Below are 570,184 nucleotides of genomic sequence, written 5' to 3'. Positions count from 1 at the left end.
TTGCACAGAAAATAACCAACCCCGTCAGCAGGTGGGCAGGCGGGGGGCTCCCACCACAGCTGGGATGGGGGCCGGTCCTAGGGGCGTTTCTGGGCCCCCAGGTACAGAAGCCGGGCTTGTCCTGGGAACCCAGTTCCTGAACGTGTGAGCTCAGACAGGCCCTACAGAGGGCCCGGGGGTCTGCCTGCAGCCGGCGGGCCACACACACTAACCACAATGTTCTGTGTGTCTGTGGAGCTGAGTGTCTGCCTTACTCATCGGGCCCTGAGTCACCTCGTTTCAAAATGCTGCCCCGTTCCTGGAACAGAGACGGACATCAGCGGGTGGGCCTGAGTCATTTCTGCCACTGGGACCGCCTGCACCTTGAACCTGGTGAAGCACCGACGGCCCGAATGGGAAAGGAGAAGCCTGGGTGATCCAGAGGCTGTTTCAGCCTCTGAAGAAACCAGGTGTGAGCGATGCTGCTGTAGGGGGAGGGGTGGGGGAAGGGGCTTGGTGGGGGACATCCAGGGTGGGCAGCTGGAGGAGGAACTCTGCCGGGCAGTGGCTGGATGAGATGTAAAGGAGGAAGGAGGGTAGAGGTGGAGGGGGGGCAGGGGGATGGCAGGGAAGGGGTGAGTCAAGTGGGTTGCCTTGCATTTGGGGACCCAGCTTAGCGTGTACAGCGGTGGGGTCCTGAAGCCGCTGCCCGAGGGAATCCCAGCTCCACCATTTCCCACAGCTGTGTGTTTGGGCAAGAGACGTGCCCTCTTTGAACCTCAGTTTCCGCACCTGTGAAATGGGGATGATAATAGTAACGTCGGCCTCATCGGGTTATGGTGAGGATTAAATAAGAAAATGCAGGTAATGTGCTGGCACGTAATAAATACCCAGTAAGACTTATAACTCTCATCCTCACGACTGTGAATGTCATGGACATCATAACCAGGAGAGAAGGACGTGGGTCTGAGCAGCTCTCAGGAGAGAAACTCCAGGATAGAAGGGGGTGGGGGGTGTTGCTCCCGCCCTGGGGGCACACACACGGGAGCAGAGGTGGGGGGAGTGTGGGGTGAAGGGGCAGGGGGGCTGAGGAAGGGATTCTGTGGAAGGTGAACATTTAAGGCTCAGATGAGGGGGTGCCACTGAAGAGGCTTCATGCCCACCACCGCCAGCCCCAGTGCCAGACCCTCGGGAGTCCGGAGCTGCTTTTTCTTCTAAAGTATAAGAGCGAAAAAAATAAATAAATAAATTATAAGAGCGTCATGGAGGTGAAATTCACACACCCATACAGATCACCTACTTAAAGTGTTGAGTACCTGTGGTTTCAGAGGTCCACCCTCTGGGTCAACGGTCATTTGATGGTTTTATTTTAATTTTTTTTCTCTGTCAACTTATAACCTGGGTTTTCCTCATTTCAATTCCTGCGATTGATGCCAAGAAAATTTGCCACTTTTTTTCTTTTAAAGTGTACAGTTCAATGGTTTTTAGTAAACTCTTGGAGTTGTGCAACCATGACCACCATCAATTTTAGAACATTTTCATCACCTAAAAACACCCCACTCCACACCCATGAGCAGTTATTCCCCTTTTTCCACTACCCTCACTCCCAGCCCTAGGCAACACTAGCCTCCTTTCTGTCTCTGGAGTTAACCTCTTAAGGACGTTTCACATAAACGAACGCACGCGATATGCGGCATTTTGCAGCTGGCTTCTTTCACTGACCATCGTGCTTTCAAGTTCCATCTATGTTGTAGCCTGTGTCAGTACTTCATTCCCTCCTTATGGCTGAATAACTTTCCATGGTGTGGATAAACCACATTTTCTCCATCCATGAATTGGTTGATAGACATCTGGGTTGTTTCCACTTTTTGGCTATTGTGAAGAATGATGCTGTGAGCATTTGTGTAGAAGTTTTTATGTGGACATATGTTTTCAGTTTTCTTGACTGTATCCCAAGGAGTAACGTTGCTGGGTCATATGGCAGCTCCACGTTTAAACTTTGAGGCACTGCCAAACTTTCGAAAATGGCTACACTGTTTACACGCCTACCAGCAAATCAGTGTTCGATTTCTCTATGACTTTGTCAATTGTTGTTGTCTCTCTTTTTGATCATAGTTATCCAAATGGGTGTGAGGTGGTATCTCATTGTGGTTTTGATTTACATTTCCCTAATGGTTAGTGATGTTGAGCATCTTTTCAAGTGCTTACTGACCATTTGTATATCTTCTCTGGAAAAGTGTCAGTTCAGATCCTTTGCCCATTTTTAACTGGATTATTTGTCTTTTTATTATAGAGTAAGAGTCCTTTATACATTCTGGATGTAAGTTCCTTATAAGACATGTGTTTTGCAAATATTTTCTCCCATTCTGTTTTTTCCCCCACTTTCTTGATGGTGTTCTTGGAAGATGAAAGTTTTAAATTTGGATGAAGGCCAACGTATCTGTGTATTCTTTTGTTGCTTGTGCTTTTGGTATCTGATCTAAGAGTCCATTGCCTAATCCAAGGTCATGAAGATCTATACCTGTGTTTTCCATATCAGAATTTTATAGCTTTAGCTATAACATTTAGGTCTTTAGGTTGATTTTTGTATATGGTGTGAGGCAGGGGTCCAAGTTCATTCTTTTGCATGTAGATAGTCGTCCCAACACCAATTGTTACAAGACTCTTCTTCCCCCCATTGAGTTGTCCTAGCACACTTTTTGAAAGTCAGTTGACAGAAATGTAAGCATTTATTTCTGGACTGCCAACTCTCTCTTTCTCTGCTCTGTATGTTTATTCCTGCACCAGAAACAAACTGTCTTGTTTATTGTTGCTTTGTAGTAAGTTCTGAAATCAGGAAATGTGAGTCCTCTAACTTTGTTTTGATTTTTCTGGGTCCCTTGAATATCCATATGAATTTTAGGATCAGCCTGTCATTTTCTGCAAAGAAGCCAGCTGGAATTTTGATGGGGATTGCATTGAATCTGTAGCTTAATCTAGGGAGTATTGTCATCTTAATGATACTAAGTCTTCTAATCCATGAACATGGGATGTCTTTCTATTTGTTTAGATTATCTTTTATTTTTAATACATTTTTATAGTTTTCAGAGCATAAGTTTTATATTTATTTTGTTAAATTTATTCATAAGTATTTCATTTTTTGATACTTTATTGTAAATGGAACTGTTTTCTTTTTTTAAATTTTTATTTAAAAAAATTTAAAATTGGAACTCAATTTTATTTTTGGATCGTTCATTGCAAGCGTATAGAAACAGAATTAATTTTTGTATGTTGATCTTGTATTCTGCACCCTTGCTGAATTTATTTATTAGTTTAATCATTTATTAGTTTTAAGAGTTTTAAAATGGCTCCCTTAGGATTTTCTATATAAAAGAGCATGTCATCTTCATATAGAGATAGATTTATTTCTTCCCTTCCAAGCCGGTTGCCTTTTATTTCATTCTTTTGCCTCAGTGCCTTGGCTAGACCCTTCAGTACATCTGCTTTTGCATAGAAAGGGGGTCTACCTGGGCCCACACGCCATCTGTCCTCAGAGTCCTGGGCTGCACCCCCCAGCCCCTTGGACCCCTGCAGAGCTCCAGCTCTTTACCCCTCCCCTTTCCCTGACCTCTGACCTAAAACTTCCCCTCCCCTCATCCCATTCCTTTGCCTTTCCTTGCTGACCTGTGCTGATGTCTTCTCGGCCCCCTTGACTCCTCTGTCTCCCCGATCCTGTGTCCTCCCAACACTCAGAGTGCCCCCCATTGGTTCTACCCAGTTCCTGCACACTTCCACCCGACTGCCCTGGAGGACAGCTGCTTCCTCTTTGCTTCCCCTGTCCCTGGGCCAAGCTGCTGGCATGAGGACACATGGTCTTGTTGGACATCGTGAACATAGTCCCGAGGCCAGGCCGGGAGGCCGTTTGAATAGAGGTCAGCAGGGTCAAGGCCACCAGAGGTGGGCTCCATGTGGATCTGGGGCCCACCAGGACTCCTCTTTCAGGGGCCCTGATGCACGGCATAGGGGATCAGCAGGGCAAGAAAGAGACCATTGTCAGCCGATCCCAGTGGCCACTTACAGGGAGAGGCAGGAGTCAAGTCCCACCCCAGCAAATTACCTCCTCCCAGGATGGGGAAGCCTGTCCCAGAAGGCTGCAGAAACGCTGTCAGGAAGCTCTGGGAAGTGGAAGTAGGCAAGTGTTCCCAGCTGGAATGAGGGAAATAATGCCACAAACTGCATGGGGATAAATGTCACGTGGAGCATTGGCAAATTCCAGCACTCAGGTGAGGCCAGGGGTTTCCAAGCAGTCAGGAGACTGTGCAGTGACCAAGGCGAGCCAGCCAGGGGTCACCATGCACAAACCAGCTGGCCTGACTCTCGTTTATTCTTTTTGCGACTTAGCTCTGGAGACTGCCATGGGCTATGGTGTGGTTACTCCAGGGAGCTCTGACCAGGGCATGTGATAAATTGTCCCGAAACACCTTCATGAAATTGGTGGAGAAATGTGGACTGCAGAGAATTCGATTTAAAGACATGGCTTCCTTTTTTTTTTTAAATTCAGAGAACGTACTGGCTCAACATCGACCAGGAAGGAACTCTCCGGGGCCACAGGGCCTGCTGCTTGACGTCACCTGCCGTGATGTAAATATCCTGAGGGCCTCCACAGTCTCCCAAGCCGGGGTCATCTGGGGTTCAGGGAAGTCAGTAAGCTTCTTGCCGGCAGGACTTGTCAGAGCCTTCATTGTATTGTGTCCCCTGGGCGTTTTCAAGAGGGGCTGACACACTGTCTTTCCCCACTCAGCTGGACTAGGGGATTGTGTTTTCCTTGTGGAATCTCCATGGCCCAGCGATGCTCACGTCTCACCTTGGGAAATGCTGACCTCATGGCAGGTGTCCTGGGCTCAACTCTTACCTTCCAGCCTGGGAGAAGCCACGCGGGGTCGAGGATAAGCTCTGTGGTCGGTCGGGAGAAGATCTAATGGCTTGGAAAAGAGCAAGGAGTCAAAAAACTTTCCAACCAGGTATCAACTTGGGGAGAGAACAAAATCAGATTACTGGGGGAAAAGAGGAAGGGGCAGAAGGATGCCACTTATGTGAGTGTGTAGCATACACACACACACACACACACACACACACAGTTCTGTATGTTTCCTGTGGACACATATCATGTATAAAAAGAATAAAAGTAACCAACAAAGACCTACTATAGAGCACAGGGAACTATACTCAATATCTTGTAATAACCTATAATGGAAAAGAATCTGAAAAAGAATAGATATACGTACAACTTTGCTGTACACCTGAAACTAACACAACATTGTAAATTATCTATATTTCAATAAAAATTTAAAAAATGAAAATAAAAGAAAGGCTAAAAAAAAAGAATATAAGAAGTCTGTATGGCTCCGCCTCCAATGCCTGGGGTTCTGTCTGGGGAGGGGAGCAGAAGGGCTTCAGACGGCCTTGCTTTCTGAGGGGATTTTAGTCTTATCTATGCCTAGTATTTTAATACAAGGAATGTATTCACGAATTTACTTGCAAAAAATATAATTATAATGCAAAAAAGAAAAAAAGAAGAAAAAAGGGAAAAGGAAAGCTTTCCAGGGTCTGGCAGGCAGAACCACTACAATGGCACAAAAGCTCCCACATTTAGGTCTAGAGCATGCATATTTTTCCTGGGATCTGGTCCCTGCTAAGCCTGTGCTTGGCTAAACCCTTGGCCTGGATGCTCCCAAGGCAGCAGGGGAGTTCTTCATGGAAACAGAAACTTTCCCTTTGATGTGGGGGAAAACCCAGCGGCCCAGAGGGAGGGGGAGGGGATGGCCAAGCCTGGGGGCGTGGGTGGGGTTGGGAGGGAGAGCACCTAGTAGGATATGGCTTTAAAGAGGAGACAATGTCTGGGCCAGGTCCTCAAAGATGAGCAGGAGTTATCCAGGTGAAGGAACGGCATTCTGAGTAGAGAGAACAGCAGAGGCAAAGGCTCAGGGGTGTTAATAATAATAATAAAATAATAATAATAATAGCAAGTGCATACAGTGCTTACCAAGTGCCAGTCTCTGCTCCAAACTCTTTTTTTTTTTTTAACATCTTTATTGGGGTATAATTGCTTTACAATGGTGTGTTAGTTTCTGCTTTATAACAAAGTGAATCAGTTATACATATACATATGTTCCCATATCTCTTCCCTCTTGCGTCTCCCTCCCTCCCACCCTCCCCATCCCACCCCTCCAGGCGGTCACAAAGCACGGAGCTGATCTCCCTGTGCTATGCAGCTGTTTCCCACTAGCTATCTACCTTACGTTTTGTAGTGTATATATGTCCATGTCTCTCTCTTGCTTTGTCACAGCTCACCCTTCCCCCTCCCCATATCCTCAAGTCCGTTCTCCAGTAGGTCTGTGTCTTTATTCCTGTCTTACCCCTAGGTTCTTCATGACATTTTTTTCCCCTTAAATTCCATATATATGTGTTAGCATACGGCATTTGTCTTTCTCTTTCTGACTTACCGCTCCAAACTCTTTAAATAAACTTCAGAACAATATAATGTGGTAGGTCCTTTGTTGTCCTAATTTACAGATGAGAAAACTGAAGCACAGAGAGGTTAAGCAACTTGCCAAAGGTCACACAGCAGGCACTGACATCTGAGCTCTTAACCACCATGCAGGACTTGTGTGAGAGCGTATGAGAGAGGTGCAGTTAAAACAGTGACAAGGGGTCCCAGATGGGACCAGAGGAGGAGACAGCCCCTGTATATAAAAATGTTCCTGGGGCCTGGAAGGGGAGGTGACCCTTCTCTGTGGGGGCTGTGTTGTCTCAGAATGTGTGCCCTATCCAGGGTTCGCCCAGCACAGAGTAGCCAGCAGGGGAGGGGGCCAGGAATGAGGGAGGTGTCAGAGGGGCTGGGGGCAGAGACGCCTCAGAGGGGCAGCAGCAGACAGACACTTGAAGTGGCAGAAAGCACGGTCACCAGATGATACCTGCGGGGTCTGGGGGCCACGCCAGGCCACGAAGCAGAGGAAGACCAGGCTTGCCCAGTCAGAACCCTGGGGAACGGGGGAGCGGCCTCTCGTCACACAGTATGACAGCCTGGTGACTTCGGTGTCCTGCTGCGCTGGCATCACTGCCAGGGCCAGGAGGTCAGAGCAGAAAGCTCCATGGTCCCTCAGACCCCCCGGGTCTCTGCCTGCAGAGGGCAGAGTGCGCAGTTGCATAGGCCCTGGGAGCACCCAGACCTGGGCAGTCCCAGCCTCCTGGGCTTGTTTCCTCATCTGAGAAATGGACCTACCAGATCCCTTTCCATGGCTGTGGTGTAGCCAGCAGGACTGTGACAGTGGCTGTACAACACTTAGGAGAAGGGGAGAGCCTGGACCCCGGTGAAGCACAGATGGGCTGGCTTCCAGGCCCTCCACAGGACAGGGAGTGGGGAGGCGCCTGCTTAGAAATGACACACGGCTCCTCCACCGAGATCAGAAGACAGCCAGCCCGTGGCACACCTGTCATCCCGTCCCACTGAGCCGCCACAGCCACCCTGCAAAGGAGGCCTTCTTGCCCGAGGCTCCGAGGTGGGTCGTGACCTGCCTGTGGTCATCGGGCTTGGCGACTGGAGCTGGGAGACCCCAGACCTCCACAGGGGACGTTCCCTGGCCTCCCAGTGAGGGATGGGAACGTCTTGTCTAGGACACTTCCTGGCGACAGCACCCCACCTCCATGGGACACTTCTGAGGCTGAGGATGGGCTTGGGGCCAATGCCCTTGTGCCTTGGACGGTGTCTTTCTCTTTGGCTGGGAGCCAGTTCCCCCACTTAAGACACCCACAGCCCGGTTGGGGCAAGCCTAGAATTTGGATGGAGCAAGTGGCTGGACCACTGCTCCTAAAGGGGATGTCCCTGGATGGCTCCCTTCCTGACTTGGCCCCCCCAGGGGAAATGACCCCCAAGTCCCTGGGCCCCTCGGGGAGCGGGCAAGGTCGGGCTGCCCGGAGCCCGAGGACGCGGCCGTGCTGCCCGCCCGAGCTCCCGCCACCTCGGCAGATCACCCCTTATCGTTGTTGTGTCTTGCTGCCAGCTGGGGCTTGTCCATCTCCAGCCGCCTCTGGGGGCTGGCCAGGGCCGGCTCCAGTCCCCTTTGCCCCAGCTCTTCCCTGAGTTCCTCTGCCCCCTCGCCATCCTGCCTGAGGCCGGGGCCTGGAGAACTCGCTCCTGCATCTTCCCGAATGGCAGAGCCCTGGGCGCTGCCGTAGAGCCTGACGCCACCTGGACCCACACCCGAGACCCACTTGCCTGCCGCCTGGCTGAGGGGCCGGGGCAAGCAGGGTGTCCCCTGTGCCTTCTCATCTGAAGCGTGGGCACTGGAGTTCTTCCCGGCAGCGTTGGCTCCTTGGGGGTGAGAAGGCTGCCGGTCCCCCAAGGCCTTGCTGTTTCCCTCGTGGCGGTGTCCTCGAGGGATGTCCTCGGTGCTGGTTTCTACCCCTGCACGCCAGGGCCCAGAGAGCCCCAGACCCTTCCTGCAGCCCACAGGGATGCTCAGACCCACAACCCGGGTACCTAGTGTGGTACTTTCCCTTTCTGTGGCCCACCCTGGGTGGCGCAGCTCAGCTGCTGCCCTGCTGCGTGGTCTCTCCCCCACCCTCCAGGCTGCCCCGGCCTCGGTTAGCTTCAGTGGATTTTGAGAAATGAGTCAGTTAGACTGGGTGGCTTTTGGAGCCTTTTCTGTGAGCTCCCCACCTGGCAATGACCATGATCCCTCCTCCTGACAGGCCCACCTCACGACTACACCTCCCTCCATATTCCCCCAGCCTGCACTGCAGGGTTAAGACCCCAGGAGGAGGGTCTGAGATGCAGGCTCCCGCCAGGGGAGATAGGAAAGGTAGGACCGTCTTCAAGCCGGGTGTTTAAAGCGGGAGGCCTCTGGCTGGTGGGGTGATGCAGCAGCGGCCAAACCCTGGGCGTCGGGGCCAGACAGCCCAGGTTTGGATCCAGGCTCCACCTCTGGCTGGCTTACACCCTCCCATTGGGAGCCGAGGCAGGTGTCTGATGGGTAGAACCACAGAGGAGAGACTTTCCTGAGGGGTGAGGGGTTTCTGGTGCCCCTCCCCCCAGGGTACCACAAAGGTGACTCAGCCCAGAAGGCCAGGCCGCGATCTGGGTCTCAGGCGGTCTTGGTGGCCCCAGCCAGCCTGATCCTGGAGACCTTGGCATTCCTCCGTCGTCTGGCCTCTAATCTCCTCTCCCAGCCCGGCAGGCCGCTCTCCTCGCTGCCCCCCCTCCCCCGCCGCCCCCCATCGCTTGGTGGGAGAGCCGTCCCTGTTTCCCCTGTCTCTAGGGCACCCTCCTCCCTTCAGCCGTTTCACTGAATTAAAACATAAACTAACACAAAGAAATGGTCTATGGAGAGACTCGTCCCACAGGTAGAGGCCCCACTCAGCACAGAATGAGGATAAAATGTGGGTTCCAGGCTCACCACGCGGGTCTGGGGCTGCCTCTGGCGTTCTGGGATTGACCGTGACCGCCAGCAAGCCCTCGCTGGGTGCCTGGCGCCTGCTGGGGGCTTGTAGTGCATGTAGACGGGTTCCTGTGGCCACAGGGCCACCTGAACGGGGTGGGGGGTAGAGGGCGGTTGTTATTGGTTTCCCTTTACAGGTAAGGAAATCGAGACAACCCTTTAAGTACCTTGTCTCGGACCACAGGCAGGTAGAGCCAGGACTGGAACCCAAGTCCCCCTGGCCCCAGAGCCCAAGCTCTGAACTGTGAAGTCGACGCATCCCTGAGCCTCAGTTCCTTCATCTGTAAGATGGGTGCATGGTTTGCTGATGTCCCAGTTTTAAAAGGTGTGGCATGGCGCCTGGGACGTGTGTTTCTTTCTCTTCCTGGTGTCTCTACTATGTGTCACCTGCATAGGACCCCACAAAGTCTGGCTCCACCCCTGGTTGGGCCAGAGGTGCCAGGGAGCGGGTAGGCCCCTCAGGACGCTCCACCCACCTACCCCCCCACAGGAGGGTCTGGCAGCCCCACCCACACCGTCAGCAGCGGGCCCGAGGGTGAGGAGTGGGTTGCTGCCCTGTGGACACGCCTATCTCCTGCCGAAGTGGTCCACGACCAGCTGCCAGAGCCCTCTGTGCCCACATCCCTGCCCAGTCCCGGCTCCCGGGGGTGGAGAACCCCTTGCAGGAGCCCAGAACTTGGTTTTGCAAGGGGGAGGGGGCACGGGGTCCCTCAGTCTCTCTTCTCAAACCCACTTCACACACCTCCTTTTCTGCCGCAAGTGAGGAAGGGTCCCTCCTCCCCTCTCCCTTCCATGCTCTCCACGTGGCATCTGGGGCTCTCCCGGGTGGCCTCACCTCACTTTTACTCTCGTGTGGCTTAGAGGGTCCAGTCTCATCCCACTTACAGGCAGGATAACGGAGACCTCACAGCCAGAGTCCAGAGACCAGATAAGAGCCTGTTCTTTTGTTCCCTTTGGGGCTCCAGTGTCTGGGACACCCAGGGGTTATCCTGCCGGGGAGACATGGAGGGCCCTGTGCAGTGCTGGGCGGCTTCCTTCAGCCCGTTTTCCTCGTGGCCGCACCCTGCAGTGAAGACATCCAAGCCACAACGGCCTGAGTTTGTCTCTGAGCCTGTTGTGTCCAGCTGGGGGCTCTCGGCCACTCACCCAAGCTCTCTGAGCCTTAGTTTTCTTGTCTGTAAAATGGGCTCAGAACTACTTACATGCAGGGTGGTGAGGATTAAGCAAGTCAGTCTTAGTAAAATGCCTGACTCATGGTAGGCAGGCAACACACGATCACTTTCATTACGCTGTGGAGACTCGGTCAGGCAGGGCGCCCCAGCGTGGGTGGTGCTTGGGGCAGGGGATGTCAGGCCAGGGATATGTCTGCTGAGTGCACAGCCCAGGGCCTCTGTGGGAGAAACAGAAAATGCTTCCCTGCGTTCGAGCAGCTGGCACTCTCAGAGGGGCCAGGATCAAACCCCGCAGACCCCGGTGTGTTTGTCTGAGCCATGGTGCGACTGTTCTAGCAGTGGGGACCGGGGGGTGGGGGACGGGGGATAGGGGATGGATGGCCGGGACCAGGGTTTGCAGGAATGGCTTCTGGGGTCAAGCGGGGACCAGCTTCGGGGCCTGGCAGGTTGGGTGGGTGTGGGTAACTGGAAGGGCAGGAGAGGGGCTCGACTCGGGCCAAGGCCCGGGGGTGAGCACGGTGTGGTGGGAACGGTTGGGATGTGGGCCTGGCATGGGCCGAGGCTCCACGTGGGGAAGAAGGTGGCAGTGAAGCTGGGCGTGAAGCTGGCCTTCAATTCTCATCCAAGAGGAAAGGGAGGGAAGGGCAGAGGAGAACAGCGGCCTCTAAGCATGGTCTCACACCCCTGAGTAGGAGAGATCTTTACTGCCACTAACGTCTGAGTTAGCCAAGGCTCAGAGAGGTTAAGTGACTTGCCCCAGGTCACACAGCTGCCTTCTGTTGTCGACTCCAGATTGAATCTGGAAAGCACCAGATTCAAATGTGAGCAGACTTTCCAGCTGGGGCAGGGCATGGAGAAAGCAGCCTGAGGGGGGCAGGGATGAGGGGGGTAGGTGGGCTGCAGAGGGCTGGGGGTTCAGAGGGTTTGCGTGGGCTAGCGGGCAGGAACAGACGGAGGGTGTGTGAGTCTGGGAGAGGACTGGCCTCTGCACCCCCAAAAGGGTAGGAGACTCTGACTTCTTGGCTTTCGGCACTGCCAGCTCCAGCTCTGTGGCCTGGGACTCTGCTGTTCCCCTCCCCGCTCTCCTGCTCCCCCCTTGAAGCTGAGAGGGGCCGGGCTGGTCCTCGGGGCCCCAGGCTTCCTTCTGGTGCAGACCCAGAGAACAAGGCCCAGGGCTGTGCGCTGGCTGCCCGGCCTCCCGTTTCTCAGCCTTTCTGGTGAGTGGGGGGGGGGGGGGGGGGGAGAGGGGCGGGGGGCGGGCACAGGCTGCACACAGACACATCCTCTTCAAGGGGCCCCAGAAGCTGTGCACGTGTCAGGCAGCCCCCCAAGTTCCCAACAAGCCTGCCCCAGGGGTGGCTTCTGCCCTAGGAAGACCCGTGGTTTGTGGAACTTCCCCCAGGAGCTGGTTTGTAAAGAGAGGGGGCTGGGCTGATGGCTGCCCTGCTCGATCCAGAGATGGCACTGATCCCCCAAGGCAGGTGGGCACAGAGTGGGGGGGTACATACATCAGGAGGGCGGCCAGCGCTTCAGAGCAGAGGCCAGGCCCAGGCTCCCGGTGGGCGGGGAATTCGGGAGCCCGCCGCTGACTTGGCACCAGTGGTCCCGGGGCAGCAAGGCGCTGGTGAGGGCGGGCAGCCTCGTCTCCATCACTGGAGCTGTTCTCCGCAGGGATGTGTCCAGCCCTGAGCCGGAGTCCCTCTGAGAAGCCACCAGGGATTCGTGCGGACACTTAGACATCAGGCTGGGAGAGAAGCAGGCGCCCCCTCGACGTCCGCGGAACGCACCTGCCGTGCGGCGTGTTCTTATTTGCTGCAGGCACTCACGAGAGGAGGCAGCCGTTCATTCATCCCAGAGCCCTTTACTGAGCAGTGACTGTACGCCAGCGCGTGCCCAGCACTGGCGTTTCAGAAATAACAAGGCAGAAGGAAAGAAACGCACTTCTTCGTCTTCCTGCTCTGCACGCAGCACGGGCTTTCACTGCTCCCAACGCCAGCCCTGGGGCCCGCTCGTCCCCTGCGCCTTGGCTCTGACTTACCAGCCCAGGGGCCTCACCTTTTGGCAGCTTCCTTGCGAGGCTGCGCTAAGGATTAAGTGACTAGCTCCACACCTTGTTCCCAGCCCGGCGCCAGGCACAGAGAAGGCCATTCGGGGAAGAGGAACAGATAAAGAAACGGGCTCAGAGAGGTCAAGCTACTTGCCCGGCAACACTGATGGGAAAGTGGCAGAGCTTGGGTTTGAACCCGGCCAAGGAGGTGCTGAGGCCCCAGGAAACCGGAGCCCTCGAACCTGCCTCTCCATCTGCTGCCCTGGTCTGTTTGGCCAAGCAGGCTGGCGTGACTTTTTGGGGGGGCTGCCATCCCTAGGTGGACCCTGCAGGGTCCCCAGGGTGCACTGACCCAAGCTGGGTGTGGGTCCCTCCTGTCTGGGTGCCAAGTCCTCCACACAAGGGGAGCAATTCCTTCTGCCACCCTGTTGCACCCTGGTTGCTCCCGTGGCTGGCAGCTGGGTTTAACGGTGATGTTTGTTTTGAACTTGACTGTGTTTGTTGCAGGAAAACGCTTCAAGGAGAAGGGCAGGTGAGGCAGCGAGCAGGGAGGGGCAGCCCGCCCAGCCCCACCTGTTTGCTCAGCACCCCCTACAGGGCTCTGTCTGCCTGGTGAGCCCCCCGCCCAGCCATGCGCGCATCCTCAGCTGCAGCCACAGGAACAGGTGTCAGGGGCACCTGGTAGGTGGGTGGAGCCAGGAGTCAGGGAAGACGACCGGGTATCAGCCAGTTTCACTCTTGACTTGCTGGGCAATCTGAGGGGCAGATCCTTCGCCTCGCGTCCTCAGCCCGAAGAGTCAAGTGCTTGTCACAGAGGGCAAACTGTCCCTTTTTGCCTGGGACCGTCCCAGGTTTAGTCCTGAAAGTCCTGCCCCCCGAGAAACCCCTCAGTCCTGGGCAAACTGGGACAGCCCTACAAATCTCCTGTGTGTTATCCCCTAGGGCCTCAGGGCCCCATAAGGCAGATGAAATCATGGGTCATCGTCCCATTTCACAGGTGTGGAAAACAAGGCGGGCAGCACTTCAGTTTTAGAGGGCAAGACATTCTAATGCTGTTGTTCTAGGACAACGTGCTTGAAAAGCACAGACACACCAAGCACAGACACCCAAGACAACGTGCTTGAAAAGCAAAGACACGGGCCAGGCCAGGCGCTGTGCTGGTCCCGCCCTGGGGCTGCCTGAGGTGGAAGCAGAGACCTGGAATGAGAGCTGGCCTCGCGCAGGCTGTAGGCTGTGGGCTCGGGAGAGTGCCTGGGGCCTGGCTGGGTCAGCAAGTCCCTGAGAACGAGAGAGCGCTCCCACTGTGGTTCTTGGTGTGGGACTGGGGCGGCGGGAAGTGCACCCGAGCTGAGATCCCGAGGATGAACAGGGAACCGCCGGAAGCGCTACGGGGCTGGCACTACGCTGCTCTCTTTTTGGCTGTGTGTCCTCGAGTAAGTCGCTTAGCCTCTCTGAGCCTTGGGTGCTGCCTCTGGAGATGGCACACATCTCCCGATTGACGGGAGGCTTCAGTGGGTACCAGAGAAGCAGCTGGCCGAGGTAGGCACTTCCTTAGAGGAACAGCTACACTGAACTGGCGACTTGTGTGCCTGGCTCTGCCTCGGGAAGAAGGATGGGAGAGACCTGGCTGGGATGCCCCCAACCCAAGGTTCTGCCCAAGGGCGACTTCCACCCCAGAGGAGGCACCTGCCATCACTCCAGCCAACAACTGGGGACCGGAGACAGTTACAGTCCAGAGAGATAAGGCTAGTAGATGCTCAACACTTCACGCACAATTGTGAATTTTTAAAATTTCAAGCTCTACTCAGTGCACTGTGGTCCTCAAAGTGTGGACCAGAAAGCTCCCCACCCGGGAACTTTCACAAATGCAGATCTCTGTGTGGCAGGGCTGTGAGGAGGCAGGGGAGCAGCCCTCCAGGTGATGCCGATGCTTGCGTGAGCTTGAGAACCACCGGGCTGTGAGGTCTCAGACTTCCAGAGCTCCATTCAATGCCTATTACCAGTAATAGTAAGAGTAGCCGGGGAGCCGATGTGTACTGAGGATTTTCTGTGTGCCGCCCCGTCCCGAGCACCCTACACGCATTGTCTCATAACAGCCTGTGAGACTGTCATGGTCATTACCCCCATTTCACAAATAACCACGCTGGAACTTGGCAGTTTGCACCCAGCCGCTGGGCTCTGGGTTCACGGGTTGCACCTCCAGGCCACCCTGAGCCTCGGCGGGCTGTGATGACGTGGCCAGAGTCACCCTGAGCTAGCCAGGGTCTGGAGGTCACCATTCACCTAGCATCGTGACCAAGGGCAAATGCCTTTCAGCGGCCTCAGAACGGGAACTAGAGCAGCCCCCACGTGGGATCGTTGTGAGGACTCTGGGGGGTGATGGAGGAAACAGCTGACACTCAGGAGATGTACGCGTGGCTGGGGCTCCCCTTGCTTGCAGCTTGCAGAGAGAGGTAACCGGTCCGTGACTCGGTTTACCCATTAGCACCAAGGGAAGGAAGCCCTCTAGGCCCGGATCTGTCCTCCCCACAAGATGCGTGAAACGGGTGCTTCTGACCTGGCGAGGGAGTGGGGTGTGGTCGAGCACACAGGCCCTGAGGCCAAGAGACTGGCTTTGAACCTGACTTTGCTAGTCCCACTGTGCAGCCCTTGGCAGGTTACTAGACCTCTCTGGGCTCAGTGTCTGCATCAGTGTAAAAGGGCTGAGCCCCGGTGTCCCAGCAAGGCCTGTGGGCCAGCAGGTGTGTGGACCAGTTGGCCTTCAGGCCTCACCTGTGTTACTCGTTCCCACCCCAACCCTACACGCCCCATCCAGCCGCCAAGAATCTTCCAGGCATGAAACTTAATCTCGATCTCTGCCTTCCCTTCCGAAAAATGAGCCTGTTCATTGTGTCTTGAATGTAGGCGAGCCTAGTGCCATGCCAGCCTGGATCGTGTGCTCGGCCTGGGGACTCCGGGGGCACAAGAGGGCGGTCCCCTGGGACTCTCCACGGCTGTCTCTGGAAGGGGCGCTGTGTTCCTGGGGACCTTCCCAGGTCCTTCCCAGGCCCTGACCGAAGATGACGAGATAGCCCCTGGAGACGACTCGCCCCTGAAGACACAACAGAGGGCCCAGGAGGGCTGAGGCGAGGGCCGAGGAAGCCGTGCTGACCTCACCACGTCTGTTGACTGGTGAGGCGCTGAGGCTCGGCCTGAATTATCTCTCCCTGCCCCGAGCTCCCCCCCGAGCAGCTGGGCCAGAGGGAGCGCGGCCTTGGCACGGGGTGGCGGGAGGGACCCTCCCTGTGAAGGTGGATCGGAGCCTCTGCTTCCCCTGGGGCCTCGGGGTGGGGTGGGGCCGGGGACTCTCCACTGACCTGGACTCAGGTCCAGGCTGTCGCCTCCCAGCTGTGGACTTCGGGCTGACTGCATCACCTCTCTGCCCGGGGCTCCTGCACATGCAGAGTGGGGCTGGGCCGTGAGAACTGCGGACCGGCAGGATGCCCTACGGGGACGGACACTCCGCCCCGGTGGGGATGCAGGGCCTCGTTCTCAGGCTCCGTCCCCGCCCTGGGCGACCGGCCATCCCGCAACCAGCCACCCCGGGGCCCTGTTTTGAGGTGGCCGGCCCGTGTAGGCCCTTGTAGGCCTCCTTGATGTCCGTGGCCTGCTGTCTGTCCACTTCGGGGGCCTGTGGCCTGGTCCCTGGGGCTGCCACGCCTCCCGATGGGGACTCTGGCCCTGTGGGTCTCCTCGCCACCCCACTCCTGGGGAAGGCCTGGGGCCAGGAGGGCTCAGGCCGGGAGAGGAGGTCGCAAAGTCAAGGCCTCACCCCCCACAGGCCTCCACCAAATCATCCACAGGGGCTTGGGAGCCCCAGGGTGTGGCCACAGAGGGAGTGTCCGGCTGGACTCCAGCAGACATCTTCTCACCTGGGGACAAGCCTGGCCGTGGCCGGGGCTCAGCAATCCTGACCTGGTACCCTGGGCTTTGGGCCCACGTGGAGAATGAGTGAGCCTTCTGCAGGGGACGGCGCTTAGAACCTGGCACGTGGGCAGCAAGTACAGGGACGCCAGAGGCTCCCGAAGGAGGCCTGACCCACCATCCCCAGGGCCATCAGGTCCCCGCTCCCAGACCACCAATCGCTTTGACAAGGTCCACAGGGCAAGGAACCACCTTGAGATTCATGAAGCATTTCCGGCCCTAGGAAGGGGCTTCCAGAACCTCTGCTGCTCGAAAAATGTCACTGGGAACACAGATGCTTGATCTGGGAGGAGCGGCTTGGCTGGGCTGGGGGCGGTGGGGGAGGAGGCTGGAGGCCTGGTGGAGGGAATGCAAATCGGCGTCATGAATTATGCATCAGCCCAAGCTTCTCACACATTTGGGGCTGGATGAAATCATGTTTGCCTGGAGAAGGGGGAGGGGAAGATAGGAGGAAGATGAGCAGGGCCTGGCCCGGGATAGCTGGAAAGAGTGTCTTGCTAGGTTTCAGGAAGGGCCCTGGGAAGGTACCGGAGCAAGAGTTGGGGGCATCTTCCTGAGGCCCGCCTTTTTGCTGTGTGACCTCAGGCCAGTCTCTTACCCTTTCTGATCAGTCCATTTCCTCAAGGACATAATCTGGTTGAGAGCCTCTGCCCTGTCTCACCGTGATTGAGGGCCAATTCATTTGTACAATTGAGAGCGACCTACCTGGGGAGAATTGTTACTATTTTAGAAAAGTGGAAATGATGATCACTGGCTTATTATTATTTACTTATGGTTATTTACTGTACGGCTGCAGAGCTAAAGGCTTTGCACTTATTTTTCACGTGATCCTCGCAACCGTCTTTGTATCCGGGGGCTATTATTCTCCCCATTTCACAAAGGAGAGGCGTGGGGCTCAGAGAAGTTAAGTCACTGCCTAAGGTCACACAGCTGGGTAAGGGGCAGAGCCAGCATTGGATTCAGTCCTTCTGGCTGCAGGGTTGCTGTGCCATGGGTCAGGGCAGGAGGTGGCTCTCCTGGACTGCGGCAGGTCAGTCTGGCTTCCAAGGAGAAGCGACCTCTCTTTTCCTGAGTGGTGAGAATCCAGGGGCTTGCTGGGGGCCTTGTTGGGATTGTTCTGGGTTGTTCCCAGAATACCTATCAAGATGCTAGGCCTAGAAAAACCACTCAGTTAGGACTCCCTGAAATGTGTCACGATTTCCACTAAACAGAAAAAAAAGAAAAACAAAAAACCAGTGTTCAGGAAAAAACAAAACAAACAAAAAAACCAGTGTTCATTGAGCAACTACTGTATTCTGGGCCGTGGCCCAGGTGCTCCACAAGGGCTAAGAGACCCCTACACTCTGGGGGAGGGTAGCTCCTCTCTCAGGTGCAAAAGTCGTATCTTCCCTCTTCATTCCTTCTAAATCAGGCCAACACTGTGGAGACACTTAGCAGAAGAGATAACTCTAGCTGCTCTGTTATTTCAAGTCAAGGACCTGGAAGTAATGAAAGTAAACTTGTTGGGGGTTAGGGGAAGTATTGTTTCGTCCCCAGATTGCAGCTGGATGAAACTTTGTAACCAAGATAGTGATGGTCAGAGTAGAGGAAAAGGCTGGATGATTTTTTAAGTGACTTTATTCATAGGAAAACATACTGTGTTTCTGGTTTAAAAATATTTTTTGTGATCTCAGCGGTCACTTACTGCACCCAAACCATGTCACCCAATAGTGTTCCATCCACCCTCCCACCCATCCATCCACCGTACCACCCACCCATCCATCCACCCATTCACTTATTCATCCATCTATCCACTCATCTATCCATCCATCCATCTGCCTACCCACCCACCTACCCACCGTCTCATCTATCCATCCATCCATCCAACCACCTTCTCATCCATCCATCCATCCATCCATCCATCCACCTTCTCATCCATCCCTCCCTCCCTCCCTCCCTCCCTCCATCCATCCATCCATCCATCCAACCACCTTCTCATCCATCCATCCATCCATCCATCCATCCACCTTCTCATCCCTCCCTCCCTCCCTCCCTCCATCCATCCATCCATCCATCCATCCATCTACCTTCTCATCCATCCATCCATCCATCCATCCATCCACCTTTTCATCCATCCATCCATCCATCCATCCATCCACCCATCCATCCAAATAACTGGGCGGGAGGGATGGGGCTGGAGAGCTGTCTGCCGCCTTTATGAGCTGCCCATCAAGCCACCAACAGTAGCATGCAGGGGAAACTGCTTTTCAGTAGTTACTAAATTGCTACTAGTTAGCCGGGGATTTTGAAGTAGTTCAGTTTTTTTTTTACCATTAGGATTCCATCCATCCATCCGTGCATCCGTCTGGGGTGCGTGCCCCATCTATCTTCCCAAGTGTCCATAGGAATTTGTGACATCAAAATTAGAGCAAGACGTGCCTCAGGTCCTGGAGGACCAGTGCTCTGAAGTGATGCCCTGGTGACGGGAAAGACAAAACCTGTGTGTCCTTGGAAGTGCCCGTCCTGCCTTTGCAGGACCCCAGTGTCCTCAAAGGGTGGGTCGGGGCTCTGCCTCCCGGGCGGGGCCCGTGTGCCTGAAGACCCGATGGCCTGCCCGCTGCAGCTGTCTTATCGCCACTGTTTGGTGTTACTAGTTATCTCCTCCGTGGGAGGGCATTTCCCGCCTTGACAGCTTCTACTCCTTTCCCGCCTGCCTCCTGCCCTCCCACTGCCGCCAAGGCCACTGCCAAGGTCACTGATGCCCTCCTAATTGCCAGATCTGACAGGCACCAGGGGGCTCTTACAGCGGTTGCCCTCTGCGTGGCCTCTGATGGGCTGACCCCGCCCACCTCCTGGGGGCTGGAGCTGGCTCTCCTCTGGGCTCCTGACCTGCTGGGCTCCCCATCCCAGCGCCTCTGCAGAGTTCCTGGGACTCTGGCTGCAGGCTCTCCTGGGGATGCGCTCTCCCACAGCTTCATCCCCCACAAAGCCCGGGGGACAGAGTCTGTGCTCTGAGCTCCCAGTCCCTCCCCACCCTGCAGCTGGTGCCCAGATCCGGAGCTGGACCCCGGTGGGTGTCACTAGTTCCATTTTACACCTGAGTAAACTGAGGTTCTGAGAATTGAAATACTTACCCAAAGCCACTTAGGAAGAAAGTCGTCCAGTGGAGACGCAGGCCGAGGCCTGTGGACCCGGGGACCCACCCATGTCCCGAGACTGCGTTGTTCAGGGAGAAAGGACAGGGGACCCCATGTAAACACACACAAAAGCTGCAAAGTCCTGGCGCTCAGCTGTCTGGCTGGCGTCTAGGATCTAATGTCTCCATTTCACAGTTGAGAAGACAGGGGCTGGGTGAGTTAAAGGACTTGCCCAAGGCGACATGACAGTCAGGATTCAGAGCAGAAGACCTCGGAGTCTGCAGTCTGGGGCCAGGGGCTTGACTGGACATCGCGACTCTTGGCACTTAGCGCTGTGTGACTGTGGGTGAGCTACTGGCCCTATCTGTGCTTCAGCCTCTTCATGGGGGTGGGGCTGGTATTATTTATCCTCAAATGGGGATCACATTTGCATGTCCTCCTGGGTCACAGTGAGGCTTAAATGAGCTTAATCTCTTGGAAGACCCCGACCCGCGGTGATGCTCAGTGCCAGCTCTTACCATTCCGGACTTGCCATGCCAACCTCTTCCCGCCACCCTGAAGGAGTTACGCTTTTTAAATAGTCCTGTTCTTGCCTCCTGCTGTTGTCCTTACCTGGAATGCTCTTCCTTCCTTATTTTTCTGGCAAATTCATGCTCCTCTTTGGAAACTCTGCGCAAACATCTCCCCCAGGCAGAAAAGCAGTCCTTCAGTTATAGCCCCCATCAGACCCCATCAGGGTGGTACCTGCAGCTGCAGGGCACAGAAACCCCACTCGGTGGCCTTATGCAGCGGGGAGTTCTGGCCTCTCCCAACTGCAGCTCTGGAAACGGGGGGCTCTGGGGGAGACGCAGGGCGTGGTCTCCACAGTTCCCTCAGCTCTGTTTCCTCACGGGCCCCTCCGGGCAGGGAGCAAGAGTCCCCACCAGCTCTGGGATCCCTTCTCTGCAGGACAGCAGCTGGAAAGGGACGAGAGGTCACTTCTCAACCTGGATGCTCTCTGGGAGAGAGAGGACCCAAGTGGTCCAGAACCCCCCCCCCCCGAAACCTCCGTTCCAGCCTCCTCGGCCTGCATCTGGACAGATCGCCAGCAAAGAGTGGGGTGCCATCACTCCTGGGGCATCAGTCACCGCCCCCCTCGCCCAGGTCCTGCTGGCGAGAGGAAGGAGCACAGGCGTGGCTGGTGGGTGGTGGAACGTGGGCACAGAGTCTGGGTGCTGGAGGGAGGACGGGACCAATGGCAAGCGAGGAATGGGCGCGGGGTCTGTTATGGAATTGCTTTCTAATTTCTAGTGGACGTGGCTTCCTCCCTCATTGAACCTTTTGCCCAGGGACGGTGGGCAAGGCTGGGTCTTTTCCTCTCTGCCCACCCGCCCCGCACAGGTGCTTGTTCACGCAGGCTCCCTCTGGGTAAGGGCTTGTGGGATAGATCACCAGTGTTCCTCTAGCCTGTGGCTGTCAAGCCCTCATTCACTCATTCATTCGTTCATTCATTCACGCGCTCATAGCTAGGAGCCCTTTCTTCAAATGAAATACTTTGCAGGAGCCGAATGGGAGGAACGGACTTCATGGCACAGCTTCGAGGCCCCTGCTTGGCACCTCTGGGGATCCTGACGCAGCGCATTCATTCCACACGGGTGGGGCTGGTGCCCCAGAATTCTTGGTGGCCCTTGCTGGCTCACATCCCTTCTGCCTGATGTCAGCCAAGAGCCCTGTGCCCCAGAGGTGGCCACAGGAGGCTGGCAGGGGAAGTGGGCTGGGCGTGTGGTCAGTAGCCACGGGATGAAAACTGGAGTGAGCTTTGCTTCTCCTTGGGCTGGGGGACAGACGCCCTCGGGGGGCTGCCACTTGGCCCTGACTCTGGTCGGTGTGCCCAGATGCTGGCTGGCACGGAGGCTGTGGCACCCAGGCCATTCCATGCCCCGGTCTGGATCCAGCCTCTCGTCTGAGGTGATGGCTACACGGGGGTTGGGGCAAATCACTCCTAGGTGGGAAGTCATCGTGGGGCCTGTATGTCTGGGCCAGGCCTGTGGGCACTCGTCTGCATCTAATGTTTTAACACCTCCTGACGTCAGCATTTCCTGATGTTCATTGTTCTCTTTAGGGCCTTGGAGGGCCCATATGGAGCCAGTGAAGCTTGCGAGAGGGATGGGGATGCAACTGAACCTGACCCAGATACGGGGGGCGGGGGGCAGAGAGGAGTTGCCCTCCCCGCCACCCCCGTGGCGAGGCAAGGCCCTGCCACCAGGATTTCCTGCAGGAGCCGGCCAGGGATGAGGCAGCCCTGCTTGGGGCTGGGGTCTCTGCCCAAGCTTCTCAGCTGCAAACAGGTGGGTGCCGTGAGGAGACCTGCTATGCGGGGGATTTGAGGGCAGGCCCTGAGTCCGTAGGCTCTGTCGGTGGGGAGAGAGAAGTCTCGGTGGACTGAGACTTCTTCCTACCCTTTGGGTACACAGAAGTTTATCTTCTTTAATAAATGCACACACACATTTAATACAAACCTTTGTGTGTGTGATATGACTTCACAAATGAAATAACAGAAAAAAAATGATCTGCTGCTCTCTAGATATTCTTCAGGACTTCAGTTACAATGCCAAGAAGGGGAGTGGCATAACCTCCTTTGAGAATATCACCCCCTCTCTTCCCCTCTACCCCTCTTCCCTTTGCAGATGCTGCTGGCTTCATACCCAATATGCATTCTCCATGTCTTCTTTTCCAACAGAAACCTGATTTATTCCACGTGGCCAAGTTCTCAACTCAAGACATCTCTTGTCTCCCTTTACAGCTAGTGTTACAGCTAAAGGTACGCTCTTTAATGTATTGCCTCTCCTCTTCACCCCAGTTTGCTCCACTTCTTCCCTGGAATGAAGACTTGATGGCTGGAGCTCCAACAGCCATCTTGGAACACGAGGCAATCTTTAAGGGTAGAAGCTGCATTGAGGTGGCAGAGCAGAAAGATGGGAGAAGTCTGAGCCTCTGAGGAATTTGAGGAGCTGCCCTAACACTTCTGGATAGCCACCTCAGGACTTCTTTAGATGAGAGAAAAACAAACATCTATCTTATTTAAGTCACTTATATGTGTTTTTTGTTTGTGATGATAGATTGATTACGAAGATGGCTGTATCATCCACTCCTTTCCAAACAATGCAATGTATCTTTGCAGCTCTCGCATGAGAGATAGAGTCGGTTTCCTCACCCTTTGAATCTGGGTGGGCCTTGTGACTCGCTTTGGTTAACACAATGTGGCAGGGGGACCATGAGACAGCTGTAAGCCCAGGTCTCAAGAGGCCTTACAAACTTCTACTCACCTTCTTGGAACTCTGCCCAGCTGGTCTGCTGGAGGATGAGAGTCACAAGGCTCGGTCCCCATCACTGCCAACCCCCAGGTGACCTATCTCGGATGCATTACAACCCAGCCGAGACAAGCCTAAGTCTGCAGAGACCAGAGACCCTCCCAGCGAAGCCCAGCCCACGTTACTGACCTGCATACTCTTAGGCTAAATAAGTAGGTTGTCTTTTTAAGCCTCTAGGTTTGGGGGCGGTTTGTTATACATCGTTAGCTAAACGATCCACTCATAAACACCACCTTTAACCATCAAAGATAGAGTGAATCGTCCAAAAGGCAACCATATATGCCACCTTGCTCTGACCACTAAGCCTCCAGGCTACATATTCCCCCCATCTCTCCTTTCCCTTTTTCCCCCTTCCTCTGTTCTTTTCTGCCCTTCATGTATTCCTAGCATCCCAGAATCTTAGTGCTGAGATGGACCTTCTCAGCTAGTTTGATTTTCTGTTTGCCCATGTGAGGGAAAGTCACTTGCACACATGATCACACCCCTTTGCATGTCTTTACACCTGAGGGCCTACTGCAGGGCCAGGCGCCTTGGGTAAGTGTTAGAAAGAGGTCTGCTTGCCTGAGAACCTGGCATCTGAGAGCTGGAAGGCACATGCCTTGTAAGGTCTGACAAAATCCAAGAGCCACTAGGACCGGCGAGATGAGCAAAGGAACCAGGGGTGGTCAATAGGGAGGGGTGGGGACTGTGGTGAGCTGGGCCAGCTTCTCCATGGTGAACGGCTGTTAGGCACCTGCAGCAGGTTAGTGCCCTGGAGGATTGTGAGATTTTCAACAATCTCCTGATTCTGAGATGTCGGCAACTAGTTTGATTTTTTAAACATCATTTTGTGGACCGCAGTGTATTGGCCAAAGAAAAGCTACCTGAGGGTCACATTCAGCCTTTAGGTCCTCAGTGTGTGATCTCTGATCCGGGGTCTGATCCACACCCACCCCCACCAGAAATACAGGAGTCCCAGCCCAGTGGCTCAGTGGCCCAAACAGCTGGCTCAGCCCTCCCCAGATGACAGATCCTGGGTTGAAAAGGACAGCAGACCCTCTAGGGGGCCCACACATGGGCCTGGCACTTCTCTGGGACCTGCCTTGGTTAGAGCAGTCTTTGTGAAGAGGTGCCCCTGGCCATCCACCGCCTCCATGCTGTCCTCCCTGCTATCCTCTTGGGATGTAACCTGGGCTTCAAAGTGTCTTATCTCTTCCTTCAGTGCCCCAAACCTCGAGCACCCAAAGTTGTGGAGTCAGATAGACCTGGGTTCCGACTCCAGCTCTGTGTCACCTCAGGATATTGTGTAACCATGTCGGAAGCGGGTAGAGTGAAATGCAGTTAGGGTGATGAGGTGGTGTGTCCTGCTCGAGCATTTGCTGAATGGATCACAGCTGCCTGGGGAGGGTGAGGCGTGGGTCAGGGGGTGCCTGCCTGGTTATCCATTCCCGTCCATGGGCATCTCCTGGGTTTGTGCATCAGAACCCTGCCCTCATCCCCACCCCCAGCCTGCAGAGGTTTCCATCTTCACTGAGTCGTTCTTGCCATGGGCACCTGTGTGTGTGTGTGTGTGTCTGTGTGTGTATCTCTGTGTGTGTGTCTGTGTGTGTGTCTGCATGTGCGTCTGCGTGCGTGTGTGTCTGTGTGTGTGTGTCTGTGTCCGTGGGTGTCTCTATGTGTGTGCCTGTGTGTGTATCTCTGTGTGTGTGTTTGCGTGTGTCTCCGTATGTGTGTCTCTGTGTGTGTGTCTGTGTGTGTTTGTGTATGTGTGTGTCTGTGTGTTTCTCTGTGTGTGTGTGCCTGTGTGTGTTTGTGTCTGTGTGTGTCTCTGTCTGTGTGTGTCTCTCCGTGTGTGTGTCTGTATGTGTATCTCTGTGTGTTTGTCTCTGTGCGCGTGTGTCTGTGTATCTGTGTGTGTGTACCTCTGTGTATGTGTCTGCATGTGTGCCTGTGTGCGTTTGTGTCTGTGTGTGTCTCTGTGTGTGTGTCTGTGTGTGTATCTGTGTGTCTGCGTGTGTCTGTGTCTCTGTGTGTGTGTGTGTGTGCCTCTGTGTGTGTGCCTCTGTGTGTTCTCTGTGTGTGTGTCTGTGTGTGTCTCTTTCTGTGTGTCTGTGTGTGTGTCTCTGTCTCTGTGTGTGTGTGTATGTCTCTGTGTGTGTCTGTATCTCTGTGTGTGTGTATCTCTGTGTGTGTGTCTATGTATGTGTCTCTGTGTGCGTGTGTGTCCGTGTGTGTCTGTGTCTCTGTGTGTGTGTCTGTGGGTGTCTCTATGTGTGTGTCTTTGTGTGTATCTCTGTGTGTGTCTGCGTGTGCCTCCGTGTGTGTGTCTGCGTGTGTCTCCGTGTGTGTGTCTGTGTGTGTCTCTGCGTGTGTGTCTCTGCGTGTGTGTCTCTGTGTGTCTCTGCGTGTGTGTCTCTCTGTGTGTCTGTGTGTGCCTCTATGTGTCTCTGCGTGTGTGTCTGTGTGTATGTCCGTGTGTGTGTGTGTCTGTGTCTCTGTGTGTGTCTGTGTGTATGTCTCTGTGTGTGTGTGTCTGTCTCTGTGTGTGTCTCTGTGTGTCTCTGTGTGTGTCTGCGTGTGTCTCCGTGTGTGTCTCTGTGTGTGTGTCTGTGTGTGTGCCTCTGTGTGTGTGTCTGTGTGTATGCCTCTGTGTGTGTCTCTGTGTGTGTGTCTGTGTGTGTGTGTGTCTCTGTGTGTGTGTGTCTCTGTGTGTGTGTCTGTGGGTGTCTCTATGTGTGTGTCTGTGTCTGCGTGTGTTGTGTCTGCGTGTGTCTCCGTGTGTGTATCTCTGTGTGTGTGTGTCTGTGTGTCTCTGTGTGTGTGTGTCTCTGTGTGTGTCTCTGTGTGTGTCTCTGTGTGTGTGTCTGTGTGTATGTCTGTGTGTGTGTCTGTGTGTGTGTCTGTGTCTCTGTGTCTCTGTGTGTGTGTCTGTGTGTGTGTGTCTGTGTGTGTGTCTGTGCCTCTGTGTGTGTGTCTCTATGTGTCTGTGTTTGTGTGTCTGTGTGTCTGTGTGTGTCTGTGTGTCTGTGTGTGTGTTTCTCTGTGTGTGCGTGTCTGTGTGTGTCTGTGTGTCTGTGTGTGTGTCTGTGTGTGTCTGTGTGTGTGTCTCTGCATGTGTGTCTGTGTGTGTCTCTGTGTGTGTCTGTGTCTCTGTGTGTGTGTCTGTGTCTCTGTGTGTGTGTCTCTATGTGTCTGTGTTTGTGTGTCTGTGTGTGTCTGTGTCTCTGTGTGTGTCTGTGTGTGTCTGTGTGTGTCTCTCTGTTTGTGTGTGTCTCTGTGTGTCTGTGTGTGTCTCTGCATGTGTGTCTGTGTGTGTGTCTCTGTGTGTGTGTCTGTGTGTGTCTGTGTCTCTGTGTGTGTGTCTCTGTGTGTGTGTGTCTGTGTGTGTGTCTGTCTCTGTGTCTGTGTCTCTATGTGTCTGTGTCTGTGTCTCTGTGTGTGTGTCTTTGTGTGTGTGTCTGTGTGTGTGTCTGTGTGTGTGTGTCTGTGTGTGTGTGTCTGTCTTTGTGTGTGTGTTTCTCTGTGTGTGTGTGTCTGTCTTTGTGTGTGTGTCTGTGTGTGTGTCTGTGTGTGTCTCTCTGTGTGTGTCTGTGTCTCTGTGTGTCTGTGTGTGTGTCTGTGTGTGTGTGTGTGTGTCTCTCTCTGTTTGTGTGTGTCTGTGTCTCTGTGTGTCTGTCTCTGTGTGTCTGTGTGTGTGTCTCTGCGTGTGTGTCTGTCTCTCTGTGTGTGTGTGTCTGTGTGTGTGTGTCTGTGTGTGTCTGTGTGTGTGTCCGTGTGTGTCTCTCTGTGTGTGTCTGTGTCTCTGTGTGTCTGTCTCTGTGTGTCTGTGTGTGTGTCTGTGTGTGTGTCTCTGCGTGTGTGTTTGTGTCTCTGTGTGTGTGTCTGTGTGTGTCTGTGTGTGTGTCTCTGCGTGTGTGTCTGTGTGTGTGTGTGTGTGTCTGTGTGTCTGTGTCTCTGTGTGTGTGTCTCTATGTGTCTGTGTTTGTGTGTATGTCTGTCTGTGTGTGTGTCTCTGTGTGTGTGCCTGTGTGTCTGTCTGTGTGTGTGTCTCTGTGTGTGTGTCTGTGTGTGTGTCTGTGTGTGTGTGTCTGTGTGTGTCTGTGTGTGTCTGTGTGTGTGTGTCTGTGTCTCTGTGTGTCTGTCTCTGTGTGTGTGTCTCTGTGTGTGTGTCTCTGCGTGTGTGTCTGTGTGTCTGTCTCTCTGTGTGTGTGTGTCTGTGTGTGTGGGTATGGGTGTGTGTACACATCTGGTGACAGCACAGCTCTGTCCACCTTTGGGTCTTCCTGCTTTAAAGCGCTTCGGGACTGCCACAGCTGAACTGAAATCTAGAAGCTTTCTTCAGGGTGGCCATCAGTCCCAAGGTGGGGCTGCTCACCCTTTCTCCTCTGGGGCTCACTCGTGGCCTCCTGGGTCCTCTGTCTGACCCAGGCCTGGTCTGATGGGCAGACCCAGGCCACCTGGGTTCACATGCTGGCGCTGCCACTTCCCATCCGGGACCTGAGCCCCTCCCTCCAGCTTCCTGAGCCTGGGTTTTCTCATCGCAACCCAAAGGGTGGTGAGTGATGAATTCCTGCCTAACTGGAAGGGGTGTTGGGAGGATACAAGGGAAGGGAAGGTGTGTGGCAATCACTTAGCGAAGCCCCTGGCCCACCGTGGGGTCCCCTCCTGTCCTGACGGCAGCAGGGGCTGGGGAAGGCCCCGGCAGGCAGGCTGAGGGGGGGTGGTCCTGAGGGGCAGGCTGCTTCCGGGGGCCTTCGGATCCTCCTGCAGAGGCAGCTGCTTGTGCAGAAGGCTGCCGCTGATGCCGGGCCAAGAGCAGGGGGGCCCTGAACGGGCTCCAGAGACTCAGCACCCACCTGCCCGCCCGCTCGCTCACTTGCGCACACGCGCAGGGCACTTGGGAGCGGTGGTGGAGGGTGAGGCTGCGTGTGCATGCGGGTGGGAGTGTGCGTGTGTGTGCAGGTAGGCACGTGTGGGCTTGAGAGTGTGGACTGAATGTTAAGCGACTTGCCTGAGTTCATCCTGCTGGTTGGCGCTGGTGCCAACACAAACTTGACTCCAAGGGGCTCATTGAAGGCAGGGCAGCCCCCTTTTCCTGGGCTTCATTCTCGCATCTCTGGGGAGGCTCTGCCCACAGTGGGGGCACCAAGGAGAACAGGGTTCACCGTCCAGTGAGGCTCTGGACCACCCTGTCTGGCTGCTGCTTCTTTCCAAGGGAGACAGTGATGGGTTGGGGATGGTTGTCATGGGGGCCAGAAGCTCTGAACGTGGCTTTCAGCTCTGACACCCGTCTCAGTTTCCCCAACTGTCAAAGGGCGCCAATGGTCCAGGCTGCTGACCTGGCAGGACTGTAGTGAGGACGGATGGGTCCCGCATGGGGAATTACCCGTAAAGGATGCTCCTTGGGATGTGAAGATGGAAGGGATTCTTGCCACCTGCCTGCGCCCTGGCCGGGTCAGGGGAGGTGGGCGTGACCCTGGGGACAGACCTCCTCTCCTGGTCCTGAAGCTGGCTGGACACTGGCCATGCAGCCACAGTGGAGGCCCGGCCATGCAGGTGATTGGCGCTGAGCCCTTACTGGGCAGGCCCCAGGCTGGAAGCTGTCCCAGGTGACCTGAGGGGAGGGCCAGGGGGCTACGGGTGGGCAAAGGCTTCCCCTTGCCTCGGGGAGGTTACGGCAGAGAAGGGGTGAGGGCTGGGCGATGGGGGTGCTCTAAGCCCTGCCCGACCCTGGGGGCATCACTCACACGCACAGAACCTGGACGGCACCGTCATCCATTTACTGTTTAGACTCGCCTTGGCCCCAGGAAGGATGTGAAGAAGGCTATCCGCGCAGGGACTCACCAAACGCCGGGCGATTCAATGCAGCCTCCCTGGGAGCTCTCTGCGCCCCCCAGCTTCAGAGCGATACCATATTTACGACCTCGTTTGGTGACTGAGTCATCGCCCGTGAATTTATTTCTGCCACCCCGGCTAGGTGGTCGCACCCTCTGGAGGCCCCAGGGGCCTCTCACCCGTGTGCACCCGCTCTGTGGCCGCCGCCCACGGGCAGCTCGTGGGGGGCTGGTCTGGTCTGTGGTTCCTTAGGGTCCGCATGGCCCGGTCCCCAGCTCAGAGCTGGGCTTAGGCCGGCACCCAGCAAGGGGCAGGGAGAGTGTGTCACATGGATGGCAGCTGCGAGGGCAGGCGCAGGGCTGCCCGGCGTGGGCACCCCACTGGCCTCGCTGAAGCTGACCGCCAGGCACAAGAGCTGTTCATAACTAATTCAAGTTCAAGTGTGAAGGATTCTCCTTTAGCCCAGTGGGCTTGGAGCGCACAGAGCTGAACTGAATTTGACAAGAAGAGCCTGGGATGGGGGCGTGTGAGACGGCCCGAGTCCTGGATGTGCAAACACCACAGATGGTGGGACGTTCCCAAAGGCAAGAGGAACGCCCCCATCCCCTGCCGCTGAGCCTTTCCAACAGGAAGAGCAGGTGAGGGTGGAGGGACTCCAGTACGATATGGCCTGGCTCCGTCCCCTTCTGCCTCAGTGACTTCGGGCAAAGCACTGAACCACTCAGAGCCTCCGTCTCCCGCCTGTAAAATGGGAACCTGCCCCTTAGCTGGCTGTGACGATGGAACGAGACGATACAGGAGGAGCGGCCGGAACAGCACCCTGTGTGCGGTAAGTGATAATTAGCTATTTCTATCACGCACTCATTCGTTCACTCCTGAACGTGTTTATCAAGTACTGACTACGTGGTAGGCCTGGGAAGTAGCTGAAAACAAGGTCCTCCACCCCGCGGAGCTTGCAGACTGCAGCACGAGGTATCAAGTGCACAGCTGCTCAGAGGCTGATGTGAGTTCTGGGACATGCACGTGGTTTCCAAACCGCTGGGTGTTAGTAAGGACGAGAACCCTGAAAGCCAGGGCAGAAGCCCGCCTGCCGGGCCACACGCCCCCGGGTGCCGAGTAAGTCAGTGAGTCCAGGGGATGGGGGTGGGTGCAGGCTGGCCGGGCCATTTGGTTGTGAGGACAGAGGTGCAGCCAGTGTCTGCAAGAAAGGGGTGACTGTGCAGACGTGCAGTCGGCTGCTGACGGGGCGCTGTGCTCACCTCTACCCCTCTCCCCCCGTCATTCTTCCTCCTGGGCAGCGGCCACGCCTCCGTTGCGCTCTCTCTTTCCCTTTCTCTGCGAGGCTCCCACCCCCTCCCTCTGCTTACAAGGACGCCCCCATCCCCACCCCAAGGGCAACTCCTGGCCTTCCCCTCCTTCAGCCACCAGCTCAGCCCTCAGAGCGGACTGGTCCAGCCTTTCTTCCAGGGGCGCTGCGGGCCCGCCCCTCTGCGGGCTCCCTGCCCTTCCCACTGGACTGTGCTGGGCCCCCTCCAGCCAAGCACGACCCCCCAACATCTCACACCCCCAGCCCCAGGGTAGCACCTGGAAGCATGTCCAGGAGAGGACCAGCCATGGTCATTAAATCCTCCCCCACCCTCAGCATCCTCCCAGCCCCCTGGGGCCAGGGGACCATGAAATTCCCCTTGTCTCCCTCTCTCAGTGAGGGTGGGATGCTGTGGGCACACAGAGCCCCCGGAAGAGACCCTGGCCCTGCCTTAGGGAGCTTGGGGTCTCCCAGGAGGCCGAGAGGCCCCAAATGATGACCTGCGTGCTGGGCAGAGCTGGACTCTGTGAGCTGGGAGGCTGGGCCAGTCTGGGGTCCTGGCAGCGTGGTCCGCCAGGCCCCACGGGTGGGACCAGAGCCAGCCCCCTGCGGAGTCCCTGCTCTCCACACCGCTGGTCAACAGGCCCAGGAACAGGATCTGGGAGACATTGTTTGGCCTGGTGTTTTTACAAAGGAAACGATGGGATGCCTTAGGGAGTGCCCACCACCAGCCAGCCAGGGAATGAACGCTCGGAGCACCAGGCTTTTATGTCCCCGACTGAGCAATCTTTCGGCCCCACCCTTAGGTGAGGTCACATCTCCCCAGAGGCCTCACTACCCCGCCGCCCATCCCCACTGCCAGCCACATCCTGGATCAGAGGTTCCTCCGGGTGACATGAAGCTGGACCGGGCCACGGGACACCCTGCTTTCCCGCCCTGGCTGACAGCGCCCCTTGGAGCGGTGGGCTCCCAGCTGTGGGTTCTGCCGGGCGTGCAACTGAAAGAGTCGCTGCCAGTTCAGAGGGGCTCGTGAAAAGGCACCGCAGCAATGGACGATGACACGGGCTTATCATTTTGGGGTCACTATTATAATGATTCTTTCGAATGCCATTGTTATTACCTGGCAGTGGAAGCTCTATGCCAAGCTGCTCTAAACGACCGTGACAGCAAGCCGGTCAGGGTGACTTCATTCATTCATTCATTGGGAACTATTTGTTGCCTACCTACCACGTGTCAGGGGCTGTGCTGGGCCCTGGGGGCCACAGACCCGAGACTGGGGACAAGCCCCCCACCTCCAGCCCTGTTTGCGGTCAGACGGCAGTGTCAGAGGCGGGCGGGCAGGTCTGCGGGGCTCTGAAGGCTGACCATCCCCGAAGAAAACAGGATGATGAACTGGACAAGAGCACAGAGGTCCCTACCTCCCTGGTGTGTCCAGGGGAAGTGTCACCCCTGGAAACTGCAGGTCAAGGAGGAGGGGATTCGGCCAGGGGTCAGCAGTGGGGTGCGGTCGTCCGAGGAGTGTGTGCCGCACGCCTGACCCTTCCAGGTCCGGCTGGGGAGGGAGGAGCCTCAGAGGAGGAAAAAGAAAGTCAAATGGCTCTGCCAGTTCAAATGCCCTTTCAGTCGGCCTCCATCACCTGTGGGGTGGGGAAGGCGGCAGGGGGCTCAATGGGCCCCAAGTGGACCTGTTTTTCTTCCACCACAAATGGATTTCCCAATTAACAGATACACACTACTGAATACAAAATAGGTTACCAAGAAGGACCTACTGTACAGCCCAGGGAACTCTACTCAACACTCAGTAATGGCCTACATGGGAAAAGAAACTAAAGAAAGAGTGGATATATGTACATGTGTAACTGATTCACTTTGCTGTGCACCTGAAGCTAACACAGCACTGTAAACCAACTGTACTCCAATAAAAATGTAAAAACTAAAATAAAATAAATAAAAAAGTAACAAACAAACAAACAAATGGACTTCCTGTTTTCCCAAATACAAGTAGGGCAAAAATTCACTGATCTCTTCATTCACGGATAAATGAACACTCACCCTTCATTTGTGTGTTGCGCCATGGTGCCAGGCGCTGGAGACTGTCCCTGCCCTCCTGGAATTCACGGTTTGGTGTGTAGGTCGGGGCTGGGGTTAAGAGAGATGAAACTCAGATAAATCCCCACGCAGTGCGTCAGCAGCACCAAGGGGGCAGGAGGAGAAAGGGAGACGGACACGTCCCAGCGCTTGGCCTCCCCCATGGCCCCTCACACGGCCCCCTAACTCTACTGAGATGCAGGGCTTCCTCCTCCGGCCGCCCCGCTGCCCGCATCTGCCCGTCCCCCTCCCACGCCGTCCAGTCTTCCCACGATGCCCTCTGCACAGAAAGCCCCCTCCTGGGGGTCCAGGGCCAGTTTCTTGGGCCTCCCTCCTGGCCTCACCCCTGCTGGGCACTGACCCCAGTTCTGGTCACACCTGACCTTTCCCCAGTACACAAAACACCTCATGCCCTGTGCCCTTTCCTACATGATTCTCTCCATGTGGACTGTCTTTCCTCCACGTAGCGCCTGTAGGAACTGGCTTCTCTGGGCCTCGGTTTGCTCATCTGTAAAATGGGGGTGATAGGCTCTGATGAAGAGGAAACGAGGGGCTGCGTGTAGAAACCCGCGCTGTTCAGAGCTCCCGGAAGGGGCTCAAGAAACGGTGGTCTCCTCCCCGCTCTTCTCTGGGAAGGATTGGGAGCCATGGCGGGCTAAAGAGGGAGGGGCGCCGCCTGAACTGTGCCGGGAGGGTCTTGAGGGCAGAGAGGCTGCCAGTGGGCAGAGCTGCTCCAAGGCCGGGTGACGTTTCAGGAAGTTTGGGGGGTGCTGTACGAGTCACAGGTGTGAGCTCTACCCACCGGAAGGGGAGGCCAAGGGAGGGACAGACGGACATGCCCCTGAGCTTTCTAGGGGGCACTGGGGTGGGACTGGGGCTGAGCAGTGGTGCTGGTGTGGGAAGGAGGGAGGCCAGTGGCAGATTTGGGGAGAAGAGGGCGGGTTTAGGGGTGCAGAGGTGGGGACCATCGCAGTGGAGGGTGTGGCAGGCTGCGGGGAACTCGGGTCAGGCCTCAGGAGACAGGTCCGGCCGGGCTTTCCAGGAAGAGAGAAGGTCAGGCTGGGCCATGTCGTGCCTCTGGACCGGGAGCTGATCCGGGCCTGCGTCCAAAGATGGCAGAACCTAGCGTCTTTGCTGTGGGAGGGTGTGGATGGGGTGCCAGACCAGGCAGACCCCAGCATCTGGTGTTAGAAGCATCGCCCCACGGGCTTCGCAGGACCTGGCAGAGTCAAGGCTCCTGGCGCAGGACAGGTTCAAGGGATACGTCCTTGGCTTGGGAGCTCAGGGTCCGCAGGGGACGCAGACATGTAAACACATGGTTACCATGACAATGCAGGCAGGCCCCAGAATGTGGGGTGCCCCAAAGGGGGGGGAGTCAAGGAGGTTGTTTTGGAGGAGGTGGTGCTTGCGTTAAATCTTGCCATTTTCTGGAACTTCCTCCACCATTATCTATGTGACCTCTTTCTGTAGATTAACCTACTAAAAACCAAACCAAACCAAACCCCCAAAACCAACTTACCTTAAAAGGGAACCTTCCACTGCCATCAGCTGAAAACCCTGTCACCTGCCATTCGCAGAAGGCAGTACAAACAAAAAAGCCTCTTAAATTCCATCTTGATGAGGCTTCCTGCAGGACGGCTCTGAACCTGAGGCCTGATGAATGTGAGAAAAATGTTCTAGCTGCCAGCCCCCAACTCCCCGATAGACTAAGCAGAGGTCCCAGCCTCACACCCTGGGTCTGATAGAACAGGTGGAAATCCGCTAGCCTGCGAGTGAGTGCATGTGCGTGTGACGGTGAGTGCGCACATGTGAGCACGAGTCTCTTGGGGAGGGTGTGAGGGTGGGGCTGCAGGGACGCAGAGCAGAGAAGCCCCCTGGGTGTGTTGAGGGAAGGGGGCTCTTGGAGGGATGCTCGGTGAGGATCGTGTGTGCTGTGGCTGGGGAGGGAACAGGGTGCGGGCCGGACCCCAAACTCACTGTCCCCGGAAATATTGTGCGTTGCTGGGGGCGGGGGCACCGGAGCCCCGTCCACTGACACGCTGACCAAGGTGGCCTCAAGGGCTAAATAGAGGCTTAGGGGCCTTGGGCGGGGCTGTGTGGAAAAAACTCCCTCCCAACTGCCCCGCCCTCCAGAGGCCTCACCTGGAGTGTGTGTGTGTATTTACCGTGCACCTAAAATGTGATGTGCGTGTGTGTGTATTCACTGTGCACCTACAAATGTGATGTGCATGTATTTACTGTGCACCAGCAAATGCAATGTGCGTGTGTGTATTTACCGTGCACCTACAAATGTGATGTGCATGTATTCACTGTGCACCTGCAAATGTGATGTGTGTGTGTATTTACTGTGCGCCTGCAAATGCGATGTGTTAGAGTGTGTGCACCCCAGTGCCTGCCCGTGTGCACACGTGAGCCTCCACCTTGTCCTCACGCGCGTGCATGCACCTGCCCCACAGGGCCGTCCGTCTCACGCCAGCTGAAACAGCCGAGCCCCCGGGGTGGGGCAGGGGCTTTTTCTGCTTGGGAAGCTTTCTGAGCCCACCTGCCTCTCTGTGTCCACACTTGCAGAGGCTATGTGACCTGCCCCAGGTCATGTGGTGCAGATGCTGTGTTCTTTTGTAGGAGGTTTATCTGAAACTTTCTGGAATTTCAGGAATTTGGGGGGGAGTCTCCTGCCTGAAGGCAGTTGGATTCAAGGTGATAGGAAAATTAACTGGGGACAGGGGCATTCCTTGTGAGTGACAGCCTCCCAGGCAGAGGTGCAGTGGCGATGGCGGGTGATGGGAGGCGGAGGTTAGGGTCTCCCAGGAGCGCGCTCCTGCCCTCGCCAGGCCCAGGAGAACCAACGGAGTCACGGCTGTTAGACCCGTGAGTATGCAACTTGGCCTCAGGTGGAGTTGGATTCTGGTGACTCTGAGTTCTAAGGGACAGAAACCTCTAAGCTCCCCAGAGCTCAGTTCCCCCATCTATGAAATGAGACGTGGTGAGGATTGGCTGGAATTAGCATGAAGTGACTTAACACAGTGCCTGACGTGTAGTCAGTTACAGACGAAAACACAGTCCGGAGAGGTTAAGCAACCTGGCCAGGGTCACACCGCCCCTGAGGGAGAGCTAGACCTCAGTGTCAGCTTATCCCGCCTCATCTCCGCCCCCATCCCACAGCATCACGTGGCTGCGGCAGGGACTGGCTCCTCTGGGAGTCCTGGACTTCCCACGGCCCCTGCTCCTGGACCATGGCAGAGAGAGCCGAGGCTCCAAAGGGCGTCGGGAGGGTCTGACTGCATGCACCATTGCTCAGGGGCTTCCTGGGGGGAAGCTTAGGGCCAACCTTGCTCTCTGTGGTGTCAGGTCTGCCTTCTGGGGAGAAAGGGCTCTTGGCAGCTGTCAGACGCTCTGGGCAGCTGGGGTGGCTGTTAACACGCCCAGGCCAGCCTCCTCTCACCGCCGAGGCCAGCAGACCTCACTGATCACACGGTTCCAGCTTCGGGCTGGCCTCACACCTCCACTGCCCATGTGGCCTTTCTGAGGCTGGAAGCTGCCAGCGGTCCCCACCGCCCGCAGGATGGAGTCTCCACGACGTTCTCCGAGGTCTCCGAGGTCCTCTGTCCCCGTCCCCTTGGACTTTGTGGTCCCAGCAGAGAGCCAGCCGACACTGGCTGATACCCCAGGATGTCCACACCTCTGTGCTTTCACCAAGCTGCCGCCATTGCCCGGGAGGCCTTCTCCCTGTCACTCTGGCAAAGACTTTCTTACCTCTCAAGACACAGCTTCCTGCCATCTCCGCTCTGTACTTTTCTCTGAAGCTCCTTTCAGGCCCCCAGGGCCACCCTAACACCCAGACACTGATGGAGCGTCTGCATGGACCCCCAGGCCCTGGCAGCGGGGGCACCAGTGTCAGAGTCCATTTGTACCTGTTCTCACCTCTGGGGCCCTGAGCCAGGCCAACCTGGGGTCCCGCTTCTATCCACTCTGGCACAAAGGTTTGCAACGATTCCCCACCCCCCGGAAAACAGAGAGCTCCATTAAACAACCCTGCCGGCACACACCCGCTGGAGCGGGGCCACCTGGGGAGGGTGCTGTCCAGGGCACGCCCTTCTTTGAACCTCGGTGCACCTGTCTCCTGGTCCGCTCTCAGGACAGATGTCCTGGGTCCGTGAAGGGGGTGCCTGGGAACTGCAGGCCCGTCCCCACCCATCACGGCCCCCGCAGCTCCATCTCCACCCACCAGGCCTCACACCTGGGCACCTGCATCCGGCTACCTACCGGGGCTCCAGGCCACGCCCACAGGGGCACTGGTTCCTCCGCCCCTTTATCATTCCTGGGGAGGGGGCGGGGCCGCGGCTGGAGGTGGGAGAGGCCAGGGAGGAGCCTTGGGAGGCGCACCTGGGCCGGTGGGGTGCGGTGCTGTGCCGACCCGACAACCGTGGCCATTATCTGCACTCTCGTCCTCCTCCTGGGACATTCTTCCCTGCTCTTGTCTACTGGTTCCTCTCGCTCAGCTCCCAGCTCTCCCTCGGCTCAAGTACCTTCTTCCCTGGGAACCTCCCCTCGGGCTGGGTTAGCTGCCCTCTCTTCAGGCTGGAGGCCGGGCAGCCACAGGCCACACCTGGCCCGTAGGCTGTTTGCCCAGCACCGTGTTTCAGAAACATTTGAATTAGTTGCCACTGTTTTGAAACTGTATGTCTTCTCTGGAAAGACTGGGCGCTGGGCTAACTCGGGGCCCACATTCCCAAACACTGGGGGGGGGTTGGGGCCGAGTCCCAGCAGTGCCCTCTAGAGAGGACAGGGTCTCACAGTCCGCGGCCAGCTGCTCACGGTTTTCTAGTGCCTGCCCGGACCCCGTCTGCATCGGAGTTGGCCATCCTGGGTTCTAGAATGTAAATTCCTCCGGGGAAGGGCCTGGGGTCTCAGCCATTCCTGAATCTGGGGTCAAGCACAAGCACAGCTCATGCGGACGCCCGCTAAGTGTTGGCAGGATGTTTCTGAAGAAGGCCGGCCAAGCGGGGGAGGAATTGTTTTTAAGAGAAGGGGAGGTGGGGCTGGATCCCGAAGGAGTGGCGGAGATAGGAGCATCTGGAGAAGCGCCTTCCAAGCAGGAAGAGCCGCCTGAGCAGAGGCCCCGAGGCGGGGGCTGGAGGTGGCAAGACCTGGCTGCAGTCCGGGCGTCCACGGGGACGTGGTGGCGCGTGAGGTCAGAGAACTAGAGCTTGAAGGGTGAGTGGGTATTTGTGAGGAGCTAGGTAAGCCTCGGCGGAGAATTCCAGGGGGAGGGGTCATGGGGTGCGAACACAGGGACAGGGTGTCCCTCATGTTTGTGCACAGCGGGGAGTTCACAGTGACAGAGCTCAGGGTGTGTGTCGGGGACAGGCTGCTGAGAGGGGTGAACGTGATGCAGGTGGTGAGTCAGGCCTAGGCAGAGAGAGCTCTAACGCAAGCCTAGCTGAGGGTTGCCTGTTTTTTCTCTTCATTGTTTTTTCTTTCCTAAAAGCACTGGGAGTGAAGTCGTTGGATTTTTGTGTGAGAAAGATTGCTTTAGTAAACCCACAATTGGAGTTGTCAGTTTCAACACATACTTCTCAGAAACTGATTGATCAAGTGGGCCCAAAATGATATAGATAGACACCATTGATAAACTCAGATTTCCATAGGCGTGTAAATGTTGCACAAGAATGTCAAGGTTATCCAAGCACCCCTGGAGCGGTCACAAAAATCGTCCTTGTGCTGGGCCTCAAAGGAAGCCCCCATGCACTTAACACGACCCACTTCACACCCACTATGTTCTCTGACTACCACGCAATAAAATCATAAATGAGGGACTGTAGGATCAGCGCAAACATTCTGTGTGTCTGGGGACTAGACAGCATCTTGGTCAATTACACCTGGATCAAAGAGGAAATCACCAGGAGGAATTATAAAACAATTAGACCTGAATGACCTTAAAGATGCTCTGTATCCAAATTTTAAGATATAGCTAAAAAAAGTACTCACAGAAAAATATATAGCATTAGATACATTTATCAGAAACAAGAAATAATGAAACAAATGAGCTAAGCATTCAACTCCAGCAGTAAAGCAAAACAGAAGAAAGGAGGGATGAAATAATAACATTTTAAAATCAAAGAAATAGAGAGCAAAAAAGGATGGACTACTGAACACCAAAAATTGCTTCTTTGAATAAATTAATATGACTAATCAAGGCAAATAGAATAAGCATGCAAATACAATGTATAATAAAAAATAATAATAACTACAAAAATGATATTCTATGAATATAGTAATAAGAATAACCAGATGATAGTAAATTGATAAACCTGAGCAAAATGAATAAATTCCTGGAAAACACAAAGCAATGAATAAAGTCAAGAAGAAGTAAAAAGCTTGAATGGGTCAATAGTTATTTAAAAAATTGAAATGATAATCACTGATCTTTTTACCAAGAAAGTCTAGGTCTATTCAGTCTTGTAGGTGAGTTTTGTTAAAATTTCAAGGAATAGGTTAAGTGTTCTCTTACAAAGTCTGTTCCAGAATTAGACAAAACAGGAAAGATGCCAATCCATTTAATAAGCCTGGTTAATATAACCTGGATTCTGAAACATGTTTGGGACAGTACAGGAAATTATAGGTTTATTTCATTTATGAGTCGTGGACATAGGGTTTATTCTGGAATGCAAGGATGATTAAGTATCAGAAAAATCTAATGATGCAATTCTTCCCAGTCATGAATGAAAGAATAAAATCATTTCATTATTTCCATAGCACTCAAGAAATGCTGACATCTATTTCTGATTAAAAGCCTCTTAGAAAACCAAGAATAGAAGGAAATTTCCTTAACTTGATAAAGGCTGTGTACCAAAACCTACAGCAAAACCATAATTAATGCAGAAATTTTAGGCTCATTTTCATTAAGATTTAGAGCAAGGCAATTCTACTCATACTATCAGTACTGTTTTTTAAAAAAAATTATTATTAACATAGTATTACAGGCCAAAGCTATAAGACAAGGAAAGGTATGTGAAATATAAGGGTTAAGAGGGAACAGACAAGACAGTCATTTGTGGAAGATATGACCAACACAGAATCAAAATAAGCAACTATTCACAGTATCATAGGAACCATGAACTATCTGGACTTACCCTAACAAAAAATGAATGAGACTTTCTTGAAGAGAATAGCCTCTCTACTAAAGGAAATTTTTTTAATTTGAAAAATCAAGAAACATTATATATTCACAAATGGAATGACACATAGCAAAATCTCAATAAAACCTGTTGCTAGGGGCTTCCCTGGTGGCGCAAGTGGTTGAGAGTCCGCCTGCCGATGCAGGGGACGCGGGTTCGTGCCCCGGTCTGGGAAGATCCCACATGCCGCAGAGTGGGTAGGCCCGTGAGCCATGGCCGCTGAGCCTGTGCGTCCGGAGCCTGTGCTCCGCAACGGGAGAGGCCACAGCAGTGAGAGGCCCGCATACCACAAAAAAAAAAAAAAAAACTGTTGCTAGATTTCTCAAAGAAATCAACACATTCATTATAAAGCTTATATAGAAAAATAAACGCCCATTTATGGTAAGGTCCATTTTGGAAAGAAAACAAAATTGAGTGTGTGTGGCAGATAGGCAGCTGGTCCCCACTTTGAGCGGCACTGATGGAGACCATTCAAAGAATTCTAGATCAACAGGATAAAGACAGAAAACCCAACAGAACAATGGGCAATGGCTTTGAATAGGCAGTCCTCAGTAGAGGATTCCCAAATGACTAAAGCAGATGTGAAGAGATGTTCCAGCTCACCAATAATGAGTGAGATGCAAATCAACACAAGGTGTCATCATTCATGCCCATCAGAATGGCAGATTAGAAGCGTGAGGAATGGATGCCAGGTGTTAACAGGTATGTGGGGAGATGAGGACTCTGCACCGCTGAGTGTAGGATGTGAACAGGTATAACCAGTCTGGAAAATATTCTTTGTTTTAATTAAATATGCACATGCTTTTTTGGCCCAGAACTCCACTCCTGGTTATGCATCCGAGAAAATTCTTCAAACAGGGCCCCGAGCGATGATTCACAGAGGCATTGGTTACAGTAGCTAGAAGTCGCCAGTGACCCAGGTGTGCATTCTGAGGGGGTGGGTACCATGCAAATGGACGCAGCGTTTGGAGCAATGAAAGAGTTGTATTTATAGCACAGGGAGGGGCCTTGAGTCGTATGCCGAGCGCAAAAGAGCAGAAAGAGAAGAAAATTGATCACACTATACCAGAGATTCTCAAACTTTCATCTCAGATACTCTTAAAAATTATTGAAGACCCCTATCTGTATTTATCATATTAGAAACTAAACATTTAAAACAATTTATGAATTCGTTAAAAAACAAATCTATTACATGTCAACATATGTAACATATTTTATTTAAAAAGTTTTATTTTTCCAAAATAAAAAATACAGTGAGAAGCAGCATTGTTTAACGTTTTTGCAAATCTTTTGAACATCTGGCTGAATGAAAGACAGATTCATTCTGTCGTGATATAACACATCCTGTAGGCTCTGGAAAACTCCATTGGACATTCAGGAGAGAACGAGATGAAAAAGGCCAAGAACATCATAGTATAATCCTGAAAACAGTGTCAACCTCCTGCATCCCTGGACCGTACTTTGAGAGCCACTGCATTATACCGTTTGTGTCTATTGACAACACGTAAGTACACATAAAATTTCACTACACATTTTACGTTTCAGGCATATTCAAGGCTGTACATAAAACGTACAGAGGTCAGAGCCTGTAGGGTGCAAGAGGGGGACAAGAGGGGCAAAGGATAAAAGGGAAAATAAGATAAAACAAAGCAAGACAGAATCTCTATGTGTTTTACCGGGGATTACAATTAAACTCAGGTCTCCGCCCCTGAAGAACAAGAATGCTGAAAAACAAAATGAAATAAGAAGACAGTCCAGGAGCCTGACCGGCCAGGACTCAGCAAGGAAGCAGGGAGGCCAGGGTGTGTGTGTGTGTGTGTGTGTGTGTGTGTGAGCGTGTGCACGCACGCACGTGTGCATGGGGGGTTAGAAGTGACGAGGTCTAATGGGGACAGAAATGCATCTGTGAATTCATCTGGACCAAATCCAGGATATCCAGGGTCGGGAGGGAGGAAATGCAGCTTCCTCCGCCTCTGTCTCCTCCTCTGTCTGACACTCTCCAAGCTCCAGGTGAGGACCCCGCTGCCCTCCGGGGAGCCAGCCTCCTGGTTTGAGGCTGGGCCAATGTGGAGAGGTCTGTGCTCACAGGCCACTGCTGCGGCGCTACAGACCCTACTGCAGGGCTGAGCAGAGATGATCGGGTGACCCCAAAGGCCTTTCCAGACCTCTAGGCCTTGACATCATGAGCATTCGGTGGCCGCTGAGTGGTGACCACAGCTCCCGGGCTGCACGGAGCTGGACTCCTCCCTCCCGGCCTGCACCCTGCCAGGTGTGGCTCAGGCAGGTAGCAGGCATCCTGTACCACTGTGTCAGCCGTAAGCAGCGCCCTCCCCAAGGTGACCTCCCCACTTGCCTCAGAGCAGAGCTGCACACTGCGCCCAGGCCCCTGGGGGACATCCAGGGCCCCCTGGCATTCAGAAGCAGGAGAAATGACTTGCGGGTCCCTGGCTGACCAACCAGAATCCATGGCTGCCCGCCTGGGCATCTTTAAGAAGGCAGGTGTCCTGGACAGGCCTCTTGTGGACGCCCTTCCGTGGGCTACTCAGCCTCTGCCCCGTCTTCACCCAGTTCCCCCTACGGGCTCTTTGTCGGTCTGTCCAGGTGTCCCTATTCCCGGACCCAGTACTCCACCCACAGGTGTGTCCCCCAGCTGCACTGGGAGCGATTGAGAACTGGGACATTCTTCCTTCCTTCCTGTGTCCCCAGGCTGGCCACTCAGGAGGGACCTGGCATTTGAGAAACAAATGAAAGAAGTGAAGTCCTGTGCAGGCGTGTGGCCGTAAGGGGCCGGGGCTGGGGGCTGGGGCTGGTGAGGAAGGAGCACGGCTACCTCCGGTCACGTTCCCCCTCCCGCCGTGGCCGGGGGCTCTGTCTCCCCTCTCCTCTCCTCCCGTTACAGTCAGCACCCTTCCTGCCTTTCACCAGAAGTAGGAAGCATTTCAAACAGGCAGAAAAGTCGAGAACCATGTCATGCATGTAATTAACACCCATGGACCCCAGGCTTGTATTCAGCTGGGATGGTCCGGGTGTTAAGGCCCTAAACTCTCCATATGTTCAGTCAGGCTGGGAAATGAGCGGCTCTCCTGAGCCCTCAGACGATCTGCGCCCTCCACCAGGGCCCTCCCCCAGACACCTCTGCCACCTGGCAATTAAAGGGTTAAAGCCAGCCCAGCCCAGGGGTGAGGGGGCACAGCCTGGTGCCAAGATCTCAGCAGTTCCTATAGACTGCGCCTGCGGGACCCACTTCTCAGCTTTGTCAGAGGTGAACATATTTTCCTATTTATTTCAGATTTTCTTTAAAGAAACAAAACAACAGGGAATCTGGAAGCTCCCTGTGGAACCCTCCCCATCCCATCTCCACCATAATGAATTTGTTGCTTTTCATTCCCTTGCATGTGGTTGTATTTTTGCTCTAGAGATAAGTATCCGTCAACAAAATATTGTACTGTTTTGCATAACCTCAAGCTTTATATAAATGCTACCAAGCTGTCCACATCCTTCTGCAACTTGCTTTTGCGCCCAGTGCTGTTTTGAGAGGGTCCACGTCGACACACGTGGCTCCAGCGCACCCTCCCCACTGCTGAAGGGTATTCATGCCATTGGACGAATAGACCATGATTTGGAAAATCTATTTTTTTCTTATAAAGATTCGGATTGTTTCCAACGGTTTGCTTTTACAAACTGTGATATCCTAAACATCCTTGTGCATATCCTTTGGTGCACACGTGCATAGATTTCCATTGGATATGGTTCCAGTTATCTGTGGCTGCAAAACAAACTACCCCCAAACGTAGCAGCTTTGTAACAGCAACCATTTCATCTGACCTCATGAGGCTGTGTGTCAGGAATTCGGGGCAGGGCTCAGCTGGGAGGGGCTTCCGGTTAACATGGCACTGACTGGGGTCACCCGATGGGATCCCTCTGCGTTGACCTGGACAGTGGTTTGGTGGGAACGGCTGGAAGACTGAGCATCTCTCTCTGGTTTCTCCAGCGTGGAGGTCTTAGGGTCCTCAGACTTCTTATCTGGTGGCCCAGGTCTCCAGGAGTGAGTGTCATGGCCAGCAAGGCAGAAGCCCTGTGGCCTCTTATGTCACCCAGCCTCACTTCCACTGAAGTCATTGACTGCAGTAGCCCCAGACCCACCCGGATTCCAGGGGACAGAGCCTAGACCCCACCTTTGGGTAGGCGTGTCAAGCAATTTTCAGCCATTCTTAGAAACCACCTCTTGTACTCAGGGGCAGAGCTACTGTGCTGGGGGCCTGGGCATCTTCAACAAACTGCACTGGGCGTTGCCAGATTGCCCTCAGAGGTGAGACACAGCAAGGTGTGGGTTCCTGGCTCTCTACATCCTCACCAACACTTACTAGTGTCAGACTTTTTCTTTTTTGAGAAATGGTATCTTACTATAGTTTTAATTGATTTATTTAATTGTAATCATAGTATAGCATGATTAGTAATGAAATTGAATGCCTTTTCATATGTTTATTGGCCATTCAGGTTTTCTTTTCTCCAAATTGCTCTTTCCTATCACTTGCACATTTTTCTCTTGGGTAATCTGTTTTCCTCCAATGTATTTGTAAGTATTCTTTTTCTTTCTTTCTTTATTTTTGGCTGCATTGGGTCTTTGTTGCTGCGCGTGGGCTTTCTCTAGTTGTGGCGAGCGGGGGCTGCTCTTTGTTGCGGTGCGCGGGCTTCTCACTGCAGTGGCTCCTGTTGTTGTGGAGCACGGGCTCTAGGTGCACAGGCTTCAGTAGTTGTGGCACATGGGCTCAGTAGTTGTGGCTTGCGTGCTTAGTTGCTCCGCGGCACGTGGGATCTTCCCGGACCAGGGCTCGAACCTGTGTCCCCTGCATTGGCAGGCGGATTCTTAACCACTGTGCCACCAGGGAAGCCCTGTAAGCATTCTGGAGAGTACTTAGATACCAATCCTTTGGCCGACATGGGCATTACACATATCTCTCTTAGTTTGTGGCTTATCTGCTCACTTTTAAAACTGTCATTTTTTTGATAGACAAATTTTTCATTGTAATGAAGTTAAATTGGTCATTCTTTTTTTACGGCCTGTGCTTTGGGTGTCTCAACAAGCTCAGCATCCCCTGGGATGTGCCTGATCTCCTGGCCTGGGTGGACTCTGAATGTTCCTCCACTGAGCGCAGTCTGACCCTCACATCTTCCCTCCTGTGTCCCCGGCATGTGGGATGCCTCTCCTCCTGCTACCGACCAGGGTTCTTGACCTCCTTAATCAATAGAAATTGACTAGAGGCCAGACAAGAAATTCAGGCAAGGCTTTATTGGGGCCCTGCTGCAGCAGGGGGGAGCGAGAACAAACAATGGTTTCCCTTGCTAGCTCGCTCCCTGAGGGGGTTGGGGCGAGCTTGTTTCTTATATGGGGTGAAGGTAGGGGTGTGTCCTGGGGACAGGCCAGGGGTGGGTGGCTTAGGTGCTCTGCCCGCCCCTTTGTTGGTGCGTGCAGGGGGCATGCGCAGTACCCTGCTTTTCCCCCTGGCTCCTCAGAAGTGGCAGTTGGGTTTTTGGTCTTTTTGTATCTTGTTGTCCAGAATTTGCTCTGACTGCACATGCACACATTTATTTTTAGTCCCTTATAGTTTCTTTGTATCTGTTGCTCCAGGAGACGTTTGTCCAGGTGCAGGCACTGCAGCAAAGGGTCCCAGGTCCCAGGTCCCAGGCTGTCTCACTCCAAACTGGCCATGCAAAGCCTACCTGCCCCCGGAAAGCCTCCCCAAGCGCTGTCCCTTTCAGCGCAGTCTCAGCGGCTTCCTCTCTCCCTCCTTCCTTCCAGGACTCCCAGGCCCCCTGGTGCCTCTTTTAGTTTCTTAGTTTTAGTTTCTCTTTATTCCCTGCAGCTCTGTGCAGATCTGGATTTGCAAGCCTGGATTTTTAGGCCTGGCGTTTCCTGCTGAGCATTGGACCTGCACCCAGGAAAGCTGGTTCCTGAATTTGCCTGCAGAGGCCCGGGGTTCTATGTCCCCCAACCATCATCAACAGAAACAACAGACTTTCAACAATGTTCACAAGACACAATAATTAAAACAATGAAAAAAGAATTTTTTACAACACAGTTAAAATAACTGCAAAATTTATTACTAATCATCCTGAGACACACAAACAAGAAAGGAATACAATTTAAAGCAAGACTTCAAGAAATAAAAACATCAAATCACATGCAGTCTCCTTTGACACTGAACTCCACGATGATTAAAAGAAACTTGGCGTTTCTTCTGGAGGGAAACCATGCTCCTTTGAGCTTCTAGGGCCAATGCACGGGCACGTCTTCACAACTTCCCACTGTGGAGGCAGCTCTGGACATTTCCAACCCCCGCCCCCCGGAGCAGCTGGCTCCCTGTATAGAGATACAGCTACGTGCTCTTATGGGATCACTCACTCTCGGCCCTGTTCCTTGGGCACTTAGCCGTACCTGGATCCACCCTCTTTCCTGATCACAGCGCCAATCCCCCAGCATCTCCAAGGGAAGATGGTGGCAGCAGCAGAAGGAGGGGGTGTGCTGACCCCTCCTCAGAGGCTGGGGCTCAGTGAGTGAGCCTCTACTGGGCAGGGATATAGGGGCAGGAAGTGGAGGGTCTTGCCAGAGGTCAGGGAGAAGTAGACTTTGGTGCTGCTGGGCAGGAAGGGCACGGGGAGAAGAGCGAGAGTGAAGGGGGCCCAGTTGGCCCTGCAGGAGGACTTCAAGAGGGTGGCCAGGCTGCCAGTGCAGAAAGAGGCTGCCCTCGCACGTCAAGGCTCTGATCCTTTTGTGCCCGCGCTGCCTCACCTATAAAACAGAAGAAGGAAAATGTGACCTCCTTCCTAAGGTTTTATGAAAATCAAGCTCGTTTTACTAGTAAGAGTGATTAGAATAACGACCAGCAATTTAGGTGAAGTTTGGGTTTCCTTTTTCCCATTAAAAACAAGTACTGATTACTCGGATGGATGGGGCTGGCTGGCTATGTTCCTTATTTGATAGGTGGGGAAACTGGGCCCCAGGGACTAGGGGGTGCCCTTCAGGGAGAGCTGGAAGCCACTTTCAGGGCTGGCCTGGAGGATTTTCCCACGAGGCAGGGTGGGAAAGCATTCTGGCCCCAAGTGGATGCCAAGCAGGGGTAAGCTTCCATGTGGCTCCTGCTGTGATAACGCAGTGTGGCACCCCGTCTCTGGCAGCAGAAAAGCTGAGAGCAGGGGGAGGGGCCGCAACCCGGTTGGTTCCCAGCAGGGCCGGCTATATCCGTTCCCTGCTGTCAACCAGGAGGAGGGGATCCGCTGCTCGGGAGGGAGTCATGTGGCCAGCCTAGAGATGGCAGCCTTCCTTGGAGCTGGGGAGGGGATATGCCCACACCCTCCCGGCTCAGGGGGGTGTGCCCTCGACACCCCCTTCTCAGCACTGCCCTCTCCCTGGGCGGGTGGGGGCAACTGATGCAGTTACTGCCACAGGCTGCTCAGATGGCAGAGAGGCCCTTCCCACGGGATTTGAGGCTTAAAAGTGGGTTGGATAAGGGTAGTGTTTCCCCTGAAGGAATGAACTGGGAATTGTGGGATTTTAGGAGCAGCAGGAGGCCTAAAGGGTGGGGGGTGGGGTGGAGTGAGGATGGTTTTCCCGGCACCTATCATCATCATTCAAACTCCCGACCCCTGCCCTCCTGGCAGACACCGGCAACAAATGAGCGATTAGCCTCAGGCATCAGCCCATTTTCTGCAGCCACCCATACCTCCCCATTTGTTATTTTCTTCATTCTGCATCCATCTATCCATCCACCCATCCATCCATCCATCCACCCCATCCATCCATCCATCCATCCACCCATCCATCCCTCCATCCATCCACCCATCCATCCATCCACCCCATCCATCCATCCATCCACCCCATCCATCCCTCCATCCATCCACCCATCCATCCATCCACCCCATCCATCCATCCATCGATCCATCCACCCACCCACCCATCCATCCATCCACCCATCCATCCATCCATCCATCCATCCACCCCATCCATCTATCCATCCATCCACCCATCCATCCCTCCATCCATCCACCCCATCCATCCACCCCATCCATCTATCCATCCATCCATCCATCCATCCATCCATCCATCCATCCACCCATCCATCCACCCCATCCAACCATCCATCGATCCATCCCTCCATCCATCCACCCATCCATCCATCCATCCATCGATCCATCCATCCATCCACCCATCCATCCCTCCATCCATCCACCCCATCCATCCATCCATCCACCCCATCCATCCATCCACCCACCCATCCATCCATCCACCCCATCCACCCATCTATCCATCCGCCCACCCACCTATCCATCCATCCACCCATCCATCCATCTGCCCACCCACCTATCCATCCATCCACCCCATCCACCCATCCATCCACCCATCCATCCATCCATCCATCCATCCACCCCATCCACCCATCCATCCATCCGCCCACCCACCTATCCATCCATCCACCCCATCCACCCATCCATCCACCCATCCATCCATCCACCCATCCATCCACCCATCCACCCATCCATCCATCCATCCACCCATCCACCCATCCACCCATCCACCCATCCACCCATCTATCTATTCAATTCATGCTCCTCAAGGGGTCCAGCCTTCAGGAGTCAGCAGTCTGCGTTTGCAGTCCCTGGGCCCAGCACTTACAGATTGGTTGCCCTTGGGCAGATCACTTCACCTTTGTGTCCTCAGTTTCTGCAAGTGTACGGTGGAGATGACAATAGTACCTACTTCACAGAACCTTCTGTGAGGCTCAAGTGAAATAACATACCCAGCTCACATACACACACTTTTACGTGTCAGCAGTTTTTTTTTTAACTCTTCTTAACTTCACTCATTTATTCAGTTTCTCTATTCACTCATTCATTTATTCACAATCACTGTCTTATTCCCAGGAAATGAACCTGAATTTCTTCTTAGTTTTTCTTTCATCACTTCCCATCTCTGGCCTTTGGCTGGAGGATTGGTGCTCTTCTTAGAAAGTAGATCCTGAAAGCTGACCCTGGAAGCCAGGGTTTGTTTGTTTGTTTGTTATTTAGTTTATTGGAGTATAGTTGACTTACAATGCTGTGTTAATTTCTGCTGTACAGCAAAGTCAGTTATACATATATACGCATTCTTTTGCATCTTCTTTTCCATTAAGGTTTATCACAGGGTATTGAATATATCAATAGTTCCCTGTGCTCTACAGTAGGACCTTGTGTTTATCCATTCTATATACTGGAAGTCAGGTTTTAAGAGAGACCAGAAGAGGGGAGGACCCTCTCAGCGAACTCCCAGGACCCTGCCCACCGGTTTTACTTGCTGACCAACTTAAGGCTCCTCTTGGGTTCCCGGCTCCCATGTACCCACCTTTGTCCCGTCCCTTCCAATGCACAGAGATCAGAAGGCAAGAAGGACCAGAGAGGGATTTCCAGCGTCTTTTCTGTGCCAGGCTTTTCCTAGACCTTCTCTGATTTAATCATCCTTATAGCCTTTAGAGGTATAGGGTTAGTTCCATGTTGTCATAAGAAAGCTGAGGTTCAGAGAGGTGAAGTGACTTGCCCCACGTTGAGCAGCAAGTGAAGAGCAGAGTTGGAATTCACACCCGGGTTTAGTAGGTTGCAAAGCTCAGAGCCCTCCCCCAGCTCCGAAAGCCCTCGGTTCTCTGGCTGGAGGAGAGGTGCTCAGAGTCGAGTGTCTTGGCTACGGCTCGCCTACTCCCCGCTGCTGAGTGTGCATAGCTCCTTGACCCGCTCTTGCCTGAAGCCCTAGGAGCTGGTGGGGCTGCAGGAGCTGATCTGCAACCGTTTCAGCTGGGGTGTGTGCGGCGGGAGGGTGAGTGACTCCGGACTGTCCTGGGAGAGCAAGGACACTTGGTTCTCACCACGGGGGCGAGGGCAGTCAGCTGGCCCGAGACACCAGCTCAGGGTCTGGAGAGGTGGTTCCCCCACTTTCCCTGCTTGCCCTCAGTCCCCTGCGGGCCCAGCTTGTGAGGACCTGCCCCCAACCTGCCGACTGTAGCAAAAACAGATGCAGAGTCTGCCCTCGTCCTTGCCAGGCTGGACCCTGGCCTCAGGCCTGGGTGGATCCAGGCCTCTGGGAGTTCGGGGGTCACATGCCTCTCATCACCCTCCAGCCTGGGGCGGCATCCCTGTGTCAACTCAACTCAACTCGATTCCATCCATTCCACACGTGTCTCTGGAGCCCCATTCACACGCCAGCCCTGTGCCAGATACGGGGGACACCTGCCCTCAGCGGATCGACCTCATCCCTGTGTCCACAGGAGACCCCAGCTCATCTCCATTGGGTCATCGAGAGCAGAGCTGCCCAAGGGGCCCCGTCTGGAGAGGCGCAGGGAGCACCGAGCCAAGGGCGCAGGACGAGGCTGGGTTTGCCTCATTCCTTCCACAGCGCATCTTGGCACCCACAAGTGCAATGTGCCGTGCTGGGGGCTGCGGTAGGGCTAGGGCTCCAGGCGGGGAAGACGATGCCAGCGACGCAGACGGCTCCACAACAACGACTAGCCCCCCTCCCGCCCCTGCCGCGGCGCGCAAGTCTCCCACAGGGTCCTTCTCGGTTTCACTACGAGCATCTTAGATGGGTGGGTGGTCGGCTGCTGACGTACAGCCTGGCTGGTCTGACTGCCAACGGCCACAGCTTGGCATCTCCCATCCAGACCTCTTTTCTGGGCTCCACGCAATGCCCACAGGGCATCTCCACGTTGAGGCCCCACCGCTCTCTCCCTCCTGCCCGTACTTCAAGCGCTGCTCCTCCAGCTAGGTGAAGGCCACACGGCCATCCTGCCTTTCGGTCCAGGAACTCTGCAGCACCCTTGCAGCTCCGACCGCCTCACCCCCATGGGTCCTCCCCTGCCAGCCTCTCCCTGCGGTTGGTGATGCAGGTCCTGAGCAGCCCTGGGCGTCCGGCCCCCTCACTTCGACGGCTGCAGCCTCTCTCAGCCCAGTTCGCTGCCAGCATCTGCTCTCTCCCTGTCGGCCAGGGCTGGCTTTGGAAAATTAAAATCTAATCAATCATGCCCCTGCCTGTCTAGGTCCCGTCAGCGGGCCCCCTTTGCTCTCAGCTTCCAAGGCCCCCAACTCGGTCACGCAGGCGTCTCCAGCCACGCTCTGGTCACGCGGGTCCTCTTTCAATTCCGTCTCCCCGCCCAGGTACGTCTGTACAAACTGTGTCTTTCATCTCTTGTATTCTGATGCTTTGACATCTGGGGCCTGGCCGGCCCTGGAGGGACTGCCCCTCTCAGGTTAATTCCTAAGGATGGTAAACCAAGTGAGTGTGCTTTTCAGATACAAGCCAACCAGTCCAGTCCCCACCCCAGCACCTCCTCTGTTGGTTCTCACGCTCCAGGCCACTATCCCCCTGCCCTGATCACCCCAGGGCCAGGTACCAGGCAACCAGGGACAGCCCCTGTGCCCCCGAGCCCACGAAAATCATTCAAACTAGCCAATCCTAAGCCTGCGGAGCCTGCCTGGCCCATTCCATCCCATGGAAACCACAGTCCAGGTTCTTGTTCACATTCTCTCCTGTTCCCTCGGCCTTCGGGACCAAACCCAGTGCCCCTGGGACATGATGTGCTCCTTGCCTTGGGATCCGCGAGTATAACCTGTTATTTTCAATGTGTTGGCCTTCCCATACCAAAATCACAATAAAACCTATGCCCCAGCCTCCTGTCCCTCTGCACCTGGCCCACTCCCCCACTTCCTGCAGCCTTGCTTAGGCGGCCTGCTTCTGGCGGCTTCCCCGCCACAGTCCTCCGGGGCTTCCTATGCAGGTCCCGTCACACCGTACTGTGATTGGTGGTTTCAAAGCTCTGTCTTCCCAGAGAGGATCTAATCTCCCACGGAGCAGCAGCGACTGTTTCCTTGCTCAGCGATTGCATTCCTGGCGCATAGTAAATGCTCAATAAATATCAGCTGTGGAATGAGCAAACACGCACTGCTCATAGGTCATGTTATAACAGAGCTCAACGACCCTCTGGTCAAGGGGGGCAGGAATAAAACTGTCTGCAGAGTGTTTGCCACTCTCCTCAGTGCAAGGTTGGGTCAATTTCTCCTTCCCTTGGATAGGGGCTACCTTTGACCCACAGAATGTACCAGAAGTGACATTGCAACTTCCAAGTCCAGTCCCAGCCCCGAAGAGGTCTTCCGCTTCTTCTGTTGCATCTTGGAACGTTCCTCCTTGGAATCCAGCAGCCACGTAGAGCATCCCACGTGTGGAACTGACGTGCCCCCAGCTGACAGCGCGAGCTGGGTTCCCCGAGGAACCTGCCTGCCATGTGAGTGAAACCGAGGAGGACCCTGTGGGGCTCTGGGGCACGGAAGCCTTTTTTTGTCCCCCGTCTCTCGTAGGCAAGACTCCAGCCTCCATGACCTTCCCTGGGTTCCAAAGGGTGGATTTGAACAGTTGCTAATCAGGGGGGAACGGCCAGGAAACCACCTGGGGCGAGATTCAAGGGACCGAAAAGCTCCTCAAGATCAGGAGACCCTGCACACACCCTCATCTTGTCAGCAACGCCACCCCTGAACTATTGCTAGAGAACCCCTCATCAAGTCCTCCCGGGTTGGGACACATAGTTGTGGAGTGCAGGAGCCCGCTGTGTCCCCCTCTGCCTGGCAAAGCAATAAAGCTATTCTTTTCTACTTCACACAAAGCTCTGTCTCTGGGATCTGACTCCGCCCCTGCGCGCAGAGAGGCTGAGCTTTCGGCATCGCGAGTAGGGCCTTTCCGGACCTCTCAGCCCAGAAGCCCACTCAAGCAGGTGATTGAGCCTCCCCGGACGCTGCACGGAGCAGAAGAACTTCTTATCAGCGCTGTCGAAGTTGCTGACCTACAAAAACCGTAAGCAAATAAAACGGCTGCTGTTTCAGCCGCTCAGCTTTGCGGCACAGAGTTAGGCGGCGACGGCCACGGGGAGAGAGATCCCGCTGCACGCCGGGTCACGGTCTCGCACTATTTATGAAGCTCAGAACAGCCCTGCCAGGAAGACATGATCACTGTCTTACAGAAGGAGACTGAGGACCAGGCATGAGATCATTTGCTAAGGTCACAAACGTGGAGAAAGTGACGGCAGGATTTTCGTCTGGCTGCAAGCCTGTCATCCTTCTGTCCATCTGTCCACATGGTAGAGAAATGACTTGAGACTGGGGCCGGAACCCAAGAGCCTTTGTGGTGGGCAGAGGAGGACGCTGGGAAGGTACTCAATGACCAGCCAGCCCGAAGTGGCCCCAACCCTGGCTGGGCATGGATGCCTGGCTGCGGGTCTGGTTGTGAAATCACATTTTCTCCACCAGGCTGATGCTTGGTCGCAGAGTGCCCCTGGCCTCTCACTGCGCTGCTGGCCTCTGCTTGGCCTGGGAGCAGATGCTGTCAGCGGCGAGGGGACACCCCAAGGCCCAGCCACGCGTATCGGGAGGCATCAGGAGGAGGCTTTGAAGCGGGGACCTTGGACCTTGCTCAGATGCTCTTTGCAGGGTTTGCCCAACCCCTTTCTTCCCTTGGTGGTGGCGGCCGTCCAGGGCTGGCGTGGGCACTCGAGGCTCTTTCCTCGCGGGCACTTGGCCGTCCAGCCCCCTCCGTACTGGCGGGGCCCTAGGGGGCTCGGCCTGGCATTGGCTGGCACACTGCCCACCAGCACCACTGGCTCTTCCATCTCTGGCCAAACCAACAGTCACAGGTGCGACTGTCAAATGTGGCCCGAACTGAGAAGAGAAAAAAGATGAACAATGAACTACAGTCCGATTAGCTGCACTTTGGCAGAACTCTGGGTCTTTCGTCTTCAGAGTCTACAGAGAAGTTTCTTGTGATTTCTTCTCTAGGGTGTAAAGGCCTGTCTGCCAGCATTTAGCAGGAAAACGAAGGTATAGAAAAATTAAGAAACTTTTTCAAGTTCGTACGGCTGAGTCAGCGGTGGGGCTGGGATTCGAACCCAAGTAGACGGCTCCTGAGGATGCTGTACTAGCTCAGGTAGCACGCAGGAGGGGTCATTACCGTACTAAACAGACACTTGGCACCTACTTTCGAGTTAAGGACCAGAGGGGTTATAGAATTTAGAGTCATATGTCTCTCTCCTTTTCTTCCTTTTTGCCATCACTGAGAATTATTATTGAAAGACACCAAACTTTGTACGTATTCTTTTCTTTTTTGGCCGCACTGCAGTGGCAGGCAGAACTTCCCTGACCAGGGATCGAACCCGTGGCCCCTGCAGTGGAAACGCGGAGACTTAATCACTGGACCTCCAGGGAAGTCTGAAACAAACCAAACTTGGTAGCATACCTGAAGCTATTAGAATAACACAGGATGTGCAAGGAAAAAAAAATGCTTATTTCATAGATAGGATACAAGACTTCAGAGAGGTTAATTAAGCTGCCCAAGATCACACAGCATAAGGAGAAGGACTGGGGTTTGCATCCCATACCATACCCACTGCCTTATCCAGTCATGAAGCACTCTGCTCTGGATCACCTCTTCCCTGTATGGGTCTCGTCTGCCTCAATCACCCTGTTATTTTCACTCCTGGGATGCGCCTGACTTACCTTTGAACTCACAGAGCTCTGTACAGTGCCTGGCACATGCTGGGTGCTCAGTACCTACTTCCTGAAATGAGCGGTACCTGTAGAGGTTGGGAAACAGAGGCTCAGGGAGGCCAGTGACTTATTTCAGGTAGTCACAGCACAGGGACCGGGTCCCACGACTCCAGGACAGGACCCTGGCACCGCCCAGGAGGCCAGATCAACACACTTTTTAAACCCTGGATAAAACCCGGAGGGGTGAGTGATTTGGTCAACAAAGGCCTCGTGTGTTCGGAGAGCACCGGCAGGGTAGGGCTCTGACAGGGAGAGGGCTGGGGAGGCTGTTGCCAGCGGCCTGGAAACAGGGGGGCTTCTGGAGCCCAGAGCAGGGGTGGGAGGATGGAGTAGTCTTTTTTCTTTCTCTTTTTTTTCCACCTTGGCCTTGGTGCTAAGGTTGGCAGGTAACATACAGAGCACCCAGTTAAATCCGAATTTCAAACAAGCAACCAATCATTTTTAGTACATGTATATCCCCAATATTACATGGGATAGAATTATACTGAAAAAATGTACTCGTTTACCTGCAGTTCACATTGAACTGGGTGTCTTGTATTTTTACTTGCTAAACGTGGCAACCCGGCCTGGTGCTGGCGGCCCAGGCTGGTGGGTGGGGCGAGGCAGGACTGGGTTCGCCCTGTGGTCTGACTTCCTCGGCCGTGTGGCCGGGGCAGATTCTCAGCCTGAATCCTCACTGTGCAAGAGGAGCCTGAGCCGGTGCCTCTCCTGGGCTCCCGCCCCGCCCCCCTTCCTCCCTACACTTACCTTGCTTGCTTTTCTTCCCCTCCCCCACCCCACGGCACGCATCATTCTTCGCAGTACATTTGTATTTGATGTTCTGTTTCTATGTTCCCCCAGATGGAAAGCACCACGCAGACAGGGCTCTGATTTTTATCTGATTTTTATCATTCATCTGTGCACGTTTGTGTCCCAAGAACACGCCGTAGGGCTCATTGTACACTGTCAAGGGAAGCAGTGAGGAAGGGGAAAGTCAGAGAGCTGTGCTTGTCCAAGGCCACGCAGTCAGCAAACGCCAGAGCTGGGGGCGTCTGTCGGGGCCCTGAACACACGTGCTGATGACTGAAACTGCGCTTGAGGGTGTGCACGTGTGACACTGGAGGAGAGAGCTCCCCTCCCAGGCTCAGTCTGCCCTTCGGTGGTTGTGGGGGCCGGCAACATGCTCTTCAGCCCCTCCCGACTCCCCTCCTCACTCTGGGAGCCTCCACAGATGACTGGCTGATGGCTGACCCCCAACCTCCCAGACGGTGGTGGGAAGGCAGAGGGGAGCTTGGGGGCTTTGCGGGAGGCCCGCCTGGAGCTGTCTAGACGCCAGCAGTCTGTGTGGACGGCATAGCAGCAGCGGCAGTGGGAGAGCCGGGTGGCTCTGCCGGGGAAGCTGCCCCCATGACTGCCACGCCAGGACAGACGGCAGGAAGGCGAGTCAGGATCTTGCCAAAGCCTGGTCTCCTTCCCTCCTTCCAGGTACCCTGGGGCACCCCTGGAGGTCCGGCGGGTGATTTCCTGCACTGCCCAACCCTGGGGGGAAGGGCTGGGCTGAAGCATGCCAGCATACAGAATCCCCGCTGCGGAATGCAGTGGGGAAGGTGCCTGGCCAGGGCTGTGGGCCTGCCGCACGCCGTGCTCACACCAGCCGTGGAAAAGAGAACCGCGGGACTCCCCAGTGGCGCAGTGGGTAAGACTCTGCGCTCTCGGTGCAGGGGGCCCGGGTTCCATCCCTGGTCAGGGAACTAGATCCCACACGCCGCAACTAAGGAGCCGGTGAGCCGCAACTAAGGAGCCCGCCTGCCGCAACTAAGACCCGGCGCAACCAAATCAATCAGTCAATCAAATAAATATTAAGAAAAGAAGAAGAAAAAGCAAACCATTTCCCCACTGCCTGGTACAGAGCCTCTGCCTGCACGGCAGTGCCACGAGTCACTGGATGGCCTTGTCAGCGGCCACTGCAGGTGGATCACAGCTCTGGAGGTGTCCCAGGGCTGCCGAGCGGGCTGACGGCCAGGCTGCCTGCGGGATGAGGGGCCTCTTCCAGTGGAGCCGCTGGGAAGTTTGGCAGCCTGGATGCTGGGTTGTCGGCGAGGTCCAGAGCAGGCTCTCTGGGTCAAGGCCACGTGGGAAGCTTTGGCGCCCTGGTGTGGTGACCACCAGGGCTCTGAAGACTCTCGGCCTGATGGAGACAGTGGGGGAAGCTGGACGAGGGCCCCTGAGTCAGATCGGGGCTCAGACCTCGGCCTCGTTCACCTGGTGACAGCTGCAGCCAAGCAGAGGCCTGGGGAGTGAGGGGAATGCCAGACTGGCCTGGCCGAGAGATCTGATTCTGAGCAGCCGTGCTGGGGAAGCAGTGCTGGGGGAAGGTCGAGGGCACTTGGCAAAGTAAAGGGGAAACACTTTAAAACCTTACGTGGGTACCTGAATTTGCATAACGGCCCCAGGTGTTAAACACTTTGACCGCCACACCTGCCGTGACTTGGCTCTTCCTGTGGGGGCCACGGGCAGCGCCCAGGGCACAGTGGTGCCCAGTGAGTACAGACTGGCCCGAGGGCAGGGAGGTCCCTACTCCGGCACATCCCAGAGGCTTGGCAGTGGCTCGAGAGGCCTCTGGGCGTCCGGGGTGGACCACGGCCCCCAGTTTCCAGCACTGGGATCTAGCAGAGAGGAACCAACAGGGCCCGGGCACCCTTGACCCCAATCCCTCTGGATACAAGTGACCTGAGGCCTGGCTCCTGTCCCATCTGTGTCCCATGTGCAGGAGGGGACAAGGACGGACAGCCCCTCCCTGGACTGCTGTCCTGGTGGCTTCTTGCCTGGCTGCCTGGCCCCATCCCCACACCCCAGCTCCCCGCCCGGTGAGAGGCAGCTCTGAGGTCACAGTCTTGGGGCTCAAGATTCATGAGCTTACAAAGGTGACACCGTTTTCTCATCTGTAAAGGAGATGAATCTGAATCACAGAACCGACCTCTCGGATGATTCTGGGATCAGAGATAAAGCCCCGCTCTGTGCAGGAGCTCCATCATGGGACAGGGCTGTGTCTACGCTTCCATCCATGGGTCTCTGCCCCTCCCCGCCTGCAGTGGCCCCTCCGGTGACCTCTCCCCTCCTTAGGACACAGTCTCAAGTTCCGATGTGGCCCCCCGTGGCCCCGCCTCACACGCCGCCCCTCCATTCTCCTCCCCTCACAGGCTGCCCCTCACCTGCTCTGCTCCAGCCACCCAGGCCCCCTCCTGGCTGGTTCTCAAACCCGCCGCTCACCTGCCTCAGGGCCTTTGCATATGCTGTTCCCTCTGCCCGGAACGCCCACCTCCCAGATCCCCCATCCCTTCACCTCCTTCAGGCCTCTGCAGCCCCCTGCCAAGGGCCCACACACACATGGCGTCTCCCTAACTGTGGCTCCCTGTGCTGGCTTGTTCCCCCCGGGGACGTGTGGCTCCCTCACCCGTCTCCCAGGGGAGGAAGAGCCGCGAGCACCCAGCAGGTGTGACGGACAGGAGGAAGCAGCCGACCCAGGGTCCCAGTGCCAAGCCTGGTGAGGAATCTGGTGCTCTGACCAAGGGCTCGGGAAGGAAGCGGTACAGGGGCTGTGAATCTAGGGCCCTCGGAGTCACAACCAAAGCAACAGGCCAGAGACGGGCACTATGCCTGCCGCCCGGCGTCCACCCTGCAGAGAGTACGAATGGCTCTGCCTGCCTGTCCCTGGGCGTGGGGGACACAGCACCGGCACCCAGCACCTCCACAGCAGCTCTGCCCGAGTAGCTGGTGGAGAGCGTCTGGGGGGCGCCTTTGGAGGACCGACCGGCAATGGGAAGGCCAGGGGTGCAGGACAGGGCCCGGGGCTTCCTTGCCCTGCAGGCAGCCTTTCCAGCCTGCTGCCCACCCAAGGGCATCCAGCCTGCGGCACCAGCACCTTAAGGCACAACTGCCTGCAGGACCGAAGGCCCTGGGCACTACTGGCCAAGGTCACCACCTTCTGTGCTCATCATGACCTGGGCCCCGTGGCCCGGCTTTCCCCTGGGGCCGAGACTCTTGGGAGTTCCTCCACTGCCCATCCCCCTCCCCCTGCCCATCATCGGCTCAAGGACTAAATAATATGTGTGTGTGGCCGTTGGAGGGGGGGGGAAGGGGGAGGGGCAGGTTTCAAAGTTTCAAGCAGACACGAAAACTGCCCAGAAATCACGAGCCTGGGAGAGCCAGGCACTTACTGTCATCCAGGACGTGTTGGCCTTGGGAGAAGGGGACCCGAGGTGGCACCTCTGCCCCTGGGCCCCAGCTGAGGGCACAAGCACCTGCCCCCGGGGGAGGGTCCCACTCTCTGGGCCTGAGGGTGTTCCCCCGCCACACCTGGTGAGATGCGGCAGTGAGGCCCCGCCCCGGGGGGGGGGGCCGGGAGGGCCGCCCTTGTCTGGACGCGACCCTTGGGCAGGACTCTGTGCTAGGTGCTTTCCCGCCATGGTGGCCTCTGGAGACCCTGTGTGGCAGGCACACTCAGCGTCCCGATGGGCAGACTGAGGCTCGGAGTGAGAAGGGACCCAGGGTCCCCATCAGGGCTGGGAGAGGCCCTGGGTCTGCCCAGAACCCAAGCTTCACGCCGGATCCTCTGGGGCCTCATCCCTCACAGCACATAGCATGAAGGGGAGGCCCAGAGGCCCACGTCACCTGCTCAAGGCCCCTGCAAGGGAGAGCTGAGCCAGCCTGGCCTGGCCACCGCAGCTGTGTCTCGGGCACGTCACTGGGAGAGGGCCCGAGACCCCTCTCTCTGCCCCCTTGCCAGCCGCTGCTGGGCCCTTTGGAGGGTCACACCTCTGAGGCCGTCAGGGAAGACCTGGTTGTCACCCCCATGTTACAGGGGAGGAAACTGAGGCCCAGAGAGGTGAAGCTTCTTATCCGCGGTCACGCAGCAAGCCAGCTGCCTTGCGCCCAGGCCTCTTCTGCCTCGTGGCCGTGGTTAAAAACAAGGTCATTGGCTGGAAGCCTGAGTTCCTAATCCTGACTCTGCTCTGTGAACTTGGCAAGCTGCTTGGACTCAGGTCTCCCTTTTCAGAACGGGTAGAACGATGCTACGGGGGGTACTGGGACCCCTAGCCTGGCACATTCTACGTGGCACTTAGAAGTGCCTCAGGAACGATGGCTACGATTACTCCTCAAGAGCCAGCCAGGGCCAGGGTGGGCGCCGGCCCCGTCTGACCCAATTCCCACCCCTCCCCCCCGCCCGGGTCCCGGCATCTAGGCCTCCTGATGGGCTGAGGCCGCCCTGAGGTGTGGGGCTTCCGACGGGGTTGGGGAGGTGCACGCTGCTCCCCTCTTCGGGTTGGGGGGGCTGCCTTTGTTTTCTTCCACCCCAATCTGTTTTGAATAAACCACGTTTTCATCATCTTGAGCCGTAATCCCCGGCATCAGAGGAATATTGTGAAATGTCAGCCCTTTCTGGAGGAATCTCAGCAACATGTTTTTTAATGTTCAGCATCACATATGGGGACAATAAATACCGAAAATATGTGGACGAGAACAAGGATGGGAGCGAGCTTGGCGCTCAGCTCTGCTTCCCGCCGCCCTGGAGCCTGATTTTGCATCACAATAAATTAGCCCCAGAGGCTCCCTGGGAGGCCCCGATCCTGGGAACCAGGTCTTGGGTCCCCAAGGCCGTGGCACCAGGTGCTCCTGGTGGGTCCCTGACTGGGCAGTGCCTCTCGGGTCGTATCTGGGTCTACCCTGGCCACACCTGCTAAGCCAACGCCATCTCGTCACCTTGCAGCCGAGGACACTGACAGCCAAGAATGGGGACCTGGCTCGCCCCAGGTTAGCCTGCTGGCGAGTCGCGGAGCAGGGATTCCAGCCTGGCCTTGAAGACTCCGTGTCGTGTTCTTTACATGTGAGGGTCACAGACGCCCCCCCAACTGTCACAGCCAGGGGGCCTCAAAGATAAAGTCCTGTTGTCCACCCTCCTCTTGCCAGAGGTGGGGAGACAGTGGGCTCATACCAGGCACGTAGCACGTTACTCCCAGCTTCCCTCTCCCTTCACACGGCGTGTGCTTGAATCACGTGTGGCCTCTTCTGAGATGTGTGACTTGGAAAAGGCATTTAACTGCTCTGAAACTCAGTAGGCTGATCTGTAACATGCGGGCATGATGCTTCCCCTTCAGAGCGACAAGGAGTATGAAGGGAACCGCCCACAAGAGGCTTTGAGAACTGAGTCCGGCGCTGGGAAGTAGCGGTACTCTTCCTTCCTGCCCTGCCCCAGATCTCCTATCTGTAACACAGAGCCAGTGGTGCTCGCCCTGCCTGCCCTATCTGGAAGTAGACCCTGGAGAGGGATGGGCCCCAGGAATCATCAGGAGTTGGTCCCTTATAGTCGAACATGAGTATTATTATGGGCTCACCGAACTGCCGGGCTCTGGGCAGTTGGCGTCGCCAGCTGACAGGCCAACGGTAAGCACGGATGCCCCTGTGCAGTGCCCGGCACAGGTGGCAGGTGGGCATTCTTCTGCTGACCGCAGCCTACCCTGGTGTCAGAAGATCATTCTGGGGACATGTACTCTTCCTTTGCAAGGCCGGGAGCCTCAGGTTCAGAGCAGGGAAGACACTTGTCTGTGGGCGCCCAGAGGGACTGCCACCCCTGACCAGAGCCCCGAGCCCCCAGAGGCCAGGCCTCCCTCCCCCTGGGGCCAACCGGCCATGCCCTGCTGGCTCGGCCCCTGCAGGTGCCTGGGAAGCTGCCCAGCCTGCCCTCCTTCCTCCAAGGTTTGTTACCTGGGGGCTGGCGTCTCCCTAAGAGTGCACGTCCAGCTGTCTCAGAGGCATGGTCCCCTCAAAACAAGGAGCAGAGTCGGTCCCGACTGTGCCCCCTGCAGCTGGGAGACCTCGGGCTGGATGCCTCTGCTCATTTCCATTCCTGCAAGGCGACGTTAAGCTCCTGCCTCCAGGGCTGCTGGTGACTAGGCTTCGCAGCATCCCCGGCTCCTACTAGGAGCCATAGGAGATGCTCGGTGAATGAGTCACCGCTGCTTTCTGGGGCGAATCCCCAGGCTTTTCCTCTTACTCAGCTCTGGCCCCATCTGGGCGGGGCCTGTTTTGACCCTGTCTGGGCTCCCCAGGGTGCCCCGAGCAGAGCAGCGTGACTTTGGCTCCTGTGTCCGCAGCCCCCTCTGCCCAGCTCCCCACCGGCAGCAGCTGGCTCACCAAGGCCGTGCACACCAGTGAGTCATCTGTTTTGGTCTGGGCCCTGCCGGGAACACTGTCGGCCCCAGGTCAAGTGACCTGGTTCTTCGCCAGCAAACAAGGGGGCCGCTCACCACCCCACCCCTGCCTCAGCGCCCCAGCCTGTCACTCAGCCGCCCACCATCCACCCGGTGCCCCGGCCCCAGCTCTGCGTTCCTCCTTGGGTCCCACTTACTCACTTGGCCAACTCATCATCCATTCAGTCCCTTTACTGCCCAGAACGGGCCTGGCACAGCATAACTGCCCTGTAAACATCTGTTGACCAGTGAGGTCACTCATGTATTCCTTTGCTCCCTCACCCAGTCTTTCACGCCTAAAGCATCTACTGAGCCAGCCTGCTGACCCCTTGGTGGCTCGCAGGGCTGAGTCTTGGCAGGGGGAGCCCCTTGCGAGAGGCAGAGAAGGAGAGAAGAAGGGGTCCCAGACACAGAGGATGGAGGAAGAGGAGGTGGTCCACGGTGTTGGCCAGGATCCTTGGAGAAGGTTCAGCTGAACAGCAGGGTTGGAAGAGCCTGGAGGAGATGGGAACCTGGCCGGGGCAGATTATCATTTAGGGCTGGGGACCCCTGGGCCTGTGGTGGGTGGGGTAGGTAGGGCCATGGGGACAGGGAGGTATATGAAAGGGCAGGAACAGGGGCCAGAAGAGGCCTGGAGCTCACGCGCCCACAAGCGGCCAGCCTGAGCGAGGATGGAGGCCCAGCATGCTCTGCCCTGGGGCCGGGGCGCTGCTTGTAGGCAGCCCAGCCGGATCCAGCTTGCTCAGGGCTTGAGGGGGAGCCACCTGGTGGCAGCGTACCCAAATTACTGACTAAGTCCTCAGGCCGAAGCCAGGAAGCTAGACTTCCTCTGAGAGGCCAAGGGGTCAGGCCGCACGGCAACCCCGTGCTCTTATCCCTCCTGGTCCCCAGGGTGTGAAGGAGCAAGGCGGGCAGTGGCCACATTCACAGGGTCCCAGGGGTGCCCTGATGAGCCTGCCGGGCCTCAAGTGTCTTCCTCACACTGCTGAGATGATCAGCACCCAACCCCCCACTCACGGAGCTTCTGTGATCTGGGTGGGATCAAAGGTGACCCCCATGTGGGTGCCCTGTGAAGAGCCGCCCTTCTCCCCACACCCAAGGGCGGCGAAGGGTCAGGCCCCCCACAGTGTCGGGCAGGGTCTCCCCTGCCCAGGCAGGGGCCATGGGAGTCACAACCGTCTGAACAATCCGGGCTGCTGTCCACACCCCCCCACAGAGACCATGTGCCCTGTGCCTCCCCTCACACAGGGCAGGGCACTGGTCTGTGGGCCGCTGGACGGGCCCTGGGGACGTGGGATAAGCCCACTCAGGCCAGAGCACAGGGAGGCTTGGCAGTGCCGGCCAGGAGTACCCTCCGGGTGCCCCTCTCCCCGCTCAGCCATCCCTACAGTCAGCCGTGGCCGCAGCCTTGCCTCTGGGCTCTGCCATCCCCCCGGCTCAGCAGTGATGCTAATGACCATAACAACGTCAACTCTGACTTCCCCGGTTCAAGGCTCCGTTCTAAACCCTTCACTATTCAGATTCATTTAATCCCCACAACAACCCCATGAGGTCGGTGCTATGGTAAACCCCCTTTCACAGATGGAGACACGGAGGCCCAGAGAGGTTAAGTAATTTGCCTGAGGCCACATCCTGTGAGTAAGCCCCGGAGCGCCGCATCCAGCCCTCTCTAACACGCTGTAGCTGAGGACGGGCAGTGGAAGCCAGGGCCGTCGTCCCCCAGTTCCACTGCCACACGGTGGCTTCATTTCATCGCTTGTTAAAGGTAGGATGTTGCAGGAGGGTCGCCGGGATGATGCTGAGCAGATGTCAGCAGGAGCTGCAGGTGGGGAGATCTGAGCCCTCTTTGGTCCAAGAGCTGCGAGCAGGAGGTGTCCTTGACCCTCCAAAGGTCCATCCCGGCCCCCAGCCCCACCCTCATGGCTGTGGACGATGCCCTGATGACTACGCAGTCCCACCGCCCCATCCAGCGTCTTCCAAGGTTGGGCACTTGTCCGTCCTCAGTTCTCCAAACTCAACAGGCTTCAAACTTGGCTTTGTCACACTCCTGCCAGGAAGCCCCTTCCAATCACTCTCTTTTACCAGTGGTCTCACCATTGCCCAACCCGAGCCTGGAGACCCGTGTCCCCTCCGCCCTGGGCCTCTTCTTCCCAGCTTGACTAAGTCTCTTGCCTCGTGAGACCCCTCCGGGCTCTTCCATCTCCCAGCCCTAGAGGCTCTCCTTCATGGCAGAATGATGTTGCAGCTCCTTGCCATTCAAACCCCACTGTGGTCAGACCCCAGCCAATCACTCCCCAGCCCTGCTTCCTCCAGGGAACCAGGCCTGCGTACCCCTCCCCATCTCCATGCCAGAGCCCATGCTGTTCTCACCATCCACAAATTCCCCCTGCTCTTCCCTCTACCTGGATTCACTGACACCCTGCCCATCCCTGGAGAGCCATTCCAAAGGCCCCCTCCTCCAGGAAGACTTCCCTGACCTCTCCTCCAGGGTGGATTTTGAACCCTGCCAGGCAGCACGTCCCTAGGGGACAGGCTTGCAGTCTCACTGGAGACGGTGGAACAAGCCTTCAGCTCCTGATTCCACTGCCTCTTGGCTGCGTAAGCTTCGGAACAGTATCCAACTTCTACAATAGGGTCTAATAAATACCAAATGAGGGGCAGGGCCGGCATCTTGAGCTGATGTTTGGCTAAATGGTGATGCTCTGAGATCTCATCTGTGAGCTGTGTGTCCCCCTAATTTCTTCAGGGCCGTGTGTGGTGTATGGTTGGATGGGGAGCAAGCAATAGGGGGCACCTCGGGGCTCTCAGCTTTGAGGGCCCCTGGGCGTGTCTGTAGCTCCAGGGGCTCGAGAAGGGAGTAGGAAGAGGCCCTCTCCCGACCCTGCCGTCCCAGTGGGTGAAATCCCAGAGGGCAGCCCAGCCACGTGGGTCAGCCCAAACAAGGGAGATACTGAGAGCAGCCTAACGCTCTGCACCTGGCCCGACAGGGTGAGGGCGGGGGTGGAGTGGCATGGGCAGTGCCGCACCTGCTGTCTCTGGGACCCTCCACCGGGCGGTCACTGGCATAGCCCGTGTGGGTCTCAGCTCTAGCCCTGTCCCGTTGCCGAGCGAGGGAACCCCAAGCCTGGCTGAGGTCTCTCGACCCCACTTCTCCTCCCCAGAGCTGCCGGGGTCTGAGCCTTGAAGTGTGTGGAGGCACCCGGAGCCCCACCCCTGAGCTCCGGGCACTGCAACTGCATCACCAGCACCTTGGGCTGCAGGCTGGAAACCCGGTGGCTGCGGCCACGAGCTGGGGTGCGGCAGTCCCGCCCCCGCGCCAGGGCTCAGGATGGAGCTAGCTCCTCTCCCAGCACGGCACTGAAGAATCCAGAGGAGCTTCATGGGGCGGGGAGACTAACAAAAGGCAACGAGGCGGGTCCAGGACGGGACCCAAGACTTACTAGGGGTGGGCTGTGTGCTCTGAGGTTGGGGCTTGAAGCCCTGGGGCCCCAACTCCACTCAAGGGCACATCCCTTCCTTCAGGATGGTGTCAAAGTTTGAAAACCACTATCCTGGGACTTCGCTGGTGGTCCAGTGGTTAAGACGTCGCCTTCCAATGCAGGGCGTGCAGCGTCGATCCCTGGTCGGGGAGCTAAGATTCCACATGCCTCGCGGCCAAAAAAACAAAACATAAAACAGAAGCAATGTTGTAACACATTCAATGAAGACTTTAAGAGAAAAACCAAAGGCACCGCTCTCCTCCCTCAGCCCACAACCTCCCTCCCCATCACCCCATTTTACAAACGAGATGAACTGAGGCCCTGAGAGGCCTGTGGCAATCGAGCGACAGGCCAGGCCCTAGGGCCAGCGCGGGGCTCTGCCCCGGCCCCCAGGCCGCCCTCCTGAGTCATTTACGGAAGGCCTTCATGTACCCGGGTGAATGTCGAAAACTTGGGAGCAACAATTAGCAATTAGTTAGGGCCTCTTTGGGCATCTGTGGTGAGGGACCACTTGGTCACTTAAGCGAGACCCTCACCCACACGGACAAGAGCTGTTCTTAGGGTGAAATGCTGACCGAAGCCCCATCCCCGGGTAATCAGGGAAAGACTGACAGCCTCTGGCCCGCATATGCAGGGGGTCACATTTGCAGTAAAGGAGTGATTCGGTTGGACAGCGGGTACATAAACGTGACCGTCCGGTGGTTTCACCCAGGTTTACAGCGATATCTGTGGCCTCGTTTGTCCCTTGCTGTGGACCCAGCGGGCAGAGGGCGGTCAGCTGCACCGGAGCCCCTGAGGCCAGCTCTGCACCCGGACACTCAGCCACAGTGTCCACGGGGCAACAACCAGTCCCAAGGCCTGGCGAGGGTGGGGAAGGGATGCTCCCGTCTCCAGGAGGGCCTCTCTGCAGGGGTCCAGAGTCAGGAAGCAGTGAAGCAACCCATCGCACCACCAGAGAAGGGACAGCAAGGAGAGAGAAGGGGGAATTTTTATCCCAGCCCCACTTACGTTGGGGGTGACCGTATAATTTATTATCTAAACCAGGACACTTTTGAGAGTAGAGGCACAATAAATAATCATGCTGGGGTCACAGGTGTGACTTGGGACGGTCCCGGGAAAGCTGGGGTGCAAGTAGGACTTCTTCGTGCTTATACACAGGATCTCCCTGAACTCCTAAACCAGCCCTGTCGCGGGATCTGATTACCTCCTTGTAAGTGGCCGGTGGCTCTGAGAGAGCCATTTGCTCCAAGTCACAAGCGAGAGCTGGCATTCGACCTCTGAGGGGTCCGAGCCCAGATTGGCTCACCTTCCTTCCTCTCAGCCTAAAATCTGCCTGTACGGAGAAGAGGTTGCTTGCTTGGGGAGTGGGAGAGGGTGGGGTGCTGGGCTGGGGGGTAGGGGGCTTCCCGGAAATGGCAGGCTGGAAAGATCAGGAAGGACTTTCCAGGGAGCGCCAATGTGGAGTGAGCCTGGGGGCCGGTTCCAGGGCCGGGCTCCCGAGAAGCACAGGGAACCTTGAGGCTCCAGCCTTCTCATGCTGGGGGGTTCAAGATGGCAGATGCACATCCCCCTGACCTGGCTGTGCTCCTGAGCCCACGAGGGGTGCCCAGGTGCAGTGCGCGCCTACAGAAGTCTGTACCTGGGGTCACACCGTGCGAGCGTCGGGTCAGTGCAAGCCACGCAGGTGCAACCTGCTTCAAACACGGACACAGGAAGATACCCACGACTTCACAGAGGGGAGCAGCGTGAAACCAGAAATACTCACACGCCAGTGGGCACACACGTACACCCGCGTGTACCATGTACAGGCCCGGGCGCCCTCGGCCCTGCCTCACGGAGGGTGTTTGGCTGAGACTTTCAACAGTTACCGTGCGCCTCACCCCCATGACACCCCCAGCCTCTCCCCTGGGAAGCCCCACTCCCTCACTAAAGGTGGCAGCCTCGGGGCCCCAGCCTTTATGCAAATGCCAAACCACAGCTCACTCTGTCTTTTCTCTCCTCCCTAATTGACTGTTTTCCCTCCTTGCTGGGGCTGCTGGGAGCCCGGGGTCGGCATTCAGGAGGGATCTCTCCCCCACGGCCTGGCCCCTCCAACCCGGGCTCCCGGCGCTTTTAATCTAGTTACTTTTCCATCAACACACTGGGAGAAAGACACAGGGGCGTAATCGTATCTGTGGCTGTTGACGTTCAATTAACCGCATAACCTTCAGGCGCTCCCTTTCTGTCTCTCTTTCCCTCCCCGGACCCCACCCACACCCCTTTCCAAGCCAGCTGCCCCTCTGAGCCTGACTCTGCCCCAGGGGCCCTGGAACACCACAGGCCCCCAAACATGGCGCCTGGGTGGATGCCCCGACGCTGCGGGGAGGCAAGCCACCAACCCCAAACGCAGCCGCACCCGCCTCTTGCCCCTGTTGCCCTGGGCCCTGCCGGCCCCCGAGGCCACCCGCGGGCCCACCGCAGGCCCGGAGCAAGGGGTGCCCAGGAGCAAGGGGTGCCCGGGAGCGGGCGCCTGCACAACCCCACTTGCTGGCCCTCGTCTGGGGCCAGCAGCTGTCATTTGCCGGGCGTTCCGCTTTCTCCAGTGTACCATGCTAATTTTTCGAGGGACAATTTTTCGACAATGAGCCCTCCAGCCCGAACAGAACCCCTTTATGGGGCCGGCCCCAGGGAGGCCGCGGCGCTGCCAAGGCGAACAAAGGCGCATTGCAGCACGAACACGCCTGCGCCTCTCAGGCCCGAGAGCGCAGAGCGCGCCGCCTCCGGCCCCGCCGAGCGGACACCTGGTCCGCCGCCTCCTGGCGCCCGCTCAAGTCATCCGTCCCGGCGGGAGGGGGGTGCCGCGGAAGGCTCCAGAAGCCGCGTGGGCAGGTAGGCGGCCGGCCGGCCGGCGCGGCTTGGCTGGGAGCGCGCGGGTCTGCGGAGACATTGAAGCCCCGGAGCTGCAGCACTTAATTAGGCTGATATCATCCCGCACAAATGTTCCTCCGAGAGGGGAAGGCTTCTGGGCACCAAAATTATTTTGTGATTAGAAGTGAAAACGAAGGAGAAATTATTCCGCCCTCTGAAGAGCTTGGAGGGGTGAGGGAGGCGGCGGGGGGCGAGCCCAGGGGGGCTGGACAGGCTCAATTGTCCGTTGGTCCCTTTCACTCTCAGACTTTCCACACTGCCCGGGACCTATATCGTTTAAAAGAGTGACAGGAAATGTGTCCGGATCCCTTCCTATAGGTTGTTTCTTTGAGCTTCAGACCAAACCTGAAAGGCAATACCTGCTCCCGTCGCCCCCTTTTGTAGATGCCCAAAGTCCCACAGTGGCCAGTGGCGAATGGGGCCAGTCCTGCCAAAAGCTCTTGTTCCTGGAAGACGCGGTCAGGAGTTGCCGTGGCCCCACTGCCAGGTGCACGCCTGTGTCTCCTCTGAAGATCTAGCTTGAGGAGGGCGAGCATCCCAGCTCTGGAGAGGAGGACCCTGGGGCGGGGGCGGCGCTTGGCTCAGGCCACGCCTCCTGAGAGCCAGCGCCTCAACCAATCCCCAGGTTTGTCCCAATCCCCGGGTTTGCCCCAGGGACCCTCAAACACCCCACCCCCCAAAAGCCTGGGGTGATGCCCCGACTCTGGGGGGAGACAAGCCACCAATCCTGAAGATCACGCCGTCCTGCTGGCCCCTCCCAGTACCTGCGCAGGTGCAGCACGCCGGCAATCCACCACTTGTGTGGCCGCACGCTGCACTGTCCCAGAGGACACCTCCGCGGGCCGGGTCCAGGGCCTGGTTCAGCCACTTTCTGGCCGTGCGACCTCCAATGAGCAGCTCAGCCTCTGAGTCTGTCTGGGTGTCCTCACTAGAACATGGGCCAGTGGCCAGTCCCTCCTGCCTTCTCGTGCTCTTTGAGGATGGAATGACCTGAGCGTGAATCTCAGCCCAGGGCTGGCCATGGGCGTGTTCAGGAAACTCCACGTGCAGGGAGGGCTGCATCCGCCAGCATCTTTGCAGAGACGCTTCTGCAAAGTGGGTGAAGAGCTGTGCTTCTCAAGCGCCCCTCCCCCCTGGCCATTTTGGTCCTTCCCTGGGACATGCCCCTGACCTCCCCAGGGTCCAGTGGGGGCCTCAGGACCTGATCTAGCCCTATGGGGGGGTTTCCTCCCTGATTGGTTGGTGCCCATGCTGTACTGCTTGTTAAATATTTGAATATTACCCCAATTATGTATATAATAAAATATTTTACTATGACATATATATATATATATACACACATAAAACTGTGATACAGAACGTAGGTACTGTCCCATTCAATCAACCAACCAATCATTCATGACCTAAGTCACTCATTTACAGAGCTATTGATTACTGATTCATTGATTCCCGTGCATGTTCCCTCATAGGCTCAGTCATTAATTATGCTATAGTCACTCCACCTACATATACAAATCCCTTTTCATGGACCTGGGCGTCCCAGGCGGGCCTAGAAGTCTCTCTTTAAGAGCCTGTGGGCGATTACAGGGCATCAAGCGTGTGTACCACCTTCTGTAAACCAAGAACCGACAGGTGACCGGCAGGAGAGAAGAGTTCCAGGCGTGCAAGGAGAGGGGTCAGTAGGCTCCGTGAGGAGGGGCAGCTGAGCTGAGCTCTGCAGGATGGACAGGACAGGGACACTAGGGTGGGGGCCCTTGGTAACTTGAGAGAGAGAGGTCAGATCTGCCTTGCAAGCAGAGTTGCTTGTGACATCAAAGATGAATCCAGGAAGGCAGAAGGGGGAGAAGGGGTTACTTCCAGAGCCCCCGGGACATCACAGAGGACATGGGCTGAGCTGCGGCAGTGCCAGGCTGGCAACCAGTGTGGGCTCTGGGACAAACCTGGGTTCTAACTTGATTCCCTAATTACCCAACTGGGGTGACACAGAGAGGTTCCTGAGCTTCTCAGCCTTCTAGGCGCTTCAGCTGTAAAGCGGGGACAACAAACCTATTTCATCCAGCTGTCATGACTCTTCCGTGAGTACTCAAATTCTGCATCAGGAGTAGGGCACACAGTAGGTACTTTGACACACAGTGGATTCTCAGTAAAGGGCCCTTCTCGCTCCGAGGCTGCTGGAAATAGGGACCAGAGGACAGAGGATGAAAAGTGAGAGACGTCGTAAGATCGAATCAGCAGGTGGGATGCAGTGAAGAAAAAACGGACTCTGTGACTATTGAGATCTGAAGATGGGGAGGAAACAAGGACACTGGAGGGCAAATCTGTTTGTAGAGGGTGTTAGTTGTCTGTGACAAATTACTCCAAAACCTAATGGCTTAATCAACATTTAATACCACTCACGGTTTCCGCGGGTAAGAAATTTGGGAGCAGCTTAGCAGTGTGGTCCTGGCTGGAGACGTCTCTTGAGGTTAAGTCAAGATGTTGTCCGGGGCTCTGGTCCCCCGAAAGCTTGACTGAGGCTGGGAGCTTGTCTTTCCAGGTGGCTCCTTGGCAATGTGGACAAGGCAGTGCTGACCGGGGGTCCTCGCCTGTTCCCTCACCAGATGCCCTGGCCGCTGCTCACCCACACGGCGGCCAGGGGGAGCTCCCCTGTGTTCTCTCGGTGTCACAGATCAGCTCCTATTCAATGGGAGAGGAGCTCACGCAGATCGGGAGTCAGGAGGCCAAGGTCGTGGGGGCCATCCTGGAGACTGCTCACCACAGGCGGTGACTTGACACAGTTTTTGACACATAGATTTTGGTGTTTGTGAGGGACCCGCACAGGGAAGACCCGCGGGCCATTAGCGATGCCTGAAAGCAACAATGTCATCAGTGTTGGAATCAGGGCAGCTCTGGAGACCTTTGTCTTCAAGCAAAGCCACAAACGTACCTGCGACTGGTTTTCAAATTCCTGGTGAGAAGGAATCTGATTGGTTCCACCTGGGTCAGGAACATTCTCTGAGACCGGTCAGCTATGGCCAGAATGCTTAATGCAGCACGGGGGTGCCTGTGTGCTGCGTGCATGCACGCGTGTGTATGCCAGCGTGTGCCCACACATGGGCTTGCATGCGTGTGTGTGTGCGGTGTGTGATTTCCCACAGAAGCCACCTTGAGCGGGGCTTCTGTCCCCACAAGTATCAGCTGGAGCCAGGGTAGCACACTTTGTCTGCAAAGGGCCGGGTTGGGACTATTTTAATCTCTATGGCTGTTTCAGGACCAAAGCAGCCACAGGCAATAGACGTAGAACAAAAGGAATGAGCGAGGCCGTGTCCCAGTAAAACAGTTTCCAAAACAGGTAGTGGGCCAGATTCGGCCTCCGAGCCATCGTTTGGCAGTCCTCGAACTGTGTGCTAAAATTGTTCCATGTTTGTTTGAAATTTTTCATTCTTGTCTGTGGTGGACGGTGCAGATGCACACGCCCTGGCCCCCTCCCCAACCTCGCTGCAGATCCTCCTGTGAGGAAGGGCCAGCTGCCCAGCTGCAGGCAGTGTGGACCACAGACATCCCTGGGCGGGGCGGGGGGTGCTCCCCAGGGTGGCCTCAGCAGCAGGAGCCTCCTCGCCAGGCCACGCCCTTGCCCTTGCCGGGGGACAGCCAGCAACAGGGTGCAGTGGAGAGAGGTTCGGCCACTTCCGCCCAGAGTGCCTCACCACTTGGCCCAGCCTTCGAAGGGCCTGCCTCACGGTTCAACGTCCAGCTTTGTCCAATCCTGCCTTTACCATCTTATGCATTCCTTGGAGAAAATTTTTTTAAAAACCAAATTGTAAGGTCATGTGAGTGTGGTACCAAGAATAGTTGCTCTGAGGGACCAGAGGAAGAAGAGATCGCTGAAGGCTGAAGCAGTCAAGGATGGCTTCCTGGAAGAGTTGGTGTTGGAGCCGCCCTTAAAGGATTCCTTAACGAGTTAGTTTGCTGAGTGCTGGTGCTGAGCTGGGGTCACATGGGGTGACCACGTAGACAGAGACACTGCCGTGGGGACGAGGGCCCGCCTGGAGGAAGGAGCTGTCCTGAGGGGGAAACAAGTCAGTGCTCCTCAGGAAAGGGGGGGTCCCATCAGTGCTGGGCACTGAGGGCTTGGTACTGGGGGTGGGGTCCTGGTGACCCCGTTGCTGACTCTGGGATTTCTGCACATTTCCACCACAGGTAAGAACTCCCCTATTCCTGAGTTTCCAGCTCTGGGTGCATTTCTGTGCTTCTGGTTTTGGGGTGTCACTGAGCTGGGTGGTAAAAGAGCAAAGAAAAACGCGCCTCGATCCCCCTCTCCCTCCACCGTGCTGGGTCATTCCGTCGCAAACGCTTCTGCTGAGCCCTGTGCTGTGGCCGCTGCTGTCAGAGGTCACAGCCCAGTTAGGGACACACCCTCGTGCTTCCCAGGGGTGCTGTCACGGGAGCCGTGGGGAGGCCCACACAGGTGCCCGGGGACGAGAGCCTTCCGGAGGGCTCCACGGGGTGGGGGCCATGTGGAAGGGTGAGTGGGATCTCAGCGGGCAGGCATGGGTAGAGGATCTCAGAGGGAAGAACAGGCGGCACGGGCCCCGTCGAGGACTGGCGAGCGTGTCTGGAGGCAGCCTGGGCGAGGCTACTTGGGTGTCAGTGCTCCAAGCCCCCGGCCTCTCTCAGCATCTCCCCCGTCATAGGCCCAGGGACGTTCTGCTCCTGCCCTGAACCCTCTGGGCTCAGGCCCACCCCAGGGCCCAGGACATCTGCGCCCAAGACGGTCGTACCCCTGGTTTACCCATCATCCTGACGCCGGCCAGCTGCATAGGGGACAGGGGAGGTGGGGGCATTTGGCAGGAATCGGTCACTCAGCAGAGGGTGATGCAGTGCAAGTGAGGGACAGGTGATGGATTCCATGGTGAGTGAGGCTTCCACGTGGGAGAGCCCTTGATCCTGAAAGTGACCCGAAGGTGAGCGTCACAGCCGAGCCGGGAAGCCCTCACCCGTACTGAGGATGCCGGCAAAGCCGGGGCCTCCCCTCCCCCGAAATGAGCAGAAAATAAATGGAAAAATGAGTGGAACGCTTCAAACAAGGCCTAATGCAACAGGGGAAAGCGAGGACTTTGCCAGATGTCCTTACACTGATTTTACTGCTTGTATTGAATCAGGCACCTTCTGGGGGGAAGGCCGGGTGAGAGCTTCAAATGCTTCCAGAGCTTAATCTGCTGCGAGGAGGGTCACGAGGTGGAGTCTTGCATAAAAGGAGGAAAAATTAGAAACAACCGCAATGTGCATCTATGTGGGATCGGTTCCGTACATCAGGGGGTGCGGCCGGGCTGTGCTCTGGGTATTGTGAGAAAACGCGAGGACGCGGTGCCCTGCAGAGCTGCCCAACTTAACAGGCGTCAAAGTAGTGCCCGATATCACCCACTTGGGTTTTGTTTCTTAAAGCACAGAGGCCCAGAAAAGCCTGAAAGGGAGTATTCCAGAATGTAAGGAGCACACACCTGCAGCTAGTGGCATTACGGGGGATTTATTTTATTTTATTTTACTTTTGAATTTAATTTAACTTTATTTTACCTTTTTATTTTATTTTACTTTGTAATTTTACTTTACTTTTTAATTTTATTGAACTTTATTTTACTTTGTAATTTTATTTTACTTTGTAATTTTACTTTTTTATTTACGTTTTAATTTTCCTTTACTTTTTTTTACTCTAATTTTATTTTACTTTACCTTATTTCATTTTACTTGATTTGCCTTTATTTTATTTTTGCTTTTATGTGTTTTCCAAATTTTCCACGGTGAATAGATGCCACTTTGGTGATCAGTTACAAACGTCAGTGGTTCCTGTAAACCACTCCGTTCCTGAGCTCCCCAGGGCTGCTTCTGGGAGCTGGGCGGAGGAGGGGTCAGGCAGGGGCCTCCAGCCCTGGAAATAGAAGTGCCCAGAACACGTTTTCTGAGCAGCCCCCGAGCAGGAGAGCCCCAGTGAAGGGGTGGCCAGATTCGGAACCTCGGGGGCCTCCGCACGGAGAGCGTGAAGGAAACAACACAAACCAGAAACTGCTCGAGTTGGTTGTGAAGACACACACCCGAGGCTGCAGCCCCAGCTTGCAGGTATCCACTCCTGCTTCCCGCCTGTTTAGCTGCCCAGGGGAGCTCTGGGCACCGTGCCAGGCCCACCCGCAGCCCGGGTACACCCCCGTGCATCCCTGTCAGAGCGGGGCCCAGGGAGCCTCCGGGAGAGCCGAGGGATGCCCAGGCCAGGCCTGCAGGATGTGGCTGAAGCACCAGCTGCCCACGCGGGACATGGGGGAGGACACCGGCTGAGAGCCGAGAGGGGAGGAGGGGGGCAGGCTGGGGCCCCGCAGGCATGCAGAGCAGCTCAGAGCCACCCTGCCTTGGTCGTCAGAGCCAACACAGTGTCACCGGTAAGGCAGGGCAGGGGAGCCGCGGGACGATGCCCCAGCACAGGGGAGGCCCCGTTTCTTAGCGTCTGCCTTGCCCTGGAGCGTGGAGGTCTCAGGACAGGGGCTGGCAGGGGCTGAACGGCGGGGATGCTGAGGGGCCTCCCTGTACTGGGCAAGGCTGGTCTCCAGGGGAGGGGGGTTCCTGGACGCAGCAGGAAAGGGACAGCACTGCAGTCACACCCGAGGGTGGCTCTTGGATTCAATTAGATTTCTTGCTCTGGTCTCAGCTATGTGTAGCTGGGCGCTTGCCCCTCTTGGTAAACATTTTTGGTTTTTTAATAATTTCCCCATTTACTTCTTCCCCCTCTGGTGTGTGGCTACCCCTTCAGGCTCCTCAAGTCTGAGGAAGGCGGAGACGACACCCTGCCCTCTGGGTCCCTGCCGCCAGGAGAGGGAGCCGTCCTGGACCTGGACCCCCAGCCCGGTCCCGCCTTTGGATGACTGCAGTCCCGCTGACGGCAGCCTCCCTGGAGGCCCTGAGCCAGAACGGCCCAGCTTAGCCGCTCCCGAATTCCTGTCCCACAGAAACCAGGTGAGATAATAAATGCTATTGTTGTTTTGGCTACCAAGTTTTGTGGGAATTTGTTATGCAACAATAGAGAAAACGCTAGAAGAGCACAATGGCTGAGTGAACAGAGAGAGGGGGTGGAGTCCAGGTGAGGCCGGAGAGTTGGGCGGGCTCTGGCCGGAGGAGGAGGGCGGTGGGCTTGAACCTGAGATCCGAGCCGTTTTGGTGGGTTGGGGAGAAATCAGACCATGTGGCTTGAGAAGCGAGTGGAAGGTGAAGGAGTGGTGCAGCTGCTGCGTCACAGAGGTGTCTCCGAGGGAGGACGGACAGGGCAGGGCCCCCCGCAGGGCTGCCCATGCTCCCTTCACTCCAAGGGAGTTTGATGCCTACGACCCGGAGTTTGCGCGTGGTGGTCCCCAAGGGTTCCTGAAGAGTGGGTTTCTCGAGGGTGAGCACGGGCCGCACCTCCTCCGCGTTCCCAGCAACCCCCACCCCCACCCCGCCCCCCAACGGGTCTGTGGAGTCAGTGAGCGAATGAGTGTCTGCCTGGATTGTTACGGTGGAGAGAGGGCAATTTGCAGACCAGCATTTACAGACGACCGAGCAGGTGGCCACCACGTCCCTGTGCGCTTGAATGCGTCCTGTTGCTGGCCGAGCTTCCTTCCCACGTCATGACATGGGTGGCAGTTCAGAGGGGCACGCGGCTGGCAGTGCTCTCTCAACTGGAGAGCCGGTCACACCGCTCACTTGAGCGACCTCAGCCGTGGCTTCGCCATCACTGAGTGAGTGAAGGCATGAGGGCACGGCCATGTGCCGGCAGCCTGTCCAGGTGAGAGCCCGTGTGGGCCCCAGTCCAGGGGGATGGCCACAGCCTCCTCCAAGCCCAGCCCTGACAGCAGATCTGGGGCCCCATTCAAGAGGAAATTTCTCAGCCCCACCAGGCAATAGCACAAGAGCTGACAGCAGCCCACAGGGTCTGCTGTGATCACTTGGCCGACACGGAGAGGCAGCCAGAGGTGGTGGGACGGGCAGAGTGTGTGCAGAGGGCTTTCCCCCTCTCCAGGTTGGCAAGGCCGTGCCACTTCGGCCATAAGAGGGGGTGTGGCCAGGGTCAAATCCAGTCTCTCTGACTCTGAGCCTGTGTCCTCTGCTCTGGGCAGACAGAGGTTGAACTGGATGCAGAGGAGAGGGTCCAAGGGTCTCAATGCAAGGAAACCACGTGGTCAGACCAGGCCTGTGGGTGGAAAGGCCTGCTGGGGGTGGCCTGAGACCATGAAGGATTAACCTGGGGGCCGTCAGTGCTGGGGAGCCAAGGACTGGGAGGATATGAGAGAGCCAAGGAGGAGTGGGGAAACCATGGCAACTGCTCAGCCGAGGGGAAGGAGGGGCAGGAGAGAGAAAATAGCCTGAGGGTCAACTGCAAGGGCAGGTGGTGGGGTCTCCCAGCAGGCAGGCAGGGTGGGGCGTCCTGGGGGCCAGGGAGCCAGAAGAGCAAAATAATTTTGAAGAAAGAATAACATCGAAGGTCCTTCCCTGGTGGCACAGTGGTTAAGAATCTGTCTGCGAATGCAGGGGACACAGGTCCGATCCCTGGTCCAGGAAGATCCCACATGCCGCAGAGCAACTAAGCCCATGTGCCACAACTACTGAGCCTGCGCTCTAGAGCTCACGAGCCACGACTACTGAGCCCATGTGCCACAACTACTGAAGCCCACGCACCTAGAGCCCGTGCTCCACAACAAGAGAAGCCACCACAATGAGAAGCCCACGCACTGCAATGAAGAGTAGCCCCCGCTCATCACAACTAGAGAAAGCCTACGTGCAGCAACAAAGACCCAACGCAGCCAAAATAATAAAATAAATAAATTTATAGAAAAAAAAGAATAATATTGGAGAACTTAGATGACCTGATTTCTTCAAAACAACAGCAATCAAAACAGAGTGGTATTGGCAATGGGATAGACACATAGATCAATAAACAGAATCGAGAGCCTGGAAATAGACCCATATAAATGGCCAGGTGATTTGCAACAGAAGGGCAAAGGCAATTCCATGGCCAAAAGATAGTCTTTTAACCACTGGTGCTGGAATAATTGGACATCCATAGGCAAACAATGAATTTCGATCCGTACCTCACACCATATACCAAAAAATGACTCAAAATGGACTGTAGATCCACATGTAAAATCTAGAACTAGGCATTTCTAGGAGAAAATATTTGTGACCTGGGTGAGGCAAAAAAATAACCTGCAACAAGAAAAATCGATACGTTGGAATCTACCAAAATTTAGAACTTCTTCAAAATGAAGAGGAGACTTGGGTTCAGAGTATATTAAGAACTCTCAAAAGTCAATGATAAGGAAATAAGTCACCCAATTAAAAATGCACAAAAGAAGACATACAAGTGGCAGATACGCCCATGAAAAAGATGGTCAGCACAGCTAATGGTCAGAGATATGCAAATTAAAATGATCCCAAGACACACCTGTTAGGTTGGCCAAAATAAACAGACAAAACTGACCGTGCCGAGGCTGACAAGGATGTGGTACAACGGGGTCTCTCATACGTTACTGGTGGGAATGCAGAAATGTACAACGACTTTGGAAAACAGCTGGCAGTTTCTCAAAAAGTCCAACACAGCCCTACCATACGATCGCGCCTTTTCACTTCTAGATATTTACTCAGGTGAAGTGGAAACTGATGTCCACACAAAAACCTGTATGCAAATGTTCATAGCAGCTTTATTCGTAATCAACCCAAACTAGAAACAAACTAGATGTTTTTCAAGAGGGGAACAGGTAAGCAAGCTATACCCTTACAATGGCACACTCTTCAGCGATAAAAAAAATAATAATAAGACAAAACTACATGGATGAATGCATTCTGCTAAGTGAATGAAGCTAGAAATAAAAGATAACATAGCCTAGGGTTCCATTTATGTGCCATTCTGCGAAAGACAAACCTATCAGGACAGAAAGCAAATAGGTGATTGCAGGGCTGGGGAGAGGGGTCGAGTACAAAGGAGCAGCGCAGAGGCAGTTTGGGGCGACGGAACTATTCTGTTTGGAACTGTGCTGGTTGGATGTACAGCTCTATGCAGTTGTCAAAGCCTTGGGACTGTACACCACACCAAAAAAATGAGTTTTACTAGAAACAAATTCTAAAAAATCAACCAGGGGAACCCAAATGGAACGCAGATTGTGACCAATGAATCAAATTTTATTACAAATGAGTGACATAATCGCATTTAAGGAGGTGGGGGTAAGAGTAGCTACCTAAGAAACTTTGGAAAATAGTGTTTTGTTTGGTTCCTGTAAGGCTAAATAAAGTGGACCGTCCACAAACACGGTACTCTGGTTGGTGAGTGTGTTTCTCACACGGTACAGGTTAATGTTCTGACACTCGTGTACATGTATGCTAGGGTTGAACAAATAAGTAATCTACTGTGGATAAGGACAGGTTTATCACTTCAGAGAAAGAACTTACACATAAGGAAGGAGGAAATGCTAGAAGGAACCCCGAGGTATTAGGTTAGAGTTGGAAATGTCAGTATGAACTCATGTGTACACACACACACACACACACACACACATGCACACATATAAACGGACAGATAAATAAACATAGATGTGTGCACATACATGGGTTAGTATATATGCACACATTTCCTGGCTCTGTCCATTGAGAGGGCCTAGAGGCAGTGACACCTCAGGAGCAATGAGTGTATCTAGCACACAAATCTTGGTTTCTAAGTATCATTCTCCAGTAGAAGGAACCACGGTTCTTTGGAGAAGTGGTTGATTCCAGGGCTGGGTCAGGGGAAATATAATGCTAAAAAAAATTGGTATATATCAAAATGATACAGGACATAGGACAGAATTTCTAGTGCCAGGAAGATGAACTAGATGTGCTTTCCCTGATTCCTATGACTAAGCACAACTAAATCCTCCAGGCTATATATAAACAAATATAAGAAGACTCTGAAAGGTGGAGAGAAGAGAACACACTCTCTAGGGACAGTTGGCTGCTGTTTGATTGGAGTAGAGCGGTTATTGACTAAAAGTTTCATCTTAATAAACCCTCAAATATATGGTCAAATGATTTTTGACAAAGGTTCTAAGACTATTCAATGGGAAAGGATAATCTTCAACAAATTCTGTTGGGAAAATTGGATATCCACCTGCAAAAGAGTGAAGATAGAACCTTATACCATATACAACTCAAAGACCTAAATGTAAAAACTAAAACTGTAAAACTCTTAGAAGAAAACATAAGGGAAGAGCTTCATGACATTGAATTTATGAATGATTTATTGGATATGACACCAAAAGGCAACTAAACAGAAAATAGGTAAATTGGACCACACTGAAATAAAAAAAAAAACTATGCATTAAATAACACAATTAATAGAGTGGAAAACCAACCCATAGAAAGGGAGAAAAAAAATTGCAAATCGTATATCTGATAAGGGGTTAACATCCAGAATACGTAAAGAACTGCTGCAACTCAACAACAACAACAAAAACTCTGATTTTAAAATGGGCAAAGAATTTGAACAGACATTTTTCTAAAGAAGATATACAATTGGCCAGTAAGGATCTATTCAACATAAATAATCATTAGGGGAATGCAAATCAAGACCGCAATGAGATACTACCTCACACCTATTAGAATCATTGCTATCAAAAACAAAACAAAACAGAAAACCAACCCAGAAAATAACAAGCATTGGAGAGAATGTGGAGAAATTGGAACTCATGTGCTTTGCTGGTGGGAATGTAAAATGGTTCAACTACTATGGAAAACAATATGGTGATTCCTCAAACAATTAAAAATAGGATTATCATATAATCCAGCAATTCCACTTCTGGGTATATACCAGAAAGAATTGAAAGCAGGGTCTTGAAGAGATATTGGCGTGCTGAAGGTTATAGCAGCATTATCTATAATAGCCTTTTGGTGGAAGTACCCCAAAGGTCCATTGACGCATGTAGAGACAAAATGTGGTATAGTGCATACATAGAATAGAATGTTACTCAGCTTAAATAGGGAGGAGATTCTGACACACGCTATAACATGGATGAACCTTGAGGACATTATGCTAGGTGAAATAAGCCAGTCACAAAAAGGCAAATACTATATGATTCCACTTGTACGAGGCACCTAGAACAGTCACATTCACAGAGTCATAAAGTCCCATGGTGGTTGCCAGGGGCTGGCCGAGAGGGGGCCTGGGGAGTTACTGTTTAATGGATACAGAATTTCAGTTTTGCAAGATGAAAAGAGTTCAGAGATGGACGGTGGTGGTGGTTGCACAACAATGTGAACGTGCTGAATGCCACTGAACTGTAAAAATGGTTAAGATTGCGAATTTTGTGTTTTGTATATTTGGCCACAATTGAAAAACAGTTTTCTATCTTGCTAGGCTGCCCCTTTCCTGAACCTTTAGTTGGAGAGAGCAGGCTTTAGTTTCTTTTTTTCATTTCTGTCCATTGGTATTTCTGGGTTGTTGACTCTTTTGCTCAAGGTCTGGGGTATATGAGGCAACTCTCTGCTATGTGGTTCCTCGGGTCCTGAAGTCCCTATCCAGCTGGCCTCTTCTCTCCACTTTTTTTTTTTTTTTTTGTAGTACGCGGGCCTCTCCCGTTGCGGAGCACAGGCTCCGGACGCGCAGGCTCAGCGGCCATGGCTCACGGGCCCAGCCGCTCCGCGGCATGTGGGATCTTCCCGGACCGGGGCACGAACCCGCGTCCCCTGCATCGGCAGGCGGACTCTCAACCACCACGCCACCAGGGAAGCCCTTCTCTCCATTTTTGAGTCCTTTCATCTTTTTTTTTTTAATTTTAAAAATTGAAGTATAGTTGATGTACAATATTACATGTTACAGGTGTGAAATACAGTGATTCACAATTTTTAAAGGCTCTGCTCCATTTATAGTTATTATAAAGTATCGGCTATATTCTCTGTGTTGTATAAGATATCCTTGTAGCTTACTTTATACCTAAGAGTTTGTACCTCTTAATTCCTACCCCTGTTTTGCTGCTTCCCGCCTCACGCACTGGTAACCACTACTTTGTTCTCTATATCTGTGTCTGCGTCTTTTTTGTTATACTCACTAGTTTGTTGTATTTTTTTAGATTCCTCATGTAAACGAGATTGCACAGCATTTGCCTTACTCTGTCTGTGAGTCCTCTCCTGTTCGTGTGAGAAACGACGCCCAGCGTTTTTAGTTGTTCTAGGAATTGGGAAACTCCTCCGTCTCCCCAGAGCAGAGGTCTTGGTCGGCTGTGTGTTTTTGTTTCTGTTTTTTAAATTTATTTATTTTTGGCTGCGTAGGGTCTTCGTTGCGGTGTGCGGGCTTCTCATTGCGGTGGCTTCTCTTGTTGCGGAGCACGGGCTCTAGGCGCGCGGGCTTCAGTAGTTGTGGCTCGCGGACTCTAGAGCGCAGGCTCAGTAGCTGTGGCGCACGGGCTTAGTTGCTCCTTGACACGTGGGATCGTCCCGGACCAGGGCTCGAACCCGTGTCCCCTGCACAGGCAGGCGGATTCTTAACCACTAAGCCACCAGGGAAGCCAGTCGGCTGTGTTTTTATTGGTTCTCCAGGCAATGCTGGTACTCACCAAGGTCTGAGGACCACTGAACTTGCATCTGAGCCCCAAGTCCCCAGTGGCAAGGACTGGGCCTTCCTTGTTTACAGCGAGTCCCCTGAGCTGCCCAGAGTCCTCACACAGGGCCCCCCAAACCCGTGCTGTGTCTTCCAGGTGGTCCTTGCCCACGCTCACTGCTGCATGAGTTCACTGATTCCCTCCCCGACTCCTCGGGCCACTGGTCCTGAGCTTTCTCTTCTTGTCCTCCAGCAAGAGGTCAGACCCTCCCCCAAGGCCTCGGGAAGGTGCTGCAAAGCTCCCCGAAACCCAGCCTCCCCAAGCCTCAGCCAGGCCCACTGCCCAGTCCCCAGCCTTTGACCAGAAGGGACTCCTTTCTTCTGGGTCCTCTTGGTGCCTGTTCAAACGCCCACATTTACTGATAGACAGATCGTGGGCTTAGCAGGTGCAAAGCATCATGCTGCCCCAGATTCAGCCCTTCCCAGAGCTCTGGGTTCTGGCCCTTTACTGAGTACAGCCTCATTGAATCCTCCCAGTTCTTCAAAGATCAGACTTAGTGCCAATTCACCGAGGAGAAAATGGAGGCTCAGAGAAGTTAAGTCATCTGCCCAAGGTCACACAGCTGGTGAGTGGCAGGGCTGGGACCAGGAGCCAGGTGGCCTGACTTTGTGGCCCAAGATTTTCTGCATGTGAGACACCCCAGACGCGGGCTTGTCTTAGGGACCCAAAGCCTCATGGAGAGTCCAAACACCATCAGTCTAGACCATTATCCAACCCCGAGGACCAAGTGCAGAGCCGGATTGACCTAAATCCTCTCGGCTGTAACCCTGTTCCGCCTGGTTCGGGGAACAGGTAGAGACCACGTGATTCCAAATGCCAGAGGAGCGAGGCCAGCTGACGTCAGATTTTCTGAGGGGCTGTGAGTTTCTATTTCCCCCGCTTCGAAAAGCCTAGCTGGGTTCAGGGTTAGAACCAACGTTTCCTCTATAAAGCAGTTAAGCTGCTCCAGAGAGAAACGGTTCTGTCTGGCCCTTGAATACCATTCCTGAGAAATGATGGCAGCAGGTAATGTACATTCAGCAAACCTCTCATGTCTGACGACTGGCTGGCTCTGGACATGGTCCAAGACCTGGTGTGCTGTTGGTCTCTGGTTCCAGTCCCAGCTGGTCCCGGCTGCCCTGGGTGAGGCTTTTCGCTGGGCCGGATTCTTGGGACTTGACTTAATACATACCAAGCTGTTTGGGTCTTCCACAAAAAAAAAAAAGAAGGAAGGAAGGAAGAAAGAAAGGAAGGAAGAAAAATGTTCCCTGGATTGCAGGAACGGTCATCACTGTAATCCTCACAACAATGACGACGCAGCTTCGGGGCAGCCAGTTTTGCTGAGGCCCGCCGTGCGCCAGGCTGCTCAGGGGTCTGTCTGCTGGCCCTCGGGGCAGGCACTGTTATTGCCCACCCATTTCACAGATGCAAAAGCAGAGGCAAAGAGCAACTTCAAAGTAGCCCTGTTTTTGAAATGCTTCGCACATTCAGGTCCTCCTTTTAGTGTGAACCGTATACCCAGGAGAGTGAAGTGGCACAGAGCATTCAACAGTAAAGTTTGGTCGAGTGAGTCAGATTCCCACTCAGTGCAGGAATTGCTTCTATAACACCCCTGGTGATGTCATCCACCTTGACTACCTCCAGAGATGGGGAGCTCACTCCCTCCAGAGACAGCTCTTCCCACCTTTGGACAACTCAAACCCTCAGAAAGGACCATCGTTTCTTATTCTGAGCTGGGCTCTGCCTGCATTTGCTGGGTCACGATTGGTTCTGGTTTTACCCTTTGCTTTGTTCAAGCTCCTTCCGTATCTATAGGTCTGTCCGTGAACAATCAAAAGGAGCCCGGCTGCTTTTCCACCAAGTTTTCCCACCTGGAGACTTGAGGAAGGCTGGCCAGGATGTTCAGAGTCTGAGACCAGCAATAGGGTGGCCGTTAAAGGAAGAGCTGCGTGTGCTCAGCTGGAAGAAAATGAGTCTGTAGCAAGGTGACAGTGCATGATTGCAGCCCGCGGCTACTTTCAAGGCACTGCAGACAGAGATGAAGAAATCACAAGAATAATGACAAATAATCATTACTGGGGTTCTGGGCACTGTGTCATCTCATTTGATCCCCATAGAACCCTCCGCAGAGACTCTTGTCCCCACTTTACAGATAAGGGAAGCGAGGCCCCGAGAGCCCAAGTCCCGTGTGCGGTGTCACTCAGCTGATCAGTGGAGCAGCTGCCACGCAGCCCCAGTCGCTCTGACTGGATCCTGCCCTCCCACCCACCCCGTGCGTGGATACACGCCGCTCTCGGTGGCCAGAACCTGGCTGACAGGTAGAAGCTGCAGGAAGACAGGCTGGAGCCCTTTCCAGAAGCCAGGAACGTTGGGCGGATAGAACTTGCCGCCTGAGAAAGAGACACGGCTGTGGCAGGCCGGTCCAGGAAGAGTCTTGGCCAGACCTTTGGACCACACTTATTCAGCCGAAGCTGGGGCAACCTTAAAAAGAAAAATGGAGAGTGAGGGATGAGTGGAGTCTGCAGTGTGTCTTTGAGGCCAGCGGTGTTACAAGTGCAGCTGGAAACTCCTTCTTTGGTGCCTGCATCTCTGAGTCTTTCCCCAAATGCTAGGAGTGCCTAAACACTGGGGTCCTCGGGAGGTGGTCTTGACCCTGCTTCCAGGAGCTCGGAAGCGGAGAAGGGTTGACGGGTCTTTTGCTGCCTCACCCTCCATTCCTGTCTTTGTACAACCAGGGTGGCCCCTGGAGGCCCGAGCTGGCTCTCTTTCCTCATTGCAGGCTCCCCCCCGGAAAGGAAGAGTCTGTGGGTGCCCGGAGATGGGAAGCAAGTATCAGGAGAATATCACCCAGAGGCCAGCCCCATCCTGACCTGGGTTCAAATCCCGACCCTCCTACTTCCTAGTTGGGGGCCTGGAGCTGGCTCTCTAACCTCTCTGTTCTTCTTCTCTAAAGCGGGGATAAAACACTAACCAGCAGAGAGGAAATTCTCAATGTATGGTTACTATGTTGTCATTATTCTCATCAGTTTTGTCCTTGAATAATACTGGTAGCTCCACTTGGAAGTCTAGGACAAGAGAAAGAGCAAAGTGAATATGAAAACAGCGAGGGGCAAACGTAGAGAACAGACTTGTGCTTGCCGAGGGGGAAGGCGTGGGGGAGGGAGGGATCGGGAGTTGGGGGTGAGCAGATGCAAACTAGTACATAGAGGATGGCTAAACAGCAAGGTCCTCCTGTAGAGCACAGGGAACTCTATTCAGTATCTTGTGATAAACCATACGGAAAAGAACATGAAAAAGAATGTATATATATGTATGACTGAGTCACTTTGCTCTACAGAAGAAATTAACACAACATTGTAAATCAACTAGACTTCAATAAAAAAAGTTAAAAAAAAAACAGGGAGGGGTATTCAGACCCTCTAAATGTTTATGGAGCTATTTTGTTTGTTGGACAGTTTATATACATGCTATTAAATCTTTACAAAAGCCTACAGAGCAGATGCCCTTTTATTTCCATTTTCTATATGGTGAGATGAGCCTCAGAGAAGAAAAGTAACTTGCCCAGGGCCACAGAGCTCAGCTGGGGATCCGGTGGGTGGGGCCGGGAGGGGGCTTGTCCTCATGCAGTCCTGGGAAGCCACCCCCATCCCCTCTGGGTCACTGGCTCTGGACCCTGGAATTGTGTGGTTAGAGAATTTTGGTCTCTGATTTCTTCCTGTTGGCGAATCCCAGGCTCAGGAGTATCAAGCTCTGAGCATCTCAGGAGCTGGGGGTTGGAGGCACGTCGGATCCATCGCTGCCGTCGAGGGCCTGGCTGGTGCCCAGGCAGTGCTGGGGATTCTCTGGGAGGTGGCCCTGCGGTCCGTGGACGCCTGCTCCGCCAGGCTCCGGACCTTTCCCACCCTCCTTCCTTCAGCTTCTCCTGGTTTTAGGGACTCATTACATTCGTCTGTGCTTCCGGCTCTCCCCTGCAGGCTGCACAGTGACCTGGCATCTGGGTGGTAAGGAGGTTGCGTCTCCTCCTGGAGAGGCCAGGGGTGGGGGCCTGGGAGAAGGAGGCCTGGGGGCGGGCAGGACCTCACGCTACTGCCCCCCAGGACCCCCCCCCCCATCCAGGAGCCACAGTGAGGGAGGCTGCATGGGGTCACTTCTCAGCGCAGGAGGCTGAGTCACCTGCCTGAGGCCGCGCGTCTGGGGAGTGACCGGCTGTGAACCGGCGCAGTCAGCGTGACCCCAGGCCCGCGGTGCCACCACGGAGCTCTCTTCCCAGGGCCCGACGTCGTCACCCGGCCAAGGCGCCCCTCCCATCGCCTCACAGGCCCCTCGGGGGTCAGAGTGGGCCCGGGCTTCAGGCCCCGGAAGGGGAAGGGCCGCGGAGAGCATCTCACGTCTTGTTTGATGGACAAGAAACCTGTAGCCCAGGGAGGGCGGGTGGAACGCGGGTGTCCTGACGGCCAGGCGCGAACGCTTGCGGGTAAGGCCTCCCCAGCGTCCCCATCTTCAGGAGGTGGTAGCTTGTCACATAAACGTGGGAAGGACCAGCCCTGTCTGCTCAAGGATCCATCAAAAGCAGCAGTTTGTTGGTGGGGACAGTTATGGCTCCCAAACGCCCCCAGGTATCCACCAGAGGCACCGGAGGAGCGGCGGAAATCACACTCCAGCAGTCCTCTCGTCTCATTATTCCCCACGTGTAGAGTGAGGGCTTGGGCCAGCGGCCCGGGCTCCTTCCAGCCACCACGTCCCGGATCCCTCTTCTGTGCCTCGGTTTCCCCGACTGGCCTGTTGGCCGCATCAGCAGAGGACAGTCAGGGATCAGCTGAGCCTCCGGTTCCCACTTGAAAAAAAAATGTACTTAGTTATTTTTATTTTTAGCAGTATGGACAGTTACCTTTTTAAAAATTTTATTGGAGTGGAGTTGCTTTACAAGGCTGTGTGAGTTTCAGGAGTACAGCAAAGCGATTCAGTGACGCATGTACACGTACCCAGTCTTCTTCAGTCTTTTCCCTTATGGGTTATTACAAACTGGGGACCGCTGTGCTCCAGCCTCGGCCTCTGTTTCGTGTCAGGAAGCTCCCTCCTTGCGCCAGGGACCCACTGGCCTCACAGGCTGGCCCGCGGAGGGGCCCTGACATCTTTGGGAACAGTGTCGCGGGTTCACCTGACAGATTGTCTGCTTTCTTTCCATCTCGGAGGAAAAGAGCTCCCGCTAGGAGCCGCTAAGCCCAGAGTAAACGGATGACCTCGTTGGGTCTTTCTCTCAGAGGTGGGGTGAGCAGCGAGCCCCCAACTGTGCAAACAGGGCCAGCCTTGCGCCGCAGAGGCGGGGCCCTCTCCCGGCCCCTCCTCCTCCCTTTGTGGTTTCAGACCGAATGGGGAGAAGCTCAAAGGCAGGGCAGGGAAGGTCAAAGCCAATTCGCAGGGCCAAGCGTCGGGGAGGAGAGAAGGGCAGAGACCACGTGTTTCTGGAGGCCTGGCCTTCACCTGGAAACATCTCCTGCGGCCCCTCCCAGCTCTTCTGCCGGTCAGCGTGGTGTCCTCGCTGCACCGAGACCCAATTTACTCATCCGGAGACACGGGTGAAGACACCCATCTGTTAGGGCTGAGCGCTCAGTCAGGGGCAATGAGTTATGCTGCCGGAGGGCCAGGGCTGAGTCTGGGAGCTGGAACCAGGTGCCGACGGAGCGGGGAGGGCGTCCCGGGAGGGCCAGGCTGAGCCAGGACAGAGGCAGTCAGCTGGGGCTGAATAGTGCCTGTGTGGGACACAGGGAAGAACCGACCTCTGCAACAACATATCCCTCTGCGGGTGTTGTCTCTGGGAGGGGACCCGACTCCCTCACTTCCTAGCCGCGTGACCTTGGGAAGCCTCTCCTGGGTCTCCCTGTCCGTCAGCTTCCTCCTTTATAAACGGGGATGAGAACTTTGATATCAAAGGGCTCTTGTGAAGACGAAAAGAAACTGATGCAGAGTAGACACTCAATAAATGTTAGTTCCTGGGGGCTGAGGGAAGGCAGTTCCTTCATCCCCTGACAGGAGCAGAGGAGTCTGGGTGAGCCCAAGACCTGGGGCCCCCTCCCCGCTCACCTGTCACAGACAGACAGTGGCCCTCCCCCGGCTGCAGGGACCTGGCTGGGCCCTCCGCTGGTTGCAGGGCCTGCATCTGTGGGCCTCCCCCTCCACCCTCTCCTGGCTGCACCCCCAGGTCTTGCTTGTCTTGTCTGGGCACCCAGGGCATGTGTGGCTCCCAGCCCCTCTCTGGGGTAGAGAAGGTGAGAAAGGCTTAGGTTCTGTTATGCGGGCCAGTGGCTCTCTTAACATCAGGCCCTTGGCTCAAACATGCAGTGTCTTCCTGTACCCTCAGCTTTCTTTTTCAAAGCCAAGGAAGGAAAGAGAAGAGGAAATGCAGGGAAGGGAGGCCATATTTGATGAACATCTTAAAGCAAGCTCATAGGCGTCAGCAACGTGCTTGGCTTCCCTTAGCAAACTCAACGTACTGTAGCTCAAACAAGCGGAGGCTTTCTTTTTCTAACAGATGAGAATTCTGGAAATGGGTGGTTGCTTGCTCAGCTGCTGGTGATGCCAACGAGGACTGGGCTCTTTCCAGCTTTCAGCTCATCATCCTTAGCACGGGCCTACCTTTTGCCTCGTGGTGGCAAAATGGCTGCCTGAACTCTGTCAGGAATGTAGAGGGTCTCCCCGAGTCCCCTGTTGGTGTCTCATTGGCCAGAAGTGGGTCACGTGGCCACTCCTGGTGGATGCTGGGAATGCAAACACCCAAATGTACTTCTCCAGCCTCCAGCAGGGCAGGCAAGGGTGGCGCGTGGGAACCATTTCGAGTCATCCAGTCGGTCGCCTGCCAGAGGAGAGAGTGCCACTCGCATCCCAGTCTTACAGATGAGAAGCTGGTGCCAAGGGCAGAGAAATACTTACTCAATACGCAGTTTGATTGATTTACTTTGACATTCTGGGCCAGCGACCAGAGATGCAGAGATAAAAGCCACTCCCTTGCCTTCCAGAGCAGGGAGGATAATAATAATAATAATAATAATAATAATAATAACAATATAATAGTTGAAATTCACTGAGCATGCACCAAGTGCCAGGTGCTTGCTGGGTACTTTCTAGACTTTATCTTGTCTCTTGCTCGCTCCAGCCTCAATCGATAGGCATGATTCTTTCTGCTACGGAGGAAGCCGAGGCTCAGTGACGCCCACAGCACACAGGCCAGCCCTGCTGTGTTGCATCACGCGATGGATGTAAGGACCCAGGTGTGAATGAACCAGGCTCTTGGGCAGCATGGGAAGAGGGTGCCACTATCCCTGGAGAAGACATGGAAGGTTTCTGGAGGCGGGGAGATGTGCGTAGGATCTGGAAGCACCAATTGGAATTTCCCAGGCAGACAAAGTAGGGGAGGTGCCCCAGGTGAGGAAAAATATTAGAAGTGATATCAGGAAACTCTGAGGCACCCCTAGGGTCTGTCCACCCACACTTCCCCAGAAATTTCTGTATTTAAAAGGAGCATTGAAGATAAAATCATACTTCTAACATCAGGAAGCATCATGAATAATAGAAAATGAAAAACTATTGAAAATAAAATCTTTTAGCTTATAGAATTGTCAAAAAATTTTAAAAACACGTGAACGCTTTTTTTAAATTAATTTTTATTGGCGTAGAGTTGCTTTAAGATGTTGTGTTAGTTTCTGCTGTACAGCAAAGTGAATCAGCTGTATGTATACATACATCCCCTCTTTTATAGATCTCCTTCCCATGTAGGTCACCACAGAGCACTGAGTAGAGTTCCCTGTGCTATACAGTAGGTTCTCATTAGTTATCTATTTTATACGTAGTAGTGAATATATGTCAATCCCAATCTCCCAATTCATCCCACTTCCCCTTCCCCTCTTGGAAACCATAAGTTTGTTCTTTACTTCTGTGACTCTCTTTCTGCTTTGCAAATAAGTTCATCTCTACCATTTTTCTACATTCCACATATAAGTAATATTATACGATATTTGTCTTTCTCTTTCTGACTTACTTCACTCTGTATGACAGTCTCTAGGTCCATCCACGTCTCTGCAAATGGCACTGTTTCATTCCTTTTATGGCTGAGTAATATTCCGTTGTATATATGGACCACATCTTCTTTATCCATTCTTCTGTCGATGGACATTTAGGCTGCTTCCATGACCTGGCTATTGTAAATAGTGCTGCAGTGAACACTGGGGTGCATGCATCCTTTCGAATTATGGTTTTCTCTGGATATATGCCCAGGAGTGGGATTGCTGGGTCATATGGTAGCTCTATTTTTAGTTTTTTAAGCAACCTCCATACTGTTCTCCACAGTGGTTACACCAATTTACATTCCCACCAACTGTATAGGAGGGTTTCCTTTTCTCCACACCCTCTCCAGCATTTATTGTTTGTAGAATTTTTGATGATGGCCATTCTGACTGGTGTGAGGTGATACCTCATTGCAGTTTGTTGTTTTTTTTTTAAACAACATCACCGCGACAAACTTTTAACTCTTTTTTGTTCTTTTAATAAATTTATTTATTTATTGGCTGAGTTGGGTCTTCGTTGCTGTGCATGCAGGCTTTCTCTAGTTGCGGAGAGTGGGGGCTACTCTTCGTTGCGGTGCGTGGGCTTCTCCTTGCAGTGGCTCTAGGCGTGCGGGCTTCAGCAGTTGTGGCTTGCGGGCTCTAGAGCGCAGGCTCAGTAGTTGTGGCGCACGGGCTTAGTTGCTCCACAGCATGTGGGATCTTCCTGGACCAGGGCTCGAACCCGTGTCCCCTGCATTGGCAGGTGGATTGTTAACCACTGTGCCACCAGGGAAGCCCTCATTGTAGTTTTGATTTGCATTTCTCTAATAATTAGTGCTGTTGAGCGTCTCTTCCTGTGTCTGTTGGCCACCTGTATGTCTTCTTTGGAGAAATGTCTATTTAGGTCTTCCACCCATTTTTTGATTGGGTAAAAGACACACGAACACTTGATGCTGGTGACGGTGTGGTGAAATCGACACTGTTAACACATTGCTGGTGAGAGGGGGAACTGGTATAAACCTTTAGACAAGCAACTTGAAAAATACCCTTTAAAATGTGCTGGTCTTTCACCTGGACTTTTAGAAAGATATCCTCAAGAAATGATAAATAAAAGTAGACAGAAAACTTAGTGCAAGACAGATAATTAACTGAACTATGAATCTGTGTTTTCTCCCTTGTATTTTTCCTCTCCGTGTCCCAGATTTGTAGCCAGACCTATTTCTACTCCTTAGTCCCAGGGGCACTTTTAGAACCCAACCAAAAGCTGCTTAAAGATAACATCTTTTTCTGCCTTTCGTGAAAAAGGGAAATCAAGAAAGAAAACATGCAAGCAGTCTCAATAAAGGATGGGAGGAGAGCTGTGAGAAGACAGGAAGAAGGGGCCCTAAGTTCCAGAGGTGGGACCTGGGTACCCTCCACAGCAGCACCCCAGGATGTGGCATGATCTCCCAAAGCTCCCTGTCAGGGAAAGTGGAGTCATAGCCACTCCCCAGGGTCCCGAGCGCCCAACCTGGCGCATAGCAGCAGCCACTGGATACCAAGGAACATGCCCTCGGCCGGGGGGTGGGGGCGATGGCGGGGGCGGGTATCTCTGGGGCATCCTCCGTGGTGCCTGGAAGACTGTCCAAACCCCAGGGCCTTTGCACAGCCCCAGGAGACAGGGAGTTCTGAAAATGTCTGAAGTTGGTTTTCCAGGCCAGGGGTCCAGTGCAATTTAAAGGAAACTTTGAATGTGACATTCTCACATATCTACATTCTCGAGAAAAAAGGTTTTTAAAGGCAATGGAGTACAGAGTGATAATCTTGTTTTGATTTCTTTTTTAGCTAGTCGTTAACTATTTTCCATAGGAAGATACCAAAGTCCCTGCCCTGTGTGTCCTGAACTCCGGGCACATATGTCTATGCTCGTACAGACCCTGCTGGGAGGGTCACTCTCTGTATTTAGTGCTTACTGTTCTTCGAGGTTCTTGGGCCCCGGAGACTCATCAGAACACTGTCTTGTTTAGCTCCCTCTCCCCAGGACCTTGCACGAGTCCTGGCAAACACTCAGGGGATGAATGAAGGAAGGATCGAGTACACGAATGAATGAACGAATGAATGGATGAACTCACAGGTGTCTGGTGTCTGAGATAAAGGGCCCGGTGAGGCCTGCCCCTGTCGTTCTCACACAGCTGCTGCTGGCAGCCCTAAGGGCTGCGCCCTCGGCCAGTGGAACAAACTGCAAACACACATTTGGGAGTGTAAACAGCCCTCCTCCGGGCCAGGGCCGGCTGGCAGCCTCGCGGGTAGCTTGCACAACCCTGTGGGCTGCTGTGATTCTCATTCTTGGGCCATGGAGTCATCTCTGCCGTGGGCCTCTCCCTCCTTGCCCTGGATTGTCTCTTGGCAACATAAAAGGAGCTGCGTGCCTGTTGGCAGTGGGAAGAAGTTCAGACCCCCAGCCCCTCCCAGAAGCCCGTCCTGATTTCCTAGATCTGCCCGAGGACCCGGAGAGGTAGGAGCTGAAAGGGAACCCTGAGATGACCCAGCCCCGCCCCCTCCCCTTTCCAGATAAAGGACCCTAGGACTTGAGAGGTGGGGACGCTGAGCCCGCTGCCAGGGTGGGCAGGCTTGGCAGGAGCCGAGTGTCCTGGGACGGCAGCTGCTTTCGGAACCAGACAAACAGGGCTGTAAATTCCTTCCTGCCCAGCCACCGTCCAGCCGTGTGAACTTGGATCAGGGCCGTGTCCTTCCTGAGCCCCAGTCCTTCGGTCTGCATTGCGCTGCACGCAAGGTTGACGCGGAGATTTAAAAAGATGCTGTCCGTAAAGCGTCAGCACAGCGCCTGGTCCAGACGAGGCCTCCCTTCTCCGCGCTTTCTTTCTCAGCGCGAGGTGCCGGGGCGTCGTTCTGAGCCCTCCACTGCAGGGAGCGTCCCCTCCGTGCTGGACCAGGCGTGCTGTGATTGATTGCCTCTGAGCTTCCCACGTATCTGCCTACTTCCTCTCACGCTTTTTCTGTCCTCACACACCTCTCGGTCTTGCCAAATTTGTTCAGATTTCCCTTCCTCCTTCCCTTCCCGCAAACTTTCCCAGGCCCCTGCTGCATGCCAGACACCTGCTGGGCAGAGGTGCTCGTGGCCAGCGCCCGCCCTCACAGACCTCGTCCACTGCTGAGAGACCATGCGGGCCATGACCGGAGAGGAGAGCCGAGGGGCAGAGGCAGTGCTGTGTGTCCACGAAACCCTGGGTCCTAGCTCTGGTTTCTGGAACTTCCTGGCGGGCAGAACAACAGCCCCTTAAAGACAGCCACGTCCTAGTGCCCCGAATCTGTGAATGTTGCCTTATGGGACAAAAGGATGTGACTGAGTTAGGGATTCTGAGACGGGGAGATCATCCTGTATTTCCCATGTGGACACAAGGGGCCTTATAAGAGGGAGGAAGGAGGTCAGAGAGGAGAGGATATTTGCTGGCTTTGAAGATAGAATGAAGGGGCCACGAGCATGCAGGTGCCCCCAGAGCCTTCAGCAGGCCCCAGCCCTGCTGACACCTTGATTTCAGCCCCTAAGACTCATGTCAGACTTCTAAGCTCCAGAACTGTAAGGGAATAAATGTGTGCTATTTTAAGCCACTAACTTTGTGTTAACTTGTTACCACAGCAATAGGAAACGAATACATACGCAGGAGACCCTGTCCTCCCTGTAGTTAGGTGGCCATGTGACTCTAATCCCATCCAATGCAACGTGAGTTCAGGTGACGCCTCTCTTTACCCTGAGGCTCGACCCTCTGGCTTCCCTCTTCCCCCGTCGCCAGCTGTTGAGGATATTACAGCCGGTCACAGTACAAAAACGGTGATGCTGCTGGCAGCCTGGGTCCCCGAGCAGACGCCCAGCTGACTGTCCAAACCTGTCAGGACTAGGGGTTATTCATTACAGCAACAGACTCAGGCTTTCCTTACCCTGGGAGCTCTGATGAGGCTCCTACTTCCCAGGGGAGGTCACAGTGACGCCTCAAGAAGACTCCAGGCAAAGGCAACAGTGCCGACAGGGGCCTGGGGGATGGGTGGCGGCCGGCTGCAGAGCTTGGGGCCGCCGGGCACAGGAGACTCTCAGGCCAGGAGGGTGGTGTGTGAGCACGGATCTGGGTGAACACAGAGCCTTTTAAAGGCACCAGTGCTGGAACAGCTCTGGACACGGTGGTAGCTCGGAACGTGAGGCTCAGCGCCCCGTGGCAGCCTTCAGAGCTGGGTGATGATTCGTTACACTGTGCCCTCCCCAGAGGTGACTGGCTGCTGTGTGCGCCCGGCTCCTTCTCCAGGGCCGGCGTGGGGCATCCCGTCTGTCCCTCCACCGGTCAGGTTTGCATGATGTGGTTACTGCCCTCGTTACTCACTATTTTGTTACCTGCAATGCATGTAATTCCTATAATAACGAGCACTCTAGGGCATAGATTTCATCACTCGTGTTCCATGACTTTATCGCAGGTTACAAAGGAGCTGCCCCGGACAGATGACGCGGCCTCTTGAGCCAGGCCCCCATGCCCGAGCTGCTCTCCCCTGCGGGGCAGTGTGTGGTCACAGGCAAACGTGTTTTCTTGCACGCTTACAGCAGCTGTGAAGGCAATCTTTTGTTTTCTTGGCCCATCTGTGGGATGCTGGAGGGCTGCTGTGCCCCCAACTGGTGTGATGCCCTAGACCCGAGACGGGTGCCTGCTGTACAGAGTCCACTACAGGCCAGGGCGTGGCTGAGGCCTTTCAAGGCGCTTCTCTCTTTTTTTCTAAATTCTTTTTCATGTTCTTTTCCATTATGGTTTATCACAGGATAGTGAATGAAGTTCCCTGTGCTCTACGGCAGGACCTTGTTGTTTATCCGTCCTATACATACTAGTCTGCATCTGCTGACCCCAAACTCCCAATCCATCCCTCCCCCACCCAACTCCCCCTTGGCAACCACCAGTCTGTTCTCTGTGTCTGTGAGTCTGTTTCTGTTTCGTAGGTAAGTTCATTTGTCATTTTTTAGATTCCACATATAAGTGATACCATATGACATTTGTCTTTCTCTGTCTGACTTACTTCACTCTGTATAATGATCTCTGGGTCCATCCATGTTGCTGCAAGCGGCATTATTTCATTCTTTTTTATAGCTGAGTAGTATTCCATCGTATATATGTGCCACATCTTCTATATCCATTCTTCTGTCGATGGACATTTAGGTTGCTTCCACGTCTTGGCTATTGTGAATAGTGCTGCTATGAACGTTGGGGTGCATGTGTATTTCTGAACTATAGTTTTGTCCAGCTGTACGCCCAGGAGTGGGATTGCTGGATCATATGGCAGCTCTATTTTTATAGTTTTTTGAGGAACCTCTATGCTGTTTTCCATAGCGGCTGCTCCAGGCTCTTGTCTCAAAGCAGCCCCCCGTCCCCAGATCTTCCTACGGGGAGATGGCGGCTTCCAGAGACCAGAGGAACTGCCCGTCCCACCTTCCACCCAGCCAGGCCTGACTCCAAAGCCCGGACTTTCTTTGCTTTCATGCCGCCTTGCACCTTCCTTACACGCCTGCCTCTCAGTTTTCCCATCCCTCCTCTCCCCACGCAGCCTTACAGGGCCCTTCAGGATCAAATGAGACGATCTTGAAGTGTTGGCCACGCTGGCAAGCTTCAGGAAGATTACTCATTCTTCTTTGTTTTTTGCATGACTTTTGCATCTTTCGTGAATGGCTGTGAGAGTCTCCCCTCCCCCCTTCTCCCCTGCCCCCAGCCCGCTCAGCGCAGGGCTGGTGAGAACAGATGTCAGAGCCCGGGTGGGGAGAATGGTCCGGGGCTTGGTGGAACTTGTCTCCCGCCCACCCAGCACACACACTGCCCTTGCAAAACACGATTCCCCATCTGGCAGAGGGCAGTGTTTGCCCTGGGATAGGACCTTGCAGCCCTGTGCCAGGCCCTGTTTGTTCTGGCATGAGCCGTGGTGATGCCCAAGCCCTCCAAGTGTGTTGAACTTCCTGGATTTCTTATCGTGCCGCTGGCCCCGCTGGGGAGCAGGTGAGACGCTGCTATGTGCCCAAGAGAAGATATTAAGAAGTTCCACAAACACCACTCCGGCCCCCCCAGCTCCGAAGGGGCGAGGCCGCGGGAGCAGCTCAGATACACAGGGAAAGCCTGCCCCCTCCTGCACCGGGCCTGAGCACCCCCTTTCCCGTCGCCGCGTTCCCGCTCCCCAATCCTCTGCTCTGGTCAGGCTGGTCTCCTCGCTTTTTCCAGAGTAGATCCTGCCCTGTCCGGCCTGCACACCTTTGCCTGGGCCTGCCCACCATCTGGAATCTCCTTCCCAAGCGGCTGCCCGGTTGTTGAAATCCTACTTGTTGGGTAGAAGGAACGAATGGCTGGATGGTTTGAGGGTGGGCCTGGGTAAGGACAGTCCGTGTCCCGCACTCCTTGTCTGTCCAGCTCCCTCCCCTAAGTGCCCTGAGCCTCAGGGGCTCATCAGGATGTCAGGGTGAACCCCCAGAGAGCTTGTCTCTGCCCCATCAGGCTGGCGTGGGGCGGGGGGCGGGGCGGTCTTCAATTCTCAGGTGTCAATCAGGGTCAAGACCAACTCGCAGCCTTCTAGCTCCTGAACCTCCGGAGGCATCTCCAGCTTCCTGGGCCTGAGTACCACGAACGTAAGGGCAGTGCCTTCCTGAGCGGGACCTCCGCTCACCTGGCCCTCCTGTCTCTGGGGCCGGGGCAGGAGTGGCAGCTGCCAACGGGTAGTGACCCCAGGGCCGCCCAAGTGTCCCCTCGTCAGACCCCCTCGTCTGCCACGCTCCGTAAACTCCCATCAGTTCTTCTGCTGCCGCGGCTCCCACAGCGTGTGGGCAAGACCCCGGGGGCAGTGCCACCTTCTAACTGCCTCTGGTGGCGGCTGGCCAGGCTGTCGATAGACACAGTGGCCCCTGGTACCCGAGGAAGGGGGTCCCCTGAGCCAGGGACATTCTGCCGGGGGAGGGGTGGGGCGCCGGGGGCAGTGTCCCCGCAATGGGAACGTGGCTGAGGAAGGGATTTCCGCCTTCAGGAGGAGCTGGCTGGCCTGCGTGCAGCGGAGGTTTCCAGAGAGGAAGCGCTGGCCCATGAGTCAGGGGTACGGCCAGAGGCCCCGGGGGTGCTTCGGGGGGTTAGTCATCCGGGCGAGCGGCAGACAGGCACCCATCGAGAGGGCTGTTCCACCCCCGCACTTGAGATGGGAAAACAGCGGTGCCCAGGGTGCATGAGTCACTTCCTCCCTGGGACACACCCCCTCCGTGGGAGGGGCGCCAGCTCCTGCTAGCGCTGGGGGCCGTGTGTCTCCACGGGGCTGTGCAGTTGGGCTTCCCTGAATCACTCACATCACCTCACTGGACCCCACGGGGCACCTGGGGCTCCGTGACATCAGGCTGAGTACGGGATGCTGCCACCAAAAACAGATGTGAAGCAGGAATAAAGTTATTTGGGTTCACTTTAAAAGTAAACTAAGATCTTTAGAGAAAATTGAGATAAAATAGTGAAATAAAGGAAAGAGAAATAATTGACCCAGAGACAACCTCTTCTGCCCAGCCCTCCATACGCGTGTATTTGACGTTTCTCTGTGGCCGCTGTCATCGCCACCTTGACCGTGTTCCCAGCGCCCCCAAGCTTCCCCGCATCTTTCCTTTACAGGCTCCAGCCTTTGGAGGCAGGCAGTGTAGCTTCCTTTTATAGATGGATAAGTGGGAGCTTTAAGAGGTTGACAAACCCAGGCCCACACGTAGTAAGAAAAAGGCAAAGAAGGGGTTAAGCTCGAAACCAATCTGAGCACCGAGTCCAAGCTCTTCATTTGCTCTGTAGTCACCACTGGGATCCAGCTCTCGGACCTAACGTCTCACCAGAAGTGCTTCCCCCTCAGATGAGAAATTCAGTGCAAACACCAGGTTTGCTACCTGCACATTATCCCAGGCGGTGGCCATTCCACAACGGTCACCGTCTCCTGGGGCTGGACCCCTGCTCTTTCTAATTTCTCACTGTTATTCTGCGAAGAATTGCTTTGGGCCATTCCCTGGGGCAGTGCTCACAGGGGTGTTGTGAGGTCAGAGGGTGTGGGGACACTTTGATAAGCTCCTGGAAGCACCGCCCCATGTGGGCGTTCCATTTCACCTGCTGCGGCTGAGCGGCCCCGCCCTGCCGGGAGAGATGAGAAGGCTGCTGCTTCAGAGGCCCCTAGCCCAGCATGGAGCCCCCAGGCTCAGACTCACCAGGAGGCCGAACACACTGCTGAGCTTTCCCTGGGGGGCAGGTGTCAGGCCCTCTATCACACCTCTGGCCTGTTTAAAGGTGAGAAAACTGAGGCTCAGAGAGGCAAAGTCACTGACCCGAGGTCACACAGCTGGGGCCAGAACCCACAGAACACAGCATCTCTCGTAGGGTTTGCAGAGCGCCTAGCTCTAACTCTTCAGAAATTCTAGTTAACTTTCCCGGAAGGCTCAAGGTCCCCGAGCTCCTCTTATTTCCTGCAGCATCTTGGGGAGACTGTCACAGAGGCCGGGTTTTGGCTTGGTCCCCACCTCCTGCCCGCCTCCCTCTGAACTATATTTTAGACTCTGCCTGCTTGCCCCCATCACCTCTGCCCGGGATGCTGCCGTAGCCTCGGATGACTGACCTGAGCCCATTCTTGCCCTTTATCCACTCAGCAGGCAGGGTGGTCTTTTCAAGACCCCAGTCCCACCCTGAGGCTCCGCTGCTCCAGCCGCCGAGGGAGTCCTGGCCGGGTGTGAGCTAACTCACCTGCAAGCATGCAGAGATGGGCGGATTCCACACCTGTTCCAGGCCGAGCACAGTGTGGGCGCTGCGGGGATAATTCACCAAAGACAGGACTTAGAAGGAAAACCAGATTCCTTAGCCTGACCTTCCAGGACCTGCCTCCCGTGCCCCCGGCCTCCCTCCCCGACCTCCGCCCACCCCTTCCCGGGCGCCCCATGGCCTCCAGTTCTCAGCCTCCCTCTGCACAGACAGGCTGAGCTTCCCAGAACAACCTCGCTCGTACACTCCAAGTTCTGGCTGCCTCAGTTCACATGCTGTCTATTATCTTTTTAGACGCACTCCCCGGCCAAATAAAAGCACCACACACACACTCACCACAGCTTCCCCAGGAAAATTCTCAACTCAGGAGTTTTAGAGGTTACGAGAAACAAAGGTTTGGGGGGAATACACCTATAGCTCCACCCTGATTATTTTTTGCACGATGCATGTTCTTACATTCATTAAAAGAAAGAAGTCCAGCAAAGGCGTCACGCTGAATGAGTTGACGTAGGGGCTAGCGGGCACATCCTGAGTCGGCAGTGGCCGTTCATTTCCGTGGATCTCCCCTCTGACTGGAAACCCTTCCACACCCACACTTTCAACAGGATCCTTGTCAATTACCTGGTGAGCTGAGCGGCGTTTTCCTCTTGTGTTTGGTCTTCCACGAATCGGCCTCACTAACCCTGCTTCCAGGCCCTCTGTGGTCCCTGAGACACGGCTCAGGAAAACCTCCTGGCAGAAATGTGACTTGAAGGCCCCTAGCTGGAGACAGGGCCTAGCCCCCTGGGTGCGGGGGCACTGCAGCCGGCCACGTCTCTTCCTTCGCCGGCCTCTGCCCGCTTCTGAGCCCTGTGCGGGGCAGTTACAAGGCCCCGATAAGAAAGTACAGAAGAGCCAGGCAGACGTTCAGTCACGTGTGCTGAACTGTGATGGCGCCACAGGGACATGTGACGGGGAGGGACAGGCCTGCCCGGAATCCTGTGGGAGAAAAACAAACCAGCCCAATCACAAAAATACAATTTTAACTGAGTGGAAAACCATGAATCCCAAAGTACTGCAGTAATGAAGAAGTTGCCTGGGTGAGTGTGAGCTACAGACTCTGCAGTGGGCTGGCCCTTCGTTCCCGCAAGGTGTCCCGATGGTGAGCCAGCCCTGGGCTCTGTGAGAACCACACCTGGATTCTGGTAGGTCCTAGAGGCAAGCGCGGGTCTGGACTGAGCCTTTGCTCTCAGCACTCTGCTGGATGCTGCCTGTGGGTAGCTGCTGTCTCACTCCAGCTGAAAGGGGGGACTCTGTTTGGAGGAGCCTGGCCTCCCTCCATGAAGCCATCTGTCCTCTTGCCAAGGGCACAGGTGAGGTCTCTCTGCCCTTTCCCATCCTGAAACTCCATGCAGGACCCCAGGAAGGGCCCCAGGCATTCCAGCTAGGCCCTGAGTTCTGCCTGAACGGGGGGCCCCCCCATCTGCCCCAGGGTCTGGGTCCCCCTCACCCACGTCCCAGGTGGCAGGACCTGGGCTTACCTGGAGGATAGAGGGGTGCTTGTGAACAAGTCCAGTGTTCCACAGTGACCCCAACAAAGACCAGGCTTCAGGGCAGGGCAGTGAGGCCCTCGAGAGCAGCTGGGGACGGGGGTGTGAGGGCAGGGGGAGATGGAGTCATCCCCGGGGCCCAGGGCCAGCAGTGCTGGGTACCACCCAGTGCGTGGGTGAAAGAGAGATGCATTCAGAGCCAGCCCCGCAGGGGCAAGGGGGCTGCTTCAGGGAAACGGCGCATAGGGGTGTGTGTATGTGCACGCGCGTGTGTCTGAACCACTGAGACTTTCACTTTGGAGCCCAGGAGATGCTGCTGAGGGACCCCCCCAGGGGCCCAGCCGCCAACACGGCACCCGTGCTCGGCACCCGCCACAGAGCAGGCACACAAGCCATGTTTGTCCGCTGACGGCCTGGGCCAAAGCCGGGGGCGGTGTGGCAGCCGCCGGGATTCTGGGGTCACTCTTAGTGGCAGAGGCCCTTGAAGCCTCGTGACCGTGGGGCTGTGGGGGTGGTGGCCTCAGGCAGGTGGGACCTGCTCCCGCCGCTGCAGGACAGGTGGGCTGAGAACCGGGCGTGGATGGAGCTCTGGCCCTAGGTGGGCCCCCTGGGAGGTCTGATCTGTGTGGAAGGGGACCCTCCAAGTCCAGCAGAGTTTGGGTTGAAGCCTTCGTGGGCATGTACCCTTGGTGGTGATTCCGTTCATTTAACGAATATTTATCAAGCTCCGGCCAGATGCCAGGTGCTGGCCTGCAGAGCTGGTGTGAGGCTCGCGGGAGGCGATGCAGTGGCAGGAAGGGCTTGGTGCGTGTCTGCAGGGGAGCCGTGCTGCCTGCAGGCCCCACCCCTCGTGGGAGCCCTGGAGCGGGGGTCTCTGCACCATCAGAGGAGCTCTGCCTGTCTCTCTGCTCTCCTTGGACCCACGCGGCTACAGAGCTGACAGATCTGAGCTGCCCACGTGGGTGCTCTGGGGAGAAAGACCAACGGCAAAGGGCCATACGGCTACCCTGAGGCCTTCCTGCTGTCGACAGCCCGTACGAGGCTGGAACTGACCGCTAATTCTTCCTTTCTCCTTAACTTGCAGCCGGCTTCTTGGGCAAGTGGTAGATTAAACCTCCGGGCCCTCTCAGAGAGCATCAGAGTCGTGAATGACTTTGCCCTGAGCTCAGTGTCTCGTTTCCCCCTGTTCCACTGGCCACTGAGGTTCTCTCTCCCACATTTCTGCCAGGGGACCATCCGCATTTGAAGACCCCCAATGACAGGGAACACCAAGGTGGGCTTAGTAGGGTGGCTGTCCTGCGGCCAGGAGGCTGGGGTGAGGAACCCGCGGGGACTCAGGAGATGCTGGTGCCCCGAGAGGCCGCAGGAGGCAAGCGGAGGGAGGCCCAGGGCTGAACCTCGGGCTCAGCCGCTCACCTGACCAGCCTGAGGGCCAGGGCGCAGGACAGACGGACTCACCACAGACCACCTGACGCCTTGTGCCATCCACGACGGGACCCGTGGCGTGGGGAGGGGGAGGACAGCCTCTCCACGACCCCCGGCACAGCACTCGCGTGGGAGCCTGCTCGGACACGCAGGAGCCACGCAGAAGGCAGAAGGACAAACGGCTGTCATGCCCACCGTGCAAAAAAGGCCAGAGAAGGGGCTTCCCTGGGTGCGTAGTGGTTGGGAGTCCACCTGCCGATGCAGGGGATGCGGGTTCGTGCCCCAGTCCGGGAAGATCCCACGTGCCGTGGAGTGGCTGGGCCCGTGAGCCATGGCCGGCCGCTGAGCCTGCGCGTCCGGAGCCTGTGCTCCGCAGTGGGAGAGGCCACAACAGTGAGAGGCCCGCGTACTGCAAAAAAAAAAAAAAAGAAATGTCGAGGGTCCATCCAAGACCCTGGTGTCCACGTGGGCCCGTGTTGACCGAGCCATGGAGCAGATTATCGGCTCCTGAGCGCCTCTAATGAGGAATGAAAGTGACTAAATTGAGTTTCAACAAACAAGCCATTGACCTTAAGAGCAGCAGGGCAAACAGGACCCAGAGGAGGAATTTGCTCTTTGTTCTGCCGGAAGGGACCCACAGAGCTGCTACGGGGAAGCACAATTAAGCATTTCTTTCTTACAGCCCTGCCCTGTCTTCTATTGGCAAATCCGGTAGGATGAGGGCCAGTTTTCTAACGTAACCAGATTTGCTCCGCAGCTGCTAGAGCCTGGTTCTGCTGATGGCTTCTGAGACTTTTCTGAGGTCAGTGATGCGCTCGGGGACTTGTGAGCGGCACACACGAGGCATGTCTGGTTCAGGAGTACCAGGTTGCTTTCCAAAGTCACCTTAAAAACGTCCTTTCTGGCCCCCCCTTCCCCAGCCCTGCCCCATGAGGCTCTGTCTCTGTCTCAGGCCAACTGTACAGTGGGGAACAAGGAACTGCAGGGTCTCAGGAACGGGGCTCAGATGGAGGTCCCCTCACTTACTAGTTGTTTGCTATCAGGCAAGAAGATGTTTGCAGACATTGTGTTTGTAAACGGGGATAATAAAAATGGCCGGGCTGTGGGCTGAAAAGGGGGCCGAATGGGTTAAGTTGTGAGAGCCTTCACCCAGCTTGGGTCTGGACTCCACAGATGCCGGTTCCCTGCATGCGCCCCGTCACTGGACCTCGCCAAAGCCCCAGTGTGTCAGGCACCCACCCGGCCACAGACCAGGTGTGCTCACACATGGTGCCCCTATTCTAGGTCTGCAGTCAGCTGGAAGCAGACATGGGCACCACACCCCACTGCCGAGCTTCCCCTGGAGATGCCATTGCCCGGGCAGCCGGAGATCCCTAGGGCAGCTTCGGAACAGACCTGGAGCATGTCCACCCCACCGTGCTCCACCCGCTGGGCAGGAGATCACAATTTGCCTGAGCCGGGCAGACGCTGGTCCCAGCACTCTGGTTCCGTTCATGTCAGTGTAACCAAGAATTCTGGCAACGTCTGACCGGGGCCCAAAGGAGCCCAGAGGAAGAGGGAACAGGGAGTCGGCCGCCACTTTGCCACTTCCTGATGGGCTTAGCACACAGGAAGCCAGGAGAGACCCAGATCATCTTCCATTATAAACTTCATGTGCTTCTGAGCCGCAAATCGAGGGTCTTTGCTTGTTCAGCTATTAAAGGGCCGGAGTAGTTCAGTGGTTTCCAGGCCTTACTCCCCAGAGCCTGGGAGTTCAGCGGGGTAGGCCTCGGGGTGCGGGGAGGGAAAGGGCCCGTGGGCAGCAACCCAAGATCCCCCCATGGCTTAACTCTTCAACCGGAGTGGATCGGCAGTTACGTTTCCTCTATTGGGATATTACGTTTAATTTGGAGCAGATTAATAACCCCTGGATTACTTGCATTCTCAAGTCTCCAAGCTATTCAGAGAAGAACTGAATGTGCTCTGAACGTAAGGAAGGTGATGCGTGGGGTCAGGAGACTCAACCTGCCCCAGACGGGCGGGTTGCTCTTCCCAGCGTCCGTCCGTCTGTCGGTCCCCACTTGCTCCTCCAGGGGGTGTCCAGGCTCGTGCGTCTCTCGGTTCAAGGCGCAGGTCTCCGTGCGTCCTGTCTCCCGACTGCAGGCTGCCTGTTCACCTGCTGAGGGGCCGGCCATGGTTCTCCTGCCGAAGCAAGGCTGGCGGGACGGCACCGAGGCCACCCGCCCAAGCTTGAAGGTCCATTTTGACTAAGGGTGTCTTTACTTCTTCTAGTTCATTGTAGCAAAGAACAGCCAGAGATGGTGCGGAGACCATGCTGCATAAACTCTGTGACACACCGTTCTGTGGTGAATATGGCACACGGAACTGTGCACGGCGTGGGCGCCTGATAGACGCAGGCACGCACCCTCTCTTTGTCCCCCTGGGGTGGGGGTGAGGTCTCAACCGTCTCAGCCGTCTTCCTGCAGCCCCTCGAGGCAAGAACTGCCGCTCTGAGAGAGCGAGTGGCCTGCTGAGGGTGTCAGAACCTGTCTTAGATCCAGGACGGAGCCCAAGCCCCGCGCTTTCTAATCACCACCCTGCTTGTCTCCACACAGCAGTCCCCAAGCTGAGGCTGGGAACAGGAGGCAGCTGGGCAAATGGGGAGGTGGGGGCCAGCAACCCCTGATTTGCATTCCGAGGTTTAAAATTCCAGACGCTTGGGGTGAGGGCAGGGTAGAGCCACGCTCTGGAATCCAGGAAGTGGCTGCAGGGCTTGGAAAACCCTGGCGGTGGCAACTTAGCCAAAGAGGGGCAGAGGAATAGGTCCCAGGGGTCTGGACAGCCCAGGGTCAGGCGAGGCGGGTCAATACCACCTGGAACAGCTGACTCAGAGTGAGAGTAACATGGGTCAGCTGCAGCCCCGATTCCCACAGTGAGAAGCACAGAACTAAGCACAGAGAAAACAGAGACGCCCGCGGTCGCCGTGTCCTGCCCGCCTGCGCCTCTCTTCCCACATCCCGAGTCCCTTTGTGCCATGCATTGAGCTTTTGTGTCCACTGACAGATTGCGCCCTGTCCTGGCGTCGACCTTTTGGACATTCCGTGTCTCATTTCTCCAGCTCGAAGCCTGTTGAAAGCAGGCCTGGGGTCACTCTTTTCCTGATCCCCTTCCTGCAGCTCCCAGCCCCAACTTGGCCCACGGAAGCTGCTCAATAAACACTTGTCTGTTATGTCCAGGAGAGCTTGTACAGTGTCACCTGGTCCATTGACATCAGTCCCCAGAGCCAGGTCGAGACTCCCAAGGCATCCTGAGAGACGGTGGGAGAGACGAGGCCCCTAAGGCGGGTTCTGGGCATCTGAATCCCAGCACGGTCACTTGCTCCAGATGTGAACCTGGACCTGACTTCTTTGGGGAACCTGCTTTCCACATGCCGAGGGGGCGGGTTGGTGAACACCACGTGACCCAGGGAGGGGCCCCTGGATGGCTCTGGCTCCCTGGAGGTGAGAGCCACTTCTGTGGCCTTGGACACACTGAGCCTTCACACAGTCGCCTACAGACAAGGGGCTTGGTCTTCCTTGTTCTCAGAGCAGGCGCAGTGGTTGAGAGTCCGCCTGCCGATGCAGGGGACACGGGTTCGTGCCCCGGTCCGGGAAGGTCCCACATGCCATGGAGTGGCTGGGCCCGTGCGCCATGGCCGCTGAGCCTGCATGTCCGGAGCCTGTGCTCCACAACAGGAGGGGCCACAACAGTGAGAGGCCTGTGTACCGCAAAACACACACACACACACACACACACACACACACACACACACACACACACAAATAAAATAAAAAATAAAAGCCCAGATCAGTGGACATCCCTCTGCACGGGCCTGTACTTCCCTCTCCTGCCTCCTCACGGCCTTGAACTCACCAGCCGTTCTCTGGTCTGGGGCCCCTCCCCTCCTGTGGACCCGAAACTTCCCCTGCATCCCCCGAGGGAGCCCTGCCGATTGGCCTGAGGAGGCCTCCTGACCTCAGCATCTCCCACAAGAGGAACAGGGGGTGGGGGTGGGGGTGTGTGCAGGCGCTGGGATGGGGCGCCACGCGGGCCTACTGCCCCGTCCATGACCTCATCCCCGCCCCTGCTGACTTTATTCTGGCCTTTGGCTTGAGTCCTCAATGGGGGCTTCCATCCTCCTTCAGGCCCTCTCACCTCCCCGGACGGTTTTCTTCCCAGCCAGAAGGCCAGGAACTGAGCCAGCCCCTGGAGCCCGGAGTGAGGCCCTGGCCACCCCCTGGCTCTCTTGCTCTGGGCCTGGTGGGAGCCAGGGACCCAAAGGGCTTTGGGGCAGTCCCCTCCCCTTCCCCAGGCTTGGCCCGGGACCCCTTCCAGGCCACTCCCTGAACTGTGGGTGGAGAAGGCTGTCTTGAGGGCTTGGCCCTGCTGCCTGTCAGGTAGGGAGGGGTTCCTCTCCAAGACCACCGGCAGGGAGCCCAGGGAACCCCCCCATCGCTAAGGTGCAGCGCTCAGGGGCGCCGCCTGGTGGAAGAGGGTCCCATTTCTCCCTGATTCCCGCCCCTACCCCCGCCAACCCTGCAGCTGCCACTCTCCGGCTCCAGGCTGTGGAGCCCAAGCCCAGGGCCCTGGATGGCTCTCAGCGTACACCAGTGCCCTTGGCCTTCTGCCCCCGCTGCTCTGTGCTGCTTCTCCAGGTCAGCTGGCTCTGTGATAAGCCCTTGCTAGCGCTGGGAGCTGATGAGCTCTTAAATCTTGAGCTCTGGCACGCAGCATTTAAGTCTATGTGGGCAAATCTCTTCATCCCCCCGGGCCTCTATCTTCTCGTCAGGGAAAGGGGTGACCACAAGGCTGCCGTTCCCACAGCAGAGGTTCTTGTGAGTGCCAAATGAGATACAGTAATATGCTACGTGAGGGCCTTAAAAAGGTTCTAAAAAGTGCAGGGAGAGATCCCACCCTCATCGTCACCCACAGCATCCACGGCCAGAGCCCAAGGACCGGAAGTGAAATTAACAAAGGTGTCAAGGCTCCGGTGCAGCCAGCCTCACGGCCGGACCTCAGAACACATTGCTTCTTGGGACTTCCCTGGTGGCGCAGTGGTCAAGACTCCGCGCTCCCAATGCAGGGGGCCAGGGTTCGATCCCTGGTCGGGGAACTAGATCCCACATGCATGCCGCAACTAAGAGTCTGCATGCCACAACTGAGGAACCCACGTACCGCAACTAAGGAGCCCGCCGGCCTCAACAAAGGAGCCCATGTGCTGCAACAAAGCAGCCCGGCTGCTGCAACTAAGACCTGGCACAGCCAAATAAATAAATAAATAAATTTTAAAAAAAGAAAGCATTGGTTCTCTTCCCTTCTTACCCGTTCAAAACCTTCTCAAGCCGGTGGGTAAGCAAATACCTTCCCGGTGACCCCCGAAAGAGAAATCAATACATAACATGATGTTCCTGGGCTTGGAGATCCAGCTGGACTCCCAGAAACATTCCTACTCGTCAGCCGGGTTTGTATACCGGGTCGTGATCCAGCAGGGTGTCATCTACCAGGGCATGCACTGCCGGGTCCGGAGGCGAGCTCAGGTCACTGTGTTGGTCACCAGGCCCAGTTCTGCCCCTGGGGCCTCTGGCGCAATGATGCCTGCTGACACACAGTGTCACCCTAGGGGACGAACCCCGGGTCCCCAAACAAACAGGCACACCTGGCAAGCCCGCTGTTTGCTCGCCACATCTTTCTGAAGACTTGTGTTTTTATTTCCCTTTCTTTTTCTCTGACTCCTCATACAAATATCATCATGAACCATGAGCGAAATTGAAATTCAGGTTCCGGCTGTGTGTGTGTGTGTGTGTGTGTGTGTAGCTTTCTTGTAAGATCAAGAATTCCTTCTAAGATGGAAAGATAGAAGTTTACACACAGGCACCATGGACTGCTGGCTGTTTGGTTTGCATGTGTGTGTGCCATGGCCAGCACATGCCTTCCTGTTCTTGGAACCTGTGTGTTTGCAAGTCCCCGAGCACTGTTTTTGGAATTGTCATTAATTTTGCCCTTAACGGGAAAGAGGTACTCTAAGCCACCTGAGTGCCACTGCTCTCGATACCATGACCCCCTGCACCTGTGAGGTCAGCCAGCCTGGGCTGGGCCCCTGGAGGAAGCAAAGGCAAGGTCTCCATCCGAGGAGCATCTCCTGGGTCTGCCCGAGTCAGCCACGTGCAGAGGGGCCATGACTTCACTCGGAGGCCATAGCGTCAACCAGAGGGGTTGTATACATCTCTGCCGCGCATACACGAGGGGTGAGCAGGGACTTCCGGGGTTTTCTCTGGGGCCCGAGCCTTCACGTTCGAGGGGAGTTGGTAGGGCAGGGTCAGGAGGACACGCCTGCGTGTATCAGGAGGAGACACTTGGCTTGGAGGAGGAGTGACCTCACCCCCTCCCCTGTTGACTACAAGTGGAAATTCTCTTCCACTGGTAATGGAAGAGAATTTGGAGAAAAAGGAGACTTGTAATGGAAGAGAATTTGCAGAGATGCCACTGAGGTCAGGGAACGAAAGGGACGTAAGGCACCCTGGCCACCACGGGAGCTGTTCCCACCCCAGGACCTCAAGGGGCAGGGGAGGAAGCCGGCTTCAGAGCTGGAGATAAGGGAGGATGAAGAGCTCAGAAGGGCACAGCCAGTCCCAGAACAAGACAAAGGAGGGCACGCAGGATCCCCTGACGTCTCTCTTCTCTACCACCCAGTGTCCTGCCAGGGCTTCCCATCCAGCAGGCTTAGGCTGAGGGCTAGATGTGTAGATAGAGAGTGTCTTCCTGGAGCACAGAGCAGGGCAAGAAAGGCAAACAGGGATCCAAGGAGCACACAAAGCTCTGGGCCAGCCTGGGGGACAGGGGTCCAACTCCAGCTCAGCCAGATTCCCCTCGTGATTTGAGCAGTTGCTTCGCCACGCTCTGTCTCAGCTTCCTCCTCGGGGGCATGGAGATGGTGGTGCAGTCAGCGTTTCTCGGAGCTCGCCTCACCTATTGCTTGTGTCCACGGGATGCTTTTTGCAGCACACGACTTCTGCCTGGATAGCCAGCCCTCCCTCCTGCATGAGAGCCAACACCATCAGCAGATGGGAATTCTGTCTCCACATCTCTGCACCGTGTGGTCCAGCCCATGGCACACTTGAAGCTGGACCTGACAGCTGATGGGGACGGAGGGTCCTCTGTGGGGCCAAGGCCCAGGGAACTCGGGTCTGGGGTGAAGCAGCTCTAACTGATGCTCCTGGTCTGTCAGGGTGAGAGGTGCAAATGCCACTGGCTTCTATTTATGGTGGGGATATAAAGTTTCCTCACACCTCTATTGGAGTTTTTAAATAGTGAGTCTATTTAAAGAGAAACACGTGGACGTGGATAGAGGATGTGAACTCTGGCAAAAGCCATGGTGGTCGTACTGGTGATGAGCAAGCGATCAACGACTGAAATTTAAGGATGAAATAATGCCAATTCTATGCAAACTCTTCCAGAAAATTAAAGAACCCATTTTGCAGCTCATTCTAGGAGGCCAGCCTTACTCTGATATCAAAGCTAGACAGAATATTCCAAGAAAAGAAGACTCCTCCCTCGAGAACATCAATGCAAAAATTCTTAACATTTTTGAATCAGATTGAATCCAACAATACAGAAAAAGAGCAAATGGGCTTGATCACAGGAATGCGTGGTGGTTTAACCTTAGAAAAATCAATCAGGGAAATTCACCATATTAGCTGACGAAACAAGAAACTCATACGATCATCTTGATAGATGCAGAACACATGTGATGAAATCCAACACCCATTTGTGACATAGACTCAGCAGACTAGGAACAGAAGGGGATGTCCTCAATCTGACATAAAGGCATCTGCAGAAAACCTACGGCTAACATCATACTCAAAGGCAAAAGACTAAATGTTGTTGCCCCCTAAGATAAAAAATAAGGAAACAGATGAATAAGGAATAATAAGGAAACAAATCTTTTGCCAGATGGGCCAAAGATTCCAACAAACACGTCGCCAAAGAAGGTCTGTGTATGGGAAATCAGCACGTGAAACGATGTGTAATTTCATTAGTCACTAAGAAAACACAACCTAAACCACAGGATACAATGTATATACACCTTTTAGAATGGCCCTTTCTTCAGGCAGGTTCTATTTTATTTTGAAATATCTGCCTCAGAGGAGACACTTGGGTACCTCTGATTTAACCTGGAAGACACATCCTACCCCTCCAGATGCACTCGTTTAGTTTCCCTCGGAAAGCTCCACATCATGCTTCACTTTTTTCTTTGGCATCTTTAGGAGTGAAAGAGTTCTCTTCAATGTGTATAAGCAGTGGGCTCTATATAACAAAGCAGGGCAGAGTGCGGTGCGGGGAAGGTCCAGGAGAAGTTGCTGGGAGGCTGGGCTTCAGCCCCATCTCTCTGCCCTGACTTCCGGGGATACCTGGTCTGACCCTGGTATTGTCCCTCATGTGACCCCCTACCCCGCCCCCCGCCCATGAGCACTCCAGCTCCTATCTGCCTGTCCGGCTCCCTGGGGCCTCCCAGACCGGTCCTTCCTCATCCCACCCCATCCCTCTGAGCAGACACTCGGGATTTCCTGCAGCATCTTTCCCCAGAAAACTGCACGATGGACCCATTCCTTTATTTGTTTATGGCCCGTTTCCACTGAAATATGAACTCTCAGCAGCGGTCGCCACGTGCTCGGCGGCATCCCAGGCCGTACTGTCAATCGCGGCCTGAGCCTGGCCCAGGGCTGGGTCCCCGAGCCCGCTGTGCTCTCCGGACCCCACCTGGAGCCCCGCGCACGGGACAAATGACGGGCATGTCTCCTCGGGTGCCACGGACCGGCCCTGGAGGGTCCCACATTGTTCCCAGAAATTGGCAGCCGTCGCTGCCGTCGGGGGAAGCGCTCCACCCCGCGGGCTGCGGCCCCTGGGCGGGGGGTGGAGGAGTGGGGAGAGAAAAGAAAAGCGAGATCCCCGGGCAGGCCAGGGCCGGTGCCTTTTCCCTGCCCGCGACGCACACTTCATTTAATTTTCATAGTGCAGGGAGGCGCGGGGTCTTTTGAGCGTAGCTGTCCTCGTGGGCGCGTCTGAGTGTCACACAATACGCGGAGGGGCGAGCGCAGAGCTGTCAGTCTTGCCGGATTAACGACTTCATCCGAGCCTTTGTTGATATTGACACTCGGTTGCTAGGTAACATGTTTACTGCCCGGTGAATAGGGACTTGAGGGCCAGGGGGCACAGTCAACAGATTGGCAAATCAGGCGGACGTGCTGGGACTTGATGGGGCCTCCGTGGTGCCCGGAGCCGTGCGGGGACCAGATCTTCCTCTGCCAGCGGCCGGGGGTCAGAGTGGCCTCGGCCCGCGGAGGACTTTCTCCCGGAGTCCGTCCCCATGGTGACGTCGGCGCTCCGACCCTCTTGACCTGGACTGTTGCTCTCCAGCAATCCCGTCCGACCATCTCCCTGCGGTGGGCAGCGCCTGCCCCACTTCACCCCGTTGGCGGCAGGGAGGGGTGCCGCCCTGCTGAGGACCCGCTGCTGGGACTCAGAAGGCCGTGGGTCATGCTTTAACCCCCGGGCCTGTAACCTGAGAACCTAATGCCCGCCTGCCCACACCACCAGGGTGTTCAAAGGACGGGGCAGGGGCAGGGCCACCTGCCCCTTGTGAAGTGCCAGGCACTGTGCTAGGGGCTCCCTTTAGGCCTTACGACCGCCCCCAGAGGTGGCCGTTCTTGTCACCTCCTTTTGAATAGATACAGGGGCTGTGGCCCTATTGAGTGATCGGCCTGCGGGTCCTCAGTGAGGATTCAGGCTGCAGAGGTTGGAAGACACTTTTCCCACCGCCTTGCTCTCAGGACACGGTGACAGGGCCTCCCACCCAGACCCCAGGCAGGATGTTGACCCACTGGCCCCTCCTGGAACTACCGAGTGACTCGAGGGTATGCAAGGAAAGGTCTAGGTGGTGCACAGACAGCAGAGTCGTCGTGGGTGCAGGGCTACACCGTCGTGCTGAACGGGTTGGGAAAGCAGAACTGCTCAAGGAGGTGGGGTGAGAAACCCAACAAAGGGAGACGAGAGCGAGCTCAGAGACAGACTCTGCAATCGTGACCTTCCAGGCCTGGGGGGGGAGGGGGACAAAGCTGAGGAGGAGGGAAACGGGACCAGCGGAGGCTGGGGACTAAGGGCTCCCCCAACCCGGAACGAGAAGAGTCCAGGCACGTCTACGCCAGACGTGGTGATTCCTCATGGTGTGCGGCCAGGCCTGAGCCAGTGGAGGTCCAGCCGTGCTAATCCTTCGCCTCTGCGGCCTCCAGAGGGTCTTGATGAAAGAGCCTTCATTTATTGACACATTCATTCACTTGTCAATGAAAAAGGGTTGCTGCCGTATCAGTAAACAAAGGATGTTGCAGCCATCAAGCCGTCACATTACAGCCTCCCCAGCGGTGGGCCCCGAGGGAACCCAGGATGGAAACAGGAGGCCCCCCACTCCCAGCAGTCAGCCGCTGCAGCCACCCGGTCCGTGCACCCCGAGGGGCCTCAGGATGAGAAAGCACAGGATGCTGGCCCCAGAGAGCTGAGGTGCCTATCGAAGGAATGATTTCAGTGAGCCCAGACTCTTGCATCTTCCCATACATAGAAAAGTGCTGAATTCCTTAACCTGAGATGTCTGGTTTTCTGTGATTAACAGTAATCTTTTGATGTTCTGATCACCTGGTCTTTGTTGCAAAAGCTCCTATAGATCCTGGCTCCTCCCTTGCCTCTTTGGAGCTGTCCCTCCAAGCGATCTGAGATGCTGTCTCCTGGGCTTAAGTCCGTAGTTTTGTCCGCTGAACAAAATATAATTCTCAGCTTTGAGTTTGTGCATATTTTTCGACCGACACCTCCATAGACATCGCGGCCTTCTCTTGGCCAGGCTGAGTGACTATCGAGGCTAGAGCAGCAAAGGAGACCTTGGACCTGTTCCCTACGTTCATGGGGCCTTCCATTGGGTGGAGGACGTAGAAATGAGACCTAGGGCTACACACCTGATTACACCTGATGACAATCGTGCCAAGTGCCGCGAAGAGGTTGGCGATACAGTGTGCATGGTAAGGCGGGGACGGGGGGTTCACGTCACCCAGGGAGCGCAGGAGGCTTGCTGGGGAAGCCAGGATGCAGCTGAGATGGGAAGGATGACCTGGATGTGCAGGTGATGGTGGGGGTAGTGACTCTAAGGCCGGAGAGAGATCAGAATGTTGGGGGAACTGGAAAAATCCAGTTGGACCAGAGCTGAACTTGAGGGGGAGATTGGGTTAGAAGAGAGGATGTGGTCGGGGGCTTGTCAGCTCTGATAGGCACTTGGGTTTTGTTCCAGGAATGAAGTAGTAACAGGGCACCACTGCAGGGGAGTGACATGGTCAGGTCTCGGTACTTTTACGGACACCGACTGATGAGGTCCATCACGGCTGGGATCTCGGCAACAGGATGGGCTGACCAGGTGGGAAGCCCCCTTCCACAGGCCTATTTTGGGGAGATCCTCTGGAGTCCCCCAGCCTTGGTTAGGTCTCTGTTTATTCCCAGTGTCTGGCTCAGAACCTGGAACAGAGAAGGCGCTCCATCCATGCTTGCCGAGTTGAAGGGAACCGTTCTGGTGACCGCTGCACTTTCCGTACACCATGCAGCTGTAAGATCTCTGACGACATTGCTTTCTCTCCTCTCCTGTCTTCCAATCCATGCTCCTGGCCACTGTCAAAACGTGCCAGACTCCCTACCCCTGGGACCCCTCCACGATTCTCCTGACATCTTCACTCAGGGAGCTGTAGCACCCCAACCTCCCGGGACGTGTGGAGGGTAAAGTGTTCTGGGTAACTGACATTTATATATAATGGATAACTGACCCTCTAAAGCCAGAAGTTTTTCTCGTATCTGTTTTGTACCAAACACTTTCTAAAATATACAATTTCCTGACCTAAAGGTAATGGAACCAGACCTATGAACTGTATGTCGTTTTAATATCAGTTATTGAACTGAACAAAGACTTCATTGCTGAGAGTCAAGGAAGCTGTTGAACTGAACCTGAACTGAATAAACCCCTTAGAGTCACAGTGTTCCTGTTGCAACTCAGCAAAGATATGGCACAGATGCCCCCATGCCTCAGTCCCTCACCAGTGGCAGACATTGCTAATCAATGACCGGCCTCTTTCCTGCTGAGTCTGGGCTCGGCTTCAAAGCTCAGGCGGCCACAGCTAATGGGTGGGTGTTGAGGTTTGAGATGCACCTAAATTAGTCACGCAAGTGATTATGTTTGAGGGTCTTCTTTGCAGTCATCTCCCCACTGCCCCTGCCCTGGTTTGGTCTTATGCTACCGCTCACTCCCATTTCTACCCTCTCCCACACCTCCTCCCTCCTCCCTCTGGTCCTCTCTGGTCCTGCTTCTTCTTTACACACTTCTTAGTCTTGGCCTCTAGAACCACCACCAACCCTGAGAGATGGCAAATCACCCTATGTCTCCCTGGACCATCCAGGGTTCAGACCCTTGGGTTGGATCAGGGCTTCTTGTAAGAGGACATCCAACAGCTGAGAACTAGCTCAGAGGCTCACTTTCCTGGGAATTTACTCAGTAGAAATGTTTCTAGTGCTTTCACATCCTGCCTCTTGCTTCCTTAGTTGGTCTATATCCTCTCCGAGGAGAGGAAGGAAAAGTGAAAGGAATTCACAACTATTGAGCGTGTACTTTCCCGTTTCACTTACTGCTCAAAGCAGCTTTTCCAGATGGCGCTATTTGACAGATGAGAAAGCTGAGGCTTGGAGAAGTTAAGTGATACTGAAGGACACTTGCTTCGCACATCACCGCTGGAAAGGATGTGCAGCCAGTCGCAGCCCACGTGACCGCCTACCGTCTTTCTGGCCCTCCACTGGTTGCTTCCACCGTCTCTGACTCACTGGCTCCCGGCCCCATCCCCCCACCCCATCAGGGCAGAAGACTCGGCTCCTGTTGTGGCTATTTGAGCCCTGGGAATTTTTCCAAAGGCAGAGGTTTTAAACTTTGACGAGATCCAATGTACCGTTTTTTTTTTCTTTTATGGACTGTGCTCTTGTGTTATATCTAAGAAATGACAAAGATGTTCTCTTATGTTTTCTTCTGGAAGTCTTATAGGCTTAGGTTTTACATTTAGACCTGTGATCTATTTTCAATTAATTTTTGTGTAAGATGTGAATAAAGATTTCTTTGAATATGGATATCCAACTGTCTCAACACCGTTTGTCAAAGATTGAATTGCCTACACTTCGTCAAAAAACAATTGACCATATCTCTGTCTTACTCCCTCTGAACTATTTTTCTCTTTCAACTGATACGTGTTTATCATTTTATCAAGAACATCCTGTCTTTTTCCCCCAGTTTTACTGAAGAATAATTGACATACATCTATGTATAAATTTAAAGCACACAGCATGATAGTGTGATTTACATATACTGTGTAATTATTAACACAAGTTCGGCTAAAACCCAGCTTCTCATATAGATACAATAAAGAAAAGAAAGAAAAAAGGAAAAAAAATTTCTCGTTGTGATGAGAACTCAGGATTTACACTCTTAGCTTTCCTATATATCATCCAGAAGTGTTAGCTATAGCCACCATGCTGTACAGTACATCCTGGGGACTTATTTATTTATCTTGTAACTGGATGTTTGTACCTTTTGACTACCTTCATCCAGTTCTCCCTCCCCCCACCCGATACCTCTGGTAACCACAAATCTAATCGTTTTCGTCTGAGTTTGGGGTTTTTTTGTTTGGGTTGTTGTTGTTTAAATTCCACATATAAGTGATATCATATGGTATTTGTCTTTCTCTGTCTGACTTACTTCACTTAGTATGATATTCTCTAGGTCCATCCATGTTGATGCAAATGGCGTTATTTCATTCTTTTTTATGGCTGAGTAATATTCCATTGTGTGTGTGTATATATATATATATATATACCGCATCTTCTTTATCCATTCATCTGTCGATTGACATTTAGGTTGCTTCCATGTCTTGGCCATTGTAAATAGAGCTGCAATGAAGATGGAAGTGCAGGTATCTTTTTGAGTTAGTGTCGTCATTTCCTTTGGATATAGTACCAGAAGTGGAATTGCTGGATCATATTGTAGTTCTATTTTTGATTTTTTGAACACCCTCAATACTGTCTTCCATAGTTGTTGTACCAATTTAATTTCCCACCAACAGTGCACGAGGGCTCCCTTGTCTCCACACCTTTGCCTTCACCTATTATCTCTTGTCTCTTTGATGACGGCTAGTCTAAAAGGTGTGAGGTGCTAGCTCATTGTGGTTTTAATTTACATTTCCCTTAGTGACTAGTAATTTTAAGCACCTCTTCATGTACCTGTAGGCCACTTGTATATCTTCTTTGGAGAAATGTCTTGCCCATTTTTATTTTTTAATTTATTTTTTTAAATTTATTTTATTGAAGTCTAGTTGATTTACAATGTTGTGTTAATTTCTGCTGTACAGAAAAGTAATTCAGTTATACATTTATATACATTCTTTTTCATATTCTTTTCCATTATGGTTTATCACAGGATATTGAATATACTTCCTGTGCTCTACAGTAGGACCTTCCCTCCTCCACGCCCGCCCCCTGTCCCCCGGCAACCACAAGTCTGTTCTCTACTTCTGTGAGTCTGTTTCTCTTTCATAGATAAGTTCATTTGTGTCTTATTTTAGATTCCACATTTAAGTGATGTTATATGGTATTTGTCTTTCACTTTCTGACTTACCTCACTTAGTATGATAATCTCTAGGTCCATCCATGTTGCTGCAAATGGCATGATTCCATTTTTTTTTATGGCTGAGTAGTATTCCACTGTATATATGTACCACATCTTCTTTATCCATTCATCTGTCGATGGACATTTAAGTTGTTTCCATGTCTTGGCTATTGTGAATAGTGCCACTATGAACATTGGGGTGCAAGTATCTGGTTGAATTAGAGTTTTGTCTGGATATATGCCCAGGAGTGGGATTGCTGGATCATATGGCAACTCTATTTTTAGTCTTTTGAGGAACCTCCATACTGTTTTTCTTAGTCCTTTGCCCATGTTTTTATGCTATTGAGTTGTATGAGTTCTTTACATATTTTGGATATTAGCTCGTTGTCAGATATATGGTTTGCAAAGATTTTTTTCCCATTCTGTAGGTTTTTTCACTTTGTTGATGGTTTCTTTTGCAGAAGCATTTCAGTTTACCATAGCCCCACTTGTTCATTATTTATTTTGTTGCTTGTGCTTCAGGTGTCATTTCAAAAAATTCATTTCCAAAACCCATGTCAAGGGGTTTTCTTCTACTCCTGTGGGGTTTTTTTAGGTGTTTCATGGTATCAGGTCTTAATTTAAGTCATTAATACATTTTAAACTAATTTTTGTGAGTGGTGTAAGGTATGGGTCCAGTCTCATGCTTTTACAACTGACTACATTATCCCAACACCTTGTATTGAAGAGACTGTCTTTTCTCCATTGAGCATTCTTGGCTCCCTTGTCAAATATTAGCTGACTATATTTGCTTGGGTTTATTTCTGGGCTCTTGATTCTGTTCTATTGGTCTATTTGTCTGTTTTTATGCCAATACCAAACTGTTTTGATAACTGTAGCTTTATAGTATAGCTAGAAATCAAGAAGTGTGATGCTTCCTGCTTTGTTCTTCTTTCTCAAGATCGTTTTGGCTATTCAGGGTGTTCTGTGGTTCCAAATAAATTTTAGGAGTTGTTTTTCTGTATCTGTTAAAAACGCAATTGGAATCTTGATGCAATAGGGATTGCATTGAATCTATAGATGGCTTTGGTAGTATTGATATTTTAACAGTGTTAATTCTTCCAATCCATGAACATGAGATACTTTTCCATTTCTTTGATTTCTTTCATCAGTGTCTTGTAGTTTTCAAAGTAGAGATCTTTCATTTCCTTAGTTAAATTTATTCCTAAGTATTTTATTGGTTTTGATGCTATTAAAAATCAATTTCTTTATTTTTTTTAAATTGTTGTTAGTGTATAGATATGCTACTGATTTTTGGATGTTAATTTTGTATGCTGCAACTTTACTGTATTCATTGATAAGATCTAACAGTCCTTTAGTTGAGTCTTTAGGATTTTCTATATATAAAATCCTGTCATCTGCAAAGAGAGACAATTTTGTCTCTTCCTTTCCAATTCTAATGCCCTTTGCTTCTTTTTCTTGCCTGATTGCTCTAGCTGGGACTTCTAGTACTATGTTGTATTGGAGTGGTGAGAATGGGCACCCTTGTCTTGTTCCTGATCATAAAGGAAAAGTTTTCAACCTTTCACCACTGAGTGTGATGTGGGCTTGTCATATATGGCCTTTGTTATGTTGAGATATGTTCCTTCTATGCCTAATTTGTTAAGAGTTTTCATCGTGAATGGGTGTTGAATTTTGGAAATTGCTTTTTCCGTGTCTATTGAAATGATCATATAATTTTTTTCTTTTATTCTATTAATGTGGTGTATCACACTGATTGATTTGTGAATGTTGAACCATCCTTGCATCCCAGGGATAAATTCCACCTGGTCATGGTGAATGATCCTTTCAATGTGCTGCTGATTTTGGTTTGCTAGTATTTTGTTAAGAATTTTTGCATCTATACTCATCAGGCATATTGGCGTGTGGTTTTCTTTTCTAGTGGTGCCCTTTTCTGGTTTTGGTATTAGTATAATGCTGGCCTCATCAAATGAGTTTGGGAGTACACCCTCATCTTCGACTTGTTAGAAAGGGTTTGAGAAGAATTGGTGTTAATTCTTTTTTTAAATGTTTGGTAAAATTCCCAATGAAGCCACCAAGTCCTGGGCTTTTCTTCTTTGGGAGATTTTTGGTTACTGATTCAATGTTATTACTAGTAACTGGCCTATTCAGATTTTCTATTTCTTCCTGATTCAGCCTTGGTAAGCTGTACGTTTCTAAAAACTTTTCCATTTCTTCTAGGTTGTCCAGTTTGTTGATATATTTACCAGTGCCAAGGGGAAAGGATCACGCAGCACATTCTTTCCTAGCTTTTAGCAACTCAGCCACCTCCATGCCTCTAAGCAGCTCCCTAGCAGGGCTCAGAGGAGAGCAGGTGTGGGTCGGGGCAGGACCATGGGTTTTGGATCCTGCAGTTCTGGGCTCAGATGCCAGCTTGGCCTCTATTCACTGTGCGACCCTGGGCAGGGCATCACATATCTTTGAGCCTCGGTTCGCTCAGCTCTACACTGAGCTGCAGCAACCTTGGAGGATTATTATGATGACGGGCCTGGGACACAGACATCTGAAAAAAAAGGAGCTTGGGGTGTATGGGCCTAGGCAGGTCCACTCTGCTGGGGCGCAGCCACGGAGAAGCAGGAGGGCCCTGGTGAGTCATGGCTCCCTGGATGAAGCTTTTAAATGCTTTGTTCAAGGGTACTTGAAAGAAGAGAGCAGGGGGCTTATGGGGTCAGGATGCTGGCTTTGACCTCCTAAACCTTCATTCAACTCCCATCTACTGAGCACCCACTACCTGCCAAGCCCTGGGCCTTCTCTGAGGCCCCAACATGGCTGAGCGGCAGGCCCTGCCCTTCAAGGCCCCCTCTGCCCAGTAGGCAGTGCTCCTATGGAGAGGGGCCTGAATGCTGCAAGACCCAAGTGGACTGACCCAGGCTGTGTCCTTGGGGACGGCTTGTGTGGTGGGTGTCACACACCGGGGATGTTTCACTGTAGTCACAAAGGGCCATCAGTTCATCCAGGAGGCAAGTGGAGAAGGTTACCCCAGGTGGCAGGAACGGCAGGTGCGGGGCTTGGGGTCCCACATGGGCTTGGAGGGCTGGAGCTCGGCCTGAGTCGTGCACGGCCAGAGAAGAGCATCCGGGGTACCAGCTGAGGGGTCTGATCACCTGGACTATATGGGAGGCCATGGAAGAGGCTGACGAAGGAATGGACAGGGTGAGATCCTTGTCATGGAAACATCAGCCCGGGGACTACGTCAGGGGAGAATTAGAAGGGCCCAGAGAGGGGATGCCCAGGTTCCCAGCGCAGGAAAGCCACCACCTGGCTGTGTGTCCTGGCCTGAGTTTCCCCATCTGCAAAGAAAAGAGATTGCGCCGAAGGATGCTAATGGTGACTTCCCGCTGTGAGACGCCGTGGAGCTGCTCCCTGGCCCTCTCAGCTTTGTGTGCCAGGCCAGGCCTGTGGCAGCCCAAGCGAGCGATGGCGGAATGGAATTCTCAGAGGCTTTCAGAAGGAAGGGCTCCTGCGTGTCCCTGCCAGCCCCTGGCATGGCTGGAAAGGCTAAAACCGAGGTGCCGTAGAATCCGGGCTTCTGTGAGCCACCCCATTAATATTCCTTCACAATAAGCCTTGCCAGACAGGGGGGAGCCAGGGGGCAGATGGGGCACTGAGAGGCCAAGTAATCTGCTTGAGGTCACCCAGCAAAGCAGCGGCAAGCTGGGCCAGGCCCCAAGCCTCCAGATGTCCAGTCTGATGCCCTGCCCACTGGACCATGAGGCCTTTAATGAGGCCACCTCCGCAGGGGCTGTGAGCTGGCCCACCGCCCAGGGCCGGTGACTTGCCAGGCGTCCCAATCAGCCGTTCTGAAAGGCCCTGCCCTCGGCCGCCAGGCTCACTGAGACCGGCAGCGAGCGCGTCAGCCGAGACTGGCGTTTCTGCGCGGCGGCCCCTGGGTCCAAGCATGCCCGGCCCTCTGGCCAGGATCCCCAGGGAAGAGGGCGCTGTCCAGGGCCTGTCTCAGAGGTTGGCGGGGTCACCTGCAGGCTCCCTCTCCTTCTAGACCCGCAAGGGCCCCCTTCTCCTGAGCTGCGGAGTCCACAGTCAATGTCAGCAGCATCTCTGGGCAGCACAGCCTTGATGCCTTCCTCTGTCCTGGAGCCCGTGGCCCTTTAGGTACAGAAGAAAGAGAGCACAGAGGTTGGGTGGGGAGACCGGGCCTGGGTCACACAGGGAGATGGTGACAAAGGCAAGATTCCCGTGGGCTCTCCGGACTTCCAGGACAGCCCTCCTGTCCTGCCCCGTAAGGTCTGAGCTTTGTCACCACCGGGGTGACCCCTGCAAAAGCCACCCAAAGCAGGCAGAGGGGCACGGACCCTGGGCTCCTGCGTGGGCATTGGCGGGAGAAGAGGGAACACCTCCCCGGCTGCCGGGGCAGAGGCCTGGATCTGAGTCCCGGCCCTGCCACCTCTTCAGCTCTTAGGGGCCCTGGGCCTTGAGGAATTACTGGGTAACCCACGACAGGAGCGCCCCGAGGACCCCTCCGTCTGAAGCTGAGTCTCCCAGGGGCTCCAGGGCAGCCGCAAGCACGGCTGGCAGCCGGGCCCAGCCGGGGAGGGGCGGAGGGGTGCCACTTTCTTCCCAGGGCTTAACCTCCCCCTCCCTCCCCTCCCCTCCCCTCCCCTCCCTGGGGCTTCCACACCCTCCCCCCACACACACCCCTCAAAGAGGCTCAATTCATGTGGGCCCCTCCCCCAGCCCAGCCCAGCCCTTCCCAGAAAGTGCCCGGCTCTGTCCCCCACTTCCCCCGGGCCAGCCATTTGTAGGGGTGTCACAGAAGGAGGGGGCCGGGAGGGGCAAAGTAGAAAAGCACATGCCCGACGAGAACAAAACCCCCGACACCCCACATTGCGTTCCACAAAGCTGCAAACACACAACAGCGAGCGGCATCTGTGCGGAATAATAAAGCGGGTGTGGACGTGTGGTTCTCACAGGGCATTGGGCCGAGCCCGGGCAACGCGAAAGCATGCATAGCTAACGCTCCTGTCTGTGTGAAAGCCTTTGTCGAGGCCCCGCTCCGCCAGGGACCCAGGGCCCACGGCTTGGCAAGGGCCCGAGACATTTCTTGGAATGGGTTCCTGTTCATCACTGACACTGGTAATGAGAAATTTATACACCATCCTAAGCGGATAAATTAATTTCGAACACTTTAGACTTTGGAAGACAATGCTTCCTGGCAGGACCCTTTATCACCCCTTTTATTAAAAAAAAAAAAAAAAAAGAGGAAAGAAACAAAGGAAGGAAGGAGGAACTCCCCACCCCGTCCTTGGGACCATCCAAACACAACCTGTGCTCCTGGCCCTGGCGCTGCTGCCCTAGCTGGGGGAGCCCTTCAGCCCCCTGTGGGCTGGGGCCCTGGGTCACTTTCTCGACTTGGTTTTGGTGTGTGCTGTCCCCCTGCCCCGACGGAGCATGACTTCCGCTCACTCCTGCCTCCTGCGAGGTTGGCATTGGGGCTGAGGACTGGGGTTTCTCAGGCTGCGTTTCTGAAAGGTAATTAAATTGTGATAATGTTTCCATTCGGACACGGCTCCGGAGGAGGCTGGAGACTCATCACACAGGCGTGTCCTCGCTGTGCACCAGCCTGGCGAGAGCCCTGCCGGGGGCCACCGTGTCCTCGGTGGGCCCACATCCCCACCGGCGGGGGCTGGCCGTGCCCTCAAGGTCCTTGTCACCCCCTCAGGATGACGCCGTCTGCAGCCGGGGCTGTGGCGGTGGATCGGCGTGGGTGTCAGAGGCAAGGAGGTGGAATGATGGGCCCCAGACCCTGCAGACCGTACCCCGGGAAGCTGCGCACATTTGTCCAGGGCAGGAAAGCCTTGCCTTCTTGGCCTGAGACCTCTTTTTTTGGCCAAGGCACTTCGCTGGTCAGAGGAGTGTCCAAGGGCTCCTCCGACGTGCAGCCCCCTGGCCAAGCTCGCCTTCTTGCAGCCGCAAGCGGCAAATCTTTCCTCCTGGTGGCACCCCCCCACCCCATGACTATATGTTCTCATTGTTACCCAAATGCCACCCACGTTTCACGTCCAGGCCCACTGAGCCCCTCCTCTGCAGGCTGTCCTGCCCTTGGGCTCCTTGGAACCCCTGCCGGGAGCCTCCGAGAGATCCTGTCATCCCCTGAGCTGGCTGAGGGCTCCCCGAGTCCAAATAGTCCCACCTCCCAGACAGCGACTCCCACCCTTTTCCAAGTTAGAGCCCACGTAGAAAGTTAGCAATTCACTGAATGCACTTTGGAGCAAAGGGATATTAAGTACAGTAGAGGTAAAAAAAAAAAAAAAAAATTACATTTTCACTCTATTTGATAAAATTATGCTAAGAAAATAAAAATAAAACTCGTAAGGTAATGCACTAAATTTAAATAAGCATTCAAAAAGCAATCTTTTTTTTTTTTTTTTTTTTGCGGTACGCGGGCCTCTCACTGTCGTGGCCTCTCCCGTTGCAGAGCACAGGCTCCGGACGCGCAGGCTCAGCGGCCATGGCTCACGGGCCGAGCCACTCCGCAGCACGTGGGATCTTCCCGGACCTGGGCACGAACCGGCGTCCCCTCATCAGCAGGCGAACTCTCAACCACTGCGCCACCAGGGAAGCCCCAAAAAGCAATCTTTAAAAAATTAATTAAATGAGAAACAGCTGCTCCCATAACAAAAGTTGTTTGTGTCAGATTTAATGCTCGAGGTGGCTGTACGGGATTCCAGAACAAGAGGGTTTTTGTTTGTTTGTTAATTTTTATTTTGAAATCATTGTAACTCACATAATGTTGGGAACAGAGTAGGGAGAGGTCCTGTCCACCCATCACCCAGCTTCAAGCCATGGTGACGGCTTACGTAACCACAGCGCATCGTCCAAACCAGGAAACCAGGTCTTCATAACAACGATCGATATCCTCCAACTTGCGAAAACCCCCTTGACAAGAAACAATCTTCACACAAATAGGAGACGAAAGTTTAAAACTACCTTACAACAATTGAAACTATATTTTAAAAATCTAACAACTGTTTTTCTCTTTCTTTCATGGACAGCTGTGACGTTGAAATGCCTTGTGATTATACAAGCAGAGGTCGTACCCTATTGAATTTTTTTCCTGCAAAGGGTCTTTCCATCGTGATTAAGCAGCTCTGGCTTTTGTGGTTGGCTCAGTCATCTGCAGTGGTGGGGGATCGACAGAGAGGCCCCCCTACTTTAGGCGTGCGAAGTGGGGTCTGAGGGCTGCTGCGGGGCTGTGCTCCTTCTCCCGCATTCCTGCCTGTATCTCAAGCAGCAGGAGCCCGAGTCCCTCCGGCCATGCCTTCTGCAGCTGCCGGGCGGCTCCTACTGTTTCTCGACACCTCCTTCAGGAAGCCTTCGGTGATTTGGCCCATCTCTTCCCCAACGCTGGGAGCACAGGTCACACTCCGTGGCGTTTCCCATGTCCTGGTCTCTGTCTGCCATGGAAGCTCAGCATCCTGAGGGCGGGGCTGGCTCTGATTCCTCTTGGTGCCCCGGGCACACTGCCCCGCCCGGCCCACGGCTGGGGCTCAGCGCTTGAGGAAGGCAGAAAGCTCCTGCCCGGGCTCTCTGTGATCTCTCCTCCTCCACCCCAGCAGCCCCAGCTCACAGGCTCCCTGCTTCACCAGCCAGCCTGTTGCCATGTGCATGACTGTCAGAGCACGCTGCCCCCTGCCCTCTGCCCACTTCCTGCCCCAGCGCTGCAGCTCCCCCGGCAGACGTCCTGAGCCTCAACCTTGCTCAGCCCAGAGCCCTCGGACACCACCCTCGGGATGCTGCTCCTGGGGGAGCTGCCCCCGCCTCCTCGGGGACCAGGTGGGAGCGGAGCGCAGTGGGACATCGGCTCTGCCAGCAAACACGCATCTGTACCGGGTCCGAGCTGGGCTTCTCGAGGCCGCCAGGCGGGAAGGCCAGCCGAGCCCCAGGTCGTGGGGACAATCGGGAACAAGCAGTAGCCCGGCCTGGCCACCCTGTCGCCCCTCCTACCTCCTCAGGCCTTTTCCTTGAACTGCACTGCTGGGCCAGCCCCCTCGCCTCTGCTCACCCACCTTCCCGGCTCCCCCTTCCCGGCCCCTGCTCTCTGGTTCCCAACCCTCCCTGGGCCACCCCCTCTTTCCTCTCCCCCCCTCCCTGCCCCTCTGACTCTTTTGACCGTTTTTCGGAATCCAAGAGCAGTGCCTCACATTTTGTTGGGAAATCCCATCTTGGTGGGTCCGACTCCTTGTGCTGATGGGTCCAGCAAGGCCTCTGGGTCTTGACTGGTGCCCCTGACTGTGTGTCCCCCGGCTGCCCCGCCCCGGCACCAGGGAGACTCGCCAGCGTACCCTAAACTCAGGGAGGGCCAGGCTCGGCCCCGGGTCGTCCACACCTGGGCACTCAGATCAGGCCTCGGACCCCAGCAGACTTGGGTAGGGTTCTGAGCTTTGGAAAGCTGAGTAGGAAAAGCAGAGAAGGGTCAGGGAGATGCAGCAGCTCTGGGCTGTGGGCTGGCCCAAGGCTGTGCTCAAGTCCCGTGGCACCGTTTCCAAGCCGTGTGGCCCAGGACTCCGTAGGAAATGGACCCCGATCGCTTTCCTCTCCTGCATAAACCCACTTGGACTTTTATTCACAGTAAGGAAAAGAGTCCAAGCTCTTTGCCACAACCTACAAACCCTGCATGTCCACCTGCCCTTCGCATCCCTAGGACCCCTGGCCCCTCAGGGTGGGCCAGCCGGGCGTCTTTCTGTGTGTCACCCTGCAGATTTCTGCCTCTTGCTGCACCCCTGCTGGTCCCCCTGAGCCTCACATGGCTCTGGGCTCCTCCTTCTGGCTCTGACATCACCCCCACTTAACGGCCTTCCCTGATCACCCTGCTAGCGTTATCTGTGTCTCCCCGACATCCCTCCAGCCGGCGTCCTCGGCCCTGCTGTGTCGTGGGATGGCCGAGGAGCACGCTGTGCAGGCTCCAAAGGTGAGATCCCTGTGACCTCAGGCCCTCGAGCTCTCTGTGCCTCAGTTTTCCTCATCCGTAAAATGGGAACAATGACAGCACAGACCTCAGAGGATCATTGAGTTTAGAACACTGCCTGGCATTTAATAAAGTTTTAGTTCTATTATCATCTTCTACAATTGCCTAATTCATCTTCGTGTGTATTTTTTAGCTGCTCTCCTCCACCAGCCCCCTCCTCTCCCTGGACTGTGAGAGCAGGGTGCCTCTGGATGCTCTTGCCTCCGCTGTATCAGCAGGACCCAGAACGTGCCTGGTGCATACTAGGCATTCGCTGAATATCGTTTGGACAAAAGGATGAACAAAACCTAAATACGACCCCTGCCTTGCCTTCTTCTCCACCTCCCTGAGTTTCAGATGCACCCAGAGGAGCTGATGTTTCACGGGTGGTTTGAGGATGAGCTCCATGGGGCCTCTGTTCAAATTTGGGTCCTACTACTTCCCAGCCTCGTGTCCTTGGGCGAGTCACCGAACCCGTCCAAGCCCCGGCTTCCTCAAATGTATGATGAGGATAATTAAACCGTCCCAACCTCAGGGGGTGGCTGTGAGGATTAGACAACAATAGGGTTATAAAAGGACCTCATCATTTTTGCCTCCTGCTTGGAGGCTTTCTGTCACCTGCATACTTGATGAACACCTTTTCCAGGTCTCGACTGAATGCACGGATAACCGTGCTCCAGGGCGGAGCGGGCCACGGTAACCGCGCCCTGTGTCACTCTGCCAGAGACCTCCACCTGGATGATCTGAGGCCAGCGGTCACTCCCTTGGAAACACAATCGTTGACCCAGTTGAGAGTCCAGCAACCTGTTGTAACATGGCCTCAGCATCCCCGACGTCCTGAACATGTCGGCGGAGCCGTGAACCATCCAGGCGGGGTGTCACTGATTCCAGCACCCCGAACGCTAGAGATGCTTGCAAATACTTTCTTAAAACAAACACACTTTTCGTTTGTTTCAGGGGCCACTTCCTCTGACCTCTGAAGCCCACAGGTCCGAGAGAGAGGAAGAGATGAGTCTGTCATAGCCTTTTCTCTGGAGGGACACATTCCTTCCCAATTCTTTCCAAACCCTCCTCCAAGTTTCAGAAGAATGTAGCTGTCATCGAATGCAAGTCTATGTGCCTGACAGACAGTGAGGCCAAACAATACTGAAACGTTGGAATCTGGAGCAGAGAAAGGTATATTACAGGGTCAGACAAGGTGACAGGTGGCTCGTGCCTCTGAAATCCCCGGGCTCCCCGAAGGGTTTCATCAAAGCATTTTTTAAAGCCAGGTGAGGGAGGGGGTGTGGCTGGTTGCTGCAGACTTCTTGGTGCAGGAATCCTTTGTCCACGAAGGTCAGGTCACGGTGTTCCTGTAAACCTCCAACAAAACAAATGTCATTCCCTGTTCTGCAACTGTTTATCTCTGTAGGAATGGACCTTATCCCCTTAAAGGTCAGGGCCTTGAGAATGGGCTCTCCTGTGTATTTCAGGCTAGAGGCTACATTCTTAACTCGAAGCAAAAGCAATAGAATACAAAGGGTACGGTAAAAGAAACTGATCTAATATGGAGTCAGGTTTGTTCTTCCCTATGATGTGGCTGGTTTACAGGGGCAGGGGAAGGAAAGTGACGTATTTATCAGCCTTCTTGGAAAGTCACATGCAGCTCTCTCCTGCACCTGTCAGTATCACCCTGCAGGCAATGTGTGATCATCCTATTTCACAGATGAGGAAAGTCAGGCGTCACCACGTGTTCAAGCTCACACACACCGGCTCTCTCTAGATCCAAACCCCGTCCCCTTTCCCCGACGCCACGCTGCATCCTATCAGCTGGAGTTGCTATAAATGTACTTGCTTCCCACCTGGGAGATGACAGATTTGGTCCTGTGTCCTGCGAACACGACTTCCGCAAGAGTCCTGAAAGGAAGGTCTGAGTTCACATCTGCAAACCGCCCTGGTAGACTGGGAGCTCATCTGTCTGAGTCAAGAAGCTGGGGCTTTGTTTGGGGCCACCAGCTGCTCTCTGGCCGTCCCCTCGCCTGTCCTGGGGCTGCCTTCCCTCTCTGGGATGCGGGGCCAGCCCCCCCGTGGGACGACCCTTCTTCTGGCTGACACAGGGAGCCTCAGCCTTCTCTGCCTTTCATCCCCACCATATGAACACGATTAAGCCTTCAACATGCTCTAACTCATTGCGGGGATGCCCAGGAAATGAGAAAGACCTCTTTCAAATCAACAATGACCACTGTTGACAATGGAAGTATAAACATGACCTTAATACATGAATCGCCAATCATCAGCCCTGTTAATAAACACTGTCTTTGTCACACACACGTGTGGTTCAAGGATGATGCTTGCATCGGCTGGGAGGGGCCCGCTAGGGCTTGGGGCCACCCAAAATGCAAATCAGAAGAGAGGGGCCGCATTCCCTCAGCCCCCAGCACCGTCCTGTGGGGTGACCGAGCTGACTTGCTGGGTTGCTCAGAAGACCAGCGGTCAGGAAATCTGGTCTGTACTCGCAGCCCGGGAGAAAGCTTTCTCTGTTTAGTTCAGGACAGATGGGCCCTCAGAAGACCAGCACGCAGCCGCACACGCACACCTGTGCGAGGCCCACGTGTGTTTTTCCAGGGACGCCATCCAGTTGTGTGAAGTGATTAGAAGACTCTGGAAGCCTCCTGTTTTCACACACCACGTGCAGACTTCCATCAGGCCTTTTTTTTAGTTATGGTTGTAAAGTAACAGAGACCAAAATAACCACGCTTAAGCAAGATAGGATATGATTTCTGTCTCAGAGAAAAGTCCAAAGGGACGCCCTGTAGGCTGGCTTGGCGGCCCTCTCTGTGAAGTCCTCAGGGGCCCAGGTTCCTTCTAGCTTTTTGCTCGGCCATGTGTGGCCTCCGTTCCCAAGGACACCTTCATGGCCAAACGGCTATTCCAACCATCAACCCCACAGTCCAGCCCACTGGATAAAGGAAGGGATGGAGGGGAAGGGAGTAAGAGTCCACAGCTGTCTCTTTTTAAAAAAGTTTTATTGAAGTATATTTGATTTATAGTGTTGTGTTGATTTCTTCTGCACAGCAAAGTGACTCAGTTATACATATATATTCTTTTTCATATTCTTTTCCATTATGGTTTATCACAGAATATGGAATAAAGTTCCCTGTGCTCTACAGTGTAGGACCTTGTTGTGTATCCGTTCTATAGATAACAATTTGTATCTAGTAACCCCCAACTCCCAATCCATCCCTCCCGCACCCCCCCACCCTTAGCAACCACAAGTCTGTTCTCTATGTCTGTGAGTCTGTTTCTGTTTCGTAGATAAGTTGATTTGTATCGTATTTTAGACTCCACATATAGGTGATATCATATGGTATTTGTCTCTCTCTTTCTGACTTACTTCACTTGCTATGATAATTTCTAGGTCCATCCATGTTGCTACAAATGGCCACATTTCTTTTTTTATGGCTGAGTAGTAGTCCATTATATATATGTACCACATCTTCTTTATCCATTCCACTGTCGATGGACACTTAGGTTGTTTCTATGTCTTAGCTATTGTAAACAGTCACAGCTCTCTCTTAAGTTCCCAGAAGCTGTCACATGACACATCCCTTAGCCAGAAGTTAGTTCTGTTATCACCTTTTGCTGTAAGGGAACCTGGGAAATGTCCTCAGTCCAGGTGACCCCTTGCAATGGAAGAAAGAAGAATGGGTACATCGAATCAGGGTTCCATCCTGTGCGGCTAGGTCACTTTTTGGCCTGGTGAAAGGATCCACAACCAGTATTCACTTCTCTGCAGCCAGAAGAGAGCTCTGGAACTGGCCAGTTCAATCCCCTTCCCTCCTGTTTCACAAATGCTAAAACTAGGCCAAGAAAAGGGAAGTGACCCTCACAGATGACATGCCTCACTCTCTGCCCCCAGGTGCCCTTGTGTCCTGGCTCCCGGCCACAGCCCCTGTGTGACAGAGAAGGCAGGTCAGCAGAAGAGGGTCTGGTGGCAGTGAGGAATTGGGGAAGGGCTCCTGAGAACCTGTCAGAGGCCAGACAGCAGCCTAGACGTTTTACATCCATCACCTTAGTTAAAAACTCCAACAATCGGTAAGGAGATAAGGACTACTGATTTACAGACGGGGAAACTGAGTCTTGGAGAGGCTAAGGCCTTTGCCCAAGGTCACAGCTGCTGAGCAGCAGGGCTGATGGGGGGGGGGCGGCGTTACTTGGGTCTGTCTCATCTTTCTGCTGCACCTAGAAGCCACTCTGTCACCCCCAAGCCACCCTTGTCCCCGGGTCTGAGTGGCCCTCTTGTGGGGCACACGGGAGGAAGCAGCAGTGTCCAGCGTGGGTCACGTGCCTCCGGACAGGGCCAGGCTTCTCCTCTCTGAGTCCCTTCCGCCCCCTCCCACGCACATCCCCATGCTGCCTGTTCTCCGTGGTCCTGGCCACACAGGAGTATGCGCAAACCGCAGCCCCCCTCCGTCTAGTCGGCCAAGGGATCATGACTGAGCCCAGAAACATTCCAGGCACTTTGGACAGGCAGCCTCTCTGGGCTCAGTAGGCTCATCTGTAAACTGGGCCCAACGGTACCGGCCTTGTGGCACTGCAGGGAAGAGAGGGTCAGTGGGAGCCCCCGTCCCCTCCCCTCCCCCTTCAGCCCTGGCCGGGGTCTGATGATGCCTCTGGGGCCTTGCTGTCCTCTCCTTTGTCTGCTGTGCCCTAGAGACAGGCTGGGAATGCCCTGGAGAGCCTGTCTTACCATTGGCTTTCTCCCTGCCTCTCGCACCCTCTTTCTCAGCACCCCGTACCCGACACTGGCCATGCTGAGGGGAATCCATCCTGGGATGCCTTGAGAAGCTCCCAGGCTGGCAGATGGCTGCCTGGAGGGGTGGGTTGTCCAGCAGGGTCAGCTGGTGGCCCTCAAGGGCCTGACCCCAGATGGCTCCCCCGGCTCTCTGGGGAGCCTGGTGGGTGTGCTCTGTGATGAGACCCCCCCCCCAAAGCCCTGATACCGTATGAATGTCACCTCCAGGGGCTGGTGCAGGGGCAATCACGGCCACTGCCCTGGGCCGCAGGGCAGGGCTCTGTGTCAGAAGAGGGCATGCTGCCTGCCAGGCCCCTGCTGGGGATTCTCCTGTGGGCTCGAGGACGCTTCCCCTCCCTTCTTTGCTCCCTCCCTTCCCTCTGCCTGGAGTGCCCTTCCTGACTGCTTTTGTCCAGATGAATCCTACCTGTCCTCACAGTTTAGAGCAAGTGCTACCTCTTTCAGGGAATCCCCCAATCCCCAGGTGATTAGATACCCCCAAAGGGGCCCTCCCCGCTTCATCAGAAAAATACCCATCATCTGAGCTGTCATTGTTCGGGTCCCTCCTGCCCATGAGCACCTTGGGAACAGGGACCAGGCTTGGTTCACCCCTGGGGGTTCTGGAAAACTCTGCCAAATGAGTGAATGGACTTCTCAGGCCTGGAACAAAGTTGATCCTTAGCAAATGCTGGCTGGAAGCCTGAATGAGTGATTGTAGAAACGAATGAAGTTTCTGGGAAATGGGGGTGGGAGATGCACAAACCTCACCTTCGTTCCAGTTTTATCTGGGACCACCCTATTGTCCACAGTAAGTGAAAATAACTGTGGACGCTCATGTATTGCCTGCTCTGTACCAGGCATCACTCTCAGCACTTGGTATGCAACCTGTTCAATCCTCACAACACCATTATGAGAAAGCTGCTTGTGTGAGTCTGCTTGGTCTGCCATAACCAAATGCCGTACATGGGGGGGCTTAAACAACAGAGATTTATTTTCTCCCAGTTCTGGAGGCTGGGTGTCCACGTTCAGGGTGCCAGCAGAGTCAGGCACTGTTGAGGACTCTTCCTGGCATGTAGACTGCCGCCATCTTGCTGTGTGCTCATGTAACCTCTTTGTGAGACACAGAGAGGGAGGGAGAGCGTGTGCTCAGGTGTCTCTCCTTGTAAGGGCACTAATCCCATCATGGGGGACCCCACCCTCACGACCTCATCTAAACTGAATTATCTGCCAAAGGGTCCACCTCCAAATACCATCATGTTGGGGGGAAGGGCTTCAATATATGAATTCTGAGGGCATATAATTCAGCCCATAACGCTGCTAAGTGTGTCCATCAATTTAGGCTGGGTTATGCCATGGCAACGAACAATCCCAACATCTCAGTGGCTGAGAGCAACAGAACTTGATTTCTTGCATTTGCTACATGTCCAGTGCAGGTCATCAAGGGGCCTCTGCTTTTCATGGTCATTTCATTGGTCACCAAGAGAGTGGTGATGGGGGAGGGTGTGGCAAATCACTTAGCACTTCATTGGCTAAAGGAATTCGCAAAGCTATTTCTAAGTTCAAAGTAGGTAGGGAAACAAAACTACTGTTCTGAGTGTTCCAAGACTGTCTAAAAGAATATATTGTCTTTTGAAGAAAAAAAAGTAGAGAAGTACAGTCCTACCATGTGTCCAGAAGGAGAACTAGAGTATCTGTGAACAGCCCAAATGACCCCTGTAATCTTACCCCATTTTATAGATAGGTAAGCTGAGGCAAAGAGAAGTTAAGAAACTTTGCCCATGGTCACTCAGCTAATAAGCTGAGTGAGCCTAACGCTGTTCCACATCTCCTGTGCTGTCCTAGAGGAAGGCCAGGCCATATTCCACGGGCCCTAAGAGAAGCCCAGGAGAAGGCCAAATTCACACACCACTTGCCCTGTAACCTCTCCCACCATGGAGCTGCCACTGTCCGCCAGAGCAACACAGGAAGCATGTGATTCATTGGACTGGACCCAACTGGACTGAAGACGAGCCACTCATCTCATAGTTTTGCCACAGGCCAGCACTGATACATGCAACACCTAAGCATCTGGAGTTTCCCATCCAGTCGCAAATTCAAGCACACCTCTGTTCCCACAAGTGCCCCACAGCCCTTGACACGGAAGACTCCATCGCTCCACTCCAGGGTCCTTGAGATGCCTGGCACATCCTTCTATCCATTGGCACCAAGAATGAACCTCCAGGCAAATCCGCGTGAACATGGAAGGGCTGGGCCCTGGTTGCCGGGTGCTCTCTCCCTGCCCCCCTGTCCCTTGCAGCTTGGCATTGCTGCCCTCAACATTCTGCTGAGCTTCTTGGCGGCTTCTTCTTTGGACGGGTCCCTAGTGCTCAAGATGACCCCGGACATTCCTTTGCTGGCTCCTGCAGGGGTCCAAGCACCTCCTTGGTGGAAGTGAATTTCATTAAAAGTGTGCGTGGAGGTGATGTGAAGAGGATTGAATGAGGAAGAGCTCTCGTGTGGATGTCAGTTTCCCGCAGGGATGGCTGCTCAGCACGATCTGGGTGGATGTGGGTGAGGCTTGCTCCCTCTTGACATCAGTGGCTGGTCAGTTTGGAAACCTACTCTGTGGTAGACGGACAGACGGATAGATGGACGGACAGATGGTTGGAGGGATGAATGAATGCATGGACGGATGGGTGGATGCACGGACAGCCAGATGGAGAGATGAACGAATGCATGGATGGACGGACGGATGGACGGATGGATGGTGGGGCTGTAATCCTATGCAGTTTCCTACCACGTCTTTTCAGGACTGTGAGCCTGTGTGATCCTGGCACATGTCAGATCAGTACATGCTTGTGGAAAGAATGAATGAGTGAATGAGCGAGGCCAGAGGCCAGCACAAGGTCTGGGCAAGACTCACCAGGAATATATTGAACCCGGGCCCTCGGGTTCTTGCCCTGGTCCCATCGCAGCCGCACCAAGCGATCCTGTCCCCTGACGAAGGGGACACCGCTGTGCCCGGCATTCCTGGCCACAGCCCTGCACGTGAGGCAGGCGGAAGCGCACGGGAGACTCGGAGAGCGAGCGCCTTTTGGACAGCTTACCTCTTGGCAAGATTAAGCCGGCTCTCCACAGAGGGGCCCGTCCTGCAGGCCTGCCGAGTTTGCACCTTTTACCCGGCATCTGTCCCTGGGATCAGGAGAGCCAGGAGGTCGGATTAGATGGGTCAGCGCTCTGATTGACAGTGACACTTCCTCCCGTGCCCCCAGCTGCCCCCCCAGCCTCTCCCGCTGTTCCTCTCCTGCCTCACCCGGGCCCCATCCTGTTCCCGAGAGCGGCCGATGCTTCCTAATCTCCTTACCAGGAAATTATTTTCCTGGGTGTGAAATCCCTGGCCCGGGCAGGGGCAGGAGGGATGGCAGCAGATCAGCCCGCCCTGGCCTGGAGGCTGACCGCAGGGCCGTCTCCCAGAGACATCTGGCACGGGGGCGGAGACGGGTACAGCTCGGGCAATTCTACCCCAAGTATGACTCTGCCCCCCAGAGTGGGCTGTTCCCAAACTGCCTTTCCCTGTCTCCATTCAAGGGGCTTTTTCAGAACGGTACGTGTCTGCCAGGCAGTGACTGTCCCCTTCAGGAGAGAGCAGCGTGGGGATGGGAGTGGGGCACTGGCAGGAACCTGGCCCCCCGGAAGGCCACCTGGGACCCCGCCCTGGCCCTGCACCAGCTTCTCTGTGACTCTGGACACACCCCAACTTCTGCGACTCAGTTTCCCCCTGACATAACCATAAACGGACTCTGAGGTCAGGTGTGGGGTCTACACCTCACATCCCCATACCTGGGTGTGTATGATGGAAGAAACACAGCTGGGGGACCAGGGGAGCAGCCCTCCGCCCCAGAACATTCCTCAAAGGGGCTCAGGTGCAACTGGCAACACGTTTTGAGGGGATGTGTCACTGATATAGTTATTAAGACCGTGAAGAAAAACCTTAGAGGAAGCAGTGTGGAATCCGAGGCCGCTGCGTGATTCACAATGTCCCAAACCGGTGGCCAGACCACGAGATGAACAGGTCCAAGGACCAGGGGGAGGGGCAGCTCTTTAATGCACGCGCTGGCACCCACCCGTCAAGACCCCCACTAGGTGTCTGTGGCTGAGGGGGTGGAGGAAGGTTGGCCCAACTACACCACGGGGCTGAGTGACCTTGGACCATTGGTAACTTCTCTGTGCCTCAGTTTCCTCAACTGTGAAGTAGAGATACAGCAACTCTTAATCATAGGCTTGTTGTGAGGATTTTGATCTACGAATATGTGTAAAATTCTTAGACTGGTCCCTGGGATGAGTAAGCGCTTTATGATTACGACTATTATTATATTGTTATTGTCACAGAGAAGTGCTCAGCCCATTTCTTTCAATATTTTTTTAATTGAAGTATAGTTGATTTACAGTGTTGTGTTAATTTCTGCTGTACAGCAAAGTGATTCAGTTATACATATTATATATATATATATATATACACACATTCTTTTTAATATTCTTTTCCACTATGGTTTATCACAAGATATTGAATATAGTTCCCTGTGCTCTACAGTAGGACCTTGTTGTTATCTATTCCATATGTAATAGTTTGCATCTGCGAATCCCAAACTCCCGCTCCATCCCTCCCCCACCCCTTGGCAACCACTAGTCTGTTCTCTACGTCTGTGAGCCTGTTTCTGTTTCATAGATAGGTTCCTTTGTGTCATATTTTAGATTCCACATATAAGTGATATTATATGGTATTTGTCTTTCTCTGTCTGCCTTACTTCACTTAATATGATAATCTCTAGTTGCATCCATGTTGCTGCAAGCGGCATTATTTCATTCTTTTTTATGGTTGAGTAATGTTCCATTGTATATATGTACCACATCTTCTTTATCCATTCATCTGTTGTTGGACATTTAGGTTGCTTCCATGTCTTGGCTCTTGTAAATAGTTCTGCAGTGAACACTGGGGTGCATGTGTCTTTTTGAATTATGGTTTTCTCCAGATATATGCCCAGGAGTGGGATTGCTGGGTCATATGGTAGCTCTGTTTTTAGTTTTTTAAGGAACCTCCATACCGTTCTGCACAGTGGCTGCACCAGTCTACATTCCCATCAACTGTGTAGGAGGGTTCCCTTTTCTCCACACCCTCTCCAGCATTTGTTATCTGTAGGGCTAAACCCACGTTTTCTTTTAACTGCTGTGGGTTGAATTGTGTCCTCTAAAAAGATGTGTTGAAGTCCTGACCCCTGATACCTGTGAATGCGATCTTTTTTGGAAATAGGGTCTTTGCAGATGTAATCAAGTTAACACGAAATCCCACTGGAGTAGGGTAGGCCCTTTTCCAGTACGACTGGAGGGCGACAGACAGACAGGCACAGGGGAGAAGCCCTGTGGGGACAGGGGCAGAGATCGGGGAGATGCAGCTACAGCCAAGGAGCCCCAAGGCCACACTGAAGCTGGGAAGAGGTGAAGAAGGGCTCTGCCTGGAGCCTCAGAGAAGCAGGGCCCTGCGGACACTTGCTCTGGGACTTCTGGCCTCCAGGACTGTGAGAGAACACCTTCTGTCTTCAGCCACCCGTTGGTGGCACTTTGTTAGAGCAGCCCCTGGGGGCCGTTGCAATACCCAGAGGGCTGATGGTGGAGCCCGGAGGCCCAGCAGACGGTAGGTGCCCATCAGGCCGGCTGATCCGCACGGGCTCTGGTGTGGCTGACCGGGGCCCTCAGGGCTGCTGGTCGGGAGGAAGCACGGCTTTTTGTTGTGGGCGCCTGACCTCTTGGCCACAGGTCAGCCGTCAGAGGTGAAGAGGGTGTGGCTGCGGGGTTTTGCTGGCAGAGTCAAGGTTCCCGGGGTCAGTGACACCTTCGACAGGTTGCAGCTGCCTTTGAACCAGGCACTCTGGACGGACAGACAGAAAACAGGCCCTGGGGCAGGGCTCCCTCCTCCCCTCCCAGACTCACCCTCACAGGAGCCCCTGTGCCCCTGCGACACGTTGAATCTTTGCGAGACCCTCGGAGACGGGGCTGCCATGCTGCCTTGTCCTGGGAGCCCCGAGGGGAGGTGCTGGGGTCCCAGGAGAGAAGGAGAATCTCCCACATGCTCCCAGGCTGGGGGTGGGCGTCTCTGCCGGGAAGGCACAGGCACACCGTCCTACAGATATGGAGACTGAAGCTCAGCTGCTCACGCACCTGGCCCAAAGCTACACACTGAGCAAAGGGGCGTTAGGCTCTGACCCAGTCCCTCGGGCCCCACAGCCCGAGCCCTCCGTGTGCTGTTTCCTTTTTTAAGCAGGAAAATTTCCCCTCTGGCTCTTCTGAAAACTTCCACCCACCCTGTAAGCCCTTCCCTTGTCCAGTACCCTGGAATACCAATGCCATTAACTCTCCCTTATAGGTACCATTCTGATTGTCCTCCCGGATCAACATTTTCCTCCTGGGCCCTTGAAATTTCAAGCTCTACAGAACGAACAGACACAGGGCCTGGGGAAGGTGGGAGGGACCCTGGGGGCTTGAGTCCTACACTTGACAAAACCATTAACTTTCTCTCTCATTCTGGGCAGAATACAGGACCTTCTTGTGCCTTGAATGCCCTATGTATCCGTTACCTACTGCCAAACTGTCCCAAACTTCATGACTTCAGAGCTTTGGTCTGCTCGTGATTCTGCTGTTGAGGGAGGCTCAGCTGGGCTTGGGGTCCTCAGTGGCTACTCGCCTGTCGGGCGCGCAGCTAAGGCTGGCGGCTGGAGCAGCTGGCTTCCCCCCCACGGCTCCCCAGCAGGATAGCCATGTCTCTCACGGGGCGGCAGCAGCACCTGAAGAGGGCAAGGCCCGCTCTGCAGGCGCTCAGCGGCCCTCTGTTGCCTCCCTTACCAAACAAGGCACGTGGCCAAGTCCAAGGTCAAGGTGGGCGGGGACCCACAAGGGCAAGTAGAGCAGGAAGTGGGGTCGATGGGGGCATTTGCGTAATCATTTGCCACATCCTCTGTGTCCTAAATTAAAACATTTTAAAGCCAGAAAACCGTACCTAGAAGATCAGGTGGTCAGTTCTCTTTGTCTGACATCACACAGCAATCACGTAGGGCTTTACAATTTAGGAAAAAATCACTTTCAACATAATGATGCTGATTGATTTCTCCACCAACCCTCTGAGACAGGTGTCCTTAGAGAAGGGGGATTCAGAAAAGCAAGAGGCTAAGAGGTGGTGAGGGAGGTGCGACCCAGGCCGCACAGTGCCCGCAGCCCTACGTGAGGGCCACGTCTGTCCCTCTGAGCCATCCCCCTTGGGTTCTTCCCAGCGGCAGGGCTCAGCCCAGCAGAGGGTCTCTCCCTGGACCAGGCAGCTCTAGAAACCATTTTAGAAAGACCAGGGGCAGCGGTCAGTTTTTCCAACAGCCCTGAAGAGGGGGTGAGGGGCGTGATGGTCGCTGCTGCCCTGGGGGCCGCTCCCGGGGACGCTGATGGGTGCCCACCTGCAGTATGTCGAGCTGCTGCTGGCTGACTAAGAGGACTCTGAAGCTCAGGCTGAGGCCACGGAGACGGGGAGAAGGGCAGGGATTCCCCAGCCTCGGCGGCCGAGACCCCGTGGCCTGGTTTCCACACAGGTTGTGTTCCAGCAGCGTGGGCTCTAGCTGGCCTTGTGCCGTCACCGGCCTCAGGAAGTCCCCTCCTGAACCAGACGCTGCTTCCTACTATAGACCTGGGCTCCCTCCTCGTCCAGGGTCTCCTCGGGGACGCATTGTTCCTTCTGGCTGTGACGCCATCACCTGCCCATTCACACAGCGGCTGCTGAAGAGGGGAGATCCGGTGTTTACAGCTGTTCATGTACATAACGCGTGTGCCCGCTGTGCGGGAGGGGAGACCACGCTCCCGCGACACTTCCCAGGGAACAGAGTGTGTCCTGCTCTGTCGTCCTTTCTGAACGGATGTTAGGTCACCAATACCTGAGAACACACACGTCACGCTGGAGTGGGTGCACATGCACACACCTGCTATGTGGGCATCCGATTCGCAGGGTAAACACTGCTTACAGTGACGTCTAGTACGTGGGTACCTTGCTATGAAGTCTGTTTCTAAGCACCACACGTGCACGCTCATCTCGTATGTGGATCTGGCTATAGACACACACCCACAACAGTGATGTGCTGTGTACATAACTAGATGTGTCATCTTTGGACTTGTGTACCCACGTGTACTTCACCCACACCCACACATGCACAGCGCGTGTTCATGTGTACTGTACGAAATTTGTCTGGAAATGTACACTGGGGAGCCCGTATGTGTGTACCTGCTGTGTGTGTGTGTGTGTGTGTGTTCCCATAAACACGCAGTACGTTTACTCTGAACCCCTCTGTGATCAGACCACGTATGGGCGTGGCCACACAAGCACGTGGGTTCGTGGGGCTCTATGGACACCCAAGAGCCATCTCTGTCTGCTGAGTCAGCTGCCACCTCCTTGGTGCCCAGCTCCCTCCTTTCAGTGTTTGCAGACAGTCCTGGCACCTTCCCTCTGTCCTTAGCACTCCTAAGCCTCCCGTGACTCACTCCCCTAATCACAGGGTCTGGTCTCTCCGGAATATCCACCTGGAAAGCAGGGGCATGTGGCTGGGCCCGTGGCTGTGGTGAACAGGGAGGGGACTCACTTCCAAACACTGCCACTCCTTCCCCCGTCCCCACCCCTAGACGCCTAGGACCTGGGGGAGGCGCCCAAGGGCCAGGCCCAGGGTGCCCAGGTGCTTCTAGCTGGGCTCACCTTGGCCACCTCTCCGGAGCTGTGCTGCTTCCCTCAGGACGCACCAGGCACCCCCCCACCCCCGACCTGAATTGACCCACGGCTCTATCAGCTCATGTCTTTCACTCCCTCAGTCTACATGGGTTTCGTCCAGCATCCGTTTCTCATGTATCATGAGGGTAGAATGCATTCCCCTTTCCTCAGGTCCCAGGAGGTGGAATTTTCCCCAGCATCCCTGGCCTCCTGCCCCACTTCTCACCCCAGAGGGGGCACGGGCCACCTGCCTGGGGGACTCAGCATGAGGACAGCCCAGCCACAGGGAGGGCACACACGGCTAAGCTTTTCAGAGCTGCCAGCGACCGGGGCAAGTCCAATTAGAGTCTGTCACATACCTAACCACAAACTCCGGTCCACCTCTTCTCATTAAAACTGGTGGTTTTATCTCCATCTGCCATAATTTTAACCTCCCAGTTAGTCCCAAACTTGAAAGTACACAGTATTTTTTTTTTAAATTCAGTCTCCTCTAACCCCAGATTCCTGATCCCCCATTTTGTGCCAGGGGTTGCATCAGGTCCTGGGGACACATAGACGATAATGCAGATGTGGTCTCTGCCCTCATGGAATGCACAGTCCACGGAGGAGGGACTGGCCAGGGCTTTAAAGGAAAGGAACAGACTGCAGAGGCAGACAATACTGGTTTGGTCAGGGAGGGTTTACACAGAGCAGTCAGTGAAGATCTATCCAGTGAGAAATCAGAAGGATGAGAGTCAGTCTTGCAGAAACAAGGGAAAGAGCGTTCTGGGGTGGGAAATAGCATGTGGAAAGGCCCTGAGGTTGAGTGTGGCTGGAATGTGGTGAGTGAGAGAAGAGAAGCAAGGATTGAGTTTGGAGAGAAAAGCTGGCTCGTCCCTCACAGGACACAGAGAGTAGACTGGCTTCCAACTGAACTGGGCTGGGGAGCCTTGAAAGTTTGGGGAGAGGGTAGTGACAAGACTCATGAGTTTTAAAGAGTGATCTGGCAGCTGTGATATCTAAAAGAGCAACCCCTCTGGGCAACCACAGAGCAGGCAGAGGGCAGGCATCATCTCAAATCCTGGGCTCAGCCCAGCAGAGCAGTGCTGATGGCTGGAGCCCTCCCCCAGCCATCAGCTATTAATACTAATACAGGCACGTCCCTGGCGGTCCAGTGGTTAGGACTCTGCGCTTCCACGGCAGAGGGCACGGGCTCAATTCCTGATCAGGGAACTAAGATCCCGCACGCCGTGTGGTGCGGCTGGAAAAATTACTAATACAACAAGAACAGCAACAAGACAGCTTCTCGTTTGTGGGCATCATCTCATTTAATCCTCGCCCCAGGAGCTAGGCATTATTTTGTATCTCCATTTGCCAGATGCAGAGACGAGACTCAGAGAAGTTAGGAAACTTGCCCAAGGTCACCCAGGCTTTCGGGCACCGAACGCAAGGGCATACACCGCTGCAGAGTTGGGGTGCCTACCCTCGATCTCCAGAAAGGGATGGATTTTGCTCCTGGTGAGAACTTTTCCTTGGATGTGTTACAAAGCTTGGTCTCAAACCTTTTTAAAAGGCACGAGAACTTTGCCATAGCGTTTGCTTAGTTCAGAAAAATATATGGACTTTTTTGGGGGTGTGGTCCAGGGTGGGGCAGAATCATGCCTGACGAGATGGGGGCACAGTTGCTACCCCTCGCCCAGCAACCTTCCAAAGTGGTGCCTCTTCACGGCTGTTAAGATGATGACAGAAAGATGAAACTCGGGAGGTTGGAGTGTTGGGGAAGCACGTGAAGCGGGAGCCGCAGGGGTGCCTTTCTGATGGGCTCATTTTCCCATCAGCCAGCAGTGCCCTAGTCCAGGCTCCCTCCCTTGGATGCGAGAATAGGGCAGGCCACTAATGGGGGCCCTGAATACCCCCAATGTCCCACCATCAGGTCCTGACCTCCCAGGAGGGGGGAAATATAATTGCTGGAGATTTGATAGAACTATCAAAAATACATCAAGTCAGCTACCTAAATTGTGAAACATGCTGGAAAAACGTCCTACCGTATAAGAAATCATCTCAAAGCAAGGTCACGACTGTCATCTCTTAACAGATGTCCACCACGGTATCCACGTTACCTGTGCCACCCCCAACACACACACACACACACACACACACTCTCACACGCACACTCACATGCACACTCACACAAAGACCTACATTTTCTTTCTTAGCCTAATATTCTGAAACACATGGATTCCCCATGTCTGATCAGGCTTCCATGCAATCAGTATTTTTCTACCTATCACACTTTTTTCTTCCAGTTCACCAATTCTCTTTTCAGCTGTGGCCATTCAATGGTTTTTAATTTCGAGGACCGGCTTTTATGTTAATTTCCCGGCTTGGGGCTCCTGCTTGGGGCCTGCCGCTGGCATGCCTTTAAGGCCCACGCTTCCACCTGGCACAAGCTTGAGCTCTCAACTTCGCCCGGAGGCTTTAAAAATCCCATTCAGAGCCCTGAGCAAAGGGAATGCACCCCCTTTTCTGGGTTAGTCTCGTTTTCAGAGACAGCGGCTGCCTTTCCAGTGGTCTAGCTTTCTGCAAAGGTCCCCTCTCCAGCCTCCCACCTGCTCAGGCCCCGGGCCATATCTCCTGCCCCAACCTGGATATTAAAGCCCAGCCCCAGCACTGCACCCTGCCCCCCGCCTCTGACCCCACGGGCAGCTGAAGCAGCTGTGGTCTCTCCTTGTTGCTGGCCCTGGAAGCTCCCTTTCCTTTAAGGTCGGCTCTGCGCTTGAAATCTTTCTTAAATGTCACGTTGGCTCTGTGCGCACTTCCCGATGCTTGCGTCAGAAGGTGGTGGGCAGGGGAGTCCACATTCACTCAGTCTGCCACGTTGTCAGAAATCCACACTCTTAGATATTTCCCCTCTGTGTGTCCTTATCAGCTCTTAAACGACTTGTAAGCATGAGTTTTAGTGGCTACTGTTGTGGTCTTACTTATGGCACGAAGAGTCACAAAGCCAGGGTGTGTGCGCCATGGCAAGTAAGCAGATGCTGTAAGCCCATCTCACAGATGTAGAAACTGAGTCAGCGAGATGATGTAATGTGGTCCAGACCGTGGGCCTGGCGGGGGTGGAGGGGCCACAGTTCCAATCCAGGATGTTCCAGTCCACGTGTTGCCACCCACCGGAGGCCTCCTTGCCAATCACATGGGAAGACTAAGAATGACAGTCATTGATGGTCATTCATAGACGAATCTGTGAACAGCGTGGGTGGGCCTCCACTCAGGAAGGCTTCCCAACAGGAAGGGCACCTATTTCTTGGTAAAGTCCTCAAACGGCCAGAAGCCTGCTTCAGAGGGTCCTCTCTCCCATTGACTTGGTGTCCCACGCTCCCCAGCCGTCCCCCTGCCCTGCCCCAGAGGGAACACTACTCAGTCAGCTGAGCGGTGGTGAAGCCCCCCTGCCCCGAGAGTCTGCCCCCACCAGGACATTCTGTCCACCCGGCCGTGGAAGGCCTGCCTACCGGTTCAGACGAGCATCTGGCACCTGTGGGCACCTGAGTTTGGGCAGCCGCGCTGGACAGGGGCAGCTGAGGCCACTCCCTGACCCTGAGTGTCCTGTGGGGAGGGTCAGCCTCTCCCTCAAAGCCCTGCAGACCAGAAAGTCCCCGGGGAGGGCCAACTGGGAAACTCACCGCGGGCTGGACCAGAGCTCCCAGAACCAGGCTGAGACGTTGCAGACCAGGGAAGTCCCCCAGCTTAGATGGTGGGGGAGTGGATCTGAGTTCAAATCCCAGCTTTGCTTTAACCTCGGTGTCTCTGCTGGGTTAACAGTGCTGCCCCGTAAAGATGCTTGAGAATTACAGGACAGCGTGTGTGAGGAGTGTCACTGCGTCTCGGGGACAGAGCAGACACTCCGTGAATGGGGCTGGGCTCTCGGAGCGCCCTGCGAGGTCACAGAGTCCCGGGGAGTGGAGGAGACTTGACAAGCTACTGTCCTTCAGCCTTGGGATTCGGAGAGGGATAGATGGGGGATGGGGAGAAGAAGGGGTGCCTCAAGTCCTAATGTGCTCAGAATCACCGTAGTGGAGACGGGCTGTGGAGTATATGGGAACCCTCAGACTCTGCTCTGAAAATCCCGTACACTTTTCTGAAACTCGAACGCCGCTCTGACACAAAAAGTTTACTTCATGGGCACAGATCTCGTTAGTGGTTCAGCTGGTCTGCGTGGAGCCTAAGTATTTGCATTGCTCAGACATCCGCAGGTGATGCTTATGCTGTAAGTCCCCGGACCTCAGTTCGGGGAGCAAGGGAGTAGGGGTCCACGTGGAGGGCAGGGCTCCCACTGGGCCCCCACAGGAGGGAAGAGTCTTGGACTTGTTGCACTGCCTTCTGGGCGGCCGTTTGGCCCGGCAGCACTTTCACTGGCTGAGTTCACTCTGCTGCCGCCGCTGGGAATGACGCTGATGACAAGATGAAGACGCGGGGGGTTGGGCGGGTACAGGGAGGGGCGTGGCTCATCCCTCACCCCTGGGCCCTGCAGCAGTGGTGTGCGGCAGGCTGTCCCTCCCTCTGCCCCTGTAAGAAGGGTGTCGCTGGCTGGAGGCCAGAAGACTCCTACCCCAGTCATCCTGAAGCTTTAAGACCCCCAAATGACCTTGGGATTTTCTAAGGCTGGGGCCCCTTCCCCATCATAGGGAAAGCCGGGCGCAGTGGCTGGGATTCATCCTCCCCGCGTCCCAGGGACAGGGCCTGTGATATGGCTGCTTCTGCCCTTGGGAATCCAAGGTGGGTCCTGAGGGCCCTCGCAGGTCGGGCTCCCCAGAGAGCCGTGGAGAGCAGGGCCTGGCTCCCTCCTGAGGTCCTGGCGGTGAGCGTCCCACGGCTGCTGCTGGGAGCTGTAACCCCTTCCTCCGCCCTCGCTCTCCCTCCGACCCTCTCTGTCTGCTGCCCCTCCCCACATCACCCACCTGCTTCGAGGTGGGCTCTCACTCCTGTGGGCCAACTCAGACGGCCGCCAGACAGCGGGGGCAGCTCTGGGGGGGAGCTGGGGTGCTTGCAGCTAACCGTCCATGTGATCTCCCCCTTCTGTGCCTCAGCTTCACCAGCTGTGACTGCAGAGGTGGTCAGGATGGATTCCAGAGCCCCTCCAGCTCTAGCATCTCTGGTCTAGGGCGGTGGGTTGGGAGCTGAAGGTGGGGGGCGAGGGCTTCCTGGTTTGCATCTGAAATACAGGAAAAGCTTCATACACAGAGCTGCTTCCCAGAGCATCACTTACAATCGTGAAGCACGGAAGAAACCGGCAAGTCTTCTAAAAGGGGTTTCATTCAATAAACTAAGACACATTCCTTAGACCAAATATCAGGCAGCCGTTAAGATGATACTTCTCAAAACTTGCTAACGATAGTCAGTTGGAATGGTCGGCACATAGCAGGAAGGTGTGCTGTGTCACAGAGCCAGCGGGAGGGTCGTGAGGACCCCCTTCTCTCCGCTCTCCACGCTGATATCCTCTGCTGCTGGTCTTGGGTGGCGAGATGCGCTGGCTCTTCTAGAAAGGAAATCCAGATACAAGCATGCACGCAGGAAGAATGAGGACCTTGTCCTCCAGGATCAAGGGAGCCCACGTGGTCCCAGTGAGTCCTCCTTGCCTTCACGGCCTGCAAACAGGTGCCCACCCATGTGTACACTAGTAGATGTCCAGTCTGGGGCTCCCCAAGACAGGCTGTGGCCAATTCCTGGGGTGGCTGCTGGCGGGGTCTCCCATTCACATGGGAAATCAGGATACCACGTGAAGGGGAAAAAGCAATCCAACAACTGTGTATAACAAGAACTCTATTATCACATTTACCACTCTCCTGTAAATCTAAAATTGTTTCAACTTAAAAGTTTTCTAAAAATCTAAGACCGTTTTCCTAGGCTAAGCTTTTGGAAAATCTTAGTGAAAGGTGAATACACCTTGCTGGTGATGGTAATATATCTTTCCCTCACTGTTTCTTCTCCTTGACTGATAAAGAGGAATCCAGGGCTTCCCTGGTGGTGCAGTGGTTGAGAGGCCGCCTGCCGATGCTGGGGACACGGGTTCGTGCCCTGGTCCGGGAGGATCCCGCGTGCCGCGGAGCAGCTGGGCCCGTGGGCCATGGCCGCTGAGCCTGCGTGTCCGGAGCCTGTGCTCCGCAACGGGAGAGGCCACAACAGTGAGAGAACGGCATACCGCCCACCCCAGCCCCTGCCGCCACCAAAAAAAAAAAAAAAAAAAAGAGGAATCCAATGTGATAATGACCCTACTGCCACTGGGGCGTGACACTGAAGCTAAACCTACAGCATCTAAATAAGCATATGACAAGTTAAAAATTTTTTAATTATATAGACAGTAAGGTCACTCACTGTCTTAGCCTGGGGTCCCTGCATGCACAACCAACAGCCAGCATGCAGGTGGTGGTTGGTTTGGGAATTGTCACCAGTGGCTAGACTGAGGGGTCCAGAAAGCGAGAAGAGAAGGGAAAGCCAGCTCAAGATACATCCTTGAGTTGACCATCACTGTGGGCAAGTGGGGCTCCACCTGACCGGAGCCTCAGGTCCCGGTGGGCGGGAACGGCAGACACAGCCGCCAAGACCTCTGATGCTTGGGCCCCGGCCCATGCCCCGCCCTGCCTCGTGCACAGGCCAAATGCCCAAGGTTCTGTCGTGACTGTCGATAAAGCAGCCGAAACAAGCAGACATCCAGCTCTATTCCTCCTTTGGGAATTAGGGGTAATAACAAACTCTTCCCCAGGAAACTGCGAGGACCCAGAGAAGTGATGTGCGTGGTGGGTGCTTGGTGAACGATGATGGTTCGTCACCGGAGTGTCCTCACCCCAAGCCTGGGGGGCAGGGGGTACCTAACTTGCCCAAGGTCACACAGCCAAGAAGCAGCCAGCCTGGGAACTGAGCCTGAGCCCTGATCCCCTAACGCACGTTGCCATCTATCTCTGCTTGTTCGTTTCTGCGGCTGTAGCTGCGGTCGCCAGCGCCCTGTGCCTACGTAAGGCTGGGCCCAGCTGGAGCCGGGAGGCTGTGAGCTGGCCCTTTAAACCTTGCAGTGTGGGGAGCCTGCCCTATGGTGCAGTCATGTTCCCTGGAGCTGGCAGCATTATGGCTGCAGTGAGGAGTGTCCCCTGGGGAGATTTAGTGCCTGGCGATAGAGTGTGGTCTTGATGTAGCCAGGCAGCTCTGTTCGGCCCAGAGCAGGCATTGCGTGGTTGCAGAGTGGCTGAAAAACTAGAGGAAACCAGAGGGGTCCACGGGGAGCTGGGTGAGGGGGCAGGAAACTTGCATTTGGAGAGCATTTACCTGTGCCAGGCCCGTGACCTCAGGGGTTATGCAAAGCAACGCCATCAGGTAACCTACCCATTTTACAGAGGAAGAAACTGAGGCTCAGGAAGGTTAGGGAACTTGACCAAGGGACTAGTCAAAGAAACTCAGGAAATCTTTGCTTTCCTTAGGGCCTCCTGGGGCCATAGCATCTGCCGGGACCAGGCCCTGGGGGCTCCATGCCATTGCCCCTGGCCCTTAGCCCTGCCAGCCTGCCTGTCGTCAGAATCCAGGCCCTTTCACGGGCTCTCAGCTCTGCAAGCTCCCTGTCTCCAGTTGGTGGGAGACGCGCTTCATTAGCCTGGCCAGGGGCTCAGCAACCTGCCAGGCTGACGCTTGGGCCCCACAGGCTGTGCCTTTGGAATGGCTGGTGTGATTGACCCAACGTCCTCCTCCAGCTGTGTGTCTTTCCACCTCCTCCCTGTTCCCTCTGCCCATCCTTCCGGTCCCGCCCGGGTGCTGCCCACTCCCAAGGCCTTTGTGGATGCCATGGCCCTCAGGGTGCGCCCCCCCCCCATCTTCTACTGTCTTGGAGCCCGGGTGGCCCCCAAGGGTGGCGAGCTGCACCCAGCTCCGTGCGGTTTGGCCTTGCTCCTAAGCATCTCATCTGGCTGCCTTGTCAGCAGGGCTTCAGGAAGAGACCCCTTCAGAGCACCTGGAGAAATCAGAGAGGTGTCGCGGCTCTTCCTCTCTCCTCTGGCCCCTCCAATGCACCCGGCCTGGAGGGGAGACTGTGGGACCCGGGGCCCTGATCCTCAACAGCTACAGGATGTTGTAGGGTGTGGTGACCCAGTGGCCTGGAGGGGAGCTGAGCTGACGCAGCGCGGGCGCCTCTGCCTGGTGTGCCTGGACGGGAGGTGAGAGGGCTGACCTAGCTCTTCAACCCGTCGCTCTGGGAGACTGAGGTCCGGTGCTCTCCACCACACTGTGCTAATTAATTAAGGCAGCAAGCGGAAGGCCGGTCGTGGCCAGCTGTGGCCCATCGCTTGGCGTGTACTGAGGGCAGAGCGCCCTGAGCTGACCACGTACTGCTGCCTGTACTCCCTCCCGGTGGCCTTGTGAAATCTCAAGGTCCCCTCCCGATGGTGCTGTCCTCCGTAGACGCTCTGCCTGGGTGAGGCTACCTGCTGTCACGGTTCTAAGTGCGAAGCACTACAGTGTCACAGGGAAGACTCAGACCCGCCTTTTCTGGCCCTGACAGGGGAGCAGTTGGAATGCTTGATTCATTCACGATGTAGTAATAATGCACAATCTGTTCAATTTGCTGTTGCTGCCATTGATTTACCACCATACCTATTACCAGCAGCATTACTTCAGACGAGTGATTTCAAACACTATGTATCTGGGGGCATTATGGCAGGGTTATTGCTGTGGCCACTGGGTAGGGAGTCAAGAGACCTGCCTCTGTGCGTCTTTGAATTATTTACCTTACCTTTGTTTTTTTCTTTTTGGGAATTTGTCCATACCATCTATATTGCTAGGAACAGAAATTCCCAAACAAACTGGCTTCAATAATAACACCTTTGAAAAAGAGAATTTGTTGGTCCACATAAATGAAAACTCCTGTAGCTTTGTAGGCTTCAGGTACAGGTTGATCCAGCAATTAACAACGGCTTCAGGCTCTGGTGCCATTCTCTGTCATGATCATTGCCAGTACACTGGCTTGCTCCGCAGGCTCAGTCGCTGCAGGATATCAGGAACGGCTGCAGCAATCCCACCCTGCATGTCCTCACATCCCTGGTCCCAAGCAGAGAGTGTCCGCCTCCCCTCACGCCTAGCAAAAGCCTTGATATTCACACTGCTTGGCCTCTCCTAGGTGTCAGGCTGGCTCCCAAATCCATCACCATGGCCGGAGAGATGGAACGTGCTGAGAGGTAGGGGCCTGTGATCCCTGGACCACATGCAGAAGTCGGGAAGGAGGAGGTGGTGCTGGGTGGAGAAGAGGCGACAGCTCTTCACTTTGTGTTTTGGATGAGTCGCTTAGCCTTTCTCTGTCTCTACTCCTTCATTTAGGAAATGAGAGAATTTGTCTAAAGTCCCTTCTAACACTAGCATTCTGGACTGGACTGGACCAGTCATCTTTATTTTCCACATTGAATCACTGAGACCAGAGCAAGAGCCAGAACCGGCCTTGCACTACCCACGGAGAAGGGTTTTCCTGCCCAAAATGCTGAAAACCAGATCTTCACCGGCAACCAAATAGTCACTGTGTCCCTGTTCCACGCAAGACCACGTGCTGCCAACTGTGAGAGATGCCCGGAGTGTAAGACCCAGCCCCCGGCCTCCCGGGCCTTATGGGTAAATCAGCGGCATTCAACAAGAATTTACTGAGCACCTACTGTGTGCGATGCAAATCAAATACAACAGTGACATCTTCCAGTTGTAGCCTTCCAGTTACAAAGTCAGTCCTGTGGGGTTGACATATGTCACTAGAAAAGGACAAAAGAGGGAAAGGCGGGACGGCAGCTGATACAGCAATGACAGTCCTTGGTGTCCCGGGCAAGGGCCCTGGCTGTGGAGTGAGGTGATTACAGGAGGGGATGACTTGAATGTGCTCTGCAGGTAGGGCTGGCTACAGCATTTACGGGGCTCAGTGCAACATGGGAAGGTGGGACTCCTGTTGAAAAGGAGGAAGGGGCTTCCCTGGTGGCACAGTGGTTGAGAGTCCGCCTGCCGATGCAGGGGACGCTGGTTCGTGCCCCAGTCCGGGAAGATCCCACATGCCGCGGAGCGGCTGGGCCCCTGAGCCATGGCCACTGGGCCTGCGCATCCAGAGCCTGTGCTCCGCAGTGGGAGAGGCCACAACAGTGAGAGGCCCGGGTATCACAAAATAAATAAATAAATAAATAAAAATAAAAGGCAGGAAAAGGGAATTCCCTGGCAGTCCAGTGGTTAAAACTCCGTGCTTCCAATGCAGGGGACGTGGGTTCGATCCCTCCTTGGAGAACTAAGATCCTGCATGCCGTGTGACATAGCCAAAAAATAAAAAATAAAAGGCAGGAAAAAGTGTCACTAAGGATACTAAAATTTAAAGCTTTTTCCTTTCTTTCACGGTGCCTTCCTCTCTCAACTTGTGATGGTATCTCCTTGTTGGCCATTTAATGTCATTCTAAGTAATGAAAAGTAAGCATTTTATATGCCACAAATGAACTTATCCATGAAACAGAAACAGACTCACAGACATAGAGAACAGACTTGCGGTTGCCAAGGGGGAGGGGCGTGGGGGAGGGATGGGTTGGGAGTTTGGGGTTCACAGACGCAAACTATGATATGCAGAATGGATACACAACAGGGAACTCTATTCAATCTTCTGGGATAAACCATAACGGAAAAGAATATGAAAACAGATGTATATATATGGATAACTGAATCACTTTGCTGTGCAGTAGAAATTAACATTGTAAATCAACTATACTTCAATTTTTTAAAAAGTAAACATTTTAAATGATGAGCGTGCATTTTGCTGTTCATCTCTAGACTGTGCCAGGAAACGTAAACAGAACATTTAACTCAGAGGCAGAATCACCAGGATTACACAGTTCATGCTTCAGAGTTAGTCCATTCATGGGTATTTCGTTCTTACCAGAGCAGCAGAAACGCAGCCCGACACTCACTCGACTGTTTTTATTTCAGTTCTTGTTATGCATACACTCTATCAACATGCTCTACCTTCAGCTTCCTGCTGGGAAAGGCAAGACCGAAGGCAAAGGAACCCTGGGCCGCGTTATCTTTCCCTGTCCTTCGGCCCCACGTCCGGCGCACGAGGTTGGCAGGTACAGGAAAGGGAACACCGAGGCTCCTCAGCTGTCCGTTTCCCGAATGCCGTGGCCTTCCCTCTGCTTTGGGAGGGAGTTCTGGTCCAAGTGGAAAGCATGGCCTTTCAGGGCTGTGCACGTGCCCACTGATTGCCCCCGCCCCAGACTTCACCTACAAAACTCAAGATCAAAGACAAAATCACTAAGCACTTCCAGATGGCAGCCCAGAGCATTAAACCAAGCGTGGGAGCCTTCGGTGAGGGGGCCTTGGGTGACCGCACAGATCAGATGCCCATGGCCGGGCCCTGTGGGAAGGACAATGGGATCTGTCCTGGCAGAGACGGAGAGAGGGCATCCCAGGCGGGGGAAGGCAGCGGCTTCGGCAAGGATGCAAAGGTAGCAATTCTCCCTGTTGTCGGGGAGAGGACGGAAGAGCGGGGCTTAGGGGCGGGGCTGCACGCTTAGGGGCGGGGCTGCACGCCGGCCCTGCGCAGTCGGCAGCGCGCAGGATGTCGGAGCGAGGCTCATTCACGATCTTGACTTTGACCTGGAAAACTTCAATATCACTTAGCCCTGGACCCTGATCGTGAATGATGCTGCGCTCGTAAGCCATCCCTCTGGTCTTGCATCAGCTCCTCCCCCGCGGGTGGGGGCGTGGGGAGTGCACCTTCCCCTCCCTGGGCTTTTTGCGCCTGTGTGTCATTAATTGTCAAATGGGGGCTGACCCCACTTAACGCTAAGCTCCTGAACAAAGGGGTAGATGTTACACTGTATTTCAGAACTGCCCTTTAGGGCCTGACATTAGCACTTCGATAAAAATGTTGTGGAAGGAGGAAAGGAGACCTCACTCCTTGGGAATTATGCTTTTTAAAAAAAAAATGAAGTGTAGTTCAATTACAATGTTGTGTTAGTTTCAAGTGTACAGCAAAGAGATTTAGTTTTATATATATATACATATATATATATATACATATATCTTATTACAAGATATTGAATATAGTTCCCGTGCTGTACAGTAGGTCCTTGTTGGTTTTTATATATTTTATATATAGTGGTGTGTATCTGTTAATCCCAAACTCTTAATTTATCCGTTGGGAACGATGCTTTTTTAAGTGTTTCAATCCAAGTAACTGATTCCTTCGAATATTAAAATTTCGTCCTGAAAATGGCCCAGTCCTCCCGTTTTCCATTCATCTCAACGGGCTTTCCCTTCGGTGGACAGAAGGGAGCTTCCCCGGGGCAGAGTGCCTGCTCGTGGCGCACGGGTGGGTCTTTGTTCTTGTGGGTGACATCTTCCCGCAAGGCTCAGGAGAGTCACAGACGTGAGGCTCTCCTGTGACGGTGGCTGAGACACTGGCTCAGATCGCCCCTGGAGGTCTCTGGGAAGGAAGGAAAGAACTGTTTGCAAGCCTCCGTGAGCAGAGTTGCATGGTTAGAAAGAAGGCAGGGAGGGACAGCCTTTACCAGATTATACGTTGGGTTAGCGCTACTGCCCCCAAACAGTTAGCTAAAGATGTGAAGTTTCCCTGATTTGGTTTTCACAGTTCCAGTGCAAAATATACACTTAAGTTCTTGGTGGATTTTTTCCCTCAGTTTCCCTCCAGATGTTTGGAGGGGTGCAGATACCACAGTACGTGAGCATGTTTGAAAGGCCAGTAAATTAGGCAAGAGGGTGTGAGGATGTGCCCTTCTGCCGGGCTCCCCTGGGACAGAGACACAGCCTGGACCGGGAGGTGTCTTGCACCTTCAGTATGGTGGGGGGAGGTGGGGAGCCAGGCAGAAAGGTTCTGGAACAGCCAGGCGCTTTAGGCAGCGAGGAATGTACCGGTGAGGCCGACACCCACCTGAGCTGTCGGAATCCCCACCCTGGAAATGCAGGCAGGAGCTGGGCGGGGGGCGGAGGGGAGGAGGGCCTGTGTACGTAGGAATTGTGCAGAAAGATGCTGTGTGTCCTGGGGGCAGCTGCGGCCTGTGCTGGGCTGGAGCAGCCTGGAGCCGGGTTGGCTCTGGAATCCACCTGTCAGTTCCTTGCTCCAGATGTCAGCTCTGGGGCATCCGTGCTGCTGGGCTGGGGAAGCCAACAAGTGGCGGTTACATCACTGTCCGGAGGCTTGATGGAAATTGACTCATGCTGCCCACTAAGTGCCTTTCCTGCCTTACGGCCCTGGGACCAAACGAATCTGCGTGTGATGTGGTACCCAGACAGCCTAGCAGTCCGAGGGAGAAAGAAAGAGTTGTTTTGTGTGGTTTTAACTCTGAGATTGGGGAGGGGCAGCAGAAAAAAAACTGCTTGGAGACTGAATGAAACTAACTCAGCCCTGTTGGGGCAGGAGAGAGCTTCCCTCCCCACCTCCTCCTGTCAGGTGGGGCCCAGAGCATCCTCTCTCAGAAGGTCCCTGGCTGCTGGGGACGCAGAAGCCATTAAAAATGACGTCCGGCTCTCAAAGGATGCACTCAAAGGCAAGCAGGACCTGGGAATGCCCCACCAGCCTGGAGGACCTCCTTGGCCGTCCCACTGTCCCTGGCTGTTTCCTGGGGTCATTTGCTGGCTTGGATATCCCGGAGGTAGAGTTACTCGGGTTGCCAGCTTTGAGACTGGACGCTGGGGAGCTATCGGTTCATTTACGACTGCTGGGCCCCAAAGTAAGGTGCCCCCAGATTGGGATCACTTCCTCACATGCCAGGGACCTGAGTTGAGCAAAAATGTGTCAAACGCCTGCAGCCCAGAGCTGACCAGCCCTCGGAGATGCTGACCCCTGGCCCAGGGCTTCACCGAATTCAGCTTGCGTGCTGGGAAGTAGGATTTGCCCTCTTGCAGGTGGGGAGCTGAGGCCCAGAAGTAGTCACCACTAGAGAAAGGCGGTGAAGAGCATGGGCCTTGAACCTGGAACTGAAACCGACACCCGCCCTTACTCACGAGCCAAGTGACGATCGCTCCTTCTGAGGTCCATTTGCCCATCTGTGAAACGGGGTGGTGATGCTAACGTCATCTCGGGACTCGGCTGTGAGCTTCGGTAGGGATTCCTGTGTCATGGGTGGTTTTCTGAGAAATGTATTGCTGTCTTGGCCTTTTGACTGTTAATGAATTTGCCTCTGGGGCAGCCACACACCTGAGCCCCAGGCTCCGGCTTACACCTGCATTTGGGATCCGACAAGGAGAATTCGCCTGTAGAGTCTCAAAGAGAGACGGGGCAGAGGCTTTGGGATGCCCAGCAAGAGAGAGGGCTGTGGTCCCGTCCAGATGGCTCATGAGGAAGGGGAGGGGCAGTAACACAGGGACCAGGGGACATGGGAACGCAAACGTGGAAACGCTCAGGTGGCCCGACCTGTTGTGGAAATGGCTTCCATGGTGCCTGGGACTTCGGGGGTACAAGCATGGGGCCCCCGGCTGGCTGGCTGGCTTGGAGCAGGTATGGCATGCAGCGGGAGCTGCCCTCCAAGGCCAGGCGATGCTGGTGTGGCCCGGAGGCCGGCTGGCTGCTTGTCTGGGGTAGGACAGCCTCGGGGATGCCACTGCCTGCCCGCCACACAGCCAAGCAGTGCCACCACCTGTGGCTTCTCGGGAGACCTCCAAATTCCCCCAGAATGCCCAGAGGCCTTAGGAAGGGGCCCAGAAGGCCCGGCTTGCGAGCCGATGTCTTGAAACTGACTTCAACCTGTGTAGATCAATGAATGGGGCATTCTTGTGTCCAAGTACCATGGAGCTGTTCACATCGGTCACCCACATAAGGCGCTGGCACAGAGTCTAGGACAGACCAGCGTTCAGCAAACGTCCTGCGCGTGAGTCTTGATTAAGGGCCCTGAATAACGCGACCAACAGCTCTCTAGGGTATTTCTGGTGGACGAGCCCAGAGTTGCTGCTGCTTAACTCCTTCCCCGGGAGCTCATGACCAGGTTACCACGGAAGCAAGTCTCTGTCCAAATTCTGCCTCGCAGAGGCCTTTGGTGGACAAGCATTGCTTCTCAAGGCCCTAATGGTCTGTACAGACTCCTGAGTGGGTGGCATCAGGGGACTCTCTACTCTCTGCCCTTTGAGGAGCTCCCACCCCTGCACGAGGTTGCCTGTGATGGTCACACCCTTCCAGGGCAGGATTCGGTGGTCCTCACTGTCTTTGTAGCCAGGCAACCGGAAAGTCTCCCAACCAACAGACAATGGCACGGAGGACCGTCGTGGGGGTCAAGCTTTAGGGACCAATGCTACAGGCTAAGCCTCCGGGCATCTCTGGATTCTAACCCTCAGTTCATGCAGCCTGGAGGGTGTCTCTAAATAATGCAGCCAGTCTGCAAGTCTGGAATACCTTTATTTTCACCAAGGAAAGCTCATTTCTCATGTCATCAGGCTGACTAATGGGCAACTATTTTTACCAAAAAAAGCCACACAGCAAAACACACCATTTCTGGCATTTTCTGTGTTTGTTGGCAAAATGCAGGGTGTATTTTGCGGCAACAGAAGCACTTACAGTAGGGTTTCCTTGCTTAGGAGTGGCCTCCGGGCCTGGGTGTCATGATTTGCAGCTTGTAGCACCTGCTTTATGGTTTAATCTAAGTGGCGTCCCCAAATGTCACATCAGAGCAGGCCCTTGGGAGGTTTGGGGCAGCATCAGGACCAGAACCTGGGATGTGAATTGGCGCCTCGATTAAAATATGAACTACAGGGTTCTTTTCCTTTGTTTCTGATATCTTAAGTCTTGCCCCCAGTTAGCTCCTTGGGAACAGGGCCAGAGTTTTAGCAACATGATGCTAGATTCACTGTATTCGCTGTTTCTTTAAATAATTATGAAGTGGCTTTTGGGAGAGTAGAAAAGTTGGCTGAAAAGGCGTTTTGGGAAAGGAGGGTCTTGGTGACCAGGTTGAAGAAGCTGGATTACATTCAGCTTCTTTTGAGAAGGGAAGTGATTTGACCAAAGTGACAAGGAACGCTTCGTGGTCTGAGCAGCCCTCCGAGGGTCCCTGACGTACACAAAGGAACTCTCTCTCCAGCCAGGCTTCAGTTAAGCGACTTCTTCTTTTTTTTTTTTTTTTTAATTTTTTGGCCGTGCTGTGCGGCAAGCAGGATCTTAGTTCCCCGACCAGGGATTAAACCCCTGCAGTGGAAGCGCAGTCTCAATCACTGGACCACTAGGGAAGTCCCTAGCAGTTTCTTAAGAACAGGAACCACGGAGGATCTGCTGAGTGCCAGCCTCTGTGCTAGGATGAATCCTAGGCAGCCGGATGCATCCTCACTCTCCCCATTTTCTAGAAAAGGCAGCCAAGGCTAAGAGTGGTTGAGTGACTTTCTCAGAACCCCAGACAGGGAGGGTGGAGGGTCTCTGCCTGATACAAAGCCCTCCCCACGTTAAGCCTCCACTCGCCCCCAAGCCGAGGCATCAGATTCTGAGTCGCGCAGAGATATCCGGAATCAGAGACAGATGCAAAGCGGGCCGGTTCCAGCTCTAGCTTGGGAACAGAAAGCAAAACGCTTTCAAGCCACAAAACCCGTTCTCTGTGTCATAGCCCATCTGTGCTACGTGGAATTCCGCGGGGATTATGGTCCTCTAGGGATGGGAGGAGGCATTTGATGGGCTGCGGCAGCCAAGACAGGACCTTTGCCGATGACAAGTCCCGTTAGACAATTACGTCCTTAGCTCCTGGGAGCAACGCTTGCTGGGTTGCTGGTATTTCTTCTGGTTGCAAGATGATAGTGCTTAATTAGGACATTTTGCATAATAAGCCCACGTATTGAATTGAGCTTGCAGTATTTGGCACATTACAAATTATTTTTCAGTTGAGATTAAAAAAAAAAAAAAACCCATACTTTCCTGCCTTAAATTTCCTTCAATCCAGAGACCCTTAAATTATTCCGGGTGGAGATGGATTATTCATCCCGATGGAGGACCAGATAGAAGGCGAACCATTTAAATTAAAAAAAAAATTTCCTAACACCCAGCATGTCACGAGGGGAATCTTATGGCTCAAGATAGCTATTTATACCCTCCCCGTCTTAGGCCCTGGGAAACCCACACATTGCAGGGGGTCAACAGGGACCCTGGGGCAGACAGACCTGGATTCTGGCCCCAGCTCTGCCATTTCCTAACTGTGTGACCTTGGGCAGGTTACTCAACCTCTCTGAGAACTGATTTTCTCCTCTAAAATATAAGGGAAGTAATTGATTTACTGAGGGATTAAACGCGGTAACAGATACAAAAGCACTTGATCCACCGCTGCCAGGGGCATGTTAACTCATGGCTGGTAGTGGACACGTTTTCTTTTTCGGGAGTTCCCAGCTGTGGAGACGGTGAATCGGGATTAGCTGTCAAGTGGAAAAGGGTGGAGTAGGGGCGAGTCATGGGCTTTGGGGTCACTCAGATGTAACTTGCACACTGCTGATCACTAGCTTCCCATGTTTTGGGCAGTTAATACAGCTCTTGGGGCCTCTGTGTTCTTATCTATAAAATGGACTCATCACACGACCCGCCTGGCAAGGTGTGTTAGGGGAGCTCATGCCTGAGGAAGGGCAGGTTTATATATTAAGACTCCATTGGGAGTTCCCTGGTGGTCCAGTGGTTAGGACTCAGCGCTCTCACTGCCAGGGGCCCAGGTTCAATCTCTGGTCGGGGAACTAAGATCCCACAAGCCACATGGCGCAACCAAAAAAAAAAAACAGAGACGCCATTTGTTGGAGACCACGCAGGTCCCCAGCCTGGAGGCCCCCAGCACAGTTTTCCACCGAGTCTATCAGAGCCCCAAGCATTGTCTGGGGCTGAATAGACCTGTCTCAGCCATACATGCTGAAGAGTGTTCTCAGGTACACAGATGCTGTTGTGATCAGTGGAATCCAATTTCTAAGGCACTACTGAAATTATTTTCTCTCAGACAATGGATGTGGAGAAGGCAAAAAGGAGGAGCGGAAATTTTATTTGGCGCTAAAGAGCGTCCGCCAGAGAGGTTGGACATTCTGGTCCCCAGACCAACTGGTCGCATGTGATGCCGGACCTGGAGACCGCTGAGGGCAGAGGGAGGCTGGGAAGGAGGCTGGTCCTGGGGTCACCCAGCCCGCCACCCACCAGCTCCCTCACTAGGCTCCCTGGGGGAGGAGAAGCCACCCACCTGACGACCAGGGGCCCTGGGGGCAAACGTAAGAGCTTCATTATGGGGGACAGTGTGTCTACCTGGGACCGCTTCACAGGGGAGGAAACTGAGGCACGGAATGGTTAAGTGACTCATCCCAGGCAGCAGAGTCGGGATTCAAGCCCAGGCAGAGCTGCTCTCAGAGGCTGGCTCCCGTCCAGGGCTTGGGAGAAGAACCTGGGGACACAGAGGCTGTAGCAGCAAGGGCGGGGGTAGAGAAGCAAACCTCCGAGAGGGCGCGGGTCAGGCAGAGGCCAGTTCTCCTGCATACCCCGCACTGCCGGCTCCACAGGCCCATCCAGGAGGCTCGGAGTAGCCAGAGGACAAAACTCTGCAGCTCGCTGAAGGCCTAAAGTTCTTTCTCCCTTTCTCTACTCTTCAGGTCAGGAAAGCAGGAAAGTGGTGTGAATTGCTCCTGCTATAAGTATGGGCGCCAAGACCCACAGACCTGCCTATGTCGGGCGCCCTTGCCTGGCAGCCCTAACCCTAACCTTAACCCGACCCCTCCAGAGCAAGGGCTCCATCGAACATGAACGGGGGCGGGGCCAAAGATCTCGTGAAGGATGCACACAGAAGGGACCGACTGTTCAAGGGCGGCTCCGCTATGGTTGTGGCTGTGACCAGCCTTGGGGCTAGCGTGGCATCCAGAAGGCTGGGGCGGCAGCTGTGGAGCAGGACTGAGCTGCCCAGGCCATCGCAGTACTCCGGGGAGGCCTTCTGGAAAAGGCCAGCCAGCAGGCCTTGAGCTTTGTGAGTGTCTGGGGAAAGGGCCGTGGAGGGAGCGGTGCGGGGATGCTGTGAGCCCAGGTGTGGAGGCAGATAGTCAGGGCCTGTGTGGGAGGCATCAGCCCACAGGCGGCCTAGGAGGCTGTTTCCTCGTGGCCTCTGTGGGCCACGCTCTGGGAGCCACTGAATGAGACGCAGCCCCGGCCAGCAGGGAGCTCACAGCCCAGCCGGGCAGACAGGTCATCACAGTGGTTCTGCAACTTGCGTGCACATCAGAACCCCCGTGCCACCCCTGGTGAAGGGCTTGTTCACGAGCAGATTTCTGGGCCCCGTCCTCAGACTTCCTGCTTCAGTGAATCGAGAAAGCAGAGGACCGAGGAGGAGCTTGTAGTGGAAAGAGAGTCAGTGGAAAGAAGCAGAAGAGTCAGGGGGCGGGGGCAGCGCCCAGGTGGACCACAGTCAGTGGGAGGGGAGCCTGGACTCAGCCAGGGAGGGGCGACATTTCTCCTGGGCGCACTGAGGACCTCCCGACTGAGGAAGGTGGACCAGAGATGCTAGGATGTCAGAGGAGAGGAGCAAAGCTGAGGCTGGAACCCCAGGGGCACTTGCCAGCGCGCAGAGCGTCCCCCACGGCAATCGCCGCGCTCACCTGCCCACGGCTCTGTGGGGCCTGACTCGACATGTTTCACCACCCGCCCCGCCTGCCTGTTCCAGAAAAGGAAACTGAGGCGCAGAGGTGATGGCAAAGGCGGGTACGGTGGGGCCTAGGTCAACTGGAGTTAATTCCGTGATCCCACCACATCCTCCAAGTCCAGGGTCAGGCGAGTCCTTCCCTTGTTTCCCCTGAATAGACGTCTCTGTCCTGTTCGTCCTGTGAATAAAATAGCAGGAAGCCAATAGCAGGCCACGTAATGTGAGAAAGGTAATCGTCCCATGTCAGGAAATCCTGTCACTGGGAGTCCCTTGGGAATGTTCACTTTCCCACTCTGCCCCCCTCTTCGTTTCCCGACCTTCTGCACGGTTGGCTTCCTCAGGTGAAACTGGGCCAGAAACGCTGGGCCCTTGGCCAGACTCTGACCTTCACCCTCTGGTAGCGAAGAGTCCCTTCCACGTAGCATCCCCAGGGAGGAGGAGACAAAAGAGGGGGCCACCAGGAGCCCCCCAACTCCCCGCTCCTGGACTCTGCCCTCACAGGTGGGTCATGGGCGATGCCTGGGGAGGGAGGCGGCTGCCGGATGCTCAGACATGCGTCCTGCCTGGGCTTCCGTTTCCTTGCCTGTAAGTGAAGCAGCGAAGGGAAGTGAGCTTTACCCGCGTGAATCGGCACATGGTAGGTTCTGGCTAACCTGCGGGGTGGGGCTGGAGAAATAGGAAACATGCATAGGTCAGAGCCCCAGGACTCAGGAACTGCAGAGGCGGACCCCTCGGCAACCCCTGTTGTGGAGAGAACCCGAGCCCTGCCCACGCAGGCAGCTGATGCCACGGACTTATGGGCTCATTTGCTGGTGTTTTCTTCCACTGCGTGATCTTATTTGATAACTTGTATGACACGCATTGATTTTCACACGTAATTACACCTCCCTTCTTCCGTCAAACAGCCCTGCAAGTTAGGCACTATTTACTCAATGATCCATCCCCTTGGCAGATAGGATACTAAGGCATCCTCCAAGGGCCAGGCACGGGTTGGTGCTGGGAACACAGACGCGGTCCTGCCCTTGAGAAGGTCTCCATCTGCTGGGGAGGCGAACTCTGATAAACGAACCGTATGCTCAATTAGCTAATTACAATGATAGAAGGAACTTCAAGGGAGAAGGGCTAGGTGCTCAGCCAGCCTCTAACAGGAGACCTGGTTGAATCTGGCTCCACGCACACCTCTGAGCTGGGAGCTGGCAGGGGCTCCTCTCTCCACTTTGCCGCAGTCCCCACCTGGCCCACTTGCCCTACATCAGTAACCGTGTCGCCCTCCTGATCTCTCTCTGAGCTGAGTTTGCAGCGTCTGCTATATCATCTTGCTGAAGCTGTCCTTTTTTTCATGGTGCCAACCCGAACCTGAACTCTAAGTGCCGTCTGTCCTTGCAGGAAGACGTCTCCCTCCCAGACCGCGATCTCTACCTTCCAGAAGTGCAGCAGCTGGTTCCCAGGATCGGGAATCTCTGCAGCAGAGATGCTGCCCTCCTGTCCTCCTGATCCCCCAGCACACCCCACCCCTTGTTCACCATCACGTGTGAGGCACGGGGAAGAGGAGAGGCTCCCAGGTCCCAGGGCAACCATGCAGCACGGCAGCATCAGGGAACCATGACGTGACCTGACGGAGGATGGTTCAGGACGCGAGGGCCATCAGAGCCCCCATTCTCTGTGGGGTCCAATCAGAGAAGGCTCCCTGGAGGAGGTGACACCTGAGTTGAGTCTGAAAGAATGAGAAGCAAACAGGGGCAACATTCCAGCCAAGGAGAGCAGTGAGGGGTGACAGGGTTGGTGGAGAGAGAAAAGCCTGTTCTAGGAATGACAGATAGATGGGTGCAGCTGGACAGCAGAGCGTAAGGGGCACTTAACCTAGTTGGGGGCATTCAGGAAGGCTTCCTGGAAGCGGTGGCACACCAAATGAGACAAACTGAAGGACCAATAGCAGCTGGCAGGAGGGAGGGGGAAGGATGCCATAGACTGAGGAAGGAAACTGTAGTCACCAAGAGTTTCTCCACCGACAGTCACTGAATCAAGGAGTAAAAATCTCCACCCACAACTCGGAAGTGGCAACCTCAGCCCCAATGGGGTTGGGAGCTGTATTCGTTTCCCAGCAATACCGTAACAAATTACCACAAACTGGGGCACTTAGAACAACAGAAATTTTTATTCACTCAGAGTTCTGGAGGCCAGAAGTCCAAAATCAAGGTGTCGGTTCCTTCTAGGGGCTGGGAGGGAGAACCTGTTCCACGCCTCTCTCCTGGCTTCTGGTGGTTGCTGACAACCCCCAAGGACCCTTGGCTTGTGGATGCCTCCCCCCACCCTGCCACCACCTCCCCCCCACCCCGGGATTCTCTGCCTTCAGTGTCACGCGGTGCTCTCCCCCTGCATCTGTATGCAAATAGCTCTCCCCTTATGAAGACACCAGTCATCAGATCAGGACCCAGCCCAATTTGACTACATCTCCAAAGACCCTGTTTCCAAATAAAGTCACATTCATAGGTACCGACGGTTAGAACTTGACCAGGTCTTGGGGGCGGGGGGGGGGGCACAGTTCTATCCACAACAGGAGTATGGGATTATTCTAATGGTGGGTTTCCTACATCATTAGAATTGGAAGGAAGACAAATATTTTAAAATTCACATTTCATGCATCTGCCTTTCTCAAGCACTAACAGGAAGCAGAAATGCTTTTGAAGAAAAGCGAAAAAAAACAATTAAATAGTTCCATTCTGTGTTATGATCCGATGGGGGAGAGTAGCAGAGAGAGCCTGGGTGAGGGGAAGAGGGGTGTGGGCCATCCCGAGACCGAGGCTGACAGATAATCATGGAGACGCAGCGAGCAAGAGACAGAAGACAGTGGCCAGGGCTCTGAGGATGGGCCCGCCACTAGAGATTTCCACAGCCCCGCTGAATCTCTGCAACAAATGGCATGAGTGGGGAGCTCCCATTTTGTTGCTCTGTGCTCGGGGTGGTGACTTTGTAAGAACAGGATGTGGCCAGAAGGCTGGGCAGCCCCCACTCCCGCTGCAGACATCATTGCCCGGAATTTCCCAAGCATACTTTGGTACTTGTCAAGAGAATGTCAACACTGGGAAAGTCGGAAGGGACTGAAGTGAGTCTCTAGGTCAGGAAAGGCAAACAGGTTTCCTCTCTCATGCCCCGCCCCCATAGGTAGTCGTCCAGAGCACCGTGGAAAGAAGTATCCAGGCTCAGAGAACCACAATCGATTAGTGATGTCTGCCTGGGGTGCAGGAAGGACAAGTGGCCTCTTTCGATGTCTGCTGTTCTAGAGCCAAGCCAAACAGTGTATTCTGAGGATGGGAGAACAGACCAAAGGAGGAGAAAAGAGCATGCTGAGATCTCGTTGCTAGTTCATAGTAGAACCCAGGTATGCCCCACTCCCCACGCCCACCCCAAACTTGATTCTCTCTCCTTGTTCCCCACATCAATGAGTGGCAATGACATCTGCCTGGTTGCCTGGGAGTCACCCGCTCCACCTTCCCCTCCCTCACCCTGCACATTCAATTGCTACGTTCTGTTCACCTCCACCTTACCTTTCCCTCGAGCCAGTTCTCCATCATCCTCCTGGTCCAAGGTGCTCAACAAGGAGCATTTTTCTTCCACAGAGGACGTTTGGCAACGTCTGGAGACATCTCTGGTTATCACGGTGTGTGGGGGGTTGCACTGGCACCTGGCGTGTAGAGGCCAGGGCTGCGGGTAAGCATCCTACAGTGCACAGGGTGGCCCCACATCCAGCCCAGAGTGTCAACGATGCTGAGGTTGAGAAACCTTTCCCTGGTCCAAGCCACCACCATCTCTTGCCTGCACAAGCTCAAGGGCCTCTCAACCAGCCTTCCTGCCGCCATCTGGGGTCTGCTCCGACAGACCCTTCTCTACCCAGAAGCCAAAGTCATTTTAACACGTCAATCCTACTACTGTACTTCCGTGCGGACCCAAGCTCTTCCCCGGGGTCCAGTAGACCCGGTGTGATCTGGCCCCTCCTCTGCAGCCACCCTGCCTTCTCCCTCCGGCTCCATCTCTGTGCTCCTGTCTCACGGGCCTCCCTCAGGGCCTTCGCAGAGGCTGCTCCCAGTGTAGGAAGCATCAGCCTTCCACTCCAACCTCTCTGCCTCGTTAATTCCTGCTCATCCTCCTGACCTTACTACTTCCTCGGCCCTTCTTCACCCCTGCCCTCTTCCTAGCATTTAGTAGAGTCTGTAGCTATATATTTATCTGTGAGGTTGTTTCATGTCTGTCTTCTTCCTCTCACTGCACTGGAAGTGTCCTGTAGGCAGAAGCAGTATCTGTTTTGATCAGTCCCATATTTTCGGTGTCTAGTATTGCACCTGCAAACTACTAGGCTTGCCATAAATATCTGTTGAATGAATGAACAAGTGGATGGATGGATGGATGGATGGTTGGATGGATGGATGGATGGATGGATGGATGGTTAAATGAATGGATGGTTGGATGGATGGATAAATAAATGGATGGCTGGCTGGCTGGATGGATGGATAAATGAATGGATGGTTGGATGGATGGATGGATAAATGAATGGATGGTTGGATGGATGGATGGATGGATGGATAAATGAATGGATGGTTGGATGGATGGATGGATGGATGGATGGATGAATGAATGGATGGTTGGATGGATGGATGGATGGATGACTGGATGGTTGGATGGATGGATGGATGGATGGATGGATAAATAAATGGATGGTTGGATGGATGGATGGATGGATAAATGAATGGATGGTTGGATGGATGGATGGATGGATGGATGAATGAATGGATAGTTGGATGGATGGATGGATGGATAAATGAATGGATGGCTGGATGGATGAATGGATGGATGGATGGATGAACAACCTCAGGTCTTCGGACCCCTTGGCTCTTTATTCACCCTATTACCACCAGGGTCTCTCCCTCTTTTTCTTCTTTTCTATTTCTCTGCCCTTCAAATTTCCCTTCTACCCTTTCTTTCTCCATGAACTGTCATCTCATGCAGCCAACAACGGTCTGTAAGTATTTATTGTGCTGATTAAATGCCGTTCTTTGTAAAAGAAATTCAGTTGATTTTCTTATTTGCATATCCTTCAACGGAAGTTGCCAGGAATGAAAAACAGTCAAATAGAATAATGCGTCTATGCTGGATGGACGCCTGGCACTGCCTGAAGGCAGGCACCAGACCACATGTCCTTGGGCTCAGAGTCAAAGTCAATGGCCAATAGGTCGCCAGCCCCAGCCCCGAGGGGGACACAGTTGCTGGCTCCCTGGCCCTGAAAACAGGTCATTCTCTGGCTCTGCCCAAGGCTGGCATCTTCTCAACCTGCAAGTCAAAGTCAAATGTCATTGCCTCAGTGAGGTCCTCCCAGACTACCCATCTAAAGTGGCCCAAAGACCAAAAGCTCAACCCAGGAGGCAGAGCCCAGAATTGGGAAGAAGCAGAAGCCCTGACAACATGGTAGAATCACATACCTCCATGCTTATGATCATTAAATGTCTCCTAGGGTCAAACCATTCTTAGTTGGATATCTTGTTACTTGCAGCTAAAAGCACTCTAACTGATACATCCTTTACCACATAGGTTAGTTGCCTAGGGTCACATTGACAAAGCACCACATACTGGGGGGCTTAAACAACAGAAATTTACTATCTCACAGTTCTGGAGGCTGGAAGTTCAAGATTAAGGTTTTGACAGAACTGGTTCCTTCTGAGAGCCAGGTGAGGGGAGGGTCTCTTCCAGTCTCTCCCCTTGGCTTAGAGATGTCCATCTTCTCCCCGTGTGATCACACCATATTCCCTCTGTACACGTCTGTGTCCAAATTTCCTCTTCTTATCAGGCACCAGTCATCTTGGGTCAGGGTCCATCCTAATGACCTCATCTTAGTTTAATTACCTTTTTAAAGGCCCTATCTCCAAACACAGTCACAGTCTGAGGTACCAGAGGTTAGGACTTCAGCATATGAATTTGGGGGGTTCTCATAACACCGGTGGAATTCTTTTCTGTCACACAAGGCTGGGTCCTGGGGATGGTGATAGAGACCAGGCCATGGAAACTGCCTTCTCCGGCCTCCCCCACAGTAGGAGTTCTTGGTGAGACTCCTGTGTTATTGGGCCAACTGTCCAGGGTGAGAGAAGGCAGGAGTGAAAAGCTCTCCAGGAGCTTAAATCTCAACAGCCAGGGGAGGAAGCATACCAATAATGATTAAAATATATATATATATATATATATATATATAGCAATAATAATACTGTAGCAGGTGCTGTGTTAGGGGCCTTGGAAACACGGTTTCCAGCTACCCTTCCAGGGTGGCTCTGTTCCTGGTCCATACTGAGAAGGCTCAGAGCAGTTAAGTACAGGCCAGGGGTTACACAGCTAGCATGGCAGCCATGGAGATGCCTCTGCCCTCTGCTCTCAATTCAGAACCTGTTGTTCAACTGTGGGAACACAGAAGCCTCCAGTCCCAGGGCAGCATCTGCAGGACCTGTCTCCTCATCTAGGTGGAAGCCCTGCCCTTCTGGGGCAGCTCCAGCCAGGGTCTGAGTTGGGAGGAGGGATTAGGGCCTGACCCCTCCTGCCTAGCGGGGACTCCCCTGAGAGGCCATCTCTGCCCCGTGATCTCTGGCCAATCTCTGGCCGAGCCTCTGTGGTGTCTGCATGTCGGTCTGAGGCTCTCCTTCCAGATTTTGTCTTCCACAGGCCTTATCTCCATAAACCTGTCCCAGTCCCAGGCCTGTCACGGTGTCTGCAGCCCAGAGGACCCGAACTGGCCCTGCTGGGGAGGGCAGACCAGGGTGAGAGCCGAGACCTCCCCCAGGGACCCATCGCTCCAACCACTGCTCCAACCACCACTCCAACCACTGCTTGGCCTTGAGGGCAAAGGCTGGAGGTTTCAGAAGGACAAGAGGTGGGGCTGGGCTGTGTGAGCCCTGGAGTGCCAGGCGGGGGGGTGGGGGGGCACTTCCACCTAGGCTGATGGGGGAGCAGCTAAGATACCCGGCCGGAGGATGGGAGCAGTGAAGGCCTTGCCCAAGGTCACCAGCTGCTTAGTGACAGAGCCAAGGCCACAGCCCCGGGTCCCCGAGCCCCGTCCGAGTTTGGACCTCCTGCCTGGCCAAACTGACCGGGAGCTGCAGCCCTGAGGGAGGAGACCAGGAGGCTGGGAAGCTGCGGGTCCACCCCTGAGCGGCAGAAGCAGCAAGGACCCTTTGAGGTCCTCCCCCCAGACCTCCGCATCTCCTGGGGCAGAGCATAGATGGGCAGCAAGAGGTGGGGGGTGGGAGGGGGAAGCCCCTCCCCAACCCTGCATTGACTTTGCCAAGTGAGGCATCCTCTCTCATCCACAGAGGGCAGAGAGCCCCTTCCTTGCAGGGGAATTGGCGGTCTTCAAAGAGATGGAGTGTACAGAGGTCCCAGCCAGGCGTCTGGGGCTGGGCTGGGACCTTCTGACCATGCCTCACCGGGGCCTGCGTGCCGGCTCCCCACACACTGATTTATGACTGGGGTGACCTGAGGCCTCTCCGGGGTCTCTGGATGCCGGCTTATCGTCCCACCACCTGCAGGGCTAGTTCTTCTTATGACCAGCAGGAGAGAAGTCTGGTGAAGTGTCTTGACAAGTCTCCGCTTCGGCAGGTGCAGAGCACAGTTCTCCCAGGCAGGATCCCTCCATCCCGCCCGCCCTCCCTCCCCACAGCTGCTGGATAACAAGGATATCAAGGATATCACGGCTGCTGGATAACAAGGGTGTGACAGGGCAAGACATGGCCCCTCCAAGGCTGGCAGGCCAGGGCGAGGCTCCCATGTGAGGCTGTTCTCTTGCCAAGGGTCCCCAGCTAGATTGGGGGTCCTCAAAGCAGAAGCTTGTGAATGAAGGGAGATGTCTGCCCATTCCCATCTTGGGGAACCTCAACAGGGTGTCCCGCCAGGGCCATGACACCCATCTGCCTGCCTACTCTTTCCAACAAGTTTTCCAAGTTGAGCGTTTGCACTCAAGGTATGTCCTTCAACAACCTCCCCAGCAAAGACCTCACTCCGGATGCTCCCACAGACAACAGCACCCCACCGCCGCTGGGTGAAGTGTGTGGGGGGTGTATTTCCAACAGGCAGACCGCCTGGCATCACACAAAGCAGAGGCTTTGCAACTAGTCAGATCTGGTTCAGCTACTTCAAGTTATTCCCCGAGCCTTGGACTCCTCATCTGTAAAATGGGCTAACAATGCATCTTGAGGTTGTGATGATTAGATGAGATTGTGCAGAAAAGCACTTAGTCTGCTGTCTGATCTGGACTCAATAGATTTATTCATATTCATGAGGAACGAGAGGGTATAGGGCGGCACTCGAGGTGGGAGCTGCCTGTCCCACTGACTCAGTTGGGCCCCTTTGGCAGTCTGCATTTTTTCCTTTTTTTTTTTAAATTGAAGTATAGTTGACTTACAATATTGTGTTAGCTGTAGGTGTTCAGCAAAGTGATTCAGTTTTATATATATATATATATATATATATATATATATATATATATATATATATATATATATTCTTTTTCAGATTCTTTTCCATTATAGGTTATTAAAAGATATTGAATATAGTTCCCTGTGCTATACAGTAGGTCCTTATTGATTATCTACTTTATCTATAGTAGCGTGTATATGTTCATCCCAGACTCCTAATTTATCCCTCCCCCCAACATTTCCCCTTTGGTAACTGTAAGTTTATTTTCTATGTCTGTGAGTCTGTTTCTGTTTTGTAAATAAGTTCATTTGTAACATTTTTTTCAGATTCCACATATAAGTGATATCATATGGTATTTTCTTTCTCTGACTTACTTCACTTAGTATGTTAATATCTAGGTCCATCCATGTTGCTGCAAATGGCATTATTTCATCCTTTTTTATGGCTGAATAGTATTCCATTGTATATATGTACCACATCTTCTTTATCCATTCATCTATTGATGGACATTTAGGTAGTTTCCACATCTTGGCTATTGTAAATAGTGCTGCAATGAACATGGGGGTTGCATGTGTCTTTTCTAACTAGAGTTTTCGTCTTTTCCAGACATCTGCCCAGAAGTGGGATTGCTGGATCATAGGCTCTCTGAATTTCTGAACACTGATCTGATGGCTGTGGTTACTGTCCTGGTTGAAGAATTTGCACAAACAGAATCCTCTCACACACACACTCTTGCATATCCAGGTGCATCAGCCTGTATCTGGGCGCACGCCTGCCTGCACACCAGAAACCACACTCTGTTACAGAAGTGGCTTTGCATGCACTCCTGCACATCCAGATACATGCACACATTCACCACGCCACACATGCATCTCATGTATATTGCACACACAGAGTCCTGCAGACACAGGCCGTATACATGCACGTGCAAACCCCTGCCCCCACACGCGCACACACACACACACACACACTCGCACACACGGGGTCCCATGCCTCTGGCATACATGCAGGTACAGAGAAGCAGGCTGACAAACCCCAGAGCCAGACCAGTGAGTGTGTTCAGCTCAGAGACCACGGCCCAAGGAAAGGAGGGAAGAGCAGATGTTTTCAGCTGCTGAAGGACATCCCAAAGTAAAAATAGCCCAGCTCAGGCCTGCCCAGAGGGGTGCTGGGCAGAGCGGTGGCCCTGACACCCCAGCACACCCACCTCTCCAGCCTCCAAACCAAGATCTTCAGAGGACCTGCTCGTGCAGCCCAGATGCCACGCGAAGGAGACGCAGTGAAAGGGCAGGACGCCCCCAGCTCATCCCTGGGGTCAGGGCGCGGGCGGGATGGCTGGAAAGCTGGAGGTGGGGGGAGCCCAGCATTCAGGGGCCCTGCTGTTGCCCATTTAGCCCTGGAGGCGTCTGAGGACCACAGGGCAAAGGCACACGGTGACCCACTGTCCCCACTGTGCCTGGCTGACTGCTGTGGTCCTAGGGCTGCGGGAGTTGGGGGGAGGCCAGGGTGCGGGAATGAGGGACCTGGCTGGCAGGAGAGGCCAGCACTCGGGGGCCACACTGCCCTTTGTTCAAACCTTGCCAAGCAGGGCCCTGGCTCCTGTGGGTCCCAGCTTGGACAACCTCAGCAGAGGGAAGGGAGATGAATGCCAACGCTACTCTGACTCATAATACTGCATGTATGTCATAAACAAAAATACATTGCCATCCTCGACTTGTACATTTCAAGGAGGTGAATTTCATTGCATGGGAATTGGTGCAGCTGTTTATATACGGGTCCTCTCACTCCTCCAGACTCCACTTAGCAAGACTGGTAGGCTGGGTCTTTCCTTCTCCCATTTATCCAGTCAACGTTCGGTCACTGAATCTAGATGTCCAATATCCAACTGGGCCAGGGTTTCCCAAAGTCCAGGATCCAGCACTAACATCACCTGGAATGCTGTCAAAACGCTAATTTCAGACCCACTCCCAAGGTTCTGCCTCAGTGGGCAGGGCCAGACCTGTGTGGACTCCCTCCACCCCCCAACCCCCGGGCCAGGTCCCAGGCTGGGCGGGGGTGGGGTGCAGGCTCCCGAGCACCGGGACAGGACGAGGCTGAGTCACAGTGCGTTTGTGTTCGGGTATTAATAGAAACAGAAAACCCCCCATCAGCCATTTCTTCCCCCTCTGGACAAGCCCAGACGGCACGGACCGCTCTTCGGAGACTCTGACCTCTGCCGTGTATTAAACAAGAGGCTGCGGGTCACGTGGACACCTCAGTAACTCGCCCTCACCGAGTGACCTTGGCGGAGGACGCAGGAGAGGGACAAGTGTCCCAAGGGGCGGGGCCTCTGTGAAAGGATAAATTAGCGCATCCTTTGTTTGCCAGTCAATAGGTGCTTCCAGGAGAGCTGGGAAGGGGGGGGCGGACTTTGTTTGCCCAAAGCACTTAAACAATACCCCTGCAATGCTGTTTATACTCTTCATTTGCTCAGCAAACCTGACCCTCGGAAATAGCTTTGGGCTAAACTCGGGCCCAGCTGCTGGTGGAGATTGCCACGCGGCCTGTCTGAGACCCCATGGGGCAGGGCTGCTCCTGGCTTGCACAAGCGGGGCAGCGGCTCCAAATGTACACAGCGCGCAGCTGGATACACACACACATACACACACACACACCACCCCCTCAGCCCTTATCTTGTAGGGCAAGGGAGAGTTAAACACCCCGGTTCAAGTTCGTTCCATCTTTTAGCTAAGTACCTGACTTTTCAAAGGTCAGAGCAGCTGCCAGTTTGTCTCCTACTCTCCAGAGGACACCCCTCCTCCCTCTCCCTCTTTGCTAGGCTGCTGGTCCCCCGGGTGCAGGGGACAGGCCATCTTACTCTCAGCCCCCCGCAGTCCTGTGGCCGGGGTCTCAGGGTCTGTTCGCTGCACCTAAGCCATGCAGGGGGATTGATTGCTCTGGGCTCTGCTTCTGGGTTCCCCGCTCTGGGGGCTGCTGCCCAGAGGTCCAGCTATGACCCCTAAGGACCCTAGGTAAGGCTGGCTGCTCTGCAGTTCTTGGCTAGACGTCGGACCCCTTGGCAAGTTCACGAGCCATTCATCAGCGTCCTCCTGGTTCCCTTCCACGAAGCCTGGGGGTGCCGGTCCAAGCCCCTCTCATGTTTCCTTGTTTCCTGAACCTGTGTCACTCTGGAGGGAAGCCCTGCTGTGAAGGTTGGTCCCAGGTTCCAGGAGCACAGGGGCCAGGGAAGGGGGAAAGTGCAGCATCCCCTTTAGCCTGTGGACTTTCTTTCTTCTCCCTCTCCTGGGATCCGGCCTGGGCTGCCAGAGGCAGCGGGTCCCGTGGAACCCAGCAGCATCCTCAGCTGCGTCTTCCCCTCCTGACTCCTCTCTTGCCCAGCTGCAGCTCACCTTGTCATCACATTCTGTGTCCGCTCTGCCGCACACCAGCTTAGAGTAGCCCTCAGGGCTCAGACCTCCAGGCCTGGTGCATGAAGGACAGCTTGCAGAGTGCAGCAGACCTCTTCTGCTGCAGAGCTCACTTCCAAAGCTCTCGTGCTGCGGCTTGGAGATCCTGGTCTGCATCCACGCTCACTTTCTCTCTGTGCCTTGTTACAGCCCTGGTCCTCCCTGAGGCACCGGCTGCCTCAGGCGGGCTAGTGGGAAGGTCTCATGAAGCAAAGAAGAAAAAGCCTGCACATCACCGCTGTTCTCGACGAATGATCCCCTTATGTACGTGGATCTGCCCTGGGGGGAGGGGCTGGGAGGGCAGGGGGCAAACGCAGGAGTGTGTGGAGGTGGCCCCATCTGAGCCCAAGGACCTCCTTGCATCCAGAGGACAAAGGAGCCCTGCCACTTAGCGAGTGGGAATGAGAAGGCTGGTGTCACCAAGGTATGAGGATTGAGAGATGAAACTCCTGAACTAGACTAGGGGCCTCAGGAGGGTGTCCCCCCCTTATCCCTGGGCACACGTGGAGATGCGCCTCGTCTTGCTGCCCCTTGGGCGGATCTTAATGCCCAGCTAGACCACGTGGGTCCTGACGGCAGCAGTTTGCCCTGCCTGCCCCTCAGAAAGTAAGCTTTGGTGGCAATGCCGAGGCAGAGGGACACCGTCCCCAGGTGTGTAGGACAGAAAGGAGTCCTCCCAAAGCAGGAGTCTTTGAAGGATGAAGAATCCCGCGAGTCCAGTCGCTGGAGGCAGACACTGGTGCTCACGTGCCACCAGGCCACCCTGCACAGGCCCCACCCCACCCCAGCTTCCTCCCTGTGTGGTGGACACCCAGCTGGGGCCGGGGGTCGGGGGAGCAGGGGGTCTGCAGCGCACCCCCGGTAGGAAACCAAAGGCAGTCTTCTTGTGGCACGTTTGTACGATGGAACACTACTCAGCCATCAAAAAGAATGGAATGATGCCATTCACGGCAAATGGATGGACCTAGAGATTCTCATACTAAGTGAAGTAAGCCAGACAGAGAAAGACAAATACCATATGATATCGCTTATATAGGGAATCTAAAAAATGATACAAATGAACTTATCTACGAAAGAGAAACAGACTCAGGGACATAGAGAACAGACTTGTGGTTGCCAAGGGGGAGGGGGGTGGGGGAGGGATTGGGAGTTTGGGGTCAGCAGATGCAAACTATCATATACAGAACGGTAAGCAACAAGGTCTGCCTGTAGAGCACAGGGAACTATACTCAATATCCTGGGATAAATCATAATGGAAAGAATATGGAAAAGAATGTGTGTATGTGTATAACTGAATCACTTTGCTGTACAGCAGATACTAACACAACATTGTAAATCAACTATAATAAAAATTTTTTTTTCTTAAAGCAACCCTCTTCTGGCTGCTTGCGAGGGTGGCTTCGCCTGAAGGTCAAGATAAAACCCGCGATGGGGGGCTGGGAGTGGGGTGGGGAAAAGCTGCGAGTGTTTTGTTTGGTGCAGCGGCTGGCGTTGCCTCGGTAGCTGAGAACATCAGCTCTGGTCACGCTTCCCTCCTCTCCAATCCTATTACTCCCTGCGGTTGGGCTCCGAAAATAGTCCCTGTCAGCCCCATCATCACAGTTCAGCGTTTCCACCACCGGCCACTTATTGTTCCTTGGACACAGGCATCGTTAACCCCTCCGCTGCCTGCCAGCCAGCCAGGGGCACCTGGGCTGAGCGGCCACCTTTGGGAAAATGGTTTTATTTTCATTCCCTTCATCACCGCGGGGAGCTCCAAAGGGCGCTGAGGGGCCTCCGTGCCAGACACTCCATACATCCTTTCACTTTAACTCGCTCGATAAACTGCCCCGCAACGTTGGCGGCTCTGTCCGCATTTGTTGGAAGAAGGAGGGGAAGCGACTTGCCCAAGGTCATCCAGCCGGTGTGCGGCTGAGCCCAGGTACAGAGCAGACTACCTGACTCAGGACCCCGGACTGGGCCCAGGAATCTGTACTTTTAACCAGCACCATACACATGAGTGTGATGGTAAAGTCCATCAGGAACCCACAGCTGTCCTGACATGCTGCCGGGCCCCCAGACAACGAAAGAAAATTGGCCTTTTGCCGTGCAGTGTGCTCTTCAGAATGTTAACATACATCACTCTACTTCTTTTCATAACAAGTAAATTTTTCACGTGAGAAAATGGAGATTTCTTCCATGGCACCAGATTGCTCTCTCTAAAGAAAACAGCCAACAGTTTTACAGCAAAAGACCAGCCTGGATAAAGAATGCATGTGTCACACGGTCCTGAGTGTGGAGTAGGCCCCCAGGAGGAAAGCAGCTGAGACAGTGGCTTTGAGGACAGGTTCTGGGACCAGACAGCCCCAGAGTTGTTGGGGGCTTGAGTGACATGGTGTGGGTCTTGGGGCTGGCACAGGGCTGACCGCTAGTGGCAACATCTGAAATACACTGAGGCCTTGATATGTACAAGACTGTCCTGAGAACCGTCTATTTATTAACTCACTTAGACTTGTCAGGCAGATTTTGCTATTAGCCCCATTTTACAGGTGAGAAAACAGAGGCTACTTAGTCCTGGAAGTACGGTTGGAAACTAGGCACCTGGCTTTGGAGCGTTTGTCCTGTCATCATTAGATGTGTTCTCCCGACGACCTTGACCCATCACTCAGACACACCGGTCTTTCTGCACCTGCCGGGCCTGGACCGACCACTCCTGGGGGCCCGTGGGGGGCCCTGGTAGGACGGAGGGATGCTCTCACTCACTGGATGCGTCCCTTGCTGTCAGGAGGCTCTCTCCACTCGGCGCTCTCGCTGAGATCTGTGACGTTCCCCGCATCCCCTTCCCTTTAGGCCTGGAGGTGGGAATAGATGCCTTGTGGGGACCAACAGCTTGGCCTTAACTTTGCAGAGAGTTCTTTTTATTAAACTCTCCAATCCTTCTACTTTGAGTGCGTGATCTGTTTCCTACTGTTACCCTGACTGGTACGGTAGCTAAAATATACAAAACCACTGCAATAAAAAACCCCAAACAGACAGGTTTTAGTGGACCAGAGCTAGAGGTCCTGAGATGGGTGGCTACCTGCCCAACTTTGCCCATGAGTTAGTGGCCCAGGTGGGCCTCCCGCCCCCTGTGCTGTTCCTCACACCTCAGGCTCTCTGGTCCCAGGGGGAGAAGGGCGCTCAGTCTGCCCGCAGAGAGGAAACGCCAGACTCAGGAGCAGTGGACGCTGGACCCTGGGAGTCCTGGGAGTGAAGGGGCTGGCCCTCGCTCGCTACGGGCCAGCTGTCCCCACCCAAGCCAGAAGCTGGTGGCCCATCAGACCTCAGAGGCTTTTGTAGGGCATCTCCACTTTGTCTGTGAGCTTTCTGCCACGTTACTTCATCTTTGGGTTCTGTCCCCTCTAAGGGAAAGCAGTGGGCTGGCCAGGGGCCCAGAATGCCCTGTTCCCCTTCTCTCTCTCACCTGCGTGTGGACACTGTAAAGCTCCCACCCCGAAAATAATGCCCGGTGTCCCCCTCAATGGCTAGTGACCAGTGCCTACTCCGTGGTTAGCCTAAGGCTCCGATTACACCTGACATTCAACCGCGACAGACGGAATGGATCGGCACCACTGTATAAATGAGCTGAGCAGAGCTCCACCTGAGAAAATACCTTGAAAGAAGGAAGAGCGTATTGGTCACAACGCTCAACGAAAACTCGCTCAAGTCTAAAAGGGCATCTGTGAAGCCTTAACCTCCTTGTCTCCAGGCTCAGGCTCCGGAAGTCTCCGTGCCCCCCTCTGTCTTGGCACTGCTGCATGCCCAGGCTTGGCTTTGTGGGCTGATCCCGCACTAGCCGCAGCCCCTCCAGGCCCAGGGATGTGTGTCGGAATAAATAACGAACACCTTCCTTCACCCCCATCTGAACTTGGTAAAAGTCTGCTTCCCTCTCACACACAGCTCAACATGGCTCTTCCTAGGGCGTGGGGGTGCTTCCGCTGGGTCATGCAGCAGCCCCACGGGAGCCTTCTCAGACACCTGTGCACAAGTGACTCGGGCACATTTGAAATATGACTAGCACAACGGAGGAACAGAATTTTGCCTTTTACTTAATTTCCATTTACGTAGCCACGTGTATCTAAGTGGCTGCCATCTGGGCTGGTACAGCCTTGTAGCTTTTTGCTGGATCTTCTGATTCCAGCTGGAAGACGGGGGAGGTTTGGAGATCATTCTGAGACAGGCCTGGGACGTGGCAGTTGCCTCTTTTGCCCACGTTCCATCGACCGAAACTCATGCCTTGACCACATCCACCTGCAGCGGACCCTGGAGCTATAATCTCTCAGGCGCCCTGGAGGTAGAGGACTGAGTTTTGGCGAGAATGTAGCAGCCTTTGCCCCACACCCTACTGATCACCTCCGTGCTTCCCAGACCTAAAAGTGCCTGGCAGGAGGCTCGCATTCAAGAAAGGTTTTTTGAATGAATAGATATGAACACGAGTAAGTTCGTGTGTCTGAGTATCAACATGGATGAAGTGGTGAAAAAACGAGTGAAGCCTGGGCAGTGGATTCAGCTCCCAGTGGCTGCTGGGAGCTCCAGGCCACCTCACTGACCCCAGGTGCTCCCTTCCAGGACCCAGAATACAGGGCAAAATGCAAAACCTCCAACACAAGCAAATAGCATCATTTAAATAGCAAATATTGACCCTGCGAGGAGATAAGTGGAATACAAAGTGCAGAAGCACCAGGGCAAACTCCCAGCCAAGCCAAGCATGTGGGAGGCCGTCTCAGAGCTGGGACCCCGGGGTCAGGGACAGAGCGGGCAGGGACGCCTTTAGGTGAACTTGCACACAAACCACCAGCAAGGGGCTTGTGGGCTGCATTCTAGGAACCAGGGTCTGTGTCAGAAGGTGGGAGTGGCCACGGGAGGGGTCCCGGGGCAGGGAAGGGGTGTGGGGGGAAGCCCAGGTTGGGGGTCAGGGGTCCTGAACTTTAACCTGCTGTGGGCCTGCAGGCAATCTCCTCCCTGCCCTGGGCTTTTGCAGCCTGAACAAGGAGAAGGCTGGACATAGGATTTCTGAGGCCCCTTCAACCTGAGAGACATGAAATTGAATCTCACCTCTGCCCCCAAGAAGCTGTACAGAGTCCAGCAAGACCTTTGACCTTCAGAGGCCTCAGTTTGCCCAACTATGAAATGGGAGGAATGCTGCTAACTTGGGTCTGTGGGAGAGAGCAGAGCCTGGGACTTAGGCAAATGGTCAGAGTAGCAAGAGATGGATGGACCACCTCCCTGATAAGCCTGGCCGCCCCGCCCCCAGCACTGAGGACCAGGGGTCTGTGGGGGTGATGTGATCCCATGAGGTCTGTCTCCTTCAAGGAGATGGGAGATCCTTGAGGGCAGAGGCACTGCCCAGCCAGGAGGGGTCGGGGGAAGCCTGACTTGTAAATTTCTGTGGTGTGGCTATCCCCACCACGGCCAATTCCAAGCCACCAGGGCGTCACGGAACATGGAGCTGGAAAGAGACGTCGCGGGCGCAGCAGGCTGGGGGCGGCCCTGGGGTCGTCCTCACAGGCAGCCTGAGCGAGGCCTCCCCTTCTGCAGGTCAGACCCCGTGTGAGTGCGGCGGAGCCCTCAGAGCAGGCCGAGGCATCTCCTGGGCCCGCCTAGCCCCCCTCCTCAGCGGCCGCGCCCACCCCTGCCCCTCCCCACTGCTGGGGGACAGCAAGCCCCTGCTGGCTTCAGGGAGGCCTCGGGCAAGACTCTGCACGGCATTGACCATGGGTGGGTCCGGCTGGAGGGTCCAACAGGACTTCACTGGCACGTTGGCATGTCTGGGGGCAAACTCAGCATCTCTCCAGGGTAGCTGGTACTTGGGCTTCTGGGACATCTGGCTTTCCCAGAGGGAGCATCCCGGGAGAAGGAGGGGAAGCCACGTGGCCTTTTCTGCTGCAGGCTCAGAACCCGGGCAATGTCACTTCTGGCCCTGGATTCAAGTGGGGTGGTGGGGGGCTGTTGGAATCCAACTTCACCTCTTGACGGGGAGTGCAGGGCCAAGTGCAGAAGGACACGTGGGGTGGGATACAGCTGTGGCCAGCAGGCACCAAAGGGGACCCTATAGCCAAGCTTTCACCCAGGTCACTGCCTCTGTGGCAGCCTAGGGAAGGTTCCGATTCACAAAGTATTACTAAGAAAACTCTGGGTCATGACTCTCCAATAACGTGATAGTTAAGATGATCTGAGCAATAACTGTGTGCCAGGCAAGGAGTCCTCGGTGTACACACAGGTTATCTCATTTCTTTCTCACAATAATCCTATGGGGTAGGGACTGTTATTCTCCCCATTTTACAGATGGGAAAACCAAGGTCCATAACAGGCAGTAGTCTCAATAACTTGCCAGGGAGAAGCACAGGCAGACGCCAGCATCGGGCCCCAGAGCACAGCTGAGCCCATAACCATCGGCCCTTGGGTTCCCTTCCCGGGAAAACCAGGGAAGGAGCAGAGCAGCAGGCTGACCGCAGGCCTGCCACTTCCTAGCTGTGTCGCTACTTCCCTGAGGCCCTCTGGGTCCCAGCTTCTATGCCCATGAGACGGGATCCCAGGGCTTGCCAGGGGATGATACGGAATCACGCATAGTAGTGTCAGGCATGCGATTGGTACAGAGCAAACATTAAGTTCCCTTCCTTGGCCCCCTCAGGAAGGAAACTTGAAGACACTGCACAGAACAAAGCTCTATTGTTCCCCAGGAGGGTGGGGACGGTGGAATTCTAGTGATGCTGTGATGAAAACCAACAGTGAACCCCACCTGGAAAAGGTAAAAGGGGTGATAACTGTAGCGAATACTTACCAAGTACATCTGAGCGCCTACTGTGTGCCAGGCTTCCTACTAGGTGCTTTGGATGCTAAACTCTCCCAACAAAGCTACAGGATACAATAAAAGAGGCTGAGATTCAGGGAGTTTAAGCATCGGACCCAAGTCCCAAAGCAGTAACTGAAGAAGAAAAATTCGAACCCAGCACCCTCTCATTTCCTGCGTGCCCTGCGTCTTGCCGGGGCTCCTGAGAGGCAATGCTGAAACACAGAAGCTCAGTATTTAGAGGAAAAGTAGTTTGGGAATCACCTCTGGGAAGGGAAATGACAGCCTGCTGTCAATTACACGAATGAGTTGCTGGCCTCTGGCCAGCTGGTGTCAGATCCAAACTCCTCTTGGAGCCCACGAGCCCCTGCCTGCTCTGGGTCCCTGGGACCTCTCTGATCGCATCTCCTCCCACACCACCTCTGCTTGCCCCCTTGCTGCTTTTGCCAGTCGCACTCCCGCCTCAGGGCCTTTGCACTTGCTACTCCCCGAGTTTGGAGTACTCTATCCACACACCTGGGCGTGGTCCCCCTTCACCTCATCCAGGTCTCTGCTCCAAAGGTACGACCTTAGGGAGTTCTTCCCTAACCATTCTATCGTTATACCCACCCCATTCTGTCCCATTATCCTGCCTTTTTTTCCTTTTTTGCCAAATAGCACTTGGTACTAGCTGACATTACATTTATTTATGTTTATTTTCTGTCCTCCCCACTACAATGCCAGCCCTCAGAGGGCAGGGGCTTCACCTACGCTGTACAGCGCTGTATCCCTGGGGCCTGGAACAGGGCCAGCACACAGCAAGTGCTCAGTACAGAGTCACAGTCATAAAAGAAAGACTTGATTAGCAGGACAAAGGGCGGGGCACCGGGCTGAGAGCCTTGTGACTTAAAAATCACGCTGAAGGAGAATCTACTTAAGGCCTCATTTTTGTTTTTAATCAAAGCTTCATTGGTCTCAATGGATGGACACATCCTTGCCCACTGATTCCAGAATTTTCAGCAGGTCTTTCCTAATAAGGGAAATGTTGCTCCACGGCTGAGCATGACCCCACCCTACAGGCATTGCCCCGGAAAGGGTAGTGGCCATAATATCTTCACAGGACACACGCAAGGCATCTATTACCCAAGACCCAGAGGCCGGGCCACTTCCCAGGTGTGCAACCATGCAGGAGTGCAGGGCCCGTGCTCAGAAGGGCTGCATGCTGCATGTAATGCTCTGTCGTCACCATCTTGAAATTCTTAACGCTTAAACAAAGGGCCCACGTTTTCACTTGCAGTGGGCACCGTAAAGGGCAGCCAGTCCTGCCCAAAGAACTGACCAACGGTGGAGCCTTAGGCTTTCCAGATGTTGGTTATTTGTGGACAGAGGTTCCTTGGGGGTCTGCTCATCCACAGCTCCCAGAGCGCCATCTGCATCGCCAGATGAATTCACTGGGCACCTGTTGTGCGCCGGGCACTGTGTTAGATGCCAGAGGAGCAGAACGAAGGAGACATGGCACCTGCCCCTGGAGCTGCCAATCAAGACGAGAGACTGGCAGGTGAAGGGAGAGGTTACAGGGCTCTCGCGGGGGCAGGTTGGGCACAGAAGGAAGAGCAATGTCGGCCTGCGTGGGTACAGGTGCTATTCGGCCCCAGGCAATCTGGCCCCCAAGCCCACACTGTCACCACCCCCACTAAAGCCTCTGCAGAGGCACCGGGGGGAGGGAAGGAGGGGGACAAAGCAACATGGCTGGTCCTGGAACCACGAGTTCTGGACCTGCCTGGGGCCCCGGTGCCCAGGAGGAGCCGGAGCCAAGGATGCTGACAGGCTCAGGGGCACGGGCTTCGTCAGCTCCGTTTGATGGCTGTTTGGTGGGGAAGGGAGCCCTGCAGGGAGTTAGACAGAGGGCTCTGTGTGATGACCTCTTGTCCGAGAGAGCTTCGCTGCAGCTACCGCAGCCCCTGGAGGAAAGCAAGGGGAACTCCCAGGAGGGAGAGAAATTCCTTTCAAAACATCTTCTCTGCTCCCCACGCCCGAATCCCCTCCTTTACTGGGCCTTGACCGTGAATCTCCTTCCATCCTTAAAAGCAGCCGGCGTGTTTGTTATTAGCCCCACGTGTCGGAGAAGGAAACAGAAGCATGAGAGCGGGAGTGGTGGGCTCCAGATCACACGGTGACAGAGCCGCAGGAAGAGAGCATCTGGGGGCCCGAGGGCATGGACGCCCCAGCAGGCGGAGAGGCTCAGGCCAGCCGCAGGCTGGCGACCGTTTGCCACGGGGGGGTCCCCACGTGGGTCCTTGGAGGGGGTGGCCGGCGCCCTGAGCCCCCGGGAGGAGCAGCCGAGGGGCGGGGGCGCGGCAGGAAAAGAGCCTCCAGCTACCGGGGCGCTCGGCATCTGCGCGCTGGGGGGTCACGGCGCCCGCCCCGGCGCCCCGCCGGCAGCGCTTCCGCCTCTTCCGGGCTGTGCCGAGCGGATGCGCCGCCTGCGTGTGAACAGGGCTTGTTTTCCCTTCACGCCCTCGGGCTCCGTTTTTATGAAGAACTTCCTTCTGTTGGCGCTTTGGGAATATTCATTCCTGGCTTGCGCAGCGCGCGGGTGACAGTTGGGCTGGGAAATGTACCCGCGGCTTAATTAGGGCATCAGCAGACCGCGCCAAGAACCCGCCCCCGGACCCCAGGGACCCCAGAGCCTGTCCCCCGTTGCGGGAGGGAGCGTCACTGCTCCCGCCGTTGTGCGCACCATGATCGCTTCTGCTGCGCCTTCACTCACCCACCCGAGGGAGAGTCCTTCCCCGCCAGTGGGCGTCCTAAGGCCTCCTGCCGCCCTGCCCCTCAGACAGCCCTGGGCAGATGGACCGTGAGGGACCACCTGCTCTCCGTTTCCTACATCCTCACCAGGGCATCCTCAGGAGGATGGGATCACATGTAGGTTTCACCCTGATTTTGAGGAAGCTGAAAGTGACATTAACAGGAAGGCTGGCAAAGCTGGGTATACACATCATCAGCCTACATGGTTCAGGGCAGGGTGAGGGGGGACCTCACACCCCCAAAGCCCAGAAGAATACTGCAGAAGAAGGCCAATTGGATTGACAGTAAATGTCAAGCCAAAAAATAAATATTGAAAATTTGACTGCATATTAAATTAGAATCCTGCTATAAAAAAAATCTGGAAAAATATTTGCAACACATATGGCCAAGGGCGAGTTTCCTTAAATGTTAAAGCACTACTACAGTAGGATGAAATCAACAAGCCCAAAGAAAACGAGCAAACAGCAACAGGCCACTCTCTCAGAAAGGAAGCACAAACGGCTGCTAAAGAAATGAGATGTGCAGCCTTACTCGTAATGACAGAAACAAACGTGGAGGGGGGAAATGACATGGTGGTGTGAATTTGATAGAGAAACATCAAGACGTGTAGTCTCCTGGGAGAAAAGGACTGCAGGGAGGCGCTGTGAGGGGCTCCCACTGGATGGAAGGCCAGGACTGCATTCTGACTTCAGTGGATGGCGGGTCACTCACTCCTGGTGAGTTCAATGGGCTGTGCAGGGGTGAAGCCGGGGGTGAGTCTTCAGCCAGACTCTGCAAATCTCTGCTCCATCACCTCCCGGCTCCACGACTGCAGGCAGCTTACTTCTCTTCTCCGAGCCTCAGTTTTCTCATCTGTAAAGTGAGGTCAGGATGTGCTTCCAGGGAAGATTAAGATGCAGTTAGCAGAAGGGAAGAGTCCAGGAGTAAGGCTGAAGCTGAGAGAGGCAGACCTGGGAGGAGAAACAGAGGGGGCAGGCCTGGGACTGCGGAGGGGATGGGGTAAAGATGGAGTTGGCCTTGGAGGTCCCACTTTCAAGGTTATCTGGTGGTGAAGGAAAGGGGAGAGCTTGAAAGAGGGATAGGATACAGAGGGGAAGATGGTCAGGTTGGGGAAGATGCACTACCTGCAGGCTGTGAAAATGACTTCAAGCTCCCAGGACCCCTGCTCTCCCAGCAGCATCTGAAAGCCAGGCCTACAGCTAATACTTACAAATGAGCACATTTTCTTCCCACTTATATTTTATTCTTTTGAAGAAAAAGATAAACAATTCAATAGAAAAAAGTGAGCAAGAGATTAGAACAGGCCCGTCATATAAGACTATGTGTAAATGGCCAATAAATCCATTAGAAATAAGAAAAGTGCAAATCACTACCAGAAGATACTGCGAATGAGCATATTTTATATGACCCAATCTAGCAGAAGTCCTGGTTACGCTTGCAGGGCCGAGGCACACACGAGGCCCATCGGAGGTTGGGCCAAAACCGAGCCTCCCGGGCACTGTTGGAAATGATGACATTTAACCCAGAGCTGCAAGGACAGCAAAGCCAGAGGAGCAGTCTGAAGCTTATGTGAAGAAGGAAGTGAAAACTCTGGCCTAAGGGGAGCCAGGCTCCATGGCCAAACAGCAAGGCCGACAGGAAAACAGATCCCGGGACTAGAGCGGGGAGCGAGCCTGAAGCACGTGCTCGTGGAGTGGTGATGGACACGCTCAACAAACACTAGCCAAGTACATCCCTGGAAGGAGGCTGTGAGGCTGTGAAAACAAGTTGTTCAAGCCTGTGCCCATGAGTACAGTGAGAATACAAAGACACGGTGGCTGTGAGGCCAAGAGCTGCGGGAAATGTCGCCGCGGGGCGCAGCACCGACCGGGTCGCCCAGTGGCCCTGCCCTTGCAGCTCTTGAGGCAGGCACTGTGCCCCCCCACCCCCCGAAAAGTGTAATCGGAACGGGCAGAAGATGTCTTGCTAGGGCCGCGCAGCGGAGCCCAGGCTGTCCGGATTCACAGGGTTGCCTTCCTTGATGCCGTGGGCTCCTTCCACAGAGCAGGAAACTCTACTCACCTTGGCTAGAGAAAGGGAAAGGTTATTAGGGCTCCAGGGCTCACAGATTCCAGGGGCTGTAGGGGTGTGGCGGGCAGGCGGGTGAGGGCAGCAGTGGGGACCTCAGGAACAGGTCGCAGGGCGCACACCGCCCCAGCGTCCCCGCCGTTGTCAGGCCTCGGTTCCCCAGCTCCCGGGGCCTCCCGAGCAGACTTGGACAGACCAACAGACATATCTGATTGGCTACAGGCCAGCCAATGGGAGGCCCCCTCTCAACGCCTGCTCCAATCAGCTCCAGGCTGGGCTTGCGGAGGGCAAGCCTGGTTGGGGAGAGGAAATGGCACAAGGCAAGCAAATTAACTGACGTCTGGGTCGTCCTGAGCGACGTGTGAGACGGAGGAGTGCCTGGCAGTGGGGTCAGCCGGCCTGGGCTCCATCCTGGCCCTGACGGGCTGTGAGCACAGTGCATTCTCTCTCCGAGCCTCAGTTTCCTACATTGCAAAATGGTAGTAATAATACGTTCGTCACAGGATTGTTGTGAAAGGAAAATGACATAATAAACAGGAGAGTGTTTTGTAAACCGCAAAGCTAGAGGCCAGTCGTTTTATTTCACACCAAAGGGAGTGAATGTTTGGGGGTTTTATTGTATTTTACAATGAACCTTGGTCCACCCCCAGCCGACGCTGGACACAGGTCAGACATTAGAGCTATATCATCAGCCTATGAGAGAAAGTGCATACAAGGTTTCCTCCAGAACGCACTGGGCTGCACAATCTTAGCTCTGGTGGCACCTCTGCCTCCAGGGAAGCTGGTTAGGCCCTCCGGGTCTCAGTTTCCTCATCTGCAAAGTAGAATCCTTGCCCCGTTCACACATTGCTGGAGGATGAACTTACTGTTTCCTCTTCCCTCTCTTCCTGTCTGGGGTTCCTTGGTTGGTAGCAGCCCTTGGGAAGGACAGGAGCCCTTGGAAACATTTCCGCATCCTCACCAAACTCTCCCTCTTCCAAAATCCTCTGACACTCTGGCCATCTGCCCGCACTGCCCAATGCCAGACAAGGGTGCATTCTGCATTCCAGTTTTAATGTTTCAAGTGCATCAGTAACACTTTCACGACTGGATTATAAGCCTGAGAGGTTGTCTTTAACCTCTTTTGTGGAAATCACAACTGTTGTCTGCGTGACCAGAATGGGCACCCAGCAAAAGTTTGTTAGAGGAACCGGAACAGAGCAGCCCTCCTACAGCTGGGCTTCCGGACTCAGGGCTCCTTCCCGTCCTGCTTGCAGCCTCCTGATACCACACGGTCCTCAGCAGCCCCACAGCTTCACTTTCCCGGACCCCGGATCCTGGGACCGGGCGAGGAGGGGCTGCCGCTCCCGAGCTCTCACCCAGCCCTGCAGGCCCGGGTGTCATCTCCTGCAACAACTGACAACGACGCCTCTACCGCGCTGGTGTCACTTTTAACACTGAACGTTCGCACCCCCGGCTGACTGCGCAAGGAGGCCCCAGCAGAGCCGCGTGCAGCCGCACCCCACGTGTGGAGCTGCTAATCCGGCAGTTGTTCAGCAGGTTCTCTCCGCCCCACATCCAAACGTGTTATTTCTGGAACGGAGCTGCACGAGCACCGAGAAGCAACAGCGGCACCTGCCTGTAGCGCGCCAGCCTGGGGAGGCGATGGCAGGCAAAGATGTGGGGCCTGGGCCGCTGCCCCCTGCACACAGCTCCCCAGAAGTAAGAGGGCGAAGAGAAAAAGGAAGGGGAAAGCGCGGCACCACAGCGCTTTAAATGTTTTATCAGAGCTGCATGTTTACCACGTTTTCAAAGAATATTTCATGACGTAATGGTTAGAGACAAAAGCGGCAGGCAGAAGCCCATGCACAAAGTGACAGCAACTCTGTAATGTGCGGGGTACACATCACCACGGCTCACCTCTATCCCCCCCGCCCTCAACCGCCAGGCGCGCTGAAGGATCTCACTTCCTCACCCGCGGAGCTCAGGCGTGGCCACGTGACTTGCTTTGGCCAATGACGTGTGAGAGAAGTCAAAGCGTCACTTCCTGGTGGCAGCCTTTAATTGCTGGCTCCTGGCTCCCCAGCTCACACTCCTGCAGCTTCAGGCGCCCTGGGCGAGTGGACGGTGTGTGGGGGCCAGGAGGCTGCAGGAGCCAGCGTCAGGGGGAGCAGCACCCCTGAGAGTCACCCAGACTCCTGCGGTATGGGTATGAGGAGAAATAAACCTTTGTGCTTTCTGCTGTTAAACCAACTGAGATTTTTGTAGGGTTTCCCCAGCAGCATGAACTGTCCTATATTGACTGATATAATAACTAGATGAAGGGAGTTCCCTGGTGGCCTAGTGGATAGGATTCTGGACTTGTACTGCTGTGGTCCAGGTTCAATCCCTGGTCAGGGAACTGAGGTACCCACAAGCTGTGGAGCCAAAAAAAGATCAAAAAAAAAGAAAAAGCAAAAAAATATCATCAGAAAACATTGCAGTCATGGGTAATTTTTGTTTTTGAACTTTTCTAAAATTTCCAGATTTTGTATAGTCAACACATATTACTTTTTTTTCTTTCACTTTTGTTGAGATATAATTGACGTATAGCATATGTTTAAGGTGTTCTTTTGTGATTTTAAAACGACGTTGTTAGTTTTATCCATCACTAGCTTTTTTAAAGTAAATAAATGTGTCCTTGGAACTGTGCTAGAGGCTTCAGCTATGTCATTTCATTTCATCCTCAGAAAACCCTAAAAGGATTTTCTTGTTTTAAAAAGGAGAAGTCTGAGCTTTAGAGAGATTAGGAGTCAGGTAGTCTATACTCATTATCCCATTTATCTCCTAAGAGGCTCCAAGTATTTTGTTCCAGTTTCAGAGATGAGGCTCAGAGTAGTTAAGTGAGTTACCTAAAGCTAATCACTTGGGAACTGAAGGAACCAAAATTGAAACAACAATAACCAGGACGGCAGACGTCTTTACTGGATGCTTCCCTGTGCAGGGCCAGGTATGATCTCATTTTTATCCTCTCAGTAACTCGGTGATGTAGGTACTAGAATTATCTCAACTTTCTAGATGAAAGAAATGGAGGCTCAGAGTGACTGAGCAACTTGCCTAGGGTCACAAAGCTAATAATTTGCAGAGCTGGGACCGGCATCTTGGTCTGTCCAAATTTTGGTCAGCTCATTTTGCCGAGAGCAGAAGTGGTACAAAAGGTGCCTTTAGGTATCGCACACATGAACATTTTTAAATTAAATTTCTAGTTTATCAAAATATTTATGCAGAAAAAATTGTAAGTCAAATGGTTCCGTGAAAGTGATAATAAAAAGCAGCAAAGCTCTCACTACCCAGCCCCCTCCTCAGCAGCAACTACTTTCAACTCATTCAGCTCTTCCTTCTGACATTCACTTTGATATTTCTGAACATCATTCTTGAATTCTGAATATCAAGAATATCATTCTTGAATATCATTATTTTTTAGATACTTATTGGCTTCGTCCTGCGTAAGATTGCTGATATGCTCCACCAGACATCACACACAAACCCACACTTTTCCTTCCATTATAGTTCTATGACAGTTGCTAAAGGAATACTCAGTACTTACATTATTTATATGTATATTATTCATAGCTAAATAAAATAGTATATAATGGTTGTAATTGCTATCTTCTACAGTTTTTTGTTTTCCCTGGAGTTAGTAATTACCTCAGTTTTTCATTTAATTAGTTTTTTTAGGTAACATCACTAATCCATCCCACAAACATGTCTAAACATCTAGTGGTATATTCAGACACATCTGGTAATGTATCAGTTCTATTTTTTTCTTAAAGCCCTCTGTCCTCCCTCTCCTGCCTGACCAGTTGCTCTCCTGTCTGGCTGTCTAGTAGAAGTACTGACATTTCTGTTCATCGTTATCCTGAGACTTCCCTTCACCTCTTTCTTGTGTTGGTTCCTTGTTTCTTAGATACTAAGCCATCTTCTTTCTTGGTTGACTCCATTCATTTTGCTGTAATATGTACGCCAGTAGCTTCCTTGGAAACTGCATATGGGAGTTCAGTTATTGGATAATTGATTGACAGTTTGGCTGAATGCCTAAATCTTGGTTGGAAATCATCTTCCCCCAGAATTCTGAAGGCAGCTCTCTATTAGCATCTGGTATTCTGGGTTGATGTTAAGAAGTCCAATGATCCACATTATGTGTCCTTTTCAGTCTCTGAAGTCTTCTAGAATCTTCTCTTTATCTCTGATGTTCTAAAAGAATTATTTAATAAAATTCAATGTTTATTTTTATTTTAAAAAAGCTTTTAAGGGGGACTTCCCTGGCAGTCCAGTGGTTAGGACTCCGTGCTTCCACTGCAGGGGGCTCGGGTTCAATCCCTGGTCGGGGAACAAAGATCCTTCATGCTGCGCAGCACAGCCAAAAAAAAAGGCAAGTTTTTAAGAAGTTAAACTAGATAGATAATGCCGTGAATAGACTTTTATATATTTTAACCCCAAGCCAGGGGGGAGATACTAGAAACTGGAAAGGAGGTAACCTATCAATTTGAAGATTATTTGACTGTTTACTTGGAAATGCCACAAGAATCAACAGAAAACTTATTGAAAATGACAAAATAATTGAGTAAGGTAACTGGATACAAAATTAGTTTTCTATTATCAATAGCTTTGAAATATACAGACAATAGCCAGTACTAAAATACAATGGAAGAAGACTCCATTAGCAAAAGCAACCTAGAAATAAACTTCTTTTAAAAAGTGCAAACGCTATGTGAAGAAAACTTTTTGAATGCTACCAAAGAATATAAACGTGAACTTATACCACATTCATGGAAAAAAGACTCAGCATTATAAGGATGTCAGTCCTCCCTAAGTTATAATCTACACAGTAACATAATCATAACGACAACACCAGCAGGATTTTTCATGGAACCAGACAAGTTGATTCTAAGGTTGATATGGAAAGATACCCAAGCAGGATTAGCCAGGAAAAGTTTCAAAAAGAAATATACAGAGCAGAGATAATCCTATCAGATATTTCTGTGTATTTAAAATCTATTATACAGCTAAAATAATTAAAAGTATAGTGCAAGTCCATGGATAGACATATAATGTAGAAATGATAGGAAGTCACCCAATATATATATATAGGAAGTTACTCTATAGTCAAGTTGGCATTTTAAAAACAGGATTTATCCATATTTGGTATTGGGACAATTGGCTACCCATCTGTAAAAGAAATGAGTTTACACCCTCACTTCATATGTTACACCAAAATAAATTCTACATGAACCGAAGGTTTAAATGAAATCATGAAAGCCTTAAAGGAACAGGAGAAAACAGAAGATATTGACTCTCGCTATTCCAGCTCAATGCCTGGCAACCGTGAGCAGTCCCAACTTGTGGGTTGTTGACTGAATAACAGATCGACTGTCAGCTTCTGGACTAGATGCCGTACTAGCAGCTGCGGATCAGAAGGTCTGGACTAGCTTTGCTGCATGCATGTGTTTGGTTCTACCAGTGTTAAAACATTTTTGGCTTTGAGCTTATGTTTCGGGGTATTTTTAAATGTTTATTTATTTGACTGCGTCGGGTCTTAGTTGCGGCATGCGGGATCTTTAGCTGCAGTTCGCCGGCTCCCTAGTTGTGGCATGTGAACTCTTAGTTGTGGTATATGGGAGCTAGTTCCCTGACCAGGGATCGAACCCAGGCCCCCTGCATTGGGAGCGTGGAGCCTTAGACATTGGACCACCAGGGAAGTCCCCGAGCTAGTATTTTGAGACCGAGAGATTGCCCATAGAAATGGGGATTTCAGACGTCCCCTGAAAGGTCTGGCAGCACTGGGCCCTCACTCCTGCACTGCACGGGACAATCAAATGAGCCGCTGACCTGAGGATGTGCTGTGGGATCCAGTGACCAGAGCGGGTGAAGGGGCACGGTGGCCCATGAGCCGGGAGCCCTGGGGTGGGAGTGAAGGGGTGAGGCTGTAGCTGAGGCGGGGGGACGGGGGGCAGTTCCTAGGTTGTCGTCACTCAGGCAAGATGTCATAGCAGAGGCAACAGAAGGGACAGGCTTGGCCAGAGGCAATTTAGGGTGTGAATCCACCAGGCTTGGGGACAGATGGGAGGTGTGGCTGTGTGTGTGTGTGTGTGTGTGTGTTTGGGGTGGGCAGGGGAACTCTTGGAGGAGGAACGCGGAAAGTACCTCAAGATTCTCACTCAGGCGGGTAAATGCTCATGAACACGGAAACCAGATCAGGGCACACTCCTGCTTAAAATCTGCACCTCTTGCCTGAGCCATGTGGTCACGGCTCCTCTCTCATCCTTTCCTCTCACTGCGCTCACCTTGCACACCAAGCCTTGGGCCATCACAGAAGCTGCCGGGGGCTTTTTTGCCTCAGAGCCCCCGTTCTTGCTGTTCCCCTGCCTGACACGCTGTTCCCCTGACGCTTTAGCGGGCTGGTTCCCCCTCACCCATCAGGTTTCCTCTTAAACATTTTCTCCCAAAAGAGGTTTGGAGTATGCCGAGGGATAGGAAGAAGGCTGATTCCACGGGGGCTTTGGGGGCCCTAGAAAGACATGTAGATTTCTGAGTGCAGGAAGGCTTTGAAGGGGCTGGCGCTGCTGGGGGCACAGAGACTGGATCTGACTTACCTCCTGAAGGGCTGCCTCTGGCACCTGCTCGGGCAGGAGACCCCAGGGCCAGAGGGGCAGCAAGAAGGAGAATTCAGGGTACCTGTCCGGACAAGGAGATGGCAGGAGCAGTGGCATTAAGACAGGTCAGGAGGTGTTTTGCGCATGCGCGGGGGTGGGTGGGGTGAGAGCCGTGGGTGTTGGCAAAGAGAGTCAGGGGACTGCTTGGGTTCCAGCCCCAGCAGAGGGGAGGGTGGTGGTGCCGGGGTCCTAAGGCGGGGACCCTGGGGCAGAAAAGCACCAGGCGAGTGTTGAAGGGCTCCCTTCCATGGTGGGCCTGGAGACAGTCTGATGGCAGTGGTGCTGGGGGCGGGGGAAGTGGGCATCTCAGCTCCACCAATCACGCCGGAGGGTGTGTACCGGTCTGCAAAAGGGAAGGCCGTGGCTGCAGAGCCCCTGGCCTGGCTGCAGCCTGACTGACAGAAAGCACAGGGCCAGTGACCGGGGAACAGGCAGATGCCACCTGTGACACGCCTCCCACCCGCCCCTCACCGTGTTGGTCAAGCTCATCTGGAAAGTGAGGGTCTGGTGGGGAGACACGGAGGCTACCGCAGGGGGGCCCAGCACCCGAGGGCCTCTGCGTTGTTCCCAGAACGGGTGGCATTTAATTCAGTTACTGTGCAAAACAGGAGTTAATGCTTTCCTTCAAGTGTAGCTGTGCACCTTGAGACCACATACCGCACCTCTCTGGGCCACCGTTGCTAGTCCATAATACTAGGAGTTCATTGTTACGGAAATCAGGTAACTGGAGAGTACTAAGAGTCCTAAAGTCTCTCATCTGAGCTTACGTGCTCATGACCCATAATTATGCTACTGAGCCTTGAATGAGGCCCAAAGCCCACTTCCTCACACCCAGAAGCAAGCCCGGTTATTCCCATCGTACAGCCGAAGTCACTAAGGCGGTGAAGTTCACACAGGCGAGCAGGCGGGCGACCCAGCGCGTATCCACCTGGATGCCTCCCAGGCCTTCGTTATTTTATTAGGCAGCTCCCTCCACCGGGAACATCACCTCCAAAGGCAAAGTTCTGCTACCCAGGCACTGTCCCAACCCTTCCTCATTCCTCCTGATTCGAGAAACTTAACGGAGCTCTTACTTTGTGCCCGAGCTCTTCTAGACTCTGGGGGTCCCATAACAAAACCGGGGACGCCCATATCTTGAGGGAAAGTGAGCAGGAAGAAAGGGTAGAGCTGACAGGCTGGCCTCTCTGTGGAGGTGCTATGGGAGCAGAGACTGAAGGAAGCGAGGGAGCCGTCAGGGCAAAGGCCCCGAGGCAGCCACCCGGGAGGCTGGTGAGACGGGTATGTAGGAGCACAAAGGGGTGTGAGCGGCCGGGATGGGCACCCGGGTACTGGCTGACACTGGGGTCACCTAGTCTGGATGTCAGGGGTTGCCAAGCTCCCAGGGGATCCCCTTGGCAGTCAGGATGGCTCAAAGTTTAAACTTGGCTCCGCTGAGGTTTTGAGCAGAGAACAAACACGACCCGCCATCCTGACATAAAGGTTTCTTTATTTCAAGTTTAAATCCTTTTGTCTTTAAGCACTGATTTTACAAAATGTGATAGTTCCAAAGGGGAGCTTCATTTCCAACCGAATTTGTTCGTGTTAATTGCCTTCCAAATACATTGCAGCTAAGATGTGTATATGTTTTTACGTGTGCGTTGGAAGAAAGCACACAGAAGCAGCTGCTTTTTCAGTATGCTTGGCCAGTTTCCCATCTCTGTCGGTCAATCCACCACAGTCATGCGAGGGGAGAGCTGTCTGGACCTCGTTGTACATACTGAACCACCTGGGTGATGATTCATCTTCTCTGCTTGTACAACAACTCAGGACATTAAGCCAAACGCCTGATTACAATTTTTGAAGGAGGGCTCTTTTTTTTTTTTTTTTGCGGTACGCGGGCCTCTCACTGTTGTGGCCTCTCCCGTTGCAGAGCACAGGCTCCAGACACGCAGGCTCAGCGGCCATGGCTCACGGGCCCAGCCACTCCGCGGCATGTGGGATCTTCCCGGACTGGTCAAGTATAACTTGGTTCCTGTCCTCTGCTGTCAGCCAATCAGCATCTGCTGACAGGGCCCAGAGGCTCTGGCTCCAGCCCCACGGTGTCACCCACGAACAGCCTCCCACCCCACATGCCAAGGGTTTTCTTCTGACACAGGGTTTTCTTGACAATCCTGCTGATTGTGTGTGGAGACCAGGCTGTAGAGGGACAAAAGGAGAACTTGGGAGACCAGGTAGGGGACTGTAGCAATTACCCGGCAATAGATGGGTGCAGCCGTGGGGAAAGTGTCAGATTCTGGAAAGACCCAGAAAGACAAGGGTGAAGGATGACGCTTATGTTTCTAACCTGAGCTGAGGTGAACGGAAGGACCATGGGCTGAGAAGGGCAACTCTTTTGAGAGTTCTGTGTCTTACCCCTCCTTCCAGGCAGCACATCTCCAAGGGGAAGAAAGGAGGGTTTCCAGGTCGCACTACCCCCTATTCACACGCCCTCCGTGTTTTAGAGCTTCCTGCTCTGTTTCTGAGCCAGGCCCAGAACAATCCAGCCTTTCCGGCATCAAACAAGCCAAGCACAGGGTTACCCCATGCCTTCCACAAAAATCCCAGGCCCCTTCGATCCCATGTGTAGCCCAGACATAAACCACACACGCAAGATGTGGAAAGCCCACGGATGACCTTCCTGCCTAGCGTCCACTACGGGTTAAGCAATGCTCAGCAAGCATTTCCATTTCCCATATCTCCTCTTTTGCCTCCAGACAAGTTCCAGAAGCATTAAAAAAGCACAACTCACCTCTTCTGGCCTCAGCTATGGTGGGTGATTTCCCACAGTGCTACCTGTTGTTGGGCCCAAGGGTCTGACCTGGGATTTGACACCCTCCACCTACTGGAGGCTATCTGGCCTTGGCGGCAAGCGAGGGCTGCCACCAGCCCCTCTGAGCTGCCCAGGCCCCAAGCTCACCAGCCCAGAGGAGGGGGTGCCTTTTTCTAATTCCCATGAAGGCACCGTGTGGGCTGAGAGCAGTCCTGCTCGTGGCAGGGGCTGCGGGTTGAGCTCTAGTGTCTGTTCCCTCCTTCTTTCTCAGTGTTAGGAGTTTTACCAGGATCCAGGTTCCCCTGGAACTACATTTCCCAGCCTCCCTTGCAGCTGGGTATGGCCATGTGACTAGGTTCCCACCAATAGGGTGGGAGCAGAAGTATCACCTGGCAGCTTCTGGGAACCCTTTAAAAGGACAGCTGGTATATGACCTCTACCCCCTCTTTTTCTCCCATTTTATCATGAAAATTTTCAAATATACAGAAAAATTGGAAGAGTTATACAGTGAACACTCACACATCCATCCCCTAGATTCTATATGATCTAGCATCGATCTTTCTACCTATCATCTATCTATTCATCCTTCTATCCCTCCATCAATATTCCTATGTCTGATTCATTTCAGAGTAAATTGCAGGCACCAGTATACTTCCCTCCAAATACTTCTGTGTATATATACTTTTTTACATATCATGAAATGAACAAACTTTAAGTGTACATTTGCTGAGTCCTGACAAATATATGGAGAAACAGCAGTCCAGAAAATTCCCCCACACCCCTTCCCAGTCAATCCTCGACCTTCTCCCCACTGCTAGGCAACCATTGTTCTGATTTTCTCCACCATCAATTAGCTTTTCCTGCTCTCGACTTTCATTTAAATGGATCATTCACACAATATATACTCCTGTGTCTCAGGGGTTTGGGTCAGCATCATGTTTTCGAGGGTCACCCTTGTTGCTGTTATCAGTGGTTTCTTACTATCGGTGAGTGGCGGTCCACTGTGTGAATACACCCATGACCCTGTTGATGGACCCTGGGCTGTTTCCAGGCTTGGGCTATCGTGAATAAAGTCATCTTTTGAGGGATGTTTCTATTGTGAAGAGTCTTGGAAGAAAACATGTCTCCCGATGGAGCAAATGGTGGGTGTGCTTACTTCCCATTATAAAAGCTCCAGGTTCCCTAATCTCAGGGTTCCTCCCCTGTAACACACCTCACTGCATGTGCAGCATCCATCTGGGCCCCTCCACGTTGCTTCCTGGGACTTGGGAACAAGAGGAACTGACGCAGATATGCTGACGCTCTTGCTACTTGCTGTGCTGTGCGTAATAAAGTCCATGGTTCTCGCATTTTCTGCCAACTTCTGTAAAACAGTGGCAGGCTGACACACTAGTTTTCATGTTGAGTAAAATCTCAGCCCCTTCATAGTTCTTGACACTGAACGTTCTTGTAACGCGTGTTTTGGCGACCATATGTTTGCCTCCTTCCTCTTTGTCCTTCCATCCTGCTGCCTGGAGTGCAGATGTGATGGCTGGAGCTCTAGGCACCATCTTGGCCCATGAGGACCAGGGCTTTTCTCTAGGGATAGTGATGCAGGAAGGTGCAAGGACCCTGGGTCCCCCAGGTCTTTACAGATCAAAATCACCATACTAGCTCTGGAATTTCACATGAGAGAGAGATGCTTTGCTTACTCTATTGTTACTATGGTGTTTTCCAACCCTATCTAATACAATCCACATCATCACTCATCCCTTCTGAGATATCTTCCCTTCCATCACTCCTCCCCTTTCCCTGTTAGATAATGTACATTGTGCTCACCTCAGCGAATGACCCTGTCATGCCTCTAGTCCTTTCCACAGTGATTGCTTCCTGCGTCCCAGTGCCTAGTATAGTGTCTGGCACCCAGTAGGTGCTTAGGAGATGGTAATTGACAAAGTGGAAAAATCCATAAAGGAGAGACTCAGGTTAGTAATGGTGAAAAAGGCCCATCCTCCAAGTGGTGGAACAGGAAAAACATTAGATTGATAGGGAGGGAGTCAGAGCTTTAGGCCTGTGCTGTGTGACTGTGAGCATAGCACCTGCCTCTCTGGGCTCAGTTCTCTGGCTCTGCAATGTGGGCTTTGGCTCAGGTGATGAATGTCCATGGACCCCCTGATTCTTTGTTTTTTAAAGATTTTTTTTGATGTGGACCATTTTTAAAGTCTTTATTGAATTTTTTTACAATATTGCTTCTGTTTTATGTTTTGGTTTTTTGGCCCTGAGGTATGTGGGATCTTAGCTCCCGCTCCAGGGATTGAACCCACGCTCCCTGCATCGGAAGGTGAAGTCTTAACCACTGGACCACCAGGGAAGTCCCCCCACTGATTCTTAAGCCCTGTACTAACCCTGAAATCTTGGCCTTCCTGGCCATGCTTCCCTGCATCCTCTCCTATATCTTATGGCGGAACAGTAGCATCTCTTGGTGGCCAAGGGAGGACCATCTCTTGGTGGCCAAGGGAGAACCATCCCTTGCTGGACCCTGGACTGCTCTCCACCCCAAGGTTGGGGAAATGTAGGTATCTGGGCCACTTAGCAGCTGGGGGACACTGGCAGCTGTAGCAGCTCAGCTGGTGGCATCAAGTTGCTGGGTGCCTGGTCACCACGTTAATCTGCTCTTGGTGCCACTAATACCAATTTGTGAGCAGACAGCCAGGATCAGACAGGCCAGCTGTCAGGCAACTGTGGGCAGATCAGTATGTGGTTTGATTTTATGGCTTAGGGCTGGAATTAGAAATTAATTAGCAGACTTAAGTTTCTGGAGCTGTTTCAGACAGGTAGCTCCCAGGGGCCAGGTGACACCCATTCAACCCAGTGACCCCTTCCATCCTGCTGCCATCCAGGGAGTCGGTTCTGGCTCCAGCGCTGGCTGCTGGGCAACCTGGCTGAGCCCCTTTCCCTCTCTGTGCTCAGCCTCCTTGTCTGGACCACAGAGGACTTGGGCTGGATGCTCTCTGCCATCTTCCCAAATCCAACCTCCTGTGATTCTCATTGGGCACAAGATGACCAGCAGGGAGTAGAGCCCAGCAAGCCCTCTGTCCACCCCCTGTCCCCAGTGGGATCACGTCCCCCATGGCACCCCTGTAATCTTTGCTGAGCTCCAGTATCCCCGTTTCCAGAAAAAACAGGCAGTAACGTGGAATGATCTGAAGCCGCAGTGCAGCTGTGTCACCCCCTCCATTGACTCCTCCACCATTGCTGGGAAGGAAGCCCCTAACTTTGGCTGCAAGGCCCTGCCTGCCCGAGTCACCCCTCTCATCTCACAGCGCCCCCCACTCCCCACCCCATCGCTCACAGGGCTCCGGCTGTAGCAGCCTTCCTACTAACCCTCTAAGTGCCACCTTCCTGCCGGACACAAGGTCCTTCCACTCTCTGCTCGGTGGGAACCTCCCCACTGCCCCCCCCCATCCTCCTCCAGGTCTTTGCTCTGATCCCTGCCCTCCCCGACCCTCGTTAGCGCTCCCTGTGCATTTCCATGGTACCACTCAGCATAGTGGGAAGCATAACTCTTAGGGTCATTTGTCATTTGATGTCCGTCACCTCACCTGGCCGTGAGTCCCCTCAAGGCAGGAGCACGTCTGTTTTATTCGCCAATTTTGTCAGCACCTACTAGTTGTCCCCCACCATTTATTCTCTCTCTCACACAGTGACAGACCTGATTCTTAGCTTGGCCAGTGTTCACCCCAAATAAAGACCCCATTCCCAGCCTCCCTTGCGGTTGGGCGTGGCCATGATCCCGAGGTCTGGCCGATGGGATGTGAGTGGGAGGGATGGGTACCACAGCCAGCTGTGCCCATCCTCCTGCACCTCTTCCCCTGGTGGGATGCAGGGGTAAGGCAGGGACCCCTTTGGGCCATGCGAACAGGGGCTTCACTCCAGAAGTGCCGAGAGACAAGGCAGAGGGGCCTGAGCAACATGCCGGCTGGGACTTTGACAAGAGAGAATGTCATGGTCAGGGTCCTCCATAGAAACAGAGCCAATGGGATATATAGTGATATACCTAAGGGGACACTTATTATAGGCATCGGCGCATGTGATTATGGAGAGCGAGAAGTACCACCGTCTGCTACCTGCAAGCCGGCACCCAGGGATGCTGGTGGTGTTGCTGCAGCCCAAGCCCAAGGAGGCGGGAACCAGGGAGCCAATGGCGTGAGTCCCAGTCTGAGTCTGAAGTCCCGAGAACCTGTTACAGGGCGGGCATCCTGTAACCATGCTCAGTGATTTGTACCTCGGTGGGTGTGGGTTTGGGAGCTCACCGAGCTGATCCAGAGCTGGTCTGAGTGGAGGGAGGGGGAGGGAGTGGGGGCTGGAAAACGAGGAGGGAGGCCAAAGCTGCAGGTCACCTCCTTCCCAAGCTGGGCTCAGGAAAGGTTGACAGAAGAACGCAGCACCGACACCTACTTTGCCAGGGAGAAAAGACACGTGGCAGTCCTTCCACCCCATCGGGGATTCTAGGTCCATCCCCTTTGGGGGGTGCAGGGCGGTGGCTCTGAGCTCCACCAGTCACGGCTGTCCCCAGCGGGAAGGGTTCCCTGAGGCCCCGGGGGCCAGTTCCCTGCCTCAAGGCAAAGATCCACCCAGGCCAAGCTGGCCAACATTTAGGCTGCACGTGTCAGGATTACCCACAGAAGCCGGGGCTCAGGAAGATCCCACGTGGCTTGGCTTTGCCACATCCCGCCAGAGATGCCGTGCAGGTGGGCCAGGCCCGAAACTGGGTAGACCAGAGCGCCGGCTCAGCCAGAAGATGAGTCAGCAGGCGTTGTGTACTCTGTGCAAGTCTCACCATACGAAGGGACCCCCGGGCTTCAGCTCACAGCAGGCTCTGCCGGGGAGGTGAAGCTCCATCTGCAGTCATGACAGTGCAGAGGGACCGCGGCTGAGTGGGAAAGAACAACCGTGGGAAGGAGGTGAGCATCTGTGGCCTGGAGCCTGGCCCCCAAGTGTACCTTGCTCTTGAGTAACCTGAGGCAAATCACTGCCCTGCTCTGAGTTCCGCTTTCCTTCCTGAAGAGGCTTTGGTCTCCACCACCCCCAAGGCTGATCAAGTCTGTCAGGGCTGCTTATGAGCTGTGTGACCTTGCACAAGTGACTCGACCTCTCTGAGCTCCAGCCTTGTCAGCCGTGGAAAGAGGAGCATCACCACAGCTGTCTCGGAGGCTTTTTTTTTTTTAATTTATTTTATTGAAGTCTAGTTGATTTACAATGTTGTGTTAATTTCTGCTGTACAGCAATGTGATTCCGTTATATATATTCTTTTTCAGATTCTTTTCCATTGTGTTTTATTATGGGATAGTGAATATAGTTCCCTGTGCTCTACAGTAGGACCTTGTTGGTTATCTCTGTTTTTTAAATATTTATTTATTTAATTTGTTTATTATTTTTGGCTGCACTGGGTCTTAGTTGCGGCCCATGGGATCTTTGTAGCGACGTGTGGGCTCTCTAGTTGAGGCACGAGGGCTTAGCTGCCCCACAGCATATGGGATCTTAGTTCCCCGATCAGGGATTGAACCTGCATCCCCTGCATTGGAAGGCGGATTCTTAACCACTGGACCGTGAGGGAAGTCCTGGTTATCTGTTTTATATATAGTAGTTTGCATCTGCAAATCCCAAACTCCCAATTCATCTCAGAGGCTTCTTATGAAAATTAAAATGAGGTACCAATGACAGGCACCTGGAATGAAGAGGCTGACCCATTCAATACAGTGAATGGGCCCCTTGGTCACAAACCCCAGCTCCGGACACTGCTGCCTGGTCGGCTGCTTCTGAATCACATCACTTCGTTCCTGGGGTGTCTCCGTTGCACAGGGCTCAGGGCTGGCCCCAGGACTCAGACCTCAGACTTGCCTGCAGCAAAGCTGACTCAACCTCCAGCCAGTAATTAAAAAGTCAAGATCTCTCTCTCTCTCACACACACACACACGCACACACACGCACACACATACGCGCTCAAGTGTGCACACACACATACATACACAGACACACACCTTGCGTTTCTGCCTATTCTAGATAAATCAGAAGACTGGGCCACCCTAGGTGCCAATTCCTGCCGGGTACCAAGCAGCTGTCACCGAACAGCAGCTGCCCTTTCAGACAGGAGCCTGGGCTCTCCTTCCCCCAAGGCCCCCTTCCAGCCCTCTCGGTGACCTCTCACTTGCCCCTTTCTCGCGCCCTGACTGCCCCTCGGGTCACTGCGGTCCTGGCATCCGCCTTGCTGCTCTGTGTCTGCTGGGCTCATCTCTCTGGCATCTTCTCTCTGCATCCCCTAAGCCCAGTCCAGCCTGCAGCCCGGAGCCCGGAGTCGGATGCAGCCAACACCCAGCGACTGTGGTGCTTTGCTCTTTTGCCACAATGCCCCACTGTGACCACGCGTGGGGCTGGCACGCGCTTTGGGACAAAGCAGGTGCTCATTGTGGACTGGCTGTTTGAGCGACTGAAACTGGTACCTCTTTAAGAAGATCAGAACTCAGTTTCTGTGCTCCCTGGGGTGTAGGGTAAACACATGGCAACGGGCCTGGCCAGGGAGGGGCATGGGGCCGCCTGCCCATGCAGACCCTCCAGCTCTTTCCTCTTCTCAGCTGACCAGGCTGGCAACACCCCGGGTGGCCTTTGAGGCCCCAAGAGCTGAAGATCTCATAGCTGTGGGCAACTTGGATCCCCAAAGGGCTATGTGGAGTGAAGCCCCTGCTAACCTAGCACCTGTCTCCTGGACTGTTGGACGAGAGAGTGATATGTCCTTCTTGGGCTTAAACCATCACATTTTGGGGTCTCTGTGCTACAGCCGGTCAGCCTGCCCTAACTATTACCATCTTCAGGAGCAGACTTCTGGTCTTGGGATGTCCGGTTGCCCAGGGCTATCGAGAATTTGGGTGTGCACGCAAGCGGGGCACACACAGGTGACAGGCCTGCCGGCCGGTCACCACAAACAAAAGGTCCTCACCGGGCAGTGGGAGGCTGGCGTGAGGGCCCATTGGCCCAGGAGTGGCCACGCCATGACCCCGTGGTGGCTTCCCACCCTCCGACCCTGTGACACCCTGGCTATGTCCCGCCCTGTGGGGGGCTGGGTCTTGGTCCTGTGGCTACTGCAGCTCAGGTTCCCACCCAAGCACCCTGGCCACCCTCCTCTGTGTCTACCTCACACACAGGACCTGGACAGCCCCTTATCTGCCCTCCAGAGTGGACAGTCGCTCACTCCGTTTCCCCCAGAGCCTCTGTAGATGGAGCTTGGTGACACTGGTTTCCGGGACTCAAAAAAAGCCAGAACACTGCAAGGCAAAGCCGTTGGGTCTTCAGAAACAGAGCTGCCTGGGGAAAGGTGTGGGGAGGGATACATTAGGAGGTTGGGATTAGCATACACACACTACTAGTATAAAATAGGTAACCAACAAGGACCTACTGCACAGCACAGGGAACTCTACTCATTAGTCTGTAATAACCTATAAGGGAAAAGAATCTGAAAAAGAAGGGATACATGTATGTGTATAACTGAATCACTTGGCTGTACACCTGAAACTAACACAACATTGTAAATCAACTATACCCCAATATAAAATACAAATGGTAAAAAAAAAAGATTTTGCACAAGAATAAAAAAGTACTCAATGCATATTTTGAATAAACAGACAAATGGCCTCTCCCCCTCTTGCCGGCTGTGACAGCCCCGTCCCGTCACAAAGCCCTGCGTGGGAATGGCTGTGGCCAGCCTCACAGCCGAGGGAGGGACCACAGGCTTGCATGTGGATGGATATGGGAGCTGGGGGCATCACCCACGCTGACCACAGATGCAGTGGCAAGCCTGGGCAGTGGGATGGTGTTAGGGCAGATGCCATGGGACACCCCAGGGCCAGGTCCTTACAGCCGATGGGCTTCCAAGCAGCCCTTACACAGCTGCTTTTTATTTTCATTTTTCATTCCTTTCCCCCCAAAATTATGGACATAAACATGACAAAGCTGCTGATTTTACAGCCCAGGGACCTGACCTGAGGGGGCTCTACTGGGGAAACCAACCCCTTCAGCCTGATGGAGCTTGAGCGTGTTAGTCTGCAGGGCTGGTGGTCACTCCAAAGCCAAGCCAGGAGGCTTCACGGCCCCAGATGTTCCCGAGTCCCGTCTCTGTGTCCCTCTCGAGGCCACTTTGCGGAAGGTGGCTGAGGGCTGGGTGGAAAGAGCGTAGACACCGGAACCCAAGCACCCTGGCTTCGAAACTGCGTCCACACATAGTAAGTGTCTAGACTTCAGCAAGAGTCATTACTTCCCAAGGTCTCGGTTTGCTCATCTGCAAAAGGGGAAGAGGAATGCTCACTACACAGGCTTGTTGTGAGAATCAATTAACTACACGTTTCCAGCGTCTGCCATGGACCAGACATGTGACTATTAAGAATGACAAAGCCTTTCCACTCTCTTCTCACTCACCCCCTGGTGATGGCGGCTTCCTTCGTGGCATCAGGGGCCAGCCCTCAATGCCCCTCCTTACTTGAAGCTTAGTGATGGCTCCTGAGATCTGCCCAAGATCTTCCCGCCCACGTGTGCATATGCCTGTGTGTGTGTGTGTGTGTGTGTGTGTGTGTGTATGTGCGCACTGAGGGTGAGGGCGTGGAGCCAGGAGCAGGTGTGAGTGTGAACCTCGGCGGAGGTGTCAGGTTGGCAGCTCCACCAACCCTGGAGTCCCCCTATTCGGGGACACTCCCCAAGGCCCTTCTCCTGGCATCCCCAGTGCCCCTTCTCCAGCCCACCCAGGCCCCACACCCCATTCTGCCCCCAGCAGGCCCCTGAGATCAGACTGCCCCCCTTTCCTGCCTTATCTCTGTCTCTGCAGGGCAAACCCCATCTTCTCCATGCCGGGCCTGGGGCTGCCTGCTGGTGGACCCCGAAACACAGGACTCGGGCCCTGCCTGCCTTCAGGAGCCTCAGAGCCTCCAGGGGAGGCAGGGCGTGCGGAGGGGAGGGTCTGGGCTGCGGTGGGGGGCTTTCAGTGTCTCCTCTCCCAAGCTGGGGTCTCCAGCCCCCCCTCCCCTGTTCAAGGCAAGCCCAAGGGCCTTGCCTTTCTTTTACAGCTTGTCCAAGCTAATAGCACAAACTGAGCTCTGAGAGGTAAGAACGGTTCACCGCCTTTCCAAGTGGGTCCAGCCTGGAGCCTGACCTGTACATCTGGCCGTCTCCTAGGTACCAGCCTTCTCACTAGCTGGCCTCTGCCGCCCACCTCCAGTCCTCAGGCCAAGGCTAAGTGCTGCCCCGCGGGCTCCACCAAGAGCAAAGTCCACAGAGAGTTCTCATCGCTGTGCCAAGAGGCCATCAGGGCTGGTGTTCTCTGTTTGGGGGCACAGGTGGCACTGTCTGCAGACAGGACCCACCCGTGGGCGGTGCAGTGAACCCTCCAGCCCACCTACGCTAAGTACTGAACATCAGCCACGCTCCGGGCCTCAAGTTCAGAGCGGCAGGGACTCACAGAGCCCAGAGCAGCCCCTGCCTCCGGGGAGATGGAAGATGAAGATGGAGAGCTGGGCTGCAGTGGGAGGTGGGGACCTTCAGGGACAAGTTCTGTGGATGCTCCAAGGAGGGAGAGGGCTGAGGATCGCAGGTGGAGAGGTGGTCAGGGAGGGCTTCCTGGAAGAGGTGGGGAAGGGACCACAACTCTGAAAGGAATGAACTGTCCTTTGTGTATGTGCCTGCTGCTCTCAGCCCCTGAAAATGTCCCCTTCAGCACATTTAAGGGTTACAGCTAAATGGGTAGCTCAGTGCACAGGGCTCAGCTTATCCCAGGGAGCAGCCCCGGGGGCTGTGGTCCGTGGGGCAGCATCCCTGGCTGCCTGGCAGCAGCTTGGAAGCTCGGCCACATGTCTGGCTGCCCCGGGCCTCTGCTTCAGTTGCTGTGTCCCAGCTCTTGTGCATCTAAGCCTCCAGTCCCCGCACCTTCCACTCCCTGCTCCCAGGAGCGGCGCTGCCCCACAGTCTCTGCACACGGCCTACTCTCACCCTCCCTCTCTCTGCTCTCTGGACGCTTCTCTGTGTGTTTTGCATCCAAAAGCCCCGAGAGAGCATCTGTTTTGCTGGACAGACCCTGGGCTCTGGGCCATGCGCTCAAGCCAGGCTACTGACAGCTGCCCGGGGTCAAGGCTCCAAGTCTAGTGTCCCCAGCTGAGGCCAGAGCCTAGGGTCACATGGAAGTGCTGGCCCTCCTCGGGGCAGCACGAGGGCGGCGAGAGCCCGGCGTGCATGGGGGGTGCGTTCTCAGAAGCCCTCACATCCAAGATCACCCAGCGATCCCAGAGCCCCCCAGGGCAGCCTTGGGCAGTGCCGCAGCCCGGCAGGAACTGAGGTTGACAGGAGCTGTGAGACGCCCATCTGCGACGCTGCCCCTGGGATGCTTTGCCTCGGGGCCTCTGAGGGACTCAGGCGGTCACCGCGTGGCCCTCGACAAGCCACGAGCCCCCGTCCTCTGACCCAAGTCAGGGCGACAGACGCTGCGAGCCGCTCGGGGCTCGCCAGACCTCAAGACTTCTTGGGCAAAGGAGTTTGTTTTTTTCCGCCACACCAAACACTTTTCTTTGATTTTGCCATTGTTCTTTCCAGGGAAATCTATTTTTAAAACCAAAAAAACATGTTTTCTAACCCACAGGACACAGGCGAGAGCCAACAAATATTTGATCTGAAAGCAATGCCTTTTGCTCGGTTTCAGCTTTGTTTTGAAGGGACGGGACAAAACATCATCCCCAGCTGTGCAGAGCGTGTGCTTGGCCCCGGGGAAGCTCTATGTTCCTTTCAGCTCAGAAATCTGGCCAGAGGTGTCTAACCGAAACCCCGTCGTGAGGGTCACATAGTTTCCAGTCTGGAGGGTGAGGTGGGGCTGGGTGGCAGCAAGATCTTCCCTTTAAATAAGGAGGAGCCAAAACACCCCAGGCTGCGGCGTTATCAACCCCAGATGCATCTTCACACACAAGGCGGCTTGTGAGGCAGAGCCACTTCCGCGTTCAGGCTCAGGGTGATGCTGTGGACAGTGCGGCTAGTAAGTAACCTGTTGATGGGTGAGATCAAGCTGTTTTGTTTTGTGGGGGTCTCTCTGTCTCTGGAGCAGCTCTTCCACCCCTGAGGGATCCCTTCCTGAGCCCACCTCCTCCTTGCTCCAGAGATGCTGTCCCCCCCAGGCCTGGAGTTCCACTGACGTCAGTGTCCCCTAGGTGTTCTCAGCCACTGTCTCGGGGGCCAAATCACTCCCTGCTCCCACCCTGAATAAGAGGGAAAACTGCCAGGTCCATCCAGTGGCAAGAAATCTTGAAGGTGAAGGGTGAGTCTCGGGCAACTGGATTTCTCTGAGACCTGGGGGGAGTCTCGAAGCAGCGGCAGGTGTGGGGCGGATCCGAGAGGGTGGTGATGCTCAGCCCCTCCCGGGCTGAGGCTTCGCACACGTGCACGGAGACTCTCTGGGCTGCAGTGTCTTCTCCAAGCCACGAAGCCAGTATCTCACGCCTCGCAAGACACAGGTGAGGTGAGGACGTGAGGCCCCGTGGCTGAGGCTGCGTGTGGGGACCACCCCCCATGTCCATTCTCCCACCTTTCCCAGTAACACAAGCCTGGGTTTCACTGGGCACAGAACCACCCAGAATACACTACGTTCCCCCGGACGCCCTGGCACCTGGGTGTGGCCGTGCGATTGGCCAGTGGGAGGTTAGCACAAGTGCTGCGTGGAGCTTCTGGAAATTTCCTTCCAAGACAGGACTTAAAGTTCACACTTGGCCCACTTCTTCATCCCACCCTTGTGCTGTGATAAATTGTGATACCTGGTCTCCTCAGATATATTCCCACCTATCCCTGCCGGCCACGAAGCCCAGTACTTTATGGACGTCATTTAATTCACCCTCCCAATAACTCTACCATGAAGACATCATATCCCCATTTTACAGATGAGAAAACTGAGGCTCAGAGCAGTGGCTGATGCATAATTTGAACACGTGTCGTAGAGACTCCAAAGCCATGTGCAACTGCCATGCATTCAGCGAACACCAGTTAGATGCCTGCCCTGGGCTGGGCTCAGGATGGGGCCCTAGCAACAGAGCCATGAGCCACACCCATGAAGGGCTGTGGGTACCCATTGGGCAGAGGGTGCAGGATCCGGCTCCCAGGCTTCACCCTCCTCTCCGCTTTGGCTCAGAGTCAGGTAGTGACGATTGTCAGCCCTACAGACTATCAGACCGACCTTCTGACTCCCCTTCTTCGCCACCTGTGAGCACCCACGTGCTCTTTCCTGCCCTCTTTTGGGATGAGACAGGAGCCCCTGGGAGGGATGCTGTACACTGGCCGTGTGGCTTCTGGCGTGAGTCTCCCAGGACCACCAGCCGGCAGGAGGACGGGGGCAGGGCATGAGCATGCACAGCCCCCCATAAGATGTAAGTGGGGGCTCCCCAGGTCAAGCAGACCCAGAATCCCTTGGTATGCGGAGTCCGACCCCTGAGAATCTCTTAGGACCTAAGAGCTGTCGGAGTTGGGATTTTCCACCTGGTTCTGCCCTCTGCACTGTCCAAAGCACAGCAGCTCAGCATCTTTTCTTAAGAACGCTGTGCTACTGGCTCCAGCATTTTCTCTTGAGCCACTGACGCCCATCCTGCAAATTTTGACGTGGGTGCCGGGAAAAGACAACAGAGTCACAACAGCAGCCTGGCCTGACAAGGACTGTAAAACGCCCCCAGATTGCGAAGATGCCAAAATGTAGAAAGGGTCATCGTAGAGTCCATCAAACATGGCAAGACAAGGAAGGAGGGTGGGTGCCGTCTTGAGGAGAGACCAGCCTGGCAGTGACCGGTCCTTGGGCTCTTCCCCAGGCGGGCTGGCTGGGCTGTGTCAAGACCCCGGGTGGCCACTGGGGTCAGAATGCGAGCGCTGCGTCCTGCTGGCTGGGTGCCCTTCGTTGACCTTCCTGGGCCTCTGTCTCCTGGTGTGACACGGGGCCCATAATACCCAACTCACAGGGTCATTGTGAGGCCTCAGAGAAAATGTGTAGAAAGAAGATGTGTGTTGATGCTCAGCAAATACGGGAGCCTCTACGTACCTGGTGGTCAGAAGGTTGAGAGGGGACATCAGACAGGCCCGGCCCGACTCCTGGTGGCCCGTGTCCGTAACCCCTCCGCAGATGCAGGACAGCCACAAGCCCACCTTGTGGGGCTGGGAGGGTAAATGAGGGAAGAGGGCGGTCCGTGCGCAGCGGCCACTGAGCTCCCGCGGGCCCCGGGCGTGGCCTCCTTCCCCTGTATCCTCGTCCTCCTTAGCGGTGCGAGCGGGCACGACCATCCCGGCCCCGGTGCCCGGCCAGCACCGAGCGAGGGCCTCGGCCAGCAGCGCGCCTGCCCAGCGCCCCCGCTAGGTCCCCCTGGCCTCTGGCCTCTGGCAGTCGTTTCCAGTTCTTCCCAACCTTTCGAATTGCCAGCTGATCAGTTCCCTGAGCTCAAGGACCAAGGTCAGGGGCAGAAATAAAGACAAAACCGCTTAGCTGCCTTCAGTCACATTAGTTGTTGTGGGGAAGGGCAGTAAAACAAAGATGAGATATCAGGTGTGACACAGAAACACAGAGTAGAGTGACCAGGGGGCAGATGGCAGGCTTTGGAACCAGGCAGCCCTAGGTGCTATCTGGACAGCCTTGGGTGAGCCCCTGCCCCCCCTGGGGCCCGGCCCTTTGGACTCAACACAGCAGTGATTACTACGATCCTTAGTATTACCAGTCTTGTAGATGTAGGAGGCTCAGGGCTCCATCCGGGCCCACTGCGCGGCTCCACACCGCCTACCCACCCCGGCTGTCTTCACCAGCTCATGACTCTAGTCCCATCCAAGGTCTGCTTCCAGCTGGGCTTCTCCCCTGAACATAGACACACACATCCCCCTGTGAGCTGGACATCTGCCCCACGGTCTGGTACCCGTCTCTACATCGGTGCGTCCAGAACTGAGCTTCCGGCCACCCTGGGTATGGACCAGGTACATCTATGCATCTATGAGAAGAGGGGGGTCTGGGCCCCCTAGGAAGGGGAACCCGAAATCATCGGAGGGAGGAGGAGACTGCACAGGGGCTGCTGAACACCCCCCCACCCCACGATCGCTGAGCTGAAAGGGTGACACCGGAGCTGGCATCCTGCCACGTCTTGTTGCTAGGGTACCCCTGCCCCCGATTATGCCGGGAGAGGGGTACCTGCTTCTTTGCTGGGGTCAGCTCTGCCTCTGTGACTCCCACCCTGGAGATCTGGATTTCATCTCTCTCCAGACAAAAGAAAAGTGGGGCTATAGGAGTCCACCGCCCTGGATTCCAGGGAGACCTCTGCGGCGTCTGCTGCTTGATTTCCACAGACAGCAAACCTGCCCTGAAGGTGCCCTGCAGTCACCCAAGAGCTCCAGCCGGCCCACGATCCTCGGGCCTCCCATCTTGACCTACCAGCATCACACACCCCAGCCGCATCCTTCCTCAATGAGTTATTTTTTCCTTACTGGAAAATTACAATAGTGGTATATTTTAGTTGCTAAAATTCTATGATAAAGAAACAAACAGGAAAGATGAAAAGTCAGTCCTCAACCCACCTCCCCCAGAGCTCCCTGCTGTTGACGGTTCTCTGCACAGGTATGTGTGTACATCTGTGTGAATGCACGTGCAGGAAACGCTGCGAAGGGGGAACGAAGATGCAAAGGGGGTCCTGTCAGTGCTGTAGTTCTGCATCTTGCTTTTATTTTCACTTACTAAGCTGAGAACTTTTCTCAGGGCCAGAGCAGAGTCTTGTTATTGGCTGTTATAGTTCTTTGTCATGCAGCCACCTTCCTGCCGCGGGACACACAGGTGGCTCCGCTTTCTTCTTGCCCTAGTACAGACCATGAAGCATGCGACACCTTCGGCGTCTGGCAAGGATATGTTCCTAAAAGTGGGACTTTTGGGTCACAAAGTGCGTGCATTCTACATGTGGCCAAGCCTGCCCAGCTCAGCTTCCCGCTGAACGAGGCACTACGCCCGTCCCGTGTCTGTGGCACAGGTGCATCCCTGACCCTCCTTTCAGCTCTGCCCCCACCCCCACCGTGGGTTTTTCCCGTGACTGCTGAGGGTAGGGACCTAGTCAACTGTTCGCTGGCCAGGAGTGCTTCTTAGTCTCTGAGTTACCCCTTTCTCTCCTTTGCCCAGTTTTCTCTACTGGGCTGTATGTGTCTTACTTATGGGCTCACGGGATCTCTTTAGATGTCACACTATTAATCGGTTGTCCGTTGTACATGTTTTAAATATTTTCTCACAGTCAAATGTCCTTTAACTTTGTTCCTCGTGTAATTTTGCCACGCGTCAGCTTTTTATTTTTATGGCGTCAAATCTGTCAGGCTTTGCTTTTCTAGCTTCTGGATCTTGTCTTGCTTCTGAGGATCTTCCAAGACCTTGAAACATTCTCCTCTCTTTTCATCCAGTGATTTTATAGCTTTGTTTTTCCCTTTCACAGGCTTGATCCATCTGAAACGTATTTTGTGGTGTGACACTCCCTTTCTTGGGAAAGCTGGTCCAGCCTGGGCATACACACAGAGGCTCCCACTGGCCCATCCTCCCATCCACCCATCCCTTCACTCGTGCCCTCCACAGTGTCCTGAGGCTCCACTACGCCCCCAAACACCGAAGATACAGCAGGGCTTGCCCTCACAGGGGTCACGTCTGCATGGGGGAGACAGGTGGCAAACGAACAAACACGCGGTTAGCTAATGCGACTTCAGGTAATACGGCGGGGAATGGGACAAGGGGACAGAGAGTTAACACGGAGGTGACATTTTCAATGATGTAGTCAGGAACGGCCTCTCTCAGAAGACAGCCAAAGCCAGAGATGCTGAGACATGAGGGAGGAGCCGCCTGGCTGCCTGGGAAGGCGCTCAGAGTGGAGACAGCAGCAAATGCAAGGCCCCCGACGGGGACGTGCTCCCCCAGGTCAAGGACAGCGTGAAGGTCGTGTGCTCCAGGTGGGGGCTGAGGGGTGTGGGATCACGGGGCCTCGGAGGCCCCTGGGAAGGGGCAGGTTTCACTCCGTTATTGGGAGTCTTTGATGGTGGCCTTTGGTACGTGCGGTGTCTTAGGAGGAGGTGGGCAGGTGGGCATGTGTCTTTCTTTTCTGTCGGCCTGAATGTGGGTGCAGGGGCCCCACGCCGCACTCCCCACACTGCACTCTCACTCCTGTGGGCTTTCTTTTTTTTAATTTATTTATTTTAGGCGGTGTTTGGTCTTCATTGCAGTGCACGGGCTTCTCCTTGCGGTGGCTTCTCTTGTCGTGGAGCACGGGCTCTAGGCACGCGGCCTCAGTAGTTGTGGCACACGGGCTCAGTAGTTGTGGCTCGCAGGCTCTAGAGCGCAGGCTCAGTAGTTGTGGCGCACAGGCTTAGTTGCTCCGCGGCATGTGGGATCTTCCCAGACCAGGGCTCAAACCCGTGTCCCCTGCACTGGCAGGCGGATTCTCAACCACTGTGCCACCAGGGAAGTCCTCTCCTGTGGTCTTAATAGCCACTAACGTGCAATGTCACACCCTGGCATATAGGGAGCCTTCCACGGGCATCTGAGCACAACTCACTGGAGCCTCACACCCAAAAGCTGCCACTGTGAACTCCTTCACTGCCTCTGCAGGCTCGAGAGAAGGAGCTGGCGACGGAGGCTGGTCACCGGCTGGCCAGGGAGGCCACGCAGAGGACAGCAAGCCTGCCGCCACCTGGACCAGCGGAGGCTCAGCCTTCGGCTGCACACTGCTCCCTGGACTTGGGAGACTGTGACAGCGGGTCACCCAGGTGATGGCACGCATGCCTCTTCACACTCCGGGAGGGTCTGCAGAGCTGGCCAGGATGAGGAGGGAGTCCCGAGCCAAGGTAGGAGGCATAGCTGTCAGGGCTGGCCCAGCGCCGGGCCGAGGCCCATGCTGGGAGGCAGCAGGGCGGGGCAAGGAGATCCTCAGTGCGGGGGAGGGGAGAAGAGGGGGCTATCCCAAGGGAGGGGGCAGGGACTCAGAGAAGTGGGGAGACAAGGAGCGACCCCACAACATGAAAACAGTATCACAGTTCACCAAGGGCTCCTGACACCAGGCTGTGCTGAGACGTATCGCTCAGGGCAGGCTCCACGTCCCACGGGCCTGAACGCTGAGATTCCAGCCAGGCCTACCTTCACCTCCGGGCCTCTTTTCATTTCTTTATTAACTCTTGTCCTTAAGAGGTGCCAAACCAAAGCCTCCTAATGCCATCTTTGCCCATCCTCGGGAGGGAAGGGTACAGCCAGCAGCAGAGGCAAGCAGGGTACCTGGGCCAGGGGTCATTTGGAGAAAGAGAGCCAGGCCAGATGCACAAGGTCCGGGAACCCAGGCCTGGGCAGACACAGATGCGCTTGGCAGGTGGGGGGCCTGGGAGGGAGTGAGCATGGGGACAGGAACGTCCCACGGCCAAGCTTTCTCGGCCCGGCTTCCCACGGAGGGGCTGGGTGTCGTCCCTGGCCGGAGTCCACCAACTCCCCCCACCAGGAGGGCCGTGTGGAAGGGGCACTGGGGGTGAGGTGGGCGACAGGGCCTCCAGGGCAAAACCACGTAAGCTCTGGCCGACAGACTGAGGTGAGGGCTGGGGGGGGTGGGCAGAAGGGCGAAGCAGGAAGAGCCGCAGCCCTGCACATCACAGGTCACGTCCACATGAGTGTGGACGCAAGTCTCCTCTTCTGCATCGGTGCCGTTTTGTCCCTGAATGTGGACGCACTTCCGGTCAGGTCTCTGGAACTAATGATAACCTTAGGCAGAGAAGGATACAGACGCTCCACACACACATTCTGGAACTCAGAGCCATTCAGCCGTCTCTCCAGACCCCCTGACCATGGCCCACAACATCCTCTTCAGCCTCAACTCCACCGGGGTCCCCGAAGTTCCCAGACACCTGGCCTTGAACTTGTCTGGTCCCCTCCCCCCACCCCGGGGTCCTTGATCTGGCGCTTCTTCCCCCAGGACCCCTCCTGCGGAGTTTTGATGGCTGGCCTCCTCTCATCCTCCCGGCTCTGCCCTGGTGAGGCCCTTCCTGGACCACCATCCACCTTCTCCAGTATTCCCTTCCCACGCTATACACAGGCTGTCATGCTTTGTCACACATATTACTAACTACAAATAGTCGTTCCTTATTAGCTAGTTAGCTGGCTGCTTAATCAGTTATTCGGTTCCTGGTTTACGTCCGCCGCCCCCCACCCCACGCCCAACTTGGTCGTAGGACCCAGAGGACAGGGACCTTGCTTGTCCTACTCAGCACTGTATCTCTTTGCTTAACACAAAATGGCACAATGTCTCTGTTGAATGAATGAATGAAAGATTGCATCTACTGGACACACGTCCCCTGAGCACTTACTGAACTTTCCAGCACAGGGCAGCTCAGATGAAAAGGACACGGCTTTCCCCCCGCACCCCCAGGAGCTCCCAGAACCGGGGGTCACCTTTGTTGTCAGCCTGGCCCCGACCCAGAACCTCAGCCCTGACAAATGGGCTGCCCTCCGCACCCCAGGCTCCTCCACATCTGGCTTAGTTCCGGGGGCTCCTGCCCAGACGTTCCTGAGGCCCTGACCCTGCTGCTCCCGGAAGCCCTGCTCTTCCCAGGCTGAAAGTGACCTCGGGTGAAAGCAGCCACGGACTGAAAGGCAGGGGCGGGACAGACTCCTCTGGGGCAGCAGAGCCCAAGGACCCTCATCCCTCAGGAGGGTGGGCAACAGCGGCAGGCCCCTGGAGGGTGGATGCCCTGGAGGGGGAGGGGCACGGTGTGAGCCAGCAGTGGAGGGTTGACCCCCACCCACGCAAGGGATGAGCATGACGACCGCCAGCCCTCATGCCCTGGGGGCCAGGGGTGCCGAGGACACGGGCTCACCTCACCGCTGGGGAAGGCCTTTGGGCTCAGAACCCCCGTCACCAAAGCACACAGCTTCGGGAAAACCCAGCAGTGCAGCCTGGACACTTTGGCAGCTTCAGCTCAGTTTTCTCAGAGTGTGAGACCACGTGATTCCAATCTCTTGATTCCGGCTCACAAAGAAGTCAGAAGAGGCTGTAAGCACATGGAGACAGGGACCCCATCAGTGAGGATGCTCCCGCTGCAAGGAGCAGAGAAAACCAACCAGAAGAGGCACGGAAGAAAATTTTACAGAACAAGAAGTCTTGAGGAAGAGCAGCACCAGGTTGATCAATTCAGCAATTCAGTGACATCGACCCAGGTTCTTTCCGTGTTCCAACTCGGTTCCTCAGTGTGTGAGCTTTGTCCTCAGGCTAGCTCCCCTCATGGTTTCAACATAGCTGCCAATGTTCCAGGCATCGCACACAGACACCACAGAGGGAGAGAGAAGGCACCTCTTCTAACGCGTCTCTTTAGTCAGTGGGAAACCTCTCCGGGAAGCTCCTCCCCCAGCTCGTTTCCTCTCGCACCCTATTGACCAGAATTGTGTCACATGCTTACTCTACACCAATCACTGACAAGGAGCTTGGGATTACCATGTTTGGCTGAGAATAGCTGGGATTACCGTTGAACCACAAGTGGAGGAGGCATGGACACCAGCAAATCCAAGTCGTACCAGTAAGGTGGACAGCCGTTGAGGAAGGGACTGGCTTCCAGAACAGAGAGAACAAGGGGAGCCTTCAGAAACACAGAGTCCCACGGGCCCCACGCAAGACGGCTGTGTGGAAGACTGGAAACGCAGCCCTTGACCGCCTAGGCTCCCAGGTGACAGCACAGCTGCGTGTGGACCCCCGCCAGGGCCAGAACTGCAGATTAACAGACAAGGGAGCTTGTGAATCAGACTGGACGCCCGACCCTCTGGGCCGATGCTGTCCAGTGTGGAGCGCTGGGCTCCGTAAACCTTTTGTCAAAGGAGCGCCTACGGAAGTGAATGAACTCTGGCTGATGGGGCTGGCCTCGACTCAGAAACCGGGGCCTCCACCTCTCCAGAAGCACCCAGCCCAAGCAGCTGTGGGCACCTCCCATGCTCCCAGGAAAGATAGGCGCCTCCCCGGATGGTCAGTGAGGGAAAAACCCCACCCTCTGGGACTGCATCCACTTCCTGCCGAAGAATCTTCTCGGCCCTCTACAGGCGGGCGGCTTCCCAGAGACTCCGGAGGCCCTCAGCCCACCATGAGGCTCCGCAGCACAGGAAGGGGCAGAAATGGACCCCGACCCCCCGCCCAGGGTCGTATCTCCCCGCATCATTAGCCGCTGTTGATGGAAAGTCAAATGACCCTTGAGTGGGAGGCGGCACGTGGAGGAACTTACCTGCTTTTAGAGCCAGTTTTCCCATCTTGTCATCTGCTCTCAGCTCAGGGCTGAGCTAAGGCTGGTTCTTCCCAATTCCCAGCTGCAGTGTCATGTGACCTTTCGGGGAAGGCAACAGAACAGCCCCCATTTGGGCCATGGCGTTGCAGCCTTCAGAGATTTCAGGGTGGACTCAGGCGGAGGAGTCGTGGAAAGCTGGAAGCTGAGGCTCTTTTTAATGTTCAGATGAGTTTCTTATCGATGAGCCCATCTAATTCGCTTTACAGCCCTGTAAGGCAGGCGACCTGGGGATTTTCATGCCCATTTGACAGATAAGGAAATTGAATAAATTGCAAAGTCCCACCTTGGGTGAGTGACAGAACTGATATTAGAATCCTCCCAGACCTATATATCCGGACAAAATTATAAATAAAAAAGATACATGCATCCCTATGTCCATAGCAGCACTATTCACAATAGCCAAGATATGGAAACAACCTAAATGTTCACCGACACATGAATGGATAAAAAATGAGATGTGGTACATATATACAATGGAATACTGCTCAGCCATAAAAAAAAGAACGGAATGATGCCATTTGCAGCAACATGGATGGATCTAGAGATTATCATACTAAGAGAAGCAAGTCAGAAAGAGAACGATGAATACCATCATATGGTATCACTTATATGTGGAATCTAAAATATGACATAAGTAAACTTACCTGCGAAACAGAAATAGACTCACAGACATAGAGAACAGACCTGTGGTTGCCAAGGGGGAGAAGGGTGGGGGAGGGATGTATTGGGGGTTTGGGATTAGCAGATGCAAACTAGTATATATAGGACGGATAAACAGCAAGGTCCTACTGTATATTACAGGGAACTATATTCAATATCCTGTGATAAAACATAATGGGGGCTTCCCTGGTGGCGCAGTGGTTGGGAATCTGCCTGCCGATGCAGGGGACACGGGTTCATGCCCCGGTCCGGGAAGATCCCACATGCCGCGGAGCGGCTGGGCCCGTGAGCCATGGCCGCTGAACCTGCGCATCCGGAGCCTGTGCTCCGCAACGGGAGAGGCCGCAACAGTGAGAGGCCCGCGTACCGCAAAAAAAAAAAGAAAAAGAAAAGAAAGAAAAATGGAAAAGAATATGAAAAAGAACATATATATATATGTATAACTGAGTCACTTTGCTGTACAGCAGAAATTAACACAACCTTGTAAATCAACTATACTTCAATAAAATAAATTTAAAAAAAAAAAAAAGGGAATCCTCCCAGCCCTGGGCTGTTCAGTTACACCACTCAGGACGCTCTGTGGGTGAGTAGGCCCTGCACTGGGAGGGGACCCAACGTTGTCCTCTCCACTCAGGCCCCCTCCAGCAATGCCTCCTTTTCATGAGACTCTTTCCCAAGGCACCAGGTTGTCCCTTCAGCTGGTTGAAGCCTCACGAACAAGGCTGACTGATGCACTCTTGGTGGTGATGCGATGCTTTGAATTTAGCTACCAACTGGGGGAGTCACTTGTGCCCGGTTGACACCTTCTCTTGTCAAAGATAACTGAGGCAGGCCTTGGCCCACTTGGCCCCATCAGCAGAAAGGACACAAAGTCTCTCTCTCTGGGGTGCCCAGAGCCCCAAGATGCCCAGCCTGCTGGCACTGCACTTGTTGGCAGCTGATCTTCTGAAGGACGTGTGCTCCCTTGAACCGATAAGGCAAGACCCAGTGCCAGCATCCTTGGTACCCCATTGCGAGAGGCTGCCCCAGTGCCTGCTGGGACCTGAGCCACCAGAACGTGGCCAGCCTTGGTCTCTGCCATGGGCGTGTGCCCCTCCCGTCTGGACCTGTGAAAAGGATGAGCCCTGGGCTCCCCTGTTGCTCAGGAACCCGAGCCTTCCCCTCCGGGTCCACCAGTCTGGAAGGCAGCACTATAGGTGCTCTGTGCTTTGCTCCTTTCCTTAAGCCCTTGACTCTGGGAAAAAGCCATCATCCCAAAGGGACAAAAGCTGCCTCGAGCTCACTCCAGCGTGTCTCCCGGTCGACTCTCAAGGCCCTCCGTCTCTCTCAACGCCAGGCCCCCCTATCTGTGAAGCCCGGCCAAAGCCCCTCCCCACCCGCACCCCCGGCCTCCTCGACGACCGTCAAGGGCCAGCTCAGGATTTTAAATCCCACCCCTGTGCGGACAACCCCTGGATCTGAATCTCCAGTCGGAGTCTCTCTCCGGATCTCCAGCCCCGCCGTCTCCAGACTGGAAGTGTCGCCCGGCCTGAGCCGCAAAACCGTTCGCGGCCAGCTTCTTCTTGGGGGAATCATGGTGGACGCCCCACCCCGACTCTGCTCCCCAGGCCAGTCCCAACCCCCCACCCCCCAGCCCCAGGAGCTTTACTTTCAATCTCCGACATCTCCTCCCCTCCGCCGCACTCTCTTTCCCAATAGGGGCTCCTCTCCTTGCATCTAAACTTACCCTTTTGGGTCCCATTGCCCGAGATGGTCTCCCAGGTAAAAAGTGAACCCACCGTAACGTGTTGTGGGTTGCCCAGATCATAAATATTTGCAGCGCTACTAGAGATTTGGGAGAAGTGCCTCAGCCCAAAGGAATGGACAAAATGGGTGAGGTCGCTGACGGCAGAGGCACTGGGGTGGGGGAGGGGAGGGGGTCTTCGAGCCCTCCGCCCCTCCCCCACTCTGCCTCTGCCCTCAGCCAGCTCCTGGCCCGGGGGATGCGCAGCAAAGGACCAGAGGCTCGTGTCCCGATCTTCCCAGCTCCGCTCCACCCTGGCCTGGGGTCCGTGCGTGCAAAGCCAGGTCCCCGGCTGGAGGAGGCCAGGTGGCCAAGGCCGGAGTCCCACGAGCAGAGAATTCAGGACTTGAACCTTTCAAAGTCTGAGTCCATTTAGAAAACACAACTTCCGTTCCTTAAACATAAACGGGGAGTGGTGGGTGGGGAGGGGTGGGGAGAGAGCGCAAAGCAGCTCATGAAAGGGCTGCGGGTCCCGCTGCACAGCACCGGGCTCCAGAGAAGCCGCCTGCGGGCGACTTCAGGGTGAAGGAGTCATCACATATGGGGTAAATCCCTTCTTCATTATGCACGCGCCAGAGCGCAGGGGGAACGGCACACAGCCGTTTGGCCCCGGTTCAACGAGCTGGAGGGTGCTCTGAGTCATGGAGGGACCCCAAAAGCAATCAGCGCTCCCCGCCATCCCTATCTGCCTTCCGCTGTGGAAAAACCTGCGCTAGACGACGCCGGTGGGGCCGCCCCGAATGCCCGCGGTCCTCCGCTCTCCCGGACACCTCGGCCCCCAGCGCAGCTGGGCTCCCGCCCCGTGTCTGCCCTTCCTGGCCCTCCCACTCCATGCCTGGGCGGTGGCCCCTACCACACCCTCGGATCCGTACAACAGCAACGGGCGTCCCTGGCGGGGGGTGGGGAGTGGGGGGTGGGGCAGGAGGGCCTCCCGCACGCCGTGCAGCAGGGATGCTCCAGCAGGGATGCGGCTTCATCGTCCCCAGGCCTTCCTCCTGAGCTAGGCCTGTGCTGCCCGCAGCGAGCCCTCCTGGGTGGCAGCCTCCCTGGAGGAGGGGGCAGGGCTTCCTGTTATGGAAGGACCCCACGGAGCCCCTGGACCCACTGCTCTCATCCCAGCCTGCCTCACGGGTCGTGTCCTCCTTCTAAATAACTGCTCCTCTTCCAAACTCATCACCAAGATCCCCGTCCCCCAGGAAGCCCTGGGCTCACAACAACCACTCCTGCCAGTGGCTTGCGCCCCCGCCCCATCAGAGCTGAGGGCAGGTTCTGTTGCTCCGTCCCGGCGTTTGGCTAGAGGACCAGCAATGCGGGATCCGGCTCCGCCCATCACCCCGCATCCTCTGAGGTCCTCAGGAGAGACGCGCAAAGAAGCACGAGAACAAGGTGGCTTCGCGGATGCCTCGCTAGGTCCCACTTCAGGAAGGGAGGACTCCTGCAGCCGCTGGGAGTGCTGCCCCCCTTCCCCCCCGCCCCCCGCCCGCAGTCACCTCTCTCTACCTTAACCCCCTGCAGGATCCCCCTCCCCGAGGACACGCCCCCTTCCTCGGTGGGACTGCTGCCTTGAGTGATGGACAGCCTCAGAGGTAACAGAGGCTGGGATTGCATCCTCAGGAACCCCTCAGGGTGGGCCCAGGCCTTTGTGGAGGCTGCCTGGCAGCTGCGCACCCCTGCGTCTGCCCTTCCCTTCCATAGGGGTGTACCCCCAGAGCGCTCGCAATAAACATCCCACAGGCAGACCTCCTCTCCATGGCAGTGGGCTCCCCGGGGACCCCACCTGCAACATATGCCAAGCAGGAGATGGAGAAAGGACCACTTTATTAAAAACCGGTCTCTTCCATGTTTCCATGCAGAGATCCGGAGAGCTGGGTGGAGAGCACATTTGGGTCCTCAGGCCGGAGAGGCTTCCTATTCCCCTCCAAACGTGAATCCGAATCTTTCTTGCCAGTCCCGCCCAAACCAAACTCTTAGTCAGCATGCAGAGGGATAAAACAGTCCAGGATAAGCCGGGGCCCTCTTCCTGGGCCAGGAGAAACAGAAGACCCTGGAAGAAGGCAGCCCCATTCACTGCACATCTGTGAGGGCCAGGGTCCTGCCCGTTGGTGCATGTTGCCATTGAGCAGAATAGTAGCTTCTCTTCCCTTGGAAGGGACGTGGAAGGAAGCAAGGAAGCCAGTGGGGCAGTGGAAGGCCGGCTTCCCCTCCGAGCCTCTGATTTGAAGCTGAGCCCAGGGACCACCGAAATTGTTTCCGTCTCCACTCAGAGATTATTATTAAGTGGGCAGTGATGTTAATCCTCGGAGCCTTGGTTCACTCCACTGTAAGATGGCAGCAGCTGCCCCACCCTGCCTACCCAGGACCTGGGTGAGGACGCGCTGAGAAAACGTATCAGGAAGGCTCTGTGAGCCCTGAAGAGGTACACAAGAGCAGAAGCCTGCTATTATAGTGGTGCTGGAGTTTCCCCACGAGCTGTCTGGTCCTCCGCTCCAGATTTCCACCACTCAGCAGGGCTGGGCTCAGGCAGCTGGGCTTCCCGCCAGCCAGAAGAACCAGCCCGGACACAGGTGTCCACCAAAGCTGGCCACATGAATGAATTCAGGATTGAAAGGATCGGCGAGCACCCACCCATTCACTTTCTCCCAAGGGCCCAAAGGCACACGGACAGATAGGAGGGTCAGCGTGACATGGAATCCAGCGCAGCTGTTAGGAGACTTCGTGTGGCATTCCTCTCCATAATTATTTCATTCCTTCTGTCCTAACACTCACATCTTGCGTGTTGGTTTCTGCGCTGTTTGTGGTTGGGCTGAGACAGGGTGGGGGAGGGGGAGGAAAAGGGAGACTTGGTTAATGCGCACAGGGGATCTGTGGACTTTATGAAGAGTCCACGGCACCCAGGATACCACTCCTCAATATACAGACTGGGCACTGCACCAAAATGCCCAGCTGGGGGGGCGTGGGGAGGCTCAGGTCCAGCCTGCAGTCCACTGGTCAAGCCCTGTGCCCAGAGGGGCATTTTTCTCTTTCTTACAAACATGCTCCATAGGCTGGCGCTACCTTCAGAGGAATGGTGCTGTTTTACAGAGGGAGAAGCTGAGGCTCAGAGAGGTTAGGTAACTTGCTCGAGGTCACACCACAGGTAGGTGGTTTCAGCCAGGACACAATTTCAGCTCTATCTGACTCCACCCAGCTGGTTTATCCCTGAGTCATACAATCTGGGCACGCAGATCATCCTTCACATGGGATGTGTTAGAGTTCTTTTGATTTCAAGTAACACAGACCAAACCAGCAAAAGAAAAAAAAAATCTATTAGAAGGATGCTGGGAGGCCTGGTGGAATCTGAGGAAGGAGCTAGAAATCCCAACAGGAAGACCCAAAGGACAGAATCCAGGAATGTCTGGGACAGCTCCGAGGACCCCAAAGGTGGAAGTTCATGGCCTTCCGTCCAGAACTCTGTCATTAACGTGATTTGGTTTCTGGTCCCTTGATTAAATTTCCAAAAAAAAATATATATATATATATATTTTTTTTTTTTTTTGAGAGAGAACGTGATTGGGCAGCATGGGTTAAATGTCTGCCCTTTCTTCGATATTTTCCTGGGGTCAGGTCCCACATGACAGTCGTGACAGCCAACAGCCTATGGGTCATAGGACAATTGCCAGACCAGGTGCCTTAGACCCAGCAAGAGGGGCCACAGCCCTGGGCTCCATGCTTCAGCAGCCTACATATGAAACACACACACACACACACACACACAATTGTAACAGATCCTTTTGAATTTTTTACATATGAAACACACACACACAATTGTAACAGATCCTTTTGGATTTTTTAGAGAAAAAATACTTTTCTGAAAACACGAAACGAACTCTTTTGTCCTTATATTTATCATAATTCAGATTTTTTGATGGAAATATATTCAAATTTTATACACTTTAAATATAATACAATTACACTTTCTTTTCAATCCTTCGGGTCAGGGCTGGCCAACTTTTTCTTAAAGGGCCAGATAATAAATATTTGAGGCTTGCAGGCAATATCATCTGTCTCAACTACTCAACTCTGCTGTGACAGCGTAAAAGCAGCTATAAATAAAATGTAAATGAATGTGTGTGGCTGTGCACCACTAAAACTGTCTGCACAAAAATGATCTGTTTATATGTTGCTTCCTGTGTAAGACAGTTTTTGGAGTCAAGATGAGCAAAAAGTGTTCTTTGATCAACTGTGAACAAAGATTGTCAAATCTCACCATACTGCCCACTGAACATTAGTATTCAAAGAAAGTCAATTCTGATGAAATCATTGACGAACTTGCAGAAGCTAAGGCTCAAAATCAGAAACCGTAATGTTCTTCTCTACTGTGACTGACCAATATTTCGATAAAAGTATTTTCCCTTTTTCAAAAAAATAGAAAACCCACTGATGTGGGAGTTTGGGGTTAGCAGATGCAAACTATTATATAGAGAATGGATAAACAACAAGGTCCTACTGTGTAGCACAGAGAACTATTTTCAATATCCTGTGATAAACCATAATAGAAAAGAATATGAAAAAGAATGTGTGTGTATATATATATACACATACATACATATATATATATAACTGAATCACTTTGCTGTACAGCAAAAATTAACACAACACTGTAAATCAACTGTACTTCAATAAAATTAATTTAAAAAAAAAGAAAATTCACTGATGTGACTTAAAAGTATGAATCCTGGGCTTCCCTGGTGGCGCAGTGGTTGAGAGTCCGCCTGCCGATGCAGGGGACGCGGGTTCGTGCCCCAGTCCGGGAGGATCCCACGTGCCACGGAGCGGCTGGGCCCGTGAGCCATGGCCACTGAGCCTGCACGTCCGAAGTATGAATCTGTTACTTTTCTACTCCTTTCCCGTCTCCTACATCCGTTAGGTGCTGAGAAAATTCCAGAAGCTTAGGCTGTGGTAAAATAGTCTCTCCTGAGGGCAGGTCTTATTGAGAACAAGGGTGGGGGGCCCTTGGGAGTTTGGGTGTCTGGGATTGACACACACACACTGCTATGTTTAGAATAGATAACCAGGGGACTTCCCTGGTGGTCCAGAGGGTTGACTCCCCACTGAGAATGCAGGGGGCCCAGGTTCCATCCCTGGTTGAGGAACTAGATCCCATATTCCTGCTGCAACTAAACAGTCCACATGCCGCAACAAAGATCCCGCATGCCGCAACTAAGACCTGGCACAGCCAAAATAAATAAATATTATTAAAAACATAAAATGGATAACCAACAAGGACCTACTGTAAGCACAGGGAACTGTACTCAATATTCTGTAATGACCTAAACGGGAAAAGAATAGATACTTACGTACGTATGACTGGTTCACTTTGCTGTACGCCTGTGACTAACACAACAGTGTTCATCAATGATACTCCAATGTAAGATAAAATTTTTTTGAAAAAAGAAAACCAGAATGCTCTAGAGTATTTCAAAATGGTTCTTTTCCCTTCCCCCTGCTGGAAGCGGGAAGGGGTTTTTCTCTGAGGACCTGGTGGAACTCTGGAGGAAAAACTCACAGAAGTGTGCTCCCCGCGGCCACCTCCCCTTGAGTGGGTCTCCCTGCAATTTGTAGTTGATTTTTTTTAGTGTGTTCAGCCTTTTTATTTATTAGGATGAAGTGGGCACTTCTAAGCTCCTTAAATTCTGACCCAGAAATCGTATGTCCTATCATTTTCTCCTCTTTTTGCACTGTAAATTAATTTTATTTAAAAAATATTTACCAGCATGACTACGAGAAGAATTTGTTTCACTGTCTGTGCTTCCTTTCTGGCCGTTATTATTCATTTCATTTCCTGGTTATTTTCTGAAAATAGTCTTATTGCCTAGAGGAAGGGGATTTGAAAGAAGGATACACTCGGAGTGGCAGGATGCTGGGCCCAGCTCGTGTTGGCTCACGGGACCCAACAGTGAAATCTCTTTCCTGCTCTGTGTTCAGTGACGTCCTGTTGGTAGCTTGACATCAGCCACAGTGGTAGTATTTACACCAGGGAAATGCAAACACGATAAATCAGGGCTCCCCCCCGCCGCCAAGAGAGCTGGTTGTTAAATACATACCAGTACACCTCTGACTCTGGGTACCAAATACACTAGGTACACCACTGATCTTCAGGAATTGCATGGGCCCCATCTGGTCTATAACCCCCTTTAAAAAAAATTTTATTGGAGTATCGTTGGTGTACAATGTTGTGTTGGTTCCAGGTGTACAGCAGAGTGATTCAGTCATACATATATATAAATTCATTCTTTTTTAGATTCTTTCCTCATATAGGTTATCACAGAATATGGAGTAGAGTTCCCTGTGCTATACAGTTGGTCCTTGTTGGTTATCTGTCTTATATATAGTAGTAGGTGTATGTTCATCCCAAGGTCCATATTTGTCCCTCCCCCCCACCCCACATTTACCCTTTCGTAACCATAAAGTTTGTTTTTGATATCTGTAAGTCTGTTTCTGTTTTGTAAATAAGTTCATTTGTATCATTTTTTTAAATTAGATTCCACATGTAAGTGATATCATGTGGTATTTGTCTCTTTCTGACTAACTTTACTTAGTATGATTATCTCTATCCATTCATGTTTCTGCAAATGGCATTATTTCATTCTTTTTTTATGGCTGAGTAGTATTCTGTTGTATATATGTGCCACATCTTCTTTATCCACTCCTCCGTTGATGGACATTTATGTTGCTTCCATGTCTTGGCTATTGTAAATAGTGCTGCAATGAACATTGGGGTGCATGTTATCTTTTCAGATTATGGTTTTCTCCAGATATATGCCCAGGAGTGGCAATGCTGGGTCATATAGGAGCTCTATTTTTAGCTTTTTAAGGAACCTCCTACTGTTCTCCATAGTGGCTTCACCAATTTACATTCCCACCAACAGTGTAGGAGGGTTCCCTTTTCTCCACACCTTCTCCAGCACTTACTGTTTGTGGACTTTTTGATGATGGGCGTTCTGACCAGCGTGAGGTGATACTTCATGTCTATACCCCTTTAAAGAAGTGATGGAATTTGCAGGCCATGCTCAATTTTATGGCTTGACGGAGCAGATAACACCCAGCTAACCAGAGAAGCACAAGCTGCATGACCTTCTGACACCTTCCAGTCGGGTGTACCATTTCTCTACCAGGCCCAGGGTAACGCCAAGGGCTCCTTGCCAAAACGAGAAGAGTTGCTTGCTAAACAGATCATAGCCTTGTTCCAAAATCTTAGGGTTTCTGCTGATTCTCCAATCAATGATCTACTAAAGCAACTTGGCACCATTGAATCTATTGGGTTATTGGCCCAAAGAACAGAGCTGCTTACATTAGAGCCTGGACCAGCTTAAGAGGCTTCTCTTGCTCTGAGCCCCACCCAGAACTGGGAACCTTACAGCTCACTCAGTAAATGAATCAGAAGAGCACAACCAAACATAACATTTGGTTCTTAGAATCCAGAAACTTCAGTGAGGTAGCCTGAATTTTAACGGGATTTATTGCTGATCCTGTAGCGCACGTATGTCTTGCAAGAGCATTAAGTACCTGTTACTTTCTACCCCCCCGTGACCTGTGGGCTTGAGGTCAGCAAGGCGGTACACTAGTGTTATATCGTGTGGGGTGATGAGAGCATTAGAGTGATTGTACCACAGAGCCAGGAGACGGATGTAATCCAGACAGCAGATGGTGAAGATGCACTGCGATCCTTTTCAGGTGAACTCTACTGAATTCCTGATGCCTCTATGCTCGAAGGGACTGCAAAAAGGAAAAGGTTTACCAGCTCTGATGCCTATCAGGATATCTCATCTAAAATAACAGCTGAGGGCTTCCTTGGTGGCGCAGTGGTTGGGAGTCTGCCTGCCGATGCAGGGGACATGGGTTCGTGCCCCGGTCCGGGAAGATCCCACATGCCGCGGAGCGGCTGGGCCCGTGAGCCATGGCCGCTGAGCCTGCGCATCCAGAGCCTGTGCTCTGCAACGGGAGAGGCCACAACAGTGAGAGGCCCGCGTACCGCAAATAAATAAATAAATAAAAAAAATAACAGCTGAAATTGAAATGACCACTTGAATAAGCTTACATGATCTGTATTCTCCAAGATGGATCTGTGTTCTGTACCAACTAAACACGCAAGCTGTATGATAGTGTAATTGAAATCACTTCACTGAATTTTTCTCAAATGTTGCACGTTGGCACAAATATCTGAACTTCTTCAAGGATGTGGCGTTGTATGGGCTGATAGCTTTGATAGGGAGGTGGAATTCTGGACGCTCCCCCATGGCCCCTCCCTATTATAATTGTCACTATTCCACCAACCAAGGAGTCGTGTGGAGATTCTGTCAATTCCCAAGCATGTCCAATCAAATTAGTCACTCAAAACCTTGGCAAATGAACATGGGGTAGATTCTGGTTCCCATTGCCTTCACTGAGGTGGACTGGAGTCAAAACTCCAATTATCACCTTAGCCGCAAAATCCTCTAGCTGGTAGCCCACAGTGATGTTTTGAGTTTCCAGGAATCAGTCTCAGCTCAGAGCCAATGTTCAATAGCCATTTCTCCAACGCAGAATTACCCGGCCAATGAGCCGGGTCACTTAGTGGGAGGTCAGGAGGAAGATTCACATTCCTGCAAGGCCCGGCTTTAAGGGTGATGGATTCTTTCCATTGATTCTGGGTCTGTGCATAGAATCAGGTCTAGGGATTGATCGGTTAAGAGGCCATGTCTCTCTGTCACGATGGTCCAAGCCATGTCCGAGAGGCTGTTAGCAGACTACCTGTCTGTCTAGTTCAGCCTAAGTTCCCCGAAATCAAAGCCACAACCAAGATCCCCGCAGGTCAGATGATCCACCCTCTCCAAGGGTCACCATGCCCATTGCCTCTGATGGTCCAGTGCCACTGCCCAGCCTCTGCCCCTCAGGCTCCTCCATCCTTGAAGTCAGTGCCTGTTCAGCCACACCGTCTCTGACCTCATCCCTGGTCTTCAGAGAACAAGCATCCCAGCACTTTCCAAAGATGCTAGCACGCCCCTCACCAATGTGTTTCTGGTCTCAGAGGTGCCTCTTAGAGAACAAAATTAAGGGAGAGTTCCTGTGTAACAGACTCACTTCAGAGCCGTCGTTTTACGGGGAGCTTCTGGCATTTCGATGGTGGCCGCCACTGAGTCCAGGCTTCTGGCACCAGCCAGAGAAGAGAGCTGCTTCCAACTGCTTGGGACGCACATTGGACCCGCATCTCCGGGAAGGCCCTGGGGTACCCCCGATGTAAAGCCCAAGGCTTGAAACGTGCTTAGAAATAGAGCCCACAAAACACACTGATAGTGTGCCCTGGAGTCTGAGGAAGAGGAGATTTCAGAGATGATTCCCTGGTTTTGTCAAGAGCAGCTGGTGGATCGCATTGTCCTTTGGTGACACGGGTAAAGTGACGAGGATGCAGGTTTGAGGTCAGTGCTGCTGGTATACCCACTTTGCAGAAGTGGAAATAAACGTCTCAAGGATGTAAGCAACTTGACTGAGAGCATACAGCTGCTAAGTGACAGTGCAGGATTTTTAAATTTATTTTATTTTTGGCTGCGTTGGGTCTTTGTTGATGCGCGGGCTTTCTCTAGCTGCAGTGAGCGGGGGCTACTCTCTGCTGGGGTGCACGGGCTTCTCATTGGGGTGGCTTCTCTTGTCACGGAGCACAGGCTCTAAGCGTGCGGGCTCGGCAGCCGTGGCTCGCGGGCTTTAGAGCACAGGCTCAGTAGTTGTGGCGCTCGGGCTCAGTTGCTCCGCAGCATGTGGGATCTTCCCGGACCGGGGCTCAAACCCGTGTCCCCTGCATCGGCAGGTGGATTCTCAACCACTGCGCCACCAGGGAAGCCCCGACAGTGTAGGATTAAGCCCACCCCACCCCCAGCCACCCTTTCCTGCTCCCCCGCCTTTTTGGCTGTCTCCTACCCAGGTCTGACCAGCTGGTGCATTTGGAGGATAGAAGCTAGAACACTTCACATACTGTTTAAACTTAATGCTCTCTGCGTCCCTGTGACGTAGATTCAATCATCCCCAATATTCCAGATGAGGGAACTGAAGTGCAGACATGCTAATTAACTGCTTAAACCTACAGATGACTGGTGCTAGCTCCTATGCTTTATCTCACCAGGCTATTAGGAAGATCAAAAGAGAAAGGGTTTGTGAAAGTTCTTCGAAAAGTTTGCTTCCCCGGGTATAGTGCAAAACCAACTGGCCACGGTCCTTCCTGTGGCTTCTTGTGCAGCGGCTGGGCAACTTTGGTGACTACTACGGCCACGGGGCCATTTCCTGTGGGTCAGGGGTGGGGGCCCCGGGCCCACCCCACGGCTTCAAGAGAGCAGCCAAGAGCAGTGGCCAGGCCCCTGCTGCCAGGGTTAACGGGGAGGTCCAAGGCCTAGGCCTGCTCCAGTCAAGGGCCACCCTCTGCTCAGCCTGGGCCTAGGGAGAGGGCTGGGCCGGGGGAGGGGAGCGGACTCGAGGCTTGTGGATTTGGTGGGAGGAAAGGGTTTTGCGATGGAATGTTTTTCCCTCCCCTCCCCACGGAGAAAAGGGTGGCCTCCTGCCACCCATCAATTACACATCAATTTGACTGCACTAAGGGATGCCCAGAGAGCTGTTAAAACATTATTTCTGGGTGTGTCCGGGAGGGTGTTTCTAGAAGAGATTAGCCTTTGAATCAGTTGACCCGGTGGACACCACTCTCACCCACGTGGGTGGGCATCACCTGATCCGAGGAGGGCAGCACGGAACACAAAGATGGGGGAGGGGTGAATCTGCGCTCTCTGCTTGAGCTGGGACCATCTTCTCCTGCTCTCCACATCGGCTCCCTGGTTCTCAGGGCCGTGGAGAACCAGCATCAGCACCTCACCCCCCGTAACGGGTTCGCAGGGCTTCAGCCTCAGATGGCGAGCTCCACCGCGGGCGCCCCTGGCCCGCAGTCCTTCCAACTCCGACTGAACTCCACTCTCTGGTCCCTCAGCTTGCAGGTGGCAGATCATGGCATTTCCTGGCCTCCCTGATCTCGGGACCAAGTCCTGAAATAAGGAAGGGATCCGCGTGAAGGGGAAACGGTCCTCGGGAAACACCCTTGCACTGGGTGTGTGACCACCAAGTCAGCTCCCTGCCAGCTGCAGAAACCAGGGACAACTTCCCTCTGTCCTCCTCTCCTGGCCTCACCCTGAGGGTGGCCACGTCCAGAAGCCAGGCTGGGGTGAGGCGAGAGGGAGTGTATGCCTCAGAAGAGACCCCTTTTGGGGCGTTCCTGCTATGACGTCAAGTCTGAGCGGGGGGCAAAGTAAGATGTACTGAGTTTGGGATGGGAGGTTGAAACCAGAATCTCCTACTAACCAAAAGTTGCTCGATCCGCTTGCCACGTGGTTAACGATTCAACAAAACTTGCCGACGGCCATGCGTTGTAGTTAAACCTCTAAACCGACCCTCTTCCGTGTAACTCCCCCCAAGACGATCTGGAAGGCGGCCCCGCCCAGGTGGACGCTGTCTCCCACAGGCTCTCTGTAGAGGGAAACCTGCAGGTCCCAATTCCCTCCTGTTAGCCTTGGCTGTGACCCCAGGCCTGCGGCCGGTGCTGAGAGGAAAAGGAGGAGATGCTGGATGCTGGCTCAGAGCTCAGTGACAGCACTCCCACCCCACTGACAGCGACCAGATGGCGAAGCCCTGTCCTGGGACCACCCAGCGCTCACCGCGGAGCGCGCCTGTCCATCACAGGCTGGCAAATTAGCCCTTCGGGACTGCTGTTTGCAGCCCAGGCCTTGCTTCTTTAAGCCTTGTCCTCTTTGTCGGCTGTCTGTCCGTCAGAGATGGGTTTGAGAAAACCAAACCTAACACTTGCCCTAGGAAGCAGAGGACGAGGTCAGAGGCTGCTGGCTTGGGAGGATTCTGCGCGTTCCTTTTGGCATCCGACCAGGCTGCATGGCCCGATGGCCCTAAACGTAGGGCCCAGCAGTCGGCGCCGGCACTGTGATCACAGCCACCTGTAGTCAAGGCCCGAGGGTGGGAACCTGGCTTCACGCGTTTCAGCACAGAGACGCTGGCCTGCAGGGAAAGTCAGACGTGGTCCTCAGCAGCTTCCGTCACTTCCTGTCTTGATGCTTTGCGTGGGATGGAGGTGCAGGGCTGTCCCATTCCGGGCCCAGCCCTCTGCTCCCTGCAGCACGCACACAAGTGAGGGCTCTAGGCCGGCCTAGGCCACGCCTGGGCTCGGAGTTCGTACAGGATGGTGGGGACGTGGGACCAAACAGGGAGCCTGGAGCTGTCTTCTCGAAGGCTTCATGCAAGGGGCAACGAGCCCCAAAGAAGGATGAGTTTCAGGGTGACTTGGGGAGCAGGCCGGGGGCGTGGGTACCCAGGATGAGACTCACGGATGTGCTGGCCGAAACTCCCGGGAAGTCTCCTGCGTCCAGGCCCCGGGCTGCGGCCGGCCGAGGATGAGACCACAAGGGGCCAGCAGGACTGCGCCCTCAGGAGCTTCCTGAGAAAACACAGTAGAGAGCAGCCCGGACCAGGGAACGGTCCCAGCCGAGCGCTGGTGCGGGTGCGATGCCGGAGGGAGGGCTCCCGGGCGGGCCTGCGTGTCTCAGAGGCTCCGGACGAGGCCCCGCCCACCGCTGCAGCCTCCCCCTCCACCCCTTCCAGCCTCGATGAACCCTTCCCCTTCTACAGCTTTCTTCTTTGGTGCCTTGGCCGGTACTGTCCGAAATGCTCCTCCCCCGTCTCTGACGGGCAAACCCCAACTTATCCTCAGCCTCTCTGTGAAGCACCATCTCCCCTGTGCCCCTCGCCAGACGGCACGGGGGGCCCCTCCTCTGGTCTGTCCCAGACCCTGACGTGAGCGTACTAAGGGTATCAGATATTAACTCATGTTATCCTCCCTCTAACTCTATAAAGAGACATCAGCATCTTCATCTTCGAGATAAAGGCATCAAGGCACAGAGAGGTTAAGTGCATTGCCCAAAGTCACACAGCAACTTCCTCTATAGCAGAAAACTCTTGTAACTGTTGACAGGTCTGACTTCCTTCCTGCCCAGGAGGGTGTCCAGATGCCAGCGGTCCTTCCCCACCTGACTTCACGGTGCTTTTCTGGGCCAGAGTCCAGGGGATGTTTGTCCAGCAAAGAGTGCACACTGGCCCACGAACCCCCGCCAGGTGGCGGGCACGGCAGTGATGCCTGTCAGGTGATGTTGCCTCTGCTTCCCTAGCTGCTGCCCTCCCTACCTAGAGAGGGCGGGTGACGGCAGGGCACAGCCTCCAGCAGCAAGAAAATAAACCTCCCCCATTTCTCGGAACTGGATGCTCTCCTGGCTCTCAGGCGTGAAGGCATTCTTCCAAGAGGGACCAGGGAGAGGCAAGGAAGCTGTAGACGACACGGAGTGACAGGGGAAACACGGAGTGACAGGGGAAACAGGCTCTGGACCTTCGCCCTGACGTCAGCCCCCTCCACCCGGATGCCACCACCCACGGTCTGTGCAGGCAGGTGGCTGGTCCCACGCCTGGGGACAAGGGAGCCTCAGGCATCAGCCCTCAGCCCACATGGCTTCCATCCTCCGGACAGGCTGGCTTCTTCTCTTCCTGGGTCCCCAGGTCTGTTTGTCACGATGGCACCTTCCCAGGTGCCTGATTCCCAGCACGGCTGCATTTAGGCACATGCCACAGGGCCTACCTGATTTTATTTTATTTTCGTATTTATGTATGTATTTATTTATTTTTTGGTTTTGGCCATGCCCTGTGGCTTGTGGGACCAGGGATCGAACCCTTGCCCTCTGCAGTGGAAGCCCAGAGTCCCAACCACTGGACCACAAGGGAATTCCCAGGGCCAATCTGATTTTAATCATGTCTCCATAGGCTGGATGTCCCCCTGCTCTTGTCTGCCTCTGTTTTCCTGACAGATGCAACAACAACTAGTGGGTAAGCACAGTCCATTGGCCCCACCAGCCTCTCTGCAAACACAGGCAAGCACACGGGGCCACTCACAGCTACGCACACGCGTATGCACAGATACGCACACACAGGCTTTGGAGTTCTGATCTCTCCCGGTACTCTGGACAGGCCCACTCTTCACACAGAGCTCTCCCAGCAACATCAGGATGAGAACAGGTCCCCATTAGTCATGGGTGGCTTTCCCAGAAGCCATTGCCTCAATACTCTTAAATAATGGGGAACTCAAGCAAGGCCATAAGCAAGGCCATCACAGGCATGACCAGTCAGAATTAGGTTCAGCCAATAAAAGTGGCTTACACCAGTGTTTATCAAACTTTAAAGGGCGTACAAATCACTCAGGGATCTTATTAACCTGTGGTGTTGATTCAGCGGGTCTGGGTGGGACGCAAGATTATACATTTCTAACAAGCTCCCAGGAGATGCCATTGCTGCTGGTCCTTGGAACACACTTTGAGTAGCAAGGGCTCAAACAAGATAGCTTCTTCCTCCCTCATGTTCTTGAAGTCCAGAAGGAGTCAGCCCAGGGCCTGTGTGGTGCCCCCTGGTCTCACAGACCAGCGTTGCTCCACCACGTGTGATTTCCATCTTCAAAGTGATTCTCATGATCCAATATGGCTGCTGGAGCTCCAGCTATCACACTGCATTTCATCCAGCCCCTTTCTCATAAAGCAAGAACTGATAAAAGAGTTTGCCCCTTCCCTATGAGAACACATCCACATTTGCACACTTCCACTACTATCCACGAGCCACAGTGAGATCACATGGCCTAATTTATCTCTCCCCCCTCGCCGCTTTGGTAACCATAAGTTTGTTGTCTACGTCTGTGAGTCTGTTTCTGTTTTGTACATAAGTTCTTTTGTATCTTTTTTTAGATTCCACATGTAAGTGATATCATATGGTATTTGTCTTTCTCTGTCTGACTTACTTCACTTAGTGGGATAATCTCTAGGTCCACCCATGTTGCTGCAGATGGCATTATTTCATTTTTTTAATGGCTGAGTCATATTCCGTTGTATATTTGTACCACATCTTTGCACAGATGCCTTCATCAGTGTTCACACGTTCGCACACAGAGCATCCCAAGACCCTCCTGCGTTCCAGGTGCCAGGCCTGACGGTGAGGATTTAGGGCCGTTTCACACGTGGGCCTGCCCTCAAGATGCCCACACTCTGGTGGGGAGACAGGTAAGTCTGTAGACAATTTTAACCTGGGGTGGCAAGCGCCCCAGGTGAGGGACAGTGACCACAGACCCCTGTAGGGCCCAGAAGCCAGCCCCTCGTGCAGCATCAGAGGTGTGAAGACGGGGGAGGTGCCCACGCCATAGCCTGCCCCAGTCTGCTCTCGCGGACCCTTAAGGTGTCTCCAACGTGGCCCTGGAATGAACCTGCGGGCTGAGAGCTCCCTGCAGTGCCAGCCTTGAGCGGTCCTGGGGGGTGGGTGGCGCTGGCCCCCCTGCTGCCCCCTCCTCCTGAGCCAGGACCTGGCGTTCTCATGCCCTCCCCCTCTTGTCTGTCCTGGCCACTATGTGCCCAGACCCCCTTTCTGAGCACTCCGTGGGGTGAGGCAGACTCTATCTCCAATGAAATGAAACGATGGCAAATGAGGAGGGTTTCCGAAGGGGCCCCTGTCTCTTCTGTCCGAGGTCTTAGCCCAGGAGGTTTTCACAACAGCCCTGGACGGTGCTCAGTGTGAAGCATCTTCAACACACTTTGCTCAACAAACCCTTCTCTGACCATGTGCTCATCACTGGGGATCCAGAAACTCACAGAGCCCCAGTCCTTGCCTGCCCCCAGCCCCGCGCTGGCCAGTGGGCCCCGGCCTGAAGGGTCACACGCACCCTGACGGACGTTCCTAAATCCTGGGGTCCTGGCCTGGGGACTCCCAGAGACACCACACCCCAGGGAGCCAGCTGCCCCCACCATGCACAGCTCATGCTCCCAGGAGAACAAACAGCGCACTGGGTAGAAGGCAGGGTGGGGGGCGGCAGGTGGACAGGACCGAAGCAGCTTGTCCCTGTTTACTCGCCGCAAAGCCAGAAACTCTCTGAACTTACTGGAAAGCTCCTGGGACTTTGTTTTCCTGAAGCAAGACAAAAACAGGTTGGACTTCTCCGGTGTTTACTCAAAGACTTAATTACCTAATTATGAACTGGGTTGCCTGGCAGGCTGGCAAAGGTCAAGGTGGGGCAAATGCATTTGTTTCTCACGTGACCCTGAGAAGTCTCAGGAGGGGTGCCGCCCTCCCCAAGACTAGAGGAGAAGGTCGAGGCGGGGCTGGAAGGGTCCTGGCTGCAGAGGAGGACAGGACTGGTTGGAATGCTGTGCACCTCTGAGCAGCTTACTTAACCTCTCTGAACCAGTCTTCATCTGCTAAGTGGAAATAGCAATACTTCCTCCACTGGGCTGTTGGTTAAACAGTGTTGGCCTGGCACCCAGGACCAGGCAAAGGTGGCTGTTGTTAGTAACAAAGTCCTCATCTGGTCAGGCTGCTGGGGACTCAGGTGTTCTGGAGACCCACCCACCACTTTCAACCTCCTTCACAGATTGATTCCACCCCAGCAGGCACCTTCACTGCCCACCCGGCGTTTGCTCCCAGCCTCGTTGCCCCCAGCACCACTTCAAGGCAGCAGGTGTTGTCGTCGGCAGATGTGAAATCGCCACTGATGATGGGAAACTCTTCCAGCTGCTGGGAGAAGGTTCCCCCAGGTCACCTCGGCCACATCAGGACTCAGTTTCCATCTGCTCTCATCTTTCTGAATGCCCGAGGTGCCATGTGCGTGCCCCGTGCCCCGATGGCATCAGACTATCCCTTCCTTCAGTCCCCCAGGGCCATCACCATGTTGCTGCTTGGCCCCCAGCACCATGGATGGGGAAGAAACACAGAGCTGAGTACAGTGAAATTCCTGGTGGGACTCAGGGCCGTGCAGATGGCTCAGAACACAGTTACATGCATTTTTAGATTAAAGTGAAAATGAAAACACACCGTGTCTTAATCCTCGAGAAGAAGCTGCTGAACCCAGTCTGGGAAAGTGTGGATTGGGACCACCAGGACCTGGCACAGACCACCCAACCCTCCACCCCACGTGTAGCACCTCTGGCTCCTGACCCTCTGGGCACACGGGAGCAAGGGTGGGTGTTGGCCCAGAGCCCTCACTGTGACCACAGGTAGATCGCAAACAGCAGGCGAAAGCTTTCTTCCGTCCTGTCTCCGAGTCCATGCAATGAGGCTGCAGCGCCTTCCCCCAGGGGGTGGGAGAGAGGTGTCTGCTGCCCAGCCCTTGATCCAGGCCGGCCGGAGGCTTGCTCCGACCAGCGAACACAGGAAGCAAACATGCTGGGTCTGAGCCAGGCCCGAGGCCGGCGGGCTTCCCCTCCTCATTCACCCCTTGGCTCTTCCCTCTAAACCCAGAGTCCTTGGTGTTGATCAAGTGACTTGGAAACCACAGCCCCTTTCCTGGGGGAGAAGCACCTGGCTCCTGTTTCTGGTGGAGAGAGGCTGCCGGGCAGGTGGTGATGGAAGCTGGGAATTTACAGGCCTCCAGCCCCGAGCTGGAGAGGGGCACACAGGGCCACACCGGGCCTCCTTCCCCGTTGGAGGGGAAACTCCAGCAAGCTGAGTACCTCCCGGCTACAGTGATGCTCCAGCGCAAGGACAGAGTGCCTCGTCTGCCTGCATTGTGGCTGGACCGCGAAGGGGACAAGCTCCCCCTCCGTGCAGGGGCCCCAGCTCTTCTGGTGGAGCTGCTGCTAAACCGTGTCATTCTGCAGAAGGGACACTCCCCGCCCAGAGATGCTGTGTCCCTTTCCCAAGCCACGGAGCCAACGGGGGGCGGGCCTAGATCATCTCACGAGCAGACGCATCCTCAGCCTTTCACCAGGAAAGGCAGGCCCTGCCCCAGCCCTGCCACCCGCCCCTCCCCCACAAAACCCTGAACAGCTTAGATCTGAGAGTCCCTCTTAAAGACAGGAGCTCCTTGGGAGCTGGACTCCTGTCTGCTTCATTTCTCCATCCTCCTGGTGTCCAGTGCTGTGTCTGGCCAGACGAGGGACCAGGACCAGGCTGCTGAAGCAGCTCTTCTGACTCACTATCCCTGGGTGCAAGGTCAAAGTCTCCTGAACAGAATATACGCCTCTCTTATAGATGAGTGGTTATCTGAAGATGTACGTTTGTGAGTATTTGTCTGTGTGTGCACATGCGCGCACACATCCTTGTTACTGGATTGTGAGTTCCTTGACAGCGTGGGCTGTGAGATAAATGATAGGTAGATAGATAGATGATAGTTAGACAGATAGATAGACAGGTGATAGATAGAGAGAGAGAGAGAGAGAGAGAGAGAGAGATGATAGATAGATAGATGGATAGATAGATAGATAGATGGATAGATAGGTAACTGGGTAGGTGGGCGGATTGGTAGGTGGATGGATGGATGGAGGGAAGGATGGATAGATAGGCATATCCAGCTGTTCATCCCTTATGACCCCAGGATGGTGATTTGATAGATAGACAGATAGATAGCAGAAAGGACTCAGATAACACAGAAGGAAGGAAGGCAGAATCCAGGGCAGTCCTCGTCCCTGAAAGAACAGGAGAGCTGGGAAGACCCTTCAAAGCAAAGGCTCAGGGCTTGACCTAGAGGGCCCAGTGTGGTCTGAGCCACTCAGCTTCTCTGACCTTCCATTTTCTTCTACGTAGAAAGGGAATGGTGATAGCAGGCTCTGCCTGTCAAGGATAAACGGGAGGATAAGCCTAGAAGACCATGGTTCACAGAGTGGACAAGCCCAGGGCTTTGAATCCAGACAGGGACAGGGTCCAGCTCTGGCTCTGCTACTTAGGTACTGCTGAACCCTGAGGACACTGCTTGACCCCCGCAAGCCTCAGCTGCAAACCTGGGAAAGGAAGTGGCTCCTTGGCAGGGATCTGTGAACGTAGACCCAGGTTCCAGGTGTGGGGCGCGTGCCCGGCAATGGTGATCGCCCTGTTGCTGCTCTCAGGATCCTTGTCTAGAAGGCCCGGCTCTAGCCCTCGCGGTCTGGAAGGTCAGAGCGATGAACGTGGAGGCGCGGCTGCCCCGGAGGGTACAGGCTGCAGAGAGGGGCTGAGGTGATGGAAGCTCCTGCAGAGCTCCCGAGGGGGTACCGAGGGTTTGTGAGGAGAGCCCTTTCCTGCCCAGCTGACTCCCAGCAATGGGGACGGTGGGAGGGAGATGTTGGCAAGGCAATAAGAAGAGAAATCTTTTAAAGGCGAAAAAAACAAAACAAATGACAGGTCTGGGGGAGATGCCAGTGTTTGCTAACCTGTGGATCCGTTCCCCCAGGAAGGGGCTGGGGGCCTGGCTGCTGGAGGTGGCCGCTAGCACAGCGGGGGGCAGACCTGGCTTCCCTTGTGGATGCAGACCTGGAGTGGGGACCAGGGCCACGTCACAGGGGATAAACGGGCTCTGGGGGGCTCCACAGCCCTGGGTCCCCAAAGCAGGTGAATAGAGCTGGACAGCCAGGGGTCCTGGGTTCTTCCCATCTCGTTAGGCCTCTTGTTCCTTTTGGGCCCTGAGATAATTTGCTTCCCTTCGGCCACCTACCAGTCCATGGAGTGCCCAGCTCACACCATGCAGTCCTTGTGTTGGAGGGACAGTCCTGTCCACTCAGCCCGCTCAGAGAACCCAGCCACCGTCAGCCCCTCTACCAAGGCCACCAGGGTTTGGCCAGGGCTGCCCCTGTTCATCACCTACCCTGGCCCGTGGCCAGAGATGATCAGAACTGCCTGGCCCAGGGCAGCCGACCCATGGGTGGCTGGTACCCAACAGCAGTCAATCATAAGCTCTTCTCTATGTACCTGAACTCAGACAGAATTTTCCAGGAAATGAAAGTCTAGATGCAGAGGGACTGCTTAGCAAAGTGGTGCGGATGAGGGGACGCAGGGGTGTTCTGTGGGAGAGGAAGAGATGCTGAAGGAGGGAGGGAGGAAGGGGGCCAGGAGGGGAGAGAGAGAGAGAGCCCAACCCCTTAAAATACCCTTCGTGGGGTCCCAGTACCAGTCCCCACAAACGCTTACATGAAATCTTACCGTGTTAAAAAAAAGTATGGACTTTATTCTCTTAAGCATTTGTATTTTGAAAAATAATATATAGAGAGAAATATGCATAAAATAACTCTTCAGCTTAACAGATAATTGGCGAGCTAAATCATAGGCCAGCTGGAGAGTGGAGATCGCAGGCCCAGCGAGCCCTTCCCGGGCAGCATCCCCCTTCCCCGCGAAGGTGGCCAGCACTGGGCCTTGCAGCTTTTCTTTTTTATCTTATAGAGCCACCCAAGCACGCGACCTTAAACACTGTAATTTAATTCTGCCAGCTTTTCAGCTTTACAGAAATAAATTGTACCTACGTGTTCTTTTGAGTTCAGCTTCTTTCATTCAGTGTAATGGTTTCTGAGATTAAATCGCGTTTCTTTTCCCTGTGGTTTAGCTCGTTCGTTCTCAGGGCTGACCATGGCTCCGTGGACCACACTGCGACGTGTGCATCCGTCTTCCTGTTGACTGACGTGGGAGTTGTTTCCAGGTGGAGGCTATTACAAATCACCCTTCCTGTCCTACCACCCAAATTCCTGTAGGTGTCCTAAGAAGAGCTCTCATTTTTACCACCGATAAGCAGCTGGAACATGAGGAAACAGCAGCTAACTTGAAAGTGGGGAAATGCAGAGAAATCCTATAGTCCTTCTGAGGGACCCGATCCTGGACCTCTTAGGGAACGGAGATTCAGATTCATTTCACTTTCTGGGCCAAGAAATCAACACAGATTTCTTGAGCACGTGGAGTCTGAAAAGAAGGGCAGGAGACCAAGGAGGACAGGGCCGCAGGCTTCCAAGAGGAAGCAGTCTTTGGGATGGGCTGACAAGGAGGGTTCATTTAGAGTAACCTGGAAATTATTTCAGTCGTTAGTACAGAAACCCCTAGAAACGTCTGAGTCTCTGGCTTCCTTGTCTTTCCAAGCCAGGTGGGTGCAGAAACCTCTCCATCCCTGTCCAAAGGAGCAGCTGGTCACACCTATCTGGACGTTGGAACCCACTGTCTGCACCTGAGGGCAATGGGGGCCAGTGGGTGGGGACCACACAGGATGGAGCTTGTCACCTGGCAGCCTCCACAGAGAAGATGATGCACAAAACAAACCAGCTCGTGAACTTCCTGCAAAGGTGCTGTCCAACCTGAGTTCCTGTAGATGAGAGTTTGGGTGCTTGGGTTCAAAGATGGGAATTGGATTGTGCTTCGCAACGGGAGAGGCCACAACAGTGAGAGGCCCACGTACCACAAAAAATAAAAAAATAAAAATAAAATAAGATACAGCTGATTTACAACATTGTAAATCAACTATACTCCAATAAAATAAAAAATAAAAAAAATTAAAAGAAAAAGATACTGTTGACCCTTGAACGATGCAGGGGCTAGGGGCCAGGACCCACCACAAAGTTGAAAATCCGTGTATAACTTATAGTCAGCCCTCTCTATACGTGCCTCCTCCAAATCCGAGATTCTGTGTCCATGGATTCAGCCAACCTCAGATCATGTAGTACTGTTCTTTACTATTGAAAATAACACACGTATAAGTGGACCCACACAGGTCAGACCAGTGTGGTTCAAGGACAACTCCTGGTACCTGTGAAAGGGACTATTTGGAAACAGGCTTTGCAGATGTAGTCAAGTTAAGATGGACTCGGAAGAACCCTAATCCAATTACTGGTGTCCAAACAAGAAGAGATCATTTGCACAAAGACACAGAGAGGAGTAGGCCATGTGACAACAGAGATCAGAGGGATGCATCCACAAGCCAAAGGCCACCAAGTGTTGTTGGTGGCCACCAGGAGCGAGGAGAAAGGCAGAATTCTCCCTCGGAGCCTCCAGAAGGAACCAACCCTGCACACCTTGATTCTGGACTTCCGGTCTCCAGAATTGTGGCGGCGTATATCCCAGTTGTTTTAAGCCACTCAGTTCGTGGTAATTTGTTACAAATCCCTAGGAAACTAATACACAGCCCTAATCCCGACCCAGTACGTTTCTAGTTTCTTTGTTTATCTGTGGTCTGCCTCTCCCATGAGACAGTCAGCCCCATGAGAGCAGGGCCCTGTCTTTCCAGTTCGTTGGCTACACCCTCAGTGCCTGACACATTGTCATGTTTGGAATGGAGTGACAATGTGTTACGTCTGAAAGAAGTAGATTCCTAGAAGTGAGATGATGGACTTAAAATGTAAGTGCATGGGGGCTTCCCGAGTGGCGCAAGTGGTTGGGGGTCCGCCTGCCGATGCAGGGGACGCGGGTTCGTGCCCCGGTCTGGGAAGATCCCACGTGCCGCAGAGCGGCTGGGCCCGTGAGCCGTGGCCGCTGAGCCTGCGCGTCAGGAGCCTGTGCTCCACAGCGGGAGAGGCCACGGCAGTGAGAGGCCCCCATACCACAAAAAAAAAAAAAAAAAAATGTAGGTGCATGTTAATTTTAACAGACCGTCAGATTACTTTCCCTCAAATGTTCTTGCGTTGCCCTCCTCCCAGCGGGGGTGAGGGTGTGCATTTCCCACATCCTTTTCGGCTCTGGACAGTGTTACTCTTTTTAATATTTGCCATCTGGAGGGTGTACAAGGGATCTCATTTGCTGTTCTTTCATTTTCCTGACTATTGAGAAAGTTGATGACATTTTCATAGATTTATGTGCTGTTGCACTTTTCTTGTGAATTGCTTATTCATATCTTTGTCCTTTTTTTTTTGGCCTCACTGCACGGCATGCGGGACCCTAGTTCCCCGACCAGGGATTGAACCTGCGCCCACTGTGTTGAAAGCACAGAGTCTTAACCACTGGACCGCCAGGGAAGTCCCACCTTTGTCCATTTTTTAATTGGTATGTGTGGTAGGCAGGATAATGCCCCCCCTTCAAAATGGTTTGTGTCCTAATCCCTGGAACGTGTGAATATATTAGGTTACATAGCAGAGGGGAACTAAGGTTGCAGGTGGAACTAAGGTTGCTAATAGGCTGACACTGAGATGGGGAAGATCACCCTGGATCTAGGTGGGCCCAGTGTCACCACAAGGTCCTTAAAAGTTGAAAGAGGAGGCAGAAGAGAGAGACCCAGAGAGACGGCAGCAAGGGGACTCAGCCTGACATTGCTGGCTTTGAAGACGGAGGAAAGGCACCAAGAGCCAGGGAGGCCAGGCAGCCTCTGGAAGCTAGAAAAGGCAAGGAAACAGATTTTCCCTAGAGCCTCTAAAAGGAATGCAGACCTGATAACACTTTGGTTTTAGCCCAGTGAGACTCCTTTTGGACTTCTGACCTTCAGAACTACAAGGTAATAAGTTTGTGTTATTTTAAGCCACTAAGTTTGTGATGATTTGTTAGAGCAGCAATAAGAAGCTAGTGCACTATGCTACAAATAACAAATGCTGGAGAGGGTGTGGAGAAAAGGGAGCCCTCCTACAATGTTGGTGGGGATGTAAGTTGGTGCAGCCACTGTGGAGAACAGTATGGAGGTTCCTCAAAAACCTAAAACTAGAGCTACCATATGATCCAGCAATCCCACTCCTGGGCATATACCCTTAGAAAACCATAATTCAAAAAGATACATGCACCCCAGTGTTCATAGCAGCACTATTTACAGTAGCCCAAACATGGAAACAACGTAAATGTCCATCTACAGAGGAATGGATAAAGAAGATGTGGTACATAAATACAATGGAATATTACTCAGCCGTAAAAAAAGAATGAAATAATGCCATTTGCAGCAACAGAGATGTAACTAGAGATTATCATACTAAGTGAAGTAAGTCAGAAAGAGAAAGACAAATACCATGTGATATCACTTATATGTGGAATCTAAAATATGACACAAATGAACTTATCTACAAAACAGAAACAGACTCACAGATGTAGAGAACAGACTTGTGGTTGCCAAGGCAGTGGAGGGGGAGGGATGCACTGGGAGTTTGGGGTGAGCAGATGCAAACTCTTATACAGAGGATGGATAAACAACAAGGTCCTACTGTAGAACACAGGGAACTGTATTCAATGTCCTGTGATGAACCATAATAAAAAAGAACGTGTATATATATGTATACCTGAGTCACTTTGCTGTACAGCAGAAATTAACACAACATTGTAAATCAACTACACTTCAATAAAAATTTTTTTAAAAGAAATGAGTGTACTATGTTTTAATTTTCTTATCAATTCACGGAAGCCTGTTGTAGGTTAGGGATATGAATGCTTTATTTCCTTGCATCCATGTCACCCTCGCCATCCGGTACAGGAATTACTGGTTTATGACCTACCTCCCTCCTCCTTGAGGGTTTGTACTTCATCTTGGCGTTTCTAGAAAACCAGCACCTGGCAGGTGCACCAAAAATGTGGAATGAATGAAAGAACTGGTGGACCATAGAAATGTCTTCACATTCAGTCATCTCTGCATCCCCCCATTCCTGTGCTCCACAAACACCAAGCCTTCGGATAATGGGGAGACCTGGGTATTGTCCCATTTCCTGGGCTTAGCTCAGAGGCGATGCTGCTCATCAATTCCCCGGATGACTGGGTCCCTACCTCTCACTTGCAGGTGGGCTTTGGATAGGCAGCGTGCTGGAGAGGATCCTTGCACTCAGCCAGATGAAGAGGCTGCAGAGCTGACGTGGCTTTGGGAAGTGGGCACAGATGGAATTTGGGAAGATTCCCGAACCCCAGAGGACTCCTGCACGTCACAGGCTGCAGCAGGACATTCTCCCGTGATGGCAAGAATGCGGTTGCTGTGACTCTGTCATGTGGTTCAGCAGTACTGGAGTGGTCTGAAGTCTGGGATATGGCAGAGGTGATGGAATATCTCCTGCAAGATTAGATGATAAGAGACTGTCTTGGGCTCTCCCGACCTGCTGGATCGCTCACTTCGAGCTTCGATTGAAGCTCGAAGGCGGGGGATGAAGCCTTGCTCACGCTCACGCTGGTAGACCATGTCACGAGCAGCCCCATGGAGCGGGCTTTGCCGCCAGGAATGGCAGCCTCACGCCAACAGCCACGTGAGCGAGCTTGGAAGCAAATTTGCAGCTCCAGCTGAGCCTTGAGATGCCTGCAGCTCTGTCCCACAGCTGAACACAATCCCACGAGAGACTCCAAGCCACAACCACACAGCTAAGCTACTCCTGGATTCCTGACCTCCAGAACCTGTGAAATAATAATGTGTATTAATTAAAGCCATTAAGTTTTGGAGTAATTTGTTACGAGTCAAGAGTAATAAATAGCGTTGGAAATCCTTTTCCTTCACAGTTTTGAAAGCTTTGCTCTGAGGCCAAGGTTCTGCTGAGAAGTACGCACACAACCCACTTTGCCCCTGGAAGTTGTGGACCTTCTCTTTATCCTGCGTATCCTGAAATTGCACGATGGTTTGCCATCTTGGGTCTACGCTTTCCATTGGGCTGGGGCCTGATGGGCCATTTCAGTCTGGGGAATTTTCTGGAATTATTTTATTGCTGGGGAATTTTCTGGAATTATTTTATTGACGACTTCCGCCCTACCATTTTTTCTATTCTCTATTCCTGAAATTCCTTTTATTCATATTTTGAACCCTGGGGATTGATCCTTAATTTTTCACTCACTATCCTCTTTTCCTCTGTTTTTTCTGTGTTTTTTCCTTGCTTTCTGGGTAATTTCTTTATCCTCTAATCTTTTAATAAAGCTTTTAATTTTCTTTCTTATTCTGTGTTCTCTTTTTTTTGGTTTGTTTTGTTCTGTTTTTACGGAGTGTCCCATTTTCATAGCATCTTTTATGTTTTATAAATTTATTTATTTTTATTTATTTTATTTTTGGCTGCGTTGGGTCTTCGTTGCTGTGCGCGGGCTTTCTCTAGTTGTGGCGAGTGGGGGCTACTCTTCGTTGCAGTGCACGGGCTTCTCATTGCGGTGGCCTCTCCTGTTGTGGAGCACGGGCTCTAGGCATGTGGGCTTCAGTAGTTGTGGCACACGGGCTCAGTAGTTCTGGCTCACGGGCTCTAGAGCGCAGGCTCAGTAGTTGTGGCACACGGGCTTAGTTGCTCCATGGCATGTGGGATCCTCCCCGACGAGGGATCGAACCCATGTCCCCTGCATTGGCAGGTGGACTCTTAATCACTGTGCAACCAGGGAAGTCCCATAGCATCTTGTTCTTATGTAATGGGTACTATATCTTCTCTTATCACTCTAAAAATATCAATACTAGAGCTACGGGAATTTTTTTTTTTTGGTTTGTTTCATTAAGTTTTCTTCTCTCTGCATAGTCTGTTCTTTCAGGTTGTTTTCTTTTCTTTGTTTTCTTTTCTCTCTTTCCTCATGTTGGAGTTTTCCTCAGATGTCTGACGATCTTGGTTTACTGGCTGGTATTTAAGAGTGGAGCACTCAAGTATTGACTGGAAGCTCTTAGGCTTTATTGGGTAGAATGTAGTAGGCAGCGGCCAACCTTTTCTCATGCTGCACCAACAGAAAATAAAACTGGATAAATTACAAAAATAGCATTTTAAAGATATTGGAGCTCTGTGGAAAGTAAGAGGGCAAAATGAAACAAAAATTCCAGAGATGGAAGACTTCTTCCCAGGTGAGTTGGGTTCCTAGTCCTTTTCTTCCATGAGGACGTCGCTGAGTCAGGGTCCACACTGAGTGTTGAGCAGAGAGGTCTACTAGGGGGAGGGAGAATCCAGCAGAGCTTTGGATAGCCACGTGGATGAGCCTGAATGGCTTTACTGGATTGAAGCTCGAAGGCTGGGGGATGAAGCCTTGCTCACTGTCTGGCATCTGGGCTGGGGAGATTCCAAGAAGTGGGAGCTCCAACAGCTGGAGCTCCTTGGGCCTCCGTGTGTTTCTGTGTGCTCCCCCCAGCATGGCAGCTTCAGGGTAGGTAGTTCTTACATGTTGGCTCAGGGTTCCCAAAGCACGAGTCCAAGAGGAAGAAGGATCCAGGACAGAAGCTGTATCACTTCTTACAACGCAGCCTTGGAAGTCCCATCATTTCTCTCCTTGAAGCAGGCACAAAAGCCCACCGAGGTTTAAGGGAAGGAGAGTAGACCCCACTTCTTGACAGGAGAGTGTAGAATTGTCAAGGAGCTTGTGGGACAGGAAATACTGTCATGATTGTATTTGCTTTCTGATTGTCCTACTAATAACCATTTTTGATACACACTATCCTAATTTTTATGTATACCACGTCCTCGAAAAGTCGTTGTATTCATTCCCTATTGCAGTCACCACAAGTGTGATGCATTTAAAAACACAGGTTTATTATTGTATGGCTCTGGAGCCCAAACTCCAAACTGGGTCAGAGGTCCAGCTGGCCAAATCAAGGTGCTGGCACAGCCTCAGCTCGTCTGGAGGCTCCGGGAGAACCCATGCCCCTGCCTTCCCTGGCTCCCTTGGCTTCTGGTCCCTTCCTCTAGCTCCACAGCCCATCACTCTGCTTTCACTACCACATCCTCTCTGCCTCTGACTCCTCGCCTCTCTCTCAGAAGGACCCTTGTGATGACTTTGGGCCCAGCTGGATAATTCAGTAAGTCTCTCCATCTGCAAAGTCCCTTTGGCCATGAAAGGTACCATGTTCACAAAGTCTGGGGACTGGGATGTAGACATCTTTGGAGGGGGGGCATTATTCTGTCCCCTACACTCACATACATAGAGCCGCTTGTATGTGTCTTTCTTGGCTGGCAGTCCTGAGGGGCTACTCCAGTGGACCTAAGAACGTTTCACCCTTATCCCTGGGGTGCCCACCCTCCAGCCAGAAGCATCCTTCACCACGTACAAACCACCCCAGGACTGGCATCAGCTCTAACACCTTCCTCCCTGGGCATCAAGCCTGCTCTCTGCTCCCAGAATTCTGAGCTAATACGGCTCCGTGGTCTCTCGCGAGCCTGGCCCAATCCCGAGAATCTATATGGCACCGTGATGCAGGGTCCTTTTTACACGTCTGGTGAGTCCTTGGGTAACACACTGACCCTCTTTAGGTTTTAACCTGAGAGGTGACACAAGGTGGAAGGAATAGGTGATCAAAGCCAAGTCCCACCTGTCTTTAAATTCAGCTCTGTTAATAGGTCCCTGATGGACAGGTCAGCGAGGGGACAGTATGAGGGAGCTGAATGGCGAGAGCCTCTCAAGAGGAGGCCTCCTCAGCCGCTGCCCAGGGCGCCCCACTCAGGCTGGGCCATCCCTGTGCTTCAGCCCCTGCTGGACTCTGATGTCCCCTCCTCCCCTGTTCTGGTCACCACTGCCCACCCTTCGGCTCCCTCCCAGAGCAGACCCTCTTCCCACGAGACAAAGACACTCATTTCATCTCTCTCCTCTATAACGAGAAATTTCAAAGCTACAGACAAGTGCAGAGAGCAAAATAGCACACATCCATCTGCCACCTGTTCAGTGGTGATAATTTTAACAAAGTTTGCTTCCAATTTTTTTTTAAGGCATAAAACACTACAGGTATAATTGAAGTCCCCTGTGTGTCCCTTCTGAGTTCCTTTGTCCTCCCTAGACTGAACCCTTCCATCCCTAGAGGAAACCACTCTCCTGGCTTGGATGTGTCCAAAAAGAGTGCGTCCACATTCTTTCCACGTACGTGTGCTTCTGTAAACAATAGATTACAGACATGATCCATGGCTACCTACAAATTCAGTGTAATCTCTATCAAAACGTCAACAGCTTTTTTCACAGAAACGGAAAAGCTGATCCTCAGATTCATATGGAATTGCACGGGGCCTTGGATAGCCAAAACAATCTTGAAAAAGAATAAGGTGGTGGGGTGGCGTCTCATGCTTCTTGATTTCAAAACTTATGACAAAGCTGTAGTCATTAAAAGAGTGTGGCACAGGCATAGGTTAAATAGACCAAGGGGATGGAATAGACAGCCCAGAACTAAACCCTCCCAAATATGGCCAATCACTTTTTTCTTTTAATTTTTATTGGTATATAGTTGATTTACAATGTTGTGTTAGTTTCAAGTGTACAGCAAAGTGAATCAGTTATACATATACATATATCCACTCTTTTTTAGATTCTTTTCCCATTACAGAGTATTGAGTAGAGTTCCCTGTGCTATACAGGTCCTTATTAGTTATTGGCCAACTGATTTTTGACAAAGGTGCCGAGATCATTCAATGGGGAAAAGACAATCTTTTCAACAAATGGCGCTGGGAAAACTGGATACCTACATGCAAAAGAAGTTGGACCCCTTACCTAACACCACACACAAAAACTAATTCAATATGCATCAAAGACCTAAACTTAAGAGCCAAAACTTTAAAATTCTTCTAAGAAAGAAGAGAAGTCTCAACACTGAATTTGGCAACAATCACATAGATTTGACACCAAAAGTACAGGTAACAGGAGAAAAACTAGATAGATTGGATTCCATCAAAATTTACTCTGTTTTTCAGAGAATGACAAATACCATAATATATTGCTTATATGTGGAACCTAAAAAAATGATATAAATAAACTTACTTACAAAACAGAAACAAACTCACAGACATAGAAAACAAACATCGTTATCCAAGGGGAAAGAGGGTGGCAGAATGATAAATTAGGAGTTTGGGACTAACAGATACACACCACTATATATAAAATAGATAACCAACAAGGACCTACTGTATAGCACAGGGAACTATACTCAATATCTTATAATAACCTACAATGGAAAAGAATATAAAAGAATAGATATATATGTATATGCATAACTGAATCATTCTGCTGTACACCTGAAACCAATATAGCATTGTAAGTCAACTATACTTCAATTAAAAAGTTTTTTTAATTAAAAAAAATTTTAAGACTATAGAGCTAAAAAAGGAGGATATGAAAAGAGAATATGAATAGGTGTATTACTCACATATGAAGATTTCTGGGGAGAGCCTGGAAACTTCCCAAGCAGGTTCAAAAATGGCTTAAGAGAGGAGGGAAAGGAGACTGGCTTTGGGGTCATTAGAGGGTGGGGTTGGGGGTGAAGGTTCACATGCATGGACCAGGGCCTGCATGATTGGAACTTCCTGATGAAGCAGCACACCAGCTTTCTGATGAGCTGGATGGATCTAAGACAGGAGGGAAGAGGGAGTGGTAGGGCTTGAAAGACAACAGCAGTCAAATATCAACAATGGAGCCAGACTCTTTATTACAATCTGTGCCATGGACTGAAGGTGTGTGTTCCCTCAAAATTTATATGCTGAAGCCCTAACCCTCAATATATTCAGAGGTGGGGACTTTGGGAGGTTATTCTGTTTAGATGAGGTCATGAGGGTGGTGCCCTCATGATGGGATTAGTGCCCTTGTAAGAAGAGGAAGAGACACAAAGCATCCTCTCTCCACCAGGTGAGGACAGAGAGAGAAAGTGGCCATCTGCAAGCCAGGAAGGAAGATCTCACCAGAAACGAAAGTTTAATCTGGGACTTCCAGTCTCCAGAACTCTGAGAAATAAATGCCTGTTGTTTAAGCCTGCCAGTCTGTGGTATTTTGTGATGGCAGCCTGAGCTAACTGAGACACTCTGTAAGTCTGCTCTATTGTATTTTTTCTCGTGTCTATTGGTCTCATGTTTTCCACCTATTCACATGACTTGTAATTTTTTTTTTTTTTTTGACCATGCCACATGGCTTGTGGGATCTTAGTTCCCTGACCAGGGATCAAACCTGGGCCCCTGGCAAGGTTTATCACAAGATACTGAATATATTTCCCAGTGCTATACTGTTGGACCTTGTTGTTTATCCATTCTATATATACCAGTTTGCATCCGCTAACCCCAAACTCCCAATCCATCCCTCCCCCACCCCCTTCCCCCTTGGCAACCACACGTCTGTTCTATATGTCTGTGAGTCTGTTTCTGTTTCATAGATAAGTTCATTTGTGTCATATTTTAGGTTCCACATATAAATGATATCATATGGTGTTTGTCTTTCTCTGACTTACTTCATTTAGTATGACAATTTCTAGGTCCATCCATGTTGCTGCAAATGGCATTATTTCATATTGCGCTGTGTATCTATACCACATCTTCTTTATCCATTCATCTGTCGATGGACATTTAGGTTGTTTCCATGTCTTGGCTACTGTAAACAGTGCTATTATCATCTGTTTCTTGACAGCCTTTTCCTCTGGCTGTATTTTGCATCCCAAGGACTGAAAAACTGTGCCTTGATAGCCCAGCCCCCAGCATCCTATACTACCCTAGCACACAGTGTCCATTAGGAAAGTGTGGAGCACCACAATTCTCTAGCCATTCAGGCTCGTCCACATGGCTGTCCAAAGTCTTGCTGGATTCTACCCTCCGCCAGTAGACCTCTCTGCCCAACACTCAGTGTGGACCCTGACCCGGCAATGTCCTCATGGAAGAAAAGGACTAGGAACCCAACTCACCTAGGAAGAAGTCTTCCACCTCTGGAATTTTAGTTTCATTTTGTCCTCTTACCTTCCACAGAGCTCCAATGTCCATAAAATATGATTTATGTAATTTATTCAGTTTTTTCCTGGTCGGTGAAGCATGAGAAAAGGTTGACTGCTACCTACTACATTCTACCCCTAAGTAGAACCTCTCTGGCTGCTTCATTTTTACTGCTGCCTATCATGGGACCATCCTTATGTAGGGGGTGGAGAAACGTGAACATGTGGTCAAGACAATAATACAGCTTGGTGGATGTTTTAGCTAGTTGAACAGCTCCAGTGGAATTTCCAAATATTTTTCTTTCTCACTCATGCTAGGGAATTAATGCCTTCCTCTCATACAGGGAGATTTGAATTTTAAGATTCTCATGGCTCAAGCAATGTTTAACTCAACAAAATAAGTGTCAGTGGTGGTGTTTCATCCATCTGCAATGAGGTGAAGAATAAAAGAAGGTAGGTTCAGGCATGCGGTCTCATGGTCGTCCTTTAAATCATTCTTGCTTCGCAACTACTGTCTGCATCTACTCCTTGAGCTGGCTCAGGATCTGAAGAAACAGTAGAATAACGGAAAGAGGGTGAGTTTGGAGTCAAGCAGACTTGCTCTTAAAGCCCCGTGTTACCTTAAGGAAATGACTTAACCTCTCGTAAGTTCTGGTTTCTTCCTCTGTTAAGTAAGACAGACAATGCCCACCTCCCAGGGTTGTTGTGAGAATTTGTGGGGTCTAAAGTACCCCCACCCACAGGAAACATCCATACATTGTCCTCATCCGTCCTCACTTGTCCTCAGCTTACTGTTCAGCAAAATTAAGGTGGTGCCAACAGAGCAGAGCTGTTTTGATTGTGTGGCTCAGAGAGACCATGTCGGTGAAGGGATTTGCAAATGGAAAATACTATGCACAAAGATTTGGTGCTCTTGGTGGCTGAGGCACCAAGGGCCTTATCTCATAGCAAAGTCCAAAGGCTGTTCTGGCTGATTTTTGTTTCTCCAGGCTCTTCACTGTCAGTGCCATCCTCAAGTCCCCCCATCTTCAAAGAACAGCCAAGGGTCGTCTCCCGTGGGAAGCCTCCTTACAGGGGACCCAGCTAGTACCTAGTGTGCTGGTACTTCAGAGCCCGGTGGGCTACTGTCACCCATCTAATCCGTGGGTTACTCTCACCCACCCCTATTAGGTTGCCACAGTGGTGCAGAGCCTGGACTCACACAAACCAGCAATCAAATCAAATCCCACCTCTGCAACTTACTAGCTGGATGACTTTGGGCAAGTCCCTTAAACTTTCCGCCATCACTTTCCTCAACTGTAAACCAGGGATGTAATTACACAGGCACACCTCCGCGATACCTCAGGTTCCATTCCAGACCAGTGCAATAAAGCAAATATCACAATAAAGTGAGTCATATGAATTTTTTGGTTCCCGAGTCCACATAAAAGTTTTGTTTACACTATACAAAGTGTAAAAAGTTTTGTTTACACTATACAAATTCCATTAAGTGTGCGTTATGTCTTAAAAAATGCGCATATCTTAATTTAAAAATACTTGCTAAAAAAAACCGCTAACCACCATCTGAGCGTTCAGGGAGTTGCAGTAGTGACATCAAACATTGCTGATCACAGACCACCTTAACAAATAGGAGAATACAGAAAAAGAAATATTGAAATATTTCGAGAATTACCAAAATGTGACACAGAGACACAGAGTCAGCAAATGTTGTTGAGGAAATGGCGCTGATAGGATTGCTCAAGGGCAAGGTTGCCACAAACCTTCAACTAGTAAAATGGGCAGTATCTGTGCAGTACAATAAAATGAGGTCTGGCTGCACCGATTTTGCAGGACTGTTGTAAGCAATGGATGAAACAACAGGAAGCCTGGTGTACAAGGCAGATACCTGCAAACGGCAATCGTCCCTCTCCCTGGGTCCCTGTCCCCTCCCGCGCCCACATGCCTAGCTGTGCGCTGGGTCAGCATCTACACTTCTTCTCCGCGGCCAAATCTCCTTGAGGCCCAGCTCGCCAAAGAACGGCGCGCCCTCGGCTTCCCCATCTCCCTGGCAACAGGGGGCGCGGCTTTAAGGGGGCTGGGCCAAGGGCCAGTGGGAGCCAATGAGAGCGCGAGAAGGCCCCAAGGAGCCAATGGGCGCGAGGTGGGGCGGGGCCGGGTCCTCTGGATGCCCCTCACGGGGGCTCCCTGCCGGCCTGCGCTGTCTGTGGGGATGCGGGCAGGGCGCCGGGCCAGCCACAGGCTTCCACCCCCTTCCCAGCCCGGGAGAGCACGAATAAATTAGCTATTCTTAGTAGGGCCTGAAAGGGAGCCCTTTCTGTCTAATAAGGAAGCCAAAGTTTTGTATCTATATCTCAAACCCAAACAGTACAGTGATGTGGTCTGCCCGGTTCCGCGTCGGTGGGACCCGGGCAGGCCCGGGGTGCTGGGTGTCCAAAACGGCCTCCTGGGCAAAACCCGAGTGGTTTCTGCTCTGCTGGGCTCTGGCGAGGAGAAAAGATCATCTGTGGGGTTGGAGCATCCCCTGGGGTTCTGGCAGCAGGCGGCTTCAGCCCTCCGCCAGTTTGGTTCCCGGGACCTTCCCTCGGCAGCGCCTCTGGAGCGGCCTAAAGTGGGCGGGGGCTCGGGGCTGCCGGTGGCCCCTGCAGACCTCACAGCGGACCTCACAGCCTCAGCCTGAGCCCTGCCCCGGCCCAGCTGCTTCTCCGTCCTCCTCACCCACCACCCCCTGCGCCTGGGCTCCTGGGCTCTTCACACAGAGCCCTTCCCTACGTTCCCCGCAAGGTCTTCCTCGGCTTCTGCTTCTCTTCCTTCCGGCCTCAGCTTCCCTGACCACCCACCTGCAGGAGAGCCTTCCTGCCCCATCATTCTCCAGCACACCTCTGCAGCTCCTTTCCGGGGCTTATCCCAGGATGGAATCATTAATTCATCTGTTCGCTGTCTACTCCCCAGCTAGTGTCAGCAGCTCCACCAGGCCGGGCACCGTGCCATCTTGTGCACTGTGTATCCCAGGACACAGAGTAGACACTCAACAGTACACGTTGAATGAGTGAATGAATGAATCCAAAAATGCCACTGAAGTACCTCCTGGAGCCATTCTTGCTGCTGATTGACGAGTCTGACCAACAGCCCTGTCCTCCACATTCACCGGAAGGGAGGCCCGTCACTGGTAGTGGAACCACGTGGGGTCCTGTATTAAGTGACACTATGGTTCAACACGTCGATACCGCTAAAAGGAGGAAAGCTCCTGCCAGCATCTCAGACCTCGGGGATTTTCTAGAACTGTGGTGGATGGGATGCCCAGAAATTCCTGAATATCTTGTTGATATTTTATTAAGCTGAGAGGGCCTACACTTGTCAAAATAATAATAAAAGTGACCATTGCGTACTGAGTGCTTGCTATGTTCCTGTCCCAGGCATTTCCCTGTCTCAGCTCAGGATAACATAATGAAATGCCACAGACTGGCTGGCTTAAATAAGAGATAATTACTTCTCAGTTTGAGAGACTGGGAAGTCCAAGATCAAGGTGTCAGCAAATTCAGTGCTGGGTAAAGGCCTACTTCTTGGCTGGCAGGTGACCACCTCCTTGCTGTGTCCTCACATGGCAGAGAGAGAGAGCTCTGTTCTCTCCTCTTCTTATAAGGGCACTAATTCCATTGTAGGGTCCCCACCCTCATGACCTCATGGAAACCTAATTACCTCCCAAAAGCCCCACCTCCTAATACTATCACATTGGGAGTTAGGGTTTCAATATAAAAAATCTGGGGGGCACAGGCATGCAGTCCATAACATCCCTGCAAAGACTATAGTCTCTACAGAAATAGCACAAAGTAAGTGATTAATCTCCTTTTGTGGAACTCAGGTGCAGGGAGGTGATATGACTCATTCAAAGTCACACAGTAAAGCCAAAGGCCAGTGGCCTCCCCCTGCAGTAAGCTGCTCCCTCAAACCTGCTAGCTCACCCCTATCACATGGAGATCACACAACAGGTCCCGGACTCTGGTCTGCCTGGTCAATTAATCATGGAATTCGTGGCTGAAAAAAACCCCCAAAACTCAGAAAAATGGCATCCTGGATTGGATGGTACCTTTTGCCCTAAGCATCCCATTTTTTTTTAAGGTATATTCCTTTTTTTTAATTTATTTATTTATTTATTTTTGGCTGCATTGGGTCTTCATTGCTGTGCGTGGGTTTTCTCTAGTTGCTGCGAACGGGGGCTACTCTTCATTGCGGCATGTGGGCTTCTCATTGCAGTGGCTTTTCTTGTTGTGGAGCATGGGCTCTAGGCGCCTGGGCTCAGTAGTTGTAGCACGTGGGCTCAGTAGTTGTGGCATGTGGGCTCAGTAGTTGTGGCTCACAGGCTTTAGAGCGCAGGCTCAGTAGTTGTGGCGCACGGGCTTAGTTGCTCTGCACCACGTGGGATCTTCCCGGACCAGGGCTAGAACCCATGTCCCCCGCATTAGCAGGTGGATTCTTAACCACTGCGTCAACAGGGAAGCCCCCAAGCATCCCATTATGGATTCGTTCATTTATTCCTTCATCCCACAAGGGTGTGTTGAGAATCTACTCTGTATCCGGGGATACACACTGCACAAGACAGTAGAGGGTCCCCGGCTCCACGGGTGTGTTTCTGAAGTTCAGGGGCAAGCGCGTCAGAAGGACCATCCAGGCAGGGCCGCATCCCAGGGCCCAGGGTTTGCTGCTTCTCTGTCCCCAGGGTCTCCCCCAGGTCCATCTTCCCTCCGGCACAGCCACTGGCGCCCCACACCTCCCCTTTGTTTCTTTATTTTTTTCACCACATCGGAGGAGTTTTTAATGGGGGAAAGGGCCTAGGAATGGGGTTGTTTGAGGACAGGGAAATGAGCCACTTGCTGTGATGAATGTTCTTGAAAAGCAATGTATTTTTTCATGGGTAGCTTGCCGGGCTTGGGAACAAAAGTGCTTTGGCTGCCTATCAAATACTAACAGAGGCGAACTGTTTTCTCGGCGGTTCCCTTTCCCCACACACGCTCACTTGCGCCTCTCCCTAGGCATGACAGAAATGACATCGAGTTCAAGGGCTCCCTGGGGTCCCCTCCCGGGATAAAGTGGTGGCTGCTTTCATGGACACTGGGACACTCTCCCTCGCACCCACCCTCTCCCCTCTCCGCTGCAAGGACATTCCCCCCCTTCCCCATGGGAGGAGAAGGAGTGGATCCCCAGGCAACCAGAGGTCCAGTGGAAACCCTGGATGTACCAACGCTGCCTGCAAGTTCAGCAAGAGAGGAAGTAGCCCTGCCCCTTTGCACCTGGCCCCCAACAACATCCCCCATCGAAGCAGCCATCCTGACGTCTTCCCCGGTTTTCCAGTCCCCCTCCCCCACCCTGAGCAGATTCACTTCCCACCAAGGATGGGCCGCAAGGCATTGGAGTGTGTCTGCGGGGAAGACCTCTCAGGCCACTGATGCTCCGAGCCACTCGCTGAGACCCTGCTTTGCCAAATGATGGTTGCATCTGGCTGTCCAGGGGAGGCCTTTCCATCCCTGCGAAATAGGAGCTAAAGCAAAACAGGGCCTTCCCAGGATCGGAGAGGAGCGAGTGTCTGAAACTTACCGTGATGAGAGCCTGAGTTTTAGCAATAATTCCAGGCAGCCAGAAGTCTCCTGCTAGCTTGCATCCTGCGAGGAAGACCAGAACAAACCCCGCCTCTCACTCCGGCTCCCCTTTGAGCTGATCCTGCTGTCCCATTTGCCGAAGGGACAGTTGTCAGAAACAAGAGGCTAGTGGAGGGGACCCCTCAGCCTGGACAGAGAACAGCCCTCCCCGTCTAATCATATTGGCCACGTGTCTGGAAGAGTGACCTACCTTCCCCAGCAGAGGGCTGGGAGCGGGGACTTGGGTTTGTTCTCCTGAAGGGGGACTGACATTTCCCATCTCAGTGATTACGGAAAAGAAGACTTTATCCACTCTGAAAAGAACAGGAGACAGGAGCAGGGGGTGGGCTTCCTTTTGCCCACTCTGCCAGCCCCAGTTCTGGAGCTGGACAGATCTCTGGACTGAGGTCCCCAAACCCAGCTCCTGGCAGAGCTGCAGAGGCGGGGCGTGGAAGGGGCAGGCCTGGGCCCTCCTCCTTCCTTCTGGGACTGGTAGCCAGACTGCAAAGAGGGCCTCCAAAAGAGCTTGGCCTTCTGGTATCACCCACTTTCAGAGTCCACTCCCCTGCAGTGCCGGCTGAAGCTTTTGTCTAGCAGAATGTGATGGCAGTGGTGCTTGGACTTCTGAGGCTAAGTCCTGAAAAGCCTTGCAGCTTCTGCCAGGGTCTCCTGGGTGATGCATCTGGGGGTAGCTGGGCTCCATGTAAGGAGTCTGACTCTCCCGCCAGGCTTGGAGGAAGTCCATATAGAGAGGCCGTGTGGGGAGAGAGCTACCCGGCTGGTCCCCAGTTCTCGCAGTCACCCCAGCTGGAATGCCAGGCACGCCAGTGACACAGCCCTGTAGGATGAGATGCCCAGTGAAGTCTCAGGACTCCAGCTCCAGCCACCACCTCACGACAACCACAAGAGAGGCCCCAAGTGAAAACCGCCCGGCTGAGCTCAGTCAACTCCCAAAAGAAAATGATAACTCCCTATTGTAAGCCACTGCGTTTCAGTGTATTTTGAAATGCAGCACAGAAACCTGGGACAGAGATCCCGGTCTGGAGAAGCAAGAGCTTTGCAAGGAATTCCCCAGGCCAGCTGGCCAACGGTTTCAAGCAGTGGCTTTGAACTCGCTCAGTTAAGGAATCTTTTGTCCATTGAAAATCATGATTAGAACTCTGACATGGAAAAGAGATAAAAGCATGGTAGTAGCTCTCTTTTTAAAAAGGTGTGGGAGCAATCTCCCCCTTCCCCACCAGCCCAGCAGCAGCCCCCAGGCAGTGAAGGAGGCTCCACCAGCTCTCCCAGGTGTCTCTCTCTCTTGCTCTCTTCTTTTTTCCCAAAAAAAACAAAACAAAACACGTCACAGCAGGCTTCCTTCAGCCAAGCTCCCCCAGTCCAGAGGGTATCCTGATGGGGCGTCCTGTACCTCTGAATGTAGCACACTCAGGCTCTTCCCCTTTTCAAGCCCCGTGTCCTCTGGCGACGCCCTACCTTCCTTCATCAAAAGACACCAGTGGTCCAGCCAGCCCACCTGAGATGCTAGAACACCTTTTCTGGCAAGAGACACTGTTATCAAGAGACACTGTTATCAACAGACGTTGTTATCAGCTCACCTTTTAGACAGAGGAGAGGTGAGTAGATAGAATCCCTGTTGTGCCAATGGGGAAACTGAGGCCAAAGAAGTTCAAGCTCTCGGTTGAGCAGGAGAGATTTCTCCAGCCTCAGTCAAGCCTCTCTTCACAGCGGCATGCGCTGCTCGCCCAACCCCTGCGTGCATGAAGGCGGTGGCCGTGGGCCTGAGGGCAGGGCACACATTGCTCTTCCAAAGCCAAGCCAAGCTGAACCCCAACTCTTCCCCAGGACCTCACGGGGCAGAGTGACCCGGCACGGCCCCTCCCTACCTGGCTTGTCCTACTTGATGCTGGAGACTCAGCTCCTCCACGAGAGGCGATGGCCACAGCCCTCCCCATGGAGACGGTACGTCCCGCATCCATCTCGTTCCCTTTTCATCCTTATCGCCGAACCCCCAGACTCTGCTTTGCTAACAGCGCTGACTTCTCGGGGAGAGCAAGCCCTTGCATAACAAGCTCTTGACTTGTCTCCAAAACCAAGGTTTGTTCCAATGGCTATGACTTTCAGCCTCCCCACATGTCCTTGAGACGATGAACCACGCTTTTGTACCACAGGACATGCCAGGAATAGCTCCCACGCAGTGCTTTTGGGAGGGGGGCTGTTCGAGAGGAAGAGGCCACAGCTCAGCCAGACATCTAAAAGGTACCATTAAGATGACGGACGCCTTTTTCCGTGGTGCCTTGAGCAAGCCATTGTGCTTTATTACTCATCTCTTCTGTGGGGCGATCACGGCGTGAGAGTGTCCTGGGCTCCTTTGGCCGGGACGCATGCTCTGGGGTCCACGCTCACATCCTGGGGAAGAAAGGAGGCAGGAGCAGGGCCTCAGGACGTTTTACCTCTGCATCCCTGCCTGGATGCAGGGCTTGGGCAAAACAGCAAGGGTCCTTTCCACGCCTCTGTGGCCCCGTCACAGCCACCATCTCTCCCTCGCCGCGCTCACCACCCCCCAAGATCGGCAGATTTTCCCAACTGTCTGCCACTTCCCATCAAGGGAAAAATCCCAGAGGCAAAACCAGACTTCTGTCCAATTTAGAAATGTCTGAACACACTCCACAAACAACAATAGTGATAGCTACCAATTATCCAGTCGTTACAACGACCAAGGGCAGTCCCGGGCGCTTGACACCCCGGGCAAGGGATTTGGCCATCCCCCTTGTCCAGAGTCTTGGGGAAGTTAAGAAACTTGCTACGTGGTACGTAAATGGCAGAGCTGGGATTCGAAATGACCCCTGGCTCGTTCTAAAGCCACCGTGTTCTGCCCATGGGTGACACTGCCCTTGTGAGTCAGGGGGCAGAATCTAAGACAGAAACGAGGCTGGATTCAAGGCCTGGGATGAACTGGGTCAGCCTGAGCCAGACAATGGGGGTGGGCGACCTCCCTGCCCCAACCAGCACTCCCTGGCTGGCCTCCACCAGGCAGACATGCAGAATGCGAACCGGGCGGATCCTTGGGGAACATCCAGTGGAAGAAAGGGAATCAGGAGCTGAGGACCCATTATGCAGTAGGGCCATCCCCATAGGAACTTGGTGATCCCTAGAGAAAGCTCATGAGCTGGGGGTTGCCTGACCCATTTCACAGATGGGGAAGTAAAGCCTCACCGGGGTCACAGGACCCAGGAGACATGCACATTTCAGGCCAGTCCTGTTGACTCCAAGGACTGTGCTTTCCCACCACTACCCCACGCTGCTTCGACGTGGAAAGAGCCTGACTTTGACCCCAGAGGGACCCAACTCCCTGTTAACCACCGCTGGGTACCACTCTTAGGGCCCTAAGCAAACAAGGCTACGTGGTATCTGCCTGCTCCCCGAATCACCTTTACGCTCCTATGGGATAACATCTGGGTGATTACTGTGAAAAAGAACAGTTTCTAATTCCTTCATTGGCCAGAAATGGGTTCCGTTGCTGTGCTTTAAAAATTGCTTTTCCCTCCTTTGGTATGTTCAAACTTCTCTCCTGAAATATTATAATTTTCCTTGTTGACACCGTCACCTAGCTTTTTAAGGTCTTTCTGTGTAAATACAGCAAAGATAAATTTCAGACCAACTCCCGTCTGAATCATTCCAAGCCTGGAATGCTGAGGGGTCTGGGTGCGTGAGCTTTGGCTGTACCCGGAGTCAAGAGGAGGAATACATTAACCCTGACCTTTCCAAGAGGAACTGGATGACTGAGCCCCATCCCCTGGGAAAAAGTGAGCCTTTCCCCGGCCCCGACCCGACTCTGTGACCGGAGGCTCGCTCCCAGAGACCGGAGACGGGCTCATGCTCCGAGACGGGCAGGCACAGGGCAAGGTTCACGCCTGGGTCTGTGCTTGACGCCTTCAGTTTGCAGCCCAGCGCCTCCCTTCGCCGGCCCTGCTCTCTGCCCCAGGACGCAGACCCATCTGGGCTCCCTGGCCCTCCACCTTCCTGTGGATTTGGCCCTGGGAAGCCCGGCAGGAGATGGGAGGAGATTGAGGCTGGGGTATTTATGTCTATGAGGCTCCCTCCCAGCAGGTCCCCCAGCCTAGCGATCCTCTCCACACCGGTTCCGCGGACCGCCTCCCCTGCGCCCCGCCTCTGCGTGGCCAGGGCCCCTCTGGGACCAGTTTTAGGCTGCAGCACTCGTCTGCCTGGGAGCCCTGATACTAGGAATAGGAGCCACCATTTACAGAGGCTTCTCTGCTCAGTCGTTTTATCTATGTGATGGTGCATAATTCTGACAGCAGCAGTGAGGAATTGGGGTGCACAGACTATGAGCACAGAGGAGCCCAGAGCAGTGACCCCAGCATGGGGCCACTTTCCTCCAGGAGATCCTAAGAAAGTGAGAACACAGTTGAGAGCCTGAATCAGCCTTCCGAGAGATCTGGGACAAACTCTAGAATTCAGGGCCCACTAAGGATGTCCTGGTAAACATCCCAGACTTTCAGTTGATACCCAAAGGCTACACCCCAAGAGTAAAAGTGAGTGATTCACACAGAGTCTGAAGCTCAGTGTTTGGCTGGATTAAGGTGATCTGGGAGAGTGGAGCCCCTAGCCTCATAGGCTGCCAGACCAAATATAAATCTTTTCTTAAAAGCTGTAACATAGGGACTCCCCTGGTGGCGCAGTGGTTAAGAATCTGCCTGCCAATGCACGGGACGTGGGTTCGATCCCTGGTCTGGGAAGATCCCACGTGCCGCGGAGCAACTAAGCCCGTGCACCACAACTACTGAGCCTGTGCTCTAGAGCCCGCGAGCCACAACTACTGAGCCCACGCACCACCACAACTACTGAAGCCCGCGCACCTAGAGCCCATGCTCTGCAACAACAGAAGCCACCGCAAGGAGAAGCCCGTGCACTGCAACCAAGAGTAGCCCCTGCTGGCTGCAACTAGAGAAGGCCTGCGCATAGCAACGAAGACCCAACAATGCAGCAGAAACAAAAAGCAAAATAAACAAACAAAAAAAACTATAACATCATCCAAAATAAATAAGCTCTGGAGATCTGCCATACAACCCTGTACCTATAGTCAACAATAATGGATTGTACACTTAAAAATTTGTTAAGAGGGTAGGTCTGATGTTAAGTGTTCTTACCACAATATAATATATTAAAAAAAAAAACTGTAACATCATCTAGACTCTCAAATGAACACTGTTTAGAATACAGTGTCTGGCATGCAATCAAAAATAATGAGGTGTTACATGACATGACCAAAAACCAGGAGAAAAAATAGACAGTACAAACAACAGACCCACAGAAGTTCCAGAGAGTGGAGTTATCAGGCACAGATTTTAAATTCTCGCTTAACATACTCAAGGAAATGAAAGAGAAGGTTAAAATTTCAGCAGAAAACAAACTATAAAAAAATTCAAATTCTGAAACTGAAACAAAAAAGGAAATTGAGAACACAGTGGACAGATTTGTGAGCTAATTAGGCCTGGCTGCAGAGAGGATTAATGACCTGGAAAGTGCAACAAAAGAAAATATCCAGAGGAAAACTCAATGAAACAAAAGGATGGGACAAATGGAAAAGCTCATGAGAGACATGTGAAATATGGTGATGATTCCAGGCCTATAACTGGAATTTAAGAAGAAGAGAAGAGGACTTCCATGGTGGCGCAGTGGTTAAGAATCCGCCTGCCAATGCAGGGGACATTGGTCCAATCCCTGGTCCGGGAAGATCCTACATGCTGCTGAGCAACAACTACTGAGCCTGTGTGCTGCAACTACTGAAGCCTGTGTGCCTAGAGCCTGTGCTCCACATCAAAGAGAAGCCACCGCAATGAGAAGGCCGCGCACTACAATGAAGAGTAGCCCCCACTCGCTGCAACTAGAGAAAGCCACACTCAGCAATGAAGACCCAATGCAGCCAAAAATAAAAGATAAATAAAGGCGCTGCCAAACTATTAAAAAGAAGAAGAAGAAGAGGGAAAATGGAGCAGGAGACCCTTCTGAAAGGAAAGAGCTGAGATTTTTCTTCATGTGTGTGCTCTTCCCATTTAATCCATTCTAAATAATTCGAGTTTCTGGATTCTTTTGTCTTTGCTTTCCCTATTCTATTTCCCACCATCCCTTGTTCCTAATGGGTACCTTTTGAGACAAATTAGGGTTCAGATGTTGGCCCCATGCAACATTAGCGAATTAGAAGGCAACATTTTCTGGGGCCTTCGGGGAACTGTGAGAAAGGATGATCTTTCCTCCCCTGGACAGTAGAATGTGAGGCCTGGAACTGCTGCAATTATTTTGTGAGCATACAAGAGTAGTCTTGGGAGGCGGTTAACACTACAGACACAGAGAAAGTGGGCTCTTCTCTCATTAGAACACCCAGTTAAGGCATGCCTGAAGCCAACCCCCCCACCCCACCCCCACACACACACACACATCTCTCTCATTATTTGGAGCAATAAATTCCTTTTAAGCCAATTTGAATCAGTTTGTGGGCACTTGCAACCAAATCTGCCCTAAGTGATATAAAATGTTGGAAGTAAAACTTCTCTCTAGAAAGTCTGAAACCAAATCTATCTTGAAGTATATGCAAGGGCCTCCTGCACCCACTCCAATATTTAGTACTGTCATTTTGAATTCTGCTTCTGATAGGCAAAACAGTAATAATTTCTCCTTACTTTAAATTTTCCTGTCTCTGATTTCCTGGGAAGCAGATTTTAAGATGCTTGTACACATTTGAATTTCCTCTCTTGTGTATTGCTACTTTATGGCTGTGACTTCCCAAGACCTTAGATTTCCATTTTTTCCCCCTTGCTTCCATTGTTCAATTTACTTCAATAAACAAATGGTTTTTTTTTACAAGCCTCATCAGACTGAGGGCCAAACACTGAGCTGCATGGGACAGGAGCCACAGAATCAAGTGGACAGGGCTCTGTCCTGGAGAGACCAACTCTCTGGTAATGGTGGACAGACAAGGATGCAAACATCTGGGTCAAAGGCTGGTGACAGGCCTGCAGGAGGAGATCCATATTATGCTTATTAGGACTCTTACCTTCTATGATCACTGAGTGATTTGGAATTATTTCTACCATCTAACCTTGTATTTTGTTTGTATACGCTTTTCCTTGGCTTATTCTTTTCCCCTCTCTTTCCTTGTTTTCACTTTACTGATTGAGTTTTCATCGTTTCTTTCTGTTCAGCCAGTTTGAAAGTTATATATTCTATTTTTTTACATTTCAATATATATTCTAGTGCTAACCCACTATATTTTAAGATGCATACCTAAGCCTAATCAGTGTCTCTAGCCTTCAGCCAAATGATACACGGAGCTTAAATTATTTAACTTCAGTCAACCAATTAACATTTAGCATGTTATTGCTGTACAGTATTTCACTTCCACCTCATTTTTAAACCCCCTCAACAGATTTTTTTTTAATAAATGCTTATTTGGATTTACCCACAGGCTTACTAATTTCTTTGCTTAGTTCACTACTTTCATCACACCCCTTCCTCTGGACTCAATTTTCCTGTTACTGAAGAAGATCTTTTATTAAATATCAGGTGAGAGGCTGTGAGTAATAAACTCATTCGTTTTTTTTTTGAAAACCGTCTTATTTCATCCTCAGTCATGAGTGATTGTTTAGCTGGACACCAGTGATCAAGGTGACGGTTTGTTTTTCTTCGGGTTTTTGATGATTTTATCCCATTGTCTCCTGGCATCAGTTGTTTCTGCTGAGAAGTCTGCTGTCAGCCTAATTAGCATGCCTGTTTCGTTTCTCTCTACTCTGCCTGCTGTGTTTGCCATTTCATAATGATGTGTCTAGGTGTTGATTTGTTTTTATTTCAGTTTTTTGGAACTTGTTTCTTCAATTTTTCTTCACTATTCCCTCCTCCTGGAGAGAATGTGTATCTGCACTATTTCATTCTATCTCCCAGTCTCCTAACATCATGGTTACAGTTTTCTTCTCCTTATCTCTTCCTGTTGAGTTTTCCCAGACCTATCTACCACCTCCTTATTTCTCTCTGTTTAAATGATCCATTGCGTTGTGAGTGTTAATTACTACATTTTTATTTCTCGAGATCTATTTGGTTATTGTTCACGTTTGTCTCACTTTATGTTTTTCTTATTTTATCCTCTTAAATATTTTGATCATACTTATTTTACAGTCTCTTTTTGTTCAATTCTAGATTATTCAATTATTTCTAGTTCTTAGAATAGGAATCTTCTCTTTATTGACTCTTCAGGACTATTTTAATGGACAGAAAAATCCCACATAAAACAGACCTAAGCAAAAGTAAGTTAATTGGTTCATATAACTGAAAAGTCTGGGTTATCTCGCCTTTAGTCATGATTTGACTCAGGACCAAAACACAGGGCCTAATTTCTCTTTTTTTTTTTTTTTCTGTCTCTTGGACCCACTTCTTCTGTGTTGGCTCTATTCTCAGACATATAATTCCTCATAAGTGACAAGAGAGCTGCCAGCAAGCCAGCAAGAGAGAACCTCTGGTCCCATAGCTCCTATAAGAGTCTTAATATTGCCTCTGGTTAGTCCAGCTTAGATCGTGTGCCCACATCCGCACCAAGGACCACGGTCACAGGAAGGAGACGGGCTGACTGGGTTGGCCTGGGGTGGAGCCCCACCAGTCCACCTCGTATGCAGGAAGGGCAATCACCAAATGGGCCACTGGAAGAAGGAAGGATAACAGATGCTGGGGGGCATGGTGTATGGGTGAGGGTAAGTTTCATTAAATGTTGAAAGACTGAATGAGTTTAGTCTGACTTTTATCTGATTCATGAGTTTGCCTTCTGCACGTGTCCTTCTCCACACACACATGCACACACACATGCACACACGTGCACACAAATGCACACACCAAAATAGCTCCATCCCCTGTCTTGATAGATGAGCAATTCCAGCCCGGAAATCTCCTTTCCCAGGGGCTCTCATTACAGCACTGGGGCTGAGACTCTGGCTGGATTAGACCCCAGGCCTTCCCCTGAACTCAGCAGGGTCACTTTGCCTGGCCATGCCTGGGTCACGTCCTTCCCCTGCAGCCAGGGACAGGGCCAGCCCCACAGAGCTGCACAGTCTGAGAGTGGGGGAGGGGTGATCCCTAAGGAAGGTGGGTGCTTACCTGAGAGAAGGGGGATGGATGCTGTCAGACAGAAATAGTAGTTGTCCTCTTCAGAGAGAAACCCACCAATTCCCAAAGCCAACCTGTTCCCATTGGGCAGCTCAGACCGCCATGCCCTGCTCAGACTCCCTGGGCCTCCCGCCCCCAGCCTCACCATGTCAAGGACACTTTACGGTTTCTCTGGTATCTCCCATCCACAGATTTACTTTGAAGCTTTTCTCTAATTTCAGCCTGAACCACCTTCTAGAGCAGTGAGCTCCCAAATGGGTCATCCCCTCTCTAAAGCATGGCTTTGTTAGTCACTGGGATCACGAATCCTCACTGGCGCCTCTGGAAATCCCTGGTCCAGAACATAATGGATTCCATATTCCTCTGATTAAATGCCTTACTGACTCCATCCAGGCCTCAGGCAAGCCTCTCCTCTCCCGAGATGAGCCGCAGCGTACAGACCACCCTCTCTTCTGTGACCCGGCCCCTCCTGTGTGGTCAGACAGACCACTGCTGGTCCCAACCCCACCACTTAGAAACCGTGACACCTTTGGTGGTTTACCCAACTTTTCTGAGCCTCAGTTCCAAACCTACAACATCAGTATAAAGATGCTCACCTGCAAGGTCAGGGGGAGGAAGTACTAATGGCACTGTTGGCAGGGTAGCCCAGGCACCTCGCCTGGCTCGTGTTAGCCCTCCAGGTGGGAGTGCCTCCTTCTCTCCTCCTGATGACCCTGGCTTTTTGCTCAAGGACCGGTCAGTCCTTGGCCTCCAGCTTTTAATAGCCACATGTCTTTGCATCGATATAACTGCCCATCTGACCTTTGATCTCTGACCTGTGACACCTGCTCCTCCCCCCTGGGATTTCCCTGCTGGCCCCTCCCCTCCTGTGACCCCTGACCCATGAACTCCAAGCGTGGATGCGCCCACCCCAGAAGGGGTTAGGGGAAGAAGCAGGAGATGAGGACAGGTGACGTGGAGGAGGTGATGACGGGCACACCAGGGGATGTTGCTAGGAGCTCTTCCTTTCATCTGGAGCGAATATCTGTGGCTTCCACGTTGTCACAGAGCAAACAGAAGTGAGCTTCCTGTTTCACAATTCAGGCAGCTCGTTTCATGGACCTTTGAAAGTTCTTTCATGTGCCTGAGGGTGGCCAGTATTTTCCCCAGGGAAGTTAGGGGCAAGCACCGGCCCCCCACGGCCCCGCTCGCCCCGGTGACATTATGCTGGCACGCCCAGCCTGATGACACTCTGCAGTCACCTCTCCTGTGTGAGCAGAGGTTGCCGCATAGGTTTCCAGGTGATCGAGCCACATCCCTGCTTCCTCAGGACCCCAACCCTCTGACGCATGGTCCTCCACCCACAGGGGCTGCCTGCTCCGCCTCTCTTGGGCAAACCTCCCAGTTTTGAATGAACGCTTTTCTGCTCACAACAGCCTTTCCTGGGGCCTCAGGGGAGGCAGAGCCGGGGTGGGGGTGGATGCTGGGTGTCACCCTCTTGCTACGGTTGGAATCACAGCCCACACATTCCTAGATCTTCCAGTGGGACCCTCAGACTATCCCCTGGTTTGGGGCTCATTAGTGTAGCTAATGCTTACTTCCTTTTCCTCCCCTGCCTCCCCCTTCTCCCCCACTCCCTGCTTCCCCTCCCCCTTCTCCCCTCCCCCTGCTTCCCCTCCCCCTTCTCCCTCCCCCTGCTTCCCCTCCCCCTTCCCCCCTCCCCCTTCCCCCTCCTGCTTCCCCTCCCCAGCCTCCCCCTTCTCCCCCTCCCTCTTCTCCCCTCCCCCTGCTTCCCCTCCCCAGCCTCCCCCTTCTCCCCTCCCCCTGCTTCCCCTCCCCCTTCTCCCCCTCCCCCTGCTTCCCCTCCCCCTTCCCGCCTCCCCCTGCTTCCCTTCCCCAGCCTTCCCTCCTCCCTCTCCCCCTTCCCCCCCCGCTTCCCCTCCCCAGCCTCCCCTTCTCCCCCTCCCACTGCTTCCCCTCCCCCTCCCCCTCCCCCTGATTCCCCTCCCCCTTCCCCCTTGCTTCCCCTTCCCCTTCTCCCCCTCCCCCTGCTTCCCCTCCCCCAGCCTCCCCTCCCCCAGCCTCCTCCTCAAGGGACCACTTCAGGTCCTGGTCCCTCCGACAAAGCTGTGATCAGCCCCACGGGGAGGGAGGGGGCTGTGATGACGGCTGGGCTCCTGTCTGACCCTTCCCTGCCCCTCCCCTGCTCCAGCTGCACTCCCCACCCTTTCACCTGCAGAGCAGGGCCAGCCCCAGTTTGGAACCAGGAAGCAGCCTTCTCATAGGGGTGCAGACTTTTGCTGGGAAACCCTGGGCAGTTTCACCCTGCTCTGCGCCTCTGCTTCCTCACCAATGCCCACCCTGCACAACAGCCATGAGGGTTACATGAGGAGAGGGGTCTGAAGGGATCGTTTCCAATCCAGCATCGTCACGCAGCCAGACCATCGCAGCTCACGTTCACGACATGCTGACCACACACGGGGCACGCAGAACACCGGCGAACTCATCCAATCTGCACGGGAAGATCCCACGAGGTGCCCATCCTCCAGCTGAGGAGATCACTGCCCAGAGAGGTCATGTAAGCACACAGGGTCACACAGCTGGCGAGCCCAGGCGTCTGCCCCTTTCTCTCCAGGAGGGAGCCGTCCCCATTTCTCCGAGAAATGTGTTCTGGTCTCTCATCGCCCCGCGTGGCCAGTCTCCCCCGTCCCCACCACCTTCTGGCTCTGCCGGACACACAGACGGGGCTCTGGCTGGGCCGGGCACCCACTCCCCATGCTCCTTGGCACTGGCCAAGCCGGCGGCTCAAGACTCAGGCCCCCTCTGACTGGGCAGGGGACTGAGTTCAGGGCCACACAGTGGCTCTCGGCCCCCACGGCCCGGGCAGGCGGCTCTCGCGGGGGCAGCACCGGGCCCCAGGTGCTCCCAGGACGTGTGGAAGGAGGGGAGCCCCAGGCGAAGGGCCCGGAAAGAAGGTGCCTGTTGTCTCCTCCATCTCCGGGAACAATTCCCCTTTTGAGCTTCTTGGCTGCAAGAGTTGAGAGATTCTTTCTCCAAGGCTTCTTCCTGACAGATTGATTTATCTGTTTTGGTAACTTGGCCTTCCTGAGAAAGGGGGGCTGTGCGCCAGGGCCGGCGTGCGGGCTGACCTGGGGGCAGAGGAGGGCCCGTCCCCCAGCCCCACGCAGCCTCGGACCCTCGGGCCACCTCCCTGCTCCCTGCTACTGACCAAAGGGAGGATGAGAGCCATGGGCAGACAGCGGGTTCCTCCTGCTGCACCACCCCCCGGCCTCTGCTCCCCAAGGTGGGTCCTGAACCCATTTTCTGGTTGGGAAAGTTGAGGAACTGAAACCCACTGCCCAAGGTCATGGTGAGCACGAGGCAGAGGTCAGATGTGGTGCTGAGCTTGGCCGCCTCCACACCGGCCCCCGGGCACCTGAGGAAAGGACTCTGAGCCCCAATGGGGACGTGGGCTGCCAGGCCCGAGCTGAGATGGGTGTGGGCCCCCCAGGTGGAGCGAGACTGCAGGCTGACAGTTCTTCCCGGGTGCCCCTCACTGTCTCCTAACAGGAGTGCCCACTTCCTGCCCCTGCCGGCTATCCCCCAGCAGTGTCCACAGCCCCATAGTCTGACCTGTGCCCCAGCACAAACCCCTGCCCACTTCCTGTCTCCCCATCAGACTGCCCGCTCCTCCAGGTGGGGACCCAGGACCCGAGGGAGGGAAGGAAGGAAGGAAGGAGGAAAGGGTTGGGAGGGAGAAAGGACAGAACCCCCAGTGGGAGGCTCAGGGGTCCTAGGGCCATTGAGAAATCTACAAGGCACGCTGTGTTTGAAAAGTCTAATGGAAATAAAATACAAAGGCCCCAAGAGCAGTTTCTTTCCTTGGTAACGACACTGAGCCACTTCCTGAGGCAGACGACACGGCCTGGTGCTGGTCGCCCTGGGGTGGGGAGTGGCGACGAGGCTGGGCATGAACTGGGGGTCTGAAGCCTCAGCAACCCAGATGCCCTCGCCCCAAGCGTGCGCCAGTGGGCGTGTCAAGTCTCCCAGCTGATCCCCATTTCCCATCTCTGTAAAGGGGGATGCTGGTGACATGGGGTCAACCAAAGTGGCACGTGGGGTTACACCCCAAGTTTTGTTTTGTGTATCATTGCAAACAACTCTAGGTCCCTCTGGGAGCAAGACAGGACTCTGTCGTCAGAAGTCAAACACTGTGTGGGGGGTGATAAATGAGGAGTTTGGAGTTAACAGACATACACCACTGAACATAGCATAGGCAGACAGCAAGGCCCTGCTCTACAGCACAGGGAACTCTACTCAGCATTTTGTAATAACCTGTAAGGGAAAAAGGATCTGAAAAAGAATAGAGATATAAAATGGAATCACTGTGCTGTATACCTGAAACTAACACAACTGTAAATCAACTCTACCCCGATAAAAAAGGAAAGAAAGAAAACACTATGTGATCAGGGGCAGCTGGCTGTCCCGGGGGAATCCTTTAGGCACTACTTCAGTCCCACCCTGAGAGCCCTTTCCTCCTCTCCTGGAGGGGCTTTCCGCCCCTCTCATGCTGTCCCCGGGCCGCCAGGTCTCCTGACACACAGTGACCTTCCCAGGGCTGAGGCTGCTCGGGCAGCAGGGGCAGCGTCCGGGCCCCAATCGGCTCTACTCCCGGAGGTGCTCTCGACCACCCAGGGGGCGTCTCCCAGGCCTCAGGCCACCTCTGGGCCAGTCCCCAGGTGTCCCCACTGTGTGGCCTGGGGTCCTCACAGCGGCCTTGTTGGTGGCTTGCTGATCCTCGTGAGAGCCCCTTCACAGCCGAGAAGACAGATGCCCACAGCCAGACACCCGGCACCCACCCCTCGGGGTCCCCCACGATCCTTCCACTTGGCCCCTTGGCCCCCACCTCGGGGATTTTCTCTTTACACCTCCATGTTTGGCTTCCACTCCTTGCATTTTTAAAGACACAATTTTAAATTGTTTTTTAAATTGTGGTACGCTATCCATGACATGAAATTTACCTTGTTAACCATTTCCAGTGCAGCTCGGTGACAAGGACATCCATGTGGCTGGGCCACCATCCCACCTTCCACCTCCAAGACATCCTCATCCCGCAAAACTGACCCTCTGTCCCTGTTAAACCCACCCCCCGCCCCAGCCCCCGGACCCGCCGTCCTCCTTTCTGTCCCCAGGAGTGTGACAACTCCAGGGACCTAGTCTACATGCCATCACACAGTGCTTGTCTTTCTGTGCCTGGCTCCCTTCACTCGGCATAAGGTCCCCGAGGTTCCTCCCTGTAGTAGCAGGTGTTGGAATATGTCTCCTTTTCGAGGATGAATAACATCCCGCTGTGTGAATGGACCACATTTTCGTCATCCCTCCATCCGCTGAGGTCCTTCTGCGCTCTGAAGCCGGGGCCACCCAGCTGATCCTTGCCCCTGGTGGGGCTCGCCCCCCACGCTCTCCCCACCCACCAGAGCAGCACGGGGAGACAGGCCAGGCGAGGGGCCTCTGCCCCCTTGGCCCCGTGGGAGGTCGCCGCTGCGGGGCATCGACAGGCCTTGCTCTGCTGGCGGCCCTCCCCATGGGGCCCCATCCCACCCAGGCTCATCTGCTGCTGGTTTCTCCCCACAGGGCCCCGAGTAGGATGTCAGGGGCACATGTGTGGCAAGGAGACTCAAGGAAAGGGCCGGGCGCACCCCAAGGAGTCCGTCTCTCCCTCCAGGGTGAAGGGGTCAGCCGAGGGGAACTTGGCCATGCCCTGGAGGTGCCTCCCACCCAACACTGCTCAGCGACTCAAGGCCCAGCGCAGGTGCTTGGATGGCCCTGACCCTGAGTCCAGCTGAGTGGGGCTCGAGTCCTGGTCTGCCCAGGACGCCTGCCAGGCCTTCAGAGTACCCCCCATCTCACCCCGGTCCCCCTACCCGTCCTCTGCTGACCTAGGATGAGCCTAGGGGGACTGAGAGCAGAGGGGCCCTTGAGCCTCAGCAGAAAAGAGTGGAAGGAAAAGCAGGACCTGCACCTCTCCCACCCCTGCAGGAGGAGCTGCTGAAAGCCAGCCCCCAGGGCCCCAGCCACCAGCCGCCGACTCAGCGCAGGAGGGCTGTGTGCTCGGGACTCAGCCCCTCCCTGGCCGGGCAGTCAGGTCAGGCCCACGCTCCAGGTGCGCAGAGGTGACCCCCGCCCGCACTGTGCTGGGAAACCTCGAGGCACCACAGTGACGGCACTGAAGGCACACACCGCCCAGCACCAATCGGTGTTCCCAGCACACAGGAAACAGACACAAAAGCCACAAGGGCATAGAGGATGGCATGGCCTCGCCCTGTGACCCAGAAGGGCTGAGCTTCAGTACTTACTACTCTGTTATAACAATTTATTTAATTGTAAGTTTAATTTAATGTGTGATGACAGCTCTCAGCATTCCTGACCATCTAACAGCCCGTCCGTTCTGCCACCGCCAGCAGAGCACTGCCCACCCAGACGCCGAACCTGCAGACCAAGCTTTCAGCCGAGGCCAGCTTCACATCTGAAGCTCCCGACCGGAGCGCCCAGCACCCCCGTGGGTGGTGGGTCCCACTGACACGCCCACTGCCCAGAGGAGACCCCGAGGATCATCACAGCCTCATGCGGCCGGCACTCTGGAAGGACGGTGCCGCCCCATCCGTGGGCTCTGGGTGTCAAGGGGATGCCCTGCTGAAGCCCCTCCCCTGGGGATAGACAGGCAGTCAGCGAGGTCAGCTGCAGCTGACAGAGAGCAGCCCAGGCCCCCAGCCCCACACATGTGAGGATGAGGGCTTTGGGGCCAGCAGCCTCTGACCCTTCCACCCCCCACCCCCCAGGGCGTCGCTCACCAAGCAGCCTTGGAGGGTCATCTTCTCACCCAGAGACACTGTGAAGGCCAGAGACAGGCTCCTCGGCAGACACTGTATGTTAATCAGGTGGCTCGTGGGTGACAAACCAGCAGGCCACCGTGGCACACCTGGAGTACCCACGACCTGGAGCCCAGGGGCAGTAGGTGAAAAGGGTGCCTCCCTGTAGGGGTTCCTGGACCCTCCCTTTGGCTGTTTTCCACTTGGGCCCCGTCCAGCTTTGCCCTCACAGAGCTTCTGCTCTAAAGGGGAAAGAAAGAAGGTGCAAAAGGGATCGGGAGACTGGGGGTTGCTTGTTCAATGATCTCATGTGATGAAAGAAAACAGCCACACCCACTGAAAAGGGGGCCGCTGATTCTAATGGAGCTTAGGCCATTAGGGGTGGGGGGTCTGATCCTTCTTTTATAAATATGTTTGACTTTTTCTGTAAAAAGCCAACCTCCCCCAGAGGGGTCTGCAAAATGAAAATCAATTCTGTTTTTGGGGGTTTTTTTTAATGTAAGACGCCCCACTCATCCTTCCTTAAAAGCAGTAAGTTTCTCTTCATGACCTACAGCCCATCACTTCTTCCCGTTCTGACCTTAGTCTGCATGACAACAGTCGGTCCAGCCAGCCTCCAAGCCGGTCTGAGCACCTGCTGTGAGCATCCTTCACTGGGAGCTGATGGCATGTGATCAGCCCCTGCAGTGTGGCTCAATAAGAAGGGCTGGGGCAGGGGAAGGAGTGGGAGGCTGCCCCGGTGAGGTGGTGTAGGCACGTCCCAGGAGAGCCCGGAGGAAATCCTGGCTGCCAGGCCCAGATAAACCCAGGCAGAGGGGAGGGTCCCGGGGCAGCCGGGGCAAGAGCGAGTTTTCTTGAGTAGCAACCCCCTCTACTGGTCACCTAGGGTATTGCAGGCAGGACTCCAGAACCCTCAGATTGTTGCGTTTTCACATCACGGATATGGTAACACCTCCCTACCTTAGCACCTCTGGTTGGAAAGGATGAAAGCAAGGGTGAATCTTACCCACCTGCCTTAGGGAATAAGAAATGTAAGTCCCCAGAATTATCTCCAGACACCAAAAATTCTTCCAGAGGGAAGAAACACCAATTTTAGACAGAGGCCAGAGCTCGTGTGGAGGTACCCGCTGCTTGACAGTATCCGGGGAGTACACCTAGAGCGGGCCTGTCGGACACACGTTTAGACCTACACAGAGGCCACCTTTGCTTTGCCAGGGACTCCTTTCAACTCTGAGTCTTTGCCCAAGAAACCAGACTTGCATCTGATCAAGTCTCTAGCTGCAATTACCAGTGGGAGAAAATACAGGGACAGAAGAACTGGTTAAACCACACCACGGGGATGCAACCCACAAGGCCCAGATGGGACTTTATGTGGGAAACTCTACAGGACAAACAGCCAGTTTCTCCAACAAATAATTTGTGCAGGAAAAATGAAAAGGTGGAGAGGGATATTTGGATTAAAAGAGACTTGAGAATGAGCGATTGCCAGGGGACATCGTTGAGTAAAAAAAAATGCAAAGTGTGAATAAGTATCTACCACATGAGATAAAAGGGAGTGAAAAGAGCAATATACATATACCTGCTCATTTTTGCAAAGGAAACACAGAAAGGATAAACTGACACCACTGAGATTGGTTACTGACAGGGGTGGGAACAGAGTGGAAAAGATGGGTGAACAGGGTGAAGGAACTAGAGGGGGTGACACTTGAATACACCTTTTTGAACAGTTCTGATTTTTAGAATCATGTTAAGAGTGCACGCACTCAAAACATTTTTTTTTTAATAACAAGGATGGAAAGAAATCCAAAATGGAATACAACCAGCAGTCAATGAAACTAAAGAGTTTTACAAATGAATTATATACATACACTGAAAGGTAGGGAGGGGAAAACTCATTGAAGAAGCCTTGGGAAACAGTATTTTTATTATATTATCTGAGGCTAAAAACATAAAAACCTGTATACCTCTATTATGCCTTGGGTGGTAGGTGTATTTTTCACAGGGGTACAAGAAAGCAATTCCGGATGTATGCCCAGGAGTGGAACTGCAGGATCAAATGGCAACTCTATTTTTAGTGGGGGTTTTTTGTTTCTTTTGTTTTTTGTGGGTTTTTTTGCCGTACGCGGACCTTTCACTGTGTGGCCTCTCCCGTTGCGGAGCACAGGCTCCGGACGCGCAGGCTCAGCGGCCATGGCTCACGGGCCCAGCCGCTCCGCGGCATGTGGGATCTTCCCGGCCCAGGGCACGAACCCGTGTCCCTTGCATCGGCAGGTGGACTCTCAACCACTGCGCCACCAGGGAAGCCCCTATTTTTAGTTTTTTAAGGAACCGCCATACTGTTCTCCATAGAGGCTGCACCAACTTACATTCCCACCAACAGTGCAAGAGGGTTCCCTTTTCTCCACACCCTCTCCAGCATTTATTGTTTATAGAACTTTTGATGATGGCCATCCTGACCGGTTTGAGGTGGTACCTCACTGTAGTTTTGATTTGCATTTCTCTGATAATTAGCGATGTTGGGCATTTTTTCATGTGCCTCTTGGCCATCGGGAAAGCAATTCTAAAACTAGTTTATGTGCATCCCAGAATTGAGCCAATGAGTAAATACAATGTGGATAATGAGATCCAAGTCAGTCTAAATTGGAGAGAGGAATTATAAATAAGGAGAGGAGAAGCTAAAAGGAGCCCTGTGGTGCTGGATTGGAGTTGAGGGTATCAGCATGAACTCATGGTTGTTAATATATACACAGATATACATATCATACACGCATATATAATATAATAAATATAATAGTGTATACATATAACTCATGGTTTTAAATACATATACATATATAACATAATATATACATATATTATATTACATACATATAATATTCAATACATACAACTCACAGTTTTTAATATATATACAGATATTATATTGATATATGTGCATGTGTGTGTATGTATAGATTTTATTTTTTACATACATACTTTTCCTAGCTCTGTCTGGTGAGAGAGCCCAGGAGCAATGAGCACACCCAGCACCCAGATCTTGGTTCCTACAAACCATTCTCAATGGAACAAACCAGGGCTCCTTAGAGAAACAGCTCATTCAGGGGCTGGCTCAGCAAAGGTACAAGATGAGCCTGGAACACCTTGTGATGGCAGATGGCAAGGAAACACTCAGAAAATGATAAGGACACATCAGAAAGATACTGAAGCCGACCTGAAGGAGCTTCCGATGGCTAAATCTGGGACAATCTGAACAAGAAAATAAAGGACGATGTAATGGCCTGTAAGCCACAGAATAAAATAAGAATCCATGAGTTACACTGATATAAAGATAAGTGAATAAATACATAAGTGGTGGAGAAAGGGACACTCTTCCTCACAGAGAAATCTCACGTATTAAATGTAGAAGGAATGATGGACACAGAAAAATGACTATTTAATTAAAACCTCAGTAATAATTGTTTCAAGCAAGGATTAACAACGGATGCTAAAATGAGTAGGCAAAAATATGATGAAAAACAATTTACTCACTCTTAAATTATCTCCCCACAGGTTTGGACCTACAATTACAAAGGGACCTACTAATTACAAAGGGAAAAATGGTAACTTCATAGTAGAGGAATCAGACATCATGCACCCCCAAAAGGATACACTGAAAGGATGCGGCATCCCCGCCAAAAAACGCATAACCCAAAGTGAATCACAAGGAAAGACCAGACCAACCTAAATTCTACAAAATAAGTGGCAGGGACTCTTCCCAAAAAAAAAAAAAAAAAAAAACAGGATAAAGCCAGACTCAGGAATGCTTCCAGATTAAAGGAGACAGTTGAATTGGCAAAATTTAAGTAATATCTGTAGATGAGATCACAGTATTTCAAGCACATTAATTTCCCGATTTTGATCATTGTACCGTGGTGGTTATGCAATATGGTAATATTTGAAGAATCTGAGTGAAGAGTATAATGGGAATTCTTTGTACTATTTTTGCAACTTTCCAGTAAGTCTGAAATTATTTCAAAACGAAAAGTTGAAAAGGGAAGTCCTAGTGGGGCCTCCCTCGGTCACTCTGGGTGGATCCTGACTCAACCTGGAAAGGAAATTCTGCCCCCCTCAGATAACTGGACATCGGACCCTGGGTGTCTACTGCTGCAGCCGTGGCCCTGCCATCTTGTACAGATGCGTACCGAAGTATTTTCGGATGGCAGGATAGGATGCCTGAGACTTGCTTCAAAATAACAGAGGGGGGAAAAAAACAGAGGGCTGGCAGGAGATGTGGGTGTGGCAAGGCAGGGTGGCCAGAGGTTAATGGTTGGCGAGGCTGCAGCGTCGGTACCAGTGTTCATAATACTGTTCTGTCCACTGTGGTGTGGACTCGAGATTCCCCCAAATAAAATGTGTTTGAAAACACTGCCCAGAGGCAGTTCTCAGCCTGGACAGGGGAAGGCAGGAAGCGTGCTGGGGTTGCCGGTATTCCTCCCTGGACCCTTCCTCTCTCCGTGCCAGGCCTTCCCGGGTCCTGGCCCGGCGGCTTGAGGGCTTGTTCAGCCCCTCCCACGCCCCGATTTCAGAGGTTCTCAGTCGCCTGACCCCTCCCCCCAGGAGAGCAGACTTCAGACCTGGGACCACTCGTCACATCCCCCCAAAGCAGCCCCTCCCGCACTCCCTGCCCCCATCCCTGTCCATCAGCAGCTCGGCGCGTTTTCACGACAGCTAAATTCACCCCTTCTTTCTGTGCTTCCTCGTACTCAAGCTGGGCAGGGATGCTGTGGGAGTGTCCTCTGGTCCCCTATGGGGGCGCCGGGACCCAGGGAGAAGGCCATGGCTGTGCACAGAAGCATCCTCTGCATCTCAGGAGGCTTGGCATCCCCGACCCACCCTCGAAAAGCCACTCACAGCCCCAAGTCGCTGGGACCACCAGCCAAAGTGTGCCTGCAGCACCGGGAGCTGCCACACTCCTGTTTCCTGGTCTTGGTCTTCCAAATGTCTGCTGCAGACAGAGAGCACACGCCTGGTCAGATAAACGCCAGAGAGGAGCAGCGGGCATGCTTTCCACCCCCCCAGCCCCACACCAAGACCAGGCAGGAGGCTGGACATAGCGGCCCCGATTGGAGAATCCCAAGATAGCCTCTAGGGACCCAAGGGCAGAAGGGCCCTAAGCCCACCCTCCACAGAGAGCTCTGGGGAGGGACGGGCTGCAGCCTGAGTGCCAGCGATTCCCTTGAGTTCCCTGCCCACCCCCTAGGTGGCACAGAAGCTGTAGGGAAAGCTTGGGACTCGAAGGATGCTGGGGACGGTGACAGGGAGCCTCACTCTGAGGGGCACGGATGGTACCCGAGACCAGATTGATCTCTCATACACACGTACACACACACACACACGCACATTCTCACACTCACTCTCACCCTCTAAACTTGGAGCCAGAGACCGTGACGAGCAAGGAATCAGAATGCATTAAGGTCCGTACTCTGCTGGAACAGACACATGAAATAGACACTAAGTTATGGAAAAGAAAACAAGGGACCCCCCTTGCATCCCTGAGTTGGTATAAAAGATTAAAAAGTATGTGTCATCATTTCATGCTGTATGTAAGTCAAATCATTATGCTGGTCACCTTAAACTTACACGGTGCTGACTATCAACTGTATCTCCATAAAACTGGAAGAAAAAAATAAAATAAAAACACACGAGAGTGCATTTTTAAAAAGATTAAAAAGTAGGAGGCAGAAACGCTTGATAAAATGCCTGCCACAGAGAAAGCCTGCCCTGTGGGTGGGGTCAGCCTGGAGCCTGGAAAATCAGACAAGCAGCTGGCGGGAAGCACAGTCTGTCCGCGGGGGTCCCCGGCCCCGTGATCTGGCACACACACCACACTGTAAGGCACTGGACCTTGCAGGTAGGGTTTCCGGGGTTGATAGGTGTAAACTGGGATTGAGAGAAAGTAAAGGTGTGCAATTCGGTTTTTACTCTTTTCTCCTACGTCCTGCCTTCTAGTGTCACTGAACGTGTTTGGGGCAGTGTGGATGGATAAGTGTTGAGTGGTGGGGCCCTGGGAACACACTGAACTTTTACAATTAATTATTACAAAACAATGTCCCGTTTTAAAGCCTCCCTGTCGTCAATTTCCTGGAGGGTAAATGGGAAATAGACCACTGCAGTGGGCCCTCTGTAATCGATAGCTCGTGCCGCTGGGCTCATCCTGGCCCGAGCCTCAAACACCGAGGTCCCTGGATAAGGGCTGGGTCAGGTGCACAGAGCCCACCACCCCCAGACGCCTCCTCCCCGCCTTCCAGGCCGTTCTTGATTTCTTCTGAAAGAAGAGCATCAGTGGGATAAGATGCCCCAACTGTGGCATCAGGGCGCCACCTGGTGGTCAGCGTGCATAGTACTGTTCCCCCATCCCTCTGCTGTGTGTGTGTGTGTGTGTGTGTGTGTGTGTGTGTGTGTGTGTGTGTGTGTGTGTGTGTGTGTGTGTGTGTGTGTGTGTGTGTGTGTGTGTGTGAGAGAGAGAGAGAGAGAGAGAGAGAGAGAGAGCGCGCGCGCGAGAGAGAGACAGACAGACACAGAGACACAGACAGACGGATGACAAGGGGAGGGCGGTCAGGAGCAGCTCGGGAAGGGGCGGCCTTTACTAAACCTAGTTTCAAATCCCAACTCTGCTATTTACTTAGCAATTGGCCTTGGACAAATCACTTAAACTCGATGAGCTTGCTTCCTCATCTGGAAATTGGGAATAATATCCCTTCCCTCATAAAGCTGTTGGGTGAGTATATGGGCACAGAGGGGCTCTCCGATCCTTCTACCCGTGGCCAGCAGGGACGCTTTCACATGAGATGGGGGTCTTCTACCAACCACGTGCTGCCCCCGCACCCCACACCACCAACCAGAGCACTGCACAGTGAATGTCCAGCCCAGCACAGCCTGTGGCTCCTGAGCTTGGTCTACAGCTTTAACTAGCTCCTGCTTTAACTGAGGGCTGCTGTCTCCCTTTGGAGCTGGTTCCATACCAAACAGCATCAAGGGAGGCTCATGGCAACCAAGGGTCAGGCCTGCCAGAGCGGGGCCTGTCTGCAGATGCACAGGGCACAGAGAAGGGTAGGAAAGCAGCAAGCAAGAGCCAGGCCTGGTGCGCAGATGGGCTGCCAGGTGAGCCACTTCCATTAACTTGGGGCTGAACTGGGGTCACCATGACCGTAAAAATGGGCCCCAACTGCAAAGTCCGAGGTGGAGTCTCTTTTCCTGATAAGCCTCAAGGCCCCTTTCTCATCCACCACGATGTCTCGTTAAAACTGGAAGAGATAAAGGTCTAATTCAAAAAGATACGTGCACCCCTATGTTCATAGCAGCACCATGTACCATAGCCAAGACATGGAAGCAACCTGAATGTCCATCGACAGATGAATGGATAAAGAGGATGTGGTACATATATACAATGGAATGTTACTCAGCCATAAAAAGGAATAAAATAATGCCATTTGCAGCAACATGGATGGACCTAGAGATCGTCATACCGAGTGAAATAAGCCAGACAGAGAAAGACAAATATCATATGATATCACGTATATGTGGAATCTAAAATATGACACAAATGAACCTACCTATGAAACAGAAACAGACTCACAGACATAGAGAACAGCTCGTGGTTCCCAAGGGGGTGGTGGGGTGGGGAAGGAATGGACTGGGAGTTTGGGGTCAGCAGATGCAAAGTATTACATAGACGATGGATAAACAACAAGGTCCTCCTGTAGAGCACCGGGAACTGTACTCAATATCCTGGGATAAACCATGATGGAAAAGAATATGAAAAAGAATGTATATATATGTATAACTGAATCACTTTGCTGCACACCAGAAACTAATACAACATTGTAAATCAACTACACTTCAATAAAATAAAATTTTTAAAAAAAGACAAAACGATCTGGACATTCTGTAGCCCAAAACACGGCTGGCCCGAGGGGTTCTGGATGAAGGACTAAGGGTCTGTAGTAGAAACTGACACTGTCTCCTGGCTCATCCACAGTGTGCATCCCTTAGAACTGTTAAAACTGAAAATTCTAATTCAGTTGCTTCTTCTCACCTGTATTACCCTGTGGTATATTCTGATTTCTAGTTGTATATTTACATAACTTTTGTCAATTTTCTGGTCACTGTCAATTAGACCATGTTTCTTTAGGCTCAAGTTTGAGGTCAGCCTTTGGCCGAAAACAGCTCAGAACAGCCTGGTCCTTCCTTCCTGTCTCCCGGACCATCCCAGGTGGGGCCAGCAGCCCATCACCTCCCAGCATCTTCTCTCTGCCATCGCCCACGAGCTCTGTCCTATTTTCTGGACCTTCTGGTCTCCTTTGTGAGCCCATGGAGCCCTCCTTAAGCAGGGTTTCTAGATATTGAAATCAACAGGGCTGCAAGGAAAGCCAATGATACAGAAGACAGAAAATGTGAAGCAGTGGCGACTGCAAAGGTGTTCTGAGTGGTCTGCAACGACTGTGCTGGGAGATTAAAATATTTGTGACTGAGGACAGAGCCGTGGGTTAGACCCACGTACTGGAGGGAACGTGACATTTCAGTTAGAGGTTACGAAACGTGTAAAAGTGCAATTTTTTTCCCATACAAGTTGTGACCACCCTGACTTCTCTCCGTGGACCCTCAGGGTCCAGGGACCCAGATAAAGACCCCCTGAGCCAGTGGTCGCTGCCCTGCCGTCAGAGCACTATTGTGCCTATGGGGGACCCTGCAGGCAGGTTCTCGCGGAGTCCCGGGCAGAGCACGGCCCTCAGAGCACGGGAGGCTGTTCTCACACCTCGTTGTGCTGGTTCCATTGCCACATGCAGCCTGGTAGCCTGGAGGGGACCTGGTGCCCTCACCTTGGGCAGAGAGGAGAGTCGTAACTGGACAGGGTCCCCAAGGCCCTCTGGGTCCTGCTAATGCTGTTTCCTGATCTGAGTGCAGTGCCCCAGTGATCTTTGCAAACTAATGGAAGTTAAACTTCTATGAAAACTTTACTTTAAAAAAAACAGGCGGGCTTCCCTGGTGGCGCAGTGGTTGAGAGTCCGCCTGCCGATGCAGGGGACACGGGTTCGTGCCCCGGTCCGGGAAGATCCCACATGCCGCGGAGCGGCTGGGCCCGTGAGCCATGGCCGCTGAGCCTGCGCGTCCGGAGCCTGTGCTCCGCAACGGGAGAGGCCACAACACTGAGAGGCCCGCGTACCGCAAAAAAAAAAAAGGCAAGGAGGGGATGGAGGGCTGACCATTGGGTCTTCTTTAGAGATAGATGAGCCCTGAGCATGGAGTCTGAGGAGAAAGGGGCAGGTTTGGAGCTGTCCCTGGAAGAGATGGGAGGGGATGCTGAGCCCGGACAGACTGCAGGGGATGGGGAGGGATGGGGAGGCCTGAGGGTGGGGCAGGCTCCAGCGATGCTCCTCTCAGGGAGATCCAGACGGGAATGCAGGACCCACCCCTCCGTAGCCATGGCAATGGGACCCTGACCTGGTCCGAGGGGGGCATTGCTCAATCGTACACCAGGTGTTAGGGCAGGGGCTGGGGTACCAAGATGACCGAGACAGACACAGTCAGCACCCTCCCAGGGCCCACGGGGCCGAGTGGGGCAGAGAGAAGGGCACGCGGTTCTAGGGCCACGTGACTCAGGCCGGAGGTCAGGGAGGGGAGGGCACATAGGCTGAGACCCAGGGGAAAAGTCAGTCGTGCCCGGAAGGAGAGGAGCCTGCCCGAGGCCCTCTGGGGGGACAGCAGAGCAATCCCCAAACCCTATCTCACACTGTGAGTTAGAGATCTCGTCTCACCTGCTCATTGGCTTATATGACCCCAACCGTTGTCCATCTCAGGGACGATTTGAACATCAGAATGGTGTTACCATTTTATAAGAGAAGGCAGCGACCAGGGTCTCACTTGGTGCTGCTGTGGAATCCTGTTGGTTTTACATTCTTCTCCCCCTGGTCTAGACCTGACTGTTGAACAAGTCAGTTGAAACCAGCTTCTTCTCTGTTACCTGGAGATTCGTGTGTTTTCTTTCGCAGGGGCTTAGATGACTTTCTGGAAACACGGAAGCATGACCTAAAGAAACATCACGCCAAGCTCTCCAGCTCGGCACAGAACAAGGGAAAAACACACTGGCTTTGCACAAATCCTTCCACCACCTTAACATTTCCAGCCAGTGAAGAAAACATGGCCCAGCCATGCGTTCACCTGCTTCCCTGGTTTTTCCACACGTGATGTGCCTCACTTATATCGAGCTATAAATAAACTGTCATCCTTCTGGGGGGAAAAAAATCACTTCACGAATGCTTTGCTGGATTGAAAACAGGCAGCATTTTTGAAGTGAAAAATTTCACTTTGTGAATTGTGGTTTGTTATTCATAAGGCTATTAACCCGTGAGAAGCTCCAGGACATTCCTCCTAACCAGAGTCACCTCTCAGCAGACTGACCCGGCAGCAGCTGGGGGATTTTATGGCTGTGTGGCCTGAGCGGAGAGGACTGTGTGAGCCCCAGCAGTGCCACCTCCTGACCCCTGTGCCCTCCCCACTGCAGGCCGGCACCACGGCGACATGGGGAACCCGGCAGGCGAGAGCCTCCAGAAGCCAGCCGGTCCGGGGACCCCTGGGCCTCTGATATCCCTGCCCTCACGCCACACCCGTGACCAAGGAGGCTCAAGATTAGCTTTGGGCTTTGAAGGTCCAAGACCATCCACATTTTACACACGTGGGGTGGGCTGGGGGACAGTGGAGGGGACAGCAGCTCCCACCTGGGGGCCAAGACAGCCCAGGCCACCGCGCAAGATGCACCACAATCCCCAGACCCGCCAGCAGACACCTGGTGTCCTGCCTGGGAAGCGGCCTCCGCGTCCCTCTCTCCATCTCAGGGCCAGCTCACAGGACGGGAGCTGTTAAGGGGATATGGGGGATGCGGGGCCCTGGTGCCTGCTCCCTACCTCCCACCGGGAGAAAACAGCCCCGGGGGAGGGCGGAGGCAGAGCGGAGACCCCGCTCCTCTGATGGACGTCCCATCCCTGCGGCCTCCGCGTCCCACATTGCAACTCTAACCCGCCACGAGGGCGGAAGGCGCATCCTGCGGGCGCTGGGTCATCAGTGCAGCTGGAGACGCCCCCCGGTCCTCTCTCCGCCTGAGAACCCCGGGGTGAGAGCCACTGCGTTGGACGCTGTGACACAACAGTGTGACGCTGAGGGAACCCCTTTCCTCCCGGGGTCTCGCGGCCCCACCTGCCGGGAGACTGTGAGCTCGGGGCTTCGGTGCGGAGCCCGGGGCAGAGGAGGAGCCTGAGGCTGGTGGGCACATGGGGGCGGCCGTCGGCAGAACAGGGTCCTCGCCCGTCACTCCCGAGGCTCGTGCGCTGAGCCCATCTCCTCCCCTTTGTCCCCTGCGGCCCATCTCCACGTCCCCAGCTACGAGGTCTGCTCCATCCCGCTCCGGCCGGGGCGCCTCCCCTCTGGGACAGATGCCCTCGGCTCCACGGGGCGCACCGTGCGCTTTGCCTGGTTCTCAGCACATCCCCCAACAGCCCCTTGGGGGAAGCCCCGCCTCCGCTCCCCGTTCACAGTTAAGGAAACTGAGGCTCAGAGCGGTTACTGCCCTGGCCCGGGGACCGCATTATCGGGTCACAGCGGGATTCGCACGCAGAGCCCACAATCTTGCAGCCTGTCCGCCCAGCAGGCTCTTCTCTCCGGCCAGCTTCTGGGATTCGCCATCCTATCTCCCAGCCCACTTGCTGCTGCCTGAAAATAATCATTATATTTGCCCTTTTTTTCCCCCTAACAAATTAAGCAGTACGAGGTCATCTTGCCAAGAATCTAGGTAATACAAAAAAGTAAAGAAAAGGTAAAACCCACCCACCCTTGCGTTCCCTTGTGCCTGGCTCTGTTCTTTGGTTAGTATAGGCACAGGCTATATGCACGGTTTCTCAGACTTTTTTTTTTTACTTACACAAAAAGTGTTATGTTGAGAGTAATTTTCACAACATGAAATATTTGTGGGAAACGTCATTTTCGTGGCTGCTCAGTGCTCCGTGAACAGCTGAATTAAACCGTGTTCAATGTTAAGGGATTATAACTGATTCACCATTCAAAAGGCTGGCAAAGGGAGGGCTCTCGTGCTCCCCCTGGTGGGAGGGTAGAGCCATGCAACCGCTTTAGAAAGCGGTGAACATCTGGGCCCTGCTGGGTTACCTCCCAGCAGCCCGCCTCCTCGGGACACACATTAGCAAAACTCACCAGCACGGGCATCAGCAGATCAGTGCCGCAAGGCTGAGGTCCTCAAGCAAAACATGGAGACAAGCTGCAGAAGAATAAAGGCTATGCCATTTATATCAAATTTAAAAGCATGCAAAGCAACACTGTGCTTTTTACAGAGGCATGTATCCTGGAGGATTCATGAAGAAATGCGTGTGAGCTCTGAGCACGGTGTTCAGGACGGTGGCTGCCTTTGGTGGGGGAAGGCAACAGACAGAGATGGCTGGGGTGTGGACTATACCCTGCTACAGACTGGATAGGTTGATTTATGAAGCTGTGTTATTGGGTACATAGTTGTTATATAGACAGATTAATTTTATTTTGTAAAAAAATTAATCAAGAAAGAGAGGGAAGGGGCTTCCCTCGTGGCGCAGTGGTTGGGAGCCCGCCTGCCGATGCAGGGGACGTGGGTTCGTGCCCCGGTCCGGGACGGTCCCGCATGCCGCGGAGCAGCTGGGCCCGTGAGCCGTGGCCGCTGAGCCTGCACGTCCGGAGCCTGTGCTCCACAACGGGAGGGGCCGCAGCAGTGAGAGGCCCGCGTTCCGCAAAAAAAAAAAAAAAGAAAGAAAGAAAAAAAAGAAAGAAAGAGAGGGAAGGGATCAACCAAACTGACAAGGCTTTAGCTAGATGGACTAAGAAAAAAAGAAATTAGAGGCTAAATAAATGGAAACACATTCATGGATTGCCAGATGTCGCTATTACCCAAAGCAATCTTCAGATTCAATGCCATCCCTATCAAAATCCCAATGATGCTTTTTTTCAGAAATAGAAAAACCCATCTTAAAATTCATACAGAATCTCAAGGGTCCCTGAATAGCAAAAACAACACTGAAAAAGAAGAACAAAGCTGGAGGAATCACACTCCCTGATTTCAAACTTACTACAAAGCTACAGTAATCAAAACAGTGTGGTATCAGCATAAAGGCGAACCAATGGAATAGAATAGAGAGCCCAGAAATAAAGCTCACATATATGGCCAAATGATTTTTGACAAAAGTCAACACCATTCAGTGGTAAAGGACAGTCTTCTCAACAAACGATGCTGGGACAACTGGATAGCCACATGCAAAAGAATAAAGTTGGACCCTTACCTATCACCATATACAAAAATTAACCAAAATGGGTCAAAGACCTAAACATAAGAGCTAAAGCTATAAAACTCTTAGAAGAAAATACAGGTCAAAGCTTCAGGACATTGGATTTAGCAACAATTTCTTGGGTATGACACTAAAGGCGCAGGCAGCAAAAGAAAATATAGACAAATTGGACTTCATGAAAATGTTTAAACATTGTGCATCAAGAGAAACTATCAATAGAGTAAAAAGGCCTCCCAAGGATAGGAGAAAATTTTTGCAAATCATGTATCTGATAAGGGATCAGTATGCAGAATACATAGAGAACATCTAAAACTCAACACCAGGGACTTCCCTGGTGGTCCAGTGGTTAAGACTTCACCTTCCAATGCAGGGGGTGTGGGTTCGATCCCTGGCCGGGGAGCTAAGATCCCACATGCCTTGTGGCCAAAAAACCAAAACATAAAACAGAAGCAATATTGTAACAAATTCAATAAAGACTAAAAATGGTCCACATTAATAAATAAATAAATAAATAAAAAATCTTAAAACTCAACACCAAAAAAACAAACAACCCAATTCAAAAATGGGCAAAGGTATTGAATAGAAATTTCACCAAAGAAGATATACAAAGGGCCAAAAAGCACATAAAAGATGTTCAACATCACTAACCATTAGGAAAACACAAATCAAAACTACAATGAGATAACTCCTCACACCCACTAGGATGGCTACTATCAAAAAAAAATAAAAACAGAAATTCTCAAGTAAGTGTTGGTGAGGATGTGGAGAAACTGGAACCCTTGTACACTTTTGGAGGGAATGTAAAATGGTGCAGCCACTGTGGAAAACAATATGACAGTTCCTCAAAAAATTAAAACTAGAACTACCATATGATCCAGCAATCCCACTTCTGGGTATATACCCAAAAGAATTGAAAGCAGGGCCTCAAAGAGATATTTGTAACCCTGTGCTCAAAGCAGCATTATTCACAATAGCTAAAAAGTGGAAGCAACCCAAGTGTCCTTCAGTGGATGAACAGATAAGCAAAATATGGTCCATACATATGATGGAATATTCCTCAGCCTTAAAAAGTAAGGAAATTCTGACACCTGCTATAATATGGGTGAACACTGAAGATAATATGCTAGTGAAATAATCCAATCAGAAAAAGACAAATACTACAAGATTCCACTTACATGAGGCACCTAGAAGAGTCACATTCATAAAGACAGAAAGTAGAAGGGTGGGTGTCAGGGCTGGTTCATGCTCTTACTTCACTTTAATTCCGTATCATTAATTTCACACCTCTCCAGCTTTGACTTACATGTCAACACTCATGATTAAAATTGTGTGACATTTGCATTGTCCCTGGACAGAGAGAACTGTGACCCATTCCACCGTCTACACGGCCGATCTTGTGAACTTGTGACAGTTCGGTCACATCCTACTGCTATGCTCATCACCCAGGTTTACTAGAGGAGAGCTGGTCTATGGTTGATAAGGGGCTGGGGTTTCCCTGATAAAGGGACCCCGCCCAGCTAGTGGCCCCTCTGTTTTACTTTCCTCTCTCCTCTCCCCAGGCTGGGGGGGGGGGGGCTATGAAGTGCTCTCCAGAGTAGGGGCAACAGGACAAAGTGAAGTCGATTTGAAAGCAGACTATAGCAATCTTTGTGGAAACACACCAGTTCTAAGTCCAATATTTTAAAAATTGAGGATTTAGTATTAGGGTAGAATCAGGGAGTAGAATACTTGTGCTAACTAGACTGGGGGTTCCCTGTGAGCAGGACCCATGTCCAATTCATTACTGGAACCCAGAGTCCAGCATAGGGCCTGACCCAGAGCTACCCAGTTTAGTCAGCATCTGCTGAACAAATATTGAAGATCTCATCCAACACCACATTCTGTGATTGTACTAAGAAGGAGACATGTAAGGAAAAGAGGATATTTTCAGGATCTTTGAGTTTGTATTGTGACTCACGTGAATGAAAAGTCCTGGGTAGGTCATTCAGCGTGATCCAGGCACAGCTTGATCCAGGTGTGTACCTGGTGTCAGGCACCAGATTCGATTCTCTCCATCTCTTGCCTCTGCTTTTGTCTGAGGTGCCTTCGGTCTTAGGGGGAGTCTTGTCAGGAGGGGGGCAAAGATGGTCCACAGCATCTCCTGGTGACATTCCAGCAGCTTAGCAACCATAACAGAAACAAAGCTGCTTCCCTCTAGTTCCAGAAAGGGGAAGCTGAGACAGGAAGCAGAAAATAACTGAGGTTCTGTGTTCATTATCCTGAGATAAACCATAATGGAAAGAATATTTTTTAAAATGTATGTATACCTGAATCACTCTGCTGTACAGCAGAAATTAACACCACATTGTAAATCAACTATACTCCAATTAAATAAAAGAGTGAAAATAACTGAGGTCCAACCTGCAGGTTAAAGAAAGCAGAAACACAAGTCAACCTCCGTGTAGGCAGTTAAAGCCTGCAAACCAGTGTATCTTGTACTTCCAGGCCTTTTTAACACAGATGACTTGGGATCCAGAAGACTTTGGGAAAAGTAGAGCCGCAGGACTGGCTGCCAAGGAGAACTGCTCTCACCCCAGAGCCCCAAGACAGGAGGGGCACAAAGAACTTCTGTTCCAATCACTTAGAATGTCAGTTCCTCTTCAGAAATTACAACCCATCACGGATGCGAACTACACATAAAGTCCGCCCCACTGTAATGGTATCCGCTCCCGCCTGGGCGCGGATGGATCACCAAGATGCCACCCCTGCCCCTCGGCGCTCTCAGCGCAGAGGCTCCAGGGAAAGCACGTGGCCTGGGGCTTGGCCAATGAGAGTCTTGCATGCGTCCCCATGGACACGGTGATTGGTTCAGGGAAGGACACAGGATCCAAACCAGGCCAGCCAATCAGAGGCTTCCAGGACACGCGCCAAGGCAGGCAGGATCTCAGCGCAGGATGTCAAAGCAGGCAGGCTGCTGAGAGGACCGCAGGGTGCTGGCTGGTCAGGAGCCCCCTGCTACTCTCGGTCAGAAACAGGGTGCTGGGGGCACCGCGTGGCCACAGATCTCCCGGGTTTTCTCCTGAGGACACAGCCTCGTCCACCCTTTCTCTCCTGGCCCAGGTCCCTGATGCATCTGCCACCATTTCTTTGGCCCCCAAGAGGACTTACTGTCTTACGAATGTCACCCCAGAAAGCGCCTCAGGCCACTCATACGGGCTGGGGAGGAGGGAAGGGGCTCCCACCCACAGCTGAGAGGATGTAAAGCTTGCTGAGGAAGGGGGAGAAACACGACCTCAAACAGTGTGAAGGTGACTTGAGTGGAAACATTTTGGTTTCCGTCTTGGCTGAGGCCACAGAACAAGAGATACCTCATGCTAAAGGTGGGCTGCAAGAACCCCAGGAAGGACTTGCAAAAAGTGGGGTAGAGGAAAATAAAGATCAAGGAGGAAGCCTGGAAGGGCTTTTGACTCTGAAGGGGGGGGGGGGGTCAGGGGGCAGAGCAGCCTCGGTCAGCCCCTCTTCCCCGGGAGGCACCAGGGTGTAAGCTTGCAGATCCTTCCTTGCGGTCCCCCGACTCCCACCTCCTCCAGGCTTGGCCAACGGTCTGGCTCAGGGCACGGGCTTCTCACTTGTGAAGCAGGTAGAGCCAGCTGCCTTGCTAGCATTCCAGGAATTGCTGGGATCACCTGCTGCCCCGGTGGAACGGTCCTAAGGGACAGCAGAGACTTGCTGGCTGAGGTCCAAACACTGATCTCCAGGCACCCCCAGCCAGCCCAGGCTCACCCTGAAATGTACCAGACAGGGGGCTCCACTCCTGGCCCCTCCCGGACTGCTGTCTGTTTCTGTTAACGGGGGAAGAGTTCACATCTCTCCGCCAGGTGTCCAAGCCCCTAGCTTCTCTTCCGGGGCTTAAAGAGCCTGCAGTCCCGTTGGGAGAGTGAACAGAGCTTCTGGGACAGGAAGAACCCTCCAAACCAGAGGGTCGCGTCCCCCACGGGGAAGCCTCCCCCAGAAAGTCCGGGTTCCTCACTCCTCCAGACCCACCCGGTCCCTTCCCCTCTTCCCCCTTTCCTCCGGGGCTGGGGGCGCAGGAAGCGCACTGAGGAAGCGTGCCCCCAAATGCTCTTGTATGACACATCCTCACAGCTATGGGCGTTTGGGGGGGACCTGGGGGAAGGGAAAGGCGTTGAGGGAGCAACTGGAACCTTTAAGTGTTGGTGAGGGGATGGGAACACCGAGCGACTCTCTCCTCCAACTTTTCAATAGCAGGACTTTGAGATTGGACCCCGCCTCCGAAAGTGCAGCCTGAAAGCCTGCCACGAGGTGGCAGCGTAGAGCTAAGAATCGAGTCATTGCGCGCGGTCCTCGTCTGCGGGACCGGCATCCCACCGCCCAGGGAACTTGTGATTCCAGCTCTGCCTTGTGCAAAGTGTCTGGGACTTCACACCCCGCGGCCTCTCCCTGTACAAGGGGAAATTACCCGGCATTTACTGAGCATTTTCAGTGTTCCAGACCCCGTGCTGGGCCCTGGGCAATCATGAGTCGTTAAATTGCAGCAGCCCCAGTGACCGTGGCATTTTGAACCTCGTTTTGTAGCCAAGGAAACTGAAGCTCCATGGAGGCTAAGTGGCTGCTCAGTGGCAGAGCCAGAATCCAAGACCAGCGGTCCGTATACAAAGTTAGTGTCTTCCCGGCCCATTGTGCTGCCTCCAAAAAACCTGAAATGACAGAGGCTTCTTGGCTCTTCCCCCCTTTGGGGGCAGAGGGAATGAACCTGAAGGCTGCCCAGGGGTGCAGAGGGATTCCCTGAAGACAACACCCCCGAACAGCAACAAAACCGTGCAAAACAAACAATGAGGTTGTATCTCACTTCAGCACTTTGTTTTATCTCCTGTGGTCTCAGCATCCCTGGCGTCCTTTCATTTTATGGAAGGGCTAGTTGAGATTCAGAGGGGTTAGTCCCCGGGGCAAATGCCCAGAGTCTCCTGGTCAGACTCAGGCCTCCCACCGAGGCCTCTAAGTCACAGCCTCGGTGCTGCTGTACGACAAACTAGAATTGCGTCCCTTGGTTGGTTAAGTCGGGGAGGGTATCACTGAGTCTGATTAGAACTTCGTTCCCTTGTCGGCTGGTGAGTTCAGACAGGAAGTTAGGGGCCAGGGAGAGGAGGAGGGAACCAGGGAAGGGATGGGAGGACTTCCTGGAAAAACTGGAGAAGTTGGGGGATCATGTCTCCAACAAGACTCCACTGAAAGAGGCTGGTGATCGGCACATCTGGGCTTGAACTCTGGTACCACTTTCCAGCTTCCCACGCTTTAGTTTTACTTTTTCTAAGACTGGGGGTGATTAATCATAGTCTGTATCTCAAGAGGTTTTCTCAGGATTAAATATAAAAAAAATACATTTAATCCCTTACACCCACTATGATGGCTCCTATCAAAAAAATGGGAAATAACTGGTGTTGATGGGGTTATGGAGAAATTGGAACCCTTGTGCCCTGTTGGCAGGAATGTTAAATGGGGCAGCGTTGATGGAAATTAGTATGGCGGTTTCTCAAAAAAATAAAAATAGGGGCTTCCCTGGCAGTGCAGTGGTTAGGACTTGGCGCTTTCACTGCCGGGGCCCCCAGTTCAGTCCCTGGTCAGGGAACTGAAATCCTGTAAGCCATGCAGCAAGGCAAAAAAAAAAAAAAAAAAGTAGAAATAGAATTGCTATGTGATCCAGCAATTCCACTTCTGGTTATATACCCAAAAGACTTGAAAGTAGGGTTTTGAAGAAACATTTGTACACCCATGTTAGCAGCAGAATTATTCATAAAAGCCAAAGCATGGAGGCAACCTAAGTATCCATCGAGAGATGAATGGATAAGCAAACTGTGGTCTATACAAACAAACAGAATATTATCCAGTCTTTAAAAGGCAGGACATTCTGACACATGCTGCTACAGGGATGAACCCTGAAGACATTATGTTAAGTAAAATAAACCAGTCACAAGAAGACAAGTACTGCATGATCCCCCTTACATGAGGTCCCTAGAATAGTCACATTCATAAAGCCAGAAACTGGAAGGGTAGTTGCTGGGGGCTGGGAGAAGGGCGGAGGGGGCGAGTTAGTGTTTAACGGGGACAGAGTTTCCGTTTGGCAAGATGAAAAGGGTATTCTATGGGTGGATGGTAGTGGTGGCTGCACAGCAACGTGAATGCGCCCAATGCCACTGAACTGGGCACTAAAAAATGGTTAAGGGGGTAACTTACATTTATGTAGATTTGACCACAATTTTAAAATATAAAAAATTAATAAAGATGATCACATTATGAATAAATAATGAAAAACTAAAGATAATTAGTATATATATATATAATTTTTTCTAAATGAGCCTCTGGGTGACTTGATCTAGAGCTGTTCGTCCTTCCCTTGCGTGCCTACAGATTCTTCAAGAGATGGGCGTCTATACCCCCTTCCTTGAGCTTGAATCTGAGTGGACTTGTGACTAGCTTGTCACCAAAACAATGTGACCGAAGAGACACAGAGTGACTTGCACATAGATCAGAAAAGTCCATTCAGCGTCTGCCTTGTTTGCTGGGTTATTTGTGTTTGGACCCCTGAGCTTCCAGGGAAGGAGTTGGAGCAGCCCCCGGGGCCACCATACTGTGAGGAAGCTAAGATGTCACAGATGGTCCACGTAGAGATGCTCTGGTCAGCAGCGCCAGCTCCGGTCCTGGCCTGGCGGTCCACACAGCAGGGAGCAGAGACAAGCCACCCCTCCGGGGCCCTAGCCAAATGCCTGACCCACAGAACCCAGGAGCATGTTAAAGGAGTTGTTTCTAGCTGCTAATTTCCTAAGTTGCTACTGCTACACAGCAATAGTTACTGGAACGTGTGTAATACATCCGGAAATGGGTGTTCCTTTGAAATATCTGCCTAGTAGCACCCTTCCCCTCTCCCCATCTACTCCTCCTGGACTCCCTCCCTCTCCCCTTCTACAGAGACACAAACAAGTCAATCTAAAATGTCTTCTGAGGGTGACCCCAGATTGGGTTACCAAGGAGTCTCGCAGGATCCTCTGCTGTGGAAATGTCCTCTGAGTTCACGCTTGAAAATGAAGTTAGGTCACCACCTTCATGGGAAAAGACACTTTGTAGGGAAGGTCGTCTGTCCATTCAGAGTCTGTCATCAGACGTTCTTTTCCCACTGGTGTCCCTTCTTGCTGCAGGGATGCTCTCTGGCCCTTAGGCTTTTCCAGGTTAAGCTCCACGGGACATGTGCTTCTAGCAGCTTCGCTCTGAGCATCGCTCAGTCTGTCAGGTAAGGGAGCAGACCCCAGCCCTTCCCTGGAAGCTTGCAGTTTCTCCAGGATGTGTGGGGGGCCACCACGGTTTGGCTGTGACTGTGCTGTCCCCGAAGGGCACAGACGAGGCATTATTGGGGGGGGCACGATTTCACTCCCCACCCTGCCTCACACCAACGGTTCATCTGGGCAAGTCACCTTGGCCCTGGGCCTCCCTCCTGTTTGCCGTGCGTGAGGTGACAAGCGCCAGCCCCCTCTCAGGGCCCGAGGTGTGCCATTCACTGGCCAGGTACGACTGGTTGACACGTGAGCTGCCGAAGGGGACAAGGCAGACCCAAACCCTGCCTTCCTGAAACTTAGGCGCTCATGGGGCAAGGCAGACATCTGAAACCAGCCAAGTATTTACAGGCAGGGAATTCCCAATAATCATAATTTTTAAATGCCAGATAAAATTTAGTGAAAATCTGGACTTCCCTGGGGGTCCAGTGGTTAGGACTGCGCGCTTCCACTGCAGGCGGCACGGGTTCGATCCCTGGTTGGGGAACTAAGATGCTGCATGCCTCACGGTGTGGCAAATAAAAATTATGATTATGAACAGTAAGAGAACCAGCCTGACCTGACCACGCAACTCTTCTGCCAAAATCAAAGCTCTGCCGGGGGACTTGACCCCTGTCACGTTGTCAGCAGTAGTATTTTATGACAAAGATTATCTGTTCTGGTAAGAATCCGGTGGTTTCTAAATGATCTGTGTCTCCTGAAAACCTGCTTTATGAACGCAGCCTGAGAGGGCATCCCACTGTCATCTGTGTGTCTGGACTCCTGCTCTGTGTAGCGGGCCAGAGACCACCTCTCAGCCCCCTTGACTTCTGCCACCCCGCCCCTGGGATGACAGAAGCGGTGCAGCCCAGCGGCCTCCTTACGGGGAGCCAGCCGTTCTGCATCTGAACCCCTCTCTCAATGGAAATCTTTCTGGAAGGAAGATTGAACTTCTCCCTAATTGCTATTAGCACCTCGTTATGAATGAAGCATCCCCCCAGCAGGTGTGATGCCCTCCCTGGGGCGGGCAGTTTTGAGGGCTCTAGAAATGCACTTTCCTGTAGGGTAGCCACTAGCTACCTGTGGCCGTTGAAGTTTAACTGTAAATTAATTGAAAATAAAGAAAAATGCCTTCTTCAGTCATAAATAGACACATTTCAACAACTCAAAAGCCACAGGTGAGTGGCTGTTGGGTTAGACAGCGCAGGGATGGAATATTGCTACTGGCACAGAAAGTTCTATTGGGAGTCCCTGATCACCTGCTGATTGAGCGTGGGATGCAGGGATGCAAAGATCCCCTTTCCCCGCCCCGCTCTCCAGCTCCTTCTCCTCCCAGGCTCACCCCTGCCTTGAAGGGACAGAGGCAGCTCTTTCAGCCAGAGTGGAATCCAACTCTTTCTAAGAGGGCTCCGTTGGCGCTTCGAGCCTATGGTTCTTTGCTCAGGAAGGCCGGTGCGTGGGAGGATGTTTTCCAGCATCCCCGGCCTCTGTCCACTGATGTCAGTAACCGTCCTCCCTCCCATTGTGACGACCAGAAAAACATCTCCAGACATTGCCAGATGTGCTCAGGAATGGGGTAGGGGTGGGGACCAGAACTGCTCTGACTGAGAACCACCGGTTTAACTATAAAGACCTACGCTAATCTCGAAGATGGAAGCATCCTCTGGGGAGGGGTACAGATTAGGCTGCTTCAGCCGTTAGCATCTCCCCAGAATTAATTGCTTAGTCAGAGCCTTGCCCCTTTTCCTAGTCAGGCCTTGAAGCCTTGAGGCCTTGAAGCAACGGGACCAAGAAAGCTCTGAGGGAGGAGAGACAGCAACAGAAGTGACCTAAGTTACTGACCTGCTTTGAGGCCTCAGGCTCAGTCTTGACGATTTACCTGGGTCCTGGTGGCCTGAGACCCCGATGCATACTTCGGGAGAGGATTCAATGCAGAAGGGCACCAGGGCTCCCAGCTATTTCCCCCTCAGGGGCTTATCAGGCAGATAAGCTCTGAATGTCGATCTTGGCTTCTTTCCTCCACCACAGCTGGCTCTGTTGCATCATATATATATATATATATATATATATATATATATATATATATATATATATATATATATATATATTCCTTTTTTTTTTTTTTTTTTTTTGCGATACACAGGCCTCTCACTGTTGTGGCCTCTCCTGTTGCGGAGCACAGGCTACGGATGCGCAGGCTCAGAGGCCATGACTCACGGGCCCAGCCGCTCCGCGGCATGTGGGATCTTCCCGGACCGGGACATGAACCCGTGTCCCCTGCATCGGCAGGCAGACTCTCAACCACTGCGCCACCAGGGAAGCCCTGCATCATATATTAAAACAGGAAAGGACTTCCATGGCGGTCCAGTGGTTAAGACTCTGTGCTTCCACTGCAGGGGGCACAGGTTCGAACCCTGGTCAGGGAACTAAGATCCTGCATACCTGGCAGTGCGGCCAAAAATGAATAAATAAAAATAAAATGGGAGAAATGGTTAATACGCACCCACAAGTAATCCCCAAGTGTCTACTTTCTGCATATGCAGAGCCATTGACGGCTGCCATCATCACAGATGGCCACAACAGGAGTGTCTGCAGTGAGCCACCCTTGCCCAGTGGCGGGTGAGTGAGGAATGGCCCCTGTACAGCCTAATAATTCACGGAGTAATTGGTCCTCTGGGAACTAAGCCCAAGAAATATATTTTTGCAGGTAACAGCAAATAAGAGCCGAAACTCAACAAAGATGAAGGCTGACTAAATCCCCCCCCCTCCCGCCACCACCCCCAGGAAAATTCACACGTTTTGACAAAGGCAATCTATAAGCCCACTAGGGACTCTGCAGTGCCTGAGATGGGATTGGAAATTGTATTCGTTGCCAGGCTTATAAAGCCCAGGGGAGCCCAAGGGAGCCAGAAACCTGCCCTACCCCACAGATGACTCAAAAGGCAGAGGTTACCCCATTCTTCTGCTCCAAGTTGGAGGGGGCCTAGACCTGCTGGAACTTCGGGGTTTCTTCAAAGTCTGTGTGAATTTTCCAGCTGGTGTGTGATGGGCGGAAACTGGGGAGGGTATTTGGAGTAACTTCCCTCATCTGGTTCCCTGTCAAACTCCTATTCATCCTTCAAAACCCTGCCTCTGACTCACCTCCTCTGTGCAGCCCTCCCTGGATCCCCCCACGATTCCCCCAAACATGGCTAGGACCAGAAATGAACTTTTCCAGAAAAGTCTGGTAATGGCAGGAGGGAATTACCATGCAGGAGAGAAAAGCCTCAAATAGGGCTGGAGCACCCCTGCTGGGCAGACATCTGGCTGTGCAGCCCCACCCATCAGCCCGAGGGGCGCTCTCCAGGTCTGCTACGAAGGTCCTCCCCCAGGATCCAGCCCAGCCCTCTCCGGGCCCCTTGAGGCCAGAAAGGATCCCTCCCTCACCTGGTTATGGGCTCTCCTCCCTGGTCAACAAGATCACATGCTCAGAAGCAAATCTGCTCCCAGCGAGGACAACCACTGACAGTTGCCAACAGGACGATTCAGCCCCTGAGTGCAAACTTTCAGAACAGGAGTAGAATATCTGGCTTTAATTTCACAGTGTTTTCCCCAGTCTTTTCCCAATTAGGAACCAGAAGCTGCCAGAGGCTTACAGGGGGAACTTAGCCTCCACACCTTCAAAACTGTAGGTGTGAGCACGTGTGGCCACTCGGTCCCCTTGGGGGCACGGCCTGGGCTGTTACAACGGCAGGCTGTTATAATTCCTCAGCCAAGTGCCGAGTCTCCTGAGGGCGGGACAAGACTAACTCATGTCTGTGTGTTTGCCAGGCTCTGTCCTAAGCACGCTGCTTGTGTTCACTCGAGTTCATCAGCACAGCCCTACAGGCAGGTGCCAATGTCTCCATTTACCGATGGGGAAACTGGGGCAGAGAGAGGCTGAGTAGCCCATCCAAGCTCACAGAGTCGGCATGTGGCCGGGACTTGGGCCCAGAGGTCATGCATTGAACAACTACACCTGCCCCTGCCCTCCAGAAAAGTGCAATTTGCCTTTACTTTGGCCTTTGTAGAATCTAGGACAGCCTGGCTGGGGCTTGGAAATGGGGGGCCCAGTTTCCACTGGGCCACTCTGAAGAACACTAGGGTCTCCGCCAGTGACCCCCAGACTCTCACTGTACACCCTTCCGTGTGCCAGGCTGGGCCCCAGGGTGGATGTGAAGGCAGGCACAGGTGTGTCAGAGCAGATGCTGGCCTTCCAGCAAGGAAGCGACCATGACCTGAGGGCTGTGGGGTGACAAGGTCCCCAGGCTCTCCAGCATTCTGAGGGGTCTGGTGGGCTGATCCTCAGGACAGTGAGTACAGGCAGCCCAGCTGAGGGGGAGGTGAGGGGCCCGAAGGATCTGCAGGTATTCTGGGGTCAGACACCTGGCTTTTTCATTCCAAGCCTCTGAGAGGCTAGAAAAGGATGAGTAGAACAGGGGCACCTCAACCTCTCCGATGGGCAGCTTCCCCCCCGGACGGTAGGCCTTCCACTCCCTCACAGGGCAGCAAGGAGCATCGAAGGAGGTGATGGACACAGGGAACTAGCTCTGTTCCTGGTGCCAGGGGGGTTATGGGTTCAGCCACTGCATTTTGAAAACTCTAGCCTAGTGAATTTGGAAAGCTCTACCTTCTTTCTTAACCTTTGGGTGGGCCCTGTGGAGTGGCGCTGAGGAGGAGAGGGTGTGAGAAGGAGCCCGGGGGCCCAGGTCCTCTAGTCTGCCTGTCCAGCTGCTCTCGGCCTCCCTCTGCAAGGACTAATGGCGCTCCCAGCCCTTGGGCCTGCCGTTGCTGTGCGCTGGCCACCAGGGGCTGCCGCCTCTCCCAGCACTTGCCCAGTTCCAAGGCCACTGTCATCTAATCCCAGCCCCATGCCAGGAGCAAGGGGGGAATTAGAATTATTGGGAGGAAAGGAAACCCAGTGAGTCTGCTGCCCAAGGTCAATGCCGCGCCTGGGGTCACCTGGATCCTCACATCCTTTAATATCACAAATCAAACCCTGTTATTCTGCTTGTGCTTAAAGTTCTTCGGGGGTCTCCCGTTGCTCTTGGGGTCCATTTCAAAACCCGTGGGATCCAGGGCCTGCCTACCCTCAAGTCTCATTCCTCTCCCCACACTGTGGTCCTTCCTACTCTGGGGTGTCTGCTTGGAACACTCCATCCCCCCACTGTTACACCCCACCGCACCCTGCACACACACACCTGTATTTGTTTAATCCCAAACTGGGCTGTATCCCAAGCCCAGCCCAGTGCCTGGCGTTGGGAAAGCACTCGGTAATTATTTTATGAATGAACGTCTTGATTAATGGGTGGATTTGTGAAGGAAGGGAAATAAGACCTGAAATTAACTACTTTGGCCTAAAGCCATTGTTACCGCTCCCCCAGGCTCCTCACCGGCCACATCCTCTCACCCACCAGCGGATTCACATGCGCATTCTCGCTGGACACCTGCCACTTCCAAAGCCACAGAAATGACAAAACCAAACCCAAAGGCATGTCAAAACCCCAGCAGGTCAATTAGCAAAACAAAGGGTTTTTTCATTAAGTACCCAAAGCTTTGGGTTCCTGTTCTAATCCGCATCTCAGATGTCGCCCTGCCCCCAAAGCCGTTCTGGACCTTGGAAGCCTGAGCATCCGATTGGTGGGAGGGAGAGGAAGAAGCTCTGGGAAGCGTGGCCACTGGGAGCTGTTGCCCAATAGCGCTCCAGAAAGGATGCGCCAGCACCCAGTCCCAACCCGCCTCAAACGAGTAACGAAGGCCAATTCATTGTTGGTGGAAGTTGAAAAGCCCTTCGGAATTACTTTTCAAAACTTGATATGCCACCTGACCCAGCCATTCTACCCTGAGTTTTCTATCCCTAACTATTTTTCCACTTCCGTGCAAAGATCTGTGCACCGGAATATTCTTCATGACATTCTCCGTTATCGTGAAAAGGGAAACAACCTATCTGGCCACCAACAGCGGAAGGATCCAGCACATCGTGTGCCTGCTCACTGTGGGGCACTGGGAAGCTCTTAGGACAAGGGGTCCAGAAAAAGTTGAAGGGAAAAAGCACATTTCAGAACAATATTTATAGTATCATCCAGTTTATGTCTATCATATTTGAAAGAGTGGGTCATTCTAGGACGTGAAAAGGAGTTGATGGGCCATGGGGTCACAAGGAAAGGACGGCTTCCAGGAGGGACAAACATTCAGCTACCGCTAGGAGGACGAAAAGGGAAGAGCAGACAAGAGGGTGCCCAGCCGTGAGCATGGAGGTGTGATGGCTCCGAGCTGGGCTGTGGGCCCGGGCAGTAAGGCAGGGTCCTTGCTGGGGGGGGGGGGGGCGGTGCAGATGGTACCCAGGCAGTAGAGGAGGGCGGCAGGCTGCTGGCATCACCCAGGACCTATGTGTCCTGAGAGCAGGAGAGATGACAGGGTGAAAGGTGGAATTGCTAGTGTAGCTGAAACATGATCCTCTCCCTCTCATAGGAAGGGGAAATGCTCAGATGCAACCTGAAGCTGTGGCAGAAGCGGGCTGGAAAGGCGGCAGGAGCTGTCGGGCGGGGCTGGGGTGGGGGGAGTGCTAGACAGGGTCCTGCAAGGGGCACTGGCCTCTGCTGCTGGGCGGGAGGATGTCCCTGACCCCTGGGCTTGCAGTCAGGTCTGCACTGCGGGGGCATCTGTGGGTGGACTCGGCAGGCAGGTGGGAGAAGAGGACACGCAGGGATTGGGGGAGACAGGAGGTGGCGCTCTTCTCCCGGGACCCTTAACTCCTGACTGGAGCCCGCATGATCTTGGTAGTGATCTGCTCCTAGCCTCCGGCTGACTCGTTGCTTCCTCCTCCAGAAAGAGAAAAAGCTTCCCCATTCAGACTCAGTAACAGGACGTCCTGTTTTCAGGGAAAATGCGGGGAGCAGACCCTTTGTTATGTCGTAGCAGTCACTGAAACCACCAACTCCTGTCACTTTAGAGCACCTCTCTGAAGACCAATGCAGGTGAACTTGGTCGGGATTGATTGACATTGAACTTGCCCCAAAGGAAAACAGTAAGGATGTTATCCCTGTATGCTCCACATTCCCAGACAGTGGAAGAGTTTTTTACAATGAGCGCAGATCACTTTTATAATCCAAAATACAGAAAAAAAAAAAAAATTACTGACCTGAGCAACTGTTTCAGCACCACCTTTCTAGTTTTTGGTCCATGGGTGGGACCCCAAGGCCCTGGCTGATGCCAGGATGGCTGAAGACAGGTAGACTTCTGCCCCACAGAATGCAATTCGCTCTCATTGCCTTTGCATTTATGTGCTTCATAGAATTTGGGATTTGCAGGAGTTATGGCAGTAATTTCTTAGTCCGACACAGACACAAGATCATAATCATAATAGGTGATTTTTTATAAAGGATGAGACTGTGTACCAGGCTCTGGGCTGGGCACTGTGTGGGGGGTGGGGGTGGGGTTCCCTCTTTTCACCCTCACAGCCATCCTTTGCAGTAAGTACTGTGATCTGCCCATTTGACAGATGAAAAAGCTGCGGCACAGTGAGATATTGCCACTAAAAGTCTCTGAACTTATTTTTAAAACAAACGAAAGTTGCAAAAGGAAAAAGGAACCTAACACTGCTGGTGGGAATGTAAATTAGTGTAGCCACTATGGAAAACAGTATGGAGGTTCCTCAGAAAACTAAAAATAGAATTACTTTATGACCCAGCAGTCCCACTCCTGGGCAAATATCTGTAGAAAACCATAATTGGAAAAGATACATGCACCCCAATGTTCATAGCAGGACTATTTACAACAGCCAAGACATGGAAATAACCTAAATGTCCATCAACAGATGAATGGATAAGGAAGATGTGGCACATATATACAATGGAATACCACTCAGCCATAAAAAAGAATGAAATAATGCCATTTGCAGCAACATGGATGGCCCTAGAGATTATCATACTAAGTGAAGTAAGTCAGACAAAGACAAATATCATATGATATCTCTAATATGTGGAATGTAAAAAAATGACACAAATGAATTTATTTACAAAACAGAAATAGAAGACATAGAAAATAACATGGTTACCAAAGGGGAAAGGGGGAGGGATAAATTAGGCGTTTGCGATTAACATATACACACTACTATATATAAAATAGATGGGGCTTCCCTGGTGGCGCAGTGGTTGAGAATCACCTGCCGATGCAGGGGACACGGGTTCGTGCCCCAGTCCGGGAAGATCCCACATGACGCGGAGCGGCTGGGCCCGTGAGCCATGGCCGCTGAGCCTGCGCATCTGGAGCCTGTGCTCCGCAACGGGAAAGGCCACAACAGTGAGAGGCCCGCGTAGCGCCAAAAAAAAAATAGATGAACAACGAGAACCTACTGTATAGCATAGGAAACTATATTCAATATCTTGTAATAACCTATAATGGAAAAGAATTTGAAAAAGAATATATATTTATGTATAACTGAATCACTTTGCTGTACACCTGAAACTAGCACAACATTGTAAATCAACTGTACTTCAACTTTTTTTAAATGGTTAAAAAAAAACCCTCTAAGCGTATCAACCAATATCAACCAATACGGTATTGATCTGATGCTGAGTACTTAGGATCTGTGTTGATATCTTTTAGTCAGTCATGTGTTTCTTTTGAAAATTGTTTAAGACAATGGTTTTCAAAATGTGGTCCCCAGACAAGCATCACATCATTACTGTCACTAGGGAACTTGGAAATGCACATTCTCTGGCCCCGCCCCAGATGGACGGAAGCAGAAACTCTGTGGGTGGCGTCCAGCAAGCTGTGTTTTAACAAGCCCTCCAGGGGATTCGGATGCACCCAAAATTTGAGAACCTTGGTTTAGGCTTGAATTTAAAAGACAGTAAACCATTCATTGTCCCTGACTGAATTCTCATGGGATCTCTCAGAGCTAAGTAATTCCTCCAAACACTTGGAGCTAGAGATTAGTTCCATGCTTCTCACACTTGAAGATGCACAGAAACCTCTGCGGGGCTAGCTGGGCCCCACCCCCAGAGACTCTGATTCAGCAGGTCTGGGGTGGGGCCTGAGAATTTGCATTCCTGACGAGTTCCCAGGCCCTGCAGGTGCTGCTGATGGGGGGGGAGGGGGCAGGGGGAACACACGGAGGACGACTGAAGGAGTGAGTGCCCAGGGAGGACCTTGGCAAATTCAGACAGATCTCTTTTTACTTTTTTTTTTTTTTTTTTTTTTTTTTTGCGGTACGCGGGCCTCTTAGTGTTGTGGCCTCTCCCGTTGCGGAGCACAGGCTCCGGACGCGCAAGCTCAGCGGCCATGGCTCACGGGCCCAGCCGCTCCGCGGCATGTGGGATCTTCCCGGATCGGGGCACGAACCCGCATCCCCTGCATTGGCAGGCGGACTCTCAACCACTGTGCCACCAGGGAAGCCCCCTTTTTACTTTTTGAATTAATAAACTGAGATTTCTAACTGTGAGACTGCTGCAAAATAAGATCTGATTCAGGCACATCCAGCTAGAAGTGCATCCGGGACACAAAGTGAAGGGTCGGGAGGTTCCTTCTCTGCAGGCTCCTTTTTGACAGCCCTGCATGTCCCTTTGAGGCTGGCTTCCCTGCCCATCTCAGACTCCCTTGGGGGAGGGAAGGCATATCCGGGAGACTGTTCTCTGGTGCAAAGGGCCGGGGGAAGATGGTTTAGGGGACTGTTGTGGAGCATCTGCGAACAGCCGGGAAATAACAGGTCCACACGGGCCTTCCTAGTCACTCCTGCACACAGACTGCAGCTGAAAAGCAGATAGAAATGCCTCCTTCCTGCAGGAAGGGCCACGCAGGATCCTCCCGTGGGATACAGGAGTGTGCCGAGGACAGCGCCTAAATGACTTGCTAAGATCGCACAGCGGGGCCTGTGCTGAGTAGGCCTAGGAGTCAAGAGAAGAGTGATGTGAAAAGAGAAGAGCCATGCATGGAAGACCTACGAGGTGTTAGATGCTGAGACCTTGGTCCTATCTTTGAGGAAGACCAGAACTGAGGTTGCTGCATGGCTGTGTATCACAGGTGATGGAACAGAGGTCAGCATACAGAAGGGGGCCTAAGGCGGGGGGTGGGCAGTGGGCAGGGGACACAGGCCTCTTGGAAACAACGCAGCTGAGCCTGGTTAGATGAAGAGGACAGAGCAGGGGGTGATAAACAGGACAGGTGCCCTGATGGGATCTTGATCCTCTGAGAGGATCACAGCATTTTCCGTGGCTGGAGGAGAGTGGGCGGTGGAGCCACTGGCTCTTGCACTGATGCTGTGGGGCCTGGACCAACACAGGGCTGGGCAGTCCGAGAGGATGGCTGACACAGGAGTGATGCTCATAGAACAGGAGGGAAGGGGGCAGCACAACTTCTAAAAGAATGACATAGCCGTTGATGACATGACAAAGACTAGTTAGAACCAATTAGATCCAAGATGGCGGAGGGTCAGCTTCCAGTAGACCTTGAGCCTCATTATAAGCTCATTGTAATGCATTAGCTAAATGACACACCCACGGGCGCCACGACAGTTCCGAGGCCAAACACAAAGGGCCAAAAAGTGGGCGGTGGCCACATTCCTGGAAATCTCCACCCCTTCCCAAAAATAGCTGGACAAATCCTGCCACGCATTAGCCTATGAAATTACGCAGCCCATAAAAACTAACCACCCTATGTTTTGGGGTCTCTTGCCTTCTGAGATGGCCCACCCTCTGTCTGTGGAGTGTGTTTCTCTCTAAATAAATCCACTTCTTACTATCACTTTGCCTCTCAAGGAATTCTTTCTGTGCTGAGACATAAAGAACCTGAGCTTCAGTAATTTCTGAGACCATGTGTGTGATCTCAATTAAAAGACAGTGGGTTCAAGTTCCAATCTGGGTTGTGTCATTTCACTTAGGGGGAAAAGGCTGAAGGACTTGGGAATTAATTGGATGTGGAGCAGGGAGGAAAGGAGGGGCATCAGGGGAAGTCTTGGATCCACTAATCATTCTGTGGCTACTTATTAAGCTCCTGCTGCATACTAGACCCTGGATGACAGCACTGGATTTCTACACTGGAAGATTCCAGAACTGCAGTCTGGTCCAGGGATGTGGCTAGGGGACTCATCTTCAAGCAAACACAGTTTTATTTGAATATCCTGTTTATTTGGGGTTGGAAAGAGTGCAGGTAACGAAGATAGCAGACGTCTAGACTCTCCCAAATCAACCCAAGTAGGACCTCCACTAGGTCCTAGGGATTCCAAGAAGATTGAAATGTTCTCCCTGCCCTTAACAGCCTCACAGTTTAGTAAGAGAGAAGTACCAACAGATAATTAAAATGTAATGTGTCGAGTATGTCCAAGAGACACACACATCACGGCAGGAGAGCCTGTTGGAGAGTTAGCTAATCCACTGGGAGAGGAAGAGTGATCCAAGAAGACTTCCTGGAGGAAGTGACACTGGAGTTAGTTTTACAGCTTTCTGCTCAGGGCCTCCAGGTGTGGGGCTTGGCTGAGGGTGGGCCATTCACTGAGGTGGAGAATGCCGAAAGAGGAGCAGGTTGGGGAGAAGGGTGTCAAGTTCAGGTACGGACAGGTTGAATCTGAGGCTGCTGTGGAACTCCAAGAAGTGATGCCCAGGAGGTATTGGATACATGGGTCTGGACTGCCACTGTTCCCATTTTATAGATGGGAAAGTTCAGGCTCAGAATGGTTAGGGACACTGCTGACAGTGACACGGCTGGATAATGGCAGACTTGGGCTTCAAATCCAAGCAGAGTGGCGCCGAAGGCCAGGCAGCTGTGCTGTGGCCCTGCGGGGGTCACCCTCGACAAACGCTTGGTGGCCTAATCAGCTGACCCATGGGTCTGGAAAGGCCTTTCAGAGAGTTTCTGAAGATGATCAACAGAAGGGAGAGGAGTTAATTGATCAGAACCAGAGGGCAAAAAAAAATACTCCTATTAGAATGAGCTCACACTCTCTTGTCTGATTCCTTTCGATGGTGAGATAAGAAGGAAAATGGCAGAATTTCAAGTTCCACCCAAACCACCAGGAATCCTTCCCAGTACCCAGCAGCCACAGCCTTCGCCCCCCACGTCGCCCGCCCACCAGCACTGCACCTTCAGGGCGCCCCCAGCCCCACCCTCTGTGCCGTGAGCGAGAGCCAGCAGCACCTCAGAGAAAGGCCCAGGAGGCTCTCCCAACCAGCTGCACCGGAGGAGGTGGGCGGAGAGCTTTGCGTCGCCCCGTCACTTCCGTTTGGAGGAGAGGGAAACTGAGGCCCGCATCACGGGGACTTGGGTCCCCAGCCAACATGGCTCCGGTTATGGGCGTATGTGACTGGCACATACGCCCATAACTGGAGCCATGCGGTCCAGCGAGAAGGGCGATTCAGGAGGCGGGCGCAGTCTTAGTCAGGACCTTGGCCAGGTCACGTGGACTGAATGATCCCCTCTCAGAGAACGTTTAGCTTCCCCCCAATTAACATTAAATTTCCTTTTTTTTTTTGTTTTTTGGCCACACCGTGTGGCACGTGGGATCCTCGTTCCCCGACCAGGGATCTAACCCGTACCCCCTGCAGTGGAGGCACAGATTCTTAACCACTGGACCGCCAGGGAAGTCCCGACGTTAAATTTTTAACAAAAACCAAATTGTTCTTTTCCCCACTACCGCACTATGAGATTTTTTTCGCCTCCATTTTTGCTGGTGGTCTCGGTCTTATTAAACAGTAGTGCTCTCAGGGGACCCTGTTTGGGGCTGGCATGTGGGCCACTCACCCCTTGTGTTCAGGAAGGCTGCTTTCTTTACAGGACGCAGCTTTACAGGAAGCTCTTGGGAGCTCCTGCTCTATGCACTTGCCAAACACAGAGCCCTCATCCTACCACAGTCAGGGCAGGGTGGCCAGCGTCCAGCAACCAGGTTGCAAAGGGAGGGTTGGGGATGAGCAATTGCCTTGACAACGGGAGCCCGTTACCCATGCTCACATCCTCTATCTGACAACGCACGGCATCACCCTGAGCATCCCCAGATCCTGATTCAGAGGCCGGGCAGGGGCTTTGGGTTGGCCCCTGCCCCCCAAGTCCCCAGGGTTATTTTAACGTGCTCCCCTTGGCACCCTCCTGCCCTGTGAGACCAGCCTCCCTTGCTCTCCCCTGTCCCTTAGCTTGGGTTCCTGACCCTGAGATGAAGCTGCAAGTGCAAATACTTTACCTGGCACGTCTAGAAAACACCAGCACGGGGGAGGTTTTCCTATGCCAGAGCTGCCATAACAAAGTACCACAAACTGGGAGGTTAAAACAATAGGAATGTGTGGGCTCACGGTTTTGGAGGCCAGAAGTCCAAAATCAAGGTGTCGGCAGGGTGGGTCCCTTCTGAGGGCTAAGCTTCTGGTGGTTTGCTGGCAGTCTATGGCAGCCCTTGGCTTGTGGGAACATCGCCCCCATCTCGGCCTTCACCCTCACATGGTGTTTCTCCTGTGTGTGTGTGTGTCTCTGTCCAAATTCCCCCTTTTTATAAAGACACAGTCATATTGGATTAGGGCCCATATAAATGACCTCATCTTAACTAATTACATCTGCAGCAACCCTATTCCAAGTAAGGTCCCATTCTGAGGGACTGGGGGTTGGGACTTCAACATGTGAGTTTTGTGGGGGGAAATAAGTCAGCCCATAACAGGGAAGGAGACGTGAAATGGGGGAGGGAAGGAAGCCGACACAGAGCGTACTGTCCCGCAGTTTTCCACTGTGGGCAGCTAGTAGCCTGTGGGGACTCGGGAGGCGGTGTGGATCCCAGGCGTGCGGGTGCTGAGGGACTCACACACCAGCTCGCATTTATCCTTGGTGGAGGCTGCTCCCAAGGGACAGAATTCCTGGGGGTTTCCAGCTGCTGTGCAAGCAGAGGTCCCCAGTGTCCAGACGGACCCCCAGGCCGAGAGTCAGGGGTGCTGGACATCAGGCTGAGGGGGGCGTGCCCCAGATGGGGAGGGTGAAGGGATGCACTGACATGTCCCCACCCCTGCCCCAACTCCCAAAGCCTTCCTGGTCACCAAGTCCGTGAACACAACTTAGGGGCCTGGACGGTCACACTTGGTCCTCAGCAGCATCACCAGGAGCTGATGCATAGCCACCATCTACTACGGCCAGAGCCAGTGCTCACATTTCTTCGAGGGAAACCACACTGGGTGTTACGGGGGAGGGGCCGTGGTGAAGGCTGACACCGACTCACCAAGCCTTGTTCTTACTACACGTCAGCCCGGTCCGGCCTCACTCCCTGGACGCCCCATCCTGGCCGCGCCTGCCATGTGCCTCGGGAAGGCAGGCAGGGGAGGCACCGGAGGGGCCCCGTCTTCCAGATGAGGCTCCCCGGGCAGCAGGCAGCGGACCAGGCCCCAGGCCCCGGGGTGCCGCCATCTCATTCGAGCTCCATCCTGGCATCAGCCTGTGCTGGACCCATGCCCACCAGAGCAGAAGCAGGGCGGGGAAACTGAGGCACCGCTGCAGAGACGATCCCGTTCCAGTTCTACCCATTCATTCTAGATGTGGAAACAGAGGCCCTCGGAGAGAAGAAAACTTCTCACACTGACTCCATCGTGAGTTATGAATGCCGTAGCTAATAATCAAACCCTTCAGATCTACTGAACTGGCCCCGGCATATTAAGTGCTCGTTAGAAATGTTCTGATTTTATCATCATGGCAACCCGTAGGTAAGTGTTATTTACTGTCTCTGTGTGACAGATGTGGAAACCGAGGCCCAGATGAACTTGGCCAAGTGTGGCTCTGAGCTTCTGGGGGGATTTCACTCTGCGGACAGGGCCACCCCAGGATGAGCCATGCTGCTCTGGCACGGTGGGGAGCCCCAGACCACGCCGGCTTCCCACATTCCACCTTGGCTCGGACCCAGCAATGGGAACAGACAGGGAGCACCCCGGGGCCTGTCTGCCGCGGGATCAAAGCACCAGGGTGGGAGGCTGCAGGCGCTGGCGTGCAGATCAGAGCAGGGTGGCGGCCTCTGGGCCAGGGAGGCCCCAAAGCGGCCGGCAGAGAGCCTCGCCCACGCCAGGCCCCTATCTCACTCGGTCCCCCAGGAGAGGGCCTGGGAGGAGACAGGGAGGCCACAGCAGGCCTCTTCCAGGAGTTCTGCTTGCCCAGTGGAAACCCAGCTCCCAAGCTTCTAACTGAACCCTGCCCCACGCCCTTCTGGGCGGCCAGCAAAGTGTGGCAGCACGCACGCATGCGTCCACGAGCAAACGCTGACCTCTCCTTGAAATGCAGCTGCGGGAAACAAAAGCACAGCCGGACACCTGCAGTCAGAGATCACTGGCCCCTCTGGCCTCGCTCTCCCGGTGTCCCCTCACCACCCACACCCCAACAGTCACCTGGTGAAGGAGGCTAGGGGTCTGTGCTTTTCTAAAAACTTTGTTTCATTTTTTCCGAGTTTTATTGAGACACATGACATTGTATTAGTTTCAGGGGTACTACACGATGATTTGATACATGTAGATGTTGCAAAACTGATCCCCACGATAAGTTTAGCTAACATCCATCACCTCGCAGAGTCACAGGATAGCTTTTCTTGTGATGAGAACTTTTAAGATCTACTCTCTTATCAACTTTCAAATATACAATACAGTCTTGTTAACTATGGTCACCATGCGGCACTTTACATCCCCTGCTGTACAGGACTTCTTATCTCATAAGTGGAAGTTTGTACCTCTTGACCACCCATCTCACCTGGTCCCCACTGCCCACCTCTGGCAACCACCAATCTGTTCTCTGTTTCCAAGAGTTCACTTTTTTGAGATTCTACATATAAGTGAGATCATGCAGTATTTGTCTTTCTCTGTCTGACTTATTTCACTAAGCATAATGCCCTCAAGATCTATCCATGTTGTCACTAATGGCCGGATTGCCTTTTGATGGCTGAATAATATTCCATTATATCTATAAATATCACATTTATATATGTGAGTATATACATATACACACACATATCTATCTATCACATTTTCATTATCCATTCATCCATTGATGGTCACTTAGGTTGCTTCCATGTCTTGGCTATTGTGAATAGTGCTGCCATGAACACTGGGGTTGTTTCCATGTCTTAACTATTGTGAATAACATGGCAATGAACAGGAGGGTGCAGGCATCTCGTCCACATAGTGTTTTTCTGTTTCCTTAAGATGTATTCCCAGAGATGGGATTGCTGGGTCATATGGTAGTCTGGAATTTTTTGAGGAACCTCCATGGGATCCTCTGCTTCGCAGCAGGGAAAGAACTCTTTCCTCTATAACATTCAGGGCCAATAAAGTACACGTGCCAAACAGAGCGTCAGAGCAGAAGGGGCTAAGAGATTACCCCTGCCCCGAGTGGAAGGAGGGGTCCAAGGCCACATGGACACCCAGTGGTAGAACCAGGTCTGGCCACCATGTCCTGACCCCAGCCCGTACTCTGTCCATGCCTGCATTTGTTTTCTACTACTGCCACGACAAATCGTCACAAACTTAGTTCTTAGAAGGACACAAGTTTATTATCTCACCATTTTGTAGACCAGAAGTCGAGGACAGGTCTCATCAGATGATGGAATTTTTTTTTTTTTTTTTGCAGTACACGGGCCTCTCACTGTTGTGGCCTCTTGTGTTGCGGAGCACAGGCTCCGGACGCGCAGGCTCAGCGGCCATGGCTCACGGACCCAGCCACTCCGCGGCATGTGGGTTCTTCCTGGACCAGGGCATGTTTCATCAGATGAAAATCAAAAAGACAGCAGGGTGGCATCCCATCCTGGCAGGTCCAGGGGAGAATCTGTTCGCTGCTCATTCAGGCTGTTGGTGGAACTCAGTTCCTTGTGGTTGTAGGACTAGGGTCCCCGTTTTCCTGCTGGCTGAGAACTGAGAGCAGTTTCTATCAGACTCCTTGCCTCGTGGCACCCTTCCTGTGATTTCACAGCCAGCCACGGCCAGTGGACCCCTGCTCGGTGCATCTCTCTGACCCACTCATTGGCCTCCTCTTCCCCTTGGAAGGACTCACGTGTTGAGGCTGGGGCCACCTGGATAATAATGCAGGGGAATCTCCCCATCTCAAGGCCCTTAACTTAACCATTGCTGCAAAGTCTCTGTTGCCACGTAAGGTGACATAATCACAGGTCCAGGGTATTAAGACGTGGATATCTTTGGGGAGGGGCATTATTCTATCTACTGCATCACCCTGCTCACTTTCAAGGGGACCAAAAACATAAAAAAGACGAAAAAAGAGTGGACCGCCAGCCTCGCCAAGCAGTTTCCTGCAGCCACACCGGACAGGCAGAGTACACGGTGGGGGGGCGCTGGGGGGGAAAGAGCTGTCACTCAGCCACCCAAGCCAGGCTCCGCCCACATGTGCCCGCCCTCCCCACTTTCCCCACCTGCTAGCCTGCTTGCTGTGATCCAGCGAATGGGCTTTTCCATCACGAAAGAACTACATGAGCATGAAAGTTTGGAAAATACAAAACAAGTACAAGAAAAAACAGTCCCCCAAATAACCACGGTTAACAAGCTGCTTACTAAGTCCAGCCTTTTATACTAACCATGGGGTGACACTTTAAGACTAGAGTTATAATCATATTATACAAATAAAATTGTATTTTGCTTTTTTCACACAGCATTCTCTTAGCTGTATCTTTGCCACATTGAAATAAACTATTTGCAAAACCTTTTCCATTGCCTACCTAATATTCCATTATGTGGATGAACAGACTACAGCTTACTTAATGATCCCCCCCAATGTGGGACATTTAGGTTGTGGTCATTATAAATGACATTTTGATGAACACCTTTTGCATAAAGCCTCCCCCAGATCTGAGAAGCATTTTCCAAAAGAAGGGTTGTTGGGTCTGAGAGCATGAGCCCACTTAAATGTTTAAAATGAGCTGGGCTTGGGGAATTCCCTGACGGTCCAGCGGTTAGGACTGGTGCGCTTTCACTGCCAGGGTCCAGGTTCAATCCCTGGTCCAGGAAATAAGATCCTGCAAGCTGCACGGCACGCCCCCCCACCCCCAAAAAAAGAGCTGAGCTGAATTAAACGCCCTCAAATTTTTCTTTTGTTTCTCTCTCCCTCTTCCACAAGCATCGCTGCTAAGCCATATCTCTCCAGTTTTTCTTCACGGGATGGGTTTTCTGAAGCTCAAAAATCTAAGATCACATTTCGCCAGTTTCTTCTCCTTCTTCCAGGGTGGTGAGGTCTTATCTTTTCAAATTCTGATCCTGCATATTTCAATATGTATGTCTAAAATATAAGGACTCTTAAAAAAATAACCCAATACATTATCACCTCCAAAGAATCAATAATAATTTCTTATATTAATAATTCTACCACCAGGGCTCAAATTTTCCCTATTGTCTTACTTTTAGCCCTTTTGGTTTGATATTAGTTCAAATCAGGGTTCACATAAGGTTCATCATTGCAACTGGATGTTATGTCTCTAAAATCTTTTCTAATTTATAGCTCCTTCTCCAACTTCCTTGCAATTGTTTTTTCTTCCTTGCAATTTATTTGTTGAAGAAACTGCATCGTTTGTCCTGCAGTTTCCCGTGGTCTGGATTGCATCTCATTGGTGGTGTTTAGAATGTACCTCTGTCCCCTACATTTCTGCTAAATCACAGTTAGATTCAGACGTTTGATCAGACATAGGTTTGATATTTTTTTAGCAAGAGTACTTCATAGGTAAGACTGTCTATTTTTTTCAGGAAGTACAAGGTGTTTACTGTTGGGATGTCTTTCTTTTTGCCATGCATCAATTCACTAGGGGGTATGAAATAGTGATATCCTGATTATGCCACTCCTTCCTTGTTTATCAGGCTGGAATGCTCCTAAAAAGAGAAACTTCATATATATATGTATATTCAATCTGTCCTCACATGGAGATATTTGGATTGTTTCCAATATTTTGATATTATGAGTAATGCTGCTAGTAATAGTCTTCTGCATATGCCGTTTTGTACTGTGCCTGAGATAGATGCCTGAAAGTAAGATGTATAGGTCAAAGGGGTAAACGCATATGAGATTTTGCTAGATATTCCAAATTTCCCTCCGTCAGAGTAGTCCATTTTGCATTTCCATAAGAGTGCCTATTTCTCTACAGTAGAGCCTCACTGACAGAATAAGATGTCAAACTTTGGGTCTTTGCCAGTCTGATAGGTGAGAAACAGTCCCTTGTCTAGTTTTAATTTCTAGTTATCCCAGTACAGCTTATGAGAAAGCACCTCTTTCACCCACTCATTCCTGATGCTACCTTTATCGAAACTGAAATTTCCATACGCAATCAGGTCTGTTTCTGGATTTTGTATTCCATCCCATTGGTTTATCTTTTTATCCACTCATCGATACCAAATTGTTTTAATTATAGATACTTTTTAAAAGTTGAAGTATAGTTGATTTACAATGTCATGTTAGTTTCAGGTGTACAGCATAGTGATTCAGTTATACATATATCTATTCTTTTTCACATTCTTTTCCCTTATAGATTATTACAAAATATTGAGTATAGTTCCCTGTGCTATACACTAGGTCCTTGTTGGTTCTCTATTTTATATATGTTTTATATATATGTTATATATATATAACATATATAAAATATATATCTCTATATATAAAGATAGAGATAGAGATAATATATATCTCTATTTTATATATGTTTTATATATATGTTAATCCCAAACTCCTAATTTATCTCCTTCCTTTTCTCCTTTGGTAACCATAAGTTTGTTTTCTATGTCTGTGAGTCTCTTTCTGTTTTGTAAATAAGTTCATTTGTAGCTTTTTCCCTTTTAGATTCCACATACAAGTGATATAATATGATATTTGTCTTTGTCTGGCTTACTTCACTTAGTATGATAATCTATAGAGACTTTCCATTATGTTTTAAGGTCTGATAGGTCTGCCTGTACCCCCTCCCATTGCTTTTCATTTTCAGGGTTTTTCCTTGTCTAGGCCTGCTCCCCACACCCGCCAAGGAAAGATGGTATTTTTATTTGGATCGCAGTGACTTATACATTAACCTAGGGAGAACTAACTCCTTTACGATGCTGAATGCTGAATCTTCCTAACCAGGAACACATATCTTTCTGTTTGTTCAAGTCTACTTTCATGCGTTTCAATAGTGCTTGACAGTTTTTCACATACAGGTTTTGAACAGTTCTTTTTACATTTACTCCTAGCCAGTTTATACCTTGTTCCTCTTTGCTATCACAATCTTGCTAGCTTCCGTTTTATTTTCTGACTGGTTTTGCTTATTTATATGAAAACTTTTGACTTGTATGTTAATTTGGGGGGGAAAGACTTGCTATCTCATACACCCTGTGGGTTAGCCTCAGCTACGGACCAACTCGCGCCTGCGCGAGCCAGCTTCCTGTCTCCACTTTGCTGACACCCTCTGCCACGCGGCCTGACCCTGGGTGGCCCCCAAACCATCTCCCTCCTTCTTGGATTGATTCAGAGTCAGTGGGAGCTTGCCTCTCCCCGGCTGACTTCTGACATACGAAGCTCCCCAAGTAACCCAGGCACAAAATAAAACTCTGACACCAAACATTTAAAAAGACAAGTCGAGAGAATTCCCTGGCGGTCCAGTGGTTAGGACACAGCGCTCCCAAGGCAGAGGGCATGGGTTCGATCCCTGGTCAGGGAACTGAGATCCCGCCGCAAGGCCAAAAAAAAAAGACAAGTTGAAACATTGAAAGAAATAATGGATAAAAACAGAGGAGGTATCACCGGGGAGAAATGATGTGTATGCATTTGGGAAGATTTGAGTGTGAATGTTCCCAAATGCATACCATCATTTTTTTTTTTTTTAGCAGAGGTTTTCTTAGAAGCCCATATGATTTAAATTTATTTATTTATTTATTTATTTATTTATTTATGGCTGTGTTGGGTCTTTGTTTCTGTGCGAGGGCTTTCTCTAGTTGCGGCGAGCGGGGGCCACTCTTCATCACGGTGCACGGGCCTCTCACTATCGCGGCCTCTCTTGTTGCTGAGCACAGGCTCCAGACGCGCAGGCTCAGTAGTTGTGGCTCACAGGCCCAGTTGCTCCGCGGCATGTGGGATCTTCCCAGACCAGGACTCGAACCCGTCTCCCCTGCATTAGCAGGCAGATTCTCAACCACTGCGCCACCAGGGAAACCTGTGAACGTTCTTTCACTGAAGCCCATAAGTAACATACACATCATCTTCTTTCTGCTGGAGAGAATGGAGTGGATGGAACCCCAGGAGGTGGATGCCTTGGAAACCAGCCATCTTCCACACTGAGTTTCCATTGCTTCCTGGTAACTCCTTAGAGAAGCGACTAATTTAAGTTAAATTCAATACACTATGGGCAGGGAGTGTCTATCCTTAAGATCAACGTGTGGGTCAGTCCAGTATCTTGTAAAGATTTCATCACATTTTAATTAGGAGTCTTTAATAATTTCTCTTTTTTACATATAAAATATTTTTTATATACATCCAACAAATCATCACCACAATCAAGATAATGATCTAGATTCACCCACAAGTCTCCTTATGCCCTGCCTCTTTGTTACCCATTCCTCCGTCCCCAATTCCTCTGTCCCTAAGCAGACACTGATCTGATTTTTTTTTTAACTGAAGCATAGTTAATTTACTATGTTGTGTTAGTTTCAGGTGTACAGCACAGTGATTACGTTATACGTATATATATTCTTTTTCAGATTCTTTTCCCTTAAGGCTTATTACAAAATATTGACTATAATTCCCTATGCTACACAGTAAGTCCTTGTTGGTTATCTATTTTATATATAGCAGTCTGCATATGTCAATCCCAACCTCCCAATTTATCCTTTCCCCACCCCTTTCCCTTTTGGTAACCATAAGCTTGTTTTCTATGTCTGTGAGTCTGTTCATGTTTTGTATATAAGTTCATTTGTATCAAATAATTTCTTTTTAAATTGTCTTAAAATAGTGTCTTTCGTTATTATGTGATTGGTGAGGGCTACTGACATTCCTTAGAACCACTGATGTCTGTGAGATGATGCTACCTCTTTCACTTCGGTTAAGAAACCCACAAGGGGACTTCCCTGGTGGCACAGTGGTTAAGAATCCGCCTACCAATGCAGGGGACACGGGTTTGATCCCTGGTCCGGGAAGATCCCACATGCCACGGACCAACTAAGCCCATGAGCCACAACCACTGAGCCTGCACTCTGGAGCCCGCGGGCCACAACTACTGAAGCCCGCGTGTCTAGAGCCCATGCTCTGCAACAAGAGAAGCCACCGCAATGAGAAGCTCGCGTACCACAATGAAGAGCAGTCCCGGCTCGCCACAACTAGAGAAAGCCCGCGCGCAGCAACAAAGACCCAACGCAGCCAGAAAAGAAAAAAGAAAAAGAAAAAAAAAGAAACCCACAAGGCATCTTGAGAAAAGTTCTTTCAAGGGCTGGCCCTGAGATGGAAGGAAGCCTGACCAACATTTGCTGGATCTCTGAGCCCTGCTGATTTTGCTGCCTGCTCTCCACCCCAATGCCCTTCCATTCTCTCCCCTCCCAGGACGACTGCATCAATGTCCCTTGGTCCCTTTCCCCAGGTCTTTCCTTTCCTAATCTACCCTGCACTTGGAAATCTTTCAGAGCCCTTACTGCTCTGAGGCAACACAGGGGCCAGTGCGAGTACCACCCAGACAGGGATTAGAAGGTAGAAAAAAGCAAGGGCTGTATCTCCTTCATCTTTTCATCTCTGAAGTTCATGGTACATGGTAGAAGCTCAACAGAGCCGAATGAATGAATACATGTGTGTTCATGAATGTACCCACTAGCCAAAGAGTTTTGGTCCTTCCACACTTGACTCCCTCCCCACTGTGTCCTCTAGGGTAGCCCTAAGAGGGAAAAGGATTTTCGCTGGTTGCTTCTGTGGGAAGGGCTTCCAAACATCTCCCAACTTTGCACAAATCCCCTGTGTGAGTCTCTGTATTGCTTCATCCCACAACGTTGTCTGGGAAGGGGTTGAAGATTTGGGCTATAAATCAGAAATGATTGCTGGTCTTTGGCCCGCCTGGCATCCTCCCTCTGTGTACCTGTCCTCCTATTGGTGCCTCTTCAGATGCCATCGTTATGTTGCTTAGTTCTCCTATAGAAGCTGGTTCTTTGGAGAAGATCTGGTAAGTTTATTCACCGTGGTAAGGAGTATCCCCTAGCAAGGGTCTGTGTCAGCCCTCTCAGGTGTATCTGCACTGTAATGACAGACACAGCCTAAAGTCATGGGACTCGCTCTTGACTTCACAGTGTCACTGGTCCCAGAGAGCCTGTTGGGAGGTAGACTGGGATGGAAGGAGCGGGCGAGACTGAGGGCCATCTCAGGACCCCTGGAAGAGTAACACAGGATCAATCTCCTTTGGGCATTGGCCCTTGTTCTTCTGACGCCTTCTTAGCCACGGCCCACCCCTCACTTACTAAATCATCTTGTGTCCTTCAGTTGTCGCCAAATCTGCGTGTCTCCTGATGAAAGTGCAGATTCCTTGCGGGTAGGAATTGGGTGTCTCACTTCTTTCTAGTGTGTCAGAGTGCTAGCTCCTGGGCTTCGTGGCCAAGCCACAAAATGACATACCTGGCGGGCTACCTCAGAGCCCTTTTCTAGTCTTTTCTGTCTCTTGTCTGTGTGGCGGATTGTGTGTTTCCAAAAGTAGCCCCAGCACCGTTTCTGCCCCCACATGCTCTTCAGAATCTTGCCTTTTCCCATCGAGAAGCAAAGTCTAGTTTTCCTGCCCTTGCATCTAGGCAGAACTTTGGGTCTCAATGAAAAGCATGCAGCCAAGTGATGCTGGGTGACTTCCAAAGTTTCCTAAAAAGCGATAGGGTTTCTGCCTGGCTATCTTTTGTGATGCCTACCCTGGGAACCCAGCTACCACTACGCTGTGAGGAAGCCCACACTAGTCTCAGTACTGAGACCACATGGAGAGGTCCAGACCAAAAGGAACTGAGGCCCGCAGCCCCCAGCCGGCATGTACAGCAGGCAGTGTGAGGGGGCAAGTCTTCAGATGACCCCAGCGCCAGCCTTGGAGTCTTCCAGCTGAGGTCACCACACTGTGAAGGGGAGACAAACCGGCCTCATGATGCTCTGTCCAAAACCCTGACCCACAGGATCTTTGTGCATAATTAATGGTTGTTTTACACCGTTGAGTTTGAGGGTGATTTGCTACACAACCCTAGTAACTGGAACACTGTGCAAAGATGCACAAGCCACTTCTCTTTGCGCCTGGATTTTCTTGTCAACAGGTTTCTTTTATAGAAAGAAAAGAGAGAATCGGAGCACTGCTTCCCCCTCTTCCCTCCCCTCACTGACTCTCCCTCAGCCCTTCTATTCCCGCCCCCCACCCCAGCTTTATTGGGGTAGAATCGGTGTATCAAAATTGTACCTACTTAATGTATACAATTTGGCGAGTTTGGACATATGCATACACTCATATTACCATCACCACAATCCAGATAACAAATATATCCATCACCTCCCAAAGTTTCCTTGTATCCCTTTCTTTTCTGTGTGGTAAGAACACTTAACAAGAGATCTACACTCTCACATTTTTAAAATAATTAATTAATTAATTTTTGGCTGCGTTGGGTCTTCGTTGCTGTGCGCGGGCTTCTCATTGCGGTGGCTTCTCTTGTTGTGGAGCACAGGCTCTAGGTGCACGGGCTTCAGTAGTTACAGCACACAGGTTCAGTAGTTGTGGCTCGCAGGCTCTAGAGTGCAAGCTCAGCAGTTGTGGCGCATGGGCTTAGTTACTCCACAGCATGTGGGATCTTCCCGGACCAGGGCTCGAACCCGCGTCCGCTGCATTGGCAGGTGGATTCTTAACCATTGTGCCACCAGGGAAGTCCCTTCCTTCTTTTTTAAGGACGTTATTCCATAGTATGTTTACACCACAGTTTCTTTATGCATTTCATCTGATCACGTACATTTGGGTCGTTCCCCTATTTTGATTACTGGGAGTAACGCTGCGATGAACATAGGAGTGCGGATATCTTTTCAAGGTCCTAATTGCAATATTTTTGGATACATACCCCAAAGTGAGATTGCTGGATCATATTCTATTTTTAATTTTTTGAGAGACCACCATACTATTTTTCATAATGGTTACACTATTTTGTACCATTTTAATTTTACTCAACATTACTTGTGCGCTGACATTCCCACTGTCAGCGCACTAGGGTTCCATTTTTTCTACTGCCTCGCCAACACTTGCTAACGTTTGTTTTTTTGATGATAGCCACCCTAACAGGTGTGAGGCGATATCACCTTGTGGGTATTTTTGTTTTTTTTTTCCGGCTGAGCAGCATGTGGGATCTTAGTTCCCTGACCAGGGATCAAATCTGTGGCCCTTGCATTGGAAGCGTGAGGAGTCTTCACCACTGGACCGCCAGGAGGTCCCTTGCCTTGTGGTTTTGATTTGCATTTCCTGGATGGTGAGTGATGTTGAGCATCTTTTTGTATAACTGTTGGCCATCAGTATGTCTTCTTTGGTGAAATGTATACTCAGGCCCTTTGCCCATTTTTTAATCAGGTCATTTGTATTTTTGCTATTGAGTTTTAGGAGTCCCTTACATATTTTGGAAATGAACTCCTCGTCAGTATATGGTTTGCAAGTATTTTCTCCCATTCCATACGCTGCTTTTCCACACTGTGGATTGCTTCCTTTGCTGTGCAGAAGCTTTTTTGCTTAAAGTAGCGCCATGCATCGATTTTTGGTTTTTTTGATCCTTCAGTCCGTCTTCCTATCAGTGCAGCCTCACTTCCTCAGGGAAGCCTTCTCGGCGCCCCCAACTGCTGCCTCCTGCTAGTTCAGGTCACCCATCGTAAGCTCTTAGAGCACTTGGTATTTTTTCTTTACCCAGTTTGCGATTATGTATTTGTCTGTGGTTATTCATGAAACATTAAGCTCCATGAGGGGAAGGATCTCGTTCATTCCACTCACTGTGAGGTCACATCACTTAGAATGGTACCCGGCACACAGAAACTTGCTGACTGAACGAACTGGCACTCCCCCAAGGTCATACATTTAGCTCTAGACCTGGGGCCAGGACCTTGTGTCCAGTGTTCACGTCTCTGCTCTGCCAGTTTGCCTCCACTCCAAAACTTGTTGTTTTCGTTCAGTGCCCAGACTTCTGACCATCTAGAGATCAAGGCGTGACGTTTACACTCTCTCCTCAAACCAAAAGATTCCATCTTCTTCTCAACAGCCACCTTCTTGCCAAAATAAGCCAGGAAAGGTTATGAGAGTGCCTGGATTCCAGCAGGAGTGGAGCGGGTCTGAGAAGAAAAACAGAGAAAAGGAACTATCCCCAAATGTCGATTTGTTTAAACTTCTTCGCCAACTTAACAACACAAGGAAACCAACAGGGACAAGCTTGTAATGAAGTAATCAGCCAACGCTGCTAATATTCCAGTAACATGAAATGATTCTGCACACTTCATGGGGTAGATACGAATGGGGTCACTACAATATGGCCAAGGAAGGGAGGGAGAGTTTACTTTTTCTGTCTCCTTAGTCTGTGTCTGAAAGCTCAGCAGGAATTTAAACAAATAGCATGGAGGAATGGTGAATCTGATCAGATTTAAAGAGAAAGTCCCTTCCAAACTTCTCTTCCCTTTAATAAATACATTGAGTTCTGCAAGTTTTGCTTTTGTAAAAACACTGCAGGTTTTTTTTTCCCCCCAAATCTGGAGAGCCTATTTGAGAAATTGCATCAAATTGTTGTGATAGTGTTCTGCATATATATATATTTCTAGATCAAGAAGAAATTGTTCTGTCATGTAAATGAATGTAAGGAGAATAAAAGGAAGGTAGGTAATAGGGAAGATAATGCTCCCTCTTTGATTAAAAAGTGAAAAATAAAGTTAGAGGAGGGTTAATGGCAAATGGCGAGAGCTACTGAGAAAAAGGGATTACATCAGTAAGATAGGCTGGTGAACGGAGGGTAGAATTGGGCCTCTGAGAACTTGGTCCCCCTGCATTCTAGACAAGATCTAACCGTAGGAAGAAGGGCTGAAGGGAGAGAGCTGCTCTCACCCCCACCCCCTACAGGGTGAATTTAGTTGAGCTAATGGTTCAACTAAACCTACTGAACTCGTGCAAGATGGCAGTTCAGTGCTCTGGCCTTGGACAAGTTACTTCACTTCTTTAAGCCTCATCCTTCTCACCTGTAAAATGGGGGAGAAGAAAACCTACTTCACAGAGTTTTGTAGGTTAAATAATGTAAAAGAAATATAACGCGTCACCCAGCACATCGTAAGTGCTCCACAGACGTTAGAGAGAAAAACAAAAAACCTCCCTCAGTGAGGCACTCTTTGGGGGAGGACCCTCAGCCCTAGAGAGGCTGGGGGCCAGCGATGGTTGGGGGACACTTCAGCCAGCTGCCCCCCGCCGCGCTTCTCCAAGAGGGGCAGCTCGGTGCTGGGCTGCGGTGCGGCCTGAGGGCCCAGGGCTCGTCACCTAGTTTGCTTAAGCAAGTTCTTTCACACACACACCCATACACACTTTGGCCCGAAAATTCAGTGAGGTTTTTTCTTCCTTCTTCCTCTGTTGTTGTTGGGTTCTGATTACTTCCATCTGGTTGCGGCAGCTTGACTGGAGTCTCTAAAAACAAAACAAAACAAACAAAAACCCTTCCTACCAAACACACAGGCACCGAACCTAGAAGGCTGCTTCGCTTCTCACCAGCAGGCGCCCAGAGGGCGACTCGCGCAAGTCGCGGCGGGGGGTGCGCAGGCCGCACCCCGGCACCTGCGCTCGCCGCTGGCCGCCAGAGGGTCGGCGCAGAAACAGCCCCCCTAGAGCCAGCCTCCCTCCCCGCCGCCCTCCCGTCCCCCGCTTCCGCCCCGGCGCCCGGAGAAGCGGGCGCACTGGGAACGGCGACCCGGGCATCTCCCGGCAGAGGGGAAGAGGGAGGCGGGGAGGGCGGGGGATTTCAGAGATTGAAAACAGAGCCTTCCCTGCGCCTCGGCTCCGGAGCTCATCTGACTTGAGTTAGCGACGCAACCCCCCCGCCCCCGCCCCCAGCGCCTTAAAAAAAGTGTTGGAGACTGGCGCGCTCCTTCGTTCCCTGCTCGAACTTTCTTCGTAGGTGTGCTCTCTCTCCCAGGCGCTGGGGAGGAGGGTCCTCGGCCGCCCCTCCCCTCCGGGTCCCTCGGGTCCCCTCCGGGCGGGGGCGCGCGGCGCGGGCGGGGGCCCGGCGCCCGGTGTGCTGCAGCCGTGCGCGCGGGGGCGCTGCGCCGTGCGGGCGCGCGGCGGGCTGGAGCGCGGGAGTGCCGCAGCTCGCCAGCCGAGGCAGCAAGGCTCCGCGGACTTTTTTTCAAACTCCCATCAATGAGTCTTCGAGGAGGAGCGGGAGGCGGTGGCGGCGGCGGCGGACGCGAAGGAAGGCGAGGAAGAGCCGGAGGAGCGGGAGGAAGGAGCGCGGGCCGCGCGGCGCGCCGGGGCCTCGGGGAGCTGCTCGCTCGCCGGCGGTAGGGTGGCCCGGCCCCCGCCCGCCTCTCGGTCCCCTCCCCTGCCTGGCCCGCCCCGCCCCGGCCGGACTGAGTCCCGGCACACGGCAGCCCGCGGCGGCTCGCCGCGCCAGCCAAGTTGGGATGGGGGCCCGCAGGCACCGCTCGGCGCCCCGGAGGCCACCTGCGTGCTAGAGGCAAACTTTTGTCTCCCTCGGTAAAGTGGCTTTGGCCTTCTTTTGCTTGCTTTTCGTCGCGAAGTGCCCCCTACTCCGGCCGACCCCGGGCCGAGGGGATGCTGCGCCGTCTCGGAGGGTCCCTCGGCCGGGTATCCGCGCCACGGCATGGGGATCCGGGCACCGGGCTAGCGGGCGGCCCGGGTACGGGTTCCGGCCAAGCCGGGCGGGGACGTAAGGGGGGTCCGGGGAACTCGTGGCCGGGGGGCGATTTTGCATCTCCCTTCCCACCTGGGGGAAAGAGCCAGTCTTCTTGGGGTGCGCAGCGAGCCGGCCTCCACCCCGTCGCCACAGCCCGGGGCTGTTTTCTCGGGAGGTGGGGGTAGCGCCGGAGGCTGGGGTGCTGCGAAGCTCCAGAGGTGGGCGGTGGGAGTGTGTCTCCGGGTAGTGTGCCGGGGGTGGAGGGGCTGCAGCCACAGCCGCTGCGAACTTCCAACTGCACTTCTCGGCGCAGCCCGTCCCGAGCCCTGCCTTTCTTTCTTTCTCGCTCCTTCCTCCCCCTCGTCAGGCCCTGTTGCCCCCTCCCCCTCGGTCAGGCTCTTCCCTCCGGCCTCCCTCCTCGCTTCTCTCCTCCGCCTCTATTGCCCTCCGCCCCGAGAGCCGCTTGACTTCCCGGAGGGATCCGCGCGTAATCCCTCGCCCTTTCCTCGGGTCCCCCCAACCCCGCACTTTCTTCCCCGCCCCCACTCATCTTTCCCCCCCCCCCACCCCCGGCAATCTCTCAACAAGTATATTTGCTGAGGAATTTGAAAAATCCACTACTGCAACTTGATCTGTGTGTGATGGATGGGGAGAGGCGCGGAGAGAGTTGGGCGCCAATCCTATTAAGGGTTTAGAAAGGGGAGCGTTTTCCCCGGACGGGGGCGGGGGGGCGTGTAGAGGGGGGAGGAGGGAGGGGCGCGTGCTTGTGTGTGTGAGTGTGAGCGCGCCCGCCGCGTCGGGGAGCTGGAAGTCCACCCATCTCGGCGCCGTTTCAGCCCAGCAGTAATTGCTGTCATTTCCTAGGAAACCCGACTTTTTCTGCGCGGGGAGCTCGGGATGGAGCCCGCGCGCTTCACCCCGGGTGACCAGCCGCAGGGACGCTCGTAGGCTTTGGGTCTCCCCCAGGGGGCCTTCCTCCACTCTCCTCTCTTTTGTGTCATTTTGATGTGGTTTTCCGAGTTGATCCCGGCTGGAAAAGTAGACCTTTCCCTGGAGTCTGGTGCCGGGCCCCGGGGGTCCTTCCTGCGCTCCTCTGCCCTCTGGCCCGGGCATCCCGGGCGGTGCTCGGCCTGCAGCGCGGACTTTGCAGCCCAATGGCCGCGGCCGCGTCCTGGGCCCCCGCCCCGCCGCCCCCGCCGGGCGTGTGAAGGTTTAATCCCTACAGCTCCAGATAAAGGAGCAGTTGTAAAACGCTCATATGCTGTTTGCTGACGAGGCTCAGGGGGATGTTGGAGAATTTGAAAGTAAACGTTTCTCTCGCAAGCGGCATAAAATAGTGTTTAAGCAAATATTGTATTGGAGTGCTCGGGGGCTCGGTGCCAGAAAGGAAAGTAAATAAACGGTGAAATCCAAAATGTACAGCCGTGGAAAGCCACGGAATAGGCGGGCTCGCCACCGGTGCCCCCGTGAGACCTGTTTGCTCTAGCCACCTCGCCTGCGAGACCCCTCCCCGCCCATTTCCTTACCTTGCCTGGGGGTTTCCTTCCCTCGGTGGCTTCCCTGTGTGGGCGCCTGGAAGCGGCTTTGCACTTGGCTCTGCCGGGAAAGAAGTCATTGTGTGGCTCCTGGGCTGGTCTCCCCAGGGCCAGGGAGGGCACCCTGACTATGCCTGGCTGCTTTGAGTTTTGGTGCCCTTTAGGCTCTCCCCAACTTCTGGTCCGCCCTGGGGCAGGATTTCTAGACTATAGCCTCTAGGCCACTGCAGCCACATCCCTGCGGAACCTCCCTGGTCCCCTTTCTTCCTTCATCTTTCTTGCTTTCGTTTTCCCAGACTTCGTGCTTCCCCCTTACAGCTGAGGGTTACAGGAAATCATGGAGATGTTCTCCCCCAGATTTTAGGTCCCACTCAAACCTAGACGCATGGAGAGTTGTCACTTGTCAGAGCGTTTCAGAGTTAGTTCAAGTTTGTGATATTTAGGGTGGTTTGTATTTGCCCTTTGCTGGGAGAAATACGCTCATTTCATGAGGTTAGTTAGTGATTCTAGGGGGATTTAAACTAAGGCAGTGGAGGTGAGGGGCCCACTCGGCCAGGAAATAGCCCTCAGGTGACCCGGCGGTCTCTTGCTTTGGCATCTGAGTGACAGATTATAGTCAGAGCAGTCTGTTTTCAAAGTCAGTGGGCGAGGATACCAATGGGAGGGAGAGAAACACTTCCAAAGCAGGGCTGAGCTCACCGGAACAAGGCTGGACTGGCTGTTAGGGATGTTTTTTCATCTTCTGTGGGGATTGTTTGGAGGGGAATTTGCACAGGGTTCAGACTACTTCAGCAGGGCCTCCCAGGCTGCTTCCAAATTCACACTGACCCTGCCCGTGGCCTTGGAGGGGACTCTTGGCTTGGCCCACCTTGAAGGGTGTGTGGGGTTAGAGAGGCCCTTCTGGCCGGGCGGCCTTAGAAAGGCGGGCCCGTCCATGTTCTCAGGGATGCTCCAACCCACCTGTGGGGAACAGGGAAAATCCTTTGAGTCGCCTGGTTGGAAGAGGGGCCGCAGGGCCGCTGGTCAGCGACTCCTTGCCCGGCTGCAGGGGCCTTGGGGGCTGTGTACTGTAGCTGGCTTGTTTGCACTGCAGACTGAAAGATACACAAATACTTCATGCTTTGTGTACTCCCACACGTGCCCTGTACACAGTGCAGCCCCTAGGGCTGGATTAGCCAACCCGGGGATTCAGCAGGCAGACTGACAAAATTGAATATTTGCCTAATAAACGCCCTTCTTCCAGCAGGGCCTCTCTTGACCACCCGGGGAAGGGCGGGGGGACCGTCACCCCACAGATGTCAGCGATTCCCTCCAACTGGGACCAGGACGTTGTCATGCACACTTTGAAAGGCTGTGTGACCCCTACACACCCAGCTGGCTTGTTCAAGCACAAAACCCAAGTCCCACATCCTTGTGGACTCAAGGGGTAGGGCAGCCTGCCTTTTCCTTGGGCCAGTGTGTGTTCAGCCGGGTTTCCTTTCATCTGAATGACGCTCGCTCCTGCTGGTGACGCTGGCTCCGGGGAGGTGGAGCCACCTGCCCTGCTTCTTTAGGATGGGGATGGGTTCTACCTGTGCCTGGGCCTGTTTCCCGGTACGCGGGGACAGCCAGGCCAGGCCAGGTGGACCTAGCTGTGGACCACTGCAGCTGTTCCTGCGGGACCCTTTGAAATGGAACCCTGGGGAAGCAGCTCCCCGTCCCCCTTCTTCTTTTCAGTAAGTGTCAGAGGCTCGCACACGTGAAACACGTGAAGAATGCCAGAGAGAGAAACTGTATTCTCAGATTCCAGAAAATACAGAGGCCGCACGGGTGATTGTACTAGCCACCGGAATAGGCAGCAATTTCAGTGAACAAGGCTCGCTGGCTTCTAAAGAAGGCTCCCGGGAAGGGAGGCTTCTCTGTAATTGTAGCCTCAGGCTTGTTTAAAAGACGCTTTGGGAAGGGGTCCTGTTTGTTGTTAGGCAGTGTCTTTTGGTAAAGAGCAACAGCTTCGTGGGTTTTAAATAAATACTTGCCACCAGATTCAATACTATTACGTATTCCAAAATGAATTTGAGTGTTTGCTGTGGACTGTAAAGGATTTAAAAAAAAAATCATTGATCATTGTTAGATTTTGAGGGTGACCAAAACATCCTTAACCTACAAAACTATGTTTAACCCCCTGGGAAAATGCAGCAGCGATACCAGCAGACTTTCTGCATGTTTAGTATATTTTCCCCAATTCCTTCGTCAACAAAAGCATCCTCAATATAGTGGTTTGTGTTTTGATTCTGGCTTCTTAAAAAAAACACACATGGGGGAAAATAACTCACTTAAGATGTGACCAAAGAGTTCATATTAAACTGTTGCTGAGATTTTTGGTTTCAAGTGAAAAAGTTAATGTGGTTTTATGTGTGTGTATGTGTGTCGTTTAAAAAAAAAAAAAGCTTGCTGGGAAGTGTGTTTTAACTGTGAGTGCCCTGTTTCAGGCATTAGCATAAGAAAAAAGTTTTAGTGCATTTCCTATTGTCTTGAATGAAGAGTTTCAGCAAAGGGAGGGGAAGCAGCAAAAGGGTGATGGTGCATTGAGATTCTTCGGCAGCCCGGGCTCGTCATCTGCCCCTGAAATCTGTGATCGGATAGCACTTTTATCTCACTTTTCCATTCTCCGGCCTTCTTCACACGTTCACTTTTTGTCAAGGTTTATTGATTATGTTTTCTTCTCTGCAAATCTGTGCAAATTTTAATGAACCAAACACAGCAGTGAGATAAAGGGGGCTTTTTATTCATTAGCAAGGGATTGATTTCCCCCCTTGGGCCGAGGGCCCCCTGGCCGCCCTCTAGTGAGTGGAGGGGGTGGGAGGAGGCGGTGGCCCTGCTCCGGGCTGAGGCGGGGCTTCCCCGCAGACCGGCCCCGGCTCAGCCCGGGACTCCCGGCCCCGGCGAACATCAGAAGCTTCCTGATGGGTGTTCCGGGCCAGCCCCAGCCGCTGCCGCTGCAGACGCCGGCCTCGAGCTCGGGGGCCGGGCTCCTCCGCGATCGGGGCTCCCTGGGCTTGGGGGCGGGTGGAGGCGGGGGATACTTGTCTTCCCCACCCTGACAAACCTCTCGAGTGCCTGGGCCTTCCCGGGGACACAGTTAAGTATGGCCCTTCCTCCAGCCCCGACTCTCAGACCTGTAATTAAGCAAAGCCCCTGGTGTGATTATGCTTTGCTGACTCGGCTGAGTTTGGAGCCGCTTCCCTCCACGGAACAGGGTGAACTTTAGCTCTTTGCAGAGGCTTCCTGGGCAGACTGCACATCTGTCTGTCTGTCTGTCTGTCTCCCCTACTCCCCCATCTCCCTTCTTCTCTGCCCGCTTTGTCTTCTTCCCTTCTTTCTTTCCCCCTTTCTTCTCTCTCGCCCCCTCTCTCTCCCGCCCCTCCCCTCCCCGCCCTGGGTCTTCCTTCTCTCCTCCCTCCTGTCTTTTCGCTCTTTCCCTCCCTCTCCTCCCCGCCCATCTCCTCTTTCCTTGGGCATCTTTTTCTTTCGCTCCCCCTCCTCCCCCCTTCCTCGCCCAGCCCCCCTCCAGTTTCTGCCCCGCGGAGGGCTGGCCGGGAGGCCTCCGGGGACGCGGCGTGCCCAGGCCGTGGGGACCGTGTCCGCGTCCGGGGACCCCTCTGCGCTCCGAGAGCCCGCGCGCCGGCCGCGCCGCGTCCCTCCCACCTGCCCGCCCGCCCGGTTTGTGGCGCGCGAACAATGGCCACATTGTCCCGGCCGCGCACCGGCCGCCCCGGCGAGTGGCGGCAGGCGGGACCCTGCTCGTGGCGGCTCGGGAAGAAAGCCAGCGGCCCAGATCCAGATCGGCCGCCTTTGTCGCCGGGTGGGAGACCGCAGCGCCCGGGGGAGCCGGCGCCCACCTGGGGAAGGCGCTTCTCCAAAGGGCGCCCTCCCTGCCCTTGGCCGCTGGTCCTCCCTGCCCCTTCCCCGTGGCTCCCCTCCCCCTTCTCCGAGAAGGGATTCATTCGACTTTAGGTGACAGTTTGCAGAGTGAATTGAGAGCATTTCGCTAGAGCCCGGAGAAGAGGGGCCATGTTACCGAACTTTTGGCGGCATCCGAAACTTTTTCTGTAAGGAATCTGCGCTGGTGCCGAAGGCCCCCTTTGCCCTGACCCCCACCTTCCCCACCGAGGCAGGAAAGGAATGGTAGTCCCTCAGAACAGTATCCCCCCCTCAACCCATTCGCCTTGACCTGTAGGGATTCAAGACCTCTTAGCGCTTAGAAAAAGAAGGATCTTTGAATGCTTAGGATGTTAAAAGAGCATCCGTCCCTGCGTCCGAGCAGACGCTTAGCAATGCTCCTTTGTGTGCTGGACAATGCAATAAGTCAGCCCGACTTTTGAGCCACGTTTATAAGGAACTGTAAGGGCCGCTCAAGTACACTTGTGCTAAGTTGAATTGATTGAAATTTAATGGCGGTTAGTGGCGATGAATGGTAATGATTTCCCAGCGTATCTTTGGCATACTTGACATTAATAACAGTGTGTGTGTACCCGCACCGGGAGCCTGCCACACACGTGAGGCGGTAGCATTATTCATTTCCGGAGGTGCCAGTCCTTTGCCTCCTTCCTCTCCTGAAATCCTTTTCCTTCTCACCATAATTCAGTTGTTCAGATGATTTTTTAAAAACAGCAAAGGAAAAGAAGGAAAGAAGAATCTTTCTGCATTGAGTTCGTACATCATTTCAACATAATTTTGTGCTCATGATTTTTTTTCAATTCCTACGTAAATCAGCTTCTCATATACCAAATATGATGAATTTGTTTTAGCTGCCATCATGAATTAATGTTATGCAAATAGAAGCTTTGCAGGTGAAATGATTTACTTAATAATTTCAACTTCTAATATTTAAACTCATTCATTATGTTGGGAGTTTAAAAAAAAACAAGTCCATATTTTTAAACCTGCGTTGGGGGAGATTGCTATGCAAATATTTGCAGTGTAGGCAGGCCTTGAAGGCCAGAAAATAGCTCTTCATGTGTTGATTCTTTCTTGGAGAACCTATAGTTCACCACGCGGTGGCTTAAGAAGCAGGGGTTAGAAGTCTTAACAAGTGCCGTCTGGGGGTGGGATGACACAAATGCATTGAAATAAATCCACGGTGACCATCACGGTGATATACCCCCAGGACTGAACATGCTCTGCTCTGGGAGCTAAGAAGGGCTTCGCTTTTGAACTGGTCTTGACTGAGCCTGGTGGGAAGGGTGAAGGGGCTCCGATGCCCCCTGCCCTCATCTTTGTCATTTGCTGGTTGAGACCATCTTAAGAGCACGTCTTTAATGCCTGCCCATGAAGGTAGCAGAGAGATAAAGAGTTGGGCAGAGGACTGCCACTCCCCGCCCCCGAAATGCTAGGAAGACTTTCTTGTGTGTGTCATCTTTTCAGGATGCTTTCTTCTGGAAAAAGTTGAGGAAGAGAGTAAAAGGGGTGAATACATGCCCTGTGATAAGGAATGAGCCGAGGCCCTTGGGGTTACATCTGGAGAGTGACACCATCACTCGAGCTGGGTGACCCTGTGCCAGTCGGTTGGCCTCTCTGTGGAGGGCGAGGGAGCTAGGCAGATGTGATCTCTCAGATCCTCCGGCTTCACCAGCCTGGGAGCCAGCACACCCGGCCTCTCAAGACGTCAGGCCAGGCGGGGTGGCGGGACCAGGGTCTGGGCAAAGTGGGGGTTCTGGGTCTTTGCCTCTGCTTCTGGGGAGAGTGAAGTGAGGCCCTCTCAAGGAATCTGCCCCCGCTTCCCATCTCCCCCTGTCTGTCACCCTGCCTAGTCAGCTGTAGTGCTCGGGGCAGGTCCTGGATGTGGTCACGGGGGAGCGGGGATAGAGTGGACTAGGGGACGTTGGTGGAGGTGGGGGAAGCACTCGGCAGTGCCTTTTCAGACTCCTGAAATATGTCTCGGATCTCTGACTATCGATAAGGGTCGGGTTTTGACTTGCTGTCTCCAAAAATTGAGGTCATCGTGATCGGACAATGGGTTGAAGGTTCATCACTCAGCCGTTTCTGCAGACGGCAGTGGGTTGTGTGCGGTTGATACATTGTGTGTCCAGGCAGCGACAGCGTATTTAGGGCTGGCCCTCGCCGTCTGCGGAGATCAAGGTGAGGGGATGTCGCTGGCGCTCGCTGGCTGAGGGTGCCTCGTTTCTGTAGGGAAAGAAGGAATCTGACTCAGCAGTTACTCAGGAACTGTCAGGTGTGCTGATGGTAGGATGGCAGGCTTTGAATGTAACTCAGATGTCTTCATCTTTAGAAGATGTCACACACGTGATGTCATATGTTACTCACACGCGTGATGTAGTATGTTAGGCTGCTCTTCCAGTTAAGTGTGAATGTGGTGTGTGTGATATCTCTGTTTATGCTGATGTACGTATATACCAGGAAGTCTTTTAACTACCAGGTCTCTTTATGAATTAGACATTTTTCTCCTAAGATGCACGTAAACAAAAAGAGAAATAGCATAAGAGAGTGAAGTCAGAACTGGAAATGAGCTATAGCGGCAAATTTAAGAAAGCCTCCAGCGGGCTTCCAGCCAGGGATTCAGATGGAAAGCTGGGAAAATATGCAGATTCTCGGGCCCCCACGGAGACCCTATTGCATGTGGATTCTTATGGAGGGGACCCTGACATCCGCCTTTTATCAAGACTTTTTAGGGTGTGGTGATGGGAATTTAGTGATTTCTCTCTGTGATGTCCTTCACTTCCTCTGATTTTTGCATTAACAAAGGGAGAACGTTTGCTTCTTTAAGCCTGGATGGATAACTCAGGATTTAGACTTTCCAGCTATTTGCTGGACTGGAGGTTGGGGCACACAAACTAGCTGAGAATTGAGCTGCTTCTCTTCCAGAACAGCACAGAGAAGTGGGCTCTCTTTCTGAGACTGTCAGGTGGCTCTGGCAGTCCCCTGGTTTGCTGTGAAAGATACCTGAAGACCCCAGGAGAAACCACAGAGCAGCGAGCTTATTAAATCAGCACCTTCGTTTCTGTGCCCTGGGTTCTTGGCCGGAGGGTCCCTAGGATCGCTCCTTTGTTTTTTCCTGTATAAGAAACTACCTGTGCATCGTGATGGCTGTCTCACTGCTTCAGTGACCAGAAGTCAGTCCCTCTTTGGGTCCAGTTCTGTGTTGCAGAGTTTTTTCAGATCTTTGGGAAGTGTGACCCCCACTGAGGTTTGACCGAAAGGCTTACCTGTGGTGTCTTTAGGGTTCCTGAGAAGGACAGGAAGGATGAGTGAGGGGCTGGTGCAGGCTGTCATGCCTCCCAGCCGTGATGGCCTCAGGCCTGGAGCTGCAGGAAGTCTGCCTTGAGGAAGAGGGGCTGGTGGAGTGGCCTGATCTCTCCTTTGCCCAGGTCCACCGTGAGGGAAGCTTGTGGCTGAGGTGATCCGCGGTGGTGGCTGGCATCTCGCCCCCAGCTCACAGCATCCGCTGCCTGCATCCTAGCCTTGGCATCAGCGTATTTCGAGAACATCCCGTCTCCTCACTAGGACTTGAGTCTCCTTCAGAGTGAGAAGGCAAGAGAGATTCCAGAAGGAGTCTCTGCCGAGTACAGGGCAGCTGGGTCATCAGGGAGGGCGTGGCTTCTCAGCTTAGAGTGGGCGTCCTGACAGCTGCCTTCCAGGTGTGTCTTAGTGTGAGACGGGGCTCTGAGTGGGAGCCTGGCGTGGCCCTCGCTCAAGGGCAGGGTCCTGGGGGTGGTGGCCTTTCCTGTCCCTGAGGTCCAACTGGCCTCGGAGACTTGGGCTCTTGGGGGAGCATTGCGATGTGTACTGTCCTAGCCTGCACACTGTTGGCTTTCTGTTAATATTTCAAGTGCACGTGGGCAAGGACTTCAGGAGGGACTGGAAAAGGACCACTTCCACACAATTGAAGCTGGGCCTTGTGGACTCACCCCGTCCACTCTGCCCTGGGTTCCGACTGCGGCCGCTTGGAGGCATTGGGCTGATGGGGAAGTGCGGTCTTCTTTCCACGTTAGCTCAGTTCCTCTGCTCGGTCTAGACCCCCAAGGGCAGATTGAGGGCACACTGCCCGGCGGCACCCCTGGCACTAGGAGCCCAGTGGGAAGTGCAATGAAGGCTGGTGGCATTTCCATCTCCCCTGAATCTCTGGTGTCCAGCATCTGGGTGCCAGATCGGGCCCTCAGTCCCGGGACCCTCGGGCCCCCAGGGCCCAGCCTAGCTGTTTTACCAAGAACAGCTAAGGCCCCACGCTCTAGGGCGGTGCTCCTTCATTGACACCCCTCTTCCCATCCTCCAGGGACCCCCGTTGAGCAGGCGGTCGCTGGTGGGCAGGAAAGATGGAGGTGCCATCAGGCTGAGGGCCCCTTTGGAATCTTTTTTTAAAAAATAAAATTTATTTATTTACTTCTGGCTGCGTTGGGTCTTCGTTGCTGCGTGCGGGCTTTCTCTAGTTGCGGCGAGCGGGGGCTGCTCTTTGTTGCGGTGCGCGAGCTTCTCATTGCGGTGGCTTCTCTTGTTGCAGAGCACGGGCTCTAGGTGCACGGCTTCAGTAGTTGTGGCACGCGGGCTCAGTAGTTGTGGCTCGCGGGCTCTAGAGTGCAGCCTTGGTAATTGTGGTGCACAGGCCCAGTTGCTCCACGGCATGTGGGATCTTCCTGGACCAGGGCTTGAACCCGTGCCCTTGCATTGGCAGGTGGACTCCCAAGCACTGTGCCACCACAGAAGACCCTATCTCCTCAAGGGTCTTATTTTATTCTCTTTATTACGTTGTTGGGCATTTAGGGTTTTTTCTAGTATTTGTTATTGTAGATAACACTGGAATAGACATCTTTGTGTGTAAATGTTTACCTGAGATTCTAATCATTTCCCTAGAATAGTTTTTTTTTAAATATTTATTTTAAAATTTATTTTGGTTGCGTCGGGTCTTAGTGCGGCAGGCGGGCTCTTGGTTGCGGCATGCATGCGGGATCTAGTTCCCCGACCAGGGATGGAACCCGAGCCCCCTGCGTTGGGAGTGTGGAGTCTTACCCACTGGACCACCAGGGAAGTCCCTAGGATAGATTCCTAAAAGTGGAATAACTTGGTAGAAGTATTTGGACAGCTGTTCTTGAGGCCCTCAGTAGGGTTTAGAGGATTTCCATTAGTAGTTTTCTAGCTTTTGGGGAGAGATGTGAGATGTTAGATTGAGGTTCTCAGAACAGCTATGTACAAATCAACGTAGAGCAGTTAGTTGCGTGCCTTCTGCCTGCCCGGTGACTTGCAAAATATGGCCTCATTCTGCAGATGGGTGAACTGAGTCTCAGAGACATCGGATAATCCCTGCGTTTCCCTGAACAGTGGGAGGAAGAGCCCTGGGCAGAGGCTGGTGCCCCGACCAGGACCCTCTCCCGGAGCTGGCTTCTGAGTGCTGCCCTGACCCACCCTGTGCAAATGCTACGGCACTGATTCTCAGCCATGGCTGTTTGTTCCTCAGGGGATATTCCCCCATGTCTGGAGACGGTTTTTGCTGTCCTAACTGGTGGTGGGGGGTTGCTCCTGAGATCTAGTGGGTGGAGGCCAGGGATGCTGCTTCGCGGCCCGCAAGGCACAGGGCATCCGCCGTGACACAGGATGGTCCAGCCCAAATGTGCCGATGCTGCGACTGAGTGGCCCTGGGTGGAGGTCACCGCCAAGGCCTGCTGGAGTGCCCCCCCCAGGGCTGACACAGCAGGATGCTGCGGCCGCGGCTTCGGAGCAGGCGGAGGTGCTTTTTCACACCTCACTCTCTCACCAGGCTAGAAATCTTCAACCTTCTTTTCTGTGCCCTGAATTTGAAACAGTGTGGCAGTTGCCATCAAGAGGAGTTCCTCGTGCAATCCATCAGTCAATCAGCTAGCACTTACTGGAGCATCTGTTACGGGCCTGGCGTGTGTTAAGCTCACTGCCGTAGGCTCTCACCTTGCTAACTTGGTTAGGAGCTGGCGGCCATCGAAATCCCAGCAGATTTCTCCAGTGTGCATCTGTCCTCCTCCTGCATCCTCCATGTCCAGCAGGAGGCTACTTAGGAGAGCCAGGAATTGGCTGGTGTGACCTCAAAGGCAGCTACCTAGGAATATGAACCGGGAGCAGATACTGCTGTCATCTGAGAGAACCTGTCTGCTTTCCTGGCTTCAGGCTAAGTTTCCTACTTAACAATGAATTTTGTACCGGCTCTTCCTGGCTAGTCAGGGATCATAGAGTCCTGGGTCCTAATAGTGAAAAGCCCAGGGGTGGGGGCCATTGGCAGTGGCTCATTTATTTAACCAAACAGTCGTGCCTGAGTAAGTCCGGGAAGGCTTCCTATAAGAGGCCAGTGTCACTTGGAGGATGAAGTGTAGGGTGGGGACCCAGCAGGATACAGAGGGGCCCTTTATGAGAGCCTGGGATGCTTTGAGGGGGTGGCTTTGTGATCCCAAGGATGGCTCCACCAACTTATTGTCAGCCGTGGTTTATCTTCATCCAGGACATGAGGTATAAACATGCAGGGGACTCGGGTTCTTTCTGGGACTGGAACATTTGGGATCTGATGTGCAACAAAGTGATTATCACCTTTGCCCTTTCATTTTCCTCCTTTTGGGTTTGGGCCAACTTCATTTCTCAAGTTATTTTTTTTCTAACAGTTAGGCTTTTCCCTCTTTTGTGGAAAAGCGGGAATTCCCAGCAAATATGCACATACCTCTTCTCATCCCACCAACCCTTGCCCATCTGTAGGCAAGGATATGGTGTCTGACCCTGCCTCCACCTATTCTTGACCTGCTCCCTGAAGATAACTCCCGCTCAGGGTCTGTTGGAGGGAGTGATGGTTGGAAAAGGAATGAGAGGGCTTCCCTGGTGGTGCAGTGGTTAAGAATCCATCTGCCAATGCAGGGGATACGGGTTCGAGCCCTGGTCCAGGAAGATCCCACGTGCCGTGGAACAACTAAGCCCATGCGCCACAACTACTGAGCCTGTGATCTAGAGTCCGCGAGCCACAACTACTGAGCCCGTGTGCCGCAACTACTGAAGCCTGCGCACCTAGAGCCTGTGCTCCGCAACAAGGGAAGCCACCGCAATGAGAAGCCCGTGTACCACAACGAAGAGCAGCCCCTGCTCTCTGCAACTAGAGAAAACCCGCGTGCAGCAATGAAGACCCAATGCAGCCAAAAATAAATAAAATAAATAAATTAAAAAAAAAAAAAAGGATGAGGGCTTCCCTGGTGGCGCAGTGGTTGAGAGTCCGCCTGCCGATGCAGGGGACGCGGGTTCGTGCCCCGGTCTGGGAAGATCCCACGTGCCGCGGAGCGGCTGGGCCCGTAAGCCATGGCCGCTGAGCCTGCGCGTCCGGAGCCGGTGCTCCGCAACAGGAGAGACCACAACTGTGAGAGGCCCGCGTATAACAACAACAACAACAAAAAAAAGGGATGTAAAGATGAACCTGGTTTTCAGAACGCTCCTGACTATGATCCTCAGGAACACTTTCAGTGATTTAAGAGTAGTAGTTGTCATGCATCCCACCATCCATCCATCCGTCCATCCATCCATCCATCCATCCATCCATCCATCCACCCACCCATCCATCCATCCATCCATTATTTATCATCCACTCACCCATCCATCTTCCACCCATCCATCTATTGATCTGTCATCATCCATTAGCCATCGACTGTCCATCCTTCATCATACATCCACCCACCCATCCATCCATCCATCATCTGTCCATCCATCCATCATCATCCATCCACCCATCCATTATCCATCATCCATTGATCCATTTATCATACATCTATTCATCCATTGAACCATCTATCTTCTATTCATCCATTATTCATCCAGCCATCATCTTCCACCATCCATCCATCCATCCATTTATCATACATCTGTTCATCCATTCATCCATCCATCTTCTATCCATCCATCATTCATCCATCTTCTGTCCATTCATCCATCCTCTATCCATTCATTCATCCATCCGTCCATCGACTACAGGAATTTTAAAGGCCTTTGCTGTTGGTCCTTGGCATACCCTTCCTCTCCTATCCATGGAGCCAGTAACTCAAGGGTCACATCCTCTGTGGAATCATTCCTGTCTCAGACCTAGGCTTCCGCTTGTCCCTGGGGTTTCCCTTACCTATAACACTCATTGATACTGTCTCGCCATTGCCTTTTATTTGTGCTTAGTAATTGTTGATCAATGGATTCTAGGAAATTTCTCAATGGGAGAAAATGGCATTTGTTCAGTTTCCTTTGACAACTCTCTAAAGAAATATGAGCCCACCAAGCGGTCTCCAGATCGGCTTCCTTAAGGCAGCAAGAGTGCTTGTTTATAAAATTAGTTTGTAATACGTCAGAGTTGTATTTTATATAATCCAGGTATGTGTTATAGTTCATTTGGGCCCCCTACATAATCTCTGTGTACGATGTTTTTATAATCACTCTGAGGGGTTTTTGGTGGGAGACAGGGTGTTTTAGCGGTTAAGGCGTTGGAAATGTAGTGAGGTAACCGGGGTTCTAGTCTGGCTTTGCCTGGAGGGTAATAGGAGACCTTGGGTGAGCCATTGTCGCCCTCTGAGCCTCTCTTGGTTTATTCCTTGTCCATCAAATGAGACGGTTGGAATAGATCATTTCAAGCAACCTTTAAGCCATGATATTCAGGGCCTAGGATCACAGTTTCTCTACTTTAGCAATTAGAGAGGGTTGAATTTGGGGTTTTTAGACTCACGGATGGTCACATCACTGATTTGCTTGAATGAGGAAGCAGCCCTTGGCCTTGACATTCCCATAGGAGGTTCTCCGTCTCTAAGCACCATGATGGTCTCTGGTGGCAGGGCCTTAGAGACCGTGCACTGTTTCAGCACCGTCACCATGGGTTGTGCTAGGATAACAGCCCCATGCAGTAGGAATCATCATGTGCATTTTAAAGATGCTGTGGAGGTTGTCTGGTTTTACTGGGCTTGCCCGAGGTCCCAAAGCAACAACAGTCAGGGTCAGTTTCCCATTCATGGGGGGCTCTGCCGTATCCTCGGAGGGCAGAGCAGGGCACAGTCTTTGTCTCTGCAGAGACCCCTCTGTCTGGGAGGCCCGTCCGCAGTCCTGATAGTGGGAATATATGCATGGTCCTTTCATCGGTCCCCACCTGCCTCTTGCATCTCCCGGGCCAAGAGGTGGTCCTTTCTGTGGAGTCCGGCTCGCTGAGGGGGGGCAGCAAACCTCTTCCCTGGGCTGGTTTTTCCCCAGAGAGCACCCCCTTTCCGGGGCAAGTCTGGGCTCTCCATGTTCCACACGACGCAGCTTGGCATCCCTTTGGTGACGTGGCCAGCACTCCGGAGGGGGACCGTCCAGATGGGAGCTAGCTGCTCCAGCTGTGGTGCAGCCATGTGGGGGGGCGGGGGAACGGGTGCATCAGCCCTTAGTCTGGAAGGTTCAGGGGAGCAGGGGCTTCGGATAGGGCACAGGAGACAGACTGCGCATCCCAGCTCTGTGGCTCCGTTTTCTCATCTGTAAAGTGAGGATATCTGTGGACCCATATCCTGGGGGTTTAATGAGGATAAAAGGGTTTATATGTATCAAGTCCCTGGTACATAGCATGAAATCTTTTATTTTATTGAAACATAGTTGGTTTATGATGTTGTGTTAGTTTCAGGTGTACAGCGAAGTGACTCAGTTATACATGCATATATGTATATCTATATTCTTTTTCAGAGTCTTCTCCATTATAGATTCTTATAAGGTATTGAGTATAATTCCCTTTGCTGTACAGTAGGGCCTTGTTGGTTATCTGATTTATATACAGTAGTGTGTATCTGTTAATCCCAAACTCCTAATTTATCCCTCCCCCACCTTCCCCTTTGGTAACCATAAGTTTGTTTTCTATGTCTGTGAGTCTCTTTCCATTTTGTAAATAAGTCCATTTGTATAATTTATTTTAGATTCCAAGTATCAATGTAAGTGACATCAGATGGTATTTGTCTTTCTCTGTCTGACTTAACCTCACTTAGGATGATACTATCTAGAGCCATCCATGTTGCTGCAGATGGCATTATTTCATTGTTTTTTGTAATGGCTGAGTAATATTCCATGGTATATATGTACCACATCTTCTTTATCCATTAATCTGTCCATGGACATTTAGCTTGCTTCCAGGTCTTGGCTGTGAAATCTTGACTACTGTTAAGAAGGCAGTTCAACGGGCACCATATTTTTGGCAGCTACATCCTACTAGCAACTCATTTAAGCTCCAGTCAACCCAGATCCCCGTTCTCATTTGCACGTGCTGCTAGTTTAAACCAGAGCCCCCAGCACGGTTTCTGCTAAAAGACCTCTTGACGGGGGCAGAGCCTGTGCTTACCAGCACCTGGACACTTTTTGTGCCCTTGTTTCTGACTGGGAAAGCAATCAGTTCGTTAGCAGGGGGAGTTTCTGAGAGGTGCCTGGTTGTGTCCTGTCTGAGACCAATGAGGCACCCCCTGGACCTTACCTTCAGGCCGCCTGAGGGTGATGACGCAGCCCCGCGTCTGTCCTGCCATGCTTCAGAGAGGTCTTTCCAAAGCAGGGCTCTTGGCCAGATCCCTTCACAATCCAGGACGGTGGCCATGCTCTTCAGCTGATGGACCTGCTCAAGGTTGCAGGTAGTTGCTGCTCAGAGAACATGTGGCTTCACGAGGCCACTGACCACTGGGCTCCCACAGGGCAGCCAGCCCCCTATGGCCCCTCAGGGGTACTCTGCCCGACAGGACAGCTGGAGTGAGGCTCCCTATAGCCTAAAATAGTCTTCTCCCCATTCTCACCCCAGCTCAGGGCTCTTGATGGCCCCAATATGAAAACAACAGATTTGTTCTGGATTTATCAGACATTTTGTTTTGCTTTTTGGTCTACTTAATTCTAGTCTGTTTTTCTGTTCCTATCCTTACCTCCCTCAGTATTTTACAGATTTGAGATTGTATGGTTTGTAGCAGGGGTCCCCAACCCTTGGGCCAGAGATTGGTACCGGCCCGTGGCCTGTTAGAAAGTGGGCCGCACAGCAGGAGGTGAGCGGCGGGCGAGCCAGCAGAGCTTCGTCTGTATTTACAGCCGCTCCCCATCACTCGCATTACCGCCTGAGCTCTACCTCCTGTCAGCATTATGGTGAGTTGTATAATGATTTCATTACATATTACAGTGTAATAATAATAATAGAAATAAAGTGCACAATAAATGAAATGCACTTGAATCATCCTAACCACCCACCCCCCCGCCCCGCCCCGGTCCATGGAAAAATTGTCTTTCATGAAATCGGTCCCTGGAGCCAAAAAGATTGGGGAGTGCTGCTTTATAGTTTTGACCTGTAATTTTTACTTAATACCTTTTGTAAGCATTTGTTGTAGGCTCTGTCAGAGCGTTTGTGCTTGATCCCCCTCTTTTGGGCAGTTATTTTTTCACTATCATAAGTAACTCTTCTAAAAACACCTTTGTATATAAATGCTCTAAGTTTCGTAGTCTACTTAACTTTCCTTTAAAAAAACAACGAAAACAGATCATAGATCGTTTGTAAACTAATTGTGAAGAAAGGTTTAAAAAGAAGGAAGTTGAAGCCACCATGACCTCGGGTTTCTGCTCCCCACATTTCCTGTGGGGACCCCCAGCACCTTGGTGGATGTTTTTCAAGACTTTTCTACGTATGTTCACTAATATTTTCTACACTCAGGGAATCACATCACAATGCTGTTTTATCGTGTTTTTTTTTAAATTAATTTATTTTATTTTTGGCGGCATTGGGTTTTTGTTGCTGCGTGCGGGCTTTCTCTAGTTGCGGCAAGCAGGGGCTACTCTTCGTTGCGGTGCGCAGGCTTCTCATTGCGGTGGCTTCTCTTGTTGTGGAGCACGGGCTCTAGGCATGTGGGCTTCAGTAGGTGTGGCACGCAGGCTCAGTAGTTGTGGCTTGTGGGCTCTAGAGCACAGGCTCAGTAGTTGTGGCACACAGGCTTCATCGCTCTGCGGCATGTGGGGTCTTCCCGGACCAGGGCTCGAACCCGTGTCCCCTGCATTGGCAGGTGGATTCTCAACCACTGCGCCACCAGGGAAGCCCCACACATGTTGTTGTATAATCTAGTTTTTCACTCACCACCACATTTGTGTGTATGTTTTCCTGCAGATGTAAATCTTTGACTGTAACTGATGGCAGTCTTTGGATAAATTTCTAGAGGTAGAATTCCAGATCAGAGGTGAGGTCATATTTAAACTCTTTTCTCCTGTTTTTAGGTAGGTGGTTAAAAAATGTAACTGCCCAGAGGTGGGTTCTTATTTTTTCTTTTCTGATACTAATAAAAGTAATATATATATATTTGTTATTCCGATTCAAAACTATACCAGTAAGAAAAATATCAGTTTTTTCTGATACAAACGTAATACAAATAAAAAAGCTTAAACATTCAGAAGCGTATAATGTGGAGAGAGGAGGTACCCCCAAATCCTATTCCCTAGAGATAACCACCAATTATGGGTATACGTGAGTTTCCAGTGTTTTTCAACTGACGTAGACCAATATTTTATTGTCATTAATTTTTACACAAATGGGAACATACTACTAGTAGTGTTCAACCACTTGCTTTCTTTGTACTCACTTAACAATACTCCTTGGTGTTCTTTCTACAACTGTCCGTGATACAATAACCTTACTCATTTTATTTTTTACGAATCATTATTTACACCTATCCATTCATTGAACAGTCGCGTATTCACATGGTTAATAATCTCAAAAGGCATAAAGGGTTATCTATACACATATATAAAGTCTTTCTAACTCTGCCGTAGCCCCGCCGCCCACATAGGTTTCCCACGGCCAGTCTGTGATCCTGGGTTTTGTGTGTATCCTTCCAGAAATAAGTTCTCTGCAAGTTGCATGTAAATGACTAGATAATCTTTTTCCCCCTTTTTATACCTAAATGGAAGCATAGGATGCGACCTGTACTGTAACCTGCCTTTTCACTCACCACCCAATGTGAGCACGTAAAGAGCTTCCCATTCCTTAGGTTAAGGAGGTATACCTTTTTTTTTTTTTTTAAATCTAGTTCCTGTTGATGGACACTGTAAACAGTGTTATTTTAATTTTATTTTTAAAAATTTTTTATTGATTTATTTATTTTTGCGTTGAGTCTTTGTTGCTGCGCGTGGGCTTTCTCTAGTTGCAGCGAGCAGGGGCTACTCTTCGTTGCGGTGCGTGGGCTTCTCATTGCGGTGGCTCCTCTTGTTGCGGAGCACGGGCTCTAGGCGCACAGCCTTCAGTAGCTGTGGCGCACAGGCTTCAGTAGTTGTGTCACACAGGCTCAGTAGTTGTGGCTCGCGGGCTCTAGAGCGCAGGCTCAGTAGTTGTGGCGCATGGGCTTAGTTGCTCCGTGGCATGTGGGATCTTCCCGGACCAGGGCTCGAACCTGTGTCCCCTGCATTGGCAGGTGGATTCTTAATCACTGCGCCACCAGGGAAGCCCAACAGTGTTATTAATACATTGAATAACCTTATAATAATGTCATTTCACACACATGAGTATATCTTTGTAGATGACTTCCCAGAAATGAAAGTTCTGGGCATAGAGGTGAGAGTATTTGTAACTCAGGTAGATATTGCCAACTCACTTTCCATAGAAGTTTACATTTCCACCAGCAACCAGTGAGTGCATATTTCCCCATATCCACCCCAGTAGAATGTTAGAATCAAACGTTTTGATCTTTGCCAATCTGATAGTTGGAAGAAAAGCTACGTCTCAGTGGAGTTTTTTTAAAATGTAAAATTTGATAAGTTTTGACTTATGTCTGCAAACCACAATCACGATAGCGGCCATATCCATCATCCCCGTAAGTGTCTTCCTGCCCCTTTGTAATCTGTCCCTCCCACCTGCTCTCCTTCCTCGGGCAACCACTGATCTGTGTTTGGTCACTATAGACCTGTTTGCCTTTTCTGGAGTTAAATGGAACTGTACAGGTTGTGTGCTTTTTTTTTTTTTTTGGTGTGTCTCTTTCACTCAGTGCAGTTACTTTGGGATTCATCCATGTTGCACAGCGCAATGGTCCATCCTTTTTATTGCTGAGTAGTCTTCCATCATATGGATGTACCCTAATTTGTTTATCCAGATGCCTGTTGATGGACATTTGGGTTGTTTCCAGTTTTGGGCTATCACACATAAGGCTGCTACGAACATTTTGCACAAGTCATTGTGCGGCCATATGCATTCTTTTCTCTTGGGTAAATCCTGAGGGGTGGGACTTCTGGCTCAGAGGGTAGGTGTGTCATGAGGTAGGTATGACTGACTTTTCAAGAAACAGTAAAACTGTTTAACAGAAAGAATTGTACAATTTTATATTCGCGCCAGCAGCATATGAGAATCCCAGTTTTACTGCATCCTTGCCAACTCTTGGAATGGTCAATCTTTTGAATTTTAGCTATTTAAAAAAAAAAAAACCAAATTGTTTATTTTCACTCACATATAGATAGGCCTCTTTTTTTTAACCATACTATTCAACCATTTAAAGTGTACAATTCGATGGTTTTTTGTATGTTACATTATTTTGTAATTGTAGTAAAATATATGTAATATAAAATTTGCTATTTTAACCATTTTAAGGGTACAATCCAGTGGCATTAATTACATTCACAATGTTGTGTGATCATCACCACTATCTATTTCCAAAACTCTTTCATCACCCCCAAGCAGAAACTCTGTACCCATTAGGCAGTAACTGTCCATTCTGCACCCCCATCCCTGGAACTTCTACCCTTTTTTTAAAATTGAAGTATAGTTGATGTACAATATTACACAAGTTACAGGGGTACAATATGGTGATTCACAATTTTTTAAGGTTATACTCCAGTTATAGTTATTATAAAATATTGGCTATATTCCCCTTGTACAATATATCCTTGAAGCTTATTTTATACCTAAGAATTTGTACCTTTTAATCCCCTACCCCTATTCTACTTTCTGTCTCTATGAATTGCCTATTCTAGATATCTTATGTAAGCAGAATCATATAATATTTGTCCTTTTGTGTCTGGCTTCTTACACTTAGCATAATGGTTTTTTTTTAATGTTTTTTGTTGTTTTTTTTAAAAGACTTTGGGATATGAGTTTTATTAATTTATTTATGCTGTGTTGGGTCTTCGTTCCTGTGCGAGGGCTTTCTCTAGCTGTGGCAAGCGGGGGCTACCCTTCATTGTGGTGCGCGGGCCTCTCACTATTGTGGCCTCTCTTGTGGAGCACAGGCTCCAGACGCGCAGAGCATAATGTTTTAAAGGTTCATCCTCATTGTAGCATGTGTCAGAACTTCATTCCTTTTTAAGGCTGAAGAGTATTCCATTGGATTGGATGTATAGACCACATTTCGTTTATCCATTCATCTGTTAATGGACACTTGGGCTGTTTCCAACTTTTGGCTAGTCTGAATACACTGCTGTGAATATTGGGGTACAAGTGAATTTTAGCTATTTTAATGGGTGTGTGGTAGTACCTCATTGTAGTTTTAATTTACATTTTCCTAATGAATGGTGTGCTTTTAAAAAAAATTTATTTATATATTTTTGGCTGTGTTGGGTCTTCGTTGCTGCACACGGGCTTTCTTTAGTTGCGGCGAGCGGGGGCTACTCTTCGTTGCGGTGCACGGGCTTCTCATTGCGGTGGCTTCTCTTGTTGCAGAGCATGGGCTCTAGGCGTGCGGGCTCCAGTAGTTGTGGCACGAGGGCGCAGTAGCTGTGGCTCACGGGCTCTAGAGTGCAGGCTCAGTAGTTGTGGCACATGGGCTTAGGTGCTCCGCGGCGCCTGGGATCTTCCTGGATCAGGGCTGGAACCCGTGTTCCCTGCATTGGCAAGCGGATTCTTAACCACTGCGCCACCAGGGAAGTCCTGGTGTTGTGCTTTGATGTGCTCTATTGCCATCTGCATTTCTTCTTGGTATAGTATCTGATTTACCCTGGCAACTCCCTTTTTTTTAAACCTTGGTTTGTTTTTTAATTATTCAGTTTTGAGAGTTCCTTATATATTCTGGCTACCAACTTTCTTATCAGTTTATATGCTTTGCAAATATATTCTCCAAGTCTGTGGCTTATCTTTTCATTCTCTTAACAATGTCTTCTGTAGAGTTAAATATTTTAATTTTGATGAACTCCACTTTATATATAGATCATGCTTTTGGTGTCGTATCCAAAGAATCTTTGCCTAGACCGAAGCCGCAAAGATTTTCTCCCGTGTTTTCTTTTCAGAAGTATTAAAGTTTTAGGTCTGTGGTCCATACTGAGCTCATATGTATACAGTACGAAGTATGGCCCACAGTTACTGGTTTAGTTACAGACACATCTCGTTTTACTGTGCTTTGCTTTATTGCACTTCACAAATACTGTGGTTTTTACAAATTGAAGGTTTGTGGTGACCCTGCATCAAGCAAGTCTATTGGTGTCCTTTTTCCAACAGCATTTGCTCACTTTGTGTGTCTGTCACATTTTGGTAATTCTTGAAATATTTCAAACTTTTTCATTATTATTATATTCGTTTGATGATCTACGATCAGTGATCTGTGATATTACTATTGCAAAAAGAATATGATTTGCTCAAGGTTCAGACGATGGTTACACTTTTTAGCAATAAAGCATTATTATTATTATTTTTTGCGGTACGCGGGCCTCTCACTGTTGTGGCCTCTCCCGTTGCGGAGCACAGGCTCCGGACGCGCAGGCTCAGCGGCCATGGCTCACGGGCCCAGCCGCTCCGCGGCATGTGGGTTCTTCCCGGACCGGGGCATGAACCCGCGTCCCCTGCATCGGCAGGCGGACTCTCAACCACTGCGCCACCAGGGAAGCCCCAGCAATAAAGTATTTTTTAATTGAGGTATGTATGTTGATTTTTTAGACAATGCAATTGAACACTTAATAGACTGCAGGATAGTGTAGGCATAGCTTTCATATGCACTGGGAAACAGAAAATTTGTGTTGACTTGCTTTATTGCGATATTTGCTTTATTGTGGTGGTCTGGAACCAAACCCGCAAGAGCTCCAAGGTCGGCCTATATATATTTATTTGCAGATGGCTATCTAATTGCTCCAGTACCATTTGTTCAAAAGATTATTCTTTCTGCACGAAGTTGCCTTTGCACCATTATAAAAAAAAATCTGTTTCCCGTATATTTGTGGGCTTATTTCTGGACTTTCTGTTTGGTTACTTTGATCTATTTGTCTGTATTGGCTCCGACACCATACTTTCTTGGTCACTGAGCTTTATAATAAGTCTTGAAATCAGGCAGTTTAGCCCTGCAACTTTGTTCTTCTTTTTTTTAATGTTGTTTTGACTATTTTAGACCCTTTGCATTTTCATGTGAGTTTCTCCAAAAATCCTGCTTTTCAGATTTTGCCTGAGAGTATGATGAATATAGATAAATTTGGAGAAAATAACAATACTGAGTAATCTGACGCATGAACAAGGCGTGTCCCTCCATTAGTTTAGGTCTTTTTTAAATTCAGCAGTGTTTTATAACCTTCAGCGTACAGGCATTGTATGTCTTTTTCAGATTTATCCTGAGATATTTTATGCAATTTGAAGCTGTTACAGTGATATTTTAAAATTTCAATTGGCTAGTATTTAGAGATATAAATGACTTGTGTGTATTGTTCTTTTATCCTCTTTTGTAGATGTTATCAGATTTTGTGCATAAATGATCACATCATCTGCAAATAAACACAGTTGTATTTCTTTCTTTACGATCTGGATGCCTTTTATTTAGTTATTTTGCCCTCTTTTACTGGCTGTAGACCCTCCAGTACAGTGTTGACTAGCGGTGGTAACAGCAGACATCCTTGTCTTCTTCTTTTTTTTTTTGCTGTACGCGGGCCTCTCACTGTCGTGGCCTCTCCCGTTGCGGAGCACAGGCTCAGGACGCGCAGGCTCAGCGGCCATGGCTCACGGGCCCAGCCACTCCACTGCATGTGGGATCTTCCCGGACCGGGGCACGAACCCATGTCCCCTGCATCGGCAGGCGGACTCTCAACCACTGCGCCACCAGGGAAGCCCCTTGTCTTGTTTTTGATCTCGGACGGGATAATATGGTGAATCACATTGATTGGCTTTCAAACCAATTCTTTCAGTTTTTACTTCCTGTATTTTGAGGCTCTGTTGTTAGGTGCATACATGTTTAGGATTGTTATTTCCTCTTTATGAGCTCACTCCTTTGTTATTATGAGTGACTTTTTTTTTTTTATGAATTTTGTTTTTGGCTGCGTTGGGTCTTTGTTGCTGCATGTGGGCCTTCTCCAGTTGCAGCAAGCAGGGGCCACTCTTTGTTGCGATGCACAGCCTTCTCATTGTGGTGGATTTTTTTGTTGTGGATCACAGGATCTAGGGATGCGGGCTTCAGTTATTGTGGCACGTGGGCTTCAGTAGTTGTGGCGCACAGGCTCTAGAGCGCAGGCTCAGTAGTTGTGGCACACCGGCTTAGTTGCTCTGCAGCACGTGGGATCTTCCCGGACCAGGGACCGAACTCATGTCCCCTGTATGGGCAGGTGGATTCTTAACCCCTGTGCCACCAGCAAAGTCCTGAGTGGCTTTCTTTCTTTCTTTTTTTTTTTTTTTCTGAGTGGCTTTCTTGATCTCAGGTAATAATCTTCACTCTGGCTGTTTCTTTTTTTTTTCAGTTTTTCTTTGCATTTGTAGTTTTCATCAAATTTGGTACATTCTTAGCCATTATTTCTTCAAATATTTCTTCTTTCCACTCTCTCTTCTCCATTTCTTCTTTGGGGACTCAAATTACACATATATTAGGCAGCTTGAAGTTGTCCCATAGACCACATGCTCTTTTCTTTTCTTTTGTAATTCTCTGCTTTTCATATTGGTTAATTTCTATTGCTGTTTCTTCAAGTTCATGAACCTTTTTTGTGCAGTGTCTAATCTGCCACTAATTGCTTCCAGTGTATTTTACATCTCTAGAAGTTGGATTGGGTCTTTTTATATCTTTAGTATCTCTGGTTAACTTTTAGAACATTTGAAATCCAGTTATAATAACTCTTTGAAGGCTCTTGTCTGCAAGTTCTAATGTCTGTGTCTGCTCTGGTTCAGTTTTGATTAATTGATTATTTTCCTCATTATGGGTTGTATTTTTGTGGGTTTTTTTTTTCATGCCTGGTTATTTTTTAAAAAATTTTTATTTATTTTTTTAAAAGCATTAAAAAATTATTTATTTATTTATTTTTGGCTGCTTTGGGTCTTCTTTGCTGCGCACAGGCTTCCTCTAGTTGCGGCGAGCTGGGGCTACTCTTCGTTGTGATGTGGGGGCTTCTCATTGCAGTGGCTTCTTGCAGAGCACGGGCTCTAGGCATGAGGGCTTCAGTAGTTGTGGTGCACGGGCTCACTAGTTGTGGTGCACGGGTTTAGTTGCTCCGCGGCCTGTGGTATCTTCCCCGACCAGGGCACAAACCCGTGTCCCCTGCATTGGCAGGCGGGTTCTTAACCACTGCGCCACCAGGGAAGTCCCCATGCCTGGTTATTTTTGATGGATGCTAGGTATTGTAAATTTTATCTTGTTCAGTATTCAATATTTTTGTTGTCCTATAAATATTTTTGAGCTTTCTCTGAGACGTGGTTGATTTACTTGGAAGATTTAACCTTGCTTTTAAGATTAGTTAGATGGGACCAGAGCCCAGGGCTAATTATTCCTCGCTATTGAGGCAAAATCCTTCTGAATTCTCCACCCAATACCCTGTGACTTTTGAGGTTCTCCAGTCTGGCTGGTGGGAACAGGCAGTGGCCCTCTGTGTGCTGGGCAGTGTCCCTCTCATCCTTTCCTCTGCATCCCTGGCCCTGGGACAGAACTGCATGTGCTGGTTGTATTCTGCAGTGATTCCAGGGGGACCCCTGCCGATCTCTGGGGTTGTCTCTCGGCATTCTGTTGTTCAATCTCTTGCTGCCTTGGTCTCCCTGCATTTCAGCTCTGTCTCCTCAGGTCAGGGGACCCACCAGGTCCGCTTGGGTTCCCTTCCCTGCCCTGCACCCTGGGGCATTCTAGTTAGCGCTCCCCGCCTTGTGTATTTATGGCTCTCAGGACGACTTTCCCTTTGTTGTCTGCTGTTCAGTGTCTTGAAAACCATGGTCTCAAATGTTTTGTCTGGCTATTTGGTGGTTTCGGGTAGGACCCTAAATCTAGTTCCTGTTATTCCATCTTGGCTGGAAGCAGAAAGGTTGATTTGTGTTTTTCTCCCTCGGAGGACCTTTCCCATTTTAAATGGCATAGAGAATTCCACGGCACGGATAATCCTTACCCTGAATATGCTCATGGCCTGACCTGAGAGTCTGGCTTGACCAGAGGGTGGCTGGCGAAGGGCCTGGTGCCGGGAGGGGCAGGGGCACCTCCCTTCTCATCCTGGCCGGTCCCGCCTGGGGGCAGCGAGGCCTCTGAGAACATTTGTGTGGGCCGGAGGCTTGTGTTTCACTGCTAGCACCACACACAATCTCGGCAGCCTGTCCAAGGGCTGTGTGCACAGTTGAGCGTGGGAGCTGCGTCGGGGCAGAAAAACCCCAGAGCGCTCCGGCTAGCCAACAGAGGCTCTCGTTCAAGATGTTGTCATGGGGAGAAAGTAGGGAACGGAAGTGGGAAGGGCCTGGTGTGGACCACGCAGGCTGGGAGGCCTGGCCCTCCCCCGCCCGGGCCTCTCGGGCCTGGCCGCGGCACCTGGGCTGGGCTTCCCCCTCTCCTGTGATGGAGTGCTGATTCCTAGGCACAGAGGTTCGGCCTGGGCCCCTGGCCTGACCGCGCACTCAGGAGATGGGACACTGGGGCCAGGCCCAGGGCGCAGACCCAGGGCCCCCTTGAACATCGGAACTCGGCCGCAGCGGTGATGGAAAATGTCTGCTGGGCCTCAGCCTCGGGCAGGGCGGCCGGAGGAGGCTGTAAATCAGGCAGCCGGCCGTCAGCTGCCTCCACCTTCCTTGGCCTGTGGAGAGGGCCGCGGGCAGGCCCTGGGGAGCCCATCGTCTGAAGGCTGGGCTAGGCCGGCTGTGGCCACTCTGCGGGGCCGGAAGCCCAGAGGGAGGGGCAGAGTGAGGCTGCGGGCCCTGGTCCTGCCACTCTGGTCCTCTCATCGTGCAGAAGGGGAAGCCGAGGCCGGCCATTGGCAGTGGCCTGTCCAGAGACAGCCTGACCCAGGGCTGGGTACCGCTGGCCTTCCCTCTCCTGTGGAGCAAAGGGAAAGAAAGAGACACAGTGACTCGGGACTGGGCTCTTTCAGGGCCTGATCTCACATGAATCGCCCCATCCCCCACCCCGTGGCAGGTTCCTTCTTTGCTCATCAAGGTGCCATCGCTATGTGCGGCCACGCGGCCAGAGGGTGCGGGCGGAACTGGGCATTCCCGCATCTGCACCGTCGGGTGAGTGGCCCACCGGATGGCACCTTGAGCGAGTGAGGGGCCTCAGTCCTGGGGGCTGCCTCTGGTGATCGCAGAGGCCCTCCGGCAGCCTTCCTTCCTGGGCCCTGTCGGGTCAGCCCCTGAAGGGCAGGGTGATTCATGCTTGCTCTGTGCTTTTGGGCAAGGCCCTTGCCTCTCTGGTCCTCAGTTGTGCATCTGTCAAGCGAAGGGGATATGACCATCTCAGGGCCTACACCAGCTCTCAAACTCTTGGAAGCTCCCTTTGCCCTGGGGTGTGAGCTGTCCTTGGGATGTCCGGCTGGGGAGTAGCCCTGGAGTGGGCTCGGAGGAGGGCCTGAGGCCTCCCAGAGGACACCATTGTGCCTTTGAGGCGGTGCCTGAAAGTCTGGACCTCCAAGGATCAGAAGGGCCGAGGCTTCCCCAGGGTGACCTCTGGAGGCTGTGTTGGGAGATTTGGGGGGATTTTTCCCCTTTGGCACTTGTGTGTGTGTCAGAGGGCTGTCTTCAGGTTATTCTGCGCAGGTGACCACACTTGAATTGTCACCTGTGGTCCTTGGTGACTTGTCCCCGTGAGCCCCTAACAGCCCCCGCTGCCTCCCCGCTAGCTGGGCCAGCCCCCCACCCCGCGATGCCTCAGTCAGCTCTTAGACCACTGCGGAGTCAATCTTTCCTTCTCGGCGCTTTCTCAGACCTCACGTCGGTCTCTTTCTGCTCTGTTCTCATGCCCTGAAGTTGTGTGTTTGCCTCTTTGCAAAAGCAAACCAAAACAAACTGCCCCAATGTTTCCAGGTCCTTCTGGAAACCTGCCAACTCGTTCCTCTTCATGAGACACACTTTCCTCCTCTAAACCCTGTCCTGGGAAGTTCTGACCCCGAATGCCCTGTTGTGCAATCCTGAGGGGCTGGTCCAGCGCAGGGAGAGTGGGGCCGGAGGGGGCGGGGCTGTCTAGACTGGGCTGCACCTTGGCTTTGCTGCAGCCAGTACTGTTGCCAGATATTTCTTCCCATCGATTGCTGGTCTGGATCTTGGTACAGTTTCACAGCTGCTCAAAATAAAGGAGTTGGGTGACAGGAGAAAGGCAGATCCCCAAGCAGGAAGCAGGACTCATGTAGCCATCTTCGGGCTGGAGTCTGCATGAGGTGGGAGAGTCTGGGGACTGACCGGGAGGGAGGATGTCTGGGCTGGGGCTGTAGCGTTGGGCTTGTGGGGCTCTGGAGCCAGGGAGTGGGCATCGGGACCAGCATGTCCTCATCACGAAGCCCTTGTCCCTGGCCACGGTGCCCCATGTGGCCCCAGCTTGGGACGGCTGCCCCCTCCCAACCGGCTCTAGCCAGCGCCAGTCTGAAACCCAACGGCGAGGGCTGCAGCGGGGTAGAGAGGCTGGAGGGTACGGCAGCACCTGCTCTCAGCTGGGAGCCCCCTCCCCTTCCCCCCAGCCCCCTCCCTTTTTCTTCTCCTTCTCCACCCATTTGTCCGTCCATCCATCCAGTGAACACTATTGAACGCCACTGGGAGCCAGCATTGTGCCCAGCTTTGGGGACGTTGACTTAGACCTGGTTCTTTCCCCCTGGTGGTGAGGCTGGGGTTGGGGAGGACCCTCAGGATGTCAGGGGGCAGAGGCTGTGCTGGTGGGGGCTTCCCATGAGATGAGCTGTCGAGGGCCTGTGGCTGGTCCAGACTCAGCACCGAGCCCAGGCCTCTCGGCTCCATCATTGCCCTGTCCCTACCTCAGGGGAGCAGAGCCCAGACCCTCTTGGGCCGTGGGTTCCCCATCTGGAGAGTGAAGGTGGGGGTCAGAGGCACTGAGGGCCCTGGCTCTGACGTGAGGTCCTAAGCTGATGCCGCGGGGCCGGAGGGATCTGAGGAGGAAAGGCTTCCTGAGCTGGGGGCTGGGAAGGGCTTGGGGGCCACGGTTGGAGTTTGACTGGATGGAGAGAAGGGCAGGGCGTTCCAGATGGCAGAGTGCTGGGACAGAGCCCTGGAAGGTTCTGGAGCCTGGCATGGGAGGTCCGGGGTCTGGCCCTGACGCCTTCTCTGGTCTCATGACTCACTGCACCCAGATGCTAACCTATTGCTCCAACTGGACCGGCCTTGGGATCCGTGGATATACCTGCACCGCTGGCCCAGCTGGCCATGCCCTCCCTGGCGCCTCACCCGCCCGTCCCCCCCCCAGGACAGACTCCTATCTGACTGTCACACTTTTGGTTGACTAACTGGGTCTCAGATCTCTGTGTCCCCTTCACCTGGCCAGAGCATTGGCTGTCATCAGCCTCGGCTGAGGGAAGGAAGGAAGGAGTGGGGGGAGGGGAGAGGAGGTGATCATTTTGTAACACACAGAAACATTGAATCACTGTGTTGTGCACCTGAAACTCACATAGTGCTGTAGGTCAATTATACTTAAATAAATTAACTTTTCAGTAATAAATAAATAAAGTAGACATTACATCCTGGGGACTACTGCTTGCCATGACAGGCTGTAGTTAACCACAGTGTATTCTACACCTGAAAGATGCTGAGAGAGTATATCTCAAAAAGAAAAAAAATATGTAACTATGTGATGTTTGCTACCTAGACTTCTCGTGGTGATCATTTCACAGTACATACACATACCAAAATCAAATCATTATGTTGTATACCTTAAGCTAACACAGTGTTATATGTCAGTTATAATATGTCTCCGTGAAATGAGAGTGGGGAGGGAGGGAGGGAAGGAGGGAAACATTTGTTGGGTTGAGAGGGTTTGAAGGCCTGGGGCCCACTGGGCCGGGGCTGCTGTTAGAAAAAGGCTGAGGGGAAGAAAAGGAGCCTTCTCGTTGAGGATCCAGGTTACGAAGGTCGAGGATGGCTTGTCCTGAGCCGGAGTGAGGAGGGGTGCTCAGGAGCGCAAGGCTGGGCATCCAGGGGGACTCGGGGGTCCCGCTGCTGTCTGGCCCCTGGGGGGGGATGGGAGTGGGGGAGAGAGCCCTCCAAGGGAAGAGCCAGGAGGGGCCGGCTCAGAGCGAGGGGACCGCCTTCTGATTACAGCCTCTGGACAGAATGACGAGGGGCCACGCTGTGTCACCGGCATGTGCCATCTTGTCCCCGGAGGAGACTCTGCGGACTTTGGGGCCTGCCTTTGCTCAAGGATCGGAGGCTGGATTTGGCGTGTCAGTCACGTGTCTGTGGGGTATGGCTGCGAGTGGCAAGTTGGGGCCAAAACCCAGAATCGTATTAAAAGGTTTGGGGGCAGGTTCTCTTCTCAGAGGGTTTTGTCAGCAAGGGGGCCTTTTATGTTTTCCCCAGCCGGCCAGGGCTTTGCAAAGCCCGTCTCCTCTGTCCGTGGAGATAATCACAGAGACCTGGGAGGGCATCTTACTCTGAAAACTTTCCTGTCAGGTCCCAAGAAAAGCCACACTGGTGATACAGACCCTGAGTGTCCCCCAGACCTTTCCTGCTGGGTGGAAGTCTCCTGGGGCCTCTTGTGTTGTCACCTGGATGTGTCCACCATCCTCAGAGCTTCAAGGAGGACAGCCTCTGTGTTCTGATGGCACCTGGCACAGAAAGACGTGCAGATGAGGTGCCAGAGCCGGTGTGTGGCTTGCGGTGCCCGGACTTTGATGTCAGTCAGGTAGGGCAGAGCCTCGGCCGAGGTATGCGGTGGCCGCCCTCCACGATGGCCACCTTCCATGGAGCCACCTAAGGACATGCTAGGAAGGGCTGTCACAGGCTCGGGAGATGCCTGGAGGAGACCCAGGCTGCTCCTCCCAAGTTGTCAAAAGCAGGCTTCTTACCTCCAGAACCCAAGACTGTTAGGTGTGCCCCAGGAATTGGCTGATAACCCAGACATATTACATGTGTTAATGAGAATGTTTACTTTTTTTTTTTAAGAACTGACGCTTTTAGGTTAGCTTTTTCATGACGTCACCCTCATTTACTTGTACCTCCACCCAGATTGGGAGTGAGGGGTGGGTCCCAGCCGGGCATCAGGTGGGCACGAAGCTTCAGGCCCTCCTGGGGAGAGCCCGGCCAGCCTGTTGGGCCCTGGGAGGGGGCAGGGAGAGGCCAGGACGGCTCCCTGGAGTTTGCTTTCTGCGGCTCCCCTTGTGCACAGACTCTGCAGACAGAAAGGGCCGTGGCCCTTTTGGAGAAAGTCTGGGAGAAGCCACTTAGTCTGGGGCTTTCCGGGATCTTAAAAGCTCGAGGTGCTATTTTGAAAGCTCTGTGAAGTCCTCCGCTAAAGAAACTTGTTTTATGCTGACCCAGCATTTCTAAAACTCACCGCATGTGGAGCTGTTGTTCCCCTGAGAGGTTTTAGGTGTGTCTCCGATCAGAGGCTTCTGAGTTAGCCCTGGTCTGTCTGCCTTTGTGTCTCTTGAGGCAATGACGCGCTGTCACGTTGATTCATTGCTTCTTGCTGCAGACGCCCAGCGGAGGAGCTGAGGGTCCTCCATCTAGTGTGTGGTGAGCGCTGCCTTGCTTCCAGCACTGAGGCCCCTGCCATCCACAAGGCCCGGGCTAGTGTCCACCCTGCCAGGGGTCTTTCCTTGAACCTTCTGCTGCCCTTGGGACAGAGGGTTCATCTCTGCCAGTCCCACCCTCTTCCCAGACATCCCGGCCTGGGACCACCGGGCCTTTCCCAGGTGCCCTTGGGGTCCAAGGCCCCATTCACACCCTGAACCCAGTCCTGGATGCTGTGGAGTAGGTGACCCTTTGCCTATACCCCTGGGGACAGAGTCCCCTTCACCGCACGGCCCACTGCTGGCTTTTAGCCTTTGAGTGAGGCCTGTCCCAATGGCCGCGTTGAGGTTTTGGGAGTATTTTTATGGTACTTTAGAAAGCTTCAGAATTTGCAGGTTTCGAATCTTGTGGTAGGGCTTGGGGTCATCTTGGAGATAAAAGTGGAGTTTCCTTCAGTGTGACAATAACGCTGTGACTACCCTACGCTTACAACACCCCTGGTTCCTACCTGTCAAGACTCCTTGTGCTTGGAGACCCAGTGTCAATGCTGCCTCTCCCAGGAAGCCTTCCCTGACAGCCCAGGCTGCTGGCTCCTGCAGTGCCCACTCACCTCTGTGTCTTCCTTTTGCAGGGAATCTGTGAGGCCAGAACATTGAGGACCCCGGGGGGTGGGGGGTGGGGGACCGGCCTGAGTAGCCGCCCGCCCATCGGGGCGGGAGGGGGGTGCCTGACCCTTCCCCTCACCTGTGCTGTCAGTGAGCACTCCAGCCGTCCTGCCTCTGTCAGGGCCATCAGGGCTTGTCTGGGGAACACACAGGGGGTTCTGCATGATGAGATGGGTCCGGTTGGCCCAGCGAAGCTCCGGCTGCCTGAGGGGCAGCGTGGAGATGAGTCGGAGTTCACGACGTGTGTCGGATACCACGGTCTCCTTTGTTTTTGAAATTCGCTGCTTGATTTCCTTCTGGCGTGTTCCAGTGCAGGGCATGAGATAGGAGATGTCGGTGCAGAGGGAGAATTGGGAATTGAAAAAGCAGCAGGAAAAAGCCTCCTGGAATCCAGACAGCATTTGTGTCACAGTGATAACTAACGCCTGTTTTCCAAACAAGAGTCCCTCTGTGGACGAGGCCTCGGGGGTGTCTGGGCCCCCTGCTGAGCGCCTCTCGAGTGGCCGATGGGGGTTTCCTTACATCCCATGTGGAGGGTTCAGAGGTTCACGCTGGCGAGGCCGGGCTGGGGTGAGTTATTCCTTCTGCTCCTCGGCATGTCTGCAGCCGGCCGACCCTTCCCAACCCCGTAGCCTTCAGTCCCGCTGTGGCGCCTCAGTCTGGACCTATCAGCCTCACCGGGAAACGCAGCGGGAGGCATGGCCCTTCCCACCCCCTGGCGGTGTGCGGGCGGCCAGCAGGCCCCCGCCAAGCACGTGCCCACCTGACGGGGATCCCCGGGACCTCACTTGGGGAGGAATGTCCCCCAGCCTGTCAAGAGCGGATTCAGAGAGAAGCCCAGGGGTAGGTAGGAGGGCACGGAGGCTGCCCTCAGCGGAGAAGACAAGACGGTGGTCAGGAGGGACCCCGTCTCAGAAATGGGAGCAAGGGTCCCTTCCCCTGTAGCACACTGTGCTGTGTTCACTGTAAGTCTGAGAAAGCCAAGGAGGTGGCGAGGGCCGTGGAGGAGCGTCTCTGTGCTCAGGCTGGTCTGGTGGGATCCTGGCTCTGCTCTTCAAGACTTCGTGCCTCAGTTTCTGCATCTGTAAAGTGGGGATGTTATAGTGCTTCCCCCACTATAGCACCCGGGCAGGGTGATTTTCACGAGTCACTTAGCGTGACATGACAGAGTCGGTGTCTGAAAAAAAAACAACCAATGTCCATCATCATCGTATTATTATCGGGAAAGATTCCAGCGATATTCCTGGGGCTGATTCTAGGGGCTCCAATCACAGGAACTCGCCGTGTGAGGCCTGTTCCCAGGTCTGCGGTGTTCCTGGGTGGGAGCTGTGACCGAGAGGCAGGTGCATCCTCCCACGAGAAGGTGGGGGGGGCCGGAGGGAGGCCGGGGCCTTCGGAGTCACACCAAGGCCTCACCCACAGGAACTCGGCACCTGTCTCCTCACCTGTGTGCAGCGGGGGTACTCATGGGCTTCGGCAAGAGAGAGGTGCGGAAATGGCCGCAAGGCCTGATGAGCATACAGCTGGCCCCAAGTAAGGGCAGCGCATCTTTCCCTCTGTCTGCAGCGGGCCTGGGGCTCTGTGGGGGCTGACTTGCTTGGAGGGGCGCAGACCAGCGCCCCTGAGCACGTACGTGGCTGTGGCCCGGTGGGCTCAGAGCTTTCCCAAGTCAGAGCGGAGTCTGAGGCCAGGACCTTGGGTGCACTGAGCAGGGCGCGGGGCACAGAGGGACAACAGCCTGCACCCCAGCCCCGTCCGGCACCGGGGGCCGGGCACGTTCGGCGGGATGTTTTTATTCCCGATCGGCCTCCGAGGAGACAGCCCCCCTCTCCCTGTCTGCTGCTGCAGAGAGGGTCACACAATTATGGGTCTCCTCATTTCCAAACCAACTGGGAAATTAAGTCGCATCTTCGTCAGAGCGCTGTTAGTAATTTCCAAGGAAGGAGTAATTGAAAAGAAACGTTTTAATACCCTCAGCAAACTGGCATGGGGACACGGGAGCCAGGGGGCTTCTCCCCACCTCCCCACGGTCCCCCACCCCCCGCTGGCCTGTTCTCCAGCAGCCCCAGCCTCAGCCCTGGCTCCGTCCAGCAACCTGCCCGACCTTCAAGTTCTTGTCTGTTCCCTGCTTCTTGTTCTCCATCTGGAAAAGGAGGTTGTGCGGGACCGCTCCCCGTGGGCGCCGGGAGGTGACGTCGCTGGAAGCCGGGGCTCCGTCAGGCACGTCCAGAGCCTCCGTGCTCGGTGGGGTGGCTGCGATTCTCCTGTCGGCCCCGGCACCCTGGCTGCCTCCGCGCCTCCAGGCTCAGCCCGTGCCCATCGCCTCCCGACCCTCTCGGAACCCAGACCCACCCAGGCTGTTCTCCACTAAAGTCTTTTTACTTTGGTCTGCACCGCGTACTGGCGTATTGTTTTATTAGAAGCTGCGGCACCTCTGGTGATAGAGTGGCAGTAGCGTTCCTAACTCACGCCTTTCTTGGGCATCGCTGGGGGCCAGGCTCTGGGCTTGGTGCTCCTGGGCAGTGGGTGCATTTATCCCCATTCTACAGAGGGAGGCACTGAGGTTCAGAGAAGTGAAGTGGCTGGTGGAGCTGGGCTTCCTGGCGAGGCCCAGCGAGCTTGGCCTGTGGAGCCTTCTCCCCACGGGAGGGCAGGGAGCTCTCTCTGGTCCTATTTGCGCGTGAGAAGATGCACACGTTCAGACTGCCAGAGGGCAGAGGCCACGAAACCCGCTTCTCTGCTGCTGCTCTGTGCAGATCGTGACTTGAGCTGACTTTGGTGTCAGGCTGACCTGGTCACTTAGTGTGGCCTGAGCATTCTGTGTCCCTCTGTGCTTTCCTGTCCTTGCCTATGGGACAGAGGTCCTTGTTCTTGCCTCATAGGCTTGTCATGAAGATGAAACAACAGTCGGCACTCGGATTGGAGGGTTGGGTGGATGGATCTGTCGATGGAGGAATGAAGGGAAGTCAGGAGAAGCTCCTGGGCCTTTAGACTTGCACTCAGCACTGCCGCTTCCCTGGTAAAGTGGGCGAAAGCCAGCACGCCCCCTACTCATCAGCAAGCCTGCAGCCAATGCTGGGCAGTCGGCACTGCCCGAGTCCAGGGGGCTCTTTCTTCTGCAGAGCGGAAGTTTCCAGGGCTCCCTGGGGCCTGGGGACACCCCCAGAACCTCAGGGCCCTGTGCATTTAGGCCCTTGACTGGGAATTCGTCTCTGCATGAAGCCCCCTCCGGGTCCTAGAGACCTGGGCCGGCCTCTCAGCTAGGCTGGGGGACCGTCTGCACCTGTCCCCCTGCTGCTGAGGCAAGTGCACCCGTGGGGCCGGAACTCCAGAGCTTGCCTTCTAGCAGCGATTTCCCCGAGTTGCGGAAGGCAAGCTCGGAGGCTCGCCCCTTGGGGTGCTCCCGTGTGTGTGCACCAAGCGTGTGCCCCGTGTGCTTCTGTGTGAGGGCATGTCTGTTTCATCCGCATGTGTGTGTGGCTGTGGGTATTTATCAATGTGTGAGTGTGTCTGTTATCACGTGTTTTTGTGAGTGCGTCCATTGCGGGTGAGTGCATTTCTGATTGTGCGTGGATTTGGAGTTTGTAGAAGTTTGAGTGCACACAGTGTGTGTGTGTGTGTGTGTGTGTGTGTGTGTGTGTGTGTGTGTGTGTGTGTGTACGCGCGCGCGCGCACGCGCAGACATAAATGCACAGACCCTAGACGTCATCCCCCGCAGAGGGAGGGAGTGGCCCGGAGCAGTCTGAATTGAAGCCAGCTTGGCCAGGGTGCTGGGTGGTGGTGGGTCTTGGAGAGCTGGCAGGATGGGGTGCGCAGGACTTGGCCTTTGACATCGGATCCGATGCCTGATTTGGGGTGGGGTTGACTGAACCGAGTACTGTGGGGTCTGTGAGTCGCTGGGGCTGGTAAGCCTTGCCTGCGCAGGAGCCCTTGCTACCCTGGGCCGAGAGGCTCTACCGCCCACTCCCAGCCCCGAGTCGTCTGCAGGCAGAGGCCTTTCCAACTCAAGCAGGCTCGGCTCCCAGGCCGAGGCCCCTGGTGGACCCCAGCAGCGCTCGTTCTGTTTCCCGGTCGGGGCCAAGTTCACACGGACTGCGATGGGTGGTGCTCCCAGGAACTGTGCGACTTTGCAGCCCCACGAGAGGCTCGCCGACCCTCAGCTTCCATCTCCCAGCCCCGCTCCCCTCCGCAGACACACACCCTCTGTGCTGCTGGTCACTGGCTTCCCCGGCCTCCTCCCCTCCTGGCCTTGGCCTGGCCAGCTCCTCCTGCTGGCACGCCTCCCCGCCCCGTCGGCTCCCATCCTGGACATCGCTCTGTCCGGTACTGCTGCTGGGCCGCCGGTCCGTCTCCCCAGCTGGACGAGGGGTGTGCTGAGGGTGGGAGCAGCCCTGTCTGGGTCCTGCCTTGGGTGCCTGGTGCAGATGTAAGGCACTCGGGGGCGTTGGTGAGTGACCAGGCGACCCGGGACAGTGCCCTGCATTTGGGATGTTAGTGCTGGGGGGCGGCTAGGTGCTGCCTGATGGGCAGGTGGTTTGAGGCAGGAGCGATGCGGGGCGGGACCTGGGTGCAAAGTCCTGTGGTCTTGGGACCCTCAGTTTCCTCATCTTGCAAGTGGGCCTGGGAGCCCTCCGAGTGTCGTGTGGATCTGGAAAGGTTGCCAGTGGGAAACGCCCAGCCGTGTGCTGGGTGCCTGCGGGTGGCTCTGATTATAGTAGTGGTAATCGGGGCGCGGCCATCAGCGCTGGCCCCATCTGCCTGACAGATGGAAAGAGACCTCCTCTGTAGGCCCACCACACCCATCCACCTCCCACCTGCTGAGTCTGAGTTAATGTTTGGAGCCCAGGCATTGGTGCTGACATGTGTCTCGGCCCTGCTCGCCCAGGCCCAGAGCCTACCAGGAGCCCTCGTCTGGCCCGGCCACCTGGGCTCCCTGGCGGCGAATCAGAGCGTGTCTTTGGAGAGCACGCCCGAGCGAGCCCAAGGGCAGCCGTGCCATCCCAGCGCGGGTGCTGCTTTTGGGTGCTGCCTGAGGCCCGGCTCCCCCACCGGGACTAAGCGTCTCCACATGTGCTCTGCACGAAGGGTGGGCTGGCGCACAGGGTGGCAGCCAGCGGCCCCGGGGCCAGCGCTAAGGCAGGGGGACCAATCCTGCACTGCCCTTCCCCGCATCCGTCTGCCGGTCAGGGAATGTTTGGGTGCTCCCTGGGTTCGGCACCCTGCTGGACTCAGGAGAGAGGCCGTGCAGCGGGACACACGAGACTCGGGGCCCTCTCTGGCTTTGGCCCTCGCCTGCTCTGACCTCGGGCAGGCGGCTCCATATATCTGAGCCTGGCCCTCCACATTTGTAAGGTGACCAGGTGAAGCTGGCTGGTTTCCAAGGGCCCTTCCTTCCGACTCAGAGTCCTTGGGTAAATCAAGGGCCATGCCCTTTCTTGAAGACATTTGCAGCCTCCTGAGGAGACAGGACATGTGCCACTGGGGGCCGCATGCTCTGAAAGAGCTGTTTCAGCGAGTGGCTCAGACGCTGCCGGCTGGGGGGCCGTGAGGCTTTAGGCAGGTGCCCGGGGCTGCCTCGGGGGTCCTTCTGCCCGTCCCAGCGGAGAGCGGCCTGGTGCAGCCCTTCTGTGCGTTCAGCTGCTTGGCCAAGCGCGGGGTCTCTCGTCCCAGAGGGCTGAGCTTGCCAGGCCTCCGCAAAGTTAGGAGGAGAGAGGAAGCTGGGCTAGAGTGGGCGGTGTGGCCCCGTCCTCTACCTCCTCGTCCCTTCTGCATCGCTCGTGGACTGCACACTCCGGGGCTTGCACTCTTACACAGCTGTCTCCGGCTGGGTCTCTCTGCTGCCGGCCCCCCTTGCTTCCTGAGTGACCCGCGTCACTCCCTTCCTTAGAAGCCGCGTTGCCCACTTGCACAGGTGAGGGTTTGTTGCCTGTGCCAGGGCAGTTTGACTGGGGGGCTGTTGGACCCCCTGCAGGAGAAGGACCCCCCACCAAGGACTGCTGGGAAAAGTGCTGTGATTGATTAGCAATGTCTGCCTTGGGCCAGGAGCGGGGTTGGCGCTGCCGGTCTTGTTCACACCTTAGTCCGGGATAATGTTCAAACTCTTGGTAACACCCAAGGCTTCCCTCCTCCACTCCTTTCCCAGCTCCCAGAGACTGAGGTTCTTTTCTGCAGTTAATTACTGGTTTCCTTGTTTTTTGCTTCCACTAAGCAAAGCCTTTGGAGGGTACAGACACATTCATTTGGTATCCACGGGGGCTGGTGTGACACCCAGCAGCCAGGGGGCACTCAGTAAATGGCAGGGGCATGTTTTAGTAGAAATGGCTCATTCTCAGTCCCCAGGAACACCCACAGTGGCCAGTTCCAGGCTGAGTGGCTGGAAGGGGCTGCACTGATGCCCTGAGGTTTGGCCGTGGGCTCAGAGGCTCCCAGCTCCGGGGCACCTGTCACCTGGCTCGTGGTGGGGAGAGGAGAGTAATGTCTCTGCTGTGGATAAATGGTCTGGAGTATATTTTTAATAATTATAAATGAACAACCCAGGCTCAAAGTGGAAAGTTCAGGAAAGTATACATGAAGAAGAAAAAAGGCCCCAACAGTGCCTTTATTCAGCAGTGACGCGTGGTGACAGATCTGTTTCCTTCCAGAACCTGCCCCCCAACCCCCCGCAGTAGGTGACATCAGTGAAAGCATCCTGCTTCGTGTGCAACTTCGCGGCCCAGGTTTTTTCACTCGGTATTTTAACATAAGCCCTTCTCGCGGCATTAAATAAGTCTGTAAATATGATTTTCAGTGACTAATATTCCATTGTTTGGACATGCTGGGATTACTTAACCAGCCCCTTATTTGGGGCCATTTGGAATTGTCTTCACTGTTTTGGCCTTCTGCATTTTCCTGTGGCAAGCAACTTTGTAGGAATAGCTGTTGAGGTCTCTCTGTGGGGAGATTAACTCGAAGGGGAACAGGTGGGTCAGAGTGCAGATGCTATGAAGGCCTGAGTGAGATTTTTAGGGTACTTTGGGGGAAAGGGCGAGCGAGAGAAGGTCCTAGAGTGTATGCCCATAGAGTTGGTTCCAGGATTAGTGTAGCGGGGTGCACCAAGGCGGGGCACTGTTCTGAGACTCTGCTTTTCTGGAAAGGGAAGGCAAGGCCTGTAGCTTGAGTGGAGAAGAGTCCCGGCGTCCCTGGCGTTGTGTGGCATCCTGTTGCCTGGGGTCATGGCTCGGGCAGGGTGCCGCCTGTCAGGTGAGAACGTAGGTGTGTCTCGTCCAGGCTGCTAAGCTCCACGTGCTGCCGGATGCCCCGCTGGCCCCTCTGCTTCTCCACCTCCCTCTGCACTCACCCAGGGGGTGCGCTCTGGGCCAGGCACTGGAGAGAGATGTTGATCACCATTCATCCCTTGTGCGTACCCTCTGGGAGCCTCTCCTGTCCAGGGCCTGCTCCCAGTTGGCAGGGGGTGGGGCAAGTGGCCGCGTCCGCAGAACTGCAGGTGCCGTGAACACTGTGATGCTGGTGGCGCAGCCTAGGGGCTCAGAGCTGCGCATCCACCTTTGTGGTGGAGAAGCTGAGTTTGGACTGGATGTGGGAGGCTGGGCTCCTGACCAGAGGGGCCTCACCCTGCTCCCTGGCCCCCAGCAGCCACCACCCTTCCCTGAGGAGCATCCTGATTCCGAGTTGAGGAGGAAGCTCCCTAACACAAGCTGACGATTTGGAAAAGCACCCCAGCCTCCACTGAAGCTGGGGGTGGGGCTGAGGGCGCCGCCGCTGTCTGCCCAGCTCCTGGCCCGGAGACACCCTGTACCTCTTGTTTTGTAACTGCCTTGTGGAGATATACTTCGTCCGCCACGCGCCCGTTTAAAGCACATAATTCCATAGTTTTTAGCCGGGCACCTGAAACTAACACAACACTGTAAATCAACTATACTTCAATAAAAAAATTTAAAAGAGAAAATAAAAATGAATAAAAAATTTAAAAAATAGTTCTTAGGTTATTCATAGAGTTGTACAACGATCACCACTATTCATCTTTATGACATTTTCCTCACCCCAAAAAGAAACCCCACACCCAGTGAGTAGTCAGCCCCCCATCCCCTGGCAACCATTAATCTCCTTTCGATGATGACACCCTTTGGTGTGTATTTAGGTGCAGGAATTCCTAGATAAGAGGTCAAATACTGATAACCCTTAGGTTAGGCCTTTACTGTGTTTTAAAACTCGGGAAACCTGAACTAAAAATCCTATCCCTCGCTCTGTTGAGAGTCTGGTACCCTGGGCCCTCACCCTCCCATGGGAAGAGTCAGCCAGAGGGGAGCGGCGGCGGTCTGCCCTCCACAGTGGGCCTCCTGTTAGCCACAAGCCTCACCACTCGCTATTGCTTCTTATTTGCCTCTCTGCATGACCCGGTGGGCATGGCAAGCGGGGGAATCCTTGCTCTAGACCCAGGTCCTTGCCAGGCTTAAAATCTCTTTTCCCAAGGGTGGGTCTGTGCAGAAGTTGAAGGAACCACCCTCCATTGCCATCTCTATGTCTGGACACACAGCCCCTCGCCAGGACCGGCGGGCACGGGCGCGGGCTTCTGAGGAGGGACCTTGCTGTCCAGCCCGCCTCACCTTCCATGACGGGCATTCCATGCACTGAATCAAGCCACATGTAGACAGGCGCCTACTCAGCATCTCACGCTGCTTAACCTGCTGTGATGGAAGCTGCGGCAATTACGTTTTAATTGAGATGCACGCTGCTTCAGCAGACTTGAGACAGCTACAGCTATTGCTAATTAATTTTCTTCCGAAATGACAGCATTTAATAATTTTGCTCCGTGACGCTCATGTCATGGATGTAGTTCACCTCTCTGGGTGCCGTCCGGTGGTTTCTACCCAGAGGTGGCTGGGGGCGTTCTCCTGTGCCCACGCGGTGGCTCCAGACGTGAGCAGCCGGTCGTGCCCCACAGGTGGGCAGTTCCTGGTCCTCGGGGCATGGGGGCACCTTGCTCCCCTCACCCCTCAGCACAGAGACCAGGGCCTCTGCCAGCCCCTGATCCTCTGAGGCAGGAGGGCAAAGTGATGGAGTGCCTGGGATCTGGAACGTCCCGTATGTAGACTTGGGTTTTAACTGTGGACTTGGGCAAGTGGCCCTCAGCTGCTTCACCTGTAAACGGGAATAATGGTGCTTCTCCTCGAGGTGACCAGGAGGCTGCACAGACCCCGTGTGAGCCACTGGCCCAGAGCGTGGGCCTTGTGGGCATGGGCTATGGCTCTGGCTGAGACAGGGACACTGCCGACTGTGCAACAGCCGCCTGGAACTCTTGCCATGGGCCCCTGACACTTCTTTTCCCCCGGCGCTCGACTCATGGGCCTTTTTTAATGCTGTCGCCTAGGCAGGTACAAATTCTGTCCTGGGCTCAGCTCTGCCTGGGGGCTCAGACTGTCCTGTTAGTGAGACAGGAACCCCGCAAGCCCTCTGAGATGGGACTGAACCAGGTGCTAGTTTTTGTAGTAATGGCAGCTCCTGAGCCCAGGCCAGCACCAGCAGCCGCCAGGCAGGTGGGAGGTGGCACGGTGTGGGGAGAAGGCAATGGCATTGAGCACCTGCTGGGCACCTGTCTTGACACATGTGGACACATTTAATCCTCCCAGTGTGGAGTGGTTTATGTTATACCCAATTTCCAGGTGGGGGAAGCTGAGGCTCCGAGAGGGGTTACGCAGCTGGTGCGAGGTGCTATTATTAGCTTTGGAATCCAGTTCTGTCTGACTCAAGCCTAGTGTTTCCACTCTGTCACCTGTTAAGGGGAGGCCTGCAGCCTCCAGCCCTGGGAGGGACCGGCTGAGGTCAGGTAGGACAGGTGTGTGCATGTGAAGGAGGTAGTCAGTGTTTGTGGAACCCAGGGCTCTGGTCTGGGACCATCTCTGGCAGTGGGTCATGGAGACACTGGTGAAAGCTGGGGTCACCCTCCCAGCAAACACTCCGGGGCCATCTGCACACCTTGTATTCTAGTTGTGGGGCTCCCCCATCTGCCTCACCAGGCACCCGCTGTGCTGCTGTGTTGCCTGTGCTCTGTGACTCGTCCTGGAGGGCCTGGGGCTGTGTCCTGGGGGCCCCGCTGACACAGGCTGGGTGGTGGGAGGGCTGGGGGATGTGGGAATGGACACCCAGGCACCCCCAGGGCAGGTCAGAGTGGGTGTAGGCCTCCTGGCTCTTTCATTTCCTTGACCCCCCCACCCCCACCCCCACCCCCATCCCAGTCCTGAGCCCTGGATGTGCTGTGAGGGAGGCGCCGCTGCTGGGAGGGGGAGGGGAGTTCTGGGCCGACCCTGCTGTGCAGCACCAGGGAAGTGTCTTCCCCTCTCTGGGCTTGAGATCCCCACCTGGAAGATGAGGGTTTGGTGAGAGGCTCCCCTTCAGCTGGAAAGTACTAGGTAGAGGACTGGGAGTGTGGTATCAAAGATAGCGGAGTCATGGCGGGGGGTGGGGGAGAGGGAGGGGGGCAGAGGCAGATGAAGGAGCTGTAAGCGGAAGTACGTTCTAGAATGGAGAGACCCGGGCGTTCCCTCCTTCAGAAAACTCAGAGGAAGCCTCTTCGTGTAATACGTTCTAGAATGGAGAGACCCGGGCGTTCCCTCCTTCAGAAAACTCAAAGGAGGCCTTTTCCATGAGCCCACCCAGCCGAGGGGTCGTGCAAGGGTTCAGAAAGGGCCAAGATGCAGTCCTGGCCCCTGGGGGCTGCTCTGGGAAGGTTGGTCCCAGGTTGGTCCTGGAGGCCTGGCCGCTGCCCGCCGGCTGCCCCGGGAAGGCTGCTCACTCGCCCCAGCGTGCGGTTGGCTGGAGTGGGTGGGTCTTTTTTCCCTGTGCTCCCAGCAGACCCCTGGGCCTGCCCCCTGCCCTAGACCTGTGTGCATGGGGTGGGGGTGGGGTCTGATTGGGATGGGGAGCTGCAGCCCAGTGAGTCTTGGTTGGCAGCTGGGTCCTGTGGACGGAGAGTGAGACGCAGGGGGCCTGGCCAAGACCCCAGACTCACCGCTGGGCTCTGATCCCCCGAACCAGCCACCTGCGCGTCAGCAGGAAATGGCCGGCTTGGGGCTGTGGAGGCTGGGGTGGGCGCGTGGTGGGCAGGCATCTTGGTAGCCCTTCTCCCAGAAGGGGCAGAAGGGTTACTGGGGGCGGGAGGGAAGGGTGCTCTGGGGCAGCCCTTGTGCGGCGGGCAGGGGGCCTTGGAGGCCGCACCGGGAGCCCTGAGCAAGGAGGGTCCCTTCTGCCCCAGAACCTGGGGCCTCTCCCACCCAGAAACCCCCTCCTGTCTCAGCTGTGAAGCTTCTTTCTTTAGAGGGACCGCACCCGGCCCCCTCCCCAGCAGTTGCAGAAGCAGTGCTGGCTGGGAGGGCCCGGGGGTCCCACGCTGGGGGCGGCTCTGTCGGGTGTGTCTGTGTGTGAATGTGAATGAGTGTGTGACTGCAGGTCCACGTGCAGGTGTGTATAAGTGCGCCAGCATGAACCAGTGTGTAAGTGTGTGTGACTTTGTGAGTGTGTGTGCTTAAGGATCGTGTGAGTGTATGTGTGTAAGCGTGTGTGAGAGTTGCTGGGGGAGTTCATGAGTCTGTGTGCATGCGTGTGAGTGTGTGCTGGCGGGGCTGGGGGCAGGGGTCCCGTGCCCCCCGCTCTCCGCCCGGGTCCTGGCCCCGTCGCGGCTGTGGGGCTGCTGCATCTCCCGGAGCGTGGGTTGGAGACGGGGGCGGGGCCTGCAGGCACCCTGAGCCCCGTGGATCTGCAGGCCCGTGCCCTGCGCGGCCTGGTGAGGGGCAGGGCAGGGGAGCACAGTGGTGGCTGGAGATAAAATGTGGGGTCTCAAGCAGACATTTCCTCCAAGTGGACCCGCTGTTTGGGGGACACGGGGGAGTGCATCTGGGCTTCAGCTTCGGGCACCTGAGCCCAGGGTGGGCGGGGTATAGAGCACACAGACTCTCGGAGGGGGCAGGCAGGCCCACCTGGCTGGCTGATGGGTCCCCTCCTGCAGCCTCGCGGCCTCCTGAGCCAGCTGGTCCCCGTCCTCAGAGACCGGGGCTGGCGTGGGCTGTCCTGGCCTCCCCTCCTGGCCTTCTCCCCGTCCTGGCCTCCTCCCTGTCCTGGCCTCCCCTCCATCCTGGCCTCCCCGTCCTGGCCTCCTCCCCTCCTGGCCTCCCCTCCTGGCCTCCTCCCTGTCCTGGCCTCCCCTCCGTCCCGGCCTCCCTCCTGGCCTCCTCCCCATCCTGGCCTCCCCTCCTGGCCTCCTCCCCTGTCGTGGGGCACTGGTTTCAGCCTCCCAGCTTCCTGGCTGTCGTCTCCTGGCCACGTCCCACCCCTCCTGTGACTCAAACTGTTCCCCTGTTTGTCCTGACTCAGTCGCAGAAGCTCATGCTGCCGCCCACACAGCCAGAGAAGATAATTGAGGGAGCGAAGTGGGTTATCTGCCAGGTTCCCAGGGCAGGTGACAGAGGTGGGGGCTGCGCGGAGCCCTGGTCTCCGTGGCCTGTTTCAGGAGAGTGGAGGCAGGGCAGCAACAAGAATAATCATGGTTGGCATCTGGCATCTACTGAGGGCTTTCTCTGAGCCAGGGGTACCATGTTATCTAGCTCACTGTGTACAGAGACGTTAGCCAGCTCACCAAGGACACACAGCGAACTAGGGGCAGGGCTGGGGTATGACCCTAACCGCTGGGCTGCATCCCAGACCTGGAACCACCGCCTCTGTTCTCCTGCCCACACCTGTTGGAGCGCAGGTTGGTGCTGTCTGGGGTCAGCGTGTGTTTGTGTGTGTATGTTGTGTCACGGGTGTGTTTGTGTTTAGGCAAGTGGGGAAAGAAAACAACACCCGCATCCTTTCTCAGCCCCGTAGACATCACTGCATGGGGAAGGAATGTGGATTCGGCAAAACATTTATTTCTCCGTAGTACGTAAATATCTTGGGGTTTCTCAGTTCTCAGAAAGGCATCTATTACTGAGGTCTTACTTAGCATCGTGAAAAGGGAAGCCTGGTGTGGACACACACACACGCACACACCCTTTAGCAGCCGGAAAGCAGACGCTTCTTGGATTTGGATGAGGCAGGCGTGTTGAGACCAAGGTCTAATTGCTGGGCTCCGGCTGGGAGGTTGGCAGCCACCAGCCTTGTGTCATCTTCCGTTCCTTCTTTCTGTTAAGCAGACGGCCGTCTCTACGGACACGCAGGGCCTGGTGGGCTGTCCCATTGCTGGATGGGAAAGAAGGAAGGGTGGGAGAAGAAGGGAGAAAAGAAAGAGAAAAAAAAAGGAATGAAAGAGTAAGGAAGATAAGGGAGAGGGATAAAGAGAGAGACAGATTGACTGCTCAAAGCAGACGCTGCAGGTCTTTCCAGGGGCGTGGGGGTGGCTGTCACTCACTCCACCTCTCCAGCAGGAAGATGGATTTCCCCGCAGGCGTGTGTCCCGGGATCCAAGGGGGATGACGAACGCGGAGGCCCTGGTGCCCTAGGAATAGATGGAGGTACTGACGGATACAGATAGGAAACCTCAGCTCGGAGAGGTGAAGCCTCCTGCCGAGGTCCCCCAGCTGGTAGGTGGCAATGCTGGGCCTGGGAGCCTCATCTGCCTGGCCCTGACCAAGCTGTCCCCTCCCACTAGGAGGACACTGTTCCCCTGATTCAGATCCCCATAACCCTCTCCGATGGTCCCTCTCCGGTGAGCCTTCCCCATGCTCTGGGCGGGATGGCCCTGACATCCTTCACCAGGAGTTACCATGACAGTGACCATGACAGTGACACTCGCTGGTGGACCTGCCCTTCAATCCACCCTCACAACTGGATACCTCCTGAAGGGCTCAGAAACTGCAAGGTCAGGGGCTTGGCCCAGTAGAGGTAAAGTGAAGGGGCTTGTGGGGGACCCAAAGGCCATCTAGAATATGCCATTGGTTGCCAAGTGCCAAGGAGCATTGGTATCAGGATGCAAAGCTCCACCGTATAAACGCATGTTAATCCTGTCTCCCCTTTGCTCAAAGCCTTCAATGGCTCCCAGTTCCTTCCGTGTCAAATCCAGACTCTGGCCCCTGTTCTCCTTCTGTGCAGCCTGGTCCCTGGCTGTCCCCTGCCACCTGCACTTCTCAGCACCTGTCTTACCTTTCCTACCTGTTGTGGGTGTTGCCTTGCCGTGAGTGCTCCGAGGGTAGGCTTCAGGGCTGGCAGGCTCCAGGGACCCTTTTTCTGTCCCCAGGACCTGGCCCACAGACCCCAAATATGCAGGGAACAGAGCCAGCAGCCAGACCTTGGCTCTCTCTTAGCTCTTCCCCAGGCCCTGGGAGCTGAGCCCAAGGGGCCGGGGGTCGGGCTCCCCTGCAGGCTTGTCTCTGAGCGCCCCTGATGTCTCCCCATGCCCGCCCTGCTCAGACGCTCCTTCCCTTCCCTCGGTTCCAGCAAGTAAACCCGAGCCCGAGGGGGCTTGGAGGGTGCACGGAAGTACTGGGGATGTGGAAACAGAGGCCCGGAGCGGAATGTGAGTTCTCCAGGCGGTCGTGGCAGAGAGGTTCCCAGGGCCTGGTTCCTCTCTCCCAGTGAAGCACGGTATCAGGCTCTGGAGGCTTTTCTGACGTGTTTCTGAGCAATGTTACATCTCAGGAGGCTGGCGAGGTGACCCCCGCACCCCACCCCCACCCCCCCACCCCCCAGCCCACAGCTGTCAGGCTGTCTGCTGACCGCAGCGAGGCATCCTTGCTGTCCGGGCCTGGACTTGGCTCTGCCCCCTCCCGATGCACCCGAGTCCTGAGTGGCTGCAACGTGTCCCCCACACATCTCTTTACTCCCCGTTGGCTCTTGGCAGAAGCCTCTCTCTGCCACGTTTCCTCGTCTGGGAAAGGAGCCACTAGCTGTGCCCACGCCTGGGGCTGTTGGGAGATTGGGGTGGGAGATTAAAAGTCGAGCACCCAGCAGGAGCCAGGCCCTCCCAGCTTCCAGGGCCTGTGTGGAGGGGCCAGGCGTGCGGGACACCACCTGTGGGCGGTGGGTGTGATGAGTTCCCAGGGAAACAGGGCTGGGACTTTGGAGCCAAACCTGACCACACTGGCACTGGCTCTGCAGCTCTGGGCAGTTTACTGTTGACCTCTCTGAACCTCAGTTTACTCATCTCTAAAATGGGGATCAGAACAGTACCTTCGTCGTGGGCGTCAAGATGCAAACCAGCGACGTGGAAGGGGCCCTTATGCGGGAAGGAGCTCAGTAGCTACGAATCCCCCAACTCAGTTTTCCTCTGGATCTCTTACAGGTGTGGCCACTTTAGCCAAGCCTCTTGGAACCGAAAAACAGGACCCAGACAGGTAGCCTCTTGGCGGTGGGAGTTCAGACCCTGGGGGTGGGGCGGATCCTGGGGAGTTCAGGAAAGGCGGTACCTGTCAGAAGCAGCAGTCCTGCCTGAACCTGGAGGCCTGGGTCGGAGGCATGATGTCACCCGGGCATGGCGCTGGATCTTTCTGGCAGTTTCTTACCTGTGAAGGAGGCTGACGGCCTCGGCCTTGCTGGTGCCTGGTCGCTATGGATGGGTGGGCGCTTGGCTGCTGGTGGCAAGAAAACGGTTTCATTGTTGGCGGTTCCTCTTTTACCCTTAATGATTCTCTTGTTCTACGAGGAGTGGGCATGCGGCCCCCAAGTCATTATCCCCCTTGGGGTCCCCTCGTCAGGTTTGGGAGATAAGGCATGTCCGGTCCCCTTTGAGGAAGGAAGCTGGGGTTTTTCTATAATATCAGCTCCCGCCGGATCTTCCCCAAATCTTCTCCACTTGGCTTTTTCTGGATCTCCTGCTCGGTTTCTGGCCCCTTCCACGCCCAGCACTCTGTGGCCATTGTCTCTCCTGGTGGGAAGGTAGGCAGGGGTCCAGAGGGTCCACCTCCACCTCGGAGGGTCTCAGCACAGGCTCCCCCGACCTGGCCGCACTCCAGCCCTCGTGGGGCCTTGGTCACGGGCAAGGATGGTTCAGTGGCTCTGGCTTGGGTGCTCTGGGCCACAGGAGAAGCAAAGCAGTTGGCACAGTTCTGGGCTTTTAAACATTTCCTTTGGGGATGACTGGAGTGGGCCCTTGGTGGGAGGGGAGATGCAGGGGAAGACTGAGGTTTTGAAGACCGTTTTCACAGTATTTCTGATAAATTCATCTTGGGGCTGCCCAAGACTTGGGGCCCGCCTGGAGGTTTCCAGCCCAGTTTCCTGGCTTCTGAAGGAGAGGGGCCTCACTTAGGATGGGAAGCCAGACACCCTGGTGGATGCTGGACCCCGTGGGGGCTGTGAATGGAAAGTGCCGAGACCCCCAGGCTGCGTCTCCTGCCTGGCTTCTCCCTGTCCTAGTGTCTCCTCTGTAAGCGGAAGGTGGTGATGATTCAGAGTGAAGTTGTAGGAAGGGAAGCTTGCTCTGGTGGCCCTTGAAGGGACCTCCTCTCTGCCGGCAGAGGAGCTGGGCGGGCAGACCGTCCTCCTTTGCCCTGCTGCCGTCGGGGCACTGGGAGCAGTAGCCCCCTTTCTGAGGCCTGGGAGGCCACGCCCCCTCAAAACTGGTCACTTTCCGAGATTACTCCTACACCCCTATCCTTCGTGGTTAGAAGCAAGGCTAGATTTGTAACGTCTCCCGGCATTTTCTCTATTTTCATTACTAAATAGCATTTTAACGGAAAAAGCAGTATGACTTTACATTAAGGAACATTGCCAGAACCCAGCATGACCCCAAGTCCCATCATCCTAACACAAGAGTTTTTTTCCTATATATTGTCTCCAGTTTATTCTCCAGTTGGAGCTATGGGATGCATTCAAGTTTGCTGTATTTTCACCTCCCGCACGATCTCAAACATTTCTGTCTTCATAACAGTGACCTAAAATAGCTGCAATACTCTTCCACTGTGTTGCTACAATATAATGTATTAGAAACGATCTCCCTCCTGTTAACATGGAGGTGGCTGCCAGGGCTTTGCAAGCGTGGATGGGGGGACATGTTGCACGTGGTCTGGTCCGCGGCAGGCCAGGGGCTTAGCAGATGCTTTCCTGCAGGTGGTGGGCTTTTAGCAGTCAGGCTGGCTGCAGTTCTGCTCCCTGGTACACCCTAAAGCCACACGCCACCCAGCAGGTCTCCTTTGCTTTAAGTGCCTTCTGCTTGTGAGGCGCTGTCTAGATGTTTCGTAGTCGTGAAATCACGATCATTCGTAACAGCCCTGGAACATCAAATTCTTGGCTCCGTTTTCCATCAAGCGATTCTAAAGTAAGGAGGAGCTGGGTCACGTGCCCCCAGTTTCCGGCAAGAGGCCGACCCGGGCTTTGGATCCGGTGCTTCACAGCACTGCCTGTCCTTTGGTGAGCTTCCCACCCCCGGGGGGTGATCACGCAGAGGCTGGATCATGAAGTGTCTAGAGTACTTTAGATCAGGGTTTCTCTACCCTGGCTGGGTAATTCTCTGTTGTAGGCGGCTGTCCTGATCATTGCAGGATGTTTAGCAACATCCCTGGCCTCTACCCACTAGCAGCTAGTAGCACAATTTGGAAACAACAAAAAATGTCTCTGGGTGTTGCCAGTCATCCCCTGGGGGTCAAATTCACCCCCAGTTTCTCAGCTGCTGGAGAGGATTCCTGAGTCGGATGGGAGGTTGGTGACTGGATCTCTGAGGACCTCTGGGACCTTGTGGGGCTCCCCACATGGTGGGATCCCTTGGTGGACTCTGTCCGCATCTGTAGTGGTTGATTGGAGAGACTGGGTATGGTGACATTGTGGAAGGAGTCGTGGGACCCAGGTTCAGAAGTGCCTCTTCCACGTGTGGACCCAAAGTCCAGACGCAAAGCCTCCCAATCATGCGATGTGCCCTGGGGCGGGTACCCTGCTCCCAGTAACGACGGTGGGTGACAGTCCTGTGACCGGGGACACCTAACCCTTTACCTTCTCTGTGGCTTCTGGCCATTTTGGAGGACTCGCCTCATTTGAGGAAACCTTGCGTGTCACCCTGGTCTCTGACAATGGGCTGGGACGTCCTGGAGCATCTTCCCGGGGGCGGTGCTGTCAGGAGTCCAGAGCCGAGCCCACCCGTGGCACCTCGACTCACACATCAGGCCGGGGTGGGGGGCGGCACTGGCAGGGAGACTGTGATTTGCGGGGCTGCGAGTAGACTTGGGCTTTAAAGAGTCCTCTCATTTCCTCTCCGGAAGCCTTCAAAAGGCCCTGGGAACAAAAGGAGCTTGATTGAGTGTCCCTTGGAGAGCTTCATCGAGAGGGGGGGAAGAACAAGCAGCACACACTACAAAGCCACTTCATTCTGCGTATGGTGTCATGCCAAGAAGCACTGAAGTGCGGGGACAAGCAGAGAGGCATGCTCTTTTTATCAAGAGAGTGTGGATTGGCGGTTAGAGCCGAGGACAGCCATCAGCAAACTGTGCAGGGATTTTGGCACCCCTCACTCCTCTCCAGCCTCCTCCCTCCAGCCTGCTCCATTCCTGTTCCCTTCTACTTAGAGACATTAACTTTTTATATGACAGCCACTTAAGGCCTGACCTTATCCCAGGGCACTTTGCATTTCAATAGGCTGTTCTTGAAAAATGAAAAAGCTTCAAATAAGTGAGTCTCTAATGGTAGAATTTCAGGTAGTGAGTAGGAGGTGACTTTTTTTTTTTAGCCAGAGAAGTGACTCTCTAATGGTAGAATTTCAGGTAGTGAGTTCTGTCAGGCACCTTCTAGGCTGCATCCTTCTGTCAGACTCTCAGGGACAGTTAAATAACTTTAACAGCCATCGACTGTGTGGCAGGCAGTAGTAGGGGACGGTCTAGAAGACGGCTGACTTCAGAACGCTGGGTTTATTACTCTGATGGCTCCCACTCATTGCATATTTGTAGGACACTGACCATGTGTTGGGCAGTGTGTCAGGGGCTGGGAGCAAATGTCAAAGAGCCAGACCACCCGGAGAGATGGTTAAGCAGACTGGAAGTGTCTCCCGAGCTCTGTGTGATGTGGGAACCCTGGAGGCCCTCCTGGGGGAGGTGGTGCTGGCCTTAGGCTTCAAGGTGTAAATAGGAGTTCATTGGGCAGGGGTGGGGAGAGCATGATCGCAGAGGCTGACAGGCAGTGTCTGGGGGTTGCAGACTTCTGGAAACACCACAGTGTGAAGGACGAGGTCTGAGTTGGTGGGAACAAGGCTGAAGAGGTAGGGAGGGCATGGGCCTTGGGGGTTCCCTGTGCCCAGATGTGCAGTTTTCCACAGGCTCTGAGGGTCAGTACTCACCCTCTGCTGGACACTGGCCTCAGGCTTCCCTCTCGCTGCCCAGACACTGCCCTCCATCTGCTTTAGCAGACCTTTCTGGACCTCGCCTGTCCTCCCTTTAAAGATGCTTATACACCTGTTCCTCCAGCAAGCCCTCCCTGACCTCCCTCAGGTTAGCCCAGGCCCCCTGTGGCCTCCTGAGCTAGTCTATCAGGAAGCGTATTCTCATTGTCACTGTCTGTTTCGTTTCAGCCCTGTCCCCCCTTGGCTGGGCGCTCTGGCAGAGCAGTGCTGTGTTTAATTCACCTTTGCGATCAAGGTCACAGCCCAGGCTTGCCACACAGTGGGCCCTTGGGAAATGGTGATCTCACTCTTGTCCTGAGTCTTGGAGTCCTGGGACTTCCCTGGCCTCCCTGAGTGGGCATGTGCTCAGGCTGCAGCCCACCTACCTAGGGCTGGGTGGGTGTCAGGTTCCAGGCCTGAGGGCCCAGACAACCGGTTAGGGCTGTGATGTGTGACGGCCAGGGGACGGGAAGGGAGTGTGCGGGCATGTGGTCTCCCAGGCGTGCAGGAAGCCCAGGAGAGGTGGGGACTGGCTGGGCAGGGCCCCGGCCCCACCTGGGACAGCTTAGCAGGTGTGCAAAGCTGCCAGCCAAAGGCGGGACACTCCTGTTGGCTTCAGTGGCCAGGGTGGTGCTGGCACAGCCTGGGGAAAACCCGTGGCTGAGTCTGGCAGAGACACCGATGGAAGAGCTGGGTGCGGGGATCGCCTGGGCCATGTGGGGAAGGCCGTGGCCGGGCAAGTCAGAGCAGCGTGCTGCGCAGGCTGAAGCAGGAGATGCCGGCCCACCCACTGGCCTGGTTTCCCCCAGAGCCTTGAGGGCAGAGCAGCTGCCCTAGATCTGCAGCCAGCCCTTCCCAACCTGCTCTGCTCCCTACCCCAGGCCCAGCACCACCTGCGGAGAGGGAGACCTCAGGCCTAGGAGATTGTTGGTGCTCAGTATACGATTGCTGGTCCGTGGATGCAGGTGGCTGCGGTCTGTTTACTTGTGTCCTGTCTGTGCTCCCCACGTGCCCAAATTCCTGTTTCTACCCAATTGTGGCATGACATGACACTCCCCGGGGGGTCCTGCCTGCCCATCTCGCTGGTGGGGCGCTGAGCCCAGAGATGGGGGACACTTACCCAGAGTTGCACAGCCAGCGAGTCACGGTACTCAGGGGAGTGATGTGGCCAGCTGAGGCCAGCCAGCTGAGGCATGAACTGGTAAGGAGCCTCGTGATAGTTCCTTTGCATCGTTGGCAAGGAAGGGGCTGCTCTGTGTATGAGCTGCCTGGGCAGGGGACGTTACCAGGTGACCTCTGGAGGCTTTTCTTGGTGCTGGACTCTGGGATCAGAGGAAGATGTGTTTTGGGCCCTAGAGGGGCTCCTTGCCTGGCAGCCTCGTGATTCCAAGGGTCCTCAGCAGGCCTAAAGCAGGGAAATCAGACCAAGGTCCTCTCCACCTCTGGACAAGTTTAGCCTCTTCCTGCAGCCAGCCCAGAGTTGCCCCTGCCACCCAGCTGGGGGCCAGCGCTGCCCAGGCCACTGCTCAGGAGAGCCTCTGTGACTTTGGTCGCTTGCGCCGAGATGTTTGGACAGATTTGTCCAGGGTCTGCAACAGCCCCACCCCCGCCATCCCAGACCTGGGCCGAGGCCGGGGTCCCCCTGCACCTAGGGGCCGTGGTTTGGGTTATGATTAGAAGGACATGGGAAAGCCACCTGTACCATGCCTCTGCCTCCAAAATGCCATTCCCCAGCCTGCAGTTCCACTGGGAGCAAAGAGCTCCTTGGGATGAGTAATGGCTCAGAAAGCAACTTTTAACCAACAAACACTCAATTTTTTATTTGTCTTGAAAATGGTGTGCGCTTACAGCACAGGAGGTAAGTTTCCATACACTTGGGTCCTCGGCACTGTCCATGGCAAAGCCTTCCCTCCCAAGGGTTTACGCGTTAAGGGAAGGGGTGCAGTTCATATGCCAGTAGCGGTTTTGCCCTCAAGAGCTTTTCCATCGCTGAGCTGGCAAACACTGCCTGTGACAGGCATTAGGGGTTGCTGACAGCCCCCCTCCTGGCCTCACAGCCAGCCTGTGCTGTCGTCCACCTCCCCTGTGCTGCTGGGTCCCAAGAGCCCCCCCAGAGCCTTGTGGGCAACGGGGCTTGAGGTGAGGCTAGGAGAAGAGGAAGGTTCTCTCAGTTTGTGTGTTGAGTCGTCATCAAACGTGGAGTAAGCCTTTGTCCGGGGCCGGCATAACGGGCGTGGGCACGGCAGTGGTACTCAGAGTACAGCCACTTTGGGACTTCCCTGGCGGTCCAGTGGTTTAGACTCCACGCTTCCAATGCAGGGGTGCAGGTTCGATCCCTGGTCGGGGAGCTAAGATCCCACAGGCTGCGTGGCCAAAAGAAAAAAAATAGAATACAGTGACGCGGGAGTTTGCCCTCGGGGGGCACAAGGCGGAACTGGCCTGGTGGGGGGCTGGCAGGGCAGGCTCTGGGGAAGTAGCATTGCAGGCAGAGCTGGAAGTGTGTTAAACTGGACAATTTCGGGGTGGACCTGGGGGGCGGTGAGCCTGGAGGGGTGGATGGGGGCAGATCCCGGAGTGGGGCCTTGGTGCCATGCAGAGTATTTGGACCTTGTTATGCAGCCACTTCCCCGCCTTTCTGGTCCTCTTCCCGCCTCAGAACCTCCTTTGGGGGGTTTCTCCACTCACTGGGTCTCTGTCCTTGACTCCCGCCCGTCCCCAGGCTCGGATGAAGGGGCCCTGGCAGGGGCCTTGGTGCCGGTGATGCCCGTACGCCAGGCCTGTTCCTGCCGTGCCCTCCACCACCGGGCCCCTGCGGGTGGGCACCTCCCCGGCCTGCAGCCTGCCCAGGGCCGTCTGTTTTTACTCCTTGGGGCAGAGGCAGAGCTTGTTTCTCCCCCGCCGCCGCTCAGGAATCGCGCCTCAGAAGCACACAATGCAGCTGTTAAAATATCTGGGTCTGGCCTGGCGGCTGCACAGCAAACCCCTTGTTCACCTCGCAGACGGCGCGCCCAGGGGCCGAGCTGGTCCTGCCTCTGCTGGCCGCCTGCTGGGGGGGTGGGGCGGGGAGAGACCCCGGGCCTTGCTCGGGACTTCTGCTGCTTTGGGCCTGTCCACGGAGGAAGGGGACAGACAGCAGCATTTGGAATCGGCAGGACAGCACGTTCTAGAGAGATGTCAGCCTGAGCATTTGCACGTTAGAGCCCAGAGGCCCAGACACCTGTGGTGGGGCGTCAGGATGGAGAGGAAGGGGGGCCACGGGCTGCCTTGTCCAGTTTCGGACAGGCCTGCTGCCGGTGCCGGGGCTCCTCGGTCAGGTCTTCCTGCCCCAGTTGGCAGACAGGTGGGTGGTCTCGCTGGGGCTGCAGTTAGGATAACGTGGTGGGCATTTGAGTCGGGACCCCTGTATATGCCAGGCCCTGTGTTCTTAATCCTCTCCATGAGGGACACGCCGTTGTCATCCCCATTTTACAGATGAGGAAACTGAGGCTTGGGGGGACTCAGTTCTTATTCATCGCTCTAGGTAGCGCTGGGATGCGAACGTGGATCTCCTTTCTCCAGAGTCTGCCCTCCCCGTGTGCCCCCCCGAAGGTGCCGGCTGCTGCTGACGTGTGCAGGGGGTGTTGTCAAAGTCTCAGAAGCAGCACCAGGAGGTGGGTTGGCTCTGACTAGGATTCAGGTGGGAGGGCGTTAGGCAGGCTTCCCGAGGTTTAAAGCGTGGCTTCCTTGCATAGAGCAGGGAGGAGAGAATGTTCTGGGCAGGAAAGCAATGGGACAGAGGCAGGGGGATGGAGACGACCTGGTATTTTCAGGGAGTGAAACCACGTGCAAGGGAGTGGAAGCTGCAATGCCATCTGAAGGGTGAGCTCTTACCCACACCCTCCCGGAAAGAAAAAGCCTCTTGCCCAGCTCCGGGCCTCCTGACGCCCATCTCCCCTTATCTGAGCCTGGCTGCTGCATTTCCCATCGTTGGGGCCTCCCTGGCTGCTGTTCTGGCCCAGCAAGTCAGTGCATTGGGGTCATGATCTGTTTTCCGGCGCACCAGCAAGCCCAGGGGCTGGGCACATGAGGGAGCTTTCCTACTTGGAAAAATACATTCAAGGAACGATAAAGAAGCAGTGCCCCGCTAGGAGAGTGGTTTCTGCATGGTGCCCGCCTCTGGCCACAGCGGGTAGAGGGGAGGCCTTTGACCTGAAGCTCCTGGGAGCAGCTGGGGTTGTGGCAGCCAGGCTGGCTGGCTGGCGCTGCAGAGGTGTGTCCGAGACTCCAGAGGCACAACTCCTCACTAAACCTCGGTCTCCCCCAATCCTGTCTTCCTTGGAAAAGGGTGCCCGCTTGTAGGGGTTCGCCTGCCTGGCCAGCCTTGGGCCAAGCCCCACTGGGGACCCTATGTTTGCAGAGCCACTGCTGCAGGGTGTTCACGGTCCTGCGGGGAAGCTTGACCGCCTTCTTAACCATGCTGGGAGTAGGGAGGATGCTCTGTGTTACAGGGGAGGGGACGGAGGCTCAGAGAGGGAAAGCCGCGTGGCTGGACACACCACTGATGTGGACCGCGCTGGCCCAAGCATCAGCGTCTCTCACTCTGGAGAGGAAAATACACACATTTTAAAAGAAGATTATTTTGTCCCTGGCCGTGAAGGGCAAGCAGAGCGTCCCCAGCTTGGCGCCGTCCTGGGGAGCCCTCCCCTCACCCCCGTCCCGGTCCCTTCAGGATGGGAAAGCGAGTGTCAGTTTGATCCAGGGGGTCTGAGCCGAAGCCCATGTCTGGCTCCCTCATGCCTTCAGCATGACGGGCTAGGACGCCCTTTGCTTTCCCGTGGCTGCCCTGGCACTGTGGTGCTGGACGGCTGTCCTTAGGGTCTGGAGCGCCCTTTAGAATGTCCATTTTCTAGGTGGCAACACTGAGGTGACGGGAGATGGAAAGACTCAGTCGTCCACTCAGGGAGGATGTTGACGAGTCCTCGGGACCTTGGGGCCATGAGAGAGAGAGTCTGCTGCCATCTTTTTAGTTACAGTGTCGTTATAATTATCATTACCAGAACTTCCCTGGTGGTGCAGTGATTAAGAATCCGCCTGCCAATGCAGGGGACACGGGTTCAAGCCCTGGTCTGGGGAGATCCCACATGCCGTGGAGTAACTAAGCCCATGTGCCACAACTACTGAGCCTGCGCTCTAGAGCCCACAAGCCACAACTACTGAGCCTGCGTGCCACAACTACTAAAGCCCGTGCACCTAGAGCCTGGGCTCCGCAACAAGAGAAGCCCCCGCTCGCCGCAACTAGAGAAAGCCCGCGTGCAGCAATAAAGACCCAACGCAGCCCCCCAAAAATAATTATTTAAAACCCCCATTTTTAATTATTATTTTACCTTTCATCAGCGTTGCATTGGCGACGCATTTTTCACTCCAGGAACTTTCACGTGTTTTATCTCATTTGATCACAAAAATAAGTCTATGATCAAGGCTGGCCGGGTGTTTATTATGTGTATGTGTATCCAGGGTATGTGTGTGTGTGTGTCTGTATCTCTCTACACATACGTGTATGTGTGCGTGCGTGCATGTGGTGTGTGCATCTGTATGTGACTTTGTGTGCACTTGTGGGTGGCCCTGTATGAACGTGTGACAGGGTGTATATGTGTGCCCACGCTCACACAGGTGACTGTGTACATGGTCATGGTTGTTGCTGTAGGTTGTGTGTGCTCTTCGTGTGTGCCCACGCGTGTGGGGTCCAGGCAGTGCGCCGCACGGGTGAGATCAGACAGGAGGTGAAAACACCAGGGCCCCGAGGTGGCCAGGATCGCTGGGAAGCGAGGTTTCACCTCTCTCCCAGAGGCTGATTTCGCCTGGGGAAGCTGCTCTCATTCCTGTGACTCACTCATCAGGAGAGCTCAAAGCAGCCAGCTGGTGGGATTGCAGGGTTCAGAGCGATTTGGTCATTCTCCTCTGATTATTTTTTTAATTAATTAATTTATTTAATTTATTTATTTTTGGCTGCGTTGGGTCTTTGTTGCCACGCGTGGGCTTTCTATAGTTGTGGTGAGTGGGGGCTACTCTTCGTTGCGGAGCACGGGCTCTAGGCGCTCAGGCTTCAGTAGTTGTGGTGTGTGGTTCAGTAGTTGTGGCTTGCAGGCTCTAGAGCGCAGGCTCAGTAGTCGTGGTGCACAGGCTTAGCTGCTCCGCGGCATATGGGATCTTCCCAGACCAGGGCTCGAACCCGTGTACCCTGCATTGGCAGGCGGACTCTTAACCACTGAGCCAGCAGGGAAGACCTCTGATTATTAATTTATTCTTCAAGCCCGTCCTTTCACTCCAAGTTCTTCATCTTTGCTGTGCTGTGGCCCCCTCCTCAGAATAATGCTGTAAATGCATAGGATAAAATGCATAGGATTGGGATGGATAAATTAGGAGTTTGGGATTAACATATACACACTACTATATTTACAATAACCAACAAGGACCTACTGTATAACACAGGGAACTCTACTCAATATCTTGTAATAACCTTTAAGGGAAAAGAATCTCTGTGCTAAAAACCTGAAACCAGCACAACATTGTAAATCAACTATACTTCAGTAAAAAAATAAAATGCATAGGATTACGAAGGAGGCCAATTGTCCTGACTGCAGCGATCATAGCTTAATAGATGTGCTTTGCTGGCACAACTGGCAAGGTCGGGGGTGGTGTCTAATGCCGACCTTGACCTTGAGCGCAGCACCATGGTGAGCACAGGTGATGCCCCAAGACGGGATGTGAGCACACCCGTGGCTTGTGCTCGTGGCAGGCTCACAGGCACTATGCCTTTTACCCACCTTCATGTCGGAGGGAAACACCAACTTCCGGTTCCAAATTAACAGAGATAAAAATACATTTATTTCCATTCATTTGCTTTAATTGGAACTTACCGATTATTTGGAAGCTGGAAGCAATCTTAGAAGCACCCCATGTAGTTTCTGCTGAACCTGCCTGTGCATCAGAAACAGCCGTGGAGCTTTTTTTTAAAGTTTGGATATTTTGCCCCCCGCCCTGTGCCTGAACCTGTGGCGTCAGAATTGGCAGGGGAAGGACCAGGAGTGTTTCCAGAGGCTCGGGGTGCTGCCAGCACCCCCAGGGGTACCAAGACCCTGGGGGGCAGGCGTGCTGTGTGCAGCTCCAAATGGAAGGGAGCTTCTCCTGGCTGCAGGTCCGGTGTCCCCCCTTTCCCGGGCAGAAGCCCAGGAGCGTGGCCTCCCGGGTAACGTGGAGGTGTTGACTCTCTCCTTGCCCCATGGGCGCTGTGCTCTCAGCCCCTCTTGTTCTGGAACCTTTTGTGGAGCCCATGGGCAGTCCGCCAGCATATCCCACAGGCCGCCAGCTGAGGTCTGGGGACCCGAGGCCCCGCTCTGCTGTCCCCAGCTGGGCTTCCTGGGACCCTGGGCGCCTGGTGTTTACCCAGAAATTGTGCTAATTCCGGTAATTCCCGTGACTTACGCAGCCTCTCCGCTCTGTCTGCTGCTTTCCTCTCCTGGAAGGGAGGGGGAGGGGGAGGGCCGTGGCTGATCTGTGGAACACGAGGCCTGTGACGCAGTGGTCCCTGCAGGGGACACCCCGCTCCCCGACTGGGTCAGCTCCCCATGGGCGCTCGTGGAAGCCCAGGCACTCCCAGGCCCACTGCTGTCTGAATACATCCCCTCCCTGCTACTCTGTCCACCTGGTCCTGGGGTGGCCTCGCTCTGAGGCTTCGGGCAGCATTCCAGCCAGAGGACCTGGCTCTAGACCTGGGCCCTCTCCCTCCGTGGAGAGTGGCTTTGGGCAGCTCACCTCTTCCTCTGTAAGAATCGGGAGGATGCCGTTCCCTCTGACAACGTGGCGGGGGGGGGGGATGCTGGCGTGAGGCAGCTGAACCTCTTTTTGGCCCTGGCATCCCTGATGCTAAAGTTCAAGGATTCTGAGTTGCTGGCCTCAATTTCCCATCTGCCTTCGGGGATGCTTCCCAGCAGCCTGGGTTTGGTCACTTGGGCCGACCCTGTGGGTGCCTTGTTGAGTCCTTTCAAGCCTGCTGCCCTCCAGATGCTGGCCTGGTTCCCTGGACCCATCCTTTCCCATCAGCAAGGGGTCTGAGCACGTGCTCAGCTGGACTTGGAGACCCAGGGGCGTGAGGCCTGGCCCTGGCCTGGAGGAGGTCATGGTTGAGCGGGGAGCTAGGTGGGTACATAGCAGGTTTTGGCCAGGCTATATGAGAGGTGCCAGACCCGGGGGAAGGACACCCAGTTCGTTTGGGGTGGAAGCCAGCTCCCGGCCTTCTGCAGTGTGAGGCACGAAGCTGATTGTCCGTAAAGAATTCTGCAATGAGGAGTTAGGGGAAGAATGTACAATTGCCAACTCCTCCCCCCGCATCCTGGTCAGCCTCAGTGGACGGTGCCACCCGCAGGGGCATGGTGTTGGCAGGCGGTCCTGGACAGAGCCTCAGCTTTTGCCTATCCATCGGCTGGTGGTCCCCGTCCACCAGTCTCGCTTCCTTGGGTGCAGCACTAGGACAGGGCCTGTGTCGAATCCTCCTGGGCTTCTGGCATAGGGTTCCTCACACTCAACAGGCACCTCAATGATGCCAGGGAATTCTGGGGCAAATCCCTTTGCACTGCAGGGTCCTCACTCGAAGGACAGCTCTCTGTGATGCTCCAGTGTACAGCTTTGGGGCCAGACAGCCTGGGTTCAAGGTCTGGCACAGCCACTTTTAAGCTGTGTGTCTTTGGACAAGTTATCAACCTCTCTGAGCATTGGTTTCTTCCTATGTAAAGTGTCGTGAGGATTAAATGAACTCACTCTTGCAAAGAGCTTGGCACCTGGTAAATGCTTGTTCAAGGTTTGTCGTTCCAGCTATCATTTTGATTTTTGTCCTTACTTCCAAATTCAAGGTGTGTTTCAAAGTTGAGCCTAAATTCCTTCACCTGAGCTTCTTGGGAAGAAAACCCAGATTGTTCACAAAATCACTCGTATTTCCAAGAGCTGTGATTTTCTGCCTCAGAGGTGCACAGTCCTTGCCCGGCATTCCTGAGCTGTTGCTCCATGCCAGCCTGAGTGGGGAGCAGCTCCGGACCTGGTGGTGATGATGAATACAGATGGGGGTGATGGGATGCTGTAGGGATCTGGAAGCAGAAGTGACCTTGATTGGGGAGGAGCTGGGGGCCTTCCCAGAGGAGGTGACGTCTGAGTGGCATCTTGAAGGAAGAGTAGGAGTCCATCACACAGAAAAGGGTGAAGGGTTTCTGGTGGGTGTTCCAGGGTCAGGGCTGGCTGCTTGTGAAGGGTGCGGGGGTGTGGGGGGAGATGAGGCTGCAGGTAGACCCAGGAAGGCTTTGCCTGAAGGCCCCAGGGGCTCAGCGAGGCCTTGGCCAGACTTGGTTCGGGGAAGGTGCCTGGCTGTAGGGTAGAGGGGGACCTGGAGGGGGACCAGGACCCAGAAGGGAAGGATGCCTGGCAGAGCAGCCAGCTGGGAGAGGCCCCGCAGGCCAGGTGCTTTGCGGGTGAACTGATGGGAATCGCAGCTGATCAGATGGGGGGGTGAGGATGGGGTGGGACGGTGGCCCAAAGTGCCGGCCAGGTGGATGGGAGGGTGGCCCCTGCGGCCAGGCTAAGGGGGCAGAGAAGGTGGAGCAGGCGTGGCCCAGGGGCTGTTGCTGGTGGCCGCTCAGTCAGCCAGCCTCTTACAGCACAGATTATACAAATAGGCTTAAAGGATCAGCTGGCGATCCCGAAATCTCCAAGCCAGAGGAAACCTTATAACTCACCAGAATCCTCAGGGAGATTTCCCTGTCCTTCATCTATCTTGGGGTTTCTGGACAGGGGTTTTGAAAGACTGGAAACCATACAGTCTGGTGGGTGAGGTAAATCCGGGAGGTCCAGAGCTTGGGCTGTTCGCTTAGCAGGCTGGCCAGGCTGCAGCCACCTCTGGCTTCACACCCATCACTCTTGTATACTCCCGCTTTTTGCTTAGAAAACCATGAGAGTATCGTGCAGACTTTTAAAAGGTGAGGTTCTGGGGCCTGCAGATGTAAGATTTGCAGCCGCCGGGGATGGAGCTGACCATCGCCTTTGGTTTCTGCCACCCGCGATCCACGGGCTCTGCCCAGAACCCTCTCCTCCCACCAGCGTGCAGACCCACCTGCCTTCCTTCTGAAACAGCAGCTGATCTTCTTTTCATGGCAAAGATTCCTGACTAAATGTCTGTGCCTCTGTCTCTCCCTGAGCCCACCTGGGCCCTGGTCACCACCGTGCAGCGCCGGGGCCTCTTAGAGCCTGTGATGGAGATAATCCTTCCTGGCATTTCTTGCTTGGGTTGGACTCCTGGCCCCACACTCTCCTGGTGATTTTACTTTCTCTTCCTTCCTGCTCCTTCATCCCTGCTCACTTCCTTGGCTGGTTTCTCTTCTCCCTCCTGGAAATGTTGGAACGCCCCGTGTCTCGTTCTGGAGCTTTCTCTACTTCTTCCCTCCGCCCTCTCCCTTGGAGATCTTGCCCTGTGGCTGCCATATTCCCATCTCTAGCCTCTGCCTCTCCCCAAGCTCTGCCTTGCGTTTCCAACAGTCTTGCTTATCTTTAAAAAAAATTTTTTTTTAAACCTTTTTATTTTCTGTTGGAGGAGAGTTGATTAACAATGTTGTGATACACTAAAGTGTACACTAAAGTGACTCAGTTATACATAATACATGTATCTATTCTTTTTCAAATTCTTTTCCTATTTGGGTGGTTACATAGTATTGAACAGAGTTCCCTGTGCTACACAGTAGGCCTTTGTTGGTGATCCATTTTAAATACAGCCGTGTGTACATGTCAGTCCCAAACTCCCTAAGTACCCCTTCCCCCCACCATTCCTCCCTGGTAACCATAGGTTCGTTCTCTAAGTCTGTGAGTCTGTTTCTGTTTTGTAAATAAGTTCATTTGTATCATTTTATAGATTCCACATATAAGCTATACCTTTCTCTTTACATGATATTTTTCTTTCTCTGTCTGACTTACTTCACTCACTATGACATTCTCCAGGAATATTACTCAGCCATTAAAAAGAATGAAATAATGCCATTTGCAAAAAAGTTTTATTGAAGTATAGTTGATGTACAACATTGTGTTAATTTCTGCTGTACAGCAAAGTTATTCAGTTTTACATATATTTTCTTTTTCACATTCTTTTCCATTATGGTTTATCACAGGTTATTGAATAGAGTTCCCTGTGCTCTACAGTAGGTCCTTCCTGTTTCAGTCTCTGCATGTCTTAATAGGCGTCTCAGACTTAACACGGCCCAGACCCAGCTCCTGGTTTTTGCCCCCAAACCTGCTTCTCACCCACTGTGCTCCATCCCAGCAAACAGCCCCACCGTGCAATCGTCCAAGTGCTCAGCGGAAAATCGGAGCCATCTTTGACACTACCCCCATTCTTTTAAGAAAATTGGCTTTCAGATGTCTGTTCCGTAATATTTGATACAAGTACTGAATTAGCAGCATCTGTACATGATGAAGCATCAGTTAGTAAAACGCTTGCTTGTGGCCCACCAGCCAGCTGGAGATGGAGCGTTACCTGGGCCCCGCATCCCCTGGGTTCCTCTCTCGTAACCCACGACGACTCCGCTTTCTAGCACACCCCACATCCAGGCCCGAGCAAGGCCTGTGGACTCTGCCTTCAGAGCCACTGTCCTTTTAACTCAGACAACCAATATCTCCCCAGGTCACTGCAGTCGTGCGCCATCCCCCAAATCTGCCCTCCGTACACTGGCAGAGTGACCCCTTTGTACTGTGAGTCTTGTCGTACCCCCCTTCTGCTCAAAACCCTCCAGGGCTGGCACTCACCTTCCTGCTGCTCCTTCAACAAGCCAGCCTCCTTCCTGCCAGGACCGCGGCTCCCGCCCCTGCCCTCTGGCTGCCGTGGGCTCCCTCAGACCCTCACGTGGCATCCCATCCCTTCCTCAGAGAAGCAGGCCAGCCGCCCCCCTGCCCTTCCCACCCCGCTCTATCCTGCCCCTCTGCTTTCTTTCCTTCTCTCTCGCTAATGAGAGACAAAATATACATTTATCTTCCCCTTTACTTATTATGTCTCCCAAGTAGGATGTGAACTCTGTGGGTTGTATCTCCGGCACCAGGCACAATGCTTGATGCATAACAGGGGCTTGAAGAGCTATTGACTGAATGTGTGCGAGTGCGTAAATGGTGAAAACTCTGTGGAATGCAGGAATGAACGAATGAATGAAAGAATGAACGAACATACACGTGAGTGAGTGAAAGGTGGAGCCGGTGAGCTGCAAAGAAACGGGAGAACGGGGGCTTTCCTCTGAGGACCGCCAAGTCGCGGTTTCTGTATTGATTTTTCTCGTCCTGTGAGGCTGAGATGAGGGGCATCACTTGCTGACCTCATTTCTCAAGGTGGTTCTTGTTAGTCGCCACGCACAGTACTAGGAACTTGTTGCTTAGATTTGAAAAATCGGGGGTAACAGGCAGTGAAAAACGCTCGGCTGTGGTCCGTGAGGTCGTTCAGAAGACCAGATGAATCTCAGAACGAAGAATTCTCAAAATTAATTAAACCCTCCTTCGCAATGATCAGAGAAGGAGCGCGTGGCGGCAGCGGGTGGGAATCTGCGTCGGCGCGTCCCGGCTGGGTCTGGGGGCCGCGTTGGTGAGTGTCTTTGTCTCCTCCTCCAGGGCTGCCACCCAGGACTATGCGTGGCTAGGATGGAGACGTCCGCCTCAGCCACGGCCACGGACAAGAAAGAAGCCAAAAGTGGGATCCTGGAGGGCGTCGCTTTCCCCGACCCCGGCAGGAAGGCCTCGGCCCTCGCGGTGGCCACTGCGGCGGCCGCGGTAGCCACCCAAGGAGGTACTTTCTGTTCTGCATGGTTGGCGGGGGGTGTTTTTCATGAGCCCGTTCGGACTGAATGAGACGGGAGGCCGATGTCATCGGGCAGCCATGCGGGGTTTATGGGGGAGCAAGAGGGCGCCCCAGCTTTGGGGACCCCAGGCACCAGGATGGATGCCTGTGGGTGGATCTCGAAGGTCCAGCCACTCCCAATCGGGGGGTTTGGGCATCTCAGGCTCCAGCAGGAGAAGGGGAGGGGAGGCAAGGGAGGCTCGGGGCTGTGGGGCAGCCCTGGGGTGCATTCTGTCGGCACAGATGTGCCAAAGAGGCTGCTGGTTGCCTCCGGCCTGCCAAGGGCTATTTTGGAAAGTAATTGTCTCCTGATCCTTTCTGGCTGTAATTAGAGGGTCAGGTACAGAATTTAGCATCCTTAGGTGAGTTTCTGGCCAACTTAATTATAACAGAAGGACCCCCCGAGCCACAGCCTCTCATTTTACTGCCCCGAAGAGAAGTAGTCTCTGGTTTCCACTGGTCCGTGCCAGCATCCCGTTGGGAAAGCTTGGCGGGAAGACGAGACCTCCCCTTGTGTCTGCGCGGTCCATCTGGAGGCCACAAAACTATTTCTGTCTCCGAGGAATGGAGAGACTTAGATTTCTTTTCTTCCCCTTTTTATTCAAGTGCATTTAGTCATGCCCTGTTGCTCTCGCCGCTGAAGCACAGCTCCCAGAGCAGCGGGGGAAATGCGCCTTCGCCGGGGTGGGGTGTGAGTGCCGGCCGCGCCACTCACATGTTGATGTCTGCAGGTCGCGGGGGGCTTTGTTCAAGTGCAGACCCCCAGTCGGTGAGTCGGGGCGAGGCTGAGTTTCTGAAATTCTAACCAGCGCTCGGATGATGCTGGGACAGCCAGTCCACAGGCCGTGCTGGGTGCAGCCTAGGGCCAGAGTGCAGGGATTTGGAAGGACACTCAGAGCGGGTAGGAGTCATTGTTTCCAAGAGCGAACTGGAGGCCCTCTGGTTCATTGTTACTACACTGTTTCTATTCCCCCCCACCACCACCCGTGATTCTCAGTTGGAGGTCATTATCAGGATGTGTGGCCCAAGCCAGGACGGGGCGAGCCCAGGCCAACCTTCGGGTATTAGGACTCCTGCTCTGCGTGACACCCCTTGACCCCCGTCCCTGCCAGGAGCCGGGCTCTCTAGGCCCTCCCTCTGTGAGGGTGGAGGAAGGAGCCAAAGCCCAGGGTGGACCACATGCAGGTGGTGTCGGGAGCCAGGGGATGGAAGGCCCAGGGTGGGGGTCTGGCGGTGGTCCCAGGGCTGGCTTGTCCCGGGCCTGGCTGGGTCTGCACGTGGTCTGTTCCTTCTCCTGGGTCAGGGCCCACCCTGGCCTGTGGCGATTCCTCAAGCCGTCCCTCTGCCTGATGCAGAGGCGCCTGGGCCTCTGAGGCCTGAGTGGCCTCGGTGCCTCTCTGACCCGCCCCCGGGCCCTCAGCTGTCCCCGCCTCGGCCTCTCCCTAGCCCGGACCCTCACCCTCTCTGGAGCCATCAGTGCATCGTGAGCTGCCACGCAGCCCAATTCACTGCCACGTCCTGTAGCCGAGAGCAGACTCGTGGTCATTAGAGAGAAATGAGGGCATGATTGGGAAGGAAGTCCTCTAGCATCAGACCTGGCTATCAGCAATGGGGCAGTAATCTCAGATGCTTGAGGGGGTCTTGGTCTCGGGGGGCAGGTCACGGGCCTACAGCCTGGGGTGCAGCCGCTCCCTGGAGGTACCCGACCTTGCTCTACTCGCCCCCCAAGGATGCGGTCCTGCGCACCCCGCAGGCCCCGTCCCCTCCTTGCCCGACCCCAGAGGAGCGCTTGACTAGTGAGGTTCCTACGCTGGGTGGATGTGGCCCTCAGCCCAGTCGCCCAGGACAGGTGGCACGTTGTCATCAGAGCGAGTTAGGTACGTCCCTTGCTCCCTGTAGCACTCTCTGGACAGCTCATTTGGGAAGGGCCGTCCTGCAGTCAGGGCAGAGCAGGTGGCATCTGGAGCGGGTTCCCTGGGGCTGGGGGACCGTGACGTCCGCGTTCTGCGGGTGGGGCAAGGTAGGCCGGTGGTGCAGCCCCGAGTCGCTGGCCTGGGTCCCCGTTCCAGCCCAGGCCCGGTCCCGGTGTGGCAGGCCATTCCCTCCTCTGGGTCTCGTGTTCCTAATCTGTGTTGTGGGGACGTTTGGCAGATGTGATTCCAAGTCTGTGTGATGTCGTGACGTCGGATCTTACCCCTGGGGGCAGAGGTGCTGTGAGCAAGCCTCCTCTTTTACGCAGCAAACCGGAGACAGCCCCAAGGAGCCTCTGCTGTGGGCCCCTCTGCCCGCAGGGGCGTAGGCCTGTGGACAGGTGCGATGTGGTGCCCGGCAGCACAAGGAGGTTCGTGCGTGTCCCCCACACGGAGGTCCTCTCAGGGCCAGGATGTTTGCACTCTGCTCTGGAGGTCAGCACTCGGCACCAGGCCTGGCAGGAGGCAGTGCCTGAGGGTCCCCTGTGGCCCTGAGTGACGTCAGGGGAAGGTGGCCTTGGTGAGGCGCTGGCCGGAGGCGGGGGGAGCTCAGCCCGCCGGCGTGGGGCTGGTGGGAAGGACAGGGAGGCTGCACAGAGGCCTGGGAGAGGGGCAGTGCTGCCCGGTGCACGCTGGGCTGGGGCAGGGGTGTGGGGAGCTGAGAGCTGCCTGTCCAGGGCCCTGTCCCTGACTTGTTTCTGGAAAAGATGGGGTAACAGTCCTGGTCTGCGAGGCCTGTTTGCTGAGGCAGGGGCAGGACTGAGCTCATTCCCTGTGGCTGAGCGGGTGACCACTCACTCGGACACCTGGCCCTCCTGACACCCAGTTTATCCCTTCCGAGTCCACACGATCGTCCCCATGATTCTGCACCGTGGTTTGCAACTTTCCCGGAAAGAAAGGATGGCTTACGCAAGCTCAGTGTTCCAGGGCCTGTTACACATCTGTCCAGAGTAGGGGGAGTCCTGTCTGAGGATGTCGGGGCCATGTGGTAAGGAATGCAAAAGGGCCAGACCCTGTGAACTGGTGAGGCAGTGATCACCCACCTCTGCAAGGTGCCCAGAGGTGGGAGGTACCCTGTCTTGCAGGCCAGCTTCTGACCCCTCATCTGCCCCCTGCCAAGTGCCACTGGTTCCGGGAGCTTCAATCCCATCCCTGGAATTGTAGGACTTTGGTTCTAAGACTGAGCATACCTTTAGGCAGAAAGATTTCATTTCTACATTATTTGTAACTGTGAACATTTGGAAACAACCGAAGTGTTCAGTGATAGGGGATTGATTAATCAAACTGTGGGACGGCTGTTGAATGGAACATTATGTAGACCCTGAAAATGTTAATCAAGACTTTATCATAAGGGGGGATGTGTCTGTATTCTAATATTAAAGTGTGAAAAAGCAGGATGCAAATTATATCTCACCTCTGTTGTTACCAACCAGGGTTCTTGGCCTTCCCCAATCAACTGAAATTGACTAGAGGCCAGACAGGAAATTCAGGCAAGGCTTTATCGGGGCCCTGCTGTAGCAGGGAGGGGGGAGCGAGAAAAAGCAACAGGTTCCCTTGCTTGCTGTGGGGGCGAGCTTGTTCTTTATATGGAGTGAGGGTAGGGGTCTTCCAGGGGTCCGGCTGGGCTGGCTTAGGCGCTCTGCCCACCCCCTTGGTGGTGCTGCGTGCAGGGGGCGTGCGCAGGACCCTCCTGTTGCTCCCAGCTCTTCAGAAGGGGCAGTTGGGTTTCTTTGGTCTTTTTGTATCTTGTTGTCCATAATTTGCCCCAGCTGGGCATGCACGCGGTTATTTTTAGTCCCTTATAGTTTCTTTGTATCTGTTGCTCCAGGAGACGTCTGTCCAGGTGCAGGCACCGCAGCAAAGGGTCCCAGGTCCCAGGTCCCAGCCTGTCCATCCCAACTTTATAGTTCATAGAGGTGCCCTCACCAGTGGTTGTCCAGATGTTGGGACTCGGGGTGGTGTACATTGCACATAGGAAACTCATCCCTTTGGTTCCTAAGGACCTTCAGCCTTCTAGAACCCACTATTAGAATGTCAGTGAAGGGAACTGCCTGGCGGTCCGGTGATGAGGGCTCAGCGCTTTCACTGCTGGGGCCCTGGCTTCGATCCCTGGTCAGGGAACTAAGATCCCCCAAGCCGCGTGGCGTGGCCAAAAAAAAAAAAAAAAAAAAGTAAGGTGCGCCGGACCCAGACTGTGCCGACTTGGGAGAGCCAAGTGTATACTCTCTCCTTCTGTCTCTCCCATCTGTGACCTTAGGTAGGTCACTTGACCTTGCCGTGGTCGGAGTATTTGCACCATGAAAATTGGCAAACCCATGGACATATATACACTACCAAGCATAAAGTGGATAGCTAGTGGGAAGCAGCCGCGTAGCACAGGGAGATCAGCTCGGTGCTTTGTGACCACCTGGAGGGGGGATAGGGAGGGTGGGAGGGAGGGATACGCAGGAGGGAAGAGATATGAGAACATGTGTATATGTATAACTGATTCACTTTGTTATAAAGCAGAAACGAACACACCATTGTAAAGCAATTATACTCCAATAAAGATGTTAAAAAAACAATTGGCAAACCCTACGCATCAGGGCTGCCTCAGCCCCCTCTCCTCTCCCAGAGCCTGTTGTTAAATTCCCCCCAGCACATGACTGATCATATCTGGAGACTCACTCAGCTTCCTTGGCCCTGTTTGGAATGAGAAAGGGAGTAAGGGTCCAGAGCGAGGAGGCGGGCGATGAAGGAGGTGGGCGTCCCTGGTGGCAAAGCTTGGAAAGGACACGCAGGGTGTCCTGGGTGTCGGGCTGGGGTCGGGGGGTGGCCGGCACGTCTAATTCATGGGCGGTCAGAGCCTCTCCGTGTGTAGGTGGGACCGAGATGAGGTGGGGCAGGGACTTGCCCAAGGCCACCTGCTACTTCCGCGGAGAGCGGAGTCTGGGGCTCAGGGCTCCTGCCTCTCCCACGCTGAGCATCTCCTTCCTGAATCTGCTTTGAGATCATGATTTTAGATTGTTCGTGGGTGATTTGGGTCTTAAAGCCCAGCCTGCCGGTACCGTGTGTGGGCGTCCAGCCTCTGCACCAGCCCTGGACAGGTCTCATCTGTCACCATCCTTGTCATTCCAACAGGCTAAGAGCACCTGCTCCCCTCCAGCTCTTGGAGGTCTGGGGCTGTGACTTCTTTGCAGGAGGACCTTTTTAAAAGTCTCCTGGCTCGCCCGGCCTCATGAGGCTAGACGCGGTCGGGGCTGGGTGTTTCCACCGAGAGTCCCTACCTACCTGGCCATGATGTGCATCAGAAACACCTTTGCATTGCAGGGCTGTACCCAAGGGACAAACGGTCCTGTGGCCAGACCGGATGGCAGAAGCCTTGGCCGGTGGGGGCTTTCCCAGCCTCTTGAGCTGTTGTGCTAACACTTGGGAGGCCATCAAGCAAACTTTAAAAACACATTTTGACCCAGAGCTATTTTTCCCTTTAATTTTTCACATGGCGTAATTTTAAAGGTAATTTGATTCAGATGTTTCTCATTTTTCTTACACTGAAACTTCCCTGATGCTGTTGTATTTCCCTCTTCAACAGTGGATTTTCTTTCCAAAAATATTTCCGAACCTCTCTGTGTGCTTCAGCTGAGCACAGAGACCAGCCACCCCACGCCTCCAGGGTGGGACCATCAGAGGGGCTGGAGCCATAAAGCTCAGAGCTGTGTCTCACCCCAGTGAGCTTTCCTTGTCCCCGAAGTCAAGACGGGCTTTAGCAGTCCTATGACGCATCTGTGGTGAGTGCCCACCACGTCCTGGCCAGGGTGCTCCCAGGGTGGCCCCTTCATCAGCACCATCAGCATCCTCGGGACTTGGGCCCCACCCCAGACCTCCTGAAGCAGAGCCTGGGAGTGGGGCCTGGTGAGCCTGGGTGATTCTGATCACTCTTAAATGTTGGGCCCTCTGTGCCCTAGCAGTGGGAGGCAAGTCTTTCTACATGAAAAGTGGGACTTACACGCAGAGCGGCTGTGCAGAAATTACAGGCGACGTACGGCGTGCTCACACCTGCTTGGCATGGGCCTCTGGGGGGTAGGAGCTGCCTCTCTCCTTGTAGACAGTGTGGAGTCGTAGTCGGAAGCAGCCCAGCCTCTGGATCCAGACCACCTGCTTAAGGCCCAGCTCTGCTGACCTCAGGCAGGTCTGTGCCTCAGTTTCCACATCTGTAAAATGGGCACAATAGCGCTACCTGCTTCATAGCATTGTGGGAATTACCTGAGTTAGCACATGTAAGGTGCCGGGTACAAAGTGAGCTCCAAGTTAAGTGTTTGCTTTATTAGCTATCACCAGTTTTCCTTTCCTAGGTCTGCAGGCTCTGCCTGACTTAGAAAGCCTCTCCTTCTCTGGTAACCCTCAGTAGTGGACCTCCTGAGGCCGGGCAGGTGGCGGGAAGCCTAGATTTCTGGTGTCTTCCTACTCGAGAAGGCGGAGGGAGTGCTGGGCTGGAAATCAGATGTGGGTGGTTCCTGTCCTGCTTGGCTCCCGTGGGGGGTCCTGGATCGGTGACCTTAGTGCGTCCCCGGCCTCATTAACTCAGCCTTGTGCACTGGAGGGTAGGACCGGATCAGAGGATGCTGAAGCTTGGCCTCACCGTAGACTCTTGTGAGGAGACTATAATAAATGCAGACTCCCAGGCTGCCCAGACCTGCTGAAACAGAATCTCCCGTGCCGGGGCCTGGGCATGTGTATGTTTAACAGGCTTCCCAGGTCATTGGCCATGGCATGGACAAGACCCCTGGAGGTGGTGAACTGGTGGGAGTTGCAGCTGGTAGTCCTGGCAGGGTGGAGCCCTGCATGGCTGTCAGCACGGCACTCCCTTGCTACCTAAGGCCTCCGTATCACTAAGCTCCCCCTGGCCACCCCTTCGTCTTGTTCCCTGGCTGTTGGCTTCTTGGAAAGTTTCTTCAAAGTACATTATGCTCAGAGGGGAGGCATCCACCTCTGTCTCAGAATGCTGTGCAAATGCCAGAACATGGAAATCAGGTGGTGGGTGTTCTCGCTGTGATGCTCAGGCCAGGAAATCCCACGTCACAAAGCCCCCACCCTGCCCTGTCCTCCTTCAGTACCTCAGTCCCTGGTGTGTCTGTTTCTGAGCCTCCCCCGTCCCCCACCCCGCCCCGATGCCACGGTGACAGGGTGCTGTTTGCTCACCACTGCATCCCCAGCAAGGCAGACACGTAGTAAGTGATTGCTGAGTGAGGGGAGTGAGGCTGGTGCCGTCACGCCAGCTGTGTGCCCAGCGGGCTGGGGTGGCCGGCTGCCTCTGCTGCCCCTGAGGTCCCCTGGGACGAGGGTCCTTCGGGCCTGGCCTGCTCCTGGGCCCTGGCTCCCCTCCCGAGGCTCCCTGGACGGCAGGGAGCTTGCTGTGTGGGCCAAGCCTCCTTGGCCACCTGAGCTGCCCAGCTGGGCCACACACTTGCTTTGGGCCCGAGGATGCACTCACGTGTGACTAAGTGGACAATTACTCTTATTTAAGTGATTTTCAGGATGGCTGTCGGTGCCGCTTCTGAGCTTGTTTTAAAGGCCCAGCCACACGGAACAACCGGTTCCCACAAGGCTTTTCCAGAAAGCAGAGCTCAGTTATCTGTGACAGCTCTGCACAGCCGGGAAGCAGGGTACAGCACAGTCGCCTGGGCATTTTCAGGGTGGGCTCTGAATGACTTCTTGTTTTAAATTGAAGTGTAGTTGACTTACAATACTGTGTTAGTTTCAGCTGTACAGCAAAGTGATTCAGTTATACACGTACATATGTATAACTCTTCTCAGATTTTTTTCCACTCTAGATTATTACAAGATTCTGAATATAGTTCCCTGTGCTACACAGTAGGGCTTTGTTGTTTATCTATTTTGTATACAGTAGTGTGTATCTGTTAATCTCCAATTTCAGACTGATTCCCCCTCCCTCGAAATGACTCTTGATGACGATCTGGACGGTCTCTGGTGCCAGGGGCGTCCTGGAGGGTCGGGGTACCTGGGTAGAGGGTGAGGACTGGAGCTTCCTTCTGGCCACGATGGAGTGAAATGGGACAGCCTTTGAGAGTGGCTGGCAGAGCGCCTGCGTGGAGACCAAGTAAACGTTGGGGACGTGGATCTGAACTGGCTTTCCTCTTGCGCACGGTGGCCTCATGCTCGGCGCTGAGACCTCGTGCTCTAGAAGCCACTCAGAGCGGCTGCCACCCCGTGTCAGGCGGGACGCCCGCTTGCCCCGGTACAGCAGGCTTCTCCACTGCCCCCCACCCCCCCTTCTTGCCCTCGGCGTTCGAGGCCAGCCCGGGGTCTGCGCTCTGGCCGCTGCTCCTTGGCTTATGTTTGCACTTCGGACCCGCATCGCTGTGCCGTCTGCTGGCACGTGAGCTGCCCTGGCAGCATGAAGGCGTCCCAGGCACTGCTGTGGCTTCTGGTCTTGTTTGTCCCCGGGACATGGGCCCCGCCTCGAAGACGCAGCTTCATTTCTCCTGGCTTATTTGCATGTTGAACTGTTGCAGGTTTGGGGAAAGCTTCAGAGTCGTTTCCAGCGATGGAGCTGGAAGAAGCTTTAGCGATCATCTGGTTCGAATCCGTTCATTTTACAGATGCGGAGACTGAGGTCCAGACACTTGAAGCACAAAGGGTCACCAAGGGGCACCATTGGGACTGGAAACCGATTTCCCAGGCGCTGCCTATGGGTTGCGGGGGGAACCCAGCTGCTCCCCAGCCCTGCCCTCCTTCTGGCCGCAACCCCAGCTTCCCAAAAGGACGGTATTTATGTTAGAAACATTCTTCTGATGTTTGGTTCTGTCAAAACTAATTTTAGCATTTCTAAAGCTTGGTGAAAATACAGCCTCATTACTTTGATGTCAGCGCCTAGTTTACTATTAGTATATTCTGGGGTTTATCATTTTAGGCATGTTTAACATGGCTGCACCAGGCACGCACTATTAAATCTGGCTTATTTTACATTCCTGTCCGGAATTATTTATTTGTAACAATTTCCTCTCTATCAGAAGACACAGCTAATGCTGCGTTTTAATGTGTTATTTACACACAAAATAACCTATTTGCAACTCAGTATGTGCCGGAGGGAGGATGGATGGGTCCCGGTTTCCTGCGTTCTGTTATATCGGAGTTTAACAATCTGGTTTGCTAATAGAACCATTTATCACTGGTGTGGGGAGGATAATTTATTTTATGTTTGTGGCCAGGTCTCACGGCATCTGATCTCGGGAACATTTGGAAGAAATGAGGGCAGGCCTGGTGTTCGGGGTGCCTGTGTGACCCCTGGCCTTCCTGAGGTGGCCAGGGGGCCTCGGGGTTCCCTCAGCTCACGTGTACCTCCCACGGATGGTTCTGGAGCTCCGATCAGAAATGTGATGGCAGAGCCACTGCCTCTGCCCTCTAGGGGCCCCGGGGTGAATCCTGCCCAGGGAGGCTCCTGGGGATGCGGCGTGAGAGCCGGGCCCGTAGGGATGCTCGGGGTTTCTCCAGGTGGGAAGAGGAAAGCGGGGTGGTCGTTGGTGGGGGAGCAGCATCAGAGCGGCTCCTCAGGGGCGCAAGGGCTTGGGGGGTCAGCGAGCTGGCCCACTTGCCTCTACTTTGGGGTGGGTGGCCTGAGCGGGGCTGCAGCCTCGGTGGCAGGTGGAGTGCTTAGACCTCCCTCTGCTCCCCAGGGCATCAGGGAGCCAGCCACAGACGCTGAAGGCAGGTCCCCGCTGTGTCAGATTGGCAGAGCTGGCTCGGAAGCTCAGCCTGCAGTGGGAAGGAGTCTTAGGCAGAGCGGCTGGTGGCAAGGGGTCCAGCAGCCAGGCGTGGCGGGATGGGCAGTGGCATCTGGGGACCAGGCAAGGAGGAGGCCTTCTGGCTACCCTGGCGTTAGACCCAGGGCTGGCCGGGGCACCCAGGTGGGTGTGTGGCCACTGGACCACGCGGGCTGAGGTCCTGTGGCTCCATCAGGGGTGCCCCCCTTTCGGCACACTGATGGGTGAGGGGGGGGGAAAGCAGTGCATCTGAATGCGGACACCAGAAGGGGCAGGTGGGGATGGGGTGAGAAGAGTCAAGAAGCAGGAGCCGTAGCGCTTGTCACTAAGAGCTTGGCCCATGGAGAAGCCAGACGCCTCAACTCTCGGCGCTGATGCGGCACTTGCCTGATGCCTGGGTGATCAGGAAAACTGCAGGGAAGGGGAGGCCCTGAAAGGGCCCTGCAGGCTGAGTCGGCCCTGGTAAGGCCACGGCCTGAAGCTGTGTGCCTTGTCTCAGCTGGGGTCCTGCTGGGAGCAGCTGCACACTCAGATCAGATGGCTGGGGAGAGGTTACCAGAGTGGTGTTTGCAAAGTGTGGCGGGGCTTAGAGCCAGCCACGGGGCTGGTGCACGGAGCACATAGCTCCGGGGCGGCCGGCGTGGTTGGGGGCCGAAGCTCAGGCTCGGACAGATGAGGTCTGAATCTCATCTGCTCTGCTGCTTTCCAGTTGGGTATCTTCTGCTGACCTGAACCCTGGTCTCCTCATCTTAAAAACAGACAAAGTACTTAATCTTTTGAGGGCTGCAGGGCAGATAACCAGTGTAAAGTGCTTAGATAGTACTTGGCATATGGTAGACATTCTGTAGGTAGTAGTTGCTATTAGTGTTTTTATTGCTGTTATTAGGATTATTCTAGAACTATTTCCCAGAGTAGCACGAACGCTTCCAGTAGGTATCTGAGAGGGAAGGGATGAAGGAATGAATGCACAGGTATCTGAGCAGAGTCTTCACAGGAGGGGCAGTTTGCCCGTGATGTGCAAGGGGGATGGCATTCTAGCTGGAGGAATAGCATGTGCAAAGGTCCTGGGGTCTGAGATGGGCTCGGGGTGGCTGGGCCCGGCAGCCCCTTGGGGGAGGGGCTCCCTTCACTCCCCAGCAAAAGTCTCTGCTTTGGGGCAGGGAAGCTCTGTGATGCTGTGTCCAGAGGCCCCGGCTCCATCTGTGTCCTCCAGCTGCTGCATAGCTGTGCGTGGACGCTGGAGATCCAGCCTGGCCTGACCCTGGACCCCCCTCCGGGTTCAGCCAGCCTCTCCTCCAGGGCAGGCAGGGAGGGAGGGGGCCGGAGGGGCTCCATCTTGAGAAACTGCCCTTGGCTCTTTCCCTGTGCCTGTGTGCTGGCTGGCACTGCTCCCAGCAGGCGTGGACCACCGGCTTGTGTTTGTGGGGAGTGGGGCGTCTGAAGCCCTGACACCAGACAGAGCAAGGCTCGTTTCCACATCTGACTTTGCACCCCATTTGAGCAGCCACATTTGAGAGGAGGGTTTGGGTCTGGTGTGGTGCTGGCGGTGGACAGCAGGCTTGAGCTTTGCGATCCCGGCTGTCCTGGAAATGAAGTCTCGTGCGTGCAGAGCAGGTGTGATGGCGGGCAAGGCAGGGTCGCGCCCCCTACTCCCCACCCTTAGTGTCACCTTGCCTCTGGGTTCGTGCAGAGGCCCACGTGGTCATTCATTCTTCTTTGTGACCTAGGTTCCCTGGTGCCAGTATCCTCCCCGGGGACAGCCTGTGGGCACCGGAGTACCACGGCTGGGGCAGCTGAGTAGGGGTAGAAGAGGGTCATAAAGGGAAGCACAAATTACCAAAGATACACTTTGCTGCCTCTGCGAGTTCTGAGACTGGGCGCAGGTGGGACCTTTGTCCCGTTTCTGGTCCTGAGTCTGCCCATCGGTCACATTTCTCCAGACTGTGTTGGTGCCAAGGAAAACAACAGGTGCCTTCAGTCAGGTATGAGCGTGGGCTACCCTTGCCTGATGTGTGAAGTGGGGGTGACAGGGCTCACCTGGGTCTGCATGTGGGCGACAGGGGGCTGCTGTCATTATTCTCACGGGATGGTGACCTCACCTGCAGAAACTCCTGGCTGTGCCATTAGCGGCCAGAGTGGTGTGGTGCTTTCCAGCTGACCTCTGCCCACAGTGGTGCCCTTATGCCAGGCCCCCAGCTCTGCCAGCTCTGGGCTAACTATGGGATGGAAAACAGGGAGAGAGGCCCTAGCAGTTCCACTCCTAGGTATCTACCTAAGAGAATTGTTTTTGTTTTTGTTTTTTTGGTGGTACGTGGGCCTCTCACTGTTGTGGCCTCTCCCGTTGCGGAGCACAGGCTCCGGACGCGCAGGCTCAGCGGCCGTGGCTCACGGGCCCAGCCGCTCCGCGGCATGTGGGATCTTCCCGGACCGGGGCACGAACCCGTGTCCCCTGCATCGGCAGGCGGACTCTCAACCACTGCACCACCAGGGAAGCCCTACCCAAGAGAATTGAAAGCATGTGTTCGTACAAACCCTGAGAAAACCATAATGCAAAAGGACACACGTTCCCCAATGTTCATTGCAGCGCTATTTACAATAGCCAGGACAGGGAAACAACCTAAATGTTCAACGACCGATGAATGGATAAAAAAGATGTGGTACATACATACAATGGAATATTACTTGGCCATAAAAAGGAACGATATTGTGTCATTTGTAGAGATGTGGATGGACCTAGAGTCTGTCATATAGAGTGAAGTAAGCCAGAAGGAGAAAACCAAACATTGTGTATTAATGAATATATGTGGAATCTAGAAAAATGGTACAGATGAACCTATTTGCAGGGCAGGAATAGAAATGCAGCCATAGAGAACAGACGTGTGGACACTGGGGGAAGGGGAGGGTGGAACGAATTGAGAGATTAAATTTGACATAAATACACTACCATGTGTAAAATAGATAGCTAATGGGAACCTGCTGTATAGCACAGGGCGCTCAGCTCAGTGCTCGGTGACGAGCTACATGGGCAGGATGTGGGGTGGGGTGGAAGGGAGGTCCAAGAGGGAGGGGATATGTGTATACACATAGCTGATTCACTTCATTGTACAGCAGAAACTAACACAACATTGTAAAGCAATCGTACTCCAATAAAAAAAAACCTTGCATATAAATGCTTATGGCAACATTATTCGTAACAGCCCAAAATGGAAATAAATGTCTGTTAGCTAATGAATGGATAAAATGTTGTCTGTCCACACAATGGAATATTATTTGGCCATGAAAAGGAATGAAATACCGATACATGCTTCAACACGGACGAACCTTGCTAATATTATGCTCAGTGGAAGAAGCCAGATGCAGAAGGCTGGGTATCGTAAGGTTTCCTTTGTGTCAAGTGTTCCGAATGAGCAAATCTGTAGAGACGGAAGACAGATGAGTGGCGCCAAGGGCGGAGGGGGGGAGGGCACGGGAGTGGCTGCTGGTGGGTGCGGAGCTCCTTCTGGGGCGACGAGGTGCTCCGGAATTAGAGAGAGGTGAGGGTTGCACAGCACGGTGATTGTACTAAAAACCACTGAGCTGTATGCTTTAAAAGGGTGAATTTTAAGGTATGTGAATTACATCTCGGTTTTAAAAGAGAAGGAAGGAAGGAAGGGAGGGAGGAGGTGAGGAAGGAGGTAAAAGGGGGCGAGGGGGGCTTGGGGCGCCTGGGACCGACCTTGTTGTGGCCCTGAAGCCCCGGCGTGAGTCCCTGGGCTGCGTGAGCACCGCTGCCCCTCAGGCAGGACCCCGGTTTCCCTGGCCGATGAGCAGCCTCCCCAGCCAATTCTGTAGGCTCCAGAAGCTCTAAAGTCACTGGAGTGGAAGGACGGTGTTTAATGACAAAGTAAATAATTACATTAAGGGTGTGAGTACGGAAGGGAGCTGAGTAAATCACTTTAGAAGGGGTACCAGCCTCCAGCTCACTTCTGGTCCTTTATCACCGCATGACGGCCTCCCTCGGACTCCGGATAATTGACCGTGGCCGGGCTGCGGGCTCTGCAGCAGCGCGGGCCGGGGGCCTGGCGCGGCTGGGAGAGGTGGCTTACCAGCATGCCAGGGTGACCTCCTGCTTTGGGTGGAGGAGCCCCGGGGTCCGTGTCCTGCTGGAGATCAGACGCTTGGCTGGGAAGAGCCAGCTTCTTCTGAGCTTCCGAGTGGGAGGGGCTCAGGGGCCACCTGGTCCACTGAGGCCCAGAGTCGGGGAGCGGTCTGGCTGAGACCACACAGCGAGCACAGGGTGGACCACGGTAAGCTGCCGACCTGGGACCCCCAGGCCAGGATGCTGTCCCTGCCCCAGGGTGGGGCTCCCGGGAGGGGTGGGTGCTCAGTGTGTGGGGTCCCACACCCTCTTCAGGGAAGCACCACAGAGGGCAAGTGCCAGATGTATTGCAGTTGCTGGGAAGCGGGAGGTGTGGCCGGGGTCGGCATGATGAAGGTTCTGGGGTCCAGCCCACCCTGCAGCCTCCCCTGGCCTGGCCTGGCACCCCAGTTTGACCCCTCCCTTCACTGTGTTCCCTCTACCCCGTGGCCTCAGTCTGTCCTCAGTGAGTCCCTCCTTCCACTCCCCAGCCCCCTGCCCGCCCCTCAGGCCGGCTCTCGGCCTGGGGCCATGGAAGATGGACAGGAGGCCGGCCTTAATGCTGAGCCCCAAGGGGGCCATGTGTGATGTCTGAAGATCTAGGAAATGGCGGTACCCTGGCCTGGAGCGATGACTTCTCCAGTGGGGACCGCATCAGGATGCTTGGTGGCAAGTGACAGACACCCACTCAGACCCTCCAGAACTAGCTGCGCCTGAGGCCCCAGTGATGTCGCTGGGACACTGGCCCTTTCTCCCCCGGCTCTTGGTGGGATGGATGGACTGGTGTGTGATGGGGTCAGAGCTGTGACTTTTCAGGCAGCAAGTTTCCCGGTCATTCTGTCCGGGACCTCCTCCTGGGGCTGCCCCTGGAGTGACCAGGCCTGTCCCCAGCCCCTCATTGCCCTTTTGAGCCCCCCATGGGGGAATGCAGAGTACCCCTGAGAGTTGCCAGGTGAGAGCCTTAGAGAGGAAAAGCCAGAAGTTTCCGGGGGCGGCATCACTAAGGAGAGGTCCTCCAGGAAGGAGGGGCCTGTGGGGGAGGGCTCCGAGAAGGGGACAAGAGCGGAGGCCTGGGCTGGGGATGAGATAGCGCACATGGAGGACGGGGACCAGGGTGCCTACTTGCCAGCGGCTTTCACGCGAAGGGGTGGAAGGAGAGATGCAGTTGGCAAGGGAGCTTTGTAAGCTGTGGGGAGCCTTGGGGGTGCCTCAGAGGAATCTGGACTCTGGATAGCAGGGAGCCACTGAAGGCCCTTGAGCAGGGGAGCATGGTTTCGAATAAACTTGCTTTTTTGGCGGGTGAACTTATGTCCTGTGGCTTGAAGCCGGCGCAAGGGAAATGCAGGCAATTGGGCTGGATGTCTCTGCTCTGCAGATCACGCTTCTTCCTTCCTTCTTTCCTCTCTCCCTCCCTGCCTTACTCCTGTCTTCCCGCATGCGTTCACTGAGGGCCTAGTGTGTCCCGGACGATGTTATGGTCACCGTATCTCAGCAGGGAACACTCAGGCAAGGTCCACTTTTCCTGGGGGGAGACAGTCTAGTTGGGCAAGACAGGCAGGTCCTCCCATGAAAGGCCACACCGCCAAGAACCGGAAACGGAGACCCTGGCTTTGGGGAGGCGGGGGTGGGGGGAGGTGGTGTTTCCCAGGAGGGTTAAGGCCGCCGCCTCTTGCAGGTGAGCTGCTGAGACAGCATGGAGACGGCTTCCTCTGCCGGGGGAGGCCGGGGTGAGAAGAGACTGGGGGGCCGGCTCAGGCTGTCCCCGTGTCTGTCACAGCCGGTCCAGCCATCCCTGCGTTGGGAGCAGGGCTGGAGTGGAGCCCGGGGATCCAGACGCCCTGGGTCCAAGCCGCTGTGGCGTCCCGGTCTTTCACCCGGCAGCGGGCTCGCCCTGCCTGGTGGGGCCGTGGTCAGGACGGGACCCCTCCTCCGGGGACTCTGGAGAGGCTGGCCGCAGTGCCAGTGCAGGGGACCACAGGCTCATCTCTCTGTTTCTGCGGTCACCGTGCCCACAGCGGGTCCTCTGTTCCTTGGCTGTGATGATGCCTCTGGGTGACATCCGTGAGGGGGTTCTGAAGAATTCTTAGTGTGCTGGGAATGGAAGGCGTTAGAACTCTCCCATCAGTGCTTGGAGCAGCCCTGACCAAGTGTCCCGGCAGGGCTGTAGGTGGTCAGAGATGGTTTTTGTGCCCGCATCCCCAAGGAAGAGTCAGAAGCTCCTGGGATCTTAAAAAATAATAATAATAATAAAACAGAAAACAGAGTCGGTGTTTCCCTGTGCTGTGTTCTGGGCGCTCCATTGCTTTGGGGCTGGGGTGGCCTTTGCAAGTTCTTCCCAGAGGAGGTGTGGGCGGGGTGGGCACCACCCGTGCATGCGGCCACATGTCCTTGAGCTCCGCCGTCCGAGAAACATCCCAGCTGCGCCACAGGGAGCAGCCTGAGCCCCTCAGCTGGCTGTGTCTTGAGAGAACCAAGCCCAGGGGCAGACTGAGACTCTGGGCCCTGCTTGTTGCAAGAACTTAATGGCTGGGTGGCTGCCTGGGGCAGATGGACGCCACCTCGCACGTCTGCTGGACCAGCCTCTTGCCAGTGGCCTTACACGTACAGCTGCATTAGGCCCTTTATCCTCAGGTGCCTCAGGCCCTCCATCCTCAGCTGCCTCAGGCCCTCCATCCTCAGCTGCCTCAGGCCCTTTATCCTCAGGTGCCTCAGGCCCTCCATCCTCAGGTGCCTCAGGCCCTCCATCCTCAGCTGCCTCAGGCCCTCCATCCTCAGCTGCATCAGGCCCTCCATCCTCAGGTGCCTCAGGCCTTCCATCCTCAGCTGCATCAGGCCCTCCATCCTCAGCTGCATCAGGCCCTCCTTCCTCAGATGCCCCCTCCCCACCCCGGCCCCCACTGCCAGTCTCTTGAGCGCAGGCTTATCCCCACCAGATCGCCAGGCTGTGCCAGCCCCGTAGGCTGCCTCATCCTGAGGAGAAGGTCGCCCCGGCCTCCCAAGCCCATCCAGGGAACGTCTCGGGCTGCGCCTCGGGTGTGAGGTCACTTGCATGCATAGCTCTCATCCTCAGAAGCTCTGAGATGGGGTTCCAGTGCACGTGGTTTACTGAGAGGTTAAGGAGGGGCTGGGACGTGAGACAGGACGGGTATGGGGTACCTTAGCCAGCCACTACCACTAGGAACTACTGGGGTTTCATCCCTCAGGGAAACCCCGGGGCCCCTCGTGACCTATCCCACCCAAGGGGAAGGGAGCTGAGGTCTGTTTAAACACCAGCTCCTGTCACTTCTGACCTCGCGTGCAGTGGGGCAAAACGGGCTTTGGAGGTAGAGAAAACACTCAGACGGTTAACCCCAGGAGCTAGTGATGGGAAGCTGGGTGTGTGCGTGCATCACAGTGGTAGGAGCGTGGGGACGTGAGTGGGCATCACAAAGCATCGGCCACACGGAGACAGAAGTGGTGGGTACTCACAGGTCGTGACTTTTGTGGGGTCAGGAATCCTTTTCCGTGTCCCTCTCTGTGATTTCACAGAGGTGAATTCTGATGGCTTAGGGATGGATAAGTGTGGAGCTACAGACTCCCCAGGGAGAGGCAGCAGCTGGGCTGTTATCAGACATCAGTGCCTCGGTGGGAATGAGTTTATCAGATTCTGTGTTGAGAGAACAGGGTTTGATGGGGATGAGCCCAGGAGGACAGGAAAGAGGCTGCTGGTCGGAGAAGGGGCCGGAAACGGGCCTGAGGGACCTGAAGGTACCCCGTGGTGCATCTTTGAGACAAGGCCCTGGGGACCATCAATGCCAGAAGACCAGAGCGCCAGCCTGGCCTGGAATGGAGGGGACCCCAGACCCCAAGCCCCAGGGATGAGCCTGATTTATAACCAGTCACTAAAAATATACACAGTGAAATGAAAACTGCCACCACTGAGCAGGCTCATGCTGGCCGTTGTAAAGATAAGTAACGGCAGTTATAAGGCCACTTAAACCCTTGCCTTTGGGGTGTGAAGGGGTCTCTGCAGACAGTACATCTTTATCAAGAAACGTTTACTCATAAAAAACCACCAGGAAGCGGGAGAGAAGGTGGCTCAGCCACAGGGCTTTTCTGCCTTTATGGAGCCGCAGCCCATCGGGAACCAGAGCCACAAATCACCGTGTCCAGAGGTGGGGGTGGGAGTGAGTTAACCCTGACCTCAGCCTTCCAGACAGTGACCCAGCCCCCACCTGCATCGGTGCAGGGGACCGCAGTCGTCCGCATTGGCTCCCTGGCACCACGGGCCAAGTGCAAGCTCTGTGGGCACGCATGGCCCCTGCCCACCTCTCCAGCCTTGTAATGTCCTTCCCACATGCCGGCCTCTGTGCCTTTGAGTGGCTCTCCCTCTTCCCGGATGCCTTCCTCTGCTCATCTACCAGGGCCTCCTGCTGTCCTTTGCACATGCCTCGTGGTCCCCTAGACACCCACTCCTGTACCAGATGCAGGTGGGTCGGGGAGCAGAGCCGCTGTGAGTGACACAGGACCAGGGCTGTGATGGGACCAGCCCCCACCGAGCTGCAGGAGCCATGGAGTTTGCGGACGGCTGTGGCCTCTGTATCTGGTGCCCGGCCCAAGTTGCTGTAGGTCAGTGGGGTCTGCAGTGGGGAGAACGTGGCTGTGGGGACAGAGCTCATGTCACCTTTTGTGAGCTCCCAGCCTCGGGCTGGACGGATGCAGGGGAGCTGCAGAGGCAGCCTGCCCCTTGCAGCTGTTTCCACATCGGGCCTGGGAGCTGGACCAGCCGTCTCTGCCCACGTCGCCAGGGCAAGCCAAGGATCAGGGTGCGTGCTGCCCTTTATCGTGGGTCCCCAAACTTTTTGATCCCTTAAATATGACTGAGGACCCCAAAGAACTTCTGTGGGTGTGGTTTATATATCTTGATATTTACCTTGCTAGAAATGTCACATGAGAAAAAATGTGTATATTTTAATTTTTAATTCATTTGAAAATAACAGTGGTAAATCCATTATTTTTATGAAAAATAACTATTTTCTAAAATTTTAAAAAATTGGTGAGATGAATGGGATGTTTCTTTTGTAAATCTGTTTAATGTCGGGCTTAGTGGAAGACAGCTGGACTCTCACACCTGCTCCTGCGTTTTGTCTGTTGCGACATGTTGTTTTGGTTGAAATGTGAGAGGACATCTGGCCTCACATAAGGCATAGAGTTGGAAAGCGGAGGGATATTTTTAAAGCCTTTTCAGCTAATTGTAGATATTCTTCTCTGATATTACACCAAAACTTGACACGTGGGTGTTCCTGAGATGTTACTTGCGATGTGGCATCTGAAACCATCTCGAAGCCCTTTCCGTATTCTGTTTGTTAAAATCCACTGGTCTGCCTTGCACTTGGAAGGGATATTTTTTACCCAGGCATCATTTTGTATCATCACGCTGTCGTCCTTTGGAAATATTGGCTCACGGAGTCGTGAGGCTATCCAAACGTACAGACAGAGATGAGAGAGAAAGACACATCACTTCTTGGTATTATTATGAAAATGCCGTGACTTTGCCCCTGCCCTGAAAGAGGACCACTGCTTTACAGCATCCTTCCTACTAATTTCACGCACGTTTTGCTGTGGCCAGCCCTGAGATGGAGTCACGCTGAGAAGGGAATTCTCGGAAATGAAGTGTCAGCTTAGCGATGCTGCCACGGGGGTCTCTCCCTGAAGCTCCCCCATGCCCCTTGGTGCCACCTGCCCTCTGGCTGCACCTTCTCTCTTCCCCTTCATTCCTGACTGTCTGTGCTCCCTGGCTAAGCGCATGTCCATCGGGACCTTGCCCCATCTCTCCACCCAGATGGTGCCCAATCCAGTGGGGGGTCTTCATCCCTCCTCTTCTGCTTTCACAGTCTCACCAGCTCCCTCCCCTGGACCCTGGCCCTGGACATCCCTGCTGGTTTTCCTGCCCGCCCCCCCTTGACCCAAGGTCCCAGGGGCGTGTCCTCAGCCTCTCCTCTTGTCATGGCGGGGGGGGGGGGTGGTCCCGCCTTTTCAGTCATCTCTGCTCCATGACACCCGCACTCACCCCACTGGCTCCAGACCTGCTTACCACTGGCCCACCCGACATCTCGCCTGTCCTTAGGCCCCGTGTATCCTGGGCTGAATGCGTAATGCTCCCTCTCCACCCACACCTGGACCCCCGCTCCCCCCACTGGGGGAGGCCCCTGCCTGCCCTCCTCTGAGGGTCCAGCATCATTTACTTCTCACTTGTACATGATGGAAAATTAAGGGACCTGTGCCCCAGATGGCGCAAGATGCAGCGTGCCGCGGGCCCTACTGCGGATGGACTTTCCTTAAAGCCTCTGTGTCCACTGGGACACAGGAGGCCCAGAGGGGTCCCCAGACTCGCCCACCAGGTCACCACGAGCAAGGGGAAGACTGGAATTTGATGGGGTCCTGAGCCCGGACCCGTGCTCCTCCCCTGCTTCATGCCCTCCCAGGCTTCATATCCTTGGTTCAAGGGACCGCTTGGCTCCGTGCTTGTGCCTGGCAGAGGCCAGAGCTGCCTGAGCCTTAGGGCCCAGCGCCTGGCAGCAAGGAGGCAGCAAGAGCCAGAGAACTCCAAGGAGTGCCAGCATCCTCCCTGGAGCAGCAGTACCTCCTGTGAGGCTGGCAGCGGGTGGTGGAGGTGACAGCACCTGTCCTGAGTCTGGTAACATGGCTGCCACCTGCAGTCAGGATTGTTTTTCTCCATCCGAGAAGACATCTCTAAGAAGAAAATAGCTCTGCAATCCCTGAGCAGACTCCGGGCAGGCGTGTGTAGGTGCCAGGGGCCCAAAGCAGAGATAAGAGTGTGTGCTGACCTTTTCAGCTGGCCGGGTTCTCAGCTGGCGCTCAGTGGGCCCTGACATCAGGTAGGTCCTTACAGGGGAGGGGGTCTCGGCACGTCGGGAGCCAGGGTGTCGCTCTACTGCAAGACCAGCAGGGTCCACTAAGATGCTGTGCCCACCTCTCCCTGCCCCCCCTTACTCCCCCCTGCACCCCCAGCCCAAACACAAAGGCCTTCTGAGCCTCCTGACTTTGGGCTCCCAGGCAAGTCTCTGCAAGGGACCCCTCCCACCTCCCACCCACCCCCAGTGTCTTCCTCTGGGCCACCTGCCTCTCCAAATCTCAAGGCTCTTTCAAGGCCAAGTTCAGTTAGTCCATTCTGTTTAATTCAAAAAGCATTTGGATGTTTACGGAAGGCCTACTGGTTAGCCTGTTGCCAAGGCCACCCGGCTCTTAGGTGGTACAGCCAGGACTTGAACTTGAGTCTGTCTGAGCCCTAAGGGCAGGACTGTCTTCCTTCCCACTGCTGCTTCCCTACTCCTGTCTTCTGCTGATAGCCTGCTTATCTGGAGCAGTCACAACCCCCTGCCCTCTTTAACGTATACCCACTTATGTCTCATGGATATAAACCTGTTAAATTGTTTCAAGACCAAGAGTCCGGGGCACCGAGGAAGGAAGGGCCTCTTCTGTGGATGAATTATGCACTACTTGGCGCAAGGCCTCTGAGGCTTAGGTCTGGGGGCTCAGGGGCTTCTTGTCTCTTTCTGGGCTCCTGGCTGCAGTTGATAGACAGTTGCCCTGAGAGGTGAGTGACCTCCTGATGGGTGCAGTTTGTTGCACACTTAAAAAGTACCGACAGTAGATAATTCAGTGTGACAGAACGCTAGTAATTGGGTCTAGCGTTTGTGTCTTCTCTCCACCCCCTCTATTTTTCCCCCTTTGCCAGTCCTCTGCCAGGGGCTGAACCCCGACAGCAGGCACAGAGAATTCTCCGTGAGCCTCGGCCTCAGGAACAGCAAATCTGAGGGGCTCTGTGACAGGCAGTTTCTTCATCTGGTTGCAGGCATTCATCAGTGTGCAGATACCCCACCATCCAAACCTCAGGGAGCTCACCAGCCAGGAGGAGGGACTCGCAAGCACAGGGCTGGCATCTCAGGATGGTAAGGGCTTCAAGAGAGGTCAGCTCTAGATGCTTCTTCCCGTCCCTGGGGGAAGAGAGGCCGGGAAGGCTTCCTGGAGGTAGGCATGCCTGCGCTGGGCATTGAGGGATGAATAAGAGTTCACTAGGCAGAAAAGCAGGGCGTAGAAAAAGAACATGAGCACAGTCAGAGGTTAGGGTGTGAATCCGGGAACCGTTGATGGTTTTGCTGAGGGGACCTTCTTCAGCAGCTTCTCCTGAAGCATCGTACCCTAGAAAGACCAGGGTTGACCAAGGCAGGCGAAGGAAAGATTCCAGGAGGTCCCTTTTGCCTTCTGTCTGGTTTTCTCAGCTGTGTCTGTGTTCCCTCTGGCTCCCTGAGAATCAGGGCAGTGGAATGAGGGGTTTTTGGACCGGTTTCCCTTCCCCTCACCCACCCAGACCCTGCTTTCTCATCTAATGTGAACCCTCAGCTGTTGCCCTCATATTTGCTGAATTCACAGCGCCTGGGCTCTGGGGCCCTGTTAGGGGAACTGTGAGCTTTCATCCTGGTTGGATACCCTGGAAGCCTGAGAGGGTTAAACCGCCAAGCCAGCTGGGGAGCATCAGTCCCCTCTCCTGGCGATAACGTCAGAGGCTGACGCCGGGGACGACAGAGCTGCCTAGAGGCTCTCTCTGGGGTGGACTCCGGCCGGGACCCCGTAGGTAGGCTGGCTGCGGATGTACGGGCCCCTGGACGCCCACGGGGATGGCCAGCATATGGATCCTGGTGGCCTGTGTGTCTGGTTTCTTCTCTGGGAATTCCTTCCACGGTGGCCAAAACTTCAGTGGGGAAGGAGAGGGTGTGGGTGCTGGAGGAGGGGGCTCCTCCTTCTGGCGGGGAGGGACTGGCTTTTCCTTAAACAGACACTCAGCATCCCCTCGGCGAGGGGCCCATGTCTCTTAAGCAGCAGAGAGAAGCAGGGAGGCTGGGCTGCCCTGTGGCTCTGGGGACCTGGAGGAGGCGGTGCTCCGTCCGACCCGGCCTGCAGGGGCAGCAGTCCTTCAGTTGGCTGAAGTGCCTGTTTTCTCAATCTGTCTGTGATCGGGAGGCCTTCCGACGGGGCTGCCGGGTACCGCCTCAGGGACTAGTGCGTGGCCTCCCCGTGGTTTCATATGCCTCGCCGAGACCCGGGAGCCCCCCTCTCCCGGGGAAATGGGAAAAGTGTGTGCGGGGCCCAGAGCACCGGGCCCGGCCATGCCGCCACCAGGATGTGACGGGGACAGCGTTTCCTGGGGGCGCCTGTGCCGGGCAGGCTCCCGCGGCTGCAAAGGGGTGGACGCGCCCGGTGGTTCAGTGGCTGCTGGGCTTCGTGGATTGAGTTTCTTCCACCTGGTACGTGATGTGTTTTTCTGCGTTGACTGGAGGTTGGGAAGAAATGTCCAAATTAGGGATGGGCCCGTGGCTTAGCCGAGCAGCAAAATGAGTGAACTTCCACCGTGGAAGAAATGTCAGATCCCAAGAAGGAAATCCCAGCTTTGGGGAGGGTGTTTGGTCTGGCCTAGGCTGTCAGACCCACAGAGGGGCTGGTAAACTGGGGTCCGGTGGGGCACCCGACCCCAGACCCAGCCTTACAGGTGTGTGGTGGGGCCCACCTGGACACCTGGCTGAGAGCCGGGCATGAGGATGAGCGGGGAAGCTTGGGGGGGCCAGGGAGGGCAGGCACACTCTGGAGGGGGTGCCTGGCCCCCTCCGCCTTCCTTCATTCTTCCTTCTTCATTAAGTGCATGGTAGGCTGGCTCGCGTCCCTTTTGTCCGCTCTGTCCCCACCAGCCCTGTACGAGGTTGCCCGAGTCTGTGCAGTGACCCCCAGAGGCAGGTGCAATCCCATTTTACAGACGGGGCAGCCAAGGTTCTTCAGTGTCAGGTGACCTGCCCCCCCGGACAATGCTGGGACGCGGTCAAGCCTCGCCTCGCCTGCGCTGAGCCACCATCCGCGCGCGGTACCCAGTGGGGTTTTCGGGCTCTGACTCCACGGTTCAGAGGGGAGAGTTGCCTCGGGGAAGTGGGCTGCTGGTCCGTCGGTGTTCGCTGTGTCCCATGCCTCCGACTTGGAGAGGAGGCTGCTGTGGCTCAGACTGGGTCTCGTCCAAGTTCTTTTTTATTTTTTAACATTCTTTGGCCGTGCCTCGCGGCATGTGGGATCTTAATTGCCTGACCAGGGGTCGAACGTGCGCCCCCTGCAAAGGAAGCGCGGAGTCTTAGCTACCGGACCGCCAGGGAAATCCCTAGTTCAAGTTCTTGCTCTGCTGCTGACCAGCTGGATGGGACTTGGAGCACGTAGCTTCGCCTCTCTGGGCCTCAGGGTCCCACCTGCAAAGCCCCCACCTGCTGGGGGCCCGGATTATCGTAGGCTGTTATCAGCGAAGCAGTTGGAACAGTGCCTGGCAGGCGACACGCTCACAGAAGTGTGTGGGTGAGAACAGCCTTCCAGAGGGAGCACCCTGGTCTCTCATAGATCAGGCTGTGGGCGCAGTGCTAGCCCTGCGCACAGTAGGTGCTCCGGGCAGTGCCGGGAACAGGCGTGGACTGTGGCTCAGGGCACATGGACAGGATGGATTTGGAAGCATGTTAGCAAGCAGCCTGGTGGGCCGAGGGCTCCAGAACCTCTGTGTCCCCGCCAGCTTTGGAGCCTTGCCCCCTTCATGGGAACTCTCTGCACCCACTTGCCACAATTAGTCTGAGAGACATGGCGACCCCCGCCTTCCCTTAGTACATGGCTGAAGGTCATACGGGCAGCACACAGGGCTGCTTCTGCAAATTACATGTTTGCCTTTTTTTTTTTTTTTTTTTTGGCTGTGCCTCGCGTCTTGAGGGATCTCAGTTCCGTGATCAGGGATTGAACCTGGGCCCCGGCAGCGGAAGTGCCGTGTCCTAACCACGGGACCGCCAGGGAATTCCCACACATGTTTACCATTTTTCTGATTATTAAAGCAATCTGAAAATTCGATTAATGCAGAAAAGCACGATGAACGTGATCACACTCCTCCTTGATTCTCCCTCCCTTCACTCAAGTGTTAGCATATTTTTTCCCAGTTCTTCTCATTTCTTTTTTCAGTGTTAGGTTCAGTGAAGGAAATTTTAAAAACAAGTCCTTGGGCTTTTGGGACTCAAAGCTTCAGAGGAAATGTAGAATGCAACCCAAAGGACGAATTTCCTGTCTGATTTTATTTTCAATAGACACCAAATCCATCTGCCGCCCCTTCTTTTACCCTGGCTCTTCTGCAGGCCCCCCGACTTACCCCCTCGCCCAGTGGGCCTGTCCGCAGAGTGGTCCCCAAGAGACAGCACAGAAGGGTGTTGGGGGAGACACCTGGCAGGTGTGCCCAGCGTTTGCCGTGAGCGGCAGGAGAAGGATGGGCAGGCATCCCTCCTGGGACGCCCGCTTCCGCCCCTGCTGGTGGCCCGTGTTTCCAGGATGAGGCAGCGTTTGACATGCAGCGGGCTGCACCCCGTCTTTGGTATGCCGTTTTGTCCCTGGACTTAATGAGTTCTGCAGGGACGCGCCACTGTAGCTAAAGATCATTTACCTGAATTGCTTTTTAATTTCTGCCATGGGGAGCTGCCCCTGGCGCAGTATAATTACACGATAATTTACAGCAATCCCAAATCTATAAATTTGGCCATGCCGGGTTGGGGGAAGGGACCAGAGCTATGTGAGGGCTGGGGGCAGAGGACCGCCCTCCCCCCACCATTGTTAAATTACCCTCCGTTTCTGGGTGCAGGTTCCAGGTGCTGGGTGAGCATGGAAGAGGCAGAGAGGGATGCTTCTTGCCCAGTAGATGCTGAAGTTTCCTTTAACACCAAGGACGAGTTCATCTTGCGCCGGCCTGTGGGAGAGGACATGTGTGTGATTTCACCTCTCTTCTGATCTGCCCGCGTGGAGCAGTTTTGCTGCGGGGCCTGGGGAGGTGGGTGGCCGGGGGCCGTCTGTGAAACACATGGCATTGGAAGGCAGGGTTCAGAAGGCTCCCCTGATTCTTTTAGCACAAACCCTCCCCGCATCCCGCCGCCGCAGGCTCAGGAGAGGAGAGATGGTGCTCGGGGCGGGGCGCAGGGGATTCTGGGGGGTCACCCGGACACTCCTCCTGGCTGGGGGCTGATGGAGTTGGTGGCAGCCCTACGAGGGTGGAGGGGACAGTGCCGAGGCCGCAGGAGAAGTGAGGGGCTTTCCTCTCTGCACCCACCTTGTGAGACCCACCTTCTGTGCCCACGGAAGGATGTACACGTGTGGTGGCCCTTAGTTTTCCGTGTCATCGGGTAATTTGCTCCTTTCCACTGAAACCACCCACAGAGCAAAATATCCATATTTTCTTTGCACAAAGGCAGTTTGTTAATCAACAGAATTCCATGGTGAATTAACTTTATATAATAAGGAAAAACTAGGCTTTTCTGATTTATTGGTTATAGAAGTCTAAATGTTTGTATCTTGGCTGTTTTATACTGGGATGACGGGTTTTTTTTTAAATTAATTAATTAATTTATTTATTTTTTTGCGGTACGTGGGCCTCTCACTGCTGTGGCCTCTCCCGTTGCGGAGCACAGGCTCCGGACGCGCAGGCTCAGCGGCCATGGCTCACGGGCCCAGCCGCCCCGTGGTATGTGGGATCTTCCCGGACCGGGGCACGAACCCGTGTCCCCTGCATCGGCAGGCGGACTCTCAACCACTGCGCCACCAGCGAAGCCCTGGGATGACGGTTTTTTTTTAATAGCAGTGGGAGGCCATAGCCGTAGCCAAAAAGCCGTGGAGCTTAGGTTCAGAGAGGTTGAGTCACTTACCCCACATCATACAGCTGGTGGGAGGAGATAAGGCATCTGAATAACTCACCTACCCCCAGTTCACTGCCAGGCTGTCCAGTTGGAGCGATGGGAGGAGCAAGGAGCAAACAAGAATTCATCTTTTCCTGGAACCGGAGGCAGGCGGTGGGGGCAGCGGGTAAGTGTCTGTCTTGATGGTTCTCGGCAGAGCTGGTTGTATGGTGGTGCCCCCGGGGTGCCCTCCCCGCAAGGATATGCAGCCCCTGTCTCACACCAGGCGTTGCCCCTCTCCCCCAGGAGGCTGGTGGTCCTCAGGCTTGGCTCTTCTGCCCATGAGCGCTGGGCCTCAGAGGTGGCGGAACCGTGGCTGCGGAGGGACCCTCCAAATACTCCAGCCTGTGCCCCTCACTCTCTCTGGCTGGAAACCCTTTCCTGCCCCCTCGGTCTACACCATCGCCTCTGCAGCTAGCCCTGAGGGTGTGTTCTAGTTGCTCTTTGAGGGTCTGAGCCCACCTGGGGGGCTTGGCTGTGAGCTAAGACGTCCCCACGGCATGATGTCCAAACCACAGGGAGTCGTCAGGACTCGAATCCCCCTTGTCAGCGACACCACTGAGAGGGACGTCCCCACGGCGTTTCTCACGGTGGAGCCCACAGGCCTCTGGCCCCATAGTGTGACGCGAGGGTTGGGGGAGAATTAAAGACCCCGCTTAGAGTCGGAGAGAATTTACTGCTTTTGAAGGAGGCTGCTCATCCCTCAGGTTAGAAGCGGAAGCCCACGGGATAGAGCCCCTGACCTGGCCCTGTCCGCCTCTGCAGCCACTCACCTGCAGTAGCGCCCTAAGGCACCCATCCCATCTCTTGCCTGCCGCCTCCTGGAAGCCCTCCCCGATTGCAGCCCTCCCCCACTTGCCCCCTTCCCGGTGTGTCCCTTTGCCCTCAGAGCCCTGTGGTGTCCCCTCCCGCAGGGGTGTGTTCTGGCAGGGAGGTGTCTGGATAACCGGGCAGAGGACCACAGGGATGCCCCCTTCCCTTGTCTGCTCTGGTTCACAGCTGTCCCCTGCACGAGCCTGGGCAGCTCAGAGCTTTGCACTCTGGCTGTGGCCCAGCAGTGACCTGGCGACAGCAGGATGAGGGGGCTGAGAAGCCCACGGGCTCTTGTGGTTGGGCACTACAAGAGGCGGCTGCCTTTGTTATGACAGAGCAGGGCCTTGGGCCACGGCCAGCCTCTGTCCAGACAGCTGTGATGCTTATGGCCAGCCCGGCGGGCGGGTTGGGTGGGAGCCCGTGGCTGAGCTGGCTGGGGATGCAGAGACACCGCTGGGGATGCAGGGGGCGTGGTCTCCATCAGGTCACGTCCACTCCCGCCTCCCGATTCAGGAGCTTCTGGGCCACCTCGTACCTCTGTTGTCTGCACGTGGAGTTTTCTTGCGTGGGGGCCTCCGAACTCTGTCAGCTCCCTTGGGGGCTGCTTGCCTGGGGGCAGCGTGTCTCCATACCGAGGAGCCCCCCGAACTGGACTGGTGAGGGGACGAGTCCACCCGCGTGGGGTCATCTTGAGGGTGATTTGGGCTGGTGGAGATTTTTGTCCTGTGTCCAGTCTCTAGCCTCAAGTCCCTGCAAAAGATGGGAATCCCCTGTATTCCTGTTTACACATTACACACCCGAGACCCAGAGAGGGCAGGTGCTCCGGGTCACGTGGGTGGGAGAGGCGGATTTGGACCCAAGCCCGTAGGATTTCAGAGCCCATGGCCCCTCCAGGTCACCCCAGGGAACGATTTGAGAATCGGGCAGTTAATTCTCTCTGTGGTTATGTAATGCCCCAGTGATAACCTTTTGAGCCCATTTCAGATCAGCACCACGCCCCCTCCCCATTCCCCTCCCTCCCTCAGACGCTGGCACGTCCTTCCCCGTGACCTCCTTGGAGCTGTGTCTGCCCACACCTCAGCTTCCAGGACCAGTGGGGTCCCACCATCTCGCTTTCTCATCCTGAGTCCATGAGGGACCCCTGTGTCCCCAGTCTCCAGAACAGTGCCTAGCACTGTGCATGTCCATAAGTGTTGTCAGGTTAATCAGTGATCAGATGAGTGCTTCAGGGACTCGTCCAGAGCCAGCCCAGAAATGCAAACCTCTGGCCCTGTTGTCCTGCCCCATCGCCACCCTCTTTCAGGCTGGTGGGATGGCCCACATGCAAGTTTCTGCTGATCCTTCTTCCTCAGTGGTGAACCCAGCCTGCCTGAGCCAGGGCTTCTGCTTGGAGAGGGTGATGGAGAATCGGGGGGGTCACACTCTGGGATGGCCACTCTCAAAACCCAGAAAATATTACAGGTGTTGGCAAGGACATGGAGAGATTGGAACCTTAGTGCATTGCTGGTGGGGATGTAAAATGGTGCAGACACTGTGGAAGACAGTCTGACAGGTCCTCAAAAGATTAAACCTAGGGCTTCCCTGGTGGCGCAGTGGCTGAGAGTCCGCCTGCCGATGCAGGGGACACGGGTTCGTGCCCCGGTCCGGGAGGATCCCACATGCCGCGGAGCGGCTGGGCCCGTGAGCCATGGCCGCTGAGCCTGCGCGTCCGGAGCCTGTGCTCCGCAATGGGAGAGGCCACAACAGTGAGAGGCCCGCGTACCGTTAAAAAAAAAAAAAAAAAAAGAGATTAAACCTAGAATTATATGATCTGGCACTGCCACTCCTGGGTATATACCCAAAAGAAATGTAAGCTCTGTATACCCATGTCCATAGCGGCATTAACCACAGTAGCCAAAAGGTGGAAGCAATCCGGGTGTCCGTAGACAGATGAATAGATCACAGAGTGTGGTCTGTAACATACAATAGAGTATTACTCAGCCTCGAAAAGGGAGGAGACCCTGACACAGTCTACTCTCTGGATGAGCCTTGAGGACATTATGGTGAATGAAATCACGCAGTCACAAGAGGACAGATACTTCATGATTCCACTTATACGAGGTCCCCAGAGGAGTCACATTCACAGAGGCAGAAAGTAAAAGGGTGGGTGCCAGGGGCTGGGGGAGGGGGCACCGATGAGTTATTGTTTCATGGGGATAGAGTTGCAGCTTGGGGCTCTGAAAAGAGTTCTAGAGATGGGTGGTGGTGATGGTGGCACAAAGTCAGTGTACTTAACGCCACTGAACTGTATACCCTTAAAAACAGTTAAAAGGAGACATTTTGTGCTGTGTGTATGTTAGCACAATTTTCAAAATTAAATAATAATCAAGAGAAACAATGAGTGGGGAGCCAGGTCCAAAGACCCATGGACTTAAAAAGAATTTATTTTACTGAAGTCTAGTTGATTTACAGTGTTGTGTTAATTTCTGCTGTACAGAAAAGTGTCTCATTTATACCTATATGTACATTCTTTTTCATGTTCTTTTCCATTATGGTTTATCATAGGATGTTGAATATAGTTCCCTGTGCTCTAGAGCAGGACCTTGTTGTGTATCTATTCTCTATACAATAGTTTGCATCGGCTCATCCTAAACTCCCACTCCATCCCTCCCTCCCCCACACCCCCCCCTTGCCAACCACAAGTCTGTTCCCTACGCAATTCTCAGGGACTTTTAAAGCTGGGGCAAACATGGGGCCCCGATCCACCTACCAACCTTGTTTTACAGACGAGGACAGCCGGCTGGGACCCTGCCCTGGCTTTCCCGAGGAAGTGTTCTTTGGGACTCGAGGCCACTGTTCCAGGAGAGCAGCCCCTGTCTGACACCTCTTGCCTTGAGACTTCCATGACATTGGAGCTCTCAACCCCAGACAGACGACGCTAAGGGTGGGGCCGGTGGAAAATATGTTGGTTTGAGAAATTTAAATCTGATTTTTCTTTTTTTCTTCTCTGTGAAAAGAATTAAAATCCAGAAGAAGCTTATTACAGGCGGGCTGAGGTTATTTTGGGAAGCAGCAATTAACGGTTTTATACTTTTCCTCTCCTTTTTGCCCTTGCTGGCCGCACAGGTCTGGGAAGCTATTAAACCTTCACCCAGCCTGCAGCCCAGAGGAGTCTGCCCTGCCCTGTTTCTCCTCCACGTGCACGCCTTGGGAAAGAAAAGAAAGTTCCATTGCTATTAATTACAGCCTAATCCTCTCAGTAAGCACTTGGTGAATATGTTCGGAGCTGAGGTTTAAAGCCCTCTTCTGAACAGAAGAGTAAAATGAAAGGAAGCATGTATTTGGTCAGACGCTGTAATTTGCCACGTCATCCGCTTCTCTTGTTGCTAAAATGGATGCTCTGCTGAGGCCGCGACTTCCAGCTGCCCCAGGTCACTGTCCACGGTCACACCCTCTCCGGGAGGTCACCTTGCCCCTCCAGGCTGAGGCTGGCTGGGCTTGGGAGAGGCAGGCAGCATACACACACACACACACACACACACACACACACGCACTCACACGGTGTCACATGCGTGTGGATGAGGACAGCAGGGTGGTAGTTCAGTAAACTAGCTCTTTCTATGTGGGCACGTTGTGGGAGTCTCTGAGTGTATTTCTGACCGCGGTTTGTGTCTTTTTTTTGGCCGCGAGGCATGTGGGATCTTAGTTCCCTGACCAGGGATCGAACTTACGCCCCCTGTTTTGGAAGCGCGGAGTCTTAACCACTGGACCACCAGGGAAGTCCCGTGGTCTGTGTTTTTATGAGGCCAATTGACTCAATGATGCTTCAGTGGTTAAGCCCTCAGGCCCGGGAGTTGGACAGACTTGGGTTGAGCCTCAGCCCATTTGCTTCCTGGCTTTGTTCCGCAAGCAGAACGAGCCCCCAGCCTCAGCTTCCCGTCTGTAAATGGGGATCACAAAGTGTTGACCTCATAGGACGCTTGGTAACTGTCTTCCACGAGGTCTGATCCGTGTCGGTCAATATCATCCTCATTCTCTACACTTGCGTGATGCCCGGGGTCCCATCGCTTCCCTGGGTGCCTCGTGGCTGGGGACGGGGACGAGGGCCTGGGGTGGAGGACGGCCTGCCCCCTCCAGGCTGGCTTCAGGAGGGGGCTGTGTGGGCTGGGGAGCCTGCATTCTGGCCAGGACCCTTTCCTGGGGGCCTCCTTCCCGGGGGCTTTTGGGTGCCCAGAGGCAAGCGCGGGGCCCTTTGAGCCAGCCCTGTGCGGGGCACTTGGAAGGAAGGGGTGTGGCGGGCGGTAGGCACGTGTGTCGGGGAAGGGCGAGGCGTGCCTGTGCATGTGCCCTTGTGCACACTTGCTTACAAGAGGAGCTTTCGAGCGGAAGTGCTTTGGGTGAAAATTGTGGCAGGTTTGGAGGTCAGCGTTTGCTGTCGCCTGGGGGGAGTCCGGTTGTGGCGGTGGCCTTTCCGATCAGCCACCGGACCCTGGGCAGGTCACAAGCCATCTCCATCCTCAGTCCGAGTACCTGCCTGCCATCCAGGAGGACAAGTGTCGGGCTGGCTTCTAGGTGCAGCCACGTGGGCCGTGCAGTGCCACCCTCAGGGACCTGGTGTCGCTCCTGTGTCGCCTGCCTGACTTAATGGCTTAGCTCCCTCTGCCCTTGGAGGGTCCCACCCTGGCCTCTGCCCCGCGCCATGCCCGAGGCCTTTGGAAGGTCCCCAGCCCAGGGGTGTTGGATGCGCAGAGCGGTGGCTGGGCTCCCCCAGGTGGCAGGCCACTCAGCGTGTGTGTGTGTGTGTGTGTGTGTGTGTGTGTGTGTGTGTGTGTGTGTGTACGCGAGTTTGGGCTGCAAAGACATATGCAGACTACAGGCACCTGCCAGGCTGCACCCCATCCGTGGGGGAGGGCCGCATGGTGCTGGCGACACGTGTGCAGCCCAGTGTGGACCTGGGGGCCCATTTCAACCCAGCAAGGCTGGCCGCGCTCAGGGCAGCCGGGGTGCAGCGGGCTTGTCTCCTGGGGCTCTTGTGGGCCAGGCCAGGGCCGTGTACTGCGGAGGGAACACAAAGGTGGGGGGCGAGTTCTCTCTCCAGGACCCTCCTGGCCAGGCCAACCTGTGGGGCTGTGTCCTCCTGCCTGTGTGTCCCCATCACACTCTCTGCGTCTCAGGTAGCTGTCCCCACTGTCCTTCTCTGCATGCGTTGCAGTGCCTGCCGCTAGGTCTGCTTGTTTATCTGTGTCATTCTGTTTCTCTCATTCACTTCCTGTCCCTGTATCCCTCTCCATCCCCCGGTTTCACTGCCTCGCTCTCTGCCTGTCTTTTCTCCTAGGCAGTCTTTGTTTCTCTGTTATTCCTTTTCTTTCTACCAGTCTCACTTCCTCTCTCACTCTGTTTGTCTCTGGCCCATTAAAAAAAATTATTTGTTTCCTTATTTATTTGGCTGTGCCGGATCTTAGCTGCCACACGCATATGGGATCTAGTTCCCTGACCAGGGATGGAACCCGGGCTCCACTTGACGGCCAGGGAAGTCCCTGTCTCTGACCCTTCTCTCCCCACATCTGCCTCTCTCTGCACGCGGAGGTCCGTCCTGAGTGGCGGTGGGCCCCATCGCGATGCCTGGCCTTCCCTCCGCTGGGCCTCTCGAGCACACTTGAAGTTCCTTGAGGGCATTCAGTCCAGGCCCCTGGTAACTGTCCTGCTTGGGCAGTCGGCTGGCGCTCCTCCAAGGAAGACCACGGTGCAGTGACCTCACTGTGTTGGGGACGGGTGCCTGCCAGGATGCCAGCCTCGGCCAGGGCAGCCCCTGGATCTTCCCGAGAGACAGGCTGCATGCATCACCGCCCGACAGGCTCACACTCAGGATGGAAAGGCTTGGCTCAGAGTATTTTTAGTCTGTGCTTTTATTTTGGTCGGGGGTGATATTGAGCAAAATAATAGTTTCCATTCGGAGAGCGTCTTCAGTGTTCCTGAACCCGTGGAAAGAGCTTTGTGTGTATTGTCTCTGATTGTCACAGTCCCTGAGGATTCGTGTCACTGTCCCATGTGATGGTGGCAGAGAGAGGGATGGAAAGGAAGGTGGCACACGCGCTGGTGGCTGGGAGCTCAGATTTGAATCCCACTTGGACACTTACGAAGTCCTGAGTCTCCCCAGGCCTCGGCGTCTTCATCTGTAAATGGGGTGAGTTGTGATTCTTGCCTCCCAGGGCTGATGTTGGAGGTCCCTGAGGCCATGCTTATAAAGTGCCAGCCTGTAGTAAGGATCCTCTAAATGCTGCCAGCATCGGGGAGGTCGGAATATTGTTGCCCGAAGTGTGAGCCAGTGAAGGGACTGGTGGGATGGGCCCCTGCTGGGCCGAGTCCACCACGATACCTGGGGTTGGATCACAGCCCCTATAGGCACCGCAGTGACTTCTTGTTGACTGGTTCTCCCAAACGACAGTGAAAAACCAGGCCATCCTGTGGCGTTTGCCGGGTGATGAGGGAATCACCGTGGATGGGGCCCCCGTTCGTGTCTGCCCGGTCCAGGGGCTCCAGGCCTCTCCTCCTCCACGGGGCTGATCCAGCCTGCGTGCTAAGGGAGCCAGCTCCAGGTAGCTGGGAGTGCAGACCTCCCTCGCCTTCTCCTCCAGGGCACTCGAGGTTGGACAGCAGCCGTCCCCCGGAATCGTGGCTGTTTGGGGATGGCCTTTGTGTCTGCACCGTGCGTCCACCTCTCAGGCTCCTCGGGCACCGCCCCTGCCTCCGGGGTGCGCCTGGCTGTGACTCTGTGCAGTGTGTTTGGGCAGCTGGAAAGTAAACGACTTGCCACTCTGAAGGGCAGCTCTGCCCCACCCCACCCCCCCAGCTGTGTGACCTGGACAGGTCACTTCACCGTCTAAGCCTTGGGAGGGGGGACACCTGGGCTGAGTCAGGTGGCGGCTGACCTGGGGAGAGGGGCCCTCCCTGGGGCAGCAGCCGGTTAGAGACTCCTGAAGCTCCGTGTCCTAACATCTGGAAAGATGGGGACAGCTGGAAGAGATACCCTCTCCCCAAAGGCACGGTGACAGGACACTGTGTGTTCAGGCGGCAGGTCACAGAGAGGCTTGGGACCGGGAACCTGGGTTTGCAGCCCTGTCTGCTGTTCCATGTTTCCCACTCTGCAGGACCCAGAAGGTCAGGGCTGTCATGAGATTGGCTGGATGTGCAGGTCCCCTCCTGTGTGCTGCTCCCCTCGGAGCCCTTTGCTCCCTGTGGACAGGGGTGTGCAGGCATCTGGCAGCCACTTTGTGCCGTGGAGGTCACCTCCCTCCAGGTTGCTGGTTGCCAGTGGGGAGCTGAGGACTGCCAAGGCCCCTGGGCTAGCAGAATCTTTCGGCTCTCGCTTCCTTCTCACTGGCGGGTAGGGAATATGCAGGCCATTTAGGGACACTCAGCATTTGAATTTCAGATGCTCTTTCAATAGAATCCACAAACCAAGATTTAGAATTCAGTTGGAAACCAATTCTCAGGCCTTCCAAAGCCGTCTTAGTCCTTAAAACTAGCAGGTAGCACGTAAGGGGTCTGTCTCTGGCCTGGCTGAGGTCAGCAGTGTGTTGGCCTACTTCTCGGTCGGATTCAACGTGACTGTGAATGCCAGTGCACGGCTCTGGGGGTGCGCCCCCCCTCAGACCATCACACTCCGGGGTCCTCTGCAGAATGTACGATCATGTTCTAAAATGTAGATTTTAGTAAATATTATTCAGGTATGGTGAGGCCACCAGATAGGTAACAATTGTCACTAAAAGATAGTGTTATTCACAAACCAGAAGAGGAGGGGCCCACCGCACCCCACAGGGCCATGTGGCGGAGCACCGAGGCCCAGGGTCAGTCAGGAGGCAGAGGGGGTGGGGAGCTTGGGCAGGAGCCTCTATGGTGGTGTTCGCGGGAAAGAGTTGGGTGAGGCAGCGTCAGTGGGCTTAGGATGGGCTAGTTTGAATCTTTCCAGTGGGCTGGGGTGTGTAGGGCTATCTCAGCCGTGGGGTACTTGGCTCTGGGGTGATTAGGGCAGAGAATTATTGCCTCCTGGGATATAAGAGCCGGATCCAAGAGGTGGTCTGGAGTATGGGCTCTGGACTGGCTGGCTTGCATATGAAAGGCACACTCCCCTGCCACCTTTGCAGTCTTTAAGAATTGACCAGCCCTGGAAGGGGCAATCTCTCCCCAGTCAGTGAGGCCCCAGATGGCAGAGCATCCGGAACACAGAAAATAAGAAAATATAGTTAACAGAAATAATCAGGAGCCGTGAGACGGGGTCCGGGTCACCACAGACCCCTCTGCTCACAGACCATTTTCTGGCCTCCGTGGTATGTGGTTTCTGGTGGCTCTGCCCCTTGCCATGTGGTCATTGCTACAGGCGTACGAGTCACCAGTCTCCTGTGGGGGATCTTTTGCATTGTCCTGGTTTCCTGGACTGGCAGATCGCGTGTGAGGAAGGACCTTGCCGTGCAGCCCTCACGTGGGCATTTCAGTGACCCTGTGTGCCAGGTTTTCAATTTACTACGTGTGACTGATCTCATTTTAATTTGCACCCCCTCATTCACATACTGGACATTGTGTTTTCTTCTCCCCAGGTTGGCCCATTCATCCGTCTCCTTTGTTTAGCTTTCTGTTGGATGTCTGCTTTCTTCTTCTTTTTTTTTTTAAGAGATACTAATCACTTCTTGTTTAGATGTGTTATAAATAATTTCTTCCAGTCTTTGATTGGCCATTATGTTTGTTTATGGTATGGTTTATTGGGACAAAGGTGTACGTTTTAGCATAGTTGAGTGTATCGTTCTTTTCCTGTGGCATGCGTTCCTATCTTAAGAGGTCTTTCCCTACCTTGAGGTCATAAAGATGTTCTCTATTATTTTTTCTAAAAATTATAAAATTGTACATTTACATGTAGTTTAAAAAAACTAGCTGGAATAGTTTTGTCTTTGACGTGACATAAAGTATCAAATTTTGTTTTCTTTATGTGGATGGAGAAGCAACTGTTCTAGTAGCAGTTACTGCATTCCTAATTTGTAAATGCAAAAGCTATCCTGTGTGTTGCCCTCGTATACACGTGTGTCTGTTTCTGGCCTATCCTGTTGCGTTGGCCCATTCACTTCTCCATTTGCCATCCTATACTGTCTTAGTTACTGTAGCTTTATGTTAAGTGTAATATCTCATGGGATGAATCCCCTCATTTGTTCCTCTTTCAAATTGCCTTGGCTCTTCCTTGGCCTTTGTTCTACCATGAGAATTTTAGGATAAACTTTTTTTTAGATTTCCTGAAAAATCCCCATTGGGATTTTGATTGGGGTTGAAATGTTTTGATTGGTATTGAATTGAACTGATTTGATTAATTTGGGGAAGACGGCCATCTTTGTCATATTGAATTTTCCCCACCTAGGATCATAATCTTTACTGTTTCTTTTATAAGAAAGTCTTTTAATTGAGTTTTAGTTGTATCATAAAGCTCTTACATATTTTTGTTAAGTTTTTTTCCCGAGTACCCTACAGTTTCGTTGCTTTTGTAAATGGTAAACGTATACTTGAAAATGACAGTTTCTAATTGTTTATTGCTGGCGTCTAGGAATGTAGTTGCATTTTGTATATTAATCCTGTTTCCAGCAATCTTGCTGACATCTTACTAAAGGTATCCATATAGATTTTATAGGTATTTTATTTAGTCTTGTTATTCACAAATTATGGAAGTCTTTTCCTTCCTTTCCAAATTTTAAATCTTTTATTTCTTTTTTACACCTTACTGTGCTGTCTAGAATATCACTGTCCAATAGAAATACGATGTGAGCCATTTGTTTGATTTAAAAGTTTCTGGTGTCCACATTTTAAAAAGTAAAAAGAAATAGGTGGAATTAATTTTGATCATATATTTTATTTAACCCAATATACCTAAATATTAGCATGTTGACATGCAATCAATATAAAAAATGATTGAGATCGTTTATATTCTTTTTTATCCAAGTCTTCAAAATCCAGTGTGTGCTTTATACTCAGAGGACATCTTAGCTTGGACGAACCACATTTCAAGTGGTCAGTGGTTATTGTCTTGGACCCCAAGGTCTAGAATCTTCACTGTTGAACAGAAATTTGGTGAGTGGGCATTTTTATCTTGTTTCCGACTTGAAAGAGAATGATTCTGAAGTATTACCATAAGAATAATATTTAATGGTTTTTGGTAGATTTCCTATATTAGGTTTAAAATTTCCTATTTAGTTAAGGCTCCATAATTGTGAAGGGAGGTTGAATTTTATCAATGCTTTTCTACAAATAATGAGACAGTGATAAAATGTCTTCTTTATTCTCTTATTGGATTGACTTTTATATTGACACATTTCTATTATTGTAATAGCATTAATTCTAGGGATGAACCCACTGGAGTTTACTTTGTTGGATTTAACTGGTAATATTTTCATTAAGATGTTTGAATCCATGTTCATCAGTGAGATCAGCCTCTGAATTTACTTTTTTTCTGTTCTTATTTAGTTGAAGTATTCACCAGATTAGCCTTATAACATGCTAAGGACTATGATTCTCTCAAATATTCGTATTTAAGGATTTTCTGAATTATTTGTGTATGTTAAAAGTATTTGTATATATTTGCATATATTCACATTTGTGTATGTCAAATATCGGCTAAGGATTGTCCTCAAATATTTGCATTATGTTAAGGATTGTTCATTCCTGTGAGGTTTGGAAAAACCCAAACTGCAAAACTGCCTGGTTTTGTTGGTCCGTTAAGAGTTGTTTTTTTTTTAAACTGCTGATTCAGTTTGTTTAATGGTTAGAGGTAATTCCCATTTTTAATTTCTTTTTGTTTGTCTTCCATAAAATCAATCAATCCCTCTCTCTTTAGGAATGTGTCAGTTTCTCCTGTTACCAAATTCATTGACAGTGTCTCTAGTTATGTCCCTCCTTTTATTCCTAACGATGTTGATTGCTGCTTCTCTGTGTTTCGATGAACAGAGGTGTGTTGGCTTTATTAATCTTTTCCAGTTGCTCGATTCCCCTTGTTTGTTTTCTGTTTCATTGATTTCTTCTCCTATCCTGTATCCTGTTCCTTCCGTAGCTTTGCATCAGTGTTATTTTCCTAATTCCTGGAGTTGGGCCCCTAGATGACTGACTTTCATTCTTCCTATTTTTCTGCTCTCCCTGACATCAGCATGTATCTAAGTGCTGCTTCAACTCCATCGCAAGAGTTCTGATATGTTGCAATTTTGTTCTTTTCAAATACTTAATTTTTCTTCAGTTTTGGAAACTGTTTCATCCATCGTCTCTTCACATTATGCCTTTCCCACTGTTCTCTCTATTCTTTCCTTCTTGGTATGTTCCATGTGGTATCTGTTGACTCCTGCTTGTGGGTGTGTAGATGTGGTTTGTAATTTTGGATTGTACTCCAGGCCAAAGGAATGAATCTCTAATGGTGGGATTCCAGGCTTGGTAGATTGTGAATAGAGATTTATCTGTCGGAAACCTCTGTGGCCTGAGTGAGGCTTTCTCCCTCCAGAGTGGTTTTCTGTCTAACTCTTCCACGTTCCTCAGGGGTGACACAGGAGTGGGATCAACTTTGTATTCTTTTCAGAGCTTGGGGGTTCCTGGAGCATGGGGACTTCAGTTGGAGCTATCGCTCAGTAAGAAGGAAGGCAGGTTGTTACTAACACTCAGAGGAGACTTTTAAAATCTGCTGCCCGTTTCCCAGGCAGAAGTGCAGGCACCCAGGCAGTCTTGAGGTGTCCCTGTGCTGTTGGGCATTGAAGGGTGTCCATCCCCCCCAAAGCTGTAGCCCTGCCAGTGACTTGACTACACAGGGGTCTCCTGTCCTCTCCCTGCGAGGGTTGCTAAAACAGGACCAGTGGGTTGCAGAGATGCCCTGGGAACCCCCAGCACCAGCTCACCTGTTCCCGCTTCGGTCTCCAGATTCCCTCTTGGTTTTCTGCCCACCCCGTCCTTGTCCTCCAGCTCAGATGTGCATCTAAATAGATATTCCTTATGTTTGTTGAGTTGGAGAGCTTACCTTGTCAAGTCTCTATGCTGTTTTTTTTTCATATGCAAAATGAAATGTAGGGAATGAAGTTGATGGGGAAAGAAACCCATGTTTTGGGAAAGAACTGTAAATATTATCCACTCCAGGCAAAAGACCCATGAGAAGTGGTCGGTTTTCAGGAGAGGAAATCCTTGGCGTCTGCCTTATTCCCAAATCCACTGGCTGAGTCCAGGACTGACTAAGCCTTCTTGGACAGGGACCAAGGCTCCTACATGCCACACCATTTCGCCTCCTTGCAACCTCGTGCTGGGTCCTCCTTGCCGCTGCCCTGCTGAGTCATCTTTGCAGGTCACCTGACCGTTCTGTGAGCTTGTCCTTATCTAGAAAAAAATATTTTGGTGACTGTGATTCCCCTGACACTGAATTCACGGGCTTAAGGTGACCTTCAGTGGGATTCGAGGGGATTATTACTGATTATGACTTCCTGAATTTCTTCCTTGTCTTTATTCATTCATAGAATATTTACTGAGCCCCTGTGTGTTAGGTGCCATTCTCGGCATGGCACTCTTGAAAACTGCATTACTTTTGGCATGCCAGGGTCTGGAAAGTCAGAGGAGAGCTGGACTTGCCTTCCAAGCTAACCAGAATGTGGTGGGGACAGGGCTGTCCCCAGAGTCCCCGTGCAGAATAGCAAGAGTGCAGACACGGGCCAGCTGGCGTCTCCAGGTACTCAGCGGGGATGGCGTCCGTGATGAAGCCAGTTGGGAGGGAGTGTGAGTGTGAGTGTGTGTGTGTTGGAGTGTGAATGCGTGTGTGTTTGTGTTATTGCTGGGGTCTGGGAAAGATGAATGCAGCCCCTTCCCCTCGCTCCAGTTCACCTTTTACTGGGGACAGTTGGAGGTCTTTGGCTTTTTGTTAAGTTTTTAATTATCTCATTATCAGAAGTAGTGTATCTTTCACGATTCCAAATTCACTTGTTAAAGAAGGGTTTATGGTAAAAAAAAAAATGTTCCTCTCCACCCTGTCTCCCCACCAGCCAACTGCTTCTGCTCCCTGGAGGCCACCGATGCCACCAGTTTCCCACACGTCCTTTGCGAGATATTCTCGATGTACACATGCACAGAATACGTATATTTGGGAATATTTATATGCATGTGCCGATCTATAACTTACACACAGACATACATATATGTTTTTTAATACAATCGTTGGCATCTAGCTATTTTGGCTTGACAATGTATCTTGGAAATTGGTCCATATCAGGCCTGAAGTGCTTCTTCATTTGTTTTTATGGCTGCTTGGTATTCCATTATATGGACAGACTAGAATTTATTTAACAGGTCCCACTCTGATGGATATCTAGATTTCCAATCTTCTGCTGTTTCCGAACAACACTGCAAGAAATCGTCTTGTGCATCACACATTTGAGAGTATGTGTAGGGTAGAATGCAGCATTACCGACTTTCTGAAGTAATAACCAGAGCTCCAAGTCAAGGCCCCCGGCATGGGGGTGGACTGGCCTTGGCCTCCTGAGCTTCCTATGGGCTGAACCTGCAGTTATAGGAATTTTCCTAAGACCTTCATTCACAGACATGCCAGGTATAGTTTTTGAAGGAGTGAATGACAATACTTACACCTCAGAGAAATTACAGTTAGTAGCAGTCCCAGGAAATAGTTTTGTCACTTTTACAGATTATCCGCGAATGAATTCCAAGAAGGGTATTCTAATTGTATTTCAAATGAAAGCATCGCAGGAGAGCTGCCTAATTAGACATTCCGTGGTCTGGGTAGCAATCTGGCCGAGGAGTCGTTCACTGTTGTAAAAGTCGGCTCGCTAAATTAAAGATGATATAGCCGATGGCATGAAAATAATGTGAGCATCATATTTGGTGGAAACTTCATCTTTGACCTAACGTAAGACGTTTTTCCATAAGCAACTGTGTGCACCGGGGCAGACCTATAAATAAAGGCCTGGCTTCTGTTCTTCTGGCCCAGGATGTGGTGACCGTGAGTGATACCACTTCAGAAGCTTGTGTTAGGGACCGGCCTCTTTGCCGGGATGCTCTCGTCCCATCCTTCCAACAACCCTGTCGTCATCCCCACTTTACAGACAGACGGCTGTGGCTCAGGGGGTGTTATTACTTTTCTGAGGTCCCACGGCCAGGATTCATGGCCAGGACCCTGGCGAGGCTGTTGAGAGCTGAACCGTTCCCCCTGACTCCCCGGGACCCACCTGAGCTGCGAGGTGGCAGGTTTTGACCAGGATCTGTCTATACGTAGAGCTGTGCTGTCAATCAAAATAATTCTAAACAGGGCATCGGAGGTGCTGTCGAAGGCCATTAAGTCCCCTGTGTCGTCTAGAGAAACACTTCAAGAAGGAAAACAAGCACCCTCCCTGCATTTGGGGTCCCCGCAGTGAAGTCGCAGGAGAGCTGTGATGCTGCGGGCGCCTTGTCGCTGGCCGAGGGCGTCAGAGGGGCTTCGGTGGGGGGAGGCCGGGCAGCCTGGCCCTGCCGCAGCCTGCAGCGTGGTCCCGGGCTGGGCCTGTGTCGCTGTCTGTTATCGGGGGGCTGGGGTCCGCTCTGATGTCACAGCGGAGCCCCAAGTAACTCCTGGCAGGCTGTGCTTGCGATTCCCCTAGCTCTAGATCCGCAGTCAGTACACTTGGACTGTCAAGGGCCAGACAGTAAATACCTCAGTGTTTGCAGGCCATACCCACGGTCTCTCTCACAACTCCTCAACCCTGCTGTTGATGGAAGAGCGGCCTGGACAGTCGTAGCTGATGGAGCGGGACTGGGGTCCAGTCAGACAAGGGCGGGGGTTGATTTGTCCCTCAGGCTGGACTTTGCTAACCCCGCTCCAGGTGACGCATGACATTAGGCTGAATCTACATCAAACGAGAGAATCCAGCCCCACTTGGGTACAAACCCCACTTTCTATGTCTTTGAGGGTGCAGAACAATTGGGAGGGCCTCCGCCCCCTGTCCAGACACCTCACGACCAAGTGCAGCGGGAGAGCACTCGCTGGGGAGCCAGAAGACCCATCTCGAATCGGTCGTGCAGCCTGGAGCAGCCTCTGCTGCTCTGAGCGTCACTTTCCCCACCTGCCAAATGGGAAGGTTGTCTGTGATTTCTCAGAGATGCCTGCCAGCTCCAAAATTAATATTCTCTTCCCTGGAAGTTGTAGTTTTAGTTCGTGTCTTTGGTCACCATGAGAAATAGGATAAGGTAATTTTGTGTTGTAACCTGTGCCCCGAAAGGCCCTTAACCTCTGGGGTACCCCATCTTTGCAGACCCTAAACCTTTAGTTGCCAGTTGGGAGGGGCCAGCCTTGGTGCTCCCTTGGCCCGCGTCGTGTCGTGAAAGGGGGCACCTGTAACTTTCTGGCGAGGCATGTGTTAGCCCCCCCTCTGCTGTCTACCTGGAATTGCCCCTGTAGAGCCAGGGGGGATGAGCGAGTGAGACAAGCAGGGGAAAGATGCTTTGGGAGAGCAAACAGTGCCAAACTTCATCCTCGCTACTGCTTGTATTTTGGTTGTTCCGAGGGAAGATGTGCCGTACTAGGAGGGAACCTGCTCGCTTTCGCCCAAGGAGCTGCATCGGTCAGGCCCCATCCTGCGGCCACCGCTCAGCCAGGCCCGGGCACGCCCAAGCTGGCCCCGACCTCAGCTGACGCTCACGCACGAGCACACGGCAGTTGCCAGGTCGGCTGGGTTGGTGCCTCCGGTCCTGTCCTCGGACACCTCCCCCAGCCTTGGTGGCCCGGGGGCTGGAGGAGCGCTCCCTGGGAGAGCTGGAAAGGGAGCCCACAGGCGTTGGGAGCTGCATTCATTTCTGGGGCTGACGTCTCTCGTTACACCGCTAAGGAACTCGGGCCTTCACTGGGAGCTTCAGTTTCCCGATTCAAATCATGGGATGGGGGGCACCTGCCTGGAGACCTGTTTCCGTGGTAAATATTCATTATTTACTAGGCTCCACGCACTGTGCCAGAATGTATGTGTAATACGACAGATATTACTAGGTTTTCCTAATTGCCGGGCACCAGGCTGAGTATTACCCAGATCAGCTCATTTGGTCTTTACAACAACCTCCTCCATTTCATAGACTGGAAAACTGAGGCTTAGTGGTCTCTGAGGACACAGCTGGATCTGGGCCGGGCTGATTCCAGAGTGAGTGTCATTGGGTGACTCTGCCTTTCCCCGCTGGTCAGCAGCCGGCATCACAGGGCCCCGAGCATAGACTAGACCTGGCCGTGTGCTGTCATTCGAGGGGCGTGTACTGCTTAGATTCTCCCCAGTCAGCGGGTCATTTCTAGCTATGAGCTGTCTGCCTTCCACCTTCCTGAAAGCCCCTCGCCTGGGCGTCATTCTCTGGAGCTCTGGAAGAGCCACACTGTGGCCCTGGGCTCTGGACCCTCCATGCTGTGGCCACTGGAGGAGAAGGATTGGGTTCCGGTGCACAAAGGCTCTCAGAAGGGGTTTCATAAAACCCTCCACAGGCTTCAGCCCTGCCTGGCTGGGTCTGGAGGAGCCCTGGCACGTGCACTGTTAGGGAGGCTGCTCTCCATTGGCTCGTGCCCTTCCGGGCCCCTGGCCTCTGGGTGGCTTGGTGAGGCCACGTACGTTCTGGGTGTTGGCACCATCCTTGTTCTGCGGGGGCCCTGAGGGGCCAGCACCTCGACCAGGCCTTGCCAGCCCCTGTCACCCCAAGGCACCTGTCCTGCCCACTCGTTCCAGGCCCCTTGACCGTGCAAGGTCAGGAGGTGGGAACGGCAGCACCGTCGGACCCCCCCGAAGGGTCTGGCCCTAGCAGAGCCGAGGCCCAGGCTTGGATCCAGGCAGACGCCAGCTTGGACCTCAGCACCCCTTTCAAAATAACTCCCTTGGGTGAGTCACCGCCTCTCTCTGAGACACGCTTTCCTCACCTAGAAATCGGTGTCGGTAACTCCTTCCCAGAGTTGCTGTGAAGATGGAGGGGTCTGTGTCCTCAGAGGGTGACAGTGGACCACGTGTCCAGCCCAGGCCTTGCATGGAGCCCACTCTCCGGAAGAAGTGTTTGTTCCCAGCTCTGATGCATGGGCCTTGTTCCTTGGAACAGGCCCAGGTTTCAGCTGTGTCTCTCCAGCTCCCAGTAGGGTCCTGACCCATGACAGAGCCCAGCCTGGTTTGGTTTAGTCTCCAGGTTTGGGGCGTGTCATGGTTAGACTGCCTTGTCTTCCTGTGTTTCTGGGGGACTCTGGGCCTGAAACAGAAGGGGCAAGTGGGCCACCCTAGCGCAGGCCGGCCCTGGAGTCAGGCAGGGTCAAGGTTAGCTCCTCTTAGGCCCTGTGGATATGATGCTGAGGGCCCACGATGCTGTTAGGGGCCCTTAAAAAATGTTTCAATTGTTTTTTAAATGAGAAGAGAGTAAATGACTAGAAACGAGTACGGAAGCCTGTGTTATATTCATCTTTAAACTGTACATGTGTAAAATAGAATTTTACAAATGAAGGGGCCCCCAGGGCAATAGTGCTCAGGGCCACGAGGGTAACCCCCTTCCCCGGATCCCTGCCCGGGGCTCTGAGGGTCAGGAGGAAGGGGAGCTGGTCAGAGGGAGAAGGGGGCGCACAGCCACGGGCATCCGGGTGGCGGGGTCCCCCCGGGTTCCAGCCGTGCAGAGGCAGCAACGGCTGCGAGTCTGGGCCCGCCGAGCCCCAGAACTCTGATTGGGAGGCAGCACGTGAGCGGTGAAAGTCGCACCCGCCCTCCCGCAGCGAGCCGGGAGATTCTGGTCGTTGGATGCGCCTGCCGCCTGGGGGGCCGGGGTGCGGGTTCCTGTTTGGAGCCCGGGAGTTGATTTAATCCAGCCGAGGCTCAGAATGCGGCTGGCTCCCTGCCAGCGCCCCTCCCCTCAGCACATGTGGTTCCAGAGCCCAGGAAGGGGGAAGACCCACAGGGGCCGCAGCAGATGTCACAGTCCCCCGCAACGCGCTTCTCGTTTATCTTTTACTGACGGCAGGCGCTTAGGCAGGGGAAGAGGGAGAAGGCATGAACCATACAGGCTGCGTCTTGATGGAGCTTGTCGGGCGGTGCTGCAGCCGGCACCGTGCACACCTGAGCCCGTCTTTGACGCTCCTGGCCTCTGAACTTGGGAGGAAAGCTTTTCTCCGCCCTGGATGGCACTTATGGAGCTGCCCCTGGGACAGTCCTGGGAAGGGGAGGCCCCGGCCCTGGCCTGTGGTTTGCACCAGCGAGGCCTGGGCCTCCTCCGTGAACAATCCTGTGATGTCTGGGGCTATGCCACCCTACCCCTCATCTCGTCACCCGGGAAACTGGCGTCCGGAGCAGTGATGCTCACATAGTGTGTTCACAGCGGTGTGGTACCCGACCCCCTGACACTGGTCTGGGCTTGTCTCCAGCCTTTCATTTTATTTTTGGGTTGAGACAGGGTATTTGGGACAGAGACGAGAACTTAGGTCTGTTTTTCATTGTTCATTCTATTCTTGGCAACTTTTGCCGAGGGACCTGGCAGAAAAGGGACGTTGGGGAGGGAAGAGTCGAAAGAAAAAGAAGTCTCCTTGGCTCCTTTGCCTTTTCTGCTAAAAATGGTGGCAGTTCTGTGTTTCCACTAAAAATAGCTAGTCCTCTGTCAAGGCCACCCATGCAGAGGATCTGGGGACTAGGGGAAATGAGACACGGGTCCTGGACGTCACCTACCTGTGTGGAGAGGTCTGGAAGCTCACAGATAGACACGTACGTGGGAGACAGGGCAGGATCTGGGAGTGGGCCAGGGTGCTGGCTCTGAAGACCTGAGCTGCACACCTGCCTGTGTGTGACAAGGACAGTACTGTACTGTCGCCAGCTATTCCTCGAAGTTCCTTTAAGAGGAAATGGGTGGCAGATGAACAGATAAACAAACTAGGTACAGACCTACAGCAGAATATTATTCAGCCTTAAAAAGGAAGGAAATTCTGACACATGCTACCTCATGGACGAGCCTTGAAGACATTATACTAAGCAAAAGAAGCCAGTCATAAAAAGACAGATGTTGTATGATTCCACTTATATGAGTTACCCTAAATAGTCATTCACAGAGACAGAAAGTAGAGTGATGGTTGCCAAGGACCGGGAGGATGGGGGATGGGCAGTTAGTGTGTGATGGGGATGGAGTTTCAGTTCAGGAAGATGGTGGTGATGGTTGCACAAGAATGTGAATGTACTTAACCTCACCAATTGTGCACTTAAAAGTTCCTGAAGTGGCAAATTCTATATTATGACGATTTTACAAGATTTTTAAAGAAGATTCAATGGGAGGTGACACCTCTCTTCCTCGTGACCGTCCCCCCCCCCATGGAGAATGACTGAGATCGGGTTTTTATATTTTATGCCAATTATGACTTGATAATTGGCTTCTTCTGCAGAGAAACTAAACTGACTCTCTTGGGTCACCAGGGCAGACGATGTGGGTGGCAAGCCCCAGAGCCGAGCCTCATGCACCCTGGCATTTAGGGATCCCCCAGTGGAATAGTGAAAGCTTCCACTGGACAAGCCCCACTCAGCGTTGTGGAAGTCTCATCTCTAAGAATGAATAGACGCCCAAGGTTTAACCAATATCTGGAGAAAGCCTGCTCCATGAAAGAGCAAAGTCAACATAAACCATGGGCAGAGTATTGTTCCAGGAGAAACAGAATCAAGAAGAAATGAAAATGTAAGTGACAAATAGAGCCTTCTCATTGGTGTTCTCAGAAAAACTGAGAAAGCATTGCATCCATAAAACAAGAACAGGATGCTATGAAATAAGAATTTTTAGAGAGCAGGAAAACAGCTTATTAAAAATTGAAGTATAGTTGATTTACAATGTTGTGATAGTTCCTGTTGTACAGCACAGTGATTTCAGTTATACATACATATATATATATATATTTTATATTCTCTTCCATTATGGTCTATCACAGGATATTGAATATAGTTCCCTGTGCTATACAGTAGGACTTTGTTGTTTATCCAGTCTATATATACTAGTTTGCATCTACTAACCGCAAACTCCCACTCCATCCCTCCCCCAGAAAAAACAGCTTTAGATGAACAATATGATGGTGGAAATAAAAAGTTCATTAAAGGAATGGACAGTGACTCATGGAAATATCATGGAAAGGAGAATAAACAGGCAAAGGCAAAGAGAAATAAGAGGGGAGTTGGGAAAGCTAGACTATTAAGGCAGGTGATTGAGCATATAACTAATGGAAGTTCCAGAAAGTGGAACAGAAAATGGATGAGAGAAAATTATAAAACAATTAATAGAAGAAAATTCCCCGTATCAGAAGGGCAGAAATCCTTACATTAAAATACTCTTTTGTGTGCCTAGCACTTAAAAGAAAAAAAATCCCATTTCGACATGTCTTTGTGAAATTTCAGATAACCAAGAATAAAGAGACTTTCTAAAAATTTCTAGAGAATGGGAAAACAAAAGAACAGAAAGCCCAGGTGATCTACTCAGTTAGGAGGATGGTACCACCCTCTGGACCAGCAGCCTGTGTGGAAAGACCGTGCCTTTGTCCTGGCAGATAGGAGGAACGTTATCAATGAAACTCTCAGCCTACCTGTCACTCAGGGATGAGGGATGTTTTCAGTCATGCAGGAAGGACTCAGAGCTTTTCCCTTCCACACCTCTTTCTTAGACCATTCCTTAAAGATCCTCTGATAAGGGAGTAGGTGAAGGAAGGGAAGGGCTAGGACGCCAGCAGGGAGCCCCCAGAGGGAGTGATGCAAGGTCCACGCTGTGGCCACCTCCTGCATCATTGCAGAAGGGACCGGGGATGGAGGGTCCTGGGGAGCTGGGGAAAGGCATCGGTGGAGTCTACACACTGGAGGGACTGCAGGTCGAGTCATCGCTCTACTGGGAGGAAAGGGTGGCCTCATCCAGAACGCTGCCTGGTAGGGGTCGGGTTTCCCACGACTCGAGTTGTCCTCCATAGAGATAACTGATCGGTCAGAAACACTGAGCTCGTGGGATAAAGAATCAAGACATGGTGTTTTAATATATTCCTTGTAAGGGCCAGGTAACTGTCAGAAGAGGTGAAAGTAGAAAACATTTTAAAAGTTCAAAGTATAACAAATAGACGCCTCCAGACCACGGCGGGTGGAAGGGGGGGGAACGTCGCTGTTCATTATAAACCTTTCTGTGCTATTTGATTTGTTTTTTCATTGCATGCAGAATTGCTTAGATTTTTTTTAAGTTTAAAAAAGAATCGTGAAAATTAAAATGAAGCAATGTCAATGAGCCATGGTTTGCAGCAGGAACTTTCTGGGGTCAACTCAGGGAAGTCCGGACTGGGCTGTGGACCCACCGGCTTGAGCCCGTTGATGAAGCCCGGCTGTGCTTGGATTGAAGTGATCTCTCAAGTGGGGACTTCTCAGTTCTGGTATTTTGCCCTGTTTGGGTTACTCTTTGAGGAAACAAATATGCAGACATACAGCCAGTAGGTCTGGACAAGTTCAGAGGCGGTGGAATGGTAGTGGCCTTGCACTTGGGGAGGCCTAGCAGACACTGTCACCTGTGGCTTGGGCACCCAGCTCCTCTGGAATGCAGGCCTGCCCAGGAAGCCTTGGTCGGGGGCTCTTTAGGTCCTGAGAGGACCCACAGGTGAGGCAGGCCCAGTCCCCACCCTTGGGTGTGAGTCAAGGTGGAGTGGGAGGCCCCACCATGGAGGGCTTCCTGGAGGAGGGTGGCAAGTGCCCACCAGGCAGTGGGCAGTGGGCAAAACCACTGTGGTCCCTGCTTCCACAGAGTTCCTGTGCCCTTGGAGGGTGGGGAGGGTAGACAATACACAGGTAAAACACACATGAGACCATTTCAGCGAGAGCTGCTGGGAAGGAGATACAGAGAGCAGGGCAGGAGAGAGTAATCAGAGAAGGCCTCTCAGAGGAAGTGACATTTGAGAGCAGAGAGCCGTGGTGGAGCCTTAGGAAGACAGTTTGCAGAGAATCCAACTGCGGATGGGCAAGGAGGAACAGAGGCCAATGGGGAGGGAAGTGGGGGTGTCCGGTTTGGGGGAGGGAAGTGGGGGTATCCGGTTCGGGGGAGGCTGGTCAGGTGGGAGAATATCATCACATCGTGCAGAAATACACGTTCCCACATGGAATCCCGACGGAGAAGGACAGATGGAGTCTGCTGTCCGTATTCCACCCAGGCTGATGTCAGGCAGGGGCAGACATGTGAGAGCCATTTCCTGTGCAGGGAGCATCCTCCTGGGCCCATTCGTGGGGCCAGCTCCGCACTGGGCCTGGCTGGGGCCACTTCAGGCCAGAGGAGGTGCTGAAATCCTACCCTGCCCCCTCCAGCCTGGGGTGCGCTGCCCTACTCCAGCCTTGGATGGCATGCCGTGTGGGCACCAATAAAGTCAACACAGGACGGAGGAATGCCACTGGGAGCCAGGGCCGGCGTTCCAGAGGCAGGGCCGCCCGTAAACGAGGCAGCTTTTCCGTGGTTGGCTTGAGGAAGGCCTCTCTGTCCACAGACATCTCTCCTGCCTGCCCCTCCCCAGCCCACTTGGGACTGAAGCCTGGAATTCCGCCATTAGAGGTTCATTCCTTTGGCTTGGAATACAAACATCCCAGTGAGGAGGTGATCCTTGAGCCATCACTGGTACTGAGCACCTTGTATGCCTCAGCGGGGCATCAGGGCCTTTGCCATTCCACGGAACAGCTAGCCTGCACCCCCTGTGCCCCGGGGAGCTGTGCACTGTGCTTGTTCTGGGTGTGCAGAAATGCGTCAGTGTCTTGTGAGGGTATCGTGGGTGCTGAGAGAGAGGAGCAGCCAGGAGCAGGGGCAGCAGCCCTCCACCCGTCATGGCTGTGTGTGCCGTTCAGCTCATTAGGGAAAGTCAGTTACGTCGCTATGCTTGTCTGCATTTTACAAAAGGGGGAAATGAGGCTCGGGGAGGTTGTTACTTAAGCACGACTGCACAACTTGAGCTCAGCCTGGGCTGCTGACTCCAGTGCTGAGCTCTCCCTACCATCCATCCTCACTTCTTTTCTGCCACTTCAGGCCAAGAAGCTTGATGAACGCCCTCCTCCCCCTTTCTGCTCCCTTTGCTTCCTTGGAGCTCCCCTTGTGACACAGCCCATGAGCGTTTGAGGGTGCAGGGATGCCTGCCTCAAGCATCTCAAGTAGATGCCTTTGTGGGCTCTGGCGGCTGTGCCTGGAGTCTGAGCTGTGGTTGTTGCCCAGCTCATCACCCACGGCCGCGCTTTTCCAGCTCCTTCATGCCGGGCCCCAGGTCAGGATTTGGGACACCCATGTGTGGCGGGTTTGGGAAGGCTGTTCCTGAGCCCTGAGGCAGGACGGTCCACAGAAAGTAAGCTGGGCTGGGGAGAGATTTGAACAGTTGGGGCTTCGGTCTGAAATGGACCTGCACCCTCCCTTGGGTCTCTACTGCCTGTAGGCTGTGCAGCGCCTGGCTGGCTTTGGCCTGGGGCCAGGTACCGTGAGGGAACTGGCCTGATGGCCCACCGGCCACCCCCACTGCGCCAAGAATCCCCAGGCCTTCTGAGCTCCGGGGTACCGAGTCCCAAGCCCCGCCTGCCCCCCACTCTCCCAGTATTCTGCAGACCAGTGTTTCCTGGCTGCTTCTCTTGGCTTTCTAGTGTATTCCTCATTCTCGGGGGCATTGCAAGAAGCCTTGTGTGGCTAGAATGGGTTACAAATCCAGATAGGCAGGCCCCTGATGGGTGACTGGGACCTTGCCGACCTGGCTTCTTCTCAGGCCCAGAGGGAATGGCTCTCTTTGGGTTGAAATGGACCCAGGGGCCCTTTGATTTATGTCAAGGGGGGAGCTGCCTGGGCAGGCAGAGGTGTGGGCTGGGGGCTTGCGGGAGATGGGGCGGGTGGGGATGCTGAGAGGAAGAGCTCATTCCTCCATGCTTTTTGGCAGTGCTAGTCTGAAGACCAGGGGAATGTCTCATGATGTGTGTGCTCCAATCTGGGTGGGGCTGCGAATCTTGGTCTTTGAAGCCACTGTCCTTCCTCTGTGGGCACCTGCAAAAGATCAGGATCTAAGCTGAGTGGCTATGGAGGAGAGAAAAAAGGAGAGGTGAGGTGGGGTTAAGAGTCAAAGACAGAAAGGAGGAAATGCTCTGATTAGAGAGTTTCCATCCATCCACGTCCCTGTCTGCCCACCCACCCATCCATCCATCCACTCATCCATCCATCCACTCATCCATTCCTTCATCCATCCACTCATCCCTCCATCCCTCCATCCATCCGTCTATCCATTCATCCAGCCAGCCAGCCAGCCATCTACCTACCCCCATCCACCCACCCATCCGCCCATCCCTCCATCCACCCACCCATCCCTCCATCCACCCACCCATCCATCCACCCATCCATCCATCCATCCACCCATCCATCCATCCACTCATCCATCCACCCATCCCTCCATCCATCCACCCGTCCCTCCATCCATCTACTCATCCATCCGTCCATCCATCCATCCATCCACCCATCCATCCATCCATCCATCCACCCATCCATCCATCCACTCATCCATCCACCCATCCCTCCATCCATCCACCCGTCCCTCCATCCATCTACCCATCCATCCGTCCATCCATCCATCCACCCATCCATCCATCCACTCATCCATCCACCCATCCCTCCATCCATCCACCCATCCCTCCATCCATCCACCCGTCCCTCCATCCATCTACTCATCCATCCGTCCATCCATCCATCCATCCACCCATCCACTCATCCATTCATCCACGCATCCCTCCATCCATCCACCCATCCCTCCATCCATCCACCCATCCCTCCATCCATCCACCCATCCCGCCATCTATCCACCCATCCATCCATCCACCCATCCATCCATCCATCCATCCACCCACCCATCCACACATCCCTCCCTCCATCCATCCATCCATCCACCCACCCACCCACTTATCCAGCTCATTTTTATTGATCACCTGCTCTGTTCTGCTCATTTCCATCCAGGTCCCACCTCTCAGTGTAGCCTCCAGTGGACAGCCACCACCTCAGCGGCTTTTTTCAGTCTCTTTTTGCACTTACAACCTGACCATGACCCCTGGCCCTTGCAAGCCCTCCTTACTATTTTCTTATGATTCTCCTTGTTTCTCTTTGTGACCCCCTCAGAGACTGTAAGCCCCTTCACTCAGAGGCACGGTTGCTTCTAATTCTCTTGGCGCTCTCCCTGGAGCAGTCACTCGAAGCATCTTTCGTGGGTTGATGGAAGGGTTACTGCAGACACTTAAATTCCTTGAGATTGGGGTTGCCTGGCATTGGTGTAGAGTGGTGAAGGTGGGAAAGGAGTTCACACTTGCTGGTGCTCAGGGCAGGGGGTGGTACATACAGAGCACAGCATACTTGAGCCAGGGGAGAGTGGGATTGATTCCTGGGGCTGATGACCTCAGGTAAGTCACTTAACGTCCCTGAGGTTCATTGTCTTTATGGTCGAGAAACAAGATGTACACAATCTGTGCAATGAAATGGATGTACTCCACGTGGTACCTGCACGTGGCTGGTGGGTGATGCCTCCCCTCCCCCATGTCCATAGAGCCGAAGACTGATCAAGGCCTCCTTTGACAGCCCCACTCCACCTCGTCGAGTCGGGATGGGCAGAGCCAGACGAAGCTTTCTGAGGGCCCAGGACTCCTGGGCCAGGGCCAAGCTGTGAGCGGAGGTGGGCGGCTTCCCGGCTCCGCCCTCAACTCCTCCCCGGAGTCCCCCGGGCGGGATGGTGAAAGGGACACGCTGTTGAGTGACAGGACGGCTTGGGTTCCGCCTGGCGCCTTGTGTGGGCCCTCGAGCTGGGGCCTCCTGTGCAGCCCGGTGGCCAGCAGGCTGGCTCTCGGTACCTGGGAAGCGGCGGAGGTGAGCTCCGGCTCAGAAGACGTCAAGAAGCGGGGAGGGGGCCTCAGCCTTGGGGAAGGCACGCATTGCTGGGGCCCACAGGTGTTTTACAACCTGAATTCCCTCCTCCTCCTCCCGATTCCACTTATTACCCATTAAATAAGTTCTCATTTAGAAAGCATTTCTTAACGTAGGGCAGACTCCACCCCAAGGTACGGGTTTTGCAGTGGATTGTCGCCAGTGTGTTCCAGGCCCCGGCAGTGCCTCTGCACCAGGCGCAGTCCCTCTGCACCAGGCACAGTCCCGGCTGGGCTTTGCCAAGGCACAGCAGGGTGGGGCGTCGCCTGCCCGCGCCCCAAGATGACCTGGCTGATAGCCTCGTTACAAACCTGCTCTTCATCCAACTCATAAAGGAGGTCGCCTGGCGCTGGGCAGCCTCCAGTTACTTGCTGTTTTCTGGGACCCTGCCCCTGGGTCCCTCAAACATCTGGCAACATCAGAGATGGGAGGGACCTTTTTCCTTTTTTACAAGCGAGGCCATTCAGGTCCTGGGGGTGCTACCCTGAGGTCATAATTGAGTTGGTTGCAAAAGCAGAAGCCAGGGCCTCCTGCCTGAGAGTCCAGAGTTTTCCCCACTTCATCCTTCCTTGGTCTTGGGATGTCAGGGCACCTGAATGTGGCCCCTTCCACCTCCTGCAGGAAGAAGCTGTTTCCTGAAACATGAGCTGGGAGGCTGTGTGGGATGAGTGAGTGAGTGACGAATGAAGACAGCTAAGCCTCAGAGCAAACAGCCCTATGGATGAGCTCCTTCTTTGTTATTAAAAAGTCATGCCTACTTTCTAGAACATGTGTAAACACTGCCGACGCCCATACAGAAATGCATGCCTCGCCGGCTCCCAGAAGTCACTGCAGTGGCCGGCAGGCACGCGCCCTCCCCTGGCTGCAGGGTGGAGAACGGATGGGCTTGGCGGTGGGGACCCAAGAGGCCTGGGGAGTTTATTGAGGTCCCCCAGGTGGATTGGTGGGAATGGACCAGGGCGGCGTCCGCTCTCCTTTCCTGACCTACAGTCCACACACGGCCAGGGATTTCTGGCTCCTTCATACCACAAAATGCCTCAAGGCACAGCTTGGGTCCCAGTGCCGCCGAGGAGCCGTGTGGCTCTCCTCGTCCCACCTTGCCTCACCTGGGCCCCTTCATCTGCACGGTGGGATCCCTCACCCTTTCCCTGCTTTCATCCTGGCCCTCAGATTCACTCAAGCCTCTGGCCCAGGCCCCGGAGCTCCCTGTGCTGGGCCAGCTGTCAGTGTCATGTATAAAAGCTCTAAGGGCTTCCCTTGGACTTGGCCCAAAGTCAGGACTCTGGGAGTGGGACTCGGCCGTGGTCCCCATGACCTGGAGTGGCGAGGGGCCCTTTGGAGAGGTGGCCGACCTGAAGGAGGAAGGGTGGAGCTTGCAGAGGGACCTGGGGCAGGCATATCCGACAGCCGTCCTGGTGGGTCACAGATGCCGGGGCGGGAGGCCTGGAGGTAACCCGCTGGCCTTGGGAGAAGGTCCTGTGGAAGAGTCCCTCGTGTGCAGGCCGGGGCTCGTCGCAGAGCCTGGGCCCAGCCGCACTGTTGACAGGGAGTCGTGGAGGGTCTAGAGCAGTGGAGGTGCCAGGCACCTGGGGAGAAGGAGTCGGGCTCCATGACTCGGTTTCCTGAGAGCTCGGATGAATTACCCCACCTCTGATACTGTGGGGGCTGATATCCCTACCTCACAGGACTGTTGTCAGAATTGGAGCTGATTTAATTGCGGCCCCCGAGGCAGTGCCCAGAGGCGGGAAGTGTGTAGTGCTGGTGGTGGTGATGTAACCCATGGGAGTGATTGTCCAGGCTGGGGGCTGGACCCCCAGGCCCTTAAAATCTTGGAGCCCCGAGACCCATGCCCCCAGGAGTAAAACTGTCATTTATTGTTCGGTGGCGGGTGATGGATGCTGGATTAAGGCCCTAAATCCCTCTGCTCTGCGTGCCATCCCAGGGTTGTCCGTGTTCAAGGCGCCGCTATCCTGCCAGGCTCCAAGGCTGCCTGTAAAACACTGCAGTGGGCATAGGCTGCCATATGTAGTGGGTGCTAAAGTGAGTATAAAACACAAAAAGTACTGGCAGGCTGGCGGGAGAAGCTGGGGGTGCCCTCTGCCGTGTTTCCTTTGCCCGGGGCCTGGCTTCTCTGGGATTCAGCTCAAGGTGAAAAGAGCTGGGAGGTGGTCCTGGTGCCAGGCCGACGGCTGAGGCCAGCCACCCTGTAGCCATCTGGGCTCCTGTCAAGTCCTTTTGTTCACTTCCTTGCTTTTTAAGACCAAAAGGCAGTCTCATGTTTTCGTCTCTAAGCCCGTCCGGGTCTTGGGCCCCTTGGGGGACGTGGATGCAGTGGACTGCTGATACCACGGCGGGACTGATTGACTCTCCACGGCCCCGGTACTACTCTCCTGCCTGCCTGACCTTGGGGCACGGGGGCCTGCTAAGCTGAGCCCCTTTGTTAATACAGATTATAAAAGGCCTTAACCTGCGGGCCCTGCACAGCCCACCCTGGAAAGGTCCTTGGTTGCCCGCACGGTAAGCGCTAAGAGCCTCCCGAGCCGGCCTGTCCACCCTACAGACTCATTAGGGCTGGACCACAGAGGAATCGCAGAGCTAGGCAGGGATTGTGTCTGCAGCCTCCGCAGCTCGGCAGATGTCAGTGAGCTGATCGTTTGTCATTTTTTATTAATGAGTGAATGCCTGATTCATTATACATCTGAGGGGTGAGCCAACCCAGATGGGGGGAGGAACGTGGAGACGCACAGCCACCACGGAAGGGGTGACGTGGCCCCGTGTGTGAGTCTCTTCTTCCTCTTTCTCCCCAAAGGAAACAAGTAAGAAAAGGCGCCTGTCTTGGGCAGGCCAGGTGCGTGATGGCAAAGGGGAGGTGGCCAGATGGGATGGTCCCTTAGCCCAGGGGCTGCGGCTCTTGGGGAGCTCTCTGTGGCCACTTTCCCCTTCTCTCCCATTCAAAGTCCCCCGCTTTCCTGTGCCTTGGGGGTCAAGCAGGGGGAAGCCAGGCCCCCCAGGCCCGGGGCTCTAGATGGAGGAGAGGCTTAGAGAGCCCAGATGTCTGTGCGGGAGCCCTGCGAGGAGACCTGGAATGCACTTCGGGTGAGCTCTGGCCCCAAAGGCATTACTAAATGTTTGTGGGGTGAACACATGCCTGCGTGGAGATGCCTCCTAACAGAAGGATGCAGCTCTCCCGCCGCCCTGCCAGCCCTCACTCTGCGCCAGGTTTCCTGCTGGGTGCTGGGGACACAGCAGTCTTCGCTCTCCGGGAGCTCCTGGGAGTCTTGGGTTCTGTCTGTCCTGCCACCACGCCGGCTGTGGGATCTCAGGCACTCTGGTCTCCTTATCTGTAAGATATGCTGAGCAGTGTCTGCCCGGCTGCCTCTCCCGTGGGGTGGATCGGCCAGAGCTGCAAGAGCTGGAAGCCCTGGGCAGTGGCCCTGGGTCCGCCAGGAGCACCTGGCGTCCAGGTGAGCTAGCCAAGCGCGCCTGGCCCGGCAGGTGCGGACTGAGCTTTTGCTTCTCGGATCTGTGAGGAGATACGTAGCATGTTACTCGTCACTGCTTCACTGGTGCGCGTGCTGAGCGGGCACTCCGTGATTCTGGGCGAACGAGGGGGTCTCCAGCAACCCCGGGGACGTGGGAGGTGGGCCCTGCCCCCATCGGTTGCCCGTGGGTCTGAAGTGTGAGTGCTTCACAGGAGTGGCCACCTTCTAGCTGTTTTCACTGGTGTTTACAGTAGCTGCTTCCTCGGTTGCAAGATGATCAGAGCCCTGGAAACAGCCCTTGCTGCGGCTGGACCACCAGAGGACCTGGCGTAGACTACTCACAACTTGACCTCGTTAAATTTGAGGAAGCCTTCTCGCCCCCGGTCGGCAGGACAGTGAGAAGATGATGTGCCCATCGTGGGGTTGGGAGGGGCCTTGGGAGACCCCGGGAGCACGAGGGCTGCTTTGAGGTCCCCCGAGAAGGGCTGTCACAGACACTTCTGCTGCCCGCTCCACCCCCAGCCCCCAGCTGAGGACTGCCCGCCCCTGCTGCAGCACCCCCAGAGGACCAGCCCTGGCTGTGGAATCCACCCCCGACCATTTCTGCTTTGATGATGCGCCGTCTGCTTTGCTTCAAGCCCTAGGACGCAATAGACATAACAGACAGATCTTTATTCTGTTGTAATCAAATGCTTAATGGCTTTCAGTCGGCTTCATCATGGGGATTGTACTTTCTATTTTTAATTTTTTTAAATTAACTTTTATTGGAGTATAGTTGATGTACAACGTTGTGTTAGTTTCAGGTGTGCAGCAAAGTGATTCAGTTATACGTATACGTATATCCGCTCTTTATTTAGGTTCTTTTCCCATATAGGTCATTACAGAGTATTGAGTAGAGTTCCCTGTGCTGTACAGTAGGTCCTTCTTAGTTATCTGTTTTATATATAGTAGTGTGTGTATGTCAATCCCAGTCTCCCAATTTATCCCTCCCCTCTCTTTGCCCTTCGGTAACCGTAAGTCTTTTCTACATCTGTGACTCTATTTCTGTTTTGTAAATAGGTTCATTTGTACCGTTTCTTTAGATTCCACATGTAGGTGATATCATATGACATTTGTCTTTCTCTGGGGATTGTACCTTTTATTTAATTTATTTATTTATTTATTTATTTTTTGTGGTACGCGGGCCTCTCACTGTTGTGGCCTCTCCCGCTGTGGAGCACAGGCTCCGGACGCGCAGGCTCAGCGGCCATGCCTCACGGGCCCAGCCGCTCCGCGGCATGTGGGATCCTCCCAGACCGGGGCACGAACCCACGTCTCCTGCATCTGCAGGCGGACTCCCAACCACTGCGCCACCAGGGAAGCCCTGTACTTTTAAAATAGAGGTTTCAGCTGCAGATATGCAGTATCCCAGCACATTGTGGGTTACCTGGAAAACTACTCACATGACATTATTCAGCATGGGAAAAATGCATCTGGGGTCCAAATGATTGATTTGCAAAATGCTGAACCTCAGGAACACAGCCCATTTGTAAGTGGGAACAGCCTGGATTCAGAATAAAATCAAGGGTCTGAGGTATCCTGTCCCACGCAGGCACAGACAAGCCACGAGAGGGCGAGGCCGGGGGAGCCCTGCCAGGAAGGCTCGTGCTCTGAGGAGGTGGGGTTGCGAGGGCCAAGGGCAGGAGGGAGGGTGTTGTGCTGGGACTGCAGGCACAGCGAAAAGGCCCATTCAGCAGCCAAATGGCCGGTTTGTGGGGAGAGCAGAGAAGTAGGCGCTTTCCCAGTGTGGTGACTAGATTTGGCCGTCATCTACTGGGCTTCAGTGGAGCCAGGGTCCAGGGTGAGGGGAACCCATTTCTGAGGCGGAGGCTCCGTGAGGGTGGAGTGGGGACAGGAGGCCAGCTGGGGGCCTGGGGGCTGCAGCAGTCCTCCCGCGGGGCCTGTACAGGCCACACGCCTGGGCAGGGCAGCTGCTTCCAGGGAACGTGGCCCCTGTAGGCGAGGGAGCACAGTGGCCACGGCTGTGGCTTTGTAGCCAGGTTGTTTTCCTCTTGCACTCTCTGGTATGGCTTCCTCGGGGCCAAGACAGCTCAAAATGATCCTCCGGGCCTGTGAGTCCTGTTCTGTGCTGACCCGGCTGTGTCTGTTTGTCTGGGAAAGAGAGGGAGGGGAGTGGTGGGCTTCCTGAAGGAGGGTCCCCTCTCTTACCCCTGAGCCGGGCATTAGACACAGCATGGCGTTCGGCCTCTCTGGGGCTCTTTTCAGTCACAGAAGGACATTTCTTTAAAGCCCTGTTAAGCTTGGTGGGAGAGGACCAGCTCAGAGTCATTGCTGCGTGTGGAAGGTCTGAATAAAGGGTAAGCAAACACCTCGGGAAGGGGTATCTGGGGATGGTTGGGGGCGCGGAGAGCAGCCCCGTCTGTGGGGTGTTATTCACGGTTGGGGCAGGAGCCGTCTCATTCTGGCCCCGGGGGGAAGAGAGGACAGTGACGTCCTGCGGTCCTGCCCGCTCAGGCCACCTTGTTTCCGTCTGTGAGGAGCCTTTGAGGTGGGGGTGGGGAGGTGGGGCAGGCTGGGTAAATCCAGCTTGAGCTTCTAGAATGTTCAGAGGCGGGACTGTAGGGCTTTGGGGCTCCAGAATGGCCACGTGCCCTAAGTCAGGAAGCATCTCGCTGGATGAGCTCCGAGCACATAGCTTCTAGGCCAGTTCTCAGCTGTCTGGGGAGGACTGCCTGCCAACCCTCACCACTGCTGCCGGATGCCGCGTGGTGTTCTCACCACCGGCAGGGAAGTGGCCGCTCTGGGCGAGGGCTCCGTCAGGACAAGGTCCGAGGCTCTGTTCCTTCAGCCTCCCTCCCGCCCCCCACTCCCGGACCTTGTGCTCCCTCGAGGCTGAGGCAACGTTTGGGTCACTTCCCTTGTTTTCTTTTTGTGGGCTTTGTGGTGCCATCAGAGTCCGTACCACCCAAGAAGGGGTCTGCTTTTTCGTTTTGCTGACCAGGAGGTTTGGGGATGAGCTTTCTGTGTAATCGACCGAGACAAACCTCTGACCCTTTGCATCTCCACCAGTCCCATCTGGTTTGGCCGTCTCCTGCACACCCTCCTGTCCCAGGAAGCAGCCTTGACTCAGCACAGGCCCTGCTCCTCGGAGTGTGGAAGAAGCGTGCAGGCCTGGGATCCGGAGGCCCTGGTGATGCCCGGCCTGCGAGGGGAGACCCGTCTGGGTGCGGGGCCTCGCTGGGGGCTCTGTTCCTGGGGCCAGTGGATGGCCATGTGCCCGGGGCAGGTCGGAAGAGGGGCCGGGGTTATGGGCACGTGGGCCGCCTCCAGCCTGCTGCCGTCTGCCCACGGGCAGCGCTGTCTGGACCTTCGTGAGGGATGCACTGGGTGTTTATGGTACGGGACTGACCTCTTCCTCCTTAGACTGAGGGCGATGCACACAGTTCCTTCCCGATACCAGGGAGGACCGTGCAGGCCTGGGCTGTCTTCCTACCTTAGGCGTGGGTCCCACAGCCTCCGCCTTCTGTGTAGGAATGTGTCTTGCTTTCGGGGCTCACGTATGCTCCTGAAGGCATATGGGGGAGGGCCCGGAGGGCTGGGGCAGGGCTGTAGTTCGGTTACACTCAGCGGGGGTCTCGCCTGGCGGTGTGGAGTTGGGGACCTTCTAAAGGGGAGCGGGACCCAAGAGGGTTAGGGCGTGGGGAAGGGGTGGCTGGTTCCGGAGCCTCCCTCCTCCAGGTCAGTTCCTTCCTCCACTCCTTTCCAGTCCTGGGATAAATCTCTAGCCTCTTGTACTTCTGTTAATCCCTTTACTTAAGGCAGGATCTCCCTTTGGGGGACAGAATGGCCGCTTTTCATGATGCCTTGAGATCAAATGGGGGAAAGGGTACAGCATGGCGTTGGGGGTGGAAAGGACTGAAAAAGACAATGATATTGACACCTCCCCTCCAGGGGGCCCCTCCCCGCTGTTAACAGAAAATACAGAATCCTTCCACCGGCTCAGCACCTGGCAAGAGTCGGCAGGGTAGAGGCTTAGCAGGATCAGTGATGCTGGCAGACCTCCCCTGGCAGGTCCACAAGCTGTGTGTGATGGGCACTGCTTGTCCCAAGGTAACTGCCACGTCCCCCCTCCCTGTGGAAGGGAAACGAGGCGGGAGGAGTGAATTTCCACAGCCTGGAAAGGACTCCACACTCAAAAGACAAACCCCGTTAGTGACATTTTAGCTGCTTGGGGTTGGTGTCATCCTCCCGTGACCTCTGTGTATGAAGGGCCACCCTGCCTGGGGTGGGGTCTCTGCTCCCTGGCTCTGTGGCTCCCAGTGCCCACAGGGAGCCAGGGAACCTTCCAGAGGTGGAAGGGGGACAGTGGCCTGCCGTCCAGTCTTTCACCACCTCGCTGGGCACCTTGGGCAAGTCACCTTCTCTTCCCAGGCCTCCATTTCCCTTCTTACCATCATGCCCTCTGGTCCACATGGACCCCTTAGGTCCCAGCCAGCTCCCTCTCCCTCTCTGGGGGTGGCAGAGTGGGGAGCCTGAGGCATCACAGCCCCCCAGCTCCGGACCCTTGCCCCGGGACAGCCCAGCCCTTGGAGGACCAGCAGGCAGGCAGCTTCTCCCAGCAGGAAGGTGCCTGCAGCTCCCAGGCTGGGAAGGGTCCCTGCAAGGAGGAGTACACGCTGCCCACAGCGGCAGCTGGATCCCCGCGGGCCAGGCAGCCTTTACATATTAGCTGCTTTCCTGAACGCTCCCGAGCGCGCCAGCCGCTCGGGTAATCAATGATTCACGCGCCCCGCCTCCCTCCCGGCGGCCGCCTGATGTCCCCTCCCGCGGCTCCGTCCCGCGGCTCCGTCCCGCGGCTCCGTCCCCCCTCCCTCCCGGCCGGGTAAGTTGAAGGAGAAAGGCAGCTCTCCGGCGTCGCTTCAAGTGGAAATGAGGAGACGGCCGCTCTTGTTTGCACAGGCCTGGCCTGCAGCTTTCCCCGGCCCCGCCCTCCCTGGGTCGCCGCCCTCCAAGTTTGAAGCCTGGAGATTGAGCTGAGCCGAGGCCCGGCGAGCTGGCTGGGGGCGGGGAGGGGGGAGGGGGAGGGAATGAAAAGAGCTGGGAGGGGTGGGGGGACGGGCCCCCCCCATGAGAAAGCAACGCGAACGTGAAGTGACTCCTGCTTGGGGATGGGGAAGGGCTAGGTTGTCAGGGAGCCGGTGGAAGGGAAATTGACACTGTCAGTTGCCGGATTTCTTCCAGCCGCCCCCCACCCCCCACCCCCCGACAGCCAGCCGCTCAGACTCTCCCGGTGCCAGCGAGAACTCTGAACCCGGAGTTTCTTCTGAGACCTGGCAAAGCTGAGCGTCTGGGAGCTCAGACTCCGCCCCTGCAGTTCCCCGGTGGTCTTAGCAGCAAGGAGGACTCGCAGAGAAGCATCTTTATTGTCTGCGGAGCAGCTCCGAGTTACTTGGAAAAACATGTGGGTGTTAAAGCTGAGCTTTCCTGGGAAGATGCTGTGTTCGCATGAGGAATGAATTTGGGAAAAGTTGAGCTGAGGAGAGGAGGAAACAAAATTGCATTCAAAGAGAATGTTCTCGAGGCTTGGCAAAATCTGCAAGAGACTTTCTTTCATGGTCCTTTTTTAGCATCCTTTTGATTCTTCCTGCTTTTGGCTTCCTAAGAGTCCGTACTCGGCGTGGCCTTCAGGGCCCCAGGAAAGAGGCCCTCAGGCGTACTGAAACCGGGGGACATGTTCCAGTCGGGGTGCCCCTGAGGCCTTGTGAACTGCTCCCTGGTGTAGGGGAACTCGGGAGGGACAAGCAGGGACAGAGGCCCCCTCAGCCCCTGTCGTTGTGTGGGCTGGTCTCTGGGACATTTGTGTTGTCCCCTTTGCCAGGTGGAAACAAAGGTAGGGAGGTGAAGCCTTCCTGGTGGCTGCCTTTGGGGGATATGGTGATGCGACCCCATATCAAATCAGAGTGTGATTATGCTAAAGGAGAAGTGTCTGGAAACCCACAGGTAGTGGATAGTAGGGAAACCACCGCTGTCAGCTTGAAAGGTGCTTCTCAGTAGGGGTCCCCAACCCCTGGGCCATGGACCAGTACCGGTACGTGGCCTGTTAGGAACCGGGCCGCACAGCAGGAGGTGAGCGGCGGGCGAGCCAGCAAAGCTTCGTCTGTATTTACAGCCGCTCCCCATTTCGGCCAGAGCTCCACCTCCTGTCAGCATTATGGTGAGTTGTATAATGATTTCATTATATGTTACAATGTAATAATAATAGAAATAAGGTTCAGGGTAACTGTAATGAGTTTGAATCATCTTGACACCATCCCCCCCCACCCTGGTCCGGAAAAATTGTCTCCCACGAAACCCGTCCCTGGTGCCCGAAAGATTGGGGACCGTTGTTGCAGAGGGAGACCCTTCCCAGCAGAGGGAGCAGCATGTGGTCACCCTCCGAGGGGGCAGGAGGAGAGAGGAAAAGTCATCGTCCCTGGAAGGTGGTGAGGGGCCAGGGGAGGATGGAGATGAGGTGGGAGAGGAGATGAGCCCCCTGATGTCACAGCCCATGAGGGTTGGGACCCCGATCCTCAGGGCAGCGGAAGGACGTGCCCGGGTGTAGTGTGGGAACATCCCCCAGACTGCCACGGTGAGGCAGGGCTGGAGGGCCAGCAGCAGAAGGCCTCGGAGGGGACCGAGACAGGGCCTGGGAGAGATGAGGGTGGCCTGGCCTGGAGTCGGGTGGGGAGGGGTGCTTCTTCCTGCCGGCTGTTGGTGAGTCGGGGCAGCCTGCAGTCAGGGGGCTGGGCCCTGTGCATTTGAGTACAAAGTGCCATTCGGTAAAATGGACACAGCTCAGTCTTGCCTGTTTGTGGTTTTTAAACAAATTGTGATCCCTACTTTCCAAACAATTTAGGGTTTTTTCCCTAACCAGCCCCATTGCAAACTTTTGAAGCATGAAATGAATTTTGCTGGACCCCGCCAGTAGGGCCTTTCCCTAGATAATGGGTTTTATGAAATGGCTGTAATCCTCCCAGGTAATGAGCAAAAGCTACACTCCCCAGTTGGAGCCAGCATTCCTCTTCCTGATTTATGATATATTGGTAAAAATAGTAAACTGATAGCAGTCGCAAAATAGTCATCCATCACCAGGCGGTGTTGCTTCAAGTATAGGAAGGTTCCAGAAGGGGGATGCCAGTGAAGGAAGAGTTTGGCAATCCCAAAGGCACAAAGCACCGGTGAAATCAAATCTATGCATTTGTACTTTGAAGTCGGAGGAATGGAGTGAAGAAGGAAGGGAATGCAAGCAAGCCCGTTCTCAAAGGTCAAGGGGCGTCCCCTCCTGGGCTCCGGACTGCAGGGCGTAAACGGCTCTCTCTGCTTGCTTTCCCAATTTCTAGTATGTTTAAGGATGTTGGGCTAATGTGTAGTGTTGTGTTTTAAAGCCAAGTCTATCAAAGGTCTAAGTGGCATCTGTGTATTTTTTTTTTTTTTTTTTTTTTTTTGCGGTATGCGGGCCTCTCACTGTTGTGGCCTCTGCAGTTGTGGAGCACAGGCTCCGGACGCGCAGGCTCAGTGGCCATGGCTCACGGGCCCAGCCGCTCCGCGGCATGTGGGATCTTCCCGGACCGGGACACGAACCCGTGTCCCCTGCATTGGCAAGCGGACTCTCAACCACTGCGCCACCAGGGAAGCCCGGCATCTGTGTATTTTAACTAGGGTTGGGGTACAGAGCCTCCAAGTGTTAGTTGGTGCCTGAGAGACTAATGTTCTTAGGGGAAAAGCTAGGTTTGGTTTGCAGCATTGTTTTCATGAAATTGCCTCTGTCTCAGTGAGTTATTTCATAGCTGTGGATTACTTGTGTCAGTGCAAGAGGAAAACGTGTCCTTCATTGGCTGAGTGAATGAATGGGAGAAATTGTGGGGATCCGTCTAGTGTCTAGGCAACACCTGTCCCCCACCCCGCCGCCCCGCCATTTTATAGCTGAGGAAACTGAGCCCTGGGAGAAGGGAGCAGCTTGGTTTGGGTCTTTTGCTTGAACTGGCGAGAGCGATTGAAGTGGGATGGACCCCGGCCAGGGTGCGATTCTCAGTGACATTGACCCGAACTGGAACTTCACAGGTGACACTGACCCACAGCTGTGTCAGCCTAGTCCCAGCCCCTCACTGGAGGGCAGGGTGTACAGTCGGCAGTACGGGCCCCTGTGCTGAGGCTGCGTGGGTGTCTCTGCCCCTCCCAGCCCCACGTGCCGGCTCCAGACCCTGCATCTGCCGGAGGGCCACCAGCTCCCTGTCGGAGCCCAGTGCCTGGATTCCCAGAGCCTCGCTCCCGAGGGCTACCATCCTCCCACCTTGAGCCTCCCCTTCCTACCGAGCTGGCAGCCAGCAGGCATGCAGTAAATGCCACCCGTGGGCACCTTTCAGTTCAGTGAGCAGCTGTCAGGCGCCAACACTGAAACCCAAGGTTCAGTAAGAGATGGTTGGAAAGGCAGAGGCCACTCGGGATTTGGGACAAGGCTGTCAACCCCTGTCCTTGAGGCCAGGACTCCTGAACTGCAGAAGGCAAATCCCAGGACCTGGAGAAACTGATTGGAAAGAGTGACTCATGGCTGCACTAGTCTTGAACGGGGGAACTAGGAGAACGAGGCAGCCCTACCCTCCGTCCTGTCCTCCAGGCCACGGCCCCTGGGCTGCCGCAGGGGCCCTGACACTGACACCCCTGGGAGCCTTCCTTATCCCAAGGTCATGGCTTTCTCCTCAAAGAGAGAACTGCGTCCCCCTGCATCCCCGGTGCCTGTGCTGAGCTGGCGTGCCCCTGTGAGCATTTGCATTGCGGATGCATGGGAGGGGCTGGTTCCTTGAAAACGGAGGTGAGACCTTCTCTCCGGGGGTCCTTGCAGGGCCGGAGATCCTGGCCCAGGCCTCCCCCACGCCCCCTCCTGCCATCGCCGCTGTGTCCTGACACCCGGCCAGCCACACCTGCCCAGGACAGAAACTTTTCTCTCCCTCTGTGCACCTGGGTTGTCCAAAGGTGAGGACTAATCACGGCCGATCTGTGCTTTTACAGGTGTGGGTTTGCGAAGGACGGCTTTTGTTCTACTAACCTCTAAATCTATTTAATACCTCTTCCTTGGTTGTCCATCATTATGACACATGATTTTCCAAAGGATTTACTATTAGTTAGCAGCACAGGGCTTTCTCCCTGGGGTCGCAGCTACTTGCAGTGAGAAAATGCATGTTCAATGTAGCAATTTGTCTTTATATATATATATATATTTATTGTAAGAGTAAATGAGTTATTGTTGGAGACTTCAATATTATTGCAAATTAGGTGCTGCACATGGTGCCGGGCCCATTTATTATGTTTTTCAACTCCCACGGCAAGCACACCCGTTCAGAAATGAGTGGAGAGTTCGGGCCCTTTCGGGAGGGAGCCCAGGGGGACGAGCAGGGTCTGGGCATGACATGGCACTGTGCCAGGGGTGAAAGAGATGGGGAGCCGCCTGCAGGGGCAGGGAGGGAGCGTGGAGGTCATCCTCATGCCAGGCGGTCGGCAGTGGGTAGCTGATGACCCGGGTCAGCAGACTGGAGCTTCCTCCATGTTGGCGGCAACGTGACCCCAGGCTTGGCGACAACATGACCCCAGGCTGTGACATCTGCCCTGTGACCTGCTCCAGGTCCACGTGGGACGGTGGTCAAGGAGCTGAGGTGGAAGGTCTGGGCCCAGGGGGGACCCCTCAGCCGTGACCTCACTTCCGGGCTGGTGGTCCCCGCCGCGGAGGCTGCGTCTGGGTTCTGACTTGGGATGAGCTTCTCACGGATGGGGTGGTGGCTTGACCCCTGCTGAGGTGCTGCTGGTGACCCTGTCCAATAGCCACCTGCCCGGTCTAGGGGTGGACACGGGGGCTTCAGGATGCTTAGAAGAGAGCTGGGCCCTTGTCCACCAGAGTTAAGTCCACAGGGCAGCGTGAGAGGGCCACGTGCCGTCACAGCCAAGGAGGGGTGGGCAGAGGCCCTGGTACGCAGCCGCTCCTCGAGGCTGGAGGCCCAGGGGAAGGCCGCCAAGCCAGTGGTCAGGGACACAGCCTTCTGGAGACTGACCAGCCCAGATCGGAGTCCTGGCTGTGCGTCACCTCGTGTTTGCGTGACCACGGATGGGATGCTCAATTTTGCTCCAACCTGCAGTTTCTCTGCTGGAAAACGAGGCTGATGACCCATAGGTATCATTGGGATTCGCATCCCTGGACCCTTCAGCGTGGTACCAGCCCAGAGGAAGGCTCAAGATGTACTTGTTCAATTTACTCTTCCCTGGGCTTTTCTGTAAACGGGACGCTAAACCTTAAACATTAATTATTCACTTGATCTGGTTCCAGTAGTAACATGTGAACGGCAGACCAGAGGGATCTATCCACACTACCACCCAGACAGAGCCCGTGGTGAAATCTCGGACCACGCGCTTGCCATCTACTTCTGTGTCCACACATTATACACACACATCTGTCTTCTTTTTTACAAAACGGGATCTTGTCGTATTGGCTGCTTTGGAACCTGGAACCTTTTCATGGGCCAGGGCATCCTGCACACTTCATGACCCCTTGTCATTAAAATTCTGCAGCTGCTGTCCTCAAACTTTTTGGTCTCCAGACTCCTTTACGCTCTTAAAAATTGTTGAGAACTCCAAAGAGGTTTTTTGGAGGGGGTTGTATCTATTGATATTTACCATTTTCGAAATTCCAACTGAGAAATTTGAAAGATATTTTCAACTCATCTTAAAATAATAGTCACAAAGCCACTCCATGTTAATGAAAACAAGCCATTTTCGTGAAAATATTTTCCAAAGCAACAAAAAAATTAGAAGAATGGCATTCTTTCCAATTTATCATACCTCTTAACTGTCTGGCTTAATAGAAGGTAGCTTTCTCTTAGGTTTTCTGCTTTTGATCTGTTCCATGGTAGCCTCTGGAAGCCGCCACTATCCACTTGTGAGAGAGCAAAAGAGTGAAAAAGATAACATCTTAGTCAAATATAAAACTAGTTTGACTTTGTGGAACCACTGAGAGAGCCTTGGGGTCCTCAGGGATCTTTAGACTGTGCTTTTTAATGCTTACAGAGTGTTTCGACCTTCACGCTTGAGGCTGGGCCGTGAGCATCCCGAGAGCGGTCAAAGGCTCCCTGGACCCCTCCTCTGAGTGTTTGGCTGCATTTTTCTCCCCATTGCCTTAAAATGGGACTGACGTAAAACCTTTCTTGTTTGCAGAGTGTGTAACCACTGAGAGCATTTCGCGCCTCCTCGGTCACCTTTGGTATAGTTGCCCGGGGTTCTCAGCCGGCCCAGAACCTCGCCCGGGTCGACTGCTGTGTCCAGAGGCTGATCCAGGAAGGAGCTGCTGCCCCCAACATCTGGCCACAGGGGAAGGCCCTCAGCTCCTGCCCATCCTCACCCCAGAGGGCTCCCGGCCTCAGGCTGCCGTCCCAGCTGGCACCCTGAGGGCCAGAGTGACGGCATTGAACCGCACAGGGCCTCTCTTCCAGAACCGCCCCTCAGGCCAACAGAGCCTAGTCTGTGAGGGCTCAGCGGGTCTGTGCGAGGGCCCCTGTTTGCCTTGGCATTTGTCTGATTTCTCGACTGGCCGGCCAGCCCTTTTCAGAAATTGGCTGGCGTGTTCTGAAACTTTATTTTTCGAAGAGAAAAATTCCTGGACCTGGAGCAGGGGGAAAAGAAAAAAAAAAGTTAGGATAATAATCAAAATAACCAGTAGCCAAAGTAGAATAGTGAGGGTTTGGAAATACTGAAAGTCATCAGAGAACAGTGTAGCTCACCCATCAGGAGAGAGGCTCGTGGTGGGTGGGTGGGAGACGTGGCCCCCCATTTACGTGGAGCAAGGCTATGCCGACATCTCCCTGCGTCAGCGTTTGGGAAAAGACGGATGTGCCTGGAGGTGGCCGCACTCCTGTCTGTAAGCAGGGTCCACGTCGCACATCTGCAGGTGGCATCCATCATCCATGACCTGTAGCGTTTGTACTGGTTGTTTATGGTCTCTTGGCGTGCGTTGTTTTCTCGGGGCTGAAATGTAGCACGCTAATGAGGTATCTCTCTGCTCAGGAGGACGCGGGTGGCTTGAAAGACGCCTAGGCAGCATGCTGCCGAGTTTGTCAACAGCTGCACACCATGGCAGCCGCTGTACCCGCAAAGAAGAAAAGGGAGTGGCGGGGGCAGGGGAAACTGGGAGGAGCTGCAGCGGGGCACAGTGGGGGCTGGATGCCCGGGAACCTCAGCTCAGCCAAGGGTCTGCCTGGAGGTGACTTTCATTTGGGATGTTTGGGTCTGGGACTGTCGGCCCTGGGACCAGCGATCACTCGGAGGACTGTGGCTCAGGGGTGCCAGGACGACCTGGGTTTGGGTCCCAGCTTTCTGCCCTTTCAGCCTGAAACAGGCCCATTTCTTCATCCGTCAGGTGGGGAGAGGACACCCCCGTTTTGGGAGTTGGGAGGCTTAGCCGTGGCCTGGGGCTGTGCTGGACCCGTGGAGGCGGGGCCGCTGACTTTGTACTCGCAGGGCCTCCTGATCAGGGACCTGGGCGTGGGCAAGCGCCACCACTGTCAGCACCCAGTGTCTGAGCAGAGTGGAGGCTGCGGCGTCTGCAGCGGGCTACAGGCCCGACAGGCACAGGGTGGGCTCAGGGGCCCGGAGAGGTGGACCAAACCTGGGGGAAGCCTGAGGAAGGACCTCAGGCTGGGTGTCTTAGCCAGGGGACTGGTGCCCTGGGTGCCAGAGTGGCCGAGATGCTTCTCACTTGGAGGGAGGGCACACAGAAGGAAAGTGGCCCAGGCGGGGAAGGGGAGGGGCTTGGGAGGAATTCGAAAACAATTTGCAAGCCAGACAGAGAAAGACAAATATCATATGATATCGCTTTTATGTGAAATCTAAAAGAAAAAAGAAAAGAAAAAGACCCACAAATGAACTATTTCCAAAACAGAAACCGACTCACAGACACAGAAAACAAACTCATGGTTACCAAAGGGGAAGGGGGTGGGGGGATAAATTAGGAGGCTGGGATTGACATATGCACACCACTGTGCATAATGTAGGGAGCCAACAGGGACCTACTGTGTGGCACAGGGAACTGTACTCAATGTTATGTAAAAAACCTGTAAGAGAAGAGAACTTATATATTATATATAATATATATATAAACTGAATCGCTGTGCTGTGCACCTGAAACTTACACAATGTTGTAAATCAACTATACTTCAATAAAAAAATTATTTTAAAAGAGAGACACTGTATCCTTGGACTAGAAGAGCCTTGATAGACGCACCATGTCCTGGGTGAACCCCTCCCTGCTTGTAGCAACAACAGCAATAATAATAATAGCCGCTCCTGTTCATGCACCACTAGCCATGGCCCAAGCCCTCTGCAGACACCGTCTTTTTTCTTGTCCTCACACCCAACCTGTGTTATTACCTATAAATTCTGTGCAGTCACAGTCCACATCCCAGGAGGATTCTAATGGAATTCTGCAAGCTGATTGTAAAATTCACATGGAAGAGGAAATCACCCCAGAGAACCAGGACTGTTCTGTCCAGAAAGACAAAAAAGTATAATTGGGAGTTTAGGCTGTTTTTAACAAGGACGGCTGTTCAAATCAGCAGAGAAGAATGGATTGTTCTGTTGGTAGAATTAAGACAATGGGTTAGAGAGAGAAAAAAATTAAATCCGTACCCCCTACTCTTTACAAAAATACATTAAAATGGATTCAAGATATGAATTTGTTTTTAAAAATCCAACTTATGTAAGTGAACTTCTCCATTCACCCCAGCACTTTGGCTGCCATGGGAAGCCTTACACAAGACACAGATGTGAAAGCCGTAAAGGAAAAGATGGAGACATCTGACTATATCAAAAATGCATACCTTTCCCCTGACCTTTTTATTATGAGAATTTTCAAACATTCAACAGTGCTGAAAGAACTTTACATGAAAATCCCAGCCCCAGTTCTGCTGTGAACGTGTTCCTCTCCTGGACCATGTATCTGTCTGTCCATCTGTGCCCCTTTCCTACCTCCGTTCCATCTGATGTTTGAGGCATCTCAAAGTAGATTTCCGCCATCAGTGAAATTGTAAACTTTTGTATGAAAAAGATGCCATAAACAAAGTTAAGAGACGTGGCAGCCTGGGAGAAAACATGCCACACACAATTGAAGGGCAGGAACGTTCCCTTCATGAAACAGAGAAAAAGATGGTCCCACTTTTCTAAAACGTGGATAAAACATAGGGATAGTTAATTACTAGAAGAGGAAATGTCAATGTAATTCGAATAAAAGGAAAACCCCTGAACCTTCTTAGCATTTAGGGAATAGATCTCAAATTGGCAAAGACTTAGAAGTCGGCCAATATTGAAGGAAGGGCAGGATGCGTGGAAACAGCACTCTCTCCGTTGCTGGTACAGTGTCAGCTGGATGTGGGGCTGGCGGCGTGTGGCAGTGGCTAATGACAGTTTCCCTTCTCAGGGTCTACCCTGGAGGAACAGCTGCCCATGGACCCCATGAGTCCTGCACAGAAAGGTCCCTTATAGCACTGTTTATAGTAACCAAAGATTGCAAACCACCTAAGCAATACAGAAATGGTTAAACAAACGACGGCGTTTCCATTTTGAGGACTCATACACAGCAGTTAAAAGTGAATGAGATCTCTTCCTTCCGACATGGGCTGACCTCCAAGAAGCATTGCTAATTGAACCATAAACAGAATACATCTCTTACTTGTTCAGTGAAAAGGAGAGACACTTGGAAAGATAACAGCCAACCTTTACTGGGTCCTTGCGGTTTCAGGCTCCTTCTGTCATCTCTGTTCCTCAATATGTCTGTGTCGTACTATTCTTCCCATTATACAGATGAAGACAGTGAGGTGAGGTTTGCCAGGATCACATCTGAACTTGCCTGCCTGCAAAGCTGTTGCTCTTTCTACGGCGCCTTTGCTTTGTCCAGACCTGAAAATATGGTACCTGCACAGAGCAATGGATCAGGAAATTGAATTCCCTCCCCACCCCCAGTTTTCAGACCTTGCTATTCATTCAAATACTGCAATATCTAAAAACATATACAGCTGCAGATCAGACACAGCATTTAGGTGCCAGCTGGAGAAGGCAGGGGGCACGTCATGGGCAGTACACTTTGCAGAGGGACTAGTGTCTGGGGGCAGTTCCTCCTCCTTCAGGGCTGGCCGGAACTTACCTAGGATGCCTTACCGGCTGAGCAAGCATCTCTGCTGGAGAAAACAAACTCCTCAGGGTGGTGTCATGGAAGGCCACTCCCCCTAGTGTCCCGCAGGGCATGCCCTGACCCGAGGGGCTCACAGAACACCAAGCTGGGTTCAAAGCCTTGATCCCACAGCCAGCCTCTCCCTAAAGCTCATCAGAACACTCCCGCTGCAAAGATGCATGAGATCGAATGTCGTCAGAGGAACATGTTAAAGTCCCTTCACTGGGTTTCAAACATTCACCAGAGAAAGAAGTGAGGGACGACAGATGGGAGGGGGCTTGTCTCCTGAGGGTTTGTAGCAGAGGGATGGCGTGATGGAGGGATGCAGGGGCAGCCCAGCTGGCAGAGGTGGTGCCTTCTCAGGAGTGGCCTTGCCCCGCTCTGTAGGATGGGTCTGGCCAGCTCTGCTGGCCCCAGCTGAGGCAGGCTCTGGAAGGTACCCGGGGGCAGTCGGGGGCAGGCCAGCATCAGGGCAAGCAGCCAGGTTCCAGCAGAGCGGTGACTCGCTCAGCAGAGGCTGATGCTTCAGGGCCCTGTTCGCACGGCCCCCTCCATGGCCTTATGATGAAGCATAGACTCATTATTTGGTCTCTTTCTTAAAGAGCCCCCTCCACCTCAGCTATATAAGCTTCAGACCCCCTGGAGCCTGGACCTGTCACTCACATGGCAGGCAGCAGTGGGTTGAAGGGCAGGAGGTCTGAGAAGCCTCGCAGGAGTGGGCCTGGGGCCTGGGAGGGGCTTGGCCTTGGCCCTGGGTCCGCAGGTGATGCATCTGCCCCAGGCTTGATCCAAGCCCCCCCGGGGTGACCATGGGGGCCGCTTCCCCCACAGACCCAGAATGGGAGGCCCTTGCTGCCCACTTGTCCATCATACCGTGTTAGTCTGAGCTTCCTGAGACTGGCCTCCAGAACTGGGGGATGTCCGTTTCCTTTATTGGTTTCTCCGGGGCTTGAACGTAGACACCTGAGAAAGCCTTTGAGTAAAACTCCTTTGATGAAGTTTAAAAATGACCACACATCCTTCAAAAGAGTTATGAGGATATAACATACATACAGCAAACAGCACACATCTCTTTTTTTCTTTTTTTTAAATTGAAGTATAGTTGATTTACAATGTCATGTTAGCTTCAGATGTACAGCGGAGTGATTCCGTTATACATACATGTGTATCTATTTTTTCAGATTCTTTTCCCTGATAGGTTATTATAAAATATTGAGTGTTGTTTCCTGTGCTATACAGTAGGTCCTTGTTGTTTATCTATTTTATATATAGTGGTGTGTATATGTTAATCGCAACCTCCTAATTTATCCCTCCCTCTGCCCCCCTTTCCCCTCAGGTAACCATAAGTTTGTTTTCTGTGTCTGTGAGTCTGTTTCTGTTTTGTAGATAAATTCATTTGCATCATTTTTTTTTTAGATTCCACATATAAGCGATATCATATGATATTTATCTTTCTCTGTTGGGCTTACTTCACTTCGTATGATCCCTTCTATGTCCATTCATGTTGCTGCAAGTGACATTATTTCATTCCTTTTTAGGGCAAAGAGCACACATTTTAAGTGTACAGTGTGGTGAAATTTTGTCATTTGAACACATCTATGTAACCAGCATCCAGATCACAAAACAGAGCAAGCCAGCGTCCGGGAGCCCCTGCACCACTCCTAGTCTCTACCCACCGGGGCGACCCTGCTCTTCTCTGCTAGCATCTCTTGGCTCTGCTGGCTTTCGTTCTGTATGTAAATGGAATTATGCACCGTGTGCACTTTTGTGTCTGGCGTCGTCTTTATGTTTGGGGGATTTGTTCATGTTGTTACCTGTCGTTGTGGTTTGTTCATTCTCATTGGCGAATAGTATTGGTTCCTTTTTGGTGAATACAGTTGACATACACTGATCTGTTCCAGTCTCGATGGACATTTGGGTTGTTTCCAATTGGGGGCCGTTCTGTGCTGCGTGTGAACACCCTTGTATGGTCTCGGTGGGCGTACGTGTGCATTTCTGCTGGGAACCTACCTAGGAGTAAAACTGGGATCTTAGGTATGTGTGCGGTCAGCTTCAATAATTACTGCTGATCTTCCGAAATCGTTGTACCAGCTGCCTCCGTTTTGATACTGGAATTTGCTATTAAAAGGTTGTTGTTGTTTTTTTTAATTATCTGTATTAACATCTAGGAAAAACCGTTCGGATAGAGATGGATCCATTACAGTGTTGGCTGAGCCTGTGAGTCCCTGATGGGAAATTAAAGAATTGTGAACTTCAGAAAATAGAGCTGGATGAATATTCACTTACACACTGACCCAACCACTCACATATTTGTTCTTCCCCCAGCCACAAATATTCACTGTGGCCTCCTCCCTCCTAAGAAAGAAAAAAAGAAAGACAGAATCCTTTGTACAGTCAAATGTGTTCGTTATTTCTTGTGGCCAGTAAAGGCTCTGACCAAGTAAGCCCATCTCTTTATACAGTGAGGTCCATGCTGAGCTGCCTAAGCAGAATCATGGATGCAGTAAAGTCACTTGTAAAGTGTTGAAAGACTTGGCTGAATAAAGGGGAAGGTTTAAATAAATTGATGCCTGTCTATGGAACGAGACGGCATGAATCCGCTAAAATGATATTTATGCAGAATCTTAATGATAATATAAAAAACTAAAAGCAGAATATAGTATTATGTACACTGTATGAAACATATTTTTAAAACTCATATTCTGTAGCAGAAAGAAAAAAGCAAACTTGGTTTAATTTTTTTAGTTTTAAAAAAAACTTTCTTCTACTTGACACCCTCTGAGCTCCCAGATTCTGTATCCTTTCTGCCCTGGAGGCACTGCCGCCGTGTCCAGGTGCATCCACGGAGGGGCTGTGTGCGTGTGTGTGCATGCATGCGTGTGTGTGCGTGCGTGCGTGCACACCGGGCACTGCCCCGGGTCGCCTCCTGGATCTCAGCGGTGCATGTGGTTCGTCACCCAGCCAGGGCAGGAACTTCACTTTCTGTGGCTTCTATGTGCACCCCGTGCCCGGACCTGTGCCTTTCCACGGCCGGCTTTGGCTTGGGCGAGAGGCCTTTGGCCAGGCATTGCCCAGCCTGGAGGAGTTTGCAGAACAGTGGGGGAAACGGATATGGTATTAGGGAATCTCTTAGTGGAAAAGACCAGGTGTCAGGAAGGCCTGGAGGGTCAGTGCAGCGGTGTCTGGAGCGGGGGTGTGCCTGACTCTGGCCGGTGAATGGCAGGAGGTGGTCAGGTGTGCCAGGTGGAGGTGGAGAGAGAGGCCTGTCCGGAGGCTGCCACAGGGTCTCTCCAGGTGGGGTCGATCCAGGGTGAGCCTGGATCCCAGTGTTGTGTGGGGAGAGCTGGCCTAGGAAGGCTGTGTAGACGATGGACAGCACCCCACGTTCACCAGTCTGCTTCAGCTGCAGCCCTGCCACAATCTGGGCTCCTGGGCAGTTCTCAGGCTGGACTCACTTAATGGCCAGGCTGTAACCCTGCAGTAACTGTTACTACTTAGCAACCGCTTAGGAATTACTTGGTTACTCATAATTACTACTTAGGAGTTTGTGGACCAAAACCCGTCCGTCGATTGCAATGCAGTGTGTTAAACCCTGTTTGCAGGCTCCTGCTCTAATGAGGAGCTTTGAACCCACCAGAGCCACCCTGCCACGTGACGGGGACCCTTCAGCCAGCGGAGCAAACCAGTAATTTTCTTCAGCATTTAGCTGAACTTCCACAGTTGGCTGTATTTCAGCAGTGAGGATTTTAAATGCCGGTTAAAATGCCCATATGGAGAAATGTGTATGCATTTCAAATGTGTCAATTTCGTATGCGAATTGTGCAGGAGTCCAAGGCTGGGAGTAAATTGGAGTGTCCAGGGATGCCGTCCAGCACCCCGTGACCTGCCTGCACGCACAGTCTTGATCAGGCAGGATGTGCCTGACTTTCTAACCTTCATCCCATTGGGGGCTCTTACGGGGAAGGAAAGGGTTTCTTTAAGGACCCTGAGCATGAGGGATGGGAAAGCAGAGGGTGTTTTTCTCTGCAGACAGGCAGCACCGAGGGGCTGCCAGCTGAGGGTCCACTGTCCACACGCTTGGTTTCCTCCCAGTGTTTTATATGAATGTCTAGCACCTGGCCATGGGGGTTCTACTTGTTGGGAATTTTAATTAGAGAATTGGACAGACTTAATTACCTTCCATTCAGATCTAAAGCAAGGGGACGGATTCATTCTTCCTCATCTTTCCCAGCCTGGGCAGGGCCACCTTATCCAGGTCCGGTCTCTGCGGCTTTACCCTGTCGTCTCAAATCTCCCCTTCCTGCCCTGGGCCCCCAGCTCCGCCCTCAGGAGGGGAAACCAGGTCACTCTGTGGTTATTAACAAACAAACACAAGCCTTGTTTGGCCCCACTAAAAGGCAGAGCTTGTGGGTTTGTGTCCATGCCCTGGGATACCCCGGACAGCAGGGATCCTCCAGAAAAAACAGGCGGGCGTTGCGTTAGGACAAGTGAGACGTCTGCATACGAGAGAGATCATCAATGGCTAGATTATGTCTTTCTCGCGCGGAATTTGATTTGTACGGGTTTTGAAAAACAAATTGTTTGGTTTTTTTTAAATCTAGGGTGCTGAATCATTGTTTTTCGACATCATTGTTGTATGCAAGACCCAGCTCGGCGACCACCTAGGTAGAAATATAGATGTTTCTACCCCAAGGAGAAAATTTTGAAATGAGCCATTCTGTGTAGCCATCCTTAAAGGGCAGCATCTCTTGGTGGAAAAAGCTACTCGTGTTAACATAGTAACACGGCCTCTCGGAGCCTCCGTTTCTGCATCTGCGAACCATATAGGATGTTTAATCCAGTTATCTGCGCGAGTCTCTCTGTGCACAGAGGTCCCATTAATGTTATTACTTTTTCACTGGAGACCTTGCATGTGATGCTTTCAGGAAAAACAGCTCAATTCGGAGCTTCTGGGCCCTACTTCCCAATGCCCGGTCATTTACCCATGCCACACCCAGAAGTGCCGAGGCCGGTACAGTGTCCAGCAAGAGGAAGGCTCGCCCCTCCTCCCACCCCCAGGGCACCCCTAGGCATGGGAGGGCAGGTAGGAGGAGAAAGGGAGGGCGGAAGGAGCTGGCAGCACAGCCGTGCTGAGTGCTGAGGGAGAGCAGGGCCCCTGACGACCCAGCATCTAAAGAGAGCTCGCAGCGGGCCAGGTCCGTGGAGATGGGTGGTAACGATGGACTGGTAAGTCCCGACATCGTTGGTCGATTCCAGAGGACACTGCTGTTCAAGTACAGGGTGCGGGAAATCAAACAGCTCAACTGACTTCAGGGGTCTTACTTGACTGTGAGTCTACGGCAGTCTCTGGATGGACAGTTTGGCCTGGGGCGGGGGCGGGGGTCACTCACTTCTGGAGGAAGGGGTGTGTGCTGGCCCCGGAGCCCGTTGCAGGAGCGTCACCTTCAGAAGCAGCCCAGGGCACGGCGAAGGGTGGGCGAGATCAGGCATCACGGGGCAGGAGCTCCCCGTGGGTCACCAGGATGCCTCACCCACCAGGAAGGGGCGAGGGTGGCAAAAGCGGAAGCGGGAGAGTGGTGTTCAGGGCGGGGCCACCCAGCTAGCGGGCAAGGTGGGGCCTAGGCTCCGCTCTGGTCCCCTGGTGAAATGCAGGCGGTCCCTGAAATTCCCTTGAAGCTCCGTGAACATGTTAAACACAGTTGGAGGGTTGGAGACAGAGCTGGGCAGAGGGCAGGGGCTGCAGTCCCAGGGCAGAGCCGTCAGGCCCCTGAGGCAAGGCCCGGCCCAGCCGTCCTTGTGGGTGAAGAGTCCGCATCCCCCCGCCTTGTCTGTCATCTCCCTTGGCTGTCTGTCCCGAGTCAGACAGTGGGACATCACCGCCTTCCGAGATGTTCCCTCGTGGGTCCCACAGACGTTCTGGGTGTTACTCTCCACCCTCCAGGACTGACACACCTGGCTGGCCTCACGCCTGGGCTCACACTTGCTCTTATCTGGGTGTTCATTTTTTCTTGTTCTAAGTCAGGTTTATTAAGGTATGATTTACATACAGTAGCATTCACCCTTGAGGTGTACAGCTCCATAAATCTTAACAAAGGCATATAGTCATGTAATCCCCAGCACAATCAAGATATACAACAGTTCTCTCCCCCCAGAATGTTCCATCCTGTCCCTTTGCAGTCTCTCCCCTGCCTCACCCACAGCCCCTGGCAACCTCTGTTATGTTTTCTGTCCCTGTAATTTTGCTTTTCCCAGAACATCATGTAAATGGCATCATATAAAGTATGTTTAGCTGGGATTTTGGAGAGAGAATGAACAGGGTCCCTTCAGTCCCTGGAAGGGGGTCAGCCTTCTATCTGCACCTGCTCTAACGAGAACGTGCAGACTCTAGTCAGGCCTACGAGGAGATCACCTGGAAGACCGGCCTCGCTGCAGAGGGAGTTGTGACATTGGCAGAGATTCGTTGAGCATTGGCTACGTTCCCTCCTTAAATCCCCGCAAGACTCATAGGAGGATCGGTATCGTTATGACTCGGTATCTAGGAGACAGAGGCTCAGAGAGGTTCAGTAATTCACTGAAGTTGCACAGCTGAGATGTGAGCTCAATTCTGTCCTCTTCGCTAGTTTGTGTGGTTCTCGAGCCAAGCCTTGGACAGATGTTACTCACTAGTGACAGGTAAGGCTCTGGCACCTGATGGGTGGTGGTGGGTAGCGAGGCGCCTGGACCCACGTCTCTAGTCCCTGTCTAGGGCCGGGGGGCTTCCTTCCAGGTGAAATAATTTGTGCCTCGGACCCTCCCTAGGAGACGCGTGTGCTGAGGCATGACTTGGGCAGGGGAATTTGCACCCTGCTGCAAGCCCCTCTGTGTTCTGTGTTGTACATTTGCAAGGCTGTCGCCTGAGGTTCTGCAGGGGGGAGGGGGTGCCCCAGGGACCATGGGCAGCTCCCAGCAGGCAGCCCCTCGCCGGGCTCGTAGCCACACAGCGCAGGTGGGGTCACATTCACCCCCCTGCCCGGGCCCGGCCAGGCCAGGCCGCACCAGACAGGGGAGAGGGTGCCCACCTTGGAGAAGGCAGGGGCCAGGGCTGTGGGAGAGCGAGGTCTCCCGCGCAGATGGCAGCGTGGATGCATACGGTGCCAGAGGCTGCCCCGCTGCACATGCTGGCCAAGGGGAGGGCTCAGGGAAAGGACAATATCGCCGTCCGGGGACCAAGTGCCACTAAACCTTATGGGTAATGGGTTTTCCATCCCCTGGGTAATAGGAGACACCAAACAATGAGGACATTACTTAGTGAGTCCCTCACCTCCGTGGCCCCATTCAGCAGACTCGGAGGAAGGACATTGCCCAGCATTGAGCCGTGTGTGGATTTAATGGGGTTTCCAGCTAAACCTTTCATCAAATTTACGGCTGTGCCTGTCTCCTGACCTTCCCGCTCTCCCACATTCTTTTCGGAAATGAAGCTGTGTGCAGGCTGGGTGGTGTCACTTCCCCGGCGTCAGAGATATACAGCTGTGGACCTGGGTTGAGATGGTGGATTTAATCAGGTTGGGTCCCACAGTGCACCTGCCCCTAAGCCAGGTGACATTAGAAGAGCCGCCGGGGTTCAGCTGACCTGCACAGAGCCAGCGAGTTCTTATCCTGCCAGCCACACACCCAGGCCCAAACCTGGCCCACCTCCCTGCTGGAGCGAGGCCTGACATCTGCTCACCCCACTGGCCTGGAGGAGGGGTCACTGCACCAGATTCTCCCAAGAACCCCCAGCCTCCAAGTTGCTGCCATTGGCACGGGGCTCCCGGACTCACTTCTTCTTCAGCCCCCCCCCGTGCTGCTCCTCAGCGCCCTCTCTGCCCATTTCTTCCCCTAAATGCTCCTCCTACCTTTCTGCCCATCCAAATCCGACTGCCCTTCAACTGCCTGCTCAAACATCACCACCTCCAGGAAGCCTTCACTGATTGCCCTTTCCCCAGCAGGAAAGTTCTCCTTTCTGGGAACTGCGGGGGCACCATAGGCACTGCCTCTGTGGGGCACGCTGCCTGTCAGAATCTGCAGCCCCGAGTGGACTGTGGGCCTTGAGGGCAGGCCTGTCTCTCTGTATCCACTTGCCGCTGGGCCTGGTCCACAGAAGGCACCCATTATTGTGGACACCGTCCCTGTCATTGCCATAAGGCCTTATGATCAGACCCCTGCCCCAGAGAGTGGGGATGAGGATGTGGTCGGGCTTTGTGAATGCCCCACCGCGAACGGGGCAGGCGTCAGGCCCGCAGACGGCCCCTCCTCACTGGCGGGGCACCAGCCTCTGTGTGTCTAGACTCTGAAATAACCGGCCCCGCGGGAGGTACCCCTGCACCTGTCTGCTCCAGCCTGGAAACACCAACCAGGCCTCTGACTGGCCTGGCCGCCCTCCCTCCCATCCCTGGACAGGGCAGGCAGCTTTTCCTGCTCCTCTCTGCTCTCTTCGGGGGCAGCGTGTGTTTTCCCGGCCCTTCCCTTTCTGACCCCGTGTTTGTCTGACTGGCTGCCTAAGAGGCCTGTGGCGGAGGCCATAGCAACAGGCAGCGTCCAGCGCCCACTTGGACAAACACAGCACGCGAGGCGGCTGCTGGCACAGGGTGGTGTCTAGCAGGTGGGCAGAGTGACTCAGGCTTGAGGCCTCGGCGGGGGATTCAAAATCAGATCGTCTCCACTCCCTGGAAGCCTAGGGAGCTTTGAGTTGGAAGCACCGAACTCTCCTCGGACATGTGAGGGACGTGCGCGCAGACGTGGGCCGTGGTCGTTACAGTCAAGTAACCTCTGTTAGTACAAAGGACCATGGGTTAAAACTGGACTTTTCTCCCTCTGTAGCTCTAAGAGAAGGAAAAAGGGAAAGCACACCTGTTTACTGAGCACCTATTATATTCCAGATCTTTCTGCGCCCATCAGCCTGTGCTCTTCAGGCCAACCTCACGGAGGGGGAATTCCTGGTCCCATTTTACCATAGAGTTTAGGAAGGGGAGGGCCACGGTCTGACCTGTACCGGGGAAAGGTCACACTGGCCTTCCTAATGGGCGGGGCAGAGTGCTGAGGCCAGGAGACTGCTTAGGGGAGCTACGACTTAGACAAGCAATAACGAGGACTGGGGCAGGGCTGGGGTAGGTGACAGATGTGCTGGCCCCGAGCCACGTCCAGTGTGTGGACTCGGGCAGGGAGGAATCCAGGACACCAGCTGAACGGATGGCGGTGCCTTCACCAAGATGGGGGGCCCTGTGAGAGAGGGTGCATGGGGAGGAGATGCCGAGCTCTTTCTTTGTTGGATGTGTCACCTCCATGATGCCCAGGGCTCGTGCGAGGGATGGACAGAGTGATCCCATACTCAGAAGAGAGGTGTGGGCCCAAGATGCAGCTCCAGAAACACATGGTGAGAGACAGGCACCCAGGACACCAATGTGTTTTCTCTGTAGGTGCCAGGGACCCTCCAGGACAAGGTCCGGCTTCTCAAACGAACCTTGAAGCTGGTCCCAAAGGATCCCTGTGGTCACTGAAATCAGGTGCCTAGAAGCCCTGTCTGAACACTCCTCCATCGCAAGTGGTGGGCAGTGCCGGCCACAGGGGCCCCTGTGCGAGGGAGCATCTGTGAATGCAGCCCAGGGGCAACCTGGGAATATCCACGCATAGTGAATCTGGATTGATGCTCAGCAAGTTAGATCAGTTCCAGCCAGAGCACCAAGCCTGTGGTTATAACCCTCTTAACAGCGTCCTTTTCCTTGCTGCACTGGGTGTTGGCATTCCGAGTGGCTCGTGTGATCAACGGTGGGGAGAGCTGTGCGTGGCCGCTCACGGGTGCTGGCAAAGCCCAGGTCGGCCCCGTTTGAGGTTAGCCTTGAGTCAACTTGAGCCATGTACTTGGGAGCCTCTCAAAGGACACGGGTACACACAGATCATTATGAGGCTAATCAGAAGTTTGGGTATTTAGTGGGCTGTGTACACAGCAAACATTGTTGGCAAGGGCCCTTCTCCCACAGAGGCCATTATTCCGGAGCGGGGTGCTGTTTGCCTGGTTTTGTCTGGACCACGATTTGCATCCACTTGATGGATTGTCAGGGTCGGGGGGTCTCTTCCTGGGGAAACAGTGGAGTGGCTGCTGAGTAAACCCTTGAGCGGAAGGGGAGCGTTAATACCAGCGTTTGCCCAGGTCCTCCAGAGGGCTGGGCTCCTGGCGCGGTGCTCCATCAATATGACAGGCGGCTCCGAAGCTTTGGACGTGCGTTCACAAGCCCGTTTTATTGCTCGCTCAGACAGGGACCCGGGAAGTCCACTCCCGGGCAGGGAGAGGCCGGACAGCAGCGGCTCAGACGCAGCGAACAGGACCTGGCCTGCGGGCTCTTGGTGTGTGGACAGCTCTGGGGGCTGCGGCTCAGTTCAAGTTTGCAGAGTGGTCTGGAGTGGCCTTCCTCCAGTCCAGCCCCGTAGGCCCCCCTAAGCCCCTGCCCTGTCACCTGCCTTCGTCTGTCTGGCGGGCTGCTGTCAAGAGCCTCCAGAGGGGGGTGGGGCAGGGGTGGGAGCCGGGGGCTTTGCTCACTGTGGGGAAGCCCCCACCCCCGACCCCCCTCCGCCGGGATAAACACTTTCAGTTCCAAAATGCCCTGCCATCCAGCGCTGTGCTGTCTTTTTTGGCGAGGCAAGAGGTGTTAGGGGTTTCATTTTGGGTGTTTTTCTGGGACATCTGTGACGCCTGGTGGTGATTCGTTCTCCTCTTAATGGGACATCGTGGCCGAGCATTAGGAGTGAGACCCGAAGTTTTATCACTTATTTTTCATTGCCTTTTCTCCTCTTCAGACACAAAAGACTTCGACCCTAAGATTCAGGGCAGGGCGGGCAGCAGACACAGACCACAAGGCCACGCTCCCCTAGGCAGCCTGCTGTTCAATATAGACGTGCCTGCATTTGGGTTTGGTTTGGGTGTGGAGGGTGGTAAGATTTTTTAAATGACAATTTACATTCAGAACCATCAGGGATTTTCTTTCATCACAGTCAGAACTGTGTGATACAAGTTGTTTATCATCAATGATGCCCATTTTCCTGGAACGGGCTTCTATTCAGAGTTGCCACTTGTTAGGGGTCCAGCTCAGGGCTACAAGTCACCACTGGAATCTGGGCTCCACTGCGGGGCTCAAGGTGACCCAGACGAGCCAGTAGTAGAGAGCGACCTCGGTAGTGGATCCTTCTTTCCAGAGACCCCAAGCGTTCCTGGGCCTGTCAGTTAGCAGACTTCATGGTCCTCCTTCTCTCCATTTACTGGTAAATGGATGCAGTTGAGCTGCCAGCCCAGCACCAGGTGGGGACCAAGTCTCCTTGTTGCTGGGGTGGGGAGGGTACAGTGAAGAGGGGCCAGGCTAGGTGGCTGTGAGGTCATTAGGTCGGGTCCCCAGGGGAACAGAAGAGCGCAACTTATACCTGTCCCCAGGGGGCCACAAAGAAAATGTCTCTTCTCATGCAGCCCTTTTCTGGTCCTGCCTATCACGAAAGCCTGCTGAGTAAAGACCAAGGTATGTGGGGGCCAGTTTAGCCTGTTACGATGTCCCAAGGGAGTTTAAACGGCTTTTTCTTTGCATCTCATCTGTCCTACCACCTTGTCAGCCACCTGAACCAGTCCTTAGAAGGTGGTCGGCAGGTAGAGGTGGAGAAAGAATACTGCCCACCTCACAGGCTGCAGGTTTCCTCACCCGAGGAGGGAATGAGAAATCAAAACACCACGAGAATGTAAAAGCTAAAACGACAAGACTTTTTGAGAAAAATGGTCTTCAGGATCCAGGGCCAGGCACAAGATTTGGACACCAAAAGCATGACTTGCAAAAGGACAAAAAGCAAACAATAAATTGGACCTCACCAAAATTTAAAAGTTTGCTCTTCAAAAGACCCCGTGAAGAGGATGAAAGCTATGGACGGGGAGAAAATATTTGCAAACCACGTCTCTGACAAAGGACTGTTACCTAGAACATATAAAGTGCTCTCAAAACTCGACAGTAACGAAAGAAACAATCCAATTAGAAACTGGGCAAAAGGCATCTCACCAAAGTGAATGTATATAGATGGCAAATAAGCACGAGGTACGCTAGCTAAGAGCGCAGTGAGATTTCACTGCCCATCTATCAGAACAGTTAAGATAAAAAGTTAGTGACAACCCCAAATGCTGGTGAGGTTTTAGAGCAACTGGATCCACTGCTTGCTGAAGGGAAGGTAAAGTGGTGCAGCCACTCGAGAGGAGGGTCTGGCCGTTTCCTACCAGATTAACCATGTACATACCATATGATCCAGCCATTGCACGCTTGGGCATTTATCCCAGAGAAGTGAAATTTTAGGTTCATGCAAACACCTGTGTCTGAATGTTTTTAGCAGCTTTATTTGTAATAACGCCAACAAACCAGGTGCCCTTCAGTGGGTGAATCAAGTGTGGTCCATCGTACCATGGAATACTACTCAGCAATCAAAAGGATCACTCTCTTGATATTCACACTAACTTTGATGAATCTCTGGGAAAGGATGCTGAGTGAAAGAGCCCATCCTCAAAGGTTACAAACTGTACGATTCCATTTAGGCAAAATTTTTGAAATGACAAACTGTTAGTGATGGAGAACAGTTGAGTGGTTGTCAGGGTGAAGGACAGATGTGAGGGTGGGAGGGAGGTGGGCATGGTTGTAAAAGGGCACATGAAGGATCCTTGTGGTATTGGGGCCATTCACCGAGGTGGTGGATACACCAGCCTGTGCGTGTGTGTGTGCACACACACGCAGGAGTACCAGTAAAACTGGGAGAATCAGAAGATGGAGGGATGGTATCATATTCAACATCAGACTCCTGGAATGGGGCCCCCTCTTTCCCCCGCACCCCCATGGATGACCAGCACCAGACCCCACTGAGGCCCCGTCCCCTCCCGACCCTGCAGGACTGTCTTCCTCCTGGCCTCTTGCTTGACTCTGCAAATTCTAGTTACCTCCTTGGACTGCTTAACCCAACAGTCCACGTGGGCGTTTATTAAAGTGTTGTCCTGTTGTGTGTGTCTTCCCCAGCCCACCCCACTGAGGGTTGAGGGGAGGGAAGGGAAGATTTGACCTCTTGACTCTAGTCGCAGTGACCTCAACTTGGCTTTGACCTCTTGAACGTTCTCCTGCCTCACAAGGGGGAAGTTTGTTTCAGGAGAGGTTTCAGCAGGTGGAGGGTGGGCTGGAGCCCCGCCCCCCACCCAGGTCTGGGAGGGCTGAGGTCTGGGTCGTGGACCCACATGGTCCATTCAGTGTTGGTTTTGTGACACAGGGAGCCAGGAAGGCCTTGTGGGGTGTTGGGCAGTGCACAGGCCTCTATTTGCACGTTGGGGAAGTGGGTGCGTGAAGCCTGCTGTGTGCATCGCAGCCAGCAAGGGGACGGCAGGGGGAGGGTTCTAGTGCTGGTCTAGAACTAGACCACTAGTGCTAGCGGCAGCTTCCTACCGCCTCCTGACCTGGGTCCTGGCACCTGAGAGCTCTCTCTTGCTGCTTGCCTGGCGGCAGGCCAGGGCTCCAGGAAGTAACCCCTGAAACCCACAGCTGTGCCTCACGAGTGGCTGTGGCAGAAGTGGTGTATCAGTGCCCAGCTCCCTCACCCTCGGTCCCGTCTACACTGCTCCCAGAGCGTCCCTGCCGTGTTAAGCCTGGCTTCCTGGGGGGTAGGGAGTGTGCTGATGCCCTGGTTAACCTCCTTCCCTTGCTTGTCCCTGGTGTCGTACAGGTGGCCTGTCACCTCCAAAATAAACCCCGTGGACTCACGTCCTTGTCTCTGGGTCGACTTCTGGGGTACCCAGACGAGATGGGGTTGGTACTGCTTCTCCAGCAGGCACTGTGGACTTGAAGCCAGGTGGGGTAGCCCACCACTAACAGTGGGGTGGGCCTATCCGCCATGCCTCGGTCTCTCCTCCTCGTGTGCAAAACAGGGACCATGACCCCTGCCTAGCCCAGCTCCTGCCACCCGCTCACATAGTTGATTTTATTATTATTATTCTTTTGGCTGCGTAGCATGTGGGATCTTAGTTCCTGACCAGGGATTGAACCTGCACCCCTGAAGTGGCAGCGTGGAGTCTTAACCACTGGACCACCAGGGAAGTCCAGTGACTAGTTTTTTAACTAAGGTGTCTTAGAGGGACCGGCTCAGATATCTCAGTAGCCCAGCCTGTCCCCAAGTAGTTTGGGAGGAAGGCTGAGTTGCCACAGCTTCTAGAAGCTTCTTTTACATGTTTCTATTTTAATTTTTGCTGGTGGACAGAAGTAGGGGGGAAAGGCGGGCTCAAGGCAAATTCAGCCCCCCAAGAAAGGAAGAGTAGTTTTCAAAACGCGGTGGGCCTGCCCCTCGGCTTCCTTGGCCCGCCCGGGGTATGTGTGTGGCTCGGGACAATTAGGGTTCTTGCTGGGTGCCCATAGCCCCCCGCCGCCGCTGCAGCCGCCGGCCGCCGAGCCTGTCTTGAAGGATATTCTGAGAACCGGCTCCTTTCTGGGAGCGTTTATAAGAGATTTCTCATGGCTCAGTTCCCCTATAGAAAAGTGGGGATTGTAAGTCTTGCATAGCTCAAGAAAGAAAGTGAACGGAGTGAGTCAGGGCCAGGCAAGAATAAGTTAACAGTATTCATGGCAGCGTCTTGGGAGGAATTACCCAAAAAAGAAAGAAGAAAAGCTGAACACAAAACCAACCGAAAAGCAAAAAAAAGAAAACTTGCAGCAGACTAAGAAAAGATGGACAGGACACATCCAAACTCCCAGACCCAAGCCGTCGAACAAGGGGGCAGACATTTTTGTGGGTCTCTGGATGCCCTCGGCCTCCTTAGCCCAGGCCTTTGTGGGCCCCGTCTGGGGGAATATTCAGCAAAGCTGTTTCTTTTGCATAAACCCAAGTAATGACTGAGCCTAAGGGGAGAGGAATTGTGTGGGGCTGACAGCAGAGTGATTTAACGAGGGGCCACCTGACCCCCTGCACCTTCCGGCGTCCCCTGCAGAATAAATTCCCGTCCTTGCTCGGCGCTGCCTGCATGTTAATCACCGCAGAAGGCTGAGGCCCAAGGGAGGCCCATTGTGGGGACAGAAGTCTTGAAAGGGGTGGCCGGGGTCCTCCTGGGGCTATGCAACAGCTCGAGCTGAGTTGGGGGCATCACTCAAGTTTCCTTTCTCTTGACCGCTGAAAACCCGACTTGCCAGCAAGGGTGTGGGTCTTACTTTTGAGCTTCATTTGCCCTTCTGGTTCTTCCCGAGCATTTGCTTGCTTCCCATATCTGTGTGCTTTCTTTTTTTATTTATTAAAAAAAATTTTTTTAATCGAAGTATAGCTGATTTACAATGTGTTAATTTCTGCTGTACAGCAAAGTGACTCAGTTATACACATATATATTATTTTATTATATATTATATAATATATTATATATATTATATATAATATACATTATATATAATATATGTATTATATACATATATATTATATTTATATTATATTATATTATATATTATATTATTTTCCATGATGGTTTATCCCAGGAGATTGGATATAGTTCCCTGCGGTCTACAGTAGGACCTTTTTGTTTATCCGTTCTAAATGCTTTCTTTTCTTTTCTTTTCTTTTTAATTTATTTTTTAAATATATTGATGTTTGGCTGTGTTGGGTCTTTGTTGCTGTGTGCAGGCTTTCTCTAGTTGCAGAGAGCGGGGGCTACTCTTTGTTGTGGAGCACGGGCTCTATGAGCGCAGGCTTCAGTAGTTGTGGCACGCTGGCTCAGCAGTTGTGGCTCGGGGGCTCTAGAGCGCAGGCTCAGTAGTTGTGGTGCATGGGCTTAGTTGCTCCGCGGCATGTGAGATCTTCCCGGACCAGGGCTCGAACCCGTGTCCCCTGCATTAGCAGGCAGATTCTTAACCACTGCCCCACCAGGGGAGTCCCTCTAAACGCTTTCTGATTGCAACTCATTTTCCTTATTTTTTAAATGCAATCTTGGTGGCAGATATCTGGCCTTTTAGGAAGGAGAGCTTCTTGGTGCCCACATGATGGCTGGGTTGGCCAGGGCTAGGTTTTAACTGTGCCCTGGAGGCCTCTACTAGCACTTAGAAGTGCCTGCTCTGTTCCCTCTCCTGCATTCTGTTCCCTTCCCTCTCTTTCTAGAGCACCAGTGCTGCTGGGTCAACCGTTACTGCTAGGGGGTAGGGGCTAGGGGCACCGATCTCCATGGTGCTAACCTATGGATCGGGTAGGGATTGGCGGGGGAGGAATTTCAGCATCATCAAGAGACCGAAAATGAGAGAAGATGGCTAGGGGGCATCAGCTGGTTTCAAGCCCACACAGAGAAATCCACATTCCCTCATTTTGCCTCTTTTCTCCAGAATAAGCCCAGTCCTGCTTTCTCGGCCTCCGTGGGCCCCTCCCTAAGGGCGCGGCTGACAGGGAGGGACTTCCCGGCAGGGGCTCCGGCCTCGAGTCTGTGGACCTCTCACAACCTCCACCCCAGGCTGCCCTGGGTCTCTGTCTGCTGCAATGCCCACGGTTCTCTCCTCTTGGGAAACTGGGAGGAAAAGGACAACAGTAACGATGAAAAAAACCCTGAAAACGCAAACTTGGCTATAAATATGGAGCAGAAAAGTTTTGCTTGGACTCGGCACTGAATGGTCCAGTGTTGGGAGGGGGAGAGGGGAAGTTAAGCATTTTCTTTTCAGAACTGGGATGAAAATCTAATCAAGAAGAAATATGCGTTTCTGACTAAGTGTCCGCGAGACAGGATGGGCCTCAAGGAAGTGGAGGTCTGGGAGGCCAGACACACACCCCTTGCTTTCCTCTTTGTAAAATAAATGATTGGATCCCTCTGTGACTGCTGAGGTTTTCCAACAGTGACTTGTCGATATATGCAAAAGGCTCTGAGGTCAGTACTCCTTGTCTCTCTCCTGGTGGGACAGATGGGGCTCTGCCCTCCTGTGATCCGGATGAGGAAACCGAGGCCAGGAGAGAGCACATGAGCGATGGCAGGAGGCTGAACCGTGGGCAGGTTCTAGGGATGTGGTTCAACCTAAGAACCTAGCTAAGAGTTACAATGTCTGCTTTTTTCCCCGTCTCCACCTCTCCCTCCCTGTGAGAGTCTGGACAGGTGGGTTCCTGTACCTCTCAGCATCAGCTGTGGCTCAGATTTCTCCCTCCCTTCCTCCCATCCCCCTCCCAGCCCTCCCTCTCCGTCCCCCACTGAGGACCGCCCCCCCCCCCCCCGGAGGCAGCCGCCACCCCACCGCAGACCTAGTCCCAGACCTCATGGAGCTGAGGCGGCTCAGTGGGAAAGTCTCTGGGGAGTCACGGGGCTGTTTGGGGTCCAGAGGGGCCCTGTCTTCCCCACCCGAGCTGGTGTGGGGCGGGCAGGGGAGTCCTGAGAGCGGGAGTGTCAGCCAGGCTGACCAAGTTGGGGCAGGGCGTGTATTTACAGAGGCAAGGGAGGTGGCCTTCCTTTTTGAAGAATGAGACTTTCAGGGCGGGCTTTAAGGTGCCATGGTGACAGCGTCAGTTTCCAGGGCAAAATTGCACTCCAAACCGATGGCATTTTGTCCCCTTCCATCCTAGGTGGCCTGTGATCAGGAGGGAGGGAGCCTGCACCTGGGGGCTGTCCTGTGAGCAGAGGCCCCAGAAACAGGAGACCAGGACTCTCCTCTGTTACGATACCCCCAAACACCCCAAACGAGGGTGCTTCTCCCACAAGCACCTCTCCCACTGGTGCATCCAGAGTTGCTGATCTCGTCAGCCGCAGCCTCAGGGGAGGAAGCTCCCTGAGTTTATTTCCTGGGAGCGGAAATAGGGCTCCATCCTTTCGCTCCTCAATCTTTCTCCCGGCCCGGAATATTTTGGAAAAAACAAACAACAACAACAAAGGAAATGGGCTGTCAGCCTTTGCCATTAACATGTGTGATCTCTGGAAGGCAGGTGACGGCTGGAAACTTTAGTTTCCCTGTCGATACAGTGAGTGGGTTTGACTGATAATCTCTTAGGTTGAACTGATAATATCTTTGATCCTATACATGTATACTTTGATTTTGTCTTTAGGGTCCTCAAATTTTACGAGGCTTTTCTCACTCAGTTTCATGAAGTCGTCTGGTAATTCCGCCCAGTGGAGTGGCATTTTGTCTTCGGCGGCAACGTCGTATCCAGTTAGACTGGTCCTTGTGCTGCGCCTTGGGATTTCTACCTTTCCAGCCCCCGCTGTTCAGAAAAGTAAATGCAGTATTATTTTCCCAACGAGGATCCCTTTACCTGTCGCGTTTTCTTACTGTTAATGCACGATGCACTTCCCGTACACACCCCCTGCTTCCAAATGAGAGTAAAATGGAACGGCATGATGCACTGCTAGAGTAGATTTAAAAAAAAAAAAGATTATGATAAAGAAAATCATTCCATTCCTGCGAGTTTGGGATTATATTTTCCCTAGACATTTGCCGTGTTTACAGAGGAAAAGAAATGTCTCTGTAAACGTAGACTGTATTTACAGTGAAAAATAAATATCGACATAAATGTCAAGCTTTTAAAACTGGAGCACTGGCGGAAGTCCATGCTCGTGGATGGACCCGAGGGCTTCCCTGACGCGGGCGATGCGTTCTCAGATTTGCTCTTAACTCTGGGGGGTTTGTCTTCCTTTCCCCAGCGCCAAGCCCGGCTTTAGGGAGGGGAAGATGAACAGTGATGGAGCTTGATATTTCACACAGAGAGCCTCATTTTCTCACCACCCTGGTACTACTACTAGTCTTTAGATGAGGCAGCGGAGGCTCAGAGAGGGAAAGCAACTTGCCCCGAATCACACAGCCAGCAGTCGGTGTAGCCGGCTGTCTCCCCAGCCCAGATGGAAGGGCGAGCGGCCGGACCAGCGCATGCTCGTGCACTTCTAACCCAGATCCAGGGCAACAGCCAGCTTGCGGCACCTCCAGAGATGGGGCCGAATGGAAGGGTGTGTCTGGTGAGCAGGGCCTCTCTCCGCTCCCTCAGCCTGGGATACCCAGCTGTGTACACGTTTGTATCTTTTCACTGAACTCCGGGGCCTTAACTGGAACCTCTTCCAGCCGGCAGGCCACCTACACACCCCCCGCGACAGCTCTTGCCTGCGGCTCACTGTGAGTGAAATTGCAGCTGGGCCTCATTTGTGCCTTTGAGTTTTACAAGCAGTCATCTTGGTGGGAGATGGGTTTTGCAGATCCCTGTAATATAGAAGCAAACCCCCTGGAATAGGAGGGAAAACACATTTCTCACTTTAGGGGTTTGCTTCTGTTTTTGGAAATGTGTCCTCTCTCTTTCTGACAGACAGACACACACACACACACATGCACATGCATATGCACACGTGCACACGCACACGCACACACACTATTCCTCAGGCTGCAGCTGTGGAAGGCAGGCACCAGAGGATGGATTGGTTCTGCCCCCCCTTCCCCGCCCTGAGCATGTTCCTGGCTGGACCAGCGTGGGACCATCACCCTCCTGGGTCCTGGAAGGCCTCTTTGGCTGTGTGACTGCAACTGGCAGTAAACTGAGAGCGATTGTGTGGCCATAGCAGACACAGGGGAGGCTGGGCGCTTGCAGCCCGGGGACCCGCTTTCCGCCCAGGCCCGGCTTGGACCTGGACATAACAGGGCCTCGGTTTCCCATGTGCTCGACAGGAATGCCAGGGCCCATGTTGCCTCTCTCTTGTGGCGGCTGTGAGGGTTAAGTGAGGTCCTGGATGAAAATATGCCTTAGAAATGAGTCTGCCTGGGGAGCATAAACGCAGGCTGTTTTCCTTACTGGTGTCCAGCCCAGGTGTGGGCCCGCAGTGAAAAGTCAGCGCTTCTGGGAGGGCCAGGGACCCTTTGTGGGGTTGGTGCCCCGACTCTGTGTCTGCCTTGTTGAACGCCAGCTGCTGAGCTGCAGCTCCTGATTTCCTGCGTCTGGGCTGATGCCCGAGCGTGTGGGGCCACCCTGAGAACTGTGGGCCAAGCCTGCTTCGCTTTGGGTCCCAAAGGGCTGGGCAGAAGCTTCTGGGGAGCTGGATGAAGGCGGCCTCTTTGCTGCCCCCGCTGCCACTCGAATCCCTTCCCCCGTGTCCTGCTGCTGCTGCTGCTGACTTTTCCTTTCCTGTCTTTTCTCGCTCCTTCTTTAACTGACTATAACCCTTCACCGGTGCTCTCAGACTTCGGTGTGCAGACGCATCACCCCCAGGATCTTGCTGAATTTAGCTTCTGAATCCGTAGGTCAGCATGGAGCGCAGGAGGCTTCATTGTCAACACACACCAGCTGACACCAGGGCTGCCAGTGCAGTGCGTTGGACCACACCTTGAGTAGCAGGGCCCAAGACAGGCGATTTCCAAGTATTAACGTCACCTCTAATTGGCAAACCCAATTGTCATGGTCTCCGTGAACTCAAAGCAACTCACCCACCAGCTTGGTGACCCTGCACACAGGACCTGAGCGAGCGCAGCCTTGGTCTCCTGTCTGTGCAGTCGGGAGGATCAACCCAGTCCCAGGAGCGTTGTGCGGATGAAACAAGATGAGAGGACACTGCCTACGGCCTTGGAGGCTTTGGATGAAAATTAATTGCTGTCCGTCTTTTGACTCAGCCCCAGGTAGAATAGCCACGAGATATGGGTGGCTATAGTTGTATCAAAAAAGTGGAAGGTGTGTTGGCTGGTTTGCCCAGGATGGTGGAGGAGGCCCCGGGGGAGATCCCCGCACCTGCTGACCCCCAAGTTCAAGTTCAGCATCGTGCCTTGAGAGTGATGAGTAAAGACCCCTCAGAGCATCTGTCTTATCACTCAAATCCCTTTGGACTTTTCTAGAATTTGAAATCACTTTTACTTTTCTTTTTTAGGTCAAAAAAACCCCAGAGGCTTTTTGCCTGACAAATACCCATCTTAGCTTTGGGGGTTTGCACCAGTGAGTTCCTCTTCACACATCCACACACTTACCCTCACCCCCACTCAAATCTGTAAACAGTTTTTAAATGTGTATTTTCTTTCAAAATAAAGCCACTAAAGCTTTACCAAGATGAGCCGCTGACATGAAATCCACATTTGGCAAACCTCTGTCATCTCTGTTTTACTGAGTGTAGACTATTATAAATTAAGTGAAGGCACTATGGGGTTTTTCCCCCCCAAAATGGTTATGGAAGTTGAGCTGCTCCCAAGTAAAAGATAAATTATGGCTGGATGTAAAGAGGCATCATTTAAAAAGTGTCAGGATACAATTGGGTTCTTAAAAACCATGCGGAGCTGCTAAATTCACAGGAAAATTGAGTGGTGAGGGATTGCCCGGGGTGACAGCATCCTTGGCATTGATTTATCCCATCTGTTTGGCCAACCATTACTTCAGGGCTCGGGTGGAGACGCAGCATCCTCCAGGAGGGTCTTCACGGCCCCAACCCCCAGCTAGAGCCTCTGCTGAGCACCGGAGAGCAAGGGTCTGCCCAGACCCCCGGGAGGAGGGTAATGTGTGCGGAACCTTACTTCACCGATATTTTGTATTGGAGTCTAGTTGATTGACAAGGTTGTGTTAATTTCTGCTGTACAACAGAGTGACTCAGTTATACATATATGTACATTCTTTTTCATATCCTTTTCCATTATAGCTTATCACAGGATACTGACTATAGTTCCTTGCGCTCTATAGTAGGACCTTTTCGTTTAGCCATCCTATATATAATAGTTTGCCTCTGCTCATCCCAAACCCCCAATCCTTCCCTCCCCCACCCCCTCCCCCTTGGCAACCAAGTCTGTTCTCTGTGTCTGTGAATCTGTTTCCGTTTTATAGATTCATTTGTGTCATATTTTAGATTCCACATATAAGTGATATCATGTGGTATTCATCTTTCTTTTTCTGACTTACTCTGCATAATGATCTCTAGGTCCATTAATGTTGCTGCAAATGGCGTTATTTCATTCTTTTTTATGGCTGAGTAATATTCCATTGTATATGTGTACCACATCTTCTTTATCCATTCATCTGTTGGTGGACATTTAGGTTGTGTCCATGTCTTGGCTGCTGTGAATAGTGCTGCTATGAACATGGGGGTGGTGTGTGCACTTATCTTTCTGAATTATACTTTTGTCTGGGTTTATGCCTAGGAGTGGGATTGCTGGATCATGTGGTAACTCTACTTTTAGTTTTTTGAGGAACCTCCATACTGTTCTCCACAGTTGGCTGCACCAGTTTACATTCCCACCAACAGCGAAGGAGGGGAACCCCACTTCAGAAAGGGGACGTCAACCACGAGCATGCCGCTTATTATTTATGATCAAATCCTTGTGGTATCATCTTGAAGGTTGATTTGAGGCTGAATTGAACCACTTCTGCCTCAGTAAACTTTTAGGCTGCCCACAATCATTTGGTATTGTAAGTTCTACCGTGATCAAAATCTCTGTGCCCGCACTTTTCACCACTTAGGTTTTTACCCTGGAGTAGAGGAAAGAGGTGGGGTTGCCTAGTCGAAGGGTATGATTCTTGAGATGTATTTCCAAATTATTTCTAGCAGTCATTTCCAACATAGTGCCTCGAAATGCCCTCTCTAGCATTGCGTATTCTCATTAAGAAAAAAATCTTGCTAATTATTTTAGGTCGGAAATAGTATTATTTAATTTTCAGGACACCAAGACGTTTTTGTCTTTATTTTTCAAAAACAAAAGAAGAAAGTCCTTGCTTAAGAAAGCCTTGAAGGTTGTAGAGACCCAGCTTGGTGGAGTCTTGCTGGAGCCCGCTCACGCCAGCTCAAGGGAGCCAGTTCTGTGCGTTTCCCAACTCCCGGTTCTGTGATCACTCCTTGGTAGCTTGAATTCAGCCACGGTGAGAGCCTTTACACTGCAGAAATTAGCACATGTTGCAAACCAGGCCTCCCCTCACTCCAAGAACTGGTTGCTAACACTATCAGCACTGCAGCCATTTAACATGTGGTTAGAGAGGGCTTGCTGAGAAAACACACGATAGCAAGAAAAGCCTGCTGTCTAGTTAGAGAAGGAGGAGTCTGGTTCATAGCAGCGGACACTCTGCAGTCAAGGCTGGATCTTTGCAGCCCGCCTAGTCCCCACGTGGGAGAGAACGCGTTCCCTTCAGGCTTGAGTATTCAAGGAAGGAAGATTTAGAGCTTAAGCCAGATCTCCGAGAGCCCGCAAAACACGGACGAAGGAGGAGTGACGAGTGAGAGGCGCGGCCTGCTGGAGGGGCTGTCAGGAGGCCCTCATTCCTTGTCATGGGTGAAGGCTCACGTTAAAATCCCAGCTGGTGCCGTGAACCTGGGCTATGACATCAGCCAGGGCCCCTCGAGGGTCCGTGCTGCCCACCCCTCAACGTCCCTCTCGGGGCTGGACCTTGGTGACGGGATGCTGTGTGTTTCTCGGTCGTGGCATCTGGTTCCTATTGCGTCAGAGGTTGGGGTTCACCGTCTGTAGTCTGCAGCCCTCATGATTTCAAAGGCAAGGCTTAATTGGTCCCCAGTGCTGGGCTTTTTTCCGTCTCCCGAGGAGAAATGAGTTCTGTTGTCATGATGGATGGAAGAGGACAGGTGCAGCTTGCGAGTATATTTGGAAGTTGCAGAAGGGGTTCATTCTGAGACTCTGTGTGTAAGACACGGTTCAAGCTGGGGCCCGGGAAAGGAAGTGAGACCCAAGAAATGGACGGCAAAGGAGGGATTTCTTGAGGCCAGCCCTCTGTGGCAGAACTGGGGCCAGACAGCCAGGGGGAAGTGTTCAGGTTTGGGCTTGGTTTGGTTTAAACAGGCAATTCGGGGTCACTTTAAGCTGGCCCCTGGCCTCTTGGTGCTGGGTGCTGTGTGCCGGCAGCTCTCCCCGTCAGAGGCCTCAGTGATGGAGCTGGGATCCGGCTCTTGGGTCTGGCCGTTCCCAGAATCCTCTGCCCTCGAGCCGTTGACTTTGGCCCGGGAAGACAGGTTGGCTGAGGATGGGTCCCCCAGCCCTGGCTGGGCTTTAGGTTCCTTTCCTTTCTTCATGTCTGCACGCTGTCTTCACGGGCAGGGGACGCAGAGTCTGTCCACCCTGGAGAAACCCAGAAGCCTGCTCCGTAGAGGCCCCAGAGCTGGCAGTAACGCAGGGGGAGGGGAGACATCCACGGCCCCGTGATGCTCCTGCTTTCTGCCCAGTTCTTGCCTATCTGCCCCAAATTTGCTCTTCCCAAAGGGTCCAGAGGGGTTATGACAGAAGAACCCACGGGAGAGGGCAGGAAGGAGACGGGTGTGACCGAGAGGGTGTTGGTGGGCCAGGGAAGCGGGGGCTCACTGAGTGGGGGCGTCTGTAGGGGTGGTGGGAAGGGAGGGTGGGGAGCATTGGAGGGCAAGGTGCACGGCAGCCTCGACTGTGACACAGGGGCGGGAGGGGGCCGTCCTCCGCCCACCTCAGTGTCGGGGGTGCGTTCACCCATGAGGAGAGCCATGGGCAACGGGCACAGCTCTGTGAGTGGTGCCAGGAGTGACCATGAGGATGGATGGCGGCCCTGCCTGCCTTGAGATCCGATGCTTCTGGAAAGTGAGTCTTTCAGGAACACCAAGCTCCGTCCCTACCCGGAGGACACCGAGACGGTTGAACGCGCTTCCTGTAGGTGGAAGCCATTCGTCCGTTCGTTCCTCCTCACCCCCTGAACACTGACCTTGCCTTCCACCCAGATGCTTGTTTCAAACGCGACCCCTTCAGACTGGAAGGGCAAGGGGCCTGGGCTCTGAGGGCAGGTCCCTTCCTGGCTCTGCTTGTGACCTCGTGACCTCTGGGCTTTGGTTCTCGAACCATCCAGTACAGAACCACACGCCCGCCCAGCACCTCCTGGGTGCAGGACGAGGTGTCGTGTGAAGGTGCACAGCTGTTCTCAAGGCCCACGGCCCCTTGGAATCCCCCGGGGAGCTTTCAAAAATGCTGATGTCTGGGAGCCCACCCCAGAGGCTCTGTTGGCCAGAGCTGGGCTGGGTATTGGCATTTATAATTCCCTGGTGTTTCGAATATGCTTGTAGACCCTGCGATCCCCTGAGGCTGAGGAACAGGGGGCAGAGGGGTGATGGCCTCCCTGCTGTCTGCCCCTCTGTCTGGGCCCTGGCCCCGCGGGGAGGGTGGGGTCTGCGGCCGGCCAGGAGGGGGCCCGGGAAGGATGGAAAGTGCCCGCACTGCAGGCTCTCCCTCAGCCATTAAAGTTTATCGTTGTCGCAGACAGTGATTGAAAAAGGCTTTTTGCAGGACTGCAGTGTGAGCAATGAAACTTGCCAGCTGATACAGACACAGGGCACTTATCTCATAAAAATATCCTCCGTGTCAAAAGGTTTCAGTAAATGTGGCTGGAAGTATTAGCTGTTGTTTCTGCCAGCCTCAGGCTCTCCCAGGGCCCCCACGAGGGGCTATAAAAGGGGGCTCAGTTCCTGCAAAGGAGGAGGGAGGGAGAGAAGGAGAAGGGGAGGGGAAGCTCAGCCCTGCCTGCTGCTGGCAGGGAAAGCGCCGGCTTCTCGGTAGCCCTGCGGTTTAATCGGGTAGGTGCTCTCTGCTCTCCCTTGTGTATCCTCCAGTTGCCAACTTCGAGGGTGACAGGGCCGCTCCCCCAGGGGCAAGTGTGCTGACAGCCAGCTAGGCCGTGAAGTTCCATTTGTGTGAGCTCGCTGACCTCCCCCAGTGACCCTACACCAGAAGGAAGTTACATAGGCTGAGCCTCCGAGAGGTTAAGCACTTTGCCCAAAGTCACATAGCTAGAAAGTTGCAGAGCTGGGATTAGGAGACCAAAACCCTCCTCTTTTCTGGACACCTAGAGCCAGGGATGAGTTCTTACTCTGTTTGGAAGCTGGGTCACTGCCAGAGGCCCAGGCTGGTCTGGCCAGGCCTCTGCCCACCACCCCGGGGCTGCTCCAGGGTCTGGGCTTGTGGTGCAAATCAGGCTGAGGAAAGATTACCTGTCTGCCTCTGGGGGTCTCTTCGGTGGGAACACAGGTTTTCAAGGCGGACTCAGGAGAGACCCATCATGATGCTGAACACACTCTGTGGTGTAGGGGCTTGACTCAGGTGTGGCTGTCTCCTGGGGTCACCGGGGACTGCTGAGGAGTGGGCTGCATCCACCCCCATCCCAGTCCGAGCTTCTATCCAGGTGTCAGTGCACCAGCACATTCTGCCCCCCGTCTGCCCCTCGCTGGGCTCCAGTTACCTCCTGAGCCCACTGCTGGCTTGGATGGAGGTGTGCGGTCCAGAGAAGGGCCGGGACTTCTCTCTGAGAAGGCAGCTGCGCTAACCGTGGGCAGGGCCCCTCACCGCCCAGCCTCCCAAATCGGCATCCACTGGGAGCCAGGTCAGGCCCTGGGCTCGGGCAGCACAGAGGCAGCGGGAGAGCCTGGGCGCGTGGGTCCAGTAGGAGGTCAGGGGCTTGGGCATGACGGGGGCTCCTGAGCCCTGACCTAGGGGAGGCGAGGGTCCTGTCTGCATATGGGTTTCCCTTCTCCTGGCCCGCACCCACGCGTGGGTGATGAGGCCCGCTGGACCCTGGGGTCAGCCCTGCTCCCGGACAGGATGCCAGGCAGGCTGGGTCCAGAGCAGAGCACCCAGGACCCAGGCCAGCAGCTCACAGGCTTGGCTTCAGCGTCAGAAAGCCCGAGGGGCCAGGTGAGCAAGAGACAGCTCGGACAGCCTAGCTTCCGGGCTCCGGCTCTGTGCCACCCGACCCCCCCACCCCCGCCGCCTGTCTTTACACACTTGCCTTGTACGACTTTCTCACTGAGGGTTCCAGCCACCACCCAGATCACAGCCTCTTCCAAGAGCTGTCCCTCAGCTCAGGCCTCATTTCTACAACTAGTCCCTGGATGTGCCCTCCCTGCCGTCCCCACGGTCCATGGGCATCTCAAACTCAGCTGGTCGGAAACCACCCATTTTCTGGCTCTCAAAGCAACCTTTCTCTCCCACGTCTCCTCGCATAGTTGGGGACACCACCACCCATCTCAGCCCCAGGATGCTCGACTGGACCTGTCTCACTCTTCACTCACCCTCGCACCCTGCAGCCTGCACTGGCTGTGACCTGTCCCCTCTCTGCCCCCCGCTGCCATCCCTCCAAGGTTAGGTCTGCTGCTCAGTCCGTCTCCTGGCCTCCGGCATCATCCTATACACAGCCCATCCTCCGCGCCCTTGGATGTCAAATGCAGATCTGACCCCGTGGCTCCCATGCAGAAAACCTCCTGCTGTCTCGCCATCACCAGCAGGCTAATGTTAGTGTCCTTTTAAAAAAATTTTATTTTATTGGAGTATAGTTGATTTACAATGTTGTCTTAGTTTCAAGCGTACAGCACAGTGAATCACATATATATATATATATATTCTTTTTTAAAAATTCTTTTCTATTATGGTTTATCACAGGATATTGAATATAGTTCCCTGTGCTCTACAGTAGGACCTTGTTGTTTATCCATCCTCTGTATAAGAGTTTGCATCTGCTCACCCCAAACTCTCAGTCCATTCTCCCCACCCCCTCTCCCCCTTGGCAACCACAAGTCTGTTCTTCTATGTCTGTGAGTGAGTTTCTGTTTTGTAGGTAAGTGTCAGAGTTTAGATTCCACATATGTGATATCATATGGTATTTCTCTCTTTCTGACTTACTTCACTTCCTATGATAATTTCTAGGTCCATCTATGTTGCTACAAATGGCCAAACTTCATTTTTTATGGCTGAGTAATATTCCATTGTATATATGTACCACATCTTCTTTATCCATTCATCTGTTGATGGACATTTAGGTTGTTTCCATGTCTTGGCTGTTGTGAATAGTGCTGCTATGAACATAGGGGTGCATGTATCTTTTTGAATTACAGTTTTCTCCAGATGTATGCCCAGGAGTGGGATTGCAGGATCATATGGCAGCTCTATTTTGAGTTTTTTGAGGAGCCTCCATACTGTTCTCCACAGTGACTGCACCAATTTGTAATGCCCAGTGTCCTTAACATCCTGTAAGGCATGCCATGCCCAGCCCCCCCCCCCCACTCCCCTGCTGTTGATGCTGTGACAACACCAAGCACTCCTGCTGTTTCTCATCTCTGTGCCTTCCTGGTCCCTTCCTCGCTCACCTGTCACCTGTTGCCTTGAATGTCTCCCACTGGCTGGCAGATCCTTGAGATCAGGGCTGCTGCGTTTTCCTTCCCGCATCTCCAGGACAGAGCCTGGGCTCAGGAGCTGAAGACGTGTCATATGGTGGAGAAGACAGAACGGGGAGCTGGACTCCCTCAAGGACTCTGAGTGGACGTGGCCTCCCTTGGGAAGACCACGGGGAGTGCCTTTTCTGTGGCCAGGGACTTGAGCTTCTCCATTTGTCCAGCCACACTGTCGTAAGGAAGCAGTCACGACAGATGGGCAGAGTGCAAGGGTGGCTAAGCCTTAGGCTCTAGAATCGCAGACAGGGGTTGAAATTCTTTCTTGTCTGTGACTCGCTGTGTGATCTTAGACAAGTTATGTACTCTTCAAGCCTCAGTTTTCTCATCTGTAGAATGGGGGCAGTCATAGTGCCCCCTCCCCCACATAGGGTTGATGTAAGGGAAAATAAACATGAGTGTCAAGTGCACAGAATTATGCCTGGAGTGGCACTCAAAACTGTTTTTGTAATTGTACGTCATTCAACTGATACTCATTTGAGTTTTTACCACTGGACTTCTGGACGTGGAAAAACAATATTACTACAGTGAACAGTACAGACATGGGGTGCGCGGTGGCCAGAAGGCCGGTGTGGATGGCACGTCGTGGCCTCGTTTCCGTGTGGGACCCCACATGATCGCCTGCCCCCCGGCACTGTGGGGTGAGCAGGGACCATCCATAGTGGGCTGTCACCCCATGTTGATGAGGGAGGCCCTCAAGTCCTGGTCTGGTGGTCTGTCCGCTCAGCTTCGGCCTGAGTGGTTGGCCAAGGGAGCAGGGGTGCCCAGCTCCCTGGCATCTGCTCTGGAGCTGTGGTTTGGGGCAAACCAACGTTATCCCTTCTTATCTCGAGCTCCTGGCTCAGGCTGCTGTTGGTCTGGCCTGGAGGTAGATTTGGGGTGGGGGGTTTTGGTCTGAGAATCTTATTTTGCCCGGAAAGGAAGGGGAATCAGCCGCCAGGAAGCTCACTGCAGTGCTCAGCTTATGGCTGGTGGCGCAGACTGCCTGCAGGGGGCGGGGGTTCAGCTTAGTGCCAGAGTGCCCTCCTCCTCTGACCTGAAAGGACATCTCCAACCGGTGGGGGACAGTCGGCTTGTGCTAACAATCTGACCCCCGGCAGAGTGGCTGCGAGGGTTCCCCGGCCCCAGTCCCCTGTGTCTCCACGAACCCCAGGATGTCATTCCTTATTGGAAATAAACGCATCCTCTGCCTTTTGGCCAACTAGGTGATGAGGGTCCCACAGGTAGGTCACCTGGAGGTGCCTCCCAGACTCAGGAAGCCCCCCTGGTGCTCCCAACCCAGCCGGGCCCCCTGGCCTCTGCCCGAACGTGCCCTGTTGTCCCCCCACCCCACTTTAAGCTCCGCTTGCCCTCCTAGCTGCCCGGCCGGCCCCGCCCTGTCCGTTGTATCCCTACTGCATGTGGCTCTTCCAGAGCGCCCTCTGGAGAGAGTGTGAAATACTCAAGGGCCCTGGAGAAGGGCTGTGGATTTCACGGCTCCAAGCCTGTGAAGCTGATGCTCAGAAGAGTGAAAACACACACATCCATTCACAGCAGGAGGACGGCTGCTGGGCTGTGCACCTCATTTACACCCACTTTGCACACGGGGATCCTGGCTCCTCCCAGGCCACCTGCTGGTCCTCGTGCTGGTGGGCAGCACCAGTCGATGGAAGAGCGCCCAGCTGTAGCCATAGCGACAGCTTCTCCACAGCGCACAAGTACCGGCCTGGCCTTGGGGGGGGGGCGTCCACCTATTTACCTCTGGGTGCCTCCAGGGCCACTGATGACACCTGCAGTCTCCCCGGGCTGTGGATTCTTCTTTCCAGCCATCCTGTCCCATCCTCGATCCTGCAGGGCATCTGGTCCACCCCTGCCGTGGGACCTTTGCCTATCCGAGCCATTTGTAATGCTAACAGGCAGTTGGAGTCTCCCAGCGGCCCCCCAGGCCTGCGGCAGGGTTGATGGCAGGGCCCTCAGCCACCCTGTCCCTTGGCAGGTGTGCAGGGGTGCCCCTCCTAATCACAGGCTGCGTTTTAATTTATTTTAATTTATGCAGATGGGGGAGGGATGCTGGCAGGAGTCACAGACATCCATCACCCCATCTCCCAGCACAGTCAGTTGTCAGCGGGGCCTTAAAGATAATACACTTTCTGTTTAGGGCAGTTACTTCATCTTGACAAACTCCTGTGTTAAGCAGGGCTCTTAGAGGGGCCATGATTAATCAGCACAAAACCAGGTGGGTGCCTTTTCTGAACCGTAGTCGCCCCTGGGGACCCGGGCTGGGCCCTTTGCCACCCTCGCCGCCCTGTTTACACTCGCAGCATGCTGAGAGCGCGCACCCTGCGAAGGCTGTGAGGCACCGAGCCGCGGCAAGGGAGGGGCCCATTTGTAACGCCGGTCAGCACACTTCCAAGCCTGGCAGAATGATCCATGGGGGTGATTAGCAGGCCCCAGGAACACAGCTGGGGAAAACAGATAACCCCCTCTCGTGGGTCCCTCCCGGACTCGCCCCCAAGACTTTGCTGGATCCTTGGGTAGCACTTAGAAGCAGCCGCGGGAAATACTTCCATTTTGGGTCGGGGGGGTTCAGTCCACTTTTGGAAAGGCCACCGACAAAGTGCAAAGACCACGTTCAGCCCCGCGACTCTGCCCTCCCGGGTCACCTGTGCCCCGCTCCTCCATCACACACTGTGGCTCTGGTCACACTGAAGCCCCCGCCCCAGGCCGCCTGGGCCTCCTCCTTGGCTCACGTCGTATCTTCATGGTCCCAGAAGAGCTCTCACTGCCCTGTCACGGCCTTAAGGACGTGGCTGGAGTTTCCCTGGGTGGCTGTGACACTGATTAGCTGTGTGACTGACCCCGGCCAGGCTCCTGAACCTCTCTGTGCCTCAGTTCCCTCACCTGTAAAACGGAGATGATGATGATGCAATCCTTATCAAACACTATGCAGATTAAATCACACTCAGGAAGCCTCCAGCATGTAGGAAGCCTGGTGCATTTGCTGTTAGAACAACTTTCGATTTCAGTCTCTGAGGAGGGCCCCAGCTGATGAGCTGACCTTTTGTCCGGCTTTTCCTATGACTACTGTTCTAATACTACCACGTCCGCTACGATGGCTCTGTCTAATGTTGCCCTGCCTGGTGCTGCCGTCCTGTCCTCCTGTGTCTAACACTGCTTCGTCTGCTACCCATCTGTGCCGCACGACTTTCTCTCCTGTTAATTTATGCAGAACATGGGCAGCTATGGGCCCCCTTCTTATCCTCAAGTCTCTTTTCCAGGAGTGAGAAGATTCCCTCATTCGTTCCCCCCTCATTTATTCACGCCCTCCCGCCGTGCCAGGCACCCGACTTTGGCTTGGGGGAAATGGTCCAGAGGGCATATATTCTGCCTGATTTGGGGAGGGGGCAGGAGAACAGGAAACATCACAGGCACATGTGATCTTGATCCGACCAGGGTTCTTAGACTCGGTAATCAATAGAAATTGTCTAGAGGCCAGACAGGAGATCCAGGCAAGGCTTTACTGGGGCCCCTGCTGCAGCAGGGGGGGGAGCCAGAACAAGTAGCAAGCTCCCTTTGCTCTTCCCCAAGGTGGGGCGGGCTGGTTCCTTATATGGGGTGAGGGTAGGGGTGTGTCCAGGGGTCCGGCTGGAGGGGTGGCTTAGGTGGTCTGCCCACCCCCTTGGGGGGGTTGAGTGCAGGGGGCATGCGCGCAGGACCCCGTTTTTGCTCCGGACACCTTGTTTTTGCTCCCAGCTCTTCAGAAGTGTTAGTTGCGTTTTTGGTCTTTTTGTATCTTGTTGTCCCTAATTTGCCCTGACTACACATGCGCATAGTTACTTTTAGTCCCTTATAGTTTCTTTGTATCTGTTGCTCCAGGAGACCTTTGTCCAGGTGCAGGCATTGCAGCAAAGGGTCCCAGGTCCCAGGTCCCAGCCTGTCTCAGACTGGATTTGTTTGGGGCAGCATGCGTTGGCCTGATAAGCAGGAGATGGGCTTGGTGGGAGGAGAAGAGTGAGCGTGGGTGGTGGGCTGGGAGCTCTCTGAGGTCTGCAGAGGTCCGGCTGATCCTGGGGGTGGGGTCAGAGGAGTGCCAGGCTGGGCCCTGGACTCCATTCTGCCTGTGACAGCAGGAGCTGGGGGCCACCTCCCAAGCAATGGGATCCCTCCTCTGGGTCCCCTTGGCTGGGTGAAGCTGGACCCACAGAGCAGGGCCGTTGCCCACAGCACCTTGAATGGGACGAAGAGGCCAGACTGCTCTGGGATTTGTAGCAAGGGCAGCTCTGGCTTCTCCATCCGCCAAACACGTTGTGTGTGGGAGTTTGCCCCTAGATGTTAAACCCTGTTTGTTTTAAAGGAAGTACACTCCGTCTGCTTTTAATTCACACACTTAGTTCATCAGAATTTGCAAGAGGTTTTTTTGGTGTCCGGGAAGCCTTTGGAGTTTTTCCCTGCCTGTCCTCTAGGAAGAGTTTCCTTCTAGGAAACAAGATTCTGGGCCCTGCTCAGGGCCAGTGGGTCGGGTCATGAGGCCGTGTTTTCTGTGTTTGTTTCTCCACCAGCAAAATCAGAGGAATGGGCTTTTCCTGGGGTTCCACGGATGGGGTACAGTCCTGCAGGGTGGACGTCCAGTGTCCCCTGGACGCAGTAGTGGAAGGTCGTGGGCCAGCGTGTAGGGAGGGACGGCGGGAATGGCATATGCTGGGACCATCATTCAGACAGTTGGGTCCAGAATCACGCAGAGCCGGTGCTCCCCAGGGAGCCAGGCTTCTGGAGGTGTTACGGGGCTCAGCCAGTGTTTGTTCACAGCCCTGCCTGCACCGCTGCCTGCGTGTGCTTTGCTTTCTGGGGACCCTCGTAATTGTCATAGGCTCTCAGGAGTCCAGTTGCCCACTGCCTTGTTTGAGAATGCCTGCCCAAGCCAACGGGAAAGGCATTGTGCAGCAATCCAGGGCAGAATTCAGGGAGGCGCTGCAGGCTTGCTCTGCTCGGCCCTGCGGGTCAAGGGTGTGGAAGGAGCTTGGGATGAACATAGACACATGACTGTATATAAAATAGACAACCAACAAGGACCTACTGTATAGCACAGGGAACTCTACTCAATATCTTGTAATAACCTATAGTGGAAGAAAATGTAAAAAAAGAATATGTGTGTGTGTGTGTGTGTGTGTGTGATTGAATCACTTTGCTGTACACCTGAAACTAATGCAACATTGTAACTCAACTATATTTCAGTAAAAAATTTAAAAAGTAGATAATGTGGATATATTGTATACCATAGGGAAATTATAGCCATTATCTTGTAATAACATTTAAAGGAGTATCATCTGGAAAAACACTGAATCCCTATGCTGTACACCTGAAGCTAATAAAATATTGTAAATCTTCTATACTTCCATAAAAAAATTTAATAACTAAATAAAGTCAATAGATTTAAAAAAACGATAAACAAGCAAAAAAGGGTGTGGAAGGAATGAGCCTGGGAGCACTTGTGACTTAAACGGATGCAAGCAAAGGAGAAACGAAGGGAAGATTAACTGCTTGTCAGGCGGCTAATTTAAGGACCAAATAGAAGTCTGCAGGGAGCTCAGATTCAGAAGCAAGGAAGGACTGAGGTTTGGGAGCGCGCTCATCACCATAATGTATCGATGAGACTTTGCTTCACCCAGACTGGAATTCAAAAGCAAAGTCCAGTAATGATACCTGGTTAGGCCTGGGTCATTCAGTAAGGTGACCACGAGCTATGTTGGCTGTCCTGCACTTCATATGGAGCCGATTTGAATTGAGATGCGCTGTCAATGAAATACATAACTGACTTGGAAGACTTAGTACAAATAAAAGGAAATAAAATATCAGGTTAATGATTTGCATGTTGAAAGGATAATATTTCTGATAGACTGGGTCAAGGATATTGTATTATGAAAATTATTACCTGTTTCTTTCTAGTTTGTTTTTAATGAGGCTACTAGAACATTTAAAGTAACATAGGTGGCCTGCATCACACATCTGTGAGGCCAGGGCTGTCCTTGACAGGAGGACAGCAGAGGAGACTCGTTTTAGGTAGAGGAGGTTTGAAGGGAAAGAACCCTGTTGAGTCATGTATAATCATCGGGACCATTCTGACAACGGTCTCCGAGGAGTGGTCCTTAGGGGTCTGCTTCAGTGAGGGAATGAAAAGCATTTGGGTTTTTTGTTATTGTCGTTTTTTGCTTTTATTGATTTTATTTTTGGCTGCCTGGGGTCTCAGTTGCGGCACATGGGATCTTTCATTGAGGCACGCGGGCGTTTCCCTAGTTGTGGCTCGGGGGCTCCAGGGCGCGTGGGCTCTGTAGTTGTGGCACACGGGCTTAGTTGCCCCACGGCATGTGGGATCTTAGTTCCCTGATGAGGGATCGAACCCGCGTCTCCTGCTTTGGAAGGTGGATTCTTAACCACGGGACTGCCAGGGAAATCCGAAAAGCATTTGTAACGAGCCGTCCACGGCAGGAAAGTGAGTGCCGCCCACAGAGCTTGGAGTTGCTTGGAGGCTGTTCTCACAGCAGATTCCACTGCCTGGTTTGGAATCTCGCTGGCTGGCTTTGTCAGGCTCTGCCTCAGAACACGCCCTGGAGTCGGGGTCTTGGCCAGCCTGGGGAAGCATCACCAGTGCCTGGTGGGGACGAGGTGCTGTGGCCTGCTTGAGATCCACAGTAGAGTGACCCCAGGCTCTCTTGGTGCTCTCGGGAGGGTGGGAGTCAAGGCCAAAGCACAGACTGGGCGGATCTTTTGCTGGAGCTCTGTAGGAAAGGGCAGATGCTGGGAGGGAAGCAGAGTAGCAGGTGACACCCTGGGGACCCATGGGGAACAGGCAGAGGAGTGGCATAGGCGTCCTCCTGAAAGGGCTCAATGCCCCCGTGACAAGTGGGCTTTTCAGACAATGACAGGACAGCATCGAAGCTGCCAGCTGACGGGGCTGCTGGTGCAAGCTGGCAGGTAAGTCAAGGGCATGTCCCAGCAGGTGAGCCCGTGCAGCATGGGGTCCACACTGGGAAGCTTGCATCTGTCCTGGGCCACCCGGCCCGCCCCAGCCTCTGGAACAAGTGGAAGGAGCACGGGGACAGGTCACTCCTCTCCAGACCCCGGGCTGGATTCGTGCTTTCTGCAAGGCTCCTTAGAGGGCTGCAGGGGACACCTTTGGAGCCACAGGCCCCTGGGTCTCAAATCTATTGTAGATTTGGGGGTTCTGCATATATTGTCTTCTTTGGGACAGATTCTGTGGCCAAGACAATTTTCAAATTTAATCGGGCTTGACCTTCTCCAAAGTTTCTTTTGATCTTAAGAGTCTGTAATGTGGGACCCCACTGGTCTACCCCGACAGGCAGGCTACTCTTCCCTTCTCTATGACAGCAGAGATCTCCCCAGGGTCCCCCTGGAGATCCCCCCAATCTCCCAGCCCTCAATGAAGGGGCGGGAGGTCTGTGGAGATGGCCAGGTTGGCACTGCTGGGGACCCGCTCTGCGCCTGGCCTGCACAGGCTCTGACATGTTAGCTGGTCTCTGCTTCGTGCCTGCCTCTGACCTCCGTCCTGTCACCACCACCATTTTACAGATGAGGAGACCAAGGCACCGGAAGGTTAAGTGCATCAGCGGTGGGGCCGCTGGGCCAGGGCGTCAGCTGCAGCCTCACTGCTGTTCACCACAACCCCGAGGCCTCTGGCGCAGGTCCTGTTGGCCTCCTGTGGCCTGTTTCCCTCAGCTTACCACCGCCCTCTGCAGGTGTCTCGGTCAGCGCAGGCTGTGTAACAAGAACACCAGAGATTGGTGGGGGGCTTAAACAACTGACATTTATTGCTCACAGTTCTGGAGGCTGGGAAATCAGAGATCAAGGCGCCAGCAGATTCAGTGTCTGGTGACATCCCACTGCCTGACTTATAAACTGCCCACGTCCCACTGTGTCCTCACACAGTGGAAGGGGACACGGTGTCCCTTTTATAAGAGCACTAATCCCATCGTGAGGGCTCCACCCCCATGACCTCATCACCTCCCAAAGGCCCCGCCTCCAAATACCATCATATCAGGCGTTAGGATTTCAACATAAGAATTTAGGGTTGACGAAAACATTCAGTCTATAGCGGAGAGAGACAGGTCCCAAGACTGCCCGGGCTTCCTTGCGGTGCGGGCCACGTGGCATTTGCGTCTGGCCTCTCCCCGGGGAGTCTGGTCCAGCCGTGGACTGTGCATGCCTCTCTGCCTGCCCACCCCACCCTCCAGACCAGCCTCAGGGCCCTCCCCTCCGTGGAGTGGCTTGTGCTGGCCCAGCCCAGCTATTTTGTCGTATTTTGTCAAGCAGCACCTTGGAAGGGCCAGCCCGTGGCTGTGGTGTGGGCCCAGCCACCGCCCTGGTCCTGCCAAGCCCTGTGTGGGCCTGGGCCTCCGCCCGCCGGACACCCGCCAGCTTGTAGTGTTGGAATTTCCTGTCTGATGTTAATTTCCCCCCACTATTTTTCCCCCCAAAGTGAGACAAAAACTCTTTTTAATTGCATGCTCTGGAGTGCCAGTCAGGATATTATTATTCTTATTAAGTGCTTCCTGTGGGGCAGTGCCCAGGCATGGGGAAGGCTCTGGATGCAGCCTGGCCCGGGGCTTATTACTGGGGATAATAGTGCCATTTGCATAAGGCCTGGCCACTGGGAAGGAAGCTGTCCCTGGACTTGTCTGCACTGTCCTGCCTCCCAGCTCTGATGCTTCGGCCATTACTTGGTTCCCACTGGGAGAAGCCGTGGCCATGTAAGTCCACACGTCTGAAGGGCTGGCCTTTGAAACTGCCCAGGTTTGAAAGTGGACTGAGAACCCACAGTGAAGGGAGGTGTGCACGGGGGCCTCCCCGTGGTTTCTTCAGCCCTGCGTGCACCTTTGTGCTTGTACTTGGAAAAGCACAGTCGCTGGGTTGCATTCCTCATGAGCCTCCGGCCATATTCAGAAGCCCTGGTAAATGGGGCAGCGTGGTGGTCCCCGGGGTTCAGATGTCACACCCAGGGCCATCTCTCTCATCAACCATGTCGAGATTCTGCAGCTGCAAATGTTCTCCAGCCAGGACAATGCATAGTAGGCAGAAACGTGAGAAGTAATCTCTTACTTAACTGGTGCCAGTGGGAATTCTGGGGCTACAGCGGTAAAACGGATAATCTAGGCCCATCGTTTTCCAAGGGTGGTCCCTGGCAAGCTTGGTCAGCATCGCCTGGGCACGTTTTATAAATGAAGATTCTCAGGCCTGTCCCAGGCCCACGGAGGCTGAAACTCTGGGGGTGGGGCCCAGCCATGGGGTTTTAACAAAGCCTGTCGGTGATTCTCAGGTCTGAAAAGCACTGACGTTAGCGCCTAAGTAGGAGCATCATAGGTGTGTCTCTTGTTACGTGTATCGCATCCTTGAATCCCTGAGAGGGTCCCAGAGAGAGGCATCCCTCATCCTGAATATACGGCAGAGGCCACGTGGTTTGGGCCAGCATCCACACTGCACACAGCTCCGTGCCAGGGCACTAGTGAGTCCTCTGGGCTCTGTCCACACTGCCTCCCAGCCTGAAGGACCCAGCATCCTCTCCAGCTCTCCCAATCCTGGCCCCATGAGGGCCCAGCTGCAAAACCACCTCCTCCAGGGAGCCTTCCCGGCCGCTCTGGGTCCCACGGAAATGACCCTTCCCTGACTCTGAGGCTGTTCTGACAGCTGTGCCCGTGGACCCCGCTGAATCCCACGGGGCCAGCCTCTCCAGCTTTGCAGGCGGCCTCCACCGAGGTGCCCGGTGCACTACCTGTGGGCAGGAACGCTGTTCCTCGCTCTCTGGAGCTTCCAGGGCCCTCGAGCAGGGTCCCCCTATTTGGACAGAGTAGGGGAAGCCGTTGCGCCGTGGGTGTGACTTTCACCTTCCGGGCTGTGATGGGCCAGAGCTGAGAGGTCCACGCAGCGTGGTGTGTAGCTCCAGTCTGGATACCCGAGAAAGCTGAGGAGCTGGACCCGTGGGGCCTGCAGCCGGTGCAAGTCAAGGCCGTTCTAGAGGGGTCACGTGCCGACCTTCATCGTGTCCCTGGGTCAGACCTGCGTGCTGCGGGAGGGAGCGTTCAGTCTCTCCTTTGGAGCTGGTGCCGGCATCTCTGGAATCTTCCGGGAAGGCGTGAGCGCCGCCTCCCCCAAGGGCGAGGTCCTGGGATCTCCACAGGGATGGGAGCGGGTGTGGGATTCCAGAGGAGCCCCGCTTCAATGGCTGAAACGTCGACCTTAGCTGTGCACAGGCCACGAGCTAGTGTCCAGTAACCGCTCGAGGGCTGGTGGACCTCCCGGGGTCACTGGGGCACAAAGTAAAGGTGCGGCTCGCCATCCCTTCCCTACACCGTCAGTGCTTCTTCTCTTGCCAAGCATCTTCACCTTCTCGTTCCCTGAAGAGTTAAGCAGTTTAACTGACCAAGCTGGGCATTCAGGGTGGAATGGAGACTAGCGACCTTCTCTCTGTTGGGAGAGTCCTCCCCAGAGGTGCACTTGTCCGGACCGTCGGTTCCCCCCTCGCTTCCGGGAGGGGAGAGCGGGTTTGATGCCAGGAAACTGGGTCATCTGAACCGCCGCCCCCCAGCACAGGGGAGCCATCCCCTGCCTGGGACCGCTCGGCCTAGGGCTTCTTGGCCACTGCCTTTCCCAGGAGCGGAGTGGCTGCTACAGCACAGGATGACGTGGCTGCCTGAAGGCACGTGAGGAAAGGATGGATACGATTCTCCAAAGCTGCCTTTTAAACAAAATTCACAACGCTGTTCATTGGAGCCATCCGGCCACCTGCGAATTCCCTCCGGTGTTTGTTTCACCTAGGGCAGCACGGCACAGGTTCTAGGGAATGAACGGCAGGGAGCCCTGGAGTTTGCAGCAGCCGGCCTGAGCCTCCTGCCAGTGAGCCGTGTGGCAATGGGGTGGCTTCAGCAGGGATACAATCATAGAAGAATGTTCCCTCAGTGCCCCGAAGCCCATGGCCCGTCATTTCTGCCTGTCCCCACTCTGTAACGCCACGGTTCCCGTCGCGGGCATGTTCAGCAATGGGCAGCGCATCTGAGATCCAGCTGGATGCATCTCGGGGTCTCTTACCCAAGAATTACAGAAAAGGTCCCTCCATGATGCTTGTTCCCCTCTCCTGAGATTCACAGTGATGGGGAAGGGGGCTCCTACTTGCCGAGCTCCTGCTCTGTGCAGACACTGTCATAGGCTGCCCAAGAGTTGGGTGTGTGTCATCCCATTTTACAGATGAAGACTGAGGCTCGGAGCCCTTGTCCCTTGTTAGCAAATGACAGAACTGGGGTTCACACCCAGATCCGTCCGGATTTATGGCTCACGTGCTTTCTGCTCCTATCCCAAGCTCCTTAGGCCGTGGGGACAGGTCATCCCTTTAGGACTGTCCTCTGACTGATGGGCAGCTCAGGGGTAAGGCGGATTTCAGTCAGCTGTCAAGTTCACTATGCTTGACTTCAAGCCTTCTCGTCTGCCATTTTTTTCTCCTTCTCCTCCACACTAGCCCCTTCTCCAAAGATACAGATTTTTCTTGCTGCCTGGGTCCTTCAGTTAGGGGGAAGTGACCTGGTAAGTCATCTGTGAATTTTTCACATTAGTGTGAATTTGTGACTTCCCCAAGGTCCATTTGCTTTTAAGAAAAAGAGTGAAACAGTTGCACTGGATATTTCTTAAGATGCAAGGAATTATAGAGGACAAGAATGTGATCAATTAGTCATGAAAGGGGAGTCCCAAGCAGAAATGGGGGGACAAGAAGCCCTTTCCTGGTCCCCAGAGCCATGCCTCCATCTCAGCTCCATCTCGGCACCCAGCAGATTGTCCCTGACGCAGCCCCAGCCACAGCCTCCTGCATAGCCACCCCGGGACATGGTCAGCTGCCCGAGAAGGACAGGGATCGGTGCCCTGCCCTGGCCCCTGGCCTCCTGCCCAGGGCCCCACGGGCTGCGCTCAGATGTGTTTGTGCCTCATTGTAACTCAGCCCTGTATCGGGCTAGGACCAGGCCTCCTTCTAGAGACTCCCGCCTGCACCTCCCTCGGTCAGTGCCAGGGCTGGACAACTCTTCTCGCAGACACCCATCTCTTCCCTGGTTCCAGGCCTGGAGCCCGTGTGCTCTGAGCTCATTTCCTGCTATGGTCTTTTTTTTTTTTTTTTTTTTTTTGGCTGCGTTGGGTCTTAGTTGCGGCACGCAGGATCTTTGTTGTGGCATGAGGGCTCCTCATTGCGGCATGCGGACTTCTTTCTAGTTGTGGCGTGCAGGCTCAGTAGTTGCGACTCGTGGGCTCTGTAGTTGCAGCACGAGGGCTCCAGAGCACGTGGGCCCTGTAGTTGTGCTGCATGGACTTTCTAGTTGTGGCCCGTGTGCTCAGTAGTTGCAGCATTCAGGTTTAGTTGCCGTGTGGCATGTGGGATCTTAGTTCCCTGACTAGGAATCGAAGCCCCGTCCCCCTGCATTGGAAGGCGGATTCTTAACCGCTGGACCGCCAGGGAAGTCCCCTTGCTGTAGTCTTGATGGGAATGGCCACATAACTGGAACCCATGCTGATCTCTAGGGACTGGACAGCCCGGAGGGCTGGGGCGCCCCCAACACGTCCCAGGAGATGGTTGCTTCCCCCGGGCCGGCCCCTCTGTGTATGTCTCTGAGCCCAGTCCTCAGGGCAGCATCTCCACGTGGTAGCAACACATGACTTCATCCAAGGAGAATTCCTCCAGCTGCTGCCCTGGCTGCCTGGTCGTGTTCTGATGACCCGGTTTTCCTGATTCTTTGTCGGAACACTCCGCTGCCACTCCCACCCCCACCCCATCCCGTCAGTCCGTAAGTCGCCAGAGTTGTCATTAACGGGGCATCCGCTAGAGCCAGGCTTCCAGGGGAAGGTCCCCCTTGTCCCCTTTCAATGTCCTGCTTACTCACACAGTGAGATCCTTATACCAAGGACACTCCCCACACAAACGTGCCCTCACCCCTGGGACCACCAGCCAAGGAGCATTTAGCATGTAAACCTTAGTGCAGAAAAATCCTGGGGTTTAAAAAAGAAAAGCCATCACGCCACCATCGTCAGCTTCTTAAACTTTTGGTCTTTCTGTGTAGGATCAAAACCAAATGTGCATTTTTTTCAGAGGGGGCAGGGAGATCCATAGAAAATTCCCATCTTAGAGTTTCCTCCTCAGAAACTTAAAAAGAGAGCCGTTTCTTTGAAATGGCATATGGGGTGTGGTGTGTGTGTGTGTGTGTGTGTGTGTGTGTGTGTGTGTGTGTTCCCCCCCATCATGCTGAAAGGACATGATTTACTTTGGATTTTTTTTTCACTTAAAAAAAGAGGCCACAATGAAAACAGCGTGTGCACGGGTCCCATTCAGTACGTTTCTGGAAGGCCGGCCGCCTTGTTCTTTACGTTCATCTTCGTTATGTTCCTTGGGTGCCGCTGCTGGCCTCTGGGTGGCGTGCTGTCTCGCAGAAGGTCCAGAGTGGGACCTCTGCCTCCTTGGCCTGCCCGATCTGCTCTGGGCAGAGCATTCCCCGCTGAATGTTTCCTTCAGGGCCGTGGGGGCCGGCAGGGGTCCATGCTGGTCTGAGAGAGTCCTGAGTCTTCAGATTAGCCAGCGTCACCCTTCATCCCTCAGTTTACCTGTGGTGCAAAGCTGGTTCCAGAGACGGTTGGCTTAGGTGATGGGGCCAGGGGCTGAGCGGATTCAGCAGGGCCGCTAGGTCAGTGAGTTGTGCAGACAGGACCATAAAGAGGAAACAGTGCCCAGCACGTGCCCCCTGCCCCCCCCACCGCCCGTGACCTGCTCAGGACCCCTCCTAAAGCCTCACTGAGTCACCAGCTGGGACAAGCATGGCTCTTCCCCGGGGAGCGGGTGACCTTTCACAAACAGCAGGATCTGGGAGGAAGGCGCTTGGAGCTCATCTAATCCCCGTTGTACGAAAGGATAATGTGAGACCCAGACAGGGGACAGAATGTCCCCGAAGTCCCAGGGCCGCCGGGTGGCAGGGCTCTCCTGGGATTCCTGGCTAACGCATGCCCGGCCTCCCTCAGCCTGACTCTATTCATGCGGCCTTTTGAAAAGTTTCATCAGAGCACGTGACTCCCTACCCAGAACCCCCCGGGGGCCTCCCAAATCTCCCAGAAAATAATCGCGAAGTCTTCCCCAGAGCCTGCCTGCCCGGGCTTATAGGACCTCCTAGCCCCACCCCTCTGTTCCAGCCCAGGTGGCCTTGTGCTGAAATCACCAGGCTCTTCCCCCAACCAGGCTCTGGGCCTTCACGTGGCCTCGCCCCACCAGGCTCTGGGCCTTTGGGCTGGCCTCCCCCTACCAGGCTCTGGGCCTTTGCGCTGGCCTCCCCCCACCAGGCTCTGGGCCTTTGCACGGCCTCCCCCCACCAGGCTCTGGGCCTTTGCGTGGCCTCCCCCCACCAGGCTCTGGGCCTTTGCACGGCCTCCCCCCACCAGGCTCTGGGCCTTTGCCCCGCCTCCCCCCTCCAGGCTCTGGGCCTTTGCATGGCCTCCCCCCACCAGGCTCTGGGCCTTCGCGTAGCCTCGCCCCACCAGGCTCTGGGCCTTTGGGCTGGCCTCCCCCTACCAGGCTCTGGGCCTTTGCGCTGGCCTCGCCCTACCAGGCGCACCCTCTCTCGGAGAGCCCTGACTTCTCCAGCGTCGCCCAAGCCCCCTCTGTTTCCCTGCCCGACTCGGTTTCCTTCCTACTCTCAGCGCCCTGGTGTGAGGGTATTAATGTATTTCTGGTTTGCTCCTGTGCCCTCTTCCAGCAATGTCTACAGCTCTGTGGCGGCAGCTTTGTGACTGCCCTGCCAGGAGCTGGAGCAGTGCTGCTACACAGCAAGCACTTGATACAGGCGGATGAGTGAACGAATGAATGAATGGCTGTTCCTACAGTGACTGTGCCCAGAGGTAGCCCCCCTGATGTGAATGGTCCGGTGGTTCTCTGAGGTGGGCAGAGGGGTCCAGACAGCAGGTCCCCGGGTTGGAGTCTGGCTGATGGGAGGCATGGCGCTCCATCCTGGACCGACACTGGGAGCTGCTGGGTAGGAAGTGAGCACGCACTCAGGCTCTGTTTGCTGAGGGCCAGCTTTGTGCAGGCGCTGTGCTCCAGGAAAGCACACGGGGATGAGGGCAGAGAGACAGTGAAACCAGCGGTCACCAGCGGCCTGATCGTGGCTCACCTAGAGGTACAGACGTGCCACTCTGAGCCTTGATGTTCTTTCCTGAAAAATGGGGATAAGGACAGGGTTAGTGGCCAAACTAAACGAGACGCTATAAGCAAAGCCCCACGAGGCAGCTGACGTCACTAAGGATGAGCACCCGAGGCACGTCCCCTCCTGACCCAGCTGGGGACTGCCACACTCCAGCTGCCGGCCGACCCGACACATCCCTGCCCGGATGGGAGGAACCACTGACACGAGTTCCCAGGCTCGTCCTGAGGATCCCAAGCGGGTGAGGGTGGGGTGCGGGTGTGTGGCCAGAGCCCCTGCTGCCTGCTCGTTCCATGGGTGTCAGCCATCCTGGGAGCAGCAGGGCGGAGGGAAGTCCTGCCCTGCGGCCCTGACTTGAGAAAGAGGAAGCCATTGCCCCCGTAAGCTCACAGGCTGCACCCCAGGACCTGGCAGAAGGTAGGGGGCAGCCCCAGCTGCAGCAGGACCCTGCAGGCGGCTGTCCCTTATGCCGGGAAGCCCCAGGGTCCTCCTCCCCAACCTCTCGTGCGTGCACACACACGCACACATGCACACACACGCACAGCCTGGTCTTGTGCAGCAGCCTGGTGACCTCGGTGCCATGTCCGCTTCATGTTTGCCAGGTCAGCTACCATGAGCGCTTCCTTCCTGGGGGTTTTATTGCTCTTTAGACCTGGATGAAGTTGCATTACTTCTGAGAAGAGCACTGCTAGAGCTGGTGGGGCAGAGGGGAAGGTCTGGGCTCTTGGGGCCTCAGGGGACCCCCTTCAGCCTCTGCAGGTTCGAGATCAGGGGAAGGAGCATCCCAGGGCGCTGGAGAATGATCGGTGGAAAGACTAGGAATTCTGGGGTGAGTGCAGCCTGAGCTTGCAGTGAAGACCCAGGAGTTGCTGTTTGCAAGCCCTGAGAGCAGGGCCCAGTGCTGTGTGAGCGCTTGTTAAATGTGACACATAAGCAAGGTCGGGACAGAAAGACCCCGGGATCACCCTTGCACTCAGGGAGCCTCGGAGTGTTTGTTGGGGTGGTATAGAGGGAAAAGCCCATGCCCAGCCATCCAGGGCCTTGGATTCCCCTCCTGGCTCTGTTGTCTTTCAGCTTATGACTTTGGGCTGAAATCACCCTTGGCCTCCATTTCCTCATCTGTGAAATGGGCACAGTAACACCTACCCTGGCTGCCTCAGGCGGCTTTTGGATATGCAGGGAAACAGAAATAGACAAAAGCAAACCATGTTTATTTTGTTAACAATACTGTAATCTGGTCTGCCTGGCTGCATTTAAAAAAAAAAAAACAGAAACAAAAAAAAACATAAAGGCTCTTTCCTGCAGGTCTGGGGAGGTGAGTACTGCTTCCCTGCTGACTCCCCTGGGGATTTGGGGAAGTCCACTTTGTCTCCCAGGCTGTAAGCAGGCGAGCAGGCCCTCCGCCCTCCCCAGGGTCTGCAGGGAGCAGAGGGTGACTTGTCCCCTGCCCCACAGCCAGTAAATGGATTATGGACTGCGAGGCTCCAAACATTAGTAATAATTGTCATCAGCAGCAGTAACACGTACAGAGTGCTTCTTATGTGCACAAGCACCTCTCGGCAGGAATGCAACCCTAAGAGTAGTTGCTGTTACTTGTTTCTGGATGGACACAGGGAGATGCAGAGGTAACGGAGTTTGCCTGAAGCCAGGCAGCTGGTGCGCAGCAGCTTTGACTCCCAGAGGGTGGCCGGTCCTCCTGTCACCGTTTTCAGAGTCACAGCTGCACGCCCAGCCTCACCTCCTCAGAGGACACGGGCCTAAGGGGAGAAGAGGTGGTCATTCCCACAATCACCAGCCCCGGAAGGGAGCGCCCGACTGCACGGATGGGGCAACGCACCAGTGTCAGGTCTCCTCGGAGCCCAAGATTTGTGGAGTCAGGGTTTGGCAAATTGATTTAATCAGAGTGAGAGGATTTGCTTTCTTTATTCCCAGTCACCGTGGAGGGTGTCAGGATTGTGGAATTAGGAAGATAAAATTGAATATGTAAAAATTCAGGTTAAACATCAGGAGGAAGGTTTCCTCTTGTTAAAAATTCATAAGCGATGAACCCAAGTGTCCATTGGCAGGTGAATGGATAACCCAAATGTGGTATATCTATACAATGAATATTATTCAGCCTTAAAAAAGGAAATTCTACTACTCAGCCATAAAACAGAATGAAATAATGCCTTTTGCAGCATTATGGATGGACCTAGAGATTATCATACAAAGTGAAGTAAGTCAGACAGAGAAAGACAAATACCACATGATATCACATATGTGGAATCTAAAATACGATATAAATGAACTTATCTGTGAAACAGACTCACAGACATAGAGAACAGACTGGTGGTTGCCAAGGGGGTGGGGTGTGGGGCAGGGATGTATTGGGGGTTTGGGGTTAGTAGATAAATATTGTTACCTATAGGTGGATAACCAACAAGGTCCTCCTGTAGAGCACAGGGAACTATACTCAATATCCTGTGATAAACCATAGTGGAAAAGAATAGAAAAAAGAATGTATATATATGTATAACTGAATCACTTTGCTGCACAGCAGAAACTAACACAACATTGTAAAGCAACTGTAGTTCAATAAAAATATATTAAAGAAAAAAAGGAAATTCAACACGTGCCACAGTGGATGAACCCTGGGGACGTTAAGTGAAATCAGCCAGCCACAAGACAACAGATACTGTGTGATTCCACTCACACTAGGTCCCCAGAGGAGTCAAATCCATAGAGACGGACAGGAGAGTGGTGGTCGCCAGGGGCCGGGGGAGGGGGAGAGGGAGTTGGTGTTTAATGGGGACAGTTTCAGTTGGGGACGATGGAAAGAGTTCTGGGGATGCATGGTGGTAGCACACTCAATTGTACACTTAACCATGGTTTAAAATGGTAAATTTTATGTTATGTGTATTTTACCACAATCAAAAAGGAATTTGTAGCGCTTACAATACCAGGATCTGCTTGCACAGACGCAGTCGGCAACATCATCCGTGTGCATTTACCACCATAGGCCTGGCAGTCAGCTGACCTGTATGTGTGGAAAACGAACCCACCAGATTTCTTTAACCTCTTGAGTAATTCAGACTCAACAGTCAGCCTCACTGGCCTGTGGTCCTCAGCCTGAGCAAGAGCTGACTGAGAAATCTTAGCCCTTTTCCCCGTGTAACTACTTTTTAAAGAGCCTTGTTTTCCTAAGGCCTATAATTTTGCTTGCCTCCAGGGTACCCAGGAATTTTTTTTTTTTTTTTAAATTAGCAAAGAGCCTCCTTACAAGCGTCATGATCTGCACAGGCCAAGTGCAGACAGGAGGCTGACGCACTCTGGCAACCAGGTCTCATGTGTTGGCATGGGCATCCCGGGGGCCAACGCACTTGGGGTCTGTAATGCATATTGAGAGCTGGAGCATTCACAGACCCACAGAAGTGTCCACTGTGGGCTGCCCGCAGGACGGGGCTCTGTGGCACTTGGCCTGCCTGAGGCTGGCTGCAGCCGGGAGCTGGCCCTGCCTCCACAGACAGTTCTAGATCAGTGTCTCCAGCGTGGGGGGCCGCAGCGTCCGGAGGCCGTGCCCCGGGGCTGCGGGCGCCACACCCGGCCAAGGCCAGGACGGGCAGAAGCCTGTCGGCTCTGTCAGCCCTGATTTGTGGCCAAGTCTGTCATCTCCCCGAGTTCAAAGAGCGCTTAGCTGCTTGTCTTTGTCAAGAGCGCAGCTGGGGGTCTTTTATGTGAAGGATGTAGGGTTCCCGGGCTGACTTTGATTATTTATTCATCCCCCTTTGTGGGTGTGTGATAGCCAGGCACCCCGGAGCCCCCCTGTCCTGAGCGCTGTTGCTCTGAAATTCATTGAGCTTTAAAGCCCTTTGAAAAGTGCTTTTCGAGGGAGGGGAAAAGTTTTTGAAGTCCTGTTTCTCTCTCCCCTCGCAGTGCCGACTCATCTCCTGCCACCGTTCCACGCCCCCTTCCCGATTGACATGCGACACCAGGAGGGAAGGTACCATTACGAGCCTCACTCTGTGCACGGTGTGCACGGGTAAGTCCGCCCGCCGCCCCAGCCTCCGTCCCTCTGGTCCGAGCTCCTGATCAGCGTCGTCCACCTCTGTCACCCTGGCGTGCGCTGACCCGGTGTGAAGGGGGACTGTGGGGTGTGAACCCCAGCTCCCCTCTGGTTACCTGAGAAGGAAGCGCACCCATCTGCCACATCACGGCTTCCAAGGATGCAGGGGGTCCTGGTGTGTCCACAAGCGCCCTGAGGCTCTTCCCCCATCCAGGCAGTGAGGACGCCCTGCAGACCAAAGTCCCCATATAAGTACCGTGACTTTGGATCGACGTTGTCCCAACGTAATCATTCGTAGTGCCCCGCCCCCCTTCATGCTCTCAAGTACCCCAGTCTGGACAGTGAATTACAGGGTAACCCTACTGATAAGGACATGCTCAAGGTTATTCTTTGGGGCCTTTCCTACTCCCTGCTCTAACACCCCCCCCAGTGAAGGCTTGTGTGCCCTGTGTGTCTCTCTCCAGACCTGTTCCTGCCCCTCTCCACTCCCACCCAGGGTCTCGGAGCCCGTCGCTGATGTCACTTTTCTTGGTCTTTATGACTCCAAGACTTGACCCCTTGCTACCTCATCCATTTGGCTTCCAGGAGAGAGGCTGAATCCTTCACCCCACCCCCTGTATCTCCACTGCGCCCCACACCCGCCTCTCGACCCAGACACCTGACCTGTCCGTACCAAGCTGCCGTTATGGTTCTAGCCCACCTGTACCTGGGTCTCAGCCCCTACTGCCCCACCTGCCTGGAACAGCCCCTCCTCCTGACCACCTCCTCCAGAGTCCCGAAGCCTCAGCTCAGGGGCCACCTCCTCTTGGAAGCCCACCCTGAGTGGGGGTCCTTCCCTGGATTCCTACCACACTGTAGCATTGGAATGAGGTGTCTTCACACTCTGTCCAGCGGGCTCTGAGCTTTGCTCTGAGAGCCATCGACACCCTCCATGCATTCCACCCATTGAAGACAGACCCCCACTCCCTCTCCCAGCTCCCGCTGGAGTAAAGTCAGTCAAAACTCACTGAGACCCCACTATACTCAAAGCCCTGTGCCTGAGAGGGGGGCAGGTGACTCCTATTTTGGGGCACCCGCTGCTCACCCCAGACAAGGCAAATCTGGGACTTCTGTGTGCTTTTTCAAGAGGTCTTGTATGTTGCAATAATCTCAGACATAAAACATTTGCAAAAATAGTGCAAAGACTTCCCGTATACCCTCACCCAGTTCCTCAAATGTTCACTTCTTACATAACCAGAGACTGGTCCAGTGTTATTAACTAACTCATAAATCTTATCTAAATTTGGTCAGTTGCCTGTGGATGTCCTTTTTTTATCTATGTTCAGGATTTAGCCCTTACATTTAGTTGTCATAACTCCTTTGTCATCTTTAATCCAGGACATGGCTCAGTCTCTCTTGCCTTTCATGACCTTGACACTTTTTCTTTTCCATTATGGTTTATCACAGGGTATTGACTATAGTTCCCTGTGCTATACAGTAGGACCTTGTTGTTTATCCATTCTCTATATACTAGTCTGCATCTGCTAACCCCAAACTCCCACTCCATCCTCCCCCACCCCCTCCCCCTTGGCAACCACAAGTCTGTTCTCTATGTCTGTGAGTCTGTTTCTGTGTCGTAGATAAGTTCATTTGCGTCATATTTTAGATTCCACATATAAGTGATACCATATGGTATTTGGCTTTCTCTGTCTGACTTACTTCACTAAGTATGACAGTCTCTTGGTCCATCCATGTTGCTGCTGATGGCACTATTTCATTCTTTTTATGGCTGAGTAATATTCCGTTGTATATATGTATCCCATCTTCTTTATCCACTCATCTGTTGATGGGCACTTAGGTTGCTTCTGTGTCTCAGCTATTGTAACCAGTGCTGCTATGGCCATTGGGGTGCATATTAGAGTTTTGTCCGGAAATACGCCCAGGAGTGGGATTGCTGGATCATATGGCAGCTCTCTTTTCAGTTTTTTGAGGAACCTTCATGCCGTTCTTTGAAGTGGCTGCACAAATTTACATATGACCTTGAGACTTGAAGAGGAAAGGCCAGTTACTGTATAAAATGTCCTTGATTTGGGTTTGCCTGGTGTTGCCTCCTGATAAATTCAGACGATGCACTGGGGGGATACTCCCATAGAAGTGGTGCTGTGCCCTCTTAGTGCATCATGTCGGGGCCTATGACGACCATACTTCTCATCCCTGGAGATGGCTAACTGATCATTTGCTTACGGTGACGTCCGCTGGGTTTCTCCACTTTAAAGTTCATCCCTTTGTAATTACAAGTTCCTTGTGGGACAATACTTGGGTAATATGTAAATTCCTATTTCTCATCATATTTTCACCTACTCACTTGAACATCCGTTGTTGATTCTTGCCAAAAACAGTAACATCTAGTATGTGCCAAATGATGATTTTCTATTTCCGTGATTCCTTCCACATTTATTAATTGGAATTCTACTGTAAGGAGGAGCCGTCCCTTCTCCCCCATTTCTCTATTTATTTGATCATTTATCTGTGTCAAATCAATGTGTGGATGTTTGTCTTCTTCTGTGAGTTATACTGTATTGCTGTCACTATTTATTGTGTTGTTCAAACTGTCCCAGATTTGTGCATTGGGAGTCCCCTCAAGTTGTCCCCTGTGACATGTTGGGATCTTTGCGTTTTATTTTGGTGCATGTAGCTGGTTCTCACTTGACTAGGACCTGCGGCTGATAGGCCTGTGTCCCCCTGGTGGGTGGTGGGGCCGTTTCCGCCCTCTGCCCACCTCCCACACTTCTCCAGCTGCAGGTGGCTGAGACCACAGCTCAGGCGGCTTCTGGAAGGTGCATACTCTTAAGAGCTGGTAGATCACCCCAAAATTGCTCAGTTGGTAGCATCTGAGAATCCTATGAGTATCAAGGGAGCTGAGTCCCTTTCCAGGAAGGGGTTGGAGTGGCTGATTTTCTGCTTGAGAACTGTTTGGCTGGTTCCATGACACAGATCCTGAGCACGGCAGGCCTGCAGCGAAGTGCTCCTCGCAAGGGGCCCTGTGCTGGTCAGAGACATGCACACTGCTGAGAGCTCCCTGGAGGAGCGTGCAGGCAGGTGTGCATCACTGCAGGGGAGCATCCTGGCTCCCATGTCCCCACATACCTAGGGGCAACGACAGAGATGTAAGAAGACGTCACCATTGACGACTGCCGTTTCTTGAAATAACTCTGACCTTGTGGACAGGCTCTGCTGTAAACACTTCCTGTGTTCATCTTACTTAATCCTCTCAACCCTAAAAGATATGCATTTCATGTCAGCCCCACGTTACAGATGCAGGAACTGAGGCAGCACAGAGAGGTTAAATAATTCATCCTTAGGGCCCCCACTGAGGGGGTGAGAGAGTTTGAAATCTAATTACTGCCTCCTGAGCCCTGGCCCTCGGCCACATGCTGGCTTCGCTCTTGGGAGCACACGTATGACCACAGGTCCCCTGCATGGGTCCAGACGATTCCTTCATGAAAGCTCATCTAGCCCTTTGTTAGGGCACTGCCCCCAAACCTCTGGACCGGCCGCCTCCCCTGGGAGCCTGCTAGCAATGCAGAGTCTCAGGCTGCAGCCCAGACTTGCTGAGTCAGAGACTCTAGGATAGGCCCACCGTTTGTTTGGGGGTTTTTTTGTTTTGTTTTTTTAAATATATTTATTTATTTATTTTTGGCTGCGTTGGGTCTTCGTTGTTGCACGCGGGCTTTCTCTAGTTGCGGCGAGCAGGGGCTACTCTTCGTTGCGGTGCACGGGCTTCTCATTGCGGTGGCTTCTCTCGTTGCAGAGCACGGGCTCTAGGCGTGCAGGCTTCAGTAGTTGTGGCCCGTGGGCTCAGTAGTTGTGGCTCGTGGGCTCTAGAGCCCAGGCTCAGTAGTTGTGGCACACGGGCTTAGTTGCTCTGCGGCATGTGGGATCTTCTGGACCAGGGATTGAACCCGTGTCCCCTGCATCGGCAGGCAGATTCTCAACCAGTGCGCCACCAGGGAAGCCCTCACACATTACACACATTACACACATCACACACACATTACAGGCTCGAGATGCTCCGGCTGCAGGCAGGACCTTGGCACTGAGTCAGGGGCCCTCAGTACTGTCACTCCCCGAGCTAGTAGAGAGCTGTGGCCGGGAGGTGGCCCCCACCCCGAAGTTTTCTCCAGGCTCTGCCATTCCCCAGGTCAGGACTGGACACAGGCCATGTCCCATCCCGGGGCCTGCTTCCCTCCTGGCCAGTGAAGGACAGAGAATGGGTGGGGCACCCAGAGAAGCAGGAAGTGGAGGTGGCAGGCAGCAGGGGAGGGCTGGCTCGGCCAGCAGGCCTGTGGAAATGGCCTTGTCACTCACTGGCCTGGATGGCTCTTTACTTGTAGGGCTGTCTCCTGCTGCTGTAACTGCCTGTCTCCAACTTGGTGGCTTAAAACGATGCAGATGTACCCTCAGAGAGCTGTGGGGGACAGAAGTCAGAAGTCAGTCTTCTGGGCCTAAAATCAAGGTGTTGGCAGGGCTGGTTTCCTCCTGGAAGCTTCTGGCTCCTGGTGAGAATCCATTTCCTTGCCTTTTGCAGCTTCTGGAGGCTGCCTGTGATCCCTGCCCCTCACCACACCGCCTTTTTGCCTCCTGCTTCTTTCTCACATCTACTTCTTCCTCATCTGCAGGAGTTTCCTCCCTCTGGCTCTCTTATAAGGATGGCAGTGATTGCTTCTAGGGCCCTGAAATCCAGGACCACCTTCTTGTCTCACAATCATTAACTCAATTCCATCTACAAAGTCCGTTTTCCCATAGAAGGTGGCATTCAGAGGTTCCCGGATTAGAACACGGACATCTCTGCATGTCATTATTCGGCTCATTTGTGATCACCAAGCCCCAGTGCCAAGTCTGGCATCACCCAGCAGAAGACAATAAAAGGTGTCAATCATTTGTGCAGGGCCTGCAGGGGCCAGGCTCTGCACTGCAGCCTGGTCGTGTGCTATTAGGTGCCCCTCCTGACGGCGCCGTGACATGGGGCTGTAGTATGCATCTTACCGATGCAGAGGCTGAGGCCCAGAGGGGTGCACTGACCCTCCCAGGTCACCCTTGCACGGTAGGCCTGCCTGCTTCCGCTCCAGTGTTGAGGGGCCCAGCACCCCAGCCCCCCAGCCCCCAAAGCCCGCCTCTGGCTGGGGTGCGCTCCCAGCAACTCTACGTTATCCTGGAGGCCGTTGGCTCCTGCCCGGGCCACAGGAGGGACACAGCACGTGTTCAGGGCTAACCTCGGGCCCTGGAAAGCCCACCCCTTCATCCCCCCAGGTGGGTGCCCCAGGTGGGAAACAGGATAAAGCCTGGGAGGAAAACGGGCCCCCTGGCTGTGGCTTCGGTGGTCAGTGTGGTCGGAGCCTGGCGCAGCGCCCGAGTCCTCAAGCCCCTGCTGTAGCCACTCCTCCTCGCCGGCGCCAAACACGTCTAATCACGCAGACGTTGCGCAGCAAATGACGTGCGGTGTCGTCTCCCGTCCTGTCGCCAGAGCCTCTGCGACTGCTTGGCGCCCGGGGCCACTGCCCATTGGCTCGCCTGGCCGCGGTGGGCGTGGCTCCGGGCGGAGCGCTCCGCCCCCGGCCCTGCCCGGGCACCTGGGCTTGAACCCCAGCGCTGGACGCAGCAGCCTTAGGATGTGACTACCTGACCAGCCTGAACGGATGAACCTCTTTTCTCATCTGTAAAAGCTTATGATAATAGTAGCTACCCCATCTACTGAGTTATTTGGAAAATTAAATGGGGTGATAGGAAGACCGCGTTTAGAACAGTTTGGAAACATGCAGTAGATGTTAAGGAGGATTGTGATTACTGTCGTTATTAGAGAAGGAGGTTCATTGTGGCAGAAGCAGGCCGTGGCGTGACCTTGGAAGAGGATGCTGTCTGGGGGCCGTGCTGCGGGAAGGTGGAGAATGGGGATGGCAGGAGGAGGAGTCTCTTTTCCCCCCAGTTGAGGAATTTGGACTTTTACCCTTTTGGCAACCAGGAGCAGAGGGGGAGTGGACCGGTTCATTTTCAGGGTAACCGTAGGAGCTGTTGAAGGAGGGGCGTGGGAAGGACACCGGCTACAGCTGTCGCTGTGGTTGGGACAGAGGAGGAGCCGGGCCAGGGCTGCCCGCACACCGGCCGACAGGCAGCTACACGGGGGCGGAGCAGGCGGTGGGTCCAGGGTGTGGAAACCCACCCCGTACCTCCCATCTGGACAGCTCCCTATTAGACACCCACCCCCCAGCCCTCTCCAGAGATACCTTCCTGGAGGTGCAAACCCACCACCGGCCTTGCATGGCTTACTAATGCTCAGATGGTTCCAGAAGGGTAAATGACACTGGATTCTTGGAGCGGCACCTGTCACCTGCATAAATCACAGATGATGGGGAGACAGATGGTTGGGGGATGTTCTTGCTGGTCAGGTGTGGTTTTCCTGTGACCCTGCCCCCCCGTGGGGACGTGCTCCTGAGTCTCCGAGAGTCCGTTCTCAAGGGCAGGGGAGAATGTCCTGCAGTCTCTCCATCACCTGGTAACCGCTAGCAGGGAACAGCTCTTTGGATCCCCTCCTGCCCCTGCCCCTTGGAAACAGGCTCAGCGGGTAACGTGGGGACCAAGGCTGAGGCGGGGCACGGTAGGGCCCTCAGCTGGAGCCCCCCTACCTCCTTGGTGTGTGCGGGAGTCAGGGCTCCCTTGGCTGACCAACTCCCGTGTTTGCAGGGAGGGTAGAAGCTTGTGTTCCTGGTGCAGGAGACTGGGTAGATCTCAACCCCTCACCCTGCTTGTGAGGTCCTTCCCATCCGAGCCCTGCCCTGGGGCTTCAGAGAGGACCAATTCCAACTGCTCGCAGCCCAGAAGGGTTAGAGACACCAAGTCGTGGAGCAGTTCTCAAACCTGGCTGAAAATCTGAACGAGGGTGTGTCTGAAAGATGCACATTCCCAGGCCCCGACCCCAGAAGTTCTGGCTCTTTCAGGCTAAGGCGAGGCCTGGGAATATGCCTGTTTATAGACACCCACAGGCCAGAGTTAGGGGCCACCCTGCTTATTTTATACCCAAGAAAGTGGGCCCAGAGCTGTGTTTTGGTTGTCCAGAGTCAGAGCTTGCAGGCTTTTAGGCCCATTCTCTCCATGATAACAACTCTGCAGTATGGGTGTTAAACATCCCCTGGTTCCGCCTCATCAGCCACTCACAGATGCCCACGAGTTGACCTAAATCTCTTCATATTCTCAGTCTGCGGAAGGAGGTGTGCATGCTGGAGGGGGGTGGGGGTGGGGGAAGGGGATGGCCACAGCATCTGAACCGTAGGGAGGACAGTCCCCCGCCGCTCTCCACTTGCCAGTCTCCATACCTGACCTCTGACATACACGACCCCCAGCACCTGCCTGGAATCTGGACCTGAGATCACCCGATCCTGAGCTGTAATTGGCGAGCAGTGCTCCAGCCGTCACAGCCAAGGCCACCCTGCACGGAGAAGGAAGGGGGCAGGGCTCTTGCTGGGGACAGATGGCTCCGGGACTTAGCCATCAGTTCTTGAAAAGTCCACACGTACTTCAAAGTCCCAGGTACTTTAAGGAGTGCCAGCTGGTGGGTGTGAAGGCCTCCGCTTCCCACCATCTTCTGGCCACTCTGTCACGCGTGTACATTGTCCCCCCCCCCACCCCCATCAGAGCTGTTCAGGATGGCCGGACCCTACCTCGTCCTGGCAACTGCATATCAGTGGGGATGGTCCTCCCCGCTTCCCTCAAGAAGGTAGTTTCTTGGCTGTTGCTGGCTGAGCTCATGAACGGTCAGGTCTGAGGGGATTTGAAGATGGCTTTTGCCAAGGTCAGTGTTCCATCAGAACGGCACCGGCTCGTCGTGAGAGTAATAAACACGCAGTCGGCTCGGCTTGCGACTCACCTGCGTCGTCCTGGGCCCCTGACGATTCTGTCCTCAGCCAGCCACCGAGGGGAGCAGAAAGATACATGAAGATTTTCTTCTTGATTCTTGGCCCAACACGCCAGGTTCACGGTTCAGAGAGGACTGGCTTTGTTTGTGTTTCGAGAAGACCGTTCTCTGCCCTCTGCAAACGTGCGTGCTTTTGTCAAGCGACAGATGGAAGAAAGGAGGAAACTTCCAAAGGGCATGTTTGTCCGCCTGGATCCCGGGCCGAGATGCTGGGGGGGCTCCCGGTCGCCCACCAGGGGCCTTGTCCTCCCCTGCCTCGGCCCACACTGCCTCTCCGTCTCCAGGGAGCGCTCCTTAAAAGCCACGTGGCTGACCGCATCTTCAGAGGAACTGCTCGGCAGGTGGATACGGAGCCCAGAAAAGCCCAGGACTGTGCAGTTTGTAGGGCAGCTCGCCCTCCTCCCTCGGCTGTCTGAGGGCCGAGTGACAGATAGATGTGGAGCCTTGGCTCCCGGTGATGGGCGTGGCCCTCAGAGAGACCTCCAGGCACGTCCCTTCCTGTCTCTGGGCGGCAGGATGCTGGGCTCAGACTAACTGAGATGCAGCCATGGCAGCCTGTGTCCAGCCCTCTGGATTATGTCACCTGACCCTCATCAACACCACATAGAAAGGCAGCATGTCACTCCCGCTGGATATGTGGGGAAACTGAGGCACGGTGAGGGCGACCGCTGTCTCCAGGGACATTCTGCTAGTAAGTAGCACAGCGGGGACTTGAACCCGGGTAGCTTGACCCTAGAGGGCTCTTCTCCGCCCCGACCCCTCTACAGAAGCCTCTCTCCTCTGAGAGCTTCAGATCCCCAGCTCCAGGATCGTGCTCAGCGGCGTGGGTCGGACAGCTCATTTATAATGGAATCCGCCCGTAAAAGTTTAATGAGGAGCGTGTCTGATAAGGCGGCCCACTCTTTGATCTTTGCTGAACAGAGGCCCTCGCAGAAGGGTTGCTACCTGACTCTGGGCTTTGCAGAGCGCCCGTGTGGTCAGCCAAGGGCAGGAGGGTCCCGGGAGTGAAGCAAATCTTGATGTGCAGAAATGAGGCGGGCCTACAGCAGGGGAGGGTGCACAGAGCAGGCGTGGGGAGGCACTGCCCGGTGGAAAGGTCCTACAGGGTTGAGAGGTGATCTTTCTGGTTCCCCTCCGGACCCGCTGGGCCCCGGTCATCTTGGGCAGTTCCCATCCCACACCCCCAGGATGTAGGAGAACAGGGTGGGGCCAAGGTTCAAGTCCTATGCCATCTATATACCCTTGACATCCTTGGGCTGGCTGTTAACCTCCAGAGCCTCGGTTTCCCCATCTCTAAAATGGAGACAAAACAGTAAGCCCACATGGGGCGCTTGTGAGAATTAGGTGAGTGAGTGAGTATAAAGCACAGAAGACAGGTCCTGGTGCCCAGTGATTGCTGGACAATGGCTTGCTCTTTCCACTCTCCTTTTGACACCAGAAGGAAACCCACATTTCATTCCAGGCACTCTGCTGGGTGCTGGGCAGATGATATTAGATCCAGTCCTCTCAATGCCCTGTAAGGTGGGTGATATTCTCCCCCATTCATAGAGCAGAAAATTGGAGCTTTCCAGAATTTAAGGGCTTGCCAAGATCACTCAGCCAGAAAGTGAGATCTGACCCTCAAGCCTGAGCTCTTCTCTATGCTGTGATTATCCTTGGAGAGGAAGAGGCATCTCATTGTAGGTCTTAGGGCTACGCTGTGTTATCTTTGCTGTAATCAATCCAAAGGAATTAATCAGTAACAGTAAAATTTCAGGTGTTGGTGGACAGATTGGCCTTTGTGGGGGTGGGGGGTCTTTTCCCACTCTCCGAGTCCGTGTCATTCACTCCGGGTGGAAGCTGCTGCCGGTGCCCAGAATGCATCCATTTATTGAGCCTAATTCATTCTTGCTGGATTTTTCTGTGTCCCAAGTGCTGTCACTCGGGATCACTCCTGCCAGCCTTGGTCCGCACTGGCTGAGAGAATTCATGAGCAGTGCCCTGCCCCAGAGTCCTGTTGCAGCCATTCTCCAAGCCTCCATCAATGCAGCCAGCATTGCTACACCAATTATGTGCCCTAGGGCCCACGGGGAAGAAATATGTCTGGCACCGTGTGAGCTCCTTCCTTCATTTTCCCCTTCCAGGAGCTGTATTTCTGAAATGTGAACTTGACCTGTCCCACACAAGCAAAGTAGCGTTTACTTGTTGCTTCACTCAGTGGGGAAGTTCTTAGCACTTGTTCATTTCACGACACTCACCCAGTGCCCGTGATGTGCCAGCCTTGCACCAGGGATATGGTCCAAGGAGGTGTAGTCTGGGTACTCACAGACAGCTCGTGGCCTGGGAGGGGGAGTGGGGGAAATCGAACGGCTACAGAGTGGTGTGCAGGTGGGAGAGGAGGGGTCGGGGGAACCCAGAGCACCAGGAAACCAGGAGCGGAAAGCATGTGTCAGCAGGAAGGCACGGAGGCCTGCCTCTGCCCATCCCACTGTTAGCCCCAGAGTTGCCCTTGTTCCAGTGAGGGGCCTCGACTCCCGGACACTTTTCGAAGTACACACTAATGGACACCAAAGCTGGGTAGAAATTGATAGCCCACCCCGCTCTAAGAAGACGAGATGTCTTATCTAAACTATTTGGGATTATCCATCTCATTTTGACAGGCATCCAGGAAAGGAAATTCCTCACACCACGTTGGCTGGCCAGGCCAGAGTGGAAGAATTCTCACCGTGGAGGAGTTTCCCTGCGTGTAGCCCACCCTCCGCCCAGGCCTGTTCTCCTTGCTTAAGCTCAGACCCCTAGGGAAGCCTAACAAAGCGCCTCCCCCAACCCCAAGACCAAGTGTCTCACTTCCATCCGTGGCTCCCCCTCCAGCGCCCTGCATTTTGCCCTGTGATGGGACTGTCCCCATACGGCCGTGACTTTCTGGAAGATTCTTCTCAGCTGTGCTCAGCCAAGGGTGTCTGCTCTTACAGATGCAGGACCCACATACCCGGAGGCTAGCTCACACCTCAGGTACCTGGACGGGGGATGGCTAATCGGTGCGGCTCCCCAGACAGGTGGTTGGAGCCCACCACCTCCCCTCCACCCCCCAGCTCTGCACAAGTCATCCCTTTGCTAGGAGAAAAGGCTCCTTGATGACTTACTCTTGTTTTTTCTGCTTTTTTGGGTTTGTATGTTTGAAAACACTGATCACATTCCCATCCTTGTGCTCCGAGAAGAAGAAAGTGTGATAAAGGGTGGGTGACTGAATTAACCCCCGTTGCCTGTGTGGCTAGAGCTTAACCAAATCCATCTGTATGGCCTCCTTTGTAGGTGCAATTTTATAACCTAATTTCCCTACCAAAACATCAGTGTTTACTTAGTAAGAAATCTGCTCTTCATCAGCTGGACACAGTGATTTCTTTATTATGGGTCTGCCCTGCTCGGGGAGTGACAGCTGAGAGCTGGTGCTCAGCTAGGTCTGGCGGAACGTGCATGTCTGGGATAGGAACGGGGTGAGTGGAGGGTCGGAAGGATTGCATGTGTATACAGATGTGTGTCGGTCGCAGAGCAGGGTTAGGGTTAGGGTTAGGGTTAGGGTCTGGGGCTGGCTGGGAGGGAAGCTGGCAGCAGAGAGTTGGCTGGGAGGGAACCTGGCAGCAGAGAGTTGGAGCGGCCAAGATGAGCCCACTGGGTGACCCCGGAGACAACCACTGGACGCTCAAACCCTTCTAGCAGCCCACACAGGTTCTCCACAACAGCCCTGCGGTCTCTCCACTCCCCACCCCAGAACCCCCGTCCGCTCGGCCAGTTTCTAACCAGAGGCCAGCTTCTACCCATCCATCCTTTTTAAAAATCTGATCTTATTACAGTGAAGACGTACAAAAGGATAGTAAATGCATGGTTACGATGTAAAGAGTATTAATGACCATTGTCCCCTGCTCTGCCTGGGAACAGGGGATGTGCCGGCACCTTTGAGGCCCCGTGTGGCCCTCCAGGGTCCTGCCCCGGGGCTCCCCCTCCACCACCTTCTGGGACTTGGAGTTATCACCCCCTGCGTCTGTAACAGTTGTACCTGATGTCTAACTCTTGTAATAATACATTGTTTGGGTTTGCTCTGTGTGCTTTATATAAATAGAGCAATTCTATTCTATATAAATAGAATCATTGCAGATGGATTCTTGGGGAACCTGGTTTTCACAGGTCATGGAATGTTCCAGGGAATCATCCCATTGGTGCGTGGGGCTCTTAATCGTTAATCCTCACTGCTCTGAAGCAGTCTGGACTGACAGGCACCTGGGATGCGTCTGTGCTTTTGCTCTTTTGAACATCACTGCAGTGAAAGCTCTAGCACCATCCTCCGGGACTCACGTACCACCCATTCCTTAGAATAAATGTGTGTTTGAGAATGAAATTGCTGAGTCATGGGGGAGTCACGTTTTAACCCTCCTCGATGTTGCCAGATTTTTTGCCGAGCCACTCCCACCAGCAGTGTTTGAGGGCTCAGCCTGCTCTGCACCCTTGTTATCAGGGTGGTGTCATCCACATTTTAATTTTTGCTTAAATGGCATCTCCTGTGATTCGATTTTTTTATTTCCCATATCACTGATGATGCTGACTACATCCTTTCATATGTTTCTTGGCCAATAATGTTTCCTGCTCGTGAAATGCCTGTTCAGCTATTTTGCCCATTTTTCTATGGAGTTGTCTTTTTCCTATTGATTTGACTAAGCTTTTTATATATTAAGGCTACTCATTTTGTGGTTGGTTATCTCTGGTGCAAATATCCTCTCCCAGTCTGTGCACAGTCTCTTTGCTCCCATGATGAAGTGTCTGGGTGACGGGAAGGTCCTGTTAAAACCCGGCTCAGGTTACCAACATTTGCTTCATGGTTTTCCCCACGTGCTCTCCCCCCACCCAGCTGTCTGGTCTGACCTTCAGCCCTAGGACTCTGCTACCTATTCCCCGATTTGACCCACCCTTTTTTCAGCTATTCTCCTGTCTCAAAACACCAAGCCTGCACCACTCACTGCCTCCTTTCCATTCCTCTGTAAGAGTCGAGGCCCAGCTCAGATGCCACCTCCTGCAGGAAGCCTTCTCAGATTGCCCCAGCAGAGTGAATGAATCCTTTCCTTCCCACCCCTCTCTCTGCTCCAGCACCTTGTATACTGTTTGTAGGCTGCAGTCAGTGTCCATGCTCCCTCCCTGATCCCAGAGGTCCCAGCATGGTGATTTTGTTTTATTGAAGTATAGTTGATTTACAGTATTGTGTTAGTTTCATGTGTACAGCAAAGTGATTCGGTTACATATATGTCTTTTTCAGATTATTTTCCATTATAGGTTATTACAAGATGTTGAATATAGTTCCCTGTGTATGCAGTAGGACCTTGTTGTTCATCTATTTTATGTATATCAGTGTGTATCTGTTAATCCCGAATTCCTAATTTATCCCTCCCCCACCTTTCCTCTTTGCTAACCATAAGTTTGTTTTCTGTGTCTGTGAGTCTGTTTCTGTTTTGTAGGTAAGTTCATTTGTATCATTTTTTTAGATTACACATATAAGCAGTATCATATGGTATTTGTCTTTCCCTGTCTGACTTACTGCACTTAGCATGATCATTTCTAGGTCCATCATGTTGCTGCAAATGGCCTTATTTCATTCTTTTTTATGGCTGAGTAGTATTCTGTTGTATATATGTGACACATCTTCTTTATCCATTCATCCGTTGATGGACATTTAGTTTGCTTCCATGTCTTGGCTCTTATACATAGTCCAGCGTTTGTGATTTTGTGGGGGTGTCTTTTTCCGAACAGCTTGTCATCACCACGGCCTCATGGACACTCATGCCCTTTGCTGAGATCTGTGCTTGGGAGGGGGCTTCAAAGGCAGCGGGATGTCAGGGTTGACCAGACACCCCTCGTTCAGCACGTGTCAGTCAGGTTGGCAGCCACCTGCCCCACTTCCTGGGAGCAGGGTCCTGGCCGAGTCTTCCTCCGACCTCCGGCTCCCCACCCAGCATCGTCAGAGGCCCATACTCTGAGGCTGGCAGAGGGAATGATGCGTGACCACAGGAACAAAATCCGTGAATGGCCGGCTGCTTTGGTCCAGCTCCTGTTGACAGGTGTCCTTTTTGCTGGTTTTCAGAGCCTCACCACGTGGACAGGGTGCAGCCCAGATGCACCAGAATGTGCAGGTTGGTCTCTGATTTGGGGAGAGGCAATTCTCCAGTGACTTCCAAGAGGATTCACTGTACCTCTCTTTACAGTTGCAAACCCCCTTAGTATATTTTGAAAAGGACTTGATTTCTGGAACTTTTAAAATTAATGTGTGAAAAAGGTGGTAAGCAACCTTGCCAAGGTACAGTTTCATATACAAAAAAAAAGGAGACAAGCAAGAAACAACAAAACCAACAAACAAAAGCCTTAAAGAGGGGACTTCCCTGGTAGCGCAGTGGTTAGGAATCCGCCTGCCGATGCAGGGCACACGGGTTCGAGCCCTGGTCCAGGAAGATTCCACATGCTGCAGAGCAACTAAGCCCGTGTGCCACAACTATTGAGCCTGTGCTCTAGAGCCCGCGAGCCACAACTACCGAGCCAGCGTGCCACAACTACTGAATCCCACGCGCCTAGAGCCCGCGCTCCGCAACAAGAGAAGCCACTGCAACGAGAAGCCCGCGCACCGCAATGAAGAGTAGCCCCTGCTCGCCGCAACTAGAGAAAGCCCGCGCGCAGCAACAAAGACCCAACACAGCCAGAAATAAATAAATAAGTTTATTTTAAAAAAAGCCTTGGAGAGGAGATTGAACTCCACCCAGCGGGGCGCGATGGAGCTCTGTTCCTATCTGCTCGTAGGCCAAGGGCAGCGGCCTTGCCATGCAAGGGTGCCTGTGAAAGCAGACACATGCCCGCCCTGCCTCCCGGGTGCTGAGGAGCCCCAGTTTGGGGAAGAGCAGCAAGGCCAGCTTTGGGGAATTCATTTGCTTTCTGGCACATCAGTGGGCCCGAGGCCACCTGCCCGGTGTGTCTGTGAAAGTGCATGCTTGGCCCTGAGCGGCTTGGCAACAGCAGAGGGTCCTGGCCTCCCCACGCTGAGCCCGCCGACCCCGCCCATGGCCCTGGGATCCTGGTGGGTGGTACGTCTCAGCCCAAAGGCAGGACCGGTGCGTGCGAGCACATGGTCCCCAGGGTGGGCAGGGTGGGTGTGTTGGGGTGTGTGCAGGGCGTGCTCAGCTAAGCTAAGGGAGGCTGGTGACCGTGTAATCTGGGCGGCTGTCGGGAAGGCACGCTCCAGTGCCCTGTGACGGTGCCCTGTGACGTGGGGGATGGGACCTAGTGCTCCGGTGCCCTCCCAGCCTGGAGGGGAGCTCCTCCCTCTTCCTTGCCCACTGGCCACTGATGTAGCACCCACTGGGGGGTGCAGGGCTCCTCCAGGAAGTAACACGCCGGCCCTGTTCCCCGTAGACCTGACCTTCTCGGAAGAAATGTGACAGTAATGACCGCAGTTCCTGCTGTGTCCCAAAGGCCTCCTCCACCCAAGCACAATAGGCACAACACACCTTCCTGGCTCCTAATGAGTTACCGCAAACTCCGTGGCTTAAAACAACAGAAATGTATCCTCTCACTGTTCTGGAGATCAGAGTCCAAACAGTATCACTGGATCGAAATCAAGATGTCAGCAGGGCTGTGCTCCCAAAGCAGGCTCTGGGGGAGAGTCGCTTCCTGGCCTTTTCCACCCTCTGGGGGCGGCTGGCACTCCTTGGCTTGTGGCCGCATCCCTCCGGCCTCCGCCCCACAGTTACAGCCTGCGCCTGGGGCTGCCTCTCCAGAGGGGAGACAGACCCCATGTGAGCTCATCGCCACATGACCAGCCAAGATGGACGTGCCCAGGGTCCAGGGAAGGAGCCATCCTCTGTGTCCGGGACAGGGTGGGGATGAAGAGGAGAAGTAGAGGAGTGGAGAAACAGGCAGGCGTCCAGGGCCAGCGCTGTGAGAAGTGAGTGAGGCAGGGCGCAGGACCAGAGAGGGGGCCGCCAGGGGCACGCGGGATGTAGCGGGGCACGGGTGCTGGACCTCGCAGGTGTGTGGTCTCCTGCTGCCACGAGGGCCGTGGGTCACCTCTAGGCCAAGTGAGGAGAGGGTGATGCCCAGGGCCCTGGACCAGGCGAGGAGAGGGTGATGCCCAGGGCCCTAGGCCAGGCGAGGAGAGGGTGATGCCCAGGGCCCTAGGCCAGGCGAGGAGAGGGTGATGCCCAGGGCCCTAGGCCAGGCGAGGAGAGGGTGATGCCCAGGGCCCTGGGCCAGGCGAGGAGAGGGTGATGCCCAGGGCCCTGGGCCAGGCGAGGAGAGGGTGATGCCCAGGGCCCTGGACCAGGCGAGGAGAGGGTGATGCCCAGGGCCCTGGACCAGGCGAGGAGAGGGTGATGCCCAGCGCCCGGGTCTCAGTGTTCTGGACCTGCTGTTCCCACCGACCTCGCTGTGGCTGTCCCAACTGTCGCTTTGGGTGTCAGTCATGCTGTCTGTGAAATGGGATGTGAAGGCCTTATTCCTGCCTGTTCTGGCCCTACTGCCCCGCACAAGAAAAGGTCTTTGAACAAAGCCTCCAGAAGGAGTGCCTCTGGGTGGCCAAGGGTGCTTCCTCCCAGCCGCTGACCCGGCGCAGGAGATCCTGCCCTGACAGCTCGTGCTGAGTCTGGGTGAGTCAGCACCGCATTGTTCTCCCTCCTCTCCAAACAGGCGCAGTGGGTGGGGGCCAGGGGCACGAATCCCTGCACATCTGTCCCCTCCTCTCCCCGAATTAAGGAGCACATTGGTTCCTGCCCCCGCGCCTTGGCTCAGGCTGTGCTGGGGGTCAGACGCCCCCCAACTCTTCCCATCAGTGAAGGCTCACTCTGCCCCCCCAGCCCACCCCCAAGCCTGGCGGAAGCCAACGCCCTCTAGCAACGCACCCCATTGGGCCAGCGCCCAGGGATGGTGCCCGTCCTCAAGGGTCTAGGCGTGCTCGCTCAGGCCCAGCCAGCTCAGGCTGAGATACACACGGACGTGCAGGGTTCCCAGCGCCCTGGCTTGCCCTTTCATCTGCCTGCAAAACTTTTGTGCCAGCACATGGGAAGGGGCCTGGGGCTGAATGCTGGGGGACGCAGGCTGGGGCCACTCCGCCACCCTCTGACTTCCCTCCATTTGCTCATCTGTTAAATCTAAGAAAAGAGACGGTGGGCACAGCCCGAGCACCTACTAGGCACCCAGGAGCGCAGCATGCACTTTCCACACTGAGCTCCTTCCCTCTCCCAGCCGCCCCATCCTGCCAGCCAGGGGGCGGATAGCACGACTGAGGCCCACAAGCAGGGACAGAGCCGCAATTCACGCCCAGAGTCCAGGCTCTGCCCGCCTGTGTGAGCAGCTCCCCTCCACCTGCGCCCCTGCCCCCAGGGTCCAGCTGAGGCCGTGTCTGCAGAGGGACACCAGGCTGGGCTTGTCAGGGGCAGAAACAGCTGTGGCGGGAGCTTGCCTGTCCGTGCGTACGCTCTTGGGGACGTCAGAAGGCTGAGTCTGCCTTCCCAGAGTCAGAAAGGCGCTCGGCCCCTTAAAGCTCTGCAACCTCGGGCGAGGCTCCTAACGGCCCCGAGCCTCGGGTTTCCTCCTCTTTGCAATGGGGGCAATACGACCTGCCTTGCGGAGTTGCTGGACATGCCGCACGCCATTGGCGTCCAGCGAATGTTGACCACGTGTTCAGGAATAGCGTCCCCGGCAGCGCCCACTTAGGCTGGAACGGCAACTGGCCAGCTAGGTCTGCACTTGCTTGGTCCCTTTTCCTCCTTTCTTCGCCCGGCTGGTGGCCTAGCCCTGAAATCTTGTCCGGGGGGTCGGCAGGGCCCTCCCAAGAGGGAGGGAGGGAGGGAGGGAAACAGGAAAGAACCTGCTAAGGAGAGGCCCTTTGCTGGGCTTGCCTCCAGGGAGAAGGACACACACACACACACGTGCACGCATACACACACACACACACAAACGGAAGGGCCAGCACAGCTGCCCGTGCCGCCCAGCAGCTATGGACAGGATGCCTGCAGGCCAGAGGGTGCACAGGCCCAAGGAACTACGGATCCGGTTTGCCTTGCGGGAAGCCGGGCCCCTGGATCACTCCGGGCAGGGGAAGGCTGATTAGTCAAGGCTCGCCTTGACAGGCCCTGGCAGTTGCCTAAGACAGAAAAAGTCAGCTGAAACTGGTTGAAACAAACAAACAAATGCATTGGCTCAGAGAACTGAAAAGGCCGAGGGTACCAGCTTCTGGCAAAGCCAGATCCCTCTCCAGGGGCTCAATTCAAAAAACTGGTTCCACGGCGTTCAGCTCTGATGTTTGTGTATCATCTCTGTTCCTGGCCTCTCCCTTCAGGGCCCCCAGTGGCTCCACCCACACAGCAACCTCTGTGGACAGAGCATACTTCTTTCCCAAAGATTTCAGCCAAAGGGGCTGTCTGGGGCACATGCCCATCTCTGATGGTGCCCGGGGATATGGAACGTCTGATCGTCAGGGCACAGGCTACATGTCGCCCACCCACAGCAGGAGAAGGGAAGTGGGTCCAACACAGATCGCCCACCCAGCAGCAGATTGGGCTCTGCTGCTTCCCCCAAGATATAACCTTCAAACACACATTCTTATGCTCTAGCCTTTCCCTGCACTTGCTGCTTCCTTTATTTGCAATGTGCTCATGAGCTCCTATTCATCCTTCAGAGCCCAGCTCAAGGTCACCTCTGAGGAACCTTCAGACAGAGTTAGGGAATTTGCTCCTCTGCTGGAATCTTTAAACTGATTTGTTTGTGCCTCTTCCACTTGGGCTCTGAGCTCCCTACAGGTCGCTGGGAACAGAGCAAGGGCTTGGGGCAATTTTCTTGGGAAGATTAACAAATATGGGAAGAAACAGTTGATAGAGTCAGGCTCAGATGAGCTCAGAGCTGGACCGAAGGGTAGAAGGCAATGCATAAAGGTAGTGTCCAAACCGAGCAGCCTGCAGAAAGGCTGACTTTGCCGGTCCGGTTGACTGAGGCCTGCAAGCGTGTGAGTATGCACACGTGTGTGCCTACAGCCCGGGAGAATGTGACCATCTTTTAAAATGAGCTCACACATCTGGTCTCTCCTCCCATCCTCAAGGTCCCTTCCTTGAGTCTCTGCCCAGTTGCCAGAATTCAAGGCCTGGATGGGCCACGGCTAAGACCAGGGTCGGGATCCCGCAGCCCACAGTGTGGAAATGGAAGAAGAAAGGGAGGCTGTGGCTGAGGGGTGGCCTGAAGCAGCAGCTCTGATTTCACGGCATCTGCCTTGCCTGGTAGGTCCGATGGCACTGTTCTTGGTTCCCCAGCACTGATAGCACCGCCTGTGTGGGGACTGTCTGTCAGGTGGGATGAGGCAAGCGTCCAAGAAAGAGCAGCTCTGGTCCCTGAAGGACCAGCCTTGAAGGGTGGCTGTGTTGCTGTGAGTTCAGGGCTGCTGGGAAGGCCCCTGGTCCCTCGGATGCATTCCTAATGCTTCGAATTCTGCCATTTGAGATTCATTCCTTCGGCTTTGTCTGATCTGTTAAAATGACAGTCTCCTGGAACATTTGTGACCCTGGAGCCTATCAGTCCTTCACAACACAGTGTGAGGGAGAGGCTCCCTCTCCCTCCTGAAAGCTGACTTGATTGTGCGTGGTGATGGGATGGGAGTGGGGGTGAGGATAGAGGGAGCTGGAGCGGGGCGGGGGATGGGGGGGTGAGTTCTTTTCTTCCCCGGTGCCGCCGCCACCTCCCTGATCCTGCACCCGCCAGAGCCCCGCTCGCTCACAAAACGTCGCAGTCGTCAAGAGCACCCGCTTCTCTGCCAGGGGACGGGCCCAGGTACAGGCTCGGGTCCAGACCCGCCTGGATTGGTTGTGGTTCCGAGACTTGCTCTCTGAGTGACCTTCGGCAAGGGACCTAGCCTTTCTGAGAATGTTCTCATCTGTAAAATGGGCATAAGGTGCCTACTTCGTGGATTTCTGAATTTAGATTAGTAAACGAAATACATGCATGTGACCCCGTGGCAGCTGGCACCCAGTCTTACGGAAATGCCAGGTCAGGGCACAGCTGAGCGGTGCCATGCAGAGGGGACATCTAAGGAGGCTTCCCAGAGGAGGTGTCTCAACAGTCGTCTGTAGCTGTGTTAATGGGCCTGTTGTCTTGGGTCCCGCAGGCCCAGGTCAGCAGACACTGCGCACCCCGAGCTGGCTTGTTGCTGAAAAGGGAGGGAAGGGGCTTAGTGCTGTGAACCCCCTACCATGTGCCCAGCGCTGGTCTTTGTCTACCTCCTGGAGAGGCACCAGAGAGGAACAGCATCCTGGCCGCGGCCACCCAGCTAAGTGGGAAGGATCGGGGTTGGCCCTGTCCCACTGCTTCCGGACGCCGACCTGGGTCCCCCTGGACAGGCTCCAGAACCCAGCTGTGCTCTGCGTTGCCAGGACTCACCTTTGCTTCTGTCCCCCCTGGGAGGCTCTGCTGGCCCAGACCCCACTCCCAGGCCTGGAACTGGAAGGGCAGGGGCTGTTCTGTGCACCCTTTCATCAGCTCTGTTGTTACCTAACCCACCTCACGGCCATCCCCTGTCGAATCTGCTTAGGGGCAGGCAGTGGCCTCTCCGAGCTTCTGCTGTGTCACACCAAGGGGACAAGGAGTCCCCGACTGTTCCCTGTTGGGGCAGGGAGAGCCTGGGCTGAGGGCGGCACCGTCCCGGCAGTGAGGCAGCTTGGGTTGAGTCCCGGCCTGCGTCTCTGGCCACACGGCTTGTGGGGTGACCTCCGTCTCTGGACCCAGAGCCCTCGTGGGTGAGGTGCATTGTTGGTGCCAGAGTTTTCACGTCTCCTCCCGGCGGCCATCAGGCTGGCCATCATCACGGGCTGCTGTTCTGAAGTCAGCATCCCTGTGGGGAGGGGCGTGGCCTGGAAGAACCTCGAGCTCCTCTCCCTTTCCTTGGAGAATAATGTGATGGGAAGGGGATAACAGAGGTCACTCTCCTCCAAAGGGTGGTGGCAGAGGTGTAGAGATAAAAGTCCCAGCTTCTCAGCATGGGGACTCGGCCCCCACCTGCCACCTCCGGGCCCAGCTGCTGAGGCTGCACTGATTCCGGCCCCGCCAGGCAGCCCCACAGCGGGGTGCACGTTGCCACGACAAGACCCCCTCCAGCCTCCTGTTTGGCCGGTGGGATGGGAGTCGCCTTGGACAGACCAGGGCCACCGTGTACCCTCCATGTGTTCCTTTAAATCCCCACATAATCACTGGCTTGCCTTGTGGGGCCTTAGCTGTGGTCCTTGCACCCCACAGGGTGACGTGTTGCTAGGGAGGCCTGGCCAGGCCACTTAGGGCCACCAGCTTCAGTAACGCCAGGCTGCCCTGCCCTCGAACCTGGCCAGCATCCTGTGGGCCCTGAAACCTACCCTGCCTTGAGTGCCCAGTGGTGGACCAAGGCTCTCGGGACAGGAGACGCATCGCTTACTCACTCTTCTCCCCTGTGGCCTCTGTGGCCCAAAGCGGAGCCACTGCTTTGGTCCCTGGCACCCAGTGCAGTTTCCTCACAGGTGGCCTGGCCTCTAATGGCGGCTTGTGAGTGAGGATAGCTGGAGGCTGTGACTGATGGCAGAGGCTCCCTTCTGCCAGGCTCAGTGCCTGGTTCACAGATGTGTCACCATCACTGGCTCTGAAGATACCTCTGAACACCTGCGGGATAACAGTTGCCTGCCAGATGCTCGATGCAGCGGTGCCTGGGACACGCCCTGCTCCCTGGTTGCCTGGGAAACACACCTGCCCACCTAAGATGGGAACCATGCCCCCCAGGGGGAGCAGAGACCTCATGTCAGGGGAAGGGGTTTCAGGGAGAGCACCACTGACCACCGGGGTCCCTTGACCCAGGCTTGCAGGGAAGAGAAGGAATTGCCCTGACGAGGTATAGGGTACAGGTAGGCCAAGAATTGGCATGGCTGAAAACACCACAGCGTGGAAGTGCCCCGGCGGGTCCATTGGATCAGCACATCCGTTGCAATTACATCTGCAAAAGCTCGAAAATAAAGTAGCAGAATGCATACACCCAGGCCTGTAGAGCGGCCTCTGAGCACGGAGCTTGTGTAACCCAGATGTTAAGACATCTGGATGTCACCTGTTTGGGTCCTGGTTCGCACTGTGTCATAAGCACAGTTTTCATGCCCTGTTGCACATAATCAGTAATTAGCTCTGGTGTGCTCCAGCCGATGGACAAGTCATGCCCTCTCTGAAGTAACCGGTTCTCACAGCACTTTTTCACACATCCGACGTCAAGGTTTTGAGGGCTTCCCAGGCACATCTGGATTTTGCCCTCAAAGTGTGGTACTAATGCTGTAATAACAACTCTCACTTATTGACTGGTGGCTGTCTCAGGCACCATTTGGGGGAATTTCATCCTCATGGCAACCCTAGGAAATGGGCACTGTTGTTATCCCCATTTTACAGATGAGGAAACTGAGGCTTGGTGAGGTTAAGTTACTTGCTCAGAGTAACTGAGCTGATGAAGGCTAAGGTTCTTTTTTAAAATTTTTATTGAAATGTAGTTCATTTACAATGTTCTATCAGTTTCAGGTGTACAGCAAAGTGACTCAGTTATATATATATATATATTCTTTTTTTTTTAGATTCTTTTTCATTATAGTTTATTACAAGATATTGAGTATAGTTCCCTGTGCTATACACTGGGTCCTTGTTGTTTATTTATTTTATGTATAGTAGAGTGTATCTGTTAATCCCAAACTCCTAATTTATCCCTCCCCTTACTTTTCCTCTTTGGTAACCATAAGTTTGTTTTCTATGTATGTGAGTCTATTTCTATTTTGTAAATAAGTTTATTCGTATCATTTTTTTAGATTTCAAATTTAAGTGACATCATATGGTATTTGTCTTTGTCTGATTTACTTCACTTAGTATGATAATCTCTAGGGCCATCCATGTTGCTGCAAATGGAATTATTTCTTTATTTTTTATGACTGAGTAATATTCCGTTCTATATATGTACCACATCTGCTTTATCCATTCATCTGTCAATGGACATTTAGGTTGTTTCCATGTCCTGGCTGTTGTAAATAGTGCTGCTATGAATATTGAGGTGCATATACCTTTTCAAATTAGTGTTTTCTCTGGATATATGCCCAGGAGTGGGATCGCTGGGTCATATGGTAGCTCTGTTTTTAGTTTTTTAAGGAACCTCCATACTGTTCTCCATAGTGACTGAGATTCTAATGCAGGTTGGTCTGATTTGAACACATATTCTTTGCACTGTGTCAAGTCACAGAGAGGCCCCTATTTTCTGAAAAATCGAAAATGAAATCTTTAGATTTGGTTCCAGTGACTTAGTGGTGCTTTCACAGCAGCTCCCCCCAGTCTGATTTTTACTTTAATATGGGCAAGTTTTGGAGTAGATGACCTCAAAATACCCTTGTAACTAACATGCTAACAGCTGCTTGGAGGCCCCCGGGGAGCAGGCCTGTCCTTCTGTTGAGCTGAGCAGGGCTGACCATAGAAATGGGCTGCAGCCACACCAGCCCTAGCCCAGGGGACCACGCCAGCTGCGTGCCCGATGGTCAGTGGGCGTCAGAGAAGGGATACTCTGGGAACATGAGAAGGAGTTCCATGTAAGGAAAGCTGGAACGGTATTCCAAATTTTCATGACGGCTCAGCGTTTCCAAAGGCTCCTTGAATCCTGAGCTTTTCTTTTACAGCCGATCCCGTGGCTGAGTGCTTCACTGCAGGGATTGTCCCACGGAAGCCCCAAATTCTCCATCTTTCAGGGCATCTCCTGATTTCTCTTTTCCTCAGTTCTGTTAGGAAGATGAGCTCTTTGTATCTTCCCCCTGGTGTTAGTGTTTTCATGGCCTGTTTTCATACCAGTTGGTAGGATGCGGGCATGCGTCCATTTCGGAGACTTACTTGTTAATGCGTCTGCTCCTGAGCGGGCACCGGGGAAGCGGTGGCGACGACTCGCAGAGGTGTGTGGTCTGCCGAGCTTGTGGTCCAGCACATCCAGCTCTGTGTGTGCAGAATTCCATCACCAACATGAGACGGTTGGGGGGGCTGCTGCACCAGCCCCGGGAGCTTTCCATCTGCATTTCCTGGCTAGTGTATGAGATTTGAGACTCTGTATGAGGGTGACCAGGGAATGTTGGCGAATAAATAAAGGTGCAGCCGCCCGTTTGGTTCTGCTCCTTAACGGGGTTCCCTGGGCATCCTCCTGGGTGGGCCACACCTTCTTAAAATGTTCCCCTTTGTCTCTGCAGGCCTCCCGCCCTGAGTGGCAGCCCGGTCATCTCGGATATCTCATTGATCCGACTTTCCCCACACCCTGCCGGCCCTGGGGAGTCCCCCTTCAACGCCCCACACCCGTACGTGAGCTCGCACATGGAGCAGTACCTCTGCGCTGTGCACGGCAGCCCCACGCACCCCGCCATCTCTGCGGCCAGGGGCCTCAGCCCTGCGGACGGTGAGTCGGGAGGGCCTGGGGCAGCAGGGTGGGGGGAGGGATGCTAACTCTAATGCTGGTCATTCCTCAGCTGCTGTCCGTGGGATGGTCAGTGGCTGGCCTTCCTCCCTGCCCCCCATCAACAGTAGGTCTTTCGATAAATGAGTGGTCCAAGACAAGGGAACCAGGGGTGCATTGGTTTTTGCGCTCATTAAAGAACTATTCGTAGGACTTCCCAGGTGGCGCAGTGGTTAAGAATCCGCCTGCTGATGCAGGGGACACAGGTTCGAGCCCTGGTCCGGGAAGCTACCACATGCCACGGAGCACCTAAGCCCGTGCGCCATAACCACTGAGCCTGCGCTCTAGAGCCCGTGAGCCACAACTACTGAGCCCACGTGCCACAACTACTGAGCCTGTGCTCTAGAGCCCACGAGCGACAACTACTGAGCCCATGTGCCACAACTACTGAAGCTGCGCTCTAGAGCCCACGAGCCACAGCTACTGAGCCTGTGCTCTAGAGCCCATGAGCGACAACTACTGAGCCCACGTGCCACAACTACTGAAGCCCACGTGCCTAGAGCCCATGCTCCACAACAAGAGAAGCCACCACAATGAGAAGCCCGGGCACCACAACCAAGAGTAGCCGCCACTCACTGCAACTAGAGAAAGCCTGCACGCAGCAGCGAAGACCCAACGCAGCCAAAAATGAATAATAAATAAATAAATTTATGGAAAAAAGCACTATTCATAAACAGCCTTGGCATGCAAATTACATAATAAGAATGGTGACATCTGTTTATTCATGGAGGTCCTATCTTAGGTGAGAATTACTTGGTTGCAAGATGCCTCTGCAGAGGCTGGTGTTAAGCAGAGTAGGTGTTGTATCGGGGTGTCTCAGGGCCCCCCCCAGAGCAGAACGAAGGCAGAGCTGGGCAGGTTTCTGTCGACATCTCTGGCAGGTCAACGCATGGCCTCTAAACGGGACCCCAGCCCCAAGGCTCCGGGGTGACCACCAGTGACTTTGTGTCCCTCCTGAGAGGATACTGAGTGGCCCAGCTCAGTCAGATGGCAACCCTGTTCAATTCATTTGAGACAGAAAAGGGCAGAGTCACAAAGAAAAACCAGACAAGGTGAATGGCTGCAGCCGTGAGACATGAAGATGGCCAGCCAGGATGGGGCCATTCAGAAATGGCCCTTCACCACTGCTCCTGGCCCTGAACTCTGCGTGGGCCCCTGAGTGGCCGCGACCAATCCAGGACGCGCCAAAGGGTGTGACACATCCACACAGAGCCCGTGTCTCCCGGGAAGTGGACCGGAGCTCCCCAGCCTCTCCTGGCAGTGCAGACCAGGGTCCAAGACACTGCTCCTGCCTTGAAGTTCACATGTGGTGCAGCGGGCGGCATGGTGCCCTCAGGAAGATACATGTACGTCCTAAGCCCTGAACCCGAGAGCATGGCCTCATGTGGAAAAGGGCTCTCTGCCGATGTGATTAAGTTGGCGATTCTGAGTTGAAGAGATCATCCTGGATTATCCACGTGGGCCTTAAATCCAATGACAAGTGTCCTTATAAGGGACACATAGATAAGAAGACAACGCAAAGATGGGAGTGATGTGGCCACAAGCCAAGGAAGCTGGCAACTCCCAGAAGCTGGAATAGGCAAGAAACAGGTTTTCCCCTAAAGCCTCCAGAGTGGGTGGCCCCGCTGACACCTTGATTTTGGACTTCTGGCCTCAAGACCTGAGGGAGAATAAAAATGCATTTTCGCAGCAGTTAGCAAGCCTGTACTAACTTGTTACAGCAGCCCGAGGAAACTAATACACACGGAGATGGGGCGGTCCCCTCAAGGCCTGCGTCAGGGAGGGCCCTGAGAGACGTCTGTAGCAGGGTCGAGGAGCAGAGGCAGGGTCCGCCAGACCAGACTCTGTGTGTGTGTGTGTGTGTGTGTGTGTGAACAATGGGCCCTCAAGGAAGGCTTCAGCTAAGAGGCACAAGCAAGAAGGGGGAGGGGAGGGCATTTCAGGCACAGGCAGGCCAGGCAGAGGCTGCGGGGCTGCAGGCTAGGGCTGTCCCTAGAGGATAGAGCGGGAGAGGGAGAGGAGGAAGGGGAGGGTGATGGCTTCCACGGACCAGCTGCTTCCTTCTGCCCGGACTGTGTGCATCTCCTTTGACACCTGCCAAGACTAATAGCAAGGAGGCCAATTCCCGGGCTCTGGATTCAAACTCTCTGCTGTGTGGCCTTGGGCAGCATCTTTATCTCTTTAAGTGCCAGAGTCCTCATCTGCTGAGGGGATCAGCTCATGGTGTGATGCTAGTGAAACCAGAGAGTGGATGTTATCCCCTCAGCCCTGTGACTGCACCCACCCAGTGGAACGCCCAGCACAACGTTGGCTGATGATACCTTTTTTGTTTTGCGGTACGCGGGCCTCTCACTGCTGTGGCATCTCCCGTTGCGGAGCACAGGCTCCGGACGCGCAGGCTCAGTGGCCATGGCTCATGGGCCCAGCCGCTCCGCGGCATGTGGATCTTCCCGGACCGGGGCACGAACCCGTGTCCCCTGCCTCGGCAGGAGGACTCTCAACCACTGCGCCACCAGGGAAACCCTGTCATTTTTAATAGTAATTTGACTGGTGGGTATTATTACCCCCATTTTACAGATGGAAAACTAAGCCAGCTCAGAGAGGTGGCACCTTCTTAATTTTGCACACCTGGTAAAAGCCAGGACCCCTGAGGGGTGTGTTTGGCTTCCAAGCCCCCCTTTAACTAACACCACACCCCTGAGTGCCAGGCCCCCTCAAGGTACTCTGAAGTTCATCCTCCCGGCCTCTTTGCTAAGCCCCGGCAGGGCTGAGTGCGGGACTGGAGGTGGACCGCCCGCCCAGGTTCTGACAGGTGGCCAGGGCGGGCGAGCGCTCGCCTGCCATCCCACTTCGAGTGCTGGGTGAGTCTGACCTGGCGCCCAGCTGTCTGGCCGCCCTGGCACCTCCGACTTCATCTTCCTTTTCCTTTGGAGACTGTGCCGGACCACGGACCCTGGAGCTCTGGGCATCTGTGGGGCTGGGAGAAGGAAGCAGTTGTTTACGGCTTTGAGCAAGTGGAGGAATGTGCAGGCTGGGATCTGGCTGCCCCATCAGCAGAAACAGCCCCGCCCCAGCCTGACCAGGGACGGCGGGGGAGGGGGACCCAGGGACCCAGAGGGCAGGGGAGGGCTGCAGGGCCCGGAGGGGCCTCCTCGGGCCAGGTGCATGTTTCTCTTCTTTCTGGCCGGGTTCTGACAGTTTCTTCCTCTCCCTCCCTCCTGCCCGCAGTTGCCCACGAACACCTGAAGGAGAGGGGGCTGCTTGGCCTCCCCGCTTCAAGCACCAACCCCTCAGACTATTACCACCAGATGCCCCTCATGGCAGGCCACCCCACGCCATATGGGGACCTGCTGATGCAGAGCGGGGGTGCGGCCAGTGCACCCCATCTCCATGACTACCTCAATCCAGTGGATGGTGAGTGCTGGGCCAGGGTGGGTGTGGCGAGCAGGACAGGGGCTCACGGCCCCCCGGAGGCCGAGGAAGGTGCTTGTTGCTCCTTTTGTGGTGGGGGGAGCCCAGTGGAGGAATCTGGGGTTTACCCCAATCCCTGCCATGACTGCTGTCCTTGGGGGACTGCGTCTGAACAACATGCACAAAAACTTAGTGAGTCATCACGGGCCAGGAAGTGTTGTAGGAACTGCAGTCACTCCAGGGAACAAAAGGGACTCATCTCTGCCTTCATGGAACTTACTTACAGCTTAGTGGGGAGAGGCGAACAATTCAGGAATGGGGTTAGGAGCACTGGGTGGGGTGCCATGAGGGTGCCATCTTGAAAGAGGAAATCAAGAAATCCTCACTGAGAAGATGATATTCAAGCAAAGAATTGAAAGGGATGAGCCATGCAGAAATAAGCCAAAGAGTGATACAGGCAGGAGAGACAGCGAGCGCAAAGGGCCTGAGGCCGCAGTGGGCCTGCTGGGGCCAAGAAAAGCCCGGGAGGCCAGTGTACCTGGTACCCAGTGAGTGAAGGGGCGGTAGGGTAGGGCCAGAGTTCAGGGGCTGGCTGTGCTGGTCGGTCAAGGCTTGGTGAAACTGGCTTTCACGCAGAGTGAGGTGGGGCCCGTGGAGGGGGTCGGACAGAGGAGCAATGAGACCTGACTTATTCTTTTTCTTTTTTTTTTTAACATCTTTATTGGGGTATAATTGCTTTACAGTGGTGTGTTAGTTTCTGCTTTATAACAAAGTGAATCAGTTATACATATACATATGTTCCCATATCTCTTCCCTCTCGCGCCTCCCTCCCTCCCACCCTCTCTATCCCACCCCTCCAGGCGGTCACAAAGCACCGAGCCGATATCCCTGTGCCATGCGGCTGCTTCCCACTAGCTATCTACCTTACGTTTGTTAGTGTACATATGTCCATGCCTCTCTCTCGCCCTGTCACAGCTCACCCTTCCCCCTCCCCATATCCTCAAGTCCGTTCTCCAGTAGGTCTGTGTCTTTATTCTTGTCTTACCCCTAGGTTCTTCATGACATTTTTTTTTCTTAAATTCCATATATATGTGTTAGCATACGGTATTTGTCTTTTTCTTTCTGACTTACTTCACTCTGTATGACAGACTCTAGGTCTATCCACCTCATTACAAATAGCTCAATTTCGTTTCTTTTTATGGCTGAGTAATATCCCATTGTATATATGTGCCACATCTTCTTTATCCATTCATCCGATGATGGGCACTTAGGTTGTTTCCATCTCCGGGCTATTGTAAATAGAGCTGCAGTGAACATTTTGGTACATGACTCTTTTTGAATTTTGGTTTTCTCAGGGTATATGCCCAGTAGTGGGATTGCTGGGTCATATGGTAGTTCTATTTGTAGTTTTTTAAGGAACCTCCGTACTGTTCTCCATAGTGGCTGAACCAATTCACATTCCCACCAGCAGTACAAGAGTGTTCGCTTTTCTCCACACCCTCTCCAGCATTTATTGTTTCTAGATTTTTTGATGATGGCCATTCTGACTGGTGTGAGATGATATCTCATTGTAGTTTTGATTTGCATTTCCCTAATGATTAATGATGTTGAGCATTCTTTCATGTGTTTGTTGGCAGTCTGTATATCTTCTTTGGAGAAATGTCTATTTAGGTCTTCTGCCCATTTTTGGATTGGGTTGTTTGTTTTTTTGTTATTGAGCTGCATGAGCTGTAAATTTTGGAAATTAATTCTTTGTCAGTTGCTTCATTTGCAAATATTTTCTCCCATTCTGAGGGTTGTCTTTTGGTCTTGTTTATGGTTTCCTTTGCTGTGCAAAAGCTTTGAAGTTTCATTAGGTCCCATTTGTTTATTTTTGTTTTTATTTCCATTTCTCTCGGAGGTGGGTCCAAAAGGATCTTGCTGTGATTTATGTCATAGAGTGTTCTGCCTATGTTTTCCTCTAAGAGTTTGATAGTTTCTGGCCTTACATTTAGGTCTTTAATCCATTTTGAGCTTATTTTTGTGTATGGTGTTAGGGAGTGATCTAATCTCATACTTTTACACGTACCTGTCCAGTTTTCCCAGCACCACTTATTGAAGAGGCTGTCCTTTCTCCACTGTACATTCCTGCCTCCTTTATCAAAGATAAGGTGACCATATGTGCGTGGGTTTATCTCTGGGCTCTCTATCCTTTTCCATTGATCTATCTTTCTGTTTTTGTGCCAGTACCATACTGTCTTGATTACTGTAGCTTTGTAGTATAGTCTGAAGTCAGGGAGCCTGATTCCTCCAGCTCTGTTTTTCGTTCTCAAGATTGCTTTGGCTATTCGGGGTCTTTTGTGTTTCCATACAAATTGTGAAATTTTTTGTTCTAGTTCTGTGAAAAATGCCAGTGGTAGTTTGACAGGGATTGCATTGAATCTATAGATTGCTTTGGGTAGTAGAGGCATTTTCACAATGTTCATTCTTCCAATCCAAGAACATGTTATATCTCTCCATCTATTTGTATCATCTTTAATTTCTTTCAGCAATGTCTTATAATTTTCTGCATACAAGACCTGACTTATTCTTAAAAGGAATTCCATTCTGGCTGCTGGTCGGAGAACAGCTTTAGGGGCAAGGTGGAAGCAGGCCGTCCAGCTGGCAGAGGTGGGAGGAGCGGTCATGTTTCAGATGGATTTTGAAGGAAGAGCCACAAGATTTGTTCCTAGAAGGGATGTTGAATCAGGGAGGAAGAAGGGCATTGAGGACAACACTGGGGCCTCAGGCCTGAGTAGTTGGAGAACAGAGTTGTCAGTAACTGAGCCGGGGCCTGCAGGCTGGGCACGTTTGGGGGCGCGGCCAGTCGGGCGTTCTGGGGAGAAGAGGTGCCTGGTGCCCATGAGGTACCAAGTCCCCCACCCACCCCCAGCCATCCTCACAGCTGCTTTTACAGGGGCAACTGCACCCTAACCACGAGCCAGCCCCTGGGGTCAGATGGAGCCGCCTCCCCAGTGAGTGCTGCTCCACCTGCCGGTCCTGGAGCTCATCCCAGAGACCCCCAGGGATCCAGGCCAGGCAGCAGGGCCGGAAGCCACAGCGAGGGGCCGGCAGGCGGCTCCTGCAGATTTATCCTCCTCAAGCCCTTTTTCACTCCCTGGTGGCAGGGAGCAGACAGAGACCTGCAGGAGACCTGCTGGGTTGCAGGCAGTCCCATGGGGCCAGGCAGGGCTGCAAGACTTGGGGGGGCCCCTGCACCCCTCAGCCACCTCCTGTCCCCCAGTCCTCCGCCCTGGGCCTCCAGTCCACACCAGCCACTGCAACTCCACCTTATCGGCTGGATCAAAGCCAAGCCCCTCCTTTCCTAAGGCCTGGCTGAGATCTCACCTCCTCCAGGAAGTCCCTCTGGATGCCCCCTCCCTCCCCTCCTTTCCTTGTGACCAACCAGGATTCTTGACCTCCTCTATCAATAGAAATTGACTAGAGGCCAGACAAGAATTCAGGCGAGGCTTTATGGGGGCTCCTGCTGCAGCTGGGTGGGGGGAGGGCGAAAACAACTAACAATTCGCTCCCTAAGGCGGGGGAAGGGAGCTGGTTCCTTATATGGGGTGAGGATGGGGGTGTGTGTGGGGGGGTGGCTTCGGTGCTCTGCCCACCCCTTTGGTGGTGCTGAGTGCAGGGGGCATGCGCAGTACATGCTTTTGCTCCAGGCTCCTCAGAAGTGGCAGTTGGGTTTTTGGTCTTTCTGTATCTTCTTGTCCATAATTTGCCCCAACTGCGCATATACACCAGTTGTTTTTAGTCCCTTATAGATTCTCTGTACTTTGTTGCTCAAGAAGATGTTTGCCCAGGTGCAAGCACTGCGGCAAAGGGTCCCAGGTCCCACCTGTCTCACCGTCTCTCTGCCCTGCTCACCTCACACTTACAGGGGCCACCTCAAGTGGTCCCTAAGCACCACTCCCCTGCAGCGTTCCCTGCCCTCCCCCACAGGAGTGTCACTGGGGAGGAGCATGGCAGTCCTCCCAATGCCAGCTCTGTGGGTTTTGTCCCATGTCACCCTCAGCCTGCCCTGAAGGGAACCCGCAGCACGACCAGACGATGCCACCAGAATCTGGTCCCTGGGTCTGTCTCGCCCCTGTGTCTTCCCCAGGATGGTGTTTCGTCCAGGATGGGCACACAGTGTAGGGGTGCAGTGAGGCCTCTCGGCCCCCTGAGTGCATAAATCTACATGCTTTTGTCTCTCCTCCCCATAACAGCCCTGCAGGTGCCCCCCACAGGGAGCGGGAGGGCCCTGGGGAGGACACGTGCGCTTGCTACTCAGACAACAGCGACAATACAGGGCATAAAGGTTGCTGCCATTGTCCAAACATCAGATTCCCCAAGCGATGTCTGCCTTCCAAGGCCTTGGGCTGGGTGGCACCAGGCCATCTGGGCAGACACAGAGAAGCCACGGCCGAGGGGTCTGGTCAGGCCGGTGTCCCCAGAGGGCGGGAGAGGCCGAGTCAGCACGTGTGAGCGCCCGCTGTGTGCACGTGTGAGAGCATCCGGGTGAGGTCTGCCTGTGTGCCATGTCTTTATGCTCACTCCCCGGGTGACTCCCCTCAGCCCCCTTCCGAGGCCAGAATTACCGTCCCTGCCGTAAGATGGGCTCCCTGGGGTTCCCAGCATCCAGGGAGTTGCCCAGGCCTCAAGTCAGGGTTCCAGGCCCCGCTCCGTCTGTCACCAGCATCACGGGCTCTCCCTCATGCGCACCGCCCCAGGCAGCACAGCACATCTGAGGGGCCCCGTGAGCCATGGCCTCGGGGAGAGCCCAGTGGGCAGAGCAGCTGGGCTGGAGCCAGCGTGCTGCAGGGATGGTGGTGCTGCGGGCAGGTCTAGGCCACGCCAGCTTGAGCTGCGTCCTCTCTGGGACAGCTGGTGCTGCTGGGACCCGGTGGGGCCTGGACGGTGATGCCCTGCATGCTGTGTGAGCGTGGCTCGGTGCCAGGTTTACAGTCAGTGCTGCCTGCGTGCTGGTTTCCATCTCTTTCCACCGGTATCCTTGCCCTCTTTCAAATCTACCACCTTCTGCAGGGTTTTGTCTGCCGATTGTCAGCACCACCGTCCACCCCATGTTTGGGCCCCATGCCACACCTCCTCCTGGACACCTTTTCCTCACCACCAGCCCACCCCCCCCCAGGCCAGCCCACCCGAGACCTGCCAAGTCTGCCTTCGCAGCACCCCCGCCGGCCGTCCAGTCCTGTGCCAGCCAGCTCCCAGCTCAGCCTCCCTCCGCCCCTCCCATCACCCTCGGGGTGAAACCCAGACTCTACCACATGGCCAGCAGCCTTCCCTCCAGCCTGTCTCTCCCCATCTGCGCCCCTGCACCTGTCCACCATCCCCGCAGGCTGGCCTCGTTCTGTCCTGCACCAGGTCCCAGGACTCAGGTCAGCCAGCACTTCTCCCGGGCCACCGCCCGCATCAGCTCCCCTTGGACTCTGCATCTCCCTCCGCCCACCTGCAGGACCCGAGGGGCCCCAGCTGTAACTGGCTGGCCCTCTGTCTTCACAAACCCAGAGCCCCACAGGTCCAGGAGCACCTGCCAAGGAGCAGGGCTCTGTGTTTGTGGGGGGAGGGAGGGAGGGAGCAGCAGTCACAAAAGAACCTGGGGTAGAAACATGCAAACGAATCCGAAGAGACTGTGCGAGGCCAGCAGCTGTCGGCCTGCAGGGAGCCTGGAAGGGGACAGGCGGCTTTGCTCTGGGGCGCTCGGCGTTTGGCAGCATCTGGGCTGAGCATCTGAGACACGGGGGTCGGGCGGTCTTGAGGAGGTGGGCTCACCAGTGGGCGTGGGAGCCGCCCTGATGAATTCAGCACAGCCCCCGACATCCTGTCTCTGCCTTGGTCTTGAGGGTGTGATGGGCTTCAGGCGCAGAGTGGAGCGTCACCACCTCCAGCCTTGGTCTGGACGGACACATGGGTTTCTCGGGCTGAGATGGGGGTTGGTGGTGACCCGGGGATTTTCACAAACCCCTGTGAACATCAGGAACGGGTGGTTTCTTTTCCTTTGTTCCCATCACTTACCTCCAAGGAAATCAGAGTGAAGTCCAGCATGAATTCCTGTATTTGCCGTTACTTAGTTTTTTTCCAAACCAGTTTCAGCCAGAACTTTTGCGTCCGCTATTTAAAGTTTTAGGCATTTCTGTGCAGCTCCGATGCCTACGTGGCCCCGAGAGACTCGGGCCCAGGCCTGCCTCTGGGCGTGTGTGTGGGGGGTGGTCCCTGGCCCCTCCCCTCCTGTGAACCGTGGGAACTGGGAAGCCCACCAGCTCTGGTGTTTTCGGCTGGTCCCAGCTGCACGGGTCTGGGGAGAGATGCTCCCGGGAAGCCTCTGTCCACCCCACGGAGGTGTGAGTGGGTCTTCCAGTCAAGTTTCTTTGTGCTCAGACTCTCACAGGGAAAGGTGTGCAGGCCTGGGGCCCGGGCAGCGGGGCTCATGGGACCACCTGGGAAAGGGCCCTGAGGCTCTGAGGACATGTGTGTTCACGTGAGGAAGCTGCCCATAAACATGATGGGGACACGTAAGCTCCCTGCCCGTGCAGGGGCCCTGAGAGTTTGTGCGGAGTTGGGGAGACTCCGTGTGTGTGTCTCTTCGCTCTCTCTTTTTCGTGCACACACACACACACCCTACCTACATACCACATACACACCCACACCGTAAACACGCACACAGCATACACACGCACACTCACTCTCCTCATTCATTCATGAATGAGGGTATTTACTGAGCACCTACTACGTGCCAGGCATGGTGCCAGGTGCTAGCAACACAGCCTTCCAAGCCCCGCTCTCGCGGTGCCCCAGGGGGCCTGCTCTGTGGAAGCTTCCTGTCCCGAGGCCGCCCCGCCTACTCAGCCTGTTTCCTCAGCACCTGCACTTCACATTCCAAGAGGAGGCAGAGCCATGGGGGAGAGAACATCCCAGGGGTGATGAGTGTCAAGCTGGGGTGTGGAGACCAGGGGCACCCGGCTGTGAGGAGGCCTGGGGAGAGGGTGTCAGGAAGGCCACCCAGGTCCACATCCGGCAGAGCAGTGTCCCCAGCCCACCCGCTGGCAAACCACCAGCAGTTTTACCTTAGCCAAGTGCCACCTACACGATAACTTATTTAGTCTTATATTTTTAACAGACTCACCTTAAAATAGAACTTTATTTTTTTTTCTGAAGTGGGAAACCCCATAATATCTGGGGAAGATGTCCCCGTCTGTGTCTCCGTGATGCCTAAACAATCTCCTTTGGGTCGTGTGTGTGTCCTACGCTGGGGAAGATGCCACAGCCTTAGCGGCAAGGCTGGAGTTGGAGGGGTTCGTGCTGAATGGAAAAACCAAGCCCTCCGTCCCCCGCAGAGCACAGGGCCGGGCTGTGGGCGGGACAAGGGGCATCTCCAGCAGAAGCCGCCCTCCCTCTCCCGGGAGCCTCCTGGCCTCCAGGTGGTCAGTGAAGGCCCATTGCCCCTGTTCTTTAAGGAGGCTGATTTATAGCCAGAAGAGTGAGGAGTGATGTGGCTTTGGAAGGTGATAGATAACCAGTCCGGGAGTCCGAGGTTATTCTGCCTAGTGGTCCTCTAGACAGTAGGGAGGTCGCTGCTTGTCACTGGGGCCCTAAAATGGAATTGTCTCGCGTGATGCCGTTGAGTATTGGTGATTTAACGGCGGAGCCGCAGCCGCCACCCCACGCCCCACCACGCTGAGGAGCTTGAAATGTTTCCGAGTGAAACGTTGTCTGCTTACAGCCCATATTTCCTACGAGCTGTGTATTTTATTGTCGTATTGACACTCATTTCACTCGGATGTCACCTCCGTTCTGACACCCGTTCCTTATGCTGCCTGCGGGTCCGGGGAGGTCTCAGGAACCAGTTACACCGATCACGCCACTGAGAGGCAGGGGAGCTGACGGAGGGGCTGCCAGAGGCCCCGTTCTGGGAGGGCGTCCGCACCCAGCCTGCCGACAGGAGGGACACGGGGGGCAGGGTGCTGAGGGCAGGCTCAGGCCAGATGGTGTGTCCGGCTCATCTGGCAAGCCAGCCCAGAGTCTCGTGAGACACACGTCATGAAGTCACTTTCCAGGTGAGCAGCCTCGAGCCCAGAGCCCTAAGTTGCTTTGTCTCCATCATAGGCCTGGGAAATGTGCTTGTAGGCCTCAGCCCCACGCCTCTGGGCTCCAGAGCCTTGGTGCTTTCTACTCCCGCGCAAGAGCGGGTGTGAACAGCCAAGTGTGGGCCAGGTCCAGTCCTCAGGCTGGATTTCCTTAGAGCATCTCCTTAGTGAGTCCAGAAAGTCCGGGCGAGGGGCTGGGCCGTGCAGGAATGCTCCCTAAGCAGTGGGGGTCAGGGCTCACAAGCCCTGCCACGAGGCTGTGCCCTGCCGGCCCCGGGGAAGGCGCGTCCCGGCCCCGGGCCCACAGGAGGCCCATCCGGAATGGTGGGCGCTACGCTGCTCGGTAGTCTGTAGTGACCCTGAGGTGGGCGCTCTGGGCCCATCTTCTGGGTGAGGAAACAGCCCAGAGAGGTCCAGCAACTCGCCCAAAGATACCCAGTTAGAGCTGGCAGGCAGGGTCAGAACCTGCGTCTGCCAGGGTCCCGGGCCTGTTTCTGTATCTCCTGCCCTTTCCAACTATCCCAGGGCAAGAGATTCCCCCGCCCCCACGAGCAGTCTGGGGTAACCTGGGGTAACCCTGCTTTGGTGGTGTCTAGCAATCCTGCCCAGAGCCACAGGTACCACTGTCACCTCCCACCAAGATGCTGAGCTCCAGGAGACGGGGCTGAGCATCCTTGCTTGCAGCTCCCCCAGCATCAAGGCCTGTGCCTGGCAAACAGGCTGCTGCAGGAGGGCCTGGTGGGTGTGTGAACTAACGCGCGAAGGAGCAAAAGAAAGAACTAGCGGACAAAACAGCATCCAGGTCAGGTGGCGTCTGGCGTTTGCCCAGGTGAGGGCAGGCAGGTGGCTGGTCACCCAGCGTCTGTCGGCTCTCAGAAAGGGGGCATCCACAGATGAATGGACATGACGCGTCTGCCAATCCTGGTCATAAATCACAGGAGAAGCCACGGGAAATGAGTGCCAGGCTTTTCTTTCTATTTAGTAATTTATCAAGGGAGGAGGCGCATTAATAAACATATTTCCCTTGAGGGGAGGGAATAACAGAGATGAATATCACTGTCAGATCTGGCCTGTTTCATCTTGTTAGGGGCGCACGAGAGGGTGGGAATCCAAATATTAGTAGCAAAATCTTTTTTTGAGTGCATTGCAAAGATGTGTGTGTATTTCTTACTTTGTATGATATTACATCTACCCCCCATCTTGTATTTTCCCATTTACCACACAGTTCATAAGTAACAGGAGTCTTTTAGAAGGTTCACTTTTATATCTCAGAGTTGCCTTTAAAGTGAGGACAAACAAGGAGTGAACCCAGTAGATAAGAATTAAGAAGCTTGGAGGACACCTGGATAGGCGGATGAGTGTTTAGGGACAGATGTCCTCCACTGTGGCTCAGTCGTCTTCTCTAGATTTGCTGTCCTTTTCTCCATGATTAGCTCTCAGCTCACCCTGCTCACCAAAGAGTCCTCCTGGCCCCTAAGGAAGCCGTGTTCATTCACAGTTTCATTCTGGAAGATCTGCTGGGTTCGAGGCACTGTCCATGGTGCTGCCCCTGTGTACTCAGGACACACCTACCATGCTGCCCCCATTTGCAGATGGGCAAAGAGAGGCTCAGCAGGCTGAGTAATGCACCCCAGGGCAGCCAGTAAGTGTCAGGCTGTCTGTGTGCCCCCACTGGGGTGTGTGTGTGTGTGTGTGTGTGTCCCCGTCCTGGGTCCCTGCACCCAGGAGAGCCCTCCCCTGATAGCTACCCTCCCCACCTGAGCAGAGGCAGTGCGGCGGCGGTTCTGGTGTCCACCTGCCTGCTTTCCAATCATTCTCTACTTCCCCCGGCCGCGTGGCCTTGGCCAAGCTACTTGTCTTCTCCTTTGTAAGATGAGGCTCATAATGGTTCCTTCTTTATAAGACAGTTGTGAAGATTAAATGGCTTTATACTTGAAAATGCTTAGAACAGCCCCGAGCATCCGCGGGGCACTCAGTAAATACTGACTTTGGGTGGCTGAGCGTCCACTGCCCCTTGACACACCACGCCTCTGCCCCACGCCCGGCTTTTGGCATCTCCGGTTGGACTCACCACCGAGCCAGCCGGATCCCAGTGCTGGGATATAACGGTGAGCAGGGTGACCGAGTCCCTAGTTCACAGAGGCGGGAGAAACAGAAGCAACCAGACATACACAAGCAGGTATGAACTCCCCTGAGCCGCACCTATCCACAGAGAGGGGACCGTGGTGCCCTGAGAGTGTCCCGGGGGACCTGCCCAACTCCAGGATGTTAGCGATGGTTTCCTGGGGAAAGTGGTGACCCTGCTGAGCGCAGAGCACTGCAGACGGAAGAAGCAGTGTGTGCAAAGGCCCTGTGCAGGAGGCTGGAGAGGGAGTCAGGGGCACCCACGGAGCCACCGGGTAAGCCACACTGAGGACTTGTGCCTTCTTCCTAATAGCAGTGGGAGCTCTGGAAAGGTTTGGGGTGGGCAGATGCAAAGACATGATCTGATTTGGCCGCAGTGAGGAATGTGTATCAGACAGCAGTTAACTAAGGGCCCCGGGATGCCCCAAGCAAGTGGGGGGCTGGGCTGGTGGAAGTGGGAGATGCAACTGTGAAGGAGGTGGGGGGGGTGTCAGGCCAACTCCCGGGTCCCCCGCTCTGCTGCTCTATGGGTGGCGGGCGCCCGCCGAGCCCAGCCCTACAGGAGGTAGGGCTGGGCTGAACTGTGGTTGCCCTTCAGACGCAGGAGGCCAGGTAGGCAGCTGGCTGTCAGGAAGTTCACTATCAGAGCCGCTAAAGTGAGGATTTAAAAGCTGTTTGTGCTGAGAGCGTCTTCCTGGCCCTGCCTCTCCCCACCTCTCTGAAGGTACACTCAGGACAGAGAAAAACCACACAGCAGGGCTTCTTTGGACCTTGGTTCAAATCCTGCCCTTGAGCAAGTCGCTAACGTCCCCAAGCCTCGTTTTCTTATCTGCACAGCTGGGTTTGCATTTCGGGGGGCAGTGATGGCCGTTCATTGCAACAGTGGGTCTGACTGTCACTAAGGGGTGGCTGTCGCTGGGTTATTCTGTGCACCAGAATTCAGAAGCAGGGACTTATCCAAACACCACACCAAAGGGACACACGCCGTCTCTAGTTGCTCATGGGCCAGGGCACATCTCTGTGGTGCGGGATGCTTGTTCAGAAGGGTGGTCGTGTCTGCAGCACAGCCCAAGCGCTGGCTGGGGAGGGGCTGCTCCGTCAGACCCTGTGAGGCAGAATGAGGTTGTGCGACATTGTGTCCCTAGGCGTGTGGGCTGGGGTCCTTCCCACCGCAAGACAAAGGTGGTGACACGGCCTGAGTGTGTCACCTGCTGGCCTGGGTGCCAGCCATGCTCCCAGGCCCCTCTGCGGGGCAGAATGAGCTGGTGTTCACCGAATGGGAGCACCTTCCGTGAACCCACCATAGCTCTGCTTGCTAAAAGATCTGTAAGCCCCAGGCCTCAGAACCCAACAGAATCAACGGCAGGCCAAAAACAAAGATACTCAAGGAAAAGAATACCCTGAGTAACTCAACTTTTTCTCCCAGCTGGGAGCTTTCCTACAAGTGCTTCATCCTTTCCGGTTGAAAACAAAGTCTATGATTACACGCGTGCACTTGTACAGACATACGTACAGGGTACCCACCCGGGGCAGCTGGTCTTGGACCCAGCATCCTTCATCCACAAAGGAGATGGTTAGGAAAGAAGACCCCAGAATCCCCTTCCAGCCGGAGGATTCTGGTGGCCCAGTCTTAAAGGGGCTTCCCAGATTTTCCAGCCGAGGATGGGGTCGGGGGAGGGCTGGGCGTGGTTGACCCCCAGGGCAGGGGGCAGTGGGCAGGGGCTCCACCGAGGCTGCTTCTGGTGGTGGTAGTGGGCTTTCTAGGGGGTCGGTTGGTCCTGGGAATGCGGGCCCAGAGAGTCACAGGGTATCACTCCTGCCCTCAGTTCTCCTGCAGTGGTGGAGACAGCACGCTGACTCACAACCCCGCAGCCAGGACATCCTGCGTCTCCCTGGAGGAGGGGACCTATGGGGTCTGGGCAGGGCTGAGCAGGCAGGAGGGAGAAAGGTGGGCATCACGAGCCCGGGAACCGCTGAGTGCAGGTGTGGGTGCCGAGGCGCTCTTCAGCACAGCCCTGCAGGTCGGCACTTGGGGACCCTTTACAAAGAGGAAACGGGCCCAAGGAGGGTCTGGACAGGGTGGGAACCTTGGCATGTGGATTCCTGTCCAGCGATGTGGTCACACCATTTCTCGGCTGCTGTGTGCCCAGAGGGGAGACCAGAACCCTGGTTGGGAGAGGAGGGGCTGTCGGGAGGAGCGGTCTGGGGCCCCTGGTCCTGAGGAGCGGGGAGCCCGGTCTGGGGGCAGGCCCTCCTCCCTCCCTGCAGCTCCGTGTGTATGTATGGGGAGGGGGAGAGCGCACCCACAGGCAGTTGGGTAGGGCACCAGGCGTGTGCGTGCGTGCATGCATGTTTAAGGCAACAGGTCCCCGAGGCCCAGGTGACTCCAGAAGGGAAGGACCTTGGTGTTGGAGAGCCGTCTGCGTGCTGCCAGGCTGCCTTTTGCCATGTCATCCTCTGTACTCCCCACCCCAGACCGGCCAGGAGTCTAGGGCCTCTGCTTGGCGAACGTCCATTCAGGGCAGTTTGGGGCGATCCTGGTCGCAACGTGATCCGCGACCCTGGAGCACGTGGCTCCTTTCCCTCTCCTTCCTGTGGAAAAGTCACCCGCTGGGATGCTCTACAGCAATAAAAAAGGCGCTGGTTCCTGCCACACACAGCTGCGTGGAGAAACCTCACCGATAATGTTGGACAAAAGAAGCTGTTTGAGAAAAAGCATTGATAATTCCATTTATGTAATAGGCAAATACGCAAAACAGGCAACACTAAGCTGAGGATGAGAGACCAGTCTGGTGGCTGCCCCTGGGAGGGTCCGGAAGGGGCAGAGGGGCTGCTGGGCGCTGGCCGGGCCGTGCTTCTTGGCCCGCAGCTGGCTTCACTGGTGGGTTCCCTATGTGAGAGGCCACCAAGCAGGTCACCTACGGTTTGTGACTTGGCTGTTGTGCCTCAGGCGTTGCTGGACCCGGTCTCGGCCTCTGTGTGCCTAGCAGGACAGGCACTAACACAGATCCTCAGCACACCAGGTGTGGACCAGGCCCATCATACAGATGAGCAAACTGAGGCCGAGAGAGGCCTGTGCCCCAGAGCCGCCAGCTGGACAGGGGCAGATCCGCAGTGCCCATCAGACTGTCCCCCCCCAGTCCCCTTCCCCCGTCACATCACCCCCACAAGTGCGGTCCTGCTGACGCGCCTTGGCTTGGCTGTCCTGCAGTGTCGCGTTTCTCCAGCCCCCGGGTGACGCCCCGCCTGAGCCGCAAGCGGGCGCTGTCCATCTCCCCGCTCTCGGATGCCAGCCTTGACCTGCAGCGCATGATCCGGACCTCGCCCAACTCGCTGGTGGCCTACATCAACAACTCGAGAAGCAGCTCGGCTGCCAGCGGCTCCTACGGGCACCTGTCGGCCGGCACTCTCAGGTGAGCCTAGCCCGCGAGCCGGGGCCAGGCTGGGGCCCAGCGGAGAGGGTCCACACTGGCATCCCGGGAGAAACACAGGACTTGTTTTTGGTGTTTTTTTTAATTGAAATATAGTTGATCTACAGTGTCGTGTTAGTTTCTGCTGTACAGCAAAGGGACTCAGTTATACACGTATATACATTCTTTTTCATATTCTTTTCCACATGGTTTATCACAGGATATGGAATCGAGCTCCCTGTGCTCTACAGTAGGACCTTGTTGTTTATAGGACTTGTAAGTCAGTCTACTTGCGAATATTCTAGGAATTCAAAACCAGTAATGATGACACTGAAACATGCCAACAGTTGGGTGCATCTTCATGGGCCTCTTTTTCACCCACCAAATGATTTTTTAGTAACCCTTATCGGGCCTGTCGTGAAAAATTCCATCATGAAGTCAAAGGGGACTTTCCTAGTGTTTCAGCAGTGTCACTGACCAGCACTGGACTGCTGCAGCTCTGACACTGGCTTGGCCTGCATGTCTCTGGGCCGGCAGACGTCTCGCTCTGTGGTCACAGCACACGCAGACCTCACCATCACCTCCCGCCCCGTCCCCTCTGTGCAGCACTTGACTGTTCAGAGGACTCAGACCCCAGCCAGCTTGGCTGAAACCCATGTCCTTACACTGGCCCTCCTGAAAGAGGCCAGGGTTAGAGGAGCTTAGGAATGCCAAGAGAGCTCAGCCCAAGGACCCGGAGATAAGGGATGATAACAATTATATCAGTTATCTTTTGCTATGTGACAAAAAAACAAAAACAAAAAAAAACCCCCGCAGTATCAAACAGTAAGCAGTTAGCCTCTCGCAGCATTTCCAAGGGTCAGGAGCATGAGACTGGCGTAGCTTCAGGTCTCTCACGAGGCTGCAGTCCAGATGTCGGCCAGGGCCGTGGTCACCTGGAGACTTGACTGGGCCTGGATGTCTGTTTTCAGGATGGCTGGCCCTTGGGCCTGTTGGCACAAGCTCTAGTTGCTCTTCACGGGAGCCCCTCCACATGCTGCTTGAGCGTCCTCACAACATGGTGGCTGGCTCCCCCTCCCCCACCCCCAGAGGGAGTGACCCCAGAGAGCAAGGAGGAAGCCCCGGCATCTTCTGTGGCTTAGCCTCGGAGGGCACCATTTCTCCCTCAGTGTCCTGTTCTGGAAAGAGTGGCCCGTATGCAGGTGGCGTGGTAGAGCTCAGAAGACAGAGGACAGTGGGAACCGGAGGGCTCGGGACACACTTCCTGGACGAGGGGGCATTAGAACGGGGTTCAAATAGTCAGGGAGCATCAGCGATGCAGGGGCGCATCTCAGGCAACAGAGCAGTGAAGGGCCAGGGACAGAGGCTGCGTCCTGGGGCAGGGCCTGGGGGCTATGCACAGAAGTGGAGGCCTGAGACAGCCGGCAGTGGGGAGCCACGGGTGCTTGAGCGGGTAAAGCCATGGTGACGGGGCAGTCAGCAGCGTGCCCATCCAGATCCCCGGGCAGCGTCCTGTCTGTCCAGGAAGCGTGAGCCTCACAGAGTCCTGCCCCCACCTCACCCCACCCCTCTCCATCACCTTGTCTGCCCTTCTCTGCAGCCCGGCCTTCACCTTCCCCCACCCCATCAACCCCGTGGCCTACCAGCAGATCCTGAGCCAGCAGCGGGGCCTGGGCTCGGCCTTCGGACACACGCCACCCCTGATCCAGCCCTCGCCCACCTTCCTGGCCCAGCAGCCCATGGCCTTCACCTCCATCAATGCCACATCCACGCAGCTCAGTAGCAGCAGCAACTGTCTGAGTGATGCCAACCAGGTAGGTGGGGGCGGGGGGCCACCAGGCACTCATCTGCACCGAGCGAAGGCCAATCATGGCCATCTCATGCCAGGAACATGTGGAAGGACTCTGGGCACGGGTCTGGCTGGCACCGTACCTCTGGGCAGAGGCCACGTGATCAAACGGGCCTCAGGCTGGATCCCCAGTCAGGAGGCCAGGGCTGGGTCCTCACACTGCCCTCGCTCACCATGGGCCAGCACCCAGCCTCAGTTCTTTGGCTGACTGTCCAATAAGCATAACGACTAAATGGAGAAACCCTAGTATTCAGTCAGGCATCATACAGGGACCTCATACACAGCATGTAACATGGATGGCTGAAACAGGTAATTAATACTGTACGGCTTAGTTTGAGAGCATGAGTTTACCCAAGGCCATCTTATTCGACCTTCCCAACGGGCTTTTGACATGCCCGGGCCGGCTCACAAGCGCTGGGCATGCTCGGTGCCATGAGCATTTGATGAATGAACAAAGTCCTGTTTTGCAGATGAGAAAATGCAGTTGGAGTCCTAGAGACAGTATCAGATAGTAGGAAGGGCGCAGGCCTCAGAATCAGATCGTGTTTTGAACCCTGACTTACCTGAAAGCTCTTTCAGCCTGAGCTCACACCCCTGCAGAGTGGGGCTGCCACCGATATTGGGTCACTGAGCCTGGGTCCACCTGGATCCTGGTTAGCGCTCACGATGACCATCCTTGAGGTGAAGCAGCTGCCCAGGCCACCCAGCTGGCAGGACAGAGGTGACCACGTGCTGGGGAGGAAAGACCAGAGGCCGTGCGGTCTAGGAGTGGCCCTCTTCTAGAAAGTTCTCCCCAGGGCTCCAGGCGGCCACCTAGCACCTCCCCCAGACGGTGGCTGTCAACTTTTGTCACATCCCCTGACACCGCAACTCTAACCCGCTTGTCCTGAGGAACCAAGCTCTTCTGTCCCGCTCCCTGGACTGGCCGGCCCTGTTGTCCTCAGACCCAGAGCCGCCCCTGCCTGGGAGGGCTGAGAAGTTGAGGCCGCTGAGTCGGGCGCGGGGTCCCCAGCATTTCTCAAAGAGAGGGTCTCTGCTCCATCTCCATTGTGGGGGGGGGGGCTGCGTGGTAGGGAGGAGGGTGCTGGTGGGCCCGGCCCTGGGCTCCCCGGGCTGTGCCCCAGGCCAGAGGACCAAGCTGTGCAGTGACTCAGTTTCTGAAACTGCAAACACAAGTGTCGGCCTGGACGGCCTAGTGCGGAGAGTCCAGGGTAAAGCCCAAGCAGAACTTTGGGGTGCCCCCCTGTGTTCCCCTCTCCCAGAGCAAGCAGAGCAGCGAGTCAGCCGTCAGCAGCAGCGTCAACCCCCTCGTCATTCACAAGCGCAGCAAGGTCAAGACCGAGGCCGAGGGCCTGCGACCAGCCTCGCCTCTGACCCTGACGCAGGTAACCTGCTGGCCGTCCTGGCCGGGCTCGAACTGGGGCCGGGCCTCGTCTCCTGGGGCAGCTGCCTTGGGGCCGTGACCCTGTTGAGAGTGGGTAATGGACGGCAGCCTGCATGAATGAATGAATGAGTGAGTGAGTGAGTGGACCAGAGAGGGCAGGGCAGGCACGCCAGGAAGCTCAGGGAGGACCAGAACTGTGTCCCCAGCTCCCCGCACACACCTCACATGTGCTCATCAAATGCCTACCTGAGGGGGAGGGGGGGCTGCAGCTGTCTGTCCCTGCAGCACAAGCCCCAGGCCAACTGAGTTGCTCACGGCCCCTGAATGGCTCAGGCCCCCTGCGTCTGCGCCCTCTCCCTGGAAATCTGAACCCCACCCTATTCCCTGAATAGTAGGACTCACATGTGCCCAGACACCACCACCACCACCACCACCCAGCTTCTAGGTCACTACTGTGCACTGCACAGTAAGCTTTGGAGAGGTGGCACTTTGGGCACAGTGCCTGTTTTGGCTCTGCGTCACCGGGTTTGCCTAGGGCCTGGTGCGCAGTGGCTGAGAGAGAATATTTTCTAAGGACTCAACGCACATTTGAGGGGGTGAGTGTTACAGTGCCTGGGAGGGGAGGGGGGACAGTTGCTGGCGGGAAGGCAAGGAACAGAGCATCCCGCAGCCCAGAATGAGCCTGTTGTGGGGCTGAGACCCTAGTGCATGTGTCTTTCTTTGGAGATCCTGCCACTTATTCCAACACCAAGCCAACAGGCACACAGCCCCAGCTCCAGGGGAGGGGACGGCATGCATGCTGACCTCTGGGGCAGGCCTCTCGTGGCAGCCTGGTCTCCACCCATTACTACGGAATCCACAGCTATGACACCACGGGTCCTCGGGGCCTCTGGTCCCCGTCTCCCCTACATCTGCCGGACCATCCTTTATCAAACCTGTAAACCATAGGGCGTGCTCCAGGCACTTAAGTTTTATGAAATATTGGGTTCTGTTATTGTCAGGCAAACAGAGAGGTTGGTGACAAATTCTTCTCCCCTCACTGACACCAGAGCATCTCTGCGTGATGCATGGTTTCCACGTGGCTGGCCATCGTCAGGGGCTGTTGAAATTGATGAGGACGGTGAGTGTCCACGGGGGATAAACTCACTGGAGCCGTGGGGCCAGGGCTGCGGGGAGGCGCCCAGTGCCAGGGAGTCCCCCGCCCAGCCCCCTCAACCCGGGGGGCTGCACAGAGCCCACCCTCCTGCCCAGCTCCGCTCCTACCTCGTGTCATGGAAGGACAGACGTTTATCATGCGGAGGTTGTCACCGTGTCACTTAGTGTCCTGACTCTGACCTGACTCCTTGGCTCCCTGACTCATTTGCAAGGTGGACGGGCTTGCTTTCTCTTGGCAGCAAATGCAACAGAACGGATCCCTTCTCAGCTTCCGCCCTCAGGTTCCTGGGCTGGGGTGCTGCTTGGCTGGAGGCCCAGGCCCACCCTCTGCCCCTGCACTCTCCTCGGATCACGTCCATGTGGCAGCTTCTTCCTGTCTTCTCTGAAATAAGCAGGGCAGGCAGCTTGAGGAGTAATACGTCTATTTCCAGTTTTTCTGCAAGTGCAGAGGCATTAGGAGGCCCCAGCCCTCCCAGGGCTAGACGGCTAGAGATGCGGGAAAGAGGCATTCCTGCCCCTCCTTTTAATGTGGACCCAGTACTGCCCGGGGACTTACTGGACAACACGTCATTTTCCTTTTCCAGAACACGTGCATTAATTGTAAGGTGCTCTGGGAGACGACACTCAGAACCCACCCCCTGGAGAGCCCTCTGCAGCCCCAGTGGAAAGCCAGTCTGGGGTGCAAGTCTGCACTGGCCACGGGGGGTGGGTCACAAGGCCAGTTTCTGCTCCGAGAAATGGACTCAACTTCAGGAGGGAGGCTGAGATGGAGGCTGCAGCCTCCGCTTCATTGAGCCCCTGTAGCCTTTGGGAACTGCGGTGCCTGTCTCTGGGGAGAGGGTGTCTGTCTCCCCTTAGCCTGAGCTATAAATGCTTTCCCCAGAGGCTCTTCTGAAAGACAGACATTCCTGCCATTTTACAAATAGTTTAGAAGTAAAGCAGGTCCCCCTAACGTCTGCCCCTTTGCCTGGCTTTGCTCTGAGCCCGACCCACAGGCTAGGGGATACTGGGGAGGCCTCAGCCTGCTCTGGAGGGCCTCACCGGGCCTTCTTCCCAGCCTGGCCATCTATGCCTCTCCCCGTGTCCCCGCTCCTGATACCACTCAGCCTGTCCTGTGTGCCCGGCTTGGAAGCTGCCCCCGGCCAGCTCTGTTGGCATCAGCTGGGATGGGGGGCCTTGTGGGGTTGACCCTCAGTCTGTTGCTGGTTCGGGAAGAAAAGCCTTTGTCCTCTTTGAAAGGAATTTCGGGTGCCTGTGATCAATGGAAGGCCCATCTCAGGGGCCTTTCCTTTACCTTGAAACGGGCATACATGGGCCCCATCGTGGCTGGGAGACATGAGCCCAGATGTGGGCGGCCACAAACTCACTGTGTCCTGGAGGGAGCCGGTCGGCATCTGCTGGAACGTCAGGGTGCCCAGCTGTCATACCAGAATACAAACACCCGCATTTTAGGGCTGTCACAGGGAAGCCCGATGCTGGGAAAGTATGTGAGTGCCATGTGTGCCCTTGGGAGGAGGGGACAGTAGAGGGTGAGGCCAGGCCAATGCGTGTGGAGTTTCCTCTTGCCTCCAGACAGGAGGTGACCCCGCACACACTCTAAATACAAATGCCCGCCGCCCCCCTGAGCCTGTGGGGCCTGCCCCAGCTCTCCCCAGGGAAACCCCACCAGATAAGCAAAAGTCACTGCCCTCCTGTCTCCTGTTCTCCTTGCCATGGCCGTTGACCCAGGACTGATGGGACTCCGTGTTGAGGGCCAGCCAGCATGTGTGCATGCTTGTGTGTTCATGCGTGTGATGTGCATGTGAGCACGGGCGTGGCCCCGCCTAGACCAGCCCACGGGTCCTCAGCACAGCCTTCACGGGGCTGATAGTGACCTTTCCTTGGGGCCAGGTGGCTGAATGTGGCTCATGTGTGTGTGCTCTGCACCCCCCCCCCCGCCCCCCCACCCCAGGAGCAGCTGGCTGACCTCAAGGAGGACCTGGACCGGGATGACTGTAAACAAGAGGCTGAGGTGGTCATCTACGAGACCAGCTGCCGCTGGGAGGGCTGCACCAAGGAGTACGACACCCAGGAGCAGCTGGTGCATGTAAGCCCCCGAGCGGCCCAGCCCAGGCCCCGACTAGAGAGGAGGGGCCCCGGAGATGCCTGGGCCACCTCCTGCGCGGGTGGAAGGCGTGATTACTTACAGAGGCCGTGCTTGTTTCTAAAAGGGGACTTATAAATACGTATGTAGTACAAGAGATTAACAAAAATAATGGAAAATTAGAAGGAAAGAAACAATAAAATGAAGCCCAAAGTAAAGGTAGTATTAAAAACCAAGTGCTCAGGGCTTCCCTGGTGGTGCAGTGGTTGAGAGTCCGCCTGCCGATGCAGGGGACACGGGGTCGTGCCCCGGTCTGGGAAGATCCCACATGCCGCGGAGCGGCTGGGCCCATGAGCCATGGCCGCTGTGCCTGCGCGTCCGGAGCCTGTGCTCCGCAATGGGAGAGGCCACAGCAGTGAGAGGCCCGCATACTGCAAAAAAAAAAAAAAAAAAAAAAAAAAAACCAAGTGCTCTGAGCTTGGTCTTCTTTTATTTTTATTTTTTTCTGGAGCTTCCTGGCAGCCAATGCAAAGAAGGAAATAAGATTAGGTAAGCCAGCCAGCATCCACAAGATAACAACAAACCTGACCCTGAAACCTGAAAGAAGTTTCTCCCATGGAGGGAGGAGTTGGTCATTTCCTCTTGGAGACCATGCACAGATACCCAGTGTACGTGGGTGCAGCTGGGTGTTTATACCCATACAGGGAGGGGACTGCTGTATGATGCCTGGGTACTGACGGATCAGGAGATCAGAGAAGGCCGTGGGAGCTGGGTGTGCCCTTCAGGGTCTGCCTGTAAACTTTCTACAACAGCAGCCACTGTGGGCTCACTCATGCAGTGCAAACAGCAGGAACAGGAGCTCAAGGTAGGAGGTGCCTGGCTTCCAACCTGGCTCCACCACAGCTAGCCAAGTGGTTCTGAACAAGTGACTGAACCTCTGTGAGCCTCGGGTTTTTTCTCCTGTAAATAGAGGTGAAGCCCACTCTACAGAGGGGTGAAGGTTGACCATGATACCAGCATAAGCACTTAGCAGAGAGCAACCCTCCATACACGGGCATTCCCTCCTGGCTTCTCCTCCCTGTTCCCCAGGCCGGCCCCGAGTGGTTCCCTCTTCTCCGTCCAGAAAAGAACTTAAAGTCAAGAATAAACCTCCCCCAACCCCAACACACACTCCTTGGTGAGTGAGTGTCTATAAAGATGAATCTACACCAAGCTGGAAGCTCAAATGCTGGGTAGATCCCCACTCGGCAACTCTCTTACATTTTAACCAATTTAATTGTAAAACTGAGTTAGCTACCTGACATTTTTTTAATATTTTAAAAATTATGTAAGTATTATATAAACATGTTCTCTTTATAATCAAATTGAGCACTATGGAAGTATATAAAATGTAGAGTAAAAATCCCTCTACCCTCTCCTTTCTCACCACCAAAGACAAGCATTGTCCAGAGTTGAGCGTGAATCCTCCAGATGGCTTCTGTTCACACACGCACGCGCACGCGCGCACACACACACACACACACACACACACACACGCTGGTCACACCCAGGAGCCATCCCACAAGAGCCACGTCCTCCCTAGCTCTGTGAAATCAACATTTAAGACACCACCCACTCCCCCTGCTTCCTTTTCTTGTGGGCTTGCTCTCAAAGACTGTAGGTTTCTTTGGTGTTGAGGTTTTTCTCCCCCAATTTTCACCCAGGGGACTGGAATTTCTCAGCAAACCCATTGCTGCTGACGTCAAGCCTGTAAAGCATGGTCTTATCTCATCCTCCTGGGACTCAAACATAATTTTTCAACCAAGTGCTCTGAGCTAGAGTTCACATACATATCTTTTTTTTTTTTTTGGAGCTTCCTGGCCACCAATGCAAAAGGGAAATAAGATTAGTTCAGCCAGCCAGCGCCTGCAAGATATTAACACCTCTTTGGGTTAAACAAGTCTTGAGGTGGAGTAGGGGCCACTGGAGCTGTGAGCTTTGGGACAAATCAGATAGATGAAAGGGGGATAAAAGAAGATCTGGAGCCGGAGGGGTTGCAGGCAGAGAGGTGGAGGGGAGGATGTAAAAGATGCCCAGGAAGGAGTGGTCAGCCCTAAAGAGTGGGGAGGGGATTCCTCAAGTAAAGGCAGGGGCTCCAGACGTGGGAAGAAGGGCTCCAGCTGCAGGCTCCTGCCTGGGTCCTGGGGCTGTGGGTGACTGTCTGCACCTGGCCCTGAAAGGAGCAGGTTCCTGTGTTGGGGTGTGGGGAGCAGGCTGGTCTGCTCAGCTCCGTCTCTCTCTCTGCTCCCTGGGAAGATGGATGGCCTGGGCACGCATGCGAACTGGAGCCCCTAGTCAATTATTAACAATTTGTTGCTAAGCAAACCAATAAGAAAAAAATGAAAGGTATTGTCAGGAAGCATTTTTATCATTTGAAAGGCTTTCAAAATGGAAAGTGAGGCTAATATAGTAAGATTTCCCTGGAAGTTCAAAGCGCCATAGATTTTGCTTGCTCTGATGTCGGCATTTGGATGCATGATGGTCCAGCCTGTCACCCAGGGCGCGAGGGCCCAGCGGTTTTCTGTCCTGCGGGGAGAAGATGCTGCTGGACCCCAGATGCTCAGCTCCGGCACAGCCTTGTAGGTTGCAAAGGTCTACAGAAGCGCCGTGCAATAGAAAGACACCACCAGCCCCAGTGCCAGCCCCACAGGTAGTCTTACATTAGCTAGGGGCACGTTTAAGCAGAGTGAAAGGAAACAGGTAAAATTAATTGGATTCATGTATCAATATTTTGTTTAACCCAAAATACCTAATATTATCCTTTCTGCATGCAGTCAATATATCACAAAATTATTGAGGTATTTTACATCCTTTTTTCATTCTCAGTCTTTGAAACAGGTGTGTGGTTTATACTTACAGCCCATCCTGGTCGGGAGCAACCACCTTTCAGGGGTGCAACAGCCACAAGCGGAGAATGGCCACCAAATGGGACAGTGTGGGTCCAGATATGGTGGCAGAGATGCCACCATTCCCACTCCCCAGTTAAACAGACAACCTGAAAGATTAAGGACATAAAGGTCCTGAGGCCCCACCCACGTATCAACACATCCCAAAGCTCAGCAGTAGTAAGAGCCCTGCTCCAGTGAGGACTGCAGCCTTCAGTTAAATCATGAAAGCAAGTAACAAAACCAAATGTCCTACTCAGGGCGGCTTGCTTTGCTACCTGTGACAGAAAACCTCCGTGGCCTGTTGCTGCCCATCACAGGGAGAAACTGCCCCCGGGGGGCGCACAGGTGATGGGCCCAGGGCAGAGGCCAGAAGGTGTGGGTGCAGGGGCTGAGAGAAAGAGAAAAATTCTCCCCATGCTCCTGACCCAGGGCAGTGCTGCCTGGGGTGGGTCTGAGGCCCACTCGTCCAGGGAAGGCTTTCTGGCCATGCACTTCCCAGCTGCGCCCGGGATGCCCCCCGCTCCGAGCACCGAGGGCCCCCCCACCACTGCAGGATCAGCTGGATGTCTTGGGCTGTCCCGCCTTGCCTTCCTGGGCCGTTTTGTCCCCCGGGCGGCCTCACACACTGCCCAGGGCACACGGTCAGGGTCAGACTCTAGCTCCCTCCTGGGCAGGCTACTTTCACAACCTGGGCTTTTGTGAAAAGGGGACAAAGCTGTCATCTCATGGGTCACTGTCAAAAAGAGAGACGAGGATGCATTTTGTTTCTGTTACGGTAAGAATGTTAGGGACCTCCCTGGCGGTCCGGTGGTTAGGGCTCGGTGCTCTCACTGCCGGGGCCAGGCTTCAACCCCTGGTCGGGGAGCTAAGATCCCACAAGCCTCGTGGCCTAAAAGAGAAACAAAAATATTATTTAAAAATTTCTGGAGCCATAGGGACAAGCTTGGGAGAGGCTGCTCGTGCCCCCACTGTGTGCATGTCTGCCCCGCCGCAGCTAATGAGTGCCTACTGTTTGCAGCCTGGAAGTATCATCATAACCATCAGTTCTCCATAGACCAGAGCCTAGAGCCCAGACTGGTGTCTTTGACCATCATGGAGGGTCACTTTGATGACTAATTGGAAGATGCAGCCCAGATAACTCACGAGGAGGCGTGGCCGGCACCTGGATGCTGGCCCATGCGGCGGCTGGTCTGCATAGACCAGGTGGGGTCTGGAGGGGTGGGTGGACGGGCTCACCCTTCCCCGTGGGCTTCTTCCCGGCAGCACATCAACAACGAGCACATCCACGGGGAGAAGAAGGAGTTCGTGTGTCGCTGGCAGGCCTGCACGCGGGAGCAGAAGCCCTTCAAGGCGCAGTACATGCTGGTGGTGCACATGCGCAGACACACGGGCGAGAAGCCCCACAAGTGCACGGTGAGTGGCCGCGGGCCGGCCCATCGGCCAGCTGATGGGGCTGGTGTGGGCAAACCTGGTGAACAGCGTTGGGACAGGCCTTGCCGACAGGGTGTCCTGTCTGCCCCCGCCCAGTCTTGGGTCCTGGGGGCCCTTCTGTCTGTCTGCTGCCCCAGATCTTCGCTTACTCTCCCTGTGGGGCAGTGTGTGCATCTCGGTACCTGCGGGGGGTGGGGGGCGTGCTGGTGTCTCTGTGGTTGTGTCTGTGTTACTAGGAGCCCCACAGCGCAGCTGTGCCCTCACCCGACTGGGTGACCCTGGGCAGGGGGCCAGCTTGGTGGCTCGCTGCAACCTGTCCTCTGCACAGAAAAGAGTTTCACTGGAGAGTCACAGATTGAGCGATGACGGGTTAAAAGTCACTTTGGTTGAGTTTTTTTTAAAAGTGGGAACGCAGTGATAAGACCTTTTAGACAGTCTCCCTTATGGAGTCAACAGGATTTGTGACTCTATTGGGTTGGCCAAAAAGTTCGGGGAAAACCCAAACAAACTTTTTGGCCAGCCCAATATTTGGTGAGACCTTTATTTTAATTTAATTTTATTTATTTTTGTATACAGCAGGTTCCTATTAGTTATCCATTTTATATATATTAGTGTATACATGTCAATCCCAATCTCCCAGTTCATCACAGCACCACCCCTCCCCCGCCACCTCCCCCCTTGGTATCCATACGTTTGTTGTCTACATTTGTGTCCCTATTTCTGCGCTGCAAACCGGTTCGTCTGTGCCATTTCTCTAGGTTCCACATATATGCGTTAATATAGGTGAGACCCTTTTTTAACACACAGGAATTGCTCCCTCTTTCAAAGAGCGGTGGCCCTGTGATGCACTCCTGTGGCTGTGACAGAGGCCTCTGGGAACTGCTCTTTATGAATTACCGTATTTCATAGATTCTGAGACACACACTTCATTCTCATTTTAATGACTCTGAAATCAGTCTGTCTTAAAATCGGTGGTGTCCAGGATTCAATGAAATACACTACCTTTGTTGGCAAGGTTTTGGTTTTTTTTAATTGAGATAGAATTCACATACCATAAAGTTCACCCTTTTTAAAAAAATGTACAATTCAGTGATTTTGAGCGAATTCACAAACTTGTGCAGCCTTCACCACTAGCTAATTTCAGGACATTTTCAACACCTCCCCAAAAGAAACCCCATACCCACCAGCAATCACCCCCGTGCCCCCCTCCCCTGCATCCCCTGACCACCACTAATTTGCTTTCTGTCTCTATCAACGTGCTTCTTCTGGGCAGTTCCTAAAAATGGAATCATACAATGTGTAGCCTCTGTGTCTTCTCCTTCACTTGGCATGTTTTCAAGGTTCCTCCATGTAGTATCATGTATGAGTATTTCATTTCTTTTTGTGGCTAAATAATACTCCACTGTGGACAGATCACAGTTTTTTATGCATTAATCAGTTGGTGGCTATTTGCATTGTTTTCACTTTTTGGCTATTAACACTGCTATGAACATTCACGTTCAAGTTTTTGTGTGGTTATGTTTTCAGTTTCTTACGTATATACCTAAGAGTGGGTCATAGAGTCATAGAGTGGGTCATCGCTGGGTCATAGAGTAACTCTATGTTGAACTTTCTGAGGACCTGCCAGACTCTTTTCCAAACAGGTGACAGTATTTTACATTCCCACCAGCCATGGGTGAGGGCTCTGATTTCTCCACATCCACACCAAAACTTGTAGTTACCTGCCTTTCAGTTACCTAGTCATCCTAGCGTGTGTGAAGTTGCATCTCATTGTGGTTTTGATTGGCATTTCCCTAATGACAGATGATTTTGAGCATCTTTTCGTGTGCTTATTGGCCATTTGTATATCTTCTTTGGAGAAATGTCTACTCCAATATTTTGCCCACTTTTAAATTGAGTTATTTGTCTTTCTGTTGTTGAATTGTAGTAATTTTACTAGAGCCTGATTTGCAAATAGTTTCTCACGTTCTGTAGGTTTTCTTTTGATTTTCTTCATGGTTTCCTTTGAAGCATAAAAGTTTTAAATTTTCTCAAAGTCCAATGTTTTCTTTGCTTGTGCTTTTGGTGACGTATCTAAGAAACCACTGCCTAATCCAAGGTCACAAAGATTTATCCCTATATTTTCTTCTGTGAGTTCTATAGTTAATAAGTATAGTTTTATTTATATAAATATATACATGTATACATTTAGTAAGGTAGTTCTTCCATTTAGGTCCTTAATCCATTTTGAGTTAATTTTTGTAGAGGGTGTGAGATAAGGGTCCAAATTCGTTCTTTCGCATGTTGTTACACAGTTGTCCCAACCCCATTTGTTGAAGAGACTGTATTTTCCCCATTGAATGGTCTCGACACCCTTGTTGAAACCCAGTTGACCCTAAATGTATGAGTTTATTGCTTAACTCTCAGTTCTCTTCTGTTGATCGATACATCTGTCCTTATGCCAGTACCACACAATGTCTTTTTTTTTTAATTGATGTACAGTTGATTTACAATAGTGTTAATCTCTGCTGTACAGCAAAGTGACTCAGTTATACACATATATACATTCTTTTTTATGTTCTTTTCTATGATGGTTTATCCCAGGAGATTGGATATAGTTCCCTGTGCTATACAGTAGCTTGATTACCATAATTTTGTTGTAAGTTTTGAAATTGGCAAGTGTCAGTCTTCCAAATTTGTCCTCCTTTTGCAAGATTGTTCTGGCTCTTCTGGATCTTTTGCAGCAAGTTATTTTCTTAACACCCCGAGTGGTAGCAAACCATAGCCCTCTGATATGAGCTGTGAACTGCAGAAACGAATAAAAGGCATTGGAGCCAAGTGTGCCCAGTCAAACTGGTCAGGAGTAAAGGGGAGGATGTGAAGAATGAGACAGTTCCTGTTGGGGTTTACGTGTTATTCTGGGGGCAATTTTCACAGCTACACTGGATGCAGTTGCGGTGTGTTTGGAATAGGTGCCCCCTGCAGTGATCCTTCCTCCCTCCCTCCCTTCCTGCCCCTGTCTCTGGCTCCCTCTTTTCTTCCTTTCCTAAAATGTTTACTGAGCGCTGCACATGTTTCTCTTCGTCAGGCGCTAGCTAAGTCCTAGGAACACAGAAATGAACAAGACCCAGAAAGTACCTGCTCTCCGGGAGCTTGTATCCTAGTGGGAAGGCCAGATGACAAAATGATTAAGATAATTATAAACTGTGTTAGGGAGTATAAAGGGAAAAGGGTGGTATTATAATTAAGAAAATCAGAGAACTGCTCTCGGAGGAGATGACCTCAAAGATTGAGAGGGAGTGGGCCAAGCCAATGCCGGGGTGGGTGGGGGTGGGAAGGAGGTTCCAGCCAGAGGGGACAGTGTGCGCAAAGGCCACTCGCCGGGAAGAGCTCAGCGGGGTCGGGGAGCAGAAGGGACCGAGGGCGAGGATGGCCAGCTCCCTCAGGGACGCAGAGGACCCTGGATTTTATTCTCAGCACATTCAGTGCACAGAACAGTTCTAATCAGGCAGTGGCGTTGGGAAACAGTTGACGAGAACATTTACAGAGTTTGTGATCATATGGGAAGAGTCTTTACAATGTGCTGTTGATTTTAACGAGCAGAATAAGTAACTGAACGCTTGAGATGTTCCCGATTTGGGTTTGAAAAACGTGCGGGGATGAACTGCAGAGTCCCCAGAGTGAGACTTGCCTGGGTGTCGGCTGTCCCTGGGCCGTGGACGGTGTCATTTTCCTGTCCCTTCCACGTTTTTGCCACGTGTCATTTATATAATCAGGAAGGAAGGTAATGCTGTCGCTGAGATCCGTGCGCCTGGCTGCACGTGCGGGGCAGAGCGGGCCCCCGGGTCAGGCTCCCTGCGGTGGATATGGGGCGCCCTCACTGACTGAACCCGCCTCTTCCCAGTTTGAGGGCTGCTCGAAGGCCTACTCCCGCCTGGAGAACCTGAAGACGCACCTGCGCTCCCACACAGGGGAGAAGCCGTACGTGTGTGAGCATGAGGGCTGCAACAAAGCCTTCTCAAATGCCTCGGACCGCGCCAAGCACCAGAACCGCACCCATTCCAACGAGGTACCCGGCCCCAGGGAGGCGGGCAGCGGGCACGTGCGTGAATGCATCACCCTCATCCCACGGCTTCTAGGCACCCGTAGGCCATTCGGTGGCCAGGTGCCACTTCCCTCCGCCCCCTGGTGTGGGGACTCAGCATGCAGCGGCAGCCCTGTCCCCCCCACCACAGGCTGGCAGCGCGGATGACACGCTCCAGCCGCTCGTGCCGCCCGGGCCTGCGGAGCTGTCGGTCCCTCCCCGCGTGGAGCACAGAGCAGCCTCTGTCTCTCCAGGTAGCCAGAACCCCAGGCAGGGCTGAGGGAGCCCAGGGAGGAAAGTCGGGTGGGAGCTCATGGTGGCTCTGTACCCGCCTTCCGGTCCCCGCCCAGCCATTCAACTGCTATCACTCAGGAAAGGATGTTTCTAAACGTTTTGATACATTTTGGACCCCGAAGGGACTTGCTCCAGTGCTGGTAGGAAGTTCGAGGACTTCCCAAAGGTATCTGAACCCCTCAGAGTGTCTAAAGACAAGAGCTAGCCTTGGATAGGGGTGTGTGTGGGTATGTGTGTTTGCAAGCATGTATGTGCATGTGTGTGGATGTGGATGTATGTATTATGTGTGTGAATATGTATTTGTAAGTATATGTACACGTATGGGTGTTTACATACGTGTGTGTGTGAGTTTACGTGGATGTGTGTGCTTGTGTGTGTACCTGTGTGCGCGTATGCATGTAGACAGAGTATATGTGGATGTCACTTGTGTGTGTGTATGAGCTCAGGACCGAGGTTCAGAAACCCTGGGTTTTCATCCCACTCCTGGGTGACTTGGGGGCAGTGTCTTTGCCTCTCTGAACCTGTCTTTCCTCGTGAGACAGAGCAGGTGTTCGTGCTGTGTCACAGACGTATAACGAGGTAATACACTCTCTACTGATACCAAAATGCCCAGCGCCTCAATCGCTATGCGGATCACACCAGGCACTGTGTGTCCCCTCCCTCTACAGGCTCTGATCCATGTCCCTGGTCCGTGGTGGGGGCCCCCTTAACCACAGGCTTACCTGCAGGAAAAGGTGGCAGGCGAAGCCGGCGGGGCGGGGCTCCTGCGGGGCGGGACTCCTGTGGGCGGGACTCCTGCGGGGCGGGGCTGACGTGGCTCCATCCATGGGCCCAGCGCCTTCCGACAGTGCCGCCAGCTCTGCTCTGCCGAAGGACGCGGCTCCGGGAGGACGGACGGTGCTCCCACGCGGAGTCTGCCTTCCTATCCCATCCGTAACGCCTCTTCTCTTCCAGAAACCCTACATCTGCAAGATCCCAGGCTGCACCAAGAGGTACACAGACCCCAGCTCCCTCCGGAAGCACGTGAAAACAGTCCACGGCCCAGATGCTCACGTCACCAAGAAGCAGCGCAACGACGTGCACCTCCGCACCCCCTTGCTCAGGGAGAACGGGGACAGCGAGGCCGGCGCCGAGCCTGTCCGGGGCTCCGAGGAGAGCGCCGAGGCCAGCAGCACCAGCCAGGCCGTGGAGGACTGCCTGCACGTCAAAGCCATCAAGACCGAGCGCTCCGGGGTAAGCAGGGCTGCGCAGCAGAGGCCTGGTCCATACCCCGCCCCCAGGAGGCCGTGCCCAGCGGCACCAGGGGTGCAAGGATGTCCCTCCTCTCTCCAGCTCAGCTGGCCCCCATCACCACCTTGGGCCCCCATGGAACCTGTTTCGTGCCAGGTCCCATCCTGCTGGGCAGGCCGTGGGTGACGGGGATGCCTCCCCCGACGCGGTCAGTTTGCAGGGGGTGGGGCGGTACCCGGTGTCTGCCTTTCCAACCAGTACCCGCCGCCGCTGCAGCTGCCCCCGCCCCTCTGTCCTGTCTCTGCGTCCTTGCCCCTCTGGCCTGCACCCCTTTTGTTCTAACCACCTGTTCTTTGTCTCCACCTCTTTCTCCTGACTGTACCTCCCCTAAGGATAGACGGTACTGAGGTGAGCGGAGCAGCGGGGTGGGCTCTGGGCGCGCTGGCGTGAGTGAGGGGGGCTGGGGCGCTTGTCCAGGCTCCTTACGGCCGGGAAGGCAGGTTCGGGTACGTAGACCGCAGGCACCGCAGGTGGGGCCGTTGGAACAGCTCGAGGCTGGCAGCAGGGGGTCAAGCTTGCAGGCACAGGAGGAAGCGTTGGGGTCCAAGCCCAAGTGAGGGTCAGGGCAGGGTGGAGGTGTGAATCTGGACTGCGGAGCAGGGCGGGCCTGACCTACAGAAGGCCTTGAGTGCCGAGGTGAGGGGTGTGGGCCGTGCTGTGTGCAGCTCCCCTGGAAAGGTCTGGAATTTGGGAGCCTTCAGGTTAGAAATGAACCAAGGATGCTGCATCCCAGGTGAGCCTCATTTGGGCTCAGATCCCAGGTCACGGTGGAGGGAGCCCAGTTTCTGTGGGGTTCCACCCCGTACACGTGTGCCACCAGCTCTCGCCTCAATTCACCCTGTTGCAGAGGGAGGGCTGGTTTGGGGTGGCCACTCAGGTCAAGGGTGAGGGCTGTGTCCAGCAGCTGCACCCTCCGCAGTCAACCCTTCCCTTTCTAGCAACCCACCTCCGGCCTGCTGGGCAGACGGCAGGTAGCAGGCCTTCACTGTTTCTTACTTCATCGAGTGGCCCACCCCCATCGCTGTTGTTGGGGTGCTTGAGTCTCCTCCTTCCTGTCAATTTCACGCGGCTGCGGCAGCCTCTGTAGGGCTCAGCTTCATAGGGTCCACATACTGAAAGCTCTGCAGGCAGAGAGCTCGGCCCAGACGCTGGCTGGGAAAGCTTAGGAGCATAGCAGGGGGCTAGGGCGGGTGGGTGGTGGGTGCCTGGCGATTACCCGCTGCCTTCTACTCGCCGGGTGGTCTCCATCCATCCACCGACTCTCTCCAGGAGTCAGGTCGGGTCCCGCTTACAGCTGGGGAAGTCGAGGTTCAGAGCAGTGGTGCTTTGAAAGCTCCTCCGTACGGCAGCGTCCTGCCCCCGGGTGTGCAAGGGTACAGCGTGGGTGGCAGGGCCGGTGGGTGCTCGCACCCTCTGAGTCTGTGCCTTCTCACCACGCTCCCCACAGCTGTGTCAGTCCAGCCCCGGGGCCCAGTCTTCCTGCAGCAGCGAGCCCTCTCCTCTGGGCAGTGCCCCCAACAATGACAGCGGTGTGGAGATGCCGGGGACAGGGCCCGGGAGCCTGGCAGACCTGACGGCTCTGGAGGACCCACCGCCGGGGGCCGACGCCTCCACCCTGGCCACCCCCTCTGCCGGTGGCCTGCAGCTGCGCAAACACATGACCACCGTGCACCGGTTCGAGCAGCTCAAGAGGGAGAAGCTCAAGTCGCTCAAGGATTCCTGCTCATGGGCCGGGCCGGCTCCACACACCCGGAACTCCAAGCTGCCCCCCCTGCCGGCAAGTGGTGAGTGGAGGCCCCGGGCGTGCAGGTGGGGTGGGAGGGAGCCCAGGGCAGCACGATGAGGTTCATACCCACCACGCACCATGTGCCCTGGAGAAGATGGATCTTACAAGCCCATTGCACAGGTCAGGGAATTGAGGCTCAGAGAGGTGAAAGTGCTTTGCTCAGATCGGTGGCAGAGCTGAGGCTCAGCCCAGGCCTGAGTGGCTCCGAAGCCCATGCTCCTCCGGCTACACCATGCTGCATCCCCATAAGCCCCAAGGCAGGCAGGCCCAGCTCAGCCCTTGCTCTCCTCGTGAGCCATGCACTTGCCTACCAGGCACCTGCCGCGCACACCACGGCAAAGGGCTCGGCAGGACAGGGACACGTTCCAGGTCCCTGTGGTTAGAAGGCCAAGTTACGAGATGCCGAATAAGCAAGGAGCGCCGAGGACAGAGCTCAGTGTAGCTCGAGAGAAAGCAGGGCAGCTGGGGAGGCGCAGGGAGGGCGTCACGGAGGGGGCAGCCCTGTGCTCAGCCTCGGGAAGCGTTGGCCAGACTTTGAGGTGGAAGATGTCTTCACCAGGCGTTTCTTGAGTGCCACTGTGCCAGGCTGCGTGCCGGGCGCCAGACACCTTGGGGCACTGAGCCTCCACACTGCCCTCCAGGGCCCAGTGTGCACCGTGGCACTGAGTTATTAAGAGGAGACCCTGAGAGGCACCACCCTGCTCCTCCTTGAAGCGGGGATTCGTTGCCCCAGCTGTCGAGGGAACTGCCGGCAGATGGCCTTCAACTCCCCACCTCCTGCAGAGATTGCCTGGGGTGCTGACAGCTGCCTCACCCAAGGTCACCCTTCCCGGCATGGCCCACGTCCAGGGATAGATCTCTGCAGGGCTGTAGAGGCTGCTCAAGGGCCAGAGCTGCCTGTGAGATGAGCCGCGGCTGGCGGTGGGCCTGCGTTGCAGCTGTCTTCTCCCTAACCACTCTGCTGCCTCTCCACACCACCCCGCCGTGGCTGTGGGTCTCAGGATAGTCCCCCTAAACAGCCTGCTGGGTAAACTCAGTCCCAGGGGAGCCCACATGGCAGCGCCCATCCGTGGATGGTGGGGATGCAGGGAGGCTGTGGCCAGGGCCCTCCTGGGCTCTTGGGGATAACCCAGTGCTACGGAGAGGCACATCCCATCCACAGCTGGAGAAACTGAGGATGGGACCTAATGAGAACGCAGGGCCAGCCGGGCAGTGCTGGATTGGGATCGGGCCTCCTAACTTCCACTAGCTGCCCTGGCTATGAGTGCCACCGTTTGCTAACTGTCCCTTCTTTTCTTCCTCTTGAGAAATCATTGGCTGGGTTCCTTCTGGGTGCCAGGTCCCGTTCCAGGGCTCTGGGCCCGGCAGCCTCAGCGCGGCCCAAGCAGGCAGTGTACCGCCCATTGTCCCCAGTCCCCGGCGCTGAACCCTCTCCTCTCCCGCAGGCTCCGTGCTGGAAAACTTCAGAGGCGGCGGCGGGCCAGCGGGGCTGCTGCCCAACCCGCGGCTGTCCGATCTGTCCGCCGGCGAGGTGACCGTGCTGAGCCACCTGCAGGAGCGCCGCGACAGCTCCACCAGCACGGTCAGCTCGGCCTACACCGTGAGCCGCCGCTCCTCGGGCATCTCCCCCTACTTCTCCAGCCGCCGCTCCAGCGAGGCCTCGCCCCTGGGCGCCGGCCGCGCACACCCCGCCAGCTCCGCCGACTCCTATGACCCCATCTCCACCGACGCGTCGCGGCGCTCCAGCGAGGCCAGCCAGTATGGCGGCAGCGGTGGTGGCGGCCCGGGGCTGCTCCAGCTCACACCCGCCCAGCAGTACAGCCTGCGGGCCAAGTACGCAGCAGCCACGGGCGGGCCGCCCCCCACCCCGTTGCCCGGCCTGGAGCGCGCTAGCCTGCGGACCCGGCTGGCGCTCCTGGATGCACCCGAGCGCATGCTGCCCGCTGCCTGCCCGCACCCGATCGGGCCTCGGCGGGGCAGCGATGGGCCGCACTACGGGCCAGTGGGGCCGGCGCCCTCCTTCCCCCATGAGGCGCCGGGCGGTGGGGCGCGGAGGGCCAGCGATCCCGGGAGGCGACCCGACGCCCTGGCGCCCCCGCGGGTGCAGCGCTTCCACAGCGCCCACGACGTGACCCCGGCAGCTCTGCCGCTGCCCTGCGCCCAGGGCCGAGGCCTCCGTCTGCAGAGCCACGCGAGCGCCGACGGCGGCCTGGCCCGAGGCCCCTACTCGCCCCGGCCGCCCAGTATTAGCGAGAACGCAGTGATGGAGGCCTTGGCGGTGGGGGCGGACGGCGTGGGCCCCGAGGTCAGCCTCGGGCTGCCGGAGGACGACCTTGTACTGCCCGACGACGTGGTGCAGTACATCAAGGCGCATGCCAGTGGCACCCTGGAGGAGAGCGCCCCAAAGGTGTACCCCCCGGAGAGCACCTGCTTCTCCGAGAACCCCAAACTGCCCAGCCCCGGGCTGCACGGCCGGCACACGATAGCGGCCGCAGACTCCAACGTGGGCCCCTCTGCCCCTGTGCTGGGAGGCTGCCCACTGGGTTACGTGGCCCCCTCCAGCCTGAACAAAAACAGCATGCCTGTGCAGTGGAACGAGGTGAGCTCCGGCACCGTGGACGCCCTGGCCAGCCAGGGGAAGCCTCCGCCCTTCCCACAGGGCCACCTGGCGGTGGTGCCACAGAAGCCAGCCTTCAGCCAGTACCCAGGCTACAGTCAGCAGGGCCTGCAGCTGAGCCCCGGGGTCCTGGACAGCTCGCAGCCACACCTGCAGCCCTGCGGTGGAGCGCCCTCCGCGCCCAGGGTAAACTACATGCAGCAGCTGCGGCAGCCAGGGGCGGGTGGCCAGTGTTCCAGCATGGCGGCTGCTGTGAGCGCCCACCCTGGCTACGGCCAAGCCCATCCCCAGCTGAGCCCCCTGGGTGGGGCCCCGCACCAGTTCCCCCGGTCCTGCAGCAACATGGCGGCCAAGCCAGGCCACCTGGGGCTCCCCCAGCAGATGGAAGTTGTCCCTGACCCCGCCATGATGGGCAGCAGCCACAGGGAACTTGACATCCCCAGTTCCAGCCTGGCTAGGATGCCACCACCTCACCTAGCCCAGAGCTACCCACAGCAGAGCCATCACCTGGCCACAGCCATGAGCCAGGAGGGCTACTGCCAAGGCCCCAGCCTTGTGCCTTCCCACCAGCCTGGCTTCGTGGGGCCTCAGCAGGGCCCGACAGGGGCGGCCGGATCGAGCTTCGGCCTAGTGCAACCCCGGCCACCCGCAGAGCCCGGCCCTGCTGGCCGCCGCCGTGGGGTGCGTGCGGGGCAGCAGCTGGCCTATGCCAGGGCCTCTGGCCACGCCATGGCTGCCCTGTCAGCCGACCAGGAGATGGCAGAGTCTGTGCCCAAGGGGACGATGGGCGGCGTGTTGGCCCTGACTCCCCAGGCACCCCCCCAGGATGCGGGCGGGGCCCAGGACCGCAGCACGCTTTACTATTACGGCCAGATCCACATGTACGAGCAGAACGGAGGCCTGGAGAACCAGGCCAGCTGCCAGGCCATGCGGCCCCAGCCTCCGCAGCCCCAGGCCTTGCCCTCGCCAGGGCTCAACCAGGTGTCCAGCACTGTGGACTCCCAGCTACTCGAGGCCCCCCAGATTGATTTTGATGCCATCATGGATGACGGCGATCACTCCAGCTTGCTCTCGGGGGCCCTGAGCCCCAGTCTCCTCCACGGCTTTTCCCAGAGCTCCTCCCGCCTCACCACCCCACGCAACTCCCTGACTCTGCCCTCCATCCCTGCGGGCATCAGCAACATGGCGGTTGGGGACATGAGCTCCATGCTCACCAGCCTGGCCGAGGAGAGCAAGTTCCTCAACATGATGACCTAAGGCCCCGGCGCCTGGCGCTGTGCGGACCCCGAGGGACCAGCGCTTCCCAGAGCGCGGGCCTTTCGTCCGTTTCATCTTTTTCCCCCAGAAGTATTAAATAGGTCTGAGGGAGTTTGGCCAGTGGCTGGTTCAGACCACAGAGGCTTTAAGGGCAGGTTTACGTGCGTCCTGTCTGGTCTTCTTTTAGATTATCTGTCGGAACTCTGAAAAAAGCCTCAACAGAAAAGGCAAGGCAGGAATGCAAAACTCGTTTACACAGCGCTTCGCAGCCTTTGGTGTTTATAGGACCACTCTGTTCTGGCTTTGTCACCTCTGTCATCTGGCTAATGAGGGATTACGTTGGCCCAGGGCTTTCCAAGCACACGTGGAAAGAGGAGAGAGGAACCACATTTGGATTTGAATCTGAAAGCCATACTAGGTATTCTAAACCAGGAAGATAAGTTTCTTGTTCCAGTACCTGCAAAGTAAAGGAATTCATGCCCACCGGAATTCTTCTATGAAGCTTAATTCTTGAGGCCTCTAACATCCCTTGCCAGGGAGTGGAAAAAAAATCTTACCTGGATGATTTGGAAGCACATCCTGATTCCAGGTTTGGTAGAGCAGGCATGTCTACCCCGCAAAGCTAAGTTTACAGCTGGCCGACTGTCCAGGTGTGTGTGGATGAATGAAGTATGGAAGTATCACCCGAAAAAAGGAAAGAAAACAGTGTAATACTCAGGGCAAGCCCAGAAGCTACCCTGGCCTCTCCAGACCATGTTTACAGTGTTCATGCGTGTAGAATGTAGCCCTTCCTGAAAAGAACACATTTCTAAATACCTCGGGGCTGCCGGAGCTGCTGTGGGTGAGCTGAAGGTGAGCCAACGTGTGATGGCCAAGGTGAGCTGAAGCGTGGCCTGGGACCTGGGTAGTGAGCGCACCAGGGGCCCAGCTTCAGGCTGCCCTGGAGGTCTCCCAGTAGGACGAGGAAGTCGCGTGTTTACCCAAGCCTGTTTCTCCAATGCACTATGCACCCACTTGACCATGGATAAACCCCAGGGCTTGACAGCAACCTCCGCCCAAGTTCCTCCAGGCCATGCTGTCCGCTCGCCAGCAGCCCAGTGACCAACCCCCTAGCTACCGCATGCAGTCGCGGTGTCTTCTGGATTCCCTTCCCGCCGCCCTCCTGTTCGTTTCACAGAGAACGATGATATGCATGGTGTTCTCAGTGGGCGTGGGAGGGTGAAGGGGTTGATTCTTGGGACTCTGAGGGACCATCACTGAATTCTCCTATTCAGTGTTGGCCAAGCCCCACCTGGAAATGGAATTTGCAACTGGCGTCAGAAGACATTGTTCCCAAATATACAGTAGGGTGAATAGGTGCATCCTCCCTGCCACACACATGTACAAACACCGCGCACCTTTCCCATGTTGAATTCGTGGCAACCTTGCCAAATCCACCTGCACCACTATGAACCTGGAACCGATTATGACCCTGACTTCAACCAGGACAGGGCCGAAACCTCACCTGGGACTCTACATCCCAGAACAGCAAATGCTTTGTCAGCGTCCAAAGACAAGGCCAACTTCAAACGACAGCCCTGGGACACCTCCAAGGCTCTGGGCTCTGTGTGGTGCACGGTCTTTCCCGCGCTAGGATTTCACTAGCTGTTCCCAGCCTGTATATTGTCTGTACAGAAGACAGCATCCCTGAAAATACTGTAGGTGAGTCATCCGGTCAGATTTATATGTCCAAAACATTTTTAGCTTTTTCTACATGCGATGAATTGAGATGACATACTCAACTTGTAAATAAGTCCTTTTGTACATTAAAAAAGTAATTTTTTCATAATTTATTTGGTCTATCTGCTTCTTCCTTGATAGTAGTTAATGAAAACCTGGGCCATAAATTCGGTGCATTTGAACGGAAACGAGGCTGTATTTTTTTCTCAGCAGCGTCAAAATTGACTATCCCGCCTTGGCCAGGAAATGTTTAAAGCTGGGACTTTCACTGCCTATTTGTTTGTTGTCTGGGGCGGAGGGGCCGGGGTTTGACATGGTACAAGGGGTTGTCTGGCTGCTCTTTCAGCCCGCTGGACGGAACGTCTGTGTTGGTTTGCTGACATGAGGTGCAGCTGTGGTCCCAAGCCCCCCCTTGGACGAGCAGTCGGAAGAGCATGGTTGAGTCTTGGGGAGTGGGAAGAGGAAAACAGGCGGCCCCCTGTGCTCTCCCTGTGCTCTGGTGCAAAAGCAGAGTTAGAGGGAGCAGGTGTAACACCCAGATACCCAGCAACCAGCCTGGGGCGAAGGGGCCAGTGGGGAGCAGCCAGGTGCAGGACTCTGAGCCCTGGGGGGGCGGCCCTGGCAGGTGCACAGGGGACCCGGGTCTGGAGAGCCAGCAGGCTGCCATCAACAGCGTTTGGGCTACTGCTCTGAGCCTCAGGGGGACTGGGGAGGGGGGCCGTAAGGCCTGGGATGAATTCTGGAGCTGGGAGGGGAGGGCGCAGGACCGGGTTGCCAGGGGTAGAAGGCACCTTCTGTAGGGCCAGGGATGCTGTGCCTCTGCGCTCCCGGCCCGGGCCCCTTAGCGCGCTTCCCTCCAGGAGAGAAACCTTGGCACCCAGCTCGGAGAGTCAGGAAGCCAAAACCGCATGCGGCGCGTTCAGCTCAGCTATTTTTGTGGATGTCATGGATGCACGGAAGAAGCCTTCTCTGATAGTAAGTGTAGGACCCCCCCCCCCCCGCACCGAGGGAAACAATTCAAAGGTTTCCTTTCTGGGAGCGTCCCAGAGTCTTCACTGTGCATTAGGGGAAGCTTCACGTCTGTGGCCACATTTTCCTGGTGGAAAGACTGCAGCCGACTCCCAGCCCCGGGGAGCCCCTCTCTTTGAGGGGGGAACTTAATTAGCTGATCGCATGCTCCAGAGGAGGAACTGAGCGTACCTGGCTGGGCCCTTTCCTCTGCTTCTCTCAAAGCCCATCCTCGGGCTTCGCATCTCCCCTGCTTCTTAACGTGCTAAAAGTCCCCGGAAGCAGCTCTGCCCTGCTTTGGGGACGGGGGAGGCCAGGATGTTCAATGCTGCCTGAGACCGGATGGGCCACAGTATTAAGAAGCCCATAGAAGCCACTCAACTCAGCCACGCGCTCTGTCACGTAACCACAGCCACGGTCATGCTGCTTAAGAATACTCACGCAGCCTCAGCACCAGGTCACAGCATCTGTTTGGCTGATGAATCTGGGTCCGCTGGGATTTGATCCCGGTTGGGCTGGGCTGGGCAGCTCAGCTGGGAGCAGCTCATCCAGCCGGCTTGGCGGGGGCAGCTTGGCCGTGCTCTACATGACCCTCATCTTCCTCCCTGGTCAGGAGGCCGGCCTGGGCATTGCCTTCTCGGGGAATGGCAGGAGCATGAGAAAGCAAGCAGAGAAGGTTCTGCCTCTGCTCAGAATCAGGGCACCGTCCGTTTCCCCACATTCCTCTGGCAAAAGCAAGCCACGTGGCCAAACCCATCGTCAGCGACGGGACGTGTCCTCCTTCCACGGGCGTGAGGGGGAGAGAGTGCCTATTGCTCAGCAATAATACAGTCTCCCATGGTCCGCCCTCACAGCCTTATGTCCCTCCCACAAGCAGCATACACTCACGCAAGACCCCAAAAGTCTATCCAATCAGTCATTGGGCTCGAAGTTTAAGATCGTGTGGTCTGTACCTGTTCTGGATGCATCTCTTCTTGACCCAGAGCCTCAAGAACTAAATAGAGTTCATACACACACCCAGTGCACAGAGTGGACCAGAGCTAGAATCGCGGCAGTTGCCACTCCTGTCTCAGCCGCTGGTCCACAGCGTCTGAAGTCCTGCCGGGGAAACGTCGCCAGTGGCCCTACCCTGGGTCACCCTATTCCTGGGTGGAAGGTTCCCAAGTCTGTTGTGCTCTGGCGTCCACATCGGGGCGTTCTTTGTTTTCCATCTGCCTTCCCACTTGTACAGAGGGCATTGGAAAGTATACCTCCTTGGGTAGCAAAGTGCTGTCCAACCCCTTTCTGCCCGAAGAAGGTTGGGAGCTTGAGGTCCTTTATGTGTCAAACACCCACACTGTACTCCACACTTACGATACATGTGCCCACGCAACTCCCTCAAACATGGCGGGTTTTGATATTTCATTCTAGTCCACCCTGTGCGTCAAAGCCACACCTGTAATTCCTTTGGCGACATGCCCCCTCTCTACATTGATTACTGACACCCCACATCAGGCTGTGTCTAGGCACCGCATTGTCACTGAAGGGATATTCAACAGTCACCTTATTCCTTTCAAAGACCACAAGACCAAAGGCATTAAAATCAAGAGCATACCCTAGGGCTTCCCTGGTGGCGCAGGGGTTGAGAGTCCGCCTGCCGATGCAGGGGACGTGGGTTCGTGCCCCGGTCCGGGAGGATCCCACATGCCGCAGAGCGGCTGGGCCCGTGAGCCATGGCTGCTGAGCCCGCGTGTCCGGAGCCTGTGCTCCACAACGGGAGAGGCCACAACAGTGAGAGGCCCGTGTACTGCAAAAAAAAAAAAAAAAAGAGCATACCCTAGACTTCGTCTTTACTCTGAGGCCGTGTCTCACCGGCACTGCCCTGGACTTGGTCTCTGTGCCCCAGGCCAGAGCTTCATCTGAAGATCTTGGAGCAGCAGGAGAAACAGGAAATAAGGACTCATTTCATTTTCTAAATTCTGCTTTACACTGGCTGGTTCCTTTCTGAACTCATCTCTTACTTTGGGTACCTTATCATTTACAGCTCAAAGAAGCTGCTGTTTATCATATTCTGCCTGGAAACCAGCCTGCCGAATTCCACGAATTCATAGAAATGTTTTCTCCCTCCCCAAAGAACATAGGCAGTCATTTTACCAACTATTTCTTCACCACATCACCCAGGTCACCATTTTTCTTGCCATGTCTCCAACCTCCTCTAAATGTCCTCACTGCCCAGTTCCAAAACTGTGCTCCATATTTTAGGACCTGTGACAGCAGCCTCCCATTCTGGGTACCAATTTCTGAATAAGCACCAGTAATGCTATCCAATAAAAACCACAAAAGTCCTGAAACATAAAACACCCAGCATTTATTTAGTTCAGGGGTCTGTGAGTCAGCTGAGGGTGTTGCCCTGGGTGGGCAGCTGAGGCAGCTCAGCTCTGCTCCTGGGCCTTCTCCCCTGGACCCAGAGCATTGTTTGGACATCACGTTGATGGCATAGGTTCAAAAGCGCAAGTGAAAATACGGGAGGCCACTTAAGACCTGGGCTTGGAACAGGAGGCAGGTCACATAACTGAGCCCCAAGTCAATGGAAGAGGGAAATGTGCACCTCCTATAAAAGTATCGCAGGTCGTCGGTATCTGAACAATAATCCAACCTCCCGCATCAGACCAGCTTCGATCATAGTAAGACTGAATTGTAGCCTCCATCTCTCTCCTGACTATCTTAGTTAGCTCTAAATCCAAAAGGGAGGAGAGTGAGGTCATTCATTGTGGCCCAGCAACCAGTGACGTGCCAAAGTCAGCTTCTGAGCCGATGATGTGCATCTCTTCCCAACTCTGTATTCAGAGAGTTCGTAGCGATCACTGACATTGGCCGTGTAGGGAGAATTCATACTATGGAAATCAGCAAACACGACCAACCAGGGCTTCCTGCCTTCAACCGCAGAGAGCTGGTCATTAAACATTTGCTAGTGTACCTAACAGCATGCTAAAGTTCTGTGAGTTGCCAACAGCCTGATATGTCCAGAGGTCTCTTCTAAGTTTCTACGTCCCCAAACCCATTTTGTGGGAGAACTTTTGAGTCCAGAGTGCCATGGGCTTTCAGATGTTAAAAGTCATGCAATCTATCTATCTTATAATATTGCTTATATGTAGAATCTAGAAAAATGGCACCGATGAGCTCATCTGCAAGGCAGAAGTAGTAGAGCCACAGGTGTAGAGAACAAACTTATGGACACCAAAGGGGGAAGGGGGGTGGGATGAATTGGGAGATTGGGATTGACATATATTCACTACTATATATAAAATAGATAACTAAGGAGAACCTGCTGTACAGCACAGGGAGCTCTACTCAGTGCTCTGTGGTGACCTACACGGGACGGAGATCTAAAAGAGTGGATATACGTGTACGTATAGCTGATTCACTTTGCTGTACAGCAGAAACTAACACACCGTTGTAAAGCAACTCTACCCCAATTTGAAAAAAGAAAAAGTCACGCAATCTGTTGTTCAGAGGAAATTGACTAGCCGAGGTAAAGGACACCGATGAAAGTGGAGCCGATCCGCTGGTGGTGAGAGCAGGAGACCAGAGCCCACACTCCGTCCCCACCCCCACCCCCGGGTCGCCCCGCCAACCAGAGCAACACACACATGGGCCCACAGGGTGGAGTTTGAAAACCAAACCTCTAGTTCGGCCCCAAATGAATTGAGGCCCAGAAAAATGAGCACGTTCTAAACTTAGGATTAGGACTCCTGCTTCTAGAATCCCGGGAGGAGGCTGGCTACCCCAGCACCGATAGCACAGGCATGGCCCATATGTACTATTCAGTCCTTTCCTTCTTTCTGGCTCTGATGGTCTGAGTTAGTCCTTTGAAGGAAAGAGCGGTGTCTGATCCAGCCCATGAGAGCCCATCAGTGGTTTTGATTAATTCTGCCGAGTCTAGTTCCAAATCTGGTGGTTCTGGAAAACTTCACAGAGGTGGAGTGACCAAACCTTAAGAGATGAGTAGAAATTGGATCTTGTGAGCGGCCCTTGCAGAATGTATTTGAACGTGAGGCTATGTCTGCAGTCTACAAAGAATTCTGAACAGAGACCTGGAGCTGTAGAAACCTTGAGGTGTCCTTAAGAGG

At 53.9% G+C, this 570,184-nt stretch overlaps 1 protein-coding gene across 1 annotated transcript; it reads left to right on the top strand.

Annotated features, from left to right (window-relative positions):
• Positions 1-315,887: 315,887 nt before the first annotated feature.
• Positions 315,888-563,348, top strand: GLI2 (GLI family zinc finger 2; the record flags this gene model as incomplete). Its single annotated transcript, XM_082682079.1, has 14 exons — positions 315,888-316,007; positions 380,056-380,230; positions 499,572-499,677; positions 523,897-524,099; positions 527,385-527,570; positions 541,014-541,215; positions 542,813-543,026; positions 544,324-544,446; positions 547,552-547,686; positions 551,874-552,023; positions 555,925-556,089; positions 557,353-557,631; positions 559,136-559,472; positions 560,920-563,348. The coding sequence occupies exons 2-14, from the start codon at positions 380,086-380,088 to the stop codon at positions 563,346-563,348; spliced, it is 4,674 nt and encodes a 1,557-aa protein (XP_082538205.1). The 5' UTR covers positions 315,888-316,007; positions 380,056-380,085.
• Between the last annotated feature and the right edge of the window lie 6,836 nt (positions 563,349-570,184).

Source organism: Grampus griseus (assembly GCF_964374135.1).
Source record: "Grampus griseus genome assembly, contig: HAP1_SCAFFOLD_50, whole genome shotgun sequence".
Classification (NCBI taxonomy): domain Eukaryota; kingdom Metazoa; phylum Chordata; class Mammalia; order Artiodactyla; family Delphinidae; genus Grampus; species Grampus griseus.
The sequence above is the reverse complement of the archived record's forward strand: the minus strand, read 5'-3'. Positions and strand labels throughout refer to the sequence as shown.